This window comes from Rhea pennata, chromosome 7, assembly GCF_028389875.1.
Source record: "Rhea pennata isolate bPtePen1 chromosome 7, bPtePen1.pri, whole genome shotgun sequence".
NCBI lineage: Eukaryota > Metazoa > Chordata > Aves > Rheiformes > Rheidae > Rhea > Rhea pennata.
Window position 1 is genome coordinate 34,931,043 of NC_084669.1, and position 541,769 is coordinate 35,472,811.

The window sequence follows — 541,769 nt, forward strand, 5'->3', positions numbered from 1 at the left end:
ATGGGCACACCTTCTGCCTCTGCTGTTTAGAAGGAGACATCATATTTATATGATCTGCGTGTTTAGCCTTCAAACCTAGAGCATCTCAGCACCTTGACAAAATTTGCAAGGATACTTTGCAGAGTTACAAAATTCAGATTTTTATTTCCATTTCTCACTATTTAAAAATACAGCTTTATATCTTTCAGGAATGGGCTGATGTTTTTTTTAACTGGATATGGCATTCTACGGTTTTACAGAATTTTGATTTTTGCATATTGTAGCCCATAACTTTTAAAGCTTCTTCTATTATTAAAAAATATGCTGCTCCCAGGCCTCCTTTTGGCTACCTTCCCTTTTTCCCCTTTTTAGGGATTGCACTTGTGAGAGTCTCTTACAGGAAACTGGATGCTAAAAGAAAGGGGGCTTTTAGAGCATGTTTTCTGGTTAAAAGCAAGAACAGAGGATGGACAGGAATTCTGACCGAAAAACTTCCGAGAGTTTTATGTGAAAATTCAGGTTCCGGATAGCAGCTTTTGTATATATTCCCCTTTTTAGAAGGGAGAGATTGGGTTGCCTTTCTCAACCTGTAGGATGTTTGTTTATGCAGCTTGGTCATTTTTTCACATCAGAAAAATGTTTATTTCTGCATAAGTCAGGATCACTACCAGTTCGGACTCCTGCCTTTTGATCTGTCCATAACATCAGCTAGCTCCAGTTCTTGTATGCCTAAGCTACCGGCTTAGGTGTAAGTTTTCCCCTAAGTACAGGGCATGGCAGGGTATAGCATCTTCAGAGTATGAGGAGATGCCAGTGTCAAATTTCCAGACCTGGGGTTATTGTGAAGCTGATTTGAAAAACTCCATCTCTCAATTAGTTTAGTCAAAGTTCATTTAGCTTCATTTTACATCCCTGGATCTGTGTATACTCTGTTTTCTCTCACCCTGATTTTTGCAAAGGCTTAACTCAGTTGTAACTCTTGTCATGGATCCTGTTTCTCAGTGGGATCTTAACTTAATCTTGATTCATTCTTCCTTAGTCTTTTGAGAAAGCCTTTGAATCTGTGCTCTCTTACTTTTGTCAATGTAATAGCATTCCTAATAGTGATAGCTTCTGCTAAACAGCGGTCTCAGCCTGGGGGTATTGAGCGTCTTATTCCCTGATCATTGAAATAGTTATGTGCTCTGCTGGGTGGGAGATAACCCAGTGGTTTCTCTGGCTTTCTGACCTTCCCTCCTGAATCTACTCTTCTTCCATCAAACTCCAAAAAAAGAACATTTTTATATGGTTTCCCTTGCTCTAGTCTCCCTTATGTTCCATCATAAGCTGTTGCTGCCCTGGGAACTAACTCATGAGTTAAGTTTATCTTTCTACAGAAACATCAACATGTTTTTAGCTGCTATCCTAAAATCTTCATGTTAATTTATTTAAGGATATTGTTGGCAATATCCTTCGATAGGAACATACCTAGAGGATTTAACACTGGCTGCAAAATGATTATATGGCATTAGGTACTCACTGCTTATTTATTAAAAAAAATAGCAAACCTAGCTTTGGAATGAAGATAGATCTAATGAAGAATAACTGTACTAGCTCCCTATCTGGTAGCTTTGGATATATACCAGGTGCTGTTGCACATACTTACTGTATAGTTTGCTTATGTTAGTTCTGTGTATGGTAAAGACACCCAAGTAAAATTATTTGGAGCTCTTGACATGCAGAAGCTAGCAGATGTACAAAATCAGCTTGTCAGAAGATTACCATATGATCTGAATGTCCTTTGGCATATTTTGTAGAAAGAAGTTCAAATCCAGATCATACCATCAAACTAATAAAATGTAAATTTTGAATAAATGTTTTCCTGTTTTATAAGCAGATAATAATAGCAGTGTCTGAAATAAGAGATAGCCCTGGGACTAGCGCTAGGGACTTTCCTCTAGAACTGCCGGAAGGAACGGGGTCTGTATTTATAAGTATGTTATTTTTCTGTTCTCATATTCTCTAAGTGATTTAAAAAAACATAAATCTAACTTCTTTGAACTGTTTGCCCATTTACAGAGATTTTGTTCCTCATTCTCTTACGTCTATCCTCATCTTTGCTCACTACTCTTAATTGTCTTCAGTTACTATTCCCACATATGTATAAGTCGTCTTCCATTTTTAGTTTCTGTTGTATTTAGAGATCATGGAAACACATAATTCTTTTTCTTTCTTACTTTTTTCCTGTAAAACTTTTACATATCTCTTCCAATTCTTTCTTGTCTTTTGAAACCTGTCTATCACTGATCTATGGTATGGTAATGATAGTCACTCATCTTTCGTGAGAACATTGAGCTAGAACAGAAAATCTCAGCGATGAGTTTCAGAAAACAGTTCTTCTGTTTTGTGAGTTTTGAAACAGTGTTTTATAATCCACCAAAAAGATGTGAATTACAATGTTATTGTACTTCATATTATCAACACAAGAGGTGTCAGATGAAACGTAATTGTTTCATCATATATATTTGCTAATGGATGGCAATGCCAGTATTGATATATATGTATTTTTTCTTGCTGATTTCTCTGGTGTATTTTTATAAAGATAGACAAAGCCAAAGGATAATGTATTTATTTTGGCTAAGCCTTAATGATCAGCTTGTACTTGCGTAAAGATAATGTCCCACTTTGAGGGTAGTGGAGAGAGTGGATAAATTATTCTAGTATTAATCTATTGTTAGTATTTCTGTTTACCTGAAGTGTACAGATAAGACACACAGTAAACAGTATTTCAGTGTTACAGAAAAGGAATTAACGGTGTTTTTTTCTATTCACGTAGCGGCTAATTTCATACCAGCAGTGAGTACTGCCTTAATTATTTGATACTGTTCTCTTCACTTCATATGTAATTAACATAAAACAAAATAACTCCAATCATATAACTACATGGTTAGTGGATTTTTACAGGGCTCATTATGGACTACGCATGTGCATATTTTGTCACAACTGACTTCAGTTGTGCCTTCAAAGTAGTCAGACAGTGTTTCATGATCCTTAATAAAGGATTCTTTAAAAAGTCCAGGAAGTCTTGAATTTGCAGGCTGCAGATTAGTGATACAATACAAAATAAAAGAACTCTTTTGTAACAGCAGAGCCCTATGATGAAAGTATTTATAGCTGAGGCAGACTTAATTTAGTCTGTGGATTTTCTTAGTGCTGACAAATTTTTACTACCAGGTTATAAACCACTGGAAACATAGCGCTAACTTACAGCAGACTAATATACATCACTAGCACAAAATTATTCTTCTCGTTACTGTCTCCAGAATAAAGTAATGTGGTTAATATTAATGTTCTTACTTAGGAAGCAGTGAGTCTTAGGAAGCAGTGAGTCTTAGAAAGCAGCAGCAAATATACCAAGTTACCCAATGCATTATCTTGTAGATAACTAGAATTTTATATGAACATGATCATTCTCCTTACAATCCCTTTATTTTTACTGTTTCTCCTATCTAACATTTTCTGTCACAGAGATTCTTATCTACTGCAAGAGAAGACTTCCAAAGATAGCTTTGAAGTCTTGCCACTTTCCAAAATACTAAGCGCTCTTGTTTACAAGCTGTTTATATTTGCTTTTAATTTAGCTTTGAAAGTAAATGCTTAATGACTAAACAAAACAATTACGATTCTGCCAAATTTCCCAGAAGGGAGGGAAATGGTGTGATCTTGCTTTTTTTCTTTTTTTTGGTCATTTAAAGCATGCAAGTTTTTCTCATACTATGGATTTTCTGTATTTTGAAAGACATAGCTCTTCAAAATTTGTTTCATGGAAAACAATGAATATTCATAACTTCTTATTTAAATATTACTTTTCTTAAAATCTGTACGAAGTTCTGTGGCTCCAGGGTGGCGTTATGCCATATTTCACTGAAGCTCTTGCCATCACTGAGAGTAAGCTAAACTTTGTCAGCAGAAAAATTGCCTTACTGCCTTTTGGAGTAGTGAACAGTTTGGAGGAAAACTGGAAAACTTCATAGTCTCTTAAAATATGGCAGCCTTAGCTTGAGGTAGTTGTGACATCAAGAAATTTTGTACGCGAGTATTTGACTCATGTCCCTGCATCTGGAAAAAGCTGTATTCGGAAAGCTCTCTGCAGGCGAATGTGTTTTGCAGCTACTCCCAATCTAGAAGCTTGGCAGAGGTCGGGAGTCCAGGAGTAAGTATGAAACTGTTTCCATTTCCTAGCTATTTTATTTAAACTTCTTTAAAAATAAAAACAATCAGAGAGAATGTCCAGACTTTTAATAGTGTTCAGCTTTAGCATATGAATCTGCATCCATGTGGACTAGTATTTGAATGTAGGGGAAGCAGCAGAAAGGTCTTACTGAGTATGTCTCATAAAGATTCACATTATGTTATATTCTGTGGTTCAAAGTCACACAGGTTATAACATCCTGCCTTTTAGGAGCTCTCTTGGTACCTTTTTTGACTCCTGCTGGAGAAGAACAATGTTAGGCCAAAAAGAAAAGAACTAGTTACTCTAGAATAGCTCCCTTTTGCATTGTGACTTAGACTTTGTTTTCAGTTTTAAGATATTTTAAAAAGCTCCTAAGATAGAGTATGGCCAACAAAAATGCAATTTTTCAGCTGAATTTTTAACTAAACAACTAGACCTTACTGTCATGCTTACTTTTCATACAGATTGATTGTTAATCTTTTAAATGTTTAAAGTTTTGATTGTTATTCTTTTGAACTAATTTATTTGATTTAGTTCAACCAGCATTGAGGCTAACATGTTAATATACTAATTTGAACTTTATTTGATTTTGATTTAAATGTTATGTTTCATTACAGTATGCTAGCATTACCCAAAGTAGGTCCATTTGGGTGATATAATTTTATTTGTTTTCTATTTGTTTTAATTAAAAAAAAATAAACACCAACAAGCCAGTCGTTTGAAAAGAAGGTTTGAAAACCTGGTTAGAAATGTATCTGCCTTCTTGCGGTTAGCCTTTGGCTCTTACACAGGAAAGCTCAGTGTTAAATAAAGTAAGAGAGGAGAACGCTGAGGAAGTGTTACTAATTTCTTTGTGGCAGAAAAAAATCTCAAGAGGAGCTAATATAAAGAACCACCTTTGGAGTTCTCTGTGAGGAAGTAATTTAGTAATATTCTAAAGAGCCCAGTGTAATTAGCATTTGCGTGCATTGCATGTAATTGCATTCACATGCATTCTCGTAAGAGTAAGTATGGTAGATACTTGATACTACCTCCTCCCCTTTCCCCAGTAGGAAAAAAGACAAAGGAGTCTGTATAACTGCAAAGTAAAATGTCTATTAGTTGACTAACTATGGAACATAATCTTGCAGCTGCGGAGTTTGACAACTACTGTTAGCCTTTACTGAAACCCTGGAGTGTGACAAAACACTGTGCAGTGCCTCTGCAGCAACAGATTACCAGTTTTGGCTTTGTGTAGTTTCAGTAGGAAGCTTACCCTTCAGTGTCACTGAGAACAAAGCACGGTTACATGTGAATCGCTGCATTACTTAAGGGATGTGAAATAATGCTCTTGATCGTAAAAACTTTTGTAACTTTTACTTATGTCTTCTACAAGAATAGCTCTGCATTACTGCATTTGCTATGCATTACTGTGTAAATATAAAAACCTGCTATATTCGGTCAAACATAGAGGGTCTTCTAGCTCATCCTGGAGTGGCTCGATATCATACGTTAGCAGATGCTGAGGGAATTTTGTAGGAGCAGGACGTGTATAGTGTGATCCTTTGCTGGAGGAATTAATTCTGAAGGAAATAATTCCTGAACCAGGGGTTCACTCAACAGATCGTGTTAACAAATATGAGACAGTCTGTTCTCCATTAATGTTTCTCCTTTCTTTTTTTAAATTACTTACGTTTTTAGTTTTCACATCATCTTGTGGCAGTAAGTTCCAATATTTCATATGCTGAATGAAGGAGTTCTTCCTTTTTTTTGAACCTGCTGCCTGACAAAGTTAAAATATTTTTGTAAGTAATGTATCATTTATAATATACGTTATAATAGAAAATGTGAGCAAAGATTTCAAATAAAGATGTCTAAAGTTAGGTATCTAAATTAATCTTTAAAGACACTTAAATGGCCTTATAATTTCTTTCATAAGTGACTACGCTTATTTTGAAGAGTGGTAGGTCAAATACTCATTTCCCTTTCGTAAAATTACACATAACAAAATAAATGTAATTGAGTTTTATTCAGTGGAAAATTCGTATTCTCTATTCTTTCTCACCAAAAAGAAGTACTGTATTTCAAGTTGGGTATGCCCTAACCCTAACCCATTTCCTGCGCATTAATTTTGATAGGAAAAAAGCATATAGGATCATAGAATTGGTAAGGTTGGAAGGGACCTCTGGAGATCATCTAGTCCAACCCTCAAACGAGTGGCCTGTATGGGGATCGAACCTGCATTATTAGCACCATGGTGTAACCAACTGAGCTAAAAGGGTTTGATTTAAATGATGCTTCATCTGTTAATGATATTTGTGTCAATTTTCAATAGTTAATGGTAGTGTGAATGTAACTTCTAAGCAATTAGGCAACACATTTAATACTGGCAAAATGATTGAGATCTCTTGTGAAGAAACCAACATAATGGCGAACACTGTACATGTGCGTGTGTAGAAAACTGTAATGAAATATGTGGTTTAATTAAAATTTTTACTGGACACTAAATAGTTCAGAGAATTGATAATGGCATATAACACCTTATACCTTTGGATGAAAGCTCTTACATATGCAGTGCGAAGTGGCAGTAGTAATGGTGGTCACCAGGGACAAACACAGAGAACCTGAGCAACCTGAGAGCAAGCTTAACAGAGCCCTCATCCACGAGGGTGCAAGGAGGACTGGAACAGAGTAGTATGGATGCTTTTGTATCTATTGCTCAGGGCCAGCCAGGTCACTTGAGACTCCAGCCTTTCTTAAGGAGCACTGAATTCACCCTGAAGTTGAGCTGCAAAACTGTTGTTCACTTGACACCGTATTGGCTGTGAATCTGCAGCCTTTATTGTGTTAAGTAACACTGACAACATATATAACCAGTTCCCTTGGAAGGCAGTTCTCCATCTGCTGTGAGTGTAGCTAGATAATCAAGTCAAGTATGCTTAGAAACTGTTTGCCAAGGCCTTGTTTTCTCTGTGATAAATGACTGTTACTGTCCTAAGTTTAAAGGAAAAGTGAGGCAGAGTTGTTGGCCTTGGATCTTTTTATAACATGTTGGATTTGAAGCTTGCAGACATCAGAGTTGAAGGTTGCAGTTGTTCTAGTTAGATTCCCGGGGGCTAAACATCCGGTTTGGCAAGCCAGCACAAACTCACACACACAAACACTCTTCAGTAGCAAGCAGTTTATTAGTAGATACTTACAAACAGACCGACCCGATGGTAGTCTCGAGAAGGACCACCTCAATGCTTGTCCCGATCGTCTGCATGGTGAGAGAGTCGGCAGGCACAATCTTTTCGGGCGTCCCCGAGGAGGCAACGTGGTCCTCTGTTGTGTAACAGCCTCTCTCTCCTTCGGAAAACTCCGGTATTTGTGATTACTTGCGGTAGGCGGGAGTCCCGGCACCTGGGGCCAGCAAGTGCAGGGAGTCTAGCCCAACTCCGCCCCGGTTGCATAACCGGGCTATGATACTGCGCACGCGTGCAGACTCATTTCGGGGGCCACACTTGACTTTGGGGGTCGTTATTTCATTACTCTTCAACTTCTGACCTTCATGTTGACTGCTTCTCATGGTGATTCTGTGGCTGGAAGCCACAGAATCTATATGTGACCAAGCGCTGCTCTTTCTTACAGATTTCCAAGACCTTGTTAGTTACTTATTTGTATCCCGCTTAACACAGAGGTATTGTTCTAGGCACTAAAAAGTTACAACACTAGACTATTCTCACCAAGTATCAGGTAGTACAGATACAAAAAGTTACAACATGGACCATTCCCATCAAGTGTCAGGTAATACAGATACAGCAGTGCATGTCCTGAAGGTAATATTGAAAACAGCAGTTAGCTTCTAGGGTTGCTTCACAAAAGCAACAAAGCAAACAGATAACACGTTGCTATTCAGTGCGCCAGTTAGAAAAGGAGAGTAAAGCAAGGGGGAGGGGAAGTGGGAGAAATCGCAAAATACAGAAACATTTAAATAAAGATAGCTTTGGGTAAGATGTATTATCAGCTGGGAGAAGAGCATGGTGCAAAGAACATCACTCAAATTTTATCTGCAACTATCCCTTTTTGGAAGAGTGCTCTTCTGTACGCTGCTTTACAGTTGAACTCCTCTGCTCTGTTGCAGTGTTGCTAATACCTCCTTTATGTCCTGAGCCAGAAGGAAAGGTTCATTGCTTTTTCTGAGTCACAGAAAAAGAAGAGAAATCTTCCATTAAAGGTGATAAAGGCAAGAAAAGTACCCAAAGATACTGCAATTTATAGATAATCTTGGATATTACATACTAAAGTGGATTTACGTAGACACTTGATTTTATTAATTGGAGTGAGAGAAAAAAAGGTGAGCTCCATTAGAGAGAGATGTGGTTACACTATATAGATATTTTTAATGTATGTCAAGCTGAAAACTTGCAGTCTGTTCAGGGAAAACACTCAACTAATTGTTCCTTTGTGTTCTGGATACTACTGCTTTATTTTGCTTTATTTTACTTTTTCAATTCCTTATATTCTTCTTCTTTTGAAGTGCTGATTTCTCTAAGTGAAATGAGAAGGAATGGAACTCCTTTCCATTTCCTAAGTCCTCTCCCAGATGTACCTCTTTGGTTAATCCACTTCCTACTTAGGGCTTTGATCTGAGAGCCAGGAGTAGGAGGTGTGTCTTCTTTCTTAAATCAGTGTCTAATCTTTTTCCTCCAGTTCCGTGGCAGTTACCCAGCTATTTCCTCTGGAGCTTCCTTACATGATTACATTTAGTGTAGATGTTAATTTTTCTTTTCCTCTCGTTCCTCGAGTTTCACTTTCATTAACTACATCTCTTAACAGTAGATTAATCGGCTTCTACAATGTATGTCCAGAAATGACCATAAAGTCCAGTAGACTTACTTAGATACATTATTTTCAGTTTTGAGGCTTAACCTGCACTTAAGTACCCTAGAGCTGCTTCCTCATTTCCCTTTTTAATGATAGGGGAAAACACTGATCTTTGCTTGATTGAGATGCATTTATTTCTCTTGATGGTAGGAAGACAAACTTTCAGAGTTATGTAATGACAAACTTCACTGGGATTCAGTAAATCCTATGGAGTAATAACTAACAATTAAATTATTATTTAATAGCTAATGAGGTTATTACAAATGAAGGAAGCATGCAGCTCTTCTGTGTGTATAAGTTTTTCTGATTTTTCTGGCAAAATGCGCTTTGCCCATTCTCTACTGCCACTCCCATGCCTACTGTGCTTCGCAGATGCTTCAGTCAATGTCCTGTGCACAAAGAAACCCTGCCATGGTGGCTTGCATGGTCAAATATAATAGTTTTGTGAGAGTTTTGAACAAGTGTGCCCTTGGGGTTTTGTGAGTCATGTTCTTCCCCTTGTTCCTTTGCTTTTCATTATTATTTCCAGTTAAAAGTATTTTAAGTACAGCACATGTAATATGTTTAGTGGATGCTGCTTCTACAATCAACTGAAATGCACAACGCTGAAATACTCCACTGTGAGTACTAGTGAAGAAGTTACTCTGAAACTTGCTTTATTAAATAAATTGGTAGTACATATGAGGGCCTGTATTCACAGAAGTGTATAACCAGAAGCAAATTTCTTCAGTTTTAGTTTTTTAACAATGACTCAGTAAAAGACATAAAGCTGAAACTTGACACTTCAAACTTGACCTGCTGCGTTTCTTTCAATTATACTTGAAAGGTAGTTGATCACGAAGATATCAAAAAGTCTGGTTTTGTTTGGCTATTTCTGAGGGGATGCTGATGAGTTAGGCATCAGCTCAGCTAGCCATTTTAAATACTCAAACACAAGGAATGCGCAGGCATAGTTTAGGGTTATGTTTTCCCAAGGCAGTAGGATACTTGAGAGGCAGGCTTTTTTTCTTAAGTCTGAAGTTACCTTTTTATATTGATCACCTTTGATTTTAGCAAACTAGTTGTTTTTGATGTTTTCTGTGCTCAGTTTTTATTACATTTATAACCGTGTACTCTTTCAAAGAGTTGGCATAGGGCATGGTATTCAGCAGAATAGTAAAATATTTTTCTCCTCTGAAAATCTCCCAAGTGTGGTCCTGTTAGAAGCCTTGCAAAAATCACTATTGTCTAATTCATGGTAAAAGTTACACTTAAATTGTCTGAACTTTCCTTTTGTCCTGCTTCTCTGTTGAAGCTCTTCTACTTTTCAGAGTTAAATATATGTATTCACTGGGTCACAAAGGAAGAGAATTTGCCAGTGAATTAGGGCACACCCCAGAGATGTTAACAGCCGGAGTTGTGTCCCTGTTACAGTGGTAGGTTTTGTTTGTTTTAAAACAATCTGGAACAGCACTGAGAGAATAGAGAGGGTAACCTCAGAGCAGCTTTGGCCATTAATCCACATCAAGCAGAAGAGAAATCTAGGTATTCCGTATTTCCGAACAGCACCCTAATCTGTTGAGCTACTACTGCTTCGCTTACTGGGTTTGGGGTGATGTTATTCTTTCCCTTTGCCCATCAAAGCAAATCCTGAGGATTAAGGGGAAGAAAACAAAACCAAACCACTCCCATGCTCCATGTGATTTGAGCATCTTAAGACTAACACATTTTTATATTTTAATGTAGTCATGGCGTAGGTGACTGAATACACTCCTCACAGAAGGTATTTAGGCATCTAGGGGATGTTTACTGGTGGAAAACAAGACTTTTAGGAAATGTATGCGTCTCCAGAGTATAGGTAGCAGCAGAGTGCTTGTTCATACTATCTGAAGGATGAGACTGCTAGATGTGTCACGCCTTTTACGTATGCAGCTCTAATTCACTTACTAATTTCAGCATAACGTGACTAACAGATAGCATGGGCTGTAGTGGAAATTGTTAGACTGTTTTGATAATACACAAGGAACTCGCACTATTTATATAAGTTACGCAGGGTGACAGAACGGTTTACATTCTCTGTGTAGGAAGAGAAAAAGATACAGGCTTCTAAAGGGCAGTTCAGAGCCCACATGGCAGATGCCTTAAGTTAGATGCTGTTGAACAGTATTATAGCATTTCCCACCAGCAATTCTTATGCTGGAACTCTGGAACAAGAGAAGTTCTGGAAAAAAATGGCCTGCTGTCATTCATACTTAACTCCTAATATTCACATTGAGGTAGAGAACAGATAATTCTTTTTTTTTTTTTTGTTAGGCCAACGTGAACAGAAGTTGTGTTGCTTTCTATATTTGTTTAGGTTATTGTATACAGTAGATTTCTCATTAAGACTCTGGGCTTATAAATACAGTTTTTGAGTTCAATTTTCTTGCACTCTTCACTGTGTGTAATAATGCAAGAAAATTAAAATTTTCCTTTTGATTTCATGATAGTTCAAAGCACACAATGTAAAATTGCAATAGTTTTTTCTTTAATTGTAGCTTCAACATACGAATATCTTATTAAGTATTTCTTATAGTCCATCTCAACATTTCAAAGAGTAGTGCTCAGCTCTCATTTTAGCTTGACAACTACCACATCTGTGCAGGGCAGAATAAATAAATATCTTTTAAAAGACTTGCTGCATCTCAGACACTACCTGAAGGTCTGCTCCGTTTTTTGAGTGGGAAAAATTTTGTGCTTTGTTCTAGAAATTTTCTCCCCTGCTCTGTTATCGTCTTCCCCTCTTGTCTGACCTGCATTGAAAAATCTCAGTGCAAGTCAGATCAGAAATTCATGATGCTATTCATTTCATTTAAGCTGAAGGTGAAGTGAGCGGAATCTGTATCTATTAAGTCAGTTGGTGAAGTGCAAGCTTCAGAAAATATCTGAAAATCTGACTATGAACTCCAGGGTTGGATTTTTCAGAAAGAAGCTTAGAAAGTTGTTCAGCTGTCCTTACTCATGCAGAGCAGGACTGGATTTCACCAGGCTATTCCAGTGGTATTCCTTGCACAGTAACCTTCCCCTCTGCAAGACTAAACTTTAAAAAATTCCATCTCTCAACAACTATATCCATGAGACAGTGGAAGGAGAAGACTGTCATACGAGGCTGTGGTTGTTAGGTGCATTGTTTAGAAAAAATTGCCGTTTTTTTCTAGTGGAATGCATACTTCTGAGGAGAAGAGCTTCTTCAGTAAGAAAACAAATAAGAAGGTACCCAGGGACATCACCTGTTCTTAAGGTTGATATCAATTCCCCTTAAATACAAAAGTGGTTTTTATGGGGGAGGGGGAACTGCTGGATGCCCTTCGTTAAAGATGGTGAAAGTGGCAGCCTGTTACTTCTCTCATTTGCTGACTGAACTGGACAAATAAAAATTATGCATTGTACCAGTGCATGAGAAATCAGGGTTAAAATTTTAAGATAAATTAGTTATAAGCATGTGATTTAAAGCCTTTATATTAAAATGTGGAACATCTCTGCAAAAGCTGACACTGATCTTTTTGCAGAGTTGTAGATTTGCCATCTGCACCTTCTCCATCTTCTCAAACACCACTAAAAAGTCAACTTGTTAGGATCTAGCTGCATATGAGAGTTTTCCTTTACAAGACTCCCTTTCACTGTTTTCACTCCATAGAGGAGACTAGTACATGATGACCTTCTGAACCATCAATTCTGTTTTCTGAAGCAGAAAATTAAGTTTCTCTTCTTTACTATGAAGAAGCCAATACATATCTCATATTCACGCAAGACTGTCTTGACATGCAAGTAGCAGAGAATGTGAAAGTGATGTTCTCTGTCCTGGCTGCTTGGGCACACAGATTTCTGGCAAAATCAATATCAGAAATGTCTCACCAGTTTTTATACTTACTCATACAAAGATACCTTTTCAATTGCAGAGGTAGTGCAAAGAGCTTTGCCATGGATGCAGGTATAATTTATACTCTTTGCACTGCCAGGAAACTATACTGAAAATAAGAAGCAGATCCCATATCTATTCTCTCAGAACAGTATAATATCCAGATTTCAGCAAGGCATCTGAATTTGCAAGTAAGAACAAAGAAGTGTTTAAGATACTTCAAACAGTAACATTAAAATTAAATTAAGTGCTGATCTTGAATATTATATGCACAAATGCTTTAGTAGAAGTTGAAAAGGGAGGCAGTGACAAAATTTGTCCCAAAGTGACAGGTCGTGTATGATCACTGAAGTCAGTGAAGGTGTGCAGTTTATCCCGGTGAATGGCTGTCCTTGCTTGTGTGGAGTTCTGATGCTCCCTGGGAGAGCAGCTCATGATTGCGTCCTGACAGAAACACTCAGCCTTGCACTGAGATTTCTGCTCAGAGGAAAGGTTTAATCTTCATAACACTAATAACTGAATTTTTCAGGTTACGCTACTCTAGATGGTCAGTCTGATGTCTTGTGTGAGTACCATTAGTGTTTCTCTAGATCCCAAATCTGTATGCACAGATTCAGAATCAGTTTAATAAATTAGGATAAAACACTGAGTCAACCCACAGTGCTGTTTGTGTCTTTCCTACGGTATTTCTCTTACTGTTGTACAATAAATCTGGTCACTAATGTAATTTATTTCTCCTGCTGAATATTACTCAGCTCCACCTATAATTTAGGCTGGAGTAATAAACCGAGGATAGCTTATGGACTCTGGAATATGGGCCTGCCAAGTGCAGTTAGTATGCCAGCCACATGTCTCAAGCGAAAGGCATAAGGCTACCCATAAAAAATATTCAAATGCATTATGTCCCAGTTTGCTTCTCAGTAGGTGGCATAGCTTTTCCTGTGGCTTACCTATCTCAAGTAAATCAAGAAGATAATGCTTAAATTAGGCTAAACTTCAAAATAATGCATATGTTTGTAATGCAGAAAATAAGAAAGTGAAAATACAGCCTTTTTCCTATCCTGAGCAGAAAGGGAAGGAAAGCTAATCAAATGAATGGAAATGGCACAGAGGAGCACTACACTCAGAGATGGATTGAACCTCATTATTCATGCTCTGTTGTTGGCAGATGACTTAATACATTAAAACAGACGAGAGCATTACAGACAGCATGGCATCATAGCAGTGCAAATGGAGACAGCTCAAGCAGTATAGCTCACTGCAGTTCAGGGAGTGACTGAGAGAGGAAAATGACTCTGTCGTGCTTAATTAGAAAAGTAACAGTACAGTGCAAAAACAAAGCCCAGTGAGAAGTATCGTCCCTGCAGATCAAGTATTAGCTACCTTGTACAGACCATACAGTACCTTTCAGCTCCTCAGTCTACTGACTGTAAAGGTGATAAGACTTCTTACTAGTCTGATGGTCATAAAGAGAAAGTGGCTGTTTAAGCAAGCAGTGAAGAGTCAGAGAGGAGAAATCTGAAATTCAACCATTCTGTTCAATTCCTGTCTTCTTAGATACAGGTCTGACTCTGCTCTGACTGTCTGGGCTTCTGTTTCAGTACTTAAATGAAAGACCATTTCTTTATTGCTGTGCATAATCAAATAGCAGAGCAGCTTGATGAGTCATTTCAGCAAACTGTGTTATTCTCAGTGCAAGGAACATTTTTGGAACCTCAGAGCTGCCATTAAAAAGTCGCTTTTTAAAATTCTCTAATCTTAAAATAATTTCTTCTTGTCAGTAAACTCTGATACTTAGCATACTACATACTTAGCAGTGACTACTCCTATTTTAGAATTAAAATAAATTAATGGGTTTGAGATGTCAGAGGCATTCTTTCAGGTACCTAAGGTGCAGTGATTGTATTAGTGGATTTTCAGTGCACTGTGATCAGTTTTTGCTTCACGCTGAGCATGAAGTGACTTCAGACCAGCTAGTGATTCCCAGCAGATAATTTCCCTTGCGCTGGCATCATTGTTTCATGCAGAGTGCTAGTGAGCACTGCATGGGCCCCATCGTGCATGTTTGCCTAATCTTACCCCAGGGCAGGCAGGCAGGTTAGCAAATGCAGCAGCTGAGCAGCAGTGTTAAGGCAAAAGGGAGAGGCAGAGCCAAGTCTGCAGTGATCAGTGCTCCGTTCCCAGCAATGCGTTACTTCAAACGCAGGGAGACCAGCCTTCCCAAGTCTGGGACCTCAGCTAGGAAGGTTTGCAAAGGGGTTAGTCTCCTTAGGCCCTCTCTGTAATCAGTGGGAAGTGATGAGTGAGCTGTCAGAGGGCAATTCAAAGCATACCACTGTTGAGGGTGCTGCAAGTTGCCCATAGGAGGAGTTTAGATCACAAGAGGAGATCTAGCTTATACAGACAGCTAATTTTGGTGCCTAAAGTTAAACAGCATGACCAAAGTCTCCAAGACTCATGAGTCTTGAGGGATCATTTGCAGATGCAATGTTGGTACCTGCTGGACTGTATAAGCTGCTGCTTCCGTTTTCTACAGTGCTTACTCTTGACCATGCAGTGTGTTACACTCAGCATTGTGCCTAAGGTGGAAACTTAACCTAGTGACGTGTAGTTGTTGTTTTCCTGAAGTAGCATGTCATGTATATCACAGTAAAAGGGCTATGGAAAACCCCATGAAACTTGGGGCTTTTATCCTTAAGCTTTCATTGCTTACTAAATTTTTTATGATTTGAAAACTTGCTTAATCCCTTAAAGTTTTGGTCACAAATGCAGTTTATTCACGCTTCGTAGGATTTCTTCCTTGTTTTTCAGAAGCACATTAGTGTTAATTGACCATTATTCCTCTGCCCTTTGCCCAGTTTCTTGCGACTGGAGCATTCCACCTTCTGTTTCAGCACACTGTCTCCCACAAGGTTCCAGGCAGGCTCTCTAATGTTTTATGATCCTCATAACGAATAAAAGCAAAAGAATATATATTGTTGATGTTTTATTACGGTACAGCTGCCAAGACGTGGAGTCAAAGTAAAGGAGGGTTGCTTTAGGATTAACACGGAAGTCCTTGTTACCTTTTCTGTAACTTTTTACCAAGTTTTATGAATGAGAATATGAAGGCTTAACCAGGCTTTATCTAGAAGCTTTCTCTCAGTAGTGTATTTCCAGTAGCACTTGTTTGGTCTCTTCAAGACCAAAGATACGTGACTTCCTAAACAGGCCCTTAGACATAGTTCTCGCACACCAACAACATCTTTCCTAGGGCACAGTAGTGTTGAAAGTATTACCATATTTTTTTTCTAAGGCAATTTTTTAATTTTCTGTTTTGTTTTCTGATTTTCGTGCAATTGCCTTCAGGATATCCACCTTAACTCATCTTCACTGTCACAAAAACAGCAAGCTTGTGAACTCTGTTCACAAAAATAGCAAATGTTACATTGGCATGTAAACAAAGTCTTAGATGGATAGAAGGCTAGCTACTAAAGATAGGTGGTGTCACATACTGTCTTGTGTCTTCTACTTTTCTTCTCACGACAATGAATTTGACTGTTCCATGCGATGGATATAAATCACCCTATGCATTTTTTAATGACATGAAATACGTCATGTATTATTCCTGCATTTAATACTCCAGCACAACTCCAGGTGCCTTCACTAGAAACTTAGTATGATTGAAGCAGATCTCCAGGGGCCTGCATCTTCAGAGGTGCTTAGGTATGCAACATCCTAGGGATTTTTTCAATACGCATTTAGCTCAACGTGACTTGCCAAGGCTTTTTAAAAAAAATCTTTATGATATTAAAACACTTTTTGTAATCTTTCTTGCCCTTTTTTAATCTTGCAGTACCTTTTCAATTCTAACTTGCTGAATATTTTGTTAGCTATCAATAGTGGTGAAGACACGGAATCTAAAAAATACGTCTTTTTTTCAATATATTTAGCAGATGAATTTAAATCTAGTTCTAAACATTGAAATACTGTGAATCCTTGCCATCTCCTGTGCTTCTTTTCCCTTCTCTTCTTTTCCGAGACCAAAGAAATTTTTTAGGGGTTGGGGCAGGGGGTAATAAAATCTTTTCTTCTCTATTGCGCAGCATTTACTCTTCATTTTTAAGAGCATTTCATTTGTTCTGTAGCCACCAGTGAATCATCAGAGTATACAGGCCTTCCATATCACATTAAGCTTACCAGTAATTCTATTGCCTCTTCATGTCATCTTATGAGAGACTATTCCTAAATTTTTTTTGTATGCTGCTGCTCTTCAGCTGAAATAAGTTACATGTGGCTTTCCTCTCTTCTACTCTTTCTAAGTGTTTGAAGCATTGTGCACTAAATAAAATTTCATTTAATTATGGAGAGAGCTGAAAAATGTGATTGATAATTCAACAGTGTGATTTCCAACATTGTTTCATGGTGCTTACTTACAGTAGTCAACAGTTAAGACACTCAGCAATGGTGGGGTGAATACTTCTGCAGAGTACTGAGAAGAACCAAACAATTTCCTTTACACAGGCATAAAAAATGAAATTTGCTTTTTAAGGTACTAACATATGGGGAAAACATTTGGTAAAGATTGGTTGCAACGTCAAAATTAATTTTTTTAAAAATTTTTAGCCTTTATGTAACACCTTTGATTTGAAATGCTTTGCAGTAGTTAATTACATGCACTGTATAATTGCATAATTTGTGTTATTATATAATAAACTTTTAGAAAGGCCCAAAGTCTTTCCTAAGGTCATACGGCAACTTGGATGAAAGACTGAGACAAGATTCTCAAATTGTGTATTGTGTCCTGGGCACGAAATAAGGAACTTCAGGGCATAGCCTTGCGAAAGAGTAAAATATATCTGAAATGTGTGTATATGTTGAGTTATCCATGAAATATAATATGGATCTAGTTACTTTTTCTTAAGAGTCTTGCTAACTTGAAAATGTGTGCGTGTAGACACAAAAACACATTTAACTTTCTCCCTCCTCCAACTATATTAAACAGAAAAAGGTGAATAAAAATTGCAGTTTTGCTGCTGTATTGCCATGCTAGTACAAAAATCATTTTCTTTTGCTTTGGAGATGCTAGGCAACTTCTGAATGTGGCATTTAGTGATACAGCCAAAGACAGTGAAAAAAGTGAAAGAGGTGTCATGAGAAAATGCATCTTTAGAAGAAAAATCTTTTTTTATTCATTTCAATTTCTCATTTTATGAATTGCATTACATCCAATTCTGTTATAAAAACCCACTCTCTCAATGTGGCCAGTAATTGGAAGAAGAAAATTCAACTGGATTTATTTGAGTCCTCAAAAGTTTCATTTTTTTCACTAAAATACAACAAAATTGTGGGAGGCTATATTATTAGTCCAGATAAATTCTTACATGCAAGAGACTTTTTCCAAATAATTCATTCTAGTCTGTACTTTGTATAAAGCTGTGCTCAACAAATCCACTGCTACCAAAACCCATCAATTTAAAGTTTTGCAGGAGTTTATATAGTAGTAAGATAGTCCAGCTATTCATAATCAGTTCCTCTGAATATTATATGCTGCAGCACAGAAAATGATCACTACGCAGGAAACAAGACACGGCATGCTGCTTGGGCAGCCAGGTAAATTGTGGAGTAAAATTGTGTTTATTTTAAAATAGAGTACATAAACATTGGCTTTGTTTTGTTGCCATGCATTTTATAGGAATTGTTGATGTAATCTATTTTTTAGTCTCCTGTAATGAAATGGCCACAATTTTTGCATTCACAGTCCAGTATCCCATTACTGGGAGCAGAGAGCAAGCGCTCCTGGAGCGGCCGTTGCTCCACACGTAGCGCAGTCGGCCTCGTGGGGCGCCAGCTGGGCCGCGGCTCGCTGCGTGCATTCCTGCCTTCCTGCTCCTGGGAATGGGACCTGCTCAGGCTAAAGCATGCAAGTGGGGAGGTTCGAGGGAAAGGGAGAAATGGCTCTCTCTGAGATGCAGAAAGATTAAAAAAAAAAAAAAAAATCTGATGGTCACTGTACTTCTGGGCAGTGCCAGACTTCAGTGATTACAGAATATCGCAGCTACTGTCTCTACAACTAGGAGACAGCTGCAACAGTAAGCAATGACACTGAGGTGGCTGAGGTTTTTGTAGTACCTTATATATGTACTCCTTTTCTGTAATTCTCAGAAGATAGCTGATTCATATCTGGCCCTGTCTGACAAGCTTATGTGACAAGGGATTGCAGTACAGTAGCTTCAGGAGCCCAAAAAAGAGTTTCCGTTTTTAGAGGAGAAAACTTGTTTTTCTTCTTTTTTTGGACCGTTTTGTTTTCTTTTATGTCGTGCGCTTTGCCATCTGTTCTCTTTGCGCACAAGTCTAAAGATGGAAACTTTAAAGAAGTATGATAACCCTTTTCTAAACTAGAAATTATTATTGTTGTTGATAAATCACACTGTGCTTTGCAAAATCAATGGGAAAACCCTCTGGCCACTGCAATTAAATCGTTGATTTTGCAAGCACAAGCTATTCTGCATACAGTCTAAGATGCTGAGTTTTTTGCAAGCTCCAGTATGTGTGCTGCACAAGTTGTCTAGTATTTTGCTACTAGACCCTCTTTTATCCTTCCCTTAGATTTTGAGCAACATATGCTCTTAACCTAACTTATGTAACATAAACATGCAAATGTAAAGAGATTCAGTTCAAACCCATTCTTTTCTGTATCACATTATGCTCTCCTGCAATTATGGAAGTTCACTTCAAGTCTTGGTATCCTGTAAGAATGCAGTTAGAGCAATACTGAAAACTCACTGACCAGGCTCTGTGCTTACTGCCATGAATAACCCCCTAGTTTATAGTAAGATCTGTTCTGGTAATACACATTTGCAAGATTGATTCTGATTTATCAACATCCCTTCAGTGAGTGGAGAATTGGTTTTATATGTATCTCTATAACATCCTCCCTTAATTTGTGCTTATATAAATAAGTTGAACAGCACTTTAGAAGAATATAATATGATAGATTCTGGAGCAGATAACAGTTGGCATATAGAAATAGGTCATAAATGTTTGTCCAAATGGAAACTTGAAAGTTTTCCCCAAATTTTTAGCAAATATGCTAGGAGTATCCATAGAATTGGAATAGTATGGAGATACGCACAGTATTTTTTATTACATGACACCTATTTGACTTGACGTTATGCTAGCTCCCATAATGGTTACAATTAAACAAAAAGATTATTACTGTGAAAATACAGCTTATTGCTAGCAAAAAAAAAAAAAAAATCCATTTCGTTACATTTTACCAATAAGAATATCCTATTCAAACTCTTTTGATGTTTACAGACGTTTATTCCATGCAGTTTTTAATTTCTGGGGTTTTGATTCCAGTTTACTTTATGACTGACTTGGTACAGTTGCTATAGTTCCGCAGTGAGCTGCAGCTGATTATTTTGCCAGTTAGATTATCTCAAAAGCAGAAAATTGAGGCTGCATATGGAAATACTACACCTGTCCGGGATTAAACATCAATACTAGCTGTGAATTGAAACAGCTTTAATTTAACAACAACAAATATATAATCCTTTTCCTGTCAGATCAGAGCAAAGATGAGCTAAGAATTAGCGCCATCAGTTTAAGGGCAAAGAGTTTGCATGAGGGGGATTCTTTTTATTTTTGCTGCATTCTTATAAGAAATTTGTGGCACATACATAGTGCATATGTGAACAAGCCAAGCTTTCTTGTAAGGTGAAATACACCATTAGAGTTATTTCCCAAGGATGAAATCCCAGTCATAAGCTACCTCTTCATTTTCACATGTATGCTTTTACTAACATTCTGTGTGACTTTGGGGTAAAAAAAAAAAAAAAAAAAAGTATTTCTATTAGTAACATGTCCTGCTGATTCCACACATTAGTAGTTACATAAGCATAGCAGCAGCATGGCTTTGATTCAGCAAAGCACTTACGCTCTTACGCACAATCCTAAGACCAGGCCTGCTGAACAGATCATTTAAGCACATGCTTAATTGTATTGATTGCAGTACTAGCAGATCCAAGGGAGTTCTGTTCAAGGAAAATCATTGCCTATGCCCATCATTCTGAAATGTGAAGAGGTATGTTATATCAGTACGTGCTAGAAGGTAGAACATGTTACCATTAGCCTGAACAAATACTGGTAGTTGTCGGCTCAGTGGCTGTACCAAAGGCTGCGTTACTGTGCTTAAAAAGACAGGTATTTCAGTAAGGGTTTTCCAGCCCACTCAGTATTTTAGCCAACATGTGCGTGTTACAGGGAATACCACATCTGAAAAGAGTAATTCCGTTTTTCATTAAGGCAAACTACGTGAACCTGCCAAAAAATAAAAAAAAAAGACAAGTGAGAAATCTACCATATGCTATCTAGCAACTTGGCACAATGCCTGGTTTAAGTAAGTCTTATCCATTGTCTAGGCAGCATATGATGTGTTCCTTTCAAGGTTTATTTAAGTCCATTTATGTAAAAGTCAAATACACATGATGATGAGATTTAATTATTTTCCAAAAGAAATACTAAATTATGGTCTTAGTTTCCTGCTAGCTTTTCCAGTCCTGCTGTTTTGGACATACGTTTTGGTACCTTCAAGTACTTAGCTACAGAATTTGTGACAAAATGTGGTTATCAGAGCTAAATGTGGTTGGATGCTGTTCTTTAGTTGTTGTCTCCTTTAAGGAAAAGGAGCTTACAGTACAAGGGTGTAAAGTTTCTGAATGAGGCAGTAAGATTTGGCAAGAAAGGGGGGCTTTAAAAAAAATAAAAAAAGCTCTATCACAGATTTTCCTGTTAAAAATATGACCTTAAATGCTTTTGTTATGAAAAAAAGACATACAGTTTTACCTGATGAGTAGACAGTAGAAATTAACTCACTGAAATCCCTTCCTAGAACCGCATGCATCTCTGTTAATGGGTAAGTTACTGGTGATGGACCCATTCCATGATACATTTCTCAAGCAAAAACATAGGAAGAGCCAGTCACTTTCTCTCCTTTGATACAGTCAGGCCCTCCTAATTCATTCTGTTGTGAAAAAGATAAATGTATGGCTGCTTGGGAACTGAAAAGCAGTATTTCTGAAAGACAACATTGCAAGGATTCTTTTAGTTGGGGACAATTTTCTTCATATTCCTTCTTTTGCTGCATATTTTCTGTTATGTTTTAGGAGTTGATGGGAAGGCTTTTTTGTGACTGTATTTTGTATTTATTGGCGGTCAACTTTGGTCCTCAGCTGTTGGTGATGCAGAAAATTGAGTCTTCAGCTCAAGCATTATGCTAATAGAGTGTTTGAGGATGTGCCATCACTACCCACATGACTCAATGGCTCATACTACCAATAAGCTCTTTGCCCTTTGGATTGCTGTATTAATGACCTTGATATTGTGTAATTTTAGTATTTTAAAGTTGGCCCTAATGTGCCTAAATAAAGGCAAGTTGTTTGAAATGTCACAAGAGGAAAGGGCAAGGAAGACAGATTTTCTTTTGGGGAACATACCTCTTTACTGGTGGTGAGCTTTGTACCTTTCTGAAAGCAAACTTGAAGGTCTTTGGTCTTAGCCAGCATGAATGAGGGCACAGATTTTCAGAGGGCTGCTGCAGAGGAAGTACTGCAGTAACTAGTGTCAGGGATATTGTACCACTGAACTCAAAATAGCTGTGCTGATCTTGCATGGCTGCTGAGCTCACCGTGCACCACTTTTTTCCTATTCTTTTGTTGTAGTGTTTTGAAGGGAAAGTGAAGTGAAATGGGGTCTCAGGGAAGGGAGAGGTATAAAGCACACAGCATTTTTGCACACAAAATATTTACACAAGTGGCAGTAGAAATGAGATTGCTGCCTGCTTCTCTTGGTTGCTGCCTATGCAAGCTCTGAGAGATGACACTGAAGGTTTGGGGTTTGCAGGCTTGCTGGATGAAGTCTTTAGTACCTCAAAAATAAGATGAAACTGGAAACAATTAGTCAATGCAACTTGCTGTTAGGAAGGCTTCCAATGTATGCATCCCACAACTTGATTTAAAATAGCCTGGGTGTATATTGCAAAATTTATACACTCAGATGATTAATCTGCTATCAGGAGCAGCATTAGGACAGAGCAAAAATGACTATTTTGGGTTCCTAGAGGGACTGGAAGGCATTGAAGACTCTCCTGCTGCTATTTCCTTGGTCCTTGTAAGGTTGGAACTTGAGGGAAATTCTTTCCTGGAGAAATCATTCCCGTGTGACTTATTCCACCATAGAGGCTGAAAAAGTACAAAAAAGAGTTTTCTGCCCATCTCTCCTCTCCTCAGCCATGATGACTATTTGGGGAAACAGAGCCTGGTGCTCTGTTCCGTGTTTTGAAAGTGTGGGAGCAATTTCCTGTCACGTTCCCATCTAATAAGGGAGCTCTGGCAACTGACCGTGCAAAATACCTACCAGGACCTTGCTGGAACAGGCAGCAACAGCTCCTAAACATCCTGCCTCCTGCCTCAATGAAAGAGCTGTGCCAAAAACACACAATGTGCCCCACAGCTAATGAGCTACATGCCTAATTTCAGCTGTTGTTAAATTATTTGCCATCTTGTATAAAATAATTGATAACGACAGCAGCAAAGTCAATAGCTCTGAAATGGACAGGATGATAGACCAAAAGTCTGGAGAAATCATATCCTGTAAGACAGGCTACCTCTGTAGTCTTCAGCCTGCTTAAATGCAGTCATTTTCTCAAAAAGGAAGCAGAAAATATGCATTTCTAATCCTATAAAAAGCTTCTTAAAAATAAAATTGCTAGATCCAGCTCTTAAAATTGTCTTAAGCTAATCTCTTAAATATTCTTTGTATGCTGGAGACCAGGGTTAGCTCCTCAGCTTTCAACTCCTTTGACTGTAACAGCAAGCTTCTCTTGTTGATTGTAGCAGTAGGTAACAGTGTCTTTGAAGCAGATTTCTGGTTTGTTTTTATGTAAGTGTTAAGCCATTACTGCTCTTGATTTTTGTTTTTTCTTTATCCAAGGAAAGTTTTTTCAGAATTACTATTTATTAATTGAAAAATGACTTTTCGCTGCAACAGTGCCACTTTCCACATACAGCATGTCCATAAGCTTTCTATCAAGAGTGCCAATGTATTTTCATCCCTTTCAGAAGTCGTTTTGCAAAAAAAACAAGCCCTCAGCCACATTAGAAGAAAGTGTAAAACAGTTTTAATGATCTGTTAGGGGAAACAAAAGTGAAATACAGCACCATCTACTTGATTTTTAATTATTACATAATTACTTTCCTAGTATGCTCTTAAATTGCACTCTATTGCACAATTTCAGAATACTCCTTTTATTATATTAAGTTTAATTTTTCTTCCAAGCATCCCAATGGCTTTTGTGGGTTGTAGGTTGTAAGAGAGGAAGGGGTTTATTAACAGCTGTGTATAACCAGAGCTACCTCAGTGTTGCGGGCAAAACTGAGCTTGGCAGTGGATGCAGACGAGGCTTTGGGGAGACTACTGATGGGAACAGGGGCCCAGAAAAGGGCTGGGACAGTCAGCTGGGCATCACGTGGTCAGCAGGAGCTGCTGGCAAGGCCAGGCAGCACTGGGCAGGTGAACGGTACTAGTCAGGAAGTCTCCGGTTTGCAAGGCTCTTTCAATCAGATGCCGAGGTTTTGTTAAGTGAGAAGAGCCTAGTAGGTGTCACTGTTTCTTTAAAGCTAAAACAGCTTAGTCAAATGCAAAACCTGTTCTCTTAGAACATGTTTTTTGAGAAAGTAAAATGTCAACAGGCAATCATAAGACTGTAGAACTGAATGGCTGATAGCAGGGAAACATTTGTTTGCTTGTTGGATATTCATTGTTTGCTATATTTTAATTTAGATTTTTTCTCTGATAATGATTTCATTTTTTAAAAATCCATCCTGAGGGAATAGGCTTTCATTTATCTACCTGTCCCCTGAGCCAGATATACAGGCAAGTCCCCAATGCTTAACAAAGAAAGTACACAAAGAATAAGTAGTAGTTCACAGCAATAATGGCACGTATGACAGCAAAGAATTTTACTGTCTGGTACTGGAAAAGGCTTAAAAATACTTTTAAAATAAAGTTTCCATAATCTCATTAAAGAACTTGCTATATAAATACGTTTTTCTTAAATGCTTTCATAGCAGATTCATACAAAATAGACCACACAAGAAGTCTTTTTAAAAGTGCTGAGGACCTTTTAAAGCCATCTGGAATATCGGAGCTGTGTGATGACATGCTTCTTAGTCATCTTTTTCAGCAAAGATACACCAACAGAACTTAAGTCAGAGGAAAACTTTCTGTTGGCCTAAGTGCAAGAAACCCTTGAGAGGGCGATTACATCTTTTCCCCACCTTTCTCTCTCCCACTCACCCCCTCAGAAAAATCATCAGGCCACTAGCTGTGCTGGGACAGTTTTTACTGTACACAAGGCTAGGGCGGAGGGGGTGTGCAGTGGTAGAGGGACAAGTGGTTTCCGGGTTTTCTGAGGGTCCAAAACACTAGAGGACTGGTGCTACTTACGAAGAATAGCTCGCTAAGGCCAGGCAACATAAGTAATTGGGACAACTTGCAAACTATGCTCAGCTCAATCTACAGTGACAGAAACTTCCTTTTACAAATTAGAAACATTAAATACTAAAGGAATCATCAAACAACTAAAGCAGAGCCAAGCAACCAAATTGTTTACTAAAGAATTAAAAAAAAAAATCAACATCTGTGGGATGGAAATGACTTGAAGGTGTCCTCTTGCACTAATGTGCTTCAACAATGAAAAATAAAATTCATCTTTCTTCTAGTGCTCCGTTGAGTTTTAAAAATAAAATTGCCTTCAATTGTCATTTACATTTGTCTTCTCCCCACTGTCCTGTTACGGAGTAAAGACAAGGAAGATTGTGACAGGGTTTAGCTCAGTTGGTTAGAACGTGGTGCTAATAATGTCAAGGTCACGGGTTCGATCCCTGAACAGGCCACTCATTTGAGGGTTGGACTAGGTGATGTACAGAGGTCCCTTCCAATCTTACCAATTCTATGAAAAAAGACTAATGAACTAATCTGTCCTCCTGAGGACAGCCCTGCAAAGCTGCTGCTATAGGAGCACAGTTTTCAAATGAATGCTGGTAGGCCACAGACACTATGCAAACACACACAGAGGCAAAATGACAGTGCACTGAAAAATTATTCTCTGAAAACCAGGGCTAGGAAAGAATGATTGGATTGCAGGGCAGATTACGCATCCGTATCTGAATTACACTCACTGAGCAGCAGGTCCTCCTCCAGTTTTATTAATAGTAGCACAGAAGTCCTTGTTCCCTGCTTCACAGACCTGCTGAGTGGGGTAATGAGCTAATATACTGGGCTTCTTATATCTCAGGATTCATGTTTTTTATCCCTGTGCCTCCTTAGCCAGGAATAAACTTTACCTTGTTATGTTTTCACTTAGGTTTGAACTTTATCCAAATGGCTCATGGTAGTACTCATCCAGATGTAATTAACTCATCATTCCTTTGGCTCTTCTCAGAAACAGCAGTGTTTTCTGACTTTCTTGTTCATTTAGGATTTTTTTTTCCTAATAAAGTAATAGGAATGGTATTACAAGCTGAGATCAAACTGACTGCTGGATATCTCTAGGATAAGAGAGTACTGAATAGCATTTTAGGAAGGGGCATTACATTAAGCAGTGAGCTGTGCTTTAATTTAATGGTACTAATGCTAGAAAAGTGCTAGCTTAAAATAGAGTATAATAGCTCAGTGAGGAACTTAGTGTGCCAGATAGGCTGCTACTCCTACAAACAAGCCTGGCAGGCTATTGAACTGCATGTTCACTAGTAAGGAAACATATTCCCCCCGCACCCCACCAAAAAAAAAAGGGGGGGACAGGCACGTCTTCCTCCTGGTGTACTATGTTTTTTTTATTTAGAATGTGATCTCTTCAATGTGATAAAAGACATTAATTACAAACAACTGATGGGAAGGTGTCCTATATCAAAGGTGTAACCCAGAGCCATAATATAAATAAGAGAGTAAAGCCCTTCACAAAAATCAAGATTATATCAGCTCACCTGCTGGCTTTTAAGATCTGAGTCTTGCTGGAGGGGTAGTCAGAGGGGTAGACCAGAACCTGAAATATTACTGAAATATTAATCTGCCACTTTTCACTAGGTGGTATGACCTGCTCTTTACTGCTTCTACCTACTCCACTTCACCATTAGCTGTAAAGGCAAGACAACAAAGACCTATACATATTACTAAGATCCTGAGGCAAATACAAAGACGGTTTGAATTATAAATAATTTTCTTAGATTCTTAATTTTGTCATTTAACTGATCGTAAATTTGGAGAAATCTGGGGAAGCTGAAATTGTGACTTGTAAGGTCTTTGAGGCATGAGCACTGTAGACTTCATGGGCTTTCTTAACCAGCAGCTTAGAAATTATACTGCTTCACTGTTCCAAGCATAGGAATAGGGTGGCCACCCAAAGAAGAATACAGTTTATGATTACTTTTGCTGCCTACATTGTTCCAAGTAGGTCCAGTGCTGGTCAAAATAAGATATTAAATGACCTGTAGCAGCAGCCTATATTCTGCAGCCTCTTGATAATGGCAATCAATTATGTATCATAAAGTTCTGACATTTGAGGGAATCCTTTGATTCAGCAGATTCATGAATGTAGCAAAGGATCTATTTGCTTGCCAGGCAACACTTTAAGTAGCAAATGGCATCTGTGGAAACATACTGACATGGACTGAAGACAGGTTTGCTGCTTTTTTTGAAAAAAAATCTAGATTCAAACAGATCTAGAAAAATAGTTTCTTTCTGTAAGTATTCTACAGAAGGCTGGTTGTGATTACATACGGATAGCCCTTCCCTTCATTATGCACTTTGAAATACATTGTAGTCATTTATCAAATTGCTCAAAGGCACAGTTCTGCATTTGGGATGCTAGCCATAGGCAAAAGGTCATTTAATTCACTTCACCTTGCAAAAAAATTTCATCATTCTTCAGATGCTAGATATAAGTAAGTATATTTGTATTTCACACACTGATCTCAGGATAATTATATACTTTATATTTGTTAGCTCTTTTGTACTGTGGTTAGAAAACAGGTTTTTCTTGTTAATATTTGATTTTCTTGAACTGCCAAATACAGTATTCAGTCAGATTTATTAGGATTCACAGAATAGGCTGGCTAGCAGAACACAGATTAATGTTTTAGAAAGCCTTTTAAAGAGCTTTTATAACTGCTATATTGCAATCAGTGCTTTTGATTACATTATTGCATCCACGCTGTTAAACTTTTTGTTTTGTCAAACATTTTCAAACTTTCCCCTTGTGTTTGTGCCTAAGGCTGGAGGTTGGCAGTGGATCTTTAGCTCATTCAATCTGGATAAAAGTGAAGGCCTAGACCCTCAGCTAGCATCAGCCAGCACGGCTATTCCGATCGCAGAGTAATGATTGTGGTCAAGGATCTGACACAATAAACACAATGTTTAAAAATCTGCATGTCGTAGAATACATGGAATTCAGTATTGGCCACGTTTGTCCCTGGAGAAGAAACACCCGACCCTAGTGAGTGCAGTAGGAGTTTCAGCACAGTTTGGCACATGGCATCCTGCCTTCTGACTACATGAAAGTAGATCTACTTGTCACACCGCAGCCCCATATGCATCACTCAAAGCACTCAGCTGAAAACATGCCAGTACAAAGACGTGGTGATAATTTGTCACTACAAGAGAATGAGTTTTTTTTTTTCAACTGTGTGCTATTAATTAATCCAATTAACATTTTGAAATAACTGAAGCAAGCATTAACATTCAGATTTAGAGAAAAGCAAAAACATTAGCATACGTAATTATTAAACAAGTGAGGAGAAAAAGATGCAAAACCAATAGAATTTGATGAGAGGAAATGCAGAAAGTGGGAGAGTATCAGACTATTTCTCTGCCTCTGAATTCACTCATGACCTGAACAGGATGGATTCTCTTCTTTGCAGAACCTTTTCTGACAGCTGCATGGATTTCTTCTGGCTTCTCTCTTTTAATTAGGGGCTTCTTCTCTGGAATTTTCATTCTCCACATAACAACAGGATGTCGTGGGCCAGTAGGACTCTGAATCTTGATAATCTTTGTGGACGCAATATAGGACATCTTTACTGTCTGCACCACAGCATTCATTAAATTTTTGGCAGCCTGAATTAGTGAAGTGACACTATCCAACTGTAATAAGAAACAGAAACATTATGCTAGGAAAGCAGTCCGTCTTTAATCACAATATGGTCAGGAATAAGGGCAGTTAAAGATTAACATACTAAATCTTAATTCTTTTTGTTTTCCCTTGGCATGTTTGATAATTATATTCATGTTGTTCCACTGGTCAGACTTGAAAAGATACACAGAAATATTGTGCTGGTGGAATATAAATGTGTATGTAGATGATGGTGTTTTTTTTTTTTTAATGTGAATTCATGACACCTGTCTGTGTGGTATTACTGCAATTACTAGTGACGGGTAATGAAACCGCCTTAAAGGAGAGCTATGAAAATGCTACCCGTTACTTCCTTTGCATCAGCACTAGGCAAATTCTCCAGCTGCTTCCACCACATTCCAGACTCCCTTGCATGCTCCTGAGCAATGGTGGGACACTATCTAGTGAGTAGCTGGATTCATCAAAACAGTGGCCAAGATTATGGTAGTGGTAATTAAGAGCAGGGTGGTGCACAGAGATTGGAAGTGACTTCTGTGCCCCATCACACTTTTCAAGCAATCTCAGGCTAAACAGGCAGAATGCGGATCGATTGCTTGCTCCACCTATAACTGTAGTAAAACAGCATACTGCATTTAACAAATGCTAAAGCAAAGGTATTTTCCTTTAGTATTCCTGGAAACAATAATATATTTTGTTAATTATAACAATAATTCTAACGTAAAATCTGCTAATTCGAACAGAAATGACAGCATTCCTTGGCACGTCAGCTCTGCCAATGTTGCTCTGTAGTGCAATACAGTATTAAACAAACTGATATTATACTGCTCCTTTCACACATCTGAGGTTTACTGATGCCCCACAGTGTGTGGGCATCAGAAGCAGAAAGTGCCGTAGACATGTTCACTTAGTTAAACCTCCTCACCCTCACTGACTTTGGCAACCTCAATAAAAGCTGACTTACCACTGTGTGGCACTCTGCAAGAGGCAAATACGGCCCAAGGCTGTGTGTCTGGTAAAGACATTTTGTGTCAAACCTCAGTGAACTGTCATCTCAAATGCTAGGCATGAACATGGCCCCAGCGTGCTCCAGAGACTTCAAACAAGAGCGTTGCAAACCAGAGTTACCACACTGGTAGGGAGAACGGGGTTCAGGGGTTGACAAAACTAAAGAACAAGAGCAGAATCTGACTTAAAGGCCAGCACTGGCTAAAAAATGGGTACTTGTAATTGGCCATCAGTATTGCTTCAGAACGCTTGGAAAGGAGCCATCAGCTCTCAGACTGATAAAGCTCAGGATTATCCTTTCAGTAGTAATAGCATTAATTATAATTGCTGTAATGTTCACTGCAGTTGTGTCTTAAGTTTAAGCATTGTATGCCACGCCTTGGCACCTGAGATGGTATCGCTCTCTACATGCCTGATGTACTGGCTAGAAAAAAATTACACTTTTCCAGGTGAAACATTCAGTCTTGGTTTTCATCCTGTGGGAAATCTGGGTTTTTTTGACAGGGCCAGATAATAGCTGAACAGTGTCAGAGTTTATTTTGAACCTAGTACTTTTTGTAGCATTAAAATTCTCTTGGATTTGCTTGAAATAAAGACAGTCTCCACCTTTCATTTTAAGCTACCTACCTTTGCTGTTGTCGCAGTGTTAACAGAGAACTGCTAAGGATACAGATACTATATAAATCATGTGTGACCTAAACTGAGTAGATTTTTATCATCTTCAAACACGACGCTGCATTCCTAGTTAATTACAAGGCTGGCAATTTCATCTCCATTCTGAATAGCTTTAAGTAAGTCCTGGTTCAGATTTACCTAGTAGGCCTACCTAAGCTTTTTTTTTTTTTTTTTTCTCCCTCCAACATGGTTGCTGGTTAGGCAGCCTGCCATTTTATGACCTCCTCTCCACTAGAAGCCCCCCCAGCCCACCCCCCAGGCAAAAGGGAAAAGAGGAGGTTCTCAAAGAGCATGTCGTCGCATTGGTTCACCAGGGTGAGTCTAGCATCAGCTTTAGGATAGTATGTAAGCTTCAAAGAGCTGGTCTGTTTTTCCTGTTTTAGTACACTCTGCCTCTTATAATTGGAAAGCCAGTGTTTAGGAATCCTTTCATTAGCATATGCACTGACACTGAGGAAGTGCACTACAGTTTGGTGATGTAAAAGTATTAGGATTGCTCTATATGGTTTGGAAGACTATTTCGAACCTTAAACATCCTCCTTGGCTGCTGAAACATTTCTTCTTCAGAACATCACTTTTAGCAAGAGAATGCGCCTCAGCACTTTCACCCTTGCTCCTTGCTCATTGCATAGGCTTTTTAAAATTGTTGCAATTACTGCACTACATAGATTTGCAAACAAAACTATTTTAGCAAAGCTTAAAGAGTCTTCTCCCTTTGCCAAACCAAATTAATTCTTCAGGTGAGAGGAGCACATTAGTTTCTGTATACACATGCTCATGTTGCACTTTTTGTTGACTTTTGATTGCATTTGTACTGCCTTATTTGCATTTATGTGTCTGTGTGTGAAGGCCTGGATTTAGTTGCGTTTTTGAGATCATCTCTTTATATCAGCAAAAAGACCCTTCAGTTACTAACAAACAAGTTGTTCGTAGCGTCTCTCTAGCAGAACCTCATCGTAAATTTTCTTCCTTCCTGCTAGGAAAGCAAAATCATTAGAGTGGCTGAATGTACATGCTGCATGCAGACTGAAATAATTATATTTATTTCAAGAAAAGATGTTAATTTCAACATATGGTCTATAATGTTCATTGTTGCTGCAGCATGTAAAATTTTCAACCAGTATTTTCTAGTTTGTAAGGTAGAGTCATGTAACCTTTGCATAACAGTATTTTTAAAAATAAAAGATGACAGGACTATTAGGGACTGTCATTTATGCTGGCTGTCTAGGCATTCTGGCTAGGCTTAAAAATACAGCATAGTTCTATTGATACTATTACAGCAAAAAAAAAAAAAAAAAAAAAAAAAAAAGGAAAGGACCTACTGGAAGCATGAAGACTGCATGACTTGACTAAAACTAGTGTTGTAGCCATTTGCGCATCGGTTCCTTCTGACAGCTATAGCTCTCACAAAATGGCTGTGGCTCCAGCAGTCCACGGCTCTGTCATCACAGCATTGTGGGCAAGGAAACTACGTTTCTTACAATATGATCAACATACATATATATATTTACTATAAAGAAATAAGGAGCTCGTATTTTGATGAGGCTGCAATTACAATCTCTACAAACAAACAGATGGGATGTTTGCATCAGGTGGTTTGCCACAACAGTATGGAAGAGCGGACATGTACCAGCTCAGGCTTTTTAAATGCTGAAACCCAACGACTGAAGTTCAGCTGGCTGAATGCCACCGACGCCTTGCCATGCCACAGGAACTGAAGCTCTGCTCTATTATTCAAGCTCTACACGTCAATCCCTGAGACAGGACTCGGCTTGCAGAAAGAGGTATCTGAAGCAATCACTGGAGGTGAACTGGTCTGTGTCCCCCCCCAAGTCAAAAGCAGAATACCTAGCTAAGCATTAAGGCTGTTTAATTAGTTGCTTTGCTGCATTTACTGGGGGTAGGGACAGACATCTCCATTCGTTTTACTTTGCTCTAGACATCTCTGAATAGGCAATGAAATTTAGTAAGAAATCCTTTTGGATTTCTATCCTTTTGGACACCTATGTTATTTGCAACGGCTCAGTGGCAACATTTCTGCTCGGTTTTCCAGATGAACCTCATAGTAGTCTTTTTTACTTCTCTGCAGAAAACAAACATGTATACTGTGGGTGTGGGTGTGGCCGGGGGGGGGGCAGGGAGTATTAGCTGCATTCAAACTTTAGAGTAAATTTTAGGAGGCATTCTTCGGGCTACAGCTGGTAAGAATCAGACCATACATTTTACTTTTTTCTTTTCGCCATCTTTAAAAGCATATCTGTATTTATTTATATTTCAATGCAATAACATTATTATATAGAATTTGGTGTAAGTCAGTCAGTCTGTTCTACTGTAAATCTAATATACTCAAGGACTGTTTTCACTGGGATGCGTTTATCTATCATCTCAGATATTCATCAGGTTCTTCAAGGTCTCATAACACATCTAAGAAAACTGATGAACCTTCACATGACTGGAAGACTGGTAAAATATTCATTAAACAAACATTTAAGTTCATTTGATTTAGAGACCTGTAGCAAGTGGTATGTATGTAAAGCATCAATAGCAGAACAAGCAAGCCGTTTTCTGATTCCCTTTTCCCCTTTCTGCACTGCCTGTGTAGACGTAACGTTCCAGCTGCCATGTTTTACAGGTCTGACTTCTCTGTCAGTCAAGACAGTAATTCTGAAAAGAAGGGTTTAAAAAAGCATCCCTTGATTAGATGTGTCACCTGTCAGTTACTAGTAAGCAAGTATTACTGTTTGTTTCCACTACAAGAGGAATACAGAATGATTCTGTAATTACAATTACTTCACAACCATCTAGTGAAACAGAGGCCAGAAGACACGTATTTTCTGAGACTGGCACCACATAGCCTGGGAGCAGCTCCCTTGTCATCTCCAGCACTTGCAGTCCTCTTCTCTAATGACTTGTGTGTGCACAGTTGTTTAACAGGACCCACCTTTTCCTGTAAGAATGGCGTGGCATACGAACGTACTCAGGGGCAAAGCTTCTGAGTGCTGTATGGATGTGCGTACGTACATGTAAATGTATAGATATGCATATGTAATGTATACACACATGCACATATGTTAAGCTGTATTTATTTTCAAAGAATGAGATGTGTAGTCAGAATCAGAATTTAAGTGAAAATTTTCAAAATTGCCACTGAATATAAGAAAGCTGCACACAGTGGGGTTTAGAAAATTCCAAATTCAGATTTTCAGTTGATTTTTGTCTTCTGTTTTTCAAATTTTTGTAATGTAATTATTTCAGGTCTTGGCAGTAGTAGAAGTCCATTAATACGCATCTCCCGCCCCCCCAAATGATTCATAAATGTAATAAATAACTGGTACGTTCAAAAATTTAATATTCAGAATGAGTAAGAGAGGCGTGGCTTAGCAAGTACCTCAGCTGAGTTTTCTTAACGTCTGTTCAGTGTACTAAAAAAAAAGTGCTTGCATTGTCACATGTCAGCAGAAGTTGTTTCTGTAGCATTTCAACAAATACAGAATTTCCTCATTCTCAAAGCATGCATGTAAACCAGTCTCCTGCACTTATTCTTGACAGAGATTTGCAGATGCTCCCTCTGTGACATAAAGAAGTGACAGACACTTGCTTTCTGGAATGAAGCTATGAGAAAATCCTGCAAGACAGTACTCACAAGATGTTTCTTGGTAAATGCAAGTCTGCTAGAACACCAGGTGAAACACTCGGTTGGTTTTTTCTTTCTTTCTGGGAACTGAAGTTTTATTATTTGAGGAAAGAGCTATGAACTAGCTGCTTACAAGCTCTGAAATCTCATTTAAAGTTCAACTACACTTTCCCTCTTCATGCAGATAAAAAAGTAAAGAAAGAATTGTGTATCGAATACACAACTCTTCATTCAACTCTTTTTTCAATGGTCAGAAGTTAAAAACCTTTGGAAACAAGGTCAGCTATTGAAAATGTATCTTTTATAACTGCAGGGCTTAACTGTGTGAAAACATTCCTAGAAACTTTATTATTCCTTTGTTTCACTAACCTATCAGAGAGTAAGACAAATACTGATTTATTTGATGACTATTTCAAAAAATAGAGTCTATTTACATTTTTATGATGAACAGGAAGTAGTGCTGCATTTACAGCAAGGGAAGTACGTGCTTCTTATTACATTGTTCTGTTAACTTTTTCCCCCTTTTCCTATGTGCAAGCATACGCTATTATGAATTTACTTCATGGTTCTTTAACCAAGGCTGCTATATAAAAAGTGATTTTGTCCCTTAGACGTATTAGGAAGATAACGAACTCCTCTATAAACTCAATCAACTAAACAAACAGCTGAATAGTAAAATCCTGACCATTGAAGACACCAGAGGTTTCCTTTATCTGGGCTGTGATTTCACCACTACTTATTTGCTGTGTTTTTTGAGCTGCAAATATTGCTATTTATTTATTTCCACTGTTCCCCCCACCTCACCCCTCCATCCAGGATAATGGTAACTTCTTTTTAATGAAAACTGAGATTCTTGGTTTAACAGTGACACCAGAATATGAGTGTAATATCAGTAACTGGCAACACTTCAGTAATTACTATATATGTTAGTATAATCTTCAGATCACCCACAAAGAATACTATTAATTCAATCCCAGTGTAAGTAAGTTATGTGACTGTAAAAAAAAACTGAAGGGAACCTTTGCATGGTGATCCTTCTCTTCCATTAGCTCCCCTCCTCTGATCTCCTGGAAAGTGCTCCATCTGCCTCGATGAGCCTATCCGCTTCCAGTGGCTTCACCACACTCTCCCCTTTGGAGAACAGGGAGATTTCATCCAAGGTTGCGGAACCAGCCTAAGGTAATTTCCCTTAACATTTGGGAGGTGACAGAGAAAGAGCAGTGGGGAATCTGGGGGCATTTACCTTCCAGGAGCTATGTTTTTCTAAAAGATGTAGGTATTCTGTTGCATGCGTGTATGTATGCATTATACAGTTTGTATTACATACACAAATACGGCCATTACATTAATACACCTCAAGAGTATCTGGAGTTTGTTTTGCATCCAAGTTAGATGATAAATAACTTACTGAAGTCTCATAAAACTGCTTCCCTCAAATACTACAATGCAACATAGGCTTACAAAGACAGTGAGATTTTTCTGCATTCGCATGTAGGAAAATTCTAACAAATGGAAGCTTTTTAAAGAACAGGTCCTTGAGGAAAAAATAATAATGATGTGCTTTAATTTAAACCCTTTCCTGGCTGTTTCCATTAGCTAATTTAGTTTGTGAGGAAATGGACACAAATACTTTTATTTACAGTACGTACTTACTGAAATCATCTTTTATGTACATTGAGGTTAAGAGCTATAGTCTACGTTGTGGTTTTTATAATTAGCAAGATAATACCACCATTCATTTGTAATGTACACGAATAATACTTCCTTGCTTCCTCCTTTTGAGTTGGTTTTATACACATTCTATGTACATGCAGTTTAGAAAGCAATGCCACCTCAGCTGTGCAGAAATTAAAAAAAAAAATCACTGATTATAAAAAAATACACCCCTTTTTTGCCTCTGAAGGCCAGGAAGTATTTATGTATGTACCCCTACATGCAGACACTATGCAGAAGCAGTGAAAGATGTGGTGTTACTACATTACAAAAAAATAACCATCATAATACTTCTGTCAACTCACTCTCAATAGATGAAAATTTTAAAATAGTAAGCAATCCATTAGGACAGAAAGAGAACATTTATTTAACTACAGTGTTTATTATTTTTGGAATCAAATGCTAATAATATAAAAGTAATTTTCTGTGTGGTTTAAGAACTTCTTAGCATAGTCAGCCATAGTGATGGTGAACTAATGGTCCCCAATGACATGGAGAAATACTAGGGAGGAGAAAAATAACTGGCTCAATGAGGAGTGGCAGCTGTTGCTCTGGCACGCACAGGGGTCAGCTTTCTTTGCCAAAACAGCAACCACGAACTTTGAGCAGGATGAAGGACAGGAAATTTCTTCATTGGAGGTCACAAAACAATAAAGGCAAGAAAACTTCTTTACTGAAGTCAGTGGAACTAGCTCTTTCCACCTGTGATAATGAAATGGACTCATGCAACAGCCAGTATTTCAGAAAGATTGCTGATTTTGCTGCTTAGCCCTTCCTTTGTTCCTCTGCTGAGTCCTGCAGGAGCCCCCGCACTGCGCTCACTCAGGAGACACCTCTGTGATGGGCTTCCGCCCTGCCCTGCGCTCCAGTACCTTCAGCTCCAGTCAGCAACGCGGCAGATGCACAGAGCCCCAGTAATGGTGATGCTAGATGAAGGCACATACAGGAAACAGGAGAGCTGCATGAATCAGTAGTTTCTAATCGTGCTGTTCATGCACTTCAGTTCTGCTCGCTTTCTTGATGAGTACTTAGTCTCTCATGTTCCCATAAAATACTGAATTTTTAAAAAATATTAAACTAGTATGTTGCCATGAAAGCTGCAGAAGTAAAAATGGTGAGACTATAATCTTTACTAAGTATCATAAAACAGGAAACACACAGTTCCTGCTATGGTGGCTACAACTTTTCAAATAACACAGCATTCTTTTGAGGTTTTTTTTTCAGTGTACTGTCCTTTGAAGGAAATCTTTGGGACAATAGGCATTTACCAAGCTTGACCGCACGCTCTCTCTTCAGGCACAAAACAATGGGGTAACATTTGCAACATGCAGATTGATAGTAATTGCTTTCATTTATGTAGGGAAATCTGTAATTCATTTACAAATACTGCTCCCCCCCCCACACACACTAGCCTATTAAACCTACACTATGAAAGGGAGGGCATGGATGTTACTTTTAAATATGAACCATATTTAAATATGAACCATATTTAAAGAGACAAGAGATGTTGTCGAAGGGGTGCTGCAGAGAAGATAGATAGGGATAAAGGCACAGAGGACTGGGATGCAAAGCAGCTGGAATAAGAGGATAATGATGTCATATACAGAATAACTGACTGTGACATGTTTGTGGATCACAACATACTTTTCCATATGTGCAATCTCCACTGTCATGGGATTAAGTCAAAAACTGTACTAAGCTGACTGTTACCAGCGCCTCCTTACGTACAATACTTGTATAAATGAGACTTCATTTTCTTGTCAACAGGAAAACAGAAGTGCCCTTAAACTGAGGCACTGCTGTACAAGTGCTATGTATTGTATAAGGTTAAATTTATAATCTGATTTTATGCCTATTTTACTTTCACCTCCACAGGTTTAACCAGAAGGTACCTACTTACTTACTTACTTACATGACAGATTATATGACTGACTGACTTAGCTCTGTTTTGAAAAGACAATTTTCTTGTTTTGCAGACCCACAATATGTGATAGAAAAGACGACTACATCCTCTGCTCTTTATCTCTGTAAATTGTTTATGATTTTTCACATACATACTTCTTCCCTTCCTTGGGAGGAAAAGAACTTTCTTACTTAAAAATTCATTGAGACCTACTGAAATCAGATATCTTCGCACAGAGCTCTTTTCAGTGTCAGAGGAAGAAAGGCATCTTACATCCAACAGGTTATGGCCGGGTCTGTGGTCCATCATCAGCTTTTGAGTCCATCATTCTCACAGCAAACTTACCTACTTGCCCATATGTGAGTTTAAGTTGATGTTAACCATGTGTTTATGGAAATCTTAAATGTTTCCCAAGGAAGTTACTGTCTCTGCTCTTCTGAGTGCGTACACCTATCACAGCTCATGGGAGAGACAGGACATGAACTGCAAGGAGCAAACAACAGACAGCGAAGTGATAACCAAGCATAAAGCAGCTCAATCTTGAGCATGCAGGTACCGGAGAAATCGCAGAAAAACAGTGAAGGAGTAACTTGTAAGTATGTTTGTATTTCCTAATATACTTTCTAATACAGTTTTTCCTGTAATAAATCTTCACTATCTACAGGAAGGACGCAGTTTCAGATGATTTTGAGATTGATGATGTGTTTACTTAATAAATAATGAGAACTTAACTGTGAGGAAAGATACTCCTTCTTAATCATGCCTTACTGTCTTGTTCTCATTCTTTACTAGCATAAACAGACAGAGAAGATCAAGGGTCTGGAAAATATCATCCTATCCCAGATACAGTTCTGACCCCACAGATAAAGAGGATGTGTTTGTGTCTTCTAGGAACTTTGCTAATGATTTTACATGAGCAACAATTCAAGGTTCAGTAGTGTTGCAAGTCCATAAAAAGCCTTTTGATAGAAAGGTGAGATTTGGTTACCTGATGTTAGATGTTTGGCAGATGTCCAAAACGCAGATATTCTGTCAACGTATTTCCTCAAGTTTTCTCTCTCTATTTGTCCAAATCTCAAGTGTGCATGACCATACAGATGCAGTCAACTAATATGGTTTCTTCTCCCAAAACTGTTTTTTTCCAATATGATAAGCTAATCTAGATGATCAAATTCCAAAGACCCCATGCTGACTTTCAAAGCTAGAATTTGCCTCAGCTTTAGCAATTCAGTAATCATCTTTTTTTTTTTTTTTTAATCAGAAGTGAATTCTCTCTCTTAATCCTGCTTACCACTTTCTCTACAAAACGTATTTGTATTTTGATATTCTTCTTAAAATAAACTTCCTCAGGTTTAAGAAAACATATCCAGAGAGTTTATTTAGATAAAGATTAGGATTAGCTTTATAAGAAAGCCGTTACGGTTTGGTTGCATATTAGTTGAAAAGAGACAGCTGAGCACAGCCACTCATGAATGCCCTTTTCCTCTCAGCAACAACCATTTAGAAAAGTGGAAAAACATAAATTTTACAGCTAGGTCATATAACCACTGTTATCAACCAGCTGTGTCTTCACTAACTTGAAGAGGCTTTGGCTCAGGCTATAGATCTCTCGGAGCATGGGCTCTTTCTTCTATAGGCCTAAATTTATCACCTGTATTAAAAAATTGTATCTATCTTCCTGTTGGAACATTTTCCAAGATTTACTTTTATAACAGAATAATAACCAGAATTTACAGCATCTCACCTTGACTCAGCAAAACATTTCCAGGAATGTCTAGGACTGAGCATATTCTTATTTTGCCCTGACTGACTTACAGTTAGCACCTGTTTAACTGTGTTTTATTGAACAGGGACTGACAGACTTAAACATCTACTTAAACAAGTAATTAATTGCCTTCCTGAACTGGGGCTTCTGAATGTAACACTAATGCAGCATCATGTATGTCCTCATCCTGCTTCCTTGAAACAGGATTATGATACATAATTATCCCTGTAAGTTTGTGAATGAAGTTAAGTTTGGGTTTTGATTTTTAGAATTAAAACATTTGGACAAAATTATGTACTTTCCACTATAGATAAAAGGAAAAAAAAAAAAAAGAGCAACAAGCAAACCAGCCTTCTAAAATTTAGTGTTCAAAAAGTAAATATGCAAGTCATTCCTATTCCTTGTAACTCATCAGCCTTACGCTTTATTGCCTTACATGTTCTGTGTAGTAAATTGAGTATAAAAAGCAGTAGGGAATTGGAAAAAGAAATTTAGGTCTACACAGGAACATTTCACAAGCGCAACAGATTCACTTGATGATTTTTTGAGAGGTTTCATTTGATAACAGAGGAAGTAATCTAGGCTACTTTTCTACTTACAGCAGACATGATGAGCTCTCCACCCAGATTCTGGATTTCTGCTTTAACTTGACTGCAGATTTTGAGCTGGTGGGAGTACAGCTTGATCTGTTCTAGGTAAGCCAACAGGTCCTGTTTACATGATTGGTCTGGACACTACATTTTAAAAAAAAGAACAGTTAATAAAACATTTCAACAAGTGCTGATTTAAAATTTCATCTCAGACATCAGGTTTATGCTTCAGTGAGGAGTATTGAATGTATCTGCACACTAGTGTAGCCTTGCTTGTCACTGCAACTGCATCAGGTTGAATAGCTCACTCCTTTTAAACAGAGTAAGTGAAGCAGCTCAGAGTAATCCCAGACTTCTCCATATTCACTTTTTCTTGTCTTAGCAATATTTCTAGACAAATCACTCACTTACTTATTCTAATACTTGGAGTAACTAGTTTTCCTTCAATTCCTAAGAGGTTATGATTTCTTTTTCTTTTATGAGTGAGTTCTTTATTTCCTTAGAATCTGAATTTGCACGTTACCTGTATTAGCTGTAGTAGTTACATAGCCAAACACAAACATAAATACAGGACAGTGTTAGTATTTATCCCAAGTAACACTTTCTTTACCTTAATGACATGTATTTTTGTGTGTGTGTTCCATCTTGAGTTTATTCAACTCAGTGGCAGATCTTCAGTATCACCAGGTACCAACTGGCAAATACGAATGTCTTTCTTACAGTAGATTCACTGCTAGCAATACTTTATAAGAATAATCTCTTTCTGCCCTCAGTTCTCTGAACTCTGGGCTACTTGAATGGAAATATTGCTCTGTGATGAACAGGCTGGTCACATATGGCCTGGTATGCATTTGTTCTAAAGCTGCTTTTCATTGCTCTGGCAGAATGAAGGGATGTTAAGGTGAATGGTGAGTCCCTACTGTGCTACCACAGCTGTAAAACCTGGGCATGATACAAATAAAAAATAGATCCCTACAGATTAGCACAGATGATACATTTTTAGCCTTTATGTCCTGTATTAGAAATATGGTTAGTTACATTCTTTTGATGGGAAATTGTGTTCAGATTTATGTATTAAAAAAAAAAAAAAAAAAAAAAAAAAAAAAAAGGTGTATTCCCTCCAGCTGCAGTAGGAACAACTATCTCTGGTTTTATCCACTTAGTTAGACCTTTGAGCTTGTGTTGTTGTCATCAATGCAGCAGGTGATTTAAAATCCAGGATGTAATAACACTCAGAGAAAGCATCAATTCTACTTAATTCATCTGAAATACTTCATGTAAACTACTAACTTCACTGAAGAAACTACATTTCTGCTGTTTAATATGGGGGTGTGGGGATTCTATTCTTCCTGACTATGTAACACAATATAAATGTTTAGTTAACAACCAAACAGGTTTGTGTTTTGGACTTAGGAAAAGCAAGCAAGGAATAACTCAGAAATTTCTGTAAGCAAATTATAATAACTCAGAAATTTCTGTAAGCAAATTATAATTACATTTTAATTAAATTAACAGAATTATAAATGTCAGTCAGTCCTTAGTTTGTATTCTGCTAAATCCATTACAAAAATGTGTTGTGAACTTTGGCATAGAGTTCAGGAGAAAATCATGTAATCAGATGATCATTTTGGCACACCTGCTTTGATCTTCTTCATCAGGTAATCATTCTAAAGGATGCCTTTTTAATCTTACATTCAGAACAAAGTAAGGTTTTAGATTCACATAAACAGCTTTTATGTTGGAACATTATGTTAAATCTACAGAAAGGAATGTTTCATATTGATCTCCAAGTTCCTACATTGTGAAAGCAGTTTTTTTCTGCTTTTATTTTAATATTATAAAAATTAAAAATTATAAAAAAAATTATAAAAAAAATTATAAAAATAAAAAATTATAAAAATATTTTAATATTTTATTCTACTAAATACTAAGGTTTTTAATAAAGTTTTTAATCTGTAATACATTCAGTTAAAACCAGGATGTACTAACTGCCTTAAATATAGTAGGGCTTTTCAGGTCACAAATTAGACAATAAACTTACTTAAAACAATCGTATTTAAAACTGTTTATTAATAATGGTACCTGTGATTAATTTGCCTGGGTTTATGTTGATGCTTTGCTGTGATTATGTTCACAGTTGTTACTTCTGAGTCATCTTTAAGTAAGTAAGTGCTGTAAGTATGGAGTAACATACAACTGAGATCTGCCAATTGTACCCCATTTTAAGAGAGGGAGTCATAAAAATTTGAAATGAGGAAGAATATATCAGCAAGATCCTGTTGAAGTATATGATTTATAAGGTGCTACAAGTAAGAGTTTCATAGTTTTTTCGTAATAGGAAAAACTGTATGAGCGATGTAATTCCACAGTTCTCTGTTTTGGTTCTCTGAAATTACATGGTGTGTGAAATAAAATCATTCATTTGAATCTACGTTATGAACTGGAAAAGGTCAGAGAGATGCAACAGTGATTCTTCATTATGCAGTGCTTATTTCAGCTTCTTGCTCAGTTCCAGAGCTAGATGGAGGAAATCATAGAGCAGGGTTTTGTTTTTCTGACTTGCATGTAACTCTGAATACTGAAACTGTTACACTTTGCTGTATGGTCCTGCTAACTGCAAAGGCGTAGTCATAGCCATAGGACAACTGTTAATAGTAAAGTGATGCGATCTGAGTGAGTGAGAGTACCAGAAGTGACAACAAAAAGTGATTTAGAGTAGCCAAGGCAGCAGCTTTCTCAGCTACAGAACAGGCTGTGAAAAAGTGCCTAAGAAAAGTACATTCATGAAGAATGCAAGGACATGTATAATTTAACAGTTACTTGAATATTGGTGTGCCAGGGCAAATTTGACTCTCTGAAGCAAACAATACATACACACACACACACACACACACACATATATACACAGAGTATATATAATTTCACAAAGTAACACCTGAAAATAGCAATCATTGGTCTTTCTTTTAAAATACCTCACAGAATTAATTAAAAAGAAAAAACAGAAAAGAGTTCTTTATGTTAAAGGATAACTTGGCACAAGAACAAATGGATGCAGAAGTTAAAAGATTTCCAGCCATCAGGGGAATATGAGGATTTTGTGTATCTTTGCAATAGAAAGAGTAAGGGCAAGATTTTTTTTTTTTTGTTCAGTTTGATACATGGCTAGCAGTTGTTACAGTTGTGTTCACAGCAGAGGTATTGGACTTTTTGACAAGAAGCCTGGTTACATCTTGTGTCCTTAGAATGGCTTTTCTGGTTCCTTTTTTTTTTTTTTTTTAATGTATGTTTTACTCCTCTCATTTGTTTCTATAGCATATAATTGCATCTAAAATACAAGCAACACCCATAACTGACTAGTATATTTCAGATGCACACAAGATGCCACAAGGAGTAAGTACCACAGATAAGCTGACTCAGGAGTGCAAGCTCTGACTAAGGCAAATGGAAGTCACTTGAGTTAATTCACAAGAAACGTTAATTAGTAACTTGAATGATCTCGCATTTCCCAGCAGCTAAGAGGGTACTCGGTGATTATCAGCATGAACAACTCCTGGCTACTTTGTTCCTCACAGTATCTTGTTCATGTGTCTAAGTCTTGAGTCACTGTAGTAATATAAAGAACTGAAACTTCTTTCTTTTGGAAAGAACAATTTCAGCAAGACTCTAAGTAAGTCCCTACACTGAGCAGCGTAAGAGTTTACGATACTCATCATTTGGACTGATACAACACCTCTTGCTGCAATTGATCTATGACAGTTACTGTTTTAAGTAAGTTTTTAACTGATGGAGAAAATCTTGAAAGCAGCCATTCTCCAGTGCTGTAGAATAGAGAGATGTGCCAGGAAAACAAGGACTTCCAGACATTTTTGTCTTGTTAGTTTTAGTTGGGAGTATGGAGAAAAAATAAACTAACTAACTGATTGTTGCTGTTTCACGGATTTTAGAAACCAAGTGCCTTTATGAAAAAAACTGAGAGGGAGCGAGGCAGTATGTGAGAATTTGGAAGAGAGTGACTATACCATGCTACCGTGGACCCTAAAGGCAGTCACAAAAACTACAGAGCTAACTGACTACTTTACGTGATACCTGCACACTGAACTTTCATTTCATTGTTCCACTGGCATGGTCCAGCCCTAAAACCACCTTAGTGTAGAGGACTGCCTGTGAGGAATGGCTTTGTGTGACTACTATGCTGCCACCTTAGCAAGAAAAATGAGCATGCTTATGGACTTACTTACTTACTTATGTAGTTCCTAGTTTGTTTTTTTAGCTGAGCTATGTGAAGCTGTAGTAAGTCATCAGAAATTAGATAGCTCTCGTAGCTGTACCTTGTTGCATTTGGACTAGTTTGCACAGAGCAGCCCAAGATGAGGGGTACGTAAATAGCAGCCTTCAGCTGCTTTTGCATACACCAGTTCCACCTTGCTTCAGAGGAGCAGCATGTAAAAATCTAGCTGTAAAATTCCACTTTATGTTGGTACAGATTTTAATTCTGGTTCATATTTGTCAAGTTTCCTTCCTTAAGCAAGTCCTGTTGTCAACAACAAGCATTAAATTGGGTGACTGTTTCAGTCACCCGTGTGGTTTCTTCGCACCAGACAGTACAAAGCCAGACTGCAGAATATATGAAGATACATAACCCCGCTGTTTGCGGCTGCAATTTCAGAAGAACAACAGAACTTTTTTGCAATCTATTCTTGTAACATTAATTCAAATGATAAATACGTCTTTTAAATGACAGAAAAGTACATCAAAACTGCAGGTATGCAGAAGACAAAACTCTTGAATAAGCCGAAGAAATGACTAGGGTGGGGAGCATGTAGGAGAGAAAGATAATCTAGATATAGCAGAAACGTGGATTCTGCAAAATATATACGGTGATAACAGTGGAAAACACAAGTTCAAGGAAGAGAAGTCAGTAACCTTATGAATTGTGTTGCTCAGATCTAGCATCTTTCCAGAAGAGGTACCACTGAGCAGAATTCAAAGCCAGCTTAACAGTGCTATGTTCTCACGTCTGAGATGACTCACCTGGATACCACTAGCTTGTTTCTTTGTAATCTGCCCAAGGAATTCAAGAATGGACTATACCATACATCTAAAATGTTGCATTCACAGCTTAAAGCAGTAATTGAATACACTCAAAAATATGTTCATATGCACACACATATATACACAACTCAGACAGGATCTATAGCTCTTGGACTTGCACACTTTCAAATCCACATATACAGTATGTCCAGAAAGCAAGAGAGAAAAGAAAATCAAGACAGGTAAATGGAGAAATGCGTAACCATCTCAAGTGTTGTTGGCAGATTAATCATCTGCATAAGTTTTAGTGCATTACTAAATAAATAACCTACCTGATTGGCGATCAGCCGTGCTAAGACATCCATCCTTGATCCTGACTCTGAAATCATTTTTGCTGCATTAATTACATCTGATGTGTTCTTCAATGGGCCTCTACCCCTTCAAATGAAACAAAGAAAGGCCCTTACTACAGTACTTAGCAAGTGAGAATGAATTCTCACAGTTCATGGATATTCTCACAATATAAATGAAGACCTCAACTGTATAAAAGAACCAATCCAGACAGAAGAAACAAGCATTAATTAAAATTTCCTGCCCTGCTAATTCTTTTAAGAAGTCCCACAAATTCGTATTGTGTAGCATCAGCTGGATACAGAAGCACCAGAAAAATGTCACTCACACAGCATTTTTCATATGAGAAGCACTAGAACAATCCATGCTACATCCTAAGTATATTGATTTTCAGCCCAATCTAATTATGTTACATGGAGATAATCCTAAAGAAGGAGTGGTCATGTTTTAGTGCAGGGATTGTATGTTCAATGAAGATTTGATGTATTCTGAGACTGATTATGGCTATCTGGTCAGAAAAGCTGATTGATTTTTAAACTTTAGTTCGTTTTAAACTTTAGACAGGGAATGCGAACAGAGCTGCAGTTAAAACTAACAAATACCACTTAAATTTAGATATGTAATAGCTTGAATAATAATTACCAAATCATCACAGAAATTATTCATTTTCAACTTACTTACTTACTTACTTAAGGAAACTGTAAAGTGTTGTGAATAGGCAGTAAAGAAGCTCCTTTTACAAAACATTTTTTTTTGATTAGATGAAAAATCTTTTACAGAACTAAGTAACATGTAAATACATTAGGTAGATAACACTGAAAACTATTACCTTGACATTTTTCTTGTTCTTCACTCTCTTCAGTGTTAAATTACTACTTTAACTAAACCTAAAACCAGCATTTATTATTTTTATATTTCACATCATATATAAAGGGAGCAAGAGCAACCATGCTGAATTCAACTTTTTACCTTTCAAACAACTCTTTCACAGAAAGACTTTTAGCTTTATTAATTATGTAACCATTTAATCTCTAAAGGTTTCATATCACTTTCCAAGTACTTCAATAGACAAAGAAACTAGACAAAAAACAAACAGAAAAATGACTGAGAATACTACACCCTTTTCCTTAAGTAAGTCCAGTATGGTTTCATGTATGAAGAAAGTCAGTCATTTGGGCGGAGGGGGGGGGGGGGGGGGGGAGAGGTCCAGTCCAGCCCAGTCTCTAAAAAATGGGGAGGAAGGGGGCGGCGCAGATATAAGCTATAAACCACAACTAGCTTTTAGAACAAATGCTTAGAAATAGAGTTCAAGAGTAACCGCAGTACTTCAGTCCTATATTAAAAAAAAAAAAAAAAAAAAAAGGACGGGGGAAAAAAACCTGTTAAGTAAGTTACACATTGGGAGAGCACTCCTTTTCTACACACACAGTAAGATAGATCTGTGCTCCTTTTCACCTTTACATAAATCCACACCTTTAAAAATAAAAAATTAGAAGTTTAATTGCCCTGGAGTACGGTGTAACAATTATCAGCCCCAATTTCTAGTCTTTGGCCACTCTAGCCACTAAATGTTTTTAAAAGAGTATCTAGAAGAGTACCTCAGATTTGCTGAACCCCCCAACCAATTAAGAAATGGACTATTGAAAAAAAACAGGATGAAATTTCTCTGAGGCCAACTGCAAATTCTAAATCTGGGCAGGAGCAATCAACTGCCTGAAACAAAAGACTGAAACAAACCCTATGTTGTGGTTTACAGAGAAAAATGCGTTACAGTTTGTTGGTCTGTGAGTCCATGATGTTAGGACAACAGCAGACACCACACACAGTTATATAAACTGGCAGATTACCACAGCAGAGTTTTTTGCGCTCTCAGTTCTGCAGCCACAGTTGTGTGTCCAGTTTGTATGGAAAAAAAAGGTTTTGACAAGATTGGCGACAGTGTACATAGGATGATGAGACATGTAGCAAATATGACCTGTAAGCAAAGACCAAAATTTTAAAGCCTTCTTTAATGTAGAAAAGTGGAAATGAGGAGTAGGGGAAAGGACACATACCAGTCATCACCTTCATTTAGGTTTCACGGCTGCAATGGACAGGAGACGTATTAATGAGCTTTTTTAAGCATTTTATAGGAGTGGTAACCAAAGCATCAGAGCTACTCTCGTCTCCAGACCACAGCCTGAGTGGTCTTTGTCACTCTCAGTCTTGACCTTCACATCCTGATCATTCAACCTCAGTCCTAATTCTGGCCCAGCAAATCCTGACAGTTTTCTAATTTTAGAAAAGGAGACTCAGGTGAGGCTCTGAGATAATGAGGAACTGGAACAGAGTATCCGGGAAGGCTGTGGCATCTCTGAACACTGGAGGTCATTTAGAACAGACAAACATCTGTCATGAATGACAGGCATGATTTAAGTCACAGTCTGAGTTGTCTTCTAATTTTGATATTAAATTTAACACATTTCATGTGTTTGGAGAATTGCTATCAGTTTCAGTGCACGCTGCCTACTAACAACAGGTGCACCTGTGCACATTCTGAATTCCCAGTTTTTCTGATTTAATACCAGATCAGCAGATTCAGAATGCCACCAGCTCAGATTAACTCCTTTACTCCAGATGTTTAAGACACAAAGTTCATTAAATCACCCGGTTTTCTTCCCGAGCCAGTAGACAGTTTCTTACTAGTTTTTTATATTTACTAGTGTTTTGTCTGTCAAATTTGAAGTATGAAAAAAAAAACCCACTTTGCTTAATAGGCTGTTTCATCAAGTTATAAATCTCACTATTTCTTTTTTTCCACAGGTACTTACCTTGGTTCTTCTCTCTCTTCAAGAAGCAGCTTGCAGCTCTGGTTTTTTACTCCCTGCATGGAAGATACACTACATTGCCTCCTCACACTTCACTCTTTTCAAGCAGGAAAGCCTTATAAACTAAGTAAATTCATAACACATTCAAGGCTATGCAAAAAAAACCCAAGACACAAAACATTACACTGATGAGCAATTAATATGCCCCATGGCAGTGATGGCTTATTACTAAATCTCTTAAATCAATTGTTCTACCCAGTGAGGAGACTGGGAATAGACCATCAACAATTTGAGGCAGCTGTCCAGGTGAGTCTAATTAGAAGGGATGTCACTGGATTCCACAAGACAAAAATGAGTTTAGAAAGCTGTAGATGAAAAGCTTCACAGAAATTTTTCCTGAAAGATAAGGAATTTAGAGAAACAGAAGCCTCTTAATGGGATCATTTTTGCCTCTGACCACAATGAACAACCTATCTGTACAGTAACACTGTTCCTGTCTACACATTACCTTAACTACAGAGATTGGTGAGCATCAGTGTCGGGCGTTATTTTTGACTCCTTTTCCTTTACACTGAAATTTCATTTTGAAAAACAACTACTGAAAATGTTCTTGTAATTCCTAAGTTAACTGCAACTTTTGTTGTCCCCTCAAATCCTTTGAGGATTTGATGGAAATAGAATGAAAATATGGCCTTAGCCATCATGTCTTCCAAGAATGGACATGCACAATCTTCTGCCTCAAAACGACGCTGAGTGGCTTGCTTCTGCTCACTCTACTCACCTCAGTGAATCTTCCGTACTTCTCCTTCATCAGAAACAGCAGGGAGCTCTAATGACTAACCTGTCCCTGAAAATAGACTACTATCTATCTGACGTACATTTAACCAGCATCAATTACCATGAAAGGTAAGCATTTTATAGGAGTGGTAACCAAAGCATCAAAACTACTCTCGTCTCCAGACCACAGCCTGAGTGGTCTTTGTCACAGTCTTGACCTTCACACCCTGATCATTACAACCTCAGTCCTAATTCTGGCCCAGCAATCCCACAGTAATCCTAAGCATTTTGCAACTGCGCAGAACACACACTACAATTATGCCAGTGTCCCAGTCATATTCAGGACTACAATTTGCTCATCACTGATTGTGGACCTAAATTTTACTGCAAGCTCCAGGCCACCAGCTGCAGTAGGACCCACAACTCATTGAGCAATGATGTTTGCACTGCCTGACCTGCAACCCTGGCTCCAAATCCAACCCTCATCTAAATGAACAACTCTTTTCTGCCCATCCTAAACCCAGCCACGAAGCCTATGGAGACTTCAGTCCTAACTCAGACTAGTACTCCCTTCCAGACCCAGCAATAAATCCAGTTCTTCTGTCTTCCTGTTCCAACCAGAACTCAGCTCTCTCTCCAGCCACCCCAGACCACTGTCCATCTGTGCAGCTCACACTTTCATCTCTGTTAGGGTTCCACCTACATAAGCAGGATTCACACCTCACTCATTACAAATGCTCTATTAACTTACCGAGTCATTCTCTTTTGTCTCTTTCTCTGGGACATTTAATTCTTTCAATCCTGCAATCAATTACTGTATTAGCCTTACTTCAGAGAAGCAAAGTGGGCACATAACCAGAATTTACAGAGAGAGGATTCATGACTGATGTGGGTTTAACTCTCCAGGCTGAAAAGTGAAATTCCCAGCTCCTGCATGACCAGCTAATCTATTTGCTAGAATATGCTACTCTCCTACCAAGACTTCTATACAAATATTTTATCACTTTAAAACCATGGAACTATCCCTACTCACAGACCCTGAATGAACAAGGAACCTCAAGATATAGACGGAGGCATTTAAACCCATGCTTAGTGTTTCTGTGATTTTCTTTTTGCCTGACCTCTCAGCTCAATGTGCACAGTTTAGATGATCAGTTCTGCATCTCCCACAGAGAGCAAAGTGGTCCGAAAGGACAGACCGTTTTTACACCAAGAGCAGTGCGATAGAAGAGAAACAGATACCTTGCTTTGTAAATGAGTATTACACGGGCTCACCTGGCTAAGACTAGTTCTTACTGCACTGGTGTCTTTGACCACCGTAAGGAAGCCATAGGCTCTGTTGCAGTTCTGAGTGCTGCTCTTCAAAATCTCTTGACAGAGATGTTAGCTGAGCAATAGATCTCATTTTGCTCATCAGTTCCAAATGGTGTCTACTGCGAGTCAATAAATTGCATCAATTCATAAACAAACAAGTGAGAAGCATGCACAATGAGAGAGATAAGTAATAGCCAACATGATTTTTCAAGGAAAGCAGTGTTAGACCAATCTAAAACAAGCTTTTATGGCCTCTGGGAAGATGAGAAGCAGTAAATACCATACATCTTCAGTTCAGTCAGGCTTCTGGAACTGTCTCCTATGGTATTTTCACAAACTCTAAAGAATACTTGCAAGGGAGACACTAAACGATTTGGAAGAGCATACTGCAAGATTGGTTTTCAAAGGGCCACTGCCACAAGGGAGGGACAAAAGGAAAAAGGAACTTGGCTTTGATGAGATCTGCCTTGGTTCCTGCACTGCTCCGTTCTTTGTTAATTACCTGAATGAAATATGCTGGGAGACCAGAATTAAAATAGAAAAAAATTACCTGGAGAAATTCTGGAACAAAAAATAGTTGCAATTTTATAAAGGATACAGGTATGCAAGTAGGAAAATCAAACACACGAATAGAAGTGGGAAACCATTCCCTGCACAACAGTATAGCAAGAAATTTAGAGTTCCAGTTTATCACAAATTCACCAGGAAAAAGGAAACAGCAGAATGCTATATACAAACTGGAAAATAACGCTTCTGTTCTTTTGGGCAGTAATGAGGCTTCCGTGGCAGAAACCTGAAAAAGGAAAACACAACGTTCCCGGAAAGACGTAATAGTGTGGTATTGCCTAATTTAGACAAGACAAGACTGAGTACCACTATGAAGGGCCAGGTTTGGGTTTGCTTCCTAAAGCTTTTGGATCTCTGCACAATGCTTTACTGAATTGTGGTGGAATAAGCAGTAAGACCCTGTGAAAAACCTCGACATGGGAATTTGTCAATAATTGCGGCCACTGGATTATGTGGCACAACAGAACTATACAGCACTTAAACTAACATGGTGACATGGTCCATCAACAACAGCATCTTACCTAACACGTTTTCTCTCAAAGCAGGCAGCTGTTCCGCCAAACTGGCCACCTACTGTTCCAAGGAAGGGAAAGAGTAGAAGAGCACAGAATTTCTGGATGAGCTTTTAACATCCTAGTCCACTGAATTCTACAGCACTAGCTTAAAGGAAGTGTTTCTGCCTCCCCAAAAGTTAGCAAAATACTTAGCTAAAGCAAGCTAACACAGAAAATTCAGAAGTTCAGACTTTTTCCTTTGAATCGGCGGAATGCAAACTGTACTTCTCATTTCTCCTGAACCAGTAGAGCCGGATAATGTAATTGGGGCTAAAATAGTATTGAAAGCGAAGGCCAGAGTAACAACAACCCCAGCAGCTGTTAATCCTTCACGACACTGTGGCAGCTGAATATGAATTGGTAAGCACTGCTATTTAAAACAATTTTCCTATCAATACAAGTTTGTATCAGTCCTCTTTTTGGTTTTTTATTTTTTCTTTTTCTGTTCTGGGGCAGATTCTGCCATCTAGATACTTCACTGTTGAGCTCATGTTGCGATTCTCTTATCTATCCTCTTATCTGGGGAGAGAGGGAGGTCATCCCTCTCTCCCCAGCTCCCTTATGCTTTCACCAGCTTTATAAAATAAATATACCTATTATTTAGAATGCTCTTCTGTAACAGGAGCCCTGTCATTTATCTCTGCTTCTCACTTTTTTTCTCTTTGTTTTGCCATCTGAGACCAAATAGAGCAATCAGAAATGTTCTCAGCATTTAATAGATAATACAGAAAGCGGATTTTCAAAAGTCTTTAGCCCCTACCAACTTTAGTTATGATAGTTACATCTAGATTCTCTGAATTTCGCTTAAACTATGGACACTTGTTTTGTTCCCTGAAGAATCACAGAATGATTGTCAGAAAAGCTCAGTCTTCTGAGAATTTAGCCAAACGTAACAAAGATTCCCTGGTTTATCTGTAGGACATCCCCAGGGCCATGCCAGTGCAACAAGGGTTCTCCTCTGTGAGCCATCACTGCCAGGCAGGCATTGTAACTGCAGGAGAGCACGGCCCTGCTCCTTACTCCTGCCCCCAACATGCTTTCAAGTTGTTTGGTCCCCAGTCATCAGCTTGCAAGAAAGCTGTTGACTTTGTCCTTGATACTATTTATTCTTGACCTCCTCATGCTTTCCCCAAGGCAGGTCATTTTTGACTCCGTGATATGCACTGTGACTGTGTTATAACAAGTAAAATACCATCTATAGTCATTTCATTTATGTTCATTTATATTACTGTTTTGATAAAAGTCTAATAATATTAAAACAAGTTTCTTAATGAACCCTTGTGTTTTCTGTCTCTTTCTACTTTAAAGATGAATTAAGAAAATAGCTATTTAAACATGAACAAGACAATTCTTGTCCCTAGCTCATGTCCCTTGTCAGCTGTATAAACTTTGTTAGAAAAAGCAATCACTGATGACTCAGCTGCAGAGTCAAAGGGGAACATGACAGTACTGCAAAACAGCTATCACTAAAAATGCTATTTCTGGCCTGCAATGTTATAAAGCATATGGCTGAACCCCGAGGAACTCTTGCCTCTGAACATGGACTTATCTAGCACAGCACTGCTCCTTCATGAATCATGAATATTTCTGTAACCAAGAACTAAAATAATAACTGGGGAGGGGGGAGGGGGGAAGAGCTGTTATTGCTTGAATAACTACTGGATGTTACATTACCTGTCGAAGATGCTTCGTAACTACATCTGAAAATGGTACGGAAGACAAGAGAACAGGAGATAGAAAACCAAGTGGGTAACAGTGGGCACAGCAAAGAAGGTATGTCAGAAGAGTAACCAGTACGGCCCAGGAGGTGGCTGGCTGAGGGAGGAGTAGCTGAAACCCCGACTACAAAATCTTACATCTCAAGCTTGACAAAACCAATCGTAGCAACAAAAAAAAAATAGAGAAAGCAAAGCATCAGAGAGATATGTATGTACATGAGCAACTCTGATTTACATGTACATGCACCAAGTATTTTTACGTGCAACAACCAAACACAGGGAAGTGTCCAAATGCTTACAAACACTTACAGAAATGTAAACCGAGGTACTGAGAGCTCTCTGAATTTACACCCGTACACACATACAGATACCCTTATCCATTCCCTCATAAACCCAAGAGTCCAAATCTCCTCCAAGGTGCAATCTCCTCTTGCAGTCTCTGACGAAATGCATTACAGAAGTGTCCAGTTTCCACTCAGTTAAGACCCACTGCTGCAGAACAGCAGCTTACTGCCTGCCCACTAGTTTTCCTCTATCCCAGGAGGTTTTTGGCATCATGTTTTTTTTTGAACACTGTGTAATATCCACTAATAGAAGAATCTAATAAAATAGTAACAACCAGCACTGTAAAGTGCTTTTCATCTTCGGATCACAATGGTAGTCTTTTTATAGCAAACAGTTTACTGAAAGTAGAGAAAAAAGTGTTAACAAAAGCAGTGGTTTGCATAATACAGCTCATCTGAATAGACGTGTAGATGTCATTACTGAGTAGATGCCATCCATAAAGCTCAGTGGTTTGGGTTTCGCTTAGTTACAGAGGATCTCATAACCATCTTATCCTATGCCACCAGAGATCTGTCTCCTCAAACCCTTCTCTGATCTGTTTAACACATCCATACACTAACATGATCAGTACAATGTAAGAGTATATCACAACAGCACAAGTGAGTTAGGTCTGTTATCTGAAACAAGCATCAATTGTCCGTATTTCTCACCTCTTTTTTTTCCTTAAATTGTCTCTTGGAGATTCCTCCATCTCTGTCTCCAGAACTAGCTTTTCAAAGGACCCTGTTGTTTTCAGCTTCTAAGATGACTAGCAGATCTTATTAGTCATGGGCTTTACTTGATTTGGATATCCAGCATTTTTATTCTATATTAGACATACACAGTTACAGCCTTGATGATTACGGAGGAAAGCCTCTGCTTTCTGCCTCATCAGACATTCTTCTCCAATTTCCTTAGCACGAGTAGAAAATATCAAAAACATTTAAGACTCTAATATAAGAAACCATCCAACAGTCTCACAGACTACATGCTTCAGTAATTTTTAAAATCCAAGCCTTTCCATAAGCATACAGCTTCTTGCATTCTGAACTGGACTGTGTGGACAATGTGGACATGTCAAAACTTTGTCCTTTACCAACAGGTCAAACGCATTGTCTGTGATACTTCTGTAGGCACTGCCAGCCTGTCTCTGAGAACTGGAAGAGCAAATACAGAGGCGTCTGGGTATGTGATATATGTTTCAAACATAATGGCACTGAGCTCCATGTACACACCTGGAAGCACAGAGGTGAATTACGGTTGAGTCACAAAGTCAAGAGTTATCTCCACGGACTCCCACTGCAGAGTGGTCCATCTGCTTTCCACTCTTGTAGACCACGTATTGAATTTTCAAGAGATACCACATGGTCTAGTACAAGCAAGAAGCAAAAGAAGCCATCTGAGGGTTACTAATGAAACAAAATACGAATGTAAGCACTGCAGTGCAAGCACAGCAATGCAACTTGCGCAAGTCAATAGTGCCTTTCAAAATCCTCTTGCTATGCAGTAACCCTTACAAAATGAAGCACTCGATTTTCTTCACAGTGTATCTTTTCAGTTCTCCAATGAAAGCAAATGCACTATTCTGAAACTCATTTGTTGTACCCTAACATTTTCTATTAACTTTCTCTTTATTTCCTTTATTTCCAGGTATTTTGTGGAGAGACAATCAGATGCGTTTTGGAGTAACTAACTGTACATAGAAAGTGCCTTGCAGGAAAAGACAGCCTAGTTAGATTTAGATTTCAATGTACTAGCTGAACAGGAAAGAATAGGAAATCTGCATGTTGTGTACATACATTCATGCACACACACACACAACTGTGATTATTTGGGCTTCTCCACCATCTGACATCTGATTTCCTTGGAAATATCTATGGTCACTGAATCAAATATATGTAATTTATGTAGACGCTCAAGACAAATGTTACTCCCATCAGCAATAAAATCTCCGCCATAAACTCCAGCTATGAAACTAGGATAAGGCCAACCAACAGGGGCTGGAGAATGTTCTCTATGAAATTCTATGCATTCTAGCAGACAAAACAGTATTAGCCTCCACTCAGCAACTCCCTTCAAACATTTCCCTAGAGCTGCTCATTGTCTAGGATTTTTCACTGACTCGACATCTACTACTGCATACGCCATCCTCATAAAAGGACCAGCTATACACGAGAGAGATTCCTTGAATCTTCCATAAGCATCTTCCACCCAGAATTCCACCATGGGGCTTCAGACATTTGAAAATGTGGCTCCTCAATGGATGAAGATGACAACAGAGTGCTTTTACATGCCCAGGCTTCTGTGCCTAGAAAATCATCAGACTTGTAAAATACGTGTTTCCTGCTGACATTGCATCGGAGACTCCCTAAAGATAGAAAAGAACAAGAAATCCAAAATCTGGCTACACTGTACTTGTGTGCGTGAACACTGAGCTGCTGAGAGCTCTTTTAATAAAGCCAAGCTAAGAACTACATCAATGACATTTTAATTTTCATCTGAGCTGCTCTTACCACGTATCTTCGCATTCATCTTGAATGCATCTTAAATCACAGTCATTCAAAATCATCATCCAGATCTCAAAAAACAGAAGACTGGCCTAAAAACATGCTATTTAGATGCTTTCTGTAACACATTTTGAGCTTGTTCTTTTTCTGGATCTCTGCAGTGCATGCTAGTCCCGTACATTTCATCATCATTCATAACCATGAAAACCACTTTATCGTTAAATGAAAGCTGAAGAGCTTGCGTGACTCTGAAGAGGGGTCGCCTTCGCACAGAGAGCTACGGTGCCAGGCAAGCTCCGCAGTCTGCCAGGCCCTTCTCGCCCATGTCCCGTGTCCCTGCCGCGCAAGGGTGACCGGTGACCTTGCAGCTCTGCAGGTCTGTACCACCAGTGCAGTCACTGCAGGCACCTCTGCAACGTGGGCAAAGAGGAGAGATGAGGCCTGGAACTACAGGAATTATCCTGCATGTGAATCAGAGCCCTGAGAGGCTCATGGAGACACAGATCAAAGCAATAAGCTTTTTTTTTGGGGGGGGGGGGAGGCGAGTGGGGGGAGGAGAAAAAAGAAAAAAAAAAGAAGAAACTCGTATTGCCAGATGCAAAAGAAAATTGGAACAACTGGCAAAACTTGGACTTACAGGAATACTGCCCTCACAGATGACGAAAAAGGAGAGTGTAATTTTACTGTAGCAAAATCAAACAAACAAATGCCAGGATACATAATGTAATTAACACATCTGTAACAAAAATAAAAGTACTCATCAAAAAATCACATTTTGTGTTACATGTGCACTTAGCAAATCTACCATATCATTTTGACAGATATTTATTAATATGGATATCTAATCACATTGCTAGGTTGCAAATGGCTCACTCATTCATCTTCTAAATGCCCTGCTTTAAGTTTCTGATTAGATGTTAAACCAATTATCAAAATATTTCTAAAGTATGACTTCTCTGCACCTCTGTGGCCTCAGAAAAGCATCATTAACTTGTAGTAGTGTTTCAAAAATCAGCGTGCAGTTCTATCATTACAGTATTTATAGATCTGTGCTTATAGTATGTATCCTATATTTAAGACTTATTTTGAAGAGATTTCCTGTTATATAACATTGAATATGAAGATCAGCTAAAATGAACGGAAATGTATTTTGATACAAGTGGTATCTCTTGAAAGAATATATTCTAGAGTTAAGCTGGTGGTCACCCAATAGGTGGCTCATCTGGAAACAATCATGGTTTATCAAATACAACAAAATACCACACAGCTCATAATCCCTTTTTCTAATATCCCAGCCATTAACTACTGATGCTCATCACAAGCTTGTACTTATTTTTGTTACTGACATTTTTTTGCCAGCTTTTCTTCTCAAATATCCAACCTCTCATGAAGGTACAGAAAAAGCTGACTTTATTACATGTGTGGTTAACAAATGATGAACAGGTAGGACTAGAGTGCAAACTGATTTTGAATTCCCTTGATACTTCTAGTATCACTTATTTTAGCTCCCCTTATTTTCTACTAGACACAGTCTAGCTCACTGACGAGTTGCCATTTCATGTCAGTCTGCCACGGAGTCAGACTTACAGCCAAGAGAAGTGCCTGGAAGTGTTGCCTTGGAAACCACATGGAATCCAAATCCTCCAGATACCTCAGGTCAAGATAAGAACTCTTCCCAGCTAAAATATCACCTAATGTCACCATTTTTGGTGTATCTCAGGAAAAAATTTCAGTAAAAATAATAAACATTTTACTTCTTCTATATTAGAACCGCCTGATGTCCATGTTCAGAAGAAGCAATTTCAGTCCTAGGAAGTCTCTCCATAACTGCACTACTTAAGGGACTCTCACTGAAAAAAAATCTAGGCTGTATTTTAAAATGTTTGGCAAAAGAGTTTCATTTTTAAAGTAAAAATCTGTATTATACATAATGAAAAAGAGCAGTTTTAGACAGAACTGTATGATGGGTTTTTTTGTACCTTCCTGCCTCTATTTGGTATTTGCCTTTTATTCATGCTCTGGGGAAAAAAATTATCTAAGTTAACAAATTCTCATTTGTACTGTTGATGACTCACAGATTTATGAAGAGCTCCACAGTATCATTTTTTTTTTTTCAAAAGGAAAAAGGGTCATGTCCCTATCCTCCCAAATCTTTGCACTGTCCGCCTCAATCATTCAAGTATTGTTAAGTCAGGCTCCAAAAATAATGCAAAACTGGAATAATTAACACAAGACCTGAAGATAGTTTTGAGAATTTTTGTATTTGCTTTCTAGTTGCTAAGCCTTTAGGGTCATAGTTTCAAGATTTGCTCTGTAGCCATGAACAACTTAAAAAAACGCTCGATTTGAGTTTCACCTACAATAACACAACTCAAGGATCAAGATATGAAGATATGAAAATACATACTAAGGTTTCTAAAAAAATGTGAGTTGGCAACACTGACTCAGCCAAACACTGTACAGTCTGACTGTGAAAGGAAGCACAAGATGTAGGCTCCACACCGCAGCAAAGATGTGAAGGGAAAGAATGACATGGTGGTTGGGTGGACAACTCCTCACCTTTTGTCTGCTTTGCTCATCAACTGAAACAGAGGAGACACCTTATCCGAGTGGCCCTCATCTGGGAATGCAAGAGAGCAAGGAGGTGCACTGGGTGCCTAACTGCTGCAACTGGCTGCTCTTCAAGCACCACCTAAAGCTCACATGAACTCCACTGAGAGACAAGAGCTGCTCTTGGAAAGCATTTGGTGTGCCAAATGGCAGACTACTCTGAAACTGTCTTTTGAGAAAAACAAATCCCACCACCATTTCAACTCATGCCCTTTCTTCTTAATCAAGATTGAACTGTAAGTACCAGAGTAAAATTACGCTTTGTGTAAAGAGGTGTTAGGAAATAAATACTGTGTTAAAATAAAACACCCTGACGGAGACGAGCTGCAGAGCCTGATCTGGTTATCAGCTACACATTTACAGCCACTGAATATAAGGTTATACAAAGAATACATTTCACGCATAAAAGGAAAATTAAAGGAAACAGATAGAGTGGACATTGTTGCAATACATCTTTTAGTAGTAGTAACTTCACTGTCAGCAACTTTTTCCTAATATATTCTTCGTAATCTACCCCATGACAGCAAAAGCACTTGGTGTAACATTAGCTCTCACAGATGTGTAGTACCTCATGACCACAGCTCATGCATTCCTCTACATATATTTTAAAACTCTTAAAGGTAATCAATCTTAGAATACTCACATTTCCCTCCTCTGCCACCTCTGATAGCCCACCTGAAAAGACACATCCGAAATGGAGATCAGATGGCATTACCGATGACATTCAAGAGAGAAAAAAATGGAATCACTTATGTTCCAGTACAAAAACACAAAGTACTAAATTAACTGGGAACTACAACCTGTTTATAATCAGCCAGAAAAAAGAGTGTTTAGAGCAGGCAATTTCATGTCTAGCAATTACAGGTCCACACATACAGAAGAGGCTTCTCTGCCATACTCACCGACAAACATGCTGCTTTCCACAGATGATTTAGCCAACAGGAAAAAGAGGATGTTTAGATCAGTAAATGAAACTCAGAAAATAAATCATTGCTTATAGCTGAGTGTAGAGCAGAGGTTTCAGTGTGAATGACAGAGTATTTTCTTAATTTTGACCCACCCTTTTACAGTTCTAGAAAAAGATTATGGGAGACCCTTCACAGACTATCAGGGGAAGCAGTGATTAAGTCACCCAGTTGAAAATAGGAAGTTGTGCTGTGAGAAACAAGAACTAGATCCCTCTACTTTATTTTTCTCTGACACAACACTAATCGGAAGTCCACTATCTGCAATTAACCAAGAAAATAGGATATACCTGGAGGTAAGCACCTAGTCACAGTGTGCTCACAGAAGGGCCAGTAAAATAGCATTTAAGTCTCAGGCCAAAATATCTACCCCAAAAAATGGATTTAAAACTAGTCTCCACACACATGCTTACAGATTGTCACCTGTCTAATAAGAAGCAGACAAAGTTTGTGTCCTTGCAACAGTAAAGACTCCTTAAGTAAAAATTAACTCTTTATGATTATCTTTCTGCCCACAAAGAGTAATCAGAATAAATTCAGCTGGGTGGGAGACTGGTCTGCCACTGGAAATGCCAAGATGAGAATGGAGCTGAGTCCCTAAGAGAGTTCCAAGAGGGTGAGGGACTTTCTGCAGTCCTTCTTTGCAGAAAGAGCAGCCAGACACACGCCTTTTTTTGGTACTAGGAGCCAGACTTTGCTTAGTGTACCAAAGCCTGAAGAGGCCTCCCTTTCAATGACTGCAACGTACCAGGTCTGGTGTTGTCAAGGAAGACATATTAGGTCTACTTCAACAGTTTATTAAATAATCTTAGCATGGGATACACCTCCTTCTTGCCCCTAATGTGTGCCCTCATCCAAATGTTCAATTACCCCGTGTAGAAGTGTTTCTTCTCAGGGCAGGCAGTTACTTCTAAGCTCTATTTCATTTATCTATAGCTTGACTGCATTTCCTCTCAATATATATTCATTGCTCAGTCTACTCCTGTGCCAGTTGTGTTTATAGAAAGGAAAAATCAATATTGAGCAAATTGTTAAAAATGAGCAGCTCTGCTCTATCTGGGCAGACTTATAAAGTGTCTGCTGTTTTCACAGCCATGTCTGAGTTAAGAGCTAAGCCTTCCTCTTATTCCCTCCTCTCACAGAATTTACCCTCTTCCCCAATAATCATCAAGGATTTTAAATAGCCCTACTTTTGCTATTTATATTGTGATACTCAAGAAACTGTGCAAGGATTCCACCTTCCCCTGACATCTTCTTTACTGCTTTGACCTAATTTAGTTATTTTGCTTCCTAGTATGTTGATGACATGTAGCCTTTCCGTAAATCTGAAGACCACCTCAGGGACAATCTATGCCACTCGTTTAGGGGAATAAATTAAACCCGTACGTAGAGACAATCTCAATGGTCTGTGAAATAAGTATAAGTAAAGCTAATTTCCTCAAACATCTCTTCATTAAGTTTACCATTAAAAAAAGATATCCTCATCAGCTCTAAGACACCTTCCATGTATTTTCACCTAACCAGAGTATACTGAACAGTGTCATCCCTTCTTACTGCAACCACAGAGCACCCAGAACAATTTGATACATCTGATGCACTGCTTGCTGACATAAAGGGCAAAGCTCTCAGACAACCTTGTTAAGATGATCTGAACTGTTATTTCAGAGTTGAGACAGGCATGAGCAAATGTTGCGAAAGAAAAACTTGTTTGCAGTCTATCATACAGATACTGCTGTATTTCTACCCTGTTGCCATCTCCTATGAGCTTAAGTCACAGCCCTGATACAATTTTTCACTAAAGCATTCATGGTATTACTGGTTTTGGATGTATTCTGCAGTAAGAATACGTCTGTGTGACCCAGATATGCCCAAACAGACATATCATGTTCACTTACATAAAGGTGACACCTCTTCCATATCCCCAGATACTGACCTCCAAATGGGTCAGCTGGCTGTAGTCTTTCTGCAAACCAGCCCTGAAGCAGCTGACTGCATGGATCTGGCAGAGAGGAGGGCACTTACTCAGCTTTACCCCAACCGGCCTGGATGAAAACAAGATCTGATACAGGGAGATCTGCACTGTGCTCTGACCAGGTTTTCCTGTATCAGTGTGAACACAGCCTCATTGGAACAAAGCTCACCGATGGCCAACTGACTTACAAGGAGGCTAGCGTTACAAGCCAGTCCACTGAAATTCAAACTTTTGTTTTCTGTTTCTCATTTGACCTTCTCTCAACCAAACAACAAAGTCAGTCTCTACACAGAGCACAGGCCTTGACACAGGAAATGTCACCTTTACACTAGAAAGCTCAGATACGCTTTCTCAGTTGGTGTCAGGGCAGTCAGGAGTTTGGGCTAGAGGCTCAGAACAGGCATACCTCCTTCTGCCCTACAGTGTAATACCTCACTGGTGTCAAGAATATAGCTGGACACAGAAGCAAAACTATATGCTGACCTTTATGAATGGTTATGCTACAGCAGGACTGAGGCATGCTATGACAAGCTGAATGCCACTATCAGTGCCATTTTAAGGAGAACGACACAGTTTTAACCCCAAAGGCAACAGAACAGCAGTCTTTAAAGGCATTAAATAAAAAAATGCATGTTAAAAATGCTATATAGTGTTGAAGAAAAAAGTATTATGGGAACCCCAAAAGGGCCTGGTTTTAATTAACAGAAGTTGGAACAGACTGCAGTCATATTTTCAACAGAAAACACAGCAGTTCAGCAGTGTTTATATTTTCAGCATGTTCCCAAGGTGAGCACTTCAGATAGATTTTCTCAGAGAAGAAGTATGCAAATTCAAAAAGGAGACTAAACTAAAAGAATAGTAAATTAAATCAATCATACAGAAAATGCACTAAGGTTGTTTGCAGCCTGGCAGCTTCTGGGAACAGTTATGTTTCATTAGATGGTAACTCCATCCCCACTTGACTCTTGGCCATAAAGGAATGAAAGGTTCAAACGAAACCCTTTTCTGCGGACCAATCATTCAGACAGAGGAAAGCAAGACATTTGGTAGACTGAGCAGGGAGAGGAGAAAGAATACAGATTAACTGTTTTTATGAAGGTGGTATCTCTGAAATCAGCAAGGCTTCATCTGCACAGAGAAGAGAATGACTGCAGCAAGTGCTATGTAACACAGTAACAGAACAATCCTTTAGGAAAAACTTAATCCATATGCTGACAATTCCAAGCATACTACTACTCCCCACTCTAAAACTTTCTTATGATACACCAAAGAGCCAAAGCCAGGTACACAATTTGGAGAGGCTCTAGCTGATCTGGATAGGGTTGGGTACCTCCTTAAAACCTGCACTCCACCTACAGCTCATCTATATCTATATGCCCAGCACACCAAGGAACAAAGCTTGTTTTTTCCTCTAATGTTTTTGATTTACTGCACTTGTAAATATAAAACAGAAGCACTTACCTATATATGCAACTAATTCACACTGAGATATTGTACTAACTTTCTCCTTTGGAAAATTTAGCTCTCTCAAGGATTTTTCGTATTTTACATTTTGACATAAAAGGCCTGAAAAACATTTTGAATTCTGAAGTACTTTTAACTTGGCATGATCTTTGTAGAAAAATGAAAAACCTCCATATTCGTAGAATTTGAAAATATTTCTACAAGAATAGCTTCTCTTTTTTTACTCCTTGCTCAGGGACTTTCCTTTTTGCTGTGTATGCAACAGCCCCTGATGAACCTGCAAACTCTGAAAAGCCAAAGTTGATAGCACTGATCCTAGGGGAAAAGGGGAGAAGCTGGCAGCTTAGTTAGCTGAGAAGTTCAGGATTGCAAGGCCCTCCTCATCCCCTTCTCAATGGATATCCGCTTGCCTCCTCACTGAAATCAGAGCAGCAGTCTAGAAAAGGCCATCACTGTTCTACTTCCACATCCTGATCATCACGACCAAACATCAGGAGAGTATTTGCAAATTGTGCTGAAGGAAGTATACACCAGTTTACAACGTACAAATTGAAGTACACACCAGTCCACAGTGACAGCACTGACAACACTCCCTTTTGCTGTTCAAGACAATGTCCCACTGACCTGTATTCGCTCTATGTAACTATCTGCAACTACTATTTCTCTCTTCCTCTGAACAGTTAATACTGGTTTTTATGCACTCACATCGCCCTACTCCAAGTTCACAAACTCTGCCTTGATACTTACCCAGTGCCTTGTATTTCATAAACACTAGCCAGTTCAACAGTGTAGTAGCTGTCATTTATCAGCTTATTTCATTCTTAGACAATAAACAGTTAGAAGAAATGTGTACATCATATTCTGGACGTGATGGATCTCTTACAGAAGGCGGCACAACTTTCAATCTAATCAATATCAAATTCACAGAAAAGAAGTAACAGTAATATTTTTAGTCAACTTTCTGGTCATAGTTAATTCATTCATGTGCCTACATTTCCAATTAAGGGGTTAATAACTTCACAAATTTCCAGTCTTTATTTCTTGGAAAATCTCCCAAACATTTACATTTCTAATTTCTGATTAATTCAAGAGAAACCTGAACATATGGTGTTACAGGAAAAAATATACAGCATTTGCAAAATACAGCAAATACATTCCATAAAACAGGCATAGATTTTAAAGGGAGAAGTCAAGAACAGAGGTGCTTTGCCTTTTTAATGATCATTTCTTTACTTCTGTAGGAGACATTGCTGGATATTCTTACCAAACAACAGCTTGAGCAAAATAAACAAAAAAAGCAAGCTTTGCAACAAGCCACAAAAAGTTCAGAAGGCCTTTTCACTGCCAGTTGGAGAATGCTACAAAAGCTGTCACATCCCTGAGCACTGCCTTGATAAAAGCATACTGTAGTATGTGACTGATCAGAGCCCTGTATCCCATTTGGACACCTCTTGGCTTTCCCCACTGTGGCCCCCAGCCATCAGGATGAACTCAGAAGAGGGACAGGAGAAACAACACTCAGCTCCAGCTGTCAGGTCTCTGAGTGCTTCAGCAGGCCTTAATTGTCCCGACCAGCCCAGCCGGAGCCCCCTCACAAAGCCTCTGCGCCCACGGGCCCCAGAACTCTATTCATGCTCACGGCCCAAGCCCCAGTCCCAGCCTGAGTTGGCTCACTGGTGAGCCTGTCTCCAGCCCTGTTTCTGGCCCTACTTCCTGGATGGACTTTAGTCCTATGTTTTAAGTAGCCTGTCTCCTGGAAGGACCCCTCATGTGTGCACTGTAGCCTGTCTTTGGCCAAGTCTCCTTTTGCTCCTGACTGGAGTCCCTGGATGGACTCTGGCCCTGTTTCATTTCTTACCCTGTCTGGGACTGTCAGTGACACTGCTCTGACCACCAAGTGCAGATGCTGTGGGACTGTGTCCTGGAGCCACCCTCTTTCCTGGCTTGCCTCCTTTAGGGAGAAGCTGGCCCTTGCTGCTCCAACACTGGCCTGCATCCTCACATCCTCAGGCTCTCACTCCTGCTGCCTTAAGGAAAAGAAGAGTACTATAGTGGGACTGGAGCAGCCTCAGAGCAGTGCTGGCTGACCCAGCAGGAGGCTGGAATGAGTATGTAGTTATTAGTGGTGCATAACAGCTGCACGGCACTTCTGGGATGCCCTGCTCCTCCTTGCTAGAAAGCTGGAAGTCTCTGCCCATCCCTGCTAAATGGTGAATGCCCCATAAAGTACAACTTACACTGTGTGTGTAGCTGGCATTACAACCCGCTCAGTGCCAAGCCTAATGCTTTTCATACAGGCACAGCTTTTCCCTTGGCCTCTTCCCCGCAGAAGAAACCGTGCTGCCACAGAAAGCAGAGCCCAGCTGCCTCAAACAGCGGCCTGGCAGCTGTTCAGTTACTTCCTGAACCTTTCTTGCTTTGAATTTGTCCTCTCAGCTGGCAGGTGCTAATACTGGAGAGCCCTGAACTCACTAAGCCCAGAAAGATGAAAGGCAAAAAGACAGAGCTTTCTGGCACAAGGAGATATCCTCTCATCTCATATTTTAATGACCACTTGTATTAGCTGTAAGCTGTATAAATAGGTCCCTATTTTATCAAGCTATCATTTGCTACGTACATGAGGAATTTAGTTCCTTGTTAACTGCCTGGCCCAACAAACAAACATGTCTTAATACCTTTTTTTTGGCCTCAATTTCTATGCTAAAGATTGTAGCACATATATCAAGAAATATGAAATATTTCAGTGCCCTGAAATAGCTACTGGATTACTTATAAGGGTGCTTAAAAACAACAGATGTATTCCAATCTCCCAGAAGAGTAAAAATAGAGAAGCAGCAACAATGACTAGGCAGTGAATCCAACATTAGCTCAGTTGGTTAGTGCGGTGCTGCTAATGCCAAGGTCATGGGTTCAATCCCTGAATGGCCTACACTGAGGGTTGGACTAGATGATCTCCAGAGGTCCCTTCCAACCTTACCTTTCTATGGTTCTGTGATTTATTATCTGACTTACAGAGGGTCTATCGTTCTGAAGGAAGTACTAGTTACACTTTTACTGAGATAATGGTGGTTTAAAAAAATATTTTAGTGTTCCCGCTTATGTATTTCTGTCTTATGCATGCTTTTTACCATTTATGATGTACAACTCCCACATATCAGCAGAAACAATGTACACAGCATACAGAAACGGTGAACTTCAAGAGGCTTACTATTTAACATGGAATACATTTGCTTGGTCTTAAAAGTAGTTTATAAATGTAAACGTGGTGCACATAATTACACTAGTAAGAGGGATCCATCATCACAGCTTCCACGACTACAAGGCATTCTACTGCATGAAAGAAACATGATTCGTAAGTGGCTTTGTAGAGTCCAGCAGCAAGTCTACTAGAAGATATTGCAAAAGCTAAGTATCACCAGAATTGTTTTAAATCAAGGAATTTAACACAGACTTTTAAACAGATTTGAGTAGAATTCTCTCCTCTGTGAGTACAGTATTATATTCATGCTTTTGTGGTGGACATAACTTTGAAATGCTAGTTGTCCTACTAAAAGAACAAGGCTCAGACTTGTCAGAAAGTCTGGCTCAAGTATGTTTGAAATTCAGGAGTTATTTTCAACTGCCAAGTGATTCCTGTTTTCACCCAAGTAAAACATTCTTTTGGAAGAATTTGTTTCTTCACGTCTGCACAAAAACAATTCCATCAATGAGCTCTACTACTTATATAAACCCTTCACTTTCCCCCAAGAAAAATGAGAGTTTTCAGAATGGCTTTCAAGTGTAAGGCTGCCAATATAAAAATAAGAATTAGGAAGGTCAAAAGTCCAAATAAAATAATTATTTCTGCCATTCTGTTTGATTGAAAGTGTTAACGTAACCACTAAGCTCAGTAATTAAAAAAAGTCATGTTCACTTTCAGTTTTGACACAGAGAGAAATGAAAGCTGCACAAAGAAAGCAAGCTTGTTTTGCTTTTTGAAATTCTTGCATAAAAGACCTAACTGTGAATGCTTTACCCCTCCAAAGAAAGGCAGTTGGAGAAACAGTGAAGCAGTTGCACAAACTTAATATAGAAAGAGATCTGCAATGTAGTTAGGTCACCAGGAGAAATCAAAAATAGTAAAAGGAACTCCTTCTGTCCTGGTAGTTTGCTAAGAGCTTGCATCCTCGCAGTACAATTGCTCCCTCACTCAAAAAGGAAACAGATCCAATAGTGATTCAATATGTTTCTTAAAAACTTTGTGAAACCTAACGCTTTCCACTGTAGCCTTTCTCAGGAATCATAACCTGGCTCACAAATCATAATTCTGTTTTTGCAGAACTGTAAAGAGTAGCATGAAGATCAGGATTCAGGGAGAACAAAAGCAATGCCTCTGCAGCACAGATTGATCACCAAGAGTTACTAGGTAAACTTTACTACGTTAACTGCATTCTGTGGATGTTTACTAGTGCTTACAAAGGGAACTGAAGTGACAACTGTACTCTAGAAACTTCTGAGTGATACATTTGTAACTTCAAACTGCAATGAACTCAAGAGAGGCTGTGAAGTTTAAAATCTTCAAAAAGTTAGAAGTTACTAATAAGATACTGCAATAATTATTACCACGAACACTGCCTCTGTCCTGGGCAGCACTGGGGTACATACCGTCCAGCTACAGTACAAAGGAATGGTCTCTGCTGAATAACCTGAAAGCTAGCATAAAAGAAGAAACTGCACAGTTACAAGCCATTCTTCAAACTGGTCTCCAAAAGGTAAGGAGGATCTGCAGAACTGCAGGCTAGTCAACCTCACCAAAGTCCCTCAGAAAACCATGGAACAAGTCCCTATGGATGGCACCTCCAGCACAGGAACAAGATTAGAAACAGCACAGATTACCCAGGGCAGATGACTGAGGGGGAACTGACTGCCTCCTGCGACGAAATGGCTAGCTCTGTGGCTGTGGGAGAGCAGTGGCTGTTCTTTACCTTAACTTTATCAAGGCTTCTGACATTGCCTCCCACAGTATCCTTGTGGCCCAACTGAAGAAAGAGGCCTAGATGCGTGGACTGCAAAGTCTGTGGGAAAATGGCTGGACTGTTGGTCTCACACGTAATGGTCAGTGGTTCAAAGTTTAACTGACCAACTATTATGAGCAGGGTTCCTTAGGGGTTAATAGTGGAGCCAAACTGTTTAACACCTTCAACAACGACCTGAATGATGGGACATAGCACACCCTCAGGAACTTTGCAGGTAACACTAACTTTAAGTAGTGGTTGATACCTGGAGGACTGGGCTGCCATTTAGAAGAATCTCAGTAAGCTGGAAGAATGGGCTTACAGAAACCTCATGAAGTTCATCAAAATCAAATGAGAAGCCCTGCATGTGTGATGGAGTAACTCCATGTATCAACTCAGACTAGAGACTAACTCTGTTAGGTAGCAGCTTTGCAAAAAAAAAAAAAAAAAGTAATGGACTGCATTAGGAAGAGCACTGCCAAGAGCTGGAGGAAGTGATGGCCCTATACTTGGCCTGTGTGAGGCTTCATCTGCAATGCTTTGTCTGAAGTCAGAACTCAGTGCTACAGAGACTCTGACAAACTGAATACAGACCACAGATAGTTAGGTGGCTTGGAATATGTAAGATACAGAGCAGAAACTGGGGGAATAAAGTTTGTTTATCCTCAAGGAAAAGCAGCTGAAGAGAGATCTAATCTGCATTCTTCTGCTACCTAATGAGGAGGATATAGAGAAGATGGACTTTTCTCAGGGGTGCACAGCAGAGAGGATGAGAAGCATGGCCACAAACTGCAGCTAAAAAATTCCTGAAAGATGCAAAGGAAAAATTCTTTACCATGATAGGTGAAGCACTGAAACAGGTTGCTTCACAGGCTTGACAGGTCAACTGCTTAAGATCTAACTTAAACATCAGTTTGTTTACCTGCGAAACAGCAAGTATCTTCTGATATGTTTGCCATTATTCTCACCTAACCTCCTTACTACTTGTTGCATATTGCTCACCCATTTAGAACAATCCTGTTTGTTTCACAGTTCAAAAGTAAACTCTGACTTATAATTTATAACAATATCTAAAATAGATTATGCTTCCACAGTTTATCGTATTTATTAAGATTACTGTTTCTGCTATTTATGCATATCATAGAAGAAAAAATCCCCAAAATACTTATCTATTCAGCTTGCAGGCAAATTGGATACTTCAAATAAACTGAAAATGGATTCAGTGATAGAGCAGAGCTGTGTAAAATTTTCTGGTTTGAATTTTTAACATCTTTTAAATTAAACACTTTTACTTTGGAGAAACATGTCTACAAACCTTGTATTTTGAAAATGTAATTACTCATTTTAGGTTAAGCAGAACTCTCTGCTCCGGCAAAACACTTTCCCCAACCTAAAACAAAATTTGTTTTCTTCCTTCATTTGAAGGGGGAAAAAAATCTGATCAGTTAGATGTAAAATGTGGAATTTAGATACGTGTTAAATACTTTGCTTTTGGCTCCAAGATCTCAATTCCACAAGGTGATTAACACCTTGCCATAGTCAATAATTACAGAAAATAAGAAATCTGGATGTCTTCATCATGAAATTTTTTTAGAAATTTTGCTGTCAGAAATAAACACTTAGAACTTCATAAAATCATTACCTCTTAAAATATCCCACACTGCACACTCAAAAGATGAGGCCACCAGAATAGTTTATGCTACTTCTGATTATCTGCTGACATACCTCTGACAGTAATGATGGTTTTAGGTATTTTATATTTAAAGACAAATTATTTGCAAGAACAGATAGCATCCATGTGAGTATTATGTTTGGTGTGAATTATCACATTCCAAATAAAAAACATACAAATAAACAGATGCTAGTACCACTTATGAAAATCAGCCTTTTCAGATGAGAAGGATTACAGAGGCAAGATACTTGCCTTCAAAATCCTCACCTGTGAAAGCTAAATTTATATGTATTTTAAAAGCTCTGTGACATACAGGAGGAGCAACGTCAGCACATTCTACCTTACATGACATGAATTAGCTTGACGTATCTCAACAATCCTCCACAAATCTGAGAGACCATGTTTCTACTTAAGGGTAACAGCTGCCTGAGGCTACTAGTTAATATATGTGTAATTCTGGCAGGATAGTCAATATTCTGCAAATATCACAAAAATTTTAGTCAAATATGTAACATTTATACTGTTCTAGCATCTCTAGCATAAAATAATTATGCTGCCCATTTTAACATTTTTTATCTTAACTGCGTTATCCAGTATGTTGTCTCAAGCAAATCTTATTTTCTGGAAGTATGATAGAACAGCATGCACATGCGCAAATGTGTGTGCATACAACTGAATTTTACTTCCTTTAAAAATACATTTATCTTAAATCTTTCTATAATGACCTCTATTGAAGTTGATCAGGATAGAACCCTAAGTTCACCTACTTCTCCAAAGTAACACTTGCCCTTCTGATGACTCAGTGGGACGATATTACTGTTGACATAACTTTCACAACCTTCCATTTTTGAAAAATTCTTGATATACTTAAGAAAAAACTTTCTCTTGAACTTATGATGTAATCATTGAGTGCCCGTGGATTCTCAAAAACAGTGAAACTGCTAACTGAAATAACAGTAAACTGTGAATACTGAGGTATGAGTGATGAAGTCAGGGAATGGGGAAGTTTTCATGCATATCCAAAGTGGAACTGTGGCTGTAATGGCATCTGATCAGCTCAGGGTTTATAGCAATACAGATTCAATTAAATTCTGTGGCTGTTTCAGAATAGGTTAGGGATCAGTGACAAGACAAGCACTGGGAAATGTGAGCAAATTTCCAGATGGATGACTGGAGTTGGGTTTAATCAGTAAAAATTAGAGAGCTACAGGGGAGGAGAGGAAGACAAGTAAGTCAGTGGATGCTTAGGGGAAGTGGAAGGGCTCCACAGTGTTTCAGAAATGCTTGGCTGCTGAAGGGATTATGCATAACTCTGAACTGGGATGAGACACCAAGAAGGATAAATCAATTAGTGGGATATGGTGAGGAACTTTGGGGATGTCTTTGAACAAGAATGCAATTCCTTTTCTCTCCTCTTCTTTCATTATTTGTGTCCCCCAGGGCGGCCTCCTCAATTCCCAGCAGCGACAGAACTCCCAGCCTGAATTCCCATCCTGTTTCTCGGTCTCAAATATACCCTCTTCAGCTTCCTGTCTCCCCTTTACTGCCTCACAAGCAAAGACCACAGAAAAGAGTATGGCTGAATTAAGGTTTAAAATGCTGGCTACGATCAAGTATAGACATTTGTTGCATTTAGCAGCTGCATTTGCCCTTAATCAAAGAGTACTACACAGAGAACTTCTAGGTTAGATTGCAGCCTTTTGCCACTACTGTGAAATAGTAGGCCGACTACGTAGGTAAGGTGGGGACTTACGGAGATGATTTGGTTAGATTTGGTTGATGATTTGGTTAGGTGAGCACCAGCCCCCCCCCCTTTTGGCTATTTTTACTATTATCCTAATATTAATTCTGATATTGGTATCACTTTCAGAAACAAATGTCAAGTATTAAGAACAAATACAAGATATTTTCTGAAGAGCCTCCTGGAATCTCTGCTGAAAAGAGAAGTGCGTATGACTCTGCAATCTCAACAAATCTACAAAAATGAGAGAGGTAAAAAGGCAGCGAATATTATTTTCTCTCCACAACGTACATAGAAACTTCATCTAGACAGTGTGAATCCTGAATCCGTGGGCAGGATACCATGAAGCCCATGTAAAGCCATTAAGTGCTTCCGAACAGCCTAGTCAGAAGTCAGCTACCAGAGCTGGTTTTACTCAGGCCATCTTCAAAGTTGTCCTACACAGAGCTACAAGCTCTGCCTTCCTACACCTGAAACTCTCCTGAGCACCTAACAGTTAATATCCTCTCTGCCGGCACAGTACAGTGAACAACTCGCAGTAAAGGTGTCCTGCAGTTCTGTTACTATGAATGAACTTTCCTTGGTGAGCTAGCCTCAAACATTAAGGCTGCTCACCAACACTAACCTTAACAAGGTCATAGCAGACTTTCCTTTCCACTTAAAATACTGATCTGGTTTTGCTACTCTCTCAGCATGAATTCATTAAAGACTGTAGTGTTCTGATCCTAAGCACTGCTTTAATTAGAGCTATTACTTAGAAAAAGGAAACTTGTGTTCATACGCTGATAAATACACTCTTAATTATAAATTTGCTATGGCAAGGAAAAAAATCCCGTTCTATTTACCCATAATGCTCAAAAAGATCAATCTAGCAATCATTTTTCTTTTTTTTTTTTTTAGTTAATCAGCAGAGAAATTAGAATATTTTCACCAGATTATTAAAACTACTATAGTAGCTGGCTAACTTATTTCTATTTACGGCTATACAAGACAGAAGAACAAAACACATGACCAACCTACATGACGTTAAAATGCACTTCCCCCACAAAACCAAAGCTTTTACTTCTCCTTAAATTTAGACACTTTTGATCAATAAATACTCATGCTTCTTTACAGGGACTTGAGGCAAAATGTAACATGATAGGAGAAAAACAAGGAAGAAAACAGTTTAAATAACTACCTGTATACACTGAAATATGCCAAAATTCCTCTTTTTTTACCCATCCTTTTTTTAGTGATCTGCTTGTTGTTCATTTGAAAATACTGGCAGAGGACAGACATCACTGCACACCAGCCTTGCTTCCCAAGGGGAAATACAGACATAAGCCACATGTGCATCTCCTTACCCCAGTGCTCTCTCCGGGGTAACTAGTAACTGCTGATTTTTATGCCTGTCCCCAATATAGCCCTAAATTGTGTTTTTAAACATATAAAGAACTATGGAACAAGTTATTTCAAAAGCACTGCAAAGTTCCTTACCAATGATGTAATTTGAGAATTGTCAGAAAAGCTTGGAAAAAAAGAACAAAGCATTTTCTGACTGGGAGACAAATCAGCACACTTAGGATACTGGATCAATAATGTATCCAAGCCTGTTTTTTAGCAATATACTTGGTTTCTGTAAAATATCATTCTGGAAAATAATAACTTCAGAAGTCAGAGGACAGTTTTGAGGTAACTGCTCACAAAGTTGTAGTCAGCCTTTCTTAAGACAAAAGACAACTCTGAGTAACATAAGCTAGCCGTAGCCTAACGTTGTTTTGTCTGTGCGCTTCCTTAGAGTTCCTTGTTCCACGAAATTGTATTTTCTTCACTGCCAAATCTTTGCGAACTCTTTTGTTTCAGGAGAACCAACTGGTGCATGGGCCAAGATTTTAACCAAGAAGCACAGTGTAGAGACATTTGCTTCCCAGATGACAGATCTGATGCCACAATCCAAACCAGCCTCCTCCTACCCTCCCAGAAGTCCAGCTGCCTGTTCAACAGCCAGTTCTGTTCTTTTCTCTTTCCTTCTATTCAGCTTGCTAGACACAACAACCACCAACACACTGAAACAATGTCCTATCTACTGGAGTGTAAGCAGCAAGTTAAATGTATTGATTACTACCAGTTTTAGCTGGGTCCTGCAGGGAGTAGGATATGTTTTTCTAGGCATCTGCTTTTAGTAATTGTTTGAGGCAGGGTACTGGGCTGAAGATACCTTCGGGGCAACCCAGTACACACATTTTTTCTGTGTTTACAACTCTCATAGAAAATTCTCCTTCATCTTAAAAAGGAACGTAAGATTTTCAATGTTCTCCTCTTTTCAATATTCAGCATAAGAGACTTTTTGACTTCTACTCCTTTTGTACCCTGGTCATATTTGAAATATATCCACCTCCTTTTGGTGATCAGAATTCACATTTTCTATCTGTAAGGTGTAAGCTTTACATGACAGTGACTTAATGGATGGTTCATGGTAGCAAGGTTCATCATAGCATTTTACCACTTTTTTATCATTCAGGACATAAAATATTTAAAGAAACATGGAAAAATGCATATTACACACAAACACACTATCCTGACCTAATGTCTGTTTGCACAGTAGATGCAGAAAATGCATTCATGAACACATCCAGTAGGACATGGTCATGAAGGTTCAGTTAGTGAAGAATTGTTCGAAATTAGTTTCTGAACAGACCTGACGAGTCAAGAACAGCAAAGGCACCTGGCCTACAGAAGTATCTTGGTATCTTGTAAGGCATTACTATTTCTGGGACAGTATAAGGGGGAACCTTGGTTTCTCTTACAAATAGTGCTAAAAATGGAGTCAAAGATTTGAAAGAATAGTCCTACTCCCAACACTGGACACACAAACATTGGAGTGTCTTGTATATACTTGCAAATCTCAAACTCCAGTCTAAACACCCACGCAGTAAAAACAGTAATAGATTTCCTAAAATTGGGAAGAGAATATTCAAAATAATCTTCCAGTACTGCAATTCCTATCTTTCTATACAAATTTTACAGTATAATCAGATCTTCAGCAATGCTTGATTTCTACCCAGAAGCGTTGCTTTCTTTGGTGAAAGATACAGTAGAATGTTACAGCTCCACACCAGGAGTATTTTAGACCTTGGTCCATAGTCAGGCATACATCACATGTTCTGATTTTCTTTGCACCAGGGGAGAAAGCAAAGCAGCCATATTGCAGTGGACAATCCCGTTCCATTGCTGTTTATGGACTAATTATGCTTACATGATTTTTAACGTATTAGAAGCATATTTTACAAAGTAGAACTTCCCCAGCACTTAAAAGAGATAAAATTTCTGATTCTTTTTATATTGTACCTATAGTACTTCTAAGGAAAGACTAGGATTTCCCCTACCTCTCCCCGTTAGATTTTAGTTTTTCCCATCAAGTAAGTTGTTCCACCAATTTTTTTTTTTTTTTTACAGTTTTCAGTGGACTCTTTGGAGATCACACACAGAAGACAAAAGCTGCTCTTGAAAGGGTACATTACACTGTGTTCAACTGAAAGTCACAGACCAGGAACAAGTACAAAACTTGACTCTCTTAATCTTGATTGATAGGTTTACTATCAATTTTAAGAACTCTGGTGAAATAGGTGATTCTGATTGTAAAGGCTGACTTTACAGTGCAAGCTCTTCTTTACATTAAAGCAACAGGCCCTTAAAGAAAATACAAAGTATCCAGAGATCTAGATTGCAGGTCTTTAAGCTTTTCCCAGATGAAGATGAATTTGAAAAGCACTAGCATGACAAAATACTATTGTCTTTCTCCAAATGGGCATAAGACAAACCTCAGCTTTGTTAGGTGGTTTAGCTCTCTGCAACACTGACAAATTCATCCAATTTGTGGATTTTAATTTTTATCTTTCATGAAAGGATTTTTTTTTTTTAAGCAAGTATTATCTTATGAAATAGGAAGTGCATGAACTGGCTGTATTTTATTAATAACTATATGAAAAAACAGTACCTCCCTTTGCTGTCATTCATTTGCTGAAAATTGCTACATATGCATTCTATGCACAGCAGGAAAAGCTTCTGAAGATTGTTTCATGTATACAATTATCACAGAGTATATACTGGATCACAGAGCATACACTGGCAGCAGAAAGCAATACGGTTTTTGAAAGCTATCTACAATAGGACATCTTGTTCTTTAGAACTATATATAGCAGCATGATACAGTTCCCATGAAAGCAACAGCAGGCAACGTGGTATGAAATAAGCATCAGTCCGAACGTACACTGCTGGATATATGATCTGTACAGTACATGTTTTATGCGTAACTGGATTACACTACTCGCTTGACAGCACACTATAGTACAAGCAGAAAGAATAACAGATGAGATGGAACTACAGCCTAAAATTGAGCTCTTGGCTAACTAGAGAATTTACATTACTTTGTCACTTTTCCTTTCATTGAAGAGGAAAAACGAACTGCTAAGAAATGTGACAAAATCTGCAACCAACCAACCAAATGAATAAAAGACAAAGAAAAAGAAAGATTTAAGGACAAGCATAGCTCAAAACTTCCTTTCCAGCATTTCAGTATTCCTAGCTAGTGTTGTAAAGCTAATTACATTAGCTTAATCACTCCGTTTTGTAAAGACACTGTCACCTGACATTAAAAAAAATCAGTATTTCTCGCCATACCGATGTGGCAATAGCCTCCAACATTTATAAATACTGAAGATCATTTTTTGCATAATTACCTTGTGAAGTCAGTCATCTCCATCATAATCACACACATTCTCTTGGCCAAAACAATGATGTCATTGCTGGTATCATCCCATATTTCAATCTCTGCATCAAGCTTACTCTTGACTTTTTTGAAGTCAGCCACTTGTTCAGCTATCTTTTCCTTTTCAGCCTCTGGCAGTTGAGTCATCTTCGCCTGAAACATAAAATAATTTGCTTTGCAAAACATCTGTGTCAGTTTTATGTTTAAAACAAAATCACTGGGTGTTATTAAACATATACTTTAAACACAGTGTGGCCTGAGTTAACCATTCTAGCCTAAGTACCTTCAAATTTCAAAATCTGTATGCTGTCATGGGGTAGTCCAAATAGATTATGCCACTGGCTAGGACAGCACTGTCCATGAAACTATTAACATTAATGTGGTAAGAAAAATGATGATATATTTTCCCCAACAGCCATTACAAATGGCTGTTTAAGTATGACTGATAGATTTATCTTACTTTTAGGGATTACATAGCCAAGGTAATATGATACATATTCAGCTAGCAAAATGCTGAAAAGATTAAAGAAATACGGTTAGCTGTCCTGAATTTTCAGGTATGTTTGCCCTCTTCTCTCCGAGGGTTCAAATCCTCACTGTAAGAATCTGTTTAGACACACATCTTCTGTCTTTGAAAACAAAATGAAGGAATAGATCAACACGTCAGCAATCAACACGTGGTAAGATTACCAAATAGGTATCTTGAGTGACTATTAAAAAAAAATCCAATATTCAAATGAAGCCACTGTCAAATAGTGCTCAGGCAAGACACAGACCATATTCACCACAGGTCTAGATTGGACTGTTTGCTAACATTCCATAGGCTAAAATTGCTTCAAATAAAGGTTTAGTATGGCTGAGAATGTTGTGTGATTGTGAAAATTCAGACTATGGAATCAGAATGTTCAATCTACATCAAATGCATATGTGTCCTATGTTTAAGCATTAATTTCTTTTAAAAAGCATTTCGTTTCTACCAACAGCAAAATTTCTGAAAATGCAGCATGGTGAGAACTTACTGTTCTTCCTTACAAGCAAAGCTACGAATCTGCTCCAGAGAAAGGTTAGGTAAACCTTCTGTCTCAGAGACAGACCAGAAACTTGACTCTGACTAAGATTTATTGTGGTCATTTCTGGTTCTATTCAGGAAAAAGAGAGACATACACTTTTTGTTGTACTATCTAGCGCAGTATGTAATCTGCACTGCTGCACTACTCTGTGCAGATACTATACATCCCACTAAGCTGAGGCCAAATACTTTCAACCCATTGATCTCGATGGCGCTACTGTGCGAGTATTTTTTGTCTCAGTATCACTCAGGCTCTGTGAAGACATCTACCTTGTGCACAGTAGCTCATCAAGAACTCACAGTTACACTTTCTCATACAGCAACTATTACCACACTTTAATTATATCACAAAAACCAACAAATACTCTGTGTTTTATTCTCACTTGTTAACTGAAAGTTAAGCCAGTGACTTAATTCTTAAAATTAGATTAACATACATTTTTCAAGCCATGCCATTTATGTGATTTTATTTACGCTGGAATTAATCTGTCACAAGATTAATTTTCCCAGTTAAATGAATTAACGGAAATCACAGGTCTCGGAAAGTATGACTGTGTTATCATTGCCATCACTGAATCAGAAAGTGTAACTGAGTATTTTAAGCAATATTTTTCCAGTTTTTGTTTCAAAAAACTTAACCATGTATTTAATGAGAAAAATATTGTCATGATACCGATTTTAGTAAGCAATATGTATTGTCCTCATGGCTGTAGGGTGAGCTTGTTCAAAGAAAAATATGAAATAGTCAAAAGTAAGAATTGGGCTACAGAGCCGTAAGAACAGCAGTAGCGCTTTTTATAATCAAGTATGTTTTTCCCTATTGGTGAATGTTGTGGTATTCCCTAGCCCACAGCTGCAATACTGATACAGAACACAGACCCAGCATCTGGGAACCACCAGAAAGATGACATTATAATGAGGGAACTGTGAAATACAATATCCTGCTACATGGCAACATTAATGTCTTTCAGATGGAATGAAGGAAACAGAAACAGCAAAAAGAAGCACAATATATCCAAGCAAATGTTTAAGCTACTGAAAACGCCTTCTGTCTGAGACACAGAGGTAAGCCAGCTACCCTTTTCAAGGGGAGAAACCTCCCCTCTGCTACTTAACGCTTCAGGCTTCGTATGTTGCAAGGTATCATGCAACTGTTGCAAGGTATCATGCAACCCTGACTAGAGAAGAGGAGAGGAGAACTCCGTTTTTCCACAATGTCACAGGTTACTAAGAAAACAATCAAATCCACTTTCCTGTTAGAGCAAACGAAAAACTTCTGAGCACTCTTACAAACATGAATACAAAATCCCACGTTTCACGTTTAGGAGATAATGGCATAGATTCAGAGAGACCAGATCCATGCCCCTGCTCTGCCTGGGCTCAACTGCCATGCGAAGCCATCTCACCTATATTCTTCCTCCCCGGCACAGAGTCACATCGACACTGACATCAGTGAACACTGGGTGGAAAGGAGCATGATCCTTCCAAATCACTTTAAGTATAGTAACATGTTTCAGTTAAACTATTTTAAAACAGTTCCAATTGTGACCTATATTCATTTATTCTTGAATAATTTTTTTTGATTGCTGTCATAAAATATATGCACTTCTGCTGAGCCTATTTTATCAAGAAGGTAAGCCTAAGATAATAGACAGAAAATGTCAAAAGACCAAATTGTTTAATGTCATTTTTGCATCAGCCTTCATTAAAAGGTCAACCTAGATGAGGCAATTTTGTCTAATTAATCTAATATCTCTCTATGCCAGGGTAATAGGCCTGTGGATGAATAAGCAACATGTCATGCATCTTGGCTTCATCAGGATTTTGTCACTGTTTCTCATGTCATTCTCATAAACAATTTAGTGAAATACGATCTAGATACAATTCCATTGGGTGGGTATGACACTGGTTAGAAAAAAGCTGCAGGGACACAGCATGTTCTAAAGGGATCTGCCCTGACTTTGGTAGAAACCCAGTACCTTCAGTAACGGTGGGGATGACATTTAAGAGGCCTGGTTCACAATTCAGAATGATCTTTAGAAACTTGAGAATGGATCTGAAAAAATAACTGGATGTAATACAGCTGAGACAAGTGCAGTGTTTTACACTTCAGAGCAATCACCAACACACACACACACACAACTGGGACGCTGCTGGGTACCAGCATTTCTGCAGCCTGGGGATCTATAGTTGATCATAACGTCATACTCCTGGAAAAAGGCAAACCTCACACTGAAATATTTAAACAGAGAAAAGAGTATGAACCTTACACTCTACTGCCTCTTGGTGAGACCACAGTGAGTGTAATGGATTGAGCAATATGAATTATCGACACAAAATTTAAAAAGGCATCAATGAGATGAAGAGCATCCAGAGGAGAGAAAAACAGATCAAGAGGAGGTACAGAAGGCACAATCTTTTAAGAGAAATGGAGGATATTGGAGCTATTTAATCTGCAGTACAGAAGACAGAGAGGAAACAGAACAAGAATCTCTAAGTACAAAAAGAACTGACATAGAAAGAAAACCTGTGATCCTCTGTGTCCATTCTGCAGAAAACCACTACTAACATGCTAAATTTCAGCAAATGAGGTAAATCTTACTAGATACCAAGAGAAAGGTTTCCATTAGCTAACTACTGGAATTGATTCTTTAGAGACAGCAATGGAATTGCTCTCATAGATAAATTTGACAGGAAGAAGCATATTTATTCCACCTTGAAGCAAATGGTTGAATTAACTTACGCCTTGTAGTTTTTTCCAGGCCTACTCTGTATTAACATTATACTTCAAAATCTTGGGTCTTCCAGTAATTTCATCTCTTCCTTTTAATGAAATTGTGCTAACTTATGAGTTAGCAAGGGAATTAAATAGTTTTGATACATCATGATTCTTGACATGGAGTATTTTGCTACATATCAAGTGTCAAAATTGCTATTAGCAGAACCTACTCAAAATTTTACAAGTTATGTGCATTACACTTGAATTCTTGGCATTGAGATTTCAAGCTTCTGTGTTGCTTTGGTAAAAATTAAACACATCAAAATATTTTAACCTTTTTATTATCAAAATAGCAAAAGCTTCCTGTTAACTCATGCTATCTTTTAAAATAATATAGGAATTTACATGTTGAGATACATGTTTTCACTAAATCTTTGTTACTGAATAACTGAATCATTTGATGGCAAATTAATTTCTCTTCTAAGTATTTTTTTCACGTTGTCAAAATGTTATGCAAGTACTCTTAGGTCTTCCTGGGTTTTTCCATTATTTCCACTGTCTGACCTGGCAGTGTTGGTAAGTCTTTCATGGTCATTCAAGGCTGAATTATTATTTTTTAAAGACATATATATTAATGATCACTGTATTTACAATAGATAATACAAATAAAATAATCCATTCTGGACTTTCTAAATCCCAATATAGAACACACTAAGTCAACTTTTCATCAGCACTGAGCTGTTGTGCTAACATAATATACAACAAATCTGTACAAAAGCAAACTCTCGGGTATTTTTGTCTATATATTCATGGAACAGTCTGCAGAACTCTGAGAAAGACTGTGGGTGGGTGGTTGCCTGGAAGCATTTTTGCTCTATTTGTCTGTAGAAGGATTATGTATGAGCTAAAACATTACACCCAGTTCTTCAACATGAACATGTAATCTGTAATCGTAACTTTAAAACTAAGCTAAGCTGTTCTCTTCACTAATTTAGTAACTTCACATACTTAAAGCAAGTATCTTCTTTTCTCAAAATGCTCATTGACTTCTAAGTCTGAAAATGAACTGGAAAACTATTTATTTTACTTTCTCTCCAACATGAGATCCTAGGATGGTAAGCCAGAAACTCCTACGGTGAAATCACATTGATCGTGACATCACACATTTCTTCAAGCAAAATCACCATGTGGTAACTTTCAGAGTAATTAAACAATCTAGACACAACCATCAGAGAAAGATCATTTTGTACCCTGTAGACCTGACTTTCAGCTGAGATAGCATGCGTTATTCCTTAGTTCCATAAGCAGTACCTTCTTACAGTAGCTGCAGATTTTAGACCTAAGGCTCTTCTTCAGGGATATAAATCTGCTCTACAAATAATTACTATTATTGCTATTTAGTTTAATTACTGAGAGAGCTCGCAGTACATTGCCCAAGTTAACCTGCATCCCATAGCGTAGATGCCTTGAGCCACTATCACATTTATCTTAGAAATATGGATTATCTGATGGAAAGATCAATGAAGTAACATTTCCAAGATTACCTACATAGCTGCAGAACAGAAATACAAATAAGAGGTCAAACCTCAGTCCTATCTCCTCAATGCTAACTCTCTCCACATACATCAGTTCTGAAGAAGTCACAGTTAATAACATAAATATGAATTCTCACTACCTGAAAAAAAAAAAAGAGAGATTTGCTAGTTAAGATGAAGCATTTCTTCTGAGCAGCATATGCACACTGCATTAAATTTCAAATGCCTTACATGTCCCAAGCAAAAGAAAGAAAAAAGGCTCTTTCAAAGACATTTGTTCTCTACCACAGTATGGAGGAGTTCTACACAGGAGAAAACGTGACTCTCAACACAGCAAGTGGAATCAAGAATGCCGTTGTGTACAACTAGTATTGAGACCAATATAAATGAGTAAAACTGAATTACTATAGTGGAAACACCCAGGAGAAAGAATTCAAGGAGGAAAAAAAATTACTCTGCCATCTTGCCACAGCACTTCTGTAACACAGTTATTCTTGGTGTTACCACTGCACACAGAAGCCTCTCAATAGCTTAGGCATCTGCTGTGGAACACAAAACAAAAACAATCCCCGTATAAACCTTACAATGCATCTTCCCTCTATGGACTCTTCATATTGGTCAATAGATTCTAGGAAGGTATTTGCAGATTTAAGTACGAAGAAGTAGTTTAAATAGAGAGGCCTTTAATCATTATTCACGTTTGTAGCAGCAGCAAATAGGTTCTAGGAAGAAATCTTCAGATTTAAGTATCAAAAAGTGATTTGGACAGAGAGGCCTTTAATCATTGTTCATGTTTGTAGCAGAAGCAAAGAGATTTGTTTAAAAAAAATGTGAAGGTTACTGTCAACATGTTGATTAAAGCTGAGTGGGTATTTATCTATTCTAGTCTAAGCTGTAATTTTCTATTATACTTTTAAGTAACGTGCCATTTATGGCCCTGATACCATAATCAGAAATCTAGGAAAACTGTTCCCTAGCAAAGATACAGAATTAGGCTTTAAATAATGACTGCTATCTACCTCTTGAAAAAGCAATGTTTACAGCAGTTCTGTTTTTTCTTGAAACAGAAGAAAAAAAGAAAAAATAAATGCTGAGATATTTTTTTCAGAACCATGAACCATGGTTTATCTGTAAAAACCTGTTCAGAACAAATTCATGGCATCTAATGTGCATAACTTTTTGATGGAAAACCTTGTCTTTCTTACCCGCAATAGAATTTTTAGTCTGCAGTGTGAGAAAATTGTGCTAACAATTACATAGAGTAATTTACATTGATAGCATACTTCAGTTGCCAACTATTTACTGAGTAGTAAGATCACGCAAGATAATCTTTCATACAGTTCCATTTCTCACAATATGTTTTAAGAAATGGTAATTAATTAATGCATAATTGACTGACAGAATTAACACTCCCTTCCACACGTACAAGCTATGTTTAGTCACAAGATACTCTGCAAGGCCTTGGGACTAACTCTGAGAAAGTTAATCACAAAATACTGTTCTTTGATCTGTGGAACTCCATCTCTAATGCTATGTATATCTTTATGAAAGTAGATGAGTTTTCCTTTGTTTCATGGAGGAACAAAAATTACTATTCCAGTCATACTGAATATATCAGCCCCCGACAAAAAAAAAAAAAAAATCTCTCTTTTGCCCAGTTTTGTCAATGCACCCTTAGCAGGTACAATTATTATTGGGGAATTTTTCCTAAAAATTTGAGAGAATACATCCAGTAGTACACTTTTTTTTTTTTTTTTTAAAAAGAGAACACCAACAACTACTGCTACTGTATACACTCACTTTTAAATCTAAACTGACTAGCTTCAAAAAGATCAATCAGGCACTATTACAGTATAAGTTTCCTTTCTTTTTACTTATTTTTTTTCAGAATTCACTTTTTATGAAATAATGCGAACAAGTGATCAGCTTTCATTTCGCGTAGTATCTTCTCATTACTGTTTGGGGTCTTAATAAAAAATAAAACATCTGTAATCTTGAAACCAATGTGAATAAAAATGCCATTTTTCTTGACATCAATCATTTTTTATTGGAATTTTGCCTTTCTTCTAACTAGTTCTAATGTTTATAATTTCTATTATGAGAGTAGCACTAGAATTGATCATGAGAGATCTGTTCTTGCCACAGGCATTGTGCAAACTAGTAACAAAGTCCACATCTCTGGCCTTGTGTGGAGCTTTCTAATTTAGAAAGCTGCTACTGGAGTACAGTTTTGCTGAAACAATCTTTTAAGATGAAAACATAAGTAAGATAAATATTTGCTACATAGGTCTATTTCATACGAAAAACATTTTGCTATCTCAAAAATATTTACAGCCTCTTAAGAATGGTCTGACTATAAACAATAGCCAGTAATATAGGGTTAAACAATGATACAAACAGCAAGACCAGATTAAAAATTTCCATAAATATTTTATCATATTATCAAGTACTGTCTTAAGTTTTTCATACCTCTTCATGAATTCATTAAGCAATGAACTATACAGTAAGTTCACACATGAACACACAGCAGGAAAAGTCTGTACTGCACAGCGGCTAGGATTCCAGACATGTCCCTTCCTGTTCTGTGCATTTGGAATTTCTCACACATTCAGTTTGTTTTGTGGTAGTATGCATTGCACACTCATGTATCAGAACTCCCAAATAACCTAACTTCTATTAGACCAAAGCAAATTTATTAAAATGTAACCTGTTAAAATTCTGTTCAGGTTTGTATGTGCAAGATTGTTTCTGTCCAATTTAAATCTTCACTAAGTATTTACGACATAATCACATTTTTTTTCTCTTTTGGGTCACACACAAGTCAGTTTTATGTCTTGTGCACATTTTTAGGAATCTATTATGAGTGGAACAGAATTTTAATGATTCACTGCTGGACTTTAAGTGGCTTCATAGCAATAGTAATACAATAGCATTTTTCCTCTCACTAGATTGCTTTTTAACTAAACTGGTATGATACATACTCTGTCAGTTTTTCCTTCAGTTTGAATACTTGTACGACTACAGACATCGTGGTCTTCTTCAAGGTCAGATACGTCTTCTAGCTCCTCAGGTGTCTGAGAAAAAACATGTCAAAACAGGTTATTCTCTTTTATGGCGAGTAAAGGTTATGGAAGTTATTTTGTAATTAAATTTTGTGTTATTGCTGCTAGCAAAGGTGTCTTACAAGAAATCTTCTTATTAACAGAATGAACACACAGTTTTTAGGAACAGGTATCTCTTCTCCACTTTCTGTTCACTTTACAGAAAACTTCATATGCCTGTCCTCCTAAATTCACATCAGACACAGTAGATCTGTGCAGATTTGCTCCACAAGGGCCTAATACCTTGCCAGTGGGATTAAGAGGCTTCAGAATCCTACTGAACCTTGGTGCTATGCTAATATCAAAAAGCGCTCCAAGTCAGCTTTGTGCACTGGGAGGAAAGTACACCTTTTTCTCAGTTTGGAACGAGTCACTGCTAGAGTCTATCACACAGCAGAAGCTCCTGCATTACAGGAAAAAATAGTAAGCAGCTCTAATTTGCTATTTGCATACAATGCATTATTTCATATGCCACTGTCTCTCCCTTTTGGTCGCCTCAACTACTATTTAAGCATCCCCAATTGATCATATGAAAACTTTTATGCCTCCGGTCACCTGTTTTTGCCTTTGAAACTCATATACATAATGTAATTTTTTCTAGGAACTGCACCCTGCTTTCTAAATGAACATAGATTTTTCTTACATACACTAGCACTATGGTATTTAAACACTGTTTGCTACTGTTTTGATGGGTTGTCAGATTTCTGAATGTGGATGGGTAGCAAGAAGTACTTCTTATCCTCTAACCTTACCCAATCTTCTCAAAAGACGAAGGTTAATCCTAACAGAATTAGGTAGATAAATCTATGATTTTGCAGCATATGAGCTCTTTACAATCTTTAAAAGTTATTATCCTTTGAACAATTATTATACACGTAACGAAAGAACAAGGATTTCCTTTTTCCGTTTCCCTCTTAGTACGCTCTCCAGTTTCTCCTCCTATCCACTGATTCTTTTTTCTTTTTCTTTTTTTTTTTTTTTTTTTTTTCCCATAATCGTGAGACACTCCAAACATGTGATTTGGGTCTTTCTCTGTTTTTGCTTGTAGTTTGTACTACATGTACTGTACTGTGCTCAGAGCTAAAGAATATGTTTTGGAAATATTTTTGGGGCGTACTAATTTCTTCAATCAGGCATGAGCAGCTCAGGTCAGAAGATGGCTGCTGCCATTAGGAAAATAACATTTTCTGCATCATTTACGTCTTCACATTAGTATCTTTCTTCCCATTTACCAACATATTATTTAAAAGAAATGGTCTCTGTGCAAAAGTTCTGAATTCTACCAAAAATAACTTAGTATACAAAGCATGATGAACATGGCTATATAAAAGGCACTAACAAAACCTGGTGCACAACTAAGCACAGCAAACATTGGGGATAATCATCTCTTTAAAAGTGAGTACTGGCTCTGCATATGCAACAGAGCACTCAGAAAACTTGTCCATACTCAATGATGATGATTAACTTCTGATAGAGCTACTGCTTAGAGATCTATGATTTGATTGACCTCTACAGTTCCAATTAGAAGGAAAAAGGCATTCTTTGTATCTCAAGAGCCTGGTGTCTGAGACACATATGAAAAGAGAAGAGCTGTCAGGTAACCCTACCAAAAACACGCAGAAAAAAACTGAATGGTCATTACTTTTAGCGAATTATATCAAATGTAATTTTTTTAATCCTGAATTGCTATACATTTTCACATTCTTGTTTTTATTAACAAGCTATATAAGCAAGATTTTTTGAGAAAGATATTGTAGGATTCTACTACTGTCTTTCTGGGTCCACAGCTTATCAACGGCACCACATTAAACTGAGTAAATCCACCTGCACACATTCGTATCACTTGAGAAAGTGCCCCAGTGGTCAGCAGACAGTATATAAAGCACTGCAGTTCAACATCAGCCTTGAAACAAGGCTTAAACAGTGCTCCATTACTTCAAAAGCACAGAAGTAAATTCCACCCATTGGGCAAAATAACAGTAATTTCTATGAAGTAACATTGTAAGAAATAAAGAATCTGAAACCGGTGCTCAACCTGACATAAATACGCTGGCAGTGAAAAATATGTCTATGCTTCTAAAAGAAAATAAATATGCAATCAAATATTTAAGCGAAGATAAATGTAATACTACACCAACCTGCACAAGCTTTACTAGTAACATAGGAAAAAGTAACATTTTGTTTTCAGGCAAAACCAACAGTGTCCTAAGTCTTTTTGCTTTAGGCTTAGAACTAGACCCAGCCAGGATTCCATTCCACGCAGCCAAAAGCTATTACAATGTAAAAGCTGTCTGCAAACCTGCAGTGTGGGAAGTAAATCGTATTTTATTATGGGTGGATATCCATGAAATAAAGAATACCATCACAAACTGATTTTAATTGTAACGCATGTTAAAAAACTTACAGAAGGCAAATAACTGAAGGGGTATAAAAACTGAGTAGTTTTAACTTCTCAAGACTAGGCTGCCTATAGCAGCTAATTATCATCCTAGATTCAGTAAGAGGTTTACAGCTCAGAGTAACCAAATCAGTCTAGAAGAAATCACCCCTATTTTAAAAGTGTATGATATTTGCTTTCTTCTCCTAGTGAGCACGTGAGCCGTATTTAATTCCTTATGTTATTACATACAGAAATATACTGTGATTCTTAAGGTTTTTCTAAACAGTAATCTTTTTTATCCAGTAATTGTAAAATTGGATTTACAGAGGCAGGACACAATTCTTTTATGAGTGAACTAACGCAGAGACTTATAAATCTTAAGTAAATACTTATGAACAAACATTTGTACCTCTAAATGTTTTAAAATCACATATTCCCAAAATAGTTTTTTCTATACAGTATACGACATACGTGGAATACCTGATATTGTGATGGGGCAGAAGGGTTTTTCTGGTATGATTTGGGGACATTCAAATAATTGAGTATTTAGGTCACTCAGTAAGTGCTTATACCACGACCACTCCACAAAAAAATGCCATATACTTTGTGAAAAGATTATTCCAGAAGGCTTTCAGAGAACTTTCAAAAATTGCTATTGGTACTATTTTTCTGTAAAGTCAAGCTACAGTAATACTGTAAGCCTAAATGTAAAGATCTTACAGAGCAAAGAGAATAGGAAAATTACACCAGCATGTAAGACCTTTCTGAACAACAGTCTGAACTAGGTTCTCCACAGACTCCGTGTTAATCTGGTACGGTATTTGAAAAGTGCAAGTTCTAGCAGAGATCTCCTTACAACTGCACTGAGATAGGGATTCATCCTCCCTTGCTTTGATCTGTGTGCAGATCAAGTGTGCATACGGAGTTCACCCCAAAGGGAGTCCTTTGTAAATCAGTCTCTCCAAAGCCCGGCTCTGCCAGGTTTTCAACTACTGGTATTACAGAATAAAAAAAAAAAAAAAAAAAAAAAAAAGAAGTGTTAAAGACTAAGGACACAAGCTTCAAGCAAAAAGAAATTCTAGTTTATCACATTTAAAATCACAAAGAACTACTACCATTTTCAGACACAAAGCTCTGATTTTTTTTATATTCCTTTCATGACACAGTCCTTATTAAGCATATGTATAAGGCACACACACGTATCTACTTACAAAAACATTCCATTTATGAACATACAGATATTCTATACTGTGAATACTAGACACAATGTGCCTCTCACAGGTTTTGTAACTTCATTTTGATTTCTACAATAGGAAGTTCCTGCTTGTGTGCTCTTGTCTTTATTAGAGCACAGAGTGTCAGGGCTGACAACAGAGAACAGGGTGATACCAGTAATAAAGATAATTTTGTAGAGGAGGAACAGCAGAACCTGAGGACTGGAATAAGAGAAATAGAATGAAATTCAAAATACTGTTTCAGGTGGAGTATTCAGGGCTATAATGAATTTCTGGCATAAACTAGGGTCTCAGCAACTATAAATGACGTAGCAGTAAGAAGGTTTGGGTATAAGTAGTCAGTGGTAGCATGAATGATAGACACTAATACCAAATTCACTACTAAGACATACAAAATAAAGCATTTCCAGTAAATATAAAGAAAAATGATGCAGTAAAAAAAGGTCCTATTCCTATGTAAGATTCTGGCCAGTTAGAAGCTAAAAAATACACAGAGTGCGGCAGAGGGGCAAAAAAGGTCAGAAATTAATTTAAAGAGCTACTGAGAAAAAGTCAGAGGATCAAGATATTAGAATATCCTCCCCTAGGAACAGGGGAGGAGGGCAGAAATCAATTGTAAGATGAAGTCTGAGCAGTTTACAAACAAGATTACTTAACAGTTGGCCGAAACAGCAGAGATCTGACACAGTAGGTCTGCTCCAGTATCACAGCCCACACTTCTAAGAGGCCCTTTAGCTTTGATCATTTGTGAAAAATTTTCATTTAATCCGTCAAAAATACATTCAAAAAATTCCTTTACATTTAAGACTATAATTACATGATTACTGCTGAGGTTACATAAACTGTAACTGCGTATTCCTTTTCCACATTTCAGTATTTGCAATAGATTCGCATTCTCATTGCTTTTGCTACTGACATACTTGCTCGGGTTGAGGCTATAAATCATATTTAGAGCGAAGTCTAGTATTTATAAATTTTATGACTTAAGGGTAACAGTGCCTTTAAGCTCTAACAACACATGGGTGACTTTGGTGACTCCCAGCTATGAACCATGCATTATCTTATGCATTATCTTTCGTTTCAGTGTTCTCCAACTCAGTCATTCTCCCCCCCCCCCCCCCCCCAAAAAAAAAGAATGCTAAAATACAGTGTAGCCTAACAGCTTATCAGAAACTGATGTGTGATCTCTTTATTACACCACTGCAAATACAGAACACTGGCGGTAGGTAAATACCACAGCAGCAAACAAACATTTTGTACGCACTCCAGTGGGGTCACAGTTCAGTCTATTATGTTCTTCAGGGAGAACAGAACGGGCTTAAAGAGATTATCTGTTCCACTCTGGACACCTGACTAATGCTTACATTGTGAAAATTTCATCCTGTCAAGCAGCATGTGATTCACTGTAACAAAACATGGTAAACAAGCCACAAATGGGCCCTTCCAAATACTTAGCTAGTGCCTGAAATTTTTGGGTTTAATTCACTGTACTGATCTTATCTCACATTTAGCTCTGCCAGATTACAGGCTGCTAGAGAGTTTTGAAACACCAGAAGGATTATCAGAAATTGCAAATATTATTTATTCTTCCTGATCAATTTAATACCAATCCCATAAAATGCTAGAATTACATCTAATTCACTAAAATCACTTTTCAAACCTCTGTGAAAAACAATTATTTTCAGTTACTTTGAAAACAATGAAAAACGTTATTAAATAGCAAATGTAAATTCTACGTTCTTATATTGTCAATGTTACGAGATCTCATTGGGCTTCAAATTCGATTCCTCTTGTTTATCATAAAAATGACTATACGTCTCTATTCATGAAACATTCTTGGCACCTTCTATAAAGCAGCAACTTTTGCATGCTGTATTACTTGGCATGTTATAGATGTTGCTATATGGCTAAAACTGGTTAGTTAAATCAGGGAATAAAACTGCCTTTTACAGAGTTCTGTCATCATCAAGTGCTGCTAAGGTAAGTAACAATAAAAATGGTATCTGCCTATATGCATTACAGATGGTTCATATTCAAATGCAAGTGACAAACAGTTCTTGTTAATAAATACAGAAAATTATGCACACATTTCATGTATTTTAAAGTTGTAACTTCAGGTAAGATCAGTGGTGAAAACAGGAACAGATTGGAGATCAAACCGTTCAGTAAATTTATTAACAATGAGAAAGCATGACCAACTTCAGCACAGGGTAACCATACTTAAAAACAAAGCATTTCTGATACAAAAAAAAATTATTTTATATAATAGGAAGTTGAAATTTTAAGAATAATAAATACAGTGAACTCTTGAGTAACAGGGCAGAAATTACATTCTTGCTACTGGGTGCTAGGAAGGTATTTTTGTTTGTTTGTTTGTTTGTTTTTTAAAGCTGGTTTATAACATTCTGCTCCAGGAGATTAAGACAAGAAACATTGAGACAGCCAGACCGAGCCTGACTGCATGTGACAATTTCCATATTTTCAGTTCTTACTAAGAGTACATTAGGATAACGATCTTCTCAATGAATGGCCTTGGGAGATGGGAAAGATGCAAATAGAGGGGCGTAACCAAAAAACAGAAAGTGGAATTTTGGAGAACTGCCTTCTGAAAATTCCTCTGAAGTGAAAACCAGAAGTTGTAACAGCTCTAGAGGTTTGCACGGAGCATTTTATCATCCATTTTCTATTCAAAATAGCACCCTTTTTGCTGGAGACCTATACTTCCACTCTGTTTTCACACCTTTCCTCCTTGCAGCTTGGCTATACCTCTGTCACATATTGCCTAGAGGAGTCTGAAAAGTTTTTTCCTACTGAAAATGCTTAGTTATGCTGTTGTACAAGTACAGAACATGTTCTCACAATCTGAAAAGCTAGGGCAAATTCTGATCACCTTCTGTATTCACACAGACTCTACTTACTAAGCACATTTTGTGTTTCTGTGCCTACATACACAATTTCAGTGACAGGTATGTGTGTGTATCTACTTAATTAAACAGTATTAACACAAGCCCGTAACTATATGTGCAACACTGTGTCATGAAAGTCACAACTACTAAGGGTTTGGAGCCATAAGGGTCAAAGGATACAGGGAGAGTAAGGCTTGTAGAAGAGGTAGTAGTTTTTATCAAATGAAGCAGTGTGATCAGAAAAGGAGGTAAGTGTTTAAGAGCACATATTCTTCATCAGGTACCTCACTTGGGTACCTGAAACCTTGTCTACTATTTCCAAATACACAATGAAAAAAATGAAAATTTTCAAGGAAGTACAAGGAAGTACCCCACTCAAAATGTATCGATCTTTTATGCTTATTAAATAGGAGACTTCACCACAATCAGAAGCTTCCAGCTGAAACTCAGTTAAGTCAATTATTAACAAGAATAGTATTTTTTAACACAAGCGATCTGTTGCTTTGCTTATCTTATTTAAAATATATTCCCCATCTCCTCTGTTGAGCTGACTTGCATTTGCTCCATCTAGTGGGAAGTTAATTCAGGTATCTGATTTACAATGGAAGTATTTTTAAGTAGTTTGTTCACACAGGTGAAATGCCAATTCAGTAGCTGCTTTCATTTTTTTTTCTATCAGAAATGTTTATATAGGAAATTAGGTGTGCCCTATCAATTACATAGTTGTGTTTGAGACAGAAAACTTTATTTCTAAGTATAACTCCAAAGTCTGAGATTACAGCTTCTTTTCTCTACTATATACAAATACATTAATAATGATCTAAAGCATCCAATGGTTGTCATTTAGCAAGACGTCTCCCACAATTCCTGTATCCAAACTGGAACACTACGATCTGGATAGGTGAAGGATTAGATAGGTAAAAATAATAGTTGAATGATTGGACTGAGAAGTGTAAAGATCAGTGGGTCAAACCTTCCCTGGAGGCTGTTAACTACTGGGATACCGCAGAGGTCTATCCTAAAATCAATTTTGTTTAACATCTTTATCAGTGGCCTACAGGTGGTGATGGACACCTTGATGAGGGCATACTCATCAAGTTTACAGATGACACCAGATGGAGGAAAACCAGTCAGTGTGCCCGAGGGCAGGGCTACTATTCAAAAGGATCTAACAGACTGGAGAAATGAGTCGACAGGAACCTTGTAAATATCAACAGAGACAAAATCAAAGGCCCGCACCAAGCAGCAAACAAGACAAGCTAGCGACAGCATGCCTAAGTTGGAACAAGAGAGATCCTAGTTAGATATAAGGACAACTGTTTTCCACAGTAGGTACAGTCAAGAAATGCAACAGGGTATCCTAGAAAGACTGTGCAGACTTCACTGTTGGGAGATTTTCAAGAGACCACTTGATAAAGCCTTGAGCAACCCAGTGTTACCCCATGGCTCACCTTGCTTTGAGCAGGGAATTGGATGAGAGGCCTCCTGAGGTCCCTTCCAAACTGATTTATTCTATGATTTTATGATTCTGCTCTGAAATATGTTAGTAACACCTACACTCTTCTGTTACACAAAAATTTCCTTTGGGCTAAACGTTTTCGTTGTCTTGTCAGACTGTTAAATATTTCTTCAGATGTATTTTCTCAGTCCTAAGTTTCTCAGACCTCTACAGGTATGCAGGCTTCGCACTTTACAACAAATCCTGCAACGTGGATTTTGAAAACTCAGTAAAAGAACACAGGGTCCCTAAGTAAAACATAAGGGCAACACTTAATTTGTACTCACACAAAAAAGTTAAAATCCTTCTCAGTTTAATTCATTTTATTCTTGCTGAGTTTGCAGGAGTACTAAAAGCTAACAGGGCGAACCAACTGCTGAGTTCCGAAGCTGCACACCCAGGCACCACCAGCACATTTCAGGGGACCAAAATAGCTGACACGGGGCCAAACAGCTCAGCTAGAAGAGCGTTAGACTGAAGATCTAAAGGTCCATGGTTCAAGACCGGTCTTCAGCAAGGGGCGGGGGAGTCCTTGTTGCTGCAACCCTGTTTAACATGCTGTAGGTAACCCTACTTGAGCAGGGGAGTTGGACTACATGATCTCCAGAGGTCCCTTCCAACCTTACAGACTCTATGGTTCTATATATGCTAGTTCTGCCTCTTCTCTGCAGTGTGCAAAAAACAAAAAGATCTATATGAATCTACAACTTAAAATGTGAAGAACTACACTCTATACAAATTAAATTATAAAAAAGTGCAGGAACAGCAGTTTCTAGTTAAATCTGTAATAGAGGCATTTATGATTTCTGAAAGGATCAGAATCACCATCTTACAGTCTCACAAGAAGTCACTTCGCTGTAGCCTGTAAATCTTACTCAGGGACTCTGTGTTCTTTTATTGAGTTTTCAAAATTTGTTACAGGGTTTGCTCTTCATAGTGAAGTGTGTACTCTGCATAATTGTAGTAGTCTGAGGAATACAGGACTGAGAAAATCCTCTTCTGAATGCAGACCAATACTGCAGTGAGTCTCCAACAGATCAATGCATCAATGAGAAGTTCAATGGAAGGAAGGAGACTCCCTGGAAGCAAAGGGGACAACTACAATGAAGATCATCTTAGCTAGATCTAGTCACAGCTTCCAGGAGTTTTCAACAAAACGTCATCAGCTTACACTACACTCTTTGGTTTTTTTACCTTGTCTTGCGCTTTTTTAATGTTTGTTTTTAATCTCACCTGATGGTGAACTTCCCACAGTATTTATTCCTTGTGATAGAGCACAGTGAGGTGCTGTGATAGAGCTTTCCTTCCTTCAGAAACTCCTTTGTCTCCTTAGGAAACTTTTTTTTTTTTTATGGAGACTTTGCATATCCATAGTCTTGTTCTACAACGTAACTTTGTTTCAAGGCAGACTGCCCTATGAAATATAGGTAAGAAAATTGAAACTGCTTTTGAAAAACATCAGCAGGTTAAAGAAAGATGCATAGAATGCCTCAGAGTATGACTGTCATAAAAGACAGCTCAGTCTTTAGAAAGGATAATAAGTAACAGACAAAACAGACAAATTCAGAATTCCACAAGGATTTGGGCTTATCAGATGAATAAAGCTTAAGCAACAGCTGCCCTGCATCAAAGGTTTTTCTCTGATAGACCAAACAAATTTTATTCGATTAGATCAGTAGTGCTAAATGACCACTGTCGAAACTTTTTTTTTTTTTTTTTTTGGAGTAGCCTAATATATCCTTTAATTTAAGATTTCAAATGGCAAGTGAATTTCTCATCCTGAATTATATGAAATCATCATCTAGGACCTGAAAACTTCTTGAAGTCTCAAGTATCAACAAACCCTCTCCTACTATCAGACCTGTAAGTAAAATTAGCCTGTCAGTCAAAACCTTGCACATAGCTGTAACAATACAAAAAAAGAGAGACATGGAGCTACTGGATCAAGTCCAGCATAGCACTATGAATATGATTAAGGGACTGGAGCATCTCTCAAACGAGGAAAGGCTGAGAGCTGAGAGAGCTATGACTGTTCAGCCTGAAGAAAAGACAACTGAGGGGGGATCTTACCAATACATGTAAGTATCTGAAGGCAGGGTGCAAAGAGGATGGGGCCACATTCTTTTCAGTGGTGCCCAGTGATAGGTGTAGAGGCAGCGAGCACAAACTGAAACACAATAAGTTCCATCTGAACATTAGGAAAAACTTCTTTACCGTGAGGGTAATAGAGCACTGGAACAGGTTGCTCAGGGAGGTTGTGGAGTCTCCTTGCTCAGAGATATTCAAAAGCTGTCCGGACACAATCCTCGGAAATGCGTTCCAGGTGTTTGACCCTGCTGCTCAAGGGTGGGACTAGACCATCTCCAGAGAACCCTTCCAAACTCGACCATTCTGTGATCCTGCAGTACAGAATCTATTGCACAGTCTAATTCTGAGTGCACAGGTAACACTCACTGTCATCCTTCCCAAATATTCCCACCTATGACCTGTATCTGCTCTTGTCGAAAAGCAAAGTTCAATTTTAGCAGATGTTCCTCCTAGACACCAAGTCAGTGAAAATAAAACCCTACCTCTTAATCCTGTACCTGTAACCTCCACTCTTGCTTTTTAATTAGCAATCGGATTCTCATGCCCAGAACACGCACCCATCCACATTTCATCATTCAGTAACCAGCAACTGCTAACTGAGTGCTCCAAGTCAGCTGCCAGTTGAGGTGGAACTAAATAATCCCTTAAGCACATCATTGTGCAAACCAGCCTTCATGTCACAAATCAAATACATGACTGATTTAAGAGGCCAATAGCCTTTATTAGTGAAGGAGGTTTCTCAAGTGGAATTATAGAATAAAAACCACCTCTCAGAGAATTTTAAGTCTTTGCACTCTTTTTATTCCCATATGAGATTATTTATTACCCGGTTTTGTTATAATTTTTAAGTGCTGAAGAGAATAATGCGACAGCTGTTTAGCTGTATGTACAGTGACTCTCTCTACTAACACATTTAGTAGTACACGAAAAGTACTCAACTTCGTACATGAAATCATTAGTTGTCTAATTTGGGAACATTTCATGGCGTATAATTTTATGAAACATAATGTAGCAAGTATGCTTCTCCTCTCTTTAACATACCAGTTTGAGAAATTTATTCTTATTTCCCCTTTGTATATTTTTTCACAATATGGTACAGCACCTTTGTTGACAGAGAAGTACAAAGTTTTGTATCGTCACCTAAAAAGAGGTTATAGTATTGTTTCACAAGATCTTCTTATATGCAAGCTAGCGAAAGATGTTTCAGATTAAACTATGATAGCATCTGTAACATAGTTGGTTGGAAAAATCGTACTCCAGGGAAGCTACCAAAGGTTCTCTGCCAAAATGACAGGATTCATCAAACAGAAATCAACAGGCATCTGCACTGAGTCCAGTAATATTTAGTATTGCACAGAATCTTTGTATGACAAAATAGAGTGCGTTTACTCAATCTGTACACAGTATCAAATGAAGACAGAATGTTATTATGAAGACAGTATTAGAATTTAACATAACCTTGACAAATAGACTGAAAAAGAAATGATGACAGCACAACTGAAATGCAAACTCGAGATTACTTAGGTAGGAAAAAACAACTGTACACATAAGAGAAAGGGATGAAGCGGCTAAGCAGGAGCTCTACAGAAAAGCACCTGGGCCTCAGAGTGGACTGCAGGCTAAACAGGAAGAAACAATATGACAGTCTCAAAAAGAAAGGCAATCAGTGCATTGCATGCTAGCAAGAGTTCAGTCAGCAAATCACACTCTACTCCAGAGTTGAGGCTTTCACTCCAAGGACTGTAGCTATACTGCATCTGGTGTCAGTACTGCACCTCAAAAAGAAGTTGAACAAATTGAAGAAAAGGACAGCAACAAGAATGAGCATGATTTGGAAAAAAAAAAAAAAAAAAACAAAAAAAACCAAAACAAAAAAAACCCCACTCTTTCAGTACAAAGGGAAATTTTGCAAAGAAGGAAAATCTCTTCCCCTTGTCCTGGACAGATAGGACAAAATGTGCCTTTACCTGCAACAAGGGAGATGCACTGGGTGGATTTTAGGAAGAATCTTCTAAAAGGAAGGAAGCAGAAGAACAGATGGCTTGAAAATCACATTCTGATCATGCCAGACAAGCTTATATGCTTTACGTGCATCAGAACCACTCTTCAAAACCAGTTCAGTCATCCAAAACTCTTAATGGTCCTTCTACGCAAGAATACTGATGTTCTACTCATTGATTGTATTTGAACTTTTTTTTTTAATGGAAATACCAGCATATTAACATGCCCATATATGCCACTGGGACAGATACTGAAGTATACTAATCTAATGGAATGCAAGAAGATTTACTACTGTAAATTACACAGACTAAATACATGTCTAACCTATTATTAAGTCTGTGAACGAAGCTGAGACACTGTGAAAAAACACTCCTGCTGGCTAAGCATAGACTAGGGATTGCAGAATAACACATTACATAGACAATACATTATGTCTGCAGAAAGCACTCAGAAGTTAATAAATACCAGAGCTGAGGTTTGTTTCCAAAACCTGAATAGACTTAGTGTACTATTTTGATAAGCAGTGAGAATTCGGACGCAGAAAACCTAAGAAGCAGAAAAGAAAATGAAATCAGGTGTGAAGATCTGGATGAGTCTCAGAGAATTTAAAACTTAAGTTTTAGAAGAAGAGAAAGCTTACTTTCTCAAGAAATGTAATTCCAAATGCATTGAAAAGGGTTAAAAAATGAAAGTTTAAAATCAGAAAATAGCTAGTCACAAATACTCAATGAACTGTGCCACAACATGAGACCACATGGAAACAGGATATAGTGTGAGTGAGATGAGTGGATGAGGTCTGCTGCTCACAAAGGTGGCACGCTTTTTATCTGTCTTCCCCTCTGTTAAAAATACTTTATTGACAAACTCCTGTTTCTATCATACAAAGTTCAAGAGTAAGACCTTCAGACAGTATAACTGCCACCGTCTACTGATTTTAACATAGCTATTAAATTTGTATAAGCAAAAGACGCAACCCATAACACCTTTACATGTAAGTTTGCGATGCCTCACAGTCCAGCAGTGTGCTCAGAGCTTAAAAAAAATACACTGAATTCCCACAAAACTTCACTTTACTTTCTTTATATTTTCCATAAAGCATATTTTTTCAACTAATTAGTTTGCAGCTATTCTATGTAACAGTACAGTTAAAAAAAAAAAAAAGAAAAAGAAAAAACTAAGAACACACATGATGGCTTCTCACAAAAAATGGAGATTCTGCTCTAAAACACATTTTTGGTGCCAAAGTGATGTTTGGCACGCTTTTGAAGTAAGTTTTTCTTACTCTTCCTAACTTCATTGTAAGCATAGGAGGAGGGGCTGAAATTCAACAGATGTTTCACTTTTTAAACCAGAACGTTAGTTAGGCACAACGGTTCTGCTTCTGCGAACACTCAGGAATACCTTTGACAGAACAGGACAAATGTTAGAAAACAATTTCACTGGCCTAGAAAAGGAGCAAGTGGGTCCTTTTGACAGCAGTCATCTGGGAGGAGAGAAAATCCAAATTCTAGTACCTGCTCAAGGACATGAGGGAACATTTAGTGCCTGAACTGCTATCTTCTCTCTCTCCCTAGAAAGGCTCAAGTTCACGTGATCAGTACTTGTGTCTCTCACTCATGGTACCAGAACTTCAAGAGGATGAGTGGGAAATGCTCTCACTCCAGAACGCTGTACTACCGCATCTTCTAAAATAGGACCCGAAATATCACATTAAGTGATTGCTTCTGTATTTTTTTTGTTTAATGGAGGTAATAAATCAAGCAATCTGACAACACCATAAGTGTTCCAGATAGCAGATGACAACAAAAAATGGTGGCTTCTAACAACCACTTTGTTGGTGGTGGGTGTTTTTTTTGGTCAGAAAAAGTGATCATGATACAGTTTTTGAAAGAAAAGGCTACAGGCTACTTTCCTTTTAAAAAATGGTTCATGTAGAATGACAGTATTTTCACTAAAATACCAATTATCTTTAATTGCATATCCAGCCAGTACTATGACTGATGCGCATTTTATTCAGGTTTATCTAGCATGCCCCTGATTTTGTATGGGAATGCATGGCAGATAGAGTTCTGAATTTAAAACTGGAGATGAGATTTAGGTGGATGAAAAGTGAATTAAAACTCTGAATTGCAATATCCATGTTCTAACTGCCCACATTCATATTCCAAGCTCGGTTTTATTGTCCCCACTCCTAATATGACTTTTTTGAATTTAATACTGTGTTTTTCCCTTTAATCCCATTTAACGCGTAGTTTAATATCTCCAAATGAAAGTATTTAGAGCACATTATTTGATTATTTTAGCTGGGATAAAAATCAGAATTCATACAATAGTTAACCTTTCCAAACAGGATGGCATCCTGTGGGAATTCCAGTTTTCATGTTTTAGACAAAACAATTTTTATACTACCTTAGTATCAGATATAAAAAAAATTCTACATATAAATAACACAAGACAAACTAAGGTAACAGTAGAGAAAATGGAAAACAAATATAAAAAAGAGAGGGAAAAGAAAAGAAACGAAGAGGATACAAACACACAATGCTCATGTGACACAGGCAATGCTATTCTCTGATGTAGCACTGTAATTCTTCCAGAGATACCACCCCACATCTTCATGGTAAGCTATTTATATTGGTTGTCAAAGAGCCCCTGACAGGAATTTCATTTACTTTCCAAGGGTGGAGCATGATGTTTTTGGAAATTAATAATGTTCTAGATGTTTGTTCTAGGCAGTAGGTAAATCTCTTAGCTTATCAAACACCCAAGAATTAACAGAAAAGGAACAGGAGATAAATTACAGCCTAAAACTCAATTAGGCCAGGTAAAAACCAGTTGCCAAAACTCTTACTTATCTGGTAACCTTACAGACTGCATACAAGTGAATCATTCCATCTCTGGATTTCCGGACTGTAGCTAATACTTGCTACTAAGTTATCTGGAATACAAAATTCCAGAAGAAAACAATTGTTTTTATTGACGAACACACAGCCTAAAATTTAAACTGGTTTTAATTCTATCAGTTCAAAAACGTTTCTGGTTGGAGACCAGGCCTATAAATTGGAAATCTATTCTGTTCTATAAACACATGGTACAATTTCATACACAACAGAAAATACAGCAGCAAGACTATCAGATAGGATGATGTCTTCATCCAGGGAAAAATGAATTCTTTCGTTCAGAACCTTTCTGCAAACAAAAGGCAGCCAGAGTAAGCCATCTACTTTCTGATCTCTGAGTTTTCTATAAACAGTAAGAGTAGTCAAGCAAGTCCATTTGAGATGGCAGAAGCCGTAAGATGCAAGGCTAACACCTTATTAACGGAGTGGAATAGCAAAGGGAAAGGATACCCTAGGCTTTCAACAGACAGAATCTTAAGTCCTAGCTCCACAACTTATCAGCTCCACTTCAGAAATAAGCAATTAATCCATTTTCTGAAAGTTCAACTCCCAACATAAGCAAATAAAAACCACAATTTGTTCTGGTTGTGCTCTGCCCTGCTTAAGATCTGAGTAAACTCTACTTCTGGCTTCACTTACAAGATGACAAACCTGTGTCATTTGCCGGCAAGCGAGTAGTCAGACTGAGCTTAGTACTCAAATAGGGCCAGGGTGTTAGTAAGATCTGACATCACATCAAACACAAAACTGGGCTTCCACGTGGAAAGGCCTGTTTCTTTTTTGTGTTTAGCTCTTTGTAACTGTAATGGAGAACAGTTCTTCAAGTCCCTTCCATATTTGCTGAAAACTAATTATACCTCACATTTGTTTTTCAGAAATCTAGCGTTCACAAATCTGAAATCAAACTTCCACAAATCCAGAAAATTTTCCAGAGTGTATATGGTAGCACAAGCCTGTGGCACCTGCAAAGCTGATAGACACCGGTGACATCCTGCTGGGGTGTAAAACTGGTTTTACACTATGGCAAACAACTGATCCCTATTCTGATAACAAATCAGCCACAAATATAAAGAAGGTAGAATTGTCTGTCATCTGCCTAATTGATATCCTCAGTGAGAAAATTACACATGGAGAAGGCAAACTCCTCAGGCTGAACAACACTGTGACTAATACAGTGAACATAGGTGGCAGAAGAATGGTTGTTAGTTATCCAGTTGGCTCAGACACCGATTATTGTGGTCAATCCCAACTGACACAAGTCTCTAGTTGATCTGAATCTGACAACAGGGTTATCGTTTTTCTTCAACCTCCTCACAACCAAAAACAAGTAATTAATATGTACAGCAAAGAATCATTTCCCCCACCTATGCTGGCAATGATCTCGATGGAGGAAAACTGATTACATTCTAGTATGGAGAAGAGCAGCTGCTGGAACCAGGGCCATGAAGTTGCTCTGGTAGGAGAAGGCTCGCAAAGGGTGACTGTCGGCAAAGCCATTTCAAGGGATGCACAACCTTCCCCCAGCTGCCACTACCTCGCTCTGGACAGTTAAGGGCAGCTTTTTATTCCCAGTACAGGTACATTTTACTGTATCATAATGTGAAAATAGTTACTGTCTTTGCTGGTAAATTTAATACTACAACATCTTTCAGGATACTTAATAGTTCCTGAGCTAACAGAATGGCACAAAATAATCACTCCTCGTGCATCATTTTATGTTGGATCATTTCTATGCTAAAGGAAGGACTCTCTCTCTCTTCAGACAGTGTTTCGTGCAACTTGTTGAATAATCTGTTATCTTATCTTTTCTGTAACCACTTCATGAAAGCTACTACTTGGAGACCAGGATAAAAGAGTACTTGGACTAACAGACTGATTTTATATTAATGTTACTACTCTAATTTGCCAGTAACTGAAGTACCCATTATAGCAAGCAGCAAGAAGGCCTCAAACTAATAGCAGTTTTCCATTTACCAAGTTCAGAGGAGGAGTTTTTTCTGTTTTCATTTTTTAAAACTCATCAGAGAATTTCCTTTCACGGTTTCTGGTTCTTCTGAATCAGATTCCTTGCTATGACTATGCCTCCTTACAGGTATGCTTACCTATCTACCATCAACAACTGTGCATACCAACTCTGTGAGTACTCTTTCAAGAAAATAATACGGTGTTTCAAGTTGGTAACCAACATGAAAAAAGCAGGAAGGTATCATTAACAGCAAAAACTAAAACTAAATATGCCCAGACTAAAAACCAAGGAAATTTAAAAGTAAACCAAACTAACTATTCAGGGTTATAAATAAATAAATAAATAAATATTTTTCACTGTCACATTGCTGTATCAACAAGGATATTCATCAAACTCAGATTTGATTCTACACTCTTGTTATACCAATGTCTGAACAGCAAGTAAGAGTATCATACTGCTATTCAATTCTTAAGAGTGTAATTGAGAGCATAATCTAGTATACAGCTAATTACTATTTCACTTTTGAAATATGATTGCCACTTAGTAGAATACTGAATACATCTGTAATGTACCTCATTGTGTTTCTGCTTCATTCTAGAAAGAATCCTTCCCAGCAGCTGAATGATTCCACAGTGAAAATAATGGTCCTAATTGAGAAATTCTGGCAAGGCCAAGGATTGTGCTAATATTTACAATCAGTAAAAGGAACCTATGGCCAGGTTTACACTGAGCAATTAAGATCTCTGAGCCAGAACCAGCACTAGCGCTGACAGGGCTGTTTCAGAACCAGAATCACAGTCCGAGCTATTATCCCTATTGAGAGACTACAGGTTTCAATTCTAAGTTCACACTTCTCGTACTCCAATGAAGCAAGCGGCAAGATGCATATTTCAATAAAATATCTGTGATTTGTAACATGTTTCGGGTGTCTCTCAGACTTAGTTCCAGAAATTCAGTCCTTTGCTTTTAACAGAACAGTACTCACTCCATTTTTCTGGAAATGTAATTTCCTTTCAGCATAAGCACCAAATGGCAAGGAAGACATACACATTGCTTTTCCTTGTCGTAAGACAAAGTTTTCAGCAAAGATTTTAATATTCTAGAAAATATTCTGCAATTGTACTAAGTTTCCAATGAGTTAATAAACTGGAGCTATTAAACTATTCCGCAAAGTTTTACTTTGTTGAAAGAGAGAGGGGTAATTTTTTTTTTTTTTTTAACAATTAAATAAATAAACCTATTCAACATATTTGCAATATAATTTAATCCCTAAACAAGCAAGTACTGAAGTTTAAAGTAGTATGCAAGTCAAAACTCTTCGTGCCATTCACTTCTGTACAAACCGTATTGGCTTCACTGTCTGATCCAGGAATCTCAGCAATGAAAGGCTTGAGAGTAAGCCATGGAGCTATCTGCTGCTGAAAAGCACTTAAATTCACAGCCTTGCATGATGCCTAAGGCTGCTTAGCTTGGGAAGAGTACAATGCAGATATGCCAGAAATGCCAATTCCAAATTTATATTGTAACAGATACAGTATGCAGCTGACACTTTCACCATTAGTCTCTGTTATCAGCGTATCAGATATAATTCACTACTTTTATCCATTTTTTTTTCTTTTTAAGAAAGACATTCCTCATTAGCTGACACTTCACAAATTAGAAACTTAAGGCAGATTCAGAAAGTAACATCTTTTAACTGGAGAAAGAAAAAAAAAGAAGGGTCATACAGTCAAGTGCTGACTCTAACCAATCATGAATAAATAAATAATGAAGAAAGTGTTCTTTCATAGTCTAGTGTTTGTAAACAATTTATCAAGCAGCTTGCTTTTACAAATATGATAAAGATTCAGCACACTATATTGCTATGTCCCTCAAATTTGCCCCAATGGGACTATATCAATTCTCCATTACGGCTTTAACAATAATAAATAAAATTAAAAAAAAACACAAGAATATCAGCTCTATCTAGAATAAGCTGATTAACCTTACTTATATAACACAATTGTTACTTATGAAAGGCTTATTTGACAGTCATTCCATCACAACAGAAACAGCATGTGCTAATCTGAATAAAAATTGAATTTGCTCACTGATTTGTTTACAGTACATCTGTGTTATTCTTTGTGGCAATTTTATGTAGACAATTTGTCACATGAAATTATTGCTCATAATATAGTATAAATACAGGCTCTCTAGGAAGCCCAAAAATGTACAGAAGACACTCTCACCCTTACTCCAAAGAATCAGAAGGTCTCACCAGTAACAAAACAAGAGACCAAAACATAACAAAAATATGCAGTTCTTCAGTCATGATATAGAATAAAAATGTCTGTTCTGAGGAAACATTTTACTGAATAGCTTTTAGACAGCTTTACTCTTGAATCAGACACTATTCTATTAGGTACTATATAAACACAGAGGAAGCTGCTAGCTCTTATCTCAAAGAAAGGCTATATAGAAATCTAATTAAATGAGAAGAAACATAGATGAATGGAAGATGAACTCAGGTGGAGGCAATATAACAAACCACTGCTACCCAGTATGATAAGCACTGGATCTAACACAGTAGTGATTCAGCCATTGCTGTGAAGTCTACAATACCCTTCAGGAGAAGAACATTTAAAGGAGGGAAAACTTGAAAGATTCAGCAGCTTCAGGAATGTTTAGAGGTAATATTAAAGACGTACAAGGTGAGTTCTGTTAAATATTGCCAAAAACATGGTTATTAAATACGAATTTGCTTGTAAAATATCCAGTAGTAAGGCACAGAGATTACCTATGGAACTGCTAGAGTAAGATTGAAGAAGGGATGATAAAGATCTTCCCAAGGACAACTAAACCACATATGCCAAAGATTAATTCATGACAGAAGAGACTCACAGAAGCCAAGGACGGAGAGTATCTATCAAAAGTTATCCTCTCTGTTGCACTGAAAATGGTTGGTTCATCGTGGATGATGAGGATGACTGGGGCTGAGTACAGACAGGCAGTAACCTAAGCTTTGAGACATTTCAGCTTAACAGAAGAGTTTGAGGCTGTCATCTGAGGAAGATAAGGAAAGGAATTCCAACCAGCATTTTTGGCAAGTACACTGTTAATAATGAAAGGAAGTCAACAGCTGAGGAAGCATGGGTCGAACACTTCTTACAGTAAAAGCATAATAAAGGATGCTTAGATTGCATAGGGTACAACTCTTGAGTGGCAGTGAGTACAAGCAAGGGAAAGGATTGCATCGGTGGGCACGAGAACAAAGAATGAGGGCAAAGATGGGACTGAGAACAGATGAAAGACTCCTGTGGAGAACGAAGACAGAAAGAAGAGATAGGGTAACTAAGAGTTAGGATGTGACACAAACAAACAAACAAAAAAAAAAAAAACAACACTGGCGATGAGCCTCAGTGAGACTCTGTCAAGGCCAGACATTCCTTCTATGATCATTTCCTGAAATTTGAGGGAAAAGTTTTGGCCCCTGAGGAAGAAGCTAGGCCCTTCTGAGCTCTCAGCAGGGACCAACACAGTAATTACAGACTAGAACTAAGCAGCACTATTTGTGAGCTACTGCTTTTCTCAGGCAGGAGAATCTTCACCATCAGACCATATGGATAATGCTAGCAAAATGTAACCTGGTAACATGAAATGCTTTCTCATATACTAATGCATTCATTTAGAAAAAGATCCCATTCTTGAGAGAAGAATGAAGACAACATACACATAAAACAGTAAGAAAATTCTACATATTCTTGCTCAGAAGGGAGTATCTGCTTTTCAAACTCCCACACTATAGAACAACGTCTCTTTACAGAAATAACGTAGTGCATGTCACCAACATCTCAGGCCAGGAGCCCAAGCCAAAAGAACTAAACAAAGCAAAACTCAGTAACAGAAAGATCCAACTGCCTCACTTGTAAGACAGAGAAATTGGCAACTGTTACAGAGAACTAGGAAAATTTGGGGATTGGATATTTGTCAGAATAAGTGAGAAGGAGTTTGCTTTCCCAGCCCGTTGCTCGTTTTGTATGTTAAAGAGAACAGAATCTAAAATCCAAAAGCTTCCAGCAAACAAGAACGAGTCAGAGAGACAATCCAGGATGAAAAAGACTTAAGGTGAGCACTCAAGCCTTTTTTTCCCCTTTTTCCTTTTAACTAAACTTACAACATTTTCTGACATTTTATGATCAATATTATATACTAGTTTTTAAAGTACTAAAAAACAAATAGCGGGGTGTAATTAATGGGAACCTAAATATAGCTCTTACTTCCTACTGCAGCACAAACAACAGTATTGTTCCTTTCTGTTTGTGAAAGCAAAATACAGCAAAATCTTGCAAATGGCTGTAGCACAGACACACTGAGACAGCGGTGGGAAGGATGTACAGTGAGCCACAAGGTCAAAACTCAGTAGTTTGAAGGGACAGTGTGTAGAAGCACAAAAGACAGACAGTTTCTGTTCTTTGTTGTTTAAAAATATCTGTCATTCTTTAACTATCCTGCTGACTCTCACTCAATAGTTTAAGGAAAGGGGACCTGAAGATGTGGGAGGAGAAGAGCCACCCTCCCTGGGTGAAGTAACAATTTATCTGTGCTTTGGATTCCATTCTGATGTCTGAGATAAAAAGGGTAAGCATCAGCTTTTTGCTCTCCTTTCTCCCTCCTCCTACCTCATATGAGAACACATCACCTTTTCTTTCTTAAAAATCAATAGTGTAATCTATTTTTTTCTACTAAAAAGCAGAATGTTAACAGTTTTGTGGAAGTACCTCAACTCTATAGAATAGTTACTCATTTTGGCAACTCTAACACCTCTGTACACTGCAGACATTCTTCAGGGTAGCAACTTGCCCATACGTTGAGCAAGAAGATAGGATACAACCTTCAGGAAAACACTGCTAAGCATCCTTCTGCTCTATCTACTCAGCAACAAAGGTAAGTATACCATTACACAGAGAATCAGAACGGTCACCTGATTTGTTGGCTAGAGAAAAAGTCTTAAACTAATAGAAGTGGCATGAGTTTGCTATGTAGTACATAAAAATGAAATACAGGCAAAACGATATATGTATTTGTTTGCTAAGAAAAACAGTAATCAGCTTCATTTACTTGTGAATACAAACTGACCTGGTACTAAATAGCAATTAGCATTTAAAAACATGACAACATATTAAACTGTAATATATGCAAACTGTTGTGGTATGGAGTATTTGGTAAGGTATCTGCAAGGTTGAGTCATAATATTAATAATGACTGCATTTATGATACTAATACAGACCTAAACATAAACAAGTATTTCTACAGTATGAGATGACTACCGAGGTATACTGTGGGGCATGAATATAGACATTTTGAGAAAATGTTTATGTAGATGAATTAAGGTATTAAATTGGACACATGCAAGACTGCTCTTTGGAGATGGCTTTCTCAAAAGAGCATCTCCAATACCTGTTGGTGTTCCTGACTTGAGTTGCCAACGAGCAAAGGAGAATATGCAAAGGAAAACAAAGTGCCAGAGGCTTTTACTTGCAAGTGTGCATATTTGATCACGGCACTAAACATTTTTAAATCGCCTCTTACTTGGTTTCTGTAGCACAAACATAGTATTTTGCAAAAACACTTTTTATGTGACTCACACCATAAGCCTGCAAAAGGAACAGGTGTGTGTCTGTCTGGCCTTATATTTATCTGACAATTACCACTTCATTTGCCTTAGTCAATTCACTATACATTTTAGACCAATTCAGGAACTACATACTACCCATTTTCTGTGAAATTCAGTGGACAGAATTCTGACAGTAAACAATTCTGTACCTTTTGCTTTTAGATGAACAGGCAATAGTTCAGCAGGCTAAACACAAACCAGACCAAGAACATAATTTGCAATTTAAACAATAGCAAATTGATTGGAAAAGGAGAGAAAATGCCTGCCTTTTTTTGTCTTTGTAACATGAAAAGCAAGTCTCGAGGTTTAAAAAACACACACAGCTCTCAGAAGCTCCTTCTGTGAGATGGTTGGAAATCCCATACACATGAGGTAGGAGCTCTCAGCTCTCTAAGTGTTGGAATTGTTGAATCTCTAATTATTAAGTCTTTTCTGGTTAGGATAAACAGGACCAAAAAAAGCTCAAAACAGTGTTAAATTACGAATAAAAATCACTTCCCCCTAAGTTAATCAAGTTACATCATCTAGTTCTCTTATGCTATTATCTATTATTTACACATCCATCCTGTCTTCTGGAGGAGAGGAATGTGGACTAAGAAAGTTACACCATAAGAAAAGGGAAGACTTTTCAGAAAAGAACTTCTCAGACTGCACGAATACAAGATAGAAAAGCAAACAAGGCCACAATTCTTCCCACTCACCTCTAAAGCTAGAATGAGCAGAGCAGCAGAGAATCTTCCATCACAGTAACTCCATTTTTTTCTGCATTCTGCACTATAGTAATTCTGCAATCCATACTATCAAGTGACTTAACAAGTCTTCCATGACTAAGTCTAATGATTCTGAAGTACACCCTGATGTTGTAATGTACTGGCTGCACACACTCCCAAAACACAGTAGAGGATATAAAACATTTAGATGCAACTCTGCAGCTGTTGCTACCCTTATCTCATGCTATTCTTACACTGGTTATATGAGGTTTTTTCCTGGAGACTGGGGTAAGAGCTTTGTACTTTGATTTGTGAAACATACAGCCTTATTGTTTTAAACCAGTATTCCCTATTTCCTCTTTTTTTAAATGTGCTTGCAGATCTCATTCCCTCACGGCAGGTTTATTTACAGTGCACTGCAATTAGACAGCTTTCAAGAGTACGACTTTTGGAATAATGCATACGCTTAATATTTAAACTCCCTCCAAGAGCACAGAAAATCTAACTGCAACAATTCTGCCTTAGTTCATTTCCAGTAGATAAGGATTCAAGATTAATTTTTCAAACACACACATAGAAAAGTCGAGTAGTCTTTTCTTAGGTGAATACATTGTTAATTATGCACTACATACTTCTAAACCTTGACTCTAGGGCAGCAGAATACAAACACTATTTTAAGTAGATATTGAAAATGAATTTGTTAAAGTGTGGATCAGCACTGGAGATGGTGATGATAAGAGCTCAATGGCTTGTAGTTCATGGAAGACCTAGTTAGGTTTTGAATATGCTCGAAGTAGATGTGTTACTGATGGTTGCTCAAACTCTGGCAATCAGCCACAAGCAAGGTAGCACAATGCTGCTGGTCATTCATACAGATGCTGTAAGTCTGTGAAACTGCCTGGTTACATATTTAGGAAATGCATAAGGTAGACAAGAGAGAATGAAGTTTGGGAATGGGGCCACACAGCTGCATCCGGAACGTCAGACTTACTCAGAGTCCTCTTCTCCACATTTAACCGAAGAGCTGAAAAGGGCTGTAACTGTAAGAGTTCACTTTTATGACTCTGCACGCAATTTTATGTGATGTGGAATGGCCCTGACTTCAAACATACCCACAAATACTGTCTTTCACTAATCATAATAATCCCTCCGACAAGCTCAATGGATCGATTAAAGCAGCAGCTGAACAATGCTGAGAAAGCCCTCTTTGCTAGACTGAAGTCCCTGTATTAGAAGAGTCATCAACAGAAGACAGGCACTTTCTCCGAGATTTTTCTTAAAGGACATCAGATACTGTACCCTTCAGTTGTGTCTCATCTAGATATACCAATCTTTGGATGACAGGACTGATCAAACCACCAGAACTACTGTTTGGACCAGAACCCTAGTTTGTAAGGAAGAATATGCGAAAATATACCAAAAGTTCCTGCCAAGGGAGCTGACAAAGAGTTGAGGGAAGGAGAGCTCAGCTCTGACCTTCTTAGGTCAGAAATGGCAAGAGGGCTATCCGAGTTGCAGGTCCAACTGCCTCGCTAAATTCTTCCTCTTGTGCACTTGACATGGGATATAAATGAGGAAAAAACATTTGTTTAACAAACTACTTCAGATGTATTTGTAATGGGTTAACATTACGCATAAATTTTAGACAAATGATGAAGGCTTTTTTAGACAACAGGAACTCTTCATTGTCTTTCCTCCATATGAGGTCCCAGAGCTCTCTTGGAAAAGCAAACAAATGCAAGACTGCAGTAAATGTCTTAATAGTTTCCCTGCTTTGTTTTGTTTTCTCCAGCTTTTTAAATAGAGGTTCAATTCGTAAGTGTCATTGCCTGCAGCTAGCAGGACCTAACTCATCCCTGCTATGGAAGTAAAACCAGGCAGAAAATGCTGTATGTAGGATAACTCTATTATTAATAAAAGCAAAGGTACAATTTAAAACAGACACTTATTAACAGCTAGAAGATAAATAGGATGATAGCAAAGCTTTCACCACTTGCTACCTCCTTAAGATGTCCATGCCCTGAAAGTTCCTGCAACTTAGCTGGATACAAGAAAAGAGAAAATCTGCTATGATGTCTCTCACTGAGAGAAATCAGGTGGACTGAAGAGCCAACAAACACTGTATGGATGAACTCTTCGTTTCTTTAAAACAGAAGTGTAAAACTACCCGTAATTTGTTAACAAATGGAAGGAGAAAAAGGGAACCCACCTTAAGTGTATTCTGAGTAAGCCAAAACACTGAAAAAAGGGCTACACAGGATCATCAGCTATGTTGTAAAGAACTGAAAGTGATGCTAAACTGAATTAGACTTTGTAAAGGAAATTAAAATCCACAGTTTTAATTCTGTGGTTTTTACTTTTTTTTTTCAATTTTTTAATCAGTAAAAACACTGATTACCTACAGGAATAAAAAGATGGTAAGGAATGAAATGAGGACATAGCAAGGATCAAGATGAAACAAAATACACTAGGTATGATAGAAACCAAAATGAATGCTTTGCCTCAGTTCTCAGAGGAAAAAAAATACAGTGTAGAACATGGCACAAAAACAGCCTGCTTCATGGAAATGAATACATGGAAATAAAGGCACGACTTCCAAAAGCAGGAAATTATTCAAAGAGCCTAACACAGTAAACTCAAGGGGGAATGGGTAGCCTCCATGCTAGAATTCTGAAAGAAGTAACACAGGGAATACGCATCCAACATTTTTAAGAAAGGAAAATTTTTAAGGATTTTTAAGAAATGTGTATCAAAAACAAAGAAAATATATCATATCATACAACAACAGCAATCTTGAACAAACATTTTTTCCCTACCTCTCATAAAATTACACAAACATTCACAGCTTCCACCAACATGGATTACTAAATCTGAATACAACATATGGGCATTTTGCCCTCTTCTTTTTCTCTGAAAAATTCATAGCAGCTCACCAGTTTACCCGTCCAATAAAAACAAAGAATTCCATGAAATCTAGACTTGAATTCTTTTCCTCTTCCCTTAGTGTTTCTGTTCGGACAACTTTATTACTGCTTCAACTAACGGTAGTTATTATTCATTTGAAGTCATTACCACTCTCTATTGTGTTTAATATCCTATTAGCTGTTACTTCAACCCAGCTGTCTCACTCGTCAGCAAACTGCACATTCAAACAGAGGCACCACTTTTTGGAAGTTCTAGCATGTGTCTTGACACTACTCTGCTTTTAATTATTAGTGTTTCAAAAGTTGTCATTCTGTTTTTTTTCATATATTCCACATGGCAAAATTCTTAATTTCAATACCTACCCCAAACCACTTTCATAACAGGAATAGTTTAATTATTATCCAAATAATGCCTCAAATGCTCCTGTGGAAAATCAAGCTCTCAAAGACCCCACAATTTAGCTAAAATCAGATGCTGAAAGAGCCAAAAGAAGCAATCAAGAATGTGAACGCTAAGAAACATGTGTAGCTATGTCCTCTGGATCAGGTATCTGATGATTTCAAATAAACAGCTACCACTAGATGAATGCATACTTGCAAGTAACAATTGAAGGTATCTTAAGGGAGGCATCCTGCAGCTCCAGGGGCATTTTCATTACAGCTCAGTGCAACATATCAACCCGTAAGTAGTTTCTCTGTGAAGTGTAATTCATATTATACTTGTAAAATTGGAATGAATGTTTTACATATCAACAGAAAAACGTGAACTTTGAAAGACATTTCTGATAACTTGCATTAATAATAGTATTTGCCATCTTTTTGCAGTTAGAATCTCTATTTTAAAAAACATTTTCTGTATAATTATATGCTTGAAATGCTTCCAGAGGAACTGATCTGGAGAGCTTCTGCTTTTATTTCGATGTTGGAGAATCATCCCCTGTGAATCAGTGTCCTTGTTCATTTCTCATTTCTCAATCATATTTTTTATCAACAATTTCTTCCTTTGATTCAGTCTTGAAATCCCCTGTAATCAAAGAACATTGTTCTTTGGCGTTAGATATGTAAGCTCCTACAGTTGACTATAGGATGCTTTTATTTCCTTGCCTGGGCTGCTGTGGTGACACCGTATGTCTGAACAACCATGAGATTTATTAAGCTTCTTACAGGCAAACTGAAATGAAACTGGCATTGTCTGGAATGTATCTAATCAGGAATGAAAAAACATCCTTGCTCAAAAAATGAATGCCAGGGTTTTTCTACGATTTCTCTCTGTACTGGCAGTCAGTACCTCTAGGGGATGATGGAGTACCTTACTATCATTTCATCGAACATCAAAAAGCCCTCTCATGTCAGTCTCTGAATACTGGTATTCATAAAAAGTGTAAGTTCCTTTTTAACAAATCGAACTTTTTTTGATCTCATGATCTATTGTCAGGACTTTGCAATTGCTGGACTGTTGATGTCCTGCAATAACTCAGCAACTTACAGATGTATTATGCACTTACACAGTGCATTTACTCTGCACTGTGTGTTTGCTCAGCCTCTTCAGACCACAGTATCTTCCCCTCACACTTCACAAAGAAACACAGGGGACACAACTTCCCTTTCTGTTTTGAGTGACTGTCCATATACACATCACAGAGGACTGTAAGAATACACAGTTTCCTGTGGAGAAGTGTCAGCATCTTCACAGAGACCAACTGAAGCTTTGTTATATTCCTCAGGACATTTCCCAAGGCGTTTTACCAAAAAGGAGAATTTCCATAAAAATGAATGTTCAGTCATGATCAGATCATCTGGGGGTTCAAGCTCAAGAGAGCTGGAAACATGGAAGATTCAGATCTCACTGAGGGACAGGCAGAAACAACTTTGTAATGTTATTTAAAAAATGAGTGTCATTCACTACGGGAAGATGAGATGAACAATGTGGGTATTAACTGAAGCTTACCTCACGTACGAAAAGGTCAGATGTCCTAACCAAGGACATCTGGCAATGTTTGCTGAAATGGAAACAGATCAGAAAGACCTAACAGAGTATCAACCTGAATATGATGCGTTCTGCCAGATGAATCCATCTCACTTGAACTTCTCCTACTATGGAAAAGAATCATCTATGAAGAGGAAGAACAGAAGCAACCAGTACAAACCTGTGAAGAGGGGCATCTTGAGACTGGAATAAGCACCGTTCCGCTTTGGCAAATAAGGAGGGGCAGAATCCATAAACTTCTAACTGACAAAGATCCTCATATCAAAACCACCTATCTATGCTGGCGCTTGGCTTTCCCTGAATAGGACTCTCGGAATTAACTGGAGGAAAGAAAAATGACTTTTCTAACCAGTCATTGACAGGCTGACCAGCTAGCAAATAAAAAGTCTGACACTTTGTGTCTGAGGCATAACAGTTCATCTAAGAATTCCTAGCCAAATAACACTGAAGCCATCAAATAACATCTGCATTCACAGTTTAACCATATGGAGTAGCTGAGATCATCCATTAGAATACTGAAAATGTGAAGGAGGCAAAAATGTGGAGGAGGGGAATCTGCTCTGAATTACTGTTCCTAAAACCAACTGCTCCCCTACAGAGAAAAGGGTAGCCTTAAAAGTTCCTCCATTAACACAATATATAGTGGCGGCAGTAGGTCTCATTACATAAACATGACTTCTCTGTCAGATGCTGACTCTTCCTGTTTTATCCTGGAAAGTATCTACTGAAAAACTGTTTTTCCAGAGATGTACAGGAACAAGTTCTACAGTTTCATAATTATCAAAGAATTTACCTCTTTAAAGTATATAGTTGTTAAAATGCATGTTAAATGTCAAAACCGAAAGGGCCTTCTTGAACAGATGTCTCCAACTTGGACACCCTTCAACAGGTACAGTTTAAAGGGGCAGCAAATGGAGATACTGCTTTCATCCAGACTGTAAGCACTTGACATTTTGTGGGATCTGTAAACAGAATCTGACCAAGATTGGATGGGAAGCAAAGAGAACATTTAGGAGAAGCTCTAACAACGGAAGACTAGTCAAATGTGACAGGCACAAACACAAGGCAAGGAGACATATGAAGACTCCTTGAATATATATGGTAGAAGCTTAATATAATTCAGCTATGATTAGGAAAACTCTTAAATGGGATAGAAATAAATGAAAGGAAAAAATGCTGTAGGACTGCAAATGAGCAGAACAGTGTCTTTAACTCTTTTAGGCAACTACAATGAAATTAGATGGTTTAAGCTGAACCTTCCTCCATGTACGCAGGTGCTGAACAAGACAAACGTGACAGGCGTTAATGAACTCTCCAGGTATCATAAATCGTTATCTGATTTTTAATGACAACTATATGGACAATCACTCCAAGGCAGAACCACTTTAGACAAACTAACTTCACTTGTAGGTGAAGTAAAAGCACAGCATACCATAGAACAGTGTTCCAGGATTTCTCTTCAGCATAAACAATTTTGTAACTGACAATTGCAATAAGGACTGTACATTCTGAAGATTCTGCATGCTTGAATTCCTACTGAAACTGCAACTTACAATCACAGTATTTTAAGAGACTCACCCAAATTTTCCACAACCACGTGCAGCTTATTTGTATAGTCAGAAGGAAGAATCTGTTTCTCAGTTTCTACTCAACCACAGAAGATAATCTTTCTTTAAAAATATACATACACATTTATTACTGTTTAATTTCATTCCTAAAAAAAACTTACTGAACATAAAGATATTATGGCTCAGTGCTTATCCTGCATCATTTGAAATGGAATTTGTGCAAAGAGATTTGGGGGAAATTCTGCATCTGACAAAAGTCTGTTTCAAATTTTAAAAATACACTTTTCTGAAGCCTTACCATGAACTACTAGATGAACACTAGGATAATCCATGATTTTGTAAGTAGGTGGATTCAATTACAGTGATAGAGATCAGGTTGTTAAGTGTTCTAGTTTGGAGTCAACAAAACTTCAATGAGAGTTTAACAGGACTACCTGAATATATTCTTTACCCTTACCTTTCACCGAATAAGGTAAAGGACAGAGCTGCAAGTATTTCAAGTATTCCAGATATTCCAGTATCTTAAAATTCCAGGTATTTTAGAAAAATTACAGCCGGGTTTCCAGTTGATCATTTATGAAGGAAATCAAGATCTTTATTAATCGACATATATAGACGTTTTTAAAGAACAAAGCACTTCTTTTCTGAGACACTCTGATACAGTACTCTTGTTCTATACAGGAAAGTATCTCAGTCTCCTTGAGTTATCATCATCTGTATCCTAAGTAACCCAAAATCCTCAAATCAGTTCAATCTGGGTATGAGCTTTGGGGCATACTTGACATACATAGTTCTACTCTCTCCTGGAAACAGCCTGATGTCCTAAATTGTCTTGTAAGTGAGTACTGAACAAACAAACCAGAAACTTACCCGAATCACCATGACTGAGCATCTGATATTGTGAATTGTATCATAGACCTTCTTAGAAATGTCCACAAATTGATTATCATCGAACTGATGCATTTTATTCTTGCTGAAGCTCTCCAACGCAGTATTTACTTGACCAATAAACTCTGGAATCACTGTTAAAAAAAAAAAAAAAAAAAAAAAAAAAAAAAAAAAAAAAAAAAGGAAAAACACACAAACAAAATCCATTTAGTATAAAAAGGATAAAATAGATCCTGCCTCCCGCAGCTGGTCCCTGTCACAGGCCCCACGGCTTGGTGGCCGTGGGGGGGGGGGGGGGGGGGGGGGGGGGGGGCAAAATACATCAGTCTAATTTCTGGCAAATTCCCAGTTACATTGATTAATGTAATCTTAATCAATGAGACAAGAGAGCATTACAATAATAACAAGGTTATAAATATGTGGGAACCCATTTTTAATTTTTATCACACAGTGCTTGGTGTGCATTTAAGCTGGGGATGGCAATACAGTACAATAAACTAGAAGAAACTTTTCCCTAAGAAGGACTTGGGAGGAGGAGTTGTTAAAACTTGCCACTGAGTTCAACAGTAATCTTGCCCACAGAATCAGGATCGTTTATCCTGGTTCAAGGTTGGAACTACTACTCAAGGAAGAATCCTTCTGTTTCATAATCTGCTTTCATTCTGAACTATGACAAAATTACTCAAAGATGGGTATTTTTCCCCAAACCAAAAAGCACTTAGACTCATCAAGGCAGTTTTCCCTTCTTTTATTCAATCACATAGAAATAGTTCATTTTAAGTCACTCTGATATTAATCTGAGTTTGACCTAGAATCTCCTGGGAGTTTTTGTTCTGGTGCTCCACAGCCCCACTTTGCCTTGTGATCTGATAGCACTGTATCTCCCTTAATCCTTCTCAGCAGTTCAAAGCAATAGAAAGAATTTGCTATAGAAGATTTTATTTTCTCTCTTTGCTTTCCTTTCCAGCACACAAAATAAAGAACACAGCCAGAAGATACACAGTACACAAGCAGCTCAAACAAACAAAATTCATCTGAAAATTTTTCAAACACTCCTTCCTATTACTTGAAGACTGAAAACACAGGATAATTTGAGAGGAAAGAGAAATCAATTTATGTAACATTCAATAAGTATAAAGCACACTTTGTGAAACAAAAGCTATGTTCAAGCAATTTGATCTCAGACATGAGCCCCTCTTCCACAGACCAACAGACCCAAAATCTATCCGTCTTACTTGGTGTGTAGTTCATAAATGCATACCACATGAAAGCAATGGCACCAGTATCTTAAACATAAACCACCTCAGGCAAATTCTGCAGCATGTAATCAATCCTTATGTGAACTTCCGCTGAGGTCAACAGGACTTCTGAATTAGAAACCCTGGTAACATATACTTTAGTATTAGCAGAGATGACCTAACGATATTTTAACCTCTAACTTCTCATGGAAATGTATATTTCAGTTACATTTCAGTTCTATTTGCTCTTAAATTATACTAACTTCATTGTCTTAGAGCTCAGCTATGCCATGCCTAGAGTACATAATAGTTTTGTACGTGCCGGTACTCAGACACAACAAACTTTAGTTAATTGAGTGATAGTGGGAAGGTTCACTTGCTTCTGTAAAATAGATCCTCCATCCACAAATGTGAGACAACTAGATGCCATTTAGTTTAAAAATAGGATATTTAAGATTCTTTCTTCCATCTTCAGATTTTCACTTCAATTACGATTGCCTTCCAGAAAGGTCAGTGAGAAAAACAGATCTTTAAATTGTATTGCAAAGAAAAGACAAGGTGCATTTTTCATCAGCAATGAAATGGCACAGTTTAGAGAGAGCGACCGAGGGCATAATGCATTCTGAAACCTGTATGTTTTCTGAAGAAACTCAAAGGCAGAATTTCAGAAGATAAATTTATTTCTGCTGAACAACAATCATAGCTCCTTGGTTATCAAAATAATGTTAAATGTTGCAACAGTTGCCTCATATAGCATTTACATGAAACAACGTTTAGCTCTTCACATCCTTTGTAAGAAAGCTGAAAGGAAGAACATAGGTTTCCAAGAATTCAAAATCTCCACTGGTATGATCAAAACCATCAGGGGGTTCCAGGACTTCCCACACTCTCAGTTCATTGGACTTGTTTTTTTACCGCACTGCTGTAAAATATAGATTCCCTGCTTACCAGCAATGCTTTCTGCAGCAGAACTGCTTGCTGCCCTTTTCTTATACTAGACAGACTGTTTCATTTATCTGCTGAGGCTACATCCTGCACCCATCTCCCTCCGCATGCTTACTACTGTTCTGTTTACAGCTCTTTCCAAGGCCAGACTAATTATCTCAGTGCTTTTGCTTTTCGGAATGAATGTATCATTTATGAAAGAGAATTTTAAGCAAACGTATCCTTTACAGCTAATACACTACTGGCAGAATTACTGCTAAACTACAGGCTGCACTTAACTATAAAAATATCTTAAAAGCCTCACTTATCTAAGAAACAAGTATCCATTTTTAAGATACCTGTTTTCCATCAGTATTATCTGTATACCCAGACCATCGAAACACACAACAATTCAAATTATAATTCAAATAACGTGTTTAACATCCTGCTTACAAACTATACAAATTTTCTGGTATTTCACCTGTTGCAAAAACTACCAAGTAATTTCTGTTATTTGGTTATTTACCCTGTGTCTCTAACTGGATTACTCCCTCAGATCCACGACTCCAGTCTTGATCACGTATGATTTATCTTGAGTTCCTAACAAAATGACTACTCAAAAAGTGGGTTTGGTGGATACACAAGTTCCTCTGTCCATAAATGATTTGCATCAGCAGTACTCTTCAAGTGCGCATAAGCATACGAATCCAAACTGAGAGCTGAACCTCTACACTGAGTCTCTATCCCTTGTCCTTTTCGTGCCAACAAGTCAACTGCATAGGAGACTGCTTCACATCCCCTCAAATAGTCCAGACATCACTCTGAAATGAGCCATACTTTAAGCAAATTTCAATTACATGAATAATGTGCATCTTTGCTGCATTTTGCTTTTCTTTTCTAGGTAAATTCAAGATAGAGAAGAAGGCATGCAGAATAACTACACTCAAAAGACTAATTGTTTTAATTGTTCTGAAAGCTAAGAAAAATATAACAAGTTGTAAGTAACTTAAGAAACTTCAAGTGTTGCGGAATTAAATTTATCTTTATATTTTCAAGCTACTAAACACAAACATTTTGTTATCACATTCTAGGAATTTTTTAAATGAAAACAACTTTTAAAGAAAGCATTACAATTTTTATTTATATTTTTTTCTTTCCTCCCCCTCCCTCCCCCCCCCCATCAGAACTATGAGAAAATTTCAATTTGAACATCTGGAATTCCGACACTTTCTTCGTATTTTGGGGAAAAAAAAAACAATATTGCTCATAACTGTAACTTCCAAGTCCCCGAGATCCAAACTGAATTATAGACTAGGTGATTAAAAAAAAATCTACTCTTCTTAAAATTAAGCTTTTTGTTTTAAAATTCATCAAATTTTCCCTAATTCACCTCTTTTAAATAACAATTAATTTGGTCCTTCCTTACAAGCCATGTCTTCTAAAACTTAAAAACTCTTAAACACTTTTGCTTGACCTTCTCATTTTCAACCAAAAATTAATGATTCCTGTTCATAGTTTTAACAGCAGTCACAGACAAGCACTTAATTCAGAGGCTACCATTCCTGCACAGCACAATCACATCAGGTAACACAGAAATGTAAACTCCACTAATCACTTCATTCTGATCTAGCAACTCTATGTCTGTTATTTTTAGTGTCAAAATCATGCAGACAACAGGTTTTCAACTTTGTAGAAAGCCAGTACTCAAGAGGTGAAAAGTATCAGTCCAACTACCGGTACCTTTTAATGAACCTGGATTAAGTCATCAACATCACTTCATTATTGATCAGCATAGCTGAAAGAGCAACTATCTCAACAGCTAAAAGTCTGACTCTAACACAAAGCTTGACTAAAGAGCATCTTAACAAATGAAACTATTACAGGTACTGAATTATAGAAGCATGGTATCAAAGTAAAAACACAACCAAAAAGTTACTAAGCTCATGCTGGAGTTCAAAATAATCCCTACATCAGGTTTCAGTGTTACTGATACCTCTTAAACTCCATTAAAAATACTGGATTTGTTTGTATTTTTTCCATTTTTTTAAATTAAGAAACGTATTGTGATCTATTTATTTGACAAAAGGCAAAAATTACTGAAGAAGCATTTCACAAAAATAAAAAAGAAAACACAGGTTACCTATTTTTCACTGTTGTTATCTCGAGTACTGGAAACAAGATAGTTCTGCACCCTGCCATCTCTGCCAGGTTACTCCCCAGGTGCCAACCCTTGGGCTTATGCCAGAATGTAATGGGCAAGAGATGGTTTTCCCTCTCAGTTCCTCTCAGCTGAGAAAGCCACAGTTCCTCCAGGATGTCAAGGGAGAGTAAGTGTGGTAGATTGTGCATGCACATATAACACAGCCTAATTCAAGAGAAAGAAACAGTGCCAGGTAACCCTATACAGAGCAATCCACATGTGGCCTCAACTGAGCTGAGTGAAGGGGAAGGATCACGTGCCTTGACCTGCTGGCAGTGCTTGTCCTGATGCAAGCCAGGATACCACCAGTTGCCTTTGCTGGCTCATGGTCAACCAGCTGTCCACCAGGACTCCCAGACCCTCCTCTGCAGAGCTGCTTTCCACAGGTCAGCCTCCAGCCTGCACTGGTGCATGGGGCTAATATTCCTCCCTAAGTGCAGGACTCTTCCCGCTGTCAAACTTCATGAGGTTCCTCTCTGACCATCTCTCAAGCCTGTCAAGGCCCCTCTGAATGGCAGCATTTTTGTAAGTATAATATATTCAGGAAGTGTAAGAATATATTTATAAAAGAATATATAAAAGAATATAAAGAATATATATATAAAAGAATATATTTGTAAAATTTGTAATGTTTACCAATATTTTTGTAGAAAAACTTCAGGGCTACAGAGAAACCAAGAAACCAGAACCCTACACTGTCAGTGGTTCTGGGGCAACTTGAAAACAAAGGGAGTTCCAAAGTTCCTCTGGCATAACATTTAAGAAAATCTAGCTCCCTACAAAGCTCTAAGAGAAAGCTGTAACCATGAGTAAGCAATATGAAAGGTCATAAGGCTTCCACTGGTGGCAAAACCAAGCCATCTCAGTAAGATGACTATGAGCCTTGTGAAGATGAAGAGTAGATGGATGAGGGGTTTCTTTGTTTCATCGTCAGATTAGAAGCACACAGAATAGCTTGCAACATAAAAAAGAGAGTGACGTAACAGAACTAGAAGAGCACTAAAGGCTGCTCTAGTCTTCAGGGCAATGAGAAGCTGGTGAAGCTATGGCAGGAGGTAGTACAGCATAGCTAGGGTTTTTGTAAGTGTCTTTCTTCTCTGGTCTTTTCATGACGATGTAGTAAGTTCATTGTTGATATGTGGACAATTTAGATGGACTTCTGTTTGCTCATCTACACAGGCAGCAGAACCTGGACTTGCAGAAGCATTCCAAGGCCACATTTTATGTCCTACCTTTCCAGGTGCACTTGCCTCATCTCTACAAGTAGGCTATGACTGTGTCAGGGAATGTGTGATCTCTCACATTTTACCTCTAGGAAGAGACAGAAAACTGAAGAGGAAAACTGGAAGAGGTCCAAAGGAAGCTCCAAGTCCCCTGCTTCAAAATGAGCTCGAAATTATTCCAGGCACCAAGAGCTCTTGGGATCTGACAGATGCTGGAACCAGTGAAACTGTATTGTATGTTAATAATGCAATAATCCCTTTTCAGACATAATCTCAAGTAACAGATACAAAGAACGGTGCTGAAGTTGACACTCAGGAGTGTGAACGATCTAGAATGTCCCTTCTCTGAACAGTCTTAAGGTAGCAAGGTAAAAAAAATTACCCTGTTCTCAGTGCTTGCATTTAAGTATTCCTATTAGGTCTCTTGTACCTGTCTTTTTTCAGTATTCTCCTCCCTCATCCCACACTCTGAGACCAAAGAACAGTTTGCAGTTCTTGGGATTTAAAAGCAAGTATGTACAAATTTCTTCCAGACTGGCATCTAAGGATTTCAATTCACATGAACAGACTTGTATATTCTGGTAATCAAATGCTAATACTAAATATTATGTTTATTCTTAATGTCATTCTAATCCAAAGTGTGTATACTGAACACTCATCAAATAATAAATAATAACTATCCAAGCTAATGCAGCTGGGCCATCCATGGCGCACAATTTGAAATACAAGAGAGTCTTCAGGCAGAGGCTCAAGTTACACCTCCCAAGGAATGCTATTTAGAATGGAATCAACTATTTAATGAGTGGTATAGACACTTTCGTTAGATGTGTTCAAAAATACATTAAAATAATAATAGAATTACTGCAGAAATGAGCCTGAACTCACTGCAAATAGTCCAAATTAATGACAGAAAGTCCTTTTTAAACCCTAATCAGTGCAATTCTTTGTAAAAAATTCATGTGAAGATTGTTTCCAAATTTCCTTCCATAATAGTACAGATACTTTATTTCAAGCTTGCTAACATTTCTGTGATGCAATGTTAAACAGGTGACATTTAATTAAAATACTGTATCCAATGACTTGTACAGACATACATACAAGGAGAAGAGCTTTGTGACTACGTGCTTTTGATATATGCCCTCAGCAAGAATTACTGTTCAAATTTAATTACGTTTTTTGTGCTAATAAGCTTAAATGTTATACACAGGAAAAGGGATTAGTAACATTTTTTGAGTTTGTAAAGACATGAAACAAATATTTAATTCATGTTCTTCTGCCAATCTTAATCACAGGCCAATACAGAAAAGAACTCTGAGTCGTCCACTGTGGTTTTCCCTCTTTTCTTGAGTATTTAAAACAAAAAGTACTATAAACAATCTTTGTGGGATCAATTTATTATTTCATGCGGAAGTTTTTGCATAATGAAAGCCTAACAGAACAGTAAGGACTCAACTTAAGATGTAACTAGTATTTGCTTGCCTTCGATCCTATATACCTTTACAGAAAGAGTGAAACTAGCCACTGTATAGGCATTTGGTAACACTGCAACACCACCAATTACATAATCAGCAAGTATTTTTTAACACAACTAAGCACACACGCACATGCACACATTAAAATAATATGTGACTACAAAGGAACAGAAGTAGACTTTCGGTATAGGGACACAAACAGGATACAGAAAAACATGTACAAGCAGCAAAATCTGCCAAAACAAAGGATGTAGAACTGGCATGAAAGATGCCTGGTGAAACCAAAATAAGCAGAAAACATGTATGACAGAAATAGTAAGAGAGACTAATCGTGAAGAACAGCCAACAAAGATGTTTGACTAAAACCAGTAAGTCTTGGTCCCCCAAACAAGATGAACTAGGCAGACAGTAGACAACATTACTCACTTTCTTCTGTAGACCAGAAGCATAAAACCACCACCAGCGAGCATGGGAACAGGGAGAAGAAAGCAGTCACCAACTTCAGTTCCAGCTTCCCTATTAAAGAACTCTTGAGCTTAAGCACCTCAACAATCAAGACCAAAACAAGAACCATAGCCATCAGCATTAACTATATGACAGCAACTTTATGGTACTGCATACTCAGAGCTGATGAGGGTAAGCTTGTTAAGAATGAACTGTTTTGCATGTGAAAATGAAATGGCTGATAATGAGTAAAACCTATCATTAGCAACATGTATTAATGAATGCCAATACAGTGAATTGCTGTTTTGAAAGTTGAAACTTCACTAACTTATTAGTCTTTTAAACACCCCCAACATAGTGATCTCATTCCCCATCTGTTAAATGTGTAGATATACATATATATATATTCAGTTGCAATGAAATAATTGTATCACTTAGATAAACACAAGGCTAGCATCACTCTGTGATGCAGTAGAATTTAATTATGCATAACATTTTCCAGTGTCACTGCGAGACCCAGTGTAAGGAAGATCTACAACTGGCTGATCTTTTTCTCTGAAGTATTCTCCAGCAAAAAAACACTGATAGTATTTCAGCAAAATTTTTTCAAGTCCAAGATTGAAAAATGATTGCTTTAATAATCTGCTATGTTTTTTTTTTCCCAGAAAGTGTCATATAAGTACTCTGAACTTAAATTTGGACTTCTTTTACATACTGTATTTTCTGTCCTGCAAGTGATTATCCTAATCATATACTATTGGTTCTCATATAATTATAGTTCTTTCTCGTTTCTCTGGGTTTTTCTTCCTTTCTAAAAAATAACTCAATCAAAATGAAAAGCAACACAAGTGAGGAAAAAAATCTGTATCAAGTGATGATGCAAAAACTGGCATCGTACCAAAATATTATGGCACACACTGCTTGTACAGTTAGATTAGAAACCAAGACACTGATAGATTTCAAAATATAAATATTCATACAAAGGAAAAATATCAATAGGAGCATCAATGTTCCTGAGCAATTACAGAGGCATTCCAGGCTGAACGGGCACAAAACATTCCTTGTGACACTGGAATCTATGAGCCTGCGGACTCCCCCCCTACTGTGGGGGTCTTAGTCCCCACACAGCCTTCCAAATGCAGGGACATTACAGCTCTGAATTAAGACAATGTCTGCAATCATATTTCATGGTTCAGGGCTTCAGCTAGCCACTTCACAGGATCTCTTTCCACCAGTTAAATAAACAACCAGATAAACCCTGGGAGAGTTTTTGTTTGCTTGTTTGTTTTAGAGGAAGTGTTTGACTGTATTGTATGAGGTATCCAAGACAGGTCACAACATCCAGAAGAGCACATTAACCCTTGTGAGATTACACAGATCATCTACCTTTTAAACTCTAACTACTGTGCTTTGCTGCCATGTTCAAGGACAAACTAATCATGAGAGGTGAAATGAGGAGAACACCTTCCCATAGGTCATGCTAAGTGAAAAAACTCGAGGGTCTTTTTGCATTTATTTGCAGACAGCGTGGACCACGGGCCTGTCTCACCTAATCAATTCCTTGCCACTGCATGACCTTCATACATGGTGATATTGTCCATTCCTCCTGAACTCACTCCACATGAAAAGCAGCATGACCTCCCTTAACTGAAATCACTGGGCTCAACTTAGAGGCATGTGCAAAAACAGAAAGTCTTGTGACACACAGGAGTAAATACTGTTAAGTCTGTATGTAAAAAAAACATGATAATTTTTGTTTGTAAGTGAATTTTGTATGAAGTGCAAAGGCTTCAGTTTAACAATTCCACTTTAATCTAACTGTAGACTACCATCAAAAAGGGATCATTCCAAAATCTCTACATGCATGTTCTCACCTCCATACTAGTAATCATAAAGCTGTATGATGAGGAAGGTCAGGGAATCAAAGCAGCTGAAAACATCTTCTGGTTGCCAAGCCAGTTCTGAGTTGAATCAGTGCCCTAGTCTAGTCTCCTACCAGGTCAAACAGGTAACTTGCTAATAGTGCTATAAAGAAGGCAATAAAAATGGGCAGACAGGGCTTGGTGGCACCACTGCTGTCAATGACAGTTGCACTTAGAGCTGTTCAAAGTGACTGTAAGTTGGAGCCTCCGTTTCTGCAACCCTAATTGTTACCTGGAGATTTTCTCTTCATTGGTTTTGTTACATCCAAGGCTAAGCCCGTGTCATCAAAACCAGGGAGTCTACTAATAAATGAAGCAAGTCCTAAAGTTCTAAAGAAATAATCACATACTATAGTCTTGCTTCCAAGTAGTTTACCAAACCTTTACAGCTAGCCACCCGTGAACGAATACTTTCTCTTTGCTTAGAGGGAGCCCTCTGTGTCTGCTTTAGAGTTGCTCAGTTTGTGACAGTAATAAATATAGCTGCCTCTCAAGCACAAAGATGGCAAAGGAATCAGGCTGTTAGCTGCAGTCAACAGGAAGTCAGTGCAGAGTTGGCTGGTTTTTGTTTCTATGCATTTTTCTTGCACTAGGTACTCTCTCAAGGATCTCTGGAAGTTTGCTTTAGCTGCCTAAGTAGAAATCAGAATGAAATTTCACATTTTCCAGCTACCACGTAAGTAATGATCAGTAATATACATCTGAAATAGTTTACCATTAGTTCTATCTTCTAAAGAAACAGGTTAAGAGCACAGATTAAGACAGTCCAGAAAGAGCTGTTAGTGACTGGAAGAAACACAAAGACTTGAACAGGAAGAAGCACTTGTGAAGCAGAGGAAAATCTACTCTGAAGTTCTCAAGTACCTGGAGTGGAACTTTCCATTTTGCATTGAACAGCGCTTACTACATGGGAGTCCTATTAATACAAATGGGTCATTATCATCTTCACAGCAGGTTATCTTTTGTCACTTTTGCAAAGGCAAAGAATGTTTGCTTCTACATTTTGCCATAAATCTGCGGAGTTTAATTTAAACTGCATCATTTTTTTGAGGGGAAAAAATCTCTCTCTGCTATGTGTGCATCAACCTTGTCTACACTTTGTTTACTGATCTCCACGTAACTATTTGGTACTTTTAATGATCTCAGTAGTGCCACAATTTTGTTCTAAATCCATTTATCTTAGCTTGGCATTTATTAATTGCTGCATTCAAGCAGCTCAACACTAAGTTTATTACTTGAGCATTCTGGTCCCAATTCTGCACAACACCTGTTCACTAGAACGAACACCAGGTGACCACTTGAACATATTTGTTCTGCTACATAAGAATGATTTGAAGCAGATACATTTAAGCATTTCTTGAATCACAACTTCAGTCATGAAATTACCTCAAAAATGGAAAAGATGATTCAAGTAAACAAAGTCAGGTGACTGAGACATTTCTTTCACTTTTATACATATAATGTTTCACTAAATAGACTTCTGGGGGGAAACAAATGATCCAATTCAACCACAAAATATGAGAAAACAGAATTCTCCAAATCATTTTCTTCATTCAAAGGAATGAATTCAATGGAATTCTGTTCCGCTCCCAAAACCTAACTGATACAATGTGTCTCACTGCATTTTAATTTGTATTTTATTAATCCATATTAATGTCTATTTTAAAATACAATCCTGTGTTATTAAGTTTGATAGTTCACATTGTAGATAAGGTTGAATTTCCATTTACTTTAACTGCAGCAATTCTAGGCCACAAATTTGCATTTTAACTCTTCTTTGTGCCCCATCATGAATGCTGTTTATATTATCATTAATACGTTACTCAGCCACTTTTGCTTGCAGTTTCTAATACAGATTGGAGTGTTTGTTTCTATTTATACCCAAAGGAGAAAAATGAAGCATGCTATTGCTTTTCATTTGCACGCCACATTGCACTTCATGTAATTCATAAAAGATGAAACATAGGAATTTAAAAGAAAAACCCTTTCTCCAACCATCTGATATTCATTTCTATTTTGATTTCAGATAATTCCTTTTGAAACACTGCACAGAGCATATCTTTTGCAAAAGCAAAAGTAACAGTTTCATAAATGGAGTTTCATAGCAGAGACTTTTTTTTTTTTTTAACCAAACATGACAAGAATGAATTCGTCTGCTCAGAAGCATTAAGTTATGAGTTATGCTCTCTTGCGTTATCAAACATAACGGGCCCTTGAGTTAAAAATATAACTGAATTAGAAGAGTGGGCTACTTCTGACATTCTCAACTACTGGGGGGAGGGGGGGGGAAGGTCTAACAGCCAGAACTTGTGAATAGTAACTATAGGTATTTTTGCTCTTCTCTTACTAGAGGGATAAAATTTAGAAGGGCATATGAACGTGTGTGTCAACAGGAACAAGAATGCTGCAGAGGCCTCCCTGCTTGACATAGGGATAGGCATAGGGATAGATGCAACTGCTTTTAGCAGGTTGAGAAGGGGTTTCCCATAAATACAAGGGAAAGCTTGCAAGAAAAGGTGGACTGAACCTGCAGGTATACAGTGAGAATCACAGCATCAACATTCTTCAAACTTCTCCCTGTATTTAAAGCCCTAATCAAAAAAAGCTCGTAATTTTTTCTGGAATGGTAGTTCCCATGATGCATCAAAAATGAAAACTAACATCTGTGCCTGGAGTCTTCCAAAAGAGAGTCTTCAAAGCCACCACACACAAGAGCCACTCAGTCTCCTCTTTGTGTCTTGCTTCCAGACAACGTGCAGGATATTAACCGACTCTATCTAGGTCTGGGCTAGAACATGCTCCAACAAGGATTTGAAAACGTATTTGTGACGACACGGTGACCAAGACTGCCGAGTTCTACCTCAAGGAATGTTTTTTTCAGTATGTCATCAGAACAGTCAAACTGGCACCTAAAATAAGGAATGGCAAGCACAGATTCTCTGTTGATCATGAGGATCATGAGAACGATGAGAAAGCATTACAAATATTTACCAACTAAAGTTCAAATCTGACTGAACTCAATGCAACTTTAAATGTCACCAATAACACAGGTTGAGTGTTTTCATGTTTTTGTCAGGGCCCTGTGGGCTTTAACATGCCTTAACTGTCCTCACCAGCCTCACCTGGGGCCTCTATATTGTACAGTGCATATCCAAATGTTGTGCCTGTACAGTCAAGGAACTTTAGTCCCACTAAATTCTCCAAATTACCTAAAAAATTCGATCTGCAAAACTTGTAATGAATTTTTACAGTCTCCAGATTTGACACTTATCTTTGTATGATGAAACAATTCTGTTCAGATACTTCAAGATCTATGAACACATTACAGATCTGCTACCAATAAAGTATTTATTTCTGGGTTTTATCTACAAGTCACAAATACCAGTTTCAAAGAAATAGTGATCTTTTACTAAATTGTGGAGTATTTTTATGAAGCATACTAAATGTTCACCTTATGTAAAGGTAATGAAAAGTATATACAAAAAATGTGTATTCCTTCCAGTATTTTATATAGATCTTTAAATAGTAAAACTCTGTTGTTAATCCACAGAACTCAAACTGCAGGTTCATCCTCAACTATACTGAGTAAAAATATAGCATTTTTATCACCTATTCGAATAGACCGTCCTCTCTATGAATCAACGCTGTATTTTCCCTCTCCAAGCAAAATCAAAGCCCTGTATTTGAATACAGTATCACAGCAGTTATGAATATCTTCTGAGAGCAGTACTGTGCATGCTTATGTTGACCTAGAATTTATTTATTTAGGTGCTGCTCAAAAACCTTTAAGATAAAGGAGCAACACCAGTCCTCAACATTAAGTATTACAGTGGAAGGTTAGATATGATTCATTCCTCCTGCAGAGGTAACTGGTTACCTTAGTACAAATCTCATCCATTTTATTATTTTATTGCCTGTCAAAATCTGCAGCAGTTTAATTATTCTTTCACTTCTAAAGTGGAAGTATCTTACACTCTTATATTCAGAGTTTCTGAAGATTTTGCTTTCACGCAACAGTACACGAAACTCCATAAAAATGCAAAGATCTGCCTATTTCAGTCTAATAAACAGTGCCAGGCATTAGGAATGCCAGGTAAGTACTAGTAATAACTAGCATTAACCACACAAGAAGACAGCCTACCACAGTGTACAGTCTACCACCTTTACACATGAAGAAAAGAAATGCTGGTTTAAAACTGCCTGTATGAAGTATATTAACCACATGGTTAAACATTCTTTACTACAATGGTCATTAAAGGTTTCAGACGGATTCTGGGGCATAACTCCTGCTGCCGATTTCCTAATCATCTACAGCAGGGAGTAAGCTGGAGTGTTTTACATCTCTCTTTCCTGTCCACACCCCTGCACGATCCTCCCATGGAGCACAGAGAACAGGAGGGGACAGAGCATGTCCCAGTCTCACTGTGACATGGAATTAGGCAGCAGTCACCATGCTCACTTGGAGCAGGAGGCTGGGAATGATTCCTGTATCTCGTATTTAGCTGTGGTTTAATGAACTTGCACAGTATCACAATGGAACTCTCTCTACAGAGAGGAGCAGTCTAAATGAACTATCTTAACTATCAGACCCTCCTTTCTCTTCCTCCAATCCTCTGCCTCATTAGTTTCCAAACTGGTCCTACGGACAACAGCCTCCTTAATATGTGACCCCTCCATATGCCTAACGGAGGTTCATTCTTTACACTGAATTAAACAGCTATTCTGCAATGCAACTGCATACAATCACATAATTACAGTATCGTAATACACACATACACAGGGCAATGCCAACACTGCAAAAACAGCTCTAGTTCTTGCATTACCTAACTTTTACAAGCTTGAATCCACCATCTAACAGAGTTTCATTACTTGGGGTTTTATTTGTTGTTGAAGGAGAGGGAATGGGCAGAATGTAGGGATGGAGGAGAAGGATAATTCAAGTCTGAGAAAACAGGCACTACCGTTTGGTACTCTGAGATCCATCTGACTGTCAGCAATAATTCATATCTGAACAGGACTGTCCAACTTAAGTTAAGAAACTATACGGCAGTTTAATATTCACTGTATCAATGAACTGTATTATAGTATTACCCATAAATAGGTTGCCTTACTGCCACAAATGTTTGTGAGATTTTTTTAACAGAAGAGACAGATTCAGTGATCTCAGGCTTTTTTCCCAAATATTCTGTAACAAAGACAGATTTTCCTCTTTTCTCTATTACCCCAACATACGACCTACAATTTAGCCTCTATCTCTTAAAAAACATTAATTTATCTGTTCCTCTTTATCCACAATTTCTCTGCCCTATTATCCTCAACTTGCATCTGTCCCATTTCTGGCTCTTTCATTTGCATTTTTATTCTTCTGTAGTTTCCAGGTACATTCTTACTCCATAATCCCATCTTCACTAACTACAGGCTCCTCCTGCCATTAACTAGTCTGTCTCAGTTCCACCCAAAACTTCACGTGGTTTCTTTCCTACTCATTTCCTCTCCCCTACTTTGTTTCTCTATTTCAGAGTCCTTCCAAAGCCTGCCCCAGAATTTCATCAATATAATTTTGCATGAGTAAGGCTGTCTTTCTTCAGCCTCATTCTCAGAGATATTTTGGCTAGAAAAACAAGTATATTTTTATCTCAAATGGAAAAAAAAAGAAGAAAAGAAATAGGATAGATTATTTCAATACAAGTGTTTTTTATGAAAAAGCTGTAAACTAGTAAACCCAAGACCACCAGGTATATAATGCCAGAGAAACTGAATAGGCAGTATTCCTGCTCTACATGTAGTATCTAAAAATTATGCTATTTAGCAAGCTTGGTCTTTCTGCATGAACATTATCTATTGATACAGCTTTTTTCTTCTTTCTTAAGAAATAACTTTTTAATTTTTCACCAGTCTCATAATTTATCTTCTGTTCTTGCTTATTGGCCCAAGCAAAAACAATGTTCAAAATTACAGATTTTCAACTATATTTACTCCAACTCCTGCAAGGAAGTGAAAACTGTAGAACTCAGAGAATGCCTGGAACAAACGCCTGTGTTAGACAAATTCTGGTATTTTCACATATACTTCTTTTCTGATCTTACACAACCACCAAATAGTAGGCCTCAGTGCAAGCTCCATGTATTCCCCTACGAGAAAAGCACATACTCAAGTGAATGGAAACTACATACCTAAAATGAGAAAAGCAACTTTTTCTTAAGAATATATAACTTGTATTAGTGCTGGAATGATGTGGTTGTGAAACACTGCTGGCACTTACCACGGGCTGTTTTTGTATCTCTTCGAATATCCAGAATGTATGTCAGGAGTGAAAGGACATTTATCACTGTTTCTATCCAAATTTGGCTAGCTTCTCGTGTTGTCAAGCTGCAAAGACTGAAAGTGTGCGCTTTGGTAGAACACATAACCACCAATTCACAGGGGGGGCATGTCTCATGTCTGAATATGAAAAATCCTATCTGGCCTTCAACAGGAAGGGATCTCTGGTGAGCATTTCATCAGGATACAATGGACCTTTTCAAAGAGGTTTCAAGTAATCAGTAGGTTTAAACAGAGCTACTTACTGATCATATCCACTCCTACAGCAGCCACCTGTATACTTCCCAGAGCATAAAACTTTATTTCTTCAGATTGTAATTGAAATAGAATATATATAATATAGTGGAATATATAATATAGTAGAAATATTTTTGTTCGTTTTACACACCTATTAAACTTAGCTTTGCGTCTGTTTACTCATAGCTATTCATGAAGTATTATTAACAGGGAAGAGGTTGGCCTCTCTGAAACAGTGAAATCTGGAACAATGATCCACTTTCAGTAACATGCTACATTTTCACTGGGCCTAAAAGGATGCACTTCATTGCCCTGGGTTACTCGTGTAAACTAGCTTATCAGCTGATGGCAGCAGAAGTATTAAGTTCTTTCTTACTGAAGCCTCATCTGCCTCATCTGTTACAGCCTATCAGCTGGCTCCTGCTGAAAAAGGCCTAGGTATTACAGTATGTATTGGGTTAAACCTGGGTGCCACAGTGTATCTGCATTGTCCATTTTAGTTGAAATAACAAAAACGATTTGATGTCTATTCATTGCAGATCATACAAATAAGGATAACAATGCAGAGTACATGTTTTTCTTTTTCCAGTCATATTGAATTAATTTAAGAATATTTGATTCTAATGTCTGAACTACTGCAAAGAAAATCAAACAGACAACACCTTGATATACCTTGATACAGCCAAATATTCCAACCAAAAGCACTTTTATGTCTCCCTGTCTTTTGTAGGTACGTAAAATTAGGGCTATTACGTATTACTGTCACAACAATGCAGCGTAACAGGAATCAGTGATAATTCCTGATGCGTTTAAACACTACCAGTTTCAAGAAACAAGGACCAAGCTTCTACATGGGAATCAAGACTGTTCTCTCCCACTGCTACGTTCCTTGCTATTTGTCATAGTACTTTCCTTTCAGAAGTTATGAAAAAGAGTGCCATGCTAGAATTTCTCAGATTTTCTCCTCAAAATGTCAGAAAAGGAGGAAAAAAAAAACAAGCAAGTTTATTTCAAACTCTTCTCAATATTCTGTCCCTTTTTCCACTTCATGCATGTCAGGTCATTCCTACTTCAAATGAAGGAAGTTCTGGCTTGGACTTATTCGAATTGATTAAAAAGATCAAACAAAATTCCTGTCTTGTCTTGAGGTAAAATAAGGTAAAAGTCAGATTTAATGTAAATTTAAAGAAATCTGCTTATACTGACAGAACTTGGAATTTAGACATCTGAGTTTCAGAGGCTGAATTTTATTCTAGGGTTGCACAGACTCTCCAGAAAACTCGTTATGATTCATTTAACTGCTCAATTATATTTTAAGCTCATAACTACTGAAAATATGGAAGTCCTGGGAGCCTCACAGATAATATTTTTGAATAAGTACACATTATGAAAGGCCAGAGATCATTTAAGTCATTACTCAATAGTCCTTAAACAGTATATAACGGCAAATCATGAATTTGCTTCTCCTTCTATTTTATTTAAATTTTCAACTTTCTTGTCTCAAAGAATAATTTCTCCTAGCAACAAAACATATTTTGGTTTCAATTGTGTTGTACATATTTTTAAACTAGACCTAAGATACTAGTGAGTCTACCTTTCATCTGCTTAAATCAAATGTGGTGATATCAGTAGTGCAGCTTAAAGCTGCTGCCTCAGCAATGACAAGCCTTCCAAACACCATTACTTCCATTTATTTAAAAACTCTGGTAAAAGCCTTTCCTAATTTAAAAATGTTTATATATACCAAGAAATTTTAACAAACTTTTGAAAATTATTTTTGAACTGCACACTATCATCCTGATCAGTTTGTTGAAAAGAGAGTAGTAAATCATTAGTGAAAAATTAGCGCATTAGAGAATCATAAGGTAACTTTATTTTAAATATGGAGCGTAAAGGGATAGTTTATACCACTAAAGAAAATGAAAATATTGTTTACTAATCAGACTTACCAGTCTTTGTCAGATATCGAACATTCTTCATCACTCCCTCAGTGTAAGTCCCCGGCTCGTAATTGTCCATCTCACCCGAAACAATATGAGCTACTCTTGAAGCTCGCCCTCGGATTGCACCTGCTGCGCGATCTAAATTGTCAGTGTTTTGTTCTCTCAACGCAATGATACACTTGTTTACATCCTCAAGAATGTGGCTTTCTGCAAATAAATCAAGGTTTATTTTTAGATAGCACTTCTACACAATGAGACACATTTTAGACACCTTTTCTTTGCAGGCTTGAATATAAATCTTATGACAGCTACACTGCGTTGTCCTTGAAATCCTGAAACTATTTACTGATTCCTAGAATTCAAAGGTACTGCATTCCAATGAGAAACAGCAACAATAAACTAATGAGTTACAAAGCATTAGAAAACATCAAATCCCACAAATCTTACCTACAGAGTGAATATTTGCCCAATGAAGGAAGTTTTATAGGGGTAAAAGCTGTTACTTATTAGTGAAACCTTATCAACTCACTGTGACAGAAGGTTCCGTAAAGAGGTGCATCTCTCTAGAGAAACAAATGCCCCAACAACTAAACTAAACTAATTCTGTATCTGTGTGATTAGATCCCTATGTTAAATCAAATTCATTATGAGATTACAGGAAGTAGTATTTTTGCTGGTAGTGGAATTACCTTATTACATATTACATTACTGTAATATAATATATTATTAGAAATTTGGCATTATTTTTCTATGCTTTAAATTTCTTATAATTTAATACTATTATATTTATAGTATTACTTTGTATTATTGTTTTAGGGTTTTTTTTTGCTGTTTATCTAAATACGTGCAAATGTATTTCCACATAAACGTAAGTATTACCGTATCAATATATAACACGATTCTGCACCATTGGCTTTGCTCCTACAGCTGTATTATTTCACATTACCTTCTTGCCTCAAGATATTCTCCTGTTCAGCCACTTCTGCTGTCTCCTAATGATAGGATTCTTTACTGTCACAGTCTCGTTCCTAACGTAGCTTTTCCCTTATCAGAATTCAACACCAGCTCACAAATTCAAAGCTACACTGAGTACAGAAATTCTTTTGTATTTCCTCATCTACACCACAGTACAGCAACCAGTTTATTGTCAGCTATATACCTCTTTTCTTTTTCAAATGACTTGACTTCCATTTCCTAATGTAAAGTGCTTTACCATTTTCCTCCTTTGCATAGAGTCTAAGACATCCTTTTTTTTTTTTTTTTTTTTTTTTCCCTCACTGTATCTCCTAGGTACATTGAAGTTGCTACCGTTTCTTTTGCCACACCATTATCTAGAGTCTATTCATTTTTAAAACACATGCAAGCAAAACGCTTCTATTTATTTCTGGCATCAAATGAGCACAAAGTTTGAGAATAGCTAAAGAGATGTTGCTGATCTACATGGAAAAAATGCCTGACAACTTCTGAAAGTCAAAAGGTCTCTCAGGCAACAGTTCTCAAATGAGCAAATACTTAATTTGAAGGTAACTTTGCAAGCTAAAAGCTTGTAGGAGGGAAGGAGGAGCATGAAGATGCAAGAAATAGGTGTATTTATTTGTAGTACTATTAAAAAGTATCAGTATACACCACAATAATTGCTATATTCTGCATACAGTCAGTATTTAACATTCATAGTGCTTCTTCAGTATTTGATAGAACAAAGTAAGGAAACATCTGGTAGCTAAAGCAGCATGTATTATGTGGTTAAGCAATGGTCTCGCACTGGTATGCAGTGGTCTCTTGACTAACGAGAAATGAGTTGACTGTCTTCCTCAGAGACCAAACAGCCTCCTCTAATGCAGCCAAACCTACTATGGTATTTTGGAAATGCAAGGCTGCTTTTGCTGTTTTTTGATAAAACTTTCAGAATTTCTTGTTTTACTGAAGTAGTTGCCATACATGGAAACAAATCCAGCTTCTTGACAGACTTCCATTCTGAGAAGCACAGAACACTCAGTACAAAAGAGAACTTAACTGATCTCAAACCTTTCTTTGTTATTTCACTCAGCTGTATGTGATATAATGATTCAACTGAGGGGGGGTTCAATGTGGATTTCTGTCCAAGTAGGATAGAAAAAAGAAATCATTAGAAGGGATGTAAATCAAGCATGGCATACTACCAGTTACAAGTTATCCATGCATAATGTGAATATATTAAAAAAAGAATGAACATTTGGCCAGAGCAAAGCAGAAGAAAACAGTTGCTTAAAGACTGAGGACCCAGCAGTAACTGCTGTGTTGACATAGTCACAAATGAAATGTAGGCAAGAGCAAAAGGATGCCAAGGCCTTGAAAGCAAAGAAATTTATGTTTGAGAGCCTGAATGGTTCTTCTTTCTAGAAGAGAGTATTATGCTTCTGTCTTTCTGAACATTCATCTTCAACACTTCCTCAACTGGCAATAATAAAGCCGTATTTGTGTTTTACAAACTATTTTTTGATACAGAAATGGAAAAAAGAGTATTAGCAGATAAGACGATGGAGAGTAAGGAGTAAATACTAAAAGGATAAGACAATTAAGACTGATCATGAAACAGAAGGACACGAGACAACAGCAGGAACGACATAAACCTGGAAGATGATGACAGTATCTGTTATGTCAGGAGTTACACTGAGAACTGGTATATGGTACACCAGGATTCCAGGTTATACAATATGCTCTTCAATACAGCCATTATTTTTTCAAACAAATACAAAAACATGTACATGTAAAACTGAACTTACAGTGTAGTAAGTAATATAGTAAAATATAATTGAGAGAGAATGTTTATGGATTGTCTATCGTAAGAGCTTCTATACCACTTGTTACTGAATTTTCTTTCCTACACAGACCTAAAATCTGCTCTGCCTGGCAGAGAATGGTTTACAGTATCAGAAAGGCAAGATGTGAAGATGTGTAACTGATTTGCTCCATCTTTAGAAGTACTGTTGTCAAACCTCTCCTGCACTAAACAATAAATTAATTCAGAGTGTATGCACTGCTTGTTAATGTTGATGGCTGCCAATTCAGTATGTCAGTATTAAATTACATTGTTATACAATAAATTCAAAGACCATGATAACCGAGACAGACAACACATACTATTAAATAATCCTGTTATTACTGAGTCTAACTTGAGTATCTTGGAATTTTGTCCATATAAAAATTTTGTCCATCTAGGTTTACGAAACTGCTGTATCACAACATGCCTCAGTGAATATGGAATTGTAAGTATACTTTCAGGGATGTGTCATCTATCTCCAAGGTCAGTTTAAAAGTTTAAGAGTAGGGACTCTGTTCAGCCTGTACCTATTCTGTAACTACCGCCATGAACTACCAGGTACACAGAAGCAGAACAAGAGAGGACCAGCTGCCATTCCAGTCCCATCCCATACCATACCAGAGATAACACATAAAATTGTGTTATTAAAAAAATAAAATAAAAAAAAGGAAAAGCAGAGGGAGAAAGAAGGAACAGGATAACAGGATGTACAAAGAGACAACACATTTCAGAGACTATCCTGTGCTGTACAGGTTAGTACCTTCTCCCTCATTTTTCAAGCATCTCTTTCTGTGTACGCTCCACAGTGGGAGGCTTCCAAGCAATACACTTCGTGAACGTGCACTACCTGATAAAAGCTGAAGCACTGAAGAAGTTGTCCGAAGAGATGGCTGACACGCACAGAACGCAGGAAAAATACAAGTAAAATCCCACTTCTGCTGCTCTACTAATGTAGGTATTTCATAGAATCATAGAACCAGTAAGGTTGGAAGGGACCTCTGGAGATCATCTAGTCCAACCTCCCCGCTCAACAGGGTCACCTAGAGCATAGTAGACAGGGCTGCATCCAGGCGGGCTTGAAGATCTCCAGAGAAGGAGACTCCACAACCTCTCTGGGCAACATGTCCCAGTGCTCCGTCACTCTCACAGGGAAGAAATTCCCCCTCACGGTCAGGCGGAACTTCCTGTGCTTCAGTTTCTGCCCATTGCCTCTTGTCCTGTCACATGGGGCAACTGAAAAGAGTTTGTCCTCGTCCCCTTCACACCCTCCCCTCAGGGACTTGTACACATCGATAACATCCCCCTTCAGTCTTCTCTTCCACCGGCTGAAGAGGCCCAGCTCTCACAGCCTTTCCTCATAGGGCAGGTGCTCCAGCCCTCTGATCATCCTCGTAGCCCTATGCTGGGCTCTCTCCAGTAGCTCCATGTCTCTCTCGTACTGGGGAGCCCAGAACTGGACACAGTACTCGAGATGAGGCCTCACCAGGGCTGATTTCATCACTGTATTAGCTTTATTATAGGCTGAAGTGTTACCAGAGGTAATTATAACTACTAAAGGGCTTAGTCCGGTGTGAACAGAAAGGTAAGGCCCTTCAGCAGTGGAAAGACATAGGTAACTGGTTATCTTGGGTGACAGAAATCTCAAGTAAAAAGTTGAACAAATTGTTTGAACAAATCAGAAACAAATTACACATACTGTATGCATGAAATAAATCACAGAAAGCTCCCAGGTTCCAAAGCCTTCTAAGAGGTATTAAAACCAACACCACTTTCATGAAGAAACGAAAAACAAACTCAAGGCTGGATGCTTAATGGAAGCCCCATTAGCCCTGTATTTTGTGCTATGAGATCCCTACTATCTGTTTGCTATCAAATCAGTGCGTACTTTCAACTCATTTTAGAATGTACATTATATTATTATATATGATGATATTATATGCTTTGATACAGAGTATCAATTGAATTGTGATACACACTTTAAAATACTGTGTTTCAAAGAATACAAAGGCACACAGATTAATAGCAGTGTATTGTCCATTCTCCTTGTTAGGATATATCCTTATGTGCTTTGTTTTTCCCTCATTGCATATACAGATCATGATGTGTAAGATGTCAGTGAAGAACTTGATATAATGGCAATATTTGCCATATCAAGAACTCCTAAACTTTGCCAGTGAGACAAAATGCACAGAAAATACATACGTTCAATAAGCATAAAAGATCTTGTCCCACACACTGCTACTATTCAATGATAGCTTTTCTGAACATCCATAGCTAATGAAAATGGTATCACTATGTTGAAGGTCCTACCAGATGAGATACTTCACAAGTAATAAAATGTTATTTTACTGATTTTTCCCAAAGCACAAGTAGACTTCTGTATTTGCCTTAATATTTGTATTGCCCTTTTCCTTTTCTGATAGAAAAGGAAAAATAAAGCACTGACCACAGTCCAGCTGAGCTTTCATCTACATTTTTCTTGTAGGTGCTTCCTGCTACTATGTAGAATACATTAGATCAACTTCTGACTTTAATCCAAGTATTCTACTTTCCACTGCAGAAAAGGAAGATCAGGATGATATACCATCTCTTTGTAATGAGTCACACTGTCTGGTGCAAGAGTTAATTTTCAAAATGGATTGATAGATGTTTAAAGTAGTCATCAGATTGCCATGGCCACCAGAGCAATTATCATGAGTAGTGCTCTGTACATTCTTATTTTCCTTTGGGATCTTCATGTTAGTAGGACTGGCCAAAAAAAGGTATCTCAGCTGAGCTAACCATTGGATAATAAAGCTGTCTTTGACAAAGCCATGACTCAGACTGTCTCTGGGACAAAATCGATAGCTCTTCCTTTTCGTATCATCTGAAGAAAAAGACAGGTGATGCCCTTCCACTCTACTTGGCACTGATAAGGCCTCAGCTGAAACACTTTAATAGAAGTTATGCACACAGTTCAAGAAAGTTGTGGACCAAATGGAGCCTTTCCAGAAAAAAAATCAGAAGAATTAGAGATATGTATTGTCTCTTGAAGACAAAATGGAAGATAAAAATACCTTCTGCAAGTCCTAAAGCATAAAAGCGTATTCACTGGTAATTGAGCCTGACCAAAACATAGGATTCCTACCTTTTACCATCTGTCTATATAATAAATGAAAGCAAATAAACTTTGTACATGAAGTTCACTTCTTTTCAGACCACCCCTGTGAACAGGACTACTCTCAGAAAAGGGTTATTTACAAGGCTACCCACAGGATTCCAAGTTTTCCAATAATGGCATTGTCCAGTGAATGGCAGAAGAGATGCTCCCATAGACTCATAAATTCCAGGTAAACTCAAAAAAGGTATTTGCTAAGAACATTCATGCTTAGATTTAGCAATTTCTGGTGCTAGAGTAAAAAGAGTAAGAACACTAAGGGTAAAGGTGCAAGACTCAATACACAACTCTCCCATTATCAATCCCACCTATATTCAGCCAAAGAAGATGTAACTTTTTAGCATCCTAGAGGCTGGTCACGGAATACTGTTCAGTTTTACACCCTCCAGCAGAGCAATGGTATCAACAAACTGAAAAGAATCCAGCAAAGGGCCACTAGGACAGCCAGGGGCCTAGCACATACAGTATATGAGAGGCTCAGGGAACTAGATTTGATTAGCCTTGGAAAAAAAGCTAAAGGGTGGGTAGGAATCTAATTTCTGTCCTCTCTAACAGAAATGGTGCTTTCAGAGAAGACTGAACCATGTTTTTGTCATAACTATATAGCAACAGAATACAAGTTGCAACAAAGGAAACTTAAAAAAAAATCATCATGAATGTGGTAAAATATGGAAACAAATTGCTAGGAGAGATTGTAAGAAAACTGATGAAGAGAAATAGGTGCAAATGTTTTTGTTTTCAGATACTAGCTAAGATTAAGTATGATTTTATGGTTTTATACAATACTGGGAAAGGTTGTGTATCTGCCACAATTACCACCTTTTCCTGAAAGGTGAACTACAAATCCACAGCGGCAAGGGAGATGAAATTCGAAAAGTGCGTGCATCAAAAGGTTCATGGGTTAGCAGAAATACTCCACCAAAGTGAAGTAGGCTGTGAGGATCCATTTTTATGAAAAGATTATATATCTAGCAAATGCGCCAGAGATTGCCAAGAAAGAGACAGGTAGTCTTAAGAAAGGGAATACAAGACTGTCCAGAGTTTTAGGACACAAGCTTAAAAATATAGTGGCTGTCTCAGCCACTGAGACAGAGGCTGCATGAGAAAAGCTACAGAACAGTGTAAGAATAGTGGTGGGAAATTAAGATGACTGCAGGCAGAGGAAAGAGTGATGACGCGCTCTGTGACAGGGGAAGATGTGAAAGCACCACGGCAGAAAATGAAGTTCTTCAGGATCTATCACTATCTGTGCAAATCACTACAGATGACTTTCTAAGAAAAGTATCAACACTTTTATATTGCATACTACTTTCACTGAATGTGTTTTCAAGTACTTCAACCTGTAGTCTAAAACATTAAGTTCTGTTTTGTTCACAGAAAATACTAAGCTTGTAAATCATTGGTATTTTATCCTAGAGTAAACGAAACATTGATTGAGTTGGCAGCTCTCCTTGAGATTAATTTTCATTCATACAAACACAATTTCAAGATGTTAGCATTTAAGAAATTCAGAAAAGCTTAAAAAAAATCAAGATACTGTTTCTTAAACTGAACATCTATTAATTATAGAGTTGGCAGCCCAATTTGATCAGTATAACTGGTTAATGGTTTCAGCTTACACAGAACTTCTTTCCATGTACGAATGAGAACTTTATAGCAATATTAATCCTTTCTAAAGATTTCTTTCTTTGCTTTGTTCATTTTAACATGATTACTGTAAGCTTTGGATGGTTTGGGATGCTAACAGCTTAAGCTTCAATCTTTGCTCTTAGCTTCTTGGGCACAAATTGCAGCCTACAGACAGGCTTCTGAATTGACAGCTTCCCATTCTGCATCCAGGATCTTGGAAAAATACAGGAAGCACTGCTTCTCAGAGTCCTTCTCAGAGTCTCTAAGTCCCTCTGCTTTCCTAGAGCCTTACTCAGTCCAGACTGAGATCTCTGAAATGCAAAATACTACTTAAGTATACAGACTATCTTGGTACCTAGGGAACTGCGTGGAAAAGTAGAGGAAAAGCACAATGGACAGGCAAAGGACATAGAGAAGTCAGCAGAAAAAGCAGAACTGTAAGCAAATCCAGTTGCGTAGGGGTCACTTTTCTGTAACTATAAAGGCCACTTCTCTCTCTTGGGGTACAAGGAAGACTTGCATCTCCAGAAGCATGCAGTAATACACACATGACTTACCCCAGCCTCTTCATTCAGTCTACTCATGTTAAATACACCTCAAGTCAGCTGAGAGAAACATGGGTAACTGACCTCATCCTTGACACATGTAATAGTGTTCAACTGAATTAGGCCTTAGAAGTGTCCATTTCTCACTTCTGGCTATGAAGGAGGCTAAAAATACTTGGCTGAAACACATTTTTTATTCTGAAGTTACAGGAATGGTCCATATTCCCATTATGCATGATAAAATTCAGGGTAGCAAAGAACAACTTTTTATGCATTAATACTCTGTAATATGATGCTGACTTTGTAGGACAAGAAGGGAAAACTAAGTTGGAAATGGCAGTAGGACATGAAAGAAGAGACAAGTGAAGGAGAAGAATAAAAATCATCATAATCATTATGTAACAGCATGAAGCTTTAAAATATCTCTGCAATACTGACAGCCAAACCGCTACTAATTTCCAGAGTGAAGGCAGGATACTTTATTCATTCTAGATAAACCTCAGCTACAAACCTCCGTAACTCTAACAGCGTTAATAGTCATTCTCTCCTGAAAGTATTTCTCTTGACCAAAGCAAGAAAATCTATAACCAATATAGATATGTCAGGGTCACAGCTGCTACACTAGCCTGCAATGCTTTAAAACAGAGAAGAACAACTGCATGCCCTATTCAGCTGCAAGAGGTTCCAAAGAGTAGGCCATCTTCTGATAATTAGGGAAAATCTCATTAATGTCCTACCACTAGTTACTAAGTTCACAAGAAGGGACCTTAAGGGAGCACATCACCTTCAGTAACACACTTTTATTTGCTTCATGCACGCACGCACATATGTAGCTCTCTTTTCTCAAGTCTCATTTTGGGAAGGAAGAAGTGGGTTTGACTTGTCTGTACACTAGCTTATTGGCTAACTTACATTAGTAAAAACACATACCAGAAGTTTCACAACTACTACACAACCAGCTCTGCCTGATAAGAGCTTTTATATTGTATCTTGAAAACACAAAAAGTCTGAGATTCAACACCATAATGGCATAGTCATTTTAAACTCATAGTGCTATTGATCGAAAAATAATTTTACTTTGTTCCTTGGTTGTACTTACTTAGATACCAGTTTTTACAACACCTGTATGTTTCCAGTAAGCCTCGTTTCAAAAGGCAAGCAAACCAATTCCTACAAACCTGCACAGAACCATGAAAAAACTACTGCCACAGCTGCAGCCAGAAAGCCGTTAGCAACCAAGCTGTTAGGAATAAACACAAAGAAATTAATCTCAGATTGCATCAAATTTATACATCTTACACTATGCTCCAAAACCTGCCAAATCTGAACTCTGGTAGATCAAAGATGAAGTGAATTCCAAATTAAACAGCCCTCAAAAGCTCAGAAGAGTATTTGAGTAGTTTGTACAGGCTGTACTGAGAAAAAGTTCTCGCAGATACTTAAGTTTCAGCACGAACATAGTGAAGTTCAGTAAAACGTGAGCCTAAATCAGTGCAGATTTTCAGTTTACAAATGAAAATTTTAAATAATCCAACTGGACTGCAGAACTGCATTGCCTAGCTACTTCATGCAACCCACTTCCTGGGTAACTTTGCACACCATCTCACTTGTTCACGACAAAAAACAAACAAACCCATCACGCACACACACTAAAACCTTCCCATACCTTTAATAATAGGTATGTATTACAAAAGGCTGATTTGAAGTAGTAGGTATCCATGGGATGACACTTGTCAAAACTGTTTCTCAAAATCAGAGTGTGATACCTGATCAACTTTTCAGCTAGGGTATGAAATACATAAAATAATTGTCCCTAAAATTGCATTAATTTCTAAGAAATGTATTATGAATTGGGGACAGTATTCTGCATTTTGGACAACCATACGGGACAAAGAGGTGAGAGGAAATGTTAGAACACTTGTTTCCAGTTAAAATGAAACTGCCAGGGATGTCAGACATCACCTAAGATCTCAAAGGAAAATAAATATAAAAATGCTGGACTAATTGTGACACATAATGTATTAATAAACTTGGTAACAAGGATTCTTAGACAGTAACTTTTAAGAAGTTTGGTAGGAATCAGAGGAAGGAACCAATATGTAAGAATTTGCCATTGGGCAAACTTGTATGAATTATTATAATATAGAACAGAACTGATAGGGACCTAGACAAGTATGATACAACAAAGAACAGTCAAAACAGCTTTGTAGAAGAGAAAGTTGTATCTCACGAACATGAAATTTTTAAAGGCATCAACAGACACTAAGCTACATGATTCACTTTACTACAGCCCAGATTTCTAAAAGGCTTTTGAAAGTTTTGCAACTTTGATGCTGAGAACTCTCAGGGGCCAGAGCATAAAGTAGCAGATTTTCCTGGGTGTTATTTACCTGTCATAATCTGGAGAGCAAAGGATAGAAATAAGCAGGCAATTTTCATAATTATATTAGTCAGCACTCCAACAGGAACCTGCGCTGGTATTTTGTGATTCAATATATTCAAAAGTGATGGAGTACTGAAGTGACCAAGGAGGTTTCTCCCCAATTTAGGATAGCTAATGCTAAAGCTACCACGAAGAAGAACTGCAGATGGCTGTCACAGTTCTAAGCGACTAGTCAATAAAACAGACCGCATGCAAGGTCAATGAAGTCAAACTAACATGCATAGTGAAAACCAGTCCGATGTCTATGTATAATGCTGAGCTTACATTAGTTGTTAATTTAAGTAGAGAAATTTCTAGTCAGTTTTAATAATTCTCTACAGACACCAGCTCAATGGTGATTAAAAGGTAAACAAGGTCAGATTTCCTAAGAAAGCCCTCACAGTGAAGAAAAAGAGTTTTATAACAATCCATTAACGTGCCTGAATCTTAGATACAGTTCTAGTCACCACCTCTATTAAAAAAAAATAAAAAAATAAAAAATAACGGTTAAGTAGGAGAACTAAAAACAAAAACCTACTTATTCACAGAATACCTCACTAAACTGCTGAAATACCGTTTGCATGAGGTGGAAGACAAACAGCTTAAAAGAGAAATCACAACAGTGGAGGATATTTCCAACAGGCTTTGCCACAACCTTAAGGTCAAGTCATTAAACTGCTGACTGATGAAAGGCATACCAGTAGAAACTAGCTTTGGATGCCCAGTGATACACATTCAGAGTCTTTAGTCTTAAACAAAATGGAAAAAATTCTAAGCAATTTTCTTACACCCCAGATAAGCATGATGAGAATGCAACTGAACTGCTTTAGGATCAATGAGATCACATTTATCCTGCAGCACCATTACAGCTGGGCCAAGAAAACTTAAAATAAAAGGCAGCAAGATCCACTGTAGAATTTTCCTATCTATTTGAATACAGTTTCTCCATAAACAAGTACGCAAATCTCTATTTAGATATTTTACACACCTCATCCCTTTCAAAAAGCATGGCATGGTATTCTTCTACTGAAGGTGCCAAAAAGCCAGAAGGAAAACATAAAATTTAATTGTAAGTCTCCAAATAGTATCTCATTTTTCCCCCGATCTCCATAGCTATGCTAACAGCAAATCTATAACTAGAAGTTTTTGCAATGCATTCATCTGTAAACATGAACAGAGAAAACAGTAATAAAGGGACCAGAACTTCGAACCATTGATGAAAAACTAGTTATACCAAGCGAAATAAGCAAGCCAGAAATCTGAATCATTCTCTTACTCCTTGTCCAAGTATTTTCAGTATATCTTGCAGTTTGCTTTGACCTACTTGAAACATCCAGATCACTATCTTAAAAGTGCAACTGTCACGAGTAATTTAAAACATGAGCCTGATGAAGCTCTAAAATTTAATGTTACAAAAAGACTGAGGTTTGACCTCATAATTCATTCCATTTGACTGTTAGGAATCAAGCATCTTTTTTTCAACATAACAGAAGATACAACAATGCTACAAAGTTAAGAGAAGGGTGATCTCAGCTTTCCAAACAAAAAGCACCACAAAGTGCCTTAGATCTTTTAATCTCAGATTCCTGATTGAACGAGTTTTAGAATATCCAGATGGAAAAAACAGATGGTATTAGTAACTGGAATTATGTTTTCCTTCATAAACAGTAAAAGAAACACCCAAATATGCCTTTTTAATTAAAAAAACGTAAGAAAAGACAAATTGTATTTCAAGTCCCAGAATATAAAAAAACCCACTATATTGCAACTGGAGTTTGTACAACAGGTCAGCAGGAACTAGAACAACGGCTCTCCTCTCCTCAGGAAAAAACAAATCAATACATGATCCACATCACACACACAAGGAACTCACAGGAGACATCGGGCAAGTTCTACTCCTTACCAGTGAAATGGGCATTCATGAAACTCAAAAGATGTGAGGCAGCAGGGACTCTCAGGAAGAAGCTCTTTTCTACATACTTAGAAGACTCCCAAACTGCCCTGGAGTGGATGCTTTTACACCTCCTTTCTCCTCATCCCTAAATCCATCAACAGAAGAGTGCTCAAAGCTGCAACAGTAACTAGGATTTTACTCCAGATAATAATTCTATTCCTGTGCTGTGACAGTAAGTGCAAGTGAGTCACCACACAGATCCTAAAAGCAGCACAACTTCTGGCTGGTATAGAGTATGAAAAGAGCAGGACAAGGAATATTATGTCAATTACCTCTGGTGCTCAGCAACTTACTTTCTCAGTATGTCAAATCAATAAACGTAAGTTAGATCAGTTATTCCAAACCTACTTTTGGCTTGAAGTTTGTTGCTTTTGCTTCAAATAAGAGTTTCAAGTAAGAGTTTTTAATACTGAAAACAAGAGGATTTTTCTTCTCCAATTACAACAAAAACATTCTACCATTTCCTTCACACCTTGGCCTGTTTCCACCTTAGAGCACCACAGCAAGTGTAAATTATCATTTCAGACTACCTCAGGTTTTAATAGGTTTAAAAAAATACATAATATAATATTTGCAATAACAGACACAGGGATATGATGAAATTGAAGAGGACAGCCAGTAACATTCTTTAAAAAATAATCTACAGAGTGTGACACTAAAATCATGAGCATTGGCTGAATGGTGGAATAACAATCATAGAACGGAGAAAAGAAAGAATACACAGTGTTCACAGAGTATTACAATAAACAAACACGGCTGCACGTAATTGTATGCTAAGGATAAGAAAAGTTAGGGAAGCTGAAAGTATAGTATGGATTTCAAAAAAACCTATTTGAGCCAGTCCCTTTGGAGAAAGAAAGGGAAGATCTGGTTTTATATCGACAGGATAATTAATGCTGGGAATCTGCTAAAAATTAAAAAAATATATATACTCTCTAAGGATATTAAAAATTTAACTACCAACACAGAATAGACAGACTGGAAGAGGAAGGGGAATATTCACAGAACTTTGTTTATCTGATCTCAATGAGCTGCTTCTGCATTCAGGAGAAAAGGACTGAATCTTTCAGAAGACTAAGCAACGCTATCTCTAATGGTCTCTAAACGAGCAGATCTCTGTCCACTGCGTTCAGAAGAAAGTAAGGGAGAAAAAGCTAAGCTTAGAAGGGGCATTCAGCTATAGACTGAAGAACAAATGCTCATCAGATTTTCTCAGAAAAATTCACCTACTGAAGAACTGCTTTTTTTTCAGAACTTAGGTTGTAATTCATGATCACTTCATCGATTATAATTCAATAGCAATCAAATGAAAAGGCTGCAACTCTAACTTAAACTCTCTTAAAGCACAGATCTTGATAAAACAAATGCTCAGTGAAATCAATTGTACCGAGGAGTCCAAGGGAATAACAAAGAACTGTATCAAACGTAAATGAACAAACACCTGCAACAAAATGGCATCAAAAGTTAACAGAAAGCCTATTTGGGGGTTAGGTTTAGCTCAGTTGGTTAGAGCATGGTGCTAATAATGCCAAGGTCACAGGTTCAATTCCTATAAGGGCCACTTGTTTGAAGCTTGGACTAGATGATCTCCAGAGATCGCTTCCAACCTTACCAATTCCATGATTCTATAAGAAACAGCAGAAAGCACTGATCCATACTAGTCTGCATGCATACAATGCATGGGAAATCACAATTAGATGCAAGAAAAAATATGTTTCATTAAGCCCAGAGAAGCTGCAGAATCTCCATTCTTGGTGATTTTCAAAAGCAGTTCAGACAGTATTTGAATAACCTGATCTAACTGCATGCTAGTCTTGCTCTGAGCAAGAAGTTTGACTAGATGACCTCCATAGTACTCTTCCAGCTTCTTTTATGCTGTGATTATCACCTTCTGTTTTGTTATTTTAAACATGCTATACTTTGTGTTAACAAAGCTCATTCAACCTCTTGCTTCTTAACTATTAAAGATCTCCTCTGATTGTGAAAACTGCAGTAACAGCAGAAGCTTCGAATCTGGAGCTATAATGTTACAGAAAAAGTGAAACTGGGTATTCGCTCCCTCTGTATTATCAGTAAGTTATCTCCCTAGAACTGAATCTTTGGAAAAAAAGCGTAACATAGGTTTTTTCCTGTTTTATCAGCGTTAAACTGAGGGAGCCTCACTAAAAACAATTAAAAACTACAAGATTATGGCAGCAAAAAATGTAGTTTCTTAGCGCTTGTTTTTGTTGGGCCCATAAGACCATTTGCGCCAATGACAGCTGTTTTCCCCAAGTGGTTTGTGGTAAGATCCTGTCTTTTGCTGCTTTCTATGTATTAGAAATAGTTTTTGCTGCCAAAGATTTACATCGAAAGGTAATTTTTGTTCTAGGCCTGTGGCATCTCATTTATTGCCATTACACTTGAAAAGACTAAACATATTTTTATACTCCAAGGGGAAGATTGAGAGGCTCAATTCAAAATCCTAGCCTGCACAGACTCCGATTTTTAGAGAGTTTCTTGCAAACTCTGCATCTGGAGTATATTCTTTTCAGTTCCATTTGAAGGCACAGCCACCCACCATTCTCCTGGATTTCCTCAGGTCTGTACATCACCTTTGGCACTAGGGTGTATTAAGTCTTCTATGAGTCTTCTCCTTGACAGCACTGATTCATGGCGATTCTTCAATTAAAAAATTATTTCCTTTTGCCTACTTTAGTCTAAACTATCTTTAGTCCTATCACAAATCACAAAACTTCTGTAACAGTCCCAGAAGACTTTATCTATCTACTGAAGACAGATCAGTTTAATTTTTATTAGGAGTTGAAATGCAGGAATACTTCTCTACATGTCAGTGCTGCATCTTTCTGTTCTTAATACTGAAAAGAGAATACTATCAAGAGTTTGTAAATGCCCAGGTTTACCACTACCAATTTATCTGCATAAACTGCACAAGTAGGTTACACATCCTCAAGCAGAAGCACACAAGAAAGTAATTCCACTCGTTACCAGGCCATTAAATAAATGGCAAGCAATAAATGACTGTTTTTAAGAGCAAAATAGACCTCAGAAAATACCATCTCAAAGTCTAACAGCATAATATCCATTCTTTGGGATAGATTTAGAGAAAAAGACTTTTTAAACTCAGCACTTCTCAGAGTAGTAAGGAGATGACAAGTGTCAAAGTGCACTCTGGACTAATTGCATTGTAAGGAGATATTTGAAAGAGTTAAGACACCATCGCACAGAGAACACAATGGGAAAGGGAATGTGCCGTCTGTGTACAGTATATGAGGAGGTTTTAATCATACATAAGGAATGATGATGAAAGAAAGAAATGAACTAAAATTAACCAGGAGCCTCTTTTACTTAAAAAAAATTAAAACAGAAAACTTTGGATTTGGAAGAGCTAGTATGAAAGGATTTAATGGATCTGGATCTAGATCAGTGATATTACAAATTTGACATACAAAACCCAGAAATCAAAAGTACGAGAAGCTACAAAAAAGGTTCAATAGATTAAATAATCAGAGCTTGGGAAAGGAAAGTGACAGAAGGATGGTGAAGCAGTTTGGAGGATCCACAATTCCAACTCTTCAAGATGACAACAGAAAGCAGAAGCACAGGTCCTGAGAATTTTATATATACAAACATTTCTGACACGTTTCTTACTTCTAATCCTTGTAGAAGTAGAGATAAGAATTAAACATTTAAGTCTGAGTTATTTGTCTTCAAACAGGTAATTACCTTAAAATATTAATAACTGAATTGTTTTCCAAGGATTGTAATTACATGCCATGATCAGGAGAGGAAAATATACGCATACAAAGGAAAGAAATACAGACATTTCAATTTTTTCCACCTATATCTGAAAAGCTTTTTCATACAATTTGTAATAAAAAGTAGTAAAATAACCCAAAAGAATCAGCAGAAGGAATACCACAAACTACGTTTTTAGCAAAGCTTCATTATGAAGGAGAGACTAAAAAGCTGATTTACAAAAACAGAGTTGAGAATAAAACTTTAGATCCACTAGAAGAAACAAAATTACAAGTATATCAATAAAAGTCTCCTGGAAATTCACACATGAGAGGCATGTTTCAAATCACTTATTTCAATTTAAAAACTTCATACTATCATGATAAATGGATGGCTTTTTTTTTTTTTTTTTTTTTTTTTTAATCTTTTTATCAGTGAGTTACAATGATTAATACCCACATTTTTCATGGTATAAATTTATATAAAAACTGGTAGGCTGAGACCAATTCTCTGTTCTTAAGAGGTGCGTAACAGCAGGTCTATGAACAATGGTATCATCATTTATAATGTTTCATAATGACATTTTTGATACACTTAGCTCTTGCTTTCCTCTACAAAGAGGAGCCCTTCACTTAAACAGGCCATTCGGAATCTGACCTCCTTTTCACTTGGGAAGGCCTGATTCATCTCTTTTGTGTCTTCTGTATTGTTGAGTTTTCCTTCAAACTGAGTATCATACAAGAACTAACATATTTCAAAGAAAGAACAACTGAAACAAAAAAATCCCTCCAACGTCACAAGGATAGAAAAAATGGAAAAGGAGACATCAATATACGCAGGAAAGTAAGAACAGAATTACTAGCTCATATCATGAATGTTTTTCTATTATATGCTCTTTTAACACTGAATGTAACATTTTACTCTCAAATGCTCATGATTCGCATTTCCGTTTTGGATCAGCCCGAGAATGATCCTTTCCCTGGCTCTGCAGCTGCAAAGGACTCGCATCACAATGGCAGAGACCGAATTTTCCCGCATGCCTATGCTTTATTTCTGCAATCCCGTAACCGGCTTTTGAAGAGTCACAGAGAGCTAAGCTCCTCCCCCATCCTCTCGGCAATAAGCTTCCTTATTTGGTTTATACTAAGAGAAAAAAACAACATCCTAGGTTCAAGCATTGAAGGGACCAATCCAATTGTCACTGGGCTCTCAGGGAAGTTTTTCCAGCGGCTTCAACAGGAGTTAGATTGTATCTTAACATCTTACAAATGGCCACATGACAAACACAGCTAGGAGGAGTGAATTAACCCACCCAATCAGCAGCAACCCACAACAATTCACATTAATAACGTATCAGAAAATGACTTGCAATCCAAGGACAAGGTTATACTGTGTGAAAAGGGAATATAAAATGTAAACCTTGTAATATGTATTCCCAACTCCTTATGAAGTTTGGAAAGTATGCTTCATATTTCATAGAAAAATCTTACCTACCAATAATCAGATGCAATCTAAAATAAATTCTTAAGTAGGCAATTCTGTTGGGTGAGTTAGACTCCTGAATTACCAAAATTACTAGAAAATGCTTATTTATAGTATTTACAAAGTCTCCCAGACTTTGAGTATCCCATTAACACTAGATATCAAACACCGAGACTAAAGAAATCAATCTTGATACAGCTCCAGAATTATCAGTACATGCTTCTATTAGAGAAGCTATATTTGAATATGCAGAAATTTCCAGTGTATCAACAAAATGTGGTTTGAGATTGTTTTCCTCACTCTAAGTCCACAAGCATCACTTTGAACTGATCTCAAATAATATGAAAGAAGTATGATCTAAACAAAGGAAGGTCACTGTTTATTTAGTGTGATTTTCAGTTGATTTTTTTTTTTTTATGAAGTAAGAGTATTAATAAACCGGAATCTTCTGCTCAGAGAATGTCAGTGTTGCTGCACAACGTAAACAGCAGCTCTGCAACTATCGCATAACGAAAGTAGTTAAAACTGTCTGAACAGTTTTCTATCTGCATGAGGCATAAGACAGATCATGTTTTCCTCTTAGTTACATTGGCTACAGTATGAAGTAATATTATTCTTGATGTGATTTTCTAGTTACTGCTCAGGTATTACTTTACATCATACCTTCTGATGTATATCAGGATTTTTCAGTAGCTGGTATGAGCACTGTTATTTTTATAGTCTAATTATTATGACTGAAAGTGCCCAGAGAGTAAATGGTAGTTCTTCTGTTGATTCTAGGCACATTAAACACTTCTTCTTTCATTTCTATACTTACAAAAGTGAGCGTACTGCATAAAAATATTGATTCAAAATAAACTACTCCAGGAGGGAACAAAAAACAAAAACTGCTTTTAAATGGCCCTAGAAGGCCTGGCAGTGGCCTGGACTTCAGGTGATGTGCGATCTCACTTAAACCAGTTAGCTCAACTCTACGCCAAACTAAACCTCTCACGATATACAAATGCTATTTAACTGAATGTTGGATCTCCTGTTAAAAAGAAAATGCCGCATGGTTAGGCCACAGAACTCAGTCATTCAAAATAAATGTGCAAATTTGACACACTGACAGCAATTTGAAATAAAGTATTTTACGTATATACCGAATTTTTCAAAAGTGCTCATGTCACTTTCTGTAGAAAAAGTGATCTTAACATTCAACCTACCCTATCTTTCCTAATTATCAAGTAAAATCCCAGCTGGCTGGATCTACCTTCTATTATACATTTAACATTCTATTTAGAGCAGCAGATGAACATTTTACTCTCTCAGAGCATGGTAACAGGGCTAACACACTGAAGAATAGACTGTGAGTGGCTTGCACCTTTCCTTATTTTAAAAGTGTCTTAATAATTAATTTTACACACAAGCCAATAAAAATCTTCCCAAAGCAATTAGGTGATGCTTTCGTAAGGAAGCCTCTACTTAGCCTCCATGTAAGACCAAGCAAGGCACCTGACTTAAGCATTAATCAAATTAATACGTGCCAAGGAACCCTGGCAAAGCCTACAAAAGATGCTCTACAAATAGTTCAAACAAGCATATGAATATTTATCTTTTTGGACCTCATGGTATTAGGCCTACATATTACTGCTATTTAATTTAAGTTTCTGCTTTTACTCACCGGAAGAAAACATCAACCATTCAACTATGCTGAACCAAGTAACATAAAATGCCCTGAAAATACAATAGCTTACTCTGGAAAAACTATATACCCAGTGACATACAATTTTTCCCAAATCATGAAAGGAATTTCTAACTTCTATTCTTCAAGCTAAGAGAATTTTGAGAAATATCTGAAATATGCAATTTAAACAAATCACAGGTCTGTAGTTTGTATGTTTAGTTCAATTAATTCACAAGATGAACTTTAAAACTTAGAAGATTTCAGAGCAGAGTAAAGAGATTTAAATATTTAATAGAGCAGCAGCTTAGTAAACTGACTTGTTTTTTCCCCTTTATTAACAGCTTTAGTATTATTTGCAGTAATTTCAGTAATAGTCCTGCAAGAAACATCTGCAACCTTCCGGACCCTGTAAGGAATAGTAAGGTTCAGAATCTGGTTCCATAAAAGGTTAACTTGGATAGGAAAAAGTTGTTACACTTTTCTGTACTAGAATGCACGTAGAAGAGCAGCTTAAAGAGTAAACTACTCAGTTTTCACTGTAAATTGTGCTAGGTTCAGAGCTAAACCAGTTAAGTATATCAACTGAACAAGTAAAGCAAGAACTTTCATGCTCTGGGGCAAAACTAAATTTATATCCAGTAGCAGGCAGCTAACTTTTGAGCAAATGCTCTCCAACCTACTCTCAAGGAAAGAGGAAATCAAGTCGTATTTCACACTGCAAATGTAATACCTTCAATACCTGCAATAAAATTGTTTCTCCCACAAAATGACCACCGCTGTTTTCTAGTTAACAAAAAATTTGTTGTGTATGGGCTTGAGAGAGAGATGGCTATACAAACATCTGACTTCATGCCTAAATTTATGTCCATACATTTGAAGGATTTAATTAACAGCTGGATACCTAATGTCTATGACCTAAGATAACATACTTTCATTTCGAAGTACATCGGGAAGAAATTCTCCACTACCTTGTGGAACACTCAGCCAAGAAACAGGTTACACTACATAAATTTAGTAGAGGGAATAATGACTGGTCACAAAGTCCAAGAGTATTTCCAATTTACGTAGCTGGCTAAAAACAGCAGTGATTACAACCCTACAACATGCCACAACTCAGGAGAATTAAGTTGCGGGCCCCTCACAGCATGCTCGATTTACCCGTGTTCGACAAAGTCGTAAAGCACATACTGAAGTCTTAGTCTAACTTCCAGAAAAAGCAATGCTATTTAAAACCTTAACATAAAGCAAACACTTGCGTGCTGTGCTGAAGAGCAGGTGAATCTAGATAATGATGATAGTGAAAATGTGACAAATACGACTGCAGCAAGACTATAATCTATCAGTTTTCCCTTAGGATCTGCAGTCTTACTGGAGACTCCAAATTTACTATAATTTAGCTATTTATTAAGTGGAATCCTGTGTATAAAGTTCATTTATTTTATATAATTTAGCTATTTATTGAGTGGAATTCTGTGCGTAAGGCTCATTTATTTTAAATTGTATTTGGAAATACTACAAAAGATTTCAATATTACATGTGATATATTGGCAATATTGTCAAATTCATACAAATTAAAGGAATATTCTGGGAAAATACTGTTTAACTGGAATCTCCTCACACACGCATCTCAGCTCAATTAATATTTTATCCATTTTCTGCATTTAAACTTTTTACAGACATTTCTATTGGCCACTGCCTATATAAAGAGTGCTGTGGTGACTATAATTATAATAAGGTAAAAATTAAAGCCATATATATGTGAAGTTGAGCTACAAAAGAACACTGTAAATGGCTCTGTCTCCCAGCTGCGTCAATATTCACCATTTCTTATCTTCCCTGATAAATAAGAAGCACCAGAAAAAAAAATTCATTACTGGTCTTTTACCCAGAAAGGGCCTGAGCACCCATCTCTGCTTACAGTTTTGGCACTGTAATATCCATGTCCTAATCATCAGAAAAAATGCCATTCACTTACGAGGACTCCAGTCCATTATGGTAACTGGAAACTGCTGAATGTTGTTTTTGAAAAGAAACAAGTAGAGCAATGAAAATCCAAGCTAATACCCTTTTGACAGCCCATCTTCATGTCTAATGAACCAAGAGGAATTTAGGGAAAATGAACTTAATTCTGACTTCACTTACAATGCTTTCAAACTACTGACATCCGCAGAACTGTTTGTGTTCTACCCTGTACATAAGCCAAACAACCCTAACAAGTGGAATTAAGCTCAATGGTATTGCGTAGAGAAGGATGGGCACCAAAGCCATACTAACCATAGAGAGAAGTTGTTATGCAAGATTCATTTAACATACTTTTCTTCTGCTCAACATTGCATTTACTTAAGAGAAGCTGAAAATGTAGTATTTCCATTTTAAAGTGCAAGTAATAAACAGCTACTTTGTATCTTCTCTTCAGATCTTGAAGATACTGCTTCAGTAAAAAATTGCTTACCAATATTCAGTGAAAATCTCTTCACTGAAAAAATTTAGAAGCACCTTTTACTTGACAAATACACATAACTCCAAAAAATCTGAAACACTACAGTGCATCTGTTCAATTTAGGAGGTGTTTTTAAATACGTATTTGCTTGAGAAAGTAGCCCATATGATTTCATCACATTTCTGTGTTATCACATATTACTATGAATCCAAGTTTTACTTACATTCAATAATCTATATATAAGTCCAGAATCACTATGGATGCTCAAATACTTGCTGCTTGCGCAGTTCAAGGAAATGCTGAATTGCCTAACGAAACTCTTATCATCCTTCTTTCTCCCTCAAACTCAAAAATTCATTTAAGATGTTGGATTAAGGTACCCAAAGGAAAAGAGATACACTTCCTCAAGTACCTACAACAGGTTGTTCAAACCACTTCTATGGACATCCAAAGTTGTGCTCAACAGAAATAGCTACTTTTGCTGGAACATGGTATTCTTATAAACAGATGCAACAGCTTCACAAAACCTTATGCAAATTCATCTTCCACTGGTCTATTATTGAAAATGTAACTCTCTTGAAAAGTTTTCAAAGCATCCAGAAGAATAGTAAGATTCTGAAAATTATCATACCTGAAACAGCAAGAAAATCATCAATGCTTGTTATATCATCCACAGCTTCGGTTAGAACATGAATGTGATTCTCCCATACACTTCTGTACATCTCCATGTTGTTTTTTACAACTTGACTTTTTGGTCTGGCAGCAAGAGCTAAAGCAGCATTAATAACCTGCAGCCAAAAAAAAAAAACACTACCTAAATACTTATGTTCTCTGAAAGAATGCAAAATTTTAAGCAGTGTTTCCATTTTCTAAGCAGAAAAGTTGTTTTCAGTGTTTCTCACTTTGACAGTAGAAGTATTAGTCAGATGCTGCTTAGGTTAATCTCCCTGTTGGCTTCAAAAATTAAAGAGAGGTATGACTTAACTGAATAGGCAACAAAAATCCCAATGTTTTTATTTTTATTTAGGGGATTCATGCTATTCCAGTTTCAAGAAATGAACACAAGAAGTTTTTACTTTCATAAGGTATACTTACAGGTACTGCAAATGGTCACTTCAGTTTTGAGTTTAAACTCCTTAACAACAGACATGGCAGCATCTATTACGGAGTATCTTTACTGAGAGATGCCATCAGCCTTTGTCATGTAGAAGTATCAGGTTTTCCCAACACAACACAGAACTCGTAACATCAACAGCATAGGACATAACACATACTACACCTATATAAAAGCAACAGACTGGCATTTTTTCATCTATCAGGCCTAAAAATAGTAACCATGTTCAAATGAGTAAGGCAGGTTCTATCCCTTCTAGCAGAAATCAATTTATGATGGAAATATTAGGTTATAAAATGATTATATTTTACAGGCACTGCTTCCAACAACTAGTCACCTGAAGATTTTTTTTTCCCTAATATGGCTGTTTGCTGATGTTGCATCAAAAAAAATATATATATAAATCAAACAATTAAGTTCCCAAGGTATACTTGGAACATTACTTTACACCAATTCCCCCCTGCAATATTATTTATCAAGTAGAAAATGGTTTTAAGGAGTCAAATCACCAAATAAATCACAATTAGGAAGATTAGAACAGCCTAGAATAGCTTATCACACTAATATCTACTGCTGACAGATTACATGATGAAATATTTTCAGTATCATTCCACTGTAATTTGTGTCACTGCACCGAAGACTGAGAGCTAGGAAATCCCTCATCCTAAGTCTAACTGATGCTTCTTTACTCTAATATCAACTCTCCTGACCTTGCTCTAGATCATGAATAAAACTTGTGATCGGTTTTATTTTTTTAAACGTACCAAGACAAATTTATAGAGCAGCTGAAATTAAATTTAATAATGACAAACATCAATATTCAAATTCCCTGTCATAACAAAGTAATATGCATATATAGAGTTTCACAAAAACACTTCTGTGACGGAGTCTTTTACTAGTAACTTGGGGTAAGGGAGAACAGACCATACACTTATTACATTTACCTCTTAAAAAAAAAAAAAAAAAAAAAAAAAAAAAAAAAAAAAAAAACTCAAAATCCACTATCACCAGCTACTGTTTCAGCAGTTTGCCTGTGAAACATTCTAAAACAACAAGAAATTACAGCTCACCAACACCACTGCAGAGAATCACAATGAAGTCTAAAGAGGCATAAAAAACTGATTTCATGCAATCGCCTTAAAATAAAAGGACTAATTTCAAAGCGACAGACACGTAGTATCAGACAAGCCTGAGACAAATGACTGCTTAAGCCAGGGTCAGTAAGGACTTAACTATCCTTTTTCCTTATGAGACTGTTAACTGGTTTGTGCTAAACATACCATCCCCCTTCTAATCCTCATACATCATATCAAAACAGCCCTTTTGCTAAGAGTTGTAACAATTCTATTTTATCCACACTCCGGATCTGCAAAATCTGAAGCAACAACACTTATCAGTTTTATGATCTGCCAGTAGATTTGTCTTGATGGCATGATCATGCCCCTGAACAAAGCACACCATTCACCTCTGTTCTGCAAATACCACAAAACCCAATTCCTCTCTCAGCTACTGGCTTTTATGGAGCTGTCCAGAAACATACCGAGTTGAAGAAGTGGATGTGCTTCATTTACTGGGGAAAGTGTCTTGTATCTGAGTTTGTTAGTAACTCAAACTGGGAGAGAGATTTGTGCTAAATTCTATGGGGATTAGGAGAGAAATCCTCCCAAAACGAATGCTAAGTGCAATTCAGAACACAGCTAAAATCATCTATCGTTTTATTTCTGAACATTTGAAAATTAACAGCAGCACGACCAAGTCAACACAGGTGAAAAGGCTGATCATTTATACCTCATCACAATGCAAACAGTATATACTTGACCATCTATTCAAAGATATCAGCAAAGATGCATCTCTCCTAACAATAAGCACAGCATCTTAATAACCACTCTGCTGTCCTTCCCACATGTACTATTCATTTGCAGCACTACTTCTTTGGAAATGTAGGGTCGTCTTCCGCAGACATTTATTAGTAATTTGATACCCAATTGCTTCTCACTTCCCAGATGAGTGAGACTACTTAAAGATGCTGAAGGCTTAAATTTCTGTTTACATAAATTGCTTCTACTGAAGGCTCTGCAGCACAGACATTTTTTGTAAAGAGTTAAAGCAGTGAATTTAAGAGGTTATTAGGGTTAATTTTTTATTAGGTACATGTTCAGCGTTTTCCTCTATTATCACCTTTGAGTAAACATGAGCTTTAAAATAAGTATCTCGAAGTAGGCAATACAGGTGTACAATAACACACTATGCTAAAGCCAGCCTCAGCCTCACCAGTAGATTATGTAACTCCTATGTTCCTATATTTTTTATTAAAGTAGTATACATCCTCATGACTAGGACAGGGCTTTCTCTTGGTAACAAATGTTACCTATTTTCTGAAGCTCAGGATCCCACTAAAAATACACCTGGAGAGACAAATGAAAATACTAAAATTCAGAAGTTGCAACCGCCAAAGTTTTTGTACTGTCCTTCAGAACACACTTTCAATTATGTTGTTAGGACATTTCTCAGCAACTGTGCTGCAGGAGTCCACTGCTTAAGATTTCTATTTGACTAAAGATGCTCTAACAATGGAAAAAAAAGAAGATTTATTAAAAACACTTTATTGCCTATCTGTAAGGAACTGCAGACTACAGGTATCACAAGTGACTTACTAATTAAGAAAAATCTCACACATACACAAAGAAACAGACAAACTGAACGAGGAAAGTACCTTCTCTGACATCCTCTCCTTTTGTCCCCTTTATTAATACATACAGCTTTCACTTCCAAGGCGTAATTCTCCCTGAACCGAATTCTGTACTCCTAGAACAGAGGCACAAGGCCTTCTTGCTAATACCCAATTCCCCTTAACTTCCAGACATGGAAGATCAGCAAAAATCACCATGGAAAACAGCGAGAAACCATGTTGCACTCATGCAAGGCTTTTTTTTGACAGTCCCACATTTGGTGCTACAGAAGTACCACCCCTGTGACAGTGCCAACCACATTCTGCAGTTCCTTCTAGAAACCTGGGGAAGAAAAACAACCTAAGAGCACTTCAAGTCAATATCCAAACCTCTTTGGATGAGAGAGAATGCTGCCTGTGGTCTTCTCTCTGTATGAAGGGTAGAGTGAGCAAGCGTGTGCATAAAATAACGTATTTTCATATTTTTAATAATATTAACAGCTTGACCATTTAAAGAATTAAAATTTACACTCTATTTCCCTCTTACTAGCTTGAGATAAGACCCACATTTTCGTTGTTTTAAAGGCACAGGCCGTAACGATAAGGATTTATGGTTATGTAATTCATCCTTGTTTGCCACATACATTATTTTCATCAGCTAAAACACAACATACCGCACAAAAAAATTAAAAAAAAAAAAAAATTTCAGTAAAAATACAGAACAACAGTTTATAAAACAATCAGCATTCCTAATACAGGGTGCTTATAATTATCCCAAAAATATACTCAGAAAACATGCAAGATAAGAATGAAAGGACAATGTCAGCGTACCCTAATAAATGAGAGAGAATGGAAAAGTAGAGAAGAGGGAGAAGAGGAGGGAAATAAAATCAACATCGCTAATAAAATATCCCAAGCATAGCTTCCGCTTCTGCCATCGGGGGGGGGGAGGGGAGCAAACACTCCATGGAGCACCAGGAGGTACTGCGAAATTGCGTATGCATGAAGGAAAAAGCCCCAGAAGAGTTAGCAAGGTACCTTAATAGACTAGTAACATGTTCAGAAATTAACAATGAGAATGCTACCTTTAGCATTTTGGTCAGTCTGCTATTAGCAATCCTCATGTCCTATTTGTTATAGGAAAGTCTATGGTATCAAGTACTAGTGTACACACCAGCAGTATATATAAACTGCAGCACAAAAGCAAGGGGAGAAATGGGTCATTTTCAAATCCATGTAAGGTAACTGCAAAGTGGAAGCAATGAACTCCAATCTCTGCCACCAGAAATAGGACAGGAAATAATAAACAGAACTGTATCAAGGGAGGGTTTGTTTTACACAAGCTGTAACCGAAAAGACTGTTATTATGTGCAGAAACAGACAGACTGAGGAGACTCTGGACCCTCCCCTCAGTGGAGGTTTTTAAGAGCAAGGCAGTCAAACATCTATCTGGAATATATTAAATCCTTAAACCACAGGAGAGCTGATCACATTTTGGAGGAAAAAAGAGAGGAAGAAAATGCGTAACACATGATCTCTCAATGCTCCTTCCAGCCTTACCTTTTACTTTCCTTCATCTTAATGAAGTATTTTCTCTCGTAAAAAAACACATTTTCTTATGCTTATAAGCAATGTCACAACACAAATAAGCAATGAGCAGGATACAATTTATTAATTTGCAGGCATAGGCTATTCACATATCAGACGGACAGAAAGAGAGATCAATTAATAGTTAGCAAATAAAGCAGAGTCTACGTACCACCAATCAATTTGGGCTCTCAACATCGAGGAGTTTCCTGGTCAGGCGTCCCCAAACCAGGGAGGAGGCGACTTGCATCTGTCTCTCCTAAAGCGAGTCCCCTTCCCTTACCTATAGATATACGTGACAGCGATGACCACAAGTCATACGACAAAGCTTTGTTCAGCCGGTGGAACTAAGACGTGGTTCAGATGAAACGAAGATGTGGCTCCAGGTGGTCACTTCTTGGCAGATTGTCCTGCTGACAGGACAATGCAGCTGTCCAGGTCTTATTAATAAAGCAAGTTATATCAGCCTTCAGGTATCCGCTCACATTAATAACACTGACTGGAAGGCAGCCTCCCCTACACTTACAGGCTTCAAACTCACTATTTCAGTCATTTCCAAAAACAAGGGTAGGAAAAAACATGCTTGAGTATTAGAAAGAATAGAATAGAATATGAAAGAAAGAAACAGTATTCTGACTACTCTGGAAAACGCTTTGGTACTCAGAGAACTCGAAGAACTGATGTTTGACACTGAAATACCTTTTTTGCTATCTCAGGGAAACTGTCAAAATAGGTCTAAGTTATCAGTCTCTAAAAACTTCAGCTTCCACATACTGAGTACAGATAGAATTCAGCAACTGAATTCCAATTCCCTGAAAATCCTGTTAAATGAGACTTGGTTCTCAAAAGCAGCTCTCACTGTTAGGGAGTGGGCAGAAAAAAACTAGCTTTCTCGGCAAGTAAACTGGGACTGAGGACCAGTGGGAAGCAACAGCACATAATACAAATGACTACAACAGAAGTAGCAGTGAGATGGTAGGATAAGAAACAGAGGTCATACTGAGGTTGGACAAGGCCAGAGAAAGACTAAGACCCAAAGCAAATCTGGAGCAGTAAACGATTGGGAATGCCACTGCAGTGTTCAGATCAGACAGACTGGTAAGATGAGGAATGGGGCTGTCTTGTGGGACAGGCTACAAGACAACAAGGCCCTGGGAAGCTGGAGAAACAGAGATGTCTGAGATCAGTAGGTGAAAAGACCGGGAGACCCCTCCTGCAGTCAGGGAAGCACAGACCACCTACCTCCCAGAGGTCAGTCACAGTTATCCAGTAGAAGAAACTTTTCGCTGCAGGACTACAGTCTCCCTTCGTAAGAAAATTAAATGACAGTAGTAATAATCTTAAGTCAGAAGGCATGAAAAAGAACACTACTGCTCCACACAAGGGTGCCCAACACTGCCATGAGGAACTGGCCTGTATCCCTGCTTTTGCCCTGGCATCCAATGCAAAGATAGACCAATCACTGAAACCATATAGTGCCCAACTGTGTTGCCCTTTTGTTGGATGTTTCTTTGTTTTTGAGTACCTTTCTTGGTTTGTCTTACAGTGGAGGAAAGTACTGACAGTTATAGGTAAGCTGAGCGAGAGCTAACCTTCAGGCATACAACCTTTATAATTACTGACTGCTATATAACCTCAACAGTCCTAACAATAAATAATAAGGGATTCAGATGTTGCACACTCAAAGGTAGTGAATACTTAAGGCTTTAATTCTCTATGCCATCTCTATAAATATAAAACCCTCTGCAAAAGGGGTTTATCTCAAACAAATTCTTAAGGTGGAAATGGCCTACACTTTCCTTCAAAACCAACAAACCAAAACACACTAAACATTTCTAATTTGTGTCCAAGGGAAGCTAACAGGAAAATTAATTCTTCTGCTTTTACAGCTGTATTTTATTAAATACAACAATGGAAAACTGGAATGAGGTAACTCATCTGTAACTTCTTCAATATAAAAACCACTGGTCTTCTGGTGAGACAATTTAATTAAAGGACCTGAAATCAAGTATCACCTTATCACTGCATCTTTGCAGACTTTCTAATCCAAAAACAATTAGAGGCTTCCTCGGGAAGCCTGTCTGCTTGGTCCTCAAGAAATTTTTGCTCTCTTCATTACCTTGAAAACCTGGCTTGAGACCTTGCAGGTAGGCAGGCCCTTTGCTCCCCCTCTAGAGTTTCCCACTCTGTGCTTTACTGAAAGCGCCCTGTTTACTGTTTCTCACTCAGATGCCTTTCCAGCCTGCATGCTCTCAGGGAGAGTATAACCCCAATTTGGTCTTAATATGCATCAGCCATAATAACAAATTGACAGTTTTCCCATCTCATGCACAGCTTTTTTAACAAAAACATATAATACACAATTAGATATACATACACACGCACAAAGTGAACAAATTTAACACCTAACACATTCAGTCATAGTACCTAAAAAGCACTCAGATCATAGAAATTTTGCTAAAGAAACATTAACAAGTGAAGTAATAGTTCTTGTTTAAAAAATAAAAAGGCTTTCTATTATATGCTGTAAGAAAGACATGGCACCACACACTGAAAAATGAGGAGACTATAAAACACTGAATAAATGTTCTGTGTATTGTGTACACTAAAGGAGGGAAGGGATTTAATAAACAGTCAAAGAAATTGTGAACAAGCAATTAAAGAATTTAATAATGTAATTTATTAATAATACAGTGTATATTAAAAATGATAAATATATTAGTAATGTAATTTAATATAATAAGGAAAGAAGGCTAGTTAAGATACAAGCTAAACTCTAACACTTCCTCATTACTGTTTTTAATTGGGTTTTGTGATTTTCTACAGTCATTACACAGAACACCACACTGGATGCTGTGTAGAATCCATGAAATCCAAGTCTTAGTCCTCTGTTACCTTCTGCACATAGCTATATTACCTTCTGCCTGTAACTACATAACTATCCAAATATATGATTTACCTTTAAAGTTTAAAGAATGAAATGTACTGCAAGGAAAAAAAAAAAAAAAAAAAAAAGACCCTTAGCATAGTAACTTCAGCTTATTCATAAGCTACATTCATTCTTGACAAACAGTCTTTAAGGTCACAGGCTGCAAAGAACCGGAAGCAGTCCGCCAAGAATTTAAGGTTTAAGTTGCCCAAGAGAACAACTTTTTCATATGTACACTAACAAAATCAGAGAACAGACTGTATTGGTCAATTAGCCCAGAGCAATCTTTTATTTCTTCTCACCGAAGAACAAGGTTCAGAGGCAAGGATGCCTAATGTGGAGATGACTCAAATCTTTTGAAGATGCTTTTTAGGTTTCTGGAATTAGGTTCTTATGACCATATCGTGGGAGGTACATCCAATTACTTACTGGATATTTTAGTTCACTGAAGAAAAGTGAGTAGAGCTTCTAGTTACTAACATCTTTTCATTTTGGTGTCTAACTGACACCTGCCCTGAATTTTCAAATTTTATAATTTAAATGTTAAGCCATTAAAATAGCTTCAGTTTTGCTTTCTAAAGCAGTTAAAGCCCACACCTGATCTCAAAACTAAGTTAACTCAGCACCTTACCTTAATAGCAGCGATATTTTAAATATTAAAATATTAGGTATTAAATAATACCTAATTTGAGCACATTTCATATCATTTTCAACTAACTATAAAGTTTTCAGATTTTGTTTCTCTTTCAAGAAGATGAGCAAATGTTTTTGATCAACAGATCTCACTTAATAAAATACAATAAGGTACACATGCCTATGTAGGAAAGCAGAGTCTACCTTGTAGAGCTTTAAATCTGCATTCACATCATCTGCACTACATCCAAACAATGCAACTGGATGGTGTTCAAATTATAAATTCATGAAATATATCAACTGTAAACAGAGAATAATATTTATACGATATACATGATTATTGGTTCTCAACATTTAGCAATGAATTGTGACTGCAATTCTGCTGTTACGGTCATTTTGACAGAAATGTGTATGACTGATTTGCCTAACCAGGAAAAAATAGATGCTTTAAACGTATTAGCTAATATGGTAAAAAATGAGTATGTAAATGAAAATACAACACAAATGTTCTATTTAAAAAAGTGACTATCTAGTCTTTTCCGTAACACAATGTTTCTCATTAACAGGCATCCCCTTCTTTTAATCTGCACTGGAAGATTAATTTTTAGCTTCCATAATGTTATAATTACATAGCTTAAATGATTATTTTTTTGAATCTTTACCAGTACCTTCCTGATTTTTGGCAACAAAATCTAAATAAATATAATAAAGTGAAAATAAATCAGAATAGAGCTAAATAATAAATAGAGCTTGACTTGATAACAAATATTTGTCATGGCACAAGAGAGGAGCAGAAGTCTTAATACTGCTAGGAAGAACCAACTCCTCATACAAAAAAGGTTGGCATCAAACAGGTATCATTTGTTTACTGGGGAATATTTTGTGTTGATATAAGAATTAAGATGATCAAGTTCTGCAATTTTTAAGTATTAATTCCCCCCGCTCCATGCACCTAACAAATTCATCTGCAACATGAGCTAGTGATAAAAGCACTGGGAGTACAGGCTACCCAACTACACCAGGGTCTGCTGGCCAAAGAACCCAGGAGACAGGCTACAAAACTGGAGAAAAGCACAGGCAAGCACTAGCAGCCAATTAAATAGTCTCTATGTTTGCTAAACCAAAACAGCATCCCTAAGTCACACATTTGGATGGCTCCGCAGCTGTGTATGGGAAACAATCCCTGCTTTCTCTGTCTGGACATCAAATACAAGAGGTATGAGAACTTTCAGCATATAGTGTTATATATGAACACCCAATTCCTTTCAGGTATACTGCATCTCTCCCATCACTCTCTTAAAGGTAACAAGATTTGCACGAGTTAAAACTGTGTTGCGTTTATTCTCCATTGTGCTTGAGTTAATTTCATGGGATCCTTTTCCTGAGCCAGGGACTCAACACTTCACTGCAATGGTTTTCCAGTCACATTAATAATTTTTCGATTCATCTGACTGAATAGTTTAGGTTACAAAATATGTCCATCAAGACTGAAATACTGCACAGGCAATTTAACCATTAACTTTTCTGTTCAAGTCTCAGTAAGACACTACCTGATGGTTAAACCGACTTCTGGTTGAATACAATCAAGTCTTTTCTTCCTGTTTTGTTTGTTTGAGGGGGGTTTGGTAGGTATCTTTTTTGGTAGATCTCTTGGTTTTCTTTTGGTAGATTAGGGCACTGACTCTGCCAGAAGCAATGAGTAGACCAAATACAAATTAGAGCACAAGTAGGCAAGTATTTCTTAATCTGTCAGTCAAGAGCTTGCAGCAACTAGCACACAGACTGACAGACACTAATGGTATACAGGATCTAAAGATTATCTAGTCTGACCACTTGAGTAACATATACAATAGAATTACCTAAGCTGTTCACTAAGATTAGTCACAAGTACTACTTTTTGCATCACAGTATTTGAATGCTTTTTTTTGCTTCACTGTAGAAAATCAAACATGGCAAGAAGTTTTGACTTATCTGAAAGTTTTTGTTAAGAAATTGGTAAGAGGTTGTAAGGGCCATCTCTTTCAGTGGGTTCTGGGACACAGGGAATCCCCTGCTGGCTGGCTGCTGGAGCACAGGCCAGAATACGTGGGGTCCCAGAGGTGTGTCCATCCCACACCCTTGCACATGGTCACTGCTCTCCTGTTTGTGGATCCAATCAGTAGCAAGGCTGAGTGCGTATCTCAGACACATACACACACAGAAGACACTGACGTGGCCAACAAGGCAGACTGCCACAAGCAAGGTGCTGCCTTCAACACCACCTACATACATAACACTATCAGAATTCACTTAAAACAGAAGTATAGTTAACCAAGTCTGCTTCCTCTTCTCCGGCTCATAAAGACTGAAGTTCACTAGTGAAAACACACCAGCTCTCACTCTCTATTTCACAAGCACACACACAATCACAGACCCCTCAAATATCAGTACAGCACCTATTGTCCATCTGACACCTGTTCCTGGATCCTGGCCTCCTTCATCTGCTATACAGACCTCCTTGTCAGCTAGTCCAGCCTGAAGTTTGGTAGAAAATAACATGCACATCAAGTTAAGAGAAAATACAAAATACTTCAGTCCTTCCTGCCTGCCCACCCCCCCACCTCAAGCTCTTGTCCAGGCACATAGGAATTACAACCTCCTGATCCCCACTCCAGACTCTGAGGCTAAGACTCTCTTCACTTTTACTCCACCTCCAGTCCCCTTCCAGCAGCTGGCATGCAGGACATACAGGAGATTGTAGCACAAGAAAAAGAAAACTACTAAGTTTTTGGAAATAAAATGTAAAGTTACTGTGATTATTGAAAAATACATTAGCCTCAACTCAAGAAAAAATCTTAATTAATTGTTTGGTCTAATATTACTCAAATATGCTAGAGAAATTCACCATCTAGACAAGAAGGGTCAAATTCTGACCTACCATAAATTAGCACAGTTAACTTAATGCTGGAAGAGCTCAAACTAGGCTGACATGGTTTAGCAACCCAGTCAATATGGAAACATATAGCTTTGCCTTCCATAATAAATACTCACATATCATTTTATTCATCTCTGAGCTTAATAACAACCTTAAAAGTCTATGCATAATTACAGTGTAAGTGTAACTCCATGTATGATTCTAGGTTACAGAGAAAGAGAGCATTTTTAAGCCTCATTTCTCTTTGAACTCTCAGGCAATTTCATTTACCTCACTTGCACCAAAAAAAAAAAAATGTTGATAGTCATTATCGTACTGCCCTTAAAAATTATCCTACCAAAATTAACTGTATTCTGCTTACTCAATTATCTTCCCCAATGACATGCAAAAATGACATCTCAAAAGCAGTCACCATCTCAAAAACAGGGACTCCAGCAGTACGTTTTTGAAGTAATACTTCTTTTAATTTACAACTCAAGCCATAGGTTTTTTTTTAAATGTTTAGATTGCAGTCCCCACAAAATGATGTTTTTGATAGTGAAATTACCTTACCGGTTGCCACCATCTTGTCCTCAATTTCTTTCTCCACTGGTCATGGTTTTAGCACCTTTACCCACACTGAGCAGTTAAAAATGTCACTGCATTTATAGTAACTAACATTTAAAATGAATTAGTGAGAAGCACAAGCCCAAGGCAAAGGAAGGGAAAGTTTTCTCTTCAGCCGTAACTGCCAATTGACTATTTTATCCTGTCCTTTAGAATGACGACATACCATGCTCACCTTTAAGGGGAAGGAATCGATAACCACACGGGCGGGGGGAGGGTAATTATTGGGGGAGGGGGGAGGAGGGGGGATTATCGGGGGAATCTACCTATACAGTAGTAGATCTACAGAAGGTAGTTTGCACTCAAGCCCAGTTCACCACAGCTCTCAAACTCGGCCAAAGGGATTTCTCCTTTCAGACCCTCAAAGCACAAGAGCTGCTTTTGTGCACAGATAACAATGGCTTACTCTCAGTTTCAACTGCAGCAGTTTAAAAAAATGCACAGTCACAAAGCAAAATCCAGATGGAGAATCCGCTAATTTGTTGTCTTCTCTAGTCTCTTCAACAGCTGGTAAGTACAACAGTCTAAAGTAGCAATTCATAAGACTTGGTCATGTTCCTGAAAGGTGCAAACGCCCACAAAGTTCTATTAACATAATTACGTGCAGAGCTAACATCTCGAAAACGTGATATGTAACTGGGAATGCTGACCTGAAACTCACTCATGCTTCCTAGCATTAGAACTGTGCACCTATTGTGTATATATATAAACATGATCATTTATGAGAAGGAATTATGTTGTATTATGGTAATTAAATGTAGTTGCAAACTGGTAGGTTTAATGACAGCCTGTTCTCTGAAACATAGGGATAGGCCTATACATGCTCCAAAGCAAGAGCTCCCAACAATTTCATATTCTGACTTGGGTAATGTTTTGAGCTGAATGTTGGTTGGATTTGCTTTGGAGCAGAAAACTAAGGAAAACGGTCTCCAATAAATTGTTCCTGTGTCCAATAAGGTATCTGTCTCTACATTCACATAAATTAAAACAAACTAATTTCATCTGATTCCACCACAGAGTTTTCTTTTGCTGCTGCAAGATGAAACTACACAACTCCATGTTTTTATAGCTTATGAAAGTATTAACAAAGGTCATATTCAATGTGTGCACTATATCAAATGCAGTGTTTGTTTCTATTATCAGAATGCAGATCAGGATGCATCTTTGTTTAAAACTGGAACATACATGGACATCTTCCATTAATCCCCATTCATGTATGTAATGTGGACTGTTCCTAAGCAGACCCTACAGGACTCATCAAGGTATGTACATGAAAGACACACCAAAATGCCACAGAGTACTCTTCAGCTTTCAGAAGGTGGACCTTTTCAAGCTGTTACTGAACCTTTTCAAGCTATTATTGATTTAATAATTTTACTCTACTTCACAAATGGTATTGTACTGCTGGACAATACCATGAAGGAATAAAACTCATGTCAAATTATCTGTGATCTATGAAAACTTAAGATTATTCCTCCTCTTTTCTGTAAAAGAAATATTAATCGTATCTGTATAACAATCTTGTACCTGGGATGGAATAACCATTTTTGCTGTACAGGAATGGTATAGCTGGGGAGCAGCTCTGCTAGAAAGATCCCGTAGGACAGCACATTAAAATACAAGTCAGCAGCATAAAGCTAACAGCACAACAGGCTGAAAGAACAGGAGCACAGCTAGTAGATTAAGGGAGGTGACACTGATTAGATCAGCCTAGGAAACTGTGTTGAGCTTTGGGCCCTCCAATACAAGAAAGTCATTAATAAACTTGAGCAAATTCAGCAGAGAGCCACCAAGATGGTCAGGTGGCTGAAGCACCTGCCCAGCAACGAAAGGCTGAAAAACAGGGCTTGTTCAGCCTAGGGAAGAGATGGCTTGGCAGGGGGGAGGAGGGGGGGACATAACAGCAGCCCCCCAGTGTATTTAAGGAGGTTACCAAGATCATGGAGCCAGACTCTCCACAGCGGTAGACAGTGGAAGGACAAAGGACAATAGTCAGAAATTGGATCACAGGAGGTTCTGAATGGATATAAAGACAAGAACTCACCAGTTGCCCAGTCTCTATCCGTCTCTATCCTCAGCGGATGGGCACCCTTTTAAGACCTGACTGGACAGTCTGGTAGTTTTGAGTAAGCTGGTCTGAATGTAGCACTGAACTTGCTATGAGCAGAAGGATGGACTTCAGATATTCTGATATCCCTTCTGATCTGAATTATTCCAGCATTCTTGTAATGCACAATTACAGAGTAATTATATGGTATCTACTTGTTAACACTGACTCTTTCTTGAACCAGTGCAAGTCACCTCCCTTACCTATTTTACAGTACCCCTTAGAAGTCTGAAGATAATGCTCGATGTATAATGCAGCAACATACAGTATTTCCACACGTAAGGATTACCAAAGATACTACAGAAACACATTTGCTGCCTGCTACTTCAACAGAACTCTACGCAGAGTTTTATTTCCTATCAACTCGTGCTTCTTTTTTCTCCCACAGAGTGTACTGTGAGAGCTTACAAATACACTCATCTCCAAGCTCTGTAAGAAGTTCTGTCATTAATCCAGAAATAAACACATAAAAAACCCCACTATGACGGTAAATAAGCTCAGATCCATGACATTGTTACTTTGGCATCTGACATAAAAAGCCATTAAGATACAAAAAGCCTCATATAATGCAGAAGCTTTAAAAACTGAGTATATTTTATATAAAATATTTGATCAGAAAATGCATTTCAGTTAATATAATTTTAAATACATATACATTAAGGTATTAGTAAAGCATCCCCAAACAACAGACAAAATTCTACCCAATGGATAAGCATAGTCCAGGAGTAAACGATTTGTTTGCTCTATGTACTATATTAATATAACAACTTCAATTGTTCAGTGAATGTAAAAGGTGAAATCTATCCCCAAGAAAAGCAGCTAAAAGGAGATGCCAAGTTATGGGAGATGTTTTAATCATTGGATCCGAAGTCCTGATAGCACTGACAAAGCAAGATTGTACTTCCAAAAGAAACTTCTCTCTGCTTCTGAAAACTGGAAAAACTGTACTCACAATACACAGTGTGCTCTTCCAACACCCTGCAAAACACTGACAACAGCTTAGGTGTACAGACAGTACACTGGGACATTCAAATGACCACAGTAAGTTTTTTCATCATATTCAAAAGAGATTAAAGTATCTGCTGATGTTGAAAGAAGGGATTGCACTGGAGGTGCTCGTTTTGATAACAACATATAGTTGACTATGTTGTATAGCTGACTGACAGTAAGTTCAATGCTACATTCAGACTAGCTTGCTCAAAACTACCTGACTGCCCTGCCAGGTCTTGAAAGGGTGCCCATCCTCTACGGATGGGGCTGCATGAGCTCTCTAGGTAACTACAGAACACATAGTTGACTGAGTTAGATACGAATCTACCGGGTTGATCTTACTAGGTAAATTTAACCTTTCAGAAAAGGTCACTGCACAAAGATGGTATATATTAACATACTGTTAAAATACAGTAAATGCCTTCTTGATTTTACATTGCTATTACAAGCTACTGGCCAAGAGGCTTCCAAATGGCAAACATGCAGGTGAAACAATTCTTCAAGAATAAACAGGATTTATTTCAAATGAATAAAGTCAACAACATTAGAAAATTTACTGATCTGATATTCCAGGCTAGAAATGAACTAGAGTCTTACATGCCTTTATCACCTAATGTCTGTAATGGAGTTGTTAGTGATACACAGAAATATGTTTTTACTATACTGGGATAACGTTTTTGTACTTTATTAAAACAGTTTGCCTAACTTCACTCACAAGCATGCCCCCAACATGGTCAAGTACTGCTGAGAGGCATGGACCACTATGAGGAAGAAAAAAAACCCCAATTCTCAACACCCCCTGCCCAAGTATGTTCTGAATCTATTGTAAGCTTTACACATGGAAAGCCTCTGCCCCAAAAAGAAGCATCTGTTTCTACATGCACCTTTATGACTGTGTATGCAAACCTTCCACAGTAAACGCATACGAAGTTAAGGTTAACATTTTTGTGACTGAACAGAGACTCTAACAGAATATTCTGAGGCCAAAAATGGTATTTTCTTACTACTTAAAGTGCTAGTGCAAAAAAAACATGAAAATTCAATTAAATATTCAGCATTCACATATGGCAGGATTATCTGTTCATTTGTTTTTAGAAGAAAGGGCAAAAATGGACCAAACCTCCAGACTTTTTAAATCCATTCGAAAGCAACTCCCTCCTGAGGTCTCTAGTTCACTTGAGCTGACACAAGCACAAGCTTAAGACTGTGGAGTACAAGCAGTTTACTGAAGGTTATATGGGAGATACCCGATTTGTGTTTAAAGAGCCCAGCATGCTGACACCCCATTCTTAGCCTGGGGTCAGGCTTCCACAAGTATCACAATATTAAGTCAGACACACTTTTTTAAGCACTGGAACACAAGAGCCAGATAAAAAGCCATTTCATTTAAACGCTGTGTCCTGCATTCTCATTAATATTTTATCATTAATTATCTCAGTTCTTAAATCCTTTCACTTTTCTCTGTTTTGTCATACTGAAATTGAAGTAATCAAAATATATAAAAAATTCTGGTTTTACCTTAATGAATATAGAGTCAGCAAATGACTCAGGAGATGCTTTGGACAAGGTCTTCAAAGGTAACTGGGACAGGTATGTAGAACATGAAAGTAGGCTAAACGTTTCCTCACTTCCTTCTTTAGTTTCATCTTCTGCCATACATGAAACAGTGCTTCATGTATGTACTCTGAACACCTCACAAGCCAAAAGTGCATTGAAAACAAGCACACACAAAAAGAGAACTTGTTACTCTACAAAGCAACAACAGTTCACTGTAGATAATGACAAACTCTAGCAAAGAAAACCATTTTTCTCTTAGAAAGGTATCTTTATTCCTCTCTTATTTTTAACAAATCATTTCCGAAGCCAAAGTTCAGAGAATCATCACCACGAAGAAAGCTGCCTACACGCATACACATCATTTACATTCTCTTCAGGGGGGTGGGGGGGGGAGGGCCCCACTCTATCCAAACTGTGCGCTTACCTACCATCAGATGACTACTTTTTCTATTGCTGGTATTATTGTTTCTGTGTCAGTCTTTTTTCCACATGTTGAAACCCCAGTAGGACATTTACTTAAAATAGGATCAAGAAAGAGAAAAGCTACTGCCTACAACAAAGTCTTACACACTAAAGGAAACACAACAAAACATTCAACAAAAAGAAAAAAAATAAAGGAAGAAACAGAAAAATGGATGATTTTTGAAGCATTACTAATTACTTATACATGCCATGATTTACATATTGATAAAAAGAATGTCAGAAGGATGCAGCATACTATCCAGAAACTAATTCCTTATGAGAACATTGTTCTCAGTAATTTATGTACGCATGGATGATAATTCTGCTCTGGAGATACACGTCAACCATTGCCAGCAGAACATGGTCTAGAATAAATATATAGAACATACATATATAGAATATATACACATATATAAAATGTAAATATAGGAACACTCAAGCAGACTACCCTATCTACCAAGATTAATGGCAACTTATTCATTAGCTTAGCAGCATCGTATGTGGGCTTTGACAACACGGTGAAAAGTTACATAAAAAAAAATATACTGCTTTACCGTAATGTCTGCTTCAGTTTGAGACTTATTATTAAGGCACAATATGTACTTATAATTAATCTCTCAATTGAAAGACTAGAGATGGCACTTAAGAAGACAGCTGATACTGGCAGAGATACCAACATCTGTTTTCTCTCTTTTAAAGGAGATGGTAGAGAACTCACTGATAGACTAAGTTCCCTTGCTGTATGCGGAGAAAACAGTATTGTGACAGAAGAAAGGAAATGCCACCCAGCCTGTTCAACTAAGAAAATGAAACAATTCTGCTTATTAAAAGGATACTGGTGAATATTTTTTATGGTGGTAGTGAAAAGCTGCTTCATTGTCCCTCATCTTTAAATATACCAGAGTAAAGGGGGAAAAAAAAAAAAAGGACTGATGATTGATCTTCTCTAATATGAGTAATAACAACTCTCTAGTAACTATATAGAAAATGCAGATTCTTCAGCTTCAAAAACCTACAGCCTCTACAATCTACACAAAATACTTTTCAGATACTCAAGTTCAGACGTATCAAAAGTAACACTGCTGCCCCCTTATTAGCTATCAAGTCTCTTTTCTGTGTAGGAGAGTTTAGTTTTGTTCAATACATTACACACTTAGAAAATAATACAGAAGTAAATAATACCTACCTACCTACATCAACCCCCAAAAGCTAAAGCATGCAAGGCTAAATCGAAACTTTGCTCAAGGAAGGATTAAATACTCTTGTTGATTTTTGTAAGGGAAAATGTACTGAAAATGCTTACCTTTGAGACTAGACCTATTTATAGAGTATTTATATTTAGAGCTTGAGCAAATATATAGGAAACAAACTCATGACCATAGTTTCAAGAAAGGATTCAGAGAACTGGTAGTTCCTGCTTGGAACTGAGAGCTTCTTAGCTGAATACATTTGTAAGTGGTATACAATGCTGTAACCTGCTTTATCCCTCCATGACACTTTGAACTGAGCTGTAGGTGGGTGGACTGAACTGGGAATCCTTACTTTGGACCTCTCCTCACAAATAACTTCACCCCACAAATAACACAAAATAACACGCCCATTTTGCATGATCCTGACGAACATGTAATAGGCTTAAAGATGTCTGGTAGAAAGACAGGAAAGAAAGGATTACTGCAACAGTGCCCAGACTAAAATTAATAAAGAGGGCTGTAAGGGCTAGATTGCATGTGGCAGACCAGATTCCAAGTCTCTGTAATTCTTATTGCTTTCCTCATTGCAAGTACATTTATCAAGAAAAAAGTATTTCTGTAATCCCCAAACACTGCAGTGAGTTCCAGCTAGTCAGGTTAGCACTGAAGAGCAGCTCTATTATGCCGGTCACCCAAATAAATACATAAAGCTATCATATCACTATTTAAATGGTTAGGTTATTTCACATTTATGTTCCCACCAATCAGCTAAGCATCTTGCTTACTCCAATACCTCTTCATGTTACTGGGACAACTCTGATTTACAAACTCTCATGAACAAAAAAAAATCAGCTTCTGTCTTTGGTGATATTTAAACAGTCACATATGAGAAAACAAGAGAAGATGACATTGAGAATCACAACCATCATATTCCATAAATGTGCCAAGTGTTATGTTCTTTTCATTAGTAAAATTCATTCTTGGAAAGTACTGTGAGAGGGGAAGAAACAGTCAATATAAAAGTAAAAACAGACTGCATCAATGAGCCCAATACACCACACAGTTGAAGTTAAAGATTAGTGGCTCAGGTAATACAGATCAACAAATAGCACACTTGAGTATTGTCTGTTACAGATTATGACCACCAGGGTTCTAGAAGAGCCATAGCTTTGATTTCAGAGAGAGCTGTCTGCAGGACTTTTGAGTGTTCAGCATGCCTAAAACCATTTTGGAAGTCTGATATTTTGTTAAGAATTTAATAACAGTGGATTTTGTAGTGTGATTTACTTAATGAAGTTAAATAACATTATCCAAAAAAATTCTTAAAAGATGAGAGGTACTCCTGCCAAGAAGTAAACATTTTGATTTGGATTGTGGAAATGCTGGAATTTTACCTGCAAAACTGCACTGAGATAGGATGCTTATCAGATGCTTTGGTATACTTTGAAAAATTTTAGTTTTAAGATTTCCCCCTGTAGAATAGGGAACGCCCTCATACTCCATTTTATATTCAAAGAAACGTTGCCTCTTACTAAAATGAGCACAGCAAAGTCAAGCACCCAACAAAGGTCCTAAAGCACTGCAGAACAAAATAATAATCAGCCTGATTTACAGATGAATAAACACCAACAGAGCTGTTCGAAGGGAAGAAATGAAAAGCATGACCAAAACTTTTACCTTTTTTGAGTTTTTAGAGTAAGGGAAGTTATAAATCTAGATTTCACAGCGTGTATATATCTATGTATATATACACACATTGTATATATGTACACACACATTTTTATGCGCACATACACATTTTTTTATATATAAAAACATTTAGATGTTCAGATAACTGAACTAAAGGTGTTGTAAGAACAGGACTCAAACAATCTTAGGCAAACTTAACTATTTCTAAGTAAGCCACTTAAGCTTCTCATGTCGTATTTCAGTAAGGCACAACACGAACTGAAAGTACAGATGCACACATGAAACAGGTGGGGAAAAAAGTGCAGGTATTAAATTATTTATAGAAAACAATCTGCTGAATGAGAAATAGGGTAAGAGACAGAAATATAACACATTTAAATATCCCTTTACTGAGTATTACAAATTCAATAAACTAATATGAACAGTCAAGAATAAAGTCTGTGACAAGAAACTTAACAACACTACACATTTCATTCTGTGTCACTGAAAGGTTCCGAAAAGCAGTGCAGAGCTGAAATACTATTACGTGTATCAAATCCCTCCTACCACTGAGCTCAATGGACATTCCACTACAGAGCAATTTTAAGATTTGAAGCATCAAGGTACTACAGACACAAAGAGAATTAACACTACAACTACACCTACTGAACAAATACCCTAACAAATCTCAGGTAATCCTTCCCAGAAGTAAAGTTTCATTTACTGCACATACAGCAGTGTGCAACTGAAAGACTAAGTCAGTTACAAGCAATCTTCCCATATGTATTTTTTTCTGTAATTAGCCATCAAGGCAAATGCTGGTGTCTACTGTAGTTATACCTGTACAAGAGAATACAGAACAGAAAGTTCTTTGGTTCTCAGAAGAAACACACCCTTAGGTAGAGTGTCAGATGCTAAGAGGAAGTCAACCTCCATTTCACCAAGGCATTCACTGGACAGATTCTGCCACGCAGGATACAAGGCTTGCTCCTCAGCCACCTCATGTAATGGCTGCAGCATGACGTGTAGTATTATTGGACAGCCTAGCCTGCACTGCATGATGTTCTTTTTCAAAGCAAGCAGGAATGTGCCCTAGGCATCACAACCTGGCAGAGAAGTCAACCACAGCAATCTACTTAGATATGAGAGCCAAACGATCTTGCAGCATCTGTGTAGGTCATGTTTTACTGTTAAGGTCCACTCACTCACCTCCTCTATTTCCAAAGAGATCCTTCAAAGAAGTGTTGAATTGTACTAGGTGAAAAACAGCTCTGAGGACCCAGTTCTTGCACAGAACCTAGGCCAGACAGCAAACTGGATCCTCTTTACATCCACAAACACAAACAGATTTTCTGGGTCTTTTTTCCTCTAGCTCCTCCTGCTTTGGCCTGGTGTGCCAGACATACTTGCTGACCCAGCCAGAAGTGGATTAGGCCAAACCGGGTATTTATGTATATCTTGCTTGGCAGCAAGAATCCTACATTTAGGACGTTTTTTAATATTTCTTAACTCTGACAGGTTTAACTTGTATCAGCAATCTTCATCTATTCCAGAGGAACATGTAAAAGAGGAGCCAGAGACATCTTAAAACGTACCACAGAAGTGAAACATATGGGTAACAAACTCAAATTATAGACTCTTGCTGTTCAAAACCAGGACTGTGTTTGCTTGCTTTTATAGATATTTTTTAAGTATTTATACAAAATATTCAAGAAACCACCCCTCTCCAAAAGCTATTAACAATTAGGCTAAAAGTTATTTCTCATTTTATGAAACATCTTCAGTTGCTCTTCATTTAATCTATTATTATAGAAAAAATATTAAGTATTTTTAAAGTAAACTGCTCATGAAGTATTAATGTAAATATAAGAACAAGCATTATGTGTTTCGTATCTGCTCCAGTGTTTAGTTGATCACTTTTGTTGAGTATCTCCAAATATTTTAACCCTCTGTTTTTTTAACTACAGTACAATATAGTCAGTTTAACATAAGTGTTTGAGTTCTAATAATACAAATTCTGTACCTGCTTTTTCCTTACTGCTGTATGGGAAATTTTACTTCTCAGATCTGCAGAATTCCAGGACTCCAATGTTTTTTCTGGTTTTGGAGTCTTTTTAATTCAACCTATTCAGATTTCAATGCAAACAACACAGCTCCTTTCAAATAAGGTATTCTTCAAAGCATATGAGAGGAAAAAAAGGTTTTTACCATAAAGATCTAAGAATACTGGGGTAGTTCTGCCCTGCAGAGATCTTCCGAAATAATTACTTCCCCTGTGGAGAATTTTTAAATGGTATGAAAAAATCTGCTTTACTGTAAAAAAGTAGGAGCTTTCTTCTGTTATTTCTTATTTAAGTAAAACACCAATTGCTTTCATAATGCATGGTGCTCATCTGAGAAAGCAGCAACTCCTGCATGAAGAACACATAATTAATAATTACATAATCTGAACACATGTATAACAGATTCACTGTTTAGATAGATCTATCCTCATCAACTAACTCATTCCAGTTTTACTCCTGAGCTTAAAAAAACATAAACCAAACAAACTTCCATTTTACTACAGGAAACTGATACCCTAAAAACTTAAATGGTTGTAAAGAAAAAATCGATGTCTGAGTAAAAACTGGATTTCAGGAGTTTCTGATACCACAGTCAATACTTGAAATGCATGTTCTCAATTAAAAAAAACAAAATTACATCTGGATGCATACTAATGCATCAAACAGGTGCATTTATACCCTCAGGGAAACCACCTAGAAAAAGCTGTTCATAAATCCTTCTTACAAAATTAAAGCCAATAATCAATTAAAGCAAAGAGTAGGATGCAAAAAAACACAGAACTATAAAAACATCATAGAAATAGACACAAATTGAATGATTCAAGACACTATGGTCTGTGATATTTTCAGACTATCAGATTTTCTTCATTTAAGCTTCTCTGAATATTGCCATTTAATCAACAGGCATAAAATGGACTCCTCAACCTTGTAATTGAGCATACTATTAATATTTGCTCTTCACTTTCTATTTCAACCGCATTTATCATTCAAATGTGCAAAGCAGTAAGCGTATTTAGGCCACTATGTAACCTGTATTGTTCTTTAAAGAACTAACGGTCTTTAATTTATACAGCCTCAAGGCTGATGCACTCAGATCAGTTTCACACAAATTGATAACATGATTTGCTTTAAATAGGAGACTACAACTGCAGTTGTCTTTTTTAAATGTACAACTTTGAGTATGACAGATACACTTTTTGGTACTTAGTACTTTCCCCAAAATATATTTGCAACTGCACTGTTTCTCATTCAGTTGCTTAAGGGGATATCTTAAGCTTTTGGATTTATGTTAATCAGAGGAATTCTCATTGGAACATTCATGTAGATACATACACACTAAATCAAGATGCATTAATACTTCAAGTTAGAAGTCAAAGTATGTATTGCTTTGTAAAAGCAAAGACACTTGCACTATCCTATAACACTGTTCATTCAATTAGGTTTAATTTTCAGAAATATCTAGCCATATTTGTTTCTTCCAACCGCAATTCTTACAACTTTTTCAGGCTCCCAATCAATACAAACCATTAGCATCTATGTTACCACGAAGAAACAGAACTGATATTTTTGCTGCTGATTTATCCTTCGGTCTCAACTCACCTGAATTTGAGTGTGAACCGAGTGTGAATTTTAGTTTGAAGGACTACCAATATACAACATCTGTGTTGTATAACAAAAATAAAGCATACACCCAGTGCACTGTGATGGGAATTAATTGAAAAAGTCTTACCTGTGGGCAAAAAGTCTCTATGTGATTAGCTGCCATCTGGACAATTTTCATCCCATCTTCATTTGTTGATAATGAGCAAGCAAGATTAGCAACCTTAAATAAATGAACAAAGATGTAGTTTTGTAAGCAAGTATTCATCTCTAGAATCTAAAATAGGCCAAAAATATCTCTGCCAAGAAACTTACTTTTATTTAGGGAAACAACACATTTATTCATGTCTTGGCCAAGAACATATATGAACAAGGAAATTCTAGAAAAAATAAAAGGTAGGGGGAGCTGTGGAAAGTGGTGAAGGAACAAGAAATCTTACGATTTATCCCCAGTTTAGATTCAGCACTTAATAGCAGTAGTATGGTACTCTCTGCTAGTTGGATACTATTAGATTTCAAATTAGGATCCTAAGGCTAGATTGCTTGTGATTGCTTTGTTTTTCTGAGCCTTTCAAACCACGTGCCCAGCATTTTCTTTTTCTCCTTACTTTTAGGACCTTCAAGATCAAGTGACATTAGTCTTGCTATGCCATACTAAGATACAGATAGAGTGATCTATACCCTGAGCTATCCACAGATAATTAATCAGTGGTATGATTTTCTACTAAGATAGTTGTATCAGTACAGTTTATACTGAGAATGTACTTCCACAGATATCACAGATTCTTGTGTACGTTCCACTTCATATTACTATATACCATGGAGAAAATACAGCTTCCTCTATAGGAAAAAAGGCCCATCCAGGTGGCTTCACACTTCTACAAGTTTGAGTAAACAGAAGAAAAAGAATGCACATCCACTTCAGTTCTTTGCAACACAGAATCAACAGGAAGTAACAAGTGGACTTGACAAAGCACAGCAGGAGTTGCGGTATGGGGATCGAGTGGATCTTCTCACTGTGTTAAGGTTATATAAAGCCTTTTTTTAACCAACAGCCCCTGTTACTGCAACAGCTAGCGAAATAGCCACTGTTGAAGTAGCTGTATTCCTTGTAAGTCTCATTAACGTTGCATGGATCAAACACTGCACTCTACAGCACTGTAAGTATCAACACAGATACTAACATGCAGATCTAATTCATAATTATTCAAAACTCACACAATGGTTTATATGGCTCAAGTGCTAAAAAGCAAAACAACTCCTCTTCACTTATTCGAACTTAAGCATACGATTTGTAACAAAGAGTACACAGTGATTCATTGATGATTATCATCAAAGTCTTCCATTAGACTTAGTTAACGGATATAAATACACAGGATTAGTTAGTCCAAAGCCACATTAATTAGTTTATCCTGCTAAAATACAGAAGCTGTGACTAAGACACTTTTTGCAGAATGCATAGCACTGCGCGTATAGTTACACTTCATTAGAAATACTTTATCAGCATATTCCTTGTATTCTTAGACAATTCACCTGTTCCTCACCTGTATGATGCACAATCTTATCTGCTTAAAAGTTAAGGTCAGAATTGAAGAAATCACTTTTTAGAGAGGAGCTCACACTGCTTAGTATGTACAATTACTACAAATGTTTTAATATCATTCTAACACAACTTTAAGAGGCACTTTATTCCCTCCTAAAAGAAGTTATTTTCCTTTGGGTTGAAGGTCAAGATTTTTCAATGTTGCTTACAAAAAGTAATTCAAATACTACTGAATATTTTAATTGAATATCTTTGCCTCAGTCTCTGAGCTGCTTGTGCATCCTTAATTTAACAACACTAGATTCATTCATGCAACATTACTATACCATCACATATAAAAAAAGCCATCTGAAAGGCTAAATTACGTATCTTTTACCTACAGAGTTGCTCACTCCCTAAAGCAGTAACATTTCAAAGTGCAAGAAAATGCAATAAAAGCCATCCACCAGAGTGAAATACACACCCTCAGATGCTTTTTCTCTTTGTCAATAAGCCCCATGTTTCCAGTTTTATTTCAGAGGTCTTGGAAAACTTTTTAAATTTACTGGGATCCACTGCAAATGCATACATGGTAGGCAGATCCTGGTTTCTATCATCCAGAGTTCTGAGTTCTCTGCTGTATGCAATAATGCTTATGACAGCCCTTGTCATAAACAAAATGGGTAGAACTTTCTTCTGTTAGTACTTAAAGGCATCATTTGTGTGTGCACGCACACGTGCACACATGCTGCTTAAAATGATGAAGGGCTATTTCATCAATACTAAATGCCTGCAACCTGTACGAAAACCAAGCCCTGAACTGTGAGATTTATTACCTTGCCTCCCTGAAAATACCACACATCTGGGAGGGTTTCTCAAAAGAGACAAATCCTTTCCATGCTAGAGTCCACCTCCTAAGCAACATAAACTACACAAATAAATCACATTTTATCTTCTAAGCTGAATCACTACCTTATCTTCAAGAGTCTTCAAGTCCAAGTACATTGTACTGTCAAAATAAGTAAAACTGCAGAATGAAGAGCTGACAATTCTCAGTCAGAAAAGCATTCTCTTTTCTAAGAGCAAAGTTTGTCAGGGCAAAGACAAAGGTTTCTAGGGGAGGATGGTCTGACTGAAGCTAGCTCTAATAGGAACTTTAAAAAGTCACCACAAATTTTTCAGCTTTTTTTCTGCCTGTAAAAACAACTTACTTCTTCAACTTATACTGCACAGTGCAATGAGTCTATTCATTATCTTTCCCTCCAAACACTTCCAAGATACTACCAAAGTAAACCCACACAGCTCTTACAGGAAGATATGATGATGGACAATGAACCACCCAAGGTGAGTTCTTGTAATGTTACTTGATACATTAATTAGAATACAGTTTTAACTGGGATGAGAGATACCTTCGAACTAGAAAGATGACTGCAGTGGCAGCAGTAGATAAAAAATACTCCATGCGTCTGACTAATTTTCAGACTATGAAGACACCAAAGACAGTATTATTTGACGTCCATTATCTGCGCACAAAATATATACCAATGCACATTCCCTTCATGTTCATTAATTCAAAAAAGCTTTTTACAGGTACTTTACCCCAAGTTTTTACTTTCCATATTGAACAAAGGTCTAGACTTCTTTATTGAAGGGCAGGAGTCCCCCCCTCATTTCAGATTCAATGAACCAGCAACTCTTCAGACTAGAAATTGTTCAAGAATGGGAAGATCTGTGTGCACAAGATGCAGCAAGTAAAGTAATTATATTCTTCTCTCACTAGCTTACATATTACAGGAAGCATGCATGTATATATGTGTAAGAGCTTTTTGTCTGAAAAACTGTGCATAAACTGTTTGAGCTGAAAAGGTTCATCAGATAGGTTCACATGTGACTGTGCTTCAAAGGAAAAGGAAGGGATATTTAGAGGTTAAGATACATTATATATGAACTCATTCACACTGCTGGTACAAATACTTTGAGATGGAAAGCTTTTTGTCTTGATTATGCTCACTCAAGTACACTTATACTTGGTACCTTCCACTCACTTTATATCCTCAGCCTTTTTCAATCTCAAATTTTCAAATGCTTTCCATTAAGATTATAAGGTAAAAGAGAAAAAACATACAAAAGCATCTTGGAGAATGCCAATTACTTCCAGTGGTGACTTCAGAAAGGCTTGATAACCTGCAACAGCAAATGCCCTGAAGTCATGTGTTACTGGCAGCAATGAAGAAAACATAACATCCTTCCTGTTGACAGAAGAGAAAGTATTTCCAAGTCCAGTAAGATCCTCTAGAAAATCAAGGATCACAAGCTAAGTGCCTTGGCCACAGGCCTTTTTACTGGAAGACCAAGAGGTCTTACCACGTTGACTTTGCTGAGGAGGAGGAAGGTATGATCCTATCGGTGAAGTGGCCTTGGAAGACATTAGTCACAGACCAATGTAGTTTGATACGGTTTGAGAATGGATTTTGGTTTAAAGTTAATTCTAACCTGAACAATGGATCTGTTCACACGGAAATTTCTACTCCTCCCAAGTTTTTGCCTCAGATTTTAACTGATGCTGCGTTTTTCAATAGTATGTTCCTCACCAAAGACAGCAATCATCTTACATATCCATCATTGGGGGGAAAAAAAAAAAAGTATCCTCTTCAAAATGGGCCCTACTTCAGAAAAAATGTCATTGAGAAGGGAAGAGGAAAGATTAGTGAGAGAGAAAAGAAGTTACTTTGAACAAATGAAGTAGGATAAAATAAGTACAGCTAGTAAAAATGAGAAAATAAAGAACCCTCCCCCCCCAAGAAGAAAAAAGAAAAAGTGTAAATAGAGGCTGATGTTTAAAAGTTGCCTCAGAGTGCTTTTAGACAACTGAAAGAAACTGCAGGATGCCCTATCCACAGCTACCACCTACATGCCATACATGTAAAGACAGAACAGGAATACCCATTTGAAATGTTAAGGCAAGAGGTCTCCATTCTTGAGTGCCTATATGTACAGGGGTACATACAGATAATCACTCCAAGAAAAACACTACTTTTTTGCTCTACACTTACTGATACTGACCAGGACCAGAAAGCCAACTGCTTTCAAGTTGTTAAGTTAAATTACAAGCAACTGAAATACTCGTGGTTTAGCTTTTTTAAAATAAGAAGTGTAATTAGATAATAATCTACCTGTCGAATGATTTTAGGTGTAAAAATCAAACAGAAAGCCACAAAGCCTTGCTTCAGTGCACAACTGCCATTTAAGAATTTACTGTTTACTTCACTAAATACTTCACATACCTTAAAGAAGTTTTCTACACTTTTACTAAAACTATTCTGTTGCATAAACTGACATACACAACACAAACCAAAAAACTTGTTCAGGTAAGAGTTTGGTCAACCTCTGCAAAACAGAAGTCTAACTAGTCACTTTCTAGGTTGAAAATACTTTATTTACTAATTCATTATTTTATTCAGCCTCAGGATTAAGCCTTAGTTTCAGAGTTTATGTAGGTTCTTTCTGAGGTTTGGTCCAGTTTTGCAGCAGTTAATACATTTTTCTTTTCCTCCTCTGTTGGAAGATTTGAGGGTCTCCTAAGTCAAGGCTTCCCTCATTTGGTATAGCTTACAGATAAGCCTTTACCTAAGCTCCACACAAAAACCACCTGATCAGCAGTGGAACTGAAAATTAGATCACCAAAATGCTAACCCCCAAGAATCCCCACAAATCCCTTTGAAGAGTAGGAAAGTTCTCCCACAATTAATGGGGGAGGTGGGGAGGCAGCCAGGGGTTATATAATGGCATCTCTACTAAAAAGAATTTATGGAGAAGTTCTTAAACAAAAATTAATACATTTTGCCTCACCTGAATAATGCAAATTTGAAGTTGATGCCTGTATCGTAGTGTTTAGAACTGCAACACAGAACAAGCAACTGAAGTTAATGGCAGACAGTGAAGTGAAACAAAGAAAACAAGGAAAGTACTCACAGTAACGCATGAGGTTTTAATGACAGGCAGATTTGTTACACTGACCACTGTAATGAAGAATATTGGTAAATGGAACGCAGTCTTATATAAATAATGCATTTTTCAAAATTTAAGTGGGAAGAAAAGAACACCTCACTGAAACTAACCGAAGTATGTTTTCACTTCTAGTAACATTTCACCTGAAAGCTCAGACAGCTTCCTATGAGAATGAGTGTAGTTCTGAGCTTTGTCTAGAGTAACAGCACCAGGGAATTTGGCGAGTCCACTGTTAGTGGAATGCAGAGCAAAGAAGCTGGACTCAAGAGCAACTGGAATGAAAATGAAGAAGAGAAACTTGTCAGTGGCCGTAACTAAGAAATTAAAGGAAGAAACACAGAATTTAGGAAGGTAAGTGAAGTTTCTTAATATGAAAGAAAAATGAAATACACTTGTATTGTGAAAGCAAAAAAAACAAAGGACATTGTAAAAGTAAGAGGATGGAAGTCCTGAAAGTGGGCTTGAGAACGGAACAGAAAAAAAAATACGCAGTAATTGAGATAGAAACAGCAATCCAATAAGAACGGATGAAACATCTTTATGGTCTGTGAAAAGCAAAGAGTTGCAAAACAGAGAAGCCACTTTGTACTTTTTTAAGTTGCAATTACAAAAAGTAGATAGGAACCCGTGCATAGTAAGAAATGAAAAGCTAGAGAAAGAGGATGGTAGTTTTCAAATAATGAGTCAGAGGCAGAGACTAAACAAAAGCAGGCAGGACTGATGATGTGAGATGCAAAGCAAGAGAGGACTACAGGAAAAAAAAAGAACAAAATAATGTTGCAAGTAAGGAGATCAGTTTGATCCCAAGATTCCAGACAGAGATGCCTCAGACAACAAAATGAAGAGCAAAGAAAACAGACTACATACGCAGGGCTGAGGTCTGGACAGAGGTAAATGTTGTAATTACAAAGGGAACATCAGGAATGCGCTTAAACAAAAGCAGTGATACACAGAATTTGTAACTATACCAAGGAGAGGAACAGGAGAGAGGGGTGAAAAAAGGAAAGAAAAAAAAGTAGCTAGCAGAAAGTTTAGAGAATCTAAGCAGTAAAGGGAACTACAGTCACAGAATGGCAAAATAGGATGTGTGAGGGAAACTCTGAAGTTCACAAATATGATACTGCAAACTACAGCTATCTAAACAGTGCTGAGAATAGCATGCATCCTCAGCAGTAAATTCTAGATATTATACTTCTCCGAACACTGCATCCAAGATGCATGCCCTCAAACTCCAACTAAAATCTAAAAACAGGCATTTGGTTAACTCTCCCATGCTTCATACCATTACAAAATGAGTAAGTTTCAGCTCCTCAGGCCTTCAACACTTCAGGATGACAGTTCTGTGAGGCAGGAGTCTCATCTTCTCTGGTCATTCCCCCGAGACAAGCAGAAAGTAGTTTAAAGCTTCCCCTTTGCCAGTATACACAAACCAAACATTGGTATAAGAAGATACAGCCTTCTGTTGATAAGGATATTTGTTATCTGAATGGAAAGACTATCCCCCTCAAATAAGAAGGAAATGCCTTGTACTTTGTGCAGAAATGCAGCCAAGTGCATCTCTCAATAAGTAACTGTAACGAAACACATCACTAGTAAAAGATACTGGAGTGGCAGAACAGGAGAATAGTTATGAACCAGTAACATACTAGGTTAACAAAGCATCTCTGTTTGAAACAATGTTTTCTACTGTTCTCTGAGAACATAGCAGAACTACGTATTGTAGATCTAGCAATTGCCTAATGTGATCACTCTCCAAGTGTCAACACCAATGTCATCAGCATTACTATTATCACACGTCTATAGATATGCAATGCGAAATCCAAGACTAGATTTTTAGGCAGCAAAGGTAGGTACAGCACAGCACTTTAGCACCATTTGCTTCATTCTCAGGTAAGAAAAGCTTTATTCATCAGATGTCCACACTGAGAACAAAGAGTTAAATGCATCACAGAGGAATTTTTTTTCAGCCAAAAGCACTGCTTAACTTCTAAAAATACGAATTATTTTCTTGGGGATAGGCCATCTGCAAGCTCACTAAATTCCCTTCCTACAAGCTGTAATGAATTAAACATGTTCTTAAGGTGTTACCTCCCTCACTCCACTAAGAGCTTTTTCTGTTCATTATGTTAGCCCAAACTCCTAACTCACTTACACTGTAAGTCACTTATGACTAAGCTGTTTTCAAAAATGCATGCAATTTCTCTTCTTACCAAAGACTTCATATTCTTGCAGCGAAGACTTTCTGTTGAGAACTCTGTTTTCCTTTCACTGACAAAAGTTCTGCCTAACCTTAACATCGCAAGGCCCCTCACCACTCTCCAGGGTAAGCCCAAAAGTTCTTTTTAAGATTTTTTAGCACAGTGTGAGGAAGTCTCTATGGACCCCCACTCTCCAGTTTATAACTCTATGGTACTCTGAAGAACATGCTGGGAGTAAGGATTGCCTAGGATGAAGAATACTTTAAGAGCTGTTAGTATGCTTTTAATCCAAATTAAGGGAAAAAAGCATACTAACACCTTATGGTATCTAAAAAAACTGAAATGTTGCAGATTGCATGAAAATTACGAGCAAAACAAAAGCTTCCATTTTCTTCAAAAAGCTATTAGCTATTAATATGCAAAAACAGAAGACGCAACATGCCGTATTTATGGGATATATTAGCCTGTAAAAGAAGACTTTACTATATGTATGCAAAAGGAGAATGGACAAAATAATCTAGTATCTCCAGGAAACAGACATCCAGAAGTTCCCATAAAGAAACTACCCAAACGGAAACTCTTACACAACCTCAATTTTTTCCATACTCACTATAATTGTTTTGCTAATTATGTAATTTTCTCCCATAAGCAAAACTACTGAATTAAATTATCTGCATAAATCTTTCTTGGTAGTAATGACTGTCAAACATCCACAGAATCTTATCAATACCTCAACAACCTTGAACAAATCAAAAGAATTTAGTTTTCAGGTCTCTCCTTAGACAATAAATCAGAGAGCTATGATAACATCAAACAGGACGCATTTTCCATGGAGCTTTACTTTGATTTTTTTTAATTCTGATGTTGAATAACTTATCTTCCCCCCACACACATTTTGTACATCTCATCACTAGATAGCAATCAGAAATACACAACTCAAAGAAAGGCAAACTTGGAATTGTAATGTCCTGACAAGAAAAGGCTACAGCAGTCAGCAGAATGCGTATTTGCTGTTATTCACTGTTTTGTACCGCTTCTGAACAGGGACAAGCAGACCAAAGCCAAAGTTATTCTGTGCTTTCTCAGGTAGTTATGCTTGATTATTTAGGTACTGTTAAAACCTACATATAACTATCGCAGATTTTAAAGAAGAGTTTAATAATATGTTGCAACTTATATCTGAACTTGAGTAATTTTTTCATATTTTTGGTATAATAGTATGAATAGTATGAATTTGCTATGGAGGGAAAAGAACATACAATGTGCTACAGCAGATTTAGAGAAGTCCGGCAGAATAGCAGTAGTCTGCAATACCACTTGTAAATACATGGTAAAAATAATATTACTTCCAATCAAGTTTTTCACTCTGTGTAGTCACTGGAGAACAGAATGAAGGCTACAGCAGACCAGAAAATATGATTTTTATCTTAAAGCTCAGAAGTAAACAACAGATTTACTGATTTAATAAACTGGCTTAATAGTAGTAAGGTTACGTTTTCATTTTCAAAACCAGAAGCCATTTCAAATTGTAAATAAATATGGAAAAAAAACCACATGCAAAAGTGACATTTCTGTAGCGTATTTATGGATATTTGAGAAGTTTAAAAAGCCCAAACGTTATCAAATTTGGAGATCAGCTCTCAGATGATATCACATTATTAAAATATTCTTAGGCTTTACTCCTAGTGACAATATGAAAGCTGCATTTTCTTGCATTCAGACTCATACCTCTGACAAGTATCAGTGGATTGCTCAGAAACAATGCTGCAATCTTTTCACAAGAAATCCTGAAGTACGAAGTTGCACAAAACCAGCTTTTTCCATATTTAGCAACATATGTAATCACATCAAATTACCAACATACCTCCTTTTTTCAATTTGCTTTAACGTTCTAAACCTTCACAATAAATATTTAGCATACTATTACTACAATAGAACCTGATTTCGGTACATCACAGGACTTAGATACATTCTTCACTAAAATTTGTTTGGAACACTGTGATCTTTGCTTTTGCCAGTCATTTTTCAAAACGCATATAATAAAGACCTACTTTATAATACACTTTATATATAACCTACTGCTATTTCCTAAAACTAAGCTGAAGCTTTCCTGTGTATACGTCTTGTATCTACTAACCAGATACACTATCACTTTAATGCTTACCTGAATTTAACAAGTCACTGACTTGGTGACTGTGATACAGGAGGTCAGAAAGGCCAAATCAGCATAAGGGCTTCATTTTGGTACAAATTTCACAAAGGCAGAGCCTTAAAGACCTTTCATCATTTTTTTTTAAACAGTTGAAGAGATGGACATCAAATATGAAGAATGAAAAGAGGAAGAAAAAAAGATGGTAATAAAGCAGTTCGGTACTGTAGAGATTTATCACAAGTAATCGCAGTTCAGAAATTGTTTGTGGGATTTGAAAGCAACTGAATAGCAGGCTGGGGAGTAACATTTCAATTTCAATCCTCATTACAGCAGTCAATATAGCTTTTAACGTAAATCACATGATCTACACTAATTAATGAGGTTTTGTTTATTTTAACTACAAGTCTGCTCTCCTATAATTGAAATAAATGTCCTTACATAATCTTTGCTTCTAGTTTTGGTCCACTGAAGTACCTTCTGTAAGTCAAGATTTTCTTAGCTTCTACTAATAGTCAGCTTTATTCATAAAGCCTTAAAAAAGATCCTTATGAGGCAGCTGACTTTATTCATACAAAAAGAATCATGAAAAAATCTAGGAAGTTTAGCAACAGATAACTACCATGTTTTATAGTTTTTAAGGAAGAGGCTGCATTGATGTATGCATGTCTTCTAGTCATTGCTGCTTTTTTATGTGCATTTATGACCATATGCATTTTTTATAAGCATAAAAACTTACAGACACTGGACTTTTATTTGGGTGGAACATTCCTGTGGACTAAAAACTTACCTCCAGCGCACAATAAAGCAGTATCATGAAGTCACTTGTTTTTCAGGCTATTTTTTACTGTAAAACTTAATTTTATCTCAGATTAAGTTGAACAGTAAGTAATAGTGAGCTATCTGTAAGTTACTGTCAGTTTCCACTTTATTTTATATAGTTTATAAAATGCTTAAGATAATTCCAGCTGAATGTTAAAATTAAATATTAAACAACATACTTCAACTATGTCAGTTACTTTCCCTGTTTCTCTCCGAACTTTTGGCCTTACTCTTGCAGAAACCTTCCAGAATCTGTTAATTACTGAGAAGCACTACATATATGCAAGCCTCTTCGCTCATCTTTCAATTCCTCTGCATTTCTTTTTTTATATTTTGTGCATTTCTAATCCATTCAGAACTGAATTACATAGCACAATATTAATCACATAATCACTACTGCTTTGACAAAATTAGCTTTACCTTATGCCCTGGGGCTTATCCCTGCCTCTGTTCAACTGTAACTATCTTATTAATACAAAGAAACTCCTCAGAGTATGTAACTCAAAATGCTTCCTGTAATGTTGTTTGTCAAACATGCTAAAGATCTGATTTCTGTAATTAATAAAGAGTACTTGAGCACCAATGCACTAGACTGTTCTCTTCCTTTCAACCACTCTATTTAGAATGCCCCACCGAAATCTGTTTATCTGAAGTTGCAGGTGCTCCAACCTGTGTCTTATCTCACATACATTCAGGAGACTGTTCCGATAAACTGGGTCTAAGTTTTATAAACAAAAGCGATATATGAATGGAAAATAGTTTTAAAGAAACCTCAGTGTTTGAGGCAAAGATGACACACATGTGAGAATCCTTCATGGTAACATTTCAGAAATAACTCAGTTTTCTATAAAGATACCAGGCTTGATACAGAGACCAATTAGGCTTCCTCTCACTGCTCTGGTATACAGTAAAAACAGGTGAAGTGGAAAGCTGATTCCCTCTCTAGACCTTAGTGTCCACAGCCCTAGTTACAGCCAAAGAAAAGATTCTGTATTTGGATTACATTTGTTCTCTGGCAACCCAAGTTAGCTCAATGTTCCATTAACTAGGAGAAGCCGACTCTAACGCACTTGTCCATAGACATGACCAACATTTAACTGAGAGTGCCTCAATGAATGTAAAACCTACACCAGCACCAGACTTAAAACCCACTGCAATGACCACAGAGTAGCCTTTAATATCTGAGGAAACATCCTTCCAAGAGCCTAAAGCTAACAGCAGATGGTAAGATCTAACTAAATATTTTGTAACAAGATACCCTTTCCCTTAACACCCTTTGCTGAACTGTTAACACAGGTCACCAGCAGTACCACTTAAGTATATAGCGAAATGTAAAGAAAACCACCTGAAAGAGAGAATACCAAAAAAAAAAAAAAAAAAAAAAAAAAAAAAAAAGGTTATACTGCCCTTGTCCCTACCTCCTTCTTCATCCACACAGTATGATTTCAGTGTAGAGAGCAGCAGACTCAAAATAAGCGACTATCTAATTCTGCAGTCATGTAACCACCAACGAACCTTTTTATTTTTCGTATTTCAATCTGACAACAAATACAAGTAAGATAGCACCTAATCACAGAGAGAGGCCATCAGTCATGCACAAACTTAACTAATTACTTAAAATAATTAAGATAAAAAGTTACCAAAACTCATTGCCAGAATCTAAAATTTGTGAGGGATGCAGCTACCATGCATGCAGTAGTGCTTTAAAATAAATCAGTGAGCTTAATTCAATTCTCACAATCGTCTGACATTAAAAAGACTTGATAAATATCTGCCACCCCCAAAAGTTCAGTAAGTATCAGGGTGGATTATTGAGCTCTCAAAACAAATACAATGGCAGAAATTTCAAATACCCTATGTATTTTCCCTTTTTTAAGCAAGAGACCAGCATAATCTTATGAAATACAGTACTTTGCCTTTACACTAATTCTATGTTTATTGCTCTATATTATTCTGTATCATCTTCTTAAGCTGTTTCAATGAAAAACTTCCAAATATCTCTTTCCTTTAAAGATTTCTTTCTTCCTTTCTTCTCCATATTTAACATCCTATCCTCTGCACTTAATAATCACGGAGCAAATATATAGTAACAAACTGCCATGGCAATGCTCAAAGATTTTCAAAATGCAGCAGCATTGTTATTATTTCTTGGTATCTTCAAATTTTACCTATTATCTTCATCTATAAAAGGAAAGGTTTGAACAGGACATATGCATAAATACATTCTCATTTATTTTCTGATCACTGTTTATTCAAATATTCTACAGTTCAATATCCACTACTCTTGTTCTAAGGACGTTTCTATTAGACTAAATAATGAATGGTTTGTTAAGCAGATAACCAAACACATTGAGGTGACCTTTTTCCTCCTAGCCCCAAAGTCTTAGATTCTTTCAGTTATCAAAATCTATGTTCACTTCTTTGTCTCTGACACGTTAACTGAGCTGGAACTTGATCCCTAAATATGACGAGTATTTTCTTCTCCAAAACGCATACACCCTCTATTACTCAAATCGGTATGAGCTCAGAAGTCAGTATGCTAACAAACTGAAGGCACAGAGGTCTCATCCAGCATTTAATAACTACTAGTAAAGCAGGGGAGGAAACAAGACTTCTTGTGTCTAGTACTTCAAAATATTCTCTCTCGATGAGTCAGGGTACTCAGCTGAGAATCTGAACATTCCAGAATATTCTAAGAATCATCAAAATGAAGTTACCAATTTCCTCCCTCTCTTTTGTTTCAAACAAGCGTTTAACTACATATAACTGCATTATATATATATACATATGTCAATATTATCATGACAAAAGGCAGTGTTTTCACCTTATCCAAAGCACTTCGAGCATTACTGAAATGAGTAATTTAATATCAGTATCGACAAAGATCAACCCAGAGGAATGCTCAGGTAGATTCTCGTATCTATCCAGCATTAGAGCAAGCAGAGTTCGTTATTACGATCTTTAATCCTTTTTGTTACTCTAGTTTGTTCAATAAGGCTTGATTTCCAAGAGACAACAAACATACCTCAAAATGCATTAACACATTGTGTTTCAAAAGATGTTTTAAAAGCTGTGTAACCTCAGTCACTGGAGCACAGGTGTGAATAGGTTATTCTGAGATTCACTTCTGAACTGCCACTGATCTATAGCATCTGATTTGAGCTCTGCTTCAGCTTTAAACCCTGTCTCCCCTTGTTACTCTACCTTTTCTTGGACTTGCATAGGGCAGAGACTATACTTTCTTAGATGCTACTAGAAATGTAACAGTGGGGATGATCTCAGTTGGGACTTCTCAGTCCTTTTATTATAGAAATAATAATTATAAAATGTTTTTTATTTTTTACATGCATCCTGGCAACACCAAAATATTGCACTGAGAATGAGAGAAAAAACACAGTGGGGGGGGGGGGGGTGTTGTATAATCAAATGCTTCTATAACGGTAAAATAATACATTTGCAATCTTCCAGTACAGATTTTTGAGTTGTAGAGAAGTTTCATCATTTTGACATTAGAGAGAACAGCAGTGGTAATATAGGCAGAGACTGAATTTTTAATACTGTGTTACCTACATCACAGATTAATGTGTCTAGAAGGGAGCTGGCAACACCTCTTCATTTCAACTGACTAGTAAGAATTTTTAGTGTAAGGAAATTTAATTAGATCAAAATCATGAGATAAATGGGCTATCATTAAAACAGAAAGTCCACATGGTTTGTCTCTGCCAAACCACATTGCTTACAGGTGCAAGTATTCAGACTCACTAAATACATGTGTTTACTTGTGCTGAAACTGTGCTAGTACACACTGAAGAAAATGGGCAGTATCTTTAAAAAAAATCATAACATTTTATCTACTCCCAAAATCAAAATTTACCCTTAAAATGACTCATTAAAGCAAAGTTAAGAATAATTTACTTTAGAATTATGAAGGGCTTTTCAAAATTTTAAGTGTCAATTTTTCAAGACCAAGATGCTTCACAGATGTGCCATTTCAAGTATCTGTCAAAACACAGCCAAGATTCTGATGAAATCCAGCCTACCCGGCAAATTTCTGATAGACTTGCTGAACTATGTAACAGTTTGCTTGGTTAACTGCTGGAGACCTTGAGATTTCTTAAGATTTCCAACTCTGTAACATGAAGCACCAAGATTTACAACATCCTGCCTCCACTCCTCCCGATCTAGGAGTCCAGATTTCAGCAGGGCTTCTAGGGCATACATACCTACATGGCAAAAGAGAGGGCGGAGTATAGACAGGAGACTGCACTTCTTTCAAATGCAAAACCAGAGTAGATTCATAAGCATGATGTTGCACCCAAGTGAATGTGATCAACTGACCTTATTAACAAGTCGCACTTCCCAGTACTGCCTGCTATTAGAAAACTGCAGCTCAGGCCAGCCCTAAGAAGGATGCCTCTTATCAGACTCCACAGCATGCCCTGACAGTTCTTTATCATCAGAGAACTTCAAAGCCCTTAGAAACCAAGGCACTTCAGATTTCTAGACTAACTCTTTGTTCTTAAGACCCACAAGCCCCACTGCTATGGAACCAGCAGCCTAGACAAATGACCCTACTATGCAGTACAAAATCAGAAATCCTCAATTAACTTATCTTAAATTGGCTATATTTTCAAAAATTCCCACGATCTCAAATCCGAATATGCAGTGGGAACTTCCAGGGATTTTTTTTTTTTTTTTTTTTTTTATAATCCAGGACAATTTCACAACAGTCATAAAATTCCCAGTCCACTTCTTATTGCCTTTTGCCAACAAAAAATAAACTTTATAACATTTTAAAATAAGCATTATAATTCTTGAATTTTACTAGACCATCTGTATGTTTTTGTCTTGTTCCAAAATAAAAAACTTCAATATTGAATTTTCTGTGGAACTGCAAATACAGACCATGTCCATATACCAAATACTCTCGCTATTCCTACAGCATACATGCTTGCCTCAGGCTAGCATAAAGGTCTAAGTATATATGCAGAGACAACTTGCAAATACTTTTAGCTAATACAGCACTTCGGATGGCTGAAAAGAAGTGAAAATCATGATTCCAGCTGTATTAGCATTGCAGACTCCTATGATCTGCTGATTAAATCCCCATTTTAATTCTTGCATTATTCCCTACATTGCATCGTTTAAGAAGAACAATATTTTCCAATTTATCAAATAGTGTATATCAAAAAAAATATCAAATATTGTATCAAATATTGTTCCATTATACTAGGCCAGGAAAACAAAAATATAGATGCCCTGAAGCCTGGGGGTGAGGAGATACTTGCCTTTCCTCCGCTCGCCCCCCCCCCTTACAATCCACATCTTGATTCAAAGCAAAAATTTGAGTCTCGATGTCTTTCCAGCACTATAAGCACTTAGATACAAAGCCAGCCTCTCTTTCATTTCAAAGTGCTTTCAATTCCTTGGAACAGAACACTTGACAGGTAAGGTATCAAATGAATTTGCTTTTCTGAATACAAAACCAAAACACAGTTCATGTTCTTAAAACAGCTCATAAGAAAAGTAGAGCCCTTAGAAAAATTAAGTATTTATCTTTCCATAGAAACAGCCATACTTTAAGCACACTGTTCTGATGCAATGTTTGGATTGGTTTCACACATTACAGTCATATTTTAATTATGCTCTGCTTACTACTACCGTCTATAAACCTAAAAAAAAAAAAAAAAAAAAAAACCTTAGAGCAGTAACTTGTCAGTGAGGCATTCATATCTAAAAACTTACAGAAAAAAAATCATTTCAACAAGTAATGACATGCAGAATGTTAATGCTTAGTATCTATGATCATAAATGAACTCTTCAGCAAACAAACAGAACATTCAACAGAAAAGCTAATTTTATTCTCCACAGTTAAAAGGAAACAAGACTGGGAAATATAAGCACACACTTAAGTCAGTGGTGCAAACTAAGTTTATCATATTACCTGAAATAAAGTAGCTCATGTTAGCCATCAGCCATAAAAAGTGTTGATTATTAGTTTTCACACTTCCGCACTAACTGCATTAACTTTTACACTTAATAGTACTTTACTTCATTTTCTGCAGGATGCAATACTGCAGAACAACTCAATAAATTTTAGCTGAGGACCCCAGAAGGCTAGAATGCTTTCCAATGACATTAGAAATATCACTAAAACCTTAGTAAACATCAGAAACACACACAGATAGTATTTTGTTCTCCATAAATCTAAATAGCTCTTCTTTGGGGGGGGGGGGGGGGGGGGGGGTGAGCACACAAATGTGTATGTCCTTTTTTTTAAACTGAGTCTTGATGAAAAGTCACTGTGTGTCTATGAACTACCTAAGACTGACTTTCATTAGTACTGTAAGAACAAAAAGGCAAAATTACTTATTTCAATGGCATCTTGCCTTGCTTTGGAGATGCATGAATACAGAACTCTTCATTTAGAGAATAGAATTCTTCACAAACGCAACCCTTTGAACGCTATGTTTTCTGCTCGTTGATGGCTGACAGCAAGGTTAAATGAAATCCTAACATCCTGGAGACTTCTCCCTCCAGAGTGTAAATACTGCATCCCAAGCCTTCCAGTGATTGATTTATTTTTTTAATATGCACTCAAGAAAAAATTCTCCGCAAGACAGACCAATTCCAGATAGTCAAAGTAAGATTAAAGCAAAAAAGGTGCCCTGAAGAAAACAAAGTTTTATAGTCATTTAGATTTTGAGGAATTGGGGGAAGGTATTGCATTCAGTAAAATCAGCAATGATATAATCTACTTTTTTCTTTTTAATTCTCTTTTAATTATGCATTGAAGTTTCTCTTCTACCCCCCCACCCCCACGTTAAGGCATTGTCTTAGTTTTCTAAAATTTGGCTGGTGAAAGTGAAAATTTTGACGACGATTTCCATTTGACCAGCATTCTTAAAGATATCGCTTCCCTTTTTACTATCTCCTCAGAAGTTCAAATTAAAATATAAGTTTTGATATTTAGGTACCTTCTATCACACACAATCTAAAATGCTAAATGTTCTGTCATATAGATTGTTGCTATTATTTTTCAATATAAAAGTGAATTTAGGAAAATAAACTTTGGACTTTGAAAGAAGACAAGACAATTATGGGACCTAAAAGCTTTTAAAGTACCTATTAAGTACTCAGCATCTGTTAAAATCTTAAGGGAAAAAAAGATCTGTTTTCCTGATTTCTTTGAGTAAGCCATTTATTTTGCTCTTACCAAATTACCTCCAGGATTAAATTCTTGATCTGTGGCTACATTTCAGTTTATGATTTCATTGCTATGATTTTACCCAAACAGAAACAAGAAGGGAAGGGGGGGAAAAGAAAAAAGGTCCATTTCCTGGACCCCTATTTTGTTTTGAAAGTTCTGAAATGTAATGATTTCTAGACTAGAAAGCTTTTCCAAGGGTCACTGTCTTCCTACCTTTACTCCTGCAGTAGAGCCAGCGACACTTAACTGTGAGAGCACAGAGTTTTGCCTCCATACCAGTTTTATCAATTCCTGTAACTGAGCAAACTCTCACGAAATTAAACCTGGTAAACAATAGAAAAGCTGGTAGCCTAAAAGCTTATATTGAAGGCTGGTGAACAGGCAAGACTCACAGCTGCTACAGAGAACCTGGACAACAGATTGCAAGAGGAATTAGCTTGGAGAAGGCATTAATCAGGCCATCTGCGCATGTGTAGCTGAACTGCTGCACCTCTGTAAATAATTATCTTAAGAAAACAATTACCTTATTTAGCACCCTCTCGTGCTATCTTCCAGCTACAGAATCAGCATGATAGTTGTCAATCCAGGACACCCTATGCCAAAAAGACTGTACAATAAACAAGATCTTAAAGTGCTATGCACAAACGAAGCATGCTGCCAGCCTGAAATATATAGGTCTAACAGAAGAAGGTTTCCAGACAACAAACTTTGCTCATTAATGGAAATAAATGTTCAATCCATATATGGACCTGATCTCCCACAGCAGATGTGCCAAAATAAAGCATTTTATTTCCTAGTATCTCTCTCTCTCTCTCTCTCACACACACACACACACACACACACACACACACACACAAACACACACAGAAGAGCGAGTGAGCACGCAAAAACACAAAACCTGGTTGCCAGAAGTAATACCCACACTACCTCAACAGAAATAATTAGTAAGTCTATGAGCTACAGAGAAACACTGAGAACAAGGACTGAGGGGAGAAGGAACCCTGAAAACAATAAACAGAAATACAGCAACTATAAAATCAAAGATCTAAGAACTTTTGTGACTTTGGGAATCATGGTATCTCCTGTTAGCAGCAGACTTATCTATGGACCAGGTAATTCCAGTTCAGGAACATTTTGCTTGGAGAAATTAATCCAGCTCAGATTAAATGCCTCTGAAGAGTTAGATTTACAGAAAACATCTAAATACAAGAGCTGGTAGCACAGAACAAATTCATAGGCTTAAGGCAGTGGAACAAAATAAGGGTTTCATCAACCAATCTATTCTACAGACTGTACACTGAGAGAATCAGTAGTAAAGGAAAAAAAAAAAACCACAAACATATCCAGGTAACTATTCAGAAAAGGATGTGAGAAATAATCCCACTTGACCAAATTCTGTCTGTATAATGGTGAATGAACAGCACTATTCTATGCAGAGAATGAAAATAGGAAAACAGTGTTATTTTAAAGTACCATTTCAATGAATCTAAACATTCTGGCATGATGCCCTGCAGAAGAAATGCTCACTATTCTAATTACAAGGCCTGAAGCTGAAGGTGGATCATTTAGCTGACTGCAATGTAACCCAGCTGCAATAATATTAGCCAAGAAATGGTAGCAGGAATCAGTGGCAACAATAAAACATTATGAAGACACTAAACAAACAGATTACTGGCAGAAAATCTACAAAACAAAACCAACCAAAAATAAAAATCGTATTAACAAGTAACTGACAGCAGCTGACAAACAACAATAGCCTACACTGCTTGCAAACTTACTATACAAAAGATCAACAGGGAACAAGTCACCTGGACCCTGCCTTACTTCTGTAATTCCGGAAGTCTTTGGGTAGTTGAATCCTCAAAGCCACAAAGGCTAGAAACCCAGCCTCCAATGGCCTACAGAGAAACTAGTTACTGAAAGAGCAAATTAGTCTGCGTTTATCTGCGTCTTTCAATCTTCCTGCTAGCACACTCTACTTTATATTTAAGTAATTTCACAGCTTTGTGGAACACCCAGACTCAACACCCTGCCTCAGTTTTTTCATATAAGATAGATGTGTTGCAATATAAGAAACATACAAACTCTACATCAAAACTACACAGTTATGTAGCACACACAGTCACAAAGAGCCATCCATGATCCGCTTCCTGTTTTTCTTCTGTTGACTGAATATCCCTCTCAGGTTTTAATATTACCCTAGAAGCCACTAAACAGTAATTCTACATATTCTGAACAGTTATTTAATAAATCTAGCATTAGAGTAATAGCCTCAAGTATTTGTTAACTTACATACCAAGTCTTTCCTTTCTTTAAAGAAAAAGAACTGTAAAAGACCAAGCATTATCCAGGGATGGGGTAAGATAGATGACTGTCTTTTCATTCACAGGTCATCTTCACAAAAATGATTTGCTGCTAGCGAATTTTATCTTGCAAAGGTTAGTAAACACTTGGAGAGGTTTTTCTACTTAAATTGTACCAAAAAATAAAAGACAGTATTTACTTTACAGAAAAGTCACTTGGTGCCAGCACAAGAGTCAATGTACCACCTCAGTGAAGTATCGGTGGGGTATGTTCTGCCTATGTGAAGAAAAATTCCATTCCTTCTAAATGTATTTAGAAGCTCAAGATTTATATTTTTGGAAATAAATGCATGTTAACTGTAATCCTTTCCTTCTGGGATACGTGTGCACTAGAAAAAGCAGCAGCCAGGAAGATGAGTACAGCCAGTTTCTGTCCACAGCTATTCTGCATATAGGTTTTAAGCTTTTAATCTATGTAACTTTTAATCATATGTAACTTTTAAGCTTTTAATCATATATAACTGCATACAGGTTTTAAGCTTTTAATCAAGGGATCTTGTAAAAATAAACATTATTTCTACCTTTAAAATAAATTGCTCTCATTTTTTGTTACTTTCAGCCTGATATAGCATTATTTTCTTGATACACATCACAGTTGTTTAACACCAGTCAAAACATTTATCAAATTCTCTCCTCAAATTGCTTACCTGCATGTTTCCTCTGCAAAATGGACCACAGCACGTTTCTCCTGCTAAGACTGCCCTGTATCTCTTCTAACTCCTGTTCCAAGTTTTGAACTGACATTCTCACTGAAGAACTGGCTATGAAACGCACAGTTTGCCCTTAACTATACATGAAATACATTCAAGCACAGCCCTAACAAGGGTAAAGAATGAAAAAGTATATTGTTTATAGCAGTTAACAGGTATTTTGTTTGCAGGACTTCTCTGTCAGGGCATGACAATACCGCTCTCTCAGTTTAAGACACAGACCACTGCCACTCTGCTGAAGAGTACAAACCTACAAGCATGGGAAGTGGTAAGAGACACAAAGACCAAGGCCATATACTGAGGTTCACTTGCAAGAACCACTGCTAGGAAGTATTCGCAAATTCCTGAAGTGACCCCGCCGGAACAGTCTGCAAAATCACCACTCATCCAGCCAAGTAACATCTACTAATACCCCTCCTAGCATATACCGTATGCATGAAAGATCTGTAAACTCCCCAGACACTGAAAGACTTCCACATTGAAGATGAAAGTGGGAGTGAGTTCTTTAAGGACACTTTACAAGAAAATTTAGAGTGAGATTTTTTCCAAAGGCATATACATTAATATTCAGATTGTCCAGAATAAATGAATGAATAGATGTTCCAGAATGAAACAAGGAATCATTTACATTACTGTGAAAGACCAAACGTGAACAAAATTAAAAAGAAAAAAAAAAGCTTTGCAAATATTAACATAGATCCCTTTAAAAAAAATGAGCTCAAGAACTCTAAATCAAAGGTCTTGAGATTCCCAATTCTCCATCAGTCCCAGCACCACAGAGAGAATTTGCAAGTTACAGACAACATTCATAGAAGGTGCTTAAGAGGCCTGAAACACAGAATATCAGCAGCTCACCAGGGGAGTGAGCAATAAAGTAGGTTAAGCTTCATCAAAACCAGTATTGTTCAGCACAATGTTCCATTTTCAACAAGGGTTTCCATAAAAAATACTACATAAAAATCTTTAGGTTTAGGTTTCAAATTCAGAAAATAAGTAGAACTGTTTATCCTCTAAAACTTACTACAAATTTCAGTGTGTTCAATTTATTTCAAAAAAGTGATCTCTTCCAGAGACAAACAAGACTACGCTGTGATGACATGGTTGTCTCTTAGTCCTTTTGCCTGCAACCAGTCTGAACCAAGAGCAAAGAAGTTTAATTTAGCTCCCTAACCCTGAAATCATTGCAACAACTCCACATTTCCCTAGAAACTACTGAAAAATGTTTGCATACCAGAAGTTCATACCAGTACGTCTCTTGCTGCCACCCATGAGGAGCTAGCCACACAAACACTGCCAAAAGCTCGTTACTGCCCAAATACTGTCCTTTGACTAAAAAACACCTCGTAAAAAGATGTACCTTGAAACAGTCTGATACCATTTCCTCAGAGTTCTCACAATTGGTATTTTAGATTTTGTCCTGAAGAAAATTACATCTTAAAACAAGGACTTTGAGCTTCTTGCTTGAAAAAGGAAGGTAACACCTCTTAACATAAAGGAGTGGATAAAGAAGAATAACCAGTTATTATTAAGCTTTCAGCAGCTACACTTACTGTGAGCACAGCAGGCTGCATATTGCCTGCTCACGTGGTTTTTTCCTCAGGCACCAGAAAACTAAGAATCCTGAAAAGCTTCAGGCTGGGAAGCAGGAGGTTTTCTTCTAAAAGATGGAAACGCACACTTTATAATCTACAGGAAAAGACCCGCTACACAAAGGCACCCATCCATCCCGCCGCTTGCGATACACCCTGAGTCACCGAAGACCGCCGTCCGCCGCAGCGCCGCCGACCCCCCCCCCCCCCCCCCCCCGAACCTTCCAGAACGGGCGGTGTGGGGCGGGGCGGCCGCGAGGCCTCGGCGCTGCCGCGGGCCGGGCGGGGTCCGCGGAACCTTCCAGAATGCCCGGGGGGGGGGGGGAGCGGACAGCACCGGGCAGAGCGGAGCCGTCCGGCAGTGCAGCGCAGCGCTCTTGTATCGACTCCTGAGGGCCAGTAACCGGCAGGGCTTCAAGCCGGATGTGCGGAAAGCTCAAAAGATCCTTTTCATTTTGAAGTATTTTTTTGCACAGCTGTTTTTTACTGCCCTGATTTCTTACTGGCAATGGTTTTATTTCTCTATTTTTTCCCACTGAATAATGGTTGTCTATTATTAGACACGCACAGAGTCTGGGTATACACTGTGCCTATTCAACTCCTAAATTAAACTGAACTGAAATTTTAAAATGAAATTTGAAACAATAGTTTCCCAGGCACATTTATGAAATACACCAATTGCCATTACAGTGATTAGAAAATAATTCATAGTTTATAATAAAGCATATGCATATATATATATACACACACTAGATAATTATTTAAGCTGTCTATAAAGCAAAAGAAATTGTAAATACTGCTCCAGTGGTAAAAACCTGATGTGTGACGCAGGCACAGAGAAAATTACATTCGTACACATTTGCTATAGGCTACACTTACGAGTGTCTTGTAAAAATACAATTAATCCTCATTAATTTTACCCTTCTTTTATCCTTTAAATTAATATCTTAAACTAGTACAAGTGAGAGAAATTACTTTCTTTCTGTGTGAACAGTGCCATGAGCTGCTTTCCTGCAGCTGCTGTGAAAAGCCATCTATAGCCAGTGAGTGCCAATTGCAGTGGAGCTGTAGGTGGTCTCTCAGCTAATGTTTATCTGGAGTCAATGTTGTAATAGCATGAAATATTTCCATCTCACTGGAAGTCTTTGTTTCATTATTGAGTTTAAAGGTTTATAAAACATTTCATCAGAATTCTCTCATAATCACTATTTGACAAAAAGTAAAATTGATCATAAAGCATACTAAAACCATATATAAATCTTGCAACCTAAACTTATAAACAAAATCATCCAGATCTCCAAACAGCAGACTGCTATACACTGTGAGATATCCAAAAAAGTGTTTATGTGTTTACACTTTGAATTCTATTTATGTGCTTAAAGGCAAGATTGTGATCTTCCTAAATTCACTGACAAAATTCCTGTTACGCTGAATTTTGTTTACCTAATACTGGCCTAGAAAAAAGGCAAATGAATTCACTGTTAATAACTGTAAATAGACACATGTGAAAACCAATCCTAATGCACAGTAGACATCTGTCCAACAAGGAACGAGTAAGAGACACATGGACCACTAATACATTTCAAATAAAACAGAGTAAAGAAGTCTAGAATTATACCTCCACCAAGCAGCATAAACCTCATCCTTCATCAGGTATCACAGCATCCATATAAAAAAGAGATGCAAGAAAGAAAAATCCTTGAAAAGAAAGGCTGTAACAGTACAGCAAGGGAAAGTATTGTATCTTTATAACACATCAGTACACACACAAAAGATAGATACTTGGTAGTTCAGCGTAAGCTTTAGTAAATTGATGTTAACACCCAGCTGACTTGCGCCCTTTTCCACCTTCAGAATTACTCTGATACTGGATACTGGCTGATCACAAATCAATACTGAAGCAAACCTATGACACAGAGAAATAAGATGGAGTGCCAATTATCATAATTTATAACAATCAGAGAAACTTCTAGATCTGGTTTCTGAAGTAATCCAAGAAAAAAAGTCACTGCCATGCGTTCCTTCAATTCTGCATCAGCTGTCCTTACTGTAGCAGCAAAAATGCTAACCAGGTTTATAATGATGAAGAGTCCATGTTCAACCAAGACAATTGCCTTTCAGAGCTCATATAACTTGTCGTACATCCTGCCTCACAGTACTAGCTGGGTGACATTTCTAGCTGTTGAAATACACCCCTCAAAGTCTGATAAATCTTCTGCCTGTTTTGTTCCCTTGCCTCACACTTCTGCAATAAAGACTGTGATTAAGAGGATTAGTGAAAATGTCACCATTTATCACCTGAAGCTCAATCAGTAATAGGAAAGTTGGGCTTTACTTAATTATGTCAAGCAGCAAAAATTCTCATATTACAAATTCAAGACTCGCTGCAAGGTGCTGGAACTCAGTGAGGTCCAAAATGGTAAGGTTCTGATTGTTAAAGTTTACATACACTAAGAAGTGCATGCTCAACTTTAAGCCATTGACTAATGTAATTGAATTAATTTTCTTAAATCCCTGTTTTCATCATATTAGCACTCCCATTAAGCTTCCTTCTACCAGCACCAATACAGCATGAACAAGTTACTTGTCTTTAAAACTTGCTTCCATCTGCCTACTATATCTCAATTACTGTTGTCAGGTTTCTGTTACTAGAATTTAAAGCAAGGACCTTTGTGCATTTTTCCTATGCTGCCTTTCACTTTAGAAGCAGTTCCACACACACCCAAAAATGCCACTTTCATCCCTAGGATTCTCCCTTGCATGCTGTCTGCAACCAACCAACCAAATAGAACAAAAACTGCCACTGCAGCATTTCCAGGCCTACTGGTAAGGCTGCCTGGACTATTATTGGCAGCTGTCATTTACACCATCGTGACAAACAGGTCAGTTTGCTGAAAGATTCACAGAGCCTTTAGCACAGAGAAGCACTCGAGCTGATAAGGGAAGAAAAGGGTAAAACTAGGAAATGCATTTGTTTTTTTGATTAGATTGGAGGTGCTTGCTAAGGACCTATCTAATCACAGTTTTGTTAAAATTAGCAAACAATGTCAGCAACTGGATGGATAAAATACATCAGTGTGCATGTCCAGTTAAGATGTTTGGATTTAACTGAACTGCAGCATTGAAGAACCTACAAGAAAGCAGCCTTAGTTGCTCAAATCTTAAGGATGTGCTGCTAACCCTGCCTTAGCATGCAAGCAGGCTGTACATGGCTCTCTCTTTATAGTGATAGTCAGACAAAAACCAGGGAGCACTAAAAGGGAATTTTGAATCACACTAAGAACGTGTAAAAATTAGCAAAGTAGTTTTCCTCTCAAAAATAAAGCACTGTGTAAACTATCTAAAATGATTCTGGAGAAAAAATAAAGTGTGATAAGAGAGGAAAGCTAATTGTGAAGTTAGATAATAGCTTAATACGGGGAAGTGATTTTATAACTGAGTGTATCTGAATGTCAAGGATAGACTGCTTCCAGACATTAGTGCGGTAGTGTGCTAATAATTTACTTCTCATTCACAAATATTGATTGTGCTTGAAAGTGCTTGTTTTTTAAAATAAATAAATAAATAAATAATAAAAAAGACCTCCTAGTCTCCTGACAGATAAGTTTTATTCCCCAAATTGCTGACCAGTATTCTCACACTTCTGCGCACTAATGATGGTATGTACTAACTGCTTCCTGGTTCATACTCAGATACTATGCTCTCTCAAGCACAAGGCCACACTTTAGTTCTGTATCTGCAGACCACATTGTACAACAGGATCCTGCATTCCAGCAACAGCTGCATGTGGCTATGTACATGAGTAATAGATGTTAAATTGATGCAAAAATGGCATCTTAAACTTAGGGTCTTTATGTGCTACATTGACACACATGATAATACAACTTACAGAATATTACAGGTACAAGAAGAATAGTAACCACAAGAAGTGCCATCAAAAAACTGACAACCCTGAGGCTTGTATTTTCTGCCTAGGGATGTAATTCCGTATCACTGAACTGTCTGAAACTAAAAACTTGTACACTGGTGGTTTTTGAATTTTTACTATGCTCTGAACAAAAATGGTAAAAGATTTTGCCCTCTCTGATATCCTGAAAGTTAACGAAGATGTTACAGTAATCTGTCAGTTTGACCTACAGATGCACTTGTTGGGGAATTTTGCACTGACAGAAGTTGTTTTGTTTTTTAATGCTCAGTGAAATCAAACTGAAGTACTATTAATTAAACGTTAAAATTTATTTCTATTTAATGTTGACCGGTCTGGGATGATATACCACAGAAATGGGTGATCCTGCAGTGCTGAGAATACTCAATTCCCAATTATCTTTGAAGGGAATAGAAAAAAATCAAGTACTCACAAAGCCAGTACTTTGTGAGCCTATGCCTTTAATATATAAAGCAAATTTATTAATGGACTGTTAAATTCCATTGCAGATTAAGCTGCTATGTGCCAGAAAACTATGTAAGCGTAAGTCGTCTTTTTTTTTTTTTTTTTTTTTTTTTTTTTTTAGGGGGAGGGGGTCAGAAGTCAAGAAGTTTTTTTCCATACTTCTTAGTACAACATAAAAGAGCTGGAAAAAATTCCTTAGCTACTGGATACTCAGTAAAATATTAACCATCACAGGTTGCTTGAAAGTTGCATCTTGTAAGGCTGGACTCAGGAAAGCACAAAGGTGTCATGAATTTTCTTTTGCCTGCTTCTTTCAGACCTATGGTGAGTTGTTCTCAACCAATTCTTTCTGGATCAGTACATAAAAATTTTGACATACAAAGACATGGCAAATTCCATACAAATTAAGACACACAAAGTGGTAATTAAGAGCTATCATCTTATAAGTATGTTGATAAAAATAGACAGAAGTAGTGATAATTTTGCCTTTCTATTTGAAGAGAAGTAGGTACTATTTGTATAGAAAATGAAAAGCAACTTATCATGATTACATTTCAGATTGAAGGATGAAATTGATTTTCAGCAGAAGAGTTTTCCACTAAAGACAGACCAGAAAGCATCAGCGCAAGAGCTAGTGATCCTGTGTTTGACATAAAGGGAAGAGTATTATCTTGTAGTCTTCCTTATTACTGTAGTCTTCCTTATTACAACACTATTAAAGTGTTGCCAGTACAGATCGATTTTCATTACTAAATATTTATTATTGTTTCAACTCTGCTGAGTTTTGCAAATGCTTTGACTAATATGTTAACTCAGAAAACATTTCACTTGTACCATATGTAAATCCTTCTGTATTGTTTGCTGAAAGGCCATTCTAATAGCTTTGAGTGAAAAATAACATGCTTCTTGGTGCAACATACAAATATAGTAGACCTCACTTCCATATAGAAATTGCTGCAATTAATGATTTTCTAAATAGAAAGCAATAATGCAGATAAATTCCTACACAGACATTGTTAGCTGAGTTTAATGGGGACTGATTTTGAGTTAGCTAAATTCACTTGCTTCTTTTTTATTCCAGGCTCTGTCATTTATCCACCTGACAGATTAATTTTCTCTTTCTATCTCATTCTCTCGTTTATGTCTCATCTGTTTCTGCAAATCTAGGGATCCTGGTAGTCCTTGGAGTCTCTACAGTGTTATTGAAACACAAATAAAATAAGAACCATCTTCGAAGGACTTCATTTCAGTGAAGGATGAGCACTTCTATGAATTTGGATCGTATCAGGTCAAGTAAATTTCCCAGGTGCAGGTATTAGGTAAGTAGAAAGGCCCTAAATCAACAAATTAAAAAGCTATTTCTACTTCAAAGCTACTAGTCCCAGACTGTAGCCATTCTACTCAGATGGTTGAATCACGTTAGAGAGGCCAAAAGCTACCACCTCTCCCATTAAGGTAGTGTAAGTAACTTCCTTTATCCTTATCATTTTGCTTAGATACCCAGAGGAAAGGACAACCAACTTCTCCAGATAAGAGGCTAAGGGCCCTCTAATAACTAAGGAATGCTTGGACTCAAATTATAAGCTGTGAAGCAAAATTCTTTCACCACATACAGGATATTAGTCTCACTTTTTTAGAAGCTAGTTTTACAAGCAGCTAAAGAACTAAGAGCAAGCAAGTTATTTTATTCAAGATATTTACAATTTGTCATAAAATAAACTTACTTTAAGATCCTGTCTGTATTTGTATAATTTATGCTTTCATGCATCCTGTATCTTGTTCAACCAGACCATGACAAACCAATTTATTTCTATGTTCATTTTTGTAAAGATTTTTATCCTTTCGGTCTTGTAACTTCATTTAAAATAGATGTGCTAGATTTCACGTGCTGAAAATTCTTAGATTAAATGATGGACCTGTTTTAAACAACACTACAGTAAGCTGCATGAATCTGCTATTGTAAATCAGTACATTACAACATTCATAGACTTAAAAATACATGCTCTCTGTCGCTGCTCCATTACCAGTAAGAGGTTTCACCCTAGAAATCCCAATTCCTAGAAATCAGCATTTCTTGTCATACAGGAACACTGGAACACAATCAAGATGGGAAAACAAGGGCAAGGATTAGGCCATCAATCCTAAAATCAAACTAAGGAGAGTATGAGATGCTGTTGTACTGAAAGAAAAGAAATAAAGAAATTAACACAAAGTTCCCCTCATCATCACCTCCACTTTCAGTGTTAAACTGCTGAGCTGCAGCTTGGTACAACTGACCTTTACACACTGCAGTGGGAGATTCGCATCTGTGCCAAAGGGAAAGATAATCAGAAGAGTCTTCTCTGCTCCTGTCAAATTCCCTGTTTAATCTCAGGTTCACCCAGTCTATCGTTCCTCCTCTCAAAGCACTGCATCTCTTTGATAGATGAGCGTAGGAGAACAGCCTGCCAGCTTTCTCAAACATGAAATTTCTAGTTATAAAAGATCTGCTTTTTCCTGGTTTAGATGTGAACTTTCAGTCTTCTCTTTACCTATCTTTTCATTTTTACAGACTTCCTTGTTCTCTCTCAGTATCAGAACTTGCGTTGTTCTTAAGTAGGAGTGAAACAAGGGCCCCAACATACATCCGTTAAAAAACAGGCAAGTTACAAAGAAGGTACAGCCAAGTCACCTAAGGCTTTTCATAACTGTTTTGTGGTAGTTTTCATAATTTTAGTGTTTTTAATTAGATTCAGTACAGAGCTAATTTAGAAATTTTTAAAATACAAAGTTGTTTGAAAATGTTTCTGTATAATCAAATATTTCAATCAGATTTGCAAATTCATTACATTTAAATGAAAAGATATTTCAAAGTAAAACTTAAATGTGAGCTATCTCAAACCAGTTACTTTTCATTTTTTGAAATGCAAAAAAGTTAAAGAATTGAAAATTTTGAAAAAAATGAAAATATTAAAATTGATACATTATAAGTAGCAATTCTGATTAATAAAACATATTTTCTAACTGAAATGTAGCATGCTGGAATTTATCTTAACCAAAGCTCCCAAAGATAAGGGATATAGAATATAGATAGAATCTTGACAAAAATCTGATTATATTCTTTTCTCATTCTACAATATAGCCTAGTTTTTCAATGTCACAAAATTATAGTTCAGATGTATGAATATTTGATACAGTACATAAGCAATACAAGGCATAAAATAACTTACATTCTGAAGAATGTTTTATGTAAGTTTTTGTACTTGTGAAAATACTTCAGCTGCTGAGCATCCCTTTCATATATGGGAAATGTTTGCTGTAATAGCCAAAGCGGGCAATTTACAAACTTCTTTTTTTTTAACCTCTTAACTAAGACTATTTCATTTCATATATTTGAATATACTGTCCATATTTGCAATTAACAGATTCTGTTTTGAGCAATTATTGTGTGACTGTAATATTGCTAAGGAGGTTAACTGAGGTACCAAAAATACTTTGCAGTCAACACTGTCCACAAAGCACCAGCTAACATTCCTGTAAGTGTGGCTGATGTCCCCAGCGTCCCCGCAGAAGCGGGGAGCAGCTTATAATCTCAGGTGAGCGACACACTGAGGAGACCCAGAAGACAGTATTGTCTGTAGTTCTACAACCTTTAAAGACCTCATCGCGGCAGGTCTGGTGCGGCGTTCAGTCTTTTCCTTTCTCTGATGTTTGACACTTCACTGAATTTATATACATACTTCCAGAAGAAAAATGGATCTATTATTTTATTCTTATGCCTTAAATTGGTTTTCAAGAGAAAGACTAACTTTCAAATGCTATTTCGGAAGAAAGATGTTCATAAGAGATACGAATCTTCAAGCTGATTTACCACAGTCATGGGCCTATGAGGATACTCTCCGTTTCTTAAATTACATGATAAGCACTGAGACAGTATAGCAGGCAATTTAAGCTTAGCTCAATTAACATTTCACATTCAAAGAAGAAAAAGTATGTTCTTTCTCAAGACCTATTGTTTCTATTTGAGAAGAATTGTCATGTTCAGATTAAAATAGAAGCCACAGAAAATCTCTCTTGATATTTCAAGTAGCACTTCTAATTTCCATATCAAATTCACTGTTGGAGAAATCCCTCTGAGATGATGAAACTTTGTTTTTATAAAGTCTAACTCAGTCTACTGTATTTGTATACCAAACTATATCATAACCTGCTGTTCAGATATCTTCAGTTTTTCAAAAACAGACACAAAAATGCCCTGAAGAGTAACTAATTAAAACAGCTGTATGGAGCACAAGAAAACATAACATAATGTCTCAAGACAGACAAACACTCATCACCTCACTTGAGCTATTTGGAAAGTAAACATCCAGTCTAAAACATTCAGTCACAGGAGACAGACAGGCACTTAGTATAAGCAGGATAAATCATCCTGGGAATTTTTTTCTCTTAGGATAAAAGTAAATGACATAAATAAGGTTTTATATTGAAAAAAGACCAATACACTTGATCAAGCTTAGAATATCTAATGGATCTTTTCAACTTAGAAAAAAAAACAAACCAAACAACAAATGACCTAATACTGGTGTATATAGTGGCAGGACGAGGTTATTTTTATTACTTGTTTTAACCTGAACTGACAAATGAAGGCCTAAATTAGAAATAACATACGTATCAGTGGTTGTTTTACTTAAAATGGAGTTACATTGCAATCTGTAATACTCAAATCATTGCATTACCTTTACCAATAGATACGATGGTTGCAATACTAAATCAAATTTTGGGGACTGGAGATTTGAATAAACAAGTATGCAAGTCTTTGATCTAGATTCAGAAATTTAACTTGCAAATTTCTGCAAGCAAATTAACTATCGAAAGAAAATGAAATTGATTTTATCAATACTGTAGTAACAGCTACATTTACAACTGACACAGAATCATAGAATAACAAAGTATATATGAACATTTACAAATTATGTATTAGAATACACAGTAAAACAATGACAATTCAAATTAGGGCTCACTGATGATTTTGAGAACATAGTATTGTCCTTTTTTAGAACTAAATATGTTGTCCTGTCTGTTTTTGAACTAATATTATCAAATTAATTCTTGGTGCAACAGCAGCGTTATCACACCAGCAGAACAATGTTTTTCTGAAGTACTACAGTACACAGCCAAAACACTGACTTTTAAAGAGGAGACTTAATGAAACTGAAGTCTACACTGGATTAAGGAAAACCTGCAATGCTGTTTCCTCAATTTGGAGATGGTAATTAAACTTTGGCAAAGAGTATCATACAGCTGATTTCATGGTACATACCTTTAAGAGCAAAAAAACTATAGGACAAAATGAAATAGCTTTCTTATGCCATAAATGTATTTTAAAAGAGCGATCAGAAATCAGCAGACCTGTTTCCATACACTGAAGTAACTGAAGAACCCCCTGGTCCGAGGCTGCTGGTGAGGGGCTCGATTGCTCATTGCACTGTGCGTGCAGGACAGAGATCCAGGGATGCAGATCTCACTACTCATCCGAGAACAGGATAGGGAGGAAAACGAGGGGCTTTGCTAACAATCAGAGTGGCTAAGTAACCAGTAATTTGCAGCAGGAACAGATAGATTAGCATCCCTTTTTTCAGCCCCCAGAACAAATGAGCAGGAAGCTGGGAGATAGCTGCGAGCCAGAAGTTTCCTTGTGGTCATAGTGTATGCATTAGCTTTTTATTAAGCTTTTTGCTGCATTTATTACCAGGCTATTCAGAGGAGCAAGCAAAAGAACAAACTGTGGAGATTTGCAGAAGGGCCTTAGGATACTAGATGACTAGATAATAACAAAAAAGATGAAATTCAATCTAGATAAATGTGAAGTGAGTTATTTTGGAAAAAAATAATCGAGTATTACATGTACATGATGGACTCTCAGGAGACTAGTACTTCTGAGGAATAAGATTTTGGGATTATGATAAAAAGTTTCATGAAAGTTGCAGGCTACTGCTCATCGGTGATCTGAAAACAGAGTTAGGAATTCTCAGAAATTAAATAGATAAGGAAACAGAGAATATCATGAAGACACCCTGTACATGCACGATTTCCCCATATCTTCAGTAGCACAGTTCTGACCTACCACCCCATAAGCAATACAGAAGAGCTGGAAAAGATACAAAGAAGGCAGCAATGTCCTTTTATGGCTTCCAAACAAGGAACAATTAAAAGACCAGCTTTTCAGTCTGGAAAATAGACTATTGAAGGAGGATATGACAGAGCAAGATGAATGGCATACAGAAGAAAAATAGGGACTGGTGCCCCTTTTCTCTTCCAATACAAGAATCAAGGGCAGCAAATGAAATGATCAAGTGGGAGTTTCACATATGCTACTTTACCCAACACACAGCCAAGCTGCAAATTCTTTATAGCAGAATGTTACGGATGTCAAAGGCTTACATGGGCTCAGATCTATGCCTCATCTGTTTTATATTCAGAAACAAAGAATAGTGGGAATGTAAATGTTTTTTCTTAGCTTTTGTCATCCAGAAGAGAAGGCAGTCCCTGCGTGCCAGGGACAGCCAGTATCTCAGCAGGCTTTCAGGTCTCAGTACTTGCGAGCAGCTACACTTAGTCCCATGTTCCATAAAGCCTACTTACAACTAATAAAAGGAAAAGCTTTTTTCTCTTGATAAATAAGATATTTTGTATTTAACAGTATGTACTGGCTAACTTGCATCACTGCCCTTTGCTCTAACATTTAGTGCTCACATCCACACTCCTTGGATGCAAAGCTGGCATATTTGTGATAAATACATGTAGACAGTAAAACTAGCTTCATATTTACAGTAAAATTTCCTGGTATCTCATCTACCTCATCTAACAGCCTTCTCTAATATAGTTACTGTCTTATGTCATATCATTTTTTGCAACAAATTTTTGTTAGTGCTTAGCTTTTAAAATATTTTATATTAAACTATGATCTCTGTTAGTATTCCATAGCCAGACATTTCCACCCCTGATCTTGAACTTCAATACTTGACTTGTTCTTCTCATTTGCAGAGATCAAGCACAATTCTGCAATGAAGTACATGACTAGCTTTCCAGCTTTTATTTTATGACCTGTCAGTTGTAAGGAGCTTTGTTTGCTTGGTTTTATAACAATGAAATATTAATAGCAAAGGAAGGGGGAAAAAAAATACAGGGAAAAACGTGAAGCCTCTGCTGCCAACACGGAAATTGCAACCACCATGTAAAAACTCCCCTATCAAATGAGAAGCAGCATGATTATTTTGACACAAAGTTTGGAAATTCTGCATAGAATCTTGAATTAACCTAGCATCCAACTCAAAATCTTACAGATAGCAGACTTCACACCGTGTTGTGAACATAGACAGGAGATGTTTATACATGAAAAGGAAAAGAAGTTCTGTGATAAATAAATAGCTAACAGAAGTAGCAGGAACTCTAAACCATTTCACTTCCTTTCTTATCTGTCCTGTCCTTTTTGCAGGACGAGGCTCCTCCTTTTGGGGGCACCTTTAAATATTTCTGATTCCTATGTATTATTTTGAGCACCATTTTCAATTGGAAACCAAGCTGCCTATAGGTTTGCTACTACTGAATTTTTTAAGTATAGGTTACATTGATGAAAACCAGGATTACAGAGATCTAAAATCTACCTACCTGTTTTATTCTTTGACAAATTAAAAAACAATGCAGTGCCCTGTTACTGCCAATTTTTAAAAATACATGCATTTTCAGCTTAAAGGCTTTTAAGGCACTCAAAACCAAAACAGGCTTCCAACTTGCACCTTTTATGTATTTAAATGCTATTCCATTTATATCATTGAATTATTTTTCTTCTTTCCACAAAACAGTTGTTGTAATTCTTCTGTCTTTTTCTTAGCTAATGCTGTTGGAAATCACTGTTCTTTTCTTAAAAATCAGATAACTCTGCATGTAAAAAGTCCTTTTGTGGTCACTTGCTTTGCTAATAGCATTGTTTCATTTTTGTTTTGCTTTACTTCTGATAGGCTAGTAGTCACTAGCCTCTGAATATCATTAATCAAGCTCTTAATTAGAAATAATATGAAGTACTTTAACCAATGTAAGCAACTTTTAAACAAGATGCTTCAGTTCTAGTACAGCGGGTCAGAGATAACTTCAATCGTATTTTATGTTCATTTTCGATAGCAGCGTATTATATAAGCACCACTAAAGTGATGGTTTGAAACAGTTAATTTACAATTGGAGATAGCTCTGTGTGCCATCTCTCTGAAAAGCAAGTTACTTAAAACATGCTCTTCACTGTAGGCAGCATACCTAACTCCACAAATATCTACACACACACACACACACATTGTGTATCTACACACACGCAGAGTAAGATTAGTCTACCTTGGATCTAGAACCTCTTTTTTTGTACAATGATCATGAGAGTATTCCTTTTGTCCCACCACACGAATTGTCAGACATCTAAAGAAGTCTAATGTCCCCAAAACAATCTGGATAAATGGGTCCCCCCTAGTATTTTTATTCATGAACTATACATACATTTCCTTTCTTAGTCTACTCTGCTTAATAAACTGAAGTATTAAATTTAAGCAGAAAATAAAGGGCTTTGAAGTTAATCATTCAGTGACGTGACCAGAAGCAATTTCTAAATTTTCCAGGCCTTTCTTTTCTAGATCCTTTCTCCCCCCCCCCCCCCTTTTTTTTAAGGTAATAAATACGCTGGAATTGCAGAAACTTCACTGTATTTTTTTCTGCATCACTAAGTACAGCTATCTTCTGGGCACTCTTATGTCCACAGAGAGCTACACAACTTTGTAGTTTTTTTCAGCAGTGTAACTCTGCAGCCATAACTCCGTGAAGCACAAACCAACACTGATGTCCACCTATTCCTTGCATTTGGGAAACAAAATCAGGACTATAAAGGAAAATCAATATTGGATACTTAGGTCTATATTTTGTAAATTGAGTAATGATTTAGGTATTTCAGCTGATCTGGGCTCAAATCCAAACACAGTAAAGTTGTCCGAACTTCAGAGATCAACTATCCTTTTTGAAAATCAAGCCATTTCAGGCTGTTTTAGTCTCGGTAATAAAAATCTGAAATTACTTTTAAAACTTTGGCTTTGTGTTGTAGTTTTCATGTGATTTTTCAGCACAGAAAAAATAAGACACTCTTGTAAATTAGAGAATAATAACTAGTACTATTCTGAACTACAGGAGCATGAAGAGAAACCTAAGTACTGTACTTCTACTTTATCCATCTGTTTATCTATTTATCTTTCATTATCTGTAGATCACCCAAGATTAAGGATTTTATTCCAAGACAGTTTTCAGCCACAGAGTGAATTCATCAAGTTTTCGCATTTTGCGTTACTGCCATTGCACACAAAAGCACTAAAGGCTTTAAAAAGAAACAAAAATTAGTAATGCATTCCTTACAGATGCATAAGATAACATTCCTGTGAATATCTTTGGCATTCCAATAGAGTTTCAAGCTCCAGTGTAAATGACCCTGTTTAAATCCATGAATATTTATTCACATTTACATGACTAATGGTCCATCAAACTCTAAACACCCCCAAGAAATTCCATTTTTGCATTACTGAGTAGTAAGAAAGAATATCCTTGAGAACTAATGAGTACACAATGTATGCAAATAAATTTATTTGGCATACATGTCAGTATGCTTTTGGCCTCCAAAGGAGCCGTATCTCTACAACTCTGGGGTCCAGAATTCCCATAGAGGATTCACAGCTTTAAACTGCATATCATAGCACCACTTCCTCTACAGCACATTGAAAGCCTCTAGCCTGCAGAGTGAAGTCGAGGAAGCTGGCAAGCTAGCACTGATACGGTGCATCAAACAGCACCAGCAGTCGCGTTCTGAACTTTGAGCTATTACTCCTTGGAGGCACGTGTTTGATCAAGACTCACAGAGCAGCTCTGTGGAGAGGCTTATGCTAATCCCTCAGAGCAGAATTTGCCCCCAACCCACCTAATTTCTGTGCAACGCAGTACTATATAAATGCCCCTACCGCAAAACCCTCTGGCTTACTACTAACTGTCATATAAAAATGGAGTATGTTTACTATTAATTTAGTCCATTAATGTATTCTTTGCTGACATGCCAGACTTAATTCTTTTACCATGTCAGAAAGCAAAGAAAATGTACAGTGGGATGTTACTTACACTACACATTCAATAAAAGTGCAACTCCATCAAACATACCTCCACAAGCCTGCTGGTGTGTTCTCGAAATATAGCAGCATATTCCTTTATTTCTTCTTCTCTTCCATTTTTAGCGGCTTCAATGAGAACTAGAAGCGGAACAGTGGTATCTAAGAAGGAGTCTGAGATGTGATCTATAATGGCTTTACGAAGCTGCAAAAGAAAGCATTACGTTAGTATTAGCTAACTGGACTATTTATTGTAGAATATACTTATTATTCTTGATAAAGACCACTAAAATCATCATCTATTGGTATTTTATAACATAAGTATGTTCACATTATATTCCTGCATTATTTGCAGGATGCGACTGAAACTTACTAGAGCTACAACTTATCTATTTTACAGAAAACTGAATTTCATTTGAGGGACAGTTTTAATATACCACAAGCTAAATATGCATGTTTGTGCATGTGAGTATGTGCACATGTATGTGAGCATGTATACAGATATAAAAGACACTTAAAACATATATTAGACAATCAGTGGAGCCAGACAAATAATCATGTTCTTTGATGACTGGAACAGACTACTTAAATTGGGCCAAACCTAGTTTTGTCTCTCAGGCATTTCTCCTGAAGTTCAGATACCAAGGGAGAAGGCTATTAAATAATGTTTATACTCATATACAAAATACTCTACATCCTAATGTAGAGTATGTTTTCAATGTTTTCATAATTGCAAAATTATCCAAATGTTTTCTATCATTTTGGAAAAAAAAAATGATATATTTTGATTAGCTAAATGCTAGCCTTCATGGTAATTACACCAACAAGATTACTGATTATGCCATTTGATAATAGATTAATAGAGCAGGAGAATAATAAGAGTCTGATGTTGAATTTTTTCCATTTGCATTAATTGTTCTTGAACTTCTTGTTTTAATTATTAAATAAGTGTAACATTCTGCTACAATTTTCTCTCTTAAATTAGATTTAGTATAAGCTTATAACTGATTGTTGGGAAATTGCTCTACTTAGAGGACATTTTCCATGTTCTAAACCTACAAATGAAAATTGTTTGTTCTAATCCTAGAACACTGCAGGAAAGGCATCAGTCAAAACTTCACATGCCATGTAGGCAACATTATTAAGTTCATTAGATTCTCTATTGCAAAATAAATTGTTTGGTTTTTTTCTTATATTTACATAAAAAGTTATTGACTGGAGCAGAAAAGATCACAAAAGGTTGCTGAACTATTACGTGCCCGAGAGGTTTCTTACCAAAGGAAGTGTTTTCACTTAACATTTTGATCCAAAATGCCTACATCTTATCTCCTTAGAGGTAAGCATTCCTGCAGCTAGAAAAATGCAAACCAGCACAATCTTTCTGATGCTGCTAACCTTATAGAGAGGGCAGTAAATACACACAGCAGAAACAGTAGTAGAGAAATCTGTCATGCTCAAAACAAGATTTGGATATGAACTCCACCACTAACTTTTGGTTAGCCTCATGATCTAAAGCCAACTCCTGTTGACTCACCAGGTGCATGGGACAAACAAGCCTTCCAAAAACATACAGGCAAGTTTGAAATGCTTTTGTCTTCTAACTGCAGCTTATTGCGTTCGGATATACTAGACGGATACATTATGTGTTCTCATGAGTAATTTGCAAAGACAGAAGTTTCAGATCTCGGTACAAAAGTGGGCCCTTATTGTCATGTCCACAGTCCTAGCTTTATCCATTCAGCTATTTCAAACACGAGTAAGAAAGACTAAAAGGTTTCACTGCCAGGAACAAAACATATCGAGCCTCCATTCCTACCAGGTTACTTGTTAAAACTTCTATGTGGGAAAAGTCCAAATGAAGAAAACAGACATACTCACTTGCTTAAAATTAGCATAAAAATTCCCACTAATTACATGTCCATTTACCTTATTGTTCATTGTACAGAGAGAAATGTACTGAACTTGCCTGATGTAATTATAATAATCAACAACAAAAAACTGTAGAACCTTCTTATCCATGGCACATGGTTCACTATCTCCAAGAGAAATGCTTTCAGGTCCTGCAAAGCCCAGATTGTTGTACAGTCTTAATGTCTTGTAGAAACTGAAATGACCTCACTTACATTTATGGTGGGCATCAGGCATCCAATTTTCAAACCAGCAGCCTAATTTTATCTCACAACAGACAATTCTTTGTTACAGCTTTTTATTAGTTTGCTTGCTTTACCTAACATTTCACATATAAATTATCATTATTATTGCTTTCTAAGAAATCCTCTATCCTGCAATTCAACAAAGTGAATTTTTCTTCTTTGGAAAAAGATAATGCTGTGCCTTTACTGAATACAAACAAGTTTGAAATATGTTCCAATTTCAGTTTTGCTCAGGGATACATGAAGCTGAGATTTTCAAAAGATGATTCACGTAGCACTAAAGAATGAAGCAATAAAATATAAAACAAGGAGAGGAAAAGGATAAAAGATGAATTATCTGAAGTGGTATCAGTTTCTCTTCATCATAATCACAGTGATCATTTTTTCCATTCCTCTGTTTCTGGCTCAAGCCACCTCTAGAGCAAAGTAGCAATATAGGTAGACACATAAACAGTCAAAGAGGAGCAGTGCTAGAAATACTCATAACCAGTACTAGGGAAATTAATTCATTATGCTAAAATCAAAATATATCTGATATTTGTAAGTGAAAGATATTAGAAAGCAGAGGAAAGATAATGTCTGACAACTTGTTTTATTTTTAAGATGCAAGGTCTTATTCCTGCCCCTGGAACAGACTGTTAGAGAAGTGGAATCTAAAGTTTTTATTTTGATATCAAAGAGGATGAAAAAAACCCACAGAAACATGTTGTTTATAAAACATGGGGCCTAAGATTGTCATACACAAACAGTAGAGTGCAGAGAAGCAAATCTCAGCAGCTGTTATACTGTAGCTGTAATACTATTAGCATCAATATCCTGATGAGTACAGAAAACTGTGCTCACAGTAAACTATTTTCTTATGTGCAACACTGACAAAAGTCCTGGAAAGGAAAAATTTTCATTATTAATGAGGGATATCTCTTCCCCATTTCAAAAGTATCCTAGAAATGCAATCACTTTTGTGTTCATGCTATCCATGACAAAGAAAAAGCACACAAATATTAGAAGAATAACTTTGGGAATAACATTTCAAGAAGAACACCCCCCAAAAAAAAAAAAAAAACCCCAAAAAGAACCCCCCCCAAAAAAAAAAAAAAAAAAAAAGAGAGAGAGAAGAAACATCTGTGCAGATTATTCATAGTATACTGAGAAACAAATACGAGGGAAGAATTGACTCTGATAATTTATCAGAGAATTAGAAATTGGAAGGAAAAAGAAATTCCTTCCTAAATATTTATACATCTTTGCTAAGCAGGGAGGCAGTGATCTACATAAAACTGTACACAGATATGACATGCACACCTCTGGCACAATAGAAATAATAAATCAGAACAAAATAGTTTTAAATCCCAGGTTCTGCCCAGGTTCTTGAAGTGAATACAAATCATTTTGTCTGAAAAGCCAGAGATTTTTGGAAGCTCCAGAAAATGCTGTTCTTACAGGAGATACCCACTTATGCCTTCAAGTGTTGCCAGACTCAGAGGTGCCTTTATCTTACTCACAGTGGTCCACAAAGACGTTGCATGTGTGTCCACAGGATAACTCATGATCAGCCAGTGACCGGGCCAGTGCTTCTGTGACAGTTCGTATACTGTGCACTACACTGGCGAGATTTCAAAATATAACTCCGTAAGGTTTCAGCTTCAAATCAAATTTTGCAGAGTACATTATGCACACTATAACCCTTAATCTGCTACGAAAGCCTAATGTAATACCTATTATGGTATACTATACTGTATATGTATCTCAATATTTTTTTAGCACTACCATTTTTTTTTTTTAATAAAAGTGCAGAGAGATAGAATAGCCAAGACCTTATTGCAATACCTGCATGGACAGAAGGAATTCAGACACACAGAACTATTCCTAAACCAATTCTTACGCAATTCACATGTATGAAAACAGATTTGGAGGGAATAGATGAAATACTTCTCAAAAAATACTTTCCAGAAGAAAATATCAAGAAACCCAAAATAGCTACTGTGTGTAAAGAAAACTATAGATCAACTATAAATTGGGCATAAATACATTCAGCCCAGAAGTTAAAAAAAAAAAAGATTTATATAAGCCTAAGAATTAAGTTCTTGAACAGATTTCCAAACTTAATAACAGAGACAAGAAACTTAAAATCTTATAGGCTGGCATTTAATAAACTCATGGACTGGACAGAATGGGAGAGCCCTACACAGAGCAAGTTTGTGATGCAAGTCACTGGGTATCTGATCAAACATATTTCTGTCAAAAAATGAGAGGAAGTTTGATAGCTAGTTGTAAGCACTTTATTGGTATTATATTCATCTCATCCTTCAAGCTTCTCCTGGCTGATTATGGGAGACAGGAAGAAATTTCCTCATCATCTGGATGCATAAACTACCTTGTAAGATGACATAGAAAGCTGGCAGGGATATTCTTCCATCAGAGAACACGTGAATAGCCACAGCTAGAGACGGGATGAAGGCAACATTCTTCACGTGGCCTTAGATTCTCAGATGGCCTGGCTGGAAGCACTAGTGGCTTTTTAGCTCTCCTTCCTAACCTGGCATGTTATACACTCTCAACAACATTTGCAATTTTTCTCAAATATGTTGGCTGTTGCCGCAAGGACCTAAACGCAGCTGATGTCTGTTGCTCACCTTCTGTAGTACGTTGAAGCTGTGGGCTTTAGTCTATGTTTCCCATTAGTTTTAGGATATTGGGATGCATAATATTTGGGGGAATGGGGAGTAGATATTCTAAGGACCCTTCTGCGTTGTATGAGTTCCCACAACAGTACAGAATCAGACATCTACTCAATACTAAAGTGAAAGATAATTCAAACTTATTTAAAATAAAATTAATCTAGTTTTCTACAGTACATTACAGGTATATTTCTCAGGATAAAAATTGTATTTATATATTATAAAATTTATATATGCTCTCTTACTCATGTATGTATGCAGAGTTTTGCCTATGTATATAAATTCATTCAGCCTATATCCCATTTGGGAGGTTTTTTTCTACAGTTTTGAAAATTGGAATGTATTTGTTCTATGGAACAGTGTTATTCCTCAAGTATTTCTTTAATATAGAGGAAATTTCATTTTCAAATTACGGTACTACAAAAGCTGAAAACAGTAATTTGGATAAGCCTCTTTCAAGTCTCCTTTTATATCTGTCTAGTTCCTTAAGTGCTTTACCTGTCTGCGAAGGTCTCTTGTCTTCTTGCACATACTGTCTATTGCAATATTCAAGGCATTACTTCTTCCTTTCCTGTCAGTCTGTAATAGAAGTGATAGAAAAGAAAACAATGATTGTTTACAAATTCTTAGAAATTATGTTCTTTGTGCCATTAGTTTATCAGAGCATTTGGTAAAGGTATGTGCTTAAGGATTCTTTTGGATTTCAGTCGGTTTTGGCCAACTACCCCAATATTCACACAATGCCTATTGTGATGTTAAGCATAAACCACAGAATCAAAATCTGTATCTTAAAATATATATCTTAGCAGAAGTACGTAGGAAAGCAATTAACCATCTTTTATCCTCTAAATTGCTGTAATACCTTTTTATAGTCTTTGGTTACTTATGGAAGAACATTTTTATTATTATTATTGATGCCAATCCATTATCATCACATTCATGTGAAAAAACAAGTTCCCTCTCTAAGAGCAAATTATAAACTGAGATACCTACAGTGGAGTCTGGTAATATCTTAATCTACAGCATTCATTAATTTACTCCTATAAAACAGAATCAGTGCATTATAAGAATGTTCAAGATGTGCAGTGAAAAGTAAACAACATCAGTGAAATGGACAATTTTCTTCATTTAACAGCACATTCATTCCTCCATATCTTCTCCTCAGCCTAAGAGATCTTTAAGGAATCAGTTGTATACTTTCAAAGTCATCTAACTTCTTTTTTCAATCTATTTCTGGCAAAGCGTTTATATCACTTTTACTGTTTAAAAAGTGTTAGTAACTTTTATTCTAGTGCCCAGCACTTTTTCCATAAAATATTACCACTGGAGTTCTGTATCTACTAGCTGCTTTGAATAATCTTTTTTTCAAGTTAGTGCATGTACTATATGAAAATTTAAAACATCTAAAGCAATCACTCCTTCCTCACTAACTTGAACTTAAGCTTTTACATTAAAAGGGTATATGCAACCATAGAATGTAAAAAATGCCTTGAAATGATTAGTACACCCTCTGTCAACAACAGGGAGGAGCGATTAAAAAAAAAACAAACAACAACAACAAAAAAACCAATTGAGATTCTGTATTCAGGCTGACTGAGAAATTTTCCTTTTTCCTACTACTTTCAGTTACTGAAATCACACAGGGAGCAGCTGATCGAACACAGGCTTGGCAAGAGCCATCTGAACTGCACCTTGAAACCTTCAAGAAAACTCTGAGAGTAGATATTAACTTTCTGTTGTAGTAATGTGACTATTTCTGATACAAACACTTGTGTAAGAACCGAAGTAAATAATGCGTCTTGCAGTATGTTTTGCCAGCCATTGCCAGCCTGACAACAAAATGGATCCTTCCTAAGCTACCAGCTGAACAGGACCAATAAAAGCATTGTGGATACTAGTCAGCTCAGCATGTGCCTCTGCATTTTCAGATGATAAGGATGCAATTCCACACTGGCACTTCCTTTAAGAGCTTTATATTCAGGGCCTATTTTTCTAAGAAGACACAATCAATGTAAAATATTGGGTTTTTTCTTAAGGTTCTCTAGTAAGTTCTAACTTCAGAGATTGCAAATAATGATACAGCTGGCTCTAAAAAACCTAAAGCTTTGAGGCAGCTAACATGAAATAACCTTGTTCACCAAGCAGCATAAAAATATTGAACAGTGAACACTGAAAAATATTTTATTTGCAAATTTTTAGCACAACTGTCAATAGTCAATGTCTGTAAGCCAACAGAACTGTAAGTGAAGTTATCTCACGTTGGGTTACCCCAAGAACTAAACATGGATAAATTCTTCTTTTAAAAGAGTAAATATTTCAAAATTGTGTAAAAAGTCTATTAAACTTAGTGGGAGACCTGATTACAAAGTTCACTCTGGAAAGAGCCTTAAACATTGGCAGCCTCGCACAGTGCTGTCCAGCTTCTTTAAGGTATTGTCCACTGGTCCTAAGTACCTCTGAACACTGAATTATTCCTTTAAGCTGAGTTTATATTCCTCTGCAGACTTTGAGCTCAGATATCTAAATAGCAAAAACAGTGCAAGCTTCACAATGCATGATTACCCTTTTTACATACTAGAAAAATAATAGATGCAGTATTTTCTAGGTGCGTGTTACAAACAATGGCATAGTCAAATAAACAAGACCTGAGCATCTCCACGCTATGTTTTACTCTCTAGTAATACAGTTGCCATGTCTGCAATGGAAATGCTCTTCATCTTGCTGCCAATTAACATTCTTCTTGTGAGCACTGTACTTCAAAACAAACAAACAAGTCTATCCCAAAATAGTTCATTCTCATACGGGGGACCGAATTCAGAAAAGGTCTAGGAAAATGGTGCATATTATTCTAGGCTCTAGTTTGCAAAAGCCACGCAGTTAAACTCGCTCCTTTTTATCTCAGTTTCCCTGCATTCAGCTGCTGTTTAATTCTGTAAAATATACATAATGATGCCTATATGGCTCCCTTGTGAAGATATGACAAGCAATATCCAGCTCCTATTTCAATGCATTTCTAACACGACACATTTTACAAGCACTAAGCATTTTACATGGTTATTAATACTCCACTAAGTGAAAGCAAGCACTTTTAATTAACACTGTATAGCCTGCAGATAAATGCTGCTTATTGCCAACAATACAGGCCTATCTATTGCCCACACTGGCAAACATTACTTGAATGACTCAAAAACCGCATGTACAGAAAATCTGGCCTCATGGATTTTCATTTAAAACTGCACGTATCTAAGAGCTGATTCTCTGATGAAATGAATCACTAACTCCATTGTTTTTAAATGGAGTTAAGTTAAATTACACCAGCAGGGGATAACCACCTTCTTGGGTATCACAGATCCTTCTCCATCCTAAGGTAGTGCAGATGGAAACTTTTATGTTTGCATTAGCTACAGTCTTGAAGGACTCAAGAACACCTCTCCAGTGGAGTCTTCGGTGGCTACGTGTCAATGGTTAACAGTATTAACAAAGACAGCAGTAGTTCTACCTTACTGAATTCAAGAAATAGCTTAAACAAAGGAATATAATTATTAGGATAAGGTTTTTAATTTCATTTTGTTTATATTTCTCAAGTGCTACAAATGCTTACATAATCTGTTGCCTCTGAACACTGATCAGTAGATTATAGAGATTTCGTTAGCACTACGTACATAATCTTTTCAAGTACTGAGGTTAACAGAAATAAGTTAAATCTAAAATAAGGATACAACTAGTCATAGGTATTAAAACAGTAAATATTACTAGTATTCACTACATAACTCAGACAACACCCCTTTAAACCATAATGAAAAATTCAGTTACAACAGAGTTAAAGTACTCTCATTAGCTACTCTGGCCAAGTCAAATGGACCCGGTTTAGGTATGTACCTAGGGTTACCTATTCACAAGGGTTAATTCAAATTCTGTAAGGCTGGAGTCCTTAAAATCTCCTAAAAGTCACTGGAGAGAGAAAGTAGTCCTTTTCCTCAAAATACTCATTAAAAGTAAATTGTCATATGGCTACACAAAACACACTGGATAAGATGGACCCACCTGAAGCAGGTATCATGATTCAAAGTATAGTCACTCATTTTCAAAAGTAGCCAGGCACACTCAAAAACACCTAATTAGACTCCAGCTTTCTCATGCTGCAGAGTGCAAGGTAGCAAAATTAACTTATTTTAATCACAACCATGGGGAGATGAGGTGTTTTTTTTTAATTCTGTGCTCCCAAAGGCCTGGAGTCTTAGTTATAAACTTAAAATATTTTATTTTGATCCTAAAGAATTCTTGCAAATATTAGTATGGCAACACTACAGTTAGGAAATTTTACCTATGCCATTATAGGGAGCCTCAGGATACAAGAGCTGGATTCAGAGCTAGATTTCTAACGGCAGAAGTGGTCAGGGTCTATTTGGGTCCCCCTGCACCAAAAGTGGTGGTGGAATAGTGAATGCAGAGCCTAGAGCTTGGACCTCGCTGTGACTTTCTAACAACTGTTCTCCACAGCCAGCTCCTCTGTAAAAGAATAAATATAGTCAGGTACTGGGCAGTATATAAAGAGTATAACGTACTGTATCAGTAAAAGCTTAGTTATATCATACATGATATAACACACATACAGAATGGCTTCTGTGTAAGCCACTGACTACAGAAACTGAAAAGCAATAAGCACTTTATACCGACAGACATTCTAACTTCTTTTCCTTCAACACCACTATAAAGGTAAAATTTATTTGTAAACATGCAAAATAGGCCTGAGATCTAGAATAATCCTGATGCTTGAAGATATTCAGATATGGAGTTCTGTCACAATTTAGTTCATCCTGTAGCCATAGATTTTTTTTTTTTTTTTTTTTTTTTTTTTTTTTAACAGCTACCACATTTATTGAAATCAATTTTCCATGGAAACTTTCTACAATACGTCAGGCCATAGTGTAAACACCAATCAATACTATGATAAGTTAATAAAATGTCAGAACTCTAACTAAATTGCTGAACATAATTTAGGCAATGCGTTGTCCAACAATAATCCTATATTCCATAATGACAGGCTCTTGTACGGTGCACTGTGACAAAAAAGCCCCCAAAAAACTCAGCCAACCAACAGAACATATAAAACCAAAGTTACAGTCTCTACAGAGATACCAGACATTTTATATCCTTTATTATAAATTAGCATTTAACATTTGCCATTTATGAGCTCATAAATGTTTCTCCTTTTGAATTAAAAAGTCGCTTTGAAGTCTAGACCAAATGTATCAGTGAAAAAAAGTTGTACCTAGAATTAAAACTGGTTTCACAAAATTTTCTTTTTGTAACAATGTTGACATTTGGGAAAAATCCATTCATGGACTTGCTGTGCAAAGTCTTTCTTACTCAGCTTACGGAAACCCCGTTGGTTCAAATTTGTTGTGCAATCCATCCAAGGAAGGAAGACCGCAAATGGCAAGCTGCCTCCCCGCCTCCCCCAAGAAAGCTGTAACCATCGGTAAGGGAGGACCCTAGCTGATCCTGCTGCAGTCTTCATTAATATTAAAGACATATGAACTAACAGAGAGAGGCCAAGAGGTTTGCCAACTTGGCTACAGCCGGTTTGCTTCTGCCAGAATTACAGTGCTTCACCCATCAGTAAGCAAATACACGTGATGGCACTGCTCATGGTCCTTGCCAGGAGAAGGCAAAGCCCGGCAGAGAGCTGGGCTGCGAGACACCTGCCCAGGCCCGGGGCGGCCACCCGCAGAAGGGCGGCACAGCCGTGGGCATCCCGATGGCACGAGCAGCGCCGTCCAGTGCACGAGGTCTGAGACAGCAGCACTTGAATGATCTCCCTAGTGTTCACTCACAATTCTTGTCCTAGCAAGGCCTCAGTTCAGACTGATTAATCCTTCAGTCCCATTGCTGTCTCCCCGTATAGGGAGGGACAAAAAGTCTTGTAATCAGTAAGCAAAACTAAAGGAATTCAAATGCTGTTAAGAACCACTTTATACTTCCACTTACCAATTTATATATACCAAAACACCCAAGAAATAGTTGCACCACACATGCAGAACTCATGGAAGCATTTCACTGTTGTAACTTGCCCCTCAAAGCACAGCTCCCAGCTAAAAAAATCTCTGTCAGACTCAAATACAAAAGGAAGCCAGTTGGACTTGGACGGTTTGCAATTTTCAAGCATGTCTCATGCTTTTGAGCAAACTGTTTAGAAGACCACTTCGTTCCGCATCCTGGAAAGGGATACGAACCACGTTCTGAGTGCAAGGAACGTCATCGAGCCAGCAGGACTATCTCAGTGCATAAACAGTCACGTGCAAGTTTTTCCTACTGTTTTTTTTAGAAAATCCTTAAGGATTCAGCAGTGCCATCTTATTAATTGCTGCCTGAGAAATCTCTTAAATTAACATTTTAAAGTTATTCAAGCAATCCTCTGACAAGACAGTAAAGGCAGAACTTGACATTTCTAACATTTTACAGAACAAAAATTCCTTTGAAAAGGTAAAAGCTTCCAGGCCTTTTCATACAGCATTTCAAAGCGTATTTTCACTGTACACCAAAAACCCGCAAAAGGAAATTCATTTACAAGTATGTTTATTATCTTCCTTTGTTAATACAGGAAACAAAGAAAGAATAACCCATCAGTCTTGTAAATTGGAAACCACTTTATTTATTTTTTAATGCATTTCCCTACTCACTCTAATAAATAAAGCCTAGCATGCTTTTCCTAAAAAGACACTTGAAAAACCCAAATTCTGTTAAGCAAGTATATTTAAAAAGAAAGAAAGAAAAAAAAAGAGATTATGGAAAATCATATGCAACTGAGCAAATAAGGAATCTTTCATGTGGAACTGCTTCTCATTGTAGTTATTTTTTCCTCAGCAGCTTCAATATGAGATTGCCACTTTTTCCTCCTCAAGCCATCATGGACAGTTCCCTACAGATCTAATGCTATGAGATGTGAATTATCTCATACGAAATGAATTATCTCAACCCCATCAATATCGGTTGGAGCACCGAGGGCTCTCCTCATAGAGTGCATTACCCTTTCTCCATCAATATGCAGGAAATGTCTCCAATTTAAAGCCTTCTCAGTATAACTCTCTTTTAGCATTCAATTATATCTAGATCTTAAAATTGCAAAGCAAATTTAAACCAAATAAGCATGGATAAAAAATTCTAAAAAAACGCAGAAAAATATTTAGAATTTATAAGCCTTTAATTTAAAAATTATTCAAGTGAGCTGAATTCTCACATTATTTACATATACACTGAAATATGCATCATACTGCATGTTTTCATCCACTCTCTGAAGTGCTGGTTTGAGCCTACTGAAGTTGGTGAAGGCAACTGAGGCATCTCAAAGGCCAGAGCTGGATCCCTGCTCTCCGACAAGAGAACAAGGATCCCGAATTCTCTTAAAGGGGAGCGTGAGCGAGCCAAGGGGGAGACGGAAGAACCTATGTTACGTTGAATTTTCATTCTTTTACTCTGGTATGTAAGGTCAACATCTTTTCTCTCATTACATCCATTTCTCAAACGTGAAAAAGCAAGAGAAACATTTGAAAATCTTAGTATGATTCCAAGGTGGTCCTAAAAAGCCCATGTTTTTCTACTCCTTCGGTTTCTTTGGGAGTCACACAAAGTAAATGCCTCATAAAACTGCTCTGTTGTAAATCAAAGAGAATAATCTTTTAATATTTCTAATGCAAAACCACAAGCGCTTTATATATGAAATGCGACAGAGTCTTTACACTTTATAGAGAAGTCATAACGCCCAACAGTACATTACTCTGGTTTGTACATCAACTTTAAAACTATTTGAGGAACCAGCAGGAAGTAAAAATCTGTTGTAGTTTGTTTAATCAATCAGTCTTATTCACCAATGATACACAGAAGGAAGGTAAAGACACCCAGAAACACGGCAGTACCCACGGTATCGAACTGATAACGAGCAGCATACTGAATGAAGTTCATCTGCTTTTTGACTAAGAAGCAATTTTCTAAGTTCCTAGTATAAAAGTTTTTAATTGAATATCCATCTGCCATTCACCAAAGTCTTCTGGCAGTTTTATAGCAGAAAAATAGAAAATTAGTTGGAGAAAACCTCATCCCACAGCAGCAGCATGAGACTTGCCTATAATGAACTATCATATAAATGGCTTGGAGATTATATGCTGTTATAAGAGGGAGTAAGGGAATGCAGGGGGAGGAAAATTCGAAGTAAAATATAGTAGAGGTGCCAAGACAGTGCTTCTCAACCAGACTGTTTAGAGGTTTTAGCTATACTCTAAATCAAAACGTTAGAGTCTTCAACAGGGATCGTAAACCAGAAAAAAACCATCCAGAGCTCAGCTCCCGGCAGCGATCCCTATCCAAGGGGCCCAAGGCGGTGCCAGTTCCTAACTGCTCCTGTGCCCAGCACCCATTCCCCAAGGCCCCCACCAGCCGTACGGGCTCGCACATGGGGGTAGTTTAATGCAACAGGTACTACGTCAACGGAGTCTAATAGACTTAAAGGGACTTTAATAGCATTAAAAATCAATCAATGTTTTATCAGAAAATATCTTGAGTTATATTCCTGACAAAACAATCTCACTTTCAAGTCCTCGTAGCCACTCTATACCATCACGTACTTTGTTCTTACATTCCCCTGATGTCAACGAGGAACAAGAAGAGACAAGCAAGTCAGAATAGTAGAACAGAGAAGATAATTTCCTTTTCTCATTTTTGAAGAAGTTAGTTATGTCTGTATGTTGAGACGTTTATTATTTTGTATAGGGGCATAAAGGTTATGTCAATCTCACTTACAGAACAGACACATCAGAAGATTTGTTAATGTAAAATCAGCACACTTCGTTCTTGTATCCCATGGAGGGAAAATAAAGATTAATTTCCCTCAGATTAGAGATTTTAGCTATGTGTATGTCCATCAACAATAGGAATTCCACTTGCAATTATTCTTACAAACCATTTATTTCCACACTCACATAATTCATACTCTATAATATTTCTGTGCAGTGATTTGAAGGAAGCTGTTTGGGACAAACCTGAGTGGACAGACATATGGACATGTCTATTTGTCATTGATTTTTCGTCTCAAAATTAGGCAGTTTGAACATTTCACTGGAGTGCATGCTATGGATTTGCTTTTATTCAAAACCATACATTCAAGTAAAACTTAAAGGCCCAAACAGACAAAAACTATAATGCCATGTAATTACGTACTAAACATAGTAACTAATCCTTTTCTCATCCAGGGTAACTAATCTAATTTAACACCTTACTGTGATATGATTTGTCCACGAAGGAGGCTAGGAGTCACTTACGAAAGTGCAGTGCATGAGAATACAGCTTTTAGGGGGAGGAATAAGGCAGCTGTTTCAAACATATCACTCTTAAATTTATAAATACTTCAGATCAAATGTTCAACGGAATCCTGTATACACAATGAACCCAGGTTGTATTAATTTCCTTAATATATGTGTTGTCTATATGGAAGACTACAAGGTAAGAGGTAGTAGCATAAGATGTTTTGAGGATTGTCAAAGCAAATAATGGTTGATGCAATGACTTCACCATGTGAATTTGGCACTACCAGTCACTCTTCAATAAAATGTATTACTATTCTTAGCAAACAAGTAAATGACTCTGAGGTGTTATTCCCTGAAGCTCCTGACTAAATGTTTTCAGTATGCAAACGTTATTTTAGACAATCACCATTGTTAACTAGAAGAAATCTACTCTGTTCCAGAGAGTTTCTGCTGGTAGCACTTCTGGGAGAAAGAATACGAAAGAGATTGATAAAAGAGCCCTTGAATGATTCGTTTACACCGACGACTGCCAGGAGAGGGGCCACTGCATAGCCATTTATTTAGCAGACAGTACAGATTTATTTGGACAGTGAGAAACCTAAGCGCTACTATAGACGCTGGATTATAGTCTCAGTACAAGTTTCAGGATCCTGTGTTTCTCTGCTACAAGAGGAAAAAAACAAAGTACAATTTGTTAAACATAGCAGCGAATAAACTGAGCAAGGGAGGCTCTATGCAATGGCATGCAGGGAAGACAACTGAAAATTACAGTCCCCTACAGGGAGAGATTTGCAGAATCCTGCATGAGATCAAGAAATTCGGCTATTCAGGGCACATTCTTCTGCAGTTCTATACAGAAACTGTCTGCGTTTTCCAACTACTTATTTTTACATAGAAAGAAAACCCTGAATATATCTGTAGAAAAATTCAAACTCAGCATGCAACATTCCTGAGATTCTAATGAAGCGATCACACGTTGTTTTGAAAGGTCCCTTTCTGCAGGGCTAAGTTTAAAAATTTTAAATATTTCTTTTCTAAATTAAGTTTTTCAAGTTTCATGTTTAATTTTTCTAAATGGCTTACCTTCCTAATTAGCTAAAGAACGAATCTACTATCAATTAATCTGAACTTGCATATAATCATCATCAGATCCATGAAAGAGTACAGCAAAAAAAACCAACCAAACAAAATTATCTAGCTAGAACAGGGTCAGTAGAAAAGCAACTAGGAATTGTGCTAGGTGAAGTTAAAAGCGAAAGAATGGTTCCTTAAAGGTTTATGAGAAATGTGCATAGGTTAAAATCTTGTGCTGAGGCATCATAAACTGTGCAGAATAAACCTTTAAGTGACAGGCAGTAACAAGGATAAAACAAAATGTAATGAAAAGTTCTTGATATTAGTAGAAAGATCAAGAACTCCCAACACAGAAGAAAAGGCAGAGGAAAGCGTGGTGATTTGTGGCTATGGATGGTAGGAGTCCTGCATGTGGGAGCACAGTCCTGAAGCTTGGAGAAGGCCAAAGGGAAGACACTCGGAGAAGGCTCTTGGCTTATTGATTTTAACACTATTACTCATACCTCTGGGCAACCATATGCAGACGAAGCAACGGCTGGCAATCTGGCGACAGGATTTTGTAACGACGCTCCCTCAGGCGAAGCAGAACCAGGCAAGGTGTCTGGAAACCCAGCGATATGAGCTGGCTTCATGGACTACCATTGCTACACGTTTTGTCACAAACACGGAAACTAAGAGATTCAGATTAGGTTTTATTGGAAGATAACATATTTTAAGAGTGCGCTACTCACGTCTCCTCAAGAGACCAAGAAAAATGACAAACCCAGCCAAGGCTCCCTTAAAGGAGCACCCTCCTTCGTCAGGGCACCCAACCCACTTGGTGTACTTTTACTGGCATGAGACCAGAGCTACGTTGCTACACTGCCACCACATAGCAGGAAAGAGGTGGTGAGTACAGGAGCTAAAAAAATAATTAGTCAGGAAATACAGTTAAGTAAAAGCATATCCACCAATGTGGTAATATCACAGAGCTCAAAATAACATTTTTTAAAAAATTTATTCTTACTCTTTCACTTCCAGTGAAATACATGACTGAAATGTAATGGCTAACTTGTTATTTCTGCAAACACATTACTGAATTACGTGTTGACATAATTTTTAAAAATGTTAAAATATTCAAAACATTAGAAGATTGAGAGTAAAAGGTATTACGTGAGTAAAAGGTATATATGTGAGTATTATTCACCAGTAGTAGTTTATATGAAAGTCTATAGACAAAGGCATTTATACTGAAGAGATATTATTTAGGTTTTATTATAATCACGCATGCAGAATGTCTTCATGTGCTTCTCCATTATTGCTCCTCAGGATGTTCTAGGTAGGTCAGAGCAAACTGCCACCAACGCCAGCACTGGTGCATAATAAGAGATAGGAAAAGATAGGTGGAAAGCAAATGTCTGCAGGGACTGCACACCTTAAGGGACTACATTTAAATGTAAACAACATGTACAGGTACATTTACTTTCTTCTGTGCAAGTCACCCTTTATCACCTGGCAAATAGTTCTTCATGTAGTTCCAGATGGCAGCACCACTAACAAAAGCCACACTATCTCCTGATTCCTCAAAGATGCTGTAACATTTAATAAACGCTACATGGAGATCCATTTTCACAACACAGCAGCACTCTAGAATTATGATCTCTCATGGAAGATTTTGAGGATTGTTAAAACATGCTCTAACTATTGTAGGATGCCTCATTTCAGCAGTTTATTAGCAGGCCCAGATATAGCTTGCCACCCACTTTGATATTCTTCTTGGACCCATGAGCATCAGTAGATTAAAGGACTTCAGGAAGGGACTGTGCATCACTCAGTGAATAAAATGGCATTCATATGGAGAAAATCTAGTATCCAAGCACAGATTTAGAGATTGTGCTAGTATGTATCCTACAGATAGGACATGATAGATTTGGAGAAGCTATTTTAACTCTGCCACTTCTCCACTGCTTCAAGGAATTTTGTAGTTGTTAGTTCTATATCTATGCAATTTTTGATAGGGATAAACATATAATTCAAAGATGTTGCAATACTCAAATATACATCTACAAATATAAGTATAGATAACAATATGTCAGACTGTATCTAGTTTACTTTGCACATATGCTTGGGACTGAAGGAACTGCCAATACTACATGGCAACTGGACAGAAATCTGAAAACAGCAAGTGCACAAAACTGACTAACCTGACAGCTTGCTGTATTTGAGAGCCACCTGTTCAAGCATTGCAAATTAAAGAAAAATGATTTTTTTTTATTAATTTGAAGTATAAATGTTCACAGCTATCATGCAAAATTCTGTTGATAAATGCCATGGAATAAAGAGTTTTGCATACAGTAAAACTGAATGGGATTCAGAGAATGAAGGGAATGTTGATACTTATTAGATATGTTTATCTTACTTTAGATTTTCCTGAATGAAATAAATAGAATAAAATAGAATACAGTACTTGTTATTGTATTATGAACGGCAGGGCTGAAAGTAATCCTTTTTCTATGATCCCTCCCACTCTGCTCCTGTTGCATCAAAAATATCCCTAGATGCATATTTTAAAAACAGTTCTGATTGAAGAACACAAGGAAAATTATATACCTGTGTGTGTGGGGGGGGGGGTGTCAAATCAGTCCAAATATCAAATATTTAAGGAAGTATAAAAACACATTTAAAAACTAATTTCTGAAAGTATAATTACAATTTGCCAACATCTTTTATATGTGAATCAACATATTAAAAACACAGTTGTGGTATCAGATATGCTTCATTATGGTATGCTTCAGCCCACTTCCACCACAAGCACTGGTCATCAAACTTCTGTGGTCATCTCCTTTATCAAACTATTTAAATTTATCATATTGAATATACACACTTAAATGTCTCTCAGGGATATTAAAGGACAAAGATGTTAATTTTTTGCTAGAGTATGTGTTCCAATGTAGTCAAAATACCTCTATGATCACAACAGTATTATATATTGAAAACAACTAAAATAATAATTGAAGAAAACCACATTAATGGGGTTCAAAAATCAGAGTAAAAGAGGAGAGTTAAGCAGAAAAGGCAAAGTAAATATTCCAGGCAAAGTTAGTTCTGTAATTGCAAAAGAGAAGTCTAATGACAAATTATAAAAGAGCTGTTTCTTACTAGCAAGGCCTGAGTGAGAAGGAAACTGGAAACTGAATTAAGATTGCAGAATTGAGGCTTTGAGTCTTTGTTTTTGCTAGTTTAAGACTATCAGGATTAATCTCTCAGTTGTTTTAGATTAGTGGTACATTATTTTTATGATCTTCTATAACAGCAGCAGCAAGGTACAGCACATTTTTGCTACAGTCAAGAAATCTCAGATGGGAACTGACACACAGAGTTAAGTGCTACTGCAGACATACCCTGACAGGTTCACAGCCTAAGCTCATGGGTACTGAGATGAAAAAAAACCCAAAACACTTAAGATAAAAGTGACAAACTTGAAGCTCTTCTTATGAAAGATTTCCACTGATCAGGGCAATCTTGAGGCTTCCTTAAGCTATGCTGAGCGCAGGAACTCAGCAAGAACAGCCAGGATCTGTCCAAATGATCTTTTGACTAATGCAGGTCCAAAGAGACATAGAGACCCTGTGTCCATAGCCACTGTCCGAAGGCAGAAGGCAACAATAAATGACACGTCCTGATCCCTGCACACTCCTCCTCCTTCCCAGACGTTTAGCCTATGGAGGCAGAGCAGATGCCAGCCAAAAGCTTGTTCTGGGAGAATCCCGTTACCTCCTTAGGGCAACTTCCTGCGTTCCCTGTGCAAGTGGAGAAGAAACCCAAAGGCGCAGCTATCTGCCACAGATGTTATACCTGATTTACACCATTCTGAGGACAGAATCCAGACTCTCTTTAAGGTACATGTTTCCAGTCATATAGTCAAACAGGATCACTCCACATATTCTGTCCAAACCCAAAAGCTGAGAGATATCCAAAGAACGGCAATTTCTCTAAATAATCATTTATCAGTAACAGTCCAATAGCTGAGAAATAGCAGTCTCTTTCTTAAATGACTCACATTTGAAGAGCAGAGAACAAGTAGATAGAAGTTAGAGAGAACAGGACAAAACTAAGCTGGTTAATACCTCACAGTTAGGCCCCTTGTAAGCAGCACAGCAGGTGTGCTCTGAAAAGACCCTAAAATACGTGAAAAATATGTACTGGAGGGAGGTCTTGGCATATTTTCATCCATGTTTCAAAGTTTTCAGAGGCAAGGGAGATTTTAAGGCATTTATACATTTGTGAAGTTTTTGAGAAGTGTGGATTTGGTTTAGAACACATACCTATCTACTTTCTAAAAGCTCAGAAAGGGATGCTGATAGCAATGCTGGCTTTGTTGCTGTTTTTGCAGTAAGCTGCCATCATTACTCAAGTGATACCAGAAATTATGTGCATAGGGTAGATCAAATAGGCTAACAGAAATATACTCAGTAGTATCTGGTTATTTTTCTTACAGTAAAGAAATAATAGTCTCATGGTATGCAAAACATTTTTAACCACTTATCACTCTCTGTATTAGTTATGGCATTTACTGAAAATGTTGCTCTTTAAATTTAGGTTTTACATTACATTTTGTTAGCAGTAACAATGTTGTGAAACATGCAATATACAAATAAGTGCTAGGCTTTTAACAATTTTCATCCACTAAAAATGATCCTACCTAATGGCATTCAATACCATTCCGGAAGATAAATATACATAAATTCTACCTGGAGACTGAGCCTAAATAAAAACAAGGCAGCAAAACTGAAAGCTGCAATGCATCTGCTGAAAAGGCTGGTAAACCTAAATACATTGTTGATGACTGCTGATAAAGCTAAAAATGAAAAGAAGCTGAAGCTGTGCTGCTAAAAGGCGGGGGCGGGGGGAAGCTTTGCTTTCTTATTCATATCTAATAGAAACACCAAAGAGTAGAACACTCAGAGGCAATAAAAGATATATGATGCAAATCAACGAAGAAACAAAACCCAAGCAACTGGAATCTGGCATCAATATGGAAGAAAGCCCAACACAGGGTAGAAAATGACAGTAACTGACAAATCTTGCTAACTTTAAATTTCTGAATGTGTTCCATGCAGCACTGCCATCCTTGAATTTACAAAATACTAATCAGAATTAAAAAAAAAAAAAACATCATCATCACTTACAAGCTAGTACCTCATCCATTTCAAGTGTGATATGAACAGACATTGTTATAAAACGAAGACATCAACCTACTCAGGAGACTCAGGCAGAAAAATGAACAGCTTCCCACGTAGGGAATAAATTTAGAAGCGGAAGACAAAGCTGAGCGTGAGAACAAGGCAGCCGACAGCACGGCCTGTCAGGAAGGCTAACGCAAGCAGGTCAGAAAACAGAATCTCTAATTTTCACTGCTTTACTGTTGACTTAGTAAGGCAGCAATGCTGCAGTGCAAAGCAAGCCTTTATCAATCTTTGGAAAGAGAAACTGAAGTTCAGGAACAAAATCTTTGTTCTAAATTGGTCTCTGCTATTACATAATCATTAAAATTAGCCTCTTGTGCTTTTGAAAGACAAAAACAAACCTTTGACAAAACATGGCTCATACCCCTTGCTACATGCTGTATAATGATATACATTGTTAAAAAGATTAAATTGTTATTAGAAAGATAAATCAAAATTTTAATCCATATTTAAATGAAACAAAAGTCTGGCTCAGCACACAGATTAATAAGCTACCAAATGCCACATATTTTAGGTATGTGTAACTCACCATTATTATGAGCACAGACAACAGTGGTACCATGCTTAGAATTTAACTTTTAACAAATCTAAGTAGTCACCACATTGAAAAATACTTTCAAATTAATTCCCTTTATTAGCCCAGGTACTGCGACAGGAGTCAGCCCCGAGCAGGCAGGCTGGGGCCGTGAAAACCAGCGGTTCACGCCAAGGATGCCGGGAATCATCCGGGATGTTGTGAAGAATTTCACCTTGCAAGCTTTTTGCATCGCTCACCACAGTTCTAATTCCACACTCCAAAAATCTCTTCAGTTTTTGGACACATGCCAGAACAAAAGAAAAGCCTTTCCCATTCCATTTTTGCCAACTGCAGAAACTCATTCACCTAAAGCTCAGTGATGACAGGATGATTCAACAGCAAATCAAGAGGAGGCAGATTGTAAAACACATTTCCTGTCTGCAGTCTGCAAAATGCTATGCTAAACCAACCAAAAACAAAATTAGATCTCTGTTTTAACCTTTGAAGTATCTAAGCCACACTTATAGTTTAATAATATAAAAGCTGTAAACATTTTTTGATGCTATTACAAGAGCATATTTAGATTCTGTCCCTATTATTCTTTTGTACCTTATATAAAACTTTAGTGGCTCAGAAACCTTGTCATCAAGTAATTATAAGTCTCTCTAACGTGCATCTCCTGACATGGTCCTGCAAGTACAGGGATGCTCACTGTCTGCATCACTGCCCAGTACACACTAGCTAGTAATTTTGAGCGAGATCCCCGTAGAGATCAAGATAACTTTCTCCAGGAAGAGAATGCCGAAGAACAGCTACACCTAGTGCTCACAGCAACCGGAGATGAAGTCAATCTTTGTAACAGTCACTTCTCATTTTTCTCAACAAGAGTATGGCCAGGCGCAGAACACACACCGAACACCACCACCACCACCCCACGTGTGTATGCAGATTTGGCAGAATCACTACAAGTAATTTTACTGGAAACATCTTTCAGAATAGATTTGTATCACAATGTTAGAACCAGGTCAGAAGTCCAGGTTCAAAGGCTAAAATTCAGAAGACTTAAACCCCAACTGAAATGGTCTCTGCTCTGACTTGGGGAAACCAACCAGCACAGCAATGAATCCTACTTTGGGCCTATGTGGAATGGGCTAACTTCAGCTTAGGCTTTTTCAATGCCCTACATCATTACACAAAGCCCCTACCTGCGGAGGGTCACGCAGGTGAGTGATCTCTGTGGCAGAAGAGAAGCCCACAGAGTGGGCACCTGGTGACAGAAGTCGTGAGCACAGTGACAGGGACAGCACAAGCCCAGTGGAAGCCGTGAGAGGACAGCCACATGTTGACACTGTGCCTAGCACAGTCGCAGACAACAGACGACAATCCAGAGGCCCCAGCAGGAGCAGTACAGGGGGGAAAAGCCTTTAAGACGAGTGGTCTTTAGCACAACATGAAAGGCATTCACCAGAAAGCTAGGACAGACCATAGCAAGTAGCAATCACCTTGAATTTTTTGTGAGGGAAAGTGGAGTGTTCAATCAAACTGGGCAGACGCCATCCAGGAGAACCCAGTCGTCAGGGCTAACTCGGGGCAAGCAGCCCAGGCTGCGTGGAGAGGCTGTTACCAGGTGCTTTCTAGCTCTGCGTAGGCTACACGCTTGAGTTACAAAATCGTATTACACGAGTGGGAGTTCTGTCTATGTTGATAATATTATACATTTACTTTAAAATATGCATAACACTGTTGACTCGAAAGATTGGATAGAGCACTAGGAAACCAATTTTGAAAAGGAAACAAGGACAAAATTAACAAAGAACATTCATAAGGTAGGAAATATAAAGTGCACAGGCTGCAATACTAACAAGAGATAAGAGCGAAGAAGAAATGAAAACAAAGGGCAGACAAATAGCACCATTATTTTTCATGAAGCAGTAGGCAAAATCACAACAGTCCTTGTTTGGAATAGTGCAGCCTTCCATAACGTACATTAGTCTTCTATATACATATCAAATTATTTTCTGAAGTGTATTTGCTTCAGGACAATTCTGTTTGTGTACTTACCCTACAGCTTCTCTATAGATACACAGACTTCCGTCCTCTTTTTTACCTGTAATACCCAAAGATACTATTCCAGCTTCCTCCACATGCCGATTTTCTATGGCTATCTGTTATTGCTGCTGTTAATTGCTACATGTCAGCTTCGTTCATGGGTTTACAAAGCTTTCACGTGGCAGCTTCAATATAGGACCCTTGAAGAAAGTATTCAAAACTTTTATCCTCCTCCTCATAACTTGTAGTCTTGGTTTTCTATGTAACAGAGAGAAAAATGGAGAGAGAAGGAGAGAAAGAGAACAGAGGAGAGGGCAAGCATTTTCTTTTCTCTCTCTTTTTTTAAAAAATACATTTTCACTTTATAAGCCTTCTCTGTGTACTGGAGTGCAATAAGCCAAGGCTACCCCAGCAGCTTAGCCCCCAAAAGCACATGCTTTTCCGCTCTACCCCGAGCTACTCGGCCTGCCACAGCATTTCTCCGTTGTAGTTTGCTGGAGGAGTGGCCGAGGGCTGGTAAGCGGTGCCTCCGCAGTGCCAGCAGCGCGGGCTCGCGGCCCCGCGCAGGCCTCCGCGCCAGAGGCACGGCTCACTTGCAATCTGGTGACAGATAACTGCGTCATGGTCTTCGCACCAGCTCAACAGAGAAACCACTGAAAAAATTGTGAAAATTCAAACCCCTTTAAAATAACTATGTTTCTACAAAATATTTTCTGCTAGGTAAAATACATTCTTCCTTCTGAAAGGGAGCAGAGAGAAATAAAATGCTTTGGGCCTGTTATAGAACAGGGAGACATGTTTTCACCTTTAGCACGCACCAGAAAATAATAAAAAAATTTTTTAAAGTGTGATCTATGATACTTGTTAACCAGCAAGCAATAACTGACCTAATTTTCACATGAAAAAAGACAATATATAGGAAGAACTAGACTCTCATAAATCTGCTTTGGGGAAAAAACGGTTGAAATCAAGGAATATTAGTATTATCCTCTGTAACGTATGCTGGGACATGGCACACGCCTGTGGTACACATCTATCCGGGGAGACCCCAGCTCCGCAAGGACCACTTCACTGAGAGGGGAATTATCCATCTGCTCCTGTCTGCAGCACCACAGCCCCGTCGCTCGGAAAGTTTAGTGCTGCTGTGACAGGAAAACTTGACTGCCTCGTATTATCCAGCCTGACGGACAAAGCACAGTCCTAGTTTATGTAACACATAAGGAATCAACATTGTACTACTAAGACAGGATCAGCTGTCATACTAATTATTTTACTTTTTTTCTAACTCTCAGATACCCCTGTGGGCCCTGCTGGAAGCAAGTAAGTGCAACAAAGATAATAGTAATTAACAGTAATGGAGTACTGGTGTACAACTGTTCTCATCAGCTTTGGTTGTGCAGCAGTTACCACTGCGATTTTCATGAAATGTTCAACTTTTGTAAAATAAGTGTTATAAACATCTAATCTGGAAACAATGAAGACGCAGTGAGAAAACAGTACATCTATAATTCTGAACAACTTTCAAAAGCATTTTTTAACTGATAAACCAAACACACTACAGTAACTCAGTATCGTGAATGAGACTGCACCCTAAGTGCTATGCTTACTTTGGAGTATTTGTGCTTCAAAATCAGTTGTGGTATTTCTTTGAAATAGCACACTAAAAATGGTTTCACACGATACATTACATCTGTCCTATGTTAACTGCTAGGAAAGAACATTTACATGTTCAAGTTTTATTTAGCAGGGTCTTTTTGATCTTTGAAAACTTAGCTGAGTAATAATGGACCTCCACAGACCAGCTGCCAAAGCCTGGGCGGGCTCCTGAACCCAGAAAGAAAAAGGAGGCAATCATAAAATAGCTTACAAAATAATAATAACAGCTTCCTATAACAGCATATATTATAAGTGCATGAATAAATTTGATCTCCACATTTCAGCAATACAGAAGTCTCCAAAGGCAAGAGGAGACAGGGGTTTGATTTGAAACCACATCAACTGAAAATTAGAACTGCCTAGCCATTTAAAACATCATGCAGCAGTTCCCGCTAAACAGTACATACAGTTTCCCTGTGCAGTGCCTGATATCCATGTTAAAAAAAAAAAAAAACCACTAGGATCCTCAGTTAAACATCTATACTACCTCAATGCTATTTATGATCATATAAGGGCAAAACTACTGTGCAACTCATGTTTGCTTCGTTTCATGCGAGAAATCTAACTGTGGTCCTGGGTATTCCTGCCTAACGTATTCTCTCATGTGAATCCATTTAAAAGTTATTACTACCACATTAGCACTTCTATCCTTGCTTTGTTATTTTATATACTACACTCCAGCTTTAATTTGTCATGAGAACTAAAACAGGTAGATAACAATGCAAAAGAAAGATGTTGTGTCATAGTGAGTTTTAACCTAATTTGCAGGACTTTCAATATACGACGACATCTAAACTTGAAGACTGGAGAAATTTTTAAAAAGTAGTCTTCTGGTTATCTAACTGAAAGATGAATCTGCTTAGACAATGTGAAACAGGTATTTGGCAAAACTTTAACCATTTTTCACTATAGCTCTAATTATGAACTTCATTCAGTAGAGTGGTTTTAACATATGAATTATTCCATCTTTTTCACTGAAGCATCCTAAAAATAGGCCTTTTGAACCAGCACATGCTGTAAAAGTCTGAAACAAAGTCACTAGGATCCATTTCCATAGGCTTCAATGGATAGGTAGTGGGACAGAGCTAAAGCAGCCCGATGAGAAGACGTGAGACGGCTCATCTTAGGCCCATGTGTGTAACACTGCTGAATCGGAGTGAACACTGTTACGATTCTTCACTCGGATCCTTTTTACTTTCAGTAAAGTTCACCTCTTCCTTTATACACTCATTTGGGAGAGCAAGTTTATATATACTGCTATCTCCCTATAAAACACTTTTCTTAATATATAGTTGTGTTTAAAAAAAAAAAGTCATTAATATGCTGGGAAAAACACCCCAAATCATCTAAAATTCACAGGCAGTGAATTCATAACTCAAGTTCTATGTGAATTCCTTGAAGTTTCTAAAGCAATTATCAACCCAATTTTAAACATGCCACAACTTTTTCAAGAGCTTTTGCTGTAGACATTAGTTTAAAATCAAGATATTTTAAAAGGCAAAAAGCCAAAATCCTGGGCATTTCAATATTCAGAGACAATTCTATGAACTGCGTAATTCTGAATAGCTGTTCTTTACAAAAGAAATTGAGAAAACAACTTAAGGTTGCAAATGGCATGTTATTACTCAAACAAACTCCTCTTTGAGATACAAATCCACATAATATAAGCTTGTCCAGAAATAACAAAAAGTATAGACATCACAAAGCTGCCCCAGCTGTTATAGGCAGAAAAAAGAAAAAATGCAAATACAAGACAGCTAAACTAAGATAAAGGCAAATCACTTTAGCTACAAGTTTAAAATAAAGAGAGCAAACGCAGTCGTACATCAAAAAATCTCAGTGATGCTGGCAGGAGGCATACATACTTTAACATTGCTGTTAAAAATCACACTAGTTAAAGCCTATATACACTCCAAAAGGATTAAAATCACGTTATCAACAGGGCGCCCATTTCTCTTATGACCTCCAAAGCAAGTAATTAACTTGAGCATAATCACAATAACTTGACGCTCAGCAGCACGGGATCAACTGTAGCTTTCCTCCCCCTGCGTCTTCTGCTGCTTTCGGGCACACAAAGGGGACAGCTCTAGGCCCTCGGCACGTGCCAGCGCTGACAAGCGGGTGCCCCGGACCTCTCCGTGCGCAGGCACAGGCAGCCACCATCCGGCCGTTCACGACGTGCCCGCAGAGGCTCTCCCTGGGAACGCTGCCTGCTCAGTTTCTGCCTTGCTTTTTGTTGCTTTCCTGTACTCTTCCTACAGAAGAGCCAGATCTATTGTGAAAAGGTCTTCTGTGGCTTGGGGGACGCGTGTTGACTCTTCAGTACTTATCCTTTGTTGTTACGTCAATACAACCGTTTTAATGTAACATATCGTTTATATTGTACTGAGTACCAGTGCAGGAGAGGAGAGGAAGAATTGTAAAATACAATAGTATTACTTAGCTCTTATGCTGTGCTTTTCTTTTCTTTTTTTTTTTTCTTTTTTTTTCTTTTTTTTTTTTTTTTTTTTTTTTTTCCTTTAAGTAAAGCAAGTACTCTTCTCTTGCGTTCTGGTGAGAAAACTGAGGCGTGAAAGGGTGATGTTACATGGCCAGGGCCACCTTCAGACCAATAGCAAAGCCAGGAATAGAAAATAAAACTCTAAGAAAAAAGCGCTGCTTAACCCCAAGGGCTCACATTTGAAAGCACTGTTCAATACATATAGGGAATAAACAGCCATGTGGAGAAGAGGGCAATCTTTATTTCTCGCCCCGCGTCTCCTGGTGTGGACCAAGATTTCACCATACAAGACTCGCTATGCACTGACACCAGTTGTTACTGTAAGATATTGCTCTGAAGAAAATGAAATGCAACCAGATCCTCAATATCAAATAAAAATAATGTCCACCATTACGCAGCTAACAAGCTTAACAAACTGAAGAAGCAAATACGGGAATCTGAATAGACAGCCTCCATTTACCAAAAGCTGAATCACTCTGTCTTACTAACATCCAAGTAGCTGTTAACTCGGAGCCTCCCTGGCTGTGTGATTACACAGCTATGTCTCACTCTTCAAGTCATTTTTCCTCCTTCAGGGAAGCAGGAGGGTCCATCTTCCAGTTGTGCCAGCCCGATTTGCTGGGTAACGGAAAAGACCCAGTTGTCTTCCACGAGCTCCAAACAAACGTAACGCACAGGGAATCCCAACTGCCTTGTTTTGGCCAGCAAAAACCTAGCTAGTTTATCAATCAGTGCAAACCCTTCGTATTTCCTGAAAACAGTAAAAAGTTTCAAAGACAAAAATCACTCAGATCTGTAAAGGTTAGTAGCAGTTGAGCTAGCACAACAGCTAATTCATCCAGAGTTTGATAGATTTATTAATCTATCTTTTGAATAGACCACCCTACAATCGTTGCTGCACATAGACCAATACAAAGCCTTGACAGAAAAGGCATTTTTGGCTTAAAAGCTACACAGAATGCAAAATAAAGGTGGAATAAATGCTGTCTGGACACTTAGCATCACATTCAGAATTGCAAATGCATCTTTCTCAAACAGCGCATCTTCTTTAGGATGATCTCAAACAACTCAAACCTACTTTTCAGCTAGTTTACAAGAACTCTGAATTTACTGTTTTCATTATGTTTGCAATATAGTGTTTGACAACTAGTGGGAGGGGAAAGAAATACATGTCTGTACAAGAATTTATGCTTTTTACCTTTAAAGATTAGATATCTCCTGAATTCTATTTCAATATCTTATATTTTGATGAAGTTCATTGATCTTTAACAGCATAAACTATCAGGTTAAATTAAAAGTACTGATCTATTTTCAAGTTAACATTAGTCAATATCTGAAAAACCCTGGTGTATCATACATTTGTTACTTTAAATACAGTCATTTGTTTTTAATATATGGGTCTATTGATTCACCAACACTTGGCAACGTATCAGAGCCACACATCCTAATACAGAGAAATCCCATCATCTTTCATGTACAATTCAAATCATCTAACTTTTGGTGTCTACAGCACAGATATCTAAACCTGATAGAGTTTCTTTGACTCTTACTGTGCCAGTAGCAATATAGTCAATATACGCAATAGAATTTGACTCAGCCTAAATTTGGCATTACAGTCAGTCAGATGAAACACACTCTAGACTTCACAGACCGGACCTCCCAGAGCTATGATGGGAACCTAGACAGTGAGGTGGATGATGTAGGTGACTACACAGTAGATAATGAAAATTAAAAAAATAAGAGTTCCACTCCCACTGTCAAAAAAATTAGATTTTTTACATGGTTTACAATATTTTGTAATACTGCATATTAATATGAATATTGTAATATTAACATTTATATTGTAAATTATTGAAAATGTTGTAAAATACAATATTTTAAAGATTTTTACATGGTTTTGATAAAGTCGTCATAAAAATTTTATTTCACTGAATAATTATAAATAAACCACTTCAGTATTCTCCTCACTCACTTTTTGCAAAAAAACATAGCAGGAATGGCTCCTGGGTCAAACACAGTTCTGACAACTTCCCAAGGCACAAAATTAGAACATCTGAAATTGTTTAGACATCAGCAAACTTGTATGAATGGAAGCATTTAAAATATACAAAAATGATTTCAAAGATTTAACAGAAAATAGTTGAAGGTATAATGCTCCACTGAAGGCAAAAGGAACACTACCATTTCTTTAAAATGAAGTAGAATCCTAAAATCTGAACATTCAGGTTTTTCAAAAAAATTTTGAACCATTTTGAAGCTAGAACATCTACTTTCCTATATATATATATATATATATATATATATATACACACACATACACACACACACACATGGAATAAGCATTTTATTGAGATTGAAGTTTTTTCATTTGAGGTTTTGCATTTCAAAAACTTTTGACGTACTTTTACGGTAAAAACTAATGGACAACTGGAATTTCTGGCTTGAACAATTTTCAGGTGCAAAATGCTCTTTTAGGGAAATGCTGCTGAAAGTTCCTAGTTTTCCCTATGTAAAATCTTTCTGCAGTTCAAACCAGATGGGAAAATTTCATTATCTGGCATTGATTTGAAAAGTTTTGTTTGAAATTAGGATGCAAAAGAAAAGGTAAAGTTTATTTTCTTTCCTATTCCTTTAATTTTTCGAATGACCACTGGAATTCCACAGAATACTCCTTCACAATAATATAACCACAATAATACAAGAAAATCTATATGCTAGACTAGAGATACCATGGATATGTAAGAGGAGATGACATTCAGACCAAAGAACCTGATGCCTCCCCTCCTTTCATACTGGCTACCACAGCCTGACTCTCTTTCAGGTCAGTTAAACGAAGTGAAATACACTTTTTTTTTTAATTATTATTATTTATTTAAAAACATAAAAAGATTTATATTCCAATCAGAAATGTTACAACAAAACAGTCTTGCTTCCATAGTCTTAATCAACAACTTAATAAATAGTCCCTCTGAAAAGGGACTTCCTAAAGTTCGAATTCTTCAAAGGATTGAAAGTACAGTTACAAACCAAAAATATTGTTTGATATTTCCCATGCAAAAATTAATATTACTTTTGTAACTGCAATTTAGGAGCCTTTTGAAAAAAAATGTCCTTTCAGTGATAGTTTTCAGCATTTTTTGTTAGGCTGGTTTCCACAACAACTTTCTGCACAAAAATGGTCAGAATTGCTGATGAAACCTCCACTTGTATCTGCTTATTCAGTGACAGACACCGCATATTACAAAGTGTAAAGATAATTTAATATCATTAGACCACAGGTAAACTGTAACACTAGCCAAGAAAAAATATGGCAACTGAAAGAAAATATTAACTTAATGAAAGCCGTGATTAATGCTTATGTGATCAAAAGCAAAGATGAGTAAATAGCACAGAGGTTGATGCTTTGCATACCTCTTAAATTCTGCTCACAAAGCTAATTCTAATTTTATTCTGTATCGTAAATCCATTTACTTTAAATCTCCCTTACTGCTTGTCATTAGTTGAGAGAAACAAGCATTTTCCTAGCTAAAGAAATGCCTGTGCTGTGCACTAGGCCAAGTCTAAACTAGAAATTTTAGTAGCATACAGGTATCAATTAGACATGTGACAGGTATCAATTAGAACAATATTTCTATCTTGCAAGTGCGCATGTGTATTCAATGTTATACTTACAAAAACTGGGGACAATTTGGTGTAACTTAATTCAATAAACCAGTTTAATGCTTGTTCTATTTAGCTGGTCTAAATTGTTTCGGCAAGGTAGTTTGTTGGTTGTTTTACTAAATCTTCTACTACACATCCTATAGCATCTTCTACAGAAACTGCTCTGATTACTGTAGATTAACCTAGAGCAGCCAGCTGTGGTGCTAGATTTAACTGATCCAAAAGGGAGGAGAAAGAAAATATGTTTCTGTGTACGCAAATAAATTGAAACATTTTCTTCTACTTGGTTTTCTTTGCTGCTTCTGTTATTTTTTCTCAGCAAAATATACTGAAGAGTTTGGACTTTAATTACAGTTAAAAAAAATGTGTAATGAAAATATATGATAAAATCATGCCAAATGATTTACCTGCTCCTCAGAATCAGCCTGATAGTACATGCTGAATTTTACATATGAAATTCCATTTTTAAATGCTTCATTGTCTGTCCTGATATCTAACTCTTTGACTGCTTCAGATTTGACGTCTTTGGAACAGCAGCAGGCCCTGACTCGCCCCGGGAGGGACCGACCTTCGCGCGGCCGCCACCTCCGCTTGCATCCCCAGCAGCAGCTGAGAGCAGCGGTGGGAGTCCCGGCGACGAGCCGCGGGCGCCTGGGGACAGACGCCTCGGGGCTTGCCGAGTGGCTGAGAGCCGCAGCGGCCTATCACCAGCACCTACGTGTCTGCTTGCATCCAACAACGAGATACAACAGCATATTTTCCCTGAAGACCTGAGTTAGTTCATTCTAAACCAGCAAAAAGAATGTATTTTTCTACACAATTAAGCTAATTTTGCTTATAATTCAGAACAAGAGCTGTGTGTACTCCACAAGTCGCTCAAGTACAACTCCCTCAACTGAATGGTTTGAAGGAGGGTGTACACATTTATGCAGAGGGACTAGAAAACGGAGGAAGTATGACACGATAGCATCCACAGCCTTTGTTTGCAATACATTTTACATTGATGGATTTCAAATAAACTAGCTATCGCTTCACCACTCACCGGATTAAAGCAAAATGGCACATTACAGAGAAACGCTATCTCAAAACCACAGCTGTACGCGTACTTTGGCTACGAACGTAGCTGGCACACGGTCTCAGCAGCGTAGCCTATTCTGCTGTTCCTCACAGGGAATCAGTGCCTGACTACGCATAGTGCGGACTCTCTTTTGCTACCTTCACTGCATCTCCTACGAAATCACCATTCTCTCCTCTCGGTCCTTCCCAAGCATGCTCCGTCCCCGAGCTCCTCCATTGCTATATTCACTGTCCAAAGTCTTTGTGTGTCTTTCACAAGCCAGAGCCCACACTGGATGTCTCTGTCCTCTCAAGTAGGCTCTCCCCCTCCGTGCGTGGATCTTCATTCTCTCATCACAGAGACTGCAAAATACCTCACCGCACCGACTTTGGAGCCATCCCAGTGCCTTAAGATAGTCAGAGTTTCCTGTCCTGCCCTCATCTGCTGCCCAGGAGGCATGCCATGCCCCTGCCCTGGGACCCTGCCCCTGCCTTTTCTCTGCGAGGACAGGCCAGCTGAGGCTACCAGATGTGGGGGCCTGGTCCTGTTCTAGTGACTTCAAGAAGTCAATAGCAATTGTGACTCACCCAAAATGCTTTTTGAGAGCATCTGATGAACTCAGTCCCTGTGAAGTCAATCTAGACACATCACGGTCGTTTTTCCATACTTCAAAGGGGCTCATCTGATAGACCTTTCCAGTGCCATTAGAAATGCACAGTAAGATACTAGGTACTAGAAGTGCAGTATCCATGGAAGTTATTTAATATCACTAAAAGTCCCCGGTAAGTCTACAGTGCCTGTGGCTTCTACTAGGTACCACATACTAAGAGCGCTCTCTCTCTCTCTCTCTCTCTCTCACACACACACACACACACACACACACACAGAGAGAGCAAAAAGCGGTGCCCTGCAGCAGAGACCTCAGCACGGCAACCTCCTCGAGATTTTTCTGCTGCCTCCTGTTCATCTCATTTCTTTTACTTACAGTAATATGAGAAGATGCATGGTATCTGAAAGAAGGGAAGACACGTACTTCTCCAGATTAACTGCGCTCTTGAATCAGTGTTTTTACCTTTGAGATTATTATAGGGCTGACTGGTGCATTAAGAACATATGGACATTGTTACAACTTAATGTACAAGGATTTCTGCTTTACTGAAGACAAACGAATTCATTGCAACAAAAGCAATGCTGAATACCTTGAAGAATAAATGCATTTTGCAAGGTTTCTGAATGCCCTTGAGACTCATCTATTAATCCTACGTTAATAGCAATTAGTATATTGTGAATTATGTTGAAGTTTCTCACATTAATTATTTTCTGATTTTCTTTCTCTTATACCATGTATTCATATCTTATTCTGTAATATATTGCACGAGCCCACGGAAGACAACATTACTCTGTGTGAAATTCAAAACCTAATGAGAGTAAAGCTATCTCATATTTAGAAGGACATATCACATTGGCCCTTTTTAGAAGAACATACATAAAAAATGAGCAGAAGACCTAGTGAAGTCAGATTCCCATGGATTTGGGCTTTTTGCCTAAAACTCTGTCCCATTCTCCGTTCCCCTTTCCTCCTACCTTGTGCGTTTAACTGGCCATGGGGCAGCACGGTGCGGGAAGTCGATCAGTTGGCCACGCACACTCACAGACAGGCTGACAAATCTCATAACAGCTAACATAGTTAATAACTGCTTTCCTTTCCACAGAAGCTTTACCGTGGACCCCTCCTCCATCCAAAATTCAATTTTTTGAATTCTTTATGACAGTGATTTCACTAGCATAATGAATACTTGGACAAATCTGGTGAAATCAGTCAAGAGTTCAAAAATTATCAAGTGGGAACCTATGGGCTGACAACGTAATCACTAAAACCTCATTCTGCTAAGACACTAAGCTAGAGAATGATATCTGATAAAAGTCCCAAGCCAGGAAAACACTTCAAATGATTTTCACTTTTAAATATTGAGCAGTCCAATCAAATACACAGCAGTGTAGCAGAGGTTTTGAGTATAGTAAACCTTTGCACAGTAAAATGTAAGAGAGTCCTCACGCTGGTCTCACCTTCTCCCACCCACAAGAGAACAGGACAGGCTTAATTTAAGCAGGGACTAATGCGGTTCTGTCAGATCCTGCCCTGCTCTTCTCCTTGTTTTGGGAAGGCATTTATTTCTGCATTCAAAGGTTCTTTGCACCACAACAAGGCCTGTGATATTGTTTCAGCATTTATCCTAATCTACATACATATATTTTTATTCTCAAGCACGAAAAAATTTCAAGATTGGGAAAAATAATCTTTAGAGTGGGATTTGTTACTGATGATATAACAGTAAAAAGTGCTTTTACGTTGCTCAATAATAGGATCTAGAGTTGTGTTAATGATATTGCTTGCAAGAGTGTTCTATAAAAATCTAAACAGCAGCATATAAAAGTACTTAAATTACTTTATGCAATAGCCAATTATTTAAAAAACATATAAATAGATACACAATTCTAAAGTACCATTAAAATGCTACTGCATTTTTGCTTCCTTTCCTCCCTGCCCCCCCCCCCCCCCCCCGCTTTTTCCTGCCTTATTTTTAGACACCAACAAAAATGTATTGCCTTGCAAAAATGTTTACCATTTCTGTTAAGGACATATACTGTATTTATAATAGGCTGCAGGAACAGAATTGTGTGAAGACATCTTTAACAAGAAAAAGAAACACTTAAACAATAAATATGAAAGGAATAATTGAAACAAATAGTGGCGAATCTCTAGTGTGTTGGTACTAAGTTTCATTCATTCCATTCACTCCAAACTATACCAAAAAATAAATACATAACAAAAATATTCTTATTACTCCTTATTCTCCAGACTTGCAATTCACTCAATTTTCACATGAATTTATCTCTCTTTCAAAAGCACAGTATAGGTCCAGTTTACAACTGTAAAGTGGACAAAATTAATCTTCGCTATAGTTTAGCAGAGCTACCTGATCTAATATAAGAGTTACCTCTAAAAATGACCCCATGCCTCACATTGGTGTTCATACACAAAGCTACTTCACACACTCTCCGAAATATCAGTCCCCGGTACTTCAGTGCTACAGTAATGCCAACTACCTCAAAAAAGGTATATGCACAAGTGTGTGGAACTTCACACAAACTCCAGAAAACCTGTAAAGAGATCAGAGCAAGGCTCCACACTGCCCCACGTCTCGTCTCCAGCTGTGATTAGTGGGAAACGTTGAGGGAAAGAACGTAGGATAGAAAAAATACACCCTAGTGCTTTCTAAACTATTTGCTCCCACCCCTGGCAATATGCAGCAGTTAAGTTCCTTAACTTCTTGAGCCGGAGGTGGTAGTCACCTCTTCATAAAAATTCACAGCCACGGTGCCTGCCTTCCGGCAAGCTATTCGTAATGCATTCCTCTAGTCACTGAATCTAAAAGCAGAAATAACACTCTGTGACCTAGGTGACCAAATGCACACCATGAACAAATTGCAAATAATTCAAGCAAACAGTTCATGCCCATGGGCTAACACTTGTTCACAAAATGTTTCAACACTTGAGACCAACAGGTAAGCGAAAAGGAACACGTAGTCATGAACAACTCCTGGACAAAACCAACACTGCAGCAGCTGGGCAGCACCTCCACGCCAACTCCTGTGCTCCGAGAGCAGCCCATTCCTATTCCCGCTTGCCCTCCAGCCACCCTTGCTTGGCCACCCCAGAGCCCAGCTGCTGTCTTCTCACTCCTACCAGAACATCTCTCTCTCAGCTGGAGACACTGTCGCAAGCCTACGGGAGGCATCTGAAGGTATAAATAAATGCTTTTGGTTTTGTTGCTACCTGTCATAACTGTGATATGCCAACAATTTAACTTGAAAGTGTATTCATCTCTATAAAATTAATTCTAGTCCTCATGTGCATACATAATCTCATAATTATGCCTTATCGTGTAAATAAATGAAACCAAATAATTTCTATTATTTTGAAAAGCACTTATGTAAATCATCTTACAAAGAACATTTTATACTTTTACAAAGTATATTTCTGAAGTTCAGCATTTCAGCTTAAAGCACTACTACCATGCCTGTAACTTGCATTTTAATTTTTGACTGTGCACGGCAGGTCTGCAGGGTTGCAGCATTTCTATGTTTATTTGGCCATCAAACTTAATGCTAAACACTGAAGCTAATATTTCCATACTTTACACACTGCAATTACGAGTTTATTTCTATAAAACATAGTTCAGTTGCTAGAGACAGCCCATAAACCCTGTTTTTCCTATCATTTCATTTCTAGCCCCTATGGTGAGAATCAGACATTCAAAAAATTATCACTGCTTTAAAACAAAGTATCCAGACAGCACCGTGATAGAACTGGATATAGTTAAAATAGCTATGCAATGACTGAAGGAACAGAGACATTAACTCTGGCACCCTAAACCTGATCAGACACTTGTACAATGCACAGAACGGCAACAAGGATGGGCTTGGCCCCAAGCGTGGGCTAAGCAGCAGAGAGCTGCCGTGGGATGGCTCACCACGGGATCACAGTTAATGCCCTCGGCCCACAGAGGATTCAAGGAAAGGAGCTCACTGAAGTGACACAGATTTCTAAGATCATCTGAGCTTATATGAAGGATGTTCTACAACATACCAATTTCTGTTTCACTGGGTTTCAGTGGAAATCATATAGACTAGTTTTTAATCAATTCGACAAACCAGTAAACCAAAATGTATTTCTAGCAAAAGCAGAGAAAACATAAATATTTTTAATTTACAACATATCAAAAGGCAAAGGCATATGCCAAGTATTAATTTAACACAGAAATCTGCTCAGCACCAATGTAGTTCTGTCTAACCTGGTATTTATCAGTTCTAGGAAGACTTGGGACTTCTACTTTGGACTGGTAGAAGCATGAAGCTCAGCACACCTCCTTCCGCTAATTAGTTCTTTACATGTTCTGAAAATACCATACACCTTCAGGGAAAGGGGATTTGCCTGGCTCCATAGTCAGCCTGTGTATTAAAAATTGTACCTCATTTCTGATTTCAGTGTGTCACCTCAGCAGCAGCCACAAGCATGCCAGAAGTGATGGCTGCAAGTTTTAAACATTTTCCTAGCACTGGTGGCATTTTAAGCTGTAATTTATTACCATCAGTAGGTTAATATGATTTATATCATCATCCTTGAAAGGAAAAATAAGCCTTTTGATAAAGCACCCTTTTTGAAGTACCCTCACTTCAGCATCGAACCATTTGGCTGTCATTAACTGAGGCACATATTAAGCAGATGAGGAATTTACCAATAAAATATATGAACATGGTTAACTTGCTCTTCATCTCTGATCAGAATCTAAACAAAACAATAAAACTACTGATTTCTTTTATTGTTATCAGCCCATAATATTTTGCAGTAACATTAAGCTTCTTGCTATCTCAGAGAATGTATGCATTCAGATGTTACAGATTTCACAATTCAATGTCATTTAAAGGTGTTAATGCAATGAGTATAACAAACTAAGACTATTCTGTGTATGTATTACTTTTTATTAATTCCTCATTTATTAGGCTTTAGTTAAATCTAGCATTGACTACTGATATTCATACAAATACCTTTTTATAGTCCTGAGTAAGGAATTTCCTTTTGCTGCATTAGCAAAACTCTGTGAGTAACACATTCCTAACAGAACTCTTCTAGCCATTTCCATTCAAATAACTTCTACTGTGGGAGACAATCTGCTCGAGTCTGAGAGTTGCATCACCAGAAGCATCCAAAGAAATCACTTTAATACACATCCATAAATGAACAAATGCTGTTTTTACAAGGTGTTATTCCCACTGAGACCAAACTGCCAGGCACAGCTCTACGTTCCTAAAATTTTATTCTTCCTCAGGGAACAGTTTTTCCCTAAAAGTTTAACTCCCATTGAATAATCTTAACTTCCTTTAAAGAAAGAGAGACACCTTTTCTTGCTGCAGGAAAAACAGGATTTTAAAGCTTCCAGACTGAAGCTTAACTAATCCCATACCATGTCTATGACCTTCAAGCTGACTACATTATATCTCATCCTTGCACTGTATCTTGCTCAATTCCATTTATGTTATTCCTCTTCTATTTTGTCATATTTAACTGTTCTGTGTAGAAAAATTCCCCATATCCTTGAGACTCGTAAGCTGTTTTTTGGCACAAGCCTAATGAGCAGGGGGGGCGGAATACAAGTGCGATTTTGGGCAAGACAACTAAAATAAGCCACGTGGAGATGTGCCTTCTCCACTCAATACAAGAAATAAATTAACGCCATTAGGCAATATCGTTAAGTGAAAAAATGAGGCTAGAGAAAGAAATGAGCATTTTGTTCCATAGATACTACTAAATCTCCGAGAAGAGAAGTAGCAATAACAACACTATTAATTATTTAACCAACCCAAACAAATGTCTCAAAAAATCTTTCATTGCACAATGTGGAGAGCAATAGCTTGTTTTAAAGAAGTAAATACACTAAGGCAGAAATCCATGGTACAGTCAGGTTTTCCCCTTTCTTTGCCTTAGCCAAAACCTTTCTCATGTCTGTGTTAAGATTCACTCTTCAGGTAAAGCTGGTAGAGTACCCTGATTTATCAGTGTAGAAAACACTATGGAACTGAAGCACTATCATTCGAACAGCAGGGAAGCTACAGCAAATTCTTTTTTGTATCTGTTGTGATGGCTTCATAGCATCATCTTACTAAGGGCTGCAATTACTTTCAACATCCCAGTAAGAGGGTCACTACTGTCAAGGCATCAGGCTGCGCAGAAAGTTAAGTTTTGCAGTGACATAGCTGTTAGGACAAGACATATTGCACTTTCCATTCCTCCTTGTCATCTCTTATTCCTAGTCAGGCTACAAATTCTTAGGGCTGGCATTAACCCTTTCTGCATCCTATCCCTTGTTACTGCTCCATCCGATAATTTACTCATTAAGGACCTGCAAGGAACATGTGTTTCAATTCAAAATGATGTCAACAAGCTTTGAAGACTGACAGCGCAGAAATGCTTAAACCCTGAACGCTCCCCATTCGGTGGCCCTAAGTGCAGCCAGCTCCTCCTGCCTACCAGAGTTTCGTGATCTCGAATCATGACGACTGGCCTAGTCTAATACTGGATAGCTAGCTGAACAGAGTATTAAACTGGAGACTTCAGTATCATGCATTATACTTGACCTTTTGAATTTTGTTCCAATCAGTACCTCAGAAATTGACTTTTATTCAGTACATCCAAATGGTTTTATTACAGTGAAAGACTACACAACCTCACAAGGAGGAAAGGCCATGAGAACCTGTCCTGAAGTCTCTGTTATACAAAAGCCTTACCAGCAAACTGAGCATTTAAGAATATCAAACACAGCCATCTCAGTTACTATGGGACAGTGATATTAGTGGTGGTGGTCAGAAAAAATTATGTACAGAATATTAAGTTATCAAATTTTTGGAATTAGTTAAATGACTGTCAGCAGAACTCAGCTGGATTTGGACTGCACAGAACTACAAGTTTGGTCATTACGAGTTCGTGATAAGTATGCCAGAAACTCTCCTACTCTAAACACATTCAATAGATATACCAAGTCACTATCAGGTAACACCTGCCCATGTCTGCACTTTTAACCTAGACAAAATATGAGACAGTCCGAGTTACTGTTATTATCAGTCCCAATCAAATGCAGCTGTACTCCTGTAGCTGTTTACTCCTGTAGAGGCCGTGAAGCTCAAAGGATAAGGCAGATGTCAAGGACAGGCAATAGGGAGGATGAGTTCTTACACTGCCTGGACCCTGGCAATGGTGTAGTAAGTGGAAAGTCCTCCCATTAAAGTATCAGCAATCCTGCAGGTACATATTATACATTAGAAAATGTATAATATGAGAAATATAATGAGAATAATTTCTCATAATATGAGAAATGGCCTAATTTTCTCATTTACAAGAACTGGGCTTTTTCATTAAAGCTAATTATATAATTAAAGCAAGCATGACCTCTGTGCTAGAGGAGAGAATAATATATTCACATTCATGTTATCAGTCTCAGAGGCTCTGCTCATCCTTGCTCCCCACAATTCCCTCTAGATCCAGTGATCTGCTTCCTCCCGTTCTCCAGCTGCCCCGTGCCCACCCCTCAGACGTGCCTTCCCTTGTGGCATCTGGGATCAGATGAGCACTAGGCTTCCCCAGAGCCGGGCAAATAAAGGCCTCGGGTGCCTCTCCCTGAGGCACAGCACCTGGCACTGTCCCAAGAAAGCAGGCCATACCGAAGGGCTTGGAAATTGGTCCAAGTTGCTGGAGGGGCAACAGGGATTGCTCTGCAGAGGCTTGTGCATGTACTGTTGAGAAAAGCAGGGAGAAGCAGCACCAAAACTGAACCACAAAATAATAATAATAAAACATCTAATCTTATCAGATCCAAGGACAGTAGTTTGCAGAAAAAAAACCTAATGGAAAGAGCTTCTGGGGCCAAGGCCCAGCTGAAAGTGGCCTGAAACGGCACCCAAGAGGCTTAACTCAGCCTTCTGTTTGCTTCTTGCTGTGCCCATGTAACCTGGAGTTAGCAAAGACAACAGTCTTTGACATTTATCCTTCCTCCCAACCAAAGCTACCAGCAGTATTCTCACATTTGTGCAGCTCTCATTTCTAAAGGGATACCATTGTAGACAGAGGAATAAATATTCCTTCAAATGTGCCTACAATTGTGTGTCTACCTTGAGGAAATACATTCCTAACTTTACTCCCCAGTCTCTATTCTTTCAATAAGGCATCTTGTACATTTTTATGTATTAAGAGAATAAATAATTCAATTAATGTGTGTATATATATATATATATATAAATATATATATATAAAGAGAGAGAGAGAGAGAGAGAGAGTCAACTACCCACAAGACCAAGATAAACAAAAATAAATTACAATAAATGATGGACACACAAAACAATTACAGCAGTCAATCTTTAAAGACAATTACCTATTTAAATTGTCAAATGCAAGCAGCCCACCCTACAAAATGCAGACTGCAATGTTATCTATCAAAAGTAGTTAGCCAGTATATAGGTCTCTTCTTACTGAGTTTTTGTCAGATCAGTTTAACATAATGAAAACACACAGCTGCACATATATGTGCACAGTATCATTAAGTTAATTGGGTAACTTTTTACTTAAGCATTTTTTATTAAAATGTTGATTAACTTAATCTGAACTGAGTTGTGGGAACTGACATCAGTCTGTGCTTTGCATTCATAAAATCTGTTTGAAGTTTTGAAACTTGTTGCAAGAATCCAAAATTAAATCAGGCCAGCGGGTGAAAATGAAAACCATTTCAAATTCAAAGAAATTCCATAACTAACTTTAATATTTTGAACACATTATTTTAAAAATAAAATTCCCATTTCTCTACATTCATATATATTTAATCTAAATGAAGTATTTCCAAATTATCAACATGAAGTACTTCAACTAAGCTGAAACAATTTTGTACTCATTTTGAAAACCATCACCTCAACAAATAAAACCTGAATTCTTGACTTTCTATGCAATTTGTGACCAAAATTTCTAGCATCTTGAAAACTGCCAAAGGGTCAGGGTAACTTTCCCTGCCAGTTTCTAATATATGCTGCATTAGCTCTGATGTCAACTCATTAAAATGAGGTAAGAGCCATTTAATTTCTATACAAAGGCACAACACCATCTGAGCAGGGTATAAGCATGGGAAGAGGGTTAGGGCTGGTGCTGCTCTGGGTGAAAAGCTCAGCATTCAAAAGGCCAGCGAGGGAACAAGAGACAAGCAGACGCAAAGGAAGGAATTCTTCAATGGGAAGTAGCTTTTCCTGCTGACAACCCACCCATCTCACCTGTGCTTTCAGTGATTTGCTTGTTCCACAGGAACAAGCGTGAGTGTGAGCAGATGTTTCTATGCGAACTTCAGGTCTGTTCCTGCTGCGTGCACAGGAGCTTGGCACTTTTAAACAGCTCAGAGATCACAGGGAAATTCCCTTGAAAGCCCCAAGAACCTGTGTATTTAGACGGTCTTTGAACCAACTGAAGAACTGCTGTGAGGACTTGCAGACTGACCGACTCCAGCAGCATTTATTATTGTTTCAGCTACGATTAAATGGGAACTACAGGTATTTTGAAAAGTACACCATCATGCTTCCCTTGTAAACTGCATCCAGAGTAGTACGATTTTGTAACAATTGTTAGGAAATCAAAACACATTCCTTGTCTGCTACAGCAAAAGTCCTATCTACAAGTATCAAATGGATCTTTATTTATTTGTGCCTTAGAAAGTGATTCAGTTTAAAACTTATATATTGGTTAAAGCCAGCAGTGGGGAGACAGAAAGCTCAAACAGCAGAACAAAGCCGCGGTCACAAAGCTGTGCTCAGCCTGGGGGCTGACACCTTGCGAACGGCCGCCAGGTCACTGGGTACACCGGAAGATGCACAGAAGCTGCGCATCAGCGTAATGCAGATGAATATATATGACTTAAACTGACCTTTAATTGTAGGTCTATGAAGAAGCCAAGAATGGTGAAACATGACATCTTATATTCCCACACTACTTAGCAGAAACGAACCATGCAAACAAGCCTTTTAAGCAGTACCTGAGGGACTTTTCACAAGGTGGTGAGAATTTCATTATCTCAGCCTCTTTCCCTGTGGAATACTAATCCAGAATAACTGAACCCAAAAGCTCCCCTTCAGAATGTCAAATACATTATCTTCTTTGGTTTAAAGCTAATTAAGATGCAAATTGAAGGCACAGTGCTATAGCATTCCTAACCCTAAATGAAGACATTCAGCATTACGAGGACACGGCTACTTCCAGTGAAAAGTTGCAGGCAACACAAGAACACTTCTCCTGTCGGTGTGCTTGGACTGAATGGTATCTACCTCTTGTGCTAACCAGATCTTACCAAATTTGAACTATATGGTATTGATGTAGGTCTTTTCTTACAAAGACAATCTCTGTTAAACGGACAGAATAATACTGCATTTTCTTTACAGGAAATAAGTCCCTTTCTTGGGAAGGCAAATGCACTGGGGGGCCAGTACTACTGACTGATGGATGTTAAAACCTATTCCATTAAATAAAGGTAAGGACATAATCCAAGAGAGGCAGTAGCACTTTATAATCAGTTCCCATTTAGTCAGGCGTCATGAAGGGTTGATACGTGATCAACAAATTGTTTCAAAAACAGCAATAACTCCAATAGCTTGTCTTAGACTCCAAGTCAAGAGATTACTTGTATTTTGGATTGTACCAATCTTCTAAACACACACACTAATACATCTGATACATACTTTACATGCTCCATGGAAATTATTAATGCTCAAACTAAAAACACATACATGGCATTTTAGTAGAAAATATGATAAGTGAATCACCTTGCATACCAGAAGTAAAACTATTCAAATGGTGACTCTACATAAAGACCCCTCCGACCCTTGTTCTAATCATGTGGAGCTCAGATTAGGGATACATAGAGACAGTGATTAATTCCAAGGAGGACAGAAACCAGCAAAACATACTGCCCGGAGTTACTATGTCAAATCATGAAACTCATCACTAAGCTCCTAATAATGACCTCTGACAGACATATTAAGTATGTGCTGGAGGACAGCATTGGTTCTGACACATACATTCATATCTAAGTCACTGACATGCCTGTTACTTGTCACTCTAATGCAGAATGTTTTTAAATAGTGAATCATTCCATATAAAGGCAGATGAGTAAATTGCACTGTAATTTTAAAATCTGTTTTTGTTTGACAACATGAGAAGCTCCCTAATGATTTCATAGATGGTTTCATGAATAGTTTGTAACTCTCTTGCACAGCCACAGTGGAAAAAATGGGGACTGAAACAGCAAAGGTTCCTTTGCTGTGGCTTGCTGCTTTTGCACTAAACTGTATGAGATAAACCACCACTGACACAAAATATAGCACTTCTATTGCCTACATGCATTTTTGCTGCAAAGGACCTAAAGTAAAAAGTATCAAGTAAGCAGCAGTGCAAGGTCAAAGAACATAAACGAAAAAATACACAGATCACAGAACAAAAACATCCTCAACACACACTTCAAAATGAAAAGACATAAAATAGCCATCACCTACCTTCAGAGCCTGGGAAAAAAAAGAAATGCAATAGAAAGAAGGTTATCGGACGTATCTATTAAGTTGCAAGTGGAACATTTAAGAGCTTAATTTTGCCAGACCAGCAAACCCTCCTGTATGTTTGGACTCAACTTGTGGTATTAGTATACTCACAGACTGTAATAGAGAATTAAATATATGAAGAGAGAGAAATAGCAATGGAGAGTCCTCTCCCACTTAAAAATGCTGCACACAAACCACATTCGTTGTGCGATAACTAGTACTGTCATCAGGTTAGCAGTTTGGTTTTAAACAACTGTGCTATAAGGAGTACTCTCTTTCTCAATGCCCCTGATCTAATTTGCAGCAACATTCAAGTCGGAAATGTATCAGTACTATGCTAATTCCCACACAGAGAAGGCAACGCAGCCCCCTGCAAAGGTGCTGAGGGTGCAGCCTTTGGTGCCGAGTCAGCAACGGGCAGCGACAGAAGGAAGCTCCCGCAGTTCTCACCGAAGGTGCCGTAGCTGTCACAAACAGATCGGGACTTCCCGCACAGCAGTGACTAACCAGGGCAATAGCTATTAAAGCAAACACCTTCCAAAGCTCGCTTAGTTCTGTTTTCCCCAAATTAAGAAGCTTTGCAAAAATCAAGGCTCGCACTTCAACTGTTGCAGAGGCTGGCATATTCACCTTTTTATTTCTCTTGTGTTTCTACAGGTACAAAAGTGTATAACATTAAATCTTGGTCTTTACAGGAACATATGATTTACAAATTTCATTAAATCAATAATTCTTTGATTAGCAAATGTCTGATGCAGACTTCCAAATACCACGGTATTGATGTGAGCAGCAAATATATTCAAGGACAAGTATAATTTTCTCTTTAGAGATTCTCTAATACAGTGACGTTCCGCTACAATTTCAAGACCTCACATTCATTTACAGATAGGTCTATTCTTATAGCACATTCCACTTGAGTTTAAATCACACAGAAAGAGAAGAACATTGAAATTGCTATGTCAGATAAGAGCACTGGATCTGTTCCAGCCCTCCGTCTCAGAGCGGCAAGTACCAGGTATTTCAAAAGAAACTGCAAAAATCTTCACTGGAGACAGCTCTTATTCAATAAAACGGCACATGGTATCTTTTCTTCTAACCACTATTAGTTATTTTCTGGTTTTTACCATGAAGCATAAGAACACATGCCCTTTAACTTTTCCTACCCTATGTGAATTCTTTATAGATGCAAACAGCACTAAGGCACATCACCTCAAAAGACATCCCTCAGGAATTATGTTGAAAGGTTCAATTAATATAGTATAAACTATAAGGCTAAAAAGATGCATTTAGAAAAGTCAAAAAAAAAAAAAGTCAAGGGAATATTTTGCTTCTTTCCTAAATTCCTTCTTTTTTACTCTCCCTACCAACTTCAGGCTAAGCAAAATTTTGGTGTTACTTAGTTGTTAGCTGTTCTGTACATTGGATTTATACATAGATACCTTAATCAAGATTAGGGTCCCTTTTAATCTTACATTAAAAGAATAAGCTCCTCTGAAAGGGATGTACGTAGTTTACAGCCTTACAAAGGAACATGGGAAAGGCCTCAACCTATGGCACTAGAATACCCACAGAAAACAGTTTTGTTCTGTTAATTTTATTGACATGTATTTATTCATGCTCTGAATTTCAATTTGGCCTAATAACAAATAAATGATGATACAGACGTATGCTGTACAATCATGTCAGCAAGCCACAGGATTTTATTATATATAGATTAGGTATTTCTCTCATCTCTCTATGACAGAAGAAATACCCTGGAAGAAGATATGGACTACATTTGCAAGTCCTTACTATTTTCTCGCCTTCCTGCTGCCCTGTGAGGGCCTCGTGTGATACAGCAAGGGAGCTGGTGACCCCGGCAGCCTCAGCTCCCCTGCGCCTACCACAGCAGCTACCTGCTTACTGCCTGGCAACATTTCACTCTTGCTTTCTAAGCTTTTCTGCATGCAGCTGGGCTGTAAGAAAGACAGACTTCTTCATTTTAAATATTCATTGGATAACAGAATTTGCAAAATGCAAAAACTACAGAACATCTATCCCACTATTGTTGCAAGAGAGAGAAGGTGAAAACCGTAATTCTCGTCTCAGCTTCCTCGTTCTCCTATGCCTGCAGCACTCTTCATCACTTTGGCCAATCCAAAATTAATGCGTCAGAGATATTTATTATCTTACACAGTAATGCAGCATGAACATGTCATGTATTACATTTCAGTCCCTTTAATTTCGTTTTGTAATTTATTTGTTGTCCTGTCCACCAAATTAAAAAAAAAAAGTTAGTTTTAATAAACAGTAAAATATACCAGAGTAACTGAAATAAATTTCCAGCAACCAAGATTTTTGTTTTGAAATGAATTATATGGGAGTCTGTTGCTCCTTTGTAAATCAATTTAGTATGCTGAGATTTGCTTTTTTTTTTTTTATTTAATCATATTTAATTTTAGATGATTTTCTTGGGTAGATGTGGTCTGAAAAGATGATGAGCTAATAAGTCATTTAAATCACATATGGCTTATTCAAAGCTTTGTTTCCAAGACACATCAGTGGAAAAAGAATAAAAAGGATGGCAAATGCAGAATGGAATAGCTAGTCAAGAGATACTTGCAACAATTCACCTTTTGTATTTTTTTTTTAAACAGAATGTTCTAGTACCTCCTTACTGGACATAAAAGAGTGGCTTCTACAACTCATAGAAATAGATTACAGGCTAATTAACTAACCAAGACTATCAGTATAATTAGGATCCTGAGCTTTTTCAGGAACACCAGCTACCGTAGCAACTCTCTATCTAGCAACTACTGTAGCTTGCTTAATTGAAAAAGATTTGATAGAATTATTAAAGACTACAAGAATTTAAAACTTTTGATGAGATGGAGAACAAACATTTTTTTTGCAGGAAAATGCCAGAAACCAGAATTAAGCCAAAGCCAGGAAAAGAGAGGACTAAGCATACAACTATAACCATTTGGAATAAATCATTTTCATGCTAGCTACAGTGTGAATGAACATAATTATATGCCTCAACTTCGTTCATGTTTTTCTCTTTCAGTTGCAAATCTGCTCAATTATTACGTTTAGCTTTCTCTTCAAAATGTTACTAATACTGTGTAGTAACACATTGCTTTGACTATCTTTGGATATGAAAATCACAATTTCAAAATACCATGCAAGTCCAAGCATGCATTTTCTCTATACAGTTTTTCATACATGAGCAAGTGCAAAGAGAAACAGGAAAGGATTTTAGAATATTTTGATAGGTCAAATAAAATCAAGATATTTTGCACTCTTTAATTACTTGCACCAGTATGCCTGAGTTACACTGAAGAGTAATTAAATAATTAAAGACCTTGCAGATCAGAGTAGGAAGCTGTTCTAGCTAGTAAGAATAACTGCCTCATCTTCTAATCTGGGTCCAATCTTAATAAATGCTAGGTATATGTATCTCTTTTCAACCACGTTAGCTATCCTTCACAACTTTTAAATGCAACATTAAAGGTAATAGTCTGTGGATTTTAGAATATTTTCAAAATGAGACTTCTGTAACCTCATAAAAAATCCTACAGTAAACAGAAGTTGACAACCTTATTAGCCAAAGAACTGGGTAATTTTACATAAGAAAAAGTTTGTTTTCCTAGATTTAAGAGGCTATTTTGCCCTCACATGAAATGGTGCATTTTGGTAACTCGACTTGCGGGGGGGGGGGGGGGGGGGGGGGGAACAGCACCAGAAATAAGTGATACCCACTTATCACTCCACAACGAGGGTTTAACTGACAGGAAAGATGCACGTTTGAAAATAACTGGAGGCAGAATGGCAGAAAGTAAAGCAAGTCTTCTCCTAAGCTGATTAGACTACTTAATATCACTACTCCTCACTCCAAAGCGAAGGAGCCCAGGGAAGATGAGGGGAGCAGCTGGGGCGTCCAAGCCCTCATGAAGCAGCAGGAGTTGGGGCAGGCTCCAGACAGTCCTGCCAGGATCAAGGAGCCCAGGCTTGTACCCAGCAGCATCCACCCTGGGCAAGTCAGGCGCCTCCGTGACCACGACGCACAGATTTTAAACAAACCCATGCAGCTCAAAGGGCTTCGCTGCTCCGCCGCGCGCAGCTGCGAACAGCAGCGACGGCCTGTGCTGCCCCGCGAGCCCCAGCGGGCACGCGCCGGCTGTCAACGCGTCCCTGGCGCCTCTGCAAACAGGCGGATGCTCCCGAGGGTACGGAGCCCTGCGAAGGCACCCGGCGCCTGCTCAGCTTTAGCCCGTCTTTCAGCTTCTCACCGACTTCGTCCCATGGGATCCTCACACCCGCACAGAGGCCACGGAAAGCCTTGCAAAGCTGCTTGTTCCTATCAGGAGTGCACAGGAGTACTTCCATTTATCTGCTTCCATCTAACACTTAACGCCATCGTTGTTTAGGTCCACCCCGAAAATCTGCTGGGAAAAGATCCTCCTACCCTCAGTCCCCTTTCCCCAAAGTACTTTGTTGCCTCCATTTCCCTTTCCTGCATGGCCCTTGAGCCTGGCTTTCCCATACTTCCCCTTCCTAGCTCCAACCTTTGGCAAATCCTGCATCTGAGTTTCTTGCAGCCTTCCCACGCTTGGATATTTACCTTGGGAGTTGTACTCCCCCAGCTCTAATCTGATCCTCGCAGAACAGCAGGCTCATTTAATCACCAGCTCAAAAATTACACATGCATTTTATTAGACTTATCCACTCTCAGTGACACAACGGTAGCACACTGCAGGACTGTTTAGAACAAGCTACTGTTGCTAACCCAGTTGACTCCTGCTCTCTTTACAGTGAAATAAAGTCCAGGAAAAGGCATACGCCGCCTCTTCACAAACCCAGAAGAAGCCACAGTGGAGACATTTGTTCAGTGCAGGTCCCCGATGGGACCTGTGATTGCACGCGTAACGGCGCTCCTCGACGCACAAGCTCTAGCCGCGAGCCCAGAACTCCCGTATCCAGAAGCGCGGAGTCTGAGGTTTGTGCACTAAGAATGTAACGCACTGTGGCAAGGAAGGGTCCTATTGGCTTTCTGAATGGATTTCTTATAGTCACAGAAAAGGAAACATTCCTTAAAAAGCTTTTTGGCAACATCCTTAAACAAGAACCACATTTTACACGGTGGGCACAAAAAGTGCTCAGAAAGGCTAATGAGAAGCTGGTGACGCAAGAGGGGAAGGTTTTTGCCGAGTTACGTGATTCAGATTAACCTCTGCTGCTTCGGGAAGTTTATATCTCTTCTTAATACCTTTGGCCCCATTTATTTGAACCTAATAATTCTCTCTCTTCTCCATTTCAAATGTCCCTAGCAACCAGATGCATCTTGTCGTTACCAGTGTCTTCTCATAACCCTGCAACTTGCAAGTTCTGCTCTTCTTCCGGTCCTACGTAGGCTGTTTTAACTCCAGACGAGCCACGCGGAGGTGCTGCCTCGCACAGTGAACGCGAGCGACTGACTCGCCCTTTGCTGTTCTGGCTGCGGTTAGCGTTACGGTGCAGGAGAGCGGTGGGACGCTTTCCACTGGGAGGCTGCAGCTAGCTGCAGAGACCACAGCCAAAGTGAGTGGAAGAAGTAGATTCACTAGGGCTTAATTCAACAAGCAAACCAAAACCAAACATGAAATTAAACTAAAGCAAATTGCTGCAAAATCAGCCATTTGCAGCTAGAATAACATCCAGAGAGAAAAATCTGTTGAAAGCTTAGTATCAAGAGAAAAATCTGGGCCATCGTTACCTTGGGAAAGCGCACTATTTTAGAACAACTGTCTCTAGTGTTAATCAGGAAACTGTTTTCATGATCAGCTCCTCCCAAAACATCACTCTCTCCATCTGTAGAAACGTTAAGGCATGTTTAACAACGCATTTGTCAATGTATTTTCTGAAATATGCCATTTTCACCTTCAGAAAAAGCCTAGGAAAGCAAAGCAGAGTGACTGTGGAGGTACACAGTTGCTAAAGCACAGCTCTAAACTAACAGCCTCACAGGTTCTGCAGTATCTCAATTTATGTCTAAGGCTGAAGTCCCAAAGCACAGACTGTGTGACAGAGCACACAAACATTTTTAACAGTATCTGCCTTTGCAGAATTGCATAAAACACCATCTTCAGAAGTAGAAAGAATAACACTGTTCCTGAGTACTAATATTCAAAGTGACCATGACTTCCGTTATTCCGTTTCATTTCTTGTTGCTTACTTGGAGCAGCTATTTCAGGAGAGCAGGCAGTGCTGCCTAGCAATGCTACAGGCAGGTGAACTTAAAATGTACTAGGGCTACAGCAACTATCTTGCAGAACGAACACACACACACAGTACATAAATTAAATTCATGCCAATCCTTTATCGAATTCCTGCATTTTAGTCACTCAAGAATTGCAATATTAATTCTACTGTACCACTGTTATTATGAAAAGGAACTTATCCATAAGAAAAGTTAACCAGTTTGGCCTCAATTTTTTGTTTTTCCTGGTTGCATGAATTAGGTGGTAACACAACGGTGTTGCACGGATTTAACCTTTTCCTTGTATCAAATACACGTTATATCATTTACAAAATTATTTTCCAACCTAAAATGCATCTTTAACTTAATTCTCCGCTTTTCATAGCTCACAACATGGCCAAACTGTTGAGATTATGTATGAAGTATTTCATACTCAGAGCAGTTTTATTTCCACAATTTGCAAAGAATCCATTCAGCTGTACAAAGATGCAGAAATGCAAGTTTGAAAAACTGTTTATCAGACACTGGCACTTTTCCTGCTTCTGTAATTCAAAAAGGATCTCTGTAAAGAAAATTGAATTTGGCAATCCATTAACATAGATTTGATGCTCTCTCTGTTCATCTCTTGATGTCTCACCCCTTTCAGAAAAATGAAAATAACTCATGGTAAAAGAGCGAGTGTTCCTCAGATTTGTCCACTATATTGGCAATTACTAAAACCCTGGAAGAGCTGCTGAAGCTGTGCTGACTCACGATGGCAGAAGTTACTTGTTAACTCCATGATGAAGATGGAGCAAGGAGAGAAGGCACAGGACGAAAAGCCAGGGAACAGCAAAGTTTGGGGAAAAGGCACAGATTGAGCTAGCATACTAACTAGCACTAACTCATCTGGAGAAAGAATTTTAATGTTATAAGAAGCTTTGTGTGCTGTGTTTGAATCTAGTTTCATCACACCTAAGTTTAGGACTGAGCAATTTCAATCAAGAGCTTACTTGTCACAGGCATCCCCTACAGTCGATGGAGGAAAAGTAGCAGTTCCAAGAGACAGACGAGCTTACAGAAAGGTCTGAATTGCTTTCTGAATATGCCAGTCCTGCTCCATCAAGTAGAGAAAGGCCCTAAGGCAGAAACAGGCAGCCTACAACTGGCCAGCAGGACTGGCATGTGACGCTCTTGTCAGAAGAGCAGCTCCCCGAACCATCACAACTGCCAGGGCAGCCTGCAGGCTCCTCAACACTGCAGCTCAGATTTAAATGCCAGAAACAAGCTGTAGTAGAGAATGGAAGAGAGTGACAGAGAGTAACAAAGGAATTAACCCTCTCAAGGACTTGATCCACATGGGAGAATTTTCACAGGACGTGGCTTCATGCGGGTATGTATTTTTGGCTCAGGGTATGAGCCAAATATTCATCATTCTGCCTGGGGCAACTGTACTCCTAATTAGGCATTAAAGGTAGCTGCTTTAATACTAGTGGGATCAATGTAAGCCTGAAGTCATTCACATAATCTCAACATTAGGCAATACTGGCATTTTAAAGTGAGGAAAATTTCAGTTTTTACGTCATTTTAGGTTTTTCAATGCTCACAGCGGCACAAAAGGGAAAAGTTAAAGTATGTTATTACAAGGGGTGAGGATTCTGCCTCAGAGAGGGAAAACAAATTCTCAGAGCTGTCTGGTTATATTTGAGGGAGTGTAATCTATAGTCCTCTTTTAAGGAGCAGCATGCTTCTCTTGGAGCTCTAGACTATCCTTGTGAGACACAGAGCCACGTTTACACTTCTCCACCATCATCTCTAACCACATACTTCTCAGTGAGGGCTACTGGTAGGGCGCATTTGCTCTAATGCCACCTCACTTTTGCTAAGCCAGATACGAGGATATGTCCTTTCTCTGCAGGACACAGGGGAGAAGGGAAGACTGCAGAAGGAGAGAAAGGTTCTTTATGTAACATATAAAGGTTGTCCAGAGTCACACATCTGAAAGAACTCTGCTTACTGTACCTTCCACATGAAGTCCTGCCTGTGTCAGAAGTTACAGTAAAAACTGTTCGCCTGATTCAGGTACCACACCAAGCCTGCATAGTCCCCATGTAGTAAGGGTTATGGAAGCCTCTGTCTGATGGGTTAGTGCTGTGGAGGCAAGTGACAGCAAGCTGGGAAACAAACGAGCACAGTACTGTCTTCTAAGCTCCTGGCACTGCGCCTTTCAGCAGAAGAGAAAAAAAGTGAAAAGGCAAAATGTCAGCTCCAAAACACTTTTCATGCTGTAAAATATGGTATCCCCACTCCAGTACTTAATTAGAGACACATGGAGGGGCTGATACTTCACTAAAAAAAAAGTAGTGAGTTATTGAAAAAAGGTCATATGTGCACATGCGTAACCTAATGCAAAAAAAAAAAAAAAAAAAACACCCTTAGGACTGAAGATTTGTATCTATGTCCTACAAATGTCATGTTAGCCTTTCAGATAGCCTTCTCAGCAGCACACACTGAGCTATTAAGTTTAAGAACTCAAAACAGCTTTCAGTAACAGCAAAAGAGACTAAGAGGATTTGGATATTTCAGCACATCTCACTGTTTTACACTGAAGCTGACCATTCTGCTCCTATTAGTCACTCTGAATAATCATTCTTTTCCCAGCAGAGCTTACTCATTTGCAAGATAAAAGGAAGACATTTCTGCACATGCCCGTAATATTCTTCACCACTGGGGGCAGCTTTACATAAGACTGCATTCACCGAAACCAAAGCAACAGTCGGACGGAGCTTTCGGAACGGCAGTACGCAGAAGTGAGCTGCGCTTGGTCGCTGCACCGGCTGATTCTCCCTCTGTGCTACAGAGCAGCTTCCTACCTGGATCGGGTGCCATGTGAGGGAACTGCTGGGCTGTGGAATACAGATGTCTGAATTCAGATAGCTAAATGTTGCTTGGAGGAATCTAACATGCTTTCCTATAAAGAGAAATTTTAAAAGCCAGGTTCCTAACTATAAAGATGCAAAAACATAATATCCATGAAGATCCTATTACCTAGGAAGAATTTGACATTTTGCTGCGAATGCTGTGCTGGGATTGATTTATTCTTGGAGTGTTCTGCATGGCTGGCAAAGAATAATGTTCCAAAATCGGTCCATCTCCCAAGGGGTCCAGTTTTTCTTCCTGGGTGTCAGCGAGCCCTGACTCACTACAGTGCAGCTGACAGGGGCTGCCATGCTTGTGGCACACTAAGCAAAAAACAAAAGACCTAAGGACGACCTTTGAACACCACAAAGGATGGGTATGTTTTTCATGTTATATTTTTAATACATAGTTCATAGCAACTGCATAGCCTCTGCTTTAATTGCTCCATAGACTTACCTTGATGTGATTTGTGATTACAGTTAAATTGCTTAGGGATTACACCTTTCTCCCAACTGTCTTGCAATATTTATTAAGACATTCTTAAAAAAAAAGAAAAAAAAAAAAAGGAGTAAAAAAAACAATGTGAAAAGTAGTTGAGTCAAGCTAGGGATTTTAAATGACTATTGCAATAAAGACTTTAGCATGATTTTAAAAAATGACTGATGTGTGGGGGGATAACTTTTCTAAGTTGTTTTTATTTCCAGGTTTCAATGTAATTAGGCTACTGAGCGGATCAGCTGTAGCTCTGGTAATAGCCCCTACTGTATTACTGACAGTGCTTTCTTCTGCTGAACGAGGATGCCCTAAGGGCTGTAGGTGTGAAGGCAAAATGGTATATTGTGAATCTCAGAAATTGCAGGAGATTCCCTCAAGTATATCTGCTGGTTGTTTAGGTTTGTCCCTTCGATATAACAGCCTCCAAAAACTAAAATACAATCAATTTAAAGGTCTTAATCAACTCACCTGGCTCTATTTAGACCATAACCACATCAGCAATATTGATGAAAATGCTTTCAATGGAATACGCAGACTAAAAGAGTTGATCTTGAGTTCCAACAGAATCTCCTATTTTCTTAATAATACCTTCAGACCTGTGACAAATCTCCGGAACTTGGATCTGTCATACAATCAGCTGCAGTCTCTGGGATCTGAACAGTTCAGGGGCTTAAGGAAGCTGCTGAGTTTACATTTGCGGTCCAATTCCCTAAGAACCATCCCTGTTCGAATATTTCAAGACTGCAGGAACCTCGAACTGTTGGACCTGGGTTATAATCGGATCCGAAGTTTAGCAAGGAATGTCTTTGCAGGCATGATCAGGCTGAAAGAGCTTCACCTGGAGCACAATCAATTTTCTAAGCTCAACCTGGCACTTTTTCCAAGGCTAGTCAGCCTTCAAAACCTTTATTTGCAGTGGAATAAAATCAGTGTGATAGGACAAACTATGTCCTGGACCTGGAGCTCATTACAAAGACTTGATTTATCTGGCAATGAAATAGAGGCTTTCAGTGGACCTAGTGTTTTTCAGTGTGTGCCCAATTTACAGCGCCTCAACCTGGATTCAAACAAGCTCACGTTTATTGGTCAAGAAATTTTAGATTCTTGGATATCCCTCAATGACATCAGCCTTGCCGGGAATATATGGGAATGCAGCAGAAACATTTGCTCTCTGGTAAACTGGCTTAAAAGTTTTAAAGGGCTGAGGGAAAATACAATTATTTGTGCCAGCCCTAAAGAGCTACAAGGGGTGAATGTTATTGATGCAGTGAAAAATTACAGCATCTGTGGCAAGAGTACCACAGAAAGGTTTGAATTAGCACGAGCTCTCCCAAAGCCAACATATAAACCAAAACTCACCAGGCCTAAACATGACAGCAAGCCCCCTCTGCCCCCAACCATTGGAGCCACTGAACCAAGCTCCGAGCCCGAGCACGACGCAGAACACATCTCCTTCCACAAAATCATAGCGGGCAGCGTGGCCCTCTTCCTCTCTGTGCTTGTGATCCTGCTGGTGATCTATGTGTCATGGAAGCGGTACCCAGCCAGCATGAAGCAGCTGCAGCAGCGCTCTCTCATGCGAAGGCACAGGAAAAAGAAAAGGCAGTCGCTGAAGCAAATGACTCCGAGCACGCAGGAATTTTATGTAGATTACAAACCCACCAACACTGAAACCAGTGAGATGCTGCTGAATGGAACAGGACCCTGCACGTATAACAAATCAGGCTCCAGGGAATGTGAGGTATGAACCATTGTGATAAAAGAGCTTTTAAAAGCTGGGAAATAGTGGTGCTTTATTGAACTCTAGGGACTATAAAGGGAACGTTTTTCTCACTTTTCTGGCACAGCTCTTCCATGTCACTTTTTTGTACATTCATAATACTGGTCATTTTACTCTCATACATAATCAGCTCATTGAAATTTAAATACCACAACCAATGTGAAGCCTGAGCTCTGGTTTAATACAATATCTATTGTACAAATCCTTTACTGATTTCATTAAAGTCTCACTTGTTTTTAAATAGAAAACTTCTTTCATAACTAATCCACTGCACCTGCAGTTAGCATGCCTCTGTTTAGGGAGAACAACAACAACAAAGAAAAAACACCCCAAATCAACCCCTCACCTCCCAATCCCTGCCCATGCTCTGAAACTCACTTTTGTAACCAAGAACAAATTAAAGATCCAGGTACTGTAGCATCATATGAATTCTGAGAGTTGGCTGAGCCTAGAGATAGTGCAGAGATAGCTCGGAAAGAATGCCCAATTCCTGCCCAACACAAGATAGAATAAAAAGCCAGTGGTGAGCTAAAGTACTATCTTAGGAGATGAGCTATCACACCAAAAGCTAAATAGAGAGAAATCTAGGCTGAATAAAAATTTAAAAAACAAAAATTGTAGGATGGGGTTTACTGTACTGCATTATGCTTAGTGCTTTTAAGGCTGAAAATGACTTATTGAAACCTGTTTATGTGACTTTGTATAAAAGGTGCCAGTGTTTATCCCTTATATCCAGTTGCCTTTCAGAAAGTAGTCAAAAGGCATTCATTAAATGAGGAGCAGAAATTCCTTATTGATGCAATCAGAGGAACTCAAATGTGCAGTAGCAAAAGCAAGAGCACTTCCGGCACGTATTTGTTTGAATGCTCATTAGAAATTCTCTTTTCAAGACTGTCAAAGACATTAACGTAGCTGAGGAAACCATTAAATCTGTCATTTTCTTCTATTTCTTTTTATTTGCTGGGCTGGGCTTGTTAGGGTTTTGTGATGTGTTTTGTACACTGTCCCTCTAATACCTAATGAAGCTTTATTACTTAAAAAGCCAAGCTGTGTATGTTTTAGAAAAAACACAATTGTAAAGAGCTCTCAAAGAAAACTGATTACTCACTAATCTGAGAAGAATGCATCCAAAAATCCTTAAAGATTTCAATGCCAAAATATTTCTCCATTTTAGCCTGATGACATCGTAAGAATTCACAGATACTCATTTTTAATATGAAGTCATTCATCAGTGGTTTCTGGACAAAATACAGATTTGTAATCTGGCTACTCCCTACCTTCCATCTCCCAAAGTCATGTAATTTTACTGACTGCAGAAGAATATAACATCCCCCATATTTCCCAATAAATCATATTTCCTATATATTTTGACAGTCTATTGAATACCAAGGTTATCTTCTCTCAGTCTGGAAATAATATGGCAGTAGGTTTGCAGAAGCAAGTCATTAATTTAGTTATCTGTATTTTGTAATTTGATTTGGCTTTTGGTAAACTGCACATCTTCAACCACTCAGGAGGGAGTGTTTCCACAAAGCAGTTTCACTGCAGCAGATCAGGAAAAGCAAAATCTTTAGCAGAATGTCCTCCTGAATTTTCACTGGAAAAAAGCAAACTACAGCCAATCACCTTGAGATATACTAGACAGAATGAAAACAAAGCTAGAAAGCATCTAAGAGAGTATTTGATGTAAATTTTAAATATAATGAAAATATTCTCATTTTTAAGGACTCTAGTGAGGAAACAGTCGAGAGTGGAAGCTTCTGGCTACCCTGAAGCACGCCACACCGAGACCTCGCTTTGCTGAGTGTGGAGAGGGTCCCACACAATTATTAATACAAGTGCTCGAGACACTTCAGCAGCACGGAGCAGGCTGATTTTTTTCCCCTGAGTTGTAGCTTAAAGTTGCTATTAAAAAGTCAATACAAACAGAATTAGCTTAACTGTTATGGGACTCAATCTTCTACCATGAAATCTTGGTTTTCTCTGTACTGAAGGATTAGGGTGTTCTAGGAGCATGGTGTTAAGAACCATCTCTGTACTTTAAGAGGCTTCCGTGTCTGCAGTGATGACTAACAGTAGGTACAGCCAAAGCAATAAGATTTGGCTCAAGACATACACATATATTTCTATATACGCACATAGATATCTATGTATGTGTGCCTGCACACGCGCGTGTGTCTGTATGAATGAAAATTCTGCAATTCCTTAGCTGTGGGAGCGCTAAGTACATTCAGAAAATAATTTCATACTAATTTAGAATTGCTTTTACTTATAAGTATTCATCTTCTAAACAACACTGCCTCCTTAATGGTCTGTGATAGTGAAGGAGTTGTAAATAACTTTGAGCTTGGCTATATGTGGTCCCATCTTTTTAAAGCCTTGTTCTGACTGCATCAATACTCGGAAAGAAGCAATCCATAACCTCCTACAAAAGGCAATACCTGTAAAATTATTACTAGCTCCCTTTGAAAAAATCTTTAGCTGGATGCGTGAAAAAGAGACTAAGGCCAGTATGTCATTAATCATAGACAGATAACATAAATAATGAAAAGCCAGCATGTTTACATATGAACACAGGCATGCTCAGAAGAGCAATTAATTCAATTATTGCCTGGGAAACACCTAACAGACTTCACTTCTCATACATTTCCAAATACACACCAAACAGATGCATGCAGAATTGCCACTCCAGTCATTGATAATGAAACTGCTGTCTGACTATACATATAAAATGCCCAGCATAATTAATTGAACCTTCTTGCACAGCCTGAGGCCTCAGAGCTGAGTTGTTAAATCCCACTCCAGTGACTATGGCTTAGAAACCTTTTAAAACCAGCTTTATAGCACGTTATAACACATTACAATGTGGATTTAATCTGGGCAAAGGGTACATAAACCAAGCTAAATTTAATATCACCACTGTCAAACTAAACAACACCACAGAAGTGACTTGTTTTGGGTGGCTAAGCCAGTGCCCTGGAGTCATCTAATCCTAACTGTCTTCCAGGAAACGGCCTGGTTTGAGGGGTCAAAGTAGCCAAGCAACTTTGAGTCCCTGGAAAGGCTACCCCTTTTGGTAACAACCAAAGCTTTAACACTTTGAAGATTCCAGAGAAGAAATTTCTCATTTCCTTCTCTCCTGTCTGAATACAGGCATCTAGAATCTGAGCCACTTTGTCTTGGTTGTAGACATTTTGGTGCCAGTGTAAACCCAGCTAATGCCAGCTGGGGATGGTGCAGTGGAATCCTCAGCAAATGCGTGACTGCCGTGACGGCTCTTACAAACCCCTGATTCCTTCAGCAAGTACTTTAGGCATCAAAGAGTCTACTTCAGGCATCGCGAAAGAGGTCTGGTGTGAGTTCTTCTCATGGCTTGGCTATCCCTTAATGGATCTGAATGCTGTCTACACATTCTAAGTTTAAGAAAGCAATGATACATTTTGAAGCATTTTTTAATTATCTTCTGTTGCGTTTCCTGAGTGATATCTAGTGTTTTGGGGCTACAACTCAAGGGCAAGACATTTCACTCCACATCTGTCCAGGCCAGTTTTCATTTTCATTGGTTTTGCAGTAGCTATTTATTTAAACAATGCAGAGATAAATGTTAGGTGGAGCCACCAAACAAGAAATTTTCATTTTATTGTAGCACCCCCAAAATCTTAAAAGGCGCCATGGCTTCCTCTGCTAGTATAAGAGATTGCCTGCCAAGGTATTTGAACAGCTAAGGGATATTGAGAAGACAATTAAAAACTGCAACTGAGAACAAGGGATATCAAGAAGACAAAAGATAGTAAGGGAAACACCACCAAAGATTTGAGGTAATTTGCTCAAGATCACAAATCAGTTGTCTACTGGGAAGATAATCCATTCTCCTTACTCAAAGATATCCTCCTAGCCAGTGGACAACTTTGGCTCTCAATTTTGAGATTGAGATGTAATTCAGTAGCTCCTAGAATAGTCAAGTGATATTTCAGAACTATAAACAACACTGAATGCTCATCTTTGGGGGAAAAAAATAGCTAATGCACTAAGTAAATTCAAGCAGACTTGTAATGTTCATTCATTGTGTTGAGATTACCTCCAGCAACTGCAGAGGAAGAGAATAATAATGAGAACAAGTGGCTTGTAAATAATGAATGCAAGCTTCTCTGCTGGCTGGTAGGTTTTCATTACTCACTATTCACTATTACTAGTGAACCTTGATATAAAATGCAATTGTAAAATTAACATAAATATAAAATATTCCTGAAAACACAACTAGAAATTTTCAGTTTGCTGCAAGCTAATGGTCTTTGCAGTCAGCCACTCAACTCTAGATAAATATTCTCTCAGATGAATCTCTGTGGAACAATAGTGACATCCAGTGGGTAGTTAGCTTAATCACAGGTGTCTGTTGTCTACTTCAATTCACCTACAAATGTTTGCCTTTTACTTTTCACCCTTCTGTGTAACGTGATAGTAGCATATGTTTCCTTCAACATCTATCTCATCTTGTTCAATTGTACTGCAATTTCATCTCTACATATAGGAGTCTTAACCCAAATGTAGCAAATGGGTGGAAAAAAATAAGAGTAGATGAATGCCAGCAAGAAATGGTGCATCTACTGTGTAAGGATCTGCTGTTACTAAAAGCATTAATGAGTAAGCAAGGACAGGAGAAGCAACAAATTTGTGGCTACAGATTTAGAACTTATAAAGTGCTTATAAAGCACTAAGTCACATTAAGATACCCCCAAAATAAACTAAGGTTATTTATAACTGATTCAAATTCCAAACAGAAGATTAAGGAAAGAAACAAAGTATTTTGAGTATAATTTTACCATACTGAGGGAAGTGTACTATTAGACATCAAACGGAAGGTCACCAGCTCTGGAGAACCATGTTAAAGCAACATCATCTCCAAAATGCGTAATGTACAAAAGATACAACAAGCAAATTATCTAACTGAAAATATAAAAGCAATGCAGGGAAGATCAAATTCCCAAGCAGTAATCACACCAATGGGAGACTTATCAGTTACATGAATACACAATATATTTGCTTGTGAAGATCAAATAGCTGTCCAAGTGTTAATTACTTTAACCTACTTCAGAATCAACTTAATCACATTTTTACCTTGCAGCAACCTCTGGTACATATTGCATTAATTACTTGATGCCTCAGAGCAACTCTGTGTCAATGTTTAGGGCAGTAATTTTAAAACCACAATGAATGACATAAGTCAATGAAGTCAGGATTACAGCCAGCGTATATAACAGACAGATTTAGTTTCCCTCAACAAGAAGCACAAGAACTCATTTCACTCCCTATTGAATGAAATACAGTCATATTTGTAAATTTTTATGTCCTTACATGTCTATGGAGATCACCAATCATTGATGTGTAGCTTTAATTTTTTTTTTCTAAAACTGGTGTTAGCACAGCGCAGTACAGGATTCTGATGTGATCCTCAGCGTTACAGTCTATTTCTTGGCATTATAGTGAATGGAATACAGTGGGGTGTGAAGAAGTAAAAAGCGGCTATGAACAGACCACCAATAAGCGCTTAAATTAGAAAAAGGAGTTTGTTCAAGAGACTCTGGGGTAGCTAGCTCTGAGTTGTTGGGCAAGACTATATAACAGAGAAATTAGAAAGTCACAGTTCAGAACTAGTACATTCTGAAAAAGTAACAACGAGGAAAGAATTGTAGGGAGAGGCAGCGCCTTGTATTTGATCGTCTTGCACAGAAACTGTGTTCTTGCCTTGAATCCGTTGCGACGCTATGACGACTACACCGCAGGCGTTCTAACGTGGAAACGAGCACCGTTTACCGAGAGCCGGTAAAGGGCCGTCAATCCCCATTCCTTTGTTAGGCTCTTCTTTCTAAACAGGTAACTGAAATTTACTTAAGTTATTACAGGGGACGTTTTACATTCACGTAATAAACACAGATTTGAGGTTCTTCATTACTGAAGCCAGCAAACTTCGTAACAAAACAGAATCTTTAACTTTTTCTTACAGTTTCTTACTGTTTCTCATAAACTCTTTGGCTTGCCAGGAAAAAATTGAGCGTTTGGAGACCTCAGATTGAAAAAGAGGTCTCCAAGAAATCCCTCAAATAAAGACAAATAGAATATCTTAATTAGTCCTCTACTCACACTCCAAACAAGGACATTTCCAGGCTTATTGCTTCACTACACCATTAAGAAAATCATCTGCGTCCAACTCTGTGTCCAACTCCTTTGCTTCTTAAAACTTACAAAACATTTAACTAGCGAGGTCTCTCAGGAACCTAACTGTTCTCTGCTGAAACAAAAAACAAACCAAAAAACCCTCCTTGGTATTGGTAGCACCTGCAGAAGTTGTCTGCATGAAGTCAAACTTGAATAACTATTCTCACTGGAAATCCAGCAGCACTAGCAGGGTACTATACCTGCACTACGTCCCACAGCATGTTGTGCTAACTACAGGAAAAGGTGGCATTTTTACAGCCGCTGCTGTTGGCACGCACAATTATTCTGAGAGACGGGAAAAGGAAAAAGCTCTGGAAAAGGGCTGTGTATGCCTTTTAGTGCCGGCAAAAAGTCAGGGAAGATCTCCCAGTTTCTCTAGAAGTTAAACAAGTGGCTTTGAAAGAGGTAAAAATCACATTCTGAAAGAAAATAACTGGAATGTTAAAAAGCAATGTTTGTGTATTTCTTAAAGTATTTTAAATATCAATTTAAAAGAAATCTTCCTATCTGGTTCTGGACACATTTAAACATCAAACAAAAAACATCTCTGTCATTTTTACCTCACACCTAGCAATAATAGGGAGAAAATATCTTCTGATGATGTAAGTAGCGTTTTTGTGAAACTGTGGGACTGAGCTGACATGAGAACAAGCAAAATATATTTTGTCTTACTATTTTGTTGTTCCTCATATGATTAATTGCAATCTCCCTAGGAACGATATGGCATAGGTAGCTGGTAACCTTTACATTGTTCTAGCTGAGTACATTCTCCTAACATTTATTCTGTGCTTCACAACAAAATATAGGTTATTGGTTCAGCCTTGTATGTGTCCTTTACAGCCAGGAAACAACTTACTGAATGTTTAAATAACAGTTCTTTAACTAGTATCTATAATAATGGTAACAGTCACATAGTTTTACAGTTCTGATTTCTAATCATGCATTTTCCATTTCCTTAAAAGCTGCAAAACTCACAAATCAACTTCAAAAAAAAATGTAATGCAATTAGCAGCCCCTTCTGCTAGCTCAGCAGTAATCCAGGAGGGAAAGTGTCCACAAAATGTTCAAAAGTACAAACAAAATCTCCAGTGGAAACTGGGCATCATAATTGCCTTTGTAATTCTTCCCTTCATTGCCCTCCAGATTAAAAGTAGCTGTAGATGAAGGAAACGTGAAGACTGAACATGTGTTCTGCTATAGTGTAGATAATGTGCAATAATAATATATTAGTCATACAATCTGAGCTACTGAAAATACAACCGTCATAAATGGATTGCTTGATCCAAAATACAGATTTTATATATTATAACCTAGCATATGAGTTGGGGTATTTTTTTTTTTTCTTTTACACATTATCGAGAAACATCTATATGGCTTGGAGTAAGTTGAACAAAAACCATGAATGATAAAGCAGTGCATTGCAGGCTTATGCCCTTCCTTATTTCCACAGTTTTAATTTTTTTTAAAGGGTATATAAATAATTATGTGGAATGCAAACTGGAGTCATACAGAAAAACACTTTAAACTTCATCTAAATTAACTTTTTGTTACTTTTTTTCTCAATTTCCTAGGGAATGTCTTTTTTATTTTAAAACAGACTATAAGACAGATTTCAAAAGCTACACATTAAAATTTAAATACTCAGATCTCATCACGCATAGCAGTAGCTGAGTGCTGCCCTTCCATATTATTGCCTCTCTGCTCCTCCTCAGACTGAAGTTTGAACATGACTGATTTGTTAGGTCCACAAAGTGCTCTGACCAGCTCCATGAAGCTGGTCTAAAAAAAATAAAAAATAAAAATAAAATACTACCTTCCAGGAGGCTTTGGCAAGTTTTCTTAGAGGTGAAAGGAAACAGATGCACCCCAGTGATGTGCAGATGGTGGCAGATGTTGCTTATTAACATTAAATGGGATCTACATTGAAAACAGGGTACATGCCAGGAAGTCACCTTCCAACCTATCACCAAAAAGAGCTACCACTAATTACCAATATACAATTAAAAATAACTGGCCTCAGAAAAATAATGGCTCAGCTTAAATATCAAGTATCTATTTTTTAACTAACAATTTGTTCCCCAGTAATAACAATCATAGCAATCCTATCCAAAATATTTAGCCAAGATCTGAGAAAAGGATCATCTTTTTCTCTTCAAAAATATAATAAATTCAAATAATCACTCCAGCACATTAGAGTTTTGTTAGCAATACACTGTTACTTGTACTATAACATTTTCACATCACAGTATTAACCTTCTAGCCATCTGTAATGTGAGTCATATCCTCAGAGCAGTGAATTAGGCTTCGTTCTGCATTGCTTTATTCCAGCCAGCTTCTTCTGAATCACACTGCAGTCCCCAGAATACATACGCATTACATAAAATAACAATTTCCAATTCAAAGATTAGTTTCATGTCATGTTACAACTGTGACTCACACTGCAATATACTTACTATTCACCTTCCAACCAAGCCTCACAACAGGCAGCAATGGAAGCCCTTCAGTGGAAATTTTTCCTAAGGATACAAGTATCTATCCCAAACAGTCCCTGTACTTTTAAGACTAAATTACCGGTTTTCTCTATTTTCATTATTCCTCAACAACAGTTTCCACGCTACATTACTGACACAAATGTGGGCCTGCAGCAAAACTCTCCATATTATTATACATTCTCAGAATCTGCATACCATTTCCAGTTACCAGCCAATATCTTGTCCTTCATTAAAAAATAGATTTCTTTCCAACACACATAAAGCTAGACAGTGTATTTCTAGTCATCCTTAATGACACTGGCAGCCATAAAAATAATCTTTCACTTTCCCTAGTGAATAGGTCACAACTACAGACAATATGGGGAAAAAATCCTAACAGTCTAAGTCAGAATCCTGTACATCAAACCTTAAGAGCAAAGTTTTTCATAAGTGGCTTCCTATTTTCAAAAATCGTATGTCAATCGTAACTACCACAGGGGAAGCAATAAGCTCTGCAAGGCAGTCTGTGTGTAATTGCTGGTAACCAAGTTCTTCATTTAAAGTTTTATCTTATTTCCAGTGTTTATTTTACAGCTTAAAGAAGCCTACAGCACACAGCTATGGCCTCCCAGCATTCTTTTTTCTTTTCTTTCTTTTTTTTTTTTTTAATACATATTAATTTTTGCATGTGATCTTTCTTAGGACAAACCTTGAAATATTCTAAAGTGAAAAGCTCTTGCCTATCAGATGGGGCAGCAGGCAATGATGCAGGGGGAACAGTGACTACAAATGGCATGCAGCTTGCCCTTAATTTCAGTGTGCTGAAATCCAGTGGTATTCAGTTTTCTTTTTGTGAATGTTTAATAAAGCACAATACCTTAAACAGTGCTGCATAATTCCCTGCTATCCAAAAGGATGCATATTTTTCTGTGTTCTAGCATACAATCATAAGTTCTGACAAAGATCTGAGATATTTTGTAGCAGTATAAAATAAGTTGAAATCATAACATAACATGGTTTCAGATTGGAGACTGCAATCTATTATATATGGGTTGCAATAGTATCTTCAGTTAAAATTTCTATATATCGCTAATAATCATAAATGCATTCCCCCAAAACCATAGAACTACTGGTTTGTATGCTTTGGCTTCATACATAACCTGACATGGCAAATTCTAAATTTAACAAAGCCAATTTCTTTTAAAGCCTCATCACGCTAATTACATCCATCTAGCGTGTAAAATACATTTTGCCAGTAAAGAACAGAGGACTTCAATTAAATATAAATCCTTATTCAGCACTCTAAGCTCTTAGTGGCTGAAACTCATTAATGAGATGATGAAAAGAAAATGCTCCTGGATACAGACTCCGCAGTGAGAATTTATTGCTAATACTCAATATTTCCACCTAGTTCAGGTGCTTACAGCAGCATCCCACCTTCATGACACCACTCCAGTATCAACAGAGGAGAAAGACACCCAAATATTCCTGTTTGCTTGTGAACGAGCCCGTACAGGCACCCGGGGGCTGGGACTCATCGGCAAGAGAGGTGTGCGCTGCTGTCCCCCGCGGGCCCCCCGGGAGAGCCGCCCACCTGCAGACACGGCACCGCGTGGGCAGCAACATCCGCACCAAGCTCCCCACAGCGATCCGAAAGCTATTTGAGCAGTCCCAGCAACCCAGTAGGAAAAACATTCCCACATCTTCCCTCGCTATGGCAGCGGAGGGGTTCCCGTGCAAGCCGCCTACGGCTGCCCAAGCTGGCGGGACGTACCCAGCAGGCACAAGAGGCTGCCTCAGCGACCCGCCACCGGCCCGGGCGCCTTCCCGGACGTCGCCAGCGATAAAGCCTTACGTGGGCAAAAGGAAACTGTCCGAGTGGTACTTTAGGCTACATGTCCAGCATTTTAAATTTTCAAATAAGTAATACGTAGCACCAAATAAGTAACACGCAGAACCAAAAATACTGTAGAGCACGCCCAGGCTCAAAGATTTTTGTAATAATTTTGGCTAGCTCCTCTACGCGAGGTAGTTGAGAAGAGCTGTGGAGGGAGGTTTACAGGACCAGGGGGAGCTACTGAGGTTTTACTGCTGCAAGACTGAGGGATGTGCCAGTGCCGGAGCAACACGTTCCCCACGCAACAGCTTATGAATTTCACTTCAATTTAGCAGGACAACAGCACGATTCGGGAATGTTCATCCTTCCCGCTGATCACACGACCTTTTTATATGTGCTTATACCTTGGGGTAGGTTATGGTGGGAATTTGCGAGACTCCCCAAGATCAAGCTTATTGTGAATAGAAAGAATAGTATTTCAATTTCTTTTTCAGATTTCTCTCATCCGTTCCCTCTCTTCCCTGCACTCCTCTTCTCTTTAGATTCTTTATTTTCCAGAAATAAGAAGAGAATTCAAGGGCTAAATATAAGTGTCAGTGTATCGGATACCCTTGAATTCCAGTCTAGGTAGTTCTGCCTCTTGAAAACCTCATTTACAAACCAACACAGCTCCAACAGCCAGTGAGCTTTCAGAACCAAAGAAATATTTGAGAAATGTTTGACAATGGGTATAAAAATTACTTTCCCCAGAGGGGAGAGACTCATCAACTAACAAGAAACATGAGATACAGCAAAACACTTCAGGTTCAAATACTCAGGAAAAAAAATAGAGATTATTTTGAATATCTGTGCCTTATGCAGGATCCTTGTACTATGATTTTTAATGTGAAAATTAACACAGCACTCAAAAATTGTTATACATCAGAAAACAAAAGTTATTACTGAATAATGGCCCGTGCTATAACAGTATGCTGAACAGTTATGAAGAACTGAATTTTTTGTATTAACTATTTATTGTGGTACTACATGAATATCATAGACAGGACACATCCTTAGACAGGAAAAGGAAGCAGATTTGCCTAAGTTTAATTTCACAGTTGTTTAATTATTAATCTCTTCCCCTCCCCCCTTTTTTAAATGTACTTGCAAGGCCTTTAGAAATAAAAGTCCTCTGTTTATCAATAGAACAGTTTTCTAGGCAGACAGTTCTGCTGCATTATATAGACAACATTTTGTCAACTGAGCAGGTTAATTAAAATACATGGTTATAATGGGCTGTCTTAGAGCTGCAGCTGAGAAACCTGTGATGCCTTTTTCCTCAGCAGCACGGGACACTTTGCATCTATTTAACAGGGCTGTCCCCGGAGAGGCTAATCAAAGATTTCCAATCTCCACACTGGAACTAGAAGTCTTTCGTTTTTTCTAAGGTTTCAAATAAAATGCTCATTTTCAAAGAGCTCCCCGCTGAACAACTGTAATCTTTACCCTTTACCTTCATTACCCCTTATCTTTCATTCAATTAAATGCTTGTTTTATTCAATTTAACATTTCTTCCTTCCCTTCTCTGCATCCCCAACACAAAAGTAAACAATATTATCACATGTTATTTCTAGCATAAATCTGTAAGTCCTGTTTCACTGAATGAATTCAGGAGAACGTATTAACAGCTTTGCAGGGGGAGGGTAGCAGAAATAACTGCAAAAGCTGATACAAAACCTGTGCCAGGCAGTAGATGGAGCAGGATTGAAAGTGGAAATCCACCTGCTATGTAGCACTGGCTAACGCACTGCATGCTACTGGCAGGGGGGAGGCGGAAGGAAGGAGATTTGCAAAGCAATATTAACTTTGAAAATTTATAGAGATTAACCTGTTTGGAAAACAGCCTGGAACAAAATAATGCCTCAAAGTCAGCCATTCAACCCCAGTGAAAGCTAGAAAACACAACCCTTTTCTACTTCTCAGTTTATTCACCCCCCACACACAAAAAAAATCACTGTGATCACTACAAAGCTTATTTAATCAATAATGGTAAAATATATGGATACCTGCAAATGAAACCTCTTCTGTTTCATTTCTGTTCTGACTGCATCTGATGCTGTTCCCTTGGGTGTTAGCACACGCCAGAACTCAGGCAGAGAACCTGTGACAGTGCTTAGAAAGGAGCTTCTAAGCCAAACCTCCAACTCAGCATCTGTAGCAAAGTATCTTGACTGAGTTGGCCACTGCATCACTTGTAGTAGGAGTTCGGCAAGTCTTCAGAAAGTCAGGGAATTTCTGCATCTTTGAGAGAAAGACTGTATCCTGGTTCAAGCAATTTTTTCTTTTTTTAAATAAGGATTTGCTAGTGTATCTCCCAGAAGTTTTATTTTTCCACTTTATTGGAGATTTCTTAATTTAATTTTTGAAATGTTAAACTACATGGGCTATTGAAAAGTCTACCTATATCTTAGCTAGGTCAGAACAGCTTTAGGTCTCATTTGCTTTACATTTAGCTGCCCAATAGGCCTAACATATGAACTGAACATATAAAGATAGCTGAAAAGAAGCTGCCCCCCGAGCCACATTTTCTTTCCTTATGGATAAGTTCAAGTACATATCCAGGATGCAGTCTGCAAAAGGACTCCTCCTGGCACAACCATATTGAACAGGTGTCCGCGAGGGTCAGACCAATTACCTTTCCGTTCCCTTTATGCCACAGAAGGAACATAGACCAGTGAAGAATCACTGCTCATCCTTCTTCCACTGCCTTTTTTCTATTTAAGCATTTGTTTAATGGAGAAAGCAGTGCCCTTTTCAGGGTCTGCCACAGTATCATTAGCTTCCTCAGGTTAACTATCTATATTATTTTTTAGGAAGTACCATTTTGCTTGACAACAGTATTATGCTGATTATAACAAGGACAATATATAACAATAATAGCCTTACGCTTTCCCACCCCATCAGCGCTCCAGAACTCAAAGCTTGCAGAGCCTATGAGAAATAGGCCAGTGGTAATATCCATTACCATTAATCTTCCCTTTATTTTCAGTTTTTATGTTTAGAAGTTTAGTTTTAGGCTTGTAGCCTGCAGGTTGCAAAGTTGAGACTGAAGTAAAACACAGCACAAAAGCAAACACCTGACACTGAAGTTAGAAAAGCAAGACTGTAGTAGTTAGTCCAGCTTGCAAAGCAATGAAGCTAAAACTACATCATAGATAACAAGGGGAAGGTTCTAGGGAACACTTTTTACCTGAGCCCCTTGGTTGTCTCTTGAAGCCCTAATGCCAATTTTAATTTAAGATATTTTACACATCTTTCCCTATGATTTCAAATAGGCAAGGGACAGACATTTTCAAATCTTGAACAAGAGTCTTGTGAAATTGCCACAGACTTTGCTCCACTGAGGATATCCTGTTTCATAACAGAGAAATAGTCTCATGTCTTGGCAGTGGTCAGTTCGGTAAGGCCCTAGATCTCTCTGAGAGATCATGTTGAGTAAGTGAGACCTGGCTGACTTTCAAGCCCTTAAATTCTCGCCACCAGACTGGATGGCTTAGGGCTGGAGAGATAGGGTAGAACCAAGTACTCATCTCTTCATCTTTGTCATTGACTTGAATCTAGAAGAAAATTTATTACTACTAAAAGCAGAAAATCAGTCTTTTATTCTCATTCTCTCCTTTTTATTTGACTCTGGTTGCTCAGTTGGAAGTATTAACAGTTTTCCAATGGAAAACTTCCCTACAGAACTGCAGGGAAGACAGCTTAAGAAGTGTCCTGACCCAAGGGCTTTGTGGGTATGGTCCCCATGAAGCCACAAGGGTATTTCAAAAGGTTTAAGCTTCATGACTAATTCATACATCAAAGCATTCCAAAAGGTTAACTGAATTTTACAGAAGACTGTCATTGGCTGCAGCTGCAAGTCAACTGTATAAAAGTAGGACAGAGGTATCATGCTGACAAGACACCTTAGCACTTAACAGTTTCCTCACTACATAAATATGATTTCTGTTGGCTGCAGTATATACACTCTCCTCAGTATCAGCTTTTCAACAAAGCCACTGAGAGAGGGGAAGTAACAGGCAAAGGAGGCCTAACACGCCACCATTCCCTTCTCCACGTACAGAAGCTGAAGCGTGCCCGTTCCATAGCATCCACACACTTCTGCGCAGTATGAGAGGGGTGAGAGGAGCTACAGCAGAACCTGACATTTTTACAAGGAATGCTACTGTTGTTGAGGGTTCATGTGAAGGAGCACCTAGACCTGGACACCATGAATGGCCTACGCTTTACAGAGATCTTCAGACATGCATTATGCTAACACTACATGCAGCACATTTCCTGCTGGAATTACTGTCTGCAATTACTGTTGGAATCACCTGGCCCAATGTCTAGGAAACTCATGATGACTTTAAATGCAGGATATGAGGGGAGGCCGCACTACAGAGGGGAGCTCTTTTTATCCTACCTTTTAAGAGCTTGATTGAGCAGATAATATTGATTAGCTTCTGTTCCACACAAAAGCTGTATGAAAGAGCAAGCAGGCCAATGTGTTCAGTGCAGAGGATGATGGTACCATTGATTCCTCATGGCTTCTAGAAATTAGTTTAAAGGGGTTCAGGCCACGTTGACAGATGTGCAAAACAGCTGGTAATACCCCTTGTCGTGTCCCAAATCTTGAGAATCATTAGGAAGATGACTCTAGTGGTCACCACACGCTGTAAAGAGAGGCTTGGTCTTTCTGCTTCCGAGTTTTACAGGCTAATGGCTTTCAGTGATAGCCACAGTTTTTATTTATACCATTGCCTTTCTCCCGCTCCCACGTTTAATATTTCAGCTGCTCAATGGGCACACACAGTGCTCGGACGTTTCAGTGCACGTGCCACCTTTCAGGTGCACAGAACTCATGCAGTGCCCACCTGCCCCAGTGTCTCCCAGACCAAAGGAAACCCCGCAACAATGAGTTATTTCTGCTTTTTGAAATCAAGTCATTCTCTCAGGGAGCCAAATGTCTCCTGTGACATTTCTCTGCTAACATTCATCTTAGTTTATATTATGTGAAGGCAGTAGATAAACCTATAGATTTCCTCTAAATTTTACTCTCAACAAGAACAAAACAAACCAAGGCTGCATCTCTTTTTGCTTTTGTCTGGTCGCTTAGTTTAGGTGGATACAAAAGTCATCACTCTGGCAAGTTATTATTATTTTTAGGTAAGAGTTTTAGTATCAAAAAGTAACTTAATTTTCCAGCAATTTCTAATTGAAAGTAAACAGCTCATCAAGTCTGATATTTATTAATAAATTAAAGAATGTAACCTTCCTCCCCATCTGCTTCATGATATAATTAAGTGAATTTAGAAATAAATGTCACTCCTCTAAGTAATTTTAACATCAAAAATATTGAAGTAGCTTTCATTACAGATTCTTAAGCACTTTACAAAACTAGGCAAGCATTATTAAAGCCATTTTAATGGTAAAGTCAGGAAGGGATGACTTAAGGATTGCTCCTGGTCAAGGGCAGAACTGGGAGCAGGTGCGAGGTCTCCCACTGCCAGGCACCAGCTCTAACCCCTAGATCCGTCTGACTGTGCAACACAGCTTCCAGAAATTTCATTTATCAAGCTACTATGGATTTCAGTTTCTGCTTACATGTTAAAACTGGTATCCAAACACATGATGTACATAATCAGTACTCAGGAAAACATCCATTCCTCTAACACTCCACTGAATTTTAAGAGGAGCTTTCTGAAACCAGCTAACTATTTTGGAAATGAGCAGACAGGAGAAGGGAGGCTGAGGTTGCTGACAGCCATCTAAGTAGCTTCACAAGTTCCTCCCAATACCAGGCATGCTGCAAGCCTCAGAGGTCCTGAAGAGCTTTAAATGTGCAAGAAACACTGGCTTTCCTAAACTGTGTAGATCTTAGCTGAAGCTCAGGAAAACCTCATGACAACTGCCTTCCCCTCACACATGTGCTAAAAATTGTGTTTATCTCCTCAGCTACCGTCTACCCTCCACTTCAGCAATTGCACTGGTCATATTTTTGACTGTCATATTAGCATAAACTGAGATTATACTGTTAAAATTGTAAATAGTATTCCTTATATATCCTTACTTCATTTTTAAAAAATGCTTAGCTCTTATTATTATTTTATTCTTTTGCCCTGCTCCCAAAGAAAGTGGAACTCAGGTTGGAGACATGAGTCAAAAAAACTTGAGTGAAAAAGGATTTACACAGCATCAAGGGAGAAACTGAACACGACTCCAGACGATCACCTGAATTTAGAAAGGTGTAGATTAAAAAAAAAAAAAGATACAATTGTAACCCCATAAAAGCACACTTCTGAAAGTGTTACTTGAAGATCTACACCCTGTCAGCGCATAAAATAATATTACTCAGAGCTTATAATCACCCCAGAAAACATGTAGGCCTGTTAGTTTGCCAGACTTTCCTCCCACACTGTCAAATACAATACAGATGATGGTTGTCTACAGAGCTTTAGGGAAACACATTACTTGGTCTGAAAGACAGTAGAACAAGATTGCATTGGAAGGTATTGTGTATTTTTCATTAAAATAAATGAATTCAAAATCTCACAATATCCATTCCAGTAATTATGACCATCCTAATAAATCCAGTGTTTGAGATTGTAATTCTAGCTTCAAAAGACTGATTCCACTTTGTGAATGATGGCTCTTTACTCTCAAACAGCTGATGATTTGGTGTGGGTATGCAATTGATTAGACACTCATGTACAGATTTATTTTAAAATTATTACCATGGAGATTTCAGATGAATATTTTTTATAATTTCCAAAAATAGACTAAATTCAGATTTTGTATTTAACATCTAGCATTAGCAAACTAACTCCAGCTGAAATAATAACTTTGCACTTACAGTGATGGACAAAACTTAGTTTCATTGTTTATTAATCCCTATATTTTGATTTCTCTTAACCAGTATGACTTAGCAAGGGCATGTTCATGTTGAGGTTATTTCCAGAAGATCTAGGCTTCCTGTTCAGAAAGCAACCAATTTTGATCCTAGTATTCATGTTAGCATCAAGAAGAAGCATTGAAACACACCTGTCTGTGACAAACTAACAAAATCCTGCTTAAAGAAAGGCATGAACAGGCTGACAAGTGATGGAGCCAGGCAACGACCACGTGTCAGTATTATTTTTCATCATTAATATTACATATAGAAATGAAAAATGTGTCACCGAAATGGCAGACAACATGAATGAAATAGTCCAAATGATTATTTTTTGGATATGAGAAATGTTGTAAGATAGCGACATATTCTGAGCACATGCAGCCAGGCTCTCCCCTGCAGAAAAGAGAGGAATGTCGAGAAGGAACTGGACTCCACCAGGGAATGTGCTTCCCCAGCTCCTGCATAAGAAACCACCACCTTAGCAGCAGAAGTATCTTAGGAAAGTTTTCCTACATTTTTAAAAGCAGTCCACCTACAAACTCACTGACACGTTGCTTTCCTCCATCTCATCTTGCACCAAATGTTGGCATATCATATGATGCTTGTGCCAGTGGTATTTTCCAAATTGCAAATTCTGTTACAGCTTCCTTTAGCTCCACTAACATTACAAAGGAGGTGGGACACTAATGAGATTATGGCTCAAGAAAACTCAATCAAACAAGTATCAACATGAAAATTGTTTTCAATAATTTCATTGTGACTGTCAATTCTACAGGCTAGGTCATGATAATACAATAAGCTGTTTTAAATTCAGAGATGAATCTATGGATATATGGATAATTACAATACCCCAGAAATTGAAGATATACAGGGCATTTGACTACTCACGCTTTCTCCCGCACCAAGGATACCACCATTGCATTAGGAAGTACGATCCTAGACACGACTAGCAGGCTCCCAGATTTTCAGTAACCTGTGTCTAACAGCAGGTGGGAGCAGCTATTTACAAGAAAATACAAGATATGCTACAACAGATAGAGAAAAGATTTCTTATTAGTCACTAACATGTTATCCCTTGAGACATCTGGATCACACACTGTTCCATCAATTTTAGACAACATACTTGTAAGTGTTCTCATTATACATTTAGAAACACAATCTTTTTTTTATAAGGAAGTTTTACTGAAACCTTCGCTGTCCTCAGGTGGCAAGTTCTACAGATGAATTACAGACTATGAATACAAAAGTTTTAGTAAATCATTTTAAAATCAATTACCTATCATTTGAATCAAATGTTCTTTAGTAAAGTGGAACAGAAACAACCTATTCAGCTTGTTTGCAATGTATTAAAAATCTTATTACTATCACATCTTAGTTACTTCCTCTCTAGCAGGATATTTTTAAAGCCCTCCTCCTATAACGGTGCTTCCCTGCTTCTAAACATTTTGCTCAGCAAGCTCCAAACCCTTTCTGGTTCTTCTAATCTTTCTTACTATTATGTAATTAGAATTGAAGATAGACTCAAGAGGAACGGTGAATAACCAAATAGCCATTACAGAGAGGCACTTATTATTCATAGCATATTTTCTAATCTGCTATGTCCTAATACTTTACATGTGTTGCTCTCACTGTACGCTGAACAAGCCCTTTCAAACTACTCAGAAAAGCACCACGTTTTTTCTTCTTCACTGATAATGCTTTGCTTAAGCACAAACCACTAGTGTTTATAGTTCAAATAATTCCTACCATTGCCAGTAGACAATACTTCACACATGCCAGCAGTTAATACTTTTCGGTACAGTACTATGCATTCATCTGGCTTTACTGGGTGCTAGAAGTTCCTGGTTCCAGACTTCATAGGCCTAAACAAACGTGTATTATCTGCACGCATTGCTATTTTCCCTTTTCTCAGAGAACTACAAAGTATACTGCATGCACCCAGTCTTAATACTCAAGGGTACCCTGCTGCTAACCTTTTGCCGCATGCAAAAGGGATACTTGAGCCCTTCTCTTTGCTTTCGACTTCTAGCCAGCTGCACCCCAGGAGAGCACTTTCCTGCCACCCCGTGACTCTCTCGTTGCCTTAATAGCCTCTTGCAAGGCACTTTGTCAAAAGCTTTTGGCAAGTCCAAACAAATGATGTCAATGTGTTCTTTACCCACATTACCCCATCTGACAGTATTAAGTAACTCTTCTGGTAAAGCTGTTCTAAAAAATACGATTTGCTGGGCTGATACTACTTTTAAGCACCCGAAGTGATGGCGGTTGTCCCTCATTTACCACCTCTGCTAAACATGACATTTAGGAGACTTAAAAAGCAGCTATGTGCAATAGTTCAAGTGCCTACAGTACAATCCTCCAGGAAACAGATAAGAAAGACTTTCCAGCAGTTGCTCTGATTTTTTTTTCTTTGGTCAGTTCAGGTCAACCCCATAATGTTATCCTTAATTTATTTGGTTTCTAATTTAATTTTGTTTACTGCTGGTTTCCAACCACATGTTTATATAAGGCTAGCTATACTACAAAGCACTAAGGCTTAACAGAGTGTAAAGATACAGCTGTCAGCTTCGCTCATATGCACTGGGTGAAATCTAGGAGTTCATTACAAAACTATCATTCTGTAGGGAAAATTCAGTCAACAGGTTTTTTTTCATTTTCCTGTTGGAAATCAGTGAGCTAAGTAAGAAAATCAAGGCTTATTATGTTGAAAACTACCATTCAGTAATGGGTGTAGAATTAAATTTGATGAGTCTTAGGGTATACAATGCAAAAGCATGTAAATTACAAAAATTAAAATCCATTTATGGTTGGCAAATAGATGTGTACATAATACTAGACACAGACAGCACACAAGTTTACAAGCATAGCCAATGTTCAAATAAAGGCACATTTATTTCAAGTAATGCCTGTTATTCTAATAACTCATGCATTAATGCCTCCAAACTAGAGTAACAAGATGAAAAACCAACATTATACAAAGCACTTGTTCATAAGATACCTACAAGAGATCAGTCACGTGGCTGGCTATCCCATGAAGGCTAACACTCTCATTGGAACCATTTTTTCCACAAAACAGGCCATTTGCCCCCTTTCTGCCACAAGGAGCCACAACACAGATTAACAGTTTAAATGTATTTTTATACATGTATATCATACATATGCCCACATATACATACAAAAACAGGAGTCAGCACTTTTTAATAGCAATTAAATGTCATTAAATGATATCTCCAGATACCTTCACAGCACAAACTTATTTTGAATGTTAATTTACATTAAAACACACCCCCATACCCTGCAAACTCATTGGGAAGTTACCAAAAACAAATATAGGCACTTTAACTCTACTCCAGAAATATACTACCAGAGGTATGTTGGGGAGGAAAGCAGAGGCAGCCACACTACCTAATTTCACAAAAGCAAATTTGATCCTGAAGTTATAAAAGCTACACTCTAGGCTCCTTCCATAGTCAGTGGCAAGAATGGACCCTTCACTCAGAAGCCCATCTCTCTGGGGCAGCACAGGAGATTAAGCCTTATTATCTGGCCATCTAAATTAGACACCACATAATCTTAGTGATAAGAGTGGTCCTACTTAATTCCACAAAATTAAGTGAGGTGAGGAATATTCTTAAAGTCACATTTGAATGATTGTTTAATAGGGCTTTTTAAAAATACAGATCATCTATTGTTTTCCCCAATTCTAATGATACCTGCTGCAGTTTTGCACCTTTGGAAACAGACAATTTCTCTTTAGGTAACTAAAGCAAGCATTTAAAAGTCTACCTCTAGGTTTGAGCATTGTCCATATGCTTTTTCCCCTTTCAGTTCTGTATAGTTTTTTATTGTTAATACTTCCAATATGTACAGATATATATATTTAGAAACAGTATACCTTTTGAAAATATAAAGCAAATAAATGATACCTGTTGAGAAGAAAGCTTTAGAAAATTTGGTCTTCTGCAAACATAGAAACATCATAATTTGTACAGTCAATAAAATAAAGTCTCTTATTTACAAAATCTCAGGACCACATCAAGCTCACAGGTACCAGTTGAATAGGATATCTTTTTTCTTTCTTTTTTTTTTTTTTTTTTTTGGTAATGAATTTAAGCTAATATGATTTAAATGATAAGTAATTTGCAGTAAGATTACAGAAATCTCTACATAATACAATTTAGCTTATCTGCCTGATATTATCAGGCCAAGTTTAGATGTACTTGTGCTAATGTTGTCCTTACAACTCCCAGAAGGTTAAACATTCGCTCACTTTGTAATAAATCAGCTATTCTCTGCTTGCATCTAAAACATTTGCTTGTAAAACATCATTTAGTAGTGAGAGGAAGGAGGAAACGTGATTGCCATACGAGTCCAAAATTTGCTGCGGCTCAAAATCTCATTTTGTTACACAGTCTTACGAATCTTTCTTCAAAAACAAGACTGGGGATTTTCTTAGCTTATTCTGACTGGGATGGGTTATTACCAGCACTTCTCAGATTGTTTTAGGAAATGATTCAGCCAAATTTCTAATGTGAAGCAGTATGGAAAAGCATTTAACCCTAGTTGTTTGGAAGCTTATTCTTCACTATCTAGTCTGCATAATGAAACACACATGCTTTCTTTCCACTAAAAATACCTCAGCTCCCAAGCATTCTACTTGTCTCTATATCATCTGCCTTGTTTTTCAAAACTAAAACTGGAATAGTATCAAAAAAAAATTATCTACTCTCATCAAGTTTGCATGCCTCACAACACCCCCAGACTACCACAGATTTCTGTGCGTGTCTTCAGTCTCAGCCTCCGCAACTGGGCTTAAAACTGATCATGCCAAGCAGATTAACGAAGACTGACTGAGCAATGGATTTAAGCAGCTGACTAAATTGTTATTAATTTCCCTTACCTGCCCCCATAAACAGAAATCTGTAATACAGCATAAACACTCATCAGTTTACTTGCAAAATTCATTTGAACATGGACACTTCCACTTTTGCAAAAGCAGCGGAGCATCCACAAAGCAAGACGTGTAGAGCGGCTCCTCTCCCCAGTTTGTCCGCAAGCACAAGGATAGGACAGATATCAGCCAAAGTCAAACAGGAAACATGCGGGCTTTTCTTTCGAGAGTCCCAACAAAGGCATAAGAAAATCAAATGCGAATGTTCTTCTATACAAATGTTGAGAAGACTCAGAAATAAACATGGATAAAGTAGAAGGTGTTCTTGTTAATAAGGATATCTTGGGGCACATCAAAAACTTAGTGTAAAAGGGACAGTTACTGAGACATTAATACTTGGGCATAAAGAATACAGGAAAGAGGCAGTAACTCATGGCAGTAGAGGAATGTTGTTTAAAAAGTGGGTTTAAAATAGCTTTAAAATTATCTCAAATTAGAAAAATAAGTGTACCAAAAGTAATAAGAAATTCTATAGATCCGTACCTGAAAACGGGGGGGGGGGGGGGGGAGAATATAGTACTGCACGCAGTATTTGACCACAGCTTCCTGTCACGTCCAGAGATAACAGCGTAATTGTTAACAGAGTAATAATGTGAAGGTTTGTTTATTTTCAGACATGCTATGGTACCAAACCTAGATGTTAGATTCTACTCCGTGGAGTAGCTAGATGGGAATCCACTGAAAGCAAACCAACTCATGGCACAGTCAGCAGCACTGCAGAGGATCTGATTGAAAATTACTACCATCAAGATGACAGTCTGTTAACACTGAACCTGATTTATTTATATTCAGTACTTCTACAGCAGAGACAAAAGCCAGAAAAAAATCCACTACTTTAGCACTTTGATTTAAAAAAAGCTGAGCTAAATAAAAATGTAAGTTTAATAAAAGAAAGTAGAATATCAAATGGTAAATATTTGCAAATAGCACAAAGCTTATGTAAGCAGAGTATAGTGGAAGGTCAGAGCAAGCACGTACCACCCACCATAAAAGACAGGTCACCAACAAAATACACCACTGTGTTTGCACAGCAGGTTAAGAGCAGGTACCAGAAACAAAGCATCTTCCAAAAAATTCATGCCATATGCAAATTAGTATACTAGAAAGAAATGTAAATTATGGTAGGTTATGTGTAAAAACAGAACATGACAGGCTACAGAAGGGTTTAAGGAACAAGTCGTGAAAATACACTAAGCAATAACATCACTTTTCTTTTTTACCCTTTCATCAAGGGCAGGAAACCTTTCAAAGTCTGTGGAATCAAGATAGACTATCCTGGGGGGGGGGGAGGGGGGGGGAACTAGATGCATCTTCCTGCATTTGTATAGGGAAGAGACTCTGTGGGATCTTCCCCCTAAATGAATCCTTCCTTCCTGGCAGATGATGTGTTTGAAAATCTGTCTTAAAATGACATTTCAATAGAAGAGGTTGGAGAATAAATTGAAGAAGTTAACTGCCAAAGGTCATCAAGACCATCCAGAATTCAACTCCAAATTCCAAAGAAATTCAAGGATAAAATAACTAAACTAATTATTGTGGCACATCACCTCTTGCTCAAACTGTGTCAGTATCAGAGAAATGAAAGGCAGAATATGTGACACCAATTCTTATTAAAAAAAGTCTTGATCAAAAGGAACTGGGGACCAGTACACATGATGTCCATCTAATGGTAGGAGCAATAACAAAGAACAGAAGTAACAGAAACATGGAAAAATACCATACACTGACAAAAAGAGTTAATGAAACTTTTGTAAAGGGAAGTCGCACCTCACAAAGCTATTGATATTTTATGTAGGACACAAAAACAGCTGGGAGAGTTTTACAACTATTTCTTAATTAAATGTCTAATAACCTATCAAAAATGATATCCATAGTTGAGATATCAAATGACCTGCAAAAAGTTACAAAAATCAAAATTGTCACACACACCTGGAATGAAATCCAGCTTTCCAGACTCAGCTCGGTATCTCTCACCTGGGATTGAGAAAGGATAACAGAACTGGGCACCAATTCTGCTTTAAATGATGGCATGGTTCTGCCACAGTTAACTCCAGTCATGACACTAACAGCATCCTCCAATTCATGTCTGTTACCTCGTGATAAAACTGAGTCCTGGAGTAGTGTTATTTTGCTGGTTAAACACCATAATTATACAGATCTCAAGTTCCTAGCCATGTTTAAATAGATACATTGTTTTTCCTTCCCAGCCACTGCTGCACCATCAAACTTCTCTCAGCCCTTACTCACCAGGCTCTAACAGGTCTCCAAGAGCTGACTGGGTTATAGGCAAGCACCTAACACAAAGTTTACAAAGAGAAAGACAGACGGTTTCTGGGCAAAAAGGTCTGTGAACTCACCCTTTTCACCTGCAAAGGGAAGATTATACATAATTGGACACTCCCTCGTTGGGGAGAGAGGCAAGGAAAAGGGAGAGCAGGATAACAAAGAGAAGCCAAGTACCTCTGGAGACAGAAAGGGATTGGGGAAAACAACAACAGAGATGGCTGTAGCTCTGCATTTTAATATAGCTGTACTAAATGTAGCAGTGAAACTGAAGTATGGCAGCTATTTTCTGCTTCTACCTTGCACCAGTTCCTTCTTTGGAAGAGCAATGCGTTAATCCAGATGCGTACAAAAGCCTTAGAGATCCACTAAAACACTGCAGTTTTATAAATCTAAATAGAACTTGCACGCAGCCTAGCCTACCACACACACAAGGACCAAAGTACAAACGAATCTTGTAATTTGTTCTAAAAAATAACAAGAGTAAAGAAAACAAGTGATACCCTCATTCTTTCCAAAATCAACTCTCTCATTCTTTCAGCCACTGTCTTCACTTTAATCACCATTTCCTTGAACTATAAACATAGAGAGCCTCAGGGGGAATGAAATACTGTTTTATTTTTAGACTAGCTTTAAAATTATGCCCTAAATATCTAAAAGTTCTTCCTTGTGCTTAGATTTGGAGAAATTCTCCATGGTTGTAAGTACCAGCTACTCAACTTCTCTCCCTCAGCATCTCTATTTTCTGGGGCCATCTGCATCTCTCCCTGCTAGTAACTAGTGTAGATGAGCCTCTCTGACAAGCTGGCTTAAGCGTGCTGCCTGGTGCAGGAGGAAGAGATGGGATGGAGACTTTCAACTCTTCTTAGTCATGCTGGCCCAGCCACCAGCCTTAACCGCAGTGCTGCAAGAAATCATCTCACCCCCTCGTGAGGCTGCTTAGAACGGAAAGGACCTGAGGGGCACTCATCTCCTGCCTAGGCATGTCCGGCAGCTCATAATTAAACCTTCTGCAGTAAAGCTTTTAAATATTTTTCTGTTAATGTCTACAAGATATTTTTAAGCAGCTCTAATTAAATATTACTATTGTGATTTTCTAACAAAATGTTAATGTAATAAGCCATGCTAGTATTTCTTCTCTTACAATAATAAAAGGAAAGGAAAAGCTTTATAATACAGAAGAGATTTGGATTTAGCAACTAGATTTTATTTCATTTAGTAAAATGAGAATTCTGCCAACAGATTTTCCAAAGACTCTTAATATATTTGTACTAGTGCATATCTCATAAGCCATCAGTGCTTCCGTTTAATAAGCACTTTAACACAAGTAGAGCTGCCAGATCAGCTGGTGCATGGAAAAAAAAAAAAAAAATCTTCCTCAGTTTGACCAGATTCCTAAACCAGTTTCTCTGAACAGTAAAACTAAAGTAGCTCCAAAATTCAGAAAAGCTATAACACATTATACTTCATGTTAATCAGAAGCATATGGTCTTTCAAATAACATACAGCCCTCAGTGACTCAGTATTACTGTTCATGGAAACAAGTGCAGTGCATTAGACAGTTCTTATGTCAAAACAAGTATCTCCCAAAATACAGGGATGAATAATTCATCTATTCATCTGGGAGGGTTTTTTTGCCTCAAAAAACTGTGACTCAAGAAGAAAAAAAAAAAGAAAAAAGAAAAAAGCATCATTCCACTTTAAGGCAGAAGGATGGCATCAACAGTTCCTGCTAGCAAAGTACATAAAGGCTCCCTCTGTTCTGGGTCCCTGAGCAAACAAAACACTTCAGTACAAAAATCTAAAGACGACTTCTGCTCAGAATGATGTTCTGGTGAGGTTGATATTGCATCATTAGACTAACATAGGTTCAAGAAGGTGCATAACTTAAAGATTAGTTTAGTATTAGTGTGTGTGCCCTGTCAATCATGAAGTAGAAATTCATTCTGCTTGCAGTGATCCTTGAAGAAATCTGCTGTATGCAAGTTCCACACATAGGTGAAATCTGCATTTTAGTGTAATAACTAGGACTGCACAAATTATGCAGATTTTCCAGAATAATCTTTTAAAAATTAATTCCCTACAGCCATTCTAACAGCCCTTCTTCTGTTTACTTCCCATACATTTGTGAGTGATTACGTTTCCCTGGCCTTTGAGTCACAAACATATTCATTGAAATTGTTTTAAATCTGTATGCAAGCCAAAAAAAGCTAGCTACCTGAGCAGTCAGGAAACAAGAATTCTCCCATGACTCATCCATCCCGTCCTAATAAAACAACACCTCTTAAATTTTTTTTATATTGAGATTTAAATATTACACTGCTGATAATACTGGGAGAAAAAAAAAAAACAGAAAATTTGCTTAATATGAATTAGAATCCATACACCAACATTCTAGGATCAGCAAATAAAGTCTAAAGCACTGGTTGGTTATGCATGATTTGTTTGGGTCTAGAATTAGCTAGAGGCATATGGACATCTCCTTTACATGGTTCTAAGTTCTTATCAAGAAGAAAAACAAACAAACAAAAAAAAGAAACAAAGCTTAAGGGTCAGACAGTGATCTCCTTACTTATATTGGCTAATGATAATTAGTGGTGACTCCATTAACTCATATGACTAATTAGTTTCCACAGGTGTCAAGGCCATCACTACTTAGGTCTGAAAATATAAAAGAGTGAGAGTATTAAACAAAAACAAACAAAAAAAACTACACAGCTTCAATAAACGTTTCTTCTCACAAGAAACCATGAGATAATAAACAGTATTTCCTACACAAGCACCACCACTGATTAGCCAGCAGAGTATTGCGCTGAAACGGTAGAAGTCCCCAAAAGATTTACAAATGATTGACACTTAAATATAGTTGCCTTGCATAATGATTATGAAGCTTATTGTTTACTAGTGAGTACTGCCAATGATTCCCTCTGTCCAGATTTGTCTAATTTGTAATTAGGACTGGACAGAACACAGTGAACCATTTTTGTTCTACATAAGAATGAAAATAAACTGTTAAGATTTTCCCCAGTGGTTGGAAAATTGTTCAGAATATTTATCAAAAAAACAAATTTTAAGTCCTGAGCTCTGCCTGAGAGGACAGCTAGACAGTTTTAACTCTGCTGCTTTCAAAAGAAGTAGAGTTGAGGTTTAAAATCACCACTACGCTAAACCCATGCCTGAACTACCCACCTACCGAATCTCTTCTAAAAATATATTTATTTGTTTGAAAATAATCCAGCTAACGAAACATTTCAGTTTCAGAATCAGAAAAAATAAGCACATTTCTCAGTGGGTTTAGCTTTGGTTTGTTTTTGCTTATTTTTAACTGCCTCAATTTCCAAAAGCACCTGATTCAAAACTACCCTCCAAGGCCCCTGACGACAGCATCGCCTCTACCTGCACACCGTAATAGCCAGGAGATGGAGGAGTAAATCCTGCAGGCACACAGGGTACGGCGCTAGGAAGCCCTAAGGAGGAGCAGCAGCAGCGCCAGGGTGCCGCCAGCCGGGCGGGCAGAGCGCTCAGCCAGCGGCCTGCTTTTACTGCACCAGCTAGTTCCCGCTGCTCGCACAAGATAATCCACAGCCTGCAATAAAATAAAGATAATCCATTGCCTGCAAGAGCTTCAGGAAAATTAACAGACTAACAAAACAGAGAGCTCATCAAGGAGGAGAATTTGCTGATCCTTTCCTCCTCAGGCTGCAGTTTCACAAGTGCTTTGAACTGACCTAATTAGACTGTTGCTGAAGAAGATGGGAGATGATCTGATTTTCTCTCTCTGCTGCACTGGCACTAGTCCTTCTACTGTACACTGCAAGCAGAAATGGGGGTTTCACACAGGGCACTGATTCAACTGAAAACTTTTTCTTATTTTTTAACTCCTGTCAAGTTCCTCTTAAGCCAGATCAGTTCCCTCCTTTGGCTCAGCCCCATCATTTCACCACTATACTTTAATTAGTTTAAATGGGTCATTAAACCACACCGGGAGAAGGCCCCAGCTCCAGCTAAAAAGATAAAAAATGCACCCAGACCCGGGCAGTTCTCTTACAACAATTTACAGTCAGGTACGAGACCTTAGCTTTACGGCAGCTCCCGGTGATGCTTTAGAAGTCCTATCCACTGCTGCTTTAGAAACTTCTCCATCCCGCTCAGATCACTGAGGGTTTTTATTCACTGTGACAGGCTGCAAGACAGAAAGCCTCTGTGGGCCTGCCTACGAGGCTGCGCACAAGCACATACAACACGCGCAGCAGGGAGCGGAGTCGCAGAGCAGGCTTCCCGCAGCGCGGCACCTCTCGGCGAGGCACTGGGGAGGAACACTCGCCTAGGAGCTTTCCATAAACAGCCAGTGTGGAGGGGAAAAAAAAAATGCTGTATCTATTTTCAATTCTTTATCTCATTAATTTGCATAAAGGCTTTCAGAACAGACTCTGAGCTTTAATATTCATTACTTTGTGCTTTTTGACCAGAAGAGCACATACTTCACAAATACAAATTGACAGATCTTAGTCCGTGCGGCAAATAAGAGAGAGGTCAAACGGCAGCAGCTCCAGTTCCACAAATCAAGATGTGTTCAATAAAACAAAATTCTCCTTATAAGCAGAACTGTCATTTTTCTTTGTTTGTAAGTAAGCAATTTATTTCTTTTCCGAACCTGCTCAGACAAACCATCTTTGAAGCTCCATTTGATGTTTCTCTACATTGCTGGACAGATGTAAGAGAACTGGCTTTGGGTGATTCTCTAGCGCCTTCTACTTGTTTAGATGTTGCTCTTTCTGGCTCATCTCTACCGTAATCAAAACTAAATTTCCTCTGGCAAAGGTAAATACCCGCATGCAGAGTTTGTGACAGTCTTGCACAGTATGAAGACAGTGGGAGGTACCAAGACAGTACCCAACTTAGGGGTCCTGCTGAAACCGTGGGACTCCTGGCTCACACAGTTCAGCTTAGGACCTTTTAGGAAGCGCATCACCGTTCATCTCATCCGGAGGAAGGAGAGAGGAGGAGGATGAGAAGGAAGTAGAGGTTACGTCAGGGGCTCTTGGAACTGAGACTACAGATGCAATTACAAATCAAAGACAAATCCAGAAACATTACTACTGCCAAAAATCAGCAGGAAACATTTGTCACGGTAACTACCACTCAGCATATGGGTTTAACTGGAAAGTTCTTTCCCTGCTGTGCCTCAGAAATCTGAGAGGAACAGAACCACTTGAAGAGACAAAACAAAGCCCGTAAGAGAAACGGCAACTGACAACCTTTGCTAGGTATTTCTTTAAAATTCTGTCTTCCTTTATTTTTACATTAACTACTTTTAGAAAAGTCTTGGTTGAACTTCACCATGAAATCAAGCATGTTCACTGCCAACCCCTACAGAGGCTAAAAAGGCAGTAGATACGCAGACTGAATACTGAGAGTTCACCCTAGCAGTGAAAGGTTTAGGACCTCATTTAATACCAATTTTGCACAGCTTATCTGTTCACTTCCTAAGCCATGAGTCTATGAAGAACATTATCTTCCTGGTATCTCCCGAGAACACCAAGTTAACTTAAAGTATATCACCATTTTATTGGATCACACCTCCCATGAATATGCCATACCATTCAGGTTCACTCAAATCTTGTTTAGGCTCTTCGGTACTGTCACAGTATATTACACAGCAAAAGAAAGTACTTTATAGTGCAAACACAGAACACTTTAAATAAATAAAAGATATTTTTTCCACTTCCTAAATTCCAGTAGAATTTGATGCAATATGGGGAATACTACAATTAATTATAGCACATCTCAGACTCACCAAAACAAGCCTCTCAGGCTCCACTAAGAACAGAGACAGAAGTTATGAAAGACTGTCTAATGAAACTGTTTTTAAGAGCTGACAGAGTCTCCAACACAACTGTTTCTACTGGAAAGCAGGAACAGATTATTGAGATAAGACCAGAAGAGAAAATAATTTCTTCCCACATTTATTAACTACCAAGAATTACTCTTCCCCTCTTAGTATTATATTAAAATAAAGGCCAAGTTAGTGACTCAAAGAAAACTAATGCTATAAATATTGACCTCCGTAGGTCTGAAACAATGGATGGTACCACTGAGCCCTTGAAACATAGTTGGAAGAAGTTAAGTGGTACTGTGCTGCGTTTCCCCTGTGAAATCTTAAATATCTGCCATACATTTTAGACAAAAGTGCCTTACAATGGACAAGGTCGATTCAAAACTAGCCACTGCTGAAAAGCTGACTGGTCTTCAATTGATGTCATTACATAAACAAAAATTAAAATAAGAACCACTTCCTTTTTTAATGTGAAAATCAATTTGTCATAGAGTCTGTTTCACCATGGATGATGAGGGACAAGATTTCTGATTTCTATGTAATGCAATCATAGTTAACAGATATTTGCTGCAACATTTCATTATCCAGGTTAACATTCAGTTTAGAATAGTCTAGTAACACATCTATAGCAATTAGAACTACTTAAACATCACTGGGTTGAAAAAGATAACTGGAATGACGTAAGTGATGACAATTCATTTGTTCCTTCTCCCTGAGGACTTGGGCATTTTTCTTCAACGGAAATTCCATTGATTAAATGGAGAAATAACTTTCTGAAAGAAAATTACTTTGCACATAAACCCTGCAAAGAAGGTGTAGCAGCACTGAAAAACATTGCAAAAGCATTAGTTCTGCTGACCACTCTCCAAAAGAAGCTTAAGTATTCTTATGAAGTTTCAGCTTCACAAAAAGTAAAGCTTCTAAAAAGGCTGAACGAGAAGCCCTAGACAGCCTGTGAAACACTGTATTCCCCAGTGGAGCTCTTAGACGACTAAATTTACTCCTGGGGAGGCTATAATTTTTTATGCCCTTGCCAGTATCTGAATATACAAACAAAGGAGCAGGCATGATCATGGTTTCATTTATTGTGCTATAAAATTCAATGTTGTCATATTTCCTCAATTAGTAAGTAAATCACTTCAAACAGTAATCTTTCCTACCTGATGAAAGAAAAGGAGTGGATACACATATATTAACTTAGGGACATGCTCACACTGCTTCTCAAGGTTCACACACACATAAACCTTACCTTACTGAGGTTCATTTTGCTTTTCATCCTCTCACATAAAAGCATTTGAAAAGTATTTTGCATTTATGATACAACCAAGCATTCTGTTTATACAAAAAGAAATACATCTGTGTAGTGTAAAATAATATTAAGTATTACAAACTAGCACAGAAGTAAGAAATATTTACTGATAATATGCCAATTAAATGTGTAATTCATCAAACCATAGAATTTCCTCCAAACCTGTAAAATATTACAGTACAGTTAATTGATTTCAGTGAAAATCTTAGAAAAAGAATATAGGATCAGACTTGAATATAGTTCAAGATGCAGGTCTACAGAAATAATCCTACTTCTACATAACAGAGAAGGCTAGTCTCACTCTGAAATAACTTCCATGAAAGTTAACGCAAGACTTACAAATATTTTATCACAGGAACTGGATGGTGCCTTAACTTCAGTCCAGTCTCAAAGCCGTTAGTCTCCCCTCTCTCTCTTTGTGGTTTTAATGGGGTAGGAAAGAGTTGTGAGAAAGGAAGAGACATTAATTCTAATTAGCCAAAGAAAACAGCTGCACCTGAACAGCTGAGCAGTATAACAAGCACTTACAAAACTCTATGGCTCTCACTAATGATTAACCAGGAAGGAATTGAAAACAGCTGATATACAGGTCAAATTAACAGTTAGCAGCAGCAAAACTTCCTCATCTGTGGTGCACCTGAGTGTTGTAGAAAAGGCTCATTCTAATTTGTTATGCATATGACACTGTAACGTTTGTTATTTAATTGCACTTAAAGAGAGCAGCAGATGAATGGAAGCATCTTTTTTAAAATTTAAAATTTTTAAATTTAAATAGTTCTAATTAGGCTGTACACTTAAATTTAGGAGAAAAGATTTTCAAAGAAGCTGAAAATATTGCTGATGGCAAATCTTGACAAGGCAGCACTCAAAAGGAATGATTACATACACACACACACACATATATATATGTACAGAAAAAGGTTGCACAGAGGAAAGAACAAATACCAGAGTTACCTTCAAACTGGGTAAGCAATTAATGTTAGCTCCAGGACACTTTATATAAAGCATGGGAAGTCTAGCAGAATTATATCATTCCCCTTGGCCTCGACTCATATGTTGCATCCAGTTGCAGGTACTACATTTTAAGGAAAGTAAAGAAAAAGGTAAAATAATCTAGAGAAGAGAAAAGATAATTAGAAGAAACATTGTTTAAATTATCTATGATGAGCTGAATGGGTTTAATTAAAAAAAAAATGAGGGAAAACAAAAGAAAAATCTTCCACTTGGTAAAAATTTCTAATAAAAGGAATGATGATCAGCATAGCCATAGTCATAGAAGAAAACCAAGAAAAAAAAAATCAATAATTGGCATTAAAGATTTAGATGAAGATTCAGGCTGGATCCCAGAAAGCCCTTCTTGAAATTGTTTGCTATTTTCTGTACATCCTTCCCTCACAGCAATAGGATTTACTGACTCTCTCCTACCCAGAAAAGAAAGACTGATCTGTAGGAAGATCAGTGTGCAGAAGTACACTGTTAAGTGTTGAAGCAAAAACAATCAGTAGCTAAGAGCAACTTCCATTCAGTTTTATCCACGTTTCTGAGCTGCCAGATGCTGGCCAATAATAAACAAGCTTCTTCCAGGCTACAAAGAAAGAACAGAGTTTAACTGAGTTTCTATCCACCTTTAATGATGTTGCCCATATTAGACTATCAAAAATACAAAGTGATAACAGGTTACTACAGTGTAATGGATTACAAATTTGTTAATGAGTAGTAAACCAAGTTTTGGCAAAAAACCCCCACAGATTTACACATGACAAAGCACAAGCAGCTAGGGCTATAAATGACATGGAGGTGGATGGGTAATTGTCTTTCGGCATGAACTATCTGGTTCTAGGACCAAATAATGACAAGATGTCCTAAAAGCTTATGTTCCCTGGATCAAGGAAAAAAATGTTCCATGTATTCCAGTAAATAGATAATCTAAACCACTAAATATAGAAACAGCGATGACAAACTACAAATCATATATTCAGCACAATGAGTAATAAAGATACCTTAGAACTATAGAAAAAGCAAAAGTGGCCAGATATGATGTCATCAAGATCATTCTAAATGTACCTAACGCTACTTGTAACAGGCTAAGCTTGTTTCAGCTTTCAGGATAAATCAAGTCTATGTGCTAATTGAGATATAGCCTGTTCTTTACTCAGAATACTAAGAAACATGGCAAAGGGCTATGGTAGATTCTTTCTTGCATCTCCTTGAAACTGGACATAAATTCTTTTTTTTTTTTTTCCAAGGGTAATAACCACCTTTCCATTTATTCCACCATCTTCACCATCTTCTGTATAATATAAGTACAATCCCTTTTCTTTCTTTCTTTCTTTCTTTTTCTTTTTCTTTTTTTTCTTTTTTTTTTAATTCTCAGAATAACTAATAATAACAATAGTGGAACTTACTGTCTGGAACTTACGACTTTTCAAGGTCACTAATCTTATGTGTTATATTAAAACAGAATGCAGCAACAACACATTACCCTTTGATCGTCTGGTATTTGTATACAGTGACCAAGATTGCTGTTATATTGCATACAAATCTTATAAAAATAAAATATTAAACTACGTCCCTATATAAAAATTTTTATTAATCATTTATTAGTTTTGAAGCTCCTGAAATATAGCCCTTATGCATCTGACACACTGTATATGTCTGAAGTGCAATGATGTAGGTCCTAAAGAGTCCCTGGTCTTCTGCACAAATATTACCAAGGTTTTCTGAAACGGAGCCTCCCAGCAGTGTCCCCTACACTGCCACTAATAGCTTTATTCATACTCATACAAGTACTGAAAAAGATAAGAAAAAAAATGCAGCCAAAAATATTCCATTAGGAAAGGATGAAAAGGTCTTTGTAAAACCCTAAACTGCTGAGACATTTTGTGCTTTGATAAAAAATATCTTCCAAACAATATCCTTACAATTTGCATGCTAGAGAAAGTGACCTGAAAATCAAGTCCACTGTGTAGGAAAGATGTCTGAAGATGTCACATCCACAGGGCCTTCCCAAGCAAACACTCATTTTGTATGGGCAACAATCCTGACATTAGATTGAACATCTAGGGTTTACCTATGAAGGGCACAGCTCGATCAGGAGGAAGCTGCTATGGTGTGGAAGATGGCAACAACGTCCATGAAGCCGGCAATGTGTAGTTTAAGCACGCAAAGCTGTTCAAAGACAGCAATGTTACTGTGTGCAGACAGAATATACAGCTGCATGGTGTTTGGCTTCTGGCAGATAAACAACGGTAATATTTGGGGCAAGTGATGCGTGAGGAGTCCAGTTTGACAGCTTACATACAACAGAGAGTTCTCAGCAAAAAATATTGGTTAACACATCAGGAAATCCAGAGGCAGGACTAAAACTTTGCAATAAGTACTCCTAACAGTCTTTTTGATGTTCCTCTCAAAATCTCAAGGAAACAGAATTGGAATTGCCCCCTATTCTCTTTCCCCCCAGCATGCTGCACAGGCTCTGGACATAACTGGCAGATTTTAAATCTGAAAAATAAATTGAAAAATAAAGTTAAGCTCTGCCATTTAATGAAACCATTTTGATGTTCACACCTTCACTTGCTGTCACTCAGCAAAACAAATTCAGCAGGCATCTTGCATAAGGGCAACAAATTGTATCACTTTAGTTCTCCCCATTTATACTGTATATAGTTCTTCTAACAGGAATTTAACAGCCATGAACAGGTCTAGAGGAAATCGTGAAACTTGACAGAAGTTTGAATTTGAAAAACTGCATAACATGAACATGTAATATGATTAGAAATATCAAAACTGTGAAGGAAAATACAGACAGAGTTTCAAAACAGGGTATTTTAACAAGTGTATTTTTGGTTAAGTGCAATGCTAAGGGACAGTCTTTGTCTGAATCAAATGGGTGGCTCTGCAGAGCACTGCCAGGAGCACCCGCAAAGACCACCTCATACGCAGGAACGTGACAGTTCCTAGGGCTTGCATAGTGCTTCAGGCAGTCTTGCACAACTGAAATGTCTTAGAAATGTTACGGAAAGAACAGTTTTTGTTGTCAGGTTTGTCTCCAAATTCTGCAATGACTATACTACCGTTCCTTGCCTGGACAGTTAGGAAATAGGGCTAGCAATTGGATTTTTCTGTATCAGGAGTAAACATCAGCCCCCTACTTCCCCATACCATATACTGCAGCCATAACTGCTACAACAGTCTTGTCTTTTTAACATTTGAATAGTTTCTCTTTTTGCTTCATACATAAAATTCTCACGTAACAAGCCAACAGCCACAGGTCTTAGCTACAACCATGTTTCATTTTATACAATACAGGAAAAAAATATGTTTTAGTAGAAAACTGGCTTTCATCAGTCCTAGAGGTCTCCATCCCATATGTACACCAGAAGTAAAGGGTAGACTAATCCCAACACAGCTGCTACTGAGGCTCTGCCAATTGCTACAGAAGAAACCATCCCTCAGAAGTGCATCTTCTGCAGACCAGTACTGTATCTGTGTTAGCTTCTTACTGAGAATGAAAGCCAATACAGCAGCTAGACCCATCTAATACTATGTCTGAGCAAAATACTTCAGAGAAAAGAAACAGCAGAAAATTCAGATAAAAGTCAGAGATGCTCTTGAAGCGTCTGCTTCCTAAACTTTGGAAAATTCCCAGTACTTCATGGTGTGCACAGCTCTCCTAAGAAATATGTCTACATTCTGTAGACATATGTGTACCCATTTAGAAACCTGCTGGGAGATCAGCTGAGCTGAAGTTGCTTACGCCCTGAGACACTCCGTGCATAAGTGTCAAGATTGCTTTCTTTTTCTGCCTATGCCACGTAAACTGTGATGCAGAAAATGTACTAAATCTCCCTACTAAATTACAGGCCACCACTGTCCCCCTCGTGTTTCTAACAAAATTCACTGCTTCTGACTCCAAATATAAACACATATATTTAAATTGTCTTTTTTTAATTACACAGGACCCTTCTCTGTAATTTTATCACAGATTTCTCATTTTTCCAGCTGCAGCTGCAGCTTAGGAAAGGCCTCATTAATTATTACCAAATCATGTCATTGAATTCAGTGGCACCACTTATTTAATAAGGTACTACCCAACATGAGAAAGAATGGAAGACTCAAGCTCTCAGCAAGATATCTGCCTCATTTCAAACAAGATTGTGATTCTGTTAACCACACTCACATTACATTGTCATTTTCTCCCAACTTTCCCCTGTGCTAGCTTTACAATAGGTTCTTAATTAATTGTTTTATCTATTAAAACATGTGTTACTAGACTTTCCCCTAGAGCTTTGATAAACAGCTTTATGAAACTTGCCTTTTCTTATCACATGTCTTATAATGTTCTCAAAAAGGCTAGGAGGGGAAGGATGTTTAGAGGGGCAGAGCTGTTCAGGGCTTTAAGAGTTTCTGTTACTTTTAGCCTGTTTCTTAAGCCTTATTTTCCTAGGAAAACATAATATTTTTCAATGTTTGTGTATGCTCATATATCAGTCTGTCTCCTTTCTCTTTAGTTTTTAACCAGCTAGCCTATTTTGGACCAACTTAGTAGTGGACAGACATCTTAAAATTATCAAGTTCCTACAAGTTCTAAAAACATAAGCAGTAGAATAAAGGAGAGAGACTGTATGATTAGTCTAAAACACTAAAAATTAAGCATTAAACTTCACTTCAGTAAAAAAACAACCAAACAAAAAAACTGCAGGTCAATTCCAAACGCTCACTATCTTGTTTTACATCAATAAACAGTTGATGTAAATAACCAAAATAACCAACCTTTGCATTGACCATGATGTAAATATAAATCAGAAAAGTTACTATATCTATTCTCAAAAAAGGGGCAAGGCGGAGTAGAGGGAACAACTTGCCCAAGGATTCAAAAGTTCTGGGTTGATCAAAAGAACAGAGGAAAAAATAGAAAATTCAGATCTTTTGAGTATATACTCAACACATTAGCATGAAAGTAAAAGAAAAAAGTGTTAAGAAGGGTATTACTCTTTAAATTTCAAAAAAATGGATATACAAATCAGACTATCACCACAAGCAATTAGTTTAGCTAAATACATGCTATTTTAAAAATGAAAGCACAATCAGAAATCACAAGTTCAGTTCTAAAAACATTCAGAAATTTCACATATCACTGAGAAACCATTTTAATGCTCCTTTCAGTTCTGAATCAAAAGCTTCTCTGTCTTCTGTGCCCTTTCATCCCTATATTTTTTTTTCCTTTTCCCTTAATTTGTGGACAGTGAAAGTTTTATATTTGCTTTCTGGCCCTTCCCTACCTCTGTCCTAGAATGTAGACACCACATAAACATCTTGGCCTCCCATCATCTCAGGAATACAGATCTTTTGAGTTAATTGATACTATATTCAGGACATAGCAAATGAATACTAGTCCACAAAATTTAAATTTAAAGAACATTTAACTTACCAAATCTAGTTTAATTAATTCATCATCATTAAACTCTCTTCATTTTATGAATTCGGGTCTGTGAAATCATTGGAAACTTGTGACCGAGACCTTTTAGTAAAGCTAGCTTGGGAGCCAGCTGATAGCTGATAATACACTGATTCTGGCTTTCACAAGTAGTGAATTCATACAAATAGAGTATGTTCAGTTTCCTCATGAAATCACTTTTCACTTAATCTTTTCCTCAGTTATATAGGAAATTATATACTATTCAAGTTCTTGTGCATTTACCTTGGCAAGTGTATGGATTCAAATGTATGAAAGTCTCAGATAGGGGTCAAATCATGCAAGGAAATGTAGCTCTTAATTTTCTTTCAGAAGAACATTTAATAACAGTAACCTGCCAAACAAAAAAGTCACAATCTTTTACTTTTTGTATATTCTTACACAGTCTCTTCAGTATTACATACATCATAATGAAAATCATATGGAACAGACAGTACAAAAATGGCTCTTTTTGATTGGCACACATTTAATAGTGCCCTTTGATTTCAGTTGTATTCAACTTCTGCATAAGAAGATGGAGTAAATAAGCTTTATCTTATTTTTGATTTTTTCTATGAACTGTCTTATATTAATAGAACATGCTTCTGACAGACTTTTGTAAGCAAACATCTATGTTTACCACTTTTTTTCCTCTCTGTTAGACTCTCCATTGCTTCAAAAAAATCTTTGGTACCTGTTGCCTTTCGTATCAGGCTACAGAAAGGAAAAAAGCAATAGCAGACACAGACAGAAAAAAAATCATGAAAAAAAAAACATATTCTCAATTTCCACCTCCAAAATTTCGATTTAAGCTTACTGAAGTTAATGGAAAGATCCCCCACTGAATTTAGTAAGATTTTTACCAAGTGGTTAAACAGCTTCACTCTTGGGGCTGAAGGGCTTTTAAACACTTTTTGATGTCTCCCGGTGAGATAACCAGCTGATTTAAATCTCTCATGATATTATTAAACACTATTGGGGAACATTTTGAAAAAGTTTTCAAATTCCTAGCTCATGAATTTCTAAATAATGTCTAAGAGCAATTACTCACTTATTCTAACTATCAGCACTCCCTCCAATATCACATAGTGTCCAATACTGGTATAGTGTTTTACACCAAGAAACACTTGAGATAAATACAGAAGAATCTGAAGAAAAGAACTGATACATACTTTAGGCACAGGATTGAAAATTACTCCCATAATTCCTCCCAAAGCCTTGGGAAAGTTATCTAACTTCTTTGCTTCAATTTCCCCTTCTATAAAATGAGGATATTAAACTTCACAACTTTGAAGGTATGATGAGCATTAAGTCATACTTGTAAATGGCCTTGAAGGCAAAAAAACACTATATAAAGGCTAAGCATCATCACCATCATCAGAAATTCATGGTGTATCCTTTCCTCCTCCATATATACGAAGGCAGGAAATTATCTTACCTAGGAGATTGATGGTGCCTGGAAATTGTAGGCAGCCACCCTCCAAATTACTGTGCATGAGTCACCAACACTTTAAAGTATTATATTTCTTAGCTCAGTGGGACTGTATTGACTCGAGCATATATTGTCAGAAATGTATTACAGAGATGTTTGAGAGAGGGGAATTTTTACTCAAGACTATCTGTAACTAGTACATAAAGCAGCTGGGGTCAACTCCTCAATGGTGGAAGAGATATGTTGACTGTATTTTAGTACCCCCATCCCAAAATATGTATTTTAGGTCATGTGAGAAATAAGCTGTGCTGCTGTATAACATTACCCTGAGCAACAGAACTGAATCCAGCCCTAAATCCAGTCCTGTTGCATCTGTGCTGCATGTATCTGTCCATTGCTCTTTTTCACATACATCATTATAAGTGTCTGCCCTTGTGAAAAAGAACCTAAGAAATACAACTTATGTTCAAGATACCTGAGAACATCAGACAAAGAACTGCATTAAGAAATTTTAATCAAAATCAAATGTAGAATAAGCTGAACTATTTCTGGTTCTTTCAAAAGATTCACAGTCACATCCTCACCAAGTTTAAATTAAGATAGCTGCCTTGATATTAGTGGAGTTCTGCTGTTTAACAGAGGACGAAGCTAGGATATTTAAATTTTAAGAAGTATCTAAAGCACCACTGGAGTTTTTTGAAGATGAATCTCCATTGAAATTTTATTCTTTATATCTTCATCTTCCAATAGTCTGTATTCCTTGGTTTTTGCAGGAAGTGATTCTTTTCCTACCTCATTTGCCTAGGATCGCGTGCTACCTCACGTCTTAGCTTTTAGCACTGAACTCTGGCACTTGGACTTGAAGGGTTTGAGTAAGTTCAGCTATATTTTACATATTGAAAAACTGTTTCATTCACTTTTGTTCTTCTCTTTTCTAAGCTAAGCAAGCCCATTTCTTTCCATCTCTCCTCACAAGTATTATTTTCTAAGCCTCTTATCTTTCCTATTTCTCCAGCTTGTCTACATCCCAAGAGTGATACCAAAGCTGAACACAATATACCTCCTTTTCATAACTTAGTAGTATTCAAACTGCACTTATCCTAAGCATGAGTTTTATATATGTTTCAGATATATCTGTTAGCTCAGTAAAAATATAAATGAGTTTTCTACCTCTTGAGATTTTACTGTGTATTTTCCCAACATACAATGATGAGAAAAGTAAATAATATATTGAAAATATGAAATAAGTTGACAGTACAGATCTCAAAATCAAAACAAAAAACTTTAAAATGCATTCATTCTTAATCTCAATTTTTCAAAGCTAATATTCTGATTTTGGATAGTGCAGCTGATGACTTTTAAATTCTTAGGACTAACAGTCTCCCACTTTTGAAAAATTGTCAGTGTTTCACATAAGAAACTTGCCCAAACACAAAATGCTGACAACAGGCAGTGTCAGGTGGTATCATGTTAAATAACACAATGACTGCACAGATGCAAATACACAAATATAGTGATGCGATCTTTTAATGTTTCCTAGATTTCAGGAAAAGATTTTTGTGCAATGTGGTTTAGTTCAATTGTGTAGAGACATTTCTAAGATGCAAGTGTCATCGTTTAGAGAATTCCTGAAATACTTTCATTTTGAAATGTAATTTAAACTTATAGAAAGGCATATGAAACCACATCTTAGCTCATCATCTGTGACAAACACTGCTTATTTCCAAAACAGATTCAGAAAGGTGTAGATAGGCAGAAATAGTTAACAGATAATAACAACATCCAGTTTGTCGGTAGATCTAAAAGCACTTTCCAGAGGTCAGCATTAAAATCCCTACTTAAGGAATGAGGGAAGTGAGAGTCAGAGGAGTCCCCAGGATTACTGGGCCAGTGGCAGAGGGAGGTGGTAGAAGCCACATTTCCTGCACCTCACACCTGTGGCACAGAACTCACGGAGTGCAGAAATCCCACCACAGCCTACCAACCCTTGGTAAATCCAACCAAATGTGTTTAAAAGGGCAAATACGGTGATTCACATAAACAGGTAGCTAGTTATCTGTTCGAGAAATATCAGCGTAAGAAGTCATCTCATCACGCTCTTTGCTTGAGGAGCCAAGATTTTATTGCTAAAGTTTCAGAATAATGTGGGCATAGTATACTATGTCACTTCAACCATGAAACATATACCTAGTTGATTTAAAATAATTCTACCTTTAAAACGAGAGTTTCTAAGACTCTGACGGTACTAGAAGCATATTGCCAGTAGAAGCACAGCTTTGGTGCATAGTAAATGTGGATGTAAAACATACTCTTTATGAAAATGAAATACTGATGAAATACTAATGAACACAGCCAGGCAGGTCTTGTTCATACATGCCCACAAAGCTCTGTGAATACTCATTAGTCCTAACCTCTGATTTTGTGCCCTGCCTTTCATAAGACTGCCTCTCCAGTGGCTCTTAACTACTTCACTTCTCATGAATAAAAAATTAAAAAAATATTACTATTGATGATGCTCCTTAAAGCTGCTGTTGGTGGAAAAAAGTTAAGATGAGAAAAAAATCACAGGAAATATAATTTCAGAACTTGCAGTGTTGCCAGACTGTTCTTAGCTGCCTTGTTGTTAATCAAATTTTAGGACCAGCAGGACAACAGGCAAGTCTCTGATACAGATGCATTACTCTAATAAACATCCCCTCTGCCTATACCGGTAAGACAGAATGACCTGGCAACACTGCTTTTTCCTGCAGGCAGCCCCTGGACATGAGCACTCCTCACTAGCTGAAGCTTTCTTAATCCTAGCAGACTCACTAAGGGGAAAAATTCACTGCTCTTACTGCTCAAATTGTGACTTTTGTTTGCAGCGAAAATCAATCACCACCTTGTGAATAATCATAGTTTTAAAAGGTGTTTAACTTCTGAGTTTGGCAAAAAAAAGAGACAGATAAAAGGGTGCCTTAGTCTTCCGTATCAACCAGATAACTCTATAATCCTTCTCCACAGTAAACTATTTATGACCAGGGCCAAAGAATTAACTGCAGCAAACTACAATTAACAGTAACCCCAGAGCAAAACACAACTTCTGTAGCACCTTTCTTATGCAACAAAGGATACCCATGTTTAGCCTTGTTCTTTTCTGAAGTACAAGAAAATATGCACAATGTAACTCCACTGAAGGCAACAGAAGTATTCGAGACTAACACCAACATAACTGAGTTCCAAATGTGAGGCAGAAATGTTGCAAGACAAGTCTTCTTTAACTAGAGAAAATAATGGTTAAAATATGTCCTTTTGTAGCCTTTATGTAAAACTAGTAACACCTTCAATGGCATAATTTTAGCACTGTTAAAATTCTAGCACTGCTCTATTTAGGATCTTTAGGAAGCTGCCTTAATTAGGGCATTAGTCTATTAATACTTTATGTATTGATCTACTACTGATCTTACTCTTTCTGTACTCTCTGTGCTCTGATAATGGAATTGCAAGACATTGAAAGTTACCTGATGAGCACTACCTTTTCAGATTACTGATTGGATTTTACTAGTCATTACTCTGTCAACTTTAATCCAATATAGGCATCTATCATGGTAGCAATCACCTTTTTTTCACTGACTTTTTAAAATAACTGTGAGATTGAGTAGGTGTTTAGCAGCATTTCCTTACAACAAAAAGCTGTAATTGGGTATCACATAAACTGAATAAAATATAGCACTCATAAAAGAAGTTTCTCTCTAACATACTAGCTAATAATCAGCCAAATCTTTGGATAATATAAATGTTATCATGGAGTTTTTACACTAGCAGAAAATTTGGCCCTACAGAGTTAATAGTGTACCACCAGACATATATCAGCATTTTTGTGGGAGCACAGATTTCAACTTACCAGGTTTCTGCCTAATGGAAGTAGCTGAGAGCCAAGAAAGTGACCTGGAGTATTTTAAAATTAACTTTACTAATCTCCTCCGTGTGCTCTCACCATGCTGCCTTCTCCTACTGTTTGAATTTAGGCTTCTCTGTAAAATTATTGTATGATCTTTAGTTTATAATACCTACTTCTGAAATCAATAATAATTAAAAAAAAATGTGCCAATTGCAGATTAGAGTCATGGTTATCAATTAAAGCTCCCGTATTCCACATGCATGCAAATATAAATACAAAACTACTTTCTAAGAGTTTTTAAACAGATTTGGTGTCTAAAAAAGGTCACTTCCTCCACAATGTTACCTAACAGCATACTTTTAACACAAAGCCTGCCAGAGCTCTTTAAGTGAAGAGTACATGCATTGATGTTCATCAGATGTTCACTAGTTTCCTCATCGCAGAGAAGCCTGCTGGAAATGACGACTCTGCGCTGTTACTTTCTCTTGCTCTGTAGAGACCACCTCCAGATTAGGGAAAGAAACACCTGCCCATTAAATTGTTTGATGAAATTGGCAGTGGGGCCACTGCAGCAATTCAAGAAAATGGAGGAGGGGGTCTGCATGAACATTTCCAGCTGGGAGGATATTTTTAGGTGCTGTTTACTATTCACTGCATGCAAGAGTAGCTCTTGAAACTGCCAAGTAGCTCTGGAAGCTATGGGAAGCCCTAACAGCTGTGACATTTGCTGGGGGGGAGGCGGAGGAGGGAGAGGGAAGAAGAAGAAGAAAAAGAAGGGAAGAAAAAGAAGACCCTTTTAGATCCTTTTGAACCAATAAAATCCTACTTTTTTGAAAAAGATGGTCAGAGAAATAATGACACTGAACATTTTTGGAATAGGTGCTAAGACTGCTTAGACATGGCCACATATTCCCAGCATAACAATAAAAATCTCTCCCACGGGATTTAAAGCAGGTTCTTACGCAGCTGGATTTTACAAGCTTTCAAAGATCTACTGCTTCAAAACTTCCAGCAGCCTTCAGCCAGCTTGCTTGCTCCAGATTATTCTCTGACATTCACTTTTGTCCACATGCCTATTATACACATCATAAAGTGACCACTATCTTGTGGTCCCCTTAAATGACTGATAACCCACCTACCTCTGATTATTTAGATTATAAACTCATAGAATAAGGATCAACATTATCACGTTGCATACAGTTACAGTGTTTAGACTTGATTAAGTAATAAAACATCAAAACCATGAGAAAAAAGTAAATCAACGATCAGCAATGAATTTGTGGCATTTTTCAAGGTGAAAATGATTCTGATTCCTCAATTCTGTCTCTCCAAGAAAATCAGATTAGTTTCAGGCTGATTTCCTACAACGTGAGATCTCAGCTCAGGGGAAAGGGTTTAACAAAGCACCAACTGCAAAAGGAGCAGGTAGGCCTTGTCAAACCTTATCGACTGGTCTGAGGATGCAAGTCCGGCCCCTGCATCAAAGAAATCAGAAATCAAATTCAGAATCACAAGCACTCATATGAAAAGTAGATCCACTGTGTTAGCCATGCTTATCACTGAAGTTTGCCAATTCTAAATCTACATTTCACCACTGAAACTTCTTCCCTTCAAATATATTACTTCCCTGTGCCATAGTTCCAATTTGGACTTTGAAAAAAAAATTGATATGCTGCCAGTTAAAAACTATTAGTTTTGATCAAATGATGAAGATTAGTAATGAGAATTCTGTGATGGATAAGGAATTAATTAAAAGACAGGCAGGAATTTAGTGTTTAAAGAGAAAGTATAAGGCTGACAGGAGATTATGAATGAGTTTTCTCAATATTTTCATTAACGATCATGGCACAACAAAGTAAAATTATGCTAACAAAATTTGCTGATACACAAATTTATGAAGCATCATCAATAGAAGTGCACTGGCATTTTATACTGAAAGAGATAGATGACAGAGAAGGCTGCAGTAGTAGGAAGACAAAAATCTTGGGAAAAAGTAAAAAGTCACACACTGAGAGGCATTTTTTTATTATTATTATTTTTATTTTTTTTATTTTATTTTTTTTTTCTGTAAACAATAGGTTTATCCGCTGGAGATAACAGCGGGAAGAAAGACTTGCACAGGTTCACCAATTCCAGCACTACCACGAGGCTGGAACACAGCCAAGTGGTAAAGAAAAAAGGCAAACCTGGCCCTAGATTTATCAATTGAAGTATTTTTAGTAAAGACAAGGAGGCATTAACATTACTACAGTAAGTATTGATAAGAACTTATCTGGAATAATACATAATTCTGTTAATCTATATTTAAGAAAGATGCAAACTGAATCACTGTTGTAAAGAATGTAAACGATCATCATCAGGATGGATGAAAGGTTGGATTTTTCAGCATACAAAAATTAAGGATAGTAAAGAAATTAAAGTATGTAACAGGAAAAAAATCCCAGAGAAAAGAAAGGCTCATTTAAACTCAAAAGCAGCGAAATGTGTTTATATTGACCCTATAACACTTCAGATCCCAAATTAAAAAAAAAAAAAAAATCTTACATCAAGAAAGAAAAAAAACCTGCCTTCTAATGATGATTTTAAGGAACAAAAAAGGAATCTCCTGATTTATGTTCCATTTCTCCCAAACCATTCTTTTGTGCAGAATCTTTCCTTAGAGTTGTCTCCCGCTGACACAACCTTGATGGGATTGCATGGGGGCCTGTGGGTTTATGATCAGTAGACAAGAATGCAGACTTTCAATACTTCAATACTTTTGAGCATCCTGGGAATGAAGGAATACCAAGAAATGCTATCTGAAGATATCTCAGAAACAGCCAGTTCATTCCAACATACTACAATTTTGGAAGAAACTTCTTTAAAAATTATCAGTATGGATCCTGAGTTGGCAGAAAGTATTTCTAGAGTCCTTGCATAGATTCAAACGCTGGATCCAGCAAAGTGTCATTGCAATAGTCTTTGTCCTTTGAAAGGGTATCTTCCCCCAGACTATACTTGATAGTACCTAACAAATCACATCAGTTTTTTAGATTAACCTGATTCCCACAGTTTCGTTGACTAACATTGCATTCATACAACACAGTCTCTGGTTACATATCCTGAATTATAGGAAATCTCCAGCCTTGGACAAATTCCATACCAAATTTAGTTTCAGTTAATATAATAAATGCTTACCGAGCAAAATTTAAGGCCTCTATCCTAGGATTTTAGAAGCAGTTCTTTGGCCATCACAAGATTTAATCAAACAACTACTGAGAGTTAGATGCACCTACCAGTGACCTAATAGGCCTACCTAGCAGTAACAGATCCCTTTCTATCAGGAAAAAAAACAAGAAAAGAAAAGAAAAAAGATTATTAATAAAGGAGTACAGCTACTAGAGCGTGTAGTAATCTTGTCCTCCAGTGAGACACTACCTTTAGACACACATCAGTTACACATTCCCTTTTGGTCACAGAATGCTTTAAGGTCACGGCTAGGGTTTCTACAGTGAATCTTCAATCATGAAAAACAAGAGAAGAGTCAGAACAGACTTTTATGGCACTAGTCAATAAGTTTACCAATTTACCAAAGCCCTTAAACAAATATACGACACATGAAGTGTGCCCTAGCTGCTTTCTCAACTGCACTGTTCCAGAAATTATCTTAGTATAAAATGTATTCCTATTCTCAGGGATTTTAGAAGATGAATAACAAAATCTTAATTATTAAAAATATTCCTGAGGCAATGTAGATGCCAAATATCATACCCTTTAATGCTACAACATTTTTTCCAATAAAATCTAAGGATAATGTAGAAGTCTGAAAGCAGAAGAACTGAAGACTTTTCTGAACTCGGTGAGTTCTAATCTCTTTTGTTTACAAACAGTTTTGTAGCTTTTGGAAAGATCATGGTAAATATTTAAGAAAGCTGAGGTGCTCCCATCTGAAAAGAACAGTGACAGCCTAGAAGATACGGAACCCTGAAGCTTACTGTTACGAGAACTTTCCTATTTTGGATCATTTGTAGTTTTTCCTACTGTTTATCTGTGTTAACCCTATACCTATGAAGAGGTTGTCATCCCTATCTTAATTTAATTGTAGCTGTGGACTACCGCTTTGTTTTAGAAAAAGCTTAGCATGCCTAACTACCTCCACAGCTTAAACCATACCTGTCTGAACATACACATCCGGCAGTGCATCTACACCTGCATTTTAGATCAATCAGGAAAGAACTCCAGCAGCAGATTTCACAACAGCCCCCACTTACCTCATTTTGGTTGGCATTGTGTTGTGGTCTCACAGCAAACAAACCATGCTCCTTTGTGCTTCAGGAACACTCCAACTGTGTTCCAACGAGTGTTCCCTCCACAAGATCAGATATGGTCTGAAGGAAAACACCCACAGTGCAGGTGCTGGTTCCCCTCATGAACTGTATGACTCCATTGCACTCTGCTGCTCTTCAATGTGTAGCTAATGTTCTTCCCTAAAAGCTTCTACAAAAAAAGTCAGCACTGGCCTGAAATCAAGTCCCTCAGTCCTGACAGTTCTCTGTGCAACAGGGGAAGTTGAGTGAAGTCAATACCTGGCTGTATCTTTCATTAGGCAATAAAAAAAAAAATTAGTAGTATTAGTATTAACAATTTGGCACCATATCATAAAATTTCTGTGAGGCAGAGAGCAACCTAGAACAGGATTAAGGACTAGAAGGAGAAATGAGGTTCTATTTTCCCAGATGTCCAAGTCCTGACATGCAGGAGTCACTTTTCCATGAAATAGGACTAAACTTTCAAATTATCATGTGCATATTAGGCCATTTCATATATGCATTATGCATATTTTCAATTCTTTTCTCTTTTCCACAGCAGGTGTTACAAATATAAAGTATGAGAACCTATGAAATCGGACTACATTAATAATAAAATAAAACAATATAAAGTGATAAAATTTGATGCCAGGGAAAGTTGAATTAAATGCATTAAAGGACTGTATCTTAACATCACAGAAGGTACACATATATCATCTAATCATAATTTCCAAAATTTTCAAGTAGTGAATTAAGGAACACTGCTCTGTTTCATGTCACATCAATCAGATGATGCATTGCTTGGATAACATAGATACAAAGAAAACAGGTAGACGTTTCTAAAGTCTTAACAAAAGAAATTATTTTGTTGGTAATTTACTTTGCAAAACATTGCTGCTGCAGTAACAGAAAAGTTTTTCAAGTTCTTAACAGAAAATCCCTCTTTACCATCACAATTTTACAGTGTTTCTCCTCAAAATAATTTCTTGCTGATATTAATGGGAACCTCTGGCGATACCCTTACAGCATTAAACTGTTACACAAGGCAATGCAAATCAAGAGAGACCACTGTCCTGGGACAGAACGATGTCACGGCAGCCCCAGGAGATGCCCTGACAACAGTCACTGGCCATGCGAGTCCTTGGGGATGGCACCATGACGACAACAGCACAATTTCATTGCAGTTCTGATAAGGACATAACACTCTGAGAATTTAATTCGATTGTCTGGCATCTAAATAAATTACTCACACAGGACTGGCTGCAAACTAATCAACCATTGACTCAGCAGTACTTATTCACTAGTGCCATAAAATGAAAAATAGCAACTTTCAAAGGAGTTGAGATTTGAGAAGAAGCAAAAGGTAATGAGCTTACTTGGTATGCAAAGGCTGTGCGAGACCTCCCTAACAAACAAACTCTGCATCCATCATAATTACAAATAGACACAGTACAAAAATGTGTATATTTTGCTGGCATCTGAATCCTGAGCTCACTCGTAGATTCTAAGCACTGCTTTTAAAACCTTACAAACTTTACACACCATGTCCCTCAGAAATTTGAAGCATATGAAAATCAGATCTGGATGCAAATTTTGCAGTTCAAATCTATTTTTAATCTTAAATATATAAAAAATCAAATATCCTGAAATCATGAAAGCATAATTTTAGGATACATATTCCTCCAATATTTGGACTGTGAACATGAATCCTTTTTTCCAAGTACCTTTCTCTGAAAAAAAAAAAAAAAAAAAGGTGTGTGTGGGGAGATGTAGCAACCAGATTTACCCGCTCTAATGCTACCACCTAATAGAAAGCTCTGCTAGCCAGTATTTACCTTGTTCTTATCTACACAGTTTCATTTTATAATTCATCTGATGATAGAAATATACAGTAAACTTTGCCATAGTTGTGAACTAAAAAAAAAAAAAAAAAAGACACTATACCACCAAGTTGTTTCTTAAGTGCTAAACAGTTTTACATAAATGCAGAAAGTGGGCAAAAGAGAAATTTCCTCCTGATCTTTCTTTGGCTGATACTTCAGACCATACAGCTTATTCAGAAGATCCTGCAGAAGACTTGGACAACCTTCTGTTTTGTCATTTCACCTTTTTCAGTATGCTACATGTCCTTGTTCAAGATTAATTGGTAGCAGCAGTAGACTAGATAAATAGGATTTTGGAGTGATATATTATCCAGGAATGTGTGATAAATCATGCTGCTAACATCTTTCAAACTCACTTTCTCCTTAAAAGGCACACCAACTTCCCTCCTAAAAGCATATTTGGTAATTTTGTGAAAACAGCTATCTTTTCTAAATGATCTTTTTCTGAATTTGAAATCGCTTTAATTTTTTGTTAGACTTCACACTTGATTCTTGGCCACTTCATAGCAGAGAAATGCAAAAGTTGTAAGGCTTGGTGCTTCTGTGTGCACATACTCATTATAAAACACAAATTTATAGCAATTGCTTTACAGTTCCAGTTTTATGAAAAAAATTGTCACAAAAATAATGGCTTTACTACATGAGGGAAAAATAGGATTCTTTGGAATAAAAGAGAAGACCTCATCAATCTTTAAGGACCTCTCCTGTGTTGCTAGAATTGATTACTTATTTAAACACCTATTCTATCACGGCAGGTACATTTGTCTCTTAATGTACTACACTGAAAGCGCTTCTACCTCATATAGCACTCTATGTGCAAATATTGATAACAGCATAGATTTGAGATCTTTGAATTTTGACCCAAATAGACAAAAACGGGCCGAGAGAGATTACTGTGCTGGGTCTGATAATTTAAAACAAAGCAGAAAAAAGAGGCAAAACCTTTCCCTGAGTAACAAGCACACCAAGTGCAAACGAGGGAAAGAACCCCCACTTCATCCTCGCACAGCACAGAGCCCGCGCCAGCCTGGCTGCCAGCAGGAGGCCAAACATCCCCAGGGAGACAGACGGCACGCAGAGCCTCGTGGAAGGCAGCGAGGGAGAACCGTTTCCAAAGGATGGGGCTGAATTCAGGGCTCTCCGTTTTGCTGAAGCTCTCATGTAGTCAAATGTCCTCACCTTTTAATTTGAAACTCCTAACAGCACTGCTTCTGTCACATGGATCTCAGCTCCCTGACTGAATCCTATGTCAACCTCTATAGGTATTAAAAAGTAGTCACAGGCTTATTAAATATATACCCTGTGGAATGGGACATACAATGTAAAAGTGAAGCTAAATAGCACCTCTTAGAATAAAAGCAGATTTTCTCTATAGCGTTTTTAAGTTAATCACCTAAAGGCACCTGCCCTCTCCATATGAACTGTCATTTTAACATTGACACAACTCTAAATAAAATTGCAAAAATCCTGTGTAAAAGTGAAGTTAGACAGTTGCTTCTAACCTTCAGACAAAATCTGTGGCTATAGCTTTGACTGAACACTTAACTAACACTTACTATTCTTTTATAAAGTCATTTCAAAGCTACCTCAGTATCTGGAAAAAAAATGTAGTTTTCAATCAAGTACATGTCTTGAATATTCTCCAGGTAATTCATATTAAATAACTGAAAAAATGTTGCACAATGTAAAAAGAAAACTTTTCGTTATGCCTAGATGATACCATTTTCAGAATAAGTAAAATATTAAAAAGAAGATGACAACAAATCCCTTACCTGTAGGCTACTCTATTATTAGGCTAGTTTTTCTCTGAATAAATGTAGTCTTAATGAAAGCTGTCACTGCAAAATGGAACACGATCATTAGATAAACTACAGAATTACGAATTCTAGCCGTATGTGAATGGGCTCAGAGGGGTTTCTCAATATTATAACAGCACATTTCTGCCCCAGGATTACTAATGAATACAGCTGCCTGATTTTTCTCTGCAAATAGAAAGGCAATCATGATTTCCTTAAGCTATTTGACAAATGTGGGTCAAATGTACCAAAATGTTTCCACTGAAATGCTAAAAAAAAAAAAAAAAGAATATCAAAGATATTAATGCAGCTTACAACTTTTTTATTTTATTTTGGCTTCCTATAGGTAGCCAAAATTGTTGAGAAAATATTCTGGTAAAATTTCAGTAAATACAAGATACATAAAAAAAAAATTATGCGCTAACACCTAGTGAATTCTTCTATATAGTTACAACTTTTTTGTAAGTCATGGAGGTTTTCTAATCAACATCACTGAAAAACTAAACTCCTATGATGGGTAAAAAATGTCAAGACAGATCCTAAATGAGTATGAGAAACCTTTATTAGATTATTACCTGTGTTTATTTCTTTGCAAAATTCCATTACAAAAGGATGTATAGTACAGTTTTACTGTATGATATAAAATCCAGCCTAATTTCTTTCTGGATGATTCAGACTGAATTACAAAGCAAATATTAACTACTAAAAAATGCAAATTTACCTTTTTCAATAACTACAAGAGACTTCAATCTTTTTCTCCTGAATGACTTTCATCATATATCCTATCTCTACCTTAGTTCAAATACAAAACATCTGCTTATAAAGACACTGCCTACCCTTGCATTCGCACATAATTTACTGCATTGCTGTAACTCTATCATAAACACAGCCATGCGTGAGATTAAATGCAGTTTATGAAATAAGAATGTCATTTGTTTAATTTAAGTAATTCACCCATAATGCATTTAACAAAATAATTAGGTTAACACCATTGCTGTTGCTCTACTCCACTGTGTCAAGTAGTGCTGCACTTCAACCTGCATCAAGGTCACCTTTCCCCATAACTCTTATAATCCCAGATCACAGCACAATAAAAAAATTGCTGTCAGTGACTGAATAGACGTATCTATATATCTATATCTATATATTAACAGCCTAATAGAACTAAAGAATTGTGCCACCTCAAGCAGAGGCCAGATTTTAACTTACTAGGCACGCAGGAATATTAGACGCACATTTAAAATGAGCTACAATGCTCCCCACATTCCATAAAAGTCCGTTTCCTGGCTGGCTCTTACAGTACTCTAGAATTACAGAAAAAAAATGCCAGGAAAGGAGGAGACATTTCTCATTATAATAAAACTGCTTAACAGAAATGTATTCTACTTGGCTTATTTTACATACTGTCAAAGGGTATTTACGAGATACTGAAGTGACAAGAATATCACCCCAAGAGAAGGGTGATATACTATGATACGTATAAAATATGACAGGTTCCAATACTGCTCTGAGTTCCACAATGTCAGATTAGCAGGCCTGTGCAGAGACCTATTTTAGTCAGTTGGGTGTCAAAAGGGCCTCATGTCTATCAGATCAAAATTCAAAATAGGACATTTTATAATTTTGTTTGTATTTTCGCTATATGCTAGATTACTTCTATATCTATTTCCCCAAAGTGGGCTTTCATTAGCTTAAAATGAGTGGAAAATTATGATCATCACTATTATTTTAGAAAGCATTATTTGCTAAAGGCCTCAGTCCCATACCTGTTTCTGTCCCTAACCATTTTCATCCCGCTATGCCACATCTTACTCCATAAATTATATTTTCAATTCCCACTTCCTTAAATTCAGACCTCCAGGAGTCAGAAATGCTAAGAATGGTACCTGAGAAATTGTCTCTAACCACATTTTCAGTCTAACTAGTTAAGAAATATTAAAACATACCTGCTAATTGAAATGCATACCTCCTGCAGAACTTAGAGCCTGCGCATTTTTAGTATCTTGGTCTCATCTCCTAGATACTCTATATTGCTACTGACTTTACCCTGCTTCAGAGAACTGCGAGCAGAATCATTCAGAAGTTTATCAAGTAACTGCCCTTGCATAACACAAAAACAAAACATTAAATTACAATACAAAATAAGTGCGCGCCTACAGATTACACTGCATTTGATTATTTCTGTTTCCAAGTTTGTCAGAGAGGTAAATTAAAGCTATTGAAAGATAAATAACACTTTAACTGACTTTTAGCTTTCTTGTATCATCTATTTCCATACAGCAGCCCCTAAGAACTGCTAACCTGAACAGATTACAAAGAAAATCTTTTCTCTGCAGAAATTCATTTTTTTTCATTGTGTGATTAGTTTAGAACAGTTGGAAGAGAAATCCTTTGATCCAGGAGTACAATAGTTTAAGAGAACACCAAATGATACTTTTCTAAATTTCATCACGGGGCAAGAAATATTGACCTTAATCAGTCTGGATTCTGAACTATTCTATTTCTACTTTTCTTTTGATCAAGTTGTGTTAAGATGCAGGAACTTCAGGCAGGCCAAGTTTATGCACAAGCTTCTTTGAAGTTCAAACAAGCTTGCTGGGCCCTTCAAATTCAATTTTATCTGTAACTCAATTATTGAGAAGTTGCCCCCCCTTCCCCCCCCCCCCAAATATATTTCCATTAATTTCATACAAACTCCTGTGGAATCCTATTTCCATTGTCAAATGTGATCTGCTTCTCTAGGAAAGCTGGAGATCAAAGTATTTATTCACAAAGAGTTCTTTAGCTTATGCCCCAGTGAACATGATTTCAACATCTGAAATAATTCCAACATTCCATCATTGTCATGGTGATTTCATTTGAGGAAAAAAAAAAAAAAAAAAAAAAAAAGAATATGAGCCTTAAAAGTTCTGTGTTATAGTCAGTTTAATTCTCACTGAGATCTCCTAGAGAAAAATCACATTCCATATTCTTTAGAAATAAAAATGGATTATTAGAGTGTGTTATATGCTAAAGATGTGTTGGTGGCCAACCTTGGGAGAAAACTACCTGCAACAAACACCAGCCTCCAACAGTTTAGCTATGTCTAAAAGCAGATGCAGTACTGCAGTCAGTACCACAGTACAAGTAAAGAACCACACAGCAAACTGTTGATACTGATGCTGCATGGGTACCTGTAGCACACAAGCTGAGCGCAATGGGAAACTGCTGTTCCAGAGTGAGACAACACAGAAAGAAATATTCCTCAATCCTGTGGGTCACCCATGAGGGTGCTGTGGTAAGATGCAAATGTAGAATTCCCAAAGTTTTAAAAGCCTGCAGTCGGTGCTACTTGTCAGTCTCTGGCTCTCTAAGTACATTCCCAGACTACAGCCTATCCAATATCTCCTTATGATACAGCGAAGTATTTGTCCCCAGCATTCAGTCCTGAATATTCAGACACATCTTCCCCCATCACTTTGATTAAGGTGTGATTTTCCTGTTTAACTCTTACAGAAGAATGTCACAGGTGTGATTAACATAGTATGTTAATCCTCCTCTCCTCTTACAATTTATGTGAATATAGAGGTGCTACATCAGATGTAAATAGATACAATAAAACATGACATTTCTATGAAGTTAGTAAAATACCGACAACTGAGAGAGAAATGTTTACTAATGATTAGTTTAAAAAACCTCCAACCCATACTGCTACCAAAACAAATTTGGCAATAAGCACCCAGTAACATCAAGAATAAATATGTACAGAGCTATTTTGCTGCTTAAACTAAAACAGTCTAATCAGCCATTTCAAACTGAAGTATGGAGCATTAACTTAAGCAACTATTTAGACTTCAGCAAAAAAATGGAATAGGTAACTTTTATGCTAAGATCTTTCTGTACATATACTTTCTCTGAAAAAGAAAAGGATATAAATTAAGTGGAATTTCTGTTCATCACAGAATACGGAATAGCTTAATTAAAGATCCTGTAGTGCCCTACACTTACAGTGCTTGTGTTTATACAATTAACAATCAAGCTAGCACACATTACAATATGGTAAGTGCAGCAGTCTGACTGTCCAGGTGATAAAGGGGTCCATCTGCTTGATTGGAAAGTAATGCTGACTCCAACATCTAGAAAGTTAGTAACACCTTATATATTAAAAGCCTCCTAGAAATTAGCTACTGTTTCTTTTTGACAGTTATTTGCAAAGAGTAAGTATCACAGAGATTTGGCATGTATCGCAAATTGTCAAGGAAAAAGTGCACACAATGTTAAAAAAAAAAAAAAAAAAAAAAAAAGTAGTAAGACTGTCACACCACCTTTCCTCTCTATCTTGAGTACACTGACAATCCTGTTTCCCTCCCCTACCAGCCACCCCCTGCAGAAGCCAGAGCCAATAGTATCGGTCTTGGCGGCCGTCTGGGCATTAGCCACAGAGAAGAATGTAGCATCTGTCTTTCTGCCCACTGTCAGTGCAATTCCCTTGCTGTTCCAGCACCATGCAATCCTAACATTCACTTCATGCCCTGAATTTAGACTCCTTGAATAACAGTATTTCACAAAGTAAAGCTGGACTGATAGGTTGGTTTCCTTTTCCTAAAATTACAAAGGAAACAGGTTCTAGAGAAGCACAGAAATTAAAATAAATGCTTTCCCCGAGACATGCAAAGGTGGTCCCATTCAGTCTTACGTGATCTTAATATCACAAAACCTACAGAAATATTTGGGTGATGTGGATGAGACAGGGTTAACATTGGAAATGTTTTTTCTTTTATTATTGCACATTCTGTCTGCAGGGGTAGGGCAATGCTGAGCAAGGGGAAGGATGGCTGCCAGAAGTGGTATGAGAGACTTTTAATTATAAGAAGCTTCATCCTGGCTGGGGCTTCATGTTAGCAATTTGCTGGTTAAGCAACCACTTGTTCCATCAAGTTGGATTTGGCCCTGACTTAAAAAAAAAAAAAAAAAAAAAAAAAAAAAAAAAAAAAAAAAGAAGAAGAGAGAGAGAGAGAGAGAGAGAGAGAAAGAGAAAGAGAAGAGAGAGGCAGCTGGGAAGTATTAATAATCCTCCAACACACACAAAAAAAAAAAAAAAAAAAGGGAAATAAAAAAAAGAAAAGAAAAAAGATGGCATACAGTTCCACCCATCAAAGAAGATTTCACAAAAAGGCAAGTTCAGGGAAAAACAGAGTTGTTGTATGTATTTTACCTGTTAGAACAGTCCACTGAACAGGCATACTCCTGATTATAAAATAAATGGAAGATAGATAAAGCTCTGGCAGCCCACATGTAACTTCGTCCATGTAGTGGAGTTCTTATAAGCACGTGAAATGCACATGTATGAGTGAGTCACACGAGTATAAAAGGACGAACGGCCAGTGAGAGACTTATTATGAAGCAAATCTCCCCTGGGAGCAACGCCATGCCACATGCCACCTCAGGTAAGGGAGAAAATGAAATGAAAAAGTATCAATATGAACAGCTACCAGGAATTTGTGTAGAACACGGTCACAGCACCAGAGGGAGAATAAAAGGGCCCCTGACTACATTTTAAAAAATACCACACTTATCAGGAAGACTCTTTTATTGATGGAAATTTTAGCAATGAGTCTCCAAAGGGCATTTAACACAAAGAAATAAAGAAAAATATAGAGAGTAGTAATGAAAAAGATTCCCCCAATTCAGGAAAACTCAGCATTAAGGCTCTCAAACACTACTTCTCTCAGTGCATTAGTTTTTCCTAGCAAGACAAACGTAGGTCTCTAAAATCTACATCCTTGGGAAATGTGTGTCTGTGTTGCTTTTCAGTGGAGCTCCTGTTTCAGTAATATTACCATGTTTCTCTTACTTTGGCTAAGTTGCAATTTCCTTATTTCCATTTGTTTATCATAACAAGCTACAAGAGTTAACGATCTTCTTGCACTAGCCATGAGATTTCTTCACAACTCACACTGGCTTTCTTTCTAAACCATGAGCATCAGATCAATGTCATTCAGCCCTTGGGGGCAGCAGAGCCGTATGAGTGAAAGTAGTACAGTAAATGCAGCAGAAGTAGCAATCTGGTTTCTCACATGCAGTAAAGATGTTACAGTCTAGAGACTGTATGTCTACCACAGGGAACCAAAGAGGTGATACAAAACAGCAGCACATGTTTCTCAAACATCTCCAGGGACAGAAAGGAATAGAAAGGACAGTTAGATTAGGGAGAGGCTGGAGCGCTTTAAGGATAACTTTTTGTCTGTGCCTCCTCATTTTCTGTTAGTCAAATAACATGCATGAAAGGATCACACGCCAATTGAATAAAACCAGAACATAACAAAGAAACTCGGAAACTGAAAATCCCATTAGACTGTGTGTGTTGCTCCTACGGATTAAAACACACCATGTCATAAAGAAGAAATGAATGTATCAACAATTTAATGCAAAGCATCACTCCAGCAATACAATAACTTCTCTGAAGAGCAAATAAAAATTCTTCCCCTTCTCATTTTTTTGCTCGTTAAAGCTTTTCTTTCAAAACAAAAAAGATTATATGTCTGTCATTTATTCAAAGTGCATAGTTATTTTTCAGAAAATCACTTCATAAAACTGTTCTGAAAGCTCTACTATGGATTTTTAGTTTACTCCCCAGATTGAATGATGGCATGTACTGAAAAAGCTTGGTATGTAGGCTGCTGAGTGGTTTACCTACGGATACAATCTGAATTTAAAATGAAATGTTCCTCCTTTTCTTGATGCACTTTTTAAAGTTGCTTTCTTATCTCTGGATTAGGTTGCAACAGAGTTTTTCCATCTCTCCTCTCAGTAACAGTCAGACAACAGTAACACGCAGTGCAGTGTTCTTTATCACTTCCTTTTCTTACATTCAGACACGAGTTAGTGTTTCCATATAAGCCAAATTTAAGCAATCAAAATCTGCACTGCACAAATCTACACAGAGCAATGGAGAAGGAAGTATGCCAGCTCTGACCGAGCTTGCTTACAAATGAAAGGTAGCAGGGCTCTCGCTGTTACTAAGACACAGAGACCTAACATGACTATACTGCTTCTGGATTTGAGTTAGCAGTTCTATACTGCAGCGCACTGCACTTGGTAATGTAGAAATTCACTCAAGAGCGCTTTCACTGGACTGCAGTTTACTTCATTAAGTAATCCTTGCCCAGCATTTTCAGATATCCAGAAGCCTAATCAGATCATTTCACTACTATGACAATTGCTCCATCTTCAGATACAACTGGTATTTGATTCCTTAGGGAAAGGTAAAAATAATGACAGAGTAAATGCAGAGTAACTGTCAGGAAAACTACTGGGGATTACCTTGTGTTGATAGTAAAGCAAGAGCACCTTCTTGAGCAATTACTGCAGAACAAATAAATCTACACTCCAGTTTGCTTTAAAGTAACTTGCTAATGAGGCCAAGCCATTCTTATCGGGGAAATTTGAATACGAAGTATCAGTGCACTTGTCTTTAACAATCAATATGTCCCTCTCCACTGAAGTTTGTTTGATAAACCCGTCTTCCACATTATGATGACTAAAATAATTATTTTACGATCTTTTTCTTTAAATAGAGTGCCAAACTAAGAGTTTCCACTAAGTCTTGGGAAAATCCTAGGATAAAGTCACCTTCTCTGGGCTGTATTTTTTCTTCTCCGGATCCCTCTCCTATCAATGCAAGTCCAGAGCACAGATACAGTCAAAACATTGTGGCTGATCTGCCAGCTCCACAGAAGGCAAGTTCAAGAGAGACTGCTTGTGTGGTTGGGATACAAAGCCATTGGGGAGACATGAGCTCCTCTAGCAGACTTGGAGATGACTAAAGCATCTGCTTGACTTAAGAATGTGCCCTATAGATTCTGTGCATAAAGGAATAAGCTGTCTTAATAGCCTGGAAATCTACATTAGCTCCCTTGTAATCAAATACTTTGGGCAGTGCTATTCATTTGAATCCTTATGTGACTTATAAAATATTTTGTTAACGTTTATGAGGTTAGAAAAAGGTTGTCTGTACAGATGTAAGATCCCTTGATAGAAACCTAATACATTATCCATTCCAGTCAACGTCACTAGCTTCAAGGTAAAAAGTCTTTCATAAGGAATCTTATAAACAATGAAGGTTAAGAGACTGGCAGATTTCTCTACTAGCCATCTGGGTCTTTGGTTAGGTCAGCTGAATAGATTTCTGTTCATTTATCTTTAATGTTTGAAACACACTACCTAAAGGAACAAAAAGATAAATGGGAACTATTCTTTAAAAGGCAAAAAATATCACTGTCATATGAAGTTATATAAAATCTTTCTCTTTTATTCGGCAATCACCGTAAAGAAATTCTGCCCAAATATTTAAAAATTTGTTATGTACATTTAATTAGATTTTACCTGTGAAATCCAATTATGAAGTTCTGTCAGGTTTTCAGCCCATCTGGTATACACATTCGAGCATACAGGTCCAGATTTTTAAAAAGTTATACCAGAAATTAATTATGTTTTGGTCATTCTGATGCAAATTCTTCTAATGAGGGGTTTGTGCTAAGGTTTTCAAAGCACAGCACAGGTTTACAGAGGCTTTTACAAGTGGTCAAGTCAGCCAAGCGAGACTACTCTCTGTGGAATCGCACAGTGGCCTCTCAAAAGGTAAAGGCTCGTTAGGGGTGATTCCAAGCAGCCACATTAGGACTCTGCAAGGCATTAGGCATTGGCTGAGATTGTCCTAGGGTATCTCATAAGAATCCCTAACTGAATGACAGCTGAGTTCTCGTCTCTAATTGCTTTTTCTTTGCTTTAATTTTTGAGACAGATGCTCTTCCTCCTCCTCCTTCAGCCGGGTTTCTGACTCACTAGCCTTGATTGCTGCGCTTTATATTAGGAGGATCCACAGAAATATGGATTTTTTTTTATTAGGCTGACTGATGTATTTGGAGAAAAAGAAGAACTGGGCATTCAGGCACTTTTTCAGGTCTCTTCAGATTCTTTGGGCCAAATGTAATGGCATCAGCCATGCCTGCAGAGCTCAGCACCACTCCACCTAGCACCCCAATTCAAACAACGCTTAAGGCAGCAGCTGGATTCTCTAGTGATCAAATTAGGATGCTTCTGAGCACACACATAACACTGAACTGCAGCACATAGGAACTTTCAGGCCAAAAGCTAAGCAAGAGGGTTTGGGTTGCCATCTCTGGTTCAGGTACATTAGCATTCACTTAGGAGCCATTTAAGTTCTTATATCCTTCTATTGATCTAGCCTTAAATCTGCTGCATGACTGAAAATAAAACACATACACTTTACTTCAACATTCAGTAATTTCGCTTGGAATTGTTCAAATGTACTCCAGCACCCTCTAGTTCAAAAAGAGGCAACCTTTTATTACAGTCCCAGAACCAAGAGCACTCCACAACGACCAGACAAATGCAGGAAAACTCTGCCTTTCCTTCATGGACAAAATGCTCCTTGAAGTGTGAATCAAAATCAAGCAAGTGCAAGGAAGCTGTTGGCGTTCAACTATCAGTAATGCCATGCGAAAAAAACAACACTGCAAAGAATTTGACTTTTTTGTTTATAGCTAATAAATATTCAAACTGAAATACATGGTTATATAATACTACGTTACTTGCAACATGTTTTGCCTTAAAACTCCAAATACTATAAAGAATAGGTGGCATCAGAGGCCTTTATGAGAGCCAAATGCCAAAGTCTCATCTATTTTTATCACTGTACTCCAAAAGAGAGATCCTAGAAAAGCCTAAAGAAATTGAAAGCAAGAGAAGGGAGATCTGTGCCATGTACCAGCACATAATTTGTACCAGATAACGGTTTGCTCAGGCAGCCAGATGATAAAGAAGAATGGACAGAGTGATTATCTATATACTTTCTTGACAACTTTTAAGTTCTTTGATTAGTAACAGTCACTAAGCATTTCATTACTGCTACTAGCAAATCAGTCTATCATTGCTAGATTGCCTTTATTATGTCTGAATCTGATGTTTCAGACAAGATGTGGTGATACATGGAGAACACCTTCATGCTCAGTGCATAATCCTTGGAAGTATTCTCAAGGTTGTTATAGTTGGTCAAAAACATAAGGATGGATTTTTCTATCAGAAAATTGTAATTCATCTAATGTAAAGAAAGCAAAATCTTTGCACAATATTTCACTAAATATACTAGCACATTTAGTTTAGATCAAAATGTTCTAATTTCATTATGATAGATTGTTGCCATTTTAAAAATCAAAGTATCTTTCCAAAATCCGTTTTGAACATTTGTATTATTTCAACTATATGTTAATTATTAATATAGTGTGCAATAAAATCAATTAGAGTAAAATATTCTAATTCAAAATGAAAACACTTCAATCTCAAACCACCGAGGTTTCAAATTTCTGTCAAAATGGAAGTTCACATTCTATCATCAGAAGCTGTCGAGAGCTAATGTAGGTTGAGACTACAAAATATGTATTTCTCAACATTTTGAAAGCTACCTCTCTATTACCGTAAATGGGCAGTACTTATTAATTTGGATGGCTCGTACATCTTCTTATTTCTCCAGCACAAAGGATAATTTTCCTTCGTCTCCAGCAAAGTTGTCTTCCTCCTGCTACCAGTACTGCCTGGGGACAGCAGCTACTGACAATAGACCAAGCAGTTTGATGAATATCTAGTATACCTATATTTAACTTTTCTTTGCACACAGCTAGGCTGTTTTATTATGTCTAATTCTTGAGCCTTCTAAGTTTCTTTTGTTTTCTACAGATTACTCTCAATTGTCCTAGGCAAATCAGCTATTTGAAAAGAAATACATCTTGTCTTGTAACTTATGTGCAAATACCTACATAGTACTACAAAAACAGAATGAAAAAATCAGTGAAGGGTTTTTACACTTCCTGTAATATTTTCACTTGTCTTAAAAAATAGGCAGGCTCCTTACCTTTCCTCTTGGCTCAGCCTGACAGAATTGGGAGTGCTGCTCATCAATCATTTTGTACATTCCTCTAAACTGATGCTGGGCTCCTGCTATACGTGTATATGTATTTTTTAATACTGTTCAATATCTCAGGTTACAAGTCCCAAAGGTAATCATTATCTGCCTACCCACAATACCAGTAGCACAAGCTTCCTCTCTTATCACAGTAACAGAACATCATTTTGACCTAAAGAAAATGTGCTAACTGAAACAGCTACACTGCAAGCACATACTGATGCTGCTTTCAACAGTTACTATAGGAAAGTATCATATTTGATCAAATTGAGACCGGGCTGTAGCTCTAAATGAATATCCTAAACAACAGTTTCCATTTCTATCACTACTTTAAGATTTCTCTAAAGGAGAAACAAACTTTACCTTTAAAAATCTGAAAGGAACAGCGCTGGCATCAACAGGAGGGTGGGCTTTTGAGGACCCCTGCTAAAGACACCATGGAGGAATAGCAACGCAGGCAGAGATTTTGCAGGCTATTTCCTGTGTCAGCCCTATGCAAGCTCCTGTACCATGGGGTCTATGAAGGAGCCAGCTACACTGCAACTTAAAATATTTATTTATTTTTTATTGCACAGAGATACAGAGCAGCCTCCTAATGGCTTTTGGCAACTATCACACAGGGCTAATCAGACTGAGGCCCCCAGATAGCTAAAACTCCAAATTCTAGTCCATGAACCTTGCAAGCCAGTAATTAAGGTCACCCGTAATGAACCAGAAAGGTCTAAGTTAACTTTTTCCACAGAGTGATTTTTTTTTTTTTTTAACTGCTGTATTCAGCCTTGGTCCTTTCCCTGTGCTCCTCTAACTCTATTTTAGCCAGCTGTCTGTGCTGCCTTGCTTACTGTAGTTTTCCTGAAGATCTGCCACAACAACTAATTTCTGCAGCATTTAAGAGTGAAAACGATGACGAGCAGACTAGTTACCAATAAACTATAACATTAAAGTTTGACTGTTTGCCCTGGATATTAAAAAGACTTATATTAAATTGGCCAAATAATGCTTACCTAGCCCTGCTAAATTTTTAGTCTTCCTTTGCAGATTTCTTTAAGTACTTAGTATGGTCAAGTACACAAATATCTAGCCTACCTGAATACCACATAAGTATCTTAGGAAAAGTACAACTGACTCACACAATACAATTATTTTAACAAGTGCAAATAACAGTACTTCTTATCCATAGAAATACTCCCCAATACATCGCTTGGGATTGCATCAGAGCTTTTTCTCCCTAGAATTATATACTGATAAGGTATGACATGAAGACCACTTACATACTCACAGAGGGAAAGAAGATTAAAAAAAGAAACCTGGTTCATCAGCAATAATATTAAACAATATACATAAGGGCATGTGCTAGTTAAAGAAAAGAAATACTGCTACTGCCTGTCACATCAGAATGTAACACAATTCCATATTCGTCAGGTAAAATCAGTGAACAGCTCAAGATCCTTTCAGGAGAACTGAAAGAAGTACAAACCCCATGCTTCCATCCATATGGATGTAACCCTTGGTCTTACTTTCCAAGCTGCATCTGATATTAATATTCTGTTAAAATATAATTCCATTTTTAATAAAGATATTTTCCTTTAATTAACTTGAGCTTATTCACTGATGTAATTGTAAATACATCATTCAGAGGACTTCTATGGAATTATACTATTTTATAGAAATAAACAAAACACTGCTTGCTCCATGGTAAATTCCAGTTCCAAGAAGTGATCCTCTTACAGCAAATATTTTATTTAAGCAACTTTCAAATTTAAATTTCCCCTTGTTTTTTATCATATATTAAACTTTCTTAATTTTTTTGTGTTTCCAGTTAATGATTCTACTTTTTGTTTAAATTATTCTGTGTTTTGGGTTGTTTTTTGCAATTCCCTTTAGGAATTCTCTTCTCTCTGGGTGGATATGTCAATTCTCCTACTGTTAGAAAAGAAAGAGGACTTTATTCCCTTCAGGGAAAGCCTCTGCTAAAACTGCACTAGCATTTTGACACCCCAAAAAAGGATTTTTTATGATAAAGATGCATGTGTTTGAACAATTTGAAAAGAGCAATATACCAGTTATTTAAATAAAGGGTGACGGTAACTATACGAAAAACTGATATTTTGCATATATTAGTTATTCTTTAAATAGATGATGATCCAGTTCTCTCCACTCCCCTCTCATATAGAACCACTGAGCAGCACAAGCCCACCTTGCTTGTTAAGTGCTGCCTTGTCGCTACCTGCAGGCACCCAGGGATCCCCCCTGCCAGCCTGGCTCTCTGCCCCCAGCCCACACACGAGCCATCGGGCTGTGAGCTCCCGCTGAGTTTCAGCGCAGCACTTGCCGTAGCACACGGTCTGATCAGCAGTACCTTCCACTGGCATTGCTTACTACAAAGTAAATAAAATCACCTTTCTGCCTTCAATAAACAATCCATTTAAGCTTTGACAAACGAGTGAAGCCCAAGGGAATCTGTCTACCTACATCTAACTAATTTGAAGATCAGCATGCAAAACTCAGCATTTGGAAACATTGTTTGGATTTGAGACAGGCACTCCAAGCGACTTTGGGACCACAAAACCAGCAAAAGGATTACACTAGTCTTAGCATAGGTTGTTTTTCTATTTCTGACAAGCATACCTGAATTAGTCATTAAAGTAATACTACTCATATTGTAAGCTGATGCAAGCTATGAATGTAACTTAGATTTTTTAATCTTATTTATTATTTTGTTTGAGAACACTGTGTGCCTGAGAACACTATTACATGGAAACTGGTCATTTGAAATGTAGAAAGAGGAGTTCATATTGCAATAAACGTGGGAATGAACTAAAAACTCCCCACTTAACTGATTCTTCCCATGTAGCCTCCTACACCCAAAAGAGCAGTTTTATGATGTGGCTTTTAAATGAATCAACATATGCTGTATCTCAGGATGTTTTGGCCAGCCGCAAGTACTGATCAGCGTTGTCTCGCATAACAACACAGCAGTCACAAAGAGCTATCAGAGAGGGATATGGTCTTTGTACAGTTTTCACATTTCTTGCACACTTCGTAAGGCTCCTAGAGCTTGATGTTTCACTAAATTGCTATGTTCCTGATATCATATCACATCACTGACCTTTGAAGGCATCAACACTACAGCAAATCAGCTGGTATTACTGTAATAGCAACCACTGTCATGGGCACAATCTAACCCAGACATAGCAAAAGACCTCCTGTGCCAGCTGAAGTGTATCCTGATGGACCTAAGTTAAACTAACAAAATTAAGCTTCCTTCAGCATAGCTGCATCTTCATGAATGGTTTTGCCAGCACACTGTATGGCTGAGCACATGTGATGCCTCTTCACAGGCACACCAACACAACTCTCGCATAAGAACCCTGCAGACAGGATTCTGGCAACTGTACATGTGATTGGAAAACCTCTTCTTCAGAAATGTAAGGAGAAAAAAAGATTGAAAACATTACCTTCTTTAAACTGGTACCCCAGTTTAATCTCAAGCCATCAGAAATGTGTAATTCAAAAAAAAAAAAAAAAAAAAACATGAAGTCTGACTTCGAGTCAGTTTTCTATACTAAAAATTTTGAGAGAGAAAATCCACAGCATTAATAAGGCTTATTCTGTGCTCTCACAGACAGCACAAGTTCTCTTCCCTTCAGAGCTACAAATCTTTTGGCCCTCACATCTGTTGGCCAAAACAACCACAATGTATGCAAACACTAGACAAATGCTGGATTAATTGTGTGAATGCCGTATCAGCTCATTGCATTTGGTTAGACAGAATCGCACACAGCAGCTGGCAGGATGAGACTCTGGGGACCACAGTCACAGCCCATTCAGTAGGAGAACTGTTTAAAAATATATGCTGAAAAAAGTAATGCTCAAAATATAAAACTACAGTGAGTGGTTTCACTGCGAGTTAGCACCACCAGGTTTTCCTGGTTCTTTTCCTGGAGTCAGGAAAGCTTATGGCATGTTGAGAATCCTGCACAACACAAAAGGCACCTGGCTATTGACAGCTAGGTCAAGAAAGCAGGAAGAAATAAATATTTTTCATCTGAGCACAAGTTGGAAGAAAAAGAAGAGGGAAGTGAACAGTGACAATACAGGGAGGCTGGATGTCCCTATACAGCTGGTAGGGGTCAGGTATGAGAAGATAAAAAGGATCATAACAGAGGAAAGACGAAGAAATTCAGGCAAAGTCAATCATCACCAAAACATCCCTGTATAAAAGGAAAAATAAAATTAAGCAACAAAACCAATGAGGTTCTTCAGAAAAGAGAGCGTTAGGGCATTTTACTGAAAAGTAGCCAAAGACAGAGTGGAACAAAAGGGAAAGCAAATGGGAATGAGACAGTAGCCTAATTTTGGCAAACAAAGTTTCCTGATTTCTCCTAACCCCTAACTTTTGGAATGATAAGAATCTCAGCTTTCATTAAAAAGGTTAGTATCTTATCTTCGTACTTATACAGAAAAGCTTTAAAATCTGCCCTAACTGCCGCAAAACAAAAAAGCAAACAATAAGAAACTAAAGATTGTATTAACAACAAGTTATTCTCTTTTTAACCTAGTCTCATGACTTCTTTGGGATCTGACTCATGATTCTAGATTCCCAGAGTAGATAATACTTCAACTTCTTGTTTAGTCAGTGTAATTTATTTGTGCTGCTATTTTATTTCTCTGCAAATAAGCCTGAGGAAATGTAATGAGATCACCTCTTACAGCACTTAGGGGATATTAAAACTGTTTGTTACATAGAAATAATTGGAGAGGGATAAAGAAAATAGCATCATATTAATCACATTGAACACAAGCCTTTCCAAAACATAAGAATCTAACATTTGAGCAACGGACCCCTGGAAAAAAGTAGTTATAGCCCTACATTGGTCCAAAGTGTCCCACTATCTACTAGAAAATTCATGCTCAACATAAATCTGTAAAATCAGCTGCTATCTGTGCTGTAACTGATTAGGTATTGGATATAGCTGCTTTTCAGTGATTTTTGCCCCTTAAGAGAAATACCCCAAAATACCATGCACAAACCTGACATGCACAGAGCTCGCCTAAACAGAGTCTTCCCTTTGGTTTCTGCAAGCCTTGCCAGGCTCTAGGGTACTTAATTAAACTATTCTAACTGTTCACCCAAGGCACACTAGTGTTTAACTAAGCCTGGCTTACACAAGTTTTCCAAACTTAATAGTAACTGTCTTGTTTCTTCAATTTTATGATACAATATTAAAAAAAAAAAAAAAAGAAAAGAAAAAAAAGAAAGAAAGAAAAAGAAAAAGAGAGATCAGCCTCCCCTAAGTATGAAATGTATAATACAAACTGAATGTGTTTCCAGCCTCTTCATTACTTCTGTTCATTCATCTCCCTTTCTTTCTGCAAGGGATCAACAGAGTCTAGTTTCCTTTACAGCACTCTGAAGCTTCCTGAGAGACAGCAAGGAGTTGCACCAACCTCTTCTAGGCCTTGTCCACAAGACTTAGAGTGTACATACACAGTACATAAACATGTGCCTACATGTGGCTTGCAAATGTATTGTCCTTGAGACCTCTCTACAAATACATACTTCAGAGCAACTGTCTTTTTCCATGTGTTTTTTAATTTTATTTGTGCAAATTCTTCATGTTTAAAGATCATAGATTGATTAGTAAATTATAAATTATAATAAGATAAGGCATAGTGGTCAGGTTTATCAACCTGCAACAAATTTTACTAGGACAAAAATACTTAGTTTTCTCTATATAAGACCAATGTTTTCTATTAGTTAGTTTGAACTGAATATATAATTAATCCAGTATCCAGAGTAAAAGCTTTGTGTTGATTTATTTTTAGTCATACAAAGTTCACAGCTGTCTTGTTGAAATGATACTAGAATAATTAAGCCTTCTACAGAGCCTATCAATAAATACTAAGTTTTATATACAAAGGAAAAACAACTGAAAAGGTACTGCTTAAGAGATATGGATTGAATTGTAATAACTTACCTGGAAGTAATTTAGGAAAATATAGACTTAATTATTAAATATGACACTGCATATCTCAAGCAATGCCTCAAGTAAAAGGACAATTTTTTTTTACTCATAATCATGTGCTCTCAAACCTACTAACTTCCCAGATTGAATTTGCTGCATTAGAACTTGAAAGACTGTTATTTTTTTTTTTAAAAAAATCCAAAGCTGAAGGACAGTGCAGATATTTATGCTGTCTGGTAAATGAGTATTTTGAACTCATTCATTTTGAACATCAGTAGCTAACATGAATGTCTAACTAAAAATGCAATACATACTGCTTTCAAGGCCCAGAAAGCAATTAAAGCTAACCAAGTCACAAGTTGTTCTTGTCCCATGAATGTCACATTCTTTGCAGGAAGGAAAGATGTTAAGGAAATGCCACCCTGTTCAAAATTTGCAAAGATAGTAACACTGAAGAAAAAATGTCTGTAACTAGGATACTACATTGCATTATTTCTTAGTCTTAATAAAACTGAATCCCAATGTACTGAATAAGAAAGAAAAATAAAACTCTTTTGCCCTGTTTTATCATCATCTTTATCTTTTTAAAAAACAGAAGAAAAAGGGGTCATAGTCATTTTGGCACTTCAAAAACTGGTAAAGGCCATTGTCAAAACTATTATACCCAGCTTGCTGAAAAAAAAATGCTAATTCCTTTTACCTTAAAATTAAGACACCAAATCTACATTGACAATACTAATTAAAATTGCCTGGCTTTCTCATGGAAGCCAACACTGGCTGATAGTACTTTGTACCATCCCCTCTCCCTCACCCCAAAAAATTAGCTTACTGATTATATATCCAATACTCAACACAAAGGTTCAAAAGTATTGATTCCTGCTTTTAAACCTGCCCTTTTCTTTTAAGCATCACCCTCCCCTCTCTGGGAATACACTGCATCATAATTTACTCAAAATTCATGTTAAACATTGAGCAGGTAAGTATGCTGTTACTGATGGATTATATTCCTCATCATGTACTTTCTAAAGCTGATTTCTTTTTTCCTCTTTTTTTTTCTTCTAATCAACATAAACATAGAGCATTCAGCCACTAGAACAGCAAGTAAAGCAGTACTTACTTCAATAGGAGCTTTGAAGTAGTGTTTTCTATACTGCCATGGAGCCTACTTCTGGTCTTCATGCTCAGTGTGTACAAAGGGATGGACTGAACAGCTTAAAACGCAGGTGTGATGTAGGCTTCCCATCTGTGCTTTCCTTCCTTGTTCTTGTCTTTCTCTGATAAGAACGTACCAGCTACAACACCTGTTTGGCTTAACGTGACAGTGAAGATTGGGTACAGAGCAAATGGATGGGAATACATGTTTGGTTTCAGTTGAATTGTTTCCTACCATGTGGGACCAAAGGTAACCGAAATACCATCTGATAAACAAAGACTAATATGTTGGAATAGAAAAATTACCAAACTCAAGCAGAGTGCATGGAACATACCAGTACTGTATTTTATTCCCACATTTACTGCAGAGAATGAAAATCATAGCAAGAGAAACACAACTGTTTTTGAGCAACAGAACAGAGATTTTCATGTCAAAAGTTCACACAACAGCTGGAAAAATCTGCTGTTTGAATAGAAAACACTGATTTCCCTCACAAAGTGGGCATTAACTTAGTGTAAAGAACAGTCTTGCTATTGATAAAAGCTATTGTTGCTGCCTATACTTCAGTAAGATTTTAATTACTGAGTAGAACCGAGTAGAAAATAATTTTGAGACACAGAAAAAAACCTTTAAATTATCTTTCCTTTTGCCCTTCCTTCACTCTTGCAACTCCTGCCTACCATTCACAAGTAAAGCCGGGTGACTAAATGTCAGTGTCTTATGACATTTCATGCCAAAGTTTTAACCAGTTGATCTAACAACATTTTGCCCTTTCCCAGGCCTTTAGAATTTGGACTTCGTAAGGCTGAAAAATGCAGACAAAAGTTTTAAAGAACAATCATCAAAGAATTTAAAGTTATTTCTAATAAAAATGAAAACCAGGCTCTTTAAAAGTGACTAGCAATTTTGCATACATCCATTTTCACTACTTTAAAGGGTCCTAAATATAATCTAAGCTACTCATTGCCTTTTAGTAAGGCACAGTATAGGTTAAAAAAAAAAAAAAAAAAAAAAAAAAAAGACAGATGTGATTTCTGGAAACCTTGTCCCCATGGCTGAGCTACATTTTGGTAGAAGAGCAAGGAGAATCTGCATTGTAAATCCGTGACTCTCACAAATTGGCTATAACAGAATTATTTATTCCTTTAACAGAATCTTTAGTTTAATTATCTCCCTTTATTTTTAAGTAAATATATGTTTGAAGGAACAGGCAGCAAAGAAATAGGACCAGTTTGCAATCTGATATGTGCTCTTGTATCATAACTCCTACCAGGCAGCTCTGGGGCTTGCATAGAAAGCTATTGGATATGCTGCTTCAGAGACCTGTTACACGCAAGACTTCTCCCTAAATCACAGAGAGGATTTCAGGGGGGAGGGGGACAGGAGGAGAAGAGAGCAATGTTACTACAGTCCTCTCCTAAGACTCTGTAAGGAACAAAGATTCAGCTTCCAGAAGGAGAAGCCAGCTATAAAGTTTGAACAAATATCCTAGTAATTCCTGATGGATCCTAACTATCTATAACTATAAACCTAACTGTAAACCAGGACCCTGGAAAGTACTTTAAATACTCTATGATCTACCTAAGTTATTGGAACAAGCCAGAGACAGCTGAGGAGCAGAATATCTGCAAGGCTGCTATGCTGTGCCTTGAAGGGAGCGCTCTGGGGTGGTACCTTACCACCACAACCCCAGTAACGTTTGATGCAAGTAACACCTCAACTACAAGTAACGTGAGCATTTGCAAAGCCTGGCACCCATGGCAATCCACTAAATTTCCTCTTTATCTACATTACACACACAACCTTATAAAAGCACAAATACTGTATCTTACATTCATACTGTATTGAAGGGCACAAATAGATGACAACGTTTCAAAGAAATACCATGTTCTGAACTTTAATGGGAGGGTATATTCAATTGGTTTTCTCCCACCAGCACAAGAAGTAAAACCAGAACTGCCAAAGTCCAGTATGTGAACATGATTTCCTCTGGATTAGATTCTTACATTGCATTTTCTCTGCATCTTAAAGCAATAGAAAAAAAAAAGTACAAGTTAATTTTTTCCTTTTCCTAGAGAGCATTGGGAAGAGATTTAGGGAACAGCAGTTCCTCATCAGAGAAAAATGGGACATAGGAAACAGGGTAAAATGTTCTGAAACCTCTGAGGTAAAATCTGGAATAAACATTATAATCCTTGGCAACACTGTGTGAGAAAACAAAAGTGCACCTATGGAGGACTGCATGGGACAGACAGGAAAAATCTGAGAAATTGTGCCTATGGCCCCCAGTGCGTTGCCTCCCCTGGCTACAGGGAGACAATTCTCAGGAAGGGTAAGATGAGACACTTTTCAGTGGACAAGGCTGCAGCAGGATAGAGAGCAGAACCGGCAGGTTGACAGAAAGATGGAGTCCCTGGAGAAGGAAAGGCAGAGGCAGAAACAGTCACCAGGCCCTGTGTGAAGCAAAGACTGAGAAACAGAAAAGTAGAGGAACAAGACAGGAAATGTGCAGATGAGGAAAATGAGAAAGTAGGACAGAGCGTGATCAAGGGAAACAGGTAAAGGTTTCTGTTTAGACCACGTTGAAAAGAGGAACATGCAAGGTTTGGAGTAGGTGCATCAGGGAGTTGAGAGAGGGATGAGAAAGTAGGAGTGTCAAAAAGAAAGCACTGTGTGACAAGTGACCTGCAGATGTGAAAGGAAACAAGCAGTTAGAGAAGGTTCAGAGATATTCAGGAATGCTGGATAGTAAATGAGATCAAAAAGCTTCATCAATGTTTTGCTGAAAACGGAGCTGCAGGTACACAAAACAGAAGGAGTAAAAACAAGGTTTTCAGGAAGTTCTCAAATGAAGACAGAAACTGCCTTCACTTGCAATTCAGTTTGCAATCAAGTTGTTAAGAAACATGAAAGAGCTAATTTAGATAAAGTTTCTTAAATATTAGAATTATAATTTGTTCTAATCTATTCTCTATCTACTAAACCCAAGGTATTTATTCCTCCAAAGCACTGTTTTACATGCACAGTATATAAAAATAGTACTTTTAGAAAATTAACCTCTAGTAAATTTAAAAATATGCCAAATACATCACAAGGAGAAAATACTGGGTGGCAAAGTACCAAGATTGTTACAGGGCTCACCTGAAATGATCAGGATTCTTCACAGTGGTCAGGAACAAAGCATTTAATTTTGATTCAGATGGTTCAGTGATATCTATCATAAGGGCTTACTCTTTTTTATTTATTTTATTCATTTATTTATTTATTTTTACTGACGCCAATAGCAAAATTCCATTGACTTCTATATGGAGAAGATTCAGTTCTCATATCACAGTTCTCATATATTCCCATGCCTTCATTCCTACATTCTGTACATTTTCAAAGTGATACACCACAGCTCCATCACTTCTATTGTTCCCTTTCCATCCTTCAGCTCATTTTATCTCCTACATCACTGTCCAGCCTCCTTTATCTTTTTCCCTCTCCCCTGTCCATGACCTGCTCTTTTTCAGCTCCCCATCTCTGCCATCTCCATGGGTAATATCCTCTTCCCCTATCATGTTTTCCCACGTCCACATTCTTAAGCCACTCCAGACCTGTGGCTATGCCCTGAAGCACGAACAGCTGGCCTCTTCGTTTCCAGGGTTATATGGCTGAGTTTTGAAATCTCCCCAAATGTTTGGGCACTCCATGTCTATTAAATTTAGAAAAGTACCAAATTCCTTAGGCTGAAAGCATCACCTCTCAGTCTAAATATAAGAAATTAAAAAGGAGGGGGGGAGGGAAGCACAGTTTTGTTTCTTATAGAAGCCAAGCCAAGGTCAACTGATCAGATAAAAACACAGATCCAAAAACTTAGTAAATGCTGTATGCCTTCATTAGAATCTTTTCCATCTTTCCTGACTGTCAAAATATTTGTCTGCAGCTAGAAGCATTCTCCTCCCTAGTCAGTTTACAGTATACTCACAGTAGTGTATATACAGATGTAATCTGGATAAAATAATCTATTTCCTGCAGGTCTCTATAATTGCTAGAGGGAAGCTAGAATCAAATTCTCAGTCACCATCTTTTTTTAACTTCCTTTTTAATCTGTGGTAACCTTTCATTTCAAGTTTCAGGCTGGATCAAAATAGAAATGCAAAAACATTATCACTGGATTAAATTCTTGTCTGGATGGAGCACAATAATTTTTAAAAGAATTCCTGTTTTGCTACTCAGCTTTGTAAATGCAACCTTTTAGCTGCATTTTACATATAAAATAAGCTTGCATTTTTAGATTTCTCACCAGAAAAGATAAGGGAATTGGTTGGAATTTTTTTCCCCTCTATTCTACATAGATTTAATACTATGCAGTGAAATTCAGTGTGCAGGACAGATGCTTCCCTGAATAATAATTGCAATTTTAAGGCTTCTGAACTGTAAATCTGAGATAAGCCTGGGCTTTTTGGATGCTCAACTAATCTACACCTGTACTCCAAACAATCTGAAGTCCACACATCACTAGTAATGACACAATTCAGTACATTTTGCTCCAGAACTACTATCAGCATTGAAAGATATCATTATAAATACTGCAGTATTACTTATTTGAATTTTAAAAAGGTTGAAAGAGCATGAAGCTTGTAGAGACAGAACTTTTATCAAGATGCACATCACTATCAGAAGAAAATCAGGAAGGAAAAATGCAAAGGAAGGAAAAGGAAGGAAGTATATTAAGAAAACTGCCACAACTGACATTCTTTGTCCAATTATAATGCCATGAGGCATTGCAATGAGGGCTGACATCTCTGCTCCCAGGCTATAACCAGGGAAACCCAAAGTGACCCAGCATAGCTAAACAGCAGTAAAGCTGCAGCTGGCAGCGGCCTTTTCTGATGTGCACAAATGAGCCGCGGCACAAGGTGGAGCGACCTAGACATCTCTTTCCTCAGATACTTACACTAGAGAGAAATATGGCACGGGTCAGATCCTGACTTTTCTAAGAAATCAGAGACAGAAGGGGACACTGCTAAGGATGCAGAGATGCAGCCTGAGGGAAGGGATAAGATTGTAAATACAATCTGGGAGATTTTATAACAGGTCTGAGTATCATAAATTGCTGAAAAGGAGCAGATACTGCATTCCACATGAATGGTCTGCCCATCTGATGGAATGCAGTATCTGCTCTTTTAGGAGAACCTCTAGGAGAACCAGTGCAGAACTCTTCTAAGAGTTCCATCATATATGGCTCACGTTTGCTAGAATAAGCTATAATTGCTAGAATTGACAATACAATTTCATACCTCTATTCAGAAAACAGTAATGGAAAACCACACCAGATAAATTTTTTTTTGAAAAGAAACTTTACCAGACTGAGGCAAACTACATTAATCCAAAAGCTATTCTGTTTTTCTAATCTTGAGTAGGCCTTAGATCTCCTCCTTTATGGCTTTCTATTTCAGACCCAAGGAAACAATATACATGTGAAATAGTTCATGTATGCAGGTATACAAGATTTCATGGCAGTTGCACATATGATTTGCCTAGCCCACCTTACACTACTGACTGAGTTCCTGAAGTGTTGCTTTATTGAAAGGCTGTTGCATCGTACCATTCTGTTAACACATATTAGCATTAGCAAGAAAGTACAGCAAGCCCATAATTGCAACCAGCATGCTTCTGATCACAGGTCTGAAGCAATTAAAGCGCTTCATTCCTCCCTTCTGCTTTCTTTGTGTTCTAACATCGCCAGAAATAGAATATTATCAAATGTCAGCAATACAGACAAATTACATGAAAAAAGGCCATTGAGAATACATCCAGATATTAAGTATGATAACTGTTCACACTTTTTCCAGACTAACATGTATACCCAAACCTTTTTCAAAAAGGTATGCCAAGCCTCAGCTGTTATATCCAACATGCAAGGACAGATTCTGATTTTCCACACTGTATCAACCTGTATCATCTGTTTTGATAGAGGTGGCATTAAGTATCTCTGTGTTAGCTATTCCAAGTGAAATGTGGGAAACAGCACATTTGAAGGCAGATTGTACAACATTTCTGGATTCCAAATCAACATGGGAGTGTAGATTGGCATTCAGTGCCACACACCACCTCTTGGTGCTGCAAGATAAGGTAACGCAAATACGACAAAATGAGCTGAGTGGGCAGAGAAAAAGCAAGTACCAGCACATTTACTGGATTCCCCATCCAGCCAAAGACCATATGCCACTGCCCCTTACTGTCCACTCTTTACGACATTTCATGCCTTCTAGCCTCAATGTTTACTGACATAGTTTATTAAGGGGTGGAGGGAGAGTCCTGGTTATAATAAGGCATAACATATGTGCTGGCTGTACTGGAATTTGAAATTGCTACTTGCAGAGTTCACTTAGGGACTAGTGTTCTGGATGCAACCATGATAATGAGGAGGATATTGTGCAAAAACGTAGTCTTTCATCTACTGTAAGAACAAAGTTGCAAGAGACAGCACTTGTTCGTGGCATTGCAGCCTCTGTAAGTTATCCTTGCCTGCGGTGAACCATCCAATATTTTGCTGCATTCATGAAATCAGGGTTGGAAATACAATTTGAGCTGTAAAAGAGAATGTTCAATAGTCTGGGAAAAAATATGGTAAGTGTTTATGAAGTGGGTTAAATGGGGAGCATTTCTTCCTACTGCATTCATTTAAAATACCACAGTTCTTCCTAAGGTAAATTCATTTTATTATTTTAAGAAAAGCATTAGCTATTTATCCAGTGTTTCCCTGGGGGGTGTGGAATGAGGGGGAAAATTAAGGTGATTACTTGAAATGCGACGGCAGTTCATGAATTTTTATGAGCGATGAGATACAGATCACTAGACAAATACAATGCAGTATGGTGCCTTCACCCTTAAATGTTTCAAATACAAGAGTTGGGATAGAAAAAGGTATCTTCCACTGAATTTTTTATGCTGTCCTATAAAAATATAGCTTTGTCACAAGTTTAACAGCTATTCTTCAAACTCAGACAGTGTAATCACATGATGTACTACATATACCTAAGCTGCATATACCTAATGTTATTTAACTCCTTATGAGCTACAGATACTTGCATGTAAGCAGAAAAGTAATACATAACTTTATATATTCAGTAGAGTCACTTGTTCCTTTGATGTTTTACATAGCATATGAGCTGTTTTTAGAACACAGCTTCCAACATGCTGTCACGAGCAAGTAGACATACAGGTGAGGCATCCATCTTCCTACTTGTAGTAAGTACTCATCTACCTGTTCAACAAGGTGTTACTTGCCCATACAGCAAGTGGGCAAGTACACCTGACCAAAAGACTTCAGAAAGTCTAAAAGACAGCTGAAAATATATGAGCGAAAAAAGGAGAAAAACAAAAGTAAATACAGGAAGCAAAAGGAAACATCCTTCCAAGAGGTGAATATCTTATCAAATTAGGAAAATAGAATTACAAACTTTGGCAGATTAAACTAAAAAAAAATGCACCAAAAAGAGAGGTTCAACAAACAATTTGGAAAAGACAAAAAAAATATATATTTTTCAAACACATCAGAAGTATGAACCTTACCAGTCTGCTGTTGGATCTTTTATTAAAGATCAAGGTATAAAAGATGTGTTTGAAGAATGTAAGGTCATAGTTGAACTATTTTTATTTTTACATGTGTTCAGCTTAGAGGAAATTGGGAATGTTCCTGTGCCAGAACATTTTCTAATGGGGAGACAAAGTCATGAGTCACAAATCTGGTGGAGTTTCCTGAAGGAACCAATGAGCATGCAAACAAGTGAGATCCAACCGATACAATTACTTAGATATCCAGAAAGCACTTGACAAAATTCCTCAGTGAAGATATACAAAGAAACAGAGTTTCCATCAGGTAAGGATCTTTCTCATTTGGAAAAATCAGTATTTAAAGACAAAACACATACTCAAATTACACTCTGGAAGGAAGTCACCATCAGAGACTCCAGTGATCTGTGTTAACACATTAATACTAAAGTACTGAAATTAATAAAAGTGAGAGATATCTATACAAAATTGCAGACCAAAGATATGACACAAACTGATTTATTCCAGTAAAATCCACTGGTCACTTTCTTCTTTATCACTAGGCCCGCTGTCAATATTTAACTGTTTTCCCCATGTGAATCAAATCTGAGAACAGCAGCCTTTTATTTAATCCATCTTTCATTAATGAAAATAGCATAGCATATCTCACTGACATGCTTGATTTTTGGTAAATGTTGACTCCTAAAATTCTAACGCTTATTTCAATTCAGAAATCAGTGATTGGGAAGTTCAGTTTGATTTTCATTATTAAGTAGCTATAAATTCATTGTTTTCTTAAACCTCGTCATTATGCCAATTAACACCGCAAATACTAGTGATGGTCAAAAAATTACAAATAAGTTCTTCAGTCACTCACTAGGGGATTATCTACACAGGGAAGGCAAAGCCTAATAAAAATAAGATAAAAAATTAACAACTCCTCCTCCTCTAATTTTACAGCTTGAGGAAATAGTCTATCTTCACGTGCCTTGCAGGCACAGAGTCATAGAATAATTCAGGCTGGAAGCAGCTGCAGGAGTTCTCTATTTCACTCTCCTCAAAGCAAGGTCAATACTGAATTCAGACAAGGTTGCGCAGGGCTTTGTCCCATTTGGTCCTGAACATCTCCAGGGACAGAGATTCCACAGTCTCTCTGTGCAAATTATCAGTGCTCAACTGTCCTCATGGTAAAAGATTTTCCACTTACATCAAGTCAGAGCCTCTCCTTTTCAATTTTTTACTACAGTCTCTCGTCCTTCTGCCTTGTGATTCCATTAAAAGTCTGGGTTCCTTTTCTTGATAACCTCCTCTTAGTCCCTATAAAGACTTGCTGCCAGTGTTTTCTACCGGATGTCTTTAGACCTTCTAAGTTGCCAAGCAAATCTATGAAAGCATTTTTGTGTGATGTTGAAGCACAAGGCACAAGTGAAAACTAGTTTGTGACCTACAATATGATACTGCTGCTTTTTCCAAAACAGTTTCGCTGTCTAAGCTTTGGCTGAATATCTGGTATTTTACATTCCTTATTTGACAAAAAGAAGAACTAAATAAAGGAAATAATTCATTACTGCTGTAGAAAACTTAGCAAGTCAAAAAATTAATGAATCTCCATTTTCCAAAAGGTATTCTATTTTATAATCCTCATGTTTTATCAAAGGAGAGTATGTTAAAAAAAAAAAAAAAAAAACATTTATTGTTAATACATAAACCCAGGATGCATTATTTCAGTATTTCAGTGAATAATAACTAGTATCAAGAAAGGCTTCACCACAGTTCTCACTGCAGAAAAGAGAAAGCAACTGTTTGTATGGGGAAAAGGGTCAGCTGCTGCCTTTGTTAGAGGGGGAGGCTCAGGGGAAACAGAAGACATGCTTAGGAGGAGTAGGGATTTTTTTTTTATGGGTAAAAGATTCACCTTTAGCTTAGTAAAGCTAAAGAGAGAGTAAAATCTCTCTCTTGAATTCTCTCCACATGACTACATCATTATAAATACATCAACCAGTTACTTCAATCAGAAACAATCATGTTTTGTATTATTTCATATTTAAAAACAAAATACTTTTAAATATTTTAAATATAACCTGTTTTCATAATTAATTTTAGTCAGCCTTCAAAAACAGCAAGAGAACAGTAAGTGACAAATCTACAATTCTCTTTAATGTTATAACGAACTGGAAATCTGCTTTTTTTTTTTAATACTTCAGTGCATGACTCACACAGCCATTTATAATATAATCACCTTTTTCATCCTTTGACTCTGTTAATACATATAAAAATAAATCTAATGGTAGACTTATAATTCAAAACCTATATTAATTACACCTTTGATTCTGAAGTATATTGCATATAACTTTATACTGAATTGTTATTAAAATCCCCCAAAAAATAGTCAAAGAAAATTTTAATAACTTATCAGCTTAAGTCACTTAAACTAAATCTGGCATAGAGAAGCTTCCAGCTACAACAGCACAACAGTGAATGAAGCTCTTGATCTATCTTGGTTCTTCATTTACTGAGAGCTGCTAGATTGAAATCTATGCTTATGCTACAAACAGTAATAAATATGGTGATCTGTATTTCCCAAGAGACCAAAGGCATGACATGCTGATACAGTCAAGAATGGGCTATTAGTCACCTTTCAACTTTAAAAGCCATTTAAATTTCATTTCAAGTACTCCATATATCCCCAATTTAGTTACTCCTCTTCCTCCTCCCTGACAAACAGATTTTAGCAAGAGCTAATTACAGTCTGAAGATTATTTAGCTTCGGTCATATCTTCAATACATTCCTATGACTCTTCTCCTTCACTCACACATACACTCAATCACATGCCTAGTCCTATACCATGAGATAGAAAATAGTGGTGACTAGACTTGAAAAATCTTACTAAAGACCAGGGGAGGAGGGGGAGGGACAAGGAGAATGAGGAAATTTTTTGCATGCAGCACTACATTTGGCTTTAGTTAATGTTTTTGGACAGTCTTTTTACTCAGCATCAAATTTGTGTAAGTACAATTTCATTATGTGCTTTGCTAATTGGCTGTTTTTCACCTGTTTTTTTTCCTCTAGATACCATTGTCTATGAATGTGTCAACATTTCTTGCCTATGATCAGCCCACAATAAGTTACTGTGGTGTACATCATGAACTGCTTGCTCACAAGCCCTATGACTCAAATTCCCAGGAAGAAACAGTGGAAACGCACTTAGAAACTGATCTGGATCTGAGCACAATAACAACAGCAGCACGAATCAGTGAACACAGTCAGCAGCTGGCTTAACCATTTCTTTTTCTGTAGCAGAGGCTGCAACCAAATTCTATGTAACGTGAAGGACAAAAGTGAGAAGGCATAACAATATGGATTCTAAAATCCCTGTTCAATTTAAAAAGAATCACGAAGATGAATTGTTTCAAGTCTACAATTTGTAATTAGTTAAGTTGTGCAGTATTTTTTGACTTCAGAGTATGACCCTTAAAGTGAATCTTTTTTCAAAACTCATCCTACCTACCTGTATAAACTGTACAGATGCAATGTATTTTTCATATTGTAAAGTTTCAATTACCAACAACAGCTGGTATGTACAGTACCATAATTTAATGACATCTTACTTTACAAATTTCAGTTTCTAAAATTTTAAATTAACAAAAGTTACTTCTTGTGTTATTCAGTTACTCTGTTTTGTAGGGATCATTTTGTTACTGCTTTTTTGCCCAGAAAACTTTAATCTAAAATTCTGTGATGTGCAGAATATGCACTGTTTTTACCGTGGATAATGTGTAGAATTTTATCTACTTGTTCCAGAGACAATATATTAACCAAAAGGAGGGTTTAACTATTCAGATATGTAAGAAATCCTTAAAGTGCATAGCCAAGTTTTCTTATAAATCAAAAATCAAAAAACATTTTAACAATACTTCTTAGCCTTACCTGTTGCCTTGAAATACTGCTTGATTTCTAAATCAGAAAAAATGTAATGATAAACATTTATTTTAACAACAGAGGTTATGTATGCAGCTGTTAGTTGACACTGATAAAGTTTTGCAAAATCTTACTGTTCTGCAAGATAAAATGGACAGAAGACTTTAATAGGCAGCTGTCACTACAAAATCTGCTTTGTAAGTATAGCCTGCCAATTCAGGCATCTATATTTCTATTTAAAGATTTCAACTTGTACATTCTAGAATTTATTGCAAAGTTATCTCGAAGAATATTCACAACGGAATTTCATTGTTTTCTTCTAGTCTGCAAAACGATCCTTAAACTATGCAGTCAGAATTTGGCAAGCCGTGTACAACAGCCAAAATCTACTATCAAAAACAGCTGCTGCTAATAGAAGTGACAACAGGAGCAGGGCCATAGAGTTAAACTATTCCAAGAACGTAAATTATTACTCAAAAGCAAGAAACATCTACTCTGCTGAAAAAATGCAGTAATCTGGACCAAATGGCAAAAGTAAACAGTCCTTTAACATTATGCTACATCAAGCTAAGAAAAAAACCCTTCAAATATCAAATGTAATATTAAATCTTTAAATAACTACACTGCTTATTTGTCTACCATTTAATATCTGTATTGAAGCATTCGTACATCCCAATCTTTTGTTTTAAAGCTTCAAAATCTCTCAATATTGTACAAGAAAAACTTTTATATACTACCCTCATGTTGTAATCCTAAAAGATTACAGAAATTAGGAACATATACCATGCTGACTGGGCAAAATATAAAAGGGAACACATAAGCCTTCCAAAATATAGGGGAAAAAAGTTTCATATGGTGAAGCAACTTTTTTATAATAAAGAGAAATTATATAACCACAAATCTATTTTTCTGGATGTTTATCCCACCATATTTTAGTGTGGCTTCCAAGCAGAAGACTGAAATTTACAATTCAACCGTTTGTACTAAATATAAAGCAAATATGATGATGAAAAATACCTTCAAAATATTGTTAACAAATGAATCTTCATTCACTATCTTTTAAGTGGAAACAAAGTGTCAAACCAGAATACATTGTATTGGTTATTTAGCATCCTAGATTTTGTAACATATTTTGCATAAATTATTTGATATTCAAAATATTACTTGTCTTTTTAAGACTCACCTTAACCTTCACACTCTTCAGTTACTTATTTCTTTACTACATGGGTCTGTGAATTTCTGATCATCTTCAGCAATGCTGGAATTTTACTACGCACAGTTTGAAAATACATTTTTCTAATTACACAATGAAACTGAAAATGAAGGTGCCATTCTGGATCAAGTGATTTTTGTACTGCAAGAAGTAGTCAGCTGCTCTATTTCAGTGTTGTTTTGAAGGTTTCATGTTTATTCATACTGGTCATCACAGAAGGTCTGACCTGTTAGGTTCTAATACCATCCTCCTAAGAGATTTCAGTTCTTCGTAACACTGTCCTTCTTAGCCTTTAATTTCACCCACTGCATTACTCAAAATGCACAAATGATCAAAGAATCCATGCACTTCTAATTCATGGAGAATTGTATGACATGAATATCATAAATGATAAGCACTTTAATGAACTCAGGCCCATCAATCATCATCTTAAGGAATGGGAGAAAAAAAGAACGGGATAAAAAATTGCTCATGCCAAGAGAAGGCAAACTGGTTTGACTAAGCGGGTTAAAACAAGCACAACAGTACAGACACACAGACAGGTTTGTCCTCCTGTTATTTTCCCTCAAGGAAGAAGCATCTGTTAATTAATCTGGTTTGACTTGGACACTCCCCTGAAACATCAGTCCTTTTTTCCAACACATCAGTAGAGAAAAGTAGAAAAGCAGGGTAAGGAAGTAGCAGCAATTTGCACCACACAGGTGTGGACATTTCTAGGGCCAGGCTCTCTGTAGCCTCGCTGCCCACTCAGATAAACCATCCTAGGGCCTAAAACAACAGTGGAGCATATGCCTACCACACACATCTAACCAGGTCTGAAACAGGTTTTGGGACATATAACTGGATACTGCTTTTTAATGGACTACATCAATCTGAAACTTGCTATTGTTAACAAGACAGATGACTACAAGAAATCTAGGTGACAGGTAGGTACCTTCTCCAAGAATTCACATTATAAAAGCTTTTAAAAAGAGTTGGTAAAGCTAACTCAAACAAGGACTTGCTCTTAAGGTTCAATTCTATTGCATATATGGCTACTTTCCAACTTTATTATTGCCAGCTATATACTGACTTAGAGTGCACAAAAATAGAATATGACCTGGTTATGTGAACAAAACAAAAGTGTACCTTCTAATTGAACCCCAATGTTTTCAGCTACAAATTAGCAAGAGGAAAGTGAGCTGAGCCTATGGGCTCAGATATTTACTTATAGAAGGTCATTTTCATATATCATTTTACTTTGCTATGAGATCCATAAAACTGAAACAGAGGTAACAACAGGATCAATCTCTGTCTTACAGTTAATTGATACCAACATACCCTGGGAAAGCATTTTATTAAGAAAAAGCTGGGCAAATTCATTATACTTGCAAAATGCAAATTGAGGAAAAGTGTAACCTCTATCAATAAAAACCCCAGCCAATTACATACATGAATTCAAGTACAAGCAACAGTTCACACCATCCATCACTGCATCATGCTTGTACAGCAATTTACTGGGCTGAAACACTCATTAGGAAATTAAGTACAAGTATTTGAGTGTAGGTCCTATCAAAAGAAGAAGATACAGAAGAAGATTAATGATGAATCTAACAAACTATTTCGTATGTCTCAAGACAGTCTGAAATGTAACTGTGAACCAGTATACTAGAAAATAACAACAGAATAATAGATATACAAGAAAGTAAATGGGCATTTCAATTTAAAAGTGATCCCAATTTGCAATACTTAGGGCTGTGTAAAGTATTTGCAAGAGATCTGAGAGCAAACACTAACAAGAAACATATATACATTTTAATGAGAGATATATCTCAGATATCAAACTTCTTTTGGCAATATACAACTAAATACAGCAAACATACCAGCTTCAGAAGTTGTGTAGTTCACTTTACTGTCAACTCTGCTAGAATTCTATTCAAATTCTGCTAGAATTAAATAGTAATGGTAAAAAATAAATCTGCAAGAGCACAGCACTAATATGAAAAATAAAATTAAGACTCTAACACCAATGGAACTGTAATAAATTCTAGAGATTGCCTTTTTAGCAATGTAGCTGCTCAGAGATAGTTAATGTAAACAAATGACACTGCCAGATATAGTGTCAACTACAAACTACCATATTCAGTTGCCATCTCACCTAGCAGAGAAAGTTTAATTGAACAGGTGAAAAGAAAACAACAAAACTCATGTTTTAGAGAATGTAGCAAGACAAAGTGATGACAGGTTGTTTATAATTAGCTCCTGAAAATAAAACTATGTGAAAGAAAACAAAGCAAACTACTCTCAATATACACGAAGAGAAGAGGAATGCAGAGAATCACAAAGTCTGAGCGTGATGGTCTCTGGTGACCGTCTAGTCAAAAACCCCTGTTCAAAGCAAGGCCAGACAGATTGCTTGGGGTCATGTCCAGCTGGGTCTTGAGTGTCTCCAAGGATGGGCACGCCACAACCCCTCTGGGCAACCTCCCCAGTGTTCAACCACCCTCCAAGTAAACAAGTGCTTTCTTAGGTCCACGTGGAATCGCCTGTGTTTCAGTTTGGGCCCAATGCCTCTCATCCTGTCGCTGGGAAGCACTGAGGAGAGTCTGGCCCCGTCTTCTGTACGCCTTCCCTGCAGATCTTTATACGCATTGATGCGTCCCACCGGGAGCTTTCTCTCCTCCTGGCTAGAGACTTCCTGCTCGGCCTCTCCTCATAGGAGAGATGCTCCAGTCCCTTAATCATCTCTGTGGCCCTTTGCTGGACTTGCATCGGCGTGTCTGCATCCCTCCTGTGCTGGGGAGCCCAGCGCTGCAGTCAGCGCTGCAAGGGAGGCCTCCCCAGGGCCGAGCGGAGGGGTAGGATCCCCTCCCTCGACCTGCTGGTCACACTCATCCCAATGTGGCCCAGGAGGCTGTTGGCCTGCTTTGCTACAAGGGCACATTGCTGCCTCATGGGTCAACTTGTTGCCCACCAGGAACCCCAGCTCCTACTCGGCAGAGCTGCTTTCAAGTAGGTCATCCTCCAGCCTGTATTGGGGCATGACGTTACTCCTCCCCAGGTACAGGACTCCGTGCTTGCCTTTGTCGATCTTCACGAGGCTCCTTTCCATCTGTCTCCAGCCTGTCAAGGCCCCTCTGAATGGCAGTGCAGCCCTCTGCTATATCAGCCAATCCTCCTAGTTTTGTAAACTTCCTGTGGGTGAACTTTCTACCATTATGTAAGCCATTAATGAAGATAAGCAGTATGGGCTCCAATACCAATACCTGTTGTGCACCACTAGTGACTGGCCTCCAGCTGGACTTCATACTGCTGACCATAACATGTTCAGCCCGTCAATTCAGTCAGCTTTCTGTCCATCTCCCTGTCCATTTATCTAGTCCATACTTCATCAGTTTATCAATTACGATGTTATGGGACTCAGTGTTAAAAGCCTTACTGAAGTCAAGGTAGACGACAACCACTGTCCTCTCCTCATCCACTGAACTGGTCATTTCATCGTAGACAGCTATTAATGCTGGTCAAGCATGATTTCCTCCTTCTAAACTCATGCTGACTATTCCGAATCACCTTCTTGTCTTTCATCTGCGAGGAAATGAATCCAGGAGTATTTACTCCATCATCAGCCCTAGGACCAAGGTGAGATCCCCAGATCATTCTTCCTGCCTTTCTTAAAGACATGGGTGACATTAGCTCTCTTCCAGGCCTCAGAAACCTCTCTTGATCACCATGACCTTTCAAAGATAATTTAGAGTCTCCTTACAATGACATCTGCCAGCTCCCTCAGCACACATGACTGCATCCCATTAGGGCCCAGAAACTTGTGTACATCCATTTTGTTTAAATATTCCCTAACCTGATCCTTCTCTAAAGAGGGTAAGTCTCCCTTGCTCCAAACTTTTCCACAGGTCTCTAGGGCCTGGAATTCCTGAAGGAAAATCTTACCAAATCTTAAAAACTGAATGAGGCAAAGAAGGCATTGAGTTTTTCATGTCCTTTGTTACTTGTCCCCTGCCTCATTCAGCAGCGTATACACATTTTTCTTAGTGTTCTTTTTGCTGCTGATATATCCATAAAAGATTTTCCTGCTGTTCTTCATATCCTTCATAGATACGACTCAAAATTAGGTTTGGTTTTCCTAAACCCACTCCTCCACACTTGGCTAGTGTCTCTATATTCCTCCTGGATCATATGACTTTGCTTCCACCCCTTGTATACTTTTGCTTTACATTTGAGTTCTGTCAGGAGCTGCTTGTTCATCCATGCAGGTCTCCTGCCTGCACACTAAGATGACCCATTTTTTGAGTGTGGAGGACATGATCCTCAAAAATTCATGTAAGTTTGCATTCTCCTTTGCATTTGCTTTTATTCTTTGCTGAATGAATAATACAGCATAAAGCTCAACCACACAATAACTACATCCACTACTTACTTCCTGCTGAACCACTCTTTTCTCTTTACCTAATCCAGCCTATTTCTGAAGGTAGAATCCTTTTCTCATCCAAGATGTAAACTAATTTGATTTTCAACCGCTGACAAAAAATCACTCATCAAAAATAGATTTGCATTTCCATGTAGGTGGCATGGGGGCATTAATGTAACTCAGAACATTAATTAATTAATCAACCGGTTCTGTTTTCCTCCTGAGGATTCTAAGAACTTTCCGTGGAAGAGGATGGGGTTGACTAGTCTTGTAAAAATGGTAATGATGATACTGTGGCACAGTTTGAAGAGAGGTTGTGAATTCAATCACTTCCTTTAATTCTTAATTAGAATATACCAGTGGCAGTAAAGTATTTAAATGTGTTTCAGCAATGAAACACACAATGCCACATTTAACAGTAAGCAGAATTCTCAGTTGTCTATTTTTCCCAATTTTTTCCTCAACAATGGCAATAACAGCATTTACCAGCACTATTGCAAATCACATACACTTGAGCTAGAAATTTTTGACCGCAGAGACAAAGTTCATAGCCCACTTTGCAAGAATTCTGTATTTACCATACATTTCATCGAGACTTACCAAATCCAGTTCCTTAGTATTTTGTTTTGTACCTGGGTGCTAGGTCCAATTCAAATAACTCATACCTTTCAATTGCTTATTAGACTCTCAGAAGCCTGTTTATTTCTCACAGAGAAGGACCCTTTCTGTGGGTAATTAGTGTTAGAAATTTAAAGACTGTATGACTGCACAAGATAAACCATGTGTTTGCCAATTATTGTCAAAGTAATTGATACCCATATAAGATAGGACAGGAATTAAGTGGTCTACCAAAATATGAAAGAGCAGTTCTGTTGCACATGGTTCACAGGTTTGTACTTATCCTCATAATAATTGAGAAAGGAAAACAGGAGAAATTTTAGAGATCAGTAACTATTTAGCTCAAGCTATGAATTCTTTGCTTCTGTCACTCTCAGACATTGAAGAGTAGTCAGTTTGCCAAAGTTTAAGTCCAATGTCCATGACAACTGCTGTGATGGACAGCAGTTGATTCAATTTGTCTCATTCTAGAAGTCTATTATTCAACATCTTACTGGTTTTAGCTAAATATAATGCAATGCTGATGGATAAACTGCAACCAAATGACATAATTTAAGAAGGTTCGTTTCATATTCATATTAGATGTTACTGCTCTTTGGAGTAACAATGACACTTCCTCAGAAAATTAGTTTTTTTCTTTTTGTGATACAGCACCAAATGGAAAGTTTTTGGCTGGTCTTTAAATGCAACTTGGTATAAAATTACAGAATACCTCTCCATATTTCCAGGAACTAAGCATAAATATCTGTAAATGAATATAATAATGGTTATATTGGCTCTGATCAAAGTTACACCTAGGCCTGATAACCTGTCTGCAACAGCAGCTGAAAGATGATGCCCAAAGGAGAGCTGAAGAATAAGGCAAGCACACAGCAATACTTCTCCCCAGATGCTCCCATGGTCCACAATAATTTGTAGCTTAGGGACTTACTGAGCCAGAGGCAGTGTCTTAATAGTCCATTTTTTTTAACTCTGTCTAGTTCTCTTTGATGCCAAGTAAAGTTTTAGCACTCAAGTCCTGCAAGTAAATTTACTTCGACAAGAAATGCTGCCTCTTCTCTTTGTTCTAGTAGAAATGAATGATAGGGTATTTTAATAATAACAATTCTCACTTCCATTTTTGGCACACAAATATGACTATCATGTCAGTAGTAATGACAGACTGATGACTTTCAGGTAATTTGAGCAATATTCATCCCACCATCTGAAGCACAGATATAATCTAAAATTCCATAGATTTAATTATCAGATTTTCCCAGGGAATTTCTTAAAAATCAAGGTTCAGCTCACCAGAAACCAACACATTTTTCAGTTTTCTTAAGTCTATCGCAATGGTAAATAAAAAATAATACTGTTTCTCAATAAGTATTGCCACACACTTTCATCATAGAAATAACATATATTCCTTTAAAGGACTTACAAGACTAAAATACTGCCAGATACATGAACCTTTTATTCTATATAGGCTTGACGGTGTGATCCATATTTAAAGCAGATGCTTACTAAATTCCTAAAAAAATTTTCTAATGTTGAAGTGAATAGTGCTATTATAAAGCAACAAGGCCAAAGTCTATTTTCCTGCTCTTCCTAACTATAGAAGCTGATTAATTTTAATTGTAAAGTTTCAGCATAAATCAACACGAACATCAGAGTTTATGATTAATGTTATTTTAATGAACACCTAAGGAATTAACATTTTGCCACTAGAACCTTGCTGAGAATTTTTATGTAAGCTAAAGTGCAGTGTGTACAACTGTGAAAATCCCACATGGCATGGAGCTTATATTCCACTTCATCAATATCAATTTTGTATGTAAATAAATCATTCTTAAAACTGTCTCTTCAGATGGTTAACTACAACAGAGCACCTGCTGCGTGGCAGCAAATGAGCCTGCAATATGGAATTCATTCAATTCACCCAGTCCTGTTACATTAAAGACCTAATATACTCATAATAGCGGACACTTCAGTTTGTCACCAGTAAAGATACGACACGTGTAACAGTAATAATTTACAAGTGAGCATTAACTAATGTTACATTAGTATGGAATTTCTTTGGATCAACATAACAGCCTCAATGAGGTCAAATGGCTTAAACAGAATGCAAGTTATTGTCGTGAACAGCAAAGGAGTTAAAAATGACCAGTCATATAACTTTTTTCAAGTTTTCGCATAAAAGACCTTCCACTTTGTATTCCATAAGAAATAGACTTCTAGGGTGGATGCAATTCAGCAACAGCTCAATCTGGTCTAATCATGAAATGATAGCACTAATGAAACATATTTCAAAGTCAAATATATATATATTTGTATATACTATATATCTTTATTTTATGTATAGATTTTATACATAAAAATACAGATTTATATATAAATATATATAAAATATAGATATATAGTATATACAATTCAAATACATGTTTGTATATACTATACATCTATATAAAATAAATATCTATAGATATCTATATATTTTATATTATATATAAATATATATATTATTTTATAATATCTATATTTTATATAGATATATGGTATATAAAAATATTCTATATATATATATATACATATACACACACACAGTATATACAAATATACTGTATATATTTGTATAAACTAATTCTGTCCTCCTTAAAAAACAAAAACTCTTCAACTAGGGTTGTGAATAATCATTAATAATAAATAATGTGCCCCTTCAGCACCGTATATTTCAATAATTTCACTACTTTTATATAAGTGTGTCATAAATGAGGCTGGGAAAGCCATTAACTGAACCATTCATATTGAATATATTTTTTCATTTGTTCTTTCAACAGAAATAACGAACTGATTAATTTTTCCAGCAATGACGACACACCTCCCTTATACATTATGCTGTTGGTAACTTGATTTGTTACTTTTGTAGAACCTATAAACTAGACTTCATTATCCTAACTAGACTTTATTATCCAAAAGCTTATTCACATTTTTAGGAAAGGTAAAAATACAGCTATTAATGGTATATTTAACAGAAACTAAATTTAAATATGCAAATAAGATTCAGGAAGACAATTTTTTTCCCCGTCTACTGTTTTAATATTACCTGGACAGTTCGAATTTCTTCTCGTTACACGTCTGCAATTTGCCTCTCTCTCGAAGTTCTCACTGTCACAGTTGAGAATGCCAGAAAGAAAAACTATTCAGGCTAGTTATTGGAGGGAAGAAAAGCAACCCTAGTAGTAAATGCCTTTCAGCTATCCATTTTCAGAGCTGAAAAAGTTTGCTACCTACTGAGTACATTACAGCTTGTCTGATTCAAGCAGTTTTTACCTCACCACTGGATCTTTCAAATATAAACTCATAAGTATGCTGTAACATGCTAATAAAGATCAAGTTTTTTCTTTCTATCACTATGCAAGGTGCTCTTCCTGTATTTCTTTGCACCCTAAAGCCTTGAATACATACGAATAATAGATCTCAGTATACACTGTTCTACATCCACTTTCATCATGTGATGACAACACAAATTTAAAAAATGAGATTGAAAGGGGTAAATAAGATATCCTTTACATCTTAAAACAAAATCAACCTGTTTATGATAGATGCTTCTTCAAACATTTACAGTCTTTCAGGAGGGTCAAATCTGTATCCATGCGTAAGCATTCTTGCATTAGAATATTTTCCCTTATGCCTGACCTAACTCTCCCTAACAAAAATTTAAGCCCATTATTAATTCTTACACCCACCCTGGCACCATAAAACAAGTTACACTTCTCTTCACACTGTCTTTTAAATATTTACTTACCCTTTTCCATTCATTCATTTTTAAATTGAACACAATTTTTACTTGTAGCTGTTACAGAACTATGCCTGCATCATTGTACCAATATGCCATGGCCCCCTTACAAATATCACAGAGGTTACTCCTAAATGAAAGTCTCATGATGTTTTAATAGAGGAAAATAAGATATTTTTGCAAAATTAATAATGTGCTTAGATAAGAATGGAGTTAGTGAAGCTGAGTGGGAGTAACTATTATTGATTTAATTGCTTCCATTTTTAAAGAGGCTATAATTCATGGGAACTTGTGAGAGTCCCATTGACTCTCTGGCTAAAATACAGCAATTTCTATGCTGCTTTTTTCCCTGAAACTTTCTCCCGCTTCTTTATTTCTGTTATTTAGTCTCTAAGAGAAGCTTTCCCCCCCCCTTTTTTTTTAAGAAAATGAGACGTTTCAGAGGAAAAGATTTAAATATTAAAAATTCAAGGAGGCAATTTCTTTGAATTGCAACTTTAAAAATTAAAAAATTTCAAAAGTTTCAAAAATTCCCTGGACATGATATTGAACTGGATCTGCAAACAGCTCCCTGAACTGTTGACCCACTGCATCCTCAAGAAGTTCACAGATGATGCATAACTGGGAGGATTGGCTGATATAGCAGAGGGCTGCACTGCCATTCAGAGGGGCCTTGACAGGCTGGAGACAGATGGAAAGGAGCCTCGTGAAGATCGACAAAGGCAAGCACGGAGTCCTGTACCTGGGGAGGAGTAACGTCATGCCCCAATACAGGCTGGGGGATGACCTACTTGAAAGCAGCTCTGCCGAGTAGGAGCTGGGGTTCCTGGTGGGCAACAAGTTGACCCATGAGGCAGCAATGTGCCCTTGCAGCAAAGCAGGCCAACAGCCTCCTGGGCTGCATCAGTTTGAGGCCAAGAGAGATATACAGTCTAGTCCTCATCAGAAATTTCAGCTGTAAAAAAACATTGACAAAAGAAGAGGACAGAAAATCGGATGAATTCACAAACTTTTGACATAACTTTTTTTCTTTTACTATTTCGCTCGGCTTAAACAGAGTAGGTCAAACCTGAAGTTCTTCTGTACTCTTACACAGTACAGAAGCAATTAAATTCTTCTGGTTTGCAGGAATTCTTCCTGCTTGCAACATGAATGCCAATGAAAGCAGAAAATAATAGCCAAATTGCACCAAGGAAGTGTGAAAACATCAAAAGAATCACATGATTTCACCTAAGAATAAACACAACTGTATTTTAACACATACGTGAAGTGTATTTCTTGAACAAGGAGTTTATACAACACTGCAATAAATATGGGATTTTCTATATGCAGCACACAATAGCACTGACCACAGTCTTGGAAAAGCTCTACAGAACCAAGGGGGAATTCCTCCATCTTTTCCTTAAAGAGTCTCAAAACATAGCTTTAGTGATTCAGGCTTTGAACCACTAAATCTATGTTTTATTGCAACACAATCCTGAAGAGTAAAAACTCTGTTCTGCTGGATAAAAGAAACAAGAAATCCACATGTTAGTCAGCCAGTTCCTCTGCTGCTCTTCATGCACCCTCTCCTTCAAGCTTGCTCTGAGGCTAAGAATTTTCAGTGGTTTTTCGAGACGCAAACCCATACCCCTCAGATCACCAGGAACACTCTTCTCTTTCTCTTAAGTCTCCTCCAGAGATAGCCAAGCCCTAGCTTTGGAAACTCCAGAAGTTCCTCCCAGCTGAGCACACTCTGCTGTTCCCAAAGGAAGCGCAACCTCCTTTCCTCATGGAAAGCTCCACCTAAAGGAGGAACCACCAAGGCAGCAAGCTGCCTTCCCTCACCTCCAAGACAGAACAGAACATAGAGTAACGATCAGCAAACAATCAAAGAGAAAAATGATACTATCAATCACACCATCCTGGAATAACAAAGTCACCATTTTTATAATAGTTCATAGATCAAAAATGTCAGAATAACATTTTTGTACTTTTATGAACTTCAGGCTATTTTCTAACTTGCCTTATGTATTACTTCAGCAAAAGCTAACAAGGTATTGAACGAGAATTCGTTAGCAGCTGGTCAAGTGTAAACAGTCCATCAATCATTTTTATTCCCTTAGTGTCAGCAATTTTAATTTCAACTCTGGAAAAACTTTGAAATATATCACATAAAATAGTGATATTTGATGGTATGTTTTTAGATCCTCAGGCTTATTGGAAAAAGGTCAGTTCAACACATAATGAAGCTATTCTTCATCTATAACCGCCAAACCTAATTATAAAAATATAATGAAGCTTCTTCAACTAGAGCAGATGAAAGAACTACAATCTATTCTAGAAGAAATTCATCGATGTGTCGCATAAAGCTCCAGTAGAAGTTTTGGAAGAATCACAAAGCTGTCTAATAGCTTATATTTACATGACTTCTACCCTGTATTAAGCAAATATATATTCTGTGTTTTCTTATATTCCGGTCTATGAAATAGCATCATTTACTAAAAAGGGACTTTTCAACTGACAACAGGAGTTTTATTTGCAGCATTCAAACCACGATGCCTTGCTCCAATTTTCATGGTGTTGTTTTTACAGAGATGCTTTCACAATCAGCTTTTCTACAAGAAGTTTTGCTGCCATTTAGCAGAAGTTCATGGAGAGGGCAATTAATTACACAAAATGTCATCACCACCCTCACAGTGGTACCTTCACAAATCTCCTGCTCATTTGGCAGATCAAATCTCAAAGCAGCATGGTGTGACAGGTCCCTGTGCCAGCAGGAGCCTTGGGACCAAAGAGCACCAAGTTTCGCTTTCCCACACTTGTAGCAGAAGTGCTCTCAGTCTCTAAAGCTGTGTTTATTATGGCTTATTTTTTACAAGAAAAGAAAGATTTCTAAACTGGAACAAGGTGAGTCTCTGAGAAGGAAAGCTCAGCTATGCCAAGTGACTCAGATTTTATAAAAAGGCATGAAAATAGTTACCTCCCTCTCCTCTGCATCTTTACAAAATGGGTAACACACTCCCTCCTTGCTTCCTACTCCAACACATACAGCAGCCTCCTGGCTTGCAGCAAGCTCGCAGAGCCTTCTCTAGAGCGTTAGGGAAGCTTCCTCCCTCCCAGTTTCATGTCAGCCACGGCTGGAGGCCCACTCCCTGCAGGCACACCAGCCGGCAGCAGCTTCTCGTCACCCAGCTGCAGCCAGGGCAGCTCTGCACTCCAAGCACCTCCCTCACCCCTGCACACCTCACAGGTAGCAGCAGCCACCATGGACTTGCAGAGCTACCTCAAATCCAAAGTGCAGCTACTAGAAAGAGAAAAACAGGTGGATCAATGCACTGTCTTGCTATTTTAACATACAGAATACACCAGGGACAAAAACATTAAATAGCACAACCACCCATCACATGCAGTCTGTCAAGCTGGCGGTTTCTCTGCCTAAACTACTAGCAGAGTTTCATTTGCCTGATGAAACTTTAGGTAAATAATTCCTCAGATCAGAGACAAAAGAAAGCAAAATGATACTTTCTTTTACACAAAACCACTGGGAACAAGCATACTGGAATTTCTTAAATCATTAAATTATTACTCAAACAATAAATATTAAACAAGAATTGATAAATCTTAAATGTTAATACGTCTAATATTGATGCTATTAAATTATTGTGTATTTATGTCATATAACCAAATTCTAGAAAGACTTTTGTTGGTAGTCTTTACAGCACATATCAACTTTTTTCAGTTAAAATATTAATATAAGAGAACAGCTCATGTATTACATTACACAAGTGCGGTTTGGTTGCTAAAATTTTAATCTTGTACAAGAAAATCCCCATTTTCTATTTCTTGTACTTAAGTTCCAGTTTATGAACAGATTATAGAATGTGAAGTTGTTAGTTGGAGTCTAGAAAAGTAAATTTAGATAAATCTTTCTAATGTAGTTATAAATTCGGCAGGGTAAAAAAAGTGTTATTGATAAGATAAGCTGAATCAAGCACCTCATGAGGAACAAGACTCCTAGCACATATACATCTATTATTAATAAAATTCTTCTATACATCCACCCTTCCCCAGATATTGAATGAAATTTAACAGGTAAAAATGTACAAAGGACAGATTATTATGTCTAGATATTGTAACAGTCTAAAAAGCCCTGCCAAATTTTACCACTGCACATTCTACCCCAACCTGAGGAAAAAAAAAAAACAATTTGTAGTAAAAAAATGCACACTGAAGACTCAGAATATCACTCTAATAAAAATGTAAGTGGAGAATCACAGAACTGTGGGGCTAGAAGGGCCCTCATAGTCACTTTTTCCATCCTGACTACTCTGCAGTAGCACCAAACACCCCTAGAGCAGCCAACAGATTTTTATCTAACCAGTCTGACTGTCTGTGACAGTGTCAACAAGCAAATCTCCAGAGTCTCCCAAGGCAAACTGTTCCAGTGTATACCCATTTCTGTGGTCGATTATTTTAACTTAACATTGAACAAATTTCCACTTTTGCAAATTAAGTTTGTCTTACTTTTAGCAGATATTCAGCAGATAACACCATGCACTTTAAAAATCCTTGCGTATATTTGAAAATCTTATCATGTTCCTCTTCTGTTTCATCTTTTCCTCCATGCACAGGACTGTGTCCAGGCGGGTTTTGAGTATCTCCAGAAAAAGAGACCCCACAGCCTCTCTGGGCAACCTATGCCAGTGCTCTGTCACCCTCACAGGAAAGAAGTTTTTCCTCATATTCAGACAGAGCTTCCTGTATTTCAGTTTGTGCCTGCTGCCTCTTATCCTGTTGCTGGGCACCACTGAGAAGAGCCTTGCCCCATCCTCTTCACACTCTCTCTTACGGTATTGGTAGACATCGATAAGATCCCCTCTCAGTCTCCTCTTCTCTAGGCTCAGCTCTTGCAGCCCTTCCCCATATGAGAGATGCTCCAGTTCCCTAATCATCTTTGTAGCCCAATGCTGGACTCTCTCCAGTAGCTCCATGTCTCTCTTGCACTGGGGAGCCTAGAACTGGACACAGTGTTCCAGAAGTGGCTTCACCAGGGCTGGGGGGTGGGGAAGGGGAAAGAGAGATCACCGACCTCAACCCACTGGCAACACTGTTCCTAATGCACCCCAGGTCATCATTGGCCTTCTTAGTCACATGGGCACATTGCTACCTCACGGTCAACTTGTACACCAGGACTCCCGGGCCCTTCTCCGCAGAACTTCCAATGCTCAGAATTTCACCCTCTCTTTAATTATTAAAATCCATTAGTTACCTTTCTCTTTCACTGGAGCAAAAAGCTCTTCGATGCCACACAAAAAGTTGGACATAGTGTGTCTTGTTGCATTATTTCTACAACAGAATGTTTGTACTACTTGGACAGAGGAGCAAACAGCCATCCTGACCTAGCAACTACATACAAAATACTTAACCTGGCCAAGAGTCAGCCTTACGGAACGGAGGGGAAGGTAAGACGTTCATAGACAGGAGATGACAATGGCTTTCTGCTAATCCCACAGGCCCACTACAGCATAACGTCGTCCTGTGCATGAAGCTAGATTCCACAACAATCCAAACTCCTCCACACTTAATTCCTTCTGCAGCTGATGATTCATCCCCACTCCCAGCCAAGGGGAATACCAAGGACAGGATCATATTGCAGCTGTTCACAAGCAATGCATGACTTAGGATTTACAGGTTGGCCTATAGATCTGTATCATAGCTATATGCAGGCTCTGTACTATAATAACAAACAAGAATAAAATAAAACTTCTTCTCTGAACCAGATGTCAAAACAAAATCTAAATGAATTACTCCTCCTAGTTCTTCTTCAGCCTCCTTATTTTAATTAAGTTGCAGTAACTCTTTGGGCTGTTAGTAGTATTGCACTGGAGCTGTTCACTGTTCGTATCTAAATAAATACCAGGCAAATAATTTGCATGTATGACCTTCTGCCAAATGGCATTTTTTCTCCAGACACGGAAAAGCTAAGCTTTTTGTCAATATTTATGAATATAAATTAACCCAAATTGCATCACACATTTTATCTCTATCAGTCTTAAGAGTAGAATTGCTCCCTCCCTATGTTGCAGATGACAACTCCTGTTAACAAGACTCGTGTTTTTCTGTTTGTTCAAGGGAATGTCATCTGCGTCCTTTTCTAACTTCAGCCCTTCATCAGTTGGCCAGGTGTGTCACACCCACCATGTGACTATAGTGATGCTTTGAGGACATCAATCATGTAACTTTGGGTATATGACACTGAAATTCTAGCTGTATTATACAGTAGAGACCTTCAGAAGCTTCCATAAAGACCCCACAGCCACGCTCAGAAAAAACGTTAAGCTAAACACTGATGTTAACAGGAGAAGACCAGTACAGGTCCACTATAGGAGGAATGGAGGAGAAACATGAAAGATAATGGTGTGTAAAAAACTCTTACTTTAAAACTTTAACTCTTTCATTAGTCCTGCCTAGCAATCCTGTACCATGTGTAACACCCAGGGTCATGCAGAGCTGCAAAGGTAGCCCCAAGCCCTAACTGATGACAGAGGTGAGACCTCCTTGTTGAGACCATCTTTTTGCTCCTCTATGACAATCAGCTGCTCAGCAAAGCAAGGCCAACCCATCGGGGTAGTATTCTGCTTCCAGTAGAAACCACTAGCAGGCTCAAACTCATCTTCAGAAAACAGAGCAGCAAAGCAAACATGTCTCTCTAAAAGTAGAGGTTATTCCTGTGCTCCATTGTTTATCAGCTCACAACAGCAGCCAACTCTCCTTTACCTGAAAACAGCAGCTTCACCTGTTTGACTCACCAATACTGTAAATTTACCAGGATAAAGATTTCACAATAATATCATCAGGAATTATAAATATTTCTAGAATTTTGTTTAAGCAAACCGGTTTTGGAGGGAGGAGTAAGAGCTTTAATTAGATTGGCTATTATAGTGGAAAAAAGAAAGACAGCTCTTAGGACTACAACCACTTCAGTGGTTCCTGTTGTTTCTTAGATTATCATGGCTATAACAACATCATTTCTAAGAAAATAGTATGAGGCCTCTGAAGGGAAATGTTAAAAAAAATCTTTTTCTAGTTTACCCCAAAGAAATAAAGGCAATATTGAAAAATGTCACTCCTTATACATGATTTTTCAGAGCAGATGGGCTTGCCAATAATTTCACAACATGCTGCTGTTGGAGTCTTTTAGGTACTTCTTCAATTTAACCAATGCACAGATAAGAGATATTATCTGTTGCAAAGGATATAAAACATACAGTTAATGACAAAGTGTGTGACAATTACTATCTGCAACAGTGTAAAACATCATTCCATTTTAGACAGGTGGGTTATGAGGAATCATTAATCATACTAAGAGAAGTGATTCTGTAAATTCCTGAACTTCTGTGGCACTCAGACTATCTTATAGAAAACAAGAAGCAGTGACTTAAGAAGTCTAGTGCCAGATATCAGTTGTTAGTTTTGCCAGTTTATTAACTTTAAAGAAGTAAACAATGACAACATATTACTAATTATATTCCATAAACCTCTAATATTTCCATTAATATCTAGCATTTCTGTTTAAAGGGCAGTCTATAAAATATTACCTGGGTGCCCTCCTCAAAGTTTGATTCCATTCAATACAATCAATCACAGAGACAGTTTCTTGCTGCAATTCTACCAAGAAATGTTTTTGTATGTGCTGTATTTCATGTTTTCTTTCTTACAAATAGCAGTCATCACTTGATCACTTGAATCATAATAAAGACCCTAATCCAAACAAAATACACTGGAAACATGGATTTTGAAGGATTTTCTTTTTAGTTTTCTGGCAGAAATGCCACATACAACCTTTTCTTCTGACTGATCTTCATACTTGATTTGCATTACATAACAAATATTCTTCAACACTTTTTTTTTCTATTGTCCTCTGTGCCAGATACTGCCAGTTTAAATAGGAAATGACCACCTCTGAAAGGTCAGTGTTTACTGATTATCCTAATACCAGGTTTCGACACACTGATTTTCTGCCAATGTCAACATAGCTAAGTACAGCAGAGACTCATATATCACTCTATGCTAACTTGCTAACTATCATGTTGCTGTTGGATACTGCCAGCATATAGCTCATAGCCAATGCATGTTACAGTGTATTTCTGGAAAACCCATTGTTTTCCCAACTTGGCTAATTCCAGTGCATTTCACTGTGAAATCCTGCTATACTGTGTGCACAGGTGAACACAAGAGGTGGCTGACAGAATCCAGAAAAATTGTTAGGCCTCCCCCCCCCCCCCCCCCCCCCAATTAGAAGGGAAAAGTTTTCCAATAACTTGAAATCCAATAAATAAATTCTGTTTCCCAGCCAATTGTAGCAAGGCTCAAAAACATCATCATAAATTTGCCTCCTTAAAAATGGCTAATGACCAGCTGGCATATAGCATTTCATAATTTCTTTATCTAGTCATTATTTGGTTTCATTTAGCTCATGTCCTACTGGAACTCTGCTAAGTTTTCATCTATTTCTCTTCCTTACTATTCTAACTAGAAATAAGAGGCCAAAAATGGGAGACCAACATCAATACCAAATCAAAACATTTTCTGTTTGTATGCCTCTGCTCTCTCAGGTATACATTGTTCATTCGTGCATGAACACTGTGAAGAAAATGGAACAAAACCTACTGCCTTTTCTTGCTATATTAAGAGTATTAATCAAGTTTCCAGAGAAATTTACCTTGGGCTCCAGTTTAGCTTTTCATTAACTCCTTCCAGGAACGTATATCACCTTTATACTTCTTAATTTCTCTTATTTACATGGATTTCAAACAGATCATTAGCCTTCTTTTCTCTTGCAAAGACCTCATATTAAGTATACTGGTTACATAAAAATAAGAGGGGGCTTTCCTTTGGTAGCTATTTCTATTTACACAACTAAGAATTCTTAATATATTTTTAATAGCAATAATCTGTGATTATCTTTTCCATTAAATAGCAATATATCTGAGTATAGATTCTAGTTTGGTAGCTGGATCCTCCTTTCATTCCATTTTTGTATAAATTTCCCTTAATTATTATTACAGGAAAGAAGAGTTTAAAAAGTTTTGAATTATCTAAAATAGCAAAGATTTTCCAGTAAACAAGGTAGTTGCAATAATTTACTTCATTTATTGTATTCTACTAAGCATTGGAGCTGTCTAATTTGATACACTTTTTTCCACTTCATGGATAAAGAAAATGTGCCAGTTGGCACCATAGGCTTAGAAAACAATCACAACTAGTTCTTGAAAATTAAAAGCCAATCATCCAATCATGAGAGGACTTTTTTTTTTTTTTTTTTTTTTTTTACTTAATAAGATGAAAATTCATTTTTTAAACTTCATATTGTCCAATTAAGTTTTGAATGTCTCCAAGGATGGGCACTCCACAACCCCTCTGGGCAACCTCCCCAGTGTTCAGCCACCCTCCAAGTAAACAAGTGCTTTCTTAGGTCCACGTGGAATCGCCTGTGTTTCAGTTTGGGCCCGATGCCTCTCATCCTGTCGCTGGGAAGCACTGAGGAGAGTCTGGCCCCGTCTTCTGTACGCCTTCCCTGCAGATCTTTATATGCATTGATGCGTCCCCCCGGGAGCTTTCTCTCCTCCTGGCTAAAGACTTCCTCCTCAGCCTCTCCTCATAGGAGAGATGCTCCAGTAGTCCCTTAACCATCTCTGTGGCCCTTTGCTGGACTTGCATTGGCGTGTCTGCATCCCTCCTGTGCTGGTGAGCCCAGCGCTGCAGTCAGTACAAATGCATGCTGAAACACTGGACCTGGCATACTAACATTTAGAATAATAACAGAAATGGTATACTAATATTCAGAAAAACGATCATTTTTTACCATCCTCAAGAAAATAGGAAACTGGTCTAGAAAAGCCTCACATAATGACAATAGTTTTGTATAATCTGTGAAATAATATTGTAAACTAAACAGCCAGCTAGATGTTTAGTAAACAAATCCTTGTAATATTTATTTGTAAGGCTTATTTATTACCACAGTCAAGGATTTATTTAATCTTGGGAAGAGAGAAAATGCCACTTCATTGAAGGTTTCTTAAAAAAAAAAAAAATTAGTCTTCAGCAACCTAGTATATTTCCAGTGCTGTCAGGTATACTAAATACAAATTACTGACTACCGTTCTGAATCATCCTCTGGAGATCCCTGAGTTGCTCATCACCCTATATTACTTTAATTCAAGCCTTAAGTAAGAATTCGATTAATCCTGAAATAGCTTGCCTCAGAACCATTAAATGAAAAACAGGGCTTAAGAATAGAAGAGCTTTCATTATCTTCCTCTAGTTCACGTGCATAGATCCCTGTTTTCTGCAAATTCTATAACACCATAAATAATAGTCAGGTAAATTTAGCTGCAGCTTATTTTTCACTATGAATCTATTTGGGGAATTCACTATACTACTTTTGCCTTTCAAACACGACAGAGATCTTTTTTCTGAACATTTCATAACCAATTTCCCTTTAAAACTAAACGGTGAATGAAAGTAACATTAGAAAAATGATTTTAACAGCCGAAATACTGCATATAAAACATAAGAACACCTACCATAGGAGTGTTCAAAGTCAATTAAATTAAGTACTCAGCCAATATCAACAACAGATACGCTTTCCTGTATAAATGCCAGCATAATATGCCATATGGGCATACCAATTTTACTGGAGTAGATCTTTTTTTCTGAAGACATAATACTCAATAGTCATTAAAAACACCCTAGGTAGAAAAATCGGAATGACACTTTCCACCCACACATCACACATTCAAATTTATATAGCTTAAGTTTTGCTGTGTCTGATTTCCAAGCTTCTCTAGAGCAGTACTTGTTTGAAGAATTTTGAATATGAAGAGGACTGTAAAGTACAAACATTCAAATCCATTCCTCTTACAAAATGAAACGTGAACACAAGCACTGTTGTTAGATGTTCGTATATGAAATACAAAAAAAGGGGGGATTTTATGAGGTCAGTTAATTCACCCTCCTGCCCCAAGGGATAATTAACTAAACAGAAACAAATCACAGCAGATATTGAGCTACTTTGAGAAAATTTCTTCTTAAAATCTTTAAGAACAATCTCCCTTGTTAATCTAGTCTAACATGAGATATGGTAATGATATATGATCTGTGGACTGGGTAACTGGCAAGACCACCTTTCACAACATTTGGAATGTACAGCACCACAGCAGCTTGGTACAAAAAAGGAAATAGTAGCTGGGAGATACTGAGAGGAGAAAGATTTAAGATTTAGAGTAACTAGAAAAATGCATTCATGAAGGAAAGTATACATTACAAATAAATTTTCAGCATATTATGAAAAAATGCTTGTATTAGACTGCTCATTACAGCTTCTTCCAAAATATAAACACAGACAGTCCCAAATGAATGAAACTAAAAATGGTAAATGCTATGTTTCATTAAATTGTGCATATTCTGTGAAGCCTGTGAAGAGGTTGATGTGTTTGTTCAGAACCTTTTTAAGGCAGGACAGCAGGAAAATACAGGCTGGCTGCTTCTAGTACTATATACACAAGAATAACGAAATTATGCAAAAAACAGCTGGACGTATATTCTACTATGCATCAGTCTGCATCACTTTATTCTGGGCCACAAGACTCCACAACATCTAAGAATCTTTAAAATCCTCCCTGATAAGTTTGCGGAAGAAAGAGTTAAGGGAAAGGGAAGAGGGTGGGCCAAATCATGGACCTCTCCTGCTTCAATTAACATGAAAAAAGCCCTGGTATCAATTCTGATAGTTGTGAAATGGAATTGTATCTAATGCTATAGTGCCAGTGTTGATTTGCTGAATCCAAATAACCTATTTATTCATATTTATAACCTATTTATATTTTCAACCTTAATGATTCTGACAGGCAAAGGGATCTAGAATAAGGCTGTAAGCCCATGTAAGAGGAGCAGAATAGGGGAACCCTTACAGGAATGGAGAAAGTAAGCTTTACCATAAAGAATTAGAACAGATTTAAAAAAAAGACTGGAGTATTTTTGTAAGTTTGCTTATTATTTGATTCATGTAAACCATAGTAAGAGAGTCCATTTTGTCTCCTAATATTGCACGTACAGAATTAAAATCTTTTCAAATTCAAAATATTAAATATTATTAATTGCCTTTTCTGCACCTATAACACATGGATAAATAAGGGAAAATACTCCCAAGAGATGCAAATATCTAACAGAGAGAGCTGGGCAATTGTTTAAATCAAAAGCATGAAGCATTCCCTTCTTAAGCTGAACAAAATATTTTCTTCAATCTGAAATAAGTCTTTGGGGGGACTTTCTGCGATTTGAAGAACTGCCAAAATGTTCCCTGTGAGCACTGAAATGAAAAATCCACTGCTCAGAGCAAGAATGTGTAGCTTAAGTGAGAGATGAACTGCACCACTATGATTATAAACCAAAGTGTCTTGTCTTCTCTCTACCCAGGAAAGTGGTAAAAACTTCTGCAGAAAACCATAAAGCACAGGTCCGATGAAGTCTGAGGCATCTATATGTCCCCTCATTTTGAAAGAGTAAGAACAATAATAAAATACTGCACAAAATGTTACCAATCACTAGCAGTCTCTACGCAGAGACAGTTATGTCAGATGTGCTGTTGTAGAGTATTTAATGCGGGGGTAAAGCAAGTCATTTGCACTGCGAATTCATAAGTCAAGACAACCAGGCCCAGAGCCATGCCATTAATTAAAATAAATTCATTAATTAAATTAAAAAAATTCCTAGTTTTGCATTCATTTTCTGATTTTGAACTTCCAGTACTCAGTTCCAGTAAGTGAAAAACAGTTACAATTTGAAATCCAGACAGATTCCACTGGATCCCCACTCAAGCAAGAATCACCAACAGCATGTTACACAGGATCACATCCAGTAGGGTTTTGAATACCTCCAGAGAAGGAGACTCCACAATCTCTCTGGGCAGCTTGTTCCAGTACTCCATCACTCTAACAGTAAAGAAGTTCTTCCTTATATTCAGGTGGAACTTCTTATGTTTCAGTTTTTTTGAAAGACAGAAGTCTTTCAAATACCCAACAAATATCAATGAAATCACAACTTATCAGGAATGGTGTAAAGTATGCCATCCAAGCATCCAAGTATAGCTAATACATATATCTCCAACTAACATCCAGAATAAGATGATAAACTAATACAGCTACAAAATCATGAAACATTATTTCAAAAATAAGGAAACTTTAGCTAAAGAAAGCAGTTATCATACCATCAGTACATCCCAGCTTTCTTTACCAACCTCTTTTGAGCCCTGTCTGAATGATCTAGCTAGAGATTTCTATTCAAACCCACAGGTGGGTGAGGAATAATTATTCAGACATACCATCCCTATTTAATGAAGGCAGAGCTGTGCCTGTCATCCTAATTGCTGCTCACAATGGCCCACTTAAACCCACACCCATTCACAATTCTATTATCTCTGTTGATCACCTGGGTAAGTGCATATCTGTGTTGTGACTGGGAGTAAAAGCATACAGAAAAAAACTCAAGAAAAAACAGTCAGTATTGCTGCATTCCAATGTATTCAATAACTTTTCATTTTAAAGGATGAACAGAGACAAGAGAATAATTTTCACATTAGGAGAATGTAAGTACTTAGTACTAGAACAAAGTGATTGCTCCTATGGATACATTCCTATCCACACACTGTAGTATGATTCTGCCATCGACAAACTATCCAAATTCACAATAGTAATTTCTGTTATTTGATGTCCTGAAATGTAAATATACCCTTTAACAGTACGTATCTATCTGTACAATTCAAAGAATATAGCAATAATACACAAATAACCCAGAAATACCAAAAGAAAGATTGCTGCTTCTCAAAATTATAAACATATATATATTTGCCTTACTTTGTGATTTACTACTTGTCTAAACTACTTTGTAAGTAGAAAAACTTTAGCTTCTCGGAGACAGAATGGGTTTTTATTAGTATAAAAAACATTTTTTTAAATTTCTATTGCATCACCTCATTGTGATACAGGCTCTGTGAAAAGCAGCCACTTATATAAAAGGCAGTAACTGTTGAAAAGATGCTTTTTCCTGGCTTTCAGAGAAAATTCTCAAGTTTTATCATTGACATCAAAGCTCTTAATTTCACTTGATGTCTTTGAGGCTTATTTAGAGACTTAGAATAATTGAGAAATAAAAACAAAATAAGTCTGAGAACAACAAAAGCTATATCCCTTATACTGTTTCAGATAGTTAGGGCTAAATCGTAAGTTCCTGTACATTTGTTTAAGCACTGAGGGCTAATTTCAGAAAACAGACTTTGATGACAAAGAAGACACTGGAGTCCTTGGGAACAACCCTGTTAAAACTGAAAACTGCTTCCAAGATTGTAAAATTTATTGGCCAAGAAAGCAAGCAAGGAGTCCACTCTGCTGAGCTACCTCTGTGTTTTGTCATAAAGACTCAACAGAGTTTCTCAACAGAGAAAATACATACTCAGATTTCCCATGCTGAGCACTGCTACATTTAAGTACTCTTGTGGATTTGGGCCATACTTAGTAAGTAGTCTGGCTGCTGAGAAGCTGTTTACTGGTGTCCTCTGGGAGGTCCCTGTACACATTCTGGCAACAAGCACACACATGCCTTGGCTCCTAGAACCAGACACTTGCCATTAAAATAACCATTGAGGAAACACGCTAGATCCTGCCTTCTTTCTCTTGCCTACTGTGAAGCATGCAAGACAGTCTGTCACCATTTAAATTCTTTTTTCAATTCCTTCAGGTATAAATATAAAGTATTAGAAGAGAGGGGTCAGAAAGAGAGAGTTTAGGGACAAAGCTGGACGTTCAGAAACCTGTAAAATATACACGGCAAAGAGGAGAGCAATAGCACTAAAGTGCTTGCACTCACTGTGAAACCTGGCTGACAGGGCTATATTCTTGTCCATTATTGAATAACGACCCATCAAGCAAGAGTCTAGATTGACCCTGGTAGAACTTCACCAACACAAAGTCAATCAGATAAATTTCTGAGTACTTATGAATAGACATAGGGAGCCCAAAATGGAGTACATGAGAGCAAAAAATGACAGCTACATATCTAGAAAACAATCTTCCAAGTAACTGCATATTACAATTCACAAGAATGACTGAGAAGAATTAAAATGACATTTAAGTCTTTTGTATTTCTTCCTTTCCACTTTCTTCTTCCTTGTCTTTACCATCTTGTACAAACATCTTCCCTTTTTGCCTTATTTAAGTAGCTGCTTCCTGACTCTCTCAAGTTTACATATTCAATTGGACAATGTATTCTTCACTTCCCCTTAATCTGCATTATGTAACCCTAGAAGCATGGCATTTCTGAAATAGAAAAGACAATCACAATTTTGTTCCAAGGTCCAAGGATTTAAGACCACGTGACTTAAGAGTCATGCAGTAGAACTTCTGCAAGACACAGAATTCCACTGAAGGGTTCTTGCAAAAAACCAATCTTTTGGTTTGATAAGAGTCTTTTGGGATGATAAGGATATACACAGATTACCTTACTCCCCACCCCTCATTTTCTTAAGGAATAAGACAATACTACCTCATCAGAACAGCCTTGGAGTAGGTAAGCAGTATGACTTACAAAACGGAAAAGAATTTAGGGTCCCCAAAATAGAAACAAATAGCTGTACAAACAATTATCCTCTCAATGTGGAAGATGAATCACCTCGACGTAGCTTTAGATAAGAACAGCGTGCCTACGGAAAACACTTACAGAGAAAAGGCATGATATTAACAGTATGTACCCCTATTAATAGTAACTGCCAGACATAGAAAGTGTAAAATCAGTTATTCAAATTTAAAAGTAACTTTTAAAAAGCAATGAAATTATATTCTTTTTCAAAAATTCATCAGTGAACAACATATTGAAGCACCCTTGCAGCAAAGCAGGCCAACAGCCTCCTGGGCCGCATTGGGACGAGCGTGACCAGCAGGTCGAGGGAGGGGATCCTACCCCTCCGCTCGGCCCTGGGGAGGCCTCCCTTGCAGCGCTGACTGCAGCGCTAGGCTCCCCAGCACAGGAGGGATGCAGACACGTCGATGCAAGTCCAGCAAAGGGCCACAGAGATGATTAAGGGACTGGAGCATCTCTCCTATGAGGAGAGGCCGAGCAGGAAGTCTTTAGACTCTCCTCAGTGCTTCCCAGCGACAGGATGAGAGGCATCAGGCCCAAACTGAAACACAGGCGATTCCACGTGAACCTAAGAAAGCACTTGTTTACTTGGAGGGTGGTTGAACACTGGGGAGGTTGCCCAGAGGGGTTGTGGCGTGCCCATCCTTGGAGACACTCGAGACCCAGCTCAAGACATGGTCCTGGACAACCTGCTCTAGCTGGCCCTGCTTTGAACAAGGAGGGTCAGACCAGATTACCATCAGAGGTCCCTTCCAACCCCAACTATATCCTGTAAAGTGGCTTATTAGCATACCAGACAGTTAAATTTCTGGATTTATTAAACATTTCTGACTTATAATTTAATAAGACAAGTGTTAACTTTCTGCTCCTAGGCAGATCAAATCTATTGTTATGAACATGCTATTTTAAAAGGAGACAGACAGATTACTTATATTTTAAACAATCACTATTTAAGTTGTTGCATACTGTAAGAACAAAGAACAATTTAGAACTCTGCTCCTCAAATTCTAAGAGGGAACTGGGAAGTTAAATGATGAAGAAACTCTTGTTACTAGCATTTGAAGGATCACTGTGTCTGTTCCATACTGATGACAATTCAGAATAGGCATAAAATAACCTAAACATTTGTACATCCTTTCTGCGATTCAGCATGTTCTACAGACTAGAAGAGATGATACAAATATCCCTCATTCTAGAGGTCTGTAGCTAGCTTTCACTTAGGTTAATGTAGAAAAGTGCTCCTTTTGGCCTTTTAAAAAGTATGTTGAAAAATACAGGTCAGTCATAAGTGATCACAAAACTAATCACGCCTAATTATGTCTATTCAATATGTATCTATATTACAGTAGGCTTCGATACAGATATTAAAAAAATAAGAAAAAAAATATGGTTACCTACGTTATTCATGTACTCAGAAAGCAGATCTTGAAGAGCTTGGCGGATAGCATTGCACTCGGCAATGATGCGTTCTCGATGAAAGTCACGTGTGCAGGAAGAATCTGCTAGCAAAGCAGCTCCACTAATAATTGCTTCCAAACGTTTCTCTAGTGATGGCCTTATTTTCTCTTCATTCACTACAAGAGGATCCAGGATAATTAAATTCTGGAAAATATTAGGAGAGTGGATAAGAAAAGTCAGCTCAATGAAGTGTCTGCTTCAGCTATTACGTGCACGAACCACAGTGATGTTATGCTTCCCAGACTTTCAGCCATCCCCTTCTGCTTGACATATCCAAAATACTGCTGATCACAGCAGATTCTGTTTTCCCCAGTGAGGCTAGTAGTGCTTGGGTCATTTGCAGACAAAGCCAAATGTGACCTGTTCCAATCCAAAAACCATATTATCAAATCCTACTGACCTCAGCTCAGCCCTAAGGTGGCAATAGAGCTTCCAACTGGAGCAGGTTTGCACCTAAGTGGCTTACAGAACATCATAGATGAGAAATGTTATGTTGGATTAGATGAATGGTCCAATTCTGCTGATTTTTAGTCTAATATAATCACTCTGTGGCAGAAATTCACTGCTGCTACTTTTAAAAGGCTGAATAGGCAAAGTGCAAAATAGTAGTTTTTGTTCAACAGTTTTGAAAGGTTACAGCTTTCTTTCTTTTCACCAGCTAGGATAAAGCAAAGCAGCCAACTCATTTGGTATGATAAAATGATCTACTTTTTGTGACAAGAAACAAATCTAAAAAATTGGAAAAGGAGAGGCGATGTTTTGATACAATGGAAAAGTAAGTAAATTCATGCTCCAGCCTGGATAGCCTTTTTTAATCAAACTGAACTTCTGAAGCTGTGTCATTATGGTCCAGATCACCAAGCCTAAATTCCATGTAAGTCTATTTGCCTACTATATCCATTTGATGGTTCTAGGCTTTCAGAAGAAAAATTAAACAAGAAAATTATGGCATATATCCTTAAGTGGAATTTATATTTCAATTTATAATCAGTATGATAATTTCAGGTACTGTCTAGCTTATAAAATTCCAAGAGCAGAGAAAGTGTTCTATTACAAAATTATAAGATAAATAGCCAGAAAAGGTGACTGCAGTAAACTTGAAATTCTGTTGTTTTTTCTAATAAGAAATTCCAATGCATTATGTATGATTTAGAGAAAGGAAGTCTCTATTATAGGTTCAATCCTCCCACCTTTTCCAAAAAATACAAGAATTACTTTGAAATACCAGGAAAATTCTCCAGCAAAACTACAGAAAAAAAGTCAGACTTCATAATCCAAATATTTCCAAAGAAAGTATTTTAATACAGAAATCTGACAGTGGCTGTTCTTTCTGCATTACATTGCAGTTCAAATGGTAGCTCACATTCCCAACTTGCAGGAAAAGTGTAACTTTCTAAATATTCCTCCTCCATTACCCTTGTGTTGCCCTGAAGTACTCCATCTCATTTAAAAGCACTCAAGGTATTTAAGTACTCTCAACATTTCAGCCCCACACTTACTGCCTATTAATACACAGAAAATTATTTGAGAATGAACCTTCTTACTTAACCTCAGTATGTCCTTCTCTAAACTAAAATTCTCTAAGTTTTTAAAGTGGCTTATGTTCTGCTTTGTACCTGGAACTGGGACAACACAAACTCCCATCCTCAAACTGGAAAGATACTACTGAGCTTTTTTGTCTGTCTGTACACACATCCTGCACTGAATTTTTGGTCTTTCATATCACAGCAGAGCACCACAAAAAAAACAGGCCAGTGATACTATTATTGCAATTGTCTATTCTGAGAGACTACAAAAAGTCTAAAATTAGGTTTATGGACTTGTTACAGCAAGTGATAGGATGTATCTAGCTGTAAAATAGCTTATGAGTCTATGTCAGTTCTTGATGTGTATCTGAAAGATGCAACCTTAGATATGCTAAAACATCAACTACGTATTTTCAAGTTCCTGGATTTTCTCAAGACAATGTCCACCTATCCAAACTGGAAGGGAATTTACGTGCAAATGTGATGGAAAGAGCTTTAACATTCTGGAGATGAAAAAACAAGGCTATGTTTGTATCCATAAGAGTAATATATTAATCCTACCTATTAATTATTTCCTAATTGAAAGATGTTAAAAATATACAGATCATAGAAACATCAAGTTCACGTGCAACTTTGGAATCAGTGCCAAACTGGAAGGGGGCCATGACTATACCACCACCTGCCCACTAGCAAGGTTAGAGTAAAGGAAGAAGGCATTTCACTGCTTCACCCTCTTTTATAGAAGTTCAGAATTTGGAGCCCGTCAAGAACCTCACAGCAGTTACAAAAAGCTGACTTTTTTCCTTTCAAAGGACAGTGAGAGGAAAAGCTGAAAATTTGCCAGGACCTGGCTGCTCCTGCTGAGAAGAGGGATATCCAAGAAAGAGAAAGAGGGCTTGGACAGAAGGAAGATGGTTTGCTCTCCTACTCAGAAACTGCTCCATATATGCTAGTCTCTGGCTGGCAATAGATCAGCCAGCCTGGCTCACCCAGGCAACAGCATAGGACACTGTTTTGCTTTTGCAGGCAACCTCCTAATCTACCAATGCCTAGAGCCAGGCCTGATAGGAGTGGTGATCCAGCTCTTAGCAGTGTCATCAGAAGCCTCCTACTTTAATTAAAATATTAAAACTCCTCTATCTCTTCTATAGCTTATATCTCTTATATAGCTATAATAGCTATTGCCACAAAAAGGAAGGAAATGTATCTGAAGACACATTTTGGGAAGGGTGAAGGTAGTAGGATAGCACTTGTTCACAGGGATGACTTGGAGACACATTAAGAGCATTATTATAGGACATCTGTATTTTAATTCATAATTTCCTTTCTTTGTTGAGTTCCCTTAGGGAAGTGAGATTAAGGCTGAATGCAAAGGAAAACTGCACCCAATTTGTCTAGAGGCAAGGTAAGTTACAACATGCCCTATACAATATGCACTGCAGGAAGTCTGGGAAATGCAGTACAAGGGATTGCAAATGCATGGTAAGAAGTGCCATTATGGACTCTGAAAGGGTGTGGAAATTAACTGCTTCCAGCTGTCACCACTCTAGGTAGGAATGCATAACTTGAAAAGTAGCATCCAAATAGTTCTCAGTACTAGGAACAGTGCTTTCCTGCATAATACCTTTAACCAATGCATTATCTGAATTTTCCTTACTTTAGCTATATCAAAAGCCACAGTAGAATTAAAAAGGAAAAAGTTTTAACTTTGATAGCCAGCATATTAATACAGATTTGGAAAAGTCTGTATTTACACTTCTTTTACAGATAATTAACTTATATTCAGCAGATAATTTCAAACCAATCTTATACATGAAAGACTCATCCCTGACAATCTCCTAGGAACAACAAGGGTAGGCATTCCAACGTAGCCAGTTTCCAGAGGTCTGGACATTCCCTTCTGATGTGGGAGACAGGTTTATTTGTATTAGAAATTTGAAATTCAGTCCTCCTCATTCACATTACCATCTTGAATATCCAATTGCCCTGTAGTATCTCACTCCTGTCTGTTGGTGCTCCAATGAATAATAACTAAGTGGCACAGCTCCAACTTCACTGTCAACCTACTGTATCTGACATAAGCACCTCAGCACTGGACTGTACACACAATGTCCATCATGATATAAATGCACTGGCCAAGTAAAATATTTAAGTGTTACTGCAGAAAGAAGCCGATTCATCATGGAAGACTGAGATGTGTCTGATGACTACAGTCAGCCAGTCATATAGTTAGCATGATGACTGCTTTCAGGTCTTAGAAGAAACAGATGGAAAAACGTCTTCTAGGAGACAGTATGAAGTCTATGCAAAGATGGACCAACAGCATTGTCATACTCAAGCAAAAAAAGCTACTACAGTTCAACAGTAAATCAAACAAATTCTAGGCAATAATACCCAGGAAAATATGATTTAAGATTATACTTGCAGATAATTCTTCAAGCAATTTAATCAAGTATGTGCGACCAGTATACCAAAGCAGAAAAGATGATTCAACTCCAGCCAACGAACATACACTAGATATGCAACAAGCAATTTTGCTTTAAGAGCAAAAGCCTAAATAAATGCTCCAAAACCTGTAGACGCAGAGAGACTAAGCACCATCAGAAGAGGTGCTCCTCCGGCTGGGAACCTCAGAACGTTTGAATGAGTGCAGACAGCAGTCAGCTACTTGAGTTTTTATATAAAAATGAGAGCTTAAACAGAATGGTTAGACCTGTGTTTTTTCCCTCATTAGTCCTCTGAACTTTGAAAAAGAGGAAGCATGGGTATACAGAAACATGGTTATATTTCCTAACATTTGGGGCTGATTTACAGTATTTTGATGTCTGGTGAGTAACTGCTCTGCTAGATGGCCATAGTCATCAAAGAACCATGTATTAGATGAGCGAGCTGACAGAGGAGTTTGGCATGAACTGTACCTTTTGTGAGAGCTCTCTTTACATTCATAAGCTGAAAAACCACTGAAATGTACTAGATAACCCACACCCATGTGCCCTTTTAACAGCTCTTAACAAGTAATTAAGCTTTTAACATTAAAATTCTGTGTTTAATTATGAACGACATGGTAGTTAAACAGACCTATGAGAGGAATTCTTGAGAAATCTACTGATATAAGTTAACTTCTCTAATTTTTCTGGTGGTTTCCTCACCTGTGAATCTATGATTACTTTCACACTGCCAGCACTGGCAAAGCAGGAATGACATTGCAAAACATCTAGATACTAAATTGTTGGGTAAGCTTCTTGATACATTTCCACACTATAAACATTTAATGAGATTTGCTCCCAACAGACTATTTACTACATCAGTTTATTTCATGGCACTGTATTTGCAAGAACAAGATAGAGCAAAGGTTATTTCGGGTCCTATAGCCAGTACAACTTTCTATAAATAAAGTACAACCATTTAATTCATAAAATCATTTTTAAAAGTTAAACGCTCTATAAATTGTCCTTTATCTAAGTCATACAGCCTCAGTTCCTACTTGTGTTACTCAAGTAAAAATGAATTTAAAATTCAATAAACAAATAACATTTTACAACAGCCAGACTCATATGTTTCTGACTAAAAATAAATTCAATCCAAAGGAGAAATTTCCCTTTCATAATTATCACAATTCTTAGATTTGAAAACAATAGTAAAATTAATGACATCAGAAAAATGATTTACTAAAATGGCATGGCTGTCATACAGACAGAGTGATTTCCCTCTGGTCAGCATAAATGACCACTTCACTAAATTCTGTAAGAAAAAAAAATATTTTTTTTTAAGAAAAAAAAGGTAAACAACAGCTCTAATTTAAGTTGGATTATTTGTCATTCAGAGTTCCACTGTAACAAAAGACATATTATACATAAAACCTGAGGTTTTTTCTATCAAATAATGATTATTGACTAGCAACTGTAATTTTAAAACCCAATGGAAGCAGTAATGAAGGATGAAATACAGACTTGTAACCTGTTCCTTTGGGAAAAAGTATCAGCGATTCAACTTTGGACATGATTGAGATGTCTGTTTTGATTAATAAACTGCCACTACAGGAGTAGTGCCATATATGAATTTCAGTGCATTTCTTCCATGCTTCATTGAAAATTTTAGGCAAAATCTTTTATCATCAATCATAACCCCAATTTACCTGAAAGTGTGTCAATAATATTGGAGTTCCAAGGCTGGCATCCGATAGCTCTGTGTTTTTACAACTAAAAAGACCCATATTTGCAAATGTATTTAGAAATGTTTATTCCCCTTGTTGATCTGGGCATGCACCACTTACAGTAGATGAGGAACACTGTCTGCAACCTCACCCTCCAAGCTGGCTCTTACCACTGTCAATCAGCAGGACGTAATTACATAATGTTCCCAATGACAAATTTTGGAGTAAAGAATTTTATCTTGCATCAAACTAGTTGAAATATAGTCAGGGCAGCAGTGATTATCATCATCTGATAATTGTTCTTGTCATTTTTAAACTGAACTCATGAGTTCTGCCCAGATATTCAAGGATTTTTTCTCTGTCTTCGCCTTTAGTGATACATTTGGAACTAATTCTTGCCTGCTGTTCAAAACAAGCCAAACACTGAACAGATGTGAAGACTTAATTTCAAACTGTGTTGAAGGAAGTGATCCCTCTCAGTGAAATAGTTTACAGTGACACAATTATCACTAAGACGAAGCAAAGCTTCAGTTTCTAATGTCTTTAATCTGTCAATTACAGCAATAGTTAAAATTAAAAAAAAAAAAAAAAGAATTAAACATTTTCCCAAAAAATGTTGCAGTGTTACAGATTTATGCATTTACCTACCTCAAGCTCATCAAGGGCACTTCCGAGAGTAGCTGTGTGAGATATAGGTTGTCCCATTTCATTTCTAACTCCTTGGGAAGCATTAGAAATTACACTGAGAGCATTCTGTATTTCATTACAAATTGAGTCCTTGCTGGCTGTAAGGGATGCAACATCTGAATGTTCCAAACAAGCTGAACATATTGAATGTAGAAGAGATGAATTTTCCTTCAGACTTGCACGTGCTGCAGCAATTTCATCTCGCTGATTGCTAGATTTCAAATCCTGTCAGCAAAAGAACATGCTGTTTTTTTCCAAAAGCACTTCAAAACTGACAAGTAAATATAAATATTTTTTTCTATGTGTATTCTGTTTAAGGAAAAATTAAGGAAAAATCAAAGATTATGAAAATTAACTATGTCTACAACAATACTTAAAGTTAAATTTAGGATCATTCTTATCTCACAAAGAATGAGCCAATCCTATGCAAAAAAAAATCACATTTTTATTGTGTCTTATAGCCAGGATGAAAATCTGTCCACATTTTGCTTATTCTTAAGTACGGTTTTCCTATGATGGTTCATCTCAGGACTAGCCTGCAAATTAGCTGTCTCTTCTCTCGAATATGTCTTTCTTAATAGGCAATAAAGAAGGGCGGTGGGTACAGATAGGGTCAAGCAAGAAATTCCGTGTTTGTGCTTTTAAGCTAATTTCCTGTGTTTACTTCCCTGCCTCATCAGTATAAATCCCAAGCACACTGTAGAAAGGAACAGCAGTTCAGAGATGAGAACCATGTATTCCCAGGAAAGCATGGAAGGTGAGAAAAGAAAAACAGGGCCTGTGAAAAGCCATCTCTGGAAACTGCCTATTTCTCCTCTCTCCACGTCATGCGCACACTTAAGAGAACTCAGGAACCTTGCCACACTCCTCTTCTTCCTTTCTTTTCCACCCAGACCTTCCTGAAATCCCACTGCCTTCTGGTAGCCCAGACAATAAGGAACAAAGTGAACCTTATAACCGGAAGCTCCATAGAGCTATCAAGTCAGTTTTAAGTGTTTCTAGGTGTTTCTAGGAGTCAAGCTCAGGCACAGTTACTTGGGCAGCTGAAAGCTATAAATTTCAGGGCAAACACACGGTCAGCATCAGGACTGTAAGGAGCCTTCTGTCTCATCCTATTTTACTTTACACACTCTCCTTACCTTCTTTTTTGCATCTTGTCCCTTTGAAGAAAACTACTAGATATTTGAAAAATAGTTTGGATGAAATTAAACTCAGAGGTAAAATAAAAAAAAAATAAATTAAAAAAAAAAAGAAAGAAAGGAATGGAAAATGGCACATCAGAACAAAAGCCTGTGGCACTAGTTTCAAACAATTAGAAGAGACACAATGAAGAGTGAATGACAAAGTGTATGCAAAGCTGCTTGCAGCCTGCTCTAAAGCAAACGCAAGTCTTTCCAATTATTTTCATTGGCATTGCATCAGCCACATCTATATGCATTATTTACAAAAGTATCTACTTCTCACTGCATTAAATTATTACATTAGGAAAAAACAAACTGTAAAAAAATGCTAATCATTTAATTTTAACTGACAAATTGGGAGTAACTAGGACCACTGTGACATAAAAAGTCAATTGAGGGAGGTAAACGAAAAGCAAATGAGACAAAATGGTATGTTAAAATTACCAAAACAATTGAAACAACGGGGTAATATTGACTTGTATCTTAAATCACTTTCTCATCTTTCCATTTGATGTCAAGAAGTAGGAAAACAACTTTAACTGGAGACATTTAAAATTCAAATATAAATTAAAGGGCTGATATTAAGACAGTATTAAGAAACTCCAGCATATATTTTCTGACCATTAGAACACACATGCAGTGATAAAAGCACACAGGCAAATATGAAAAGCTTCAGAAAACAACTTACCATACATTAGTGCTTGCTTCTGACACATAGCTTCCTCAAAAAACAATGCAGAAATACTATAGGTTCATGCAAAATGATTATGCTGATTTCTTCTGTTTATTAACACTTGCAATACAGTATGTATTTGTGCTAGTCTGCAATTGCCTGTGTGACCCCTAGGCCCAGCTTGAACTCAAATTCATTTGTGTGTGTGTGTAAACGTGTGTGTGCATGTGTGCACATATACACACACACAGTAGTCCCAATGACAGGCTTTTCTCTATGTATCTATGTGAACGGCAATTTTGTAGAAGTTGTGGGAGAACCACTGTTCAGTCAAGAAAGCCAATGCAAAAGCTAATTTTCCTAGTATCAATAATTCAGGTCAGAAGGGACCTCAGAAGGGCTCTAGTTCATCTTCCTGCTCAAAGTACAGTCAGCTGGGGTCAGACCTGGTTGCTCAGGTCCTTATCCAGTTACATCTTGAAAACCTTCAAAAGGATGGAGACTGCACAACCTCTCTGAGTGCCCTGCTCCACTGCACAGAGAGGAAAGGTTTCCTTACATTCAGTCTAAAACTCTCTCATTCCAATTTATGCATGCAGTCTCTTGCCCTTCCAGCCTGCACTGCCATGCAGACCTGGTTCTGCCTTCTCAGCAATCTTCTTGTAGGTGCTGGTGGGGCTGCTGTCATGTCCCCCAAGTCATCTCTCTTCCCCAGGCTGAACGAGTCCTGTTCTGTCAGCCTGTCCTCAAAAGGCAAGTGTTCAGGCCCCCAGCCATCTTTGTGGCCTTTAGAACTTAAGAAATGTTACATAGATGTGCACTAGTTTCTTTCAGAGTCTGTAAGGCTGTGTTTTTATAAATGTTTGTAAAGCACATTGTCAGTTTTGAATTTAGTATATAAACACTTGTTGAAAGCTTGCTGTCTCTTAACATGATTTGGCTTTCAAGAAAGCTGGCTATCAAGGAGGCCCTCTACATGGCAATCATACAAACAGGGTAACTCACTGTCAAATTACACACCTGAAGATGAATAAATAGTTTTTGTTCTGAAATTTCTTATTCTTTAGCTGTCCAGAAATGTTTGGAAAAACACACAGTTTTGTTTCACACTATATTGTGTCAAGTTTCAAAAGCACAGTATTGGTAAATCCAGCTATGAAAAGCCTCACTTCTGTTCAACAACACTTTTTTTTTTTTTTTTTTTTTTTTTTTTTTTTATGTTTAAACCCATGAAATATATCACTACTTTGCTTTTCAGCTGCAAGCCTTAGACAGCCCCAAAACAACTGTAGGGATATTGCTCTTTTCCACCTTGATGAAAAATTAAATCCTCAAGATTTTTTATGTGATTCACAAACAGGAAGAGACATTCAATAATCTTAGTCCGACCTTCTGCACAACAGGGCCAAAAAGAGAGAGTGATTTCTTTATCAAACCTTTGCATATGTGGATTGTTAGAATAATGCAACTAGTTCTTTAAAAGAAGGAAGTCAGTCTCTACACACAGATTTTTAACCGGTACTTCTCAAACCATTTTCACTGGAGAGAAAAATACAGAAATCACCTGATTCCTTTTCATTTGTAACTAGAGAGTATACCATTAGGAAACACAGAAAAGTAATACTGAGAAAATATACAATTCATTTTGATTTATTTTTGATACAATATATCACTTGAAAACTACAAGCAGAGTGTTAATGTAACATTGATGAGCACTGTGCTAAACCTGAATATGCTTGCACACCTTCCGATCAGCCTCTACACTAAGACTACAGACTTTTAAAGGTCTGAGCATTCAGTCATGGGTCTGACAGGAATGTAGTGAGAGTTGTACTCCAACAGACACTCTACACATACTGTCCCTTGCTGAATTCACTGCCTTAACCTTGCACAGAATGAAACATAGAGTTACACAAGTGCTATGCAAGTAAGCTGTAAAACAGTTCTTTTTCACAGAGTAGTTGCATCAGCACAACTCACGAGATTCAGGCATCTCCACAAGTATAAATAACTGCTATATTTTGCACATGCTGCAGTCAACAAGAGGTTCACAAAGGTAACTTCAAATAAAATGCACTGCAGTCATCTAGCTCACTGTTTGCAGAGACAGACATCACTGCATTGAGCTCTATATCCAGGAAAAAAAAACAACATACAAACTCTCACAGTTTTGTACCACTATAGGATGAAGGAACAAAAACATTATTTTTTTTATCATGGCTTAAGCTTCAGCCTTGATGTTCAGTTTTCAGTCAAGAGCAGCTGCCAAAGTGCAATGTCTATTTGGGGAATCAACAAAGATGATAGGAGAGCTCATAAACTCTTCCAAGTGTTTTTGCTCATGCGTCATTTATCTGGGTATGGCTCCAGTTCACTCATTTTGTAAGTACTATGTGGTCTCATTCAGCAAAAAGAGAGTATCTCACAAAGTGGGGGGAAAAAATGGCACTGATACTGATGGCAACATTGCTCTTGAGCTGTATCAGTCCTTCCAGGGTAGTACTACTTTCTCATAGACTTTAAAAGCTTACTGCTCCTGACAAGGATCTTGAGAAACCATGGGTCCAGGAGCCCCTTTCAGCTCAGTCTGGTACCACTGGTTCCCACCCCACTACCTGTGCCTGGCCATAGACCCTGTTGATCTGGATTCTGACCCACAGACTGATTTTCTGGCTTGGCCCTGGCTCTGCCTTATCACTACGGACCTGTCTAGTGATTACTGGTTACTCTCACCAGCCCTGATCCTGACTGACACATGGACTGACTTCTGGGCTTGACTTTGGATAACAATTTGGTTAGCACAAATGAAACTTCAATGGATCATACAGCTATATTACACATAAGCCTGTTTGTTCATATGTTGCTTAAAAAAAAAAAAAATGTTTCCATGAATTGCTCCACTGGTAGATCAAGTAAATTAAATCTGTTACACTCCAGTGGTGTAAAACATTTTCCTTTCTCATCTCTCTCCTCCAATAGATAGATGATACCAAAATACCAAAAATCTCCTAAACAACTGTGTTTGCACACACCATGGAAGTAAGCCATTTTAGAAGATGCATCATAACACTATTGTGTGTGTTGTGCAGTGCAGATAAAAACAGGAATCTTTCTTTACATTACACAGATTGTCTTGATTACTTGATTGTCAGGAATTCCAAACTAACTTTCAAAAAAAAAAAAAAAAAAAAAGTCTTAAGAGTAGTTTATTTTAGGCTTCAGAGGCTACCAGCAATTCTTCGTGTGTGATGCTAAACTATACTACAGTATGCATGCTGAAAGTATATATACACCATACACACACACAAACACTCTACACAGCTGTAAGCTCTAGGCAGAATTTGTTTGCATCAGCCTTGAATATGAATATGCAGAATGCGAACTGTTACAGTACAAAGCCATGACAATGTCAGCAGAGGACAGAATCTTAAATAATCTACCCTGTCTCTGTGAAAACTCAGCACTGTTTATAAAGCCACCTGACTTTTAGTCAGTTTTAACAGCAAGCAGAAGATCAGCATCATTGGCTCTAACTGTAACATGTAACGCATGTAACATGTAACATGTACACACCATGTATAGCTTTTTCTTTAGAGAGAGGTGCTGCCTTTTTCACTGATTTCCATGAACATGGAATACCAAGGTCTGATTTTCAGAATAATTTAATCATTTTTGGTCCTTGATTTTTCAAAATGCATGAAACTTTTATCCCCGGCATTCAAACTGGGAATCCCAAATCATGGCCATGTCTGAAAATGTTATGTGTACTTGCTGAAGATGCAACTTCAGTACCTGACAGTTCTCTATTCTCCCCTGAAGCTAGAACACAAATTACTTCACCAATCTGGCAGGAAATAGGAATGCAAGAAGAGTTTGATAATAACAAAGAAGTATAGATGAAATCTCTCTCTATATGCCGTATCACTTAGAAAAGGAAGGGGAAAGTGTTTATGTTTACTGTCAAAAGCTGTACCAAGGCACTGAAATAAAAGTTTTTTAACCTCTAGAAATACTAAATAAATCTCCAAAGATTTTTACAGTCTTGAAGAATGCAAACAGGAAAAAGAACTCCTGAAAGCTGACATGTTGAATTAAACTGTCAGTACACAGAAATACAGAAGCTGTTCTATAACTGCAAATAAAGTTTCAGTTTTGCAGTAAGAAACAAACAAAAAGTTATTGACAGCTTCTAGTTAAATCTGGATGTTTTGATTGCTTGTTAGATGCTTTTCATTAGCATTCATATTAGGAGAATGATACTTTGATAACACTGTTGTAAGGTCAAGGGTTTTTTTCTTTTTTTTTTTTTTAACTGCTGTTAGTCTCATTTAAATGCAAATGAATAACTTGTTCATCCATTAAAAATTAGAGATTCTGATGAAATAACCAGTGTGGCTTAGAAGTTAATATGAAAGTTAAGGGATAAAGCAGAAAGAACTGAAAATGAGCTTGGATACCCTGACCAAGAATCCGACTTCTCTTGAAGGGATAAACTTATCCGATTAGATCCAAATATCTTTAACATTATTTTGCCATAAAATAAGATATCAGCCTTTGCTTCCTACCAGAAATTCCACAGAAAGATATCCAAGAATTAATAATAAACTGTTACAGGACTCAGATTTTAACTGGAAGTGAAGCCTCACAACTTTCTTTCTGCACATATACCCTATTCACTATTAATCATATTCAAACTGATACAAAATACCACAAAGTAGCACAGCGATCTTATTCAAAGTATCAAATATTGCCCCCCTCTGGTTAACATCCCAGTGTTTAAATTACCAAGGCTTTGCTGGCTAAGACTGCAACTACTACAAAATATTCTCTCTCATATGCTTCAGTGACTTCTAGCCTTGTTATAGATTATTAAGCAACACCTTGCTGTCACTTCCCTATCTGTTATTTTTGGAATTTGGTTCCCACACTTTTAATACCCTGCTCCATTAACTGTCAGTCTCCCAGATGAAGTAGCCAAGTTTGAAAGGTAGCAAAGCAATTTTTTCTGGTAAGAATTAATGTAATAGAATTTCTCTTTATGTCCAGCAATTCATTTTCGACAAACACATACCACTTAATATATTAGCTCACAAAGGTTTTTTCCTAGTAAAGTTACGGTCACATTTGTCATAAACAAGTGATTCTGGAACCAGAGCAGGAAACATTCATCAGGGAGAGGGCTCCCAGGTTAAACACCAGATCTGAAGCTGGGAACCTCCATAAGGTCCTATCATGATTTGAAGAGCAGAAGGGTAAAGATGATGTAAAGGAGAAGGAGCAAGGGGAAAGAAAGGGATGAAATATCCCTGCAGAAATCTGCATGAATATAAAGAAAGGAAAACAAGAAAAGGCAGATATACAGTACAAAAGCATGAGATTGAAACAGTGTAAGGAAAAGTAAGAGGATGGAAAAAAAGATGGAAAGGGACAGTAATATATTAAATGTTACTTGATTCCAAGCATCCGAAAATAGGATAACCAAGACAGCAGCACCTGAAACCAGGATGACCAGGACAGCAACCCCCTACAGTCCTCTTATATTCTTTATTCAATGATTAAAGCAACAATCAGCTCTTCTGTGTTAACATTTCCACTTAAGAAGTACCTTCGCTTTTTGCTGCTGTCAAATGCAGTTTAAAATTTTCCTAAGTCCAGAGTTTTTATGGCATAATTTTATTTCCTTATTTAAACTTCAAATGTTTTCAGAGATTAATTCTTCATGTGACTTGGAGATCTCTTCCTAGGAAGTTAAAGAGCTAGCTGATGTTAACCATTTGTTTCAGAAGCCTGTTGGATCCTTTATTATCAAGGTTGATCTCTTTTGTTTAAAACTCCATTTCATCCTTTCAGCTAATTATATAAAAATAAACACGCTCTCCTACTTCAATGTCTGTTATCACTGATCTATGAATCATTGATCTGTCAGATCTGCTTTTTAATGTCCATCCTCAAAAGAAATGAGGTCAGAGAGCAATGGACACTTCTGGTGGTCAAGATCATTTATGATTTAGTCTAAAATTTAATATTAAAGCAACTTATCACAATTTTCAGAGGACTGACAAGGAATTCGTGCATACATACCTAACAAAGTAATATAATGCAAATACAAAATACAGAAGTACATAATTGATCTAGGACAGATTTAGTGACAGCTGGAAAGCCTGACAGAAACACAGGAAGCATGGATCCTGGAGGAGTAAGCAAAAGTCCTATACAGATCAGTATGCTCCAAAGTGCCTTCTCTTCTACAGTACTCTGCAGGAGGTACACTCAGTCACACCAAACCACCCAGTAAATACATTCTGTCTTAATAATATGAAAAGTCGCAATCTAGGAGTCTGGAAACCTTTCCTGCTCCTGCTCACCCTGGAGTCTGCACAGCTTCCCTGCAACTCTGCTGAAGCTAGGAAGAGCTTAAAGAGCTGCTCGGTCAGGCCATGGAGAACATCAGGGGCTAAGAGGCAATTAAGGTCAGGGCTGCTGTGCCAACGGCACAATGTGGCAGTGATAGACTTCTTTGGCCTCCTAAAGGCCCACCCCTTCCATCACAGCCAGGACAAACTCATTATTTTATGAAGATAGTGTCCAGTTTATGAGGATTTCTGTATTACCATAAAAAGTAATATATACATACAAAAGCAGTAATTGCTACAGGGAACCTAAAACACTTGTGTTCAAGAATATCTTAGAAACTGCAAAACTGAAAGACAAACCAAAAAGATACAGAAATTCAATGCCATCTGCAACCAAGAATATACACAGAATGTAATCTATCATAGGATCGATAATTCCTTAGAAACCATAGAAAGGACACTTAAGGATAACTCATATTCCACATTATTTCAGTGCAAAGATGAATTATTACACAAGATAACAAAGCAATAAAGCAGGCCAACCAATAAAGGACAGAGAAACAAAAAGCAGAGAGAACAAAGTTAAAATATCTTTAAGAGCAAACTGAACAGCAATGTCACTTCCATGCTTGCTCAAAACCACAAAGATGCTGCAACATTTGAGAAATTAGAGAAAGCCAAGACACAGAAAGTCTAATTTGCCTAAGTTTATAAATTAAAGAACAGCTAAGAAATTCAAAAGATGGGCCAAAGTAGGACCTAACTCCTCTCACAGGACTGAGGAGACCTGAAGATTTGCATTTGTGAGAAAGGCAAGGTTAAAATCTGTCTGTAAATGTTCATACAAACCATAAGAATAAAACATATAGAGCAAGATGAAATATAAAATCTTTCATACTGTAGTTATTTCAGAGGTATGGAAAATATGAAGTACCATCATACAAAATACTATGCACATAGTACAGTTAACGAAGCTTACAGGAAGTATTTCAGCACAGTATTTTTTCAATGGAAGATGATTCATCCAAAATTGTAGCATAAGAGCAGTTTTAACAAATTACTGTAAATTTGTAATTGTTATAATAAGAACTAATTAGTAAAATTAATAAATAATAATAAATATAGTAAAGCTGTTATAGCAGAAGGTTAAATGCTAAAATAAACTTTATATATAATAAAATAGTTACAACAAAAAATGAAACAGAATAACGCTTTCTGAGTTTTAACTTCTAAAATTATAAGGGAATTTGGGGAATAGTTTTCAATAAAAATATTTATTAGATGGAAAATCTGTTTCACTTTCTGCCTTAGCAGTGTTAGATTCCTTAGAAACACCTAAAGTACAAATACTGATAGCAGAAGATGATGTTACAAGTGGTGCCCCAGAATTCTCACTGATACACCAGCCAACATATGCCAATCTTGCAGACCTTTCACTGTTAGCCTGTCTCATTTCAATCTTCTTTTACTGCACTTTAGTCTATCTAAAGGTATTCCATCTGTCACAAGGGTTCTCTAACAAAACAGCTCAGGTTCCCCTGGGTACAAGCTTCCCCTAGTGCTGGACAAAACACAGTTCCATTTTCCCGGATTTATTATCTCAGCTTGAAAAATGTGAAATCATCAATGAGAAACAGATACACAACTCCTACCAGGCAGCCTGTTTCAACTGCTATTTTCTCAGAGATTATAGACTCAAAAAATATTCATGCCCCTTGCCTCTGTTCTTCTGTCAAACTTCAATCAGTTATTGTTATAGTCTAGGGATAGGTATACATTCATTACAAATACTTCCCAAATATTTAAAATAAGCTAGTTTCTCTTTTTGCAATCAAACTCCCTACATATATAGGGGAATTAAAACACGCTGAATCAAGTAAATTGAAGATGCATGCTCACACACTCACTTAAATTGCACATAATTCAAAGACTGCAGGAGAGGCTAAATCTCTGAAATGTGAATATAGGTACAACTGACATGTCTAAAGAGTGGCATTCAAGCAAATGGAACTGAAGTGCTAATCCGTCAGAACAAGCCTATTAGCATTACCAGTTTCAGAAATGTTAACAGTAGGTTTTGGTGTGGCTGCTCAGCTTAAACTGCAAAATGAGCTAGTTTCAAATATTTATCACAGAAAATACTAAAAAGGTTTCCCTTTTTTCTTTATTATCAGTTTAATCGTTTTTAATGTTGTTTTCTACATATCTTGCAAATGTTTGCAGGACAGCAACTCAGAACAAGGGAGAAAAAGCCATAAGCCCTTGAGCTCTGTACTGGATGTTAATGCATTTGTATATGATAGATTTAATACAGAACTGAAAATAAATGACTTCCAGCAGCTGCACTCTGAACCTATAAATCGCTGTGAGTACTGCAAAATCCATACAGAGAAAGAACAGCTGTGTAATTTATAGCATCAGTATTTGTCAAGAAAAGCTGCAAATATAGAACTCGATTTCTTCGTTTTCACATTCCTATAAAAATTAGAAATTACTCTTACAGAGATTCTATTTAGATTAGAACTTTTATTCATCTTCCATGATGGCACTTCAATACTATTTAATTCTTACCAATGTTAAGTGAAATTCAAAAAGCGTAAACACCAAGAAAGCTCTACAAAACAAACAAAAGAAATCCATGAAGTTAATCAACAATGAGCACATTTGCCTTGCATGGACAATACCTTGTTAAAATCAGAAAAATAAAATACTCTGATCAGGTGATTCATACTACACAGATCCATGAAAAGCAAATTACTAGGATAAAGGTTTAGATGGCTGGATTTTTCTCAGGATCCATCCTTACCAACATTGGTGTTACAGATAGGCACCACATGCGCCCCTATTCTTCCTTATGCTTGACAGTATTTTGCATCACCTTCAAAGTAGAGTGATCAGCCCCAAAATATGACCCAATATACCATAAGAACATGCAGTATAATACTACAGCTACAAAAATGGAATACCCTGTAACCAACATCCATAAACTGTTGAATTTCATTAATTTTATGGGAGAAAAAGATAGCTTGAATTCTTAAGTCAAATGTCCATTCAGCTCTTACATATGATTGTTTATCGGTGAGCACCAAGCAACGGATTTTTAAAAGATTAAGAAGATTCGAAATTTTCACCAACAAGGACATGTTACCCTGTGGTTACATGTAGTTAAACGCCTATGGTTTTTATTAAAAAATGGAGAAAATTTGTGAAATACTGGTATTTTTCCAACAATAAATATTTTGACAGTTATATTTATAATAAAGTTTGTACTGCCATCTTTATTAGCACAAGACTTTTCAAAATTCATGAAACCAAAATGATTTTGTTTTGCTAAAGGCATTATAAATAGTTCCTTTCAGAATGAGATCAGTATCAACTTGCATTGCCTAGTATGTCTGTTAACTTATGGAAGAGTAGTTTAACTCCTCCTTTTTCTTCATGCGCCAGCTTCCAACTTTCACAGTTGAAATGAGCAATGGATGATATCTTCCTGGAGTCAAAGAAGTGGTGATGACCCATCTGGGCGTTTCTTATATGGCAATAAAGTAGCTAAATGAAGTTTTACTGATCCTTCAAATACATAAAAAATAAGATGTTTGAAGTCATATCAGGGAAAAACTCTGACTCAAGCTGACTTGATCTGAAATATCTCATTATGACTTTTGCTGCAGAAAAAATCAGAAAACTCCAAATAGTTAATTTCAATTTCTAAATTGAGTTTTCTATCAGAAGTTCATTCACATCAAAACTCTTCAAGCTGGTTAAAATTCAGCTTTATTCCAGTATCAGACATAACATTACAAAACAAAAAAATCTAAGTCTGTTTATAAGTATTTTCTCATGTGATACTAAATGTTATGATTCAGTGGATTCAATATAATTCTAAATCTTAATCCAAGGGGCACAAAAGCCAACATTCCCCATGATAGCTATGTTCATTCAACAAAAGCATATCCAAAATACAATGCAATTATCACAGAGATGAGGGTTGTGGAAAGCAGTCTCCTCACAGTTTAATGTTTAGTAGGGGAAAGTTGATGAGGACACTATATAAAATGTGAAATTCTCAAACTTCTATCCTCATCAAATTTTCCTTTATAAATTAGTGACAGAGGTGCAGTATGCCTCCCAAAATATAAAATAAGAATCTACAACTGCTGACATCATCAGAAACAAACAAATTTTCTCACTTTCTTGTCATCATCTCCATACCTCAAGAGAGGACAAAACAGCTACTTGCCTGTAACCATGTTTTCCTGGAAGAGGGGGAATGGTGAAGAAATTGCAGCTTCACACCGTAGTTGCAGCAGTCTTGCCAAATGTCCTCTGCTTGTTCATATGCTATGATCTCCCTATTCTTTTAATCATTTAAGAGATACACACCTGTATGTACTTTGTCTTACACTCATATTTTTTCTTATTAAAACAATCTTTTCACTGGAAGTGCAAAATTTCTACAAATGCCTAAAAAATTTTACCAGAATTACTTCTTAAAAAAAAAAATGTTATATTAACTGTGGAAGAACTCCACCCGGAGATCTGTCTAATTAAACAGTCCGAGAAGGTTTTCAGTTTGTTTGTTTTAAGCACAGTTATTCTCTGTAGCATCCATTTCATGCTTTGGAGAAACTTAATATTCTTCTTATACTCAAATATAATAATTAGCCTTAATGTAACATATTCATTTCCACAACTTGAGCAATTTTGTACAAATGATAATGAGCAAAGGTTACTCTTCAAGAAAATGTCCTTGCACTTCAAGTTAGAAATGCACTTCTAGTTAGAAACTACGACACTGTAAGATACTTCAGATAATTCAGGGAATCTGAGACAGCCTTCCTAGCTGATAAATATTTATATAACTGAAATTTAATTTTTTCTATATAAACCATTCTTCCCTCTGTCAAGTCAAAAGTAGCCTTATTAGTGTTAGTTAGTCCCTGGGACCTTATAAACCATGAAATAAATGATACAACCTTCAGTAAACACTTTAAGTGCTCCAGTTAAAAACTGAGAAAAAAAAGTAAATTCTTTTACATAAAAAAGAAAATAGAAGAGGTAAAAATAAAAACCACCTTTCCCTGTTTCTCTTGACAAAAGTTAAGGAGCAACATACAACACATGACAAATGATTCTACGCAGGTAAGTTAGAAAATTTTAGGAAGACAAATATATTTTATACTTCAACAAAAATAAATCACAAGCTTTTAGGCTTGCAGATTTTCAAGAGTTCAGTGAAAGGCAGCTAGGATGGTTAATGGGCTGGGGCACATAACATATGAAGAAAGGCTGTAAGAACCATGTTTGTTCAGGCTTGAGAAGAAAGGTTAGGGGAAGGGAGCGATCCCATTTACAGTCTCCCACTGAGCAAAGTAACGTTACAGAGAAGATAGAGCCAGACTCTTCTCCAAAGTACATAGCTAAAGGATGAGAGGCAAGACACAAAGAGGGAAAAAGCAAGACACAATTTGCAAGAAAGCAACTGCAATTAGATGTAAGGAAAAAGGTTCACTGTGAGTGTGGTGATGAACTGCAACGGGGGCTAAGACAGGCTGTGAAATCTTAATCTTGGAAGATACTCAGATGTCAACCAGACAGGACCTGCACAGCTTGTTCTAAACGAGAAGTTAGCTCTGCTTTGAGCTCAACGCTGGACTAGATTTCTAGAGGGCTTACTCAGCATTGGGTTGTTAACATTTTCCACTAAAGAAACCTCTTTTCAGTTGTTCATAATTTTGACAAATGAATAGTTCAGGCTAAAACTGACATCAGACACCTACCTCAGGCTTTTCCTTTTTTTGTTTTGGTGTTTGTTGTTTACAGCAAATGTTCAGGTACTTCCAACATCAAGGCTACTGAAAATGTTATTTTCCCTGTGTTAATATATTCTTACTACTATTATCTAGAGAAAACAAAGTATTTCAGTTTTTTAAAGAATGGACGTAAAATTTGCTTCCTTTAATAATATTATATAAAGTGCATACATGCATCATGCAGTTCCAGCAATAAAGACTAAGTTCAAATATTCTACAGCACAATGGTTAGGGCACTTTTGGGAGACAGAGGAATTCTGTCTAGGAATCCATCATCCTGGAGACTGCTCTCACAAACAAGCTGTTGTGTAAGAGAGACAGAATAGACAAAGTAAACAAGGAGAAAGACAGTATCATCATCTCTTCTTCATTTGTTTTGTCAGTTCATCACTGAAAATTCATTTTAACATAAGCCTGTGTCACAAAACTGCTTTTTGGCATGGAGCTTACCTGAATTGTTTTTAAAAACTATTTTTAGGCAAATAAATTATTTCTCCATGCTAATTATAGGAACATTTATTTAACTAATCACATACTATTTTCCCTGTTACTCAGTGAACAGGTTGGCTACTTCTCACAGAAGAAAAACAGAACTCTACAGAATTCAACTAATCCTTGTAATTATCCTGATTGCCAAAGCTTGCTGTCTGTAGATTCTTAGGAGGAGAAGCTTGTCAATCCCTGAGGTTTTACAGGAACAACAGAGTCCTCCATTACCTGTATTTAACACAGTCCACATTTTCTCTAAGAGAAACTCTTCAACAGTACAACAAGAGTGCTGGGGGAGATTCATTCTCTTCATAATAATTTCCTAGCAGAAGTGTTTGTCTGGACAAACAGACTCTCTAGACAGATACACTAGCTATCGGAGAGTATCTGAGTGTCAGGTTTGTTTCCTGGGACATGGTCATCTCACAGCCAGCTTGTGCTCCAACTGAAGGAGAGGAGAAAAAGGATTAGAAACAACAGGCCAGGGAAAGGGGGCCTGTTTGAAGAGCATCCCTGAGATGTTTTTGTAGGAGCGCTGAGCAGGGAGTGGACTGAAAACCACTCACTGCTTCACATGCCTTCTGCTCTCTCCCCAAACAGTGGATGATCAATTAATTACGCAGAGCATCTGCTGCTGTCTAAGTGTGCCTACATCCCTATTTAAGCAGGTCACAACCTGGCATTAATTAGAAGCCTAAGGACCCACGCAGATCCTAGGAAAGACCAAGCCAACCCACCCTGATGCTACAAACCTCAAATTAATTGTGACTATAGGCTGCCCAGATAAGGCAGTGCTGTCTTGGCATTCCCCATTCCCAGCCAGTGAAGGGTGCAGGCCCTCTACACCTTCCTTTCCCCTCTCAGCCCCAAACTGAAGCAAACATATATGCTGTAATGAACTCACCAGGGCACCAGACCAGGCATGCCATTCCTCTGCCAAAGACTTAGCATTGCTGGCAGTCACAATTATCAGCAAAGGGGCAGAGAGGCATCCCAGATCTTTAGGCATACTGCCTTATTCTCCCTTAACTTGGAGTGGCACCGTTCTGTCATGCTTATGATCAGGAGCAGTTATGCAACCACCAGCGGCCTCCTGGTTATTACAGTAATCCTACAGACAGGAAACTATAACACTTTCTCCCACAGAGCCTGACCAGTCAGTGATTTTCTCCAGTCCCTACATAGCTTCCCTGCGCTCTCAAGAGAGATACCATGACTGAGATACAGGCTGTGACATATGCTAGAGGAAGTCCAAATCAGGAAAAAAATTGAAGGGAAGAGGAAAAGATAAATGAGTATGTGAAAAAAGAATATGAAAGGAGTTAAAAATTAAGGAAAATATGGAAAAATTAAAAAGCCAGAGGCTAAACATATGAGAAAAAAGAGGCAGGGAAAACGTTAAAGAGCAAAAATAAATAAATAAATAAATAAAGGAATTGAGCAGAAGGTGCAAACAAGTAACAGGAATAGCAGACTCAAACACATGAACATCCAGCCTCAGTATAGGTCTTGCCAGGCCTATCGTTGCCCCAGGGCACATGGTGAGGCAAGTACAGACAGGAAGGAGTTGCTCCTGCTAGCAAGAGTGGGATGTATTCTGTTACCTCCATCCTGAGCATCACAAAACTGGGCCAGCACACTGGCTTCTCTGCCCCATAGTCTCTCTGGAACAGGCTCCTTTTTCTTTCCTACTGTATCTCAGGGAATTAAATAGATGGAATCAGAGGACTGGCAATCAACAGAGAAGTTACTAGAATAGACAGAACTGTGCATTTTAGATCTCATTCCACAAGGACATAGATAAGTAAAAAAAGGATAGGTGAGACAATCAAAGTAGCATATTTCACTTGGCCAAATACTTTAACACATGTCACCTCCACATCTGTGGCATTTAAAAACTTAGTTTTCCGTATTTCAGACAGCAACTTATTTTTTAGGTGCTCAGCAAGTGCTAAATACTTAGCATTCACATTTTAAACCACGACATATTTGGTACTAGCAGTCACTAGGCTGAAATGAATACTGCCTTACTAATGGGCCTATAATTCCTCCATTCATAATTACAATTTGGCTAAGCACAGATATGTCTCAAAGTCCCCTCAAGCCAAGGGAAAATTTGCCATATAAGTCATTGTAAAAATTGTGAATAAAATACCCTAACACTGACCAAAAAAAGAGTTTTCTTTTATATTTCTGGATTATCTGCTTTTAAAAAGTCTATTTATACATTTAATTCATTGATTAGTTAATTATTGCATAATTAATTTAAATTTAATAACTTTCATCTTGTTATAGCACAAGTCTTTTTTCTTTTTCCAGATGCAGTGTATTCACAAATTCTAAGATACATAATTATTCAGAGTGTTTTTCATTTATACTTTCAGATGAGTGATGTAATGCATAGGTTTGCTGAGACTAAAATACAGCAAATTCTGTTCTCTCCATATTCACCCTAAGCCACACTGCAATCAACACAACATTTAATAATTTTTAGGACTTTGAATAACATTTATGTAAAAACTGTAGTAGAGTTCTTTTGTCTTGAAAAGTTTATTTGGCATGAAAATAACCATTCTAAAACCTTTCCTTTCTTCTGGATTATTCTTGTCATGAATTAATACATCATTACAACTTTTTTCATATGACAATACTTCAATATTAAAATAATAAATCACACACAATGACTATCTAATCAATTTACTTTTTAGTTTATTTTTAGAAAATCTCTTCTGCAAACTGAATAGAACCTTTTTTTTTAGGTATAATTCCTCAGAGACCTCACCTTCAAAGCTACTAAGCATAACGGCCTTCTGAAAGGGAACAAATCTTTTGTATTTTACTGTAATAGCCAGTTTTTACAGAATATTGAAAAATTTTTTCTTGCTCAGGAATTATACTTTAAAAAAATTCTATTCACTTTGCAGAAGAGATAGTCTAATAATATTGAAGTATTGTCATATGAAAAATGTTGTAATGCTGTATTAATTCAAAATTCACTCAGCATTTCCGACGTAAACTTTTTTTAGTACAAATGTGAGATGTAGTTGTGCATTTGAGTATTTCAAAATACTTTTTTCAACGTATTTTAAAGCTATGAACCACATGGTGCATTATTAGCTCTTGAAGAGAAGAGGGAGAGATTTCACAAATGCATACACCTGCATTCTGTATACTTACTGAACTTAAAACACCCACACAGCAGCTGTAGAATGTTTGTTATTACCTATTTTTTCCCCTTTTAAAGCTACTATTCTTCTTCTAACTTAGACAAAAATAATTTGTCCTCATTAAGGGTTCAAAAAATGCCAGCTTCTAGATTTAAAATCAGTCTCATTGATCATCTCACCATGGAAAAATGTCCCAATTGTGAAACACTTGAAATTGTTGAACACTCTCTGTTAAACAGCTGGCTCTGAACACTCAGATTGTTTGTGAAAGCCAGCGAAACATGCTCAAGTACGCTGTTGATTTAGCCTGTTAACGCCATAGTGAGAACAGGAAGCTGCCAAAAATCCAATCACATAATAACAATAGCCACTGGAAAACAATTTTGATAATTACAGTCTCTCCAGATAATCAAGAAAACAACAATTGACTATCTTTATAGGACCAGAATTTTTTCTAGCATACAAAATTCTTTCTATCCCTTTTGTATTTCGCATTCAATAGCTGCTGCATTGCAAGGAAACTTTCGGATGGCTATGGACTAGTGTCAGGAATGCTGTCAGATAAGGTGGTACATTTGGTAACTCCTTATGAGGGACTGCTTCTAGGCTGGGGAAACTAAAAATTGAAAGAATGTTTGATGTTCCCTCTGAATTTTATGCCCTCTGTTCTGATGCCCTCTATTTCATAGATTTGCACAGGCATGTTGCAAGTATTGGTCTACAGCTGCAAGTCTTTGAAGGACATGATTTAGGAATCAGTTGGACGACTTGCCTATTCGTGGTTAAAAGAGTACTCAGATGCTTTGTTGATTCAGGACCCCAATTCTTTCAGAGAACAAATAAATATTAACAACAACCGCCATGTTTTCTAGGTTGTATAGGTAAATAAAGACTTTTGGGGGGGCTTTATAAGAGTTGATTTAAAAGAGGAATTTTATTTGCCTGCTTGCAGAAGCTGCTATGATTAAAACATAAACATCATGTGAGTCAGTCAGAAGGGAAAATTTGAACAGATGATTCCTTAGAATTTACCTTAAAATTACATTCAAATGTGGATTTTTTATTTCCTTAAGTCAGGTATTGTGCAGAATTGTATCAGAAAGAGTAATATAATATCTCATGGTGTTTTATAGATTGTATGCCAAAATTAATTTCAAACTATTAATAACTGTCATTTTAGAACAAATTTAAAAGTCACAAAGTATATACCATCACTATACACTGCTCGTTTAGCATATTAAACACAAGGCTTACTTCTCAGCATCTTCCATGATACACGAAATTTCTATGTTTTTCCCACAACTTTATGAGTGAAGAGATTAGACACTATTCTCCTGTTTTCAAAAATAAGTTCACCTCTGAAAAAGGTCATCCATGAAAAATTTCAGCCTTAAGGATGAATGGTTGGAAGGCTTTGGGTATAGGGAAAAGGACGTCAAAAGGAAAATATTATTGCTACTCAAAACACAGGCTGATGTTTCAAACAAGCAAATTTTCACTGAGACAATTTGTCTACTGAAAATGTTTGTTTTCTCATTAAAAATGGTAATCAAATTAATTTATTTTAAAGCCAGAACTTTTTACAAACTGAAATATTTTTGTTTAAATAATTTCGTCGAAGACATATTAACTCACTTCTAGATAAATTCTCTGTAATAAAAAATACAGCTAAATCATGAGAAAGGATTTTTCTCACAAGACGAAAAACACAAAATATAACAGTAAGTAACAAGTGGATTTTTTCTAGAAGTAATATATATATATATATATATATATATATATATGTATATTTTTATATGACACACACGACTTTCAGGAAGACTCTCTCATAGCCATTCCATTCAGAAGATTACAGCCTAAATGTTCAATCTATATGGGAAAGTATACTATAACACTGTAATTTTCTACTTTTTAAAAAGTTATGTACTTGACCTTTTTCATACCATTTCAGAGTTACTGTGTCCCATTCTAGTATTTCAATTAAACCAAACAAAAGCTTCCAGACTTACAGAAATTAAAGCTGTAGATGATCAACTAAAATAAAAACAGTAAGTATACACAGGCTTCTACATATATTTTCCTGTATTTTCATTATGCATAAAATATTTTTTCACTCTCTACTACTCAGGAATGAAGGACTGAATGATCCTCCATTCAGTCCTTAACACTGGCCAAGGTAGAGTGCATATACACACTGAATCAGATTGATGATATTTTCTTGAAACATATAGCCAACCATTCTCACTAAAAAAATAAAATATTTAATAATTAACTAATCCCAATAATTAATTCTATTAAGATATATCTGCTTTAACAGATGAGTAAAGTTTTCTGGATGTCAGGGCTCATAAACTCATTTTGGTGTCCACACACAGAACAATAACCATTCAAACCTGTTCAGAAATCCCACTGTTTATTATTGAAATTTAAAATTCTTGAACTTAAAAAGGAGAAGGTAGGTTAGCTAGTGATGTTTCGACTTGTTATCTGGCAAGACAGAGTACAAGATGCCTCTACGTTGCATTTAGAGTAAACACTTCAAGATTATAATAAAAAGACTCAATTCCAGTATTACTGAAGACAGTAGCTTAATGGGAGATAGTATGATGGCTAAAAATGTTGAAAAGCAAGGCACAGAAAAGGTGCAGCTGCTGTTGATACTGTGCCCCCAATGTCTTTAGTAGAGTCTTAAGGCCTGATAATGCTTTACTAGGAAAAGAAACACGGTACAGCTGAATACAGCCTTTCCTGCAGCTAACAGCAAGCTGGAAGAGTACATTCTTCTTCTTTTTTTTTTTTTTTTTTAAAAAAAAAAAAAGCAGCTTTCCCTGATTAGTCTTCTTGCAAGCCATTCTGTCAGAGACAATCTTTGATTTCCCAGAGCTGCAGTCATTGCTAGTTGTCAGAGTTACTTCCAGAATTACTCAGAACCACACTGCCGGCTATAATCAAGTTTTACTATGGGGAGAAGAGAACACTGTCTTGAAACTCTTAGGTACTTCGTAAACCCACATAAGTCATTGCCTGTTACTGGTGATAACAATAAAGGTCCTGTTTTCCCTATGTAAGTGAAAATTTGTTGTTTTTTTTTTTTAACATGCATGTCAAAGTATCATTTTCCAGTATCTGTTTGTGACCTCCTGTCAATGCTGCTCCAGAAGTCTTCTCAGCCTTTGCATCAAAAAAAAGTTTTTCTATTTCTCCAGCAGGTTTGTGGGCTTAGTTGCAGGCATCAGATCAAAAAAATCAAGTGATTTGGGGGATATAAGTTGGGGAGGGAGGAGGGTTTTCAATATTCACTCATCATTAGTCGTATTCATCACTATATTCAATTCACACAGACTAAAACTCATCTGTTGCATTGTGGTATATTTTTGTTACCACTGAGACATCTAAAGGGCCAAGCTCTAATCAGAGGCTAGGCTGAGTTTGGAAATGGTTCTGTTGACATTTTTACTTTTGTAGTAAAGATACTCAAAACGGAATTGCAGAGAGAAACATACAGCTGCACTATTCTGTTGTTACTAAATCACTTTTCAGAGTAGAAACACACTCTAAGATGTTTCAGCTCCCTTCTGACATAGCTTTGCAGCTCAGCACAAAGCAACTAGCAACCTGTGTTCTTCAGAGTGTTTGCTATGGTTCATCAACAGCAGGTCTTTATCCACAGTTTCTGAACCATAATCTTGCAGTAAAATTAAAAGAGATACTGATTTTATTGAACTGCTTCACAGAAATACAACTATGAAAAATGCAGATGTTCATTTCGCATATCAACATCGTATTGTTGCTATGGTAAGATGAAAGTCCTGTCCAGCACGATTACAGTGATCCAATCTGAGGGCTAACTAATGCAAGACATTAAATTTTTGCTTGAGTAGAATTGTTGCTTTTATTTTAAAAAGAAACTGTAAAATTAAGTCACACTAATAAGTGCAGATATTAATTCAACTGAAGTGTTACATCTGCCAAAATACTTAAAACATTAAGAAAATGAATGCATAAAACAGATGAGATATGGAAAAAAAGCATGCTCAACACCATAATGATTGTTGCAGGGAGGGGGTTGAGGTTTCTCTCTTAAAGGAAAAAAGCATATTGCCCCCCAAACTCCTTCTACAGAGAAAGGTAAGGTGTTTTAATTTTACTAAGAACAAATCAACTGCTTAATTTCTACCACCTACAATTTTATACTCTATACTTTTAAAAGCAAGTCTTGCAAAAGTAACAAATCTCTGTCATAGCCTCCATTTAATATAGTCAATCTAAATCAACTATCAATCTAGGGTTTTGTTTGTTTAAACAGAGTAGTATAGTATTTCTCTGTTTCTTAATAACTAAGGTTTAAAGGCTATTATTTAACAAAAAAAAAAGCATTTTCTCAGAATTACTGCTCTTTCTTACAGAATTACTTTAAGTCAGTATAGTTGAGATATTCAGACAGGTCTTTTGAGGCAGAGTCACTAGAAAGATTATTTACTATGGTTCAAGTAGTAAGGTGGTAAGTATACAGTTGTGTACAGAAGGAAGGCTTTGGGGTTTTTTCACTTGCCAGAGGTCAGTGGAGTAGGAAAATATTTTGATGCAGCATGCACATGCCAGGATACACAAGGATATCTGATGGGCTACTGTTACTTATTGCCAGAAGCTGGATGGATGATAGAACATCATTTTGCATTATGCTTCAAGAATTTCTTTCCTGTCCTATTCCCACAAGTAGTTCCAAAATTCTTCTGATTTCCTGTTTTTAATCTTTATATAAAGAATTAAGATGCTTTAAATGAAAAGTTCAAACTAAAGATCAAAATACTACATTCCAAAAATGCTTTGATGTGGACGTTAACTCACATGCTAACAAAACTAGATCTAGGATTTCAAGCTACATTTTGAATCTGTAATAGAGCCATGCACTACAAATGAAGGACTTACTAAGGTGTATTTCTTGATTGGTTCACTGTGATTTTGGTTCAGTAAGTGACTGGGCTGCACAGAACTTTCTTCCAAATCTTTAGCAACTGATTAACATCATCTTGTCAATAAGATGTCAAGATACAGGAATTCAGTCTGGTTTGAACAGTTTTTTAGTTTTTTGTCAAAAAAAAGAAAATTCTGATAATATTGCAATAACATTGTGCATAAGCTAGTTTATAGGAGAATGCATTTTCAAAAACAGAATGATTTTCCAACTTGTCCAAGCAAACAAAAGTGCAAATTTTTAGAAAGCTGACCAGTTCCTGGAAGCAGCTTTGCAATATACAAATGGATCTTTGCTTACTTTTATGCCAGTGCTCCATATACCTAAATCTATCTGCGTATTTCAACAGCTTTATTGAATTAGGGCCATGAAATCTGATGTTTTAAATCTCTGTAAACAGAAGTCTCATTCCATTCAATAAGATTTTTATCCTCTAAAAAATGGCAGAATTAGAGCCATATGGTCTTTTGAGTTGGACTATAGCATCATACGAATATTGATCCTTCGCACTCCTAAGTGTGATTTAACACAGTCATGGAATATCCTGTACCCTAAGGAAGCACAGTGTGTCCCCAGATCCTACTGTACGATTGGCATTGATGCCTTCACTTGAAAACATTAAATGAAGTAGTTATCCTTTCTATTTGCAGAGATAGCCTTTAGCCTATAAATCAGGTGGCTGGCTGTCTTATTTGGTCTATAGCCAATAAATAGAACAAATAATACCAAAAGAGATGTGAACTTCTCTATTTATCTTTATGGAGTACATTAAATTAAGAGCTTAGCTGTCATTACTTAAATACTAAGGGTCTAAGGTTTAGAAAGGCCCTCTATGGCATTCTTTTTTCTACACTAGCTTTACATCTGCAACAATTATTTACATTTTCAGAAATACTGATCCTGTTAGACATTAAAAAGCTTCTGCTGCACCTCCTGTTAGCTGCAGACTGCAAAGATTTGTGTCCAAAAACTGTTTTTAAAATCAAGAGGCCTAGTCTTCTCTCAGTGTTTCTGAACTAAAACATTCAACCTCAGGCAGTGACTACTGTAACATTTATTATGTAAATATAATATATACATATATGAAAATATTAATTTGACTGTGTTCTACCTCAGCACTGAAGTTCAGTATATACAGGAAAGTTTAATCTTATACAGCAATCAGTTGGAAAGTTGGCCTTCCCAGTATGCTAATGCGGCTGACACAGGACTCCAATGAAACTACTCATTTCAGTAATGCTGTGATGAACAAACCATTAATATCCTGCAGACTTCCACAGATCTAGAGGAAATAAATTACTGTCCATATTGCTGAATGGTTGTTCTTATTTCTATTATAAACAAATGTATGTAATTTCTTTTTCCATAGATATTCAACTTGAGAAAAAAGTTTACCCTTATACCAATCTAACCCAATCCACTGTAACTCAACTCAGTAGTAATAACTTCCCTATAATAAAGTCATTAATATATGCTTTCCATTTTTATTACTGAATTTTTCAGAAAGAAAATGAATGTTGACTTGTTCAAACCTCCTGCTGCTCTGTACACCTGCATACTGCCTTATGCTGCCCTCCTAGCGTCCAGTGCATCTGTTTACTATTTACCTTCAAAATGTACTGCTTCAAATTTTGATTCCTCTCAGGACTCCTGGACTCCTTAGTAAGATCTTTATAGTAGCAAACAGACTTCCTTTCCCCCTCCCCCACCCCAGCAGAATTTGTGAGACTTCAAAAACAGTTGCACTTCACCCCCTTGAGACACTGTGTTTTCTGTTTATCAGTAAAGTATTTTTGGCAATTAGGGGCCACTGAAACAACTTACTGTCCAGGTGAAGAGAGCACTAAAATACTAAATGCTTGCCATACAAGAGTTATTCAGCCACCCTATTTGAATTCCTGCATTAATTTCCTGTGACAGCACTATCCAATACGATTTTCCCAAATGGAAATGTTTCTGTAACTACATGCTATCTTCAGTCATGGGCTAACACTGGCATCTTGTTTAGGGGGTAGCTATGAAAAATGTTTTCTATTTATTCACAATGGAAAAATACTATAAACTAACAAAAAGCCCTATAACCAAAAAGTTAAAATTGTTTGTTTAACAAATCAAATGGTCATATGAGAAATTCAAGGAACAGTGTGTATTTGTTTAGCATTTTTACAGGATAATTAAATACAATAATGTAGATACAGAGTATTTGACAATACCTTAACATCACACAGTGCTTTTCCAGGTATCTTTCACAGAGACACCAAATATATCATCCTAGCTTTCAAAGTTCAGTCTTTCTGAGAAATTTAAAATCACTCACTGTACCCCAATTCACATCCAAACCTTCACATCCGTGACTAACCATGGTTTTAGGTGACGACAATCTAGACCAAGCAATGTTTCCCAAATTAACACATATCACAGCAAAATGGAAGCACTTCTAGCTTTGTCTCTCAGGCTTAATCTGAAAAGAGAGCCTACTGGTAATGGTACCAGTATTGGTACTGGTAAAAAGTGTCAGGATCCATACATTCAAGCCACCATTCAAATCAAACCATAAAGCTTCACTTACATGAATAGACCTAACTTCATTATTAAGACTATTAGCATTGACAGAATCAGACATGTGAGAATCAAACAAACGTGGCAGTTTCATAATAATGAGGACTGTCAAAGTTGGGGTAATTGTTTCTATAAGCAGTCTGACTGGAAGTGTGAAGCAGTAGAAGAGGTTTTTTCCCCCATTGAAGTAAACTGATGCTAGACTGGAACTCAAATCTCATTCTGATCCATGCCTACCAAAGTAAAGTAGCAAGATGAGTGAGAAATCAGATCTTTTCTTTTTTTTGAGTAAGATTTGTGTTTCTGCTTCAAACAATTGCATCTTTGGGCTAGAGAAAACATTTTAGGTTTTTTTTCCCCTCAAAAAGAAAAAAGAAAATAAAAGAATTCATATAAACAATGGGATGTTGTATAGGCAGATAATGTATTTTATTAGATCAGCTGACGGAGCTAGAGAAAAAAGCAGATGTTGTTTTCATCAAAACCATTATCTATTGGTCTAATGAAAGAAACCATTAGCTCTCCTACAACCTGGACAGGTTTTTGTCTTCAGATCATTACAGCTACAACTTCTCTCCATTAAAGCCTTGACACTAAAAAATGACTTTGTGCTGTAAAGTTTTGTATATTGCATAGGTACAATTCAGCCAAAGAACAACAGTGTACATGCCAAAAGTTCTTCTGGGCATACAGTTTTAGCATTCTGGAAGGATCTTTAATAAAAGAAATAGCTGGCAAGTTTCAGAAACTAACATAAAAATATAATTCAGATAATTATCTCATATTCTGATTTATATGCTAGAGCATTTAATGTTATATGCTCTATCCGTTAAGAGAAGTTGGCAAATACAAAAATCAATTTGAAGTTGATATGCTTTTTAGGCATTATAGAAAATTACCGTTGATGTTCAGGAAATAGTGCCTTACCTAGATAACCAGGAAGGTGAAGACAGAAAATTCAAAGAGGAAAAAATAACACAAACATATAACCCTTAAAGGAAATTCTGTTTAGTAAGACATTGCCCACTCTAATATTATTAGTTTTCATAGTGACAATCAACTATAAATGGGATAAAGAGAAATTTCTGAAGGAAATTATTTGAAAGACAGTGCTTTTAAGAGTACATAAAAGAGAAATACAAGAAAATTGGAGGAAAAACAAATGCTTGATTTGGTCTAGTTACATGTGTTCTGTGTGATCAGAATCAAATGGAAAGATCTAAATCTAACAGATAATGCACATACTAGACAGCGTCAGACATGAAACAGGAAAAGTGTTCATCTCTTTGCATTGTCCCTGTTTCAACCTAGAATTGACAGTATATGCCAATATGCACCATCTCTTTCTGAGTATCAAATATTCACATATAGATATGATTATAAAAACGTATTCAACAATGTTATTTTAATCAGTCATTGTCCTGCTCACAGAGTAAAAAGCTTATAGGAAACAGGTATGATGAATAAAGCTGTCCCAAAATCTTGTTTATGAATTATTTTTTATCTCAAATTTCTAATTTGTTCCTCTTTAAAAATGGTATTAAAAATGCAACAGTAAATGATTCTGTGTAGCAGAGAGATGTTGCCATTCATTCTTCTGTTACTAATGCAGCAGTAGGATTACTTTCATGTCATGCACATTTTATGTATGATTTTGTGCTTTATTGCAAAATTAACTTTTTCTCTGTGACACAGAGAAATTGTCAGCAATGTTGTAATCAATTACAGTGTACAACTGAAACCTGTCAATTAACAAATGTCTCCAGGTCTCTCCCCACAGCTAAGGAAAAATTTAATGGTGAACATGGTAAAATTCTGTATTATGAAAACACTATTTCTACAAGTTATTTACTAGTGCATTATAAATAGTTCTACAATTGTATAAATGTGTGTCCTACAGGTCTTCCAAATAAACATCTGCAAAGATGAATTCTGCAGTAAAATAGTACAGACACCCTAATAGGATGCCTGGTAAGAACTTTACCAGCAATTCTTTACTTCTGGAGTAAAGGACTGACATGCTGTCTAAATGCCTTTCAGAAGTCACAGAGAGGGCAGCTGTGGGCCTACCCAAAACTACAGACTTGTCCTTGGGTGAGATGCAGGCGCAGTGCTTCCACAGGGCAGCTAACACGAAAACAAGGACAGCAGTAAGGAGAAAGGGTTAAAACTTAAGTTAAAGAAAAAGGAGCACGAAAACATACAGCCTCTTGATAGCACTCAGGAATCCTCAAAGAATCAACTGTTGTCAGAGAAACTGTCTTCTCAGAGATACAAGGCAATGAACAAATGGAAATAAATCTATAATGAGGCAGACTGCCTTCTCCCCTTCTCCTGTCAAGCTGGCTACAGTCATTACTAATCATGATATTACAATGCCTATAATACAAAAAAAAAAAAAAAGAAAAAAAAAACATATATGTGTGTGTGTGTATACACACACACACACGCACACAGAGGAGTCACAGCAAAATAATATGCTACATTTCTATGCAATGGTTTTCAGTCCCAGACTTTGCAGTATATTGCCAGAAAAAACAAGCGCTACTATTTTTTGAATTCTTCTCACGAGTTAGAAAACATAAGCCAGGAGACGGTATTTCTTTCCAATCAAGCAAGCACTTGCTTGCCTTAGTTTTGAGACAACTCTCCTATACTCAGCAAAACTGTGGATTAGACATATTGGAAAAAAATTCATCTTTTAAGACAACAGCAAAACAACTGTTAAATAAGACTAAAGCCTCTTCCACTTTAAGTAACGGTATGTCACACCGACCACTGATTCTATCAATCCATTGAACTTTAAGTCATTTGGTTGGCTGCTGCTGCAAATTATAAAAGGAAGCAACGTACAAGGTTGTAGATAAAAGGTATTTTTCATGTGTAAAGTAAAACAGAAAAGAGCTTTGTGATATTGTCTTTAAGAACACCTGAACCAAAACCAGGATATACTATTCTATCAAATTCCTTGCCAACAGTATTTACAGTGTCTATGCATGATATTCTCTTTAAATGCATCTCACAGGAAAGGGATTTGCCATATAAATTACGCAAGAAAGAAATAATTATAAGGCCACAATCCATCAAATGCACATCATTGGGATGGCTAGTGCCAACGAAGAGATGGGTTTTGCAGGGACAGTGCCAAAGCGATTGGGAGAATTTTCAAGGAACTGAGGGATCAACAGTGTCTTGAGCTTAGGTTGGCAAATTGCAGTGAATTCAATATATGGCCACTAAGATTGTCAGGGAGCTAGAGCACTTTCTTTTGAGGAGAGGCTAAGCAAACAGAGTTTGCTCAGCCTGGAGAAGAGGTGGCTTTAGGGGGATGTGACAGCAGACCCCTGGACCTACAAGGAAATCATTGAGAAGCAGAACCAGGCTGTGCACAGCAGTGCAGGGTGGGAGAAAAAGGGACAACAGGCATAAATTGGAACAGGAGAGTTCAGAGTGAGTGTAAGGAAACTTTTCTTCTCCATGAGGAGAGCCCAGCAGTGGAAGAAGGTGCCCAGAGAGGGTGTGCAGTCTCCATCTTTGGAGATTTTCAAGATGCAACTGGATAAGGTCCTGAGCATCCAGGTCTGATCCCATAGCTGACCCAGCTTGGAGCAGGAGGTTGGATTACAACCCTTCTGAGGTCCCCTTCCGACTTGAATTATTCTGCGTTTCAAAGAAACTAGAGAAACTGGAGGCGGTAGCCAAAATAAATCGTTGTAACATTACTGTGACATATAAAATAATATTGCAGCAAAATGATTGCCGTACTATTTATACAAGAGTACCTTCGGAGTTTTGCAAGTTCTGCAAACTGCAGTTCACAGACTGCTTTTATAAGATGTATAAAATTATAAGCATGGTAAGATTTATATGGATGAGAAAATGCAAAATTTAAAGCTTTTAGAAGTTTTAGCTAGTTGCATTTTATTAGTAGTTCTGTTTTGGAGAGAAGAATTACTTTTTTATATAAAAAAATATTCAGTATTATTTATAAGCACATTTTAATAAAAGGTAAGTATGCATTATAATATTTAAGTCTTGGACACGTTTCAGCTTTTAAATTCAAATTTCTTACTAATTAAATCGGAATTTTACAGAACACTTTCCACCAGAGCTAGTATTAGCTACTGAACTCAAGCTAACAATACCAAAGGAAGCTCTCATACAAGCTCCTTCTTTGACTACGACCTTCACTCCCCACCCCTATTTTATCCCCTAAACCTCTCTCTCCAATTTAACTACCAGAACAGTAAATGTGCTGCAATAACATGGAACCTTGTCTATATTAGGGCTAACATCAATTCAAGTGTATCCAGCAGAATTTTTTTTCTAAACAGTGTAAGATGTGCCTTTCTTTGCCTGATTACATATAACATGGTTCAATTCCACTTCCAAAGCAGCTTTTCAGAGCAGTTATGTTTGTATATATATTTCCTATATCTGTCAAACTCTTTTTTTGTATCAGAGTAGGCTCATAAAAACCAAGGTCTTAGAAGAATACTTTCAGAGGATATGCGCAAAAAGCTAAAACCATTAAGTCAAAAAAGAGTAACTTGCATGGATCAGAGTAAAGGTATATGTAGCCAAGTGCCCTGTGTCTGACATCTAAATAGGACTATGTCAATAGTAGCTGCTTCAAAAGATTACATGAACGCACTGGGGACTGATTTGGCTAGGTCGAGCTTTAGGGTATTTGCATTAGTTCTGAGAAATTACAGTTACTGGTATGTCCAGGTCACAACATGTATTACGCACAGCTTCATAATCTGAACTCTTCTTCCCCTAGCTGGCAGGGACATTGCTGCCCAAGAAAAGGTGCTACTTTCAAGCTATACTTTTTTTTAAATAGGTAGGTAGATTGACCTTTATACTAGCTAATCGACTAGTTGGCTACTAAATGCTTTTTTTTTTTTTCCTTGTCTAGTTCCCACTGCACTGAGATGTACTGCACACTCCTCAGCTGTACCTTTGAGATACACTCCTACTGTGGTGTAATTCCTAGCCTAGAAAGCTAAAGAATGCCTTCATCTATATCATACAGACAGTGATAAGAAACCTTTTCTTCATCCTAGGGACATATGTCTGCTTTCATTGCTGCAGAATCAAAATCAACCTTTTCAACATCAGCAGAAGGTGTCCAGACTGTTCATTTGTTACTCCATCTTACCAGACTGAGTTTGTACACACAGAGCAACAGTGGAACGTTGAAAGAGCTAACACAGACAAGCAGTTCTATCTCCTTCAGATGCCAAGCAACCTAGGTTGTAATAATTATGATTTAATAGTGCTTACAAAATGAATCTCAGGAAAATGGATACTTTCCAACTATGATCAAGTTCCTTCTATAGGCATAGATTCTACCAATGTGTTAACTCTGTCCTAGCAGTCATTCTAAACAAACTCTAAAACGTAAACCCATACCAACACTCACTTTTCATAACCTTGACAAATGATACCTACAACACTGTATTAGACAAACCACTGCTGGCCAGTAAAGACAAACTTACTCCATGCACGGGAAATACAGTAAGATTTTCATAACAGATGCTGACAACAATCCCTTTCTGATGAAAGCCCATTTCAAAGGATGCATTTATATTTGATTTAAAGTATTAATTTGTTAAAAACTTCTTAGGTCTGCTGATCTTCAAAAACACAACCTCAACAATGGATCAGAATTATCTGAAGAGTGTCCCTCATTCTTCACTTTAATCATCACACTTATCAGCCTCATACTCTTCGTGCCCACAGTGTATAGGAACCTCCAGGGAAACGCTGTGGTCTCCTGCGCTTAGGTGGCCTCAGGAACAGTTAAATACTGCTCCATGACACCCACTACAGCACTGCCAAAATGAGAGATTCCCATGCCCTTCCACAAAAACTATGCATGAAAAATAAGTGAGAGTTGTGCACACCAGGAAAACAGAATCCACTGCAGAAGAAAACATTAACTGCAAAAAATACATTGCATAGTCAGCAGGAGGACAAAGTTGAAGAGGCTTTTAAAGACGACTAAGTATTTAACCTAAAGAAGGCTAGTATTTGACCTAAGTTTCTCTGCTGAATTCTGAGTTTATCTATATCTCTGTCAATGTAATTAATAGGTTTCTATCAATGATTGATAGCGATTATTAAATCTAGCAGAACAGCAGTGCAAAGCTAATGTTTTTATTGAATTTCAGTAATGGGTAAGTAACAAAGTTGCTCATAAAACATATCCATATAATTGTCATATTTTAAACAAAATATCATTTACTCATTTCCTTTTTGTGCTCAGTTTATCAGTTCATCCAAATAATAGCATAGCTATTTGCATTTTACTCAGAGGCCATTCTCTGTACTCTTCCATAAGACACTACAAAAACTTAAGTACATTACATTTACATAGAACACTTGGATGAAGGCAAATGACATTATTTCCACATACAGTTCCGGAACTGCACTACACATTTCCAAGACTTAGGCTGCATTAGCCTTTCCCCAAAGACATTTCTATTTAAAAGTACACTTGGTGCTCAAGAAGTCTGCCCATAGGCTAGCTTCTTGCTTCTACAGTGAACCAATTAGTTCTTTCCCAAACAAACTTGAGAGTAGCTCAGAGAATATTTTGCTCATGGTGTTTCTTCATCAGACAAAATGGATAGGACTATACCAGACCTGACTATTATTGTCTGCCAGAGACCTACAGGACTCCCCAGAGGGCTTTACATTTGCACACATGCTGACATCACACCTCTCCAATCACAACAGATAATCTCATTAGCATGCTAGAGGAGTGCGCTGTGAGGCATGTCTCTCACTACTCTGGGTAAATCATAAAAAAGTTGAGGTTCTTTAAAGCTTAGGCACAACTGTTGACCAAAGAGGAATTAGATGGAAGCTAGCAGAGATTTGTGAATCTGTGGATCTGTGTTCAGACATTTCCCAGGCCTGGAAAGGAAGAGGTGTCCTCAGATTCTCTCTGGCAATCCATAGGCAAAATAGCCCAGTGCTGAGAGCTATGAGCCCTGCTGCGTAAATTTAAGAAATTTTAAACAGTCCTACAAAGGCAAATGAAACCAGACAGTCTAATTCAGATCTATATTCCTTCAATAACAATATCAACCCTTTAAAGACTGTTGGGAGCTTCTCTGTTGTTCTTTGTGATTCTAATAAATCTTTTTCCAGGACAACATAAAAATCTTCATATTTCATTTCCAATAAGCAAAGAAAGTAGGCAAGGCCAGAAGAAAAAATTCTTTAGTACCTTTCAACTATCCTCTTCACTAACTCCCCTCTCCCTGACCTCCTAAATTCAATTCTATACATACCACAGTAATGAAGCTATTCACCCTCTCAACAACAAAGTGCAGTCTACTTCTCTAACAGATTCCACCCATTGAGTTCACAGAGGACAGGCTCAAGTGTATCAGGACACTTTGCTATCATTTTATTTGTGAAAGCTACTTATAAAATAACAAAAACAAAACTAAAAGAAAATAAAGGAATGATACTGATCCTAATATTCTCTGTCCCTATATTCTCTTCTCTAATCTATCAATCTAATGATAAAACATAACCCACAGCCCCAAAGTTCCAGTCTGCAATCAAATTTAAGTTCCAGAGACTTTATCTCCTTCATTTAGGTTCGTATCTTTGCAATGCAAAGTCCTGCTTTAAGAACAATGGCTAATAATGTTGGTGAAAATACAATCTTTGCCTAGAATCTTATCCAGAGACATGTGAGCACTTCATTTCTGGCACACCTGTTATTTGTCTATGAACTGATAATCAGTAAGGAAGTTAGACAGTATGCTGCTTGTTCTGTTCAGATCTTGAGACAATAATTTATTGGGTTATGCTAAATTTGAAGAAGAGGAGAAATATGGCAGTATTTCTTTCTAAAGGTGCTCGTGCAAAGACTAATTTAACATTGGTTTACTCCTCTGAATGCATGAAGAAATTTATAATATTTGTATGTAGTGTCTACTCTTACCATACAGACTTATTATACATATTAGAAGGATTGTATAGTATCTGTATTAGTCAATAGAGAGAACAATAAATAACCAGAACAGTAAGCTATTACACAAAATACATATCAAACAATTAACACCATCAGCTCCAATGATTTCTGCCTCATTCTTTCCCTTTTTCTTCCTGCAGTGGGTGACTGCGGTTTGCCTGTGAATAGTTCAGAGCCTGCAACTTGTATAGATTTCTGAGTGTAAGAAATTCAACAAAGGACTCGCTCAGTTACAGAAGTGACGTCCACCAATGAACTCAGCTATAACAGAACATTTATATCGGTAATGATTGTAGAAGATAACTAAGCAATGCCATATAACTGTAATGCAAATTCTTTTAACGCAAACCAGAAATATCTCTCAATTCAAATTTAGCATCCATAAAAGATTCAAGAGCTCAAAAAAAACCAAGTGCTAAATTGGACAAAAACATAGACAAGAGATTTTCTTTGGAACCCAAATTCCAAAATATTTTCTCTTTGGGAAACAGAGGTACCAGGAGATTTTGTAGTGTTTCTAAGATAACTTTTTTTCACGAAATTAAGCGTTTCTAATATGAGCTGCTAAATCTTCAAAATAATCTCAGAGAGCTCAGTAGCCCAGATTCTTCAAATAAATTAATCAACGTTGACATTTTTAACCAAACGGAAACTTCTAATCTGTTATATATAGACTTGGTCCTTTCCAGACAAACCAAAATCAAAGCACATAGGTTTCATTGTTGCATTGTCGACCCTACAGTAATAGGCCTTTGAAAGAATCACTTTATGGTGCTTAAAAACATAACATAAATTACTGTTACTGGTATGAACATATAACCACTGAACTTCTATAGATCTTTCTTATCTGCTCAAAAAAATATCATCTCCACATGCCATTCCTGAAGAGAAAGCTCACTGCTCCCTAGTATTTGGAATGTTTGGTGTGTAAACTATAATGTACTTCCCAGCAAAGTCAAGAAATATCTCAAAAGCAGTCACTAATGGTTCTTTAGCACAGTGCTATTTCTTTCCTCTGATTCCTTTACCCTACTTTTGAGTGAAGGAAGTGGAAAAAAAGTGATTAAATACAAAAACCAAAATTGCCCCAAAAAAGCAAACTAATTTACCATACCCATGTAGGGATGATTCTTGAAATCCAACATTAAAAAGAAAAAAAAATCACATGATAACAATTTTTGACGTAATTCAGTAAGAGTTGTTGAAGTAATTCAAAATTTAACTTCTGCCTACACAAGTAAAATTGAAGAAATATAAATTTTACATCTCCAAAATTATAATTCTCTGTGCAATCTATTCAAAAGGTCCACACAGGAATATTCCTTCGGACTGCTGAGAAGAGCAAAGAAGTAAAAACTATGCTTTCTAAATAGCACAAGAATTAAGTACATCAACTAACTAGAGTAAGTTAATTAACTATGTACCTACATATCTTAATTCTTATAATTACACATCAATTACACATCAATATACATTGATTCATACAACTAATTTTTAGTTTTTAAGTGAAAGCTTAGATTTTACTTGATAATACTCTAAATCCAGTGCACCACCTCCATAATTAGTTATCAAGAAATTTTGCAAGTCAATCACAAAACCTAACACAAGACTTGGTATGCAATTCCATTCATATTAATTATTCACAATAGGTGTTGTCTTCTTTAATTACCTCTTAAGTGACATCTTAACTGTTGATCAGCTCTAGTGTATAGCACAGTCGCTAAACTTTCCAACAAGCAGTTGTTCTGACACCATTTGCTGTCACTTGCCACTGTTAAACATAGCAACTGAATGGTGACCCAACTTTTTTGTGCTAAAGATGCTACTAATAAAACTTAGATTACGTATACACAACTGGTTTATAGAGTTTTTAATCGAGACTTTATCCCATTATGTTTCATTATGATGTGTGAGTTTATTTCTCATCAGAAAGACTAGATATGTTGTGGGAAGATCTACCTGGAATGAAATTTATAGTTTCTTTGCAAAGCAAAAAGAACTTCCAGAGAAGTCAGTGTAGGTAGTTCAAATGGGAAAAGTTGTTCAAATAGCAATCCCTTTTACTTCAGTCCTTGAAAAATGATCAAGAAAAGGTGACTGATTGGCGGGGGAGGGGGGAGGACGACATTATCCTGACATAATTTTAACAGTTCAATCACAAAAAAAAAAAAAAAAAAAAAAAAAAAAAAAAAAAAAAACAGCTACTATTTATTCACTATCTTCACTATCCAGAGTCTCCTTCTTCCTCTTCTAAATCCTAGATGTTCCTTTAACCACAAATAAACGCATAATAGACAAAACAGCCTTGGCAAAATGTTTTCTGTAGACTCTCTGGTTTATCTCTAAGCCTGCTTGCAGACATCCTGCTGGGTTAATTGAAAGGGTAACAAGGACTACCAGTCAGTAGACTTAAACCTCACAGGGCTGGAACATAACTCTACAACATATATAAAGGTAACAGTTTGTTTAACCTCAGTAGGGATGTGGGAGAATATTTTGAGATGGCTGCATTCTTCTCCATATTCCTAAAAATCCAGTATACGCATTTCCTATCATTGGAAAATGCCAGCAGAAACATATGAAAAAATCACAAAGTGAGGAAATTGAATATATGATATCTGAACACACAGAGAACTTCTGCAAATTTTCAGTCATCCAATCCTAGGACACCAGCATACTTTAATTTACATGGACTGTAAGGTAAACATGAAAAATAAGTTGTTTCAAATAGTTTAAAATCTGACAACTAGATTTAGTATCAAAAAGCAGCACCATTACAACTTTCAGGCTTCTCATAGTTCTTGTGCAAATGAAGGCACAATCACTTTCTTGCAGACAAGTAGATGGCTACAGTAAAAGATTTATCTTGCATTTAGCATATACCCCACTCCCTTATGTTCGCTCACATATGCACAAATGTGCTTTCTTCCTACCGCTTCCACTAAGTGGACAATACAGTCTTAAAATACACAAGCGTGAACGATTCTTTCCAAATCATCCACCTACCCAAATTAAAAATGTGTCTCCAGCTAGACACCATTCAGATTTAAATAGTAATATTGATTTGGAAAAATCCAAGACTGTTTTCTACATTACATCAAGGTTAGCAAGAACATTTTATTCAATAAATTTAAGGTTCACTGCAAGTGACTATCAGGCCTACCCCAATACACTTTGCAGAGCACACAACAAGCCAAACCCAACAATGTTTAATTATTCTAGCTCCACAGAAACAGCAACGGAGAGAAAAATCAATCCAATACAAAACCTTAGAACTAAATGCAATATGCAAGTTGCATAGAGAAAAAAAAGCTCATCTTTTCTATATTCTCTTAAAAAAGAATCCTGTGACAAACATATAGAAGAAACCATAGCAAGCATGCTTGCCATTTATCACAATAATCTGCTGTGCAGCATTCACTTCCAAAACCACACAGAAATAACTGCTTTGTCTCATGAAGTCCAAAACAGGCATGCATTGATCCTATTACTGAAGGACTCTGGGAGAAATACTCCACAACTCTTCAACAGAAAGGTACTACCATAGGCCAGTGCAGGAGAAAGAAACATGCTAGGGGAGTGGATGGTGCAAACAGGTGTCAGAGAGTTGTTAAGGGGTGAAGACAAAGTAGATAAACCATTGAGGGGGTAACTGGAACCACAGAGGCAGCTGGAAGCATTTCCAGAGCACAAGCAGATCTCTGATTTGCTGTCAGTAGGCTGTTACCTCTTTTTACCTCAGTACATATATTTGGGTTAGAAATTACAAATCTCCATAAATAGCATTAAATGCTGACATTTATATCTTATACTATAATCACATTAATGTAAACCAAAAGCTACATTCTAAACGCTGCAGTAGTTGGTTATAACATTCATTTGAAGAAGATGTTTCTGTTTGTATGTTACAAGTTCTGTCTGTAATTCATGTTGTAAATGCACTAGCATTGAGTCAGCTGGGGTAAATTTAACTCTCCCCATAAAGTCTTCAACCAGAATAGATTGTTATATTCTTATTAGCAATGTGTTTCTGGATATGTTTTCTTTTCCTTTAGCTGACCCAGTCTTCTAACCTAGAGGCAGCTGGTTTCTTTTCTCTTTCGTCTCAGTTCTTTCGTAATGTGGATTGTTATTCCACTTACAGTATAATTACTGTATGCTCCATGATGTGGAAAAATAAAACAAAAAACCCTCCCTGCTTTTATTTTGGATTTACCTCTTCCTGAAACAAGCCTTATTCCTGTGCTACTCACCAACAATTTAATCAAGTAATATGTATTTTGTCTTTCTTAATTGGTAATCTACAGAAATGGCCTATATATTCTCAGGCAGTAGCAGGTTATCTTAACCATTCGGAGAATTTCAGGACAAAAACAGAAGAAAACTAGAAGATATTATGTACACTTCATCTGCATTAAAACAAATCAGTAGTTTATCACTTGTGTACCAACACACTAGCATGAATGATGCCTGTAGGCAAAAATAAAGATGTAATGCTCTTAAGCACATAGACAAAAGCACTTAGCTACATTTAGAGCACTGAGAAAACATACAACCAAGCCTACCTTAAAGGTGCACAACTTTATACAGCTAATGCATAACCTGGTATAGCTAATATTCTGCAATCCAAATTAAGACAATATATCTGCATGAACTCCAAAAGACTGGATCCTTGGCTTCTGCAGGAGTGAGATAGATTTGAGTCTAAAGAACAGCATATGTCATGAATATCTTCGCAGGAATACTAACAAAATCAGAATGCTGGTCTGAATTTGCAAAGTTATCAGGGCCCATTTCTTTCCTTAGAGGCTAGTTCAGATCAGTAAGAATAGCCTAACATACAATTTAAGTCTAACTTGCACAATGCAAGAGTTTTTCATTGCCCACCTCTTCTGATTTGCTATATATTCTGAACACATCTACTCTTCCCCCCACATTATATCTTTAGTTGTACTGAATTTAGTTGAATGCCACAATTTAAGACATAAAATATCCATGTCTTAATATCTTGAATTTATTCAATCTGATGTCCTTGAAATGCAGTTCCACAGGAAAAAGAACCTCTTATGTAAGGAACATTTTTCTCCTTTCAAATTACTCCAACAAAAAATATCTGACCAACTCTGTATCTAGCAATATATGTGTAAAATAAAAATCTATTTTCAATTCACTAGTGAAAAAGCGTTGGCTTATTTAGGAGTTATTATATCATCTGGGAGTTTATGTGTTCATGTATTAATTCTCAGAAGAGGGTAGATTTTTAGGTTGTACTTTTCACAATATAATAATGTATTTCCACTTTTCTTCAGAGACTTCTAGGCTTATTATGTTTTTCTCATTCAGCAGACGAAACATTCATTTCAGCAAGACCACATTTATACAAAAAACAAGATGGAATTTTGCTGTATTTCATTTTCTTTCAGCTTTCACTGCAGTGATTTACTGAGAGGAAAGACTAACATGTAATATCTAGTGCTCACAGTGGAAGCAGGAAGACTCATGCTGGGCAGTATCTTTTTTTCTGTTATGTATTTTCCTCCACCATGTTGGTGTGGATGTTATGAGCAGTTCAACAGCAACAAAAATCAGATCTGCTTGGCACATTACAGGCAAGGCTAAACAGCTTGCCCAGCAACAGACTGGTAAATGGAAAAAAGATATCACCAGCAGTCTACTTGTACTGAGCTCTAAGTTGTATTCATTCAAAATGTGTTTGCAAATAGAATCAGATAATTATTTCTAAAATGGTAAAAATCAGGAGTCACAAACTATGCATGCTATATACAAACTATATAAAATAATAAGTAGCATTCTATATGCATTACATACAATATACAAACTGAATGTAAAGTAATAAGTTGCATTCTTTGTTAATAAGAGAAAGTCACTTTTAAGCTATGAATTGACATGCCATTTCTGACCCCTGCCCAACTCGCTGGAGATTTTTAATTTGCCTTTGATAACTGATCAAGTCCTTTGTTTTCATGCTTTGTTACTGTTGATCTGCTCTCAGCCATTTTTCAGGTAACTTAGTTTTTATGTTTATCTTTACCTCCCTCGACTGTTAAGAGCAAAAAAAAAAAAAAAAAGCAGCATTTTGGATCAGTGCTACATGAATTTTGGAGTAAAAAACAGGAAAAAGAATTTTTTTAAAACGTTTGAAAATTAGAAATACTAGTTTCTTCTTGTAACAGCTAATTCTAACTTAACACAAAATTATCAGTCAGCTGTCTAACTCTTGAGATTACTGTTGTTTTATATGAGAAAGTTTTCTGTTCTAGAACTTAGAGCTTTCAGCTGCCAGCAACCAGACTTCCACATTTCCATCTCTAGAATTCTCTCTCCCACGTGCACACAAACACATGTGCACACCTAAAGGGCCATTTCAAGTGCAAATCATTAGTACTAAAGGTACTTACAAAAGTACAAACAAGTAATTTTGGTCCTCCTCCTACAGAAGCCAAAATCAAGTCCTCAGCATAGTGGCTCCCAAGTAACTCAAGCTGTCAGGAGTCACAGCATTTCAGGTAGTTGTGGATGGATGAAGGCACTGGGAGAAGTCAGTGAATTCTGAAGGTCCTGTGAGCAAAAGTTTCCCCAAAGCATGCACATTAAATATTCAATCCACTCTCAAAAGGAGTTAGCACTTGACTCCTTCAGATTTGGATTGGCTGAGGTGCAAGAGCAGCACATCTACCTGCCCTTCAGCTCCCTGCCTTATTCTCTGCCTTGTAAGTGACAAGAGGACGTCAAAGTCCTCCCCCCTCCTCCCCCGCCTCCCTTTCAGCCTGTTCCCCGAATGTTACAGAAACCATCTGCTATCACACCCTTCTCCCTCCCACCAGCTATGTAAAATACTACGGGCTACATAGCGTATCTTTGGTATAGCTGAACTTCCCCACATTCAGTAGCTCAATACGAGGATGCAGAAAAACATTCACTGCCAGTCCTTTTTGGTGAGCTGCATAACAACAGGAACATAAGGAAAAGCAGAGAAAAAGACATGACCACACAGCGCAGCGTCCCACAGGGTCTCAGACCTGAGAAGGCTATTACAACCCTTCATTTTGCCAACCTCAGTAACTGCTTACTATGACCTAATCCTAAGGCCAGCTCTGAAAATGCATTCAACTAAAAGCAGAGATTCTCTGAGTTACAACTGCACATTGAGGATAGCTCCATACAAAATGAACTGAAAGCAAGGTAGGGTGCTTTGCTTGGGATTACTGTATGCTGTCCCTGAGCAAGGTATACTCCATTACAGCTTGCTGCTCTTCATATCCATCTCTAATTTAGTTTAGGACCTTGTTTTCCCTTTATGTGGCTGAGTTAAATTCATTTTTATATCATCTTTGTTTTAATATTCTCATTTTCTTCCTTATAAACTGAAACCTTAAGAAACTTAGGATGCAGAGTTCAACTGTGAAGGGAAAATATCGGGGGAAAATTGGATGCCACAAGAAAAATAATAAACAGCTTTTCAATTTTAAAGGGAAACACAATCAAATAGCCAAATTGAAGACAGCTAAGATGCTTCTCCCTTAAAAAAGGACACTGTGTGAAAAACCATTCTCTGAGGCCAGGGCAAGCCAAGAAAATCCCAAACAATTGGCAGGTATACAGCCCGTTGACACTCAGAGTCCAAAGCATTCTGACAAAGATTTTGAAAAGGTAGTTATTTATAAGCTTCTGGCATTGTACAAAATACAGAATCAGACAAGCTCTTTACCCCAAGGATCTTATCTAAACATATGATAAAAGAGGATATGGTTTCCAAAGAGAAGCCAGAAAGCTTCTGACTGCAGGGACCTTGTCTACTGGCAGAGCTCCAGATTTAAAATTGCCTGGCACAAATACAGTAGGAGGAGGTCTATGGAGAGGAGCTCAACACTTTTGTTTGCTGGCAGTGATTCCAGAGTAGTTCGTGATCCGTTTCCAACATTCAGAATCTGGCAAATACTGCAATATATCTAACTGGACACAGTACTCGAGATGAGGCCTCACCAGGGCTGAGCAGAGGGGCAGGATCACCTCCCCTGACCTGCTGGCAACAGTCTTCCTGATGCACCCCAGGAGACCATTGGCCTTTTTGGCCACAAGGGCACATTGCTGGCTCATGGTCAACCTGTCATCTGCCAGCACTGTCAAGTCTTTCTCTGCAGAGTTGCTCTCCAGAAGGTCAGCCCCCAGCCTGGACTGGTGCCTAGCACTGTTTTTCCCCTAGGTGTGGGACTCTGCACTTGCCCTTGTCGAACCTCAGGAGGTTCCTCTCTGCCCAGCTCTCCAGCCTGTCCAGGACTCTCTGAATGGCAGCACAGCCCTTAGGTGTGTCAGCCACTCCTCCCAGCTTGGTATCCTCAGCAGACTTGCTGAGGAGGCACTCTGTCCCCTCATCCAGGTCATTGATGAAGAAGTTGAACAGGATGGGACCCAGTACTGAGCCCTGGGGGACACCACTAGCCACAGGCCTCCAACTAGACTCCACGCCACTGATGACCACCCTCTGAGCTCTGCCTTTCAGCCAGTTCTCAATCCACCTCACTGTCCACTTGCCTAACCCACACTTCCTGAGCTTTTCTAGGAGAATGTTATGGGAGACAGTGTCAAAAGCCTTGCTGAAGTCACGGTACACAACGTCCACTGCTCTGCCCTCATCTACCCAGCCAGTCATTCCATCATAGAAGGCTATCAGGTTGGACCCTATTATTTTCAGCCTACTTTAATTTTTAAGATTGCCTTCAGGTATTCTAGCTGTATCTTGACACGAACAGGAGGACATTCCTTCCAATGCATGCTAACTGCTTAACACAAATCACCATTTAATTCTTACATATATCACATAAAATCTCCATTGATAAAACACTTCTGTTTATTAGGCAAAAATCAGAGCCACAAAGATGAATGGGCTCCCCAAGACACATGCTTTTACAAGTTTCTCAGCTATCTCTCCCTCTATTTTAAAATATATTCACAAGAGCTCGCTGAGATGTAATTTTAAGTACAGGAATCCTTACTTATCCTTAATCTGACTGATGGCTTTTGAACACAGAAGTGTTTGACCTTGCTCGCCTGATTTTGAGGCAAGTTATAAAGCATTCAGCTAACAACTAGAAAAGTCATCCAATAAGAAAAGTCAGCAGATCATCTCTTGCTATCCAGGTAGAATGCCACAGTTTAGCAAATATGAAAAATTCTAAAAGATACTGAACACTGTATAATGTCACTGTTTTACACAAGTCGAAAATAGTATTTAAAAAAAACACAAAGAGAGGGAAAAAAAAATATATCCATTCCTCCTAAGCACAGCAGAAGTAGAGTCTCCTGCAGAGCCCACAGCTGTAGCCCTTCTGTGATTCTGAGGATAAAAACATCCGGGTGTCTCCTAAAATGTTAACTGATATCCAGGCTTGAAAGTGCTTCATTTTTCTCCCTCCCAATGTTCCCTCTGAAATCCCCTTCCCCAAATACTCTCTTCCCCTACAAGCACCTGTCACCCATGGCTATTTCTTTGGGAGAATGAATCCTGGGGCAGCTCATTCTGCACTTAATAGGACTCTGGGCTTGGTCATTATCATTATGCCCAATGGTTTTCTGTAGAAGGGCTGAGTCCTTTACACCATCATCAGAAACTCTGTGCACCCTAACATGCTACAAAGTACCCCCCCCCGCAAAAAAATGCAATCACTATATAAAGAATTCCATAATTCTCTTCCCAGATCCAAAACTAAATTTACCTCTCAGTTTTCCCACTTATCAAGCAGGTATGTCAGCATGTTCCTTCTTAACATGAGCAAAGACTAAGAAAATAAAAATAATAATTAAAAAAAGAACACACAGCACAAAACAAAACACAGCCACAGAACTGCTGGAAGTTACCAGAATGCTCATAACACTATTCCACAAATAAGTATGTAAGTTAGAATCATTTATTCCAGACAGGACCAGACTATGTCTGGCACGCTAGAAAGCAAAATCAGCCTTCTGCATAGAAGGGTGGAAATCTTTATTTTTGTGTTCAGGTATAAAGAGGATTTTGGCTCAGGCTTGGCCAAGCTGAAGGAGGTAGCCCAACTTAGGAGCGCACTTACCACTGTGTTCTGCAGGCATTCTAAGTGACCTCTATGCCACAACGCTGCAAACTAGAAAGAATTTTTATTGTAGCTAGAACATGGGGAATTCTTACACAGACCTCTTGACTATAGTATTTCTTTGAACTTCTCTAAAGGCAGAGCACTTTGTGTCTCTCCATAATAGAAAACTATTCAGGAAGGAAATATAATTACAACAGATACTTCAAAAACAAACTAGCAAAACAACAAAAATCCTGATGCTCTCTGCATAGAAAATACCTGTGTGAGTAGGTACCCTGCCACCAAAGAATTTTTTTTAAGTTTTTCCATTATCTCCAAGTGATTTATACAGTAATAGTAATGCTGTTGTGTCTTCTTAATGTCCATTCTGAATATAATTCACATGAATTGTGTACAGGTAGTGAGCAAAGCCAGGCCTCCAGGAAAGAGGTAGGCAATTTACTTTTAAAACACTTAATTTACTGAAATTGTTACTGTCCAATTAGAATAGATTCTGATCTTAGCTATAATGTTTTAAGTTTATAACACTATTAATTTCTTGAAACCGCTTCAAATTTAAACTAGTATAAATAAAGTCAGAAAGCAGAATATAGAAGCTAAGTATTGAGGTCAATTAAATAAAAAAGAAGGAAGATGAGCTAAGACAGCAATTCTCTAAACAGTCTTTGTGGACCACCTGGTTGTACAGACCTATTGATAGTGATTTACAGAGACATCAGATTAAAAAAAAGTATTAATGGGAAGCAGGCATGACAGTATAAAAGAGGTCTCCTGCAAAGTGGACCATTTGTCACATCTGATCGTGTCCTCAACACAGAAATTTATAAAAATTAAATCTCAATTCAGACAAACTTCTGTTAAGCAGAACATATGTCTTTTAAACTTGAAGTATCCTCAGGTCAGATGTTTCCTCAAAACACTGCTCTCTCTTATTTCCAAATAGTTTCAAAATTTTCATATACGTCACAGTTGTTTGGCTAACATGGGGGTTACCTTGTTAGGCACCAAAATTTATCCATGATTTTTTTTTTTTAAACTTACTACTCATTCTCTATTATGAAGAGAGTTCATAAATAAGAAGCTACACTTGTACAGAATGAATCCAACGACAAAAGTTAGAGGAGTTCAGATGTGGATCCTAAAGTGGCCAAGACACAGTACAAAATGGGACTCTGGATGGTGCAGCCCATAGAAGAGTGGTTTGCTTTGGGGTGCTCCCAAAAGTTTAGGAACCCCAGGTGCACCACAACCAGAGTCATCACACTATGGGGTTGCTGTAGCCCTCTAAAGACTCTGTAAGTGCTGAAGAAACCTCAAAGGAGGTTGAGGAAGAGAAAAGGAGCAAAGGAGAATTGACACCACAGACTCACACTGTAAGCCTCTAGGTACTGTGAAACTTTGCACTGGGTTATGTGTTGACCATGTGTACTGTTATCTATTGACCATCCTTTTGACCATACTGTTACTGGCTGAGGCCACTGGTTCTGTTGTGTAGCCATGGTCTAGCACTGTTTGATTGGATAATGAACTAAACCTGGGAAGGATAAAAGAAAGTAAGTCACATATCTCTGGTGTGGACTTGGATTTACCACCAGCTGGTCTGTGGACCCCGTAACCATGGGGGACACCCCTGATGCCAACTGCCAGGGAAAACCTGAATCATCTTTGTGCAGCTTGAGCGTGGCAAGAATAATTCAAGGAAAATTATACCAGAGGGGTAGCCCATAAGGATGAGAAAAGGGTGAGAACAGTCATTGTACCATGCATCCAAGAATGGTCGTTGTACTATGCATCTGCAGCTTAACCATATAGCTCTGATATGTGTATTCTATTTTTAGTTCTGTTATATTTCTAGCTTTACTATACTTTTTTTTAGCTTTATTATCCTTGTAGATTGTCTAGTGTTAATTGTTTAGTGTTGTCCAGCATCTGTCATATGTGTGCAACTACTTAGCTCTAATAAATTCTTATAGTTGACAAACAATGCTTTCTCAAGTTCAGTGTAGCTGACCCTGGAATCTGAAAAAATCCCAGATGCCCTTCTAGTGGCACATCACACCCACCCCAGGAGGTATGCAGAAAGATGGAATCCCAGGTATGTGTCTGTCAGAAAAGTCTTCAGTAAGTCAGATAGATGAAAGGTCAGAAGGAGAGAAATACAGATGTCTTAGCCTTCCAGTAAGTGAGAAACGAAATAATGAGAGCAAGTAATTTTAAGTTTAGTACACTGAAACAGCTTTATGTAGGGTCACACTAATGCTAGGATGGGCAAAATGAAATGCATGATAACATGAAGCCCAGGCCAGGGCTGAGGGTTGGTCTGCAGCAGCCATGCAATGTGAGCTAATCCTATGCATCTCTTCACCATCATCTTTTATGAACATTTGTAGAGGGTCTGCCTATGTTCAGGTGTTGAATGTAAATTTTTTTTATTTGCATTTTATCATCATCTGGCAAGAATTAGCCATACTTCCAGGTAACTGGATAATAAGACATCACTCAGAAAAGAATGACAAACCTGTAGAGAGGTGTAGGTGTCTTCTATTAATCAATATTAAGAAAGAAGTTCTACTATCAATAATGTATTAGGGAGCAGACTTGAATACTCTGGGAGTTCACCATAGACCACAGTTATAGCAACAGCAGCTAGACCTGACAAACAGATGTGATTCTACCCTTCATATTGTGTTTGGGACACAGAAGAATCATGAAGAGCATAAGAGTCATTTCTGTCAGCAATTTGCTTGCCATCTGAAAACACAAGGGCTTCTATCTCATTTTGAAAACTGTCACTTAAAAAATGACTTAAAATAAATCATCACCACAAACATCTTTCTCTTGAAAACTTCCACCACTCAGAGAAGGTTTGTTCCATACTTAGAAATCAGAATCAACACAGGTCATTTCAAATATCCTTTAAAAGATGTTGCAGTTTTCTATCTGTCCTGATTACTTGAACACTGAGAAATTACATTGCTATATTGCACTTTATGTTTTATGCCTAAGAAATAAAGGCAGAAGCAGACAATCATATTTCATTCAAAAGCAATAGTCATTGCTTGACTATATAGAACTCTTACTTTACCATGAATGGATTCATACTCATATGCAATTGCTAGCTTTATCTCAGAACAGATGATATGACTCAACATTTTGCCAGCAGGCCTATGAATATTTCCTTAATCTAATACAGCATATAAAATATTACCAATTAAAAGGTAGGCTGCTCCATGAACTCAGAAAAAAAACATCCCTTTAACTCTGAACAGCTTCAGTTCCAATCTAAGTCTGTGCATGTTCCAAAATAATTAAACCAAACCTTAATATTTCCACAAAAAGATCATTTTCTTTCCCAAGCAGGAAGCAGTTCAGAGTGTTTTGTATGCCTGATAGATACAGCAGTTTTTCAAAACTCTCACTCTGCAGATTCTGCAGCAAGTGCTATTGATACTCAGTGAGATACTCATCTCAAAACCAGGTAAAAAGTACTAATCAGAAAAACAACTCCCCAAACCATAAAACAACTGACTGGGTATGCAGTGCAAATTAACTAAGATACAGAGAACGTCTCTAGTATGTTTTACTTTTTACCAGTTCAGCCTTTGTCTAGTTAATTTTCTTAAAATTTGAATAGCATTTTAGAAGATGTTACAAACATGCATACCCAAGTAAAAAGTCTGTCTTCTGTTCTATGATTGAAAGCAGGAAATGATTTTATAGTTAATACACCTTCAGTACTTCCAAATGCAAAAGCTTCTGCCAACATAGTTCTGTAGAGCAGAAAGACAGCAGAAACAGCATGGGGAGGTATCTGCACACCTTATATTAAATAAGGATGTCAAGATTTTCAAAATGCTTTAAAATGCCAAGTATTGAGATAGGGAGGGTAGTAAAGACCTGAAAACAGGAGAAAAGATGCCCCACCTTAATGTGAAATGTAGTACATTATTGAGATATAGTCTTCTACAGAACTAGACACACATCACTTGAAATAACAAGGAATTTTGCAAAGCTAAGAGTGAGAACTCAGACTAAAGCAAGCTATTCCCAAGAAAAACATGGTGAAAGCCCGAGAAAGAATTAATAGAATTAACCCTTTCTTTGCTCAGAAATGCTCTCCAAGCCCTTACAGATGTGACATTTGCTATGCTTGATGTAATTATGTGATTTGATAAAACAAACACATCAGAAGCTAAAACTAGTATTAGTTGCTAGTAGAAACACTGTTTTGGCAGCCCCATGTCAGAGGATACAAAGAACGATGCCATATTACAACCAGGAAAAAGGTGCCCACCACAGTGAAACTCTTCCAAGCAAACTGCTCCCTGAGCTCCCTAACTCAAGAACAAGATATTTTTGTGTTCAGATATCATCTGCCCCTCAGGTCTTTACTAATTTTCTAGTAATCTGATCAATTACCTGATGTAAACATTGACTGGAAGTGAGTGGCCCTCAAGCAGTAGAAGCGTTTGACAACGCTGACACCTAGCGACACAGTTCAGAAAAATATGAAACAAAACACTCCCCCAACCTCCACACACAAAGCACACAGATTAAACGGAGTTACATTTCTGTGAAAGATGCAAAGTCTTGTTTCTCCAAGAATACAAAAATAAGGGAAAATCTGTTACGAGAACTGTCATTTTCATAGAAGCCATGCATAAGTGACAGCTAGTAAAGCTAAGATTGTACACATTCTAACAATTGGATTTAACCTTGATCTTGCAGGCATGAGTCAAAGACTGTAAACACTCTTAAGTTTTATACAATCTAGCCTTGTAAGTTCACTTCTAAAAAATAAACTTTGGTAGTTTGCATGTACAGTCAGTATTTGATTACATTAACTTCTATGGATATAGTTCATTTCTCAAGTCAAAAAATCCAAATATTTTTATGCCCTTTAATCTAAAAAAATAAGCATTTTGTTATGTGTTATGCAATATTTAATAGTCTCTTAAGTTTCTCCTACTTGTTTCACGTATCTTTCTTTAAGAGGGACCAATTTGTTCAGAAGTAAAAAAAACATGCAATTCAACATAATTTGCATTGAAAATAATTTCCACTCTTCCTACTGGCTTACATGACCGTATTACATGAAACATGTAACTGTACTGAAAGAACAGTAACTCTGTGAAGTGTATCACTTTTCCCGTGCATTATGTTTATATCCATTATTCTGACTTTCTACCAAGTTTCCATTTCTTACCTGTTGACGTTTGTATGCCAAATAATCAAGATTTTCCAGATCTTTTTGGAACTTCTGATAGGTTTTCAGAAGATCAGCTTTACTGGATACATTTCTTAGAGATTCAAATGTTCGTTGAAACTGCGGTGGGAAAGAAAGAAATACTGTCATTCACAAAGTTTTTATGCTTGTTGCTGTGTTAGGGTTTTATTCTATTAAATACTAAAATTATGAACCCACACTATGTCCTAGTATAGCATCTTCCAGAAATAAACATGCTTGAAATTTTGTTTTGAAATCAACTCCAGAATTCAAAGCCTAGTACATATGCCCTATTTAATTAAATTAAATCTCTAATTAACTTCATAGATTAGACTTGTACAAAACACAACATTAGCGACCACGTCAGTCTCCAAAGGTTAGAGCTTTTCCCATGTTACGCCACAGGAAATTACAGTAAATTATCAAGCTAATTTACTTAAGAGTAATTAACAAAACTGAAGACTCACCTTGGAAAGTGCTCATACCTTGCAGGAAACTGTGACAAGCTTAAATATACTTTGTTTTAGATCTATCCTTAAAATTTAATACTTATTTCATATGCATACTATTATTAAAAATGGTATTGGTACTTTTTCAAACAGAATAACACTATCAATACAACCGTAAGGAATTGTAATAGAAAGCCTAAGATGGTGTGAAAGGAGAATGAAGAGCAACATCTGGGTGTGGAGGCATCAAAAGGAACACACACCTCTCAGAATAGCCTCAGAATGGCACACAGATTAGCTGATCATAAAGACCTCTGCACATCTGTCTGCAGTAGGCATGATTGCACTGACACACAGAATTGGAGACAACAGTGGTGATTTCTGATAACTCACAGAGGCGGGTCAGGTTAGAGACACTGATGACCATCAGCTGAAAAAGGATACAGAGAAGCTTATCTGAAACCTGTACAGGATTGTCAGTCTAAGAACAATTCGAGAGACAAGAGGAGGACTTAAAAGCTGGTGTCTCTCGTTCTCCTCATTGTCAAGAGAGATCCTCGGCCTAACACCTGCATGCAACCACAATGGTGCTTGTCTGTTGGATGGGCTGCTTGGACACAATACATTCCAGTGCTGGTGAAAAGGACTGTGACAGTGAGCGAGTGAAACTTGTTTTGTTTCTGCTTTTATTCTAAATGAAATTCGTTCTCCTCCTTTAAGCTCATGGCATGGATATTTGCCACATTGTTGATAAAACATTGTGAAAGCGTTTTCTACACAATTTCCTGAGTTTATAAAATACCAGTACGATAGAAACATTTGATTAAGAAAGATTGAGGCTAAACAAAAAATCAAAAGCATTTACAAATCCAGTTTTACGAAGCTTCTTTTTCTAGGAGATATACTTCAGATTACTCTCACTCTTAAAACTTATTTTTACTTTCCCACATATTACATGTTCATAGTGTAGTTACTGCATCCTAATTGAAACTAGTATTTAACTGATGCTAAACAGGAGGAAAGAAAAAAAGCAGTATGAAGACTACATTTGAACAATTTACACAAATAAATCAGCACATTGTAAAAGAAGGTGGAGAGAAAATATGAAATGGTTTGTTGATTAAAAAAATTTCTTCGGGTACATTTCTTCTAGTAAGTGAACCAAAACACAAACAGGTTAAATAGTCTTAAATCTTACATCAACAAGACAGTATAACTGATTTGGCAAGCATTCCAGGGGCCAGTACCTGATGACCCAAAAGATGAAATATATTTTATACCTCTTCAGCTGATTACGAAACAATGCACAGAGAAGAAACGGCCTTTCCATCACTTTGTTACTCACCCGTGTCTGAGATCTAGCACAAGAGACAGTCAGCCCTGCGTTAGGGAATCTGAACTGTAACTCTTGACAAGGTTGGATATCTGATCTTACTAATGCTTCCCAGTTACCCATAGCATATCACTTGTCTGACTTTTTCTGTTTCCCCATCTGTACTCTTCTTCGCCTCTCAGGCATACAACAGTTGTAAAGTAGTTGTAAAGTGGTATACTTTTTTTTTCCTTTTTCTTCTCCTGCTCCTATGGTTCATTCAATAACTGCAGTTTTATAAAGGGTGTAGAATTAGGAAAACAAACAATAAGAGCAGAAAAAAAAATCTTCACTCATCTCCAGCCTTTCCTTAAAACCTGACAAGAGAATTGGCTGGATATGGACTGCTCCACAGTATGACTCTTGCTGTGTGGGCATTTGACCAAGACCAAGTTGTATGTGCTCCTTAATAGCCACTAGGTAATTCCCCTTTGGGATAACAGGCAACTCAATTTCAGCTGGCAATTTATAACACACAGATATATACATCCTGGAATCTTCAGCTGAGTTGCCACTTCTTGTTTTCCATATGTTTTGCAGCCTCTATTTCACAATCTTACTGCTCTTGTAAGTGAGAAACAAGATAAGCCAATGATCCATTTGTAATTTATCTGACCTTTCCTGATTCTAGTGTCTTTCAACACCATTGAAGGTTAACCAGAGACTTTCCATTAGCGGATGAAAAGTTTCCTAACGAAAAATAGAAGTTTTCCCATCTGAAGCAGACTGCACTGAATTTTGTAACAACATGGGTGAAAGAACATAAGCACTGAGACAAAACTGAGAGACTCTTTATTCTTTTCTGTTTAACTTCATTATCTTCCACCCTTTGCAGGATCTGTTGTTTTCAGACTTTACCTCTACTAGAGCTACTCTGAAAGTCTTGAATTTGCAATACTTGCACAGATTCATACTCCAGGGGCATTTCATCAGCATTGGCGGAAGTGATATATTTGCAACATTTTGCAAGCTAGGTCAGAGTACAGTTTAGGCAGAATAAAAGCTATCCATAATGCTCTCTCTTCACAAATATGTCAGAGGCTGCTCATATAAGTTCGGCATGTACCTCAAGTCCAAAACTTAACACACTTCTCAAGAAATTACCCTGACGTTTTCACACTTTATTATGGGGCTGAGTAATATGGAGAACACACTCTTTAAGTGGACATAAAATGCACCTTTTTAGAACACTTTCTCTCATCAACACATTAGACTACAACAAAGAGTACAAGTAGTAGAATAATCATCCTATTATGGATTTGCTTAATCCCACAGCTCCAATTCTTCTTTTGACAGAAACTTTACTGACAAGCTCACACACTTCTTTATGTCCTGAAGCAACTTAAACATCAATAATAATGTGTTTGGCTCTCTGGAAAGAGGTAACAGTATAGGAACCAGTGAGTGAGGCTGAGTAAGTACAAAACAAACGTGTAACTGTAGGGATAACATATTTGCATAAGATAGATGGGTCAGAAGTAGTCGCAAGAGCTACACCACTTGGAAAAAGTCTTTCTTTAAATGTGTGTGTGTGGAGGGGAACCTTTTTTTTTAATTTAACTCAAAAATAAATAAAAAACCAAGTTAGTTTTAAGAAATGGAACAGATACATCCTCTTTTCACTACCATCAATACAAATTTAGAATAATCTGCTGCATCAGTACAAATTTAGAATAATCTGCTTTGGACACATAAAGGTTATCAGAACATTTTCAAATTTAAAATCTGCATCCGGATCTTTCTGTATCATTCTACTACTAGTGTGAACCCTCATTTTCAGATGAAGGAAAAGAAAACTCTCACTTTTTTTTTTTTTTTTTTTTTTTGGTCTAGAAATGAAAAGAAATATTAGTTCTCCATAACTAACTTCCTCTCTTCCACTGATAACCAAATGTAAATAATGATACAAAAAGAATCCCCAGCAGCTTGTTTTTGCCTGTTACTTTAGCAGAGTACACAGTTTCTGGAAGCCAAGAAGCAGCAATTATTTACTACTTCGTTCTCTGTGGTGCTACTGGATGAATACTTGGACTGATTTTTCCTCCAAAGAAAGCTTGACTGCAAGTAGGGAAGGAATGTTAGCATTTTGGTGGTTCTGAAGAGCTTACACTATTTGTCAAGTTACCATGGATATCTTCATAGCATATACACAGCACAGATAAATTTGTAACTTTTCAAAACACATAGGTGGTTCTACTGATTAAGCTCATGAACATTACAGCATTCCTTCTGTAATAAAAAACAAAAACAATAGTTGTAAAACTTGTGCCAAGTACTCTAGCACTGAAGAACACAAGGTGGATATCACATCAGAATCTACCAGCTGAGCAGCCACTGTCAAGACATTGCTGAATGCTTACCTAACAGCTAACAAATACACAAGGGCCTCAAATTAAGTGAGGGAACTTCCACAGTCCTGTTTCTGGTATCTTGAAGCAACAAATATCATCCATAATTTTGAAAGCGATAAAGACCCAAAACGTGGATGGACCAGGAAAAGGTCATTAATATGGCCTCTTTGTAAGTATAATCATAGAATCATAGAATGGTAAGGTTGGAAGGGATGTCTGGAGATCTAGTCCAACCCTCAGCGTAGCCCGTAAGGGGATTGAACCCACAACCTCGGCATTAGCAGCACCACGCTGTAACCAGCTGAGCTAATCCCCCTGATTAGTATGGTACAATGCCGCAATTTCCTCTTAGGCAGTGATCATGGTTCCATCTAATTGATGAGCAGTTCTGTAAGCATCAGAACCAAATTTCCTACAAATGGTTCTAAAAATACTTTTCTATAAATATTATCTCACAGTTGATTCATTGTAACATCAAAAAAGAAATGTGAGCTCTAACTGAAGTTTCTCCTACAGTCAAACTATTTATAATGGCCATCTGAGAATCCTCTGGTGTCTCTGAAAGCTCATGATGTGCGTTTTTTTTTCCTGAAGTAGAAGATTTTTCTCCACTATCCATCTGCCTGTTTTCAGGAACCTTGGAACTTCTGCTTTTCTGTCAAATATGATGAAAATTAGGCAATGGGTTCAAAGAGAAGAAGCTGAGGCATAAACAGAGAGGTTACATAATATTCTGATAGGAAACCAGACTAAGTTAGGATTGATATTTATTGAGATTAACTTCTCAAGTTTCATGAAGACTGTTAAAAGTCTCTATATGTTGTAGCCTAGCTCTGCGTTTTTCTGAAAAAAAGTTAATTTAACTGTTTTCAACTGCTGCCTTGTTCAGCTGTTGCAAGTAAGCTGATTCATAATATGAGCTTTTGTGGAACAAACAATGTAATTAAAGGCAGTTGCTGTCTGATTTTGTGAGGCCTGATTTAATTCTCATATTTTGATAATGTTACTCCGCAACCACAGTTAGTAGCATCCTTTCTGGAATCCTAGGGGAATAGCTTCTGAACTTAAAAAGTTTGAGTTTGTTTGGTTTGGTCCGAGGTTTTGACTGGTTTAAGTCACTATTTCATTTGGCTCTGAAGAATTCTGGTCTACAGTTTGGTTCAGGATACATTCTTGAAAAGCACATGAACACAAAGTGGACTAGATTCACTTCAATTTTTGCAGGATTTCCTTGACAAGCCTGGGAATCTCAATATGGGCAATGAAAATTAATGGCCTGCTGACATCTAGACAGAAGGCCAAGTCACTGAAAGATTAGATCATAAATACTTAGCACTATATTCTTCGCAGTTTACAATTTGGAGATGGAGGAGGAGACATCATTAAAAGTGGAGTACAAAGTCTTATTCTTGGTAATAATCATACAACCTCAAAAATAGATATGCGAGGCAGAAGGTACTGCTTTTTCAGTTTGCGAATGATGCTATTTGACAAACCACATGGCTAGGTTTCTAAGCAAGTGACATTAAAGCTAAGTTATAAGAGTGACAGGATCAATTGGTCTACTACATATCCTTTATTTGCTGTCATTCTATATGCAGAGTTCAGATTCAGGGCCAATTCTGCAAAAGCCAATCTGTTATTTAACAATATGGAAAAATGGCTCTTTTCAGATTTATCTAGAGCAAAAGCAGTGAAAAAGCCTTTGCCATTCAAAACACATCAGTACCATCTTTCACCACGCAAGGCAGGAAAATAGCATTGAACTATTTTATTCGTTTTTAAAATACTTCTCTTTCTTTTAATATGGATGATTAGAAGTTGAATTAGGCATGAGAGGCAAATTTAATCACCATTCTGACATAAGGAAATAGTTCATTTAAAAAAAATCTTCCTGTTTTAATATGTACTGCTGCTTTAAAAGACTAAACTACACTAAATGTACTACTTTAAATCACCAGGAGAGATGGCTGAAAGAACCAATAATAATAATAATAAAAGCTCTCAAATTTCAATTACTGAACACACATATTCATGAAAAATAGTTGCTCTTCCAATATTTTGCTGTAATGGAATGGGCTCCAACTTGCCTCTTTGGAGAGGTTTATGGAGAGGAGGTCACACAGCCTCCTCTATTCAGCAAATATCAGATGATTTTGCTCTCATTTTAAGGAGGTCTGAAGATATGCATTTCAAATATAAAACAGATGCCGTTTGTTTTGCAAGTATTTCATTTCTGCCTCCCAAAGCAAAAGCAAATTATGAAATGCGATGAAATAAATTTCCCTGGATCAGAATGATCTGTGTGTGCTTGAGATACAAATAATTGTTGACCGGCTGAAGCACTGTACATTATACTGGCTTCATTATTATACTACCAATACATAATCTGACCAGAGAAACTGAATTTCCAAGGTCATCTTACCAACCTAGAATTTGCCTTCCAAGATTATTGCTCATAAGAGGAAATTTTACAGTATTACTTTAGTGCTATTCTCCTTTAACCACTGCACTTCAATGTAAGTGTTGCTGTCTAAGCAAAACATAATAATAACTACTCAGAAAGAAACAGTTTAGCAATGGTACTTCTTGGTGACATGTTCAAAGATGATCTACCTCAAGAGAGCCCTGACTTGAGCTTGTGGACATCTACATAATCCAAATAATAATCAAAATAGTTGTCTGCTTTTTTAATAACCCATTTTTTTTTTCAAAATAACTTTCAAACTTCCTCATTACAAGACATAATACTGATTTCTTAAACTCAGCTGTATTTTTTGGCTTTTAATATATTCCCTGCTAACCTATTCCATAAATCACCTTTGTATCGCAGTTCTTCTATGCCTTATGTTTCTTGCTTTCTTCATTTGGAAATTATCTCACAGCTTTTCAATTACTTATTTTTATTAAAAAATTTCAAGTAAATAAATATCTTTCATAATGTTAAAAATATCTGCAAGACCAATCCAGAAGAAATCCTCCTTTTTTTTTCAAAACATCCCCACACACCTCATACCTGAGTTGTCTAAATAGTTGATATAAAGCTTAGAACCGTGAGAATCCAGATAAATTTGCATTCATCTCTGTTTTCTCCTGTTTTGTGAGCCTGACATCATGCAGCTCATATTCCATCTCAGACAATCAAACAGATATCACTGCTGCCTAAATTGGTTTTTCCTAGGCTCTAGGAATCTTTCTCTTGATTCTTCATCAGGAAAAAGCTGATATCCACCTTTCCCAGGTGTATGTACCTGCCCAAGACTCAGTTTTCAAGAGGTGTTAAAACTAGCTCCTCCTACAGTAGGTATTTTTAGAGGGCAACATACTGTTTTCTGTTGCTTTCTCTTCTTTTTGCTAGAGCGTACACAGATAGACACAATTTGCCTTTGCTATTACGATCCATGACCCTCCGCTAAAAAGAAGGTGGCTGAGCAGCAAGGAGAAAAGCTGTGTACTTACTTGCCCTGTTGTCCCTAAGACTTTAGTGAGGGTCTGCTCATACTGTACGCTGAATCAAGCAGACATTCTGGAAGAGACTGAATAGTCTGTTGCAAACCAGGAAGCCACTGAGATGCTCAGCTACAAACAAGACTGAAGGGAAGGCTCTACATTACAAAGAGGAGGAGACTGGATTTGATTTCAAGACTTTTCATTTAGCAGTTTTGTTTTTCTCTTCAAAATATATCTACTGTCTTCCATTTGGCATTTCCGTATTCTGGTAAAACGGGTTTGGGAGCCTTTGGATTTGCTCACTTCAAAGAAATTCTGGAGCAGTAGTACCTGAAGCTCTCTAGCCAATTAGGGTCCCTTCAAAGCCATGTTTCTACCTAGCAAGAAAAGGATGATACTCTTTCTTCAGTGATTCCTATATTATGAGCAAAACGAGAGATTTTATATAAACAGTACTGCAGTCACTGGGGAGACCGTTCCCTAGCAACAGTTTGTTAGAAGAAGAGAGCCCTTAAGTATGTTGCCCTTTCAAGGGAAGCCCTAGGGGTTGTAAAGCCATGAGCCATTAGGGACTTACAAAGTAGCACAGTCAGTGGGCTGCTGCACCAGGAACAGAAGTGTATCCAGGCTCCTATGGCACTAGAGAGGATGTTCACTTTGAAAAATCCAGTTCTTTAACTGTTAAGAGCTGCTTTTCTTCTGTCACTTACTGCACAATAAAGGCTGCTACGGAATTTGCAGAGTGCGATGAAAACACTAAAGCCTAAATCACAAAATCCATGCATTCCACAAGGCATATACTGACCTCAGAACAGCAGCAAAAATCCCTTTCTGCTGGCTGATCAGAAAATAAAGCACATGAATTAAAGGGGAAAACAAAAATCCTCTCTCAAACAATCCTGTAAACCTTTTAATATCTCTTATTTTCAGAGACTTCTCTTAAAACAGGCATGACCCATGCCCACTGAAGTCAATGGGAAAATTGTGAACATTTTGAGTTTTGCAACCTGCACTTGTACTCCAGGCTAGCCAACTTATTTATTTATTCTTATACTGCATGATACCACAGCATCAAAAAAGTCAGAAGGGAAGGTGGAGAGAGCAAGTCACTAAATTCTAGTCAGAGAAAAGTCAAACTGAATACCTAAACCTGAACCACAGGTAAGCCTGACATGATTTACCTCTTTTCTTTTAGGTAACCGTACTGTCACATGAACCATTCTCCTGCTCAGAAGTAATTTAATGCTGATGTATACTCTGCAGGGAAAGCAGGAACAGACAGCATGATGCCCACAGAGGCCCAAATTCTAAATTGCTTCTTATCTGTAGCCATTCTCACTTCTTTTTTCAGGCAAGAACTTAAAGTAACTCTAAGGGTTTTGTAATGATCACTGTCTACTGAGGAGTTACAAAAAATAGGAAGACTTAAACTGTAAATCTAGAAACAGGACAGTGAGGGGGGAAAAAAGATAGATAAAACATGTTGGTTCAGCACAATCTGAAACAGATTAGAGAAAGACACGCTGTCAACGCTCTCTGAATGAAATTCTCAGAACTTGTTACCTTCTCGCTTTTCTCTTCCGATCAATAAATTCAAGAAATTCCATTAGTCTGTTAATTCACTTAAATAATATTGTACGTCACCTATCATAATGAGTAAGGCTGACAACACAGCTCTGAACGAAAGAATGCAGTTCACAAGATGGTCCTTTTCCTTGACTACATTTCTCACAACTTAGTTTTATGATTAGAGACTTCAAACTTGTAATAAGCATGGGAGATCAGATAGATAGCTGTTTATTTAAACTCTTCCATTTTAAAAAAGATTTAAGTTGTTTTTTAAAAAAAAAAAAAAACTTCCCTTGTCAATGTGATATACTTTATTTTCTTAGTCAGCACAAATTAAAATGAGCTTACTGTTTGCACTGCACCATCATGTCTGCTGTAAGGCTGCAAATTCCATGAACAGCTATAAACTTACAATGCCAGAATATCGTCAGCCACTGATGCTGTGGCTAACTTCTAATGTGCATTATTTGATATTTACTTTGTTGGGTGAAGAGTCTACAGAATGAAGAAAAAACTGAAATTCTCTTTCATCTTACTAGATTTTGAAATTCAAGTTAAATTCAGTTATTTTCCTGATGCAGCTGGTTATTCACAATAGTATGTTTTTGGATAATATTTTATGTGGAGTGGAATTCCTGCCAGGTTTATAAAATTCTTCCAACCAAACTGACCTGACATTTCTAGTTAAAATACTGCATTTCAATATTTTCATCACAGAATATTTGTTTGATTCAGCATTATATTCTAAATAATAAAATATTACTATAAAAGAGAAGTCAAAACAGTCTCAAATCTAAACAAAATGAACAGAAAAGATAACACTGTTATAGACCACATAACTGGAAGGAAATATTTGGGGATTCTTTTTTTTTTTTTTTTCCTTGATATACTTAGTATGACAGATGCAACAGATAACAATGTTAGAGGATTTATATGACAGCTAGTCACATTGTCAGTTTCCTTTCTATATTTACTCCATGATTACAGAATGAAATTAAAGTTTAATGACCAAGACTGCATTCTGTCAGTCCAAGCAAGCATGGAAATACTGCCTGCATGATCCTATTTTCATCCAAGAAAAAACAGGTCTAAAATATTTTGGATGGCAGTGTTGTAATTAACCAGTTTTACTAAATGAGCAAGACAAAGCTTCCAGCATCCCTCAGTGAGTAGCTGTGAAAATAACAGATACATAAATAGGTAACTCCCTAGAAAATACTTTCTAGTTGCATAAGATTAGATTAACACTTTACAAATAGTTTTTGATAATGCTGGACCACTTTCTTTCATTTTTTTGTATTATATATAAACAAGAAACTTCCTTGGTTAGCATCTATTTCATTTATTTTAATTCATTATATAACTTATTGGTTATAATTGTTTTCATTTTTAGAGTTAATATTAGTTCAGTCCTTTAAACTTCTTGATTGTATTTGATGAAAATTACAGAGCTCAGAGTTATGGAAATAAAAGGCAATGAAATTCCTCATCTCTTCTCAAATGATTAGTAACAGCTATACCATTCAGCTCTTTGTGAAGAAGAGGATAAAATGGCACAAGCATTCTTATTTTAGAACAAGTCCAAAGATATACTGCTAAAGGTTTATTTAAAGATAATTGTATTTTCAAGTGACATGAACTTGCAAACATTCAGAACATCAAAGCCGATAAAACAAAGACAAGGTCTATTTTCTATACTGCAGCCATTCTGTGAATACTACTTAGAGCAGGTCCACATTTAAGAAAAACAGAATTCTTAAGGGAGCTCTAAATTATAACAATTAAAGTTAAGGAATTTGAAAAGAGCAAAGTCAGGACTCAATAAATATTTTAATTGTATGTCAGTCTGGCTCAGTTGGCAGTGAACAAAAGCTGTTATAATTTGAAGGACATTCAGTAGCACATTATGAAATTATTTTATACTCTAAATCCATTTTCTAATTAATTGATGTCAACATTAAAAGACACCATTACAGCTAGTAACATTACTGGCAAGTTCAACAGCCAGGGCAGAGACTAGACAGACGTGGAAAATGTACTATCTTTTTCTAGGACAAAGCTAAGCCTTCTTATGTGGGCAGTTTGGGGAGAAATACTGAAAATGTAAGAAAAAACTACCCATTTTTAATTGTCTTATATGTAAAATGTAATGAAAGCCTTTTAAAAGGCTGCATCTACAATTATGAAAATACTTCTGTAAAAATGTAATGGGCTACTGACAGGAAAAAAAAAACACAGAATTTAAGAAAAATTCCTATAAACACTACAAAAGACATATGCCACTCATTTTGCAGATGATAAATTTCATATGCATATAACAACATAGAAGCTTCTGCATGCCAGTGGTTCATTTAGCCTGTGCTGCATTTCCAACAGTTGGATGTTTCAAACAAATCACCAAAACCTATAAAACTTTTTTTTTATTATTATTATTATGAAATACTATAGGACAAAGCAAAATTTCTTCCTACTCTTACTTGGAGCCAAATTTTCATTCCCCTATCCTCAGCAAAATGGACTTGCTTCACAATGGTTCCATTTAAGCCAGCAAGTCCCCCTGTGGTATAAAACATTACCCAAAGAAAGGTCGCACTGATTATCTATTTCTGCCCTGAAACATTCAGAAGTCAATAGATCCTGGAATATTTTATCAGTCTATCTCACATTACAGAAGATACTAGGAAAAAAAGAAAATAAAAATAAAACAATTCCTTGCTCTTCTCAGTGAAGACGTACTCTGAATTGAATGCAGCAAACAGTCAGAGAGAAAACTCTGCGACCACAAAAACACGTTTAAACAGAGACAAGAAAATCTGCTCACATTGGACACTATTGTTAACGTTGAAGAAACTTTAGTTTAGGCAGACAGGAAACATGATGTTGTCTAATTCTGCAAAAGTGGCACAACCACTTCTTATTTTCATACAGGAACAGAATAATGAGGCCATCCCTTCTGTATAAAGGGAGACAGAGAAAAGAAATGACCTGAACTTAGCACTGTTATGACACAGACTACCAAAACACGTTATTCTCTAGAGTTAAAAAAAAATCAAGTGTCTTAAAAGAACAGTTTCTGTTGAGCAGTTTTTAAAGGTTTGCCTGCATTAGGACTTTTTATTTTTTTCTGGCTATAGGGTACAGACATATGGTTGGAGCTGGGGAGTTCCTGGAGGCATTTCTCACATATCCCCTCCCTTGCTTTTCAGCTGCTATCTAACATGAACTGACTTGAATACAATGATAAAAATGGTATCATGCACAAATATCTATACAATAATTCAAGCAAGAAACTAAAAAATTAGAAATAAACGAAATTAAAATATAATCCTAGGGATAATAATCTTCCCCATATCAGATCTATTAAGTTGAGAAGTAGGAGACTTATTTTGGGTATATTCTACAAATCTAGTCTAGAATCTACACTTCTACCAATTGCCAAAATGTTACACGTACAAGATCTGCAACTCTCAAGAACAAAAAGAAAATTCAAGGCAGGAGAAGCCACTAGTAGACACTTCTCTGGCTAAAGGGAGCTTCATTTAAGTCCAATTTTACTCACCACACTTAAATGTTCCAATAGGTATGCCACATCAACCATGTCTGCCAGAATAAGAAGCCTTGTGACAGCTGCAAGCAGAGACCGTGCTGCTTGGACAACAGCTTGCCTCTTGGGTAGGTAGCAGGGATCACTGGTAAACTCCTCTGCTGATACCTTTAAGGCTTGACCTGCAAAATAGATTCCCTTAGAATACATTCCAACACTCAGGGGTGGGGGGAATAGTTAAAACTCAATTAGTTATTTGGCAAATCAAAAGTATTACCAACAGAACTAGCAAAATTTTATTGCCTTCAAGCTTTGAAATGAGAGGCAGTTATTGCAGATCATACAGAATAATTCGACACTGAATGATATTTCCTTTCTGTTCTTCTGATTCATTTAATTCTGAAATAATTCCCTTGGCAATCATACTCTTAACTGGACATAAGCAGGCCAGAGATGCTATGTTAAACATTTCTAGACGCTTTTTTTTTATATTACTATGTACTTCATTGTCTCTACTGTTAAATAGATCTTGGTCACAGGAGGGTCACAGGAGGGAACCAAGTATTGTTCCTCTTATTATAAACGTAAGTTAATGGAATGAAAATCTCATATGCCCCAACATCTGACTCCAAAACATGCAAAATCTATCCAACAAATCCGGTAACCATGCCTTTACATAACAATATACTACTCTCCATCGTGAAGTTTTGCAAATCAGACTTGAATGAGAGTCATGTTCTCAACAGCAGCCATTCTGTGCAGAAAATAAAACTCCAGGGGCACAATCTAAGATCTCGGGTTCAAACTCATCTAATAGCACATACAAGAAGCCCCTATCTATGCAAGTAATGAATTGTTTTCATTTTTCTCCTTTATCATTTATTTAATTATATGTACATTCAAAATAAAATCACTATTAACAAGCAGCAATAAGCATCTTAATCTTAAATGCAAACATTATCATCTGTTGTCCAGATAGTCAAGTCTCTCACATAAGCTGAGAAAAATCCAGACCAACTTAATTTCAAAAACATCTGCTTTCACTGAATACCCCTCCAGATGGAAGCCTCATTTGGCTGAACTATTTCAGAATATTAAAGTTCAAGTTATACTGTGTAGACAAAATTGTACAGCAGAGCATTTTCATGCAAGGAAACTGAGAGAAACATAGGTGTGAGGCAAACTTCAAATTACCACACCCATGCACAGATCAGTCTGATAGATGTTACTACATCATTTCTCAAAGGTACTTCCCAGCTAAAAAACAAAATGAAGTACCATAGTAAGTAGCGCAGGGCTGGTCAAGTTGCTCCAAGAGTCCCGAGATGACTTAGCACATTGCAGCAAGTGCTCTTTATCACCAATAGGAAATGCTTCTTAGTGCATAGAAATGCTAGAGAGATACAACAAGGACCAATTGCCACGCTTCTCCTTTGGGGGAAGAAGTTTATGTAGCATTTCAAAAAAAAAAACATAGAAATAAAGCATGAAATGGTCTTATCAAGGTTGACATTTTTATCAATTTCTTCCAAGCTAGCATGATGCGTTTCTGCTAATGTGGCAGCAATGACAAAAACAATGACAAACAGCTGAGTTTACTTCCATCATTCTGTCACTTAGACTATCCTGAGAAAAGAAATGCCGTTAAATTCATTTCTAAACGCACTGCAAACTATTATCACCTTACTGGTTATGGCACAACTCTGAGAAAACTGGCTCTCTAAAAGCACTGGAAAAACTTGCTGCACAAGCACAAATGGCTAAAACACATGGCTGGCCCAACTCTCTACATCAGTCTGTAAATCGAAAAAGGATGAAAAGTAATAAAGTGAATAGTTTCTGCTGTGCTAAAATTAGACAACATCATTAGAAAACACAGTGATTAAAAGATTACATATTCATGAAGCCAGCTCTTCATATGTTGATAACTGCCTGCTTATCTTAAACTTGTCCTGTGTTTTGGATGCATCAATAAAACACTTAAATTTTGATATTGCTCCAGGGTTAAACATTGTATTTCTTAATCAATATTATTTCTACCTACATCTAAGTCTTGATATAATACAAGGTACATTTTTCCAAGCAGTCAATTGTACCACAGATGTTTTCCACACAGAAAGTCAGAGTGCAGAAACATGCAGATATTTTGTTGCTCTTGTCTACAAACTCTGAACAAAACTAAGGACAAAATATTGCCTTTTGAAATAACGCAATATAGTATCCTTGGCACTGTATAGCTTTACTCTAAGGTAAGAAGTCTGGACAGGGCTCATGCAGCAATGCAGTTGACCTGTCTACTTCAAGCTATCTGGTAGTAAAATCAAAGCTAGAGTCATGCAAAGAGTTTTGCTAGTTTTGCTATCTGAATCAAGTATGTGTTTGTGCAATCTCTGGAGTCCTCAAATCAAACACTAGGCAACTAGATTTATACAGAATACATACAATATGTAATTTACGTATATTCATAGAAATACATATAAACATGAGGGATTTCCTGTTAAGCACACAGAAATATACTTCCGTGTGTTTCCTAAATGAGAATTGAGGGAGACCTATTGAAGCATATCAAGGTTTGCCCAACTGACACGATATATGACTCCATTTTTCAGAATTTAGGTAAAATCAAGATGTTCTTCCTAGAAATTGTATTTGAGCAAAAAAAAATGAACAAATGTTACAGAAAAATCTATTAATTACAACAGAGCCCACACACCAGCACTATTAGGCTGATTCTCAGAACACTGAATATATTCAATATGTCGAGGTTCACTAACTTTCTAATAATCCCATCTTTGAAAACAGTGCTTGCTGTTTTGCTTTTAGATTTGTTAATGTCATTGTTCAAATAAAGGATCAGAATTTATTCCGACCATTCAAAAGAAAACGCCTAATGTACTACTGTTCTTTTACATCTTACACAGTGCCTTATGTCCATGTAATTGAACAAGTAATATAGATTTTAATAACAATATTTCACTGCTTGATAGTACTTTATTTCTTACCTTCAGTATAAGGTAAGAATTTAAAAGAAGAAACCCCACATTAAAGAAAATATCTGATATTATTGCATTTTCTCTATCAGTACTAAAAACCAGTTATTCTTATTTTAAAAAGATAAAACTATTCAGAGTTTTCAGAAACTAAGTCTTTGTTAAAACTGTGTATTATCCACAAAAAGAACAGCCTTCCTATAAATCAACTCAGTCCTAGTAAACTTTCATTTATAAGCTGAAATTTACTTAAATGTCCACTTCCACTTCTGCACTGAGTTGAAATTCTCTATCAGAGCATAATTCTATCTAACATTCATAGATATGTTTTATGTATCTTAACAACGTACTTAGCAATGTCCATAAATAGTAAGAATCACACTAATTTGAGATCAGTTTCTAGCACCTGTTATGTCACAAACCAGTGAAACTAAAAACTATTCATTTCTTGTACTCAGGCCATCAAATCAAAAATTTCTTTGGTAATTGGCAAGATGCTGCATCACAGCTGTGCATATCCTAACAGAAAACTTACTAGAAATAAAAATCATATACTAATCAAAAAGACTGATTTTTAAGTTTTTCCATTTCCCCATCTGCAATGGATAGAAACATTTCTCTAGATGAGTAATATTTTCAGTACTGGTAGCAGTTTCAAAACACTGGTTTGAGCCCAATAATCATTAAAAAAAAAAAAGTAAACAGAAAACTTCTTACATGCATGTATATCTTTAGATATACTTTTAGGGAACTGATCACTACATATGCTAGTAAATTAAAAGCAACTTCGGAAGTTTTAGTGGTTATTTAGGATACAAATTCTGGAAATTCTTTGTGATTTAATAAAGAGATAGGAAATATAGTGCATTATAATTCAATACAGAGTAACATGAAGTTAAAAATTTTGCTATTTCTTTTCTCTTATGATTTTAAATAGAAATAAAACATTCCAAATTTCTCAGAACAAACTGTTTAAATGAACAACCTGACAAACTGTCTCCATTTTATTTTCATATTTAACTGCCATCTGTTTATTCTGTCAATTATTGGTTTTGAAGATACTAAGCTGGACATGGTATCTTTCAGGCTGTAAACAACAAGTTAACATCACATCTTCCATATATTTGAAATGTGTACACTGTAGTGTAATTTAGATCAGTATATTGTCACATTTTTAAATACATTTGCACAAAAACAAGAAGCAATATCTGCAGTTTAATACGACAGCAAAACACAAAACAATGCAAATTTATTGTTTAATCAAGATGTATGAGCTTTGAACTTTAAACAGATGTCCATCTGAGTCCCTGAGTCCCCACTAAGTCCGAGCCCTCTTGCTTTGCAAGGAGGGTCCATGAGGCAAAAGGTACTCCGGATTGGGAAAAGAGGCAAGTACTGTTAATCCCCCCCCCTCAAATTACTCTGCTTTGCATGGACAGAGAGGAAGAAGAAATAACCCTATAGCCTAAATGATTAGATGATCAATGAGAAAAAGTAGACACACTACATATTTAACATACAATAAAGGATTTTTCAAACCAAGAAGTGCTGGATCCCAGGCCCATATTGACCCCTGACTAGTCAACTAGAGAGTGTCTTATCTGCTATCATGGGCTCCATGAAGGTTTAAAGAACCCGTTCAAAAACGGTACAGAAAGACTGACAGACCATCCTCCTCCAAACTCACTATCATGCCTTACACCTTGATGAATAAGGCTCTCCCTGGGGAAATGAGAGATAAGGGTTTAAGTCCACAAAAACACAAGAGAGCATTCTACCTTTGATAACACCATCTTGGTCAAATGCTTTATAGTATCTGCAAAATAAAGGGAGGACCTCTTCCTAACTTCTCTTTCCTCTCGCCCATTCTGGAAATCCCCTCTCAGATTTCAGCTTAGGCTCTTAGCCTCAGAATCACAAATGAAGTGAGAAGCCATAAAGCAGCCAAAGCAGGTGAATATTTAAGATACACTTTTCTCCTTAAAAATATTCTTGTCACCCATCTTCTGCAGCTCCCTATTCAGTAGGTTGTTTTCTGTGGATCTCAGCCACAACACTTCACATGCATTGAGGAGAAAACTTAAGCACATATTTTGAATGTTGTTACTATGAGGTTACTAAGGGCCTCAAATTTGGACAGCAAATTGTGACACTTTTTTTTTCCTACTTAAGTTTTTTTCTGTTTGAACAAATCTCAGTGTTCTCTGTGTGCTGAACAGGCCCCTCAGTCTCTACTTGTTTCAAGATAAAAGAGATTTTTTCCCAAAGCTAAAAAGGGAAAGAGCTTTGGAACTGAAAGATCAACCATCTAAAATGTCCTTTAACTTAATAATGATCTGTTTGCAAATAGGGCAAATTACTTGAGTTTAGATACGGTTAACATGGAAAAAGAGGTATCTAACAGTGAATCACTGCACACCATTTCAGCACCCGCATTTTTAGCATTTTAGGGCTCTTAACCCATATGGCATTCAACCAGGCTTAAAATTCATTTCACACCTATTTCTACTATTTTGTTCTTTTCACACTACACAGATATGAGTCAGAATTATACAATTATATAATACAACATTTGGACAACCACAGAGTTACCCCAGTCATGTTTGGAATTCAAGTGGAGTGAATCACACAGAGATTTATTCCTGTTGGATCAGATTCTTTACCAACAAACAAACAAGTACATGAGCAAGATGAGCCAGAAGTGTCTGAAACATGATGAATTTCTTAAAAATGAGCTGGACATAAACCAAGAAGTCCAGATGAAATTTAGAATGGTCATAGGATCATGACCCCAAAACAGAGGTATGAGATGCAGTCTAGGCCAATCAGAGCCATGAGTAAAAGCAGCAGGAAATGACAGCTTCTGTATCAACAGTTAGAATTTTCTTCAAAAGCAGTAGATTGCATGACAGTTTAGAGCAATTTAACCCTTCTCCAATTTTATTGTAATTTCCATCAAATTAATACTCCTCTCTAATTACATTTGTCATAAACAATGAAACATCAAAGGATGAGTGCGTGAATTTAGTGACATAAACATAGAAACAGAAAGATGGGAATATATGTTACTTTAGACATTCAGATTAAAGCCGACTGGAAGCCAAGATACATCATAGCTACATAACCAATGGAGGAAGTCAAACACCTCCAAGGCATTATTCAGCACATGAGGATAGATGATTCCCAAAGTAAACAGTGTTACTACATTAGCTGATCAGCTGCTGACCACTGTTGTCAAATGGCTGCTACCTGTGTGCACGCTTATAAAAACCTACAGGAAGAGGTAGAAACAATTCAGCCATAGGTAATTTTTTAAAAAATTAGAGTGCCCACACATTTTACAATACCAAAAAATTACCTGAAAAATCTCTTAAGAAATAATACAACCATGAGCCAGTTGGCAAATCTGCTCTTGGCAAATAGCTGATAAACCCATGCAGTTCTGCAGGGCTGTTAGTTGATGGCAGGCAATCTGTCTATACAGATGCTTGCAGTACAGCAAGCACCCCTCAGAGATAGTGGTCAAAATTACATTCAGACAACAGCTATATGTTCTTCCTTTCTTTAGGAAAGATCATCAGAATTCTTATTTAATTTCTTTTAATTGATTTTCTTTCTCCTTAATCACATTCCTCTCTCCTATTTGTTTTCACATCTGGCTTTCTCCTTGCTTATTTGCTAGTTTTAATTGCAGCAGTGTGAAAGCCACCGAGAATGCTGTGAATTTTGTACCATTCTTTCTCCTCCCACAAGGAAGTATTGTTGCCAAAAAAGTCCTGTCACCCACTCCAGTGAACTGCATCCCTTTGGTAGGTGGATTTACAGTTCCGGAGAAACACAGTTGTTAAAGGTAGCTCACTGATGGAGGCAGGGAGGTATTGGAGCCAATAAAAAGAGAGAATTTCTATTCTCCTGATGTTCCCTGGACTATGCAATGTGTTAAGCATCAAAATGTGTTCTTAGACACTCAGTCTTCCAGTAGCTAGGTTTGCACTGCTAAGTCACTTGAGCTTTTTTTTTTTTTTTTTTTTTTTAACTGCTGAAGGATATATGCCTGCATAATATACATTGTAATTATCATGTCTTCAGTGATTATGAAGATATGGATTACTTTAGCTACATCTGAAGTAACAATGAATCTTCTAGTTATTGAAGACAGAAGAACAAATACCTATGTGTGACTGCTGTTGTCTGCACATCTAGTAGGAGCAAGTCTTTCTGTAAGAATCCCTCTATGAACAATTTGAGAGCCATGTCAGTTTATGAGTTTATTTCAAACTCAATGGAAAAATCAATGGCTTAAACCAACAACAGCAAATCTATGACCTCTGATTTACACTAGCATTTGAAGTCCAGCAGGCATGAATTCCCTCACAAGCAGAACCATGACCAGAGAAGGTTGGGAATCAGTGTCTTGTGGAATGTAAAACTACCTACCTTTTCCAAAAACACACAGATGAAGCAATACTAATCACTAGCATGATCACCTATTCTGTTCCCACAAGCATCACCTTTATCTGCTGCAGCAAACAAAGAATTCTGCTTCAGTCAGCCAGTTGGATGTGGCACTATTAGTGTCAGAGGAAAAGAGATAAGTATCTCCTACATGTTCCTAATATTCAACAGCATGGTAACTCAGATTCTCGCAATAACTTTCTACAGATACTACTGGACATATTTTTTTCTGCCACACAGGTTCTCTCACCCCACTCAGATACTACTGTATTCTGTTGCACTGCAATTATTTTACTGCTTCACACAAGGAAGTTCCATTTCCACTATCATACAGCTGTTCCTGATGTGTAATCAGAGCCACCACATACGCCCACATTTTATGCCTTGCATCAGTATCTTCATTCCCCCTTTCCCACTCAGGGACATCGGATCCAGCACTGGTGATGTCAGAAGCAGCTTTTCTATGAGGGAGCTGTTCTTGGTTTGATGAAAAGAGTTTATAGCACAGGTGATTTTAAGACACTTTGATACCCTAATTATGTTTCCAGAATGGCTCCCCAGTACAGGAGAGATACAAACACATTGAAGCAAGTCCAGCAAAGGGACACAGAAATGATTAAGGGCCTGGAACATCTCTCATGTGAGTAGAGGCTGAGAGCGCAACGGACTGTTCAGCCTGGAGAAGAGAAGACCGAGGGAAAATCTTATCAATGTGTATGAATATCTGCTGAGAGAGTGTAAAAAAGGTGGAACCACGCTCTTTTCAGTGCTGCCCAGTGACAGGATGAGAGGCAATGGTCACAAACCAAAACACAGGTGATTCTATCTGCACATAAGGAAAAGCTTTTTTACTGTGAGGGTGACTGAACCCTGGGACGGGTGCCCAGAGAGGTTGGAGATACTCATAAGCTATCCGGACAGGGTCCTGGGCAGCCTGATCTAGCTGATCCTGATTGAGCAGGGGGATTAGATGATATCTAAAAGTCCCTTCTAACTTCATTCTGTGATAATACAAGAGATCACTCTCCTCTCCCTTTAATGAATATCCTTACAGTACCTTCTCCATTTTTTGCCAGTGAATGGTAATTTCTTCTAAGCCAAACTTTTATCTCCCTTATTTTCTGTCAGAAGACATACTAAATCTGAACAATCAAAATATCAGATGAGATTTCCTAATTTTCTCTCAAAAGTTAACTCAAAAAGAAATTTCAAGAAAAAGAAAATTCAAAATTTAACACCAGCAAGTAATGCTTTTAACTATGCTATGTGTGATTTAAGGCTTATCTAGGAACACAGTTGAGACACAATAACAGCTAAACACATACAACACACTGACATTGCAATAGATGGAAACAACACGGGCAACAACTGTTGCACTTCTGACCATACAGGGTCACTAAGAAATGGCAATAAATATCAAACATTTTAGCTGCTGTGGCTGTTTGAAAAATAAATTGTAATCACACTGTCACATAAATGCAAAAAAAAAAAATCATTCTTGCCACGCAAATTCAGACAATAATGATTCCTTCCATAAACTACATCACTGTTTAAAAATGATTAAGCATCAGAACTGAGACACAGGTTACATAGTGTGATATTTGGTGTCAGAAGTATTTGTTGTTGAACAATGCTTCTTATTCCTCTTTATTAAAGGTTAGTTATTTTACAACTATTTCATAGCAGATTATGAATCAGAAGGCATTTTTTTGAAATGTTCTATATATGAAATCTGGCAATTAGATTTTTTTCTAAAATGTTTATATCTGGTTTTAATATCCTATTTTGTCATTAAATATATAATACATACATATATATATATGCATATATATATACACACACACACACATACTCACACATACGTCTACAAGAGTACCCTTTAAAGCAACTTCACCAAACCATATCGAAAGGAAGACATGGCAATTCCTCGGTAGCTTTCTGGGTGAAGCTCAGAGCCTACTGACAGCCTGCACAGGCCTGTCTCGTGATCCATTTTAAGAGTGTTGCAGAAGGAGAATCAAAATGTGGAAGGAGATAGCCCTATAAAGGACTATTTTGAAAAGAAGCTCAAAGAAAAATGCATAAAACTGCCATATTAAAACAATCAGACTGTTTTATCTTTGATAAAACTTTCTAGAGGTAAGCAACAGCAGAAACTGAATGTATCCAGGAAATATGCCTGCCATCCATTAAAGCAACATTGCTTTCAGATGTCAATAGCAAAATTCAACTGAATTTGAGAGACCGAAATCTCATACACTGATACCATTCATTGAGACCAAACTGCAGTCAGCTATGCCATAACCATGCCTCCATTTCTGAAAACATTACAAGTCATGAAATGAGTTAAATACAACATATTAATCTTCTCACATCTGCTCTTCCCTTGGTCTGCTAACTTGTCCCTTTACTCCCCCAAGAAAATATTATGAACAGGATTATCATCATCATTCTTGAAAAAATTCTATCACTTCTCCAAAATGAACTCCTAACACTGAACTCCAAAGGTAACTGGAGCATTTGCACACTGGCCGTACCCATTCAAAATCTTCGTCACAATCTTCAACTTAACATGCTCAGTGTGAGTCAGAAGCTAGAACATGAACAGAAGAGAGATCTTATTTACACTTTCCAGGTGTTAGTCTGCCACTCTAGGACTGATAGTTTGGTCCAAATCTGAGTGAAATTATGTAGAGGATTGTTTCAAAATTCCACTATCTAGTAATAAAAGCTGCAGCCACATGCAGAAATTCATAACTGATTTAAAAGCATACGAATAAAAACACCTGCCAGTCACCATAAAAAAATACACTTACAAATACTGTATGCTATGATATCGACAGCAAGTAGCTGCATGTAAACACATTTTATCAGAATTTACGACCCACATCGTTCCAGAGAGCTTGAAGCGAATCACATTAGACATCTAACTGCAGCAAAATGTGATTTGAATAATACAAAATAAAGTTACATACGATGTGGCATACCACAAATTAAAAAATACATATACAGCTCAAAGTCTAAAAATACTTGCAAAATTAATAAGCTATTTATTGTACAATTGTTCATGAACTTCTTAAAATTAACTGAACAGTTCAGCAAATCTTTGGAGGAAGATGTGCTGTGAGCACTCTATTTGTCATTGCATAATGATAGGTGATAATACTGACTTAGCTTTTTTTAAAATGTATGAGCTGTATATACATCTGCTTTATGCACTATTTATTTTTGTAGTCATCTCTGGTCTTGGCTGAGAATCAATAAACAAATGGAAAATGTGAAATGTTTTTGCATTATCTATGTGTAAAAATCATTATAAAACCATAAGTTTCCTTTGTATCCTGTGTTACCTGCCTAGAACGGATGGGTTACAGGAGTACTTCAAAATGAATGACTTAAAAACAAAACCCACCTGATCAGTTTAAGAGAGAGCAATGATATTTGCTGGTTATAACCCTTTTCATCTCAAAAGCACCCTGAAGTACCTCAGACAAAATACGCATACATCATAAATGCTGAAAAGTAGCCACCTCTGGAAGCAGTAAGAAGCCAGTATCTAGTAACCACTACCCTGCACAGCAGCAGAGACTCAGAAATTGGCCCAACTGCACATGCAGGAAGACAAAATACAAAAGAAAAATTATCTGAAGTAGTTGCAACTTTACTAAGAGCAGATGATATGAAGACCTGACTTAAATGATTGATGCACAGTCTTTCAGGCACAAATTGTCATGTGGCTTAAGAATGCTGCTCAGCAGTGAAAAAAAGATTAAAGTCTACTTTGCCCTCTAATAAAACCAAGCTTGGTTACTAACTCATCTGATAACATCGTCTGACAATAATTTTATTGAGTAGATCATTGCTCTTTGCTTGCCTGTTCTCACTTATTTGGGAAGGCTTCCATCAGTCCCTCTTAATCTGATCCCAGGCAAACACTTGGAACCATTCATTTATGAAATTCAAGGAGTGTTGATGAGAGGAAATCTTTCCCACGTGACCTTGAACCAAAAGCATTACTTCTCTGTCCCCTTTTTTCTCCGAGACCTTCTCCCAAATCAGTTTTTAAGGCTGATTTCTACAGGAACCTGTTTTGGACACCTGCCATCCGAGATACAACTATTTCAGCTTGGCCTTATTCACCCGGCCAGCTTATTCACCAAACTTCCACAGGGAGAGCAAAAATCAGAGTTTGTAACAGATACAGCCTGACAGAAAAAAAGTGACTAACAGTGTTCTCAGTAGATCATAAAAGCTAGTCCTATTTGGGGAGTCCGGATGGAAATGGTGAGAGGGGTCATTAGGAAATTGGAATAAAGCATAAATTGGCCAAATACGAGCTGCTCTATCAGGGAGGGCCTTCAGAAGCTTAAACAAAGAAATCTTTCTCTTATTGTAGTCTCAAAATGTAACTCCAGAGAGCCCTACATTATCTTCTCAAATTAAATCCTTGCTACCTCACAAAAGAAGAAAATTATCTGTTTTCAAACTTCCATCTAAAAGACATTAATCCTTGATTCATGAAAACAGTTTTTTCAAGAGCAGCACTGAAGCATGTATAAACTTAAACATTTCCTTAACAGCCACTGAGAGGGAATGAATTAATTCCTGTCTTAACTTGGGGGGGGGGGGGGGGGGGGGGGAAGCCAAAACACTCACCAATGTGTTTTTCCACAATGAGGCCTAGATTGCACACTACTCTATCAGTGCTATCAGAGAAAATTACATTCAAGTATCTCCAAGCTGAAAAATCCACACAACAAAGCATATTTTTTGTACATATCCCAGCTTCATTTAACCAGTCCTATTTCTCTCCAACTTACTAGCACTTTAAAACATTGACAGCGGTACAGTTATTGTCAATGCCTAGCATGTACTTGCTTAATAATTGTTGCTGTCTCTAACATAGTTCAATAAAACTACCTTTACAGCACATTTGGAGAATCTACAGAATGTAATAAAATAGCTTGCAAATATGTTATTGCTAATAATTCATTATTTAAACTAGAAATTAACTATCTATGAAGTTCAGAGACATCTGTATCACATGGCTTGAAAAGAATCATTAAACTAATTTGAAAATAAATACCATAACACCAGACAATTACTGCAATATATAATGGGCCAAACTATTAAGATTTGTATCCAATGCAATCTTGCACAGTTTAGCTGGATTGAATGTGGCAAGAGTCAAAGTGTGTGTGTGTGCACGCATGTGTGTGCATGCACGCATGCATGCATTGCCACTAACAGAATATTACCTAATCTAATCAACTTGGCAATGACCTTTTTGATAAGGAAAATACTTTACAATTTCTAAATTATTTTTAAAGTCAAATACTGCTCTCACTGAGCTGGGCAAAGTCTTTGAAAAATCCAGTACAACTAAAGGGTTTCTCCCACCAACTTTTTACACTGGTGGATACTGCAGGATTGTTTACAGAATTAAGCCCTTTACAACATCAAGTCTCTGGTTTAGGCTTCATGTGCGTCATTGCCAGGTCTACATGCCATCTTCTTGGTTTTCACTCATCAGGCATTTTAAAATTGGTGCATGAATATTTAGACATCAGTGAGCGCTGTAACTCTTATTTCATGTATCTATTTTCCAGTGAAAAGTGAATACTCTAAACAGTACTGAAAATCACAGCTCAGTATGGCTGAAGTTGTGCTAAACTCCACAAATATTTTGATGAAACATTTTGGTGCAAATGCTCAAAAAGAAGTTTAACTTAAGCAGCTTGATGTTGCTTGGTTTTAAGTAGAGAACTACAAAATCTAAGCAATTTCAGTATGTCCTTCATTAAAAAAAAAAAAAAAAAGTATTTTTCTCTGTAAAAAATTCTTCTTCTGTCCTGAACTCATAGGGAAACAAAAAATTCCAGAGTCATAAACATGAAAAAGGACTATTGGGAAAAAGACTCAAAATGAGATCCCCTTCTCCCATACTAAATTTTGCAGATAGTAATTTGCCAGCTATGACTTGTCATCCAAGTTTTCACGGGAGCTAGCAATATTATTTCTTTTTTCCCAACAACCAAATCCCTGACAGGAACACATTCATTTTTGGCAGCGAAACCAAAAAAGTAAACAAACATAATTTTCATGCAACGAAAAATGAAACAGAAGAAATTTGTACTTCCCAATATGGTCACAGCTGGAAAAAACTTCTATCTTACTAAAAATATTTTACTTAAAGTTTTTTTCATTAATTAATTTTGATAGTGAGGTTACAGCATGTGTAAGCTAATCCCTCAGGGTGCATGCTTACTCTCTTTTTGTACATCATGGAGGGCTGAATGAAGTTCCTCTTTAAACACAGTTGCTTCCTTGGCAATTTTTGTTCCCTTGTCCAGTAGATTCCAAGTGGCTTCTTCCACAGAGGCTAGCAAGACACGAGCTCTTTTGGAACGTCCCTTTTTCTTGCTAGAAGGATTCTGTGGACAGTTCACTAGTGTTGTAACCTACGTTTAAAAGAAACAAGACGACAACAGTGGTTTAAGTTCTGCAACAAGTTAGTTAACATTGTTTTCATATTTTAAAAATCAAATTAATATAGTCGAGAATAAACAATGGGATTCTCTCTGCTTTGGAGAGCAGCAGGCAAGCCCAGCATGCACAGTGAGAATGGGCAAAACTATCAATTAAGCTTTGACAGGTCACATTACCTAAGATGCATGATCTTTGCGTGCTTCACTCTAAAGGCATCAAAGTCAAGTCAGTGGAAACCTCACTGTCACATTAGATCTAATAAAAACTACTGACACTGCTTTTGGTAAAATTTCTTTATGATACAAAAATAACTTACGATATTTATAGAGACCTCAGTCAAGGTAGGCATTATAATCAGTGCTTCATCTTCCCACACTTCTCTGTCTCCCAAGCTATCTCAGGAACAAATACCCAAGATGAGTACAGATGCATCTCAAAATGCTTTTTCTTCTTGCAGAGGAGGTTCACAGTGGTCAGAATTCAGCACTTTAGAATTCTGAGGGCTTTTCACACATTAACATTGTACATAATTTTACCCACAATCTAGATTACAGCAGCTTTGTCCAAACTGTAGCTTTTTAACAATACACTTCAACATTCATAAAGAAGTTATTTTTATACAGTAACCCACTCCAAATTCCTCATCAGCTGAGCACAACCTCCACACTCCAACAGAACGTTTCTAACAAACTGAAGCATTGCTAGAGCTGTCATAATAAGGGAACACACCTAAGAGATTTTTAAAGAAAAGTGTTATACAGACATTTCAAAACACACTTTATTTTCATTAAGTTCACTGATGTTTTTTCAATCCTCCTACTTCCGTTCTCTGTGCCAGAACACAGACAGTATAATATTAAGCAAAAATCTAATCTTGGAGTTCAGTGAGTACATTTCATGTGTACATAATTGTTCAGGTTTGTTAAATGGCGTTCCAATCACGTTAAAGCAGCCTATTTCTTTGTGCAGTAAGGGAACTGACAATACCATTGCACAAGCAAAGCAAAAGCTGTGTTTGAACTTTCTAGTCCAACATGCAACTTAGCTCACGGCTGCAGCACAGCTTGTGGTTTGAGCTCATCTACGGAAAAGTGCTCCTTTCACAAGTATACAATAAGGATAAGTTCCTGTGTCCAAGTTCACTATTAAACCTTGTCCATGAATCCATACACTTTCATGCTTCTCATGAATCAACACTTTTAAAAAGCAACTCTAACAAAGATCCTCAGGAAGCATTTCTTCGAACACATCCTTGAAAGAAAAAGCCTTGGCCCCTATCTTATCCATGTGGAATTTTGGGATAGAGAACAAAGACCAACCTCTTGTTATCAACTACCTTGGAAAGTCACAAGACAGTCAGTCACACAAATATCTCTGGCTCAGATTATTAAAGAGAGCTTGGGTATTTTTCTAACTGAAGCTCTGCCACAAGAGAAAGTAAATGAAATTATTTATTGCATATAAACCAACCAGCTGGTAGAGAATGCACTGTGAGACTCTAAATAATTTCTAATTTTAGAAACCCTAAAACATTATTTCTAGAGTATTTAATGCAGAATCTACAATAACATTTTAAAAAATGGTTAAACAGCTTACAGGCTGACACTTCTTACAAGGAAGGCAGAAAACTGAATGTAAAAAAATTTGGAAGCAACCCCAACAACCTATTAAGTTAAAGACATCATTTAAATGTCTTACTTTTTTAATCATCGTTCCAAGAAACATTTTACTAGCATATTTTATATCTCTTATTTTTACTGTAGTTTCATTCTTAAGTGAAATACCATTCCATGTAGTGTTTATTAATATGTTTTAGAAGAGGAGGAAAGCAAATAAAACAAATAGAAAAATACAAAAAATAGTCACTCCTACAGGTGAAAGCTCACGACTGCAAGACTTCCTCTTCAGCAAAACTGTCAAGAAACATCAGAAACTAAAACAATGATTTTCATGGAAATGGGTCTACTGCTATTTAACAGAGGCAGCTTCTTATCTCAAATACCAATCAAAATTTGACCGGTAGTCCTTGGCTCAAAGAGCTTAATGGATACAGAAACACTACTCAGACCGCTCTACAGATTCTCAAGGATGAATGCAAACACTTTTTGCAGATCTTAGATAGAAAAAAAATTGAACTACACAGTAGTTAATGTTGTGTGCCCTTTAGATCCATTGTCAATACAGTTTGTACTGTAAGGATAGAATAGAGTCAAAATGATAGCATTATAGGAAAAAGAATCAGAAGTTTGTCCCCATTTGTCCAGTTTATGCCTTATTGCATCTCTTAGTTATAAATACACTTTCTTATTGCTGTACACAACATGCCTGTCTCCCAGCATTCAGCAGAAATCATTTATCATCAAGAGGTTATTTTGTATCTGTCAGAAGAGAAACAGAGTTGTATTAAAAGCACAAACTTTTTGTAAGTGTGATTTTCAAGTCCATATGTTATCATAGCTGTAAAGCTGAATCATGTTGTTGGTACTTGTTATTGCCAATCTTTATTAGGCTGGAGGAGCGTTTTGTCATGGTTGCCCCAAATACTGAAATCGTAGGGAACCGTGCTGGAATTCTTAAGAAGTTATACTCAGTTCCTGACTAGCCTTTAAATATAGACCTTTAATATTTCAGTGGTTATGGAAAATAATGCTTTGGTACCTTTAGAACAAAAGGGCTTGGTTCACCTTGTTACTACTGTAAAAGTAAATCAATCACAAAACAGCTCTTTGCTGTTGAAAAGGTATTAAGTTCAGGACAACTGCAGTCCTAGACATTTGAGAAAAAAAAAAAAAAAAAAGAGGCACTTGAACTTAGCTGTCTAATGACACTGGCAAAGCCACCTGCTTATTGTTTCAAACACTAACAGTCCTTTGTCTAAGCCAGATATTTGGGGATAACAAATTATTGCCCATACCAACAAATCCCAGTTAATCATTTTCATTGTGCTTGAAAGTAAGGTCACCATATATGGAACTAAAAATACAACAGCACGTGACTCGTGTATGTACAGCCAAACCTTTTATCGGTTTGGATGACAGGTGAGAATAAATGCCTTTTAGTCTGCCTATTTTTGATCAGTGATACAAGGGATCCTAAAATACATGTGTGATTGTGTGTTCTGTAAAACATTTTTATTGCTTGCAGTCATAAGCTTTCCTTATGTTGTATATATGTATCAAATATAAATAGAAGAGATGATGTTCAGGAAGGAAAAGTTCTTACACATATTTGTTTATATATACATATACACACACACAATACACATACATGTGTGCATATACATATAACATCTTTATACATATAATCTCCAAATAAATGATAAAATTGCAGCTTATGAGATTTGGAATGATTACAGACCAAGAGCTACTAAGAAATGCTTCCTGATGAATTCATGAAGCTATGTTAATCTCTTACAGTCACAGCTTTCATAACTTCTGGTTGTATATAAATTCAAAAGAAAAATTCTCATGATACTTTGCTATGGAATCAAATTGATACCTTAACATTACTAATATTACTGTGTAATGATTACAGTAAAGATATTAAATGATTTCAGTCTCTGAGGATGAAATAAAAAAAGAGGATATTTTCCATTACGTTAAGCACTGCATTTTGTGAATGAATCTAGCACAAGCTTGACAAATAATAGGCACTAGCTATGCTAATGAAACACTTCATGATCTACTGATTGTTTCATACTAATCGTTCCACGACAGAGTGCATCTCTGATAAAAGCCCAGATTTAAGGAAAGATTGTCTACACACGTTCCAAATTTATACCATGGCAGCTATCAGTTGAACAGTGACAACTTTGACAACTATAATTTTTTAATGTGCCAGATGCTTTTGCCATCTTGATTTGCAAATCTTGAAGAAACTTTATCTAAAAGCCTTCCCTTCAAAATCAATGTCCCCAAAACACTTGGAATAACAGGAAAACCATGGACAGAGAGAAATCCTTTGAGGGGCAATCAGATGATAAAAAAAAAAAAAAAAAAAAAAAAACTTCCTGTTCTCAATACACTGAAAACAGCAAGCAGGTAGCACATCCTCCTGAAAAAAACAGTTTACTATGCTGGATATGGAACTGAAATAATGCAATTATGCCACTTCCAACAGGTAAGCTTCTATTGCTATATAGCACTGCACAGCACTTTGAACTTTGGATCAGGCCGCTGTCTAGGATGCAAAGAGGGACAGGCAGTGAGACTGGTGACCTGAAAACACCCTAAATGTTGTAATTTAGGGGGATTGTGTTATATAATCCCAGGATGGATGAGGTAGTTCCCAAGTCAGAGAGGTTTTTATATGCAAAACAATGGGTCATTCCATTTTCACAGTTTCAAAAAGATCACCATTGTCAATTACAGGTTAGAGGGAAGAGGGAGGGAATCTAGTACAGTCATTTGCAAGCTGACTTCCACACAGTCTCTTTTTCTTTATTTCCTCCCTAATCGACACTGTTAACCTAATGATTGTTCTAAGTTTTAACATAACTGGGTAGTACAAACTTCTCTTTCCCATCAGAGCATGATATTAAGACTATTAAATAAAATAGAACATATATCTCAAAATACAGTTAAACTATGTTCAGAGAAGCAGCTGCCAAATGAGTCAGGCCAGAGCACAGTACTTCGCATTTTTAATCTGTGATTTTCTTTTCTAATCTTATCTAATTTTCTTTTCTAATCGCAGATCAGTTTTCATTTATTGCACTTCCAGCACCTTAGTAATCCTTTAATTAATATCGGCTTTAACCTCTGCTTTTGCATTTTCAACATTTTGTCTCCTCACATCTCAAAATTGCCAGTTTCCTTCCCTGCCACATTTCTGTTGTGAGATAAACAAACTAAATGTTGAGAAGGAAAAATAAAAAATAAAACACACCACCAGCTAAACTCTTTGGTTCAAAGAATTCAACTCTTTGAATCAAAGAGTTTCCATTTTTAACAGACTAAAGCTTTTTAAAGAAGCCTAAGACTACTATTTTGTTTTTATAGCTGAAATAGGGTTTTTTTTTTTCTTTTTTTCTTTTTTTTCTTTCATTTTTTTTCCTGGAATGAGGTTTCTTGTTGGATAGTATTTTTTGATCCTACAAAGCACAGGCTAAGATTTTTATTAATTTATGTTCCTTCATTTACTCTAAAAATGCCTATAGTTTTACAGCTGCTTGAACACAGTCTGACCTACTGTCATTATACAATACAAGGCTTTCCAATGCAAAATCTCTTTGATCTCTATCAAAGAGATGTAGGCCTACCACTCCAAGATTAATTTCATAATCCATACACGTAAGATACTCCAGCTTGACAATTCTGAACAGACTATTCAGCTGTGACTCAGGTTTTATACACCGTCCATCATACTCATGCAGAAGATAAAGAATTAAAGGCAGACAAAATGAGTGAGACAGCTCAGAAATTTGAAAGATAATTAAGAAAAATGAATAAAGAGTTGGATAAGTGAGCTAAGGAGCAGCAAACATTTAAATGGAGAAAACAAAACTTTGTTAAAGAGAAACTAGTATTTTGATGAATTGAGTGATTTTAAAAAGTCACTCTTTCTAGAATATCTGTTACAAAGTATTATCAGCACCTCTTCATTTTTATTAGATGCTAGAATATATGTAGCAGTTCTAAAATAAATAAAGGACTTTTCCGACATGAGAGTGTAAACAGACCTGAGAACGATAACACCAAACATATTTGATGGTTTCTTGTCCACATCTTTTATCTCAGTATTATTCTTTACTCCGACCTTATTAAGTACTGCTTCATTAACTATAATTCAACACTATTTGGTGACCACTCTTTGGTAAGTCCAGGGAACCAGCATGCAAATGACCAACTCCCATAACAAATCATGCAAATGACCAACTCCCATAACAAATCAGTAAAGATGCCATCACAGCAGTGCATGTGAGAAGAAGGGCATTTGTGGAATAATGAAATTTATCATAAATACAAGGGTCCAAGTGCAGTCAAATGAAGCCAATTAATAAATTGAGAGAGAAAAAATATTTTTTCTTTAATATCTGTTTAAATACAATAATAATAGTTTCAGTCTTAATTCAAATGATTATTTTATTTATGTAGCATCTTTTTAAAAATTTAACATTTTAAACACTTGAATTTGCAATTTGAAAAATTATAGAAAACTTAGTGAACATGTCATTCCTTTTTTAAGTAAAAAAAGTAACAAAACAAAGCAACAAAAAGTAACAAAACCACAAACAGTCCAAGACGGAGTAAGCATAGCGCATTGACTTCACAGAGAAAACAAAGAGAAACAAAGATTTACAAACACACGTGTCCAGAAGTCAGACTGACAGAGAAGACATTATCAACTATTGCAAATGTTAAACTGTTGCATGCAGTAACAATCCAGAAGCAGCTGGACATTCTGCATTCAGTACATTTACATATGTATTCACATATATAACAAAAATGATCGAAACCATACACTGGAACAAATGGAAACCAATGACAACTGTTAGCAATTATCACTTTTGTTTTGTGTCTCAGCAGAATTACAAAAATTCAACCTTTGAAAGTGCAGTTAATTTGAAAGTAATATTCAGAATCCAATTTTTATGCAAGTGTTTACATCTCTTGGAAGGCCACCTTGTAATCATACTCTGAAGCGGCAGCCAGATAATTGTTTTAGGGTAACTTCCCGAAAAGGAAGTAAGAATCTCCTTGGCTACTTTCATTGCAGAAAGACTTTGCACTGAGTGGAACCAAGCTACGTCACTCAAAATGTAAGAACATGACTAAAAGTGACCTATTTTAAGGCCTATGATAAGAACTAGCATGATCACATGGTAAGCATGGAGCAGATAAATATTACTTGTCATTTATAGCTTCTCCTGCTATATATCCTTGAATATGCATCTATACAGCTAGCAATAGTCAAGTCAGCCAGTTTAAAGTCACCTTAGGCTTACCTACACAAACTGCAGTCAGAGCAGCAACCGACAAATGTTCCCATAGGCACAAGGGAAAGAATATTAAATAACCAGTGTACAGCTGTGACAAGTAGTTTGATCTGCAACATCTTGGCAAAGCTAAAAGATAGCAATAGGCTGGCATCCTTGTGCTACATGTAATCGACTAATTAGAAGCAGGTGCCCCAACATCCTTGTACTAGATAAGAATGAAATTCAAAATAGCTTGAGATGCAAAATGGAAAATGTGCTTTCAATTCTTTCTTCTACAACATACTCCTACAGAGGTCTTTTAATATTCTTTTAGTTATACACAATACATGTAAAAACTGTTCAGATCTTCTGCAGCTAAGTTTTTTCCACTGTATGGAAAAAGACATTTCTAACCCATGTATAATATAGACATAGTGTGTGAGAAATGCTTTCATTAAGCACTCCATATTTAACTGGTGAATGTTTAAAATAAAACTTGAATATGATATCCTGAAAAGAAAGTATCATCAACAAATCTGACAGCATTTTTATAAATCCCTGAGTCCACATGTTATTTGAGTACTTTTCCTTCAAATTAAACAAGGTTCATACAATATACAATAATTACATGATCTTTTGGCATCTCTTCTAAAATATAGAGAATGTATTTGTTTTCGTGATTCATACAACCCTTCCTAGAGATTTCAAGCTCTCCCTTTTATACTCTGCTCACTACTTAAAATATGAAAAACTTTGTGTGTTGGAACTCAATTTGTAATCCATTCTACATCTACACATTCACAAGAAACTAGTTAGAACATGCTACATTCGTTTTAATACTGTGTGGCAGACTTCGCAAAAATGGAAGAGACTAAATGAATTACCAGATAGGGAAAGCATTTCCCTTGGACAGTTCCTGAGCCAGAGTATCCACTCTGCTCCATGCTTTTCACAATAGTGTCCCTAGCCAAAGTTCTTCACTCTTATTCACTTTCCTCTACAGATACCCAATTTAATTTCTGCAACACTGAAATACCTGAATTATCAATGGTTCCAGTAGTTTCTCCACAGTAAATGTCTGGATCTGCAGATTCTCAGGATCAATTTTCAGTTTAACATTTGGCACTTCTGTTGACATTTCACCTAGAAACAAAATAAAAAATTAAAGTAAGCGATTACGCCAGCAAGGCTGGCATGTGCCAGCCATCTCTCAGTGCCCTGAGATCACTTATTGTGGAAGAGACTTGGTTAGATGGCAGGCTTAGAATTCCGAGAAATAATCTTTCTGATTCCTTGTTTCTACACTGTGAAAAGACAAACAGATTCTCCCACAAACTGTAAAACTATAAATTTAGTATGTATAATGCTTTGTTCTTGTCTTCCAGATTTCTGAATTGACTTTGTACCTCAAAAAATTGTATTAGAAGACCTAAGAATATACATTCTCTAGTAGCCAGTAGCAATACTAATGAACTTTCAACCAAAATTTATATATTATATTATTGAATTGATCATAAAAGAAAAATATTATTGTTGTACACATTATACGTATACTTTAAGCAGTATGTTAAATGACAGCGGTCAAGAACAAAAATATGTACAGCAACTCTTTAAAGTCCTGGCCATCAATGGCAGGAGAAAGTGAAACATTTAGTTTACCTTACACTCTGTAATACAAATACTTGCTAAGTGTCAAGATAGATTAAGTCCAGAAAACCTATTACTGAAGTCAGTAAGACTGAATTAAAGCTAAAGTCTTCAAATTGAATAAACCATTCTTTAGGAGCTTGATCCAAAGTCCACTGATATTAATTTAAAGGTTTTCATGGAATTTACTGGGCCCTGACTCAAGCCTTTGGCCACCGTGGTGATAAGTATGTGCATGCTAGGATAGAATTATCTCTGTAGTTTAGTCAAAATGCAACTAATCATTGCCCCAAAACAAAAGACATTTTAACAAAAGACAGGAACTTAATTTCCCATAAAACACAGCTCAGTAAAGCCTTTATAGCCAATAAAGATTTCAAACATACAAATAATGGATACCTGTCCTTTTAAAACAGGACTTATTACAACCATTGCTGCTGTATGATAAAGTAATAAGGTACTGTGACCACACAGGCTAAAAGATACATTGTCACCTTCTGGTGAACCTAGAATTGATTTAATACAACACTATAGAATTAGAGTTTCTATAGCAAGTTTATAGCATAATAGGTATTCACATTTCACTTGCAGGCAAAGATAACATCAATGGTAATTAAAGAATTAAGGTTAGACGTAACTTAGGTTTTTGCCATTCTCAGTAAAGGTTATACAAGTACCAAGTTTATTGCTTTATTGTAAGCGATGCTTGTTGCAGCCCCAAGTTCCAGTATATGCAGTTGCAGACATTCAGGCAATAGCTTCTGCAAAGAACTGATTTTTCAGTTTTAATTCAAAGTCAAAAGATACAGAAAATAAAAACTTGGGATCAGACTACCCAGAATTACACTTTTCCTTCTACTTATTTAATATGAGAACTCTAGAAATACCAATGCCAATTATTTTAAATGTTTTACTCTTATAGCTTTTAGACACTTGTAATAAAAAACAAGGAAAACAAATGCGAGTCTCCCAAAATTGCCGGTGTAAGTGGTTCTCCTTCTGGCCGACGAATCAGTAAGGAGGGCTTCAGAAACTCAGATGGCTCCTAGTCAGCAAAGGGGCTACAGCCCCTCTGCAGCTTGAATTGTCATGTATACTCCTCCATGTGATGAAAATGCATGTGTGCAAGTCTATGGATCACACCTCTCATTCCAACAGCCTCAGGTGCAGCTGTCAAAGTGCTCTAAACTGGATCATTCTCAGTATCTTCTGTTGATTTTACTGAACTCACCATAAAACACCTATATTCAATGAGCTTGGAACAAAGCAGATTGGAAACACAACATAGCTGTAGAGGCTAGTAGTTAGGGCACGCTCCTAGACGGCAAAATATCTTGCTTCTAACCCTTGCTCAACTGATGTTTTCACAATTTCAGACTGAGTAGAACCACAACAGAAAGAAGATACTGAAAGTTATCCAACTCAGAAAATCTCCATGATGGTTTAACATAAGAAATGCCCTACTAGATCAGATCAATAGTCATTCTAGCCCAATATGTGCATCTTGGTCAGACTATTTAGGGAAGACATGTAAGCCTGGTCACTTCCTATGGTCCACTTCTCATACTACCCCAGCAGCCAGAATTGTTTGAGGAATGCTGGAAAGCAAATTCCTATCTTGTATCCACTTGAGAACATGCCATTCATGAATTTATTTAATCTTTTTGAACTGTTTGATTAAAAAAGGGGGGAACAGTTAAAATACAGAACTGTAATCATTGAAATGGTAATACTTATTAGCTTAAGAATTTGAGAAAAAAAATACTGACATAAAAGGTGTAAATCACTATCAGGAAAAAACGAAGAAATGGAAGCAAGCAACTCTATCATCAAAGATCAGCCCATTATAGAGAAGAAATGGAAGCCAACCCACCCCCATCTGACTGATGACCACTGAGCTGAAGACACATGGAGAATGATGAGAATATCAGTTTGGTGGCTTACCAGTCCTAGCTCTCTGTTGTGTCTATTGATTAACAAACAACTGTTCTGCACTCTTAGAGTTCTGTATTTCCTACTTTCAGAGTCTCTTTGAGCACAGTAAAATTGCCCAGACAAAAAAACTGACCTGGAAACAAAGCATTACAATGAAAAAAAAGGGGGGGGGGGTGAAACACAACAGAAAGAGATCATCATGCATGCAGTCTGATTAATAAAAAAAAACAACGTGTACGTGTTCTCAGATCAGCAATGCAACTGGTTTACAAAAGCACTTTCACGGTTAAAGTCTTCTATATTCAGGAGAATATTTCCTATGTGCTTACACTAAGCACTTGCTCCTCATCCCTCCATAGATTAGGAAGTAACCAGAGTGCAGACCCTCTGAAAAGCTCTGGAGGAGGACAAACTCTCATAATAAGGGACATGGCAACTTCCATAGGAGTATTTATTTGTTGCCAGTATTAGCATTTAAATGGTCAGCCCACTGTTTCAATAATCGAATGAGAACAGATGAGACACTCATGACACCTGGAAACCCTATAATGCAAGCAGAAAACCACTGCACACAAAGGCATTACACTCAAGTAATTGATCTAAACAGCATCCAGTTTTAATCCACGTTATTTATTTATTTTTAAATCTGGTGAAGGATTTGGAAGAATTTGCAGCGTTATGGAAGTTAATGGAGGTTTTACTATTTATGCCAGCAGGGCCAGTGATTCATCCCTAGACTTTCATCTAATCGTAGAAATAGATTTGGTCTCACAGATGAAGGACTAACACTAACGTAAGGACATAACTTAGCTTATGAATGTACTAAAACACATCTTCAGTTTTATCTTTATCACAGCCATGTCTTTGACTACTTAAAAGGAGAGCTTCGCTCAAGCAAGAAATAATGGGCAACCACCATCACGGCTGTGGTCCTGACTTAAAATAATCCTAATAAAATAAGGTTATTCATCTCTTCTGCTAGGAGTAGATCATTGTTTCATCAAAGCACAACTTTTCTGTTCCTTTCAACTTTAATTCTAATTAGATTTTTAAAAATTAATGACGACTTTCTACAATTACAAACTTGCACTGAAAGTAAAATGGAGGTTATGCACACAGTCTACTCACTGCTGAAATACTCCCATTCTACGATCCTTCCATCTTATTTTATTAGTTCTCAGCTTCATATATCTTCAGTTAACTGTGCCATACATACCCAAGCAATAGTTTAGATTGCCTGGTTTTAATAAATAATTACTTACTTTGTCACTAATCTTAATATCTTGCTAACAATCATTTTTGAAAAATTATATCTGAAATGTGAAACATTGAAGTTTTTTTCCTTTTCCAGAAACAAAGCAGCTTCTTCAGGATAAAAGTTTTATACAGCTTTTGCCTGACTGTATACTCTAGGCACCATTTAGTTTCTACAGAATCATTAAACTGTAAAAATAGCCTAATATTGTAATTAATTCTCGATAATATACTGGGTCTGCAACAAAACAAGAAATGAGGCAGACTCTCTCCATCTGCTGTTCGGTGAAGGAATCAAGAAAAATAAAAGACATGATGGGTAATGATAATCTAAATCACGCACCCTTGAAATAGTATATAAATATGGTTCTGTGGCCCTTTCCCACAAATTCACAATCATTCACAGGCCTTTATAAAACTACAGCCTTTTGTCACCATGAAACTGCAATACCTCCTTGTTTCTTAATATTGTGCATATACATCCTTGGTGAGCATCTGGAGTCTGCAAAGTTCATTCTTGCAGTTCAGTTCAGACAAAAAGACACACACGTTTTGTACTCACTCAAGCAAGTTCTATTTTTACTATGTATTTAATCTGTAGTATTTCTTACTTAAATATCCATTGACTTCTCATGTACAGAAACTAAAAACATAAGTAAAGCCAAATATTTAACTGTATAATTCCCTTGGAATACATTAAATAGAGAATTGTAAGTGAAGTCTCCATGTTTCAAGAGAGAGAGGCTGAGTATAAAACACAACCTTAAAAAAACACCACCTATCAAACTGCATCATTCTATTTTTAGCAACCAAGATTCAGAGAAGGTTCCATGTCTGCAAAGTAGATTAAACCTTAAGCTTGTCTATAGCTATGGCTATACGAGAGCTACTTCCAGCAACATTTCCAGCATGGGAGCTATCAGTAACCTGGAAACCAGGTTCCCACTGGCATTCAGATATCCACACACTTTTGAATTAAAAGATAACACATATTAAAAAGTTAAAAGGGATTTTATGTTAAAGTAATTTTACCTACAATATCAGTAACTTACTCTGGAAGTCATAAATGTCCATCATGCACTTCCCTGCTCTTCTCAATTGGTTTCTACATCTGAACTTGACTGCTATTTAATAGCTTCTTAACCTGCTTCTCCCATAATAAATCAACAATGCATAAGCCTTTGGGTGAAGCTGCAAGGTTGGCATGTAAGGTGCGGTATGTCTATGCCCACTTGTTAACAAGTTGGTGCAGCATACGAACTTCCAGCCATGCAGCAGAGAAGCATCCAAACTGCTGAAAAGTTTCTTCTTCTAATGAGTCCATAGAATTCCACCAGACACTCTCCTCCAGCTTCACTGAGATGGCATCAAGCCGGATCTTTTCCTAACTTTGAAAAGTCCCTTTTTTACTAACTGGCATAATCTCTACCAGCCCCCCAGTACACGGGTATCTCTTGAAATCCATCACAACTATTGCAGATCAATGGCAGATCTTCTCTGCTACAGATCAACAATGATGACCAGGTCTTTTATAAAATTTGGCAGATAAGACAGAGTTGTAATTATACTCACTTGTTCTTATTAGATATAACTATGCTCCAGAACCCTACCTCTGAACAGTCCCAAATTTGTGAAGCGTTACAAAGGCAATTCCCCTTTTTACAGCTCAAAAAATCTGTGTGCTGTGAATTTCTCTCTCTTTTTCCAGTTTTAAGCCCTATCATGCTTTATAAAATAGCCATTTTTACTCTTTGCTTTGGTCCTGCCTGGTACAACCACTTTTGAATGCAATAGTGGTCTTTTCACACTCTGTCAGTCTCATAAATTATTATCATTAATTGAAAGTCAAAGTCAAAAATCGTTTTTATTGTGAAAGTGTTTTCATTTCCTAAAGATTTCAATTATATTCAAAGGTGCAAATAATCTATTTAAAGGTTCATTAGTTGACTCCACAGGTTTGGTTTTTTGGTTTTTTTTTTTTTTTTTTTTTTGGGGGGGGGGTTTGAATATTCTTATATCACTGCTGAACTTCCTTAACACAGTCTGAACATAAGAACTAACTTGCAAGCCACTGCATTGAAAACTGCAACATATTAAATTATTTGGTACACCTACTTCAGATTTTTAATTTATTAGGCTCTCGCTACCATTATTTACTGTATTAGTAAGTAAGTATTTATATAGATTAAAATTTTTTAATCAAGGCAAGAGTAATGTAATAGAAAGAAAAATACGTCAGCAGTAAAGATCATTCTGGGGCTTTTCTTGATATTTCCACTCACAAAGCCAACTTCGCTCCTTCCAGACAACATCCTCATTAACCAAACAAGTTTTGGTGCTCACCTCAGGAAAAAAATGGAGATCTCAGTCCATTTTTTAAAAAATGTACATACCTATTCCAGTATAATCTGCTCTTTAATTACAGTAGGGACCTTAACTATGAGACATTTTGGTAAAAGACTGTTACAACCTCACACTCGGCTACATTAAACTTTACAGTAGGCAATTTCAGCACTGTAGACCAGCAGTTCTTACAACACTTACGATGTTAAGCACATGTCATAAGATATGGTTCTTCTGTCTCAGAAGAGCCAGAAAAGCAACCACCTGCACATTTCAAGTGCAGCATGCTTTAAGATAACACAAACTTTTTCCTTCCAGCAGGTGTGTCCAAACTGAAACTGCTGAATGTTTTGGTTTAAGAAAAGACACACGAAAAACAAAGAAGTTTGCATCAACCTGCAATACAATGTGACCATAGTATCTGCAGTTTTTAGATAATGTATAAGTACACTGTACACAGACATAAACCAATTAGTTTCAGAAAGCAGAGCCTAAAGTATTCCGCATAAATAAGGCAAACAACTTCAGAATCAAATTCCTATCAAATCATTAGAAAGCCAATAGCATATCACTCACCTATGCTAGAAAACAAATGGTCCATATGCAGCACTAAAGTAACTATGTAATTTCCTTGTGTTAGGAACTTCAGTGCAACTGCTCTGGCTCACTATTTGGCTTCTGAGGCATCTACAAGCACACTGCCTGACAAGCTCTCTAGTGTATTTCAGGATGAGTGACAGGACACAGTGGTTGCTGGAGGGGGATGGGCATCCTTAAAGCTATATACTAAAGCACAAATAGGCCCTCAAAAATTTAGAAGTTAAAAAACTCCTTTAAATTCATTTTGAGCAATCTGATGACACGAAACATGCCAATGCCGTTACTTGTGCTTATTCTTGTAGTTTTCAACACAGCTATTATTTTCCTACACACTCTGGCTGTATGCCAGCTTCTGTCTCAAGGCAATGACTCAGATTCAGACTTTTGAACCAGACAGCAAAGGGATTCATCAGACGCTTATCCAACCATTTGGCACCAAACTTGTTTTCTTTTTTTTTTTTCTATTGTATGTTATCCTCCACTGACATACACTATAGCATCCTATCAAGTTCATGAAATGCACAAGCCTACTACCTTCTAAAAAGCAGGAAAGAGACCAGAAACTGTATTTTATAAAAACAAAGTAGTCCAAACACATATTTTTAAACAAGGAACACATGTATAAGACACACAAGGACTTCCAAGGCATTAAAGCACTGCTGAGAATATTTAATAGAATATTGTACTTAAATTGGTATTTATTATATAAACTTAATCAATTGGTGTTGACACCACTCTGGAACTAATATTTGTCAGCCCTTTTGCTGCAGAATCAGTACAGTGAGTGCAAATCAAGTTTTATAGAAGCAACAGTAACAGTGACTATGTTTTCCTTTAATCTGCTAGCTGATACAAAAAATGAGATATTCAAAAGGCAGAGGAGTTATCTGCTAAATTTTGCTAGTCTTGTTTGCAATAGAACTACATGGACTTTTTCTGCTTGATGGCCTACTGTATTTTGCGGGCACTAGAGTGTGTGCACTAGAATGGAGCAATACGTCTGACACCTGGGAATGATGTGGCCCATTTAACACTGAGGAAAATTTATAATGCACCTCATAAATTACCTAGTTTCATACAAAGTGATTAGGCTACACTAACATTAGATTGTCATTTTTTAATCATTACTAAGAGGAAAGATGTCTGCTAATGCAAAGGCAGCACAAAGGAAAAAACAAGTCTGAGAGCTGAAGAAGGTGGCAAGATTCAGATATCAGTTAATAAAATTTATTCACTGAAAGCTATTTTATTTAACCAGGCCTCATGTTTAGGTAGATTCCTAGAGAAGTAACTGGACGACATTTTTAATGCTGAGAGTAAAAATAGTTTGTAACATTCAGAATGGCATTCTCTCTTCTTGTTTAATAGTAGTGCCTACTTTTTCTATAGTGATTTCCATCAAAGTACTTTTTGTAAAAGTACTTCTCCAAAAATACCTTCTATTATTATACAAAGAAACATAATCCCAGAAAAAAATAAATGACTTGCTCAAGACCACACAGAAGGCCAGTGGCAGAATCAAAGACGTAATCATCTAGTCACTAGAGCACATTACTCTGACTTTCTTAACTGTGGTCGGTAGATAGGCTAAGAAGAGTAAAACATTTCCAGATGTTTCCATTTCCAAACATAAATCTAAAGAATATAATCTCATCTTCCATCCTCATGTCAAAGTTACCCAAATATTGTTATTTTTTATTCTTAGTAAGGTCAGTTAACATTTCCTTCTCCCTTAAGTATACTATCTAAAGTATTGCCTTATCTGAATGAATGCATTTACAGCCAGTTGAAACACAGATTAATTCTAGGAGACATTCCTGCAGAGGTGTGAATCATACAGTCTGACTAGCTGCAGAGCTTTTGGCTTTGCACTAACAAGTCAGACTCCGCTCTTCAACCAGTAGCTATCTAGAACTATGCATTACAGCCCTGAGCCTGTAGACAGAGCTAGAAAAACCTCCTCCATTTAAGTATCACCACGGGAATTTCAGAGTCTGACAGTGCTCTCACTATATTAGCACTAAACCACGAATTTCACAATGAAAGTCTAAAGGACATACATTATTACAAGTGAGAGTAGGACCAAACTAATCCTGCTTGGCCTAGGATTGAAGCTAGATTAAAGCATTTCCCTCTTTTCTAACACTTCTCCAGCTACATTTTTCTAGGTACTGAAGTTCCAGGTCTCGGAACTGTATTTGCGATATTTGAGATATTGAAAAAGCATTTACTTCAAAAAAGACAAAAAAAGAAGAGTTTTCATTAGCATTCTTCGGACCCATTTCAAACCCTCTCTTTAAAAAAAAAATCCTTTGATGAGAACTTCTCTGCTGTTTTCACTGTATGCACTTTGTTTGAGCACTGAACAAGCATCCCTCTATTTAAGTGGCACACAGTTCCCACAAGAATGGCTATCCTGTGCTGGTAATGATAGTTTAAGAAGGTTTGGCTCCAAGCCTCTTCTTTCTTATCACTTTTAAAGTGTTCCTATCTCTATTCAGAACCAGAGACTGTTAAATAAAGTTCAAGTTGACCTTGCACTAAAAATAGTGTATCACTCATCATTAAAAACAACTAAACAAACAGCTTCCATGATGTACAACTGAAAGGTTTTTAAGTGTTATTTTTCTTAGAAGGAATCCCAGAGTTTCCTCTTTTTGTTGTGTTGAATGTTTTCTATTGCAACATTATATTATAACCAGTTTTGCTTAACAAATATTTATTTTTTTCTCAATTGGAAAGAGATCACAAAAAAGTTTTTCTTTCCCTCTACAACTGTTGCTCTTCACAACAGAGTTTAGTGTTTCATATCTATGTATGACACCAGTTTGCTTCACCATTAAGTACCATTCTGCCTTTGTATCATCCAGCAACCCAAGTAATATAAATCACTCTCCCCTTCTGTCTATAGACACATACACACACACACAAAAAAAAAAATAAGGGTAGTACATACAATTGCTGTTTCTTAACTTTATGCTTTGAGAGATGCATGAGAAAGAAGGGAAATGTCTCTCAAACTGCACTGTTCTTTGAGTCCACAAATAGCTACTTTGTTATCACCTGCAAAGGTACTATCAAAAAACAGGGGACAAAGAGAAACAGTATTTAAACAAAACCATAATCCCACTACCACACCATGCTGTATACCTGGACAGACCTCTGCTTTTAGGACATAGCTTAGATCTTCCACAGAGGCTCCTGGCACTGCATGACACATTTCCTCAAAACTCAGGTACTGATTCCAAATCAAAATACAGCTCAAAAGAGAAACCTACTTAGTTGCTACATCATTTCTTATCAAAGAGTCTCAGAGATATATCTAAAGATATTCCTGTCCCTCTTACACTCCCCTCCTTATTCCAAGTCACTCTCAAAGGGATCTAGCTTAATAATAATTCTACAATAAGATTGTTCCATATTGGATTAGTTTCCTAATATGGACCAACAGATGAGAAATAGGAGAACACAGTGGCAATTCTTTATATTTTACTTTTTCTAAATAGTAGTCATCACGTCTAATTCTTTGCTATTGGAAGCCTTTTGGTCTGCACCAGCTCTGAACACACCCCTTGTCTTTAAGGGGAGAGTTCTAAATGGGTTTTATATAATGGAAATTTGTCTTCATGTACATAATCTTTTTGAAATATCGTCAATGCATCATATTGAGTGTAAGCACCCTTCATTATTCCTCACTTAGGAACAGTGCCTTTTATGTTTTAACATCAAAAATAATTGCACAAAGTTGCTTTGTACAGTAATTCAGTATTTTCAACACTGAGATGGTAACCTGTACTTGCCTAAACCTTCCCTGCACTAGAAGCAGCATCCAGCAAAGAAAATGAGTGAAACTTTGTTAAAGGAACAGCATTCATATAACATTTTCTTTCCTTTTACAGGATTCCAATATAAAATCAAGTGAGAAGTGGCTTCTTGCCACTTTCTACTTCTACAACATTCCCACTTTTATAGTGGGAATCAAATCAAAATTTCAGATGGCTTTAAGTGACAAAAATCACAATGATTTCTTACATACTCAGACCATAAAAATAGGGTTTAATTTTAAAATTTGAGTTTTGAGGGTCATTATTTGATTAAGTCTATAGCTCAATGCATAGCTTAATGTTCTTACACCAAGTGGAAAATCCCCTTCATTCACCTTCAATCTTACCTTTTGAATGAAGAATCTAACAAAAAATCCTGGAAACAACTCTGTGAAGAACCCTTCTTGAAGCAACTTGACTCTAGAGGCACTGAGAGTAAGACAGTAAGTTTGACTGCCTGTCATTTCTAGTCTGTGAGAAACAAAACAGGAGGAGAAAAGAGTCAGAATGGGGAGGGGAGTCCCATCTGAGACCTCTTTATAAACTGTTAGTTCCCAACTTCACTGACAACTTGTTACTGAAAATACCACCTAAAGAAAGCCCAAGCTGATTCCTAGTCATGCAAACAGTTTGTCACTGAGCTTTTAGACCCTAAGTCAGACTCCACTGAAGTCAGTGGCAAGACCCCCTCAGAAATCAATGTGATTTAGATTGAACGTAAGAGGGAAAAGGGGAACCAGGAAAGTAAAAGTAATTATTGGGAAACCCAGGACAAATATTGTTGTGATTCATATACTCTAAAATTTCACACAAATCATAGTGTACAACCTTCTTTATTTACCATTGAGAAGCATAAAATGCATTTCCAGATTAATAATCCCACATTTACAATTTCCAGCAAACTGGCTATTTAAGAAACAGACATCAGTGAAATTTTGCTAACTTTTAAGATTAACAATAGCATTGCAGTACATGTCAAAAAAACTGTGGATGTTCTGAAAGGGTAGAAGTTGCTCAATACTTCCTATGCAATTATCTGTTCTGTTGCTTTAGATTTTAATGATCTTAAACCATTTAGCCTTCAATTTTTTGTATACTAGGTCCATGTCTCAGGTTGAACTTTATTCTTGGAAAATTTCAGACAAAATAGTTTGGCTATTTTTAGCTGATTTAGATGAAAAGGGCCCAGGCAGCCTTAAAGCCAAGGTACTCTGAGACTGGCTAACAGGTGGATTGAGTGGGGGGGAAAAGACCTGTATAGTAGATTTTGTGACTACTCATAGGTAAGAAGAGACAGAAGTAAAAGACAGGATTGAGATAGGTGGAGGGCATGAAACAATTCACATTTGGGCCCTGTCATAGAATATCCAACTGATTTCAGGAGAGCATTCTAAGGGTTCCTGGATTTAACTAACTTTAGTTAATCTAAAGCTTCATAGAAGAAAGATATTTGAAAGTCAGGTAAAAGGCAACACTACGTACAGAATATCTTATAGAGGAATTTTTTCCCCTCTGCAAAAGCATCAAATATTGTTCATAGAAACTAAGGATATCTCTCTAGATGATAAAGTAATTTATTATGGAGAAAGACACCTGATATTGATATGTTTAAGTTATAATTTTATTCATAATTCATTCCTCTCAGAATTTTAAGGTTCAACCATTAAAGAGAAACGCTTTCTTTGCTTACCTCCAATTCATGAATTCAGAAGGCATGAACAATAAGCAGAGCAGCGAGTTTCTAGACTAAAATTTAACTCCCTGAGCACTGTTTTAAAACTATGTGATGCAATATGAGTCTAAATCTTATTAAGTGCTGCTAATCAGTACAGAATTTCTCAGCATCCCTAAGCTCTATTTGCTTCATGAATTTCATTTGAAAGTTAGGAACAAACAAAAATGCAGTTCACTTAAATGCATAGAAACATCCAAGTTACACAAATATAGTTTATCAAGATCTTTCCTACTACTGATTTTTTTTAATCATTAGATCTTTATAATTGCACCAGTGCTTCATTTATGAAAAAAAAAAAAAATGTTACAGCGGGCAATGGTAATCCTCGTTATTTTAATACATACATGAAGGAGAAACTAGGAAAATGCTTATTTTATTTCATGTTCTTTTTCCTGCCTTTGCATTATCTAATAAGGAATCGGATTCAGCTGCCTAGGTTAAGCATCTAGTGCCATTTTAGATGCTGCAGGGGATCCATCCTAACACCCTCCAGAATGCCACAGATCTCCCACAGATCTTTATCACATATGCCAGTGCTGGATATAAGATGCTTCATATGACCAAAAGCATCAAAAATGTCCCTAGCTACAGACACCTGAATTATTCCTAAGTTTTCTTTAGTTTATCAAACCTTCCCATTAAGTTGTCACTATAAAGCTCTTCCACTAGAACAGGGGATTGTTAAACTTTTAATGTGGTAGGCATAGGTTATTTTAAGTGAGCACTACAAATTTTTAAGCACAACTGCAAAAGCCACTGCAGCATCAGGTCTGAAGCACCAGTGAAATATTCTACACATAATATCTAGAAATATTTTTAACAGTAGGAATTTCTGTAAACTGCTATATACATACTATACCTACTATATATTTATACACACACACACGTACACACACAGTTCACACTTTGGATATCTTCCAGATTTCTATAAAAGCCTTCTTACCACCTTATTCAAAACTCATTAATGTATGCTCTCTGTTAACTATTTCTAATCTTTTATCTCATAACTTTACACCTTGCTAAATTTAATCCTGATTTGTATATTTAGATAACTAATCTATTTCATTAGTTTAAATGGATTTATTTATTTATTTATTTTGCTGAACAGTCCAATTTGATGGCATCCAAACAGTGGGGAAAAAAAAAAACACTTCAGCACATTAATATTAGCATTATTTAAATGTGAAAACTCCTGTAAATTCATCATGAAATAAAATTAGTATGTTTTTCTCAATGCCCTTAGTCTATTTGTGTATTTATTATAAATATGCTATATTTTTAGGTAGATTAAGTTATTTCCTTATTCAAAGATTTTTGTTCTTTTTTGCTACATTCAGTAAGTTTCCAAGTTAAGTGGTCACTCCTTCAGGTACTTACAGAATTCAATAGCTCTTTATAGGCTAAATAATAGCTCTTTTTCAATGATTCTTCAGACAAACTAGAAGAACTGTGTACACTAGTCATATCGTTCTCTCATACCAAGGGGAGTTTTTCTTCAGTCTTTTAAAACAGACTTAACTAATCAAGCAGCATATCAACTGAGGATTTTCAGAACAATTTCTCTACAAGAAATAAAAAAGTCAACAGTGAAAACAAACAAAAAGCCATCTTCTTTCCTTTTCTCACCCCCAACTATTTCACCAGTTCATCATGGTCCTTAGTCAGAATCTGTGCTAATTTCAGGGCTGCAGTCAGAATTGGCAGGTTTTGCCCAACAGTTTTGCCATCCTGAGCCAACAAAATAGGCACTTGGAACAAAAGACCCAGAAAGCACGGTCAGGAAAGCTCTGGCAAGCATTGCTGTGGCAGTTGCTGCTGGAGGTCGAGAGAAGCGTTTGCATAAATATGGCAGAGTAAAGCAGGCAGCCGTGGCAAGTAGACACATGCCCTCACGCTCCCTTGCCCCATGTGGGCAGGCAAGGTGGACAAAAGCTGAAGATAAAGACTAGAAAATAACCCCCACGCTCATACTGCTCATATCAGAGAAATGAGTTTCTAATCCCAGAACAGCTTTGAGGAAAAGCACCTATATCCTGATAAACCAGCATACTGCCAGCATTATCTATAAATGCCTCTCAGAGCCCCATTTTCACTTTAATAGGAGACATTCATATATCTCTTGCCTCGTCCCTGAGAGTCTTCTCAGTTATTACTCAGTTATTATCAACGAGGCTGCCCAGCCGAACAGCCCGTTGAAGACACACTCGTCTCTCACAACCTGCTCTCTAGCACGGCCCATATCCACCTCTTCTATTTGCCCCCCTCTCCTCAGGAGCAGCAGCCGCAGCGTCCCGCCCTCTGCCGCCGCCTCATTCTCCACAGAGCAGCGCCTTGAGGCGAGCACGGAAACGCGCCCAAGGGCGCGGGTCTGGGGGGCGAGAAGCCCACTCCCTGCTGCCCTCCTGCTCCGCACCCCTCTCTGGCCTCGCCTCGCGCTCGAATGTGAGCGGAACACCACCACAGCCTCTCCCAGCCGTTCAGAGGGAAACGCGAACAGAAACGCTCCTATCTACCCCGGGCGCAAACGCTTAACGGCTCGGCGCGCGCCACCGCCCAACGGCCGTGCCCCGCCCCAACGGCCGCCCGCCCGCGCGCCCCCCGCAGGCCCCTCGGTTCCCGGTGAGTACGCGGGCGAGCGGCACCAGGACTTCCACAAAGCCGCGTTTGCTCTGCTAAACCGTACAATAAATAATGCCTGCTTTGCAGTTTTGTTTGCAAACAGTGCCTGCCAGAAAGCTACTTCTTAAACCATCTGTAAGCCGACATGCCACAAGGCTACTTCTCCCAGGAAGTGGAAAATGAAATTTCCACAAATGCATTCCACTATTGGCAACTGTTCCTGTCAAATTCACTCGCTAGCAGTATTTGTGATAACCAAACACACAGATGTGTATAAAGCCTAGTGTTTTTCCAAGTCTAATCATTTTGTGTCGATATTCATCGACACATATCGCTTTTTCTGATACATAAGCTATTTTGTCAGGTGTGGGGGGGGTTCAATTTGTTTTACAAAGTCATGATTTTCTCTAGTTTTTCATTCACAAGGCAAGGTTCTACTTTCATATATTCTGCTATAGGATACTCTGGATAGAATTAGTGGGCGCTGAAGGAGAACAGGACCTGGTCAGACCCAGCACTTGTGCTGTAATTGGAACTTTGGTAAATCAAATTTAGAATTGAACGTGGTGCACAGTGGTTATGTTGGCACTAGGTGGACCCAGGCTTGGTCCTTGATGATCCAGGTGAGGGACTTGGCTGATATGCATCATAGTTTCATCCCGCTCATGAACCTGAATTTCATTCCCATAGAAGTCAAGTCAAAAAAATTGAGTCCAGCCCCAAAACGGGATCAGGGCATGGACAGAATGTGTGACCAGACCCAGGACCTTAGACACACCTGTAAGTCCACCAGTATAGATATAATCACTGTTTGCTTTAATAATTCAGACATAGTAGGCCAAAGGAAAAAAAAAATCTAGCTTCAGTTTAGTTTTTAAATCAATTTTTAAATCAAATTCTTTGATAGGATTTCACACTACTGCAATAAATTCTGATACTAGTAGTCACTTAAACTTTTCAGAAATAGCAAAAAAGATTTGTTTTTTTCCTTTACAGCATATATTCCTTTACGGACAGCACACTTCAATATTCTGGGCATGCCATTTGTCTTCTACTAATATCTGTAAGTAAATGCAACAATTAGTAATTTCTTTCTCCTTTCAGTTGACTTACTAATTTATTTGTTTTTAGTGGAAGCACTGAGCAGAGTTATATTTACATTTTACAGTACTGTTTAATCAAACTTGTCAGAACTGTAATTGTATCCATAAGCTATACTTTTATATAACCAATAGATAGTATTATTTAATCAGAGAGGTCTTTAAAAACAGCTTGCAGTCCTGCAAGACACTACTTCTTACTGCTACTGAGAAGCTGTAGAGCATGAAATTAGCAGTTTGGAAGTTTAAATGACAAAATGAATAATATGATCATAAGCTTGAGAAATGAAGCAGCAGTTTCTGCAGCTCGTGAACACATTTTTTATGTCTTCTTGGGTCCACACAAAGAGAAGATACAAATCTCCAAGCTTCCATGGCTTAAGACTTAACTCTTCAAACTATCTTTTAGAATTTTCAGTAAGGATATTCTTCCTGAGGAGGAAATTTAGTCTATCTAAGTAAAAGTAACCAAAGATCAAAAACAGCTTAGAATATCAATGGAGATTCAGACATTTCAGAGAAAGATGCAGCCCCTTTCTACTGTGTTTCTCTACTTGCAGCAACAGAAAGAGTCAACCTATATATATATATATATATATATATATATATATATATATATATATATATATGTTATATATATATATAACACAGACCTATAAAAATCAAACTTTTAACCATGATTTCCAATTTTATGTATCGTAGAATAGATATCTGCACAAGCAACACACTAACTGTAAATGTCTAATTACTAAATCTTTAAATATTGCATAACGATTTATTTGCAAAAGTTTAGTTTGGAACAAAAATAATATTTATCTAACAGAGCCACTGTAACTTGTTTAAAGTATAAGCAAAGTTATGTTCATTTGATAAGTTATCAATTTTTAACTTTCCTACATTCAGTGCCTTTGCCTTTAATACTCTTATAACTCAACATAAACAAAGTATTTGATTTTGCATGTATAAAGAATTGCATGGATTTACTGCTATAATCAATCACTGGGGCTTACTAGGAATTAGAATGGTCTAATACAAAATAATTGCAATTTATCACTGCTACAAATAGATTTTATGTTAAGTTACAAATTTATAATTCAGGTTTAAGCCAACCACTGATCAGTAGGGAGATTTTCTGATGAGGGGATTTTTCCATAATTGCCCACTATCATCTCATTTAAACTTTCTTCTAAAGTATCTGGGAACATGGAAGTACTAGCAAAAATCAGGTGTACCACTGGTTTGACCCAATATCATAATTCTTCCATTCCTGTAGTGACATTGAGAGAAATAGTCTGTAAAACTCAGCAAAATCTCAGTTATGAATTAAAACTATTAAACAGGCTCTATATTATTCCACAGAAAAAGATTTATCAAGCTGGAAAGGCATGGTGAAATGAAAAATTCAAAAATGTCTTGCATTTTATCATTTGAATAGTAAAAATGGCAACAACTCTGTGAAGTAAATCAGAGGCTTCTGCAGTTGCAAAGGGATCTGTGCACAGAATGGAGACAAAAGTCAGGCAGTACAGAGTGGTAGCCAGAAACATACTTTATTTTCATATAGGTGGTAGATATGTTATTCCTGATCTGTATTTACAGTGTTACAGATGCATTGTGAAAGCCAACTCTAACCTGGCTACTATACTATGTAACAGTCCTACCATGAGCTATTTTTGGCAGGTAGGGCAGTTGGTTTTCATGGCAAAGCTGACCATGATATCTTGTTTGGCATACTGAGGTTTTGAAATTGTATCAACTTACATGTAACATTAGAGGTATTTTTGTATCTACTTTCTTCGTTTCTCTTTTCATAAATATGTAGTAAATGGGTATATAAAAGAGCTGCAAGCAGAAACATGGAATATGTTTTCTGTGTAAAATCAAATAAATCTGGTAAAAATGCATACATGCATGAAGGAAAAAGGTCCTGATCCAGTAATGCACTGCACACATGCCTAAATTTAGTAGCATTTATTTGTTTAAAGTTAAGAATTGTAAACAAATATTTGTATATATTGGTGCCTACAATATTCAATGATATAATCTGATAATCTTATAGCAGTGAACTCAAAATTTCATTAAAAAAAGTAAGTAGAACGCTATGCATCTTCTTAAAAAGATCCATTATTAAATATCTGAGAAGACTATATGCATTCTCTTAACTTTTAAGAGCCATAGTTTCAAAGTGAGATGAACGCTTCAACATACAATTGTGGTCCTCATTTTGGGTATGCATGGGTGTTTAAACACCTAAATTGACATTTAGCTGCATAAACAGGATTAGCAAATAATACACATTTATCCATGTACTTGCACTGACAGATGTTAAACTTCCCTCTTTTAAAATGTTGCTTTAACTAAATTGATTAAGCATCTGTGAGCAAAGCCAGACAGACACACAAGGAAACTGAAGCCATGTTTGTATACAATGAACACATCAGTCAGGAGCATCAGCACCTTTTCCACATTACCCTGTTAGAAGCCTAAAGCCCTTTAAAAACAGGGTACTAGCAGTACAAGAATAGTTTGTTTTATATGGCTACTAGCATTTTTTATGTTTTTCTAGATAATTTCTATAAAATTCTCAACTGACACATTTAAGGATATATCTGTTTTTCCTTTTGTTCTGTAATAGATGCAGTAGTGAGCCTTTTTTTTAAAAAAAAAAAAAAAAAAAAAAAAGGCTTGTGATACTAATTAATTCCATGGAAGCTTCCCAGTAGCCATTATGTTGCAACAAGTTTTGTCACTGCTAACAAATTTGAAGTGATGAAAAGCTCCATATGTTGTAACAAGGTCCCTGAGCCATCTCTGTCCTCCAGTTTAGCTGCAGTTCAGTTCTAGAATAAACATAATTCAATATTTACAAAAATTATGCCTATCCATGGGAGAAAGAGTATAGTGAAAGAACATAGCTGATATTCTATGAAAACCTTTCTCTGTCTTGAGAGAGAAAAGGTTTTATTAGAGCTGTATCTCTGAAACCGTATTGGTACTCACTATCCATATCTGAGGTAAACAAGAAGAGGGGAAACCAGAGTAGAGATCTGACTTTGAATAACAAAGGCACTAAAAATTTCTAAAAAATGCAAATGTCCTCACAATAAGTAATTAATGTCTTAATCTCAAAAGAGTTTTTTTTTCCTTTATCCAAATAAATACCTATAATATCCACTAAATAATTTCTTGGTTTAAGATAGCAGGATTCCATTCAACATTTCTAATGTCACTGCATGATTGCTAGATCAGATCATTTGTTAAGCACTTCGGTTGACTGAAATTTTGTTTGAGTTTTATCATACTAGAAAAAGCATTCCAGACATTGTTTTAGCAACAGAACCTGACACTGTAAATGCGGAGTCAAGCGAATATAATAAAGCAAGTGAAATACTTCATCACCTGGGACTACTTTAATATGAGATTTAGTATACTCTTGCCAGAATGTTTTTTTAACCAAGCAGAAACACAGTAGAGCACCACTCTGTTAGCCCCACCAAAGACATAGGAACCACAAAATAAGGAATATGATGCAAAAATCATTGTAAGAGACTGAACTACGTCTGATAAGGAACAGTGAAGAGGAGCACAGTACAGGGTTCTGAACCAGGAAAAGAAGTAGGAAACATATCCATGTCATGAACGAATGACCTGACATCTTTTTAAAATAAATTATGCAGGAAAGCATGGTATGATTAAATGCAAATTTCTTGGGACTCAACAACTCTGTTGACTACTTAATCAGGGAGAATTCTCATAGAGCATGCAAAAAATTCATACTAAATTAGTATCTATTTCACAGGCAAGCTAACTTGGTGTAGTGGTTAGAATTATAAATGATGAATAATAGCTTTTCATTTTATTAAGCATTCATATCTAATGGTCTTGAAATATCTAATAGAACCAGCAACAACAAGAACCTCAGTGAATAACTAATGAAACACTGTTCCTGAAGTGATCCTAAATGATTGTAAAGATAGCATATATATACATATATATATATATATATATATAAAGAGAGATAAGATGCATTTAATTCCTTACACTACTACTAAATCTTTTATGAAAAAAATACATGGAAAGAGCTAGTGATCTCTGAAGGATTTTTGCTGCTTTCAGTGTTACCCAAGATGCCACAAAGACTCCCTAGGTTTAGAATAAATCAAGTGCATAATGCTTTAATACAGGTGAATAGTATTTACAATTAAATCTATTTAGGAATTTGACTATAGTGTTCTGAGCATAAGGGCATACAGAATAGTATGAACAAATTATGGTAACATTTATGGAGCAATAGCCTATCCAGACAGGCTATTGCACTGTTATATAGAAGTTCCAGAATGAAGCTTCTGGAACTGGCCATCCAAATCCATTCTTAAGCACAAAGAATGGAAACTTTTAGTCACATGGGATTTTCTGGAGTTTTGTTTTGTTTGGTTGCATGGTTTAGGCATTTAGTTTTGTTAAATGAACAACAAAGTTGATAAACAAGATGAGTTCACAGGAGAAATATATTTAAGTATGTAGCAATATTTTTGTAAATTTTAATTCATTAGCTTTTTCAGTAATAAAATATGGAACAAGAGGTAATGTAATAGTGCTGGCACTATCTGTTGCAGTAAGCAGTTCCTGTTTGGTTCATTAATTCCCTTACATTCTTCAAGGGAGATGTAAAATTTACTCTTGAAATCCTACATTCCACATAAGCACAAAATTACTGTTCACTGACATTGCTATAAATGTTTCTTGTTAACTTAGCAGGCAGAATCTAATTGAAATTTTCCCTTGCAAACATCACAGAGACTTATCATATTAATAGCTTCTAATAATTGCACTGAATTCTTAAAGTCAGACTTTCTAATAGAAAGAAATGTTGAAACTACTGCATTTGTAAAGCTGATACAGATCAGCTAAGTAAAAGGACACAGAGCATATGCACAAGGAGGGATGGAATAGGCAGTACCAAATGAACATTGCATTTCAAGTCTAAAAACGGTAACAAGGAAACTGGAATGCTGAAGTGCTTGGGGCTCAGTCCTATAATCCTGAAGCAGACAGAGTTCTCCCTCTTATGTACATGTATTTCTATAAATAATACAGAAATTATTTAATGCTGAAAAAATACATTTGCATCCTAATTTTCACTTATATATTTTTCCTAGTGGTTGGTTATAATGAACTCCCAATATTTCTATTAAGGATTTTGTGGTATCTGTCCTCTTTACTTCAGAACTTATAAAGTCATGAGTAAAGGTGGGGAAACCTAACCTATTGCCATTATTCTATACAGCAGTCCTACTAAAATTTTTTTTCCTCTATTAATTATTCCTGTGGCCAGTTCTGGCTAGGTTTAAAATGACTCAAAAGAATTTTAGGATTTCTTTTCAAAATCCACATATCAATTATGAACTTGTATGTCTTATCCTTTGTTCTTTTTTAAGCTGTTAAATTTTCATTGATAAACCATGAAATAAACTAAAACTTAGTGTTTACTTTGCATTTAGTCCTACCCTGAAGAAAAATTCCAAGTACTAATAGTTTTAGTTGGATTTCCAAAGCAACTATATCAAATTTGCATTTTCAGCTTTTGGTTGTAGTTCTGAAAACTTTCTAAATATCACAATTCATCCTGAAGGCTGCTAGCCATAATTTTTATTCACATTAAAAAACAGATGCTGTAGGCTAAAAACTAAAAAATTACAAAGCAGCCCATTCATAAAGTAATGTTAAATGCATGAATTCTGTTAATGAACCACCTACATAGCACGTCATTGTATTCAAATTAACTATTTATATGTATATAATTGTGTTAAAATATGCATTAAAATATGCTAGTTTATTGTTTGACATAACAAATGCTTTAATTAGGCTTTTAGTCAGATATCTAGTCATACTAGGCCTCTCAGTGGTACTGAAAAGTATTTCTCAAGAATTGCTCACAACATCCTAAAATAGGTGAGTTTAACTGTCCTTCAGAGGCAAGGATCTCTCTGATGCTTATAGCAGGTGACTTGAGCAGCTGGCTGAGGCATCTTAAAGTCCAGTACCTGCTTGAATGCAAGGGAGATCCATCCTACCCAGTTTTCTTTTGACCTCTTTCCCCTTACATTGCCTTTAGCTCCTTAAAGGTAGCTAAATATCCCAGACCTTAAGATCTTTAAAATAAGATTATGTACAATAGGTGTCATACTTTATTAATTCACATATCCTTACCTGGGGAAGCTCTCCAGGGCTTTGCAAGAGACCTTTCTTTTATAGTTTAAGAATTTGTTTCAGCAGAGTTTTACTTCAGGCTTGTATCTTGAGTTTTGATGAACTTTAAGCTGTTCTTTAGTTTCCCAATCTCAGTGTACCTAGGATGTAACACTGCAATGGCATTTTTAGTTGAAATTTTCTTCAGAATATTTTAGTGACTTTTGTGTCCCCAAGACAAAAGGAGATCTCGCTACAACATGAAAGCTTCACAGCAAAGTGCTAGAATTTAAATAGCACTCTGCAAATTATACCATTCTTCTTTTATCCCTTTCTGACTATTGTCCATCTACAAAGATTATTATATGACAGTGCTCCTTCCACGGCATCCCATCCTCTGTTTTACCTGCAGCTTGCACAAAGAACGCTGGAGGTCACTCTAGCATTGCTAAAGTAACAATTGGCTCTTAAAAAGCATGTGTGTGTGTAAAAAGCATATATATTTAAGCTTATATATATATATATATATATTACACACACACACATAATCTTAAATAACACTTTGTTTCACTTGCACAATTTTAGTAAGAGAAAATAAACCATGAGAGTTAGCTGCCTGGTGTATTTATTAGCCCCCTCCGCTATTTATGTGAATACAAAATAAAGGCAACTGTAATTTAAAGAAAAAAGAAGTCTCTTTAATCCTGCTAGAAAATAAAGACCTCTGAATTCAAAATAAAACAAAAGCTAGCCATTACAGATTGTCAAACCTAAGAGACACAGAGTGTATTTCCATGTTTCAATGGCTCACGAGCAAGCCTGGCATAAATTTTGACCAGGTAAGCTAAAGAATATTGAAATTTCAAAAATATAATTATGTTGAGATGGGCTTTCCTCTTATCATACACACCAAATTACTACCCACACTCCTTGAATTTAAGATCTTAATCATCAACTCACCAGATATGAAGAAATAAATATAATAACGCTATCGCAGTCCTTTTATGTTATTGAGGTTTAACTACTGTCAGTATAGGGCAGGAAACTTAACTAATTATTATGATTGCATATATATTCCATATGAATGTTTTTTCATGTTCTTAGCTCTAGCCTAGTTTGAGTTCCCCAGATGTATTCAGTCTAAATGTCTGTAACCATCCCTTTCTTTCTTCATGTAAATAAGTCTTTTTATTACTGAGGCCACACTGCAGTTTATCTTTGCTGTATCTTGTTTGAGATTTCTGCATTTTTGCAGAACATCAGAATATAAATTTCTCTCCAGCATAATTTTCAGTAGATTTAAAAAATATATCTTAGTACACAGATCAAATATGAACTCTAAAACATGGTTTTGTAACTTAGTATAAAAGCCAATTAACTTCATTGAGACAAAGGAATTGTGCTATTATAGTCCAGGGCAATTATTAGAATAGAGATCAAATAGCATGAGAGCTTTGGTGATGTGAACTTTTGTATAGTACAGATTTTAACAAACTATTCAAGTTCATTTTGCTTACTATTGAGCCCATGTAAAAATAGTAATACAAATGTCCATTTCAGATTCTCTTGAATATTTTCTTTACATAGTTCAAAACATCTCTGTAGATGAATAATAATTTCTGAATTTTCTTATCTTATAAAAGTATTATTCTAAAATGTATTAGATATCTATATGTATTAGATAACCAAGATTTTAAACTAAAGAGCTTATTAAATAATTTCAGTCAAGAAAAGGAGTACTTAGAAAACACTCTCTTTCAGTAAAATACAAGGAACAAAAATGTATAAATTTCTCCAAAATTATTATACTTAAACACTACTTTAGTAGAATTAAATGCAAGAATTGATTCTGAGGTCTAATATCATTTTGATTTAGATTTTAAGAATATTTGTATATGTGACTCTCAGTAATGTAGTGGATTTTTTGCAGTTTTCTTCAATGGGAATAGCACAATAAGGCATCAGGAAAAGCAGACTAGACAATTTTTTTATTTCATGTAGGTATTTTTTCTGTCACAAATAGTCCTTAATAACTGGACAGAATTCAAATTTTAAAGCATTTTTTGAGTTTTCTATTACATTTTCCAAATTAAAAAGAAATCTTCATACAAATAACATACAAAACTCAAGTGACCACATGTTTTGGTCAGCTATGCACAGATGTCTATCTAGGTCATTAAATAACCTTAAGTTTCAAGAGGCTTTATTTCGTGACCAGACTAGATCTAGTATTTCTTTAATAAAGTTGTTTCCCTTAAAACATCCTGGAAGTTTCATCTGGTCAGAAGCTGAAGATTTTGTGTATTTGTCCAGAATTTATAGATGTCCAGCAGTTCAGTCAGAGCTTCCAGTAGGCTGCTGGAAGTCTCTGTTCTATCCATCATGCATATGCTGTGAGACAAATACATTTATGAAGCATATGAAGACCAATATATAACTCATATGCATGAACTTCTGTCCAGGAAAAAGTGACAGCCCTAGTTCAATCCCTTTAGCAATAGATAGAATAAATACCCTTGCTTTAAGGTGCATTACCAAATCTGAACTTTGATATATTGTCATAATTAAGTTTTCTTTAACAGTAAAAATGTTCTTACATTTCATTAGCTCTTCCTAAAATACATTATTACTTTTGTGGATTTCAAGCTGTCTTTTTTGTAAAGAAAATGAATCTGCAGCAGATCCATTAGTGTAAACAGTTCTGCTCCTTGTCCCCAAAGCAAGGAAAAATAAAAACAACTTTTTACTAAAGCCCCAGCAAGTCTTTTCTGACATTCAGATGTGAGAGAAGCGCTGTTTCTCCATTAGCAAACATGATCTCTGATTGTCTCCATTTCTATTCCTGTTTTATAGGAAGCTTTCCTTGGCTGTACTAGGCCATGCTGAAGGCATGACTTTTCTTTGTTCTGCCATTCATGCAGGTTGAGCACTTGCTATTTACAGAATAATCAGAATTTGGTACAATCATATTTTTTACCTTCATGTATATGAAACCATGCACACTGTGGATTAATAAAGACAAAAATCTTTTTTAAACATAATACAGTTTATGCGAGCCTTACCCAAATGTGTGAAATAACATAGACATCAGCAAAACAGCATGAGTCACTTACGGTGTAAGCACATTAAGTGACCTGCAATTTAAACAAAGATTGTTATGATGTTAAAATATTGAGGTGGATAAGGGGTTATAAAGGCGAATGATACTGTTTCAGAGGTTCATGTTTTTAAAATACCCTTATTAGTTGAAACATTAAACAGCACAAGCATGGGCTCTAAGTTGAAAGGATGTTTGATGTCTGTTTTTGATATTCACAATAACACAAAAAGACACACAGGACAAGAAGAAATATATACTAATATTAACAGTGACATTGAACTGGATAGTAACATCTATCCAGTAAGAGTGCAGGAAAAACTCACTAACCTGTAGTACGTATCAAATTTTCTGTATCAGTTCAGTCTTTTACTGTTTTTCCTCTAGAGGGATAATTGAAGGTTTTCTGTCACCAGAGGCCTGCACACAACTAAGGGACCATCCTTGTTTATTCACATGGTCCATAAACATTGTTGTGTCTTACCCTTTCCCATTGCAACTAATGATAAACTCTGCATTGGTTTTAGTAATGAAGAACTGAGCAGAGTTATGTGTGTCTGACAGTGATCCCAAACTAACCTAATCTTCACTGCTATTGAGCAAGGCATATAAAGATAAGGATTCAAGATATCTTTAAAAGTTATTATTTCCCAGTTCAGTCTGAGAACTTTCTTAAGGACTGATTTGTTGAGGCTATTTTAAGATCTTTATTAATCCAGCAATACTTGCCGCACTGAGGAAAGGTAAAGCATTATTAAGAGCATGTTTTGATCAATAACTCATACAAACAAACATAGGGGAGAAAAGAAACCCCCACATACTCATCAGCACCACTCTAGCTGTTGCTAAAAAGCATTAAAAGTTGTGACAATAGGGAGGAAAATAGGACAAAATCCTGAGAGTAAACAAACCTGCAAAACAGGTGAAATGAAAAATTACTATTCTTACCCATTGCAAGATGTATATAAAGTCAAATTAGTTGCGTCAGCAGTAGTATAATGAGAATTAAATCAATATGCTTGGACCATAAAGTATTTAAATTAATTTACATATAGTAGTCACATGGTACGTGATAGTTTGAAGAACAAGATTAGTAAAAACAGAAAAAGATTTTAAGTAACATCAATGTAAGAATTAATGCAATGCCTAATAGGCACATAGTTTAGCATAGTTACTGGCTGTACCCACACCGGCAAACTCCAGCGTGCTTGTCCACACTCCCAGGCTCATTTAATTTACAGGGACAGACACCGTCTTCATGCTTCCCTTTGAATAACCCAGAAACTCAGACACTTCTTTTTCCTGAGACGATATCTGCCTATGTTTCATTCAAGTTACTATCAACATAAGGACGAGTACGGTGGCCTGTGCTGTTAGAGCAGCGAAAAAAATCACCGTGCGCTCAGCGCACTTACTTCACGGGCGGCGGCGGGAAAGCCCCAGCCCTGCCTCAGGGGCAGCGGCCGTTACGGCGGGGGAAGGGCGGCCCGCGCCGGCTCCCCGCAACCGTCCGCGCGCGCTTGGCACCGCCCGCCTGTGGCGCGGGCGGCAGCGGCGCCTCCCATTGGTCGCCTGCATGGCTGGGGGCGGGGTTTGGCGCGGCAGCGGCACCCGATAAGGAATCTTGCCTGAGTTTGTCGCTACCAGCAGCAGCGATGGCCGAGTGGTTAAGGCGTTGGACTTGAAATCCAATGGGGTCTCCCCGCGCAGGTTCGAACCCTGCTCGCTGCGGCCCGGTGCGGGTTTATTTTTACCACTCACTCTCGCCTTTTAACGTCCAGTTTATAATCCTCATTTCTGTTCTCGCTGTTGAATGTTACTTTGAAGAAGGATTCTTTAGCATTTATCCTATTGCAACTCAGCCACTGCCTACACCCCCGTTCCCTGCTTCTGTCCCTTAAAATAGTACTGGAGCAAAAATAGGTCCCCAGTGTCAATTCCCAGCTTTGCATTTTAAATGCCTATGATAAACAGCATGGGGTCTCACCACAGCTCATCTTCTTGTTCTAATGCCCAGGTCAGCTGTATGTACTGTCCAAACACAAAGCTCAGTATTAAGGCAACTCATTACACACAGACAGCCGTGTGCAGCCTCAAAGGGCTAATGCCTGATCCAGTATCTTACAGCTGATACAAAATAAGTAAACTTTTGTCTGCAGCATGCTGTCTATATTCAATAGATTTGTTCCATCACATCTTCCTTGACATGAAGAAAGCTGGGGAGTCCGTGGTCATCTTTTGCTATCAATTATGGCTTTTGGCACAGGTGCAGAGCGTGCTTGGTTCACTGTGCACACACATGCACAGTCTGGCAATGAGGACGAAAGCCACAGGAAGTACTATGCAACTAATAACAGAAAAGACACAAACACAGGGCATTCCTACTTGTACACACACACACACACACACATCCACCATTCCTACTTGTACACACACACACACACACACACATCCACCTCTCTGCTTCAGCTGACTTTTTGCCATTTAAATGGGTCAGTCTCCTCTAACGCACAGCTGAAGAGTTTGCAAACTCAGATAAGAAGAGGCCAGAAATAAGAAAAAAGACCACTTCCACAGAGACCAGCATAGGAACAGCTACTTTTGACTCTTTTTTTTTCCCCTCAAAAAAGAAGAAATGCACATGCAGACAGACCATCATTACCTTATAAAGCAGGTGCAATATTAATGCTGTGTGAATGTTCTCCAGGGACTGGAAGTATTTCCTCACAGCCAGGATCACCATAGGCCTGTCCCAGGAGGAGGCACTGAGATGGGGAGAGCCAGCGTCCGGCTGAGGGCAGAGCGGCAGATGCAGAAGGGTCCGTTGTCAGCCAGAAAAATGCCTTCCCATCATGGTATTTTGCAAATGCAAGATCCTTTCTCAGAACACCAAACCAAACAAACAAAACGTAGTTTAAGCTGGCAGCAGGACGAATGGTTCAACACGCTCCCAGCTCTGGGCAGTTCAGGTTCGGTTGCTTGTGTTTTTGCCAGGCCAAGTGCAAAGATGTTACAGGTTGTATTTCACCTCAGCATCAAATCCTAGGAAGAGCAAGGAAGTCTTGAGACCAGCCACCCACCCGCAGCACCAGTGGCCTATGGCGGGCCCAAACACTATGAGCCAGAATCCAGGTTGGAAATAGATTGCATAGCTAAGAAAATTCAGCTTTGTATTAGGTCTGTTTTTTAATTTCAGTGCTGTTATATCCCTTACTCAGGCCAGGCAGGGCCAGATGGCTCCGCAACACAGCGCAGTTCAAGTGGTGTGCTTAGAGCAGTACAAGATGCCAGTAACTCTGCAAGATACCAGACCCTTCAGTGATCTTGCACATTTCCAATAATGATTAAAAAATATATATATAATTTCTTTTCCACACGTAAGAGTTGGCTTCATTTAAATAGACAAGAATGTAAACTTTTGTTGTTGTTATAGAACTAAAATCCCACCCTTGTAATCTAGAACAGATGAGAAAACTATTTTGCGTAATACAATGTTTTTTATACCCCTCCAAATTAATTAAAAAAATAGTTATAAAAGAATGAAAATACAAAACACAATGGACAAGCTTTGTGCTCAGTCCTTCTTTTCCATCACATTACTGGAAAAGTGACATTTTTTTAGCTGACTACTTTAAATGTCTTAATTCCAAAAGACACATTTCATTGCTTTAATAAATCTGAAAACAAAGCACTAACACGATAAATATTTATTAGGAAGTTTTCATCTTCAAGATATCCTTTCCACTAAGATCTTCCTGGAGATGAAAAAGTCAAACAACCAACCCCAAAACACATACTTGATTTAAAATTTCACATAGCAAAAAGAAAAAAAAAAAGCCAGAAAGGCATCTAGAATATTTGCATTTCACGAAACTTTTTGCATTGAAACAGATTTTCCCTTAAACTTGCAGTTGAAAAAGCAAATGAAGAGCAGTCAACACTCAAGTTACTTCCCACCCTCCCCCTTCAACAAGATTTATGAAAATGTTCCCATCAAGGCACTACAGAGGAAGAACCATATGATTTTAATTTCTGTTGTTTTTTGCATTTTTTTTTAAATTACCAGAGTAAGTAAGGCCTGCCACATAGTCTACTGAAGTTGCATACACATTATCAGCACTAAAATTCTGGCTGGGTTCAGCCTTCCCTCCTGTCACTTTTGCTCTCCTCTTTGTAGCGAAGGGGTAAAGCGCTGCCGTTCTGATTTGATTGCCTTTCTGCACATCAGCTACCAGAGTGAGAAAGAGCAAGGCAGCCCAGAAGAAGTAAATGTAAGTTCTGTAAGGACTGAGACGCAAGAGTCAAGCTTTGCCTCTTAAGAGGAGCTGCCTGCCTTTGGTGCCAAGAGGCCTTTGATACCTCCAGAGAAGCAGTTTTGACAAAGAAGGAAGCAAATCATTGCTTGCAAAGCACTGAGAACCACGCTGCAGCTCACACAAGGCTGGCAACCCTTCCAGACACCACCAGCAAGTTCCATTTTGTAGGAATAGTTCCCCCTCCACTGCCCCACTAAAATAAGAAAGCAAGAACAAGCTACCATGAAGATGCTATAGGGAGAAACAACGTATTAGTTTACTCTCCAGCATCCATCACCTGTAGCAGGTTATGATGTACACGACAAACCTAAGGCAGGTAAAACTTCCCAGTCTCTGTATCGTGCGCCACAGTAAGGATTGAGACACAAGCCTTTCAGAGCTGGGACAAAAAGCACTTGAAGAGTCTCAACTTCATTAATGCGAGAGGGAAGTGAGACTAAAGGAGTAAAGGGGAAAAAGGCAAACGTACGTAGTGCCTGCATCGTGGCAGAGGCTTGCAAACTCTGCTAACAGCAGGACAAGCACGTACGCTGAGCCACAGTAATAACACCCAGCATAAGCTAACTGATACGTATCACTCCACCTGGCAGCAGCAAGAGCTGATGACTTACTGAGTTGTCTTTTTATCTTTTGCTGTGTAATTTCACCAGCTTCATAACAGCTTCAGTTCTTACCTTCCCAGCAGCCTTGTCTCTTGTTTCAAGATAGGAAAGCATAAGGTAGCAATGTTCATGCTCAGGAAATTAAAGTTACTCGGTATCTATTTTAGTCATCAGGACACTTACTTCTATTATAGCACATATAACTGCTTTTTTTTCTTAAAGAACAAAACAAGAAATCAGGATACAATCTTGTCTGTCATTCAGTATTACTCAGGCTGGGATTTTAAGTCATGTACTATTTGTATTCATCATCAATATTTTAACTTTGCTCCTGGCATAGTCATCCAAGGGCTGTATATCCATTTGACAACGGAGTCCCATCTCTGTCCTGTCCTGTCCTCTCCCCCCACCCCCATTAGGTGCTAAATCATTCATCAGACTGCCCCCTTTTACCTTCAGGAGCAAGTGAAAAGGGGAGGGGAAAGTCTAAGCTACCATTTGGTCTAAAAGCTACCATTTGAGCCAATGTTCCAGCCAGCTGCATTTCAATCTTTATTTTTTTTTAAGAGAGAAAAAATATGTATTTTATTGCTCTGTATCCTTCACACAAGGTAGGGTTTCTTCTTCTGCTACTATTTGACCTTCCTTACAGTCCCTCCCCGATCAAATGGTTAGAAGATGACTTTCTTGAGCACATACCTTTCCGTAAAGGAAAGCAGTACATGGACTTGAAGATATACAATCATGTTTAGCAGATATTAGCAGAGAATTATTATCTCTAATGTTTTCAGCTGCAAAGTAAGCAAAGGAAAAGCATCCAGAATCCACAAAAAATAGTTTTTTAGATAAGCAGCGGGATGTGCCATAAAAGTAGCTGTCTACTGATCTCACCAAAGCAGATCAGTGTAGCTATAACAGCAGAACAGCAACACATTAATCTTCCATAAACAGATCAGTACAAACAAAACCAGAAATAACACTGGCATCAGCCCCTGTAAAGAAAACTGATAAATACACTGATAAGGTTAATGAGATATACATATTATCTAGGTTGCATTGGCAGGTGCATGTGTTACAATTTACAGCAAATAGACACATAACAGGGAAAGAACAGCAGAAGGTCTATCAGCACACCACACCACTGTATGGCAGAGCCAAGTATGACACCCCAGGCTTCGACCAGAATATTGTTTCCACATGGGGAGGAGACTCGTTCGGAGATTAGACTTTCCATGAGGATGCTAAGGATTCATAACAGGACTCCCTTAAGGTGTTCCCCGCTGAGAGGACAAGTAACAAGAAACTCAAGGGGGGTCACAGAATCACAGAATGGTTGTGGTTGGAAGGCACCTCTGGAGATCATCTAGTCAAACCCGCCTGCTCAATCAGGGTCATCTAGAACACGTTAGACCGGATCCTGTCCAGGCAAGGAGACTCCACAACCTCTCTGGGCAACCTGTGCCAGTGCTCTGTCACTCTCACAGGAAAGTAGTTCTTCCTCATATTTCAACAGAACTTCTTGTGTTTCAGTTTGTGCCTGTTGCCTCTTGTCCTGTCACGTGGCACCACTGAAAAAAGTTCGGCCCCATCCCCTCGACGCCCCTCCTTAAGGTATTTCTATGCATTGATAAGATCCCCTCTGGTGGATCTCTGTGGTGGGTAAAGGATTCCATTTCAATAAATGAGAACAGCCCCTTTCTGTATGTGTGCTGTTTTATTTGTTGTGATGAAATCACTGGCTACCCAAAAAAACAAATATCAGTAATTGACAAGGTTTACAAAGAAGAAAATAAGAAAATAATATAAAATAAATAAATACAAGATAAAAATTGAAAAATTGCCCAAAATATTAAAAAATGTTTCATGTTTGATTTGTACACATTAATGCTGACCAGTCCTGATTCTTCATTCCCTACCATACAAAATCTGCAAGACCCTGTTTATGAGGCCACAGCAGGGAGGGAAAATACTATTAAGCCACAGGACAATGTTGGCACACATACAGTGGGTACAGATGTCCAGTAATAAACCTGGGCTGGAAGAAAGCTACTAAATGGAGAAGTGAGGGTCTGGAAATGCCTGCCAAAACAAATAGCTGTTGCAAAAAGCTTACTTTTTAAGGTAGAATGCAAGTGTTTTTTTTTAAAAAAAGAGAGAGCTAGATCTATCACAGCTGCCTTCTGGCAGCTGTAGTAGATAGTAAGAGTGTTTTTATTTCATTTATATTGTAAGCCCACAATTCTCTGACAAGTTAAGCTTCTAATAGTGTACTAATAATACTAAGTTGCAATAGTGAATGCATGCAATATAAATCACTACAATAAGTGCAATGCAACAGAGAGGTAACCCAGAGTACCTAATTTAGAAATAAATATAGTTTTGCTTAAAGTTCCTTGACACGTAGCTTTTGGTTTACCAGCACTAACAGCAAGAGTTCCTGAAGTCTAACAATGATTTTTGATTTTACTAAGAGTACATTCTTATAGCATCACAGTACCGACAAAAATATTCACTACACAATATTTAAAAATACAGGAAACAGTAGACATTAGATAACTATGCACAAAGACTATTTATACTGAAAAGAGTACTGCTTGCTGATTAAACAAAAAGACCTGCATCTGCAAAGCTCACATATGTGGGTTAACAGATCAGTATTAAGACACCATTTATTGGAACAACATTCACAGAGCAATGAGTGAGTACCAGATACAAACAACATATAACTCCTGGCAAAAAAATACTGACTTGGTGAATGGATAATCTTGCACTCTTGAGAATTTTGCATTTTAGATTTCATAGTTTCTGAATTTCCTCAGAAGCTCTGATGGAGCATCCCCTGACCAGCGAAAACGCAAGTGCCAGTAATTTGCCTCCGAAAATCCTGAGAAAAGAGAAAAAAAAAGACTAAATAAATTATTAGATATGTATGTATGTAAAACAAACTTGGCTGAAATAATACTTGACAATCTTCCCAAAAAAGCAATTAAAAAATTGGACACTTTCAGTGTCCTTGACTGGCAGGGCACCATTTGAACAAAAACCTCAAAGACACCATGCAAGCACCAAACTTCAAGATATCTATTACCTGGAAAGAGTTCAAAGGAGAAGAGCAAGAATGATGAGCAGTCTAAAAAATAAGACTTACAAAGAAGAGAGAACAGATTGCATTTGCTTAATCTAAAGAAGACAGAGAGGGTAGCATGATAAATCTCCAAGTATGTTTAAGGCAGAAGCATAAAAGGAAGGGATAGTCTATTTTCCATGTCTCTGGTGGATTAGTCAAGAAGTAATGCACTTAACTACAGTCAGGAATATTCAGATTAGGAGATACTAAGACAAAACTTCCAAATGGCAGGAGGAGCAGAGCACTGGATTAGTTTGCCTGGAAAGGCTGAGGAGCTTCCACCTTGGGGCACTTTTAAGAACAGATTAGACTCCCCGTCTCTGAGGAATGATGTGGGTGTCGATGGGCCTGCCCATACACAAGGGACTAGAGGATTTTTTCAGGCCCATATACAGTGGTTTACTTCTATGATCTGTTGGTCGTGAACACTAACATGATCTTCCTGTATCAGAAAGATTAAATCTATTATCAGAATTACTACTAACTCAGGCTGAAATAGCTGTAGTCTGTAATTCTCAGGAACCAGAGAATTCTCAGACAGAACCTAAAAATACTTCATTTTAAAAGGGAGAACAAATATAAATTTTCCTGGACTAAGACAAAAAAAAAAATTATCAACATCTCAACAGCCAGTGTGAGCAGTGAAAAGCAATATAAGCCTTGAAGAATAAATGCATTCTAATGTTCAAATTTATTAATATAAATATATTCCTACTGAATAAATTTAGTAGATAGATTTTTAGTAGAGATTTTTTAGTTGATATTTTTCCCATATAAATCTATGGATTAAAAAAAAAAAAAAAGAAAGAAAGAAAAGAAAAAGAAAAAGAAAGCAAGCCTGCAAAGAAAGCTCACCATCACAAAGAATTAGTTGATGTTTTCTTTGAAGTTTTACTTTTACAAAGGATACAGCGCTGATTAATTACTTAAAAATAGTGAATTGTATAATAAAGATGGTAATTTGTTATAGGGCATCACTTTTTAATATTAAGTCTTCAGTTATGCCTCATACACACTTGCTGTTAGAATCTTTTTATCTATTTTCTGCATTCCACAAATACTGGGGATTAAACTAGATTTTGTTCCCTCATAGTTTAATTTCATTTCTTATTTGTTTGATCAAACTAGGAAGAAATGACAAGATTTTGTTTAATAGTAGTTCTCTGATAACATAAACCCAAGATTATGAAACTACTGAAGCATCAGGTAGAACACGGGACAGGCCTTTTAAGTAACCTGAAATTCAAGCATACTAACCTGAACAACAGACGGAAAATACTGACTGTCCAGATCATAGCTTTTGAAAGAGACATTTATTGTGGTGTATATATTATTTTTTAAAAACTTGTGATAAAATATAAAAGAACTCAATACAAGAATACAAGAACTCCTGTAAACTGTGCATGAGTATTGAATGCTGGATTAAACAAAAATGAATATAATGTCTGACTGTTTTATTTAGTAGTTGAAAGCGGGGTTTTTTTTAAATACTTCTGGAAACAACTGAGAAACCTTTTAACTTTTTGATTTAGCAGGGAAACTAAACTTTCCTTTCTGGTTTAAGACAAATTGTCTCCTCTTCTCCATTTTTTGGTTTTACCAGCAAATGAGGATGCAAACATGGCGTGGGAGAGGAAAAAGGGCCTGAAAGCCCCAAAGTTAAATGAAAAAATACATGACAAAAAACAAAAACAAAACCCCAACCCAGAACCACATTTAAAGAGCTACCAATTAAATATATTATTTGGGAAAAAAATTTCTCATGACTGAAATCCTCAGTTTCAGGCCAGTTCTTGGATTCTGCAACCTTTTGTAACTGCTGGTCTCACTTACTTGGGGAGTCTGGATTCTTTGAAGTCTGTGGTTTCACATCAGGAATTGCAACATCTTCTTGCTCCCTGCTCCCATCTGACAATCCATCCTCACTGTTCTTAGTCTGTTGGGTCAAAATCTCACTAGTTATGTTGTTGCTATTATTCACAGGAGCTTCCAGCATTTGGTCCTTCTTACTTTGGACAGCCCAATGCATAGACTAAAGAAAAACAAAAATAACAACTAAAAAACCAACTCCTGTGTTACAAAAGTTTTTTTTTTCCTTTCTTTCTTAAATGGTTACAAACAGAAACACATACTAGAGAGAAACTTGCCGGTCAGTGGGATATGGAAAGCATAGTAACATATTGCAAACAGGATTTCAGGAGGCACTCTAGATATAGTTTATGTCAGTGAGGATGAAGAAGAAAATGTAGAAGTGCACCAAATAATTCTGAAGTACTCATGGGTCTTTTGTCCACAATTTCTTCTGTCATGACTTCAAAAACTTTTTAAGAGAGCTTACGTGACTTAGAAGATTTCCATTTTTAAAGCTGTCTTTGATTTCAAGATGCCCTTTGAAAGCAAGATGATTTTGAAAGTTTTACTATTGTGGTCTGTGGAATGCCTGTTTGGAAGTGAACCAAGCCTGATGGGATTCTTCCATCAAACTGTTACACTCATTTTGGTAAGAACAGTGATTGAAAAGTCACAGTCACAAATCACCCCACTAGCCTTGCAGGACCTTTTCAAAAACTTGTGTGAAGCCCAAGGTTCCAAGAGAACATCTTCTACATTTGTCAAAGAGCTCATTATGTAATCAGTTAGCATCAAAACTACCTGATAAGTAATATACCAAAAGGAGAAAATACTATATAAAGGTGCTACCTTTAACCTAACTTTGAAAACAGATAAAAGGTTCCTACAAGAATCAAAGTGTGCTGAAGCATTTGAAAAAGCACTCGCATTACTTAAGCTTCATATAACACACATGAAGGTGGCAATTTGATAAATTCCCTGTAAAACTACTAGTTCAAAACCCTTCTACGAATTGGCTTCTTTAGCCCTCCATTTTTTTTTTCCATTACCTTAGACATCATTCTACACTATTCCTACCCCCTAAATCCACAACTGCAGAAGTGTTGCAACTTACCCTCACATTCACTGGAACATTTCGCTTGGATCAGCCCTACTTTCCCCACTACTGAACGCCTAAATGTAAACAACACCCACCGTCTTCACCGAATTGCTCAGGGCCTCCCACTGCTGGAATGGAATGGTGATTTTGCTCCGTCGCCAGTAATCATAGCGAGCTCGACTCTCTTCATTAGCAAGAATCTCCTTAGCTTGCTGCAGCTTCTGAAAACTCTCCACTAGAACACAAACCAAAAAATGCTAAAGCCAACACTTGTCTTTAATGAAATTTCACATGTGAAAGGGCAGCTGCCAACAGTTGCCTAGAGCAAAGAGAACAGAGTAGACAGGAGGAGAGAACTGAGTGAACCACAGGTCTGTAGTTGCTCTGCTTACGGCTTTGCAAAGTTTTAGCTGGCTTTAGAACTACAGCACCGTCCATGGATTTGACATCTGCCTCAAATGAGTGCTAAAATGCTCATTTGTCTACGGGTTTCCTGAATTTTAAGTTTGGCGAAACATACAGAACAGCAGGCAAAAGGCACTTGTCACCCCTGTAAACAGCATTTCAGAAATGGAAATTAAACTGGAATAATCATGCTTAGAAGATACACAGGTATATCCACAGCAGCAAGGAAGTCAGAGCAGAACGCAACACCAAGAAAATATGGGGGGAGGGGGAATGAGAAGGAAAAAAATGACAAGCAAGCATAGGAATGTAAATATAGTGCAAAATACTAACGTGCATTTCGTTAAGCAACTTTTTGACATATTCTAAAATTTTATCTTGGATACCAGGTTGCATGAATGAACACTTACTTTTCCCTACAGGAGGATTTTTCATTAACTGGTTACTAAGGATGCAGCTGCATGTTACTATTTGTAGAAGGGCCATAAAGCTTTACATTTTATCTGAGAGTCACCCACATTATAGTGACATATTATTATTATTCATTTACTCCAGTTTACAAATTAGAGAGATTTCTTTTGAAATATGCTGAACCCAAACACTAATCCAAACTGACAACCATAAATCAAACACCAGACATAGGTTCTATTAAGTTACCTTTTTCTAGTGTAACTCATTTGGAACAAATAAAACCAATATTTTTCAATTACTCTTCATTAAGCTTTATTAAGTTGATGAAATCAACAATATAAAGTAAATTTTCACTAGTAATGTGAAATGGCATTTAAAGTGCATCTAGCAGGTTCAGGTACATGGAGCATAAACTACTACATATTAACAAACAAAGCTGCTCCAATATTTGGCACTTGGCTTTTCTTTTTGAGTTACTTGATTTCAGTGAATGTAAGGGGGAGCTGGGATGCAATGGGATCTATTCTAGTCTCTGTCTCCCTACTGCAATTGCCAGAATTTGCTGCAGACAAAATTGATTACATTGGCTTCATCAGTACTTCTGCCGTCTCTTAGAATAAGTTAAATACTACGTACTAGGTTATTAAAATAAGTGCTAGGTTGTCTCTCAAACACTTCGAAGAGGCTCCTTATCAGGGAATCTCAAAGTGAAAAAATCCTATCTACTTCACTTTTAAATCTCCTTGTCAACCCACCAAAATTAGATACGGAAATAAAGATTCATCATAATCCATCATTACGGAAAACCAAGTCCTGCTGAAAGCTTTCCTAGAGGCAGCGCAGCAGGAGTGTCATTTAACTCATGCTGTGTTCCCAGCTCTGCACCCCAGGAGGAGGTACGGATGCGAAGGTCAAACTCACACAAAGGCGAATGTTTGAATGCTTACCTTGTTCAGACAGGTTACAATTAAACTAAGAGGAAGAATTTCTGCATTAAGCAAATGGGATGTAATTTCATTATTCTACAACAAATTTTGGTGGTTTTAAGAACTTAGCACTCTAAGCACATCTTAAAAGGGAAGTAAAGATAAGCTCTGCTTCTGTTCTCCTTACTCCTGCATACTCTGATCAAAAAATAAGGATAAAACAAATAGAAATGTATTTGGGTTCTGTGCACTCAGTTCCCCCCAACCTTCTTTGAAAATCACAGTCACCATGGAACTCAAAAGAAATCTTACATATTTCCATAATAAAAATGACAGTGATGAAAATCTACACACAATTTTTAGGAAGAGGTCCAAAAGATGGATAAAGTGTTTTTCTGATTAATTTAATTAATTCCTCAGATATTAACAATTATGCTTAGGTTATTTTTTGTGCTTATTTTTCTTACTCCAAGCAAATACTGCATTCTAATGATTCAAGCCTTATAAGTAGAAATATTTATTTGAAGACATAAATTCTTAATAGAAGAGAAGGGAGGAAAATATAATCTTCAACATCATGTTATATTGAATAGAATTCAAGAGAATTCAATATTGAATGGTTTCTTCTGCAAATTTTGATCATAAATAAGATCAGAACAGTCTTTATCTTAACAATATAATCAGATGCCTGTGATTCCTGATGAGAACTATCCTTTTAGTGCAAATGGGTAAGATTGTCTTCAAATAGCTCAGGTGCTACTTTGAGGTCACAGGTATGGTTTGGGCATGATGAATTGCATGCTTTCATAAACTCGGACATCAGCTGCTGTTCTACAAACAGATGGCTGCTCCTGTGTTGCTGGCTTCTCTTTATTTCCAATTATTAAATTACATTAAAAGAAACTAAAGTACATTTAATATGGTCCTGATGTGCATGTTCACGAAAGCAAATTATCTGGTTGACGCAACTGTGGCATTTGAGTGTCATGGAGCATAGAAGCAGGTCAACCGCATATGTCTAGAAAGGGATATAACTTCTGAATTAAAAGATGTTCTACCACAGAAAGAAACAAAAAAAAAAAAATCAAAAACTCTTAGAGACAGAGAAAACAAGCATCCTTCTGCTCTACCTAGAAGTGTGTGCTAGAATAGAATATTAAAGCTGGCTATTAAAGGACAGTACATTCAATACACATGGCAATTAAAATGTAGGAGTATGGGGGAAATAATATTTAATAAAATATTAAAGCTGAATTTAATATCTTAGTCATATTAATAGAAGTGGGGGAAAAATGTTTTTAAACAGGGAAGATTACATACCTGCTTTGGGGTTTCCAGGATGTTTGTCAGGATGACATTCAAGGGCTTTAATCTTAAATTCTGCAAGAATTTGTTCAACCTAAACAGAATGTCAAGGTTTAAAGTGAGTAATTACATGCACACAGAAAAGATTTTTGAATTTACTTTTTGAAAAAGGTTTGGAGGCACAACAATTGATGTTAAAAGGCTTCCGCTTGTTCATTTTACAAGCTTTATTGCAAGTAAAATAGGTAACAACAACCACCTGTCTGCTGCACAGCTTATTTAAATTTCATTTTCCACGCACGCACCCTTCCCCTGTTCTTTGGGAAGCTCCGTTAGGCAGTGTGGTGGCAAAACCACAGCTCATTTCAACGCTGCCCTCTGCTGGGACGCCTTTTTAGTAGCTATGTAAGGAAAAGATGTTTTAATTTGCCTTCCGTAACAGAGCAGCGATGCTTACCTAACACGCCTTCTGTGTTGGAAAACACGGTACTTTCTCCACATTTAACCATTAGGGCAGATTAGAGCATCTGATTATATTTACTGAACAAAAGATTTTCCACACTTGATGCATCATTCACTACAGCAGTGTAATTAAAACTCCCTTTCCAAAATCCAAATCCAGTCCCACTTAACACAGCAACTAGATTACAAATATAAGTATAATACTAACTATCCAAACAATGTTATATGGACACGAACATCTTTAGGAAGAAGAAGGCTTGTATTAGCTACAAATCATTCCACAGTTGCTTAGATAGATCTCAGCCTATAGTATGAAATGGTATGTATCTGCTACCAAAACAAATGACTAAAACTAGTATTTGAACATTTAAAATCATTAATATGATGAACAAAGAGATCAGGGGTTTTTTTTGTGTGTGTGTTTCTCACAACCAATGGATACTTTGTTAAAAAATGAATATATACATCTATTTAAAAAACTGAGAAACTCAGTCATCTAGTACTATGAACATCCACTGTGTTAGTTGCACATATATAGCTTTTATTATCTTTTAAAATCATGAATATATTCCAAAATACTATTTTTATGCTTTCAAATTTATGGAGTTGGCTCTTAATACGTAACCATATCACGTGTTGAACAAAACTAATGAATAAGCCATCATTTCAGTTGCATCTGTAACAAAATTCTGTTTTTTGAAACATTTTTCATATGAGCCTTATTCCAGGATCTTAGCGTGATCAGTTAATTGAACTTTGCAACGGGGAAATACTTAAAGGAGGCAAGAAAGAAGGTCGATGATGCATTTCAGCTAGTCCTACCCGCAGGAGAACCGGCTTCGGCTCCCCCCCGTAGAAACCCAAGCACACTCCAAACACTTTCAGCCCGCGGAGGCGGCAGGGGGGACTCCTGCTTACCGTGGACAGCTCATCGCACCCCAGCAAGCTGTAGTAATCCTCCAAGTCATCCGGGCTGCCGTGCCAAATCGCATCCATGGGGGCAAGTCCGCTGGCCTTCCTCAAGCCGAGGCACCGGGCGTCCAAAATACGCGCCCAGTGCAAAGCTCGCCGGCTGCCTCAGAACCAGCCGAGGGAAACGGGCTGTTCCCACGCAGCCCCGGAGCCCTCTCCGGCGCTTTTGAACGGAGGGAGCTGACACGCACGAACTCCCGGGGAACCTCCGCTCTCCATTGGCCCCTGCAGGATGCCAGTCCGGTTGCACAAACCCGCTGATGGCAATGCTCCCTGGGACTTGTAGTTGCCAAAGTAACTGCAACATTGAACTCTGGCTATCGTCCAGGCTGGAAAGAATTCAGGATACTAAGCAAAATCTAGCTGTATTTGAGACTCAGGTCCTGCCATCATGCATACATCCAGGTCAAATCAGGCACACACTTAAAGGCTTGCTTGCACCAGGACCTGTATTTTTTGCATCCCTGCTACGACAGAACAGGGTGAATCTTTGGTCTTTGAAGGCTAGACAGGACACACAGATATTTTATTCTTCAAAAACCAGCAGTTCACCATTTCTGCACATAAATTTTGTGTCTGATAAAATTAAGACTATCAAAACTTACTGTCTTATTGTACTTACTGTCTATTATCAAAAGAAACATTCTTCTCATACACAATTACTTTCAAATTCTGTCTTGAAGGTCTTTGTCATACACGTAGTAAACACTCGTTGTTAAATTCATTCTACATTGAAGTGAAATGTCTTTAAGCTTGAATGGTGATTAATGACCAAGGCCTCAGTCTCACAGAGACCACTGATATGCTTTACTGTACTCTCCTATGATCCATTCTTTAATAAATAAATACATAAATAAATTCCTAGGTGTAATTCTAGCCCTTCACAGAAGTCTTTTCTCTGGAGCCTGTAGGGCTCTCTTTATTTCCCTCTATCCCTGCAAGATCTTTCTAATGCAAGATGTTTAACGTCATCAAATATTGCTGATTCTTTAAAATAACATTTACAAATTTATGTCTTGAATATTTATGCAATTTTAGTTGCAGTGACCTAGTAGGTGAGAGTTTATGTTCAACAGATACACAGGGTGTGACTGTGGCTAGAATAGCTGTACGTTAATCAGAGAAGAACTCAGTGGCCATTCTGAATGCTATTTTTGTACTTACAACTGCTTTATTGTTATTACTATTTTATGATGTACATTATGAATCTTTTAAAATTTTCTTTCTATATATTATATTAGCTTTCTACTACTTTCTCTTTAACACAGAAGGTTGTATTGTCTGAAATTACCTATTTTACTGTACATTCAGATAGTCTAATAAGATAGTAAAATACAAAAAGTGCATAAAAAGAGCCAATAACATATTTTAATTAAATATTTAATTATTCATTAAAATTAAATATTTACTTTATTAAGCAACAAAGCACAAATCTCAGTGGAACGATTTAAATCTGCTAGAAATACTAACTACCATATTTCTCAGAGCAGACAAACTAACTGATATATTTTTTCAGCAAAGTGGAAGAACTAACAATTACAAATCTCTCCATCTCTCCCACTCCTAACTTAACAACAAACCACAAAAGCATAATAGAAAGAAAAAAAAAGCCTTTTAGCAAGAGATCATGTAAATATTTAAATAGATTGTACTTTGTGGGAGGATAAAAAACAAACAGCTGTCCCTGTTCCCCAGCAGCACTTCTGACATACCATTCTCGTCCAAGTATTTCTTGTATATTTGCATAAGGTGAAAGGGAAAGATCTTTAACCCTATTTCCCCCTGGGATTCAGCAGCTATTTTTGTGCTGCAAGGTGAACTGCAGGTCCAAGAGCAAAACTCAGCAGACTAAAGTGAGTTTCTTGCTCACTCTGGTTAGGAAGCACCACCCAGGGAATCTGCTGGCCGAGGCCCTGGACTCATCCATATTCAATCCGTTCAGACTGAATAACGGAAGGCCTGACCGGCACCGCCGCAGCCAGCACACTGCAGTTTTTCCCCTCCCAAAGCATTCCCATACTTGGGACAAAACACCTTCATAGCATGGTCTGAAGGTTTGAATGTAGGTGACAGCTAAATCTGAACTGGAGAAGGCTCAAAACAATGCTTAACTACCTGCGTATACATATTTACCCGGATCGAACAAGCCAGGCTCTTCTTATCCACTTAGTCTGCGTTATTAATAGAAAAAACATGAATTCAAATTTCATCACCGTTCATGATACTGCATAGTAACTCAGCCTATTAATACTCCTACTGATTTCCACAGGACAAGCGCAGGGCAAGGCATCATCAAAAAGGAGGGTAAGAGAACCTGCATATAATACATAGACAAAGTATGGAAAGCATTCCCAAGAGATGAAGTTTATGTGAAAGAGAATCAGGGGGCAGAAGATGGCACAGTGTGTGAGCACATGTTCTGCTTCGTGTTGCTCAGAACATACAAACAGTACAGAATATGAGGAAATCTGGTATTTGTTCTCTGTACCCAACCACAAACAAAATGTTTCTACTCACTCCTAACATAGCATCTACAATTTTTGCTTGCTTTGAGTCACTGACAGGTGAAACAACATGACACCCAATCTTGGTTCAATATAACAGAAGGTTTACCATAAACTTACAGAAGTCCAAAATGGTCCTTTAAGTAAATCAGCAAAATCTGTAGATCTATATTTGAATTGATGAAGCAGGAATTTATTTCCATAAAATGCATCAAATTCTTCCAGTATCACTTCTTCTCAATTGACTTTACTTGTCTTGCTTCCTGAGGACAAAGAGTACACATTTTCACAAAGTTCAAGGCACAATATAACTGAGTTTTGCATTTTGTGCTCTATCCTTGTCCCAGCATATGCTTAGACCTGCAGAAACAGGAGAGGACCTAAGCAGCGCCAAACTGGCTTCCTAATTTAGGGGCACCAACTGCTATAATAGTTATAACATGCATAAATGCTTGTAACACTACTATCAGCTTTAGGAACCTTGATTCCTTTCCTTTCCTCAGCATTGCCTTTTCCAGAAAGCTTTAGATCATGCACTTACTTAGTAATGAATTTTCTTCATTAGAACACTGTCTTCACATAAACGCACACCGAAGTTACAGTATCAAAGTCACACTCCTCCTTTACAGCTGACAAAAATATTGTGCATGTGCTGTTAGAGAAATCTTGAATCTTACCTCAGTGTCAATAAGGATAAAGGATGCATGCATTCAGATTTGCTTGGAATAACTAAAAAAACCTCCTATGATTCACATTCAGTTACTTCACAGCGTATTTTTGAGATATAGGTCCCCAATAAAAGAAATACAGTTTCAGAAATGATATGTTTATCCAGGGGTCTTGTTATTAGTAAGTGAAAGAACGAGGGGAAAAAAAGAATTAGATTTTTTTCCCCACAATTACATGTACCATCTATAAAACCAGTTATAGGTAAAACAATTCCTTTTGAAGCTCAAACTAAGCATCAACTATTTTAATCAGAAGTACAGCTTTTTTTTTAAAAAAAAAAAAAAAGGCTGATGGCATCAAGGCCTGAAAGGGATAAATTCTGCCTACCTAACCTTGACCTTGCCACTAAGCTTGGATATTTTGTTATAATAAATTCACTAAAATTATTCTGTAAATAGCTTCTGATATTAAGCAGTAGCACATTAAACAAAACAGTATTTACATTGATATCCATAAAGCTTACATCAAAAGCTTTATGTAGGTGGTAATTCTTAGGTAATAAAATCAAAGTAGCTGCAAAAAATATTTATCCTTTAAAAAAAAAGAGTTGATTTTTTGAAAGCAAACTGATAATATCAGTTCAGTTCAGGAACAAGTAAGCGAATGAAATGATACTGTAAAGCCAATTCAGCCAACACTTCACATAGCTGTCTGTGGTTATTTCATTCTTTGTTATGGTGAAAGAGAAAATAAGCATACTTTATACATTCTAGAGCCTACTGTTAGGCTTATAAGCAACGTCACAACACAAATAAGCAATGAGCAGGATACAATTTATTAATTCACAGGCATAGGCTATTCACATATTAGACGGACAGAAAGAGAGATCAATTAATAGTAAATAAAGCAGAGTCTACGTACCACCAAGCAATTTGGGCTCTCAACCTCGAGGAGTTTCCTGGTCAGGCGTCCCCAAACCAGGGAGGAGGCGACTTGCATCTGTCTCTCCTAAAGCGAGTCCCCTTCCCTTACCTATAGATATACGTGACAGCGATGACCACAAGTCATACGACAAAGCTTTGTTCAGCCGGTGGAACTAAGATGTGGTTCAGATGAAACAAAGATGTGGCTCCAGGTGGTCACTTCTTGGCAGATTGTCCTGCTCACAGGACAGTGCAGCTGTCCAAGTTCTGCTGACAGGACAATGCAGCTGTCCAGGTCTTATTAATAAGCAAGTTGTATGAGCCCTCAGGTATCCGCTCACATTAATAACAGTGACTGGAGAGCAGCCTGTGGAAGCAGGTGTACTTAATCAATATAACAATGGGGTTCAGTGTAGCCTCCCCTACACCCACCTATACAGCAAGAAATACAAGCAAAAGAAATTAAAATATTCTGAGATGTCTTTCACATTGGTATTTCAACTGAAACTCAGCAAAGCACAAAAATGAAAGAACAGCAAATATGTCCTGCAAGGGCAGTTCCCTCAGCCACCTCTGTTTCACTTCTAATAAATACGATTTTATCATGCAGACCCCTGTTGACCATATTTGAACTGCGTCCAGTCCAAATTTGTTTCCCTAAAATTCCAAATTTCACAGTGTACAAAAGTAATAGGATAACACCTATACAGCCGTCTGACCACTAATGTATCTTGGAAGGTGCAGTAGAAAAGATGCCCATGCACAGTGAGAATTAAGCATATAAATACCTATCATCTTAGTCAATACCTCTTCTGCAAAGGAAAATAAACTCAAGACAGACCAAAACAGAAATCATGAGAAAAAGTATAAAAATTAAAAGATATTATTAATGATCTATGTGCATTGCACAGCAGCCACAGCCTGGAGTCAAGAGCCAGCTCGTCTAGCTGCCTGTGTCATGGCTGCTGTTTAGTGCCACTTGGAAATCGGGAAGTCTATTGCACTCTTTAGGGCTGGGGTCATCAGAAAGACCCAGGGAAGTGGCCAAATCCTGTCCAGACAGAACTTTCAGGTAAAAAGGGACAGAATAGTCCAAGAAAAACCACGAGTGGTAGCTCAGTATTTACTATACAACGATGGTCCACAATTCAGCATCAAGGCTGGCCATTACAAGACGGCCTCTACAACTAATGTTTAAATAACAGAGGTCACTGAAAACACAGGTCACCAGCTACTGGCATACGTGCCATTAGGGAACATGGACACAAAAAAAAATGTGAATGTCACTAGAAAAAACCCTGCTCTTCCAAGTTAGCATCAAGTCCCTACTAAATTAGGCAGGCTCCATTCTTCAAATATGTTAAGATGGGTTCTGAAAAAAACATACAAAAAACTTCTAACTCAAGAGTTTAAGTATCAGGGCAATGTTCAAGCATCCCTATCAAAAGCTCAACCAATAGGTGCAAAAAAATTTTCAATGTAGTCAGCAAACAAGCTGACTGTCCTGACAAAAGCTGAAATCCAGAAGTATTTTTCTTTTTATCCTCAGATCAGTTCCATGTTTACAGAAAAGCATTTACAAACCTTGCAGTAAAGCTACCTGAGAAGCAAACGCACCGAGAGGAAGACTCTTACAAGCTTTCATGGCAGGTTTAATCCCGCCAACGGGACGGCTATGGCGAAATCCAACCTAGTGCATCAAGTCAGTGAGTCAGTGACAGGAAACACCTTCCTCCCCTTCAGCAAAATGCACTGCGTGTTTTATATCCTCATTCTAAAGCTCTTTATAAAGAAAATTGAGCGTTTTTAGTATTAAGCGACAGAAACGTCTGGAGCTGCGAAGGAAGCCTGAAACCGCCATTTGCCAGTCGCTGTCCCACCACAGGCACCAGCCCCTGGGGCGCACTGCAGACAACAGAGACAAACTTCAGGCAAAACGAAGCCCCCCTTTCCCCCCTCGCCCCGCCCCGCCCCGCCCCGCCCCAGGCTAACACACGGGCACCGCGCCCCGCCGTCGCCGCCGCGACGGTTACGCTCCCCACACAAGCGACGGTTACACCCCCACCCCCTCTCCTGCCCCCTCCTGGGCGCGGCTCCGCGCGGCCACGTGACGAGCAACCGCCATGGCGCGAGGGGCGGGCGCGCCGCGGCGGGGAGGAGGGGGGGAACCGCGGGCGGTGCCGCGCGACTGCTCTACCGGCGCGAGGGTCGCGTGACGCGAGCTGCGCCCCGCCCCCCCGCCTCACCCCCCTCACGTGACCCGGTTTGTTGTTGTTGCGGCCGCTGCGGGGCGGGTGCCGCGTGGGCGGTGGCGCGGTCACGTGCCGCGTTTAAATCGCTCCCTGGGGGTGGGGGAGGGGGCCGTGGCGGAGGCGCTGCTGCGCGCTGCGCCGGGCGGGAGGGGGGCGGCGGTTGCTACTCCAAGATGGCGGACGGGGAGACTCCGCTCCTCCAGCCCCGCGGCTGCGGCCCCGGCGGCGCGGCCGGCAGCGCCGAGCCCGCTCCGAAGCGCCAGCGCCTCGACTCGGAGGACGGTGGCGGCGGGCGGGGCGCGGCGCCCGCCCAACGCCCGGAGCGCGGCGCGGGGCCGGCGGCCGCTGTGGCGGCGACGGAGCTGCCGGACGCGGCGGCGGCGGCGATGCCCGAGGGCGGCGGCGAGGAGGAGGAGGAGGAGGGCGACGAGGCCGGAGCGGCGGCGGCGGCGGCGGGCCGGAGCGGCGCGGACAATAGGGCCGGGCCGCGGGGCCTGCCCCGGGCGGAGCCGCGGCCGCGGCCGCGGGGCCGGGAGGAGGGGGCGGAGGCGGCGCCGGCGGCGGCGGCCATTGGCTGCAGGCGGGCGCAGTGTTCAAACGGGGCGGCCGCCGCGCCGGCCCCGCAGCCCGGTGAGCACCCGGCGGGCGCGGCGGGGAGGACGGCGGCAGGCGGGCGGGCGGGCGGCGGGCAGCCGTCAGGCGCGGCTCCAGCGAGGCGGCGCGGCGGACGGCGTGTTAGCGCAGGAGGAGGCGGGCTTGCCTCTCCGGCCTGTAAACGGTTCTTTTTTTTGTTGCTTTGGGTACGTTGCTGGCAGTAACGTCTTGCTGAAAGTGAAAAATCGTAAGCCCCGTTTCCTCCTCTCAATATCTGCTGTGATAATCATTTGTATTCATGTTTCTTAGACGCTTTCATTAAAAAAAAAAAAAAAAAAAAAAAAAAAGCAGCTGTCTTGCCCAGCTCTTGTGAGAAATCCTAGTCAGAGTCCTGTTTGAGATGTCAGTGAGTGGAGCACAAACCTGGACTACAGCCACGAAAAGTACCTGCTTGAGGCATGCTGTTCAGGCAGTGTCTGTACAAGAGTACTTTGTGTTACTGGTTTTCTTTTCTTTTTTTAAGTAATGCCTGGGAGAGACTTCTTAAATGGTAAAAGACATTACATTCTGCCAGTAAGGTCTTTGCACGCCGTTATAGATATTTTTCCTTTAACCGCTGAGTAAAGCTGTGCAGACGATTTGTGCTGCTGCCAAAGCTACGCGGAGGGGAACAGGAGCTGGACACTGGGTGGAACAGCCCTACTATTCAGAAGCTTCCCCACACCAGCAGAAGAGTTGAACTAACAATGAGCTCTTATAAAGAGAGCTTATTTTTCTTATTCTTTTTTTTTTCTTTTTTTATGTATATATTATTATATATCTCATTTTTCCTTGTAGGAAGCCTTCTTGCTCAAGTTACTCAAGTCCTGGGGCATGTTCTGCTTTGTATTGGTTACTTCTGGCAAGAATTACCTTTATTCCTTTGAGGAATCAAGTAACTAGGCAGGAAGTGTTACAATTTAAACAGTTACTTTAGCCTGTTTATCACGTTGTTTCATGAATACAAGATAATTGGTGGCCTTTGTGATTTGTGTCCTTAATAACGTAAGCTTTAATTCTTTGCACAGAAGACATAAAGATAGTTCTATTAAAACACTTCACATTTACTGATGTGTACTAACCACTTTTTCTTCCTAATTTTTTTCTTCATAATATAGTCACTAACTTCATGCATTATGAGATGGAATGAAAAATTACTGTAAATATGTAGATTAATAAGAAATAGTAATTGCAGAAGAACATAACAGCACATAAAAGAAGTGAAGTTCTCTCCTCTGCTTTTTTCCATTCTAATCAGAATAAAATATGAATGCAAATTAAGAAGAAGCAAAGAATATGATGTGATCTGTGAATAAAAAATATGATGTTCTGTGGTGCTCTTTATTTAAGAGTGAAATAACCTAGCTAAAATATTATGAGGCTTTCGTTGGAAAGGTTGAAACTGCTACAGTTTTTTCAGCCTTTCCTTTTAGAGGGAAAGATTATTTGCTTCAGAGCAAAGACGTTTCTCTCGTTTACTACTTTGCTTCAAAGAACATGACTGAAACTTCTATCTCTGCAAGATAAAATGGATGAGTTAAGTTTCATGAAGATGGCAGCACATTTTCTATCATAATTGAAACAGAATAAAAGCGTGTACGCACTGTACGTACTTTTACCCTGTTTCAATTATGACAGAAAACGTTGTTCAGCTACTGCAGTTCAGCTCACAGGTAACAACCTAACAAACTTCTGTAGCTCAATTGTATCTGATTGTGTATTTGTGTGGGAGTTTTGGGGGTTTTTGTTTGTTCTGGTTCTTTTAGTGTTGTGCGCTTAAAACTAGTCAAAGACTGTTCTGTAAATGGTAGGGTATTGATTTAACAATGTTCATTTTCAGAGCAAGAGCTGTGTGAAGGGAGAATTGTAGGAGAAAGGAATTACAATTTCCAAGCATTTAGAGTTATTTTAAAGATCCAAAAGCTCAGCACCCAGCACTTTGGAATGAAAAGTCACTAAGGCCAACATCCAGCACACCAAAGGCCAGCATTAATGTACTAAATCCTACAGTAATTCTAATGAATTCGTGGAATGATATCTACATACCTAACAAAAAAAATGTAGGTTAGAAAATTTTAAATAGCAAAACTGCCTGCTATACTATTTGTAATTCATTGCAAGTCAACTTTAAAAAGCATACCATCTTAGGTTTTGTGATGTGTTTAAATATATATCTTTGGCAAATATACGTACTGATATGAACTGTGCCATTTAGGTCAAGTATTGTAATATGTTGGCTGTTGTGCTGTCTTGCAGATAACTTCCTTTTTAGTGATGAAATCGTAGCCAATGGTTTCCATTCCTGTGATAGTGATGAAGATGACAGAGCCTCACATGCAAGTTCTAGTGACTGGACTCCAAGACCACGTATAGGTAGAAACATATATGATGTTCTCTTAGCTTCTTTTTACTTTTGAATAGTTACTTAATTCTTCCTGGTTTTCAGATGATTTCTTTTGCTATTGCCAAAGATTTTCAATTATTACTTTCTCAGCAGCTTAGAGTTGCTGGTGGTATTGTGTGTGATGTTTTAAGGAGATTAAAAATGAATCTCTTTAAATTTACTGTATTTTTATTTAAAATGTCAGTAGCTTTTTTGTGCAGAAATCCTGCCCTGATTAAAAGTGTACACATAAACTCATTAAACTGAACAGATTTATGGCATGTTTCTAACTTATTTACTTAGCATTATTCATACTTTAAGGAACAAGAAGCTGATTCCTAGGTCATTTTAGCCAAATCAATCCATAGGGCTTACTGTCCTAAGTGTTATATCACTTCGGAAATTATTAGTTGACCTAACTATTGCACATTTAAAGTTAAGCGTGGCAGTTAGGAACTCAGTAGAAAATAGTAGATTTTGCCTTGCCCAGAGGTTAAACAAGTGCTGATGAGGTGACTGGTGGCTTTTGTGGGGAAGGGGCTTCCAGGACCTCTTTGGGTTGAAGCTTGAGGCCTTGTGTCTGACACAGGCGTGATAGTACCACAGTGATCACTTTGTCAGTATTGATAAGAATAGCAGCAAGAAAACATCTTACAGCAACGCAGTATTTCACTTGAACTCTGCCCATATGTTGCTGATTCCTTGTTACAGAATCACTGCTGGTACCTTTAGGGTAAATATGTATGATACTTGTTTTCTTTGTATATTGTAATTAACCTTAGTGATAGCTGTTTGGGTCTTGCTTGTCAGTTTAGCTTCTTAAGACTTACTTTTTTTTTCTTCTACTGCTGTATTTCTGAGATATTTTTTCTCTTTTTTTTTTTTGAAAGATTGATTTGATAGCTTTAAGAAGTCATGCTTGGAATTGTTATGTGTAGATAATCATAACAACAACAAAAAATCCAGCTGTTGGTAGGCTCTATTTGTCTATTTAGAGTGGTGTTTTATAATATGACTAGAAGGTACACACATGTGTGTTGTCTCTTCAACTTATTTCTGTATGTATGCTACAGAATATTGGAAAAATACAAAGAATGGAGTAATAAGATGGAGACAACTGTGAAAATCATGTTTCTAGATAGGTGAACTTCTAAGAGTCTCCAAGCATCTGACAAACTGTGATTTTTATCCTGACAAATTTCCTAAGAAATTGTCATGGGTTAACATAAAATAATTCAAAAAAAAAAAAAAAAAATCCCAGCTCAGAATTTGCAGCAAAACATGCATGGCTTTTGATAACCAAGCCATTACACTGTATTAATAAGATGAAGTAGCGAGCATTAATAAATGGAATAGTGAGCATAATCACCTGAAATAGTTGAATGTTGATTTTAAATAATTGTATAAATATATTTAATTTTCCTTGTTAGGTCCCTACACTTTTGTTCAGCAGCATCTCATGTTGGGTACAGACCCACGGACAATTCTGAAGGACTTGTTACCAGAGACAATCCCTCCGCCTGAACTGGATGACATGACACTGTGGCAAATTGTTATAAACATTCTTTCAGAACCACCAAAAAGAAAAAAACGAAAAGATATTAATACTATTGATGATGCTGTGAAACTTTTGCAAGAATGCAAAAAGATAATGGTCTTGACTGGAGCAGGGGTATGTATTGCCACAATGACGGTATGAGAATATATAGATGATTGGTAAAATTCTTATTCCATGCTTTACAGCATGTGAATAATCTTCCTCCAGGAATGTTCATGATCAAGTAACTAGCATTAGATGAGAAGAGGAGGTACAGCTGTCTGCTAGAATCACGTACACTGCAAGACTAGAATTTAAAACCAGAAATGACAAGATCTCTCTTCTTTTAAGGAAATATTCTTAAACATTTAAACTCTTAAACAATTGCTTCATATCTTTTCTAGTGTTCATGCAAAATAATTACAGAATAAAATCTCATCTACCCAATTCAGAACACTTCTGTCCTAGTCTTTTTTCTTCTGAAATAAATGTAATGTTTTTTAATGAAATCTCAATGAATCTCTTACCATAGCCTGACTGGACTAGAAGGAGTAGAAGAATATGACTTAAAATAAAAAGGATTATAACAGGATTGTGACTGAATTTCCAGTAGACTGAACTCTGTTTTTAAGTTGTGCTGCTCTACTGTGCTAGTAAGGTTACTCACTATTCTATTAAACAAAATTTGTGAACAGGTATACATTTGCAGATATACATTTGCATTGTTCTACATCTATGAACCTGATCATGGTACAAAAGTCAATTGTTCATCTATGGATAGCGTGACGTTATTCAGAAAAGGTGAATAATCCAAATCAGACCAGTTGTCAGAAAAGCACTGCTACTTCTATTACCCAATCTTGCTCATTCTATAACTGCTATCATACACCTGTTTCTCCTCCTCTTCTTGTAGTATTTTTGGATAGTTTGGGACAATAAGTTACAGTCTTATCAAACACTACAGTGCTTTGCTTAGTTTGTTGATCAAAAGGGGTTTATTCATTAAAAGTAAGAATCTATTCTGTTATTGCATTAGCATATTAAATATCAGCCCCTTTGTCCAATGCTAAGTTAGCAGATCAGTGAATGCTTCCTAATTCAAATTTAATGCAGCACCATTTTAAATCTGTGTGTGCGTGTTTTAGTACTGGAAGTTCTGTAAGTAAGTTCTGGTGTCCTGTTACTGCTTTTATGGATTGTACTAAGGATTTTTTTTTTAATTGGGTTGTCAAACTTTGTTTCACCTGCTTGTTACTTGGAAAATGGTCCAACCCCCCCTCAAAAAAAAAAAAAAAAATATATATATATATATATATATATGGATAACTCAGACTGTTTTTGTTCTTAGTATATACTAGCACATGGAAGTGTGGTTTCACAAATACGTGGTATTGCAGCAACACTTTATAGCCAAATATGTATAGTTCTGCTTATTTAAGATTGCAAACATATATTTCAGGTTTCTGTGTCTTGTGGAATACCTGACTTTAGATCAAGAGATGGCATCTATGCACGCCTTGCTGTAGACTTTCCAGACCTTCCAGATCCTCAAGCAATGTTTGATATAGAATACTTCAGAAAGGATCCCAGGCCATTTTTTAAGTTTGCAAAGGTACGGTTTTCCAACTGTGCTCATCTTGGACAGTAAAGATAAATAACAGTAATAAGATGCATTAACAGAATAGTTTTATATCTGGCTATAAAAGACATCTTTGTCTTTTTTTAATATAAATAAGATAGGAAATATGTTAATGTCTTGAATTTAGTGAGAGGGCTCTTTCAGTGGCATAATGACTTTCTCCTTGTATGGATCTTTGCAATATATAGACTTGATCTCTTCATTTTACTTAAATCATTGTATGCAGGCAGATATTAGCCTTTCTAGAAATGTTCAGCAACACTATTATTTTTTTTCTGCTTATTTTAACTATTCCTATAATAAGGTCATTATATACAACCAATCTAGTTTGTGTGTCTGATTTCAGGGAGGATAAATAGAAACTGTTGTTATGTAATTATTTGATCTAACCTCAGTATTCTCAGTTGGAGTTAATTCTCCTCTGAAAATGAAGAAATATGAGTGTGAGGAACTTTCTGCTAGCACATGAATAATGTCAAAAGCCACATTCAAATTTGCCATGCTGTGGCATACTGTTTAACGTCATACAATACCTTCACACTTTAACACTGTTTTTACAGGTAAGTGGAGGAAAACACTTTCGTATGCTAAGAATTTTCCTGTTTTAGGTTTTTATATTGCTCTCACAAGAATCAGTATTACTTAAAGCCTTTCTGTAGGGACTGTGTTCACCTCTTAAAAGAGAGAATGCAGCACCTTTTCTAAAGGTGTTAGTGAGATTGAATGGTTTAATTGAAAAAGGGAGAGTGTGTCTCAGAGATGGGAAGGAACTCACATATTCAGAAACAAAAACTAACTGTATTTAATCTAGAATTTCCTCAGGACAACCTATAAAACAAAAATATTACGAGAATTACTGCAGTAAGGACTTGTGAAAAGCTATCATGACTAAAAGTGTTGTGCTCACTGTTCCCTCCCTCTGCTCTGAATTCATAATGCTGCTCTAATACTGATCCGAAGATAGGAAAAGAAAAATCAATATATTTTGCCTCCTGCACAGATATTAACATATTTTGATGCTCTTTAGTGTGTTCAGTTTCCTGCAGTTTTTTAACATCTAAAGAAAATACAACTACTAGAAGGCCTTGTATACTTGGGTTTTATCCTAATACCCAAGTTCAGTGTAGCTAATATTTTGTTATTAAAATAATTTCTCTCACTTCTTCCCTTTCCTGTTGTTCTGTTCAGCTAGAAAATTAATTTCTTAATCCATGAAATCTTACGTTGCTTTAATTTTTAGGAGTCAAACGAGTTTTCAAGCTTTTGGCAAGTCGGCATGTCTTATTTAAAACAAACAAACAACCCCTGCATAATGTCAGCTCTGAAAGCTATTTATTCTGTCTGAACAATGGCTAATTTACTGAGCTAGCTCACTCGGACTCAAAGCTAGATTCCTCTCTTTAATACATACCTTTTAAATGGCATGTATTAAAAACCCAATGTGCTTAGGTTTTGCTCTTTTTTAATGTATTTGCCAATACACATCATGTTTGCCTCAAGTTTTCTCCTTCATATATTGTCCCAAAGAGACCCACAGTTTGTTTATGCATGGACATGCATCTCTTCTCTATCCATTCTACTTTTCTCTATATTAATGCTGTAAACTCATCTTAATTCTTGCTTTACTGGTTCCTCTGTATGGCTGTTGGCTTCCACTTTTTCCAATGTCTGTCATCTCTTTTATCTTTCTACATTTATCTCCTCTCTTCTCAGTTTTCCACTTATTTTGCAAGGTAATTGGTGGCAGGGCATGTCATACTTCTTTAGGAACTAAGATACATGAACTTCTAGGACCACATAAATATCTCCCAGTAATTGTATCATAGCCCTGTCATAATCTGAGTGATATAACCAAGATATAACCAAGAGTAATTACTGCTGCAGTTTAAATCTCTAGACCTATTATAGCTTCAGAATTATGAGTAACTTGAAATATGTAGAGGAAAAACAATTTCAAAAAGTCTTACTTTGTTAAAGATTAAGCTATACAGTAGCTGAAGGCACAGCCTTCATTGCACAGCAACAGGGGGTACCACTTGCAGTGGTCAACTCTGGACAGAGGTTCCTACTGTGAAGCTTTCAGCTGGGTGCCCACATTTAATTTTTCCTTTTGGCTGGCTCCTTGCTCCCTGATGAGCAGACATTAAGTCATTCTATAAAAGTACCTACATTTTCTTTCTATATATTCCTTAGAAATCCCTTCTTCCTCTCCTATGTGATCTGATGGAAAGGCTGAGCATCTATCAGGCACAGCAGAATTGCTTTGCTAAGCCATGCGTCTTTAACTTGATGACTGTAGTAACTGAGTACATAAACAAGGTTGGTCTGAGTGCCATCTGCCTTACCCTTTATATCCAGTATATAATTCTGCTTTCTGAGCTTTCATTTTCTTGGAATGGATGCTAATATTGCTGATCCTGAATAAAAGACTGAATCCAAATTCCTCATAAAAATTTTGGCTGACTGCAGTTAAAGCATAGGTGTTTTTAATGGGAAATACTAAGATTGTTTGACACTTGAAAAAAAAACTTCCTATTTCATAACTCTTAAAAACAAACAAGACCCGAGCCTTGCTTATTTGCTGCATAAAGAAGTACATATTTCTGTTTGGAGCAGTTAATCCTGAAAGGGTGAGAAGCTCAGCTGTTGAAAGAAGAGTTATGTCTGAGAGAATGGCAAAATGAGAAGGGAAGGACTACAGCAACTATGCACACAGTCACTATTTATACTATTCAGCTTTATGTGTATTGCTGCCGTCACAACAAACATTCTGTGCTCATTTTCACTTTCTAATGTACTTCTGAATTCTGTAGGAAATATATCCAGGACAATTCCAACCATCTCTCTGCCACAAGTTCATAGCTTTGATGGACAAAGATGGAAAACTACTTCGCAATTATACACAAAACATAGACACACTGGAACAAGTTGCAGGAATCCAAAGGATAATTCAGTGTCATGGTTAGTAATTTTAAAGTTTCACTTTTCTTAATTTTATGTGTAGAAATGATGTTTAATGGTCCATGTGACATGCCTTTATCCCTCCAAATAGAATATTCTGCATCTCTTAGAAATAAACATTCTACCTTTAAAATATTGACTGTTTAGTATACAAAATAAAATCATGAGAACTAGGAAAACAAGAGAAGAGAAAATTACAGAAATTGAGGTTAAGAAACATTTTCTTCAGATATATTCCATAAGACCCAATTTCTTGTTTGTAACTAGTGCTCCTTTATATTGTATTATTTCATGAAATGCATAAGACTTTTAACTTTCCATTATAGTTTCAGCAAAGTTTAGAGTTCCTTTCAAAATGTTTCTTGGTATGTTCAATCTTGCTTTTTCCTCACATTCAACAGAAGAATGAATGGCGACTTGTGTGCTCAAGTCAGTGGGAACACTAGGATTTACATAAGTATGGACTAGACCAAGATGTGCATATTCATGTACCTGAATTCTGCTTACAGAACTGTGCTTTATAGCTTTAAAATGCAAACTCTCATTTTTTAAAATAGTTCAAATATTTAGAGCAGAAATGTTGCAAGGGTAAATAAGTCTTTCAGAAATTATGCTTGGTAAATGGTGGTCTTTGTGCATCAGTGAAGATCCACACTTGCTTTACACAAGCTCAGACCACACTAATTTTTTTAATTTCTTTATATTCTTGTATGAGATCATAAAGAGTGTGGAAGTTAAAAATCTTTTCCTAGTTCCCTCTTGCTGTCTGTCAATGGAATGATTTTAGCTGTTACCCATTTCTTGATTTAAAATATATTAGAATATATTCTACAGAAATCTTAATATACAGTGACACTTCTGTTGTTTCTTGTCTCATACATAAAATATTGTGGATTAATCTGCAGTTGAATTGAACATTATCTTGTAGCACCTTCAGTATTATACGGAGTTCTGTGATTATATCAAAATTCAGTGAAATCTCTTCTTCAAACAGTTGCTTGATACGCTTTTCATTTCCAGAAACTGGGATCTCTCAACTACATGTCTGAGGCTCTATTTTTAAGGAATAGACGTAGAAAGGAGTTCATAAAGTGGACATCTGGATCATTTAGTAGACTTGTCAAACAAATTCCTTAAAGCAGTATTGGCATGTTTATGAGACCTGACACAATGCTGGTGTCAACATTGATAGTGGAATGGAAGGTGTTCTCTAGCTTAACAGCAGTAAACCCTGCTCTTAAATTAGGAATATAGAGCTGTTATAGTAAGTTCATCCTCCTAGCAGGGCAGAGTGTTTCAAAGAGTTGTAACACTGACCCTTAAAGGTAATGAGTAACTGGTTCTGTCTGCAACAGACTTGCTACTGAAGTTGTTACCATTCATAGTAATCCTGCTCTTTGAAAAAGGGCCATATTCAGCACAAGGTACCTCCTGGTACTACTTTAGATCACTAGTTGGTATTTTTAAAAGCAGCCTTGTCTTTTTACAAAACTCTAAGAAACATCTTCTCCTTAGCACTTTAAAGAAGTTCCTGTGTAATCACTCAGAAGAATTTGAGTGATGAAGAAATTTTCATCTACATCTTTCTACTCAGCAAGAGTCTGTCAATCCCAGCAGGAACTGGCAAGTCACGTAGCATCTACATAGTATAGTAATGGCACTTATGTATGTACTGCATGTCCAGATCATTAAGCACCTTCCTTACAGACCAGTTGCTTGCAAGTCACATTGCCATGACTCAATACTGGTGTCAGCCTTAGTACTGGAACCGAAGATGATCTCTAGGTCAGCAGCAGTAACCCTGGCTGTCAAGTTGGCAACCATGAACAAGCTTCCACAAGATCTGAGAAAGTCAATCTGCTGTTCAGGGAGATGTTTGTCTCTACAGTGGCTTTCCTGGGTGTATTTGACACTGAGGTATAATCAGTAGTCGCTGATAGACTGTTTCTGTAGAATTCCCTACTGCCTGCTGTTGGATCAAGTGATAGCCTGTTCTTCTCAGAGTCTGTCTCTGGCAGTTCAGGGATGCCAGACTGATACTGGCGCACCAAGTTGGCTACTTATTCAACAACCGCAAGTGGCTGTTAAAGAGTCTGTCTAATACCACCTTTTCTAGGCACCAAGCTCACTTGCTTCCGTATTACAGAGCTTAACTCAGTGCTGGATTTCTTGCTTAATTTTCTTTCCTTATTCAGAGCAAGGATGATGTTCTGTAGTGGTGACCAAAGAGCGCACAACAGAATCCAGCCTGTCAAGTAATCCAAATCCCATGCTGATGTTTGTATGTAGTTACTGTATCATGTGTTTTCACTTGGCCATCTTCCCCTATCAGGTATTTGCCATGAACTTTTTACGTGGCTGTGTTCTTGCATGTCACTGCCACATTCAAGCTTCCTGTTATTCAAGCTTCCTATTCAGTTGCACAACGACAGTGGCTAGATTTCAGACCAGCTCTAGTGTATCAATTGATCTTAAATTTAAAAGATTCTCTTTAAAATCCTCATGGAGTTTGAAATTTTGAGGCTTTTGGAAATTAGCAGAGGTTGTTTAGAGCATATCGAGCTTTATCTGACCTACAGCTACTGTCTAACAAATGCTAGTTGACTAATGCTAGTGGCTAAAGAGAAAGCGAAGCACTGGTGTGTAAGAGTTCATACTTATGTGTTCCAACTCTGATCTATATTTTTTTTGTCTAACTGACAGTACAAAGTTAATCAAGAGTGTGGCAAATGACACAGAACCTTGTAGCGTTTTGGGGAGTTCATATATGAACCTTTGAACCCACCTCACACTCCAAAACTGCAGTAAAGCTGCTAGTATGAAAATTGCCATATCCTGGATGCGTTCTGTGTATTTAAAATGGCTTTTGCATTCAGCCACCATGTCTGCAATTAGATTGTACTCCTTGTCTCTGCTGTAGCCGAGTGATCGGGAACAGCGGCCTGCTGGTTACACGTGAGCTGTGCATGGGTACTTCTTTCTCAAGTTCTTTTGATGGTGGAAAAACAGTTCATAGGCACATTAAATAACTGCAAGTAGGTTGCAATAGCTGCCTCAGATGGAGTCAGGTCTGACTAGCCTAACAGAAATGTTTCTCATGTGCTGCACAGAGAAGTAAATCTCTATTTATATCAAATATATTACTATAAATAAGTTACCATGAGCAAATAATTATCATCGTGCTTCCTTCAGTCTTTAGAAGCCCTCCAGTTCTGAGAATCATGCTGCTGAGCAAGCACGTCTGAAGCTGTACGGTTTCTGGTGTCAGCAGTGATTAGCAGATGTGAACTACCAATCATCCAGAAGTGATCTGCTCCAAGTTTTTTGGTGGCTTTCACTGCATCTTTGTCTTACCTAGACACAATATCTGCATAGCATGTTTTGATGTTTTACTTAGTCCCAGAATCTTCATTTAACGGTGTGTTGGTTGGATGCTGTGTGTAGGCCGTATTGAGCAGAAAAGATCTGTGGTTTTGGCAGCTTAATACTCCAGTTAAAGTTCTGATACCAGATTTTTTTTTTAATCTGTTCCTAGCTTCTGCAAAGGCTTGATGCTTTCAAAATCTTAATGGTTACTTTTTTAAAAGCTTCCTTTTGAAGAGAGACTCCTGCATCCCCTTGTACGTTACTCAATCCCGGGGAACAAGCATGGATTCTTATTGCCCTCGTATCACTGAAGAGAGTTCCAGACTTCTACTGTATGACCTGCATGTTCGTGTGCAGGATCAAGGATTTTTTAAGCTTTGCTTGTGGCTAGGAGAAAAATCCATTTGTCACTTCATTCTTAAGCATTCTGCCAACGCGACTTATTCCTTCCACAGACACGAGGCTGTGCAGGCTGCGCTCTCACACAGACGTGTGCACTGGAAGGCCAGTTCTAGGTTACCACAATGACTTTACGCTGTTTATTTTCATGTGGGTGTTAGCAGCTGGTAAGCTTTCCCCTTTGACTGATAGGGAGGGATGTCTATGCCCCAGCAGAACAAAAGCATCACCTTCAGCTGCTTCGCAAACAGACCGGTTGGAGCTCTGAGGTATCTGGATGGAACAACTGATTTAACACAGGTCTTGCCAAATGGTAAACCCGTCAGCTAAGCTGGATACCAAGTTCACAGCAGTACTCAGGTTGACCAGTATAACTGTTAACTTCTCAGTTTTGGTGAAAGGAACAGTACTGCTATTCAGCTGCATATAGTGAAGTCTTAACTAATGCATTTCATTCATTGAAGTTATTTTGCCCTTTGATAACTACAGTTTCTTGAGATTTGTGTGGGTTTGTGTCCTGTTTGCAGAATTGTCAGTGCTGCTGTTAATTATGCAAAGAGGCGAGGGGACAGTTCTGTTTTCCCCTCCTTGTATATGCTTTCACTGGCTGGGGGCACAAGAGGACACAATATAATTTGTGTCATTATGCACGTGGTGTATCCTGCCTCTAAAACAAGATTTCTGCTAACATCCAGAAGAATTACGTTTAGTACTACAAATATCTTCCTTTAATTTTACTTTCTGAATTTTATTATTTTAGCCCTGCAGTGTAACACTTTTTCATTATAACACCTTTGCCAAAGAGAGCAAACCTGAACTACTGAAAATCTTCTTTTCTGTTTTGCATGTTTTTCCCCTCAGGTTCCTTTGCAACAGCTTCCTGCCTGATCTGTAAATACAAAGTTGATTGTGAAGTTGTTCGAGGAGATATTTTTAATCAGGTAAAAATTTACTTTAATTCACTGCAGCTTTCTAATAGGAACTGTTAAATCCTATATTGCTTAAAAAATCTATATTTATTTTTAAAAGATTATATGTTTTTGTATATTTCCTAAAAGTGCCTATCCACATTTTAGCATTTCCTCTACTACTTAAAAGTATACTCAAATACTATACTGCAAAAAAGTAGTTAATAGGAATAAAATGAAACAAAATCCAACTCTGAGAAAAGCAGAGGTTAAGATGGTAAGTAGAAAGTTGATTTATACCTAACTTATATTAGGCTGAAATCAGTCATACTAAGAAAGCATTTGCAAGCCGTTTAGAACATCCGTTGCTCTTTAGCCTTTTTCTACATTAAAATTTGTTTAAATAGTAGCTAATGCATGGGAGAATTGCTAACTGTAGAGCAGCTCCTGTAAAGAGGATGATCAAACAATACGTGAACTGCATCTCCTAGGACTTCTGAATTATTCTGTATTCTGGACTCCCTACTTGTGTGTGAAATGCTCAAGCGCCAAAGCTACTGTTTTTACTCCAGCTTTGCTCTGATAGAGTAAAATAACCTTTGGTTTGGGTGGACCCTCTTTGTTCTTTCCTTTCTTCGGAAAAGGCAGTGATGATGACTGATCAAGAAGATCAGCTTGTTTATACAAATAGAGAGGGACTGCTTTAAATGAGAAATATGTTGAGATCTAAATCTTTCAAGTATTAAATTTGAAATAGAACTTGATGAAAGCCTTTCGGAAGAAGTCTTTGAGTAAAAGCTTTAAGAAATGTCAATCTCACGGATGCTTTGTAACACTGAAGTATTGAGTGTCTGTGTAATCTGTGTCATTTTATCATTATTTTAAAATACTACTTACAGATGTTTGCTGCTCCTTTACTTCAAAATGTTTTTTTTCCCTTTTCTCTTCCCCCCCCCCCAAAGCATTTTGTAGTTTTCTGTTTTGATTGTTAGTGGTCAGATCTCCTTTCCCTCACACTTTAATCATTGTACTTTTATACTTAGAGCCACTCTGCAAACTTCTGCCATTGTGCAAGGAAATGGAGACTTTTTCTTAATGATTTAGGTATTTAAACCATATTTTTCTCCCCATTCAAATCCAGTCAGTAATTCTGAGTTGGTCTCACGAACTACTGAGGAAAAGCAGTGACAAGTGAGTGTTTGCTCAGGCTTTCTAAGACCTTGAGAAGTCTCAGGCTCGGCAGTGCAGAAGAGCAGCCCTGTCAGGTGAGGCCAAAGCTTTGTGCTGGTGGCCAGTAGCGGAAGCCTGGGGAGGAGAAAGGGACTGGGAAAACCATGTGGTGATATTTCTGAAGAATGAGAACAGAGAGGGGTCTTATTCCCAAGAAGGAGACTTTCTGAAGAAGCTTTTTACACTCAGTCTCTCAGCTGTAATCTTATAGGACACAAGGTGCATCTCTCTAGAACAGGCCCGAGCCGTAATACTGAATTTCTGATTTTCACACTGCAATATAAATGTACTTATTGCTGAATATATCTTTGTGCAGGAAGAGAGTTATTTAAATAAAGCACATTCTTCTTCCTTTATGCCTCTGAACAAATTGTTGTAATTACAGTTATTATCTTTTTATTCTATGGTCTCTCATTTTCAAAATGTATTACTCAGGTTTTTTGTTTTCTGTTACCAGTCTAGGATACAGGATTGGGTTCCTTTAAGGAAACTACTTCTGCACTTACTAAAGAAGCGCCTGTACGTTTCAACAGTTTTGTTCTCTAACAGGGACCATCCTCCACAAAAATGGTTTGGAGACCTAAGGTCCAAAAGATTGTTCACTCTCTGTTCTCTGCTCCCTTCCACTGCTTGGAAGTTGAGTTGCACGTGGCTCTGAGTCCTCAGTTTTCCTTCAAAATACCTTTCTTTGCTCTGGTCCGTCCCTGATGGTCTTAATTTTCAGTCTAAGAGCTTCATGAGAAAGTAACTCACATCTTACTGTCAGGAATGTCCTTTCAACGTATTACAGACTGAGAACTGTTTAAGATCATCTGTATAGAAAATGGACAATTTCATCCTGCTGCTCTTCATTCCTCTGCCACTTCCAAGATAAAGTGTGTGGTTCTTTCTCTAGTTTGCTGTAGACAAACATCTTTCTGGATCAGAAGAAGCAGCAGTTATAAACCACGCAGAACAAACTTCTGAGGAAAACTTTCTCTTCGGTTACTTTTGGAAAATATCTCTTTTTATTTTGCTTCTGACTATTTCAGGAAGCTTCAAGAAATAATGAAAGGTGATGGATCTCAGATTTATGAAAAAAGGGCCTAAGCAATGGACAATATTCCCCACTTTTTGGATATTCTTAAACCCTAAATCTTGACTTATCTTGTCTCTGATATAACAGTAGCATCCACAGTCTATGAGAAATTCCACTTTTCTTTCATTAGATAAATAAATCAGCAGAGACGATGGGGTTTTGGGGGAGTGCTACTTCTGGAGGGAAAGAGGACCCTAGGCAACCGAGTGGCCAATTACTAGCCTTAACTTCTTGGTATCAATTTCAGCTCTTGGAATAGATCTTCCCCCTTACTGACGACCTTTCTGAGGATTAGCAGAGATGCTGGTGAGTGAAAGATATGTAGTGTTAAAAACATGTATTTATGGGCCCTTTACAGTGACTCGAATGATTTGACTGGATAGGGGCATCTGTTGTTCTACAGAAATCCATTAAATCACAAGTCATTGGACTTCCTGTGAGAGATGCTGGAAGCAGAGCTACTGCTAAGTGGTCTCTTTAATTTATATCAAAAGTTAGAGGTCTTCATTTCATCTTCCTCCTAATACAGAGCAAATTAATATCCCTCCTCAAGTCTCCAGCCATAAGGGGAAAGGCATCACTGACATAAATAGAAGAGACGAAGTATGGTAGAAAGCTTCAGAAAAGCTTCTTCACTTTGTGTGTTATCCCTTTCTAATGTGTAGTGTTAAAGAGCCAAGGAAAAATCTCGAGGTCATTCCGCTCCTTCTGGGAATTCTTTAGGTGGTTTCCGTTTAATAGGGGGGTTACTAGATGCTCTGTAGCTTGGGTACGTCAGGAAGGCTTTCTCCATGTCACTTTCTAGTTCTTTTACCATATTGCTTCTTGCGCATCCCTCATACAAGGATCTGTTCAAAGGAGGATTAGATTCTCTGTTTAAGGACTTTAATTTTGGGAGAGGTGCACGAGTACTGAATGCTTTCTTTTTCGATGCTTTCTCATATGGAAATTACTGTCTTTTGTCCTACTGCAGACATCCATAAATCTGTTCTCCAATTTAAAATAAAGTTCTGTATTTTTTTGTATACTGTGTACAAGAGGGTGGTATTATGCATTTAAATGTCTGTTTCCATCTATTTTCCTATTACATTAGACAGTATACTTATCTTTACACATTTACATGTAATTTACTTTTGATGACTGCAATAGGACTGCAGCTGTGTTTAATGAGAGCTCTGTAGATTTATTCTGGGGTATTGCCCTTGGAGACTGCACCTGAGAAGACTTGAACCATTTTAAAAAAAACGCTCAGTAATAATTTAAGTCTTGTCTGTGTTTACTCGCGTTATTCACCTTCTTGCTTTTCTTCTCCCTGAATAAATCTTAAGACAAGGAAGAGTTGAAAGATATCGCAAAGACTTAAAAACCTTCTGGCTTCAGGAGGAAAGGGAGTCTTGCTTCCTCACAGATATAATGTTCATCTGCTTTTATATTGAACAAGGATTCTGCTCTGTTTTTGGAGGATGGAGAAAGTTTAAAATGGAGACCAGAGAAAAGTTCTGTCCTATGTTCTTGTTCTGTGCACTCTTCGCTAGCTAGCTGCTACAGTGGCACATTGCTTTATGTATGTAACTTACACATAACCTTTTGGGGGAAAACAAGAAAGCAGGTAGGTAAAACTCTATAACACACTGTTTGATTAGGAAGGATTTTATATCAAACCCTATAATGGCAACTGAAGGTGAAATCTAGTTTTTTTTTGTTCTGACTGAACGAAGACTAAATATGTTCCTATCAGAAGGCCATTACACATTGGACTTCAGGTTGGTTGGTTGTCAGATAAAGACTGTGCTATAGATTTGTATCGTTTCTCCTTTTTGATTTAAAAGGGCACCCTCTTTACCCTTGCTTTAACTTTATTTCTGTGCACATTTGCTGTGGGGCAGAATAAGATAAGCCCTTGCCTGTGCATCCACAGACGAAAATGAGGAAATAGCACTGAAACTTCCGTGTCCTTTGCCAAAATAAGTCATTGAGAGCTGCTAAAATCTGAGGTTTTCAGCTGGCAGCCACAGCAGTAATGTGAACTGTTGTAATGCAGGTTGTTCCTAGATGTCCCAGATGTCCACCTGATGAGCCGCTTGCTATCATGAAGCCAGACATCGTGTTCTTTGGAGAGAACTTACCTGAGCAGTTCCACCGTGCCATGAAGTATGACAAAAATGAAGTTGATCTCCTTATTGTTATTGGGTCCTCACTGAAAGTAAGACCAGTAGCATTGATTCCAAGTAAGTGACTATCTCTGATAATTTTACCTTCTAAAAAAATCGATAAAAAATTAAAATTTGCAGTTAAGATTTCTAAGAAATGCTTTTCTCTTGGTTCAGAAAAGAAACTAGATTAGTCATCTGACTTTTTAAGATGAAATCTGATTGTAAAGCTGACATGCAAAATGGACAAAGTAGAAAATTCAGAGTGCTTTTTCTAGACCCCTGGCAGAGTATAGATCTCAATGAAACTAAAATCTAAAACATCACCTTTTTGAAACTTGAATGACTGTCTTAAGATTCAGTTAACTTCTGTCCATGTTGCAACACATTTTCAGAGTTACTTGAAACATTCAGAAAGTCTTATGTAGGACTTCAGAAGTCCAGATCTAGGTTTTTTAAGCTATGTTTAAGTATCTCAGGATTCTGAGCCATAGTTTATTTTAAAGTTGGAATTTAATGTTAAATAATGAGCAATGGGCACTGTATAGCACCCGACCATCTTGTATCCTTAGCTTTTAAAAATGATAAGGAAAAATACTTATACTAACATACATTATATTAAAAAAAAAAAAAAAAGGCAGCTCTTCAGAAAATACCATCACAAGTGATTTATTTGCCTCCTGAATGCAAAACTCGCTGGTACCACGGAAATCCTGCCCAGATCTCAGCCTGAGAAAGCAAGCGCTTAACGCTATCAACTGGGAACGGAATCGTATCTGTGCTGTTTGTAGTAACATGCTCTGGGCGCTGCAAGAGGCAGAGCCTTCTGTTCAGGCTGATGGAAAACGTGAGGACTGGGAAGTTAGGATGCAGCACGCAAACCACTGCTCTGTCCCTGCCTTAGAACTGGATTTCATTAGTTGGGCATCCCAGGTCACCAAACAGGTGGGTTTTGGAACCCTACGTGTCAGACGTGGGTAGAGCAAACCTATGCAGCAGAGACTGTACCTGCAAGTATTTCAAGCTAATTAAGGGGATGTAATTTACCAGCAATATAATCTTCCTGTGGATTTAAGTACATGAAGTGAATGCACTCTTCATGCAATTCCTCTAAAGGATTATAATACTGATTTTTAATTATCTTTTCAATACTTGATAAAACTTACTGATAGCAGTCAATACTTCTGTGCATAGATTTCTCAGTGATAGAGAAGAGGAACACTTTTCACTGGAAAAAAATGGGGATGGGGGAAATCCAGGAAAATACAGTAGGCATAGCACCCACGGTTGTGGTTTTGGTAAATCTGAGATTTGCTTAGTTTATTCCTTAGTTTATTTGTATTAGTTTATATTTTGGTTTTGTTGCAAGTGAATATATAAAGACAACTCTGAGAAACTAAACCTTCTAAATAATTTGCTCATAAAAGTAAAACTCTCTTAAACTTTTTTATGTATGCAGGTTCCATCCCCCATGAAGTGCCTCAGATCTTAATAAATAGGGAACCTTTGCCACATCTACACTTTGACGTGGAGCTTCTTGGAGACTGTGATGTTATTATTAATGAATTATGTCAAAGGCTAGGTAGCGAATATACAAAACTGTGCTACAACTCAGTAAAACTTTCTGAAATAACAGAAAAGCCTCCACGAACACAAAAGGAGCTTGACATGCACTCGTCTGAGTTACCACCTACCCCTTTAAACATTTCAGAAGACTCTGGTTCACCAGAAAGAATGACTCCGCCAGATACTTCCATGGTGCCCTCAGAACACCCAGCTGAATGCAAGGTAGAGAACTGTGATTCTCCCTCAGAAACTAAGGGGATCTGCACAGAGGAAAAGCTTCAGGACACACAGACATCCTCGGAGAGCCCTGAAAATACTAGTGAATTAATGAACTGTGAACCAATGAAGGAAAATGGATCCAACAATGGAGAAAATAATAGAGAAAAAAATGAAATATTGAGGAAGTGCTGGGTAAACAGATCTGCAAAAGAACAGATAAGCAAAAGGCTGGATGGTAAGTGTTATTTCAGTGTTTTGTATATTTTGATTTGGATGTGTATTCTGGACAAACTTTAAATCAATTGATAAGTTGTCCCTGGCATCAGAGTTTATGTGTTTTTTTTTTTTTCTCTTTTCTTTTAATCATTACTTCTGTTCAGGCAAGTGTCTACTGAAACAGTATATTTCACCACTATATAAGTTTTTTATTTGTTTTGGAGAAGCTAATAAGATTTTCTTGTAACTTGCGATAGTCTTTATAATGAATGATTGCATACTTCCCAGAAAAATAAAAGTTTAGGAGGTTGAAGTATCAAAAAAGTGGTGTTCTAACATTTTCAAAGGGATTTTCAGAAAAATTAGTGTGGTCCTCAAGTTTTAAGAAGCTGCTCACACTAGATTATAATTCTGCAAGGCAGCCATCTCGTGGAACCAAGTGATAAAGGCCCGATACCCATTATAAAGCAAATCCTACAACTGAACCAAGCACTTTTTGAAGGAAATCCTGGACTTGGCAAGGAAACCCACAGCTGTGCAGTCTGCTAACTGATGTGTAGGAGTGAGGAGGGGTACCTGAGTATTAAACTGCAACCTTCTAAAGCAAAGCTCCAATACCCCATGCAGTGGGTTCCAGTTCTGTTACAAATAATGGAAATCTAGCTGTGAATACAGTGCGTACCAGTGAAAAAAGTAGTTGAATATCGAAGTTGAAATGCTTTCTTCTATGCAAAGGGAGGAGGGACGGAGGGAATCCTTAGCTTTCCAGTGAAGCACTTGGTATGTACTGTTGCTAACAATACACTGCAAGAAATGGGTTTCTAATACTGGATTTGTCAGTTAAGTATCATTTTGAAAATGCATGTATGTAGATATTTTCTAACTAGAACTCTGCAACATTTTGTATGACAATAATTCACTTCAGCTTTTCATTCACTCTTAAAATTATGTTTCAGGCACTCAGTATCTGTTTTTACCACCCAATCGCTATATTTTCCATGGTGCTGAGGTGTACTCAGATTCTGAAGATGATATCATATCTTCTAGCTCTTGTGGTAGTAGTAGTGAAAGCGGCTCATGTCGTAGCCAGAGCTTAGATGTGGAAGAGGAGAGTGAGATAGAGGAGTTCTATAATGGCATAGAGGACGAGGATGCTCCGGAAAGAGAAGAGGAGCCTGGATTTGGGGAAGACGGAGTTGAGCAAGACGCAGCGGATGAATCAGCTTATATAAATGAAGCCACGGGGACTGATCACCCAACAAGCAACAATTTGTAAAGTAATCACTGACAGGTTACAGGAACTTTCCACCAGCATTAGGAGCTTTGGCATGTCAGAATGAATGTTTACGTCTGAATTTAGAGCAACAGAACCATAAGGATGTAGTGTTTATAAACAACTAAAACAGATTTTCATGCTTAGTTTTTTACCTTTTTCAATAAAATTCTATTACTGCACACTCAACACTAACTCATCTTTTTCTTTTTTTGTAAGGTACTAAGAATATCTAAGCAATTGTCACTATGTTCACTTTTAAGTTTATCTGTCTGATCAGGCATCCATGTATATAATACATATTTTTGCTTAATGAATTTCAGCTTATATTATTTTAAAAAGTTTTTTGAAAAAGCCATTGGAATGTTAAACTAATATAAAGGGAACAGCTAATTTAGACCAAAGAATGGTATTTTTACACCTCTTGCTTTGTAACAGTTTGGTTTATTTAAAACCTTATGCTTCTGCTAAACTTTTCATTCTTGCATAGTCTGTCATTAAACACTGGCATTTTCTAAGACTGACTGTGGCAGCTAATTTTTGCTTTAGCAGTTACTTTGTATGTTTGAGACATACTTAAATGTGAGTAGATAGTTAAAAATGGAAACAAGACAGTGAGCACTTGAAAAAGCCTGTTTTTGAGACTGATCAAAAAGTGCTGTGAAAAACACATCATGCTTAAGTTACTGAGTTTAATACTTCCTGTGGACATGAAGCAATGTTGACATTGGCTCCTCAGCTATTATTATACTGGCATTTTAAACAAAATGGATCCCCTACAGTAGAAGTTTCTTATGCTGTATAAAGGAATAGTGCAGCTTGCATAAAAATAGCTTTTGATAAAACTGTCAAGGTTCTAAGATGCAAGCTCGACCAAGTTGAGAATAGTATTGCTAGCAAAGTATGAGAGGGAGCAAAAAAAAACCCCTCTTTTATGTATTTATTGATGATAAACAGGTGAACTAGCTTAAATATCAAAAACCTCTGCTTATACTGGTAAGTGGATGAAGTGCAGATTAATAACCTGACTTGGGGAACACAGTTTTGAGGACATGATCTCCAGCTGGGAAAATTATTTTCCACCTGCTAGTTCCACCTTGCATATTAAAAGCAAAGCAGCTACTGAAAATTACTACATTGTATCTTTGAGTGCTAGGCTGCCTTAAAACTGGATGTTGCAATTTTTCAAGGGCAGATTATTTCCAAGCCTTTAGAAACTATTTTATAAAATTGCACAGCGCAGTAGTAAGTGAAACCGCATTTTTCTATAAACCACTTTTTCAACATTGGCCCAAACGAACTCTACAGCTGTAGATTATTCATAGACTTTGCTTTAATATTTATTATATTTTGGAAGATGTATAGTAGCTGTTCTTTGAACATTAAGATACAACATTTAATAAATATTTAAGAACAGCCTTCTCCATTCATCTAAAAATGCTGGCATGTTGTCTCTTTGTCCAAATTTAATACAGCTCTTATTTGGCTACACTAAAGAATGCAATATGTTTAGTTTTCACTTGCATGTCACAATGTATTAGTTTGTGCTATAGGAGATATTTTAAATTGAAATACTTTGTTTTAAATTATTTTTACAGTGAGGATTGTTTTCTGCTCTTTTATATTGTATATAGTGTCTTTTATGTAATCTACTGGCATATGTTTTGTAGAAGACTTTAAAATGACTGGCTATCTTCCTGCAACTTTTGAAATACAAAACCAGTGTTTTATACTTGTATGCTCTGTTCTAAAGTCTATTAAAATTGTCATTTGATCTCTGGTTTCTGTCAATTCGTATTTTAAACCTTACCTTAACAAAAGAGGCCCTAAGAAGTCAAGATGTATCTTAGCTAATATTAAGTAAAGCATTTTACTTTAGGTATCACTTTAAAAAAAAAAAAAAAAAAAAAAAAAAATCTGCTCCTCTTACTGGCCCCTTGAGGAAAAAGTCCAAGTGAAGCTATCTATCTGCACTGTTTTCAGGAAAATGATTTTTTTAATCACAATGTAATTGTCTTTCAGAAAATTACTTGCTTCCTTCCAAGCATTTAAGTGACCAGTGATGTTCCTTTCTGCCAGCATTCCTGCCCCTCCATGCTCTCCCTAGCCCTGAGCTGCCTCCATGTTCAGCCCTCGCTGCTCCCACCCCAGGCTAAGAGCTGCATCCAGGAGAGCCCTGCACCGAGACCTCCCAGCCTTCCACTCCGCAGAGTGGAGATGCCTTCTTGAAATAGTGTACTTTAACTGCAGCTTGAGCACCTAATTTTATCAAAAGGTAAATGATGGGGATGAGGGAATGTTTGCTATCACAGCTCTTTGTTACCTGTAAGTATTCAGCATCTTAGATGAATTTTTTCTGGAAGCTTGGAAGAGCACATTCAGTTCTGGTTGTCATTTAGTCACCTTCTTTTAGGGTTTCAGTTCTACAGAATTTGTATTAATTCCTTTTGAAAGTATCTTAACACTTTCAGTATTTATATTAAATGGGCATACTGAAAAAGAAAGTAAAAGCATGTGTTTGATGATACATTGTCATATCCTCCCCTCCACCTTTTCAATACTACCTTGTTTTGATGTATTAGGTACATGTTGAGCTTGCAGAAGTATTTTGAGTATATAAAATAAGTCAATATTTAAAGCCATGAAATAAGTTTTCCTTAATGGCTATATGTTCTCTAAGAGTCTATCTTGATTCCAATACATTTTTAATTAGTGATTCTGATTATGAACAATACACAATATGTTTATTAAATGTATGGTATTAACATGTCAAATGACCTCAAATTAAGAGGGGCCCTAAGTGCACAGAATTCAAATGAAATCAGAAGCAAACAAAGTTTTGGAAAAAGGAAGAATATATGGTTCAATACTCTGTGCTTAAATACAGCATCAGAACAGTAAAGTAACTGCAGTGATGTGCATAATATACCTATCTCTAGAGTGATCAGAGAATAAGATTCAGTATCAAAATGCAGAATTTCAACAATACTAGTGAAATTACCATCACAGATGGTAACAGAAACAACTGGCCATATCGACATAACAGAAGGTTTGAAACTAGCTATGACAAATCAAGAAAAGCCCTGGAGTCATAGCAGTACCCTTAACATGCTGTCTCGTTGCTCAGTAGTTTTAAAAAGACACAGGAGCTGCGAGGACTTGCTAGGAAAAGAACACGCAAGACGCCCAACGTTCCCGCAGCCCTGCAAGTCTCCGACGACCCTGTGTGAAAGCTGCAAGCTTTCCAACCCGGGACAGAAACAAGGTGTAGAGAAGCGTACAGGGAGGCATGAGATACAGCAAAAGATTAAACAGAATCTGAGACTCC

The 541,769-nt window shown here is 37.3% G+C and overlaps 4 protein-coding genes and 1 non-coding gene across 11 annotated transcripts; 3 read left to right on the forward strand and 2 right to left on the reverse strand.

Annotated features, from left to right (window-relative positions):
- Positions 1 to 24,052: 24,052 nt before the first annotated feature.
- CTNNA3 (catenin alpha 3) lies at positions 24,053 to 480,750 on the reverse strand. Of its 4 annotated transcripts, XR_009959014.1 has the most exons (19): positions 476,472 to 476,571; positions 469,753 to 469,859; positions 461,577 to 461,769; positions 447,879 to 448,045; positions 435,108 to 435,227; positions 386,560 to 386,823; positions 380,173 to 380,376; positions 221,905 to 221,985; positions 216,628 to 216,780; positions 179,591 to 179,683; positions 156,005 to 156,161; positions 133,547 to 133,747; positions 115,599 to 115,750; positions 84,793 to 84,885; positions 76,460 to 76,641; positions 45,734 to 45,839; positions 40,380 to 40,514; positions 26,303 to 29,096; positions 24,053 to 25,746 (listed from the first exon to the last, which is right to left on the reverse strand). XR_009959014.1 is itself a non-coding variant. In XM_062580676.1 (18 exons), the coding sequence occupies exons 2-18, from the start codon at positions 469,852 to 469,854 to the stop codon at positions 28,809 to 28,811; spliced, it is 2,691 nt and encodes an 896-aa protein (XP_062436660.1). In that variant the 5' UTR covers positions 469,855 to 469,859; positions 480,667 to 480,750; the 3' UTR covers positions 24,053 to 28,808. The 4 variants fall into 4 exon arrangements, 3 of the variants coding, with proteins under 3 accessions (XP_062436660.1, XP_062436659.1, XP_062436662.1); XM_062580676.1 differs by lacking the exon at positions 476,472 to 476,571 and adding an exon at positions 480,667 to 480,750 and having other exon boundaries at positions 24,053 to 29,096; XM_062580675.1 differs by having other exon boundaries at positions 24,053 to 29,096.
- On the forward strand, positions 270,391 to 352,455 carry LRRTM3 (leucine rich repeat transmembrane neuronal 3). The gene is made up of 2 exons (XM_062580679.1): positions 270,391 to 271,971; positions 352,246 to 352,455. The coding sequence occupies exons 1-2, from the start codon at positions 270,391 to 270,393 to the stop codon at positions 352,453 to 352,455; spliced, it is 1,791 nt and encodes a 596-aa protein (XP_062436663.1).
- A 15,958-nt stretch (positions 480,751 to 496,708) lies between the features above and the next one.
- TRNAS-UGA (transfer RNA serine (anticodon UGA)) lies at positions 496,709 to 496,790 on the forward strand. Its single transcript has one exon. It is a non-coding gene; the product is annotated as a tRNA-Ser (tRNA).
- A 3,671-nt stretch (positions 496,791 to 500,461) lies between these two features.
- On the reverse strand, positions 500,462 to 513,178 carry DNAJC12 (DnaJ heat shock protein family (Hsp40) member C12). Of its 2 annotated transcripts, none has more exons than XM_062579958.1 (6): positions 513,160 to 513,178; positions 510,482 to 510,864; positions 509,117 to 509,195; positions 506,150 to 506,289; positions 504,938 to 505,040; positions 500,462 to 502,861 (listed from the first exon to the last, which is right to left on the reverse strand). In XM_062579958.1, the coding sequence occupies exons 2-6, from the start codon at positions 510,557 to 510,559 to the stop codon at positions 502,767 to 502,769; spliced, it is 495 nt and encodes a 164-aa protein (XP_062435942.1). In that variant the 5' UTR covers positions 510,560 to 510,864; positions 513,160 to 513,178; the 3' UTR covers positions 500,462 to 502,766. The 2 variants fall into 2 exon arrangements, with proteins under 2 accessions (XP_062435942.1, XP_062435941.1); XM_062579957.1 differs by having other exon boundaries at positions 504,938 to 505,136.
- A 3,619-nt stretch (positions 513,179 to 516,797) lies between these two features.
- Positions 516,798 to 539,556, forward strand: SIRT1 (sirtuin 1). Of its 3 annotated transcripts, none has more exons than XM_062580048.1 (9): positions 516,798 to 516,894; positions 519,773 to 519,889; positions 521,330 to 521,571; positions 522,896 to 523,048; positions 525,889 to 526,036; positions 530,663 to 530,742; positions 535,059 to 535,245; positions 536,627 to 537,187; positions 538,125 to 539,556. In XM_062580048.1, the coding sequence occupies exons 3-9, from the start codon at positions 521,359 to 521,361 to the stop codon at positions 538,442 to 538,444; spliced, it is 1,662 nt and encodes a 553-aa protein (XP_062436032.1). In that variant the 5' UTR covers positions 516,798 to 516,894; positions 519,773 to 519,889; positions 521,330 to 521,358; the 3' UTR covers positions 538,445 to 539,556. The 3 variants fall into 3 exon arrangements, with proteins under 3 accessions (XP_062436032.1, XP_062436030.1, XP_062436031.1); XM_062580046.1 differs by lacking the exon at positions 516,798 to 516,894 and adding an exon at positions 517,012 to 517,513; XM_062580047.1 differs by lacking the exon at positions 516,798 to 516,894 and adding an exon at positions 519,203 to 519,576.
- The last annotated feature ends 2,213 nt before the right edge of the window (positions 539,557 to 541,769 follow it).

Coding starts and splice junctions, on each gene's coding strand:
- LRRTM3 (XM_062580679.1), top strand. CDS start 270,391: ATGACTGATGTGTGGGGGGATAACTTTTCTAAGTTGTTTTTATTTCCA. Junction 271,972..352,245: donor CAGGCTCCAGGGAATGTGAG/GTATGAACCATT, acceptor TTTTTCCTCTAG/ATACCATTGTCTATGAATGT.
- CTNNA3 (XM_062580675.1), bottom strand. CDS start 476,496: ATGGACCATTTGTTTTCTAGCATAG. Junction 216,781..221,904: donor CAAGAGACCTTCGCAGACAG/GTAAAGCACTTA, acceptor TTTCTTTTGCAG/CTTCGTAAAGCCATTATAGA. Junction 45,840..76,459: donor GAGATGACTGACTTCACAAG/GTAATTATGCAA, acceptor TTTCATTTGAAG/GGGTAGAGGCCCATTGAAGA.
- DNAJC12 (XM_062579957.1), bottom strand. CDS start 510,559: ATGGATGCGATTTGGCACGGCAGCCCGGATGACTTGGAGGATTACTAC. Junction 506,290..509,116: donor TCCTGGAAACCCCAAAGCAG/GTATGTAATCTT, acceptor TTTGTGTTCTAG/TGGAGAGTTTTCAGAAGCTG. Junction 505,137..506,149: donor TGAGCAATTCGGTGAAGACG/GTGGGTGTTGTT, acceptor GTTTTTCTTTAG/TCTATGCATTGGGCTGTCCA.
- SIRT1 (XM_062580046.1), top strand. CDS start 517,057: ATGGCGGACGGGGAGACTCCGCTCCTCCAGCCCCGCGGCTGCGGCCCC. Junction 523,049..525,888: donor CATTTTTTAAGTTTGCAAAG/GTACGGTTTTCC, acceptor TGAATTCTGTAG/GAAATATATCCAGGACAATT. Junction 530,743..535,058: donor GAGGAGATATTTTTAATCAG/GTAAAAATTTAC, acceptor GTTGTAATGCAG/GTTGTTCCTAGATGTCCCAG.